This window comes from Mauremys reevesii, linkage group 3 (genome assembly GCF_016161935.1).
Source record: "Mauremys reevesii isolate NIE-2019 linkage group 3, ASM1616193v1, whole genome shotgun sequence".
Lineage (NCBI taxonomy): Eukaryota > Metazoa > Chordata > Testudines > Geoemydidae > Mauremys > Mauremys reevesii.
In genome coordinates, this window is record NC_052625.1 from 15,087,586 (window position 1) to 15,654,368 (window position 566,783).

Below are 566,783 nucleotides of genomic sequence, written 5' to 3' on the forward strand. Positions count from 1 at the left end.
GGGAGTGAGTCATATGAGGTCCCTGCACACTCAAGTTCTTTGGTTGTCTTAGGATCTAATGGCTCATATAAATGTCAGGGAGTTGAGAGCTGTACAACTAGCCTGTTCAGCTTTAGTAGGAAAGAACTTGTTAATTTGAACAGATAACTCTGCTACTATGTTTTACATACACAGAAAGAGAGGAGCCCGGTTGACCTAGTTCAGTTCATCTCAGTGCTGCTTACATTCCAGAGAAGCTGAACATGTTGGCGGATCGATTGAGCTAGACCTTCTCCAATCACCATAAGTAGTCTTTATGCCTGGACATTGCCAGATCTATCTTCCAGCTCCTGGGGACTCTCTCCCAGGTGCACCTGTTTGCAACAAAGTCCAACAGAAAATGCCACCAGTTCTGTTCCCAGGGAGGTCTCTGCCCAGGCTCATTGACAGATGCTTTTTGCTACCTTGAAAGAACCCCCTCCTGTATGCCTTCCCTCCAGTTCCCTTGCTGCCCAGAGTCTTGTTCAAAGTCAAAAAAGACAATGCTCATCTCATCCTTATAGCACTAGTGTGGCCCTGACAACACTAGTTCTCGACCTTACTGACCTTGTCAGTCAAACCTTTGCTGTCTCTCCCGCTGGATCCAGATGTGATTTCTCAGGACCGTGGCCACCTCTCCATCCCAACCAGCAAGGCCTCCACCTGACAGTGAGGATGCTTCCATGGTTAATGCCTTTGGAGACATCCTGTTTGAAGATGTTCAGAAAGTGATTCTCAATAGTAGAAAACCCTGAGCTGGGGGCCCTTACCTGGCTAAATGGAAGCACTTCTCTGTTTTGGTCCTCTCGGAAAGGCATATCCTCAGAGCATGCACTCTTGAACCTTGTATTGGACTATCTTCTCTACCTAAAACATCAGAGTTTGTACCATCCGCTATTCCTTCTGAGCCTCGGAAAAAGTTGTCATGAGGGAAATAAAGCAACCACTGGTAAACATCAGGGTAGTGTGCTTCATACTAGAGCAATAGATGTTGTTATGAGGGCTGTAAGACTAGCCATCCTATCACTTCAAGACCACATTTAGCCTTCATTTAATGTATAAACAACCAAGTAGGCCAGGGAGACGAACTCTGGTCTGAGAATCAGCAGTAGGCAAAACAGAACTTACTGTCACTCAGAGCAAGAATGTGACTTCTCAATCTGCAAGCAAAGTAGTTCAACTGCCAGCATTTTCTTCCAAGTGAGTGGTCCCTGCAGTTCCAAATTCACCAAACAATCTGCTATTACTAGGGAACAGCAACAAATATGAAACTTCCCATGTATTTGCAGCAGGTTCAGCGATCTCAGGGGATGGACTATGGATTAATTTTTCTTGCAATGTGGACAGCGATCTGACATACTTTATCCACCAGTCCTCATTTCTTCTTAAATACCAAGAGATTGCAGAATCTGAAAATGGCCAGAGCATATCTAATCATGATCCTTCTGGATTTTGAACCTTGGTCAAGGTACTGTGAATTCTTGAGTCCGTTATTTCAAGCAATGCCAGACCTACTGACTGACAGAATTCCTGCAGGAGTATATTTTATTTTGTATTCTAAAGTTAAAAAGTGTCACCCCCTACAGGATTCTGTCCAACTGCCTTCAACTGAATCTCACCTCTTGCCATCTTCATTCAGGAATCATAAACAATCTGTCCTCCTGGTCAGTAATTGCCGCTTGAATCTTCAATATGATCCTTCATAAAATGTGTAGCCTCTTGTTCAAGCCCATGCATTCTGTTTCTACTGGCTTTCTATTAAGGTAATGTTCTGGTGGTCATTACATCAGCATGTAGAGTGGAGAAAATCAATGCCCGTTCATGCAATTTCGCTTTTATTCTCTTTCATAATGATAGCTACGCTCTGGATGGTTCCCAGTTTCAGACCCAAAATAACTAGGTTGCAGAGATAACAGGCCACTAACCTTTTGTCCTTCTGTACCAGACAAGGAGAAGGCCTGGATTTAGTGTTGAAGCAGAGCTCTGTATGAGCTCAAAATCATGTCTCTCTCACCAATAGAAGTTGGTCCAATAAAAATATTACCTCAGCCACTTTGTCTCTCTAAGGAGAAGGCCTGGCATTTCTTGTGGTCAGAGCCTTGCAGTCATATTAACACAGTTCTCAAAAGTTTCAATAAGACTCTTCGTATGTTTTGTTTTCGCCTACTAAGAAATTAAACTAGTTAGATATGTTCCTGCCATAAAGAAATATACATTGCTGGTCCTCTGAGGGTCAAGGCCCATTTCACTAACATCATTGTGCTTTCCTGGGCTGAAATAAAGTCAAACAGAACACAGTAAAATAACTCTCTCTGGAGATCCTTGGCTACCTTTACTAGATATTATTGTGTGTGTGTCAGGCCTGGTCTACACTAGGGGGCAGGGTCGATGTAAGATACGCAACTTCAGCTACGGGAATAGCGTAACTGAAGTCAAAGTATCTTATTTCGACTTACCTCCCATCCTCACGGCGCGGGATCGACGGCTGAGGCTCCCCCTGTCGACTCCGCTACCGCCACTCACCCTGGTGGAGTTCCGGAGTCGACAGGAGCAGGTTCGGGGATCAGTATATCGCGTCTAGATGAGACGCGATATATCGATCCCTGATAAACCGATCACTACCCGCCGATCCGGCGGGTAGTGTAGACATACCCTCAGTGTCTCTTTGGAAGCTGCATTCAAACAGTGTGTCCAGAGTGCAGTTGTCGGAGAATGCTTCTGCCTAACTCATAGATGCTGGTACTATGGGTCCGGGGGGTGCTGCAGTACCTCCTGGCTTGAAGTGGTTTCCATTATATACAGGGATTATAGTTTGGTTCAATGGGTCTCAGCACCCTCACTATACAGATTGTTCCAGCACCCCTGGCCTAACTTGCCTTCAGTGCTTTCCCACGTAGATCAAACTAGGAAATCCATGAAAAGCAAGAGAACTTTGTTTCCTTACTTGCAAACTGCTCTTCAAAAGGTTTAACCCCAAACTGTAACCCCATCCTGTTTATCTGTTGATGGCTATTTTTGAACATTTCTGAGTGAATTCAGTTAGTTCTCATCTGTGGAAAGGAGACAGGGGTTTCTATGGAGAGAGCTGAGCATTCTGATTCTAAGCTGCTGGTTGTGGAATCCATGGTGGACCAGCTCATTAACTCCAGACTTGGAGCTTTTTGCAATAATTAAGTTTTATGGAAAAAACACAATATTTTTTCCATTTTGAAACTCAAAATGTTAAATAAAATTTTTTAATCAAAATCATGAAGTAGTGTTTCCAGCTGACGCCCTCAGTTGTCCTCCAGTGGTAGCTGACAATTTTGTCTTTCATGTCTAGTTTCCAGTTGAGTCATATGCATAATCTCTTAGTCTGCTTGCCTGAATGAAATAAAAACCCTGTTTTATTAAGGCATCAGAAAAGCTCTACCTTTTTCCTGTGCTCAGAGCATCCACTAGCAGTAGATATTTAACAGACCGACCTATGCCTTTACCTATCGCCTAGCCATGTCCAGCAATACTGTTGTATTAGTTAGTTTCTCAGGTTTCCTTGACATTTCTTTTCTTTTCTAGTAAAATATTTATCATAATGAGAAAGAGATTTCCTAGTAAATAAGCCATGTTTGGCCAAAATTTTCAAAAGTAACTAGTAGTTGGGGGGAAGGGGGCCTCAGATTTTGATAACCCAAATTGAGACCTCATAAAGGAGCCTGGTTTTCAGAAAGTGCTGAGCACCAGATCTCTGAAAATTGAGCTCTTTTAAGGTGTCTCAAGTTTAGCACCCAGAATCACTAGTCACTTTTCAAAATTTTGACTGCACTTCTCGGTCTGTTTGGACAGACAAAACAGATTCCTGTTAGAGCTGGTCTAATTATTCCTTGCAAATAATATTTGTTAATTTAGCCCTTTCTGCTACCTTCTCTATACCTTTCATTATTTTGTATACTTTTATCACGTTTCCTTTTATTCATCTCCCCTGTGAGGTAAACAATCCCAAACTTTCCAATCTCTCTTCATATGAGAGTTTTATATATATAGGATAAATGAAACTGTTTAAGCAGGCAAATAAGACATATTTTCAAATTAATTTCAGGGTAAAGTATGTGAAACTTTAGGCATTAACTAACCTTTGTAGGACTATCTGGTGGTCATCAAAACAGTCTCAGATAACAACTAGTGTGTCCCCATAAATAGCAGTGGAGGGAAGTTGGCCAGTTTTTTCATTACTGGACTTGCTCTCGTTCACATACACTGGCATTCTCCTGCTGGCCTCTTCACCCAAGTGTGTTGAGTGAAGAAAGCTTCTTCTATTCTATTTTAAAACTGTGTGTAAACATCAGCAAATGGCTGAAGAATGGGCTGTGTCTTAAGTAGTTCTTTTTCATGGTGTTCTGTTGAAGTAAATGGGTAGACGTGGTGTTTTCTATGTTTAACCATTACAACGTAACACAGAGAATACGCAGTACAAATAAAATGTAAAAACAATTGCGCTTAAGGCAGGATACCTAATAATTTCCATAAACCTGCTATTTCTTGCCAGACTGAATGTGCTGGTTTTGGATGATGATAGAACCCTTTCATTAGTTATCCTCTGTGAGTTATAATTCATTTTTGCAAAGCAGTTAAATATATTTAAATTTGAGGATTTCTAAATATATTTTATTTTAGGCTTGTGGCTTGTCTTGATGAATTTCCGATGGCTTAATGTGTAAAGGATGTAATGTGTCCATCCATTTACACAGTAAACTAGTCTTGTCCCTACATGTTGCTACTTTTTCTCCCATTTAAGTAGTGCTCATAATGTTCTGTAGCACTTTCGTCTCTGTTTTCTTAGCAATGTGCAGTCATACGACGTTAATCCATGTTTGGTTTAGCTAAATGTCTCACTGCCCAAAAGGTTTAAATGGTTATAAGCTACATGGTACATACCTGTGCTATTCACTGGTTGATCTTAAAGTGTTTGGTTTGGAGGTTTTTTTGTTTGTTTGTTTAGCCGGGGAAAAAATGGTGCTTTCAAATTGATTCAGTTTAACCATTTATCAGACTACTATTTATTAAACTGTTTAACAAGTAATCAGCATATGAGTTACCCATTAGTAACCCCTGTAGTATTTAATGGAAATTATATTTTATAAATCCATGTTCGAGTTCTACAACATAAAAGTATACCCCTTACTCATTTGCACTGTCCTCCAAAAATGGTAATGTATTTGTAGTTCAGAAATGGTATGGATGAAAGAAGAAAAAGGCCTCAATCATTATTAAATAGCAGCAATTCAAATAATAATTTGGTGCATGAGATTAATCAAAAGATGTGAGCCATTTTGGGGGGGAGGTTGGGGGAGCGGGAGCAGGGAAGACAGGATCATCAAAATCCTGACTTATTGGACAAAATCATTGAACTTTTTGCTACAGCCTTTATTCAGTCTCATTCAGGAGATATTACAGTGCACTGCAGAACCAAAACTTAAGTCAATGGGAATTGCCTGTAGGTTTCTGAGGGTAGAATTCGAGCCTTAACTGTTCCAATCTTGGTATCGTGATCATTTCTAATCACTGAGGAGGGATCTGGTAGATGTCAAGTGAAGAGAAAAATAGAACATGCATCCTTCACCACTCAAGCCAGACAATGAAAGAAGAATATGGTGATGTGTGAGAATTCTCCTTGATTCCTAGGGGGAAATAAAACAGGAATTTGATTTAAAAAATAAAGAAACTAGAAAAACATTATCAATAATTCTCATCACAGATTGTCCACTAATAAAATACGCCATTACAAAGCTGTTAGGTTAGCTTTTCTTGTTGCATTTTTCCATCACTTACTCTGCATTTTGAATGCAGCACTAAAGAGTCTTAAAATAAGACTTTTTTCCAGGAGTCATTATTGTGTCTGTAGGATAAAAAGGTATAGCCACAATTATGTGTTACAAATAATACATTCTGCTAGATAGTTAACCAGGTGAAGTTAAACACAATAAGATGAATTCTGGGCTTTTTAGAATACTGACAGTCTTCATTTTAAGCTACAACGTAAAGTGCTTTATCCTGAGATTAGGTATTGTGGCAGAAGCTAAAACTGCCTTTTTCTCTTAACTGTGCCAGAATACAACCTCCTTTTCTTTTTGCGCTAACAAGACTGCTTTACCACCACAGCCCACTCTAAGTAATTAAATCAATCCTTTGTACTTACCGTATTCTCCTCTAGTGACGGTACTAGATCTGATTATATGCTTCATGCATATTCAAAGTACGGCACTGACAGCTCTTTAATGAGCTCTTACTTAATCAGTATGAACAATGTTCATCTTGTTCTTTTTTTCCTCATACATTAGAGCTAGGAACAGTTGGGGGAAAAAATGAAACATCCAGCATTCATTTGAAAAATATATTGTACTTTGAAAAGTGTCTAAGCTGGGGAAGTTGCATTCTGCCCTTTAAAAGTCTGATGGACAAATTGGATTACTAGTATTGGATTAAATAACAAATGGTTAGAGGAGAAATGAGAAAAGCTCGCTGTGATCACAGGCTTTAATATTTTTTGTTACTTATAAAGCTGAAGGGGTCTTTAACCAGTTATTAAAGTCAGGATTAATTTGTAATGGTCCAACTTACTAGCATTAAAAGGGTTTGGATTTTTTTTCTTAAAAAAAAATTAAAACAATGGTGTAATGCATGTATTATAGAAAAAAACAATTTTAAGTTGAAGATCTGTGTGCTATTTATAGATTTCCATCATCTTGTACTGGCTCAGATAAGGGGTTTGCACACACAGTATCGATTTGTTCTCGAACATGTTTTTCACTTCATTTAAATAATCTGTGTTGTATTGTTTCTCCAGAGAGCAAAGCGGATATTTTCACATTTTGAATTTTTAAACATTTGTACTTGAATGATTTCAATAATCATTTAAACTTGGAAAATAAACACATAGCAGTTGAATAGTTTTACTAAGTGGAAGTGTGAAATTAGTTGTGGATGAGGAAAATCCCTGGTTTTGTTTTTATTTAGAAAGAATAAGTATAAATTTAACTTTCAAATATCACTGCTGTATCAGCATTAAATCTTCTTCATTGAAAGTGTTCTATTTGCACTCTCTGTTGAAGAAAATAGTGCTAAATTGAGTAAACTAGCTAATAGTACTATGTTGCTTGAGAGTAGCAATTTTAAAATTATTTATGTTGTCATGTATCTTACCTTGCTCATATATGAAGTATCTATTTAAGTTGTATGTGCAAGTATTTAAAAGCCGTTGGTCAAAAAAAATAAGAGGCCACAATCTACTGCTATTAATATTGCACACATGTGTCATTTCACTGATCAAAAAGGCCTTCACTGGGGTACAATTGGCCTTTTTCCAAATTGCAAGCTTTTTCTCAGCTTTTTCTTTTTACTCTTTCTTCTTTTGTTGCTGCCCTGGGATTTGTGCCTATCGCAGCCGATATCACATGACCAGTGTCAGGGCATCACATGGTCCAAAATGAATACAAAAACAGCTGCCCTAAAAGCCAGATTAAAAATACTGCAAAACAGTAAAGACTTAAAAAAAAACCCTATTCTGTGAATACTTCATACACTGAAATGTAAGCATAAAAATATTGAAGATGTCCAACCTCTTTTTGTTAGGCTCCGAATTGACAAATACAGCTTTTCTGTAGATTTATTTGAATATATGCTGGAGCTCACTTCATTTTACTTTTAGAAGGAGAAAAGCTACATTAGTACGAAGAAGCAGCATCTTAAATTATGATCTCACCCTAGAATGTTTGTCGTGATAGAAACTAAGGCCCCAATCCTCAGCTGGTCTAAATTGGTGAAGTGAACGTTTCTATGTCCCCGTTTCCTGCTTGTTGAAAATGGTTTGCAGACTCATCCATTAGAATGCTATTGTGGTGTAATGTATTTGTGATAGCATCTTTTATCCAAAGATCCCAGAGTCCTTTATACACTATGAATTAATTAATCAATTAAATGTTGTCATCTGTGTAATTAGTTATGAGAATTTTTTTACCTGCATGATAAAGGGGGAATCAAATCTCATGCTGGTGCACACAAATTGATCCTTTGTAGGGATAAGAAAGTAATCTCCCATACTCCTGCCCCCCATAAAAAGAAAGTCAGCTGACTCGGGACAGTTCAGGGGAAGGTTGTCTTCTTCTAGAATACTGAGTACAGTCTAAGGGTACGTCTATACTACCCGCCCGGGTCGGCGGGTAGCGTTTGACTTCTCGGAGTTCGATATATCGCGTCTAATCTAGACGCGATATATCGAACTCTGAACGTGCTCCCGTCGACTCCGGAACTCCACCACCGCGAACGGGGGTGGCGGAGTCGACGGGGGAGCTGCGGACTTCGATCCCGTGGCGTCTGGATGGGTGAGTACTTCGAACTAAGGTAGTTCGAGTTCAGCTGCGCTATTCGTGTAGCTGAACTTGCGTACCTTAGTTCGAAACCCCCCCTTAGTGTAGACCAGGCCTAAGTCTTGCAACAGGAACCCCCATTAGCTGGGCCAATGCAACAATTCCTCTCATTGCTAATTTGTTATGAAAAACATCCTTATTGTCTCAAAACTCTTTGGAGGGAATTCTGAGCCATAAAACTGTATTGTAAATGCAGTACAGCCATGGCCTCATGCCACCCTGCAGAAAAAACCCAGGAGAGGAGGTTTTGAGGGAGGAAATCTCTACAAGACAAAGTTACTCCCCTTTTGTTCCCACAGACGGGCACTTCCCCTGTCTGCTAAGAAAAAAACGGCTGGGCCATCCCACCATAGGGATCTGTGGGAGGTAGGGAATATGCCAGCAGAAGCGCTAGCTCTGTCATGCCCTTCCTCCCCCTGCAAACCCTGGACCCTATCAGCATGACTCCAGTGGAGCAGCATTGACAAGGAGCTACTTTAAGTCACAGGGAGGTACCCAGAGAAAAAGATAATAGAGCCCAGTCTGTATGACCTTTGGTGTCTCAACAACATGGAGCCATAGGGCACCAATGTGTGTCCCCATCAGCTCTGTCCCTGATTTGTCCACTCTCCTCCCTGTGTGGATTCCAGATCCATTGGGCTGCATGGGGAAAAGGCAGAGAGTGCCATGGAGGCAGCTGGCCTTCCTTTTGATGCAGCCGGGGAATATCCATGGGACAAGGGCAGCTCCTTGCACAGATGTGGCTTCATGCATTGGCGTATTATTTGGGAATGTTGGTAAGACAGGCAGTGATGCTGAAGAATCCGCTGTGGTCCAAATGTCAACATCCAGAAATTGGGGGGTTCCTCTTAGAGCAAAAGCTCACCATGCGGTTTGGTACGTTAACGGCTTCTTATGTAAGCAAACTTTTTCTCCACAACTATTGCCCCATTACTGGACATTAATATAATGATACCTTCCCCTTATCGATAGCGTCTTTCCTCTGAGATTTTAAAGCACTTTACAAACATAATGAATTAATCCTCAACACTCATCTGAGTTAGGTGTTATCCTCATATTAGAAATGGGAAACTGTGAGATACAGGCCCAAGGTCACAGAATGAATCAATGGCAGAGCTGGGGAAAAGACCCCCAAATTCCTGACTTTATTCTTTTACTGTAGTCACTGGGCAAAGCTTCTTCCCAAATTATGCATTTTTTAGGGTTAAAATTAATTAGATTTACATGCTGGTAACATGTCTATAAAGACTTGTTTCTCCTGCTGCTTAATTTTGAGAAAGACAGGAGCTGATCAGTTGCCACAAATGGAGGCTATGTATATATGTGCAGATGTCATGACTCCAGTACCCAAGGCAACTGAGTCCCAATTCAATTCCTGTTAAAATCAATGGAGAGATTCCCTTTGACTTCAGTGAGGTCTGAATCAGGGCGCTGGTGAGGAGAAGCTATGTCAGAGTTATCTGGAATAGCAGCCACAAGGGTTGGGAGGTTATTGGCCAAAGGTTATGGACGGGATTTCACCTCCCCAGTACTCTGTGCATTCCACCCACATGGAGCCTGAATACTCTGGGTTTTTGTGGATGGGGTTAATTTCACCCATCGTAATATTTTGTTTTGTTTTTCCACCTCTTTTATGATCGTATTGTCTCGGTGGAAGTTTAACGGTAGAACACTTTTTCTTCCAAATATACTTAGTGCTAATATGATCTATGAGTATGTTAAGAGGCACTAAAATATATATGCTAAAGAATATCAGCTTTAAAAGATTGACTTGTGATAGTTCAACAGTATTAGGCTGCTGGTCTTAAAGTCTAATCCTATGTTATTGTTAACATTTGAAAAATTACGTTTTAATGCTCATTAACATGAGAGATCTCGTGTTCCAAAAATTGATACTAACGTTTGTTGTCCAGCTTGTGAAAAGTCTCATAAATAACAAATGTGCTTATATTATAGGAAGGAACACAGAAGAAGAAGAAGCTATGATGCAGGAATGGTTCATGTTGGTTAATAAGAAAAATGCCTTAATAAGAAGAATGAATCAGCTTTCTCTTCTGTAAGTATGGATGGCTGAGCTTGTTCCAAGAGCTTGGTTTATCAGTATGTTCACTTAGAATATAGATGCTAAACTTTTTTGCTTTATTTCCATTAGACTTCAGAATGTTTCCTCAAAGATGCAAAGTATGTGTGATTTGTGTACATATCAAGTAATTTGTTTTTCCTCATACTTCAGTCACGAAAATGAAAAGCATGCAATGATGCAAGATTAGTGAGAGCTGTGAAAAAATATGAAATAGCAAGTGCATTTATATGTTCAAAGGCAAAAACAGAATAAAATTACTTTCTGGAAATACAAAAATATACTTGAATTGTACTTCAAATATAACATACAAAGTTTATTTTCAGGGAAAACTTTAAATGAAAGTTGATATTTGCTCTAGTCAAAAATATTAGATCATTCACTAGTTTAGCAGTGTTGAAGTGTGGGGAAAAAGCATATTAGTGAACCTCAGGTGAAGCAATGTTACCACAGACAATGCATAATAAAGACATGTAAACCTTTTTCAGAAATGGGCAGGACTGGCACAGTTATTAGGAGCATAGAGGATGAGAGAAAGCATAAATACCATTCATTATTAGACTGGCATTTGGCCTGTTGAGGTCATCATTTCTTGTTTAGTTTTTCTCAGTGTACTGATGATTTTCTTTTAGTATGCCACCTAGTGTAGATATATGCAATTTTCCTTTGTAATATAGTGAAATGAGTTGTATGTTCACGAATTTCTTTCCATGTCTGAACTTGAAAGAAGATTCCACCTCAAAATATTAAGCTCTCTAATCCTGTGTCTAATTTTCTGTATTCGTTAGGTCAGAATTTACACGGGATAATACTTTGTGTTCATACTATCTTGGTGAATTGTTTGAATCCGGAATTTGTTCTTTAGATAGGAGAGAATACGTTATACTTAGGACATACCACAGCTGCTGCTCCAAGGATGAATATTTACTAATTATGTACAATAGTACAAGAGAGTTAAACTAAATCCAGAAAAACAGACGTTACAGAAAATGAAAAAAGCAGCATTACTGAATATTCTACCTGAGGACGGTTTTAAGTTTGTGTATCATTTGTTTGGAGTAGCTTAAAGTTGAAGAGAAAAGTCAGTTATGAGTCCTAAAATCAATGTAAGTTAAAGGTTCTTTTAAGTGTTTAATGATTTAGTAATTAACATATTGATGAACTTTTGCAACTTGCCTAGGGAAAAAGAGCATGACCTAGAAAGGCGGTACGAACTGCTGAACCGAGAGTTAAGAGCAATGCTTGCTATCGAAGGTAAGCAATATTAACACATGACATTACTTAACAGGAAGACCCATAAGAAGGCCCACCTGAGAATGGAGTCACCTAGCACATCATTCAAAATGATAGTGTACAAAAGGTCTTTACTCATATCCATAAATGATATGCAAAGAAATTGTTTTAAGCATTGGAGTCAGAAAGCAAGATCAGAAACAGGCCTTACTAAAATACATTTGAAAAATCATTGAGAGGGGAAAACAGCACAATGTATTTTTACATTTTATTGTTTTTTTTACAGCGAAGTAATCTTAGTTTTGATACAGTGATGTTGCTTATCGTAAAGGGATTTTTCACATACATGAGATTCCTTATTTCTACATTTTTAATATTTTTATAGCAGTATTTCCACTGAGAACAAAAATCTCTTCAGTCTTCATGGTAACATATTATACACGTGTCAAGTAAATATTTCCTCACACACAATGTCAGGGTTAGTGCAATCCATTGCATAATATTTTCTTCATTCTCTGTAGCTCTCTAGAGTCTAGTCCCCTTAGCTGAATGAAAACTCATGGAAAGATTGACATGGGGATAAGTGAAACAATTTCATACTTTCCATAATGCTTTTAAATGAATTGTACAGTAATCCTAAAGAGGATTCATAATAAAAATAAATATCCAGATAGCTTAAACTATTGCTTACATTATATTGTTATTTAAATATCTTAAGTGTTTTATAATGCTGCTCTACTTATACCTCTCAGTCACAAATGCTGTCTTGTAGTTCAAAGATGTTTGCTTAAAAGTTAATCCTTTGGGCTCTGTAAAATGGACCTTTTGTCTAATCAATGCAAATTGATTTTGCTATTCTATATTGACCTCTTAGCCCTTTGACTGTCCATGGTAATTTCTTTCTTCACCTGATAAGGTACCTGATCCATAATAAATCAATTCTAATTAGTTTGGAGACTTCACTGGAAGCATAAGTTTGTAGGAGAAAGACATGGATTGTCAGGTAGCTTTTTCATATCTATCGGTCTGTTACTATATTCTTGGGTAAGATTGAGTTCACCATATTCTTGAATAAAACCTGAGTTTTACACTGAGGTAACAATTAATTAGAAATTAAATATTTAAAACAGATTAAAATCCTTTTTTGACAAAAAAATAAAAGTATTGGGCATAACTTATACAGTAATGTCCCTTAATTATTTTTATTGTGGGGACTTCAAACCTAAGATCTTTGAATGCCTTACAAAATATGACAAATCACACATATAGCTTGATAAAATAAAATTAAAAATAGCAAAAGATGCCAGACATCAGAAAGATCAGATCATCTTGTTACGGTAATAATGATACTATATACAGGATTTTTCCAAGAAAAACAATATGTTTGTTTACACTACCCTTGTTATGTTTTAAAATTTTGAATTGTAATAAGATTATTGTTCTCTTAGGGACTTTTTAAAGAAGGAGCTATCCAGATAAAATGATGATTGAGGCTAGAAGTATGTTACAAGATGCTGAAATATATTTTTGAAAAATTGACTCTGAGTGTATCTGTCAGTGCTTTCAAGCTTTTCATGTCTAATTTATGCTTGATTTCAAATATTAATTAAGAGATTTTAAAAATAACACAAAACAGATATGTGTAGTAAGGTTAACTGTAGAAGAAATTAGAAAGTTAAATAGGCTAAATGAGGAGTGGAAGGCAGTATGTATTAGGGAGGCTAATGAACAGTTGGTGCCATGTAAAAGATGTGAAAGGACAAATCTAACATATGTGTACAGACATTCCCACTCCAAAACATATGGACATGAAAAAAATAGCAGGGTGGTTTCTGTTTGTGTGTTTGTTTATTTAAAGTGATTGTTAGTAGCAATGTTCTGATTCATACTGGTACTTTAAAAAAACAAGTCTTTGAGAGGTGATAATTACTGTTTTGGTGAATTGCTCTAACTCTTCCACCCGTGACTCTGCTGTTTAAAAATCTATCAAACAATTTACTTAGCTAGTTGATGACAGGGAAAAAAGAGACTTGCAAAAGGTAGCAGCCTGCTGATTGTAGATAAAGGCAGTTTATTGGCCATCGGCCTGCCCTGCTAGTCTGAGCAGTGTGGGGGCAGTACTGTAGTTTAGAGGTGCTGACCGTTACAGTGTTCAGTGATGTGGAGACAGTGTCCTCTTAGCCAACTGTTAAAATGGATGCATATGCAGTTGAATAGCCTTTTGGAGTGTTAAAAGCACTTCACACAGAACACATGAATGGCCAACAGTGGTAAAAAGAGGAATACTTTTTTCCCCCCAGTTAGCAGCAGAGATAAGAAAAGTACTGGCTGCTTTTAGCAACAAGCTATTCATATCGTTACAAGTGAATTTGCTGCTGAAAATGCTCATCCCAAGAAGGGCCTGAAATAGTTCTAAAGGATCATAATACGCTGAAGGAAATATCCCTTACTTGGTTTGTTTTAGCATGGGCAATAGAGAACACACTGCATGTGTTTGTCGCATGTAAACAAGGTACGCATTTCAGAGCTTGGCTATTTCTGCATCCAGAGCTGAGTAGCAGGATACCTTAGACTTAAACACACTTCAGTTACCTTCCCTTTTCCCCCCCAGATTTAATGCCTCCTTAGAAAAGATAAGTTCATTTTTGCACACCTTGGGGTAGTGTGTTCATTTTCTGCCCAAGAAATGGATCTTCTTTAGGATTTTGTACATCTTGATTTATTCTTGGCTTATAGTTTGAAGTGGGTGCTCTTCTAAAAGGATTTATGCATAGGTTCACTATTTTTGTAGTTATGGTTTATATGATAAGCTTTTTATATTTAAAATCAATATGTAATCCTGTGGAGGAGCTTATCCCCTAAAACCCCATTTGTAAATCTATTTTAGCTTTGTTACACAGCACAGCCACAGTATTCCATAGATTGATTAGGTTCAGCAGTAGAATCCTATCAAATGGCCTGCTCTGATGATGATGCAAACTCTTTCAGGATTGCTAGTTGACTGGAACTAAAGATAAGACTTGACTGCAATCCCCCAATGTGCTCTTTACAAAACTAGTGTTAATTTTCATCAAAGTGCGAGGCTTATTTATTATAGTGGCAAGGTTGAAGGTTTTACTAGAAGAACTTTAGACCATTTCTATTACTGTGTTTCTATTGGAATAGTCTGCCTGTTTTCTCAAAGTAATTATCAGTTTAAGCAACTAAAACGAAGACAATATAAAGTCCATGTAGATGAATAATTGAAAACATTTGGATTTCATTCTGAATTTAACAAACTACGTAATTTGAAACCGCACATTGCAAGAGACTGCATGGGGTCTTTGGCTTTCAACACTTTCAGCTCATATACAGCATCAGAGCTTAATCCTATTTTTATCCAGAGTGTAGCTTTTATAACAGTATTATTCTGGAATCTTCACGTTAATCACAGTCTATATTGTAGTTTCCCAAAGCTGTAGTCAGTGCTGGTAACTATATATAACAGGTGTTATAGATAATCCTGTCTTAAAATGTACAGCAGGTAGAAGCCAAACTTGCATGCCGTTGCTTTTTAAATATATTGACGTCTGTGTTCTCTCTGAAAGCTGGGGGAGGTATGTTTGGTCAGATATTTTTCTGTATAAAACAAGCTCCTAGTTTAATATTATATAAAATAAATATTGACCAAATACTCTGTCAAAAAACGCCTCCCTTCCTAACAAACTGCTATTTATTTGTCTTCACTTCTAAGAGGGAAATTCAGTTTTTCTCCTTTCTTAAGAAATGTATACAAGTTAATTAAGCTAACTCAACAAAGCAATTGTGTACTTGTGCTAATGAATCTTTGCATGGCATCTTCACAAACAGCACTGCTATCTACTGTAACGACAACAAAAATCAGTGTCATTCTAGGTATGAGTGTCCCATAAGACATTGTTTACCACACACTGCTGTGAGCTGTGTCTACTATATCAATATCAATAGGTAGGAATGTTACAGAGGAAAAAGTAGTTCATACCAAACGTCCAGTTCTAATGTAATTCTAAAATATTTTGGCTTCTGTCTGCACACGTAAGATGTTACAGAAAATTGCTTCTAACATTCAGAAAAATAAGAATGTTTTAAAAAACTGAAACTGCCAACTAAGACAAAACCGCAAAATATTAGATAGCTCATAGCCACGTAGAACTGGTGCTTTTCAGATCCTTCCTTAATTTATCTGGATCTTCAGGTGTCAAAATATTAGAGAAACCTTGAGATCAGCAAGATTGTAGTCAGAAGCACAGAGAAGTTAGACTAGAAGTTGAACAAGGTTTGGAGGGCATGTGAACAGGCGGGAAATTCTGAACAACGTCTTTTTTTCCTAGTTTCTAGTCGCATTACTGACGTGGTATGACATATACTTGTGAGTCTGGTTTGTTTCAGTGAGTTGAAATCACTTACGCTGGCACTTAATTTTGATATGGAATACCGTGTGATTTCACAAAGAGCCTGTTCTGAGTTCGAGCTGTAGAAGGCAGGATTTTTTAACAAGTTGAACTGAAGCAGCCCGTCCTGAAACATGCCAGACTAGGAAAGGGCAAATATAAATGGAAATCAAAAGAGCATGTTCTACATTAGCAACTAAAAGGCAGCATTTTGGGGCACCATGTTTGGGCTGGGCTGAAGGCGAGGACGATAAATTACAAGACAAATTGATTTGGTTACCACCTGGAAAATTAGCTTCCATAAGTATGAATGATAAGAAACAGCCCATTTAAAACTAAGCAATGAGAACTGTCTGCAGGCCTCCTGCCATGTAAATGTGTTGGAAGGGGACATAGTGTCACTATATCAAGTTCTTGCCCATTTATGAAACACTATTGTGTACATTTGCTTATGTTGAATGTATATATACACGTGTCTGTTTGTATTTTCTGTGTGTGCATGTCAGTATATGCACGTACACCTATGTTGGTTTTATGGATACATGTCCACAGAGAATGATAAAAGTGGTTACACATTCCTGGCTTTTTGCTGCTGTTCTAACCTTTATTGCATGATGATGCATCTAATTTTTAATTTGTAAATACAAGACTGAATTCCCTCTAGCACCACTTGCTTTCATAAAGCTTCTGAGCAGTTTGCTGTCTTGAATAAATTTTGCTTTGGAGGGGGGTCAGGGGGATTTGAACCAGCACATTCTTGTGTGGTTTGTGAAGATTCACATGGTAACCATTGGTGTGCATTGTTAGGTTTATCTGAATAAGCACCAGCCATGTGAGTTTTAACATGATTGCCCAGGGCAATAGAGAGAGAAGAGAGAAATCCAAAAGGATTGCACACTCTCTTTCCTCTGTTTTTTGGAAAGTGCACAGAGGGGAGGACACTGCTTGAGTCGGTGGTTATGGACATTTTTAAGCTGGTGTCCTGTTTCCCTCCTGGTCCTCATTTGTTCTGCTATCTCCCTCATCATCTACTTCTCCTTCTTTTCATTGTTTACTTTCCTAATGAGGGAGGCGGGGTAGACTGGTGGTTTGATTGACAGCTACAAGCCCTTACAGTCTGGCTAGAGAGCAGTTGGCTTGGACTTCAGGCATGTTCCAATCTTAAATTTGCCTTCTTTTTATGAAATGCAGATACGGCTCTGTTAAGAGGGACAGAGATCATGCAAGGGAAGCATATGGGGTCAAAAATGTTCCTTTGGACTCCTCCGGCTGTAAGCATGCACAAGATGAGTGCAATGGGAGAGCGATTAGACATTATCCAATCTTGTGCAACAAAATAATTTCAAAATCAGATCTGTAATTGTCATTTAGCAAAGAGCCTTGGATTTAGCCATCATGCAAACAATCAGACTGGTTACATTGCTATGGAGAGGGGTGCTATGTAATATTGTCTACCAAATGTATTTTTACTTTGGAGAAAAATGCTAATTAACTGACACCTACTTTTAAAGTTATTGTGAAGCATATGGTGCCCAGTGTGAGATACTTCCAACTGCTAAGATATACCAAGCAAGAAATTAGCAAAGAATAAGCTATTTGTACGGAAATGGAGTTAAATTCTAGATTAGGAAAAGTTCTTATAATATTTTTTGGTTCTGTGAATTTTGCCAGTTTCAGAAACAAATGTGCCCCTCCCCACGCCCAATATATTTACAGAAAACAAGGCTAGAGCTAGAAAGACTTTTAGAATAAGATAAAACAAAACAATAAATGAAAAAAAAATACATATGATTCCATTTCTTTCTGTTTTTTTTTAAATTGCTATTTATAAACTGATTCCAGTCTGTCCAGGCCTCAGTTAAAAGCTCTGTGAGAGATTTAGAAATTAGGCATCTTGGAATAATATCGCTAAATCTACTATAGACATTAGTTGTTTATGGAGACATGTACACATTTATGGCAATGATTTACAAAATAATGCATGAAGTCAAATGCAGATCTTCAATAACTTGATATTTTTTATTTACACAAATTCACACAAATGTGAAATGTTATCCTGCTTAAAGTTCCACACCCCTTTCGGGTCACAGAAAGGAATAATCTTTTTTTTTATTATTGCGAAGGCCAAAGATCTGACACCCATTATTTAAATCATACAGCAGTTAAGACCAAAAAGATTTTAAACCACACATTTGGAGGGGGAGGGGTATTATTGTTATTTCATGTATTTGTATTTTATTTTCAGATTGGCAAAAGAATGAAGCCCAGAAAAGGCGAGAGCAGCTTTTGCTGGATGAACTTGTAATTCTCGTTAATAAACGTGATGCCCTGGTCAGAGATTTGGACGCCCAAGAAAAACAGTAAGTATGACGTGTTCTTTCTTTAAACCCTCTAGAGACATTCTGACTTTTCTGTGAATGGATTTGCTTTGTGTCTATTGTCCGGACAGTAAAAGTTTGAGGAAAGTTCAGTAACAAAGGCAGCATGTTCTCTGATGATCAAAAATGAAACATGAACTCGAGGAGTTGGTAATGAAGATCCATTTTAAAGAAAATCAGAGCCCGATCCTCAAACTGAATGGTGCTATCACATCTGACTCTAGAGTGGTGCTCAGTATCGAAATCCCTTTGGCAAATTAGCCTGCAGAGAGGCTGGGTGGTGTAAAGAGGAACTGCATTACCTTAGATAGAAAATGGACAATAATTGTACCTGGGGTTTGTTTTTCAGGGCCGAAGAAGAAGATGAACATTTGGAAAGAACTCTTGAACAAAACAAAGGCAAGATGGCCAAGAAAGAAGAGAAATGTGTCCTTCAGTGACTGGCCTTCCTGGAGCAGATGCAGTTGCATTTTGTAGTCCAGACCTTTCTTACATTTTTAAAATACTGACCCCAAGACTGAAAAAAACGATATTACCATTCAATATTTCAAACAAAATTAAAACTTTTGCCCTTTTGTTAGGCCAGCTCTATACTGCATTGTTTTCTGGATTTGTTATTTTTTCCCACTCAAGCAATATTATTCCAAACTAGCTTTGTATTATGATTTATTTGTGAGCTTAGTCATCATGTTGAAATTCTGTTAAATACATTTGCACAGAAACATTGTTGTGGCGGTGATATCAGAAATGTTTAAGAGAAAAAAATCTGTCTGTCTGGATTTCTTTAGCTGGAGGAGGAATGAATTCTGAAATAAATATGTTTTTGTTGTAATAGAATTATAGAGAGGGAAATAGAAAACAAAAATCATTCTGAATGGTTTCATCTAGTCCTGCCATATGTAATACTTAATAAGCTATCTAAATTTTATAGTTAGATCAGATTCAATCCAGTTATTAAAATGTGCTATATTTACCAGTGTTTATTTCAGCAGCGTTTTACATTTTATTGTATGTATAATATAAATTAAGACTGTCTGATTCGCTCAGAGACTAGTTCTTTAACATATGGTTTGAAAAAGAGCCTTGTGATCTGAAGATGTGATGTGAGATGGGGCTAATTGAAGTGCATCAGTTTACAGAAACATTTTGTCATTAAAGGCTATGCCATTTTTTGTAATTATTTATTACATCTAGTTTTGTTCCCTTCTCCATTTTGTTGGACCTCTGCATTGGCTCCAGAACGCTGTTCATATTTATTCTGTACTTATTAAAGTCTGTTCTGCCATTGTGTGCAACCCCCTCCCAGTTCATGTTCCCTCCGCTTACATCGCGCTCATTTTTGTGACAACTCTTTATTTATTACAAGACTGAGTCATATATAAATTTTCAATAAAAGCCGAATCTTTCTTACCGTTAACTCCTGCTGTCCTCTCTTCCCAGTGTGAAAAGTTTATTACCTCTGATTGTTTGAGGGGTGAGGGGAGATGGGGAAAGGTTAGTTAATTTTTAAAATGAATTTGTCAAAAATGATCTGCAAACGCAACAGCTTCCTACCTGAAACTGAACAGTCTAGATACAAAAGATACACCTTCAGACACAAAAAATAGAATTTTGATGGGAAATTTAAAAGCAATGGAAGTGATATTTATTTTTAAACTTTCCCAGGTATAAGCAGTGTTTGTCCAAGTAGGTTCCAATCTCTCTTTCGGCGGCTGTTCCTGTTCACACTGAGATTTTGCAAATGGACCTCTGGTCACTGCCACTTTGTCAAAGATTTTCATAACTAGGGAAATTGCATCATTTTCTTCACCTAACGATTCATTTGCAGTGGCTTGCCTTTTACAGCTCAGTGGACCAGATCAAAGCCCTTTGTTAACTCTCAGGGAGCTGCAGTTTTAAAAATATATATATTGTGATAGAACCAAGCCAGACCATGAGTTCAACTTTTTTACGTGGCATGGCGTATTCCTGTATTCGCCTGCTCAGCTCATTCCAGCAGCAAACAAACCCTCTTCTGCAAGGGGACCCCTAACAAAAGGAAGTCTGTTCGACAAGTCAGGAGACCTGAAAATAATAATGCAGCAGGTTTATGCTTCAGAGTGTCAGAGACGTTTTACAAGAAAATATAAATCACGCGTCAGCTGGAAAAGAACAGCCCCATCGCGCACACAAGAATGCAGCAGCAGCTCTAATCGGCGCCTGCCACGGCCTGGGGAAAAAGTTACTGAGAAGTTTCTAGGAAGGGACCCAGTGGCTCCGCTTTGCACTTGGTTGGGAGCTGGCCCTGCAATAGTCCTGTTCGTTAAGCGTCGCCAGAGACCCCATTTGCAAATTGCCCCATCCAATCGCTGCGAAATCCAGCCAAGTGAGGCCAGGACTCAGGAGCTGCTCCCGCGGCTGCCGGCGCGGATGCGTTTTCCTGACCAGTGCAGGGAGAATCCACGATATGTTACAAAATCCACATCGTGAATAATCCGGTTAAAATGATAACAAGCGCCAGGGTAAATACGCGGGCTCTGGGCTTGTGCCGTTGGATCTGCCCAGAATGGGAATCGCTTGCCGAGCTGGTTCATATGCTAAATGAATTAAACCTCTTATCTCCTTCGATTAGGGGCTGAAATTCGGGCCAGGATCTCTCCCCCCCTCGCCCTCTGACTCCATTCCCCTCACCACCTCCCCTTGTGGGGGGGTTGTTTCCCTCCTGCCGCCGCCCGCCTTTCCAAGCCGCTCTGCACTTGGGCCCTTTTTGTTTTAACGTGGGTTAATGCGGTTTATCGGGTCCTAAGAGTCAGATTAGAATTTGTTAATTTGCAGCGAACATCTGTTTACCCTCGCCGCCCCCTTGGCTGTGGGGTTGGGGGCAGGGGCCTGTTCTAATGACACCAGCCATGTCCTCGCCGCTGTGATTAAAGAGGGAAAAATAAGTTTTGACAGCTGACGTCCTCTTTGGCCTTTTAAAACTTTCCCATTCATTTGCTGAGCGCTTCCCTGGGCAGGTTCTCTGCAATGCAGGGCTCTGGCTACTTCTAGCCAGGCAGCTCCAGGGATGGATTATTCAGCCCCCCGGGTGGGGTGTGAGTTGTTTGGGGGGGGGGGTGCTGGGACTTCCCAGAGGTCCGCATGAAGCCTGGGGTGTGGGGGGGGTGACACGCTTGGACACCGAGGACAGACCCAACACAATACACTGCAGGCTGCTAGAGGCGGTGTTGGCAGCGAAGAGCAATTGCTGGTTCGGGAGCTGGGACTTGCTCTCCCCAGAAAGCGGCGGGGGGGGGGGGTATTCTCAGTCGAGCTCGTTTTCGGTTAAGCTAGAAGCCGGGCTGCGTTCGTTAGTGGCTGGAAGGGAGAAGTGGATGTTGGGCTCCTCTCCCGAAGTATTTCTATTGGGGTTTTTAAAGTGCCGCTCTGCGGGGCCTGAGCTGCAGAGCGGCCCATCAGGAAGCCCCTCCTGAAAAGCCAGATGCAGTTCCCACCAGCCAGGCTGGATGCTGTGGGCTTGGGGGGGTCTTAAAACGGTGACGCTAAACTCAACGAATTGTCCTAACCCCTATAGCTTGAGGGGTACTTCGTATTTCTGACAGCGGATTCCGTAGGAACCGCTCGGGGAACCTGCTTCGGGACGGAACCTGTCCCAGCCAGTGCCTCGCCCTGCAAAACCGCTCCAGCCTGACCTGTGCGGAGCATCAGAGCCCCCGGCTGCAGCCTCCAGCTCCGTGCCCTGCCCCAGCGCCGGGGAACCGAAGCCCCCTCCCCGTGCCCCAGCCGGCCGCGCCCCTTGCCCCGAGAGGGGCCGCGGGGAGGCCGAGCCCTGCTGCACCTTACCTGTGCGCACAAGCCAGCGCTGCCCCCTGAGCACAAGCAAAGGGAGTCCGGCCTGGCGGCCCCGGGGCAGAGTCCAGGAGCCTTCCGCCGGCGCCCCGTGCCGAGCGGGGCCCTTGGGGGGCACGGCCAGCCCCTTCCCGCGCGGTCCCCGGGGGTGGCTCCTCGCAGGACAGGGCAACCGGGCTGCCCCCCTCCGCCTCCGCCGCGGCTGCTGCTCCTTCTTCTCCTGCGCGCCAGGCGGCAGCCCCGGGTCCCCGGCGCGGCGCGCCAAACTTTTCTCCTGCTCGCGCTCTGCCTTGTGCCCCCGGCCTCCCCCTAATCCAGGGCTTTTATGGGCTGCGCGTTCAGAAAATTCGCCTGCAATTTGGGATTAGACAAACACTCTGATTACACTCGCGCGCGGAAAGGGGCCGGTGCTACTTGATACCTTCGCCCTTCCCGCGCCTGGATCCCATCCTGCGGCGCTGAGCCGGGGCGCGGGGAGCTGGCGAGGGCCGGGCGGACATTCCTATGGAGCCCAGCACCCAAATGCTTCGCCTCCATCTGCCCCTGTGCATGACGAAACCCTCTGGGCGAATACCCAGGAGCTGATTATTGGGGGGTGGGGGGGATATAGCTAATAATATTGTATTTCTGGCAAGGGGCTTGAGTGGAGTCTGGCGAGGCTCCTTGTGCCAGGGCAAGCGCGTTGGAGATCAGCCCTTCCTTGTTCAAAACTGGCCCCAAACTCATTGTCCGCAGCTCTGGGACAAAGGCTCAGGTGCCTGAGCCCAGCTCGCCCCCCTGGGCGGACAATGGCAAAGGTAAGGACCAGGGGGAGGGGTGGCCCCGGTCAGCCCTTTACTTTTTTTTTTGAATGAATGAATGAATGGGCTGCGGCGCCTTTGTTCCGCGGAGAAGTGCCCGTGTCGCTGACTTTTGTGGACTAGAGACAGATCTTGTAAACCTCCTTTTCTTTCGTCCGCCCCCCCCCCCCGCACCCCCCTTTGATTAGATGTCCCCTCATCGCCCGAAAAAATGTAATTTCGTTGGGCCGGCGGTCACTTCCTTTGAACATTAGCTCGCTTTCAGCTCCAACTTCAATTAGAAGGAGTTGATTTGGAGAGATCAACAAAAGACCCGCACCAAAGCCTTATTAAAGGTCCTAAGCAGATCTCCTGGCCCCTTTGAGAAGCAGTTAAGGAAACAGTGCGCATCCATGATATTCTGTTACCGTATTTTATTGGGACGCCGAAGGAAAGTGTCTCGTGAAAAACACTTACTTTGATGCCCGGCCGCGTTTAATTTATTTTGCTGGCAACGAGTTGATTTTTTTTTTTTTGCATTTTATTATTATTACCCCTTTTCAGCTTCCCCTTTGTGTGATTAGACATTCTCCTGGTAAACTACAGAAAAAAGGAGTAATTCTTAGGAGGGGATTAGGGCCCTTCGTTAATATGTATGAGCTGGTGCAACTTAAACCTATATATGGACAGATAATTGTGTGGCCTAGAGTTTGGAGAGAAAAGACAAAGTTGATGGTCACCAATGGCCATTTCTGCCACTTCCTTCGTTTTGTGGAAACAATCGGCGCGTTTCCAGTAAAGGCTTTAACCGATTTTCAGCAACGGACAATTTTAATGTTTCAGGAAGGGGGGGGGGGGGGGAAACCATCCCAGGCCAGGCCAATTCGCAACCCCCTTTTCTCCGAGCCCAGGTCCTACCCGAACCCAAACGGGAACGAAAGGTCCGGTTTTAAGCGCCTGGCCAGGGGAAGACCGGCCATTCCGTCGTCGTGAATGTACATTTCTGTGCACATGTAACGGATGTCAGGCAAGAGCGTACGAAAAACGGGAGGTGCAAACTTTGGGAGACCGAGTGGGGGTTGCAGAGAAAAAGCCAAGCTCGGGGAGGACTGGGGAAGCTTCCTCCAACCTAGAAGGAAATCGCTCCCCATCCTCAGTGGCCAGGCACGGAGATCTCGCCCCTGGAGACACTCAGTTCGGGGTTTCGCGCGGTCGGTCTGGCTTCAGGCGGCGCTTGCACGCGCAAATACAACCCGACGCGCACACGCAGCAACTAAACGCGCAAAAGTTCGCCCTGGGCGCACGGCCCGCCAGGGTGCAAGGTGGGAGGGGGCGGTCGGTCTCGGCCCGCCGCCAGCGGAGCTCATCGGGCTTGTCCCCGCACTCGGCCGGGCTTTGTCTGGGGCGGGGGCCGGGCGCGGACCCGGCGCACTGGGGAGCTGCACGAGGCGCAGCAGCCGCCTGCCCCGGGGGAGCCGGTGCGCGCGGCGGGCTGGGGTGGAGTGGGGAGGAGGGGGGGGGGGCGTGCAGAGGTAACCCGCGTCCTGCGCTGCCATTGCCCAGGCGGCTGTCAGTCAGGCGCGGGGCGGCCGGGGATTGGCGCCGGGGCTGGTTACGCACTCGCCTCGCGCGCACATACAAGGGTAGGGCAGTGGAAAGGTGATCAATCTCCATCAGGCTGCATTTCCCATCCCCTACGCGCCCGGGCGAGACCGCTCCTGCCGCAAGGTAAACGCGCCTCCTGCAGCCCCGCGCGCCCCGCGCCCCCCCCCCCCCCGCCGCCCGCCCGCCAGAACTTAGCGCCGGCCGCGCAGGAAAGTCCCAGGAGCAGCCGCTGGCCGGGGCGCCGAGCCGGGACCCCTTGGGGCCATTGCACGGGGCGCTGCCGGGCAGGTGAGGCGGAGGCGCCCGGCTCCTGCTCACTCTGCCCCGGCGCGACGGGCTGCACCGAGCGCCCCGCGCCCGGGACCTGGTGGGGGGCATTGGCGGCGCCCCGGCCCCTCTGCTCTGCTCTGCCCGGGACCCTGCGGGCAGCGGCTGAGCCCGGCCCGGCCCCTTGGGGAGCCTGGGCGAGGCGCTGAGCGCTGCCCCCTTCTCCCTGCCAGACTTTGCAACTCCCCTGCAAAGCGGCTGCTCCGCCCGCGCGCCCAGGGCAGCCCGGCAGGGTCCCGCGCGGCGCTGGCGAAGCCCCGCACTTGGGGCGGGGGGTTGGGGCTGTTTGGTTTTGTTTTAGCTGAAGGTGAGCGGCCCCCCCGGCTCTCACCCTCCTCCAGCGCCTCGCCTCGCCTCGCCTCACCCCTCCCTGGGATGGTGACACTGCAGGGCTGGCAAACAAACTTACATAATGAGCGCCCGGGCCAACTCACTCCGGGCTCAGCCCTGCACCTCTCCAGGAGCCGCTCCGGCGGCATCTGCTCGGAGGAAAGCGCTGGCTTCTCGTGCCGCGGGGGCCTGGCCTGGACTGGACCAACGCGCTGGCTGCAGTGGTCCATTTCCAAGCCACGGATCCGCTTTCGAGCCATCTCTCTCTGGTGCCGGGGCGCCTCCGTTTACATGGCGTGGGCTTAATTCCCTCGGATGTAGAGGCGCGGGTGCTCACGCTTAGGGGGTCTCTGGGAGGCTAGGCCGGCCTCGTTCAACACCCCCCTGGCCTGGGGGGTTAGGACACTTTGCAATGAGGACCCGGTGCTGTCGGGAAAGAGAATATACGGAAAAGTCAAGATAGGCCTCTTTGGAAACCTCCTGCAAACGTATCTGTGCCATTCGCTTATTCCAAGCTGCTAACTCAACCGGATGTGTTTAATTTCCACACCGAACTAGAGGGGCTCCCAGCTGTCCAGTGCAACAGGTTAGCCTGGGAGCTGGAAGACAGAGGTGCTGGAGCGAGGGGTGCTGGGGTGGGGGGTGTCTGTGCGCTTCTGCTTGAAGTGCTTTCCATCCGACACAGAGTTTACACTTTTTGGTGCACTGGTTCGCTGCACCCCCACGATACAAATCGTTCCAGCACCCCTGGAGGATGCAAATTAATTTGGAAATAGTCTTACCAGCGAAAACAAACACCCCCCCCCCTTAATCATTCTGGTGTAAATACAGGAAACTCAGCTGGAGACAACATAGCCCTGAACGCAATTAAAGTTTCTAGCTAGTGATTAATCGTGATTAGAGCCGCCACCATCTGTTGCTGGATTTAGGATTTTATTTGTTGAGTTTGTCTATTCTCATTTTTCTCGGGGGGTAATGAGGGTTCTTGGGGCGGGGGGAGGTCTGTGGACAGCGGAGAGCGATTCCTGGGAGCTGGAAGACGGGATCAAAGTTGTGGATTTTACCTGGAGTCCTCGCTCCGGAACACAAAGAAATGCATTCCAGATCCCGGGGTCTGCGCGTAAACTCTTTGCATCAGGGGAATGCCGGAGAACAGCCCCAAAACAAAACAAAAACAAAAACCCTGAATTTGCAGGAAAGCGAGAGGCGAAGTGTCCGAGTTGGCACTTCTCGGCGCCCTGTAATGGCTCCCAGCAAGGCATGGCAGGAAAGAAACTCTGGCAATGTCTCGTTTTATTTATTTAGAATAAAATCCCTAGTGAGAGACCGTGAAAACTTCCCCCCTACACACACACACACACACGTTGTGCCTTTCGGTAAACTTGTTTCCGTCACCCCTACGGGAGGAACCCCCTGGAATATGAATTTCAAAGTGACTAAAAATCGGGTTGTTTTTTAACTACTGGCCATTTCTAATTAAAATGTCCCCTTCTGCTCGCTCTTAAATTAATTATACATCCCCCTTTTGGTATCTCGTTTTGATTTCTAATCCAATTATCTTTTTAAATAATTGCTTTATCCCCCCCCCCCATCACTCGGATTGTGCCCCCTCCAAGCCCCACGGCGATTGTATGTTAATGTGGCTCTGCTTAAAAAACTCCCCCCCCCCTTCCACTCTGGCACTTTCTTATTCCCCTTCGTTTGGGAGGGGTCGGCCATATTGATTGCCCCCCTCGCCCTTTTCTACATGCGCAAAAACTTTAAAACAATAATAACTGACAACGAAAATGGTGAAACTTTCGATTTTTATTTGAGCGAAATAAAGCCCCGTTTGCAGCGAGCAGGGGGCTTTTCGGGCCGCGCTGCTGTGCGCTTGCGCCTCTCTCTGTGCACCGCAAACGATTTCATTTCATGCACAAAAAATAGTTCCAACCTCCCTACGCTTTCGATCATTTGCAATTGTTGGGGGGGGGGGGTTAAATTGTATTTCTTAGCGCTTGATCTGCGCCGCTCCGGTCTGGCTGTAAAACTCCGAATCCCAACTGTTTTGCGTTGTGCCCTGGAAGCGACGTGGCTTGTCCATTCCGCTCCCAAGAGCTGCTGATGTTGGTCTTGTTGTGTGTGTTGTTTTTGTTTTATTTCTTTTAGGGAGCGGAGAGTCTCTTCTGCGCCCGGATTTTCTGCCGTCGCCTGAAAGAACCAATTTTGTGACTTCGAGAAATTGTAGACAGACTTTTTTTAAAATATATAAATTGGGGAAAATCTTTCCAGCTTTTAGCATGATGTCTTACCTCAAACAGCCCCCCTATGGCATGAATGGGCTGGGGCTGACCGGACCGGCTATGGACTTACTGCACCCCTCGGTGGGCTATCCGGGTGAGCATCAAACCTCTCTCCTGTCCACCTCCACCCCCTATGCCAGTCAGATCACACTGCTCAGCGGGGACAAGATTGTACCAAGTCATTTTTCTCCTGTCTTGTAACGAATATGAGAGAAATGGGCTATTTCTTCGACTCCAAGACTGTGCCTTTTTCAAAAATACCTGGGTACATTTTGAAAAAGAAAAATTTAAAAGAGCAAATCTGCTCGTTAGATCCTTTTTAAAGTAATTTGTACTCTCAAAATTAACTTCGGCGAGAATCACCAGGATTTCAATAGAGAAATCTCCTTCCCGCAACAACGAAATAGTTTTCGTACGATCAGATAAGAAGTTTGAAAAGTTTAAATTTCGATTTAATTCATGTGCTTTTTAACAGTGGGAAACTATTTAGAATAGTTAACTTTTATTTAAAAAAATAATGTAATGAAACTTGTACCAAACTCCACAGAGGCGCTGCCCTGTGGTCCCAGCTCGGCCTGTTCCTAACTTGTGTGTTATGATTCTCCCCCGTTCAAATTTTTTTCTTCCCTGGATTTTAATTTAAACACACAAACAAACCCTGAAAACTCCCCTCCGGGGCCTTGCTGGGGCCGCTGTGCATGGATTGGGGGTCGGGGGGCCGCAATCCGCTTTGCGTTCTCCGCCGCGTTTTGCCTCGTCAGTTTCACTTCGGCCTTAACTTTTGGAGCCAGTTGCTTGCTCGCAGTTCCGCCCCTGTCTCCCGCCTCTTTAAAAAATCTTCTTCGGAATCCCCCTTCCACATCCCCATGCCACGAAGCCTGGCTTCTGGGGAGCGTTGAAACGCTACAAAAATATGCTTGGTCTACCTATAACCTGTACGTTTTGCTGGAAGGGAGAGATGGAGGGGGGTTGTTTCTCCCCTATTAAACGAAGGTGGAAATGAAATACTGGTTATTTCCCTCCCGGCTCCCCTCCCACGTACCGATTTCTGTTCTTTGAATGCTCGGGTGCGAATCCGCCCAACTGCGAACACCCCGATCTGTAGCAACGGGCTTGCAGGGCCCGGCTCCGCTCCCGGTCCCGGGAGATTGACAGTGGGGGGCGGGCTGCAGCCCAGCCCCCTGCTGCTGCTGGGGGGCACCCGCGTGGGGGTCCGTGTGTCTAACCCGCTTGTCTCCGTCTCCCCCGGCTCTGCAGCCACCCCTCGGAAGCAGCGGCGGGAGCGCACCACCTTCACCCGCTCGCAGCTGGACGTGCTGGAGGCGCTTTTCGCCAAGACCCGCTACCCGGACATCTTCATGCGAGAGGAGGTGGCGCTGAAGATCAACCTGCCCGAGTCCAGAGTCCAGGTCCGGTACCGTGTCCACCGCCGCGGGGCCAGCAGCTCCCCGGCCCGGGCCCCTTCTGCCGATCCGATCCGCTCCGGCAGTGGCCAGCTTAGAGGCGGGGGGGACACGCTCAGGGCCCAGATCCAGCTCCCGGCCGGGCAGGGACGGGCCAGACCCGGCTCCGAACAGCTCCGAGGGCGCGGCCTGCCCTCCCTACCCTGCTTCGGGTGGGGGGCCGGCCTGAGACCCGCTTCAGCTCCCGGGCTGCTCCAGGCGCGCCGGGCTGGACGGGGAGGTGAATGCTGGAGCCCCGCACTGGGCTGGCTGGCGGCAAAGCTGAGACACCGGGCTCGCCGGCCCCTCTGCGCCCCTGGGTTAGCGCGGAAGCTCAGCGCCGCTGGCTGGCTGGGGCGAGGCGCTGGCCGCGTTTGGGGAGCCGGGGTGGATCATTCAGCCTACAGGGGAGATGTTTATTCCTGGCTTTGGTGGTGGTGGGGTTTCCCCCGGCTCTGCTCTCCAGCCGGTCCCCACGACCCCTCCTGGGCCCGATTGCTGCCCCTGCCTGGGCCCGGCGGGGAACAGGCTCCGCTGCCGCGCAGCGCCCTGCCCGATGGCAGGGGCGACAGGCGCCACCCCCCTTTACCGTGGGAAATCAGGCCGCGCGGGAGGGAGCCCCCCGGGGTGTCCCCTCGCGGGGGAAACGGTGGGGCCAGGGCAGCCTGGGTTCCCGAGCGTCATGGGCGGAATAAAGGCAGATCGGGTCCCGCGGGCTCCCTGTGGCTCTGCGGGGGGACGCCCTGGTGGGGGGGGGGGATCCAGGCGTAGTTACCCCGGGCCCGGACACCCCCTGGAGCGGCACCGTCCCTCCCCCGCATCTCGCCATAGGCCCGCGGCTCAGCCCGGCCCGGGTGCCTTTTCCTGGGCCGCTCACCGGCCCTGGCTGCAGCCTCGGGCGTAGGCGCTTCCCCCCGGGCATGGGGATGGGGATGGGGTGTGGAGGATGCTTTAAAACCCACCTCCCGGGCCCGGGTGAGGGGCCAGCCTCGCGCCCGGCCAGGGACACGTGGGGCAGGGGGCAGAGCCCGCAGCCAGCTGAACCTGGGCGCGGAGGCGCCTGCAGTCAGAAATGGCCCCTCCGGCCGGGGGAGGTGGGGGGAGGCGGGCCTGTCCCCTGGCCACGGGAGCTCCACGTGGGGCCCACCTGGCGCCGCGTTTGGTCCGGATCCCAGCACCAGGGCAGGGACAGAGGCAAACTCAGCCACCGGGACTGCAGTTCCCACACCCACCACCACCACCACCACCACCTGCCAGACCCCACCACAGGCCTTCGGGACAGACAGACAGACCCGTCTCTGCAGTGTGGGGCCGGGCTGCCCCCCGCGTGCCCCCCTCCCTAGCAGGGAGGTGTAGCTCTGTCCTGGGCCCCTAGCCCGGGGGCGGGAGGGGCCGTGCTTTGCCTCTCTCGCGGGGGGCTGGGTTTTCTGGTAGGCTCAGTGTGCCCCAAGGCCGGGGACCTGAGGGGGGGGGGTTGTGCTGGAATTCCTCGGGCGTTGGTCACTATATCCGTGCTCGGTGCTGTCCTCCTCGCCATGGAGCGGGGCTGCTCTGCTCGGCGCTGATCCCATTGGGCCCATTTCTCTACGGGCTAATGGGGGGTGTCCGGCGCTGCAGCGGGTAGGGAGAGCTCTGGTGGTGGGAGCTGGATGCTGGGCCCCTCTCGAGGGGGTGGGGGTTGTGCTGGGGCGGAGCGGAAAGGGTCTGGGGGGCTGGATTGATCAGGGCCCAGCACGTGTTTCCCTCCTTGGCAGCTGTGCTGGGGCATAGCTGGCAGAATTGGGCGCTGTGCCCCTCTTCCTGGGGGCTATTGCGGGGGTGGGGAGGGAGCTGGGTGCTGATCACTCCGTGCTCCCCGCAGGCTGGGGAAGCTGGGTGCCGTCTTGGTTGTTGTGGGGGGGAGCTCATTGCTCTGGGCGCCTTTGCAGGCTGGGGGCTGCTTCGGGGAACGGGTTGAGGCGCTGGCTGGGGGAAGGGCACTGCACTGAGTGCTGATGGCTCCCGGCTCCCTTCTCGGCTAGGTGCTGGGGGGGAGCAGGATGCGGGGTCCGCGGGAGTGCTGGGCACTGATGGGGCCGGTTTGCCTGTGGGCTAGGGGGAGGGTACGGCTCTGGAGGGGAGAGCAGGGGCTAGTGCCGAGGTGAGCTGCCGGGGAGTGGGTGGGCTGGGTGCCCATGGGCTTGCAGGGTGGGTGGGGTATAATGGAGGCGGCCATGGGTGCCGAGGGCTTCAGTCTCCTTTGCGGGTGGGGGGCTGGCTGCTCTGCTGGGGAGGCCAGGGAGAAGCCGGGTGTGCCCTGGGGGCAGCCGGTACTGATGGCTCTGCTCTCCCTGCTAGGCCCGGCGGTGGGTGGAGAAGCCGGGGGTTGTGCCGGATTTAGTTTGGAAGCCGGGAGGGGAGCAGCGGGTAGTGGGGAAACTCGACGCTAACTTTGTTTTCCCTTGTGGGTGCGGGATGGGTGCTGGGCATAGGCGCTGGTTGGCAGGGATAGTGGAGGAGCTGGCAGTTAATGGCTCATCTCTCATTGCAAGCAGGGGGATGGGTCCTGGGTGTGAGTCTTATGGCTGAGGGTGCAGGGGGGGCGTAGTGTGGGAGCCTGGGGGATGGAGTTGGGGTACAGGGCAGGTTGGTGCTGGTGGATGGGTGTGGGCGCTGGGAGTCATGGCTACTGGTGGCTGGACGTGGATGGGTGCTGGGGGGGATTTTGTGTCAGTGGATGGGTGCGGGTGCTGGAGGGACTGGGTACCAGTGAATTGCTATGAGCACCCAGGGCTGTCTGGAGTGCTGGTGGACAGCTATGTTTGCTGGTGAATGTCTGGGGATGGTGATGGTTGTCAGAGGTACTGGTGGATAGGTCTGGGTGCCCGTGGATGGCTATGGGCTGTTTGGGGTGCTGGTGGAAGGCTATGCAAGCCAGGAGCTGCCTGGGGTTCCAGTGGGTGGCTATGGGTGTTAGTTGGGGTGCTTGGGTGCTGGTGGATGGATTGGATGCTCGGGGGCTGGATGCTAGTGGCTCTGGGTGCTGGGTGAAGTGGGTGCCAGTAGCTGGCTATGGGTAATGGTGGCTGTTCAGGGTGCTCGGAGCTGGGTGCTGGGGGGAAGGCTGTGGTGCTAGGGGAAATGGGTGCTGCTGGCTATTCAGGGTTCATGGGGGCTAGGGGAAGTGGCTGTTTAGAGTGCTCGAGGATTGGCTACAGGTGCTGGGAGGTCTGGGGGCCAGCAGATGGCTGGGGGGGCAGTGCCAGGTGCTGGGGGAAGTGGGGGCTATGGGGTATTGGGGGGGGGGGAGTAGGGGCCGGGGGCCGGCTATGGGGTATGGGGGGGGCCGGGGGAAGCGGGTGCCGGGGGCCGGCTGCTGACGGCTCGCTCTCCCCGCAGGTGTGGTTCAAGAACCGGCGGGCCAAGTGCCGGCAGCAGCAGCAGAGCGGCGGCGGGGCCAAGAGCCGGCCGGCCAAGAAGAAGCCGTCCCCGGCGCGGGAGAGCTCGGGCTCGGAGAGCAGCGGCCAGTTCACGCCCCCCGCCGTCTCCAGCTCGGGCTCGTCCTCCTCCTCCAGCTCCAGCTCCTCCGGCAGCGCGGCGGCGGCGCTGGGCAACCCCGCGGCGGCGGCCGCCTCCATCAGCGCCCCGGCCTCGTCCATCTGGAGCCCGGCCTCCATCTCCCCGGGCGCCGCGCCCTCCGCCGTGTCCGTGCCGGAGCCGCTGCCGCCCGGCGGCGCGTCCTGCATGCAGCGCTCGGTGTCCGGCGCCGCCTCCGCCTCCTACCCCATGTCCTACGGCCAGGGCGGCGGCGGCTACCAGGGCTACCCGGCGGCCCCCTCCTCCTCCTACTTCGGCGGCGTGGAGTGCAGCTCCTACCTGGCGCCCATGCACTCGCACCACCACCCGCACCAGCTCAGCCCCATGGCGCCCTCCTCCATGGCCGGCCACCACCACCACCCGCTGGGCCAGGGCTCCGGCCACCACCACCACCATCACCACCACCAGGGCTACGGCAGCACGGGGCTGGCCTTCAACTCCCCCGACTGCCTGGACTACAAGGAGCCCGGCGCCGCCTCCTCCTGGAAACTCAACTTCAACTCCCCCGACTGCCTGGACTACAAGGACCAGGCGTCCTGGAGGTTCCAGGTCTTGTAGGCAGCGCCCGGCCCGGCCCGGCCCCCTGCGCCTGGCCCCGCTGGACTTTTGCTACGTGAGAAACAATGGCCTTGCTCCTGGCCCAGCCTGCGCCGACCCCCAGCCCCGGGCTGGCCCCGCTGCTCCCTGCTCCGGAGCTGCCGTCGGTGCGTTTCCTTCTCCCGGGCAGGACTGGGTCTCCATTCCCAATGGTCACCACTAGTAATCGCTCATCATCCCCGACCAAGAGCCCCCCAGCCCCTGGCTCAGGGCTGCTGGCTGAGATCTGCTGCTGGACCCTCCCCAGTAACTCTTATTTATTCCTTCTCCGCACCCCGGGATTATGCCGTCCGGTGGGTTGATTTTAACACCAAACACACAGAGACCGGAAGAGAACTTCGGTGCGTCTCCCCTCCTCGATTTAAAAAGAAATGCGCCTTGGACACGCAGACTCCCCTCTCCCCTGCAGGCCGCCCCCCAGCTGTTTGACGACTCAGCTCTCTGGAACTCCTTGTCCATGGCAAGGCAGGGAGTGGACACCCTGTACCCGCTGCAGACCCTGGGTACCGCTGTCTTTTTACTTTGAAGAGCCTGCGGGCTCTCTCTCGGTAGGACGGCGGAGCCTCTTGCTGCAGCAAGCAGCAGGAATGGTGTAAATATTCGGTCCGTTCCAGGGACCAGTATTATTTTTAGTTGATGTTATTGGGTTGAAATTTTGAGTTTAACACGCAGGAAACTGAACTAAACTAAACTTCTCTCCTCTCCCTTCCCCTTCAACAAATCTTCCGCGCGTCAGGATTCCCAGTGCTGCATCTTTTCTCTCTTTGGGGTGCCCGTGCTGCTTCTGGCAAATCAAACCCATTCCAGGGAGAAGAGGCGGGGAGGGCAGGCGAGCTGGGATGGTGATTTAGGGAACAGCTGTAAGGGGTGGGGAGGGGGAGCTGGGAAGGTTAGGAAGAGGGGGAGGAAAGGCTTGTCCAGCGGATCCGCAGTCCGGATCCTGTTTACAGACCAAAAAAGAAAAGGAGGAAAAAAAATAGGGGGAAAAAGTAAAAGGAAAAAAAGCAGCTCAAATTCCCTCCCTTTTAGCCCCTTCGGTTTGTCTAGTGAGTTTTTAGTGCACCGGCCCTAGCCAGCCACGCCTGCGCATCTGTCTCAACGATGGGTTTGAACCGCTTTGTCCCTCGGTGGAAAAGGAATTTGTACATTTGATTATTACACCGTAATCCAACACGTACCTGTTGAAATGTAAGGCAACTCCTCCCCCTTTATCTACATAGCCCTATAATAAAATGCAAACTAATGAAGCCCTTGTCTGTGTCCTACTTCTGAAGCGAGGCCCCTTGGAAAAGCCTCCAGTAGCTTAAATGTCCCCGGAGCAGGCGAGGGCAGGGGCAGGCTGCTGTTTTATTTACCCGGTGGGGGAGGGCGGGCCGGCCCTGCGCGCTTTATTTCACTGAGCTGCCTTTTAGTGGCCATAATTGGATTGGCTTCCAATCAAGACTGGGGTGGGTTGTAGACGGGGAGGCGGTGTGATGCCCCCCCCCCGTTTGGCTTTTGGAAAAACACAAGAGTTAACCAGCACCGGCCCAATAGCGAGACCCAGGAACAGCTGAAGTCTGGCACGACGTTTTCCCCTCTTAATGGCCCATAGATTTCCCAGTTCGCGCGGCTTGGTGCGCTCGCCAACGCAGCCGGAGCCCGAGCGGCCTTTTTCCTGCGAGGAACGTGCAGCTCTGCCAAATTGTCCTGGGCTGTTTGATTTTAACGGAGCCCGTTGATCTAAGGGGTGGCCCAAACCGCTCTGGATTTTCGGAGTTGGGCTGGAGTTAAAAGCTGGCCCTCGTTTACATGCGTTTAACCTGCTACAAAAACTCAGGAGGGTTGCAAGGAAACAAAAACCAGCATCAAACAAAAATCCCACCCCAAACCCGCTGCTCACAATGATCTAGACACCAAGTCCTTCCTCCCCCCCTCCTAGGCTCCAGAGCCTTGTAACCGCATTTTGCCCGATTCGTATTTTAGAAGCTACGTGCGTTGAAACGAATTTTTTTTTGTTTCAAAATCAAAATGAAACGCATCGCTTCATGTCTGAGCAGCGCAACCCCCCGGCTCTGGGCGCAGATAGCGGTTACCCCGCTGAGGGCGAGAAGGCGGCGTCTGGCTTTTAAAATACCGGCTCAGGGGCAGAAAGAAAAGCGGTTTCAGCGACAGAAGGAAACTTCAGCGTCCGTCCCCCCCTGCTCCAGAATTTTTCACCCAGGAAAGGGCAGCGACCGGTTCGTCTTAATCCGTGGCAGGGCGAACCCCGGAGCACGCTTGTCACTCGTACATTAGCCCTGCATATGAATGCAACGAACAAAGGTCGCTGGATGCTGGCGGGGCTCAATCCAGCAGCGACGTGTGAATGCATTTAGTGGGGGGCTTGGGGCCGGGGCGAGTTGTACAACAAACGGTCCGTGTTCCGCTAAACCGCACCTCGCCTCCTAGAACTGCGAATTCAACTCGGCCGCCGGCGCAATCTGTGTCTCAGCGGGGACAGGGCGCCTGCTTCGCTTTAACAGCCCAAGGCCTCTGGGGTGTTTGCTTCCCGCGTGTATGGGGTCCTCCTATGCAGAGCAACCCTGCCTCCTAGTGCCCAGGGGCATCTCGATTTCAAACGCAACACCAGCCCCTGGGAAGCCCCGGCTGCCGCTATTAGCCCCTGATCTGCCCCTCCACCCCCACCCTTGCGCCCTGCACGCCCCAGGTGCTCCCTGGCTGGAGCCGCGCCCTGGGCACGCTCAGCGCTCACCTGCCCCGGCCCCCCAGCCCGCCCGGCACACGGGCAGCGAGCTGAGCGGCTCTTTGGGCAATTAAACAGGCTGCATATTAACCAGGCCAGCACGTCGGTTATCTCCTGTTAGCAGCCGCCCCCTGCCAGGCCACCTTTGTCGCGGGTCGGCTGTGCGCGCTGAGGCACTTTGCAAATGGCAGACCCCACCCACACCCCTTTGGAAAGGGATGCGCCTTGTTGGGCCGGGCAAGCCCCGAACCGTCTGCGCTAGAGCCGGCCGGCCCCCTCCCGCTGAGCGCCGGCCAAAGGTGGGATATTGCTGGGGATTAAACAGCCGTCGAAAGTAGGTGCCCGGCAGGCCCAGGAATCATGGTGCCTGTTCCCTAAACCCGGTACCCTGTCGGGCTCCTAGGGTGACCAGATGTCCCGATTTTATAGGGACAGTCCCAATTTTGGGGTGTTTTTCTTAAACAGGCTCCTATTCCCCCCCCCCCCCACACACACACACTATCCTGATTTTTCGCATTTGCTGTCTGGTCACCCTACGGGCTTCAGTCCAGCTCGCCCGAGTTGGACAAAGAGCGGGAGTTACCGGGCGATGGTTGTTGCATTGAGAGGACAGTTGCCATCTCGCCCTTGGGTGCGGGAACAATTTATGCCAGGGGTGGGCGGGGGGTGCTGAGAGCCATTGACCCAAACTGCAAACCCTGTATGTGCTGGAAAGCGCTTCCAGCCAGTCCCACGCCCAGGATCTCGCCCTGTGCAGAGACTCGCTGGGGTGCAGCTCCCAGGGAAATGGAGCAAAGACAAATCTAGGATTCAGGCCACATCTTTCTCTCCCGCCGCCGCTGGAGGCAGCCGCAGTGCCCGGCGGGCGGAGGAGTCCGTGTCAAACTGGATCCGAGCCCAGGGACCGGAGCTGGGAGGGGGACAGTGACCCTTACGCGAGGCGTCCCCGGGTGGGCCAGGCCCGCGCGCCACTGCCCGGCGCACTTGGGGAGCCGGCCGCCGGCCCGGGGAAAGCAGCCGGGGGTTAGTTGCTGGCTCCGTCCCGGGGCCGGTGACTGGCGAGGGGCGGAGCTGGCAGGCCGGGGCCCGGCTCAGTGGCACAAGCTCCGAGATCCCGCCCTTCGGCCTTGCGCAACCCGCTCCGCTGCCATTGCCACACGGCATCGCGGGCAGGTTGTCTCGGCTGCGCAACAGCCAGCGAAGATGTCACCTTCCCATCTCAGCCTTGTGATGACTGTTATTGTGCTTATTGCTACTTATGGAGCAGATGTTGCAAGGAGATAAGTCTCTGGGCAAAAGCGAAGCGTAACCATCGCTGCACAAACAGTCACTTAATTAAAATTTTTGTGGTTAAGGCACCCACCCCTGCAATCACCTGCGGGGAAGCAACTCCAGACCAGAAGGGCCTTCAGGAAAAAGGGCAGGAGAGCAACCGAGACGTGCCGAGCAGGGCTTGGGCCTGTCTAGAAGAAGCAGCCCAAAGTCCCTCTGCGTGGGGATTGTCGGGGTGTTGGGTACACGGGGGTGCTGAGCATTATCCACAGGTCGGCCGCACCTTTCATCGGGAATCCAAGCGGCTCATTCTTAGGACCTTATACAAAAGTCCTTGAAAGTAGCCTCATGCTTCAGAGGCGTCCCCGCACCCGCCACTCAGGCTTTGGTGCCAAGGTGTTGCAGCAGGTAGGGCACCTGTGGGGAACTCCAGGAGCCCCCTGAACCCCCCTAGAGGCACAACCGGCTCCGGAACTACAGGTCCTTTGGCATGGTTTGATTTCCCCTTACATAAGCCCTTTAAACAAAGCCTTCCTGGAAAGTCCTGGCACCGTCCCTGTCTGAACGGGAATCGCTGGCTCCGAGAACCAGGATAGGTGCAGAAGGAAGCGCTACCATTGCCTAATGCAGGTAGCGAATGCAGGCTGTGGAGCGCGGACAGTCAGTGATGCTGTGGAGCGCGGACAGTCAGTGATACTCCGCACCGCGGACAGTCATACTCCGCACCGCGGACAGTGGTATCCCGCACTGCAGGCTCCTCCAGCAGTCTGGTTAGTTACGCAGCGCGGCTCTGGGCCTGCAGTTCTTTGCACACAGTCTCCCTGGGAGAACAAAATGGGACCAGCGCGGTCCAAAGCTGGGGGGCCGGTTACTGCGCGGAGCCAAGGGCCACGACACGTCTCTTCTTGTGTTTTTGCATCGTGTGAAAACAGTGCCCCAAGGCCGTTGTGCGCTGCCCGCCGCTGAGCCCAGCTAAAGGTAGCTACAAAACATCGCAACCGAACAAAAACTGCGCGGCTTTGCGCAGTCCCGTAACTGAACAAGGGCCAATCAAGCCGGCTCCCGTCTGTCTCCTAAGAAGAGCCCACTTACCAATGAAATGGCAAATGTAGACAAATACATTCCCCGGCCGCGTTACAAATCCCGAAGTCCAGTTTAGCGTGGGCACGTTAATTAGCTTCTACACTCACAGTCAGGGAGCGCGAGCAAGGTTCAAACTCAACATGCTCAAGAATGCGGCGAATGCGCAACGCAACAAGGACAAACATTTAGCCACTAAAAATATCACTCGTCTTCTATTTTGGAGCGAGCCACTTTTTTTGTTAATTAAGGCCAATCTTACAGGACCGAGCCGTCTAGCGTTTTACTGTTATGTGGTTCAGAGAAAATACTTCCTTTCCTAAGCGTCTGGGTTCCACTCTACGGATTGGGGTTTTTTTAAAAGAAATTAATTGTCAATGAAAATGAAATAAATTACATTCGGGCGCGAACGATTTTTAAATGACTGAACCCCCGTAAAAGAGCGGGTGTTGCATGCGAATAATCTAACAAATTCGCGCACGTTTAGGGATTTGAACGAAGAAAGAAAGTCCGCGAGAATTAATAAATAATAAAAACATCATAATTCGTATTATTAAATAAAGATGCCAAAAGTCTGAAATAAACAGAACAACAAAGACAAGGGGACATAGGAAAATATAAGGAAATCAGTAGCAACAACTTCCTGACACACCCGGGAAAGATGCAAGTCAAATAAAACCCAAAACGGTGGGGAAAAGATCTGCCCCTTCAGCTGACCACAATGAGGGGGGGAATTGTCTCAAATTGTTGACTCATAAGGGCTCGAATGTAACGGATGAAAACTCGCTTGGAGCCGATGTGTAAAAGTTTGAGAGGGGGCGCGACACACACACACACACACACACTCTCGCAGGCTGCCGAGCTAGGGTTAGTGGGGGGGTCTCGGAAAGAACCAGCATTTCAATCCCACCGCTCTTTACGGAGAACCGAACTCTCTGCCGCGCCCTGGGTTGTTTGCGCTCCGCTCCCCGCCTGGGCAGAGCCACGCCAGCAGCAGGGGCCTGGATCCCCTACAGCCCAAGGCGGTTTCTCCGGCCTCGGCAGAGCAGGCTTGGGTCTGGGACCCTGGGCCGGGCTTTGCTCCGCTCGGTTCCCGTGTGATCAGGAGCCGCAGCCTCCTCTCCCCGCCGATCAATACGCAGCCTGGCCTGGCTCACGGAACACAGCGGGGGCTCCCGGCCTCTGTTACCTGCCGGCACCGGGCATTGAACTGGGCCCGGGGGAGCGGAAAGTGGCAGCCAAGCCTGGGGAGGGGCGGCAGCAACGTGCCTGGTGTGTGACTGTCCCGTGTGCTCGCGTGCCCCGAGGCGGGATTCACAGCCAGAGCCGAGCACCGCAGCCCGGGCCAGGGAACAAGGGGCCCCCAGGGACGGGTAGGGCGCGTAGCCAGCCCCCTCCCCCCGGCCCTCGGGAGACACTGAGTCCCTAGGCCGCTCTCCCTCCTGGGTTTCCTGTCCCGGGCAGGACCGGGATCCAGGTGAGAGAAGCCGATCGGATCGGCCGGTCCCCTGGCTGGGGGCTGGACCCCGCTGCAGCCTCTGGGGGGCTCTGAGCGAGAGGCCGGGGAGCAGATCCAGACATGGCAGGAGGGCCATGGACAGCTGCTTCCCTCTGCTACAGCCCCGGTGCGGCCGGGCTCCATCCCTCCCTCCTCCGGCCCAATGGCCCCTTGAATCGGGACAACGCAGCCCCGGCACAGGGGAGAGGCCTCCTCGGGCCCGATCTGCCCCGGCAGTGCAGAGGGAAGGGCCGGTTGGAGACCTGCACTTTGGTGCAAGGGCTGGCGGCCTGTTTACACGCGGCTGGAGCTCTAGCCCGGCTTGAGCCGGCTCTAGCAGAAGCCCAGGACTGGAACCCCCCCCCGGGGGACACAGCAGCAGGGGCAGCCACTCCCTACAAGCCGACGCCTTTCTTTGGGCACCGGGGTCCGTAACCGATAGGCCCTTAACCCGCGCTCGCAGGCTGCCCTAAGCTGGAACGGGCCGGGCCGAGAGCGAATCCAGCCCTCAGGGAGCAGGTTCTGGCCCCGGATCGCTGAGCCACCGGTGAAAGCCAGACCCGCTCCAGAGTGCGGCCCTTCCCGGGGAGTGAAACAGGAACATCTGGAAGGGGAGCTGAGGCCGGCCAAAGGAAACCCCCCAGAGCTACGTCCTCGCCTCCTTGGACAGGAATCCCAGCGTGGCCAACAGGTGGCTTTGGTAAGGCCCCCAGAGGATTCAGGGGGCCTGGGGCAAAGAAATTTCGGGGCCCCTTTCCTAAAAAAAAGTTGCAATACTATAGAATATTATATTCTGGTGGGGGCCCCTGCGACAAATTGCCACACTTGCCCCCTCCCCTGGGCTTTGGGCAGAACAACGCGCCTCTCCAAAACTCACACAGCGGCCTGGGAGAAACTCAGATCTGTATAACTTCCCCCAGCGGCCACAAGGGCCAGCTGTGTGAGGACGAGCCAGGGAGACACTTTGGGTTAGCTGCAGGGATAAACTAGCCCCGCGTCTCCAGCCTGCAGCACGCACTGGAGACGAGTTTGCGCGGCTCTCTGCATTTCCAACCCAAACGTGTCACCCGCGGCTGGCCGGGGACCGCGGTGCTGCGCCGCGCGCAAAGTGCCTTCGCCAGCCAACCAGGACAAGCCATGCCCTGGCTGCAGTCTGCCAACGGGCCGGAAAGCTCGCTAGCCACCTCCTTGGGCAAGAAGCGGCGTTACATGCGACCCAGCCGCTACAATCCCTGAGCTCAGGGCAACGAAACACGCGTCTGTCAACCAGGACAAGCCGGAATTCCGGCTGGAGCTCTCTTCCTTTCGTGCCCCTTCTAGAGGGGCTTTCCAAAGCCTGCTGACCCCTGCAACAGCAGCAGCAGGGGCTCAGCAGCACCATCCCACCCCAGGGTTGTGGCAGGAGATGGAGATGTTCTTAGTACCCAGAAACCAGGGCACGATCTGTCGCTCTACTGCCAGGAGCGTCTGTCTCCACAGTCAGATGCAGGGGAAACTAGCCCCCCCCCCCACGCTACTTTTGAAACTCTCCATGAAATGGGTATTGTAATAGTGCCCAGAAGCACTGCTGTCATTTAAGGGACTGTCAGCGTTTTCATGATAAACCCTGTTTGTCAGAGTTTCTGACTTGACTATTAAAATGTGCTGCAGGCTGAAGCAGGGCGCACGAGCCCCGAGCCTCGCGGTGAATTATTAGACATTATATATATAGATTACTAAACTGGTTGGCGTCATTAATGCGGGTGCTTTAAGTAGCTCCTCTAGTTATATTGAAACAACCGTGACACTGCGCACCACGCTTTGGGAGCCCGGCACGTTGCGGGCTCCTGAACTTTCTGGCTCAGTTCTGCCCGCGTGGTGTGAACCTTGGTGCCGGTCAAGCGACCCCACCACAAAACAGCCTCCGGGTGTAGAATTGTTCGCCGGGGCTTGGGGGGGGGGGCAAATCCACCAGCTTCCCCCCGGTTCTGTTCATTTCAGCGACACGGTGCAGGTGATTTAGCAAATCCGTAGCTCTTCTGAGGCTAGATGATCAGCACATTCTTCTGGGCGCTCAGCGGAGCGGGCGCCCGTTTGTGGCTGGGAAGAAGGTCACTCAGGCATCGCTTTTCCAGCCCCACTGTATATAAAGCCGAAGGTTCTTATCGCGCATTTAATGCAAAGCAGCTGTTTCGTTGCCCTTAATGTATAGTTAAGACTGTTCCGTCCTGAATGAGGAGTATGGGCCTGATCCAGCCTTTTCTCAGGTCAAATGTCTGATGATTTAAATCACCGGGCCCGACTCGGCTTGGGCTGGAGTTTTCGGTACAGGTACCTTGGCTGGAGTTACTCTGGATTTGCATCCGCGTAACCTGCAGCACAACGTCAGAACTCAGTATTTGTTCACACCGAGTAAGAAGCCCCAATCCGGTTCTAACCCATAACAGGTACCGCAGAGCCACTGAGCAGAAGTGGGCTAGATTCGGGTTGCGGGCACGTTGGGGTAAACCCGGAGAAGTGGTAGTGACATCAGTGGAAGTACACGGGTGTAAACCGACAGTGAATGGGCTCAGAAGGGTGAAAACGCTGTGGTGGTACCGGCTTGCCCATACCAGGGCTGCAGGGCAGTGAGGGGACTTGGTGTTTGTAGTCATCCCATGTCCATGTCGCTGGGGGGGTGTGGCACCAAGACCCCCTTAATGGACACACCCAGTCCCAGACTGCGTGTGCACCCCCAGCTCTCCTGTCCCGGTAATACACGTTCTCGCTGGAGTTCAATCAGGAATGATTTAAACCCAAGTCCCGCTGAGATTTGGTTTTCCCCCATCATCACAACAGCTAATGCATGACAGCGGTTTGGTTGGTGGCAAAACGTCCCTAACCTGGTGCTGGCTTTGATATTGGCTGGGTCGATTCCTTTACTGGAGGAGAAAACGTTAATTTTTTAAAATATTTGTTATTTTTGCAAACCGCCTGCCAAGTGGTTTGGCTTCGGGTGTTGTCACCGGGCAAGTTCTCCGCTAGCCAAGGTGTTTGGTCAGGCAGCTACTGACTATGCGGAGTCACCAGCTGCTGTTCAGATTCTGTTTCCATTGCAGCACTGGCCCGAGATTAGCAGGATGAAATTCTGGCCCCACTGAACTCTCCCATTGACTTCAGTGGGGCCATGATTTCGCCCTCGGTGCGCCCGTGAATTCAGCCAGGTCCTAGGGACGGTGTGGGGGAGCGCATACCAAATCTTCAGCCTCATTTACATATCTCCCATAGCAGGGCTGGGGGTGCGGGGGAAATGAGCCTGCACCGAAAGCTGCAGCGGGGACACAAGTTCCTCGTTTACACACAGGACACAGGCCTCGTCTCCTGACTCACCCGGCGGTCAGGTGCTAGGACCCTGCGCAAGGTGCGGGCACTTTTTCGGACTCACCCTGAGGAGGAAGAGGCAGGTACAGAGTGGGGTCCGGTAGCGCGACACTGTTCTTTTCCCAGGGGTAGCCAGGAGGGAGCTGAGACTTACATTTTGCTGTTCGCAAGCACTGAAGAAAAGCCCCAGGTAGGTTTTTTTTTTTTAGGGGTATGTGTGTGTGTGAACGCACAGACAGATACTAAATCAGTTCTGCTGTGTGTGTGGACACTAAATCAGAACGGTTAGAGCTGCGGTTTGTCCCCTGCAGACTAGAGTGTTAGCCCTTTCTATAGAGAAGTTTGAGCCACCTGGGGGGTGAGCACTCTTCCCCCCCCCTCCCCGCATGCTGGGGTTCAAGACGCTGTATGGGGAAACCTCCCATGAACTCGAAATGGAACGAAAATGCTTCAAAGGGAGCTTCTGTTTCCCTGTTCTCTAGTATGTAGGATCCAACCCCGGAGGGCCCCCGCCCCGAATTTCTGTCAAGTTAAGGTAGAATGCTAAGCAAATCTTCCTTTCTCTCATTCTGTTAAAGCATCCACCCGTCTCGGATTTCCCGTTTCGTGCTATTCCGGGTTGGAATTTTCTGTGCGCATCTGAGGCTATTGGAAAACTTTCAGGCTGGCCCCTGAGGTCAGAGAGCAGACACTTTTTGCCAGGCAAAGCAAACAAACACCCCTCAGAATCCATTTGCCATTCCGAATGTCCAGGGTACAACACCCGGTGCTCACAAGTTCTTCTCAGAACTGATCAGCCTTCCTGCATGTTGGGGGAAACATCTGGGCTTAATAGTAATGAGGATAGTGTGATAACTAACAGGCGCCCCCCCTCCTCCTCCGACTTTTCACTTTGAAAGAGGTTAAGAAATAGGGCAAGGACTTTTCAATGCACGATCATATTTTTTTTCTCCTGAGCGGTGCAGCAAAGGGTCTAGGCTCTCCTGACGCTGCAAAGGGAAAGCGAGCGCTTCTGCGCCTGCATCTTTGCCCAGAGTGGAAACTTCTGCAGATATGCAGCCCACCAACTCTCCCCCGGAGCTGGGTCTGCGGGTGTGCTAAGGCAGTGCGTGTGTACAGTGTGCGTGTCGGAGGGGGGGGGGGAATTCAGCCCCTTCACAGAGCATACGAGAGACACTTCTAAGCGAATCGTCATCTACGTTTGCATTTTTAAGCACCTGTTTCTGGCTTTTCTGCTTCGAAACGGCTCCCGTCTATGCCGGCAGACTACGGGACTCGCTACAAAGACCCAGTTTAGCCTGGCTGGTTGCTAACGAGCGTATGGCTCCGACACTAAAGCGTGACAGCCGGAATAATAACCTCGCCCCCTGTATTCTTCTAGTGGAGGGGGGCGATCGTGACCCCGTTATCTCGAGGGGCTCGCTCCTAGCTCCTGGCTCGCCGCTGCAAGGCGGCCTCTCCTCCGGCTAGTGTCTGTGCTATTGCAACCCCCCCTCGCTCGGTAGTTTAGCTCTCACGGGTTGGGGTGGGGAGTTGCGCAGCTCTTGTTCACGACCCTTCAGCGAAGCCGCTGGGGCTACGCATTTGAGGCTGGCCCCCCCGCTTGGTCCCTTCCATGCTTGTCCTTTCGAAACTGCCTGTTGACATCCCGACTAGCCAACCTGACGCTCAGGTGCATCCCCCGGGCCCCTGCCAGGCGTGACAAAACCCGGCACCTCTATCCCTGCGGGTTAATTCGTCTCCAACGGCTCCTGCTTCCGGAATGCGGCGAGTGCCTCACATCTGCCGGTGCAACCCTCGGGACGCCCCGGGGCTGAACGGAGTCACTTCAGCTCCGGTGAATTACGCTGTAGGCAGCCTGCTCTTTCCTCGCTGGGCGCCCGTCCTCCAGGGATGCCTCGTGACGAAGGCACTTGCTCCCCTTCCTCCAAAACTTCCTTGATTATTTCAGGTTCCCTCAGCTTCCTACCCCAGCTTTGAGATCTGCCGCCCCCCGCCCCTACCTGCAGCCTTGTAGCGCTAAACAGTCGGAAACTTGACAATACCAGTCTACACGGAGACCCCCAAGCTCTAGGCACCTACTTGCCGTGCAAGGATCTCCCAGCCTGTCCCACCAGTGGACGCAATCTGCATAGCAAGACCTAGACCCAAAGATGTCCCAAATCTCCACGATAAAGGATCATTTTCAGTTGCTTAGTCTCTTCCTCAACGTTTTTACATTTTCAACTTTGGTTTTGTTTTCTGGACGCTTTAGCAAACAGGCTTGTGACTTGAGGCAAGTCACTGACTCTGCGTGCCTGAGTGCTGCATGTGGTAAGTGGTGGGGGGGGGGGGGATAATTCTTCCCACAGCCAGCCTCACTCCTGGGGCTGGCAAGGGGACACCCATTAATGCTTGTGAGGCACAGGGAGACTGTTCTAGTGAACAGCTGATACAGCAAGGAAAGCGATCCACATTTTTATTCAGCGCAGGACTTGGAATAAATAAGGCACAGGAAACACACAGCGGAGCGAAGATCAAATGAAATCTTGTCCAGCTGCTTCATTCCCATAGGTTCCCAGTTCAGCAAGGCACTGAAGCACGTGCCCAACATTAACATGGCAGGAGACTCCTTCCACTCATGGGAGGCGTCTCATGGGCTTCAACGGGACTATTGATGTGCCTGAAGCTAGGCGTGGCCTTTAGTACCTTGCTGAATGGGGACCTGAGCACTGCCCATCCTACGCACTGAATGAGGCAGGGCTCCTGTGGGGAAAAATGGCACCTGCCCATGTCCTTAAATCGTGTCTCCCCAGGCGTCCACACGAGGTTGTCACCTCCTGACTTTGGAGCGCTTCAGTTTGCAACCGGAGCGGTCTGTGTAGGGGTTTGGGGTGGAACAGACAAATCACACCTGACTCGCTGCTCTGCAGATGAGGCACCAGAAGCAGGGCGAGAAAAAGGCCCAAATCCTACAACGACTGACGTCATTGGTAGCATTGCCATAGACCTCCAATCCCTGGGACGCGGGCTCAGCACTGAGGGACAGATTTTGAAAGGGATTTAGGTGTTGCTTCACCCAGGGCTGCAAGGCCTAGGGCCCAGCTTTACGGGAGTATTTAGGTGCCTAACGCCCACTCGTTCCACGTATCTGGGCATACGCAATGTAGATGGCTAAGGCCCATTTTCAAAAGTGAGATAGGAGCCCACGTCTCCTTTGAAAGTGGCTTGGCAGTTTAAATCCCTCTGGCCTTGCAGTGCTGAGCAAGGCAACACCTTTATAAATCTGTGCCTGAGCGTCTTGCCCAAGGTCAACGTGCAGGCAGCGATACAAGCAAGAGGGAGTTGAAAGACCTTCGGCGACTGCTGCAAGGCTTGTCTGGGCAGGGCTGAATCAAATGGGCTGGGAGGGAGAGGTTTTGAGAGGTGTTTAGATCTTTTAAAGCCTATTTTGGCCTGTTGTGTAATTATCCTTCTGCCCCTAGGAGTGCCTAGCTAATTCTCAATATACATGAATAAATACCGAAACGTAAAGACACAGTAGAAAGCCGGGTCTATGTATTCTGTGGCCACGGTCTCCACCCATTGCCACAGAGCTGTACTCCAGAACCTTCACTTCCACGGGGAAAAATTGGTTCTAGTCCTCTTGGTTGTGTAGCAAATATGAACCAAGTGTGAACTGAAGCAATGTTGTCGTCCTGAGTTTGGAGACAGCCTGAAACAGAAGGGCTGAAAGTTGTGAACGGCTTCAATTGCCTCACTGGGGTGTTAAATTTGGAATTTAATAATGCCAATTTAATGATCAGTGCGGCTGATCATTTGAGCAGAAACAGCCAGCAATCAAAACTGCCTCTCAGTCCTCCATAGCTGGGGACTTTAATCATTTATAAATATAAAAATAAAGAACACGGGGACTACGTCAATGATTGTATTAGTCATTTTTTTCATATTTAATTAATTCAAATCCTCTCTTTGTTGATTTAAATGAAGCTGCCACAGCACTTCTAGTCTGCCATTCTAGCAAGCTGCAGAATCCAGGGCCCTTGCTTCATAATTTAGGTCCAGAGTAGATGCCTGCCAGGTTATGAGCTTTTCCCTAGAGGAGACCAGGAATGTGTCATCACTGGTGACTCATGTTGTTTAATAACTAAACAATATTTGTGTTTGGAAGGAGTGGGGCTCAAGGGTTTAGCATCTCAGACGTAGTTTTGGTTTCAATGATTTCTCTAGCACCTATACGCTACATGGTAGGCTTTTAAAAATCATATTAGTTGAGCTAATGAACAAGGCATAAGAATAAGGTCCGTGTAGAGGGTGTGAATAGCAAAGGGGGTTCAGAGAAGAAATGTTTCTGATCAGATCAAATATGGCTTTTGGCCGAAAAGCTTTAAAAACCAACGCCCCCCCCCAATGGCTTTTCCCCTTGAACTATGGGGTTACTTCAAAAGTTCTAAGAGCACGACTCAGGGCGATATGGCCAATTGCCTGAAAAACCACTACAGGGTCCTCTGTAGCATCTTTCCTATTCAAAAGAAAATAATCCAGAAAATAACACACAGTGATTAAACCCTTTAACGAACAAAACTTGCTACTTTCTCCCTGCATACTGTACATACATACCCAGTAATCACACAAGACACTGTCTCCCATGATTACCCAGATTCCTTGGGTCTAGCACGTCATTCAAGTGGCACAGATGCGGTGGCTGTTTCTCTAGTCTACATGGGCACTGGCCCCAGATTGAGGGTGGGTGGGCAGATGCTGTCACCTCAATCATCTCACATTTCACTTGTGTGAAGCCCAAGAAATTGGGCTTTATGTGGGTGATGTTAATCACCTGCACTCAAGTCTGGCCAGTAAAGCGCATCACTGTAAGAAAAGGGCACTGCATGATATAGGGATTTAAAAAAACAAAATCTGATTGAGACAGTTGAGTCGCTCACAGCTGTGACATGACATGTTTTAAACATGCCTGAAATGTCAGGGAACAAGGACATCTTGCGTGGGATTTGTTTAAACGCAGTGTGATGCTGGGGAAAGATGCCAAACTGGCAGCACCAGACACCAAGTGGCTGGATGAGAGAGCAGGTCACTGTGGACATGTCTGCTCTCTCGTGCGGCAGACTCGCGGCCTGCTCTTCCTCTCTCATCCCAGGGCACGCAGACCCTCAGCTTAAGGGCTGGTGGCTGTGGTTGTGGGGTTCCGGTGAATGGTGCTGAGAGCTGGTCGGGCTGAGACACAGATAAATCCCTTTCCAGTCACTGGGCAAAGCCTAGTCCTTAAAAAAGTTGGCTGGTCCGGAAAATATTTGAGTTCAGCTGTCAGTGTTTTTTTTTTTTTTTTTTTTTTGCCCCGGTACGTCTGAAAAATTGGGCCCCTCAAGGTGGGTGTGACCTAATTTATTACATTGCTATTTTCAATATATTTGGCATTCTTTAACGTTTAGTTACTCAGGTCTGAAAAATTTGGTTTTAACCCCTCTCTGTCTGTTTTTCTATTTGTAATTACTGTACTGGGGTGTAACAGAGTAAATAAAACTACAGTACTAATGACACTCAGTACTTACATAGCCCTTTGCACCCCAGTATTTCAAAGCATCTTACAAAGATGGGGAGTATTATTAGCTCCATTTTGCAGCTAGGGACATGGAGGCACACAGAGGTAAAGCAGCTTTTCCGGAGTCTCACACGGAATTACGGTCAGAGCTAGGAACAGAATCCAGAGCTCCCGATTCCCAGTTCGGTGCGCTAATCATTAGACGATTATTGGCTTTGTAGATGTAAAACCCTATATAAATGCTAAGTATAATAATTGAGACGAGCATGTACAGAAGAGTAGAAGTGTAAATGATATGGTTATAAGTTCAAATTACAAGTATGTAATAATGTGAATTATAACAATCATTTTGTAGACACCTCTCTGGGGTGGTGCAAAGAAAATAGGTGATTACAGATCATGCAATGTATTCCTCAATCTTATGAGTAAAGAACCACTGCACACAGTCCATTTGTGGCTTTCTTTGCGCTGACCTCTGGATAATAGTCATTGCTAAATCATGAACGTAAATAGAAATTAATATATACAAAAATTCCACATTAGCTCAAAACCTGTTTTGATTTTGTCACTAAAATCTCCCAGCATAACACCCAGAAAATGATCCTGCTACAGTGGAGATCTTTTCTTTCATGTTTTACATCCAGCACAAAAAACTGCAGGGAAGAAGGATGAACATGGTCACAAGGTTGAAGCATAAAGAAAAACCTATGCCCATTTTCAGCTAAATCCCTATTCAACACTTTTCTAGGAAAGAACTCCAAGAAAGCCATAAAGGGATTTTATTAAAAACTGAGATTTTAGGAAACAACATTCTTGATCTTATGTACATTTCTAGCATCACTTCCTGTATATTTTTAAACCAAAATCCTCTTAGCATGCAAAGTAAATAGATTATGATATACTGAAGGATTAAGGATCACTGTCTGGTGTCAGATTAATCCCACATATAGACCATCACTTGTACTGACAGAAATATGGCTTCAATTCAGCAAAATAGCTCTATGCTAGGTAACACATGTCAGCATTTTATGTAGAGCAAGTGAGAGATTTCCTTGATCTGTTGTTGCACTGCATCTATCTCAGAAATTAAATAGAAATCTGTATCATATGCAACACATGCTCTCCTCAAATTACTGTACGGATGCATAGCGTAACCATCCATTATATATACAGCTGTGTGTGGTGAAATGCTGTAGTCAACTGCTGTTTGTTTCACAGTTCTCACTTTATTAATATTTTCCCCATTGAATATGTAGAATTTTATGCACTTAACAGTTTTGTTCACTCAAGACGTAAGCTTTTCAGTCTGTTTTAATAGACATATTTGAAAATGCTGATACAAACAAACTGCTAAATTATGTTGGATTTTTTATTACTACCAAACCCACCATCCACTGAGTATATGTTAGATTTCAGCAGCCTTTTGACTCTTAGGGGGGAAAAAATGGCTGGACCAATGAACAATAAATCGATACATTTTAAATAAACTCAGATTTTTCTCAACACAGTATTTCTAAACAGTTGGATTTTTTTTTAAGTTTTTATTTTTAATTCACTTAGTTAGTGACAGTACCGTTTAAAGACAGTAACCAAAAAGCAAATTCAAGTAGATCATTGACTTTCAGTTTTACATAACTGACTGGTCCAAAAGATCAAGCTTAATCTATATGTGTGTATATATAGTAAAGAACAATATGTGTGCACATACATGATATACTGGATCAAATGGTAGGAAGGCAGAAACATCATAAAGTTCCTTTTCTCTTTTAATAGTTCCGGAACAAGTATAGTAATGAAACAGGTTAAGTTGTCTTCTCTGTAGCATTTTCTGTTAGTGGCTAGAGAAGCAAGATTAAAATCTGGACTCCAATGGAATGATCTTTAAGAGACTCCATGTCTTTTTTTTTTAAAGGCAAAATAATGGTTATTCAACTAAGATGATATATGTAGATACGAAAATTGAGAGCATTCTTAAAAAAACGCTGCTGACTGTGAAAGGCTGCTCTTTCACAGAGGTATCCTGAGTGAAGATTTTATCTGCTAGTATCTCGGTAGAATGGTTTTCAGAGCCTTAAGTGGAAATTCAAATCTGCATCTAAGTGAAGATTGTTAAAATATATAATGCATGGAGAATTACAGAGAATTTGCTCTGTGAGGTTTACGGATTTGTTTAATGTAAAAACAATCTTTCAGCATTACCATTTGTACAGTAATACTGGTAGCCATGATTATTGGATTTTGTATGGCATCAAATGGCATGAGGAAAATTTCACAATATTGCTTTTCATAAATAAACGTGGGTCAGTTTTTGCAGAGACAGGTGCCTATAAATCAATAATTCAGTGTTTTAAGCAGACCGGCGCTGAAACTTTTAACTGACTTTTCTCTTGAAGGGCCTGATCCAAAGACAACTGAAACCAAATGAAAGACTGCGATGAATTTCAGTGGGAGTCTAATCAGGCTTAGAGTATTTTTCTTTTAAAGTGAAAGTGTTCATATTCTTGATTATACTAGACCAAAATGAACCACTTTGAGAGAGCCACTTCCTCCAGCCTCCTGGGGGAAAAACAACAACATACAATCACTCACTTTAGCCTACAGAAATTAAATGCAATGATAGATTTAAAAATGTACCCTTTTTATATTTAAGAAACTCCAAAACAAATACAAGGAAACGCAAACCTATCTAAATATTGACTCCAATTAACCTCTGCATGGAAGCTTATTTGCAAAAGCTAAACTTTATTTTGTTCTCTTTATTTAAAATGTATAAAACATTCTAACATTGTATTAATGCCAGTATTACCAGAGCCAGATTTTTAAAGCGAGGGATGCAATTTTGTAATCTTAATGCAAACCTGCAAATACTTGATTTAAGTGCACATAAATGGGGGGCCCCCCCCAATGTATGCACAACAAATGCATGTGCAGAACTGAAACATAGCTCATTATTTTTGTAAGCAACATGACAATTAATGAAAACGGCATGTGCCTAGAATGCAAGGGTGTTTCATGCTACATGTTGTTGGCATGCCTACAAAAAGTGTGAAAACTTTGCTAAGGAAAGAGTTATGCTCTAGTGAATCACTGCTTCCCTTACAATTACATATGAGCAGAAACCTCTTCATGATGCAAAGGAAAACTAGGTGTGGAGCTGAAATCAAAGGGAAGCGGGTGTATGTGCTCTACTGTAGTTTACAAAATACATTAATTTAAATTGGAAAAAAAAAGTGGAAAACTGGCAACAAGAAGGGTATGTAAGTTAAGGCTGCCGCAGGCTTATGTGTGTGCTGGCAAGTTCAGTGGGATTCATGTGGCTTTCACTCTTTCACTTCAAGTGAGGAAAAAAAAACACCCTTGCAACCTAATAAGGAGCATTTACCAGAGCAGCAGCTCCATCTTATGGTATATATATTCTACCACAGAGATACACATCACATTCTTAAACAATGCTTCAGTGCACAATGCATATATTACTGCCATGTGTTTAAGGTCAAAAGTATTTCAACAGCTAGAATTTTGTCTTGATATAAATACTGCATTTTAGTTCCAGCCTCTTGTTTGACATTTTCGCTGCTTGGTGGATGAGGAAAAAGTTGGAGAACACGTTTGTTAGGAGGTACTTGGCCTTTACTGGATAAAGCTCCATGCACCATATAAATACCAACAGTTAGTTGTTTTATAGGAAAATGAAAGTGTTTCCCCATTCCTCTCTATATAACTAAACACTTCTCTACCACACCCCTAAGGTTATATAATGCTGAAACAAGTCCTCTTTCCTGGTGAATTTCATGCATCGCCTCTACCACAACTCTCCCAGGCAGATCGTGCAGTAAAGTTTGTGAATGGTAAGATTCTCTGTCTTCTTAAGGGATGTAAGACTCTTAGAACTTTCATTTGTTTCATTGATATTGGACATTTCACTCTAGTTTCCATAAGACCATTTCAAACTACTGGATAATTATTGCCATCGCTCTGTTTCTAGGTGCAGGAATGTAGCACCTGCTCAAATCCTGGGGTTTCTGTCTAACGTTTCAACACTGGACATTGTCTACATCTTTATGGTAACCATGCTGCTTTGCTCCTTTTTCACTCCTAAATCCTCCTCCTATGAGATTGACAGCCACCTTGTCTTCTGCTACGAGGGTAAGCACAGGAATTCTCCCCTGTAGGTGTGGTGGTCATTTTGTTAATTAATCTATAATAAAATAATTAATAACTTTTGCACTTACATGATGCCAGGCTCTCAGAGAACTGTACAAAATCTCAGTAAGCATTATCATCCTAGTTTCAGATCAAGATACTGAGCCACAAAGAGGTGAAGGCCTGCAATTTCAAACCTGTGCAATTTGAGACACCTGGAGCCTGATTTTTATAGCTGGAGGTGATCAGGACCTCTGGAGACCTACTTGTACCAAGTTAGGCATCCAAAAATTAAGGCACCTTAAATGAAAAGAGACTTCTGAAAATGTGGCGCTTTCTCAAGATCACCCAGGTAGAATAGAATTGGGAACAGAACATGAGTCCCGTGATTTCCAGTCTCTGCCTTAACTGATCCCGAATGCCAGATCTCTAACATCAGAGATGTTTGGATCTGACTTTCCACACTCGGCCCCATCTCTGCCTCCAATCACTGGATCAGCTGGACTTGCAGTGGCCAGCGATGAGAGCACAGCTAACCATTTCTTCTAGAAAATAACGAATTGTCTTCAAACAGCAAAGCCTTTCTTGGTCAAATATTTGGCTGTGTGACGGTGATTTTTCTGGACCTGGCAGGTGAATGGGAACAATTTCCTGCAGTTTCAGGGAGGATTCACAGTGAGCAAAGAATAAATACACAGGTCGTGATATATGTGCAAGAGATTGTTTACATGATGCTGTGGATATAGTCTCAGCAAGGCCCCCGGTCTCCACTCACCCAGGGAATAGGCCACTTCTGGCCCCCAGTTCTCTGGTACAGCTCTGCCCTTTAGGGCAAGTCAAATCCTCAACGCCATGGCCACAGAGGTGTCTCCAGCAGCAGAACCAAGGCAGTTCCACCGTGCAAGAAATGGCTGGGCTCTGGGTGTGCCCCCCTCTTGTGGCATCGAGCCCAGCCATGAGAGGGGCCCTTCTGAAGCAATGGCAGCAAAGCCAGGCTAGAGGAACAGTGGAGTGAAGGGGGGCATACGCGGGTGCGTTGGAGGGATAATTCAGCCATTGGGCTTCACAGCCACTCTGTGGCTGTAGGTGGGAGGTGTCCTCTGGCTCCCCACTGGAAATATCCAGAGTACAGCCCCAAATTGGGCTGGGTGACAAGACCCAGGTTTTGGCCCTCTGAGTGCATGCATTTTAAACATCTCCCTAAAGCATAAGCCGCGTTCCCTAGGGCTTTGGCAATATTGATACTGAATTCAACAGGCTACTCCACCCGGCCCTTTCCGTGATTTTCAATAAAACAACATTCAACCAATTAGCTGGACAAAAGGGAAAAGTTTTTCATTCTCCAAGATCTTATGAGAATGTCCAATATATCTTTACACAAAAAAAAAACAATTAAAAAAACCCCAGTATGACGGAGAAGAACACTCTCTTGATTTTGAACTTGTACAGAACATTTAGCGTGCAGTATATCATGCAAAGGATGAACATGCATGTGATATTGTATAACACTACAGTAGCAGGCTGTTCAAGTTACCTAGGTGAGCACTAAAAATTCAGGAAATGTCCACGTTAACGTTCCTTGTATGGCTTTGAAGTGTGGTTCCACTCCGAAAAGTGACAATGTAAAAATGGCTCCATCTTGCTTCCTCGTGTAATTAGAGTAATTGTCATAATTGCTCACTTCAGTGGCAAAGATACATTGTTATTGCATCTGCCTCCTTGCTGCAGACAACCCAGCTCTGGGAGATGAAGCAAGGTTCTCTTTCCCCGTGCATCAAACAGAACTGTCTACCAAGCTTTATGATCTGAATGACTGTAGCAGCTAGGACCCCATTGTGTTAGGTGCTGTACAAACCCAGTTTGTAGCGGTCAGCTAGAGCAGTGCATACTCATTGAAATCCATGGAATTGCACAGATGTCACTGAGGGCATCATGTGAAGACATTATCATCAAAGGCAGAGTTTACCTTGCAAAATCTTTAGTGAATGTGACTATACACAAGAAGAACAGAACCCAGCCTGGCTGTCAGAGCCCAGCCTGAGTTTGCAAGGGTGGCAGTCAGGAAAAATCCTCATCTTTTGACTTGTAGATGGCACATATTTGAGCTGGAGTCATTGAGAGACAATGAACACAAAGTCCCACCATTTTAACAGTCACTTTTCAGAACAGAACTACACTTCAGCTGCTCCCAGGTCCCTGCACATTACAATACAGTCTTTTCACAGTCAAACGAGATCATGTAATTAAAGATCAGAAAATGTTTCTCCAACCTTAGAGACACATGTACATCTTGGTCTTTTTTTTCCGGTATGCTAATTTGTCATGGGGTCTAGCATATCGTTAATGACCCAGACTATTTAACACAGTAACTTCCCTTATCTGTAGGGAATTTGAGTAATTTTGGAAGCACCCATGGACTATGCACGTTCTTTCCAGCCAGTAGCACTAGCTACAAAGCTAACATAGCTACACATGCAGAGAGGAGATTTTTTTTTAAGGTACATTTCAGGAAAGGAGGCGGTTAACTATTAAGAGAAGTTAGCGGTAAACATTGGTATTGTATGTACGTCAGCCAATGTTCACAATTCCTCTATACCGTATGCTTATGGCCAGCACAGCGAGGGCAGGGTTGGCTTAAAGAGGCAGCTGGAGGTTCCCTCTGAGCAGGGGAATCGCCTGGGGGTGCCCAGCTACCACAGTCCATTCTCTGCTGCCTGCTCTGGGACCGCCCTTCCCCCCCCATCACGAGAGGGTGTGCTGGAGCATGATGGGGCTGGAGAGGGTGTGGCCGGAGCAGGTTGCTCTGTGTGGATCCTGGGCTGACAAGAGAGTTGGCCCTGGAGAGTTGTTCTATTTGGCACGGGTTGTTATTCTGATGGGACAAAAGTGTATTTTCACACTGTCCTTGGGGGGCTGGAGGCTGGACAGGTTTTGCTCAGTCTTTTTAAAAAAATCACCTTTTTGTACACAGGACGTACATTGAAAATTTCCACCCTCCCCCAAGGTGAGTTTCAGACCGTTACAAGCAACTGTAAACAGGGGCTAGAATGGAAACTACCTTGTAACCTTAACGACAGTGGTTACTGCCCCGCTGCTAAACAAAACTGAGGTGAATGTATTTCTCCTCAAAGATCCTGGACTGACCGTGCCGCAGACTGACGAGTTCCATATAGCCAGAGATCTGCCACAGTGCAGCCCACCCCACCCACACGGCACCACCCCGGGACAGCAAATACATTCTAGCTGGTGAAGGGCAATTTAAGTCTTTGTGCCTCTTTAACTCTTGGTCTCGCTGCTGAAACTGCCAGCAAAGGAGGCAATTAGTTGGAAACGTGGTGGCTGTTTCTGTGAGATGGATGTGGGCTGAGACTAATGACCCATTTCTCCACCAAATCAAGGTCAGACATCAACACATTTTGATCGCTGGTGATCTGGGCTGGATTCAAACCATGAAGGTCTGGCTCTATTTTACAAGCCCTATGGATGTGGAAATTCCTGCCTTTGGAAGAAAGATGGTGTTTGTACCAAGGGGTGAAATGGAGTAGAATGGACCCCCAAAAAAAAATGTTACCTGTTCTGTGTGAACATCCCCAAAATTCCCCGAACTAGCTGGAAAACAAACAAGCAAGGTTAATATGCGGCCATTAACTTTTCAGCCTCTTGATAGGATATAAAATAGCTGTATCCTATCACACGATGGATGAATTAAAGCATTTACCATATTACCCACGTGTGATCCTCCCTCTCTCGCTTCCCAAGCCCTGCCAAACCATAGCAAAATGCATTTTGACAAAGACAGCGAGGCAGATCTGAGGTCAGGGACAACCCAGGTATAATACACGTGTGACTATCTGTAACCGAGCGGGTGTAGGATGTGCTAATGGCAGCTCTGGTAGCACAACCCTTTCATGTTGACCTCTTTGAAAATGTGATGTGATACTTGAACATGGCAAAGGGCGAATATCCTTACCGCACCCATTTTACAAATATCCTTAAGTATATCAGTACACCTGGCTTGGTGACTAGAGCCAGGTCTACGCTATAAACCTACGTTGGTATAACTACTTTGCTCAGGGGTGTGAAAGCCCCACATCCCTGAGTGAGGCAGTTATACCAACCTAACCCCCAGGACTGACAGCATTATCTCAACAGGACGGCTTCTCCCATCGACATCGCTACGGCCACTTGGGGATGTGGATGAACTACGAAGCTCTCCTGTCGGAATAGCAGCATCTTCGCTGAAGCGCTACAGTGGTGGTGCTGCTGCAGCATTTTAAGTGCAAACCTGCCCTAGGTAATACAGGCGCTCCTGCCATGGCTTCCCCCCCATTGAAATATTCTGCCATTGTTATTATATGTGTGTGTGTGTGTGTGGTGTGTATCTGTGTGTATATATACACCTCTACCCCGATAGAATGCTGTTCTCGGGAGCCAAAAAAATCTTAACGCGTTATAGGTGAAACTGCGTTATATCGAACTTGCTTTGATCCACCGGAGTGCGCAGCCCTGCCGCCTCCCGCCTCCCCCCCCCGGAGCACTGCTTTACCGCATTATATCCGAATTCATATTATATCAGGTCGCGTTATATAGGGGTAGAGGTGTGTGTGTGTGTGTGTACACACATTTATTAATTTGTTTTTTGTATATTAATATATATATACACACACACATATATAATATATGTATGTATGTGTGTATATGTATTTATTTTATATATTTATATGTATTTGACAAATGTTTAAAATACTTGACAAACAAAATGACCTAATCTGTTCACTCTGGAAACATCCTTACCGAAATGGTGTTGCTTGTTGTTTTACAAACTATTGACTTCAATGGAGCTACACTGGTTTACACCTGTTGAGACTCTGGCTCTTATGTACTAAAACATAAAACAGTGCTGCTAATACCAGTAACCCTTTCCACATATATAGCACCTTTCATCTATGAGCAATAAATAGTTTTACAATGATGAGGAAACTGAGTCACAGCGGTTAAGTGATTTTGCCACGATCACAAGAGTCAGTGGTAGCCTCAGGAATAGAGGCCAAGTTCCCTGCTTCGTAGTCTGTGCTTTCATGGCTAGGTCCTGCTTCCTCCTCGTTCGGCTGGCACACAGTTAAGCAGCGATGAATTTTCAGCACTAGCTCACTTTTTCTTTCTGAGCTAAAATTTTTCCAGGATATCAATTTACGCAATGTACAACTTCTTTCCATTGTGCTTATTTGAAAGTAACTTGTTAATTCTTACCTGCTGGATTCCAAGACAAGGGTTTATCCATTACAGAAGCAGCATTGCTCCCCATTCCAGACGCACTCTCCCTGTTGTCTCTTTGTCTACGCGTAGCAGAACTTAAAAAAAAAAAAAGAGGGGGGGGTGCGGCAGAGGGTCATATAATAGACAGTAAAGCCATTTTGTTTGTTTACCTCTTTAAAAGCGCATGGCAGCCTGTAATTCACTGTTTTCAAACTCTAGCTCTTTTTTTTTTTTTATCAGATGCTACTGTTTGTTGACTGAATTTTACTATGAAAACTCTCTTGCCTGTGCAATCCTTCTATAGCTGTGCTGTCAGTCAAAGATGTGGTGTAAGGTTCTTGTCTTTCAAGCGATTAAGGGTTTTGTTAAATAGGTTGCCCCCAACAGATCTTCAGATTGTTCTAACAGACAAGAGGAATGTTTCACATTGAAATACTTCTAAGGAACAGCAGTCAGTCAGATACCAGGATGCCAAGAAAGCAGGATGTGATGTCCAGAACGCCATCATCTAATTATTCTCACACTTAAAAAAGCCCCAAACCAAAAATCCCTACACCACTAAGATAGAAGTTGTGAGCTTTTGCTCTGTACTGTTCCTTCTCCTCAAACAAAAAAAACCACCAGCATGACGTTGTGGAATGTACGTGTAAGTTCTTTGTTTTATTTTGGTAGTCTTGATTTCTTCATTCATCCTCCTGTTGTTTATTCATCTTCAATCTTGTGTTATTCAACAGCATACGTAGGCAATCTGCTTCCCCAGGCAGTGGAATCAGACTGTTAGATTTTAGTAGATACATTAACTTGTTTGGGATCAGCATGCCTAGCAGGATCTGATCCTGCAGTCCTCATGCTGGCAAAACACCCAGTGAAGTCAATAGGAGTTTTGCCTGCAGGAAGAGAGGAGCAGAATATAAACATTGGAAAAATTATTAAGCAGGACTAGTGGGTTTCTGTCACTTCCTCATTCTGGTGGATTTCTCACCTACCAGTTACGCTTTGGATATGGTAACATCTACTCTATTGCACTGCCATTTGCAAAGGTACAATGACACCACATGCCTTTTTTTTTTTTTTTTTTTTTTTTTAAGTCTGTGAGTAGATTAGCAAGTGCTTCTTTTAATTTTGGACAGAAGTAAATTGTGAGAATGAAAATGTGACTGCTTTCATGTTGCACACAAATTTATTAACAGCTACAGCACACAATCGCATTTGGCTTTGATAATACAAATAATAGATTCCAGCCCTTTATTACTGACAACAATGTAAATAATTAAAGAAAGAGCTCAGACTTTCCCTGTGCCTTTGTCTTTCTACTCTCAGTACAGTGAAGGTTACGCAAGCAGCTGTGAATCCATAAAGCAACTTAAAGCAACCCTGCCCATCAGCTTTCCCCAAGCCATATTAAAGCCACAATAATGCAACTGCTACATCACACTAAGCTTTATTGGCTCAGCAAAAGAAACTAAGGAACTTCATTGGAGACCAGATTAGGCTAGTTACAAAATGGAGAGATTCTTTTGCTCTCTGACCCCATTATCTTTTCCATAGTATCTTGGTCAGCTTTCTTACACATAGCCATGGATTCTGTGGAGACCTGTAAATTGCTTTTTTGGCTGCCAAATTGCAGTAAACCCTCTATTTTTATGTTTTAAAAGAGCTTAAAACTGTCCATCCTCTTTGGATGTGTCTTTAAAATTGGCCAGTGCTGGGAGGATTTTATATATATCCAAAGGCTTAAAAGAAGATGTTGCTTCTACTGAGCTGCTAGTTTTATGGTCAACAAATATGAAAAGCCCAGTAGGGATAAAAGGAACTTAACCAGTTCTATCTAATACATATAAATCTACCTAAGAGCTCAGTGCACTAGCAGTACTCAATGTGCTACGTTTATCTCAGTCTAAAGATGCAGAAATTGGGTCTTTTGCACGTATGCCACATGTTCCCTTTCAACGCCAAGTTAATATGAATTAGAAGACTCTGAGATGAGTAAACAAGGTCAGTCTGGGTTTGGCCAAGTTGGATCAACATAAAGTAATTGTCAGGTTTTTCTGTCGGCAACAAGAGTTTGTTTTGGCTCAGCATTCCTCAAACTATACATTATAAAATGTTTGTAAGGAACCTGTTGCCAGACACTTTGCTTATTCTCCTTGTTTTGCAAACCCAGACACTTTCCATTAATTACATGTATAACTTTTGTGAGAAAGCCAAGTTATTTTTTTCAAAAACATTGCTTGAACAATCAAGCTAATTTAATGTTTAATAATCTCATTTAATCTAGAGGCACTTTGATTAGAATCAGGGGCGGCTCTAGGTATTTTGCCGCCCCAAGCACGGCAGGCAGGCTGCCTTCGGTGGCTTGCCTGTGGGAGGTCCCCAGTCCCGCAGATTCGGCAGCACGCCTGCGAGAGGTCCGCCGAAGCTGCAGGACCAGCGGACCCTCCGCAGGCATGCCACTGAAGGCAACCTGCCTGCCGCCCTCGTGGCGACCGGCAGAGCACCCCCCGTGGCTTGCCACCCCAGGCATGCGCTTGGCGCTTGGTGCCTGGAGCTGCCCCTGATTAGAATCAAAATAACATAACAGCATAATAACAAAGAGTGTATTTCCTTTGCAACAAATAAATCACTAGTACTAATAGTTGATTGTATATCTTCAAGGAGCTTTGCACACATTAATTAATCCACCAACATTTCTTGAAGTCAATGACTATTATTACCTCAATTTTACAGACACAAAAACTGATTTGCCCAAGGTCACATATATTTACCCTATCCAGCATTTTTGGTGCATCAGAAACTCCCACTGACTTCAGTGGAGTTTTTGAATACTCAAAGAATGAGGCCTATAGTGACAGAGACAGGATTAGAACTCAGGAGTTCCTGGTTTCTAGTCTGATGATCAGTCTAGTACACCATACTGCATCTTCTCAGTAGCCTTCAAAAAAGCTTGGTTTAGAACAACAAACTTCAAGTATACAAATACTATATAGGTAAAGCACTATGATTATTTATGAAGTTACAGTATGTTGTGTATAATGTTGTTTGGACATATATATTTATAGTACTCTTCTCACCTCTGATGTTATCTGGTTAAAATATGATCATATAGAGCATTGTTGCAACCACTGTTATATATTTGTAACAAATCTTATATAAAATGTGGCATATAAAACGTCTATGAAAAGGTTTATGATTTGCTGGTTAGGATTATGCTATTTGTATGCATGTATCATTTTTGTATTTAAAGTTATGAATATTGACTCTATACCTGGATTTCAAATGTTTGCTCCTGGGGTAACGCACATGAGGTAGTTAGCCAGCACATCTTGGAGGCGGCATGCTGTGGGGGGCGCTCTGCCGGTCACCTGGAGGGTGGCAGGCAGGGTGCCTGTGGAGGGTCCACCGGAGCTGTGGGACCAGAGGACCCTCCGCAGGCATGCCTGCGGGAGGTCCAACAGAGCCGTGGGACCGGCGAGCGGCAGAGCGCCCCCCGCGGCATGACACCGTGCTTGGGGTGGTGAAATGTCTAGAGCCGCCCCTGAGACTAACAAACGTATTGGAGCATGAGCTTTCGTGGCACTACATGTATCCAACGAAGTGGGTATTCACTCACGAAAGCTCATGCTCCAATACGTCTGTTAGTCTATAAGGTGCCACAGAACTCTTTGCTGCTTTTACAGATCCAGACTAACACGGCTACCCCTCTGATATTCTTCTAATTGAGTGGCCCATCAAAAAGGCTCTTAACTCACAATTGACCATAGGAGACGCCCATCTGCACTGGGTGAACTGTCCTATAAACGTGGTCTGGAATATAGGTAATGGCTTCCTGCAATAACTGAGCGAAATGAGGCATGAACATGTGACTTGCCCATGTGACTCCAAACACTATCTGGTCACCTGTGATTCTCCACTAGCTGTGCTGAGGGTTTTGTTTTGAAACAGTGGGTGTCCTTCCACATGGCAGAAGAGATAAAAGGCCCTGGAAAACCCTCCATTTTGCCTCTATCCTGCTCCAGCCTCTTTCTTGCCCAAGCATCTGGACTTACACTAATGGGAGCATTCTAACCAAGGGACTGAGGTCCTTCCAATGATTTGGAAGCCACCAGAGACTTATCAAGCCAGCAGTTTATTCCATCACTGCTACAAGCCTGAACCAAGAACTTTGCAATTACTGTAAGTATCTGATTCCTTTAACCCAGGGGTAGGTAACCGATGGCACGTGTGCCAAAGATGGCACGTGAGCTGATTTTCAGCGGCACTTGCACTGCCCGGGTCCTGGCCACCGGTCTGGGGGCGGGGCTCTGCATTTTAATTTAATTTTAAATGAAGCTTCTTAAACATGTAAAAAAACCTTACATACAACAATAGTTTAGTTATATATTACAGACTTATAGAAAGAGACCTTCTAAAAACATTAACATGTATTACTGGCACGCAAAACCTTAAATTAGAGGGAATAAATGAAGACTCGGCACAGCACTTCTGAAAGGTTGCTGACCCCTGCTTTAACCAATTTTAACGCTCACCTTTCTTTCTTTTTATGATTAAACCTTTAGATTTTAGATACTAAAGGATTGGCATCAGCGTGATTTTTGGGTAAAATCTAAGTTATATATTGACCTGGGTGTGTGGTTGGCCCTTTGGGATCAGAAGAACCTTTTAGTTAAGGAGACTGGTTGTAAAGAACCACTCACCTTTAAATCCAGTGTTTTTGGTGGTTATACTAGGACTGGAATGCCCAAGGAAATTGCTTTTATGACTTCTTGTTAGCCAAGGTGGTGAAACGGAAGTTTACTTTTGATGCTGGTTTGGTATATCCTAGGAAAGATTAGCCACCAGTCTTGGGGTGTATCTGCCCTATTTCTCAGCAGTTAGTCTTGAGTTTGGCATTCTTAGCTGTGACTAGGGTGCCCAGATGTCCTGATTTTATAGGGACAGTCCCAATATTTGGGGCTTTTTTTTATATGGGATCCTATTAGCCCCTCCCACCTGTTCCGATTTTTCACATTTACTGTCTGGTCACCCTAGTTGTGACCACAGAGGCACGGTTACAACCTCCTCTTAATATTATTTGCAAACCGGCTGCTTCATTGTTAAACAGGCCTTTCGAAAAAGGCTATTAGCAGTCTAAGGAGAAAAAGCAGAAATGCTGCAAAAGTGATGCATTTTCATTTTGTTTCTTTAACTACAAAAGACAATATTCTATTGAAGGAGTGAGGGTGTGGGGAATCATGTTTAAATAATATTGTTCCTTTGAATGTCACACTGACAACAGCCAGGTATTTCAAAGGAATCACCGAAGCTCTGACCTTCGCTCACCCCTCTGCCCCCAAACAAACAAACACCCCCCCCCCACCTAATATTAAAGAGAAGATGGTGCAGCCATAGCATAACATTTCCTGGACTTTGATTGGGTGTTACAAACTCAACTTAGTTAAACACTTGTTTCCTGTACTTAATATACAATCTGACGGAATAGTAGAAATATGTACATTTTAAAGCACATAAGTAACATTTAGAAAACCTTTGATAAAGCAACATATACAGTACACACTTTTTGCATTATGCCTTAAAAATCCACTGGTATTAAAACAATATGCAGCTTATTAGAAAACAGGAACAGTTTGCACAATTTTCAGGAGAAAAAAAACAAAACACAGTCCACAATAATGGAGGAGGATGCAGACTTTACCCGGTGTGCAAGACCATGGAAATTGTCTCTACAGCTCACCAGCTGATTGAGCCAGAAATACGCTGGCCTGCAGAAGTCAATATTTTTCTTTTACATAGTGTTAACTTATTTGATCCTCTCCATGACTTATCCTGCTCCTACGGACAACAAGGTTAGTGCCTTTCAGAAATGTTTTCATTATTTATATGCATCTGCAGAGTAATTCTGATAAAAAACCATTTCTCTCTCTCTCTCACACACACACACACACACACACACACACACACACACACACACACACACACACGCGCGCGCGCGCCAAAAGAGAGAGAATAGTTTGGCTACAAAATATGTGACATCTAGGAAAGAACAGGTGATTGTGAAATGGTCAAACAACCCCTCCCAACAGCATCAACAACAACACAAAATACCAACAACCCTAATTAGAACTAGTACAATCCCCCTTCTAGCATTCACAAAATAAACTCCGCACTGGTCGATGGCCTGAGTTGTCCAGTTTCCCTTGGGATAGGGTGAGTAGGCCTGAACACAAATGCAAAAAGTGTTTGGGGAATCATCCTGGCACCTTCATTCAGATGAGTAGCGAGAGCCACTTGGCGCTCCGGGGTTACTTGTGTGAGTGAGGACTCCAGGATCAGCCTGGGTATTATTAGGACAATACCATCAATTCCAGTCCACTATACTGCTCTTTCCCTAACTTAGCTTTGAGTTACTGACTGGACTCATTTTTCTGGCTGGGAAGTTATTCTAGCCCGTGGTGGGCTCTCTGCTTTGACTCCAAATCCAAGGAGAGAGTTCACCTTGGGTCTACAGTCAGGCCCCCGCCAGAAAAAGAGTGAACTTAGTGGCCTGTCCTACAGATGCTCACTGTTTTCCTGATTCTTTTCTTGATCCTCTGTTGTCATTCAATGGGGTTTTTTGCCCTGTCAGTTGTTAAAAAAACAAAAACCCAACTAATTATTTGAGGGCTAATGTTCCATTTATGGTTTCCTGATATGAACTTGCTGTGCTTTTAGGGCCTGACTGAAATCCCATTAAAGTAGACGCAAGTCTTTTTACTGACTTCAATGGGATATGGACCAGCCCAACTTAGAGTACTCAGAAGTGGGAGAGAGCCCAAGCATATACTCGGTCAGAAAGAGACCTGTTCATCAGGCAGCACAGTGTCCATGCTCATGTTAGAAAACCAGGCGGATTCCACTCAGCTTGTGATATCGATTTTTATGAAGTCCAAACAAGTCACACAGTCAAATGCTTCTACTCTTTTGTCTATATTTTTTTACAGTGATGAAACTGGGTCAACAAAGGCAAATGTAAAGCACGAAGAAAACTTTTAGGGACACAATGCTGTAGTGAGAGATGCTAACAGTATGATTTGACTCGGGAATTCCTGACTGGGGAAAAGGCCTTAAGGAGGATCTTGATACTGAGAAGATTAAATAAAAGTGAATTGTTAAGCATAAAACTGAAAAAAAAAAAACCACTGGACTCCATTTAAACATATGCATAATTTGTTATGCTTCCTGAAGAACGCTAGTACTGCTGCTATATTAAGGCGTTAAATAGTTCTTTTCTGGGCAAAGACTAACGGGACTTTAAAACATTTGGTCATTCTTGAGATTCAGCTAAATGGCCCTATAAAGCAAAGGAGCTATCATAAAATCAAATCCAAGCACTAAGGCCATTGCCTTGGAACTGTGCAGGGATTTAAATAACTTTCTAGCAATTCAAGTGAGATACAGTAGTATCTAGACACTCTACCAAGCTGTGTGATGGGTTCTTTAGCAATGCAGAGACATTAGAAACTGTTCACTGTTTCAGGATGTGAGTAGCTTTAATAGAAAACTGGTGTCAAATGTAAACCCAAGTTAAATGACTCAAAAACATCAGGAATGGAGAAATGGAGCAGTTACCATTAATTGTTGTACTTTGCATGATGTCTTGCAGAGATTAAAGAAGACAGTCCCTGCTCCAAAGACCTTATAATCGAAGGGCCCAATCATGCACAAGCCTTAGTCACATGAGTAAAATGTACCCCATACGAGTAGTGCCGTTGATTATGTGTGATTAGACCTTGTCTAAGTAAGGCTTGCAGGATCTAGTCCATATTTATAAGATTGATACTGAACACAATGTTGGCGTGTCTATGCACATGTGGACAGATTGTATCTTGTGATCCAGTGAAGACTTCTATAGCACTGCTGCAGAGATGAATCATCCACAGAGGAGAATATTAGGAATTTTAAATTATAGGAAGCAACAATCCTCTCCACCGCAGTACTGAGCAACACCAACATATGAATGATCTTGAGAAGGTAAGAAATGAACGAGCTACTTAGAGTAATGTGCATGGCATAGTTTAAGAGACCTCGCAAAGATGGCAAATCCCACTTTGCACCAGGTTTGGAGTCAGGGAAAGGCAGTAAAACTGTGATAAGGTTGATTTTTTTTTTCTTGAGGGAAAGAATTTAGAAGTAAATAGGCAATGAAACAGCAAAGTCTAACTTTACCTCATTGGTGAGTGGAATACATAAGCATGGACAGACTAGCTTTAAACAGCAGGAGAAGTAGAGACAGTCAATAGCTAAACAAAAGTGATCAAGCTTATAACCGCTTTGGGCCAGTGGAAGAGGGAGAACGTTTCATGCCTGTTCCTTTGAAACTGTGGCTGGAGGCTGAGCTGAAGTGGACAGCAGAAATGTCAGATATGGGAAATCGGTTAGAATGATAACAATGCTTTGCAGTCAAATAGTGCCTCCCGTCTGAGGAGCTCAATGTATTTTACAAACACAACTTAATTAAACTTAACTTCCTAGCGAGGAAGGCAAGCATAATCCTCTTCTAGAGATGAGGAAACTGAGGTACAAACGGTGAGTTTTTAAAGTGACTACTGATTTTTGGAAGACCAACTGGAGAAGACGTACAGGGTGTTCAGGAAGTGCTGAGCATGTAGCCACCTTCTGAAAATCAGGCCCTTTAAAGTTGTTTCAAGTTAGGCTCACAAAAATCACTAGTGACTCTTGAAAACCTTGGCCCGAGAGACTAAGTGTCACAGAGACTGTGGCAGAGTGGGAACAGAACTTAAAACATCCCGATTCCTAGGCCTGTGTCTTTCCAGACCTCCTTTCCTCTGTAAAAATCTTCACAGGGGAACATGTCTGATACAGATTTGACAACAGATGTGCAGGGAGAAAATCAACCCCTGGCAGTGTGAAAAGGCAAGTAAATCATCTCTGAGCCCTTGTATCTTGTTTGCTTGTAATTTTTTAACAGACTTGAACTAGGAAAGTTTCCTGGAATCACATGGTCTCTAGGAGGCGTCAATTACTCTTTGAGCCAATATATGAGAGATGTTGCAGGAGTTTCTTTTAAACTCAGATTAGGGTTGACTGGGTTCATGTAGTTTCAGCAGTTCCAAAGAGCCAATAGTGAGGGTCAGAAACTTTCTTTATATTTGGTAGCTCAGCAGGAGGCAATCAAAAAAACTTCAGGGCAGTGGATCCGCTTGCTTAGGGTCAGCTGCATCCAGAGGGTTTTAGCAGTTTCAAGGAGCCGTTAGTGAGGGTCAGAAGTTTCCTTTATATTCACCAGCTTGGCCGGAGGTAATGAAAAACCTCAGGAAGGCAGAGCAGTTTATGCAGCTTCAGTGATTGCAAAGAGCCTCTAGTGAGGATCAGCAACTTGTGGTGACCCACCTGGGCTTGCCTGTGTTAAACTGGTCAAGTCAGCAAGCCAAGAAGCACAAGTGAAGCTGAACTCCGGATCAGCTGACACGGGAAGACCAACAAAGCTAGATGCAGGGCTGCCGTATAACTATCAGGTGTAGTATTTTTCATAAGGAAAACGGTGAGCTGAAGGAAGGATAGCACATCTATACTTCTGGATTCGAGACACGTTGGCATTGGTCCCCGTTCCGGACTGTTTAAATTGTTGTATTATGTAAATACAACAGTGTACCCCTCCCAAATATTTACAGACAACAATCTCATGCTAAATGTTGGAGGTGCAGGTTGTATCCAAATCTTTTAGATTGCTTTGAAAATCTCTGGCATGTTTGGAGCAATTACATACACACAGTTAGGACAATTTGCCAACATGTAAGTACAGTCTTATTTAACTATTAAGAAATTACCAGAAAAGTTCTACCACACAGGAGGGTAAAAATAAAATCAGCATACTAACTGTGAAGTACCAACGTGATCGTATTCCAAAATTCAGTTTGTAGACAAGGTTTAGAAAATGAGGGCTTCCATTTAAGAACCTGACAAATGATTTTCCTAACTGGGCATTTTTAATGTAGTGTGAAGCAACAACTGTGTTCCGAAAAATATAGGAGTTGTTTTTGTAAATTACCATGAGCTTTACCAGGAATAGAATTGAAGGCATCAAGAATGCATCTGAGAAAATAAAAATTACATTTCCCCTAGAATAGTTGCCCATTTTTATTTCTTACTATACTTGGTACTTTCCTTCATGCTTGTAAATCTATCACTTAACTAACATGGTACCTCTGTTCTCATTGTTATTATTCTTTACTTTACTAGTTCCATATATGCAACATATTCTGTACAATAAATAAAAGGCAGATTCCCTGTCCCAAAGGACTTACAATGTTAGGTAAGTTAGAAAACAAATAACAGAAGGAGGTGACAACTCAGGGAGGTGTAGGGGAAAGAAATGACAAGGAAGAGGACAATATAAATGTGCAGTCCTTGGTGAAATTAATGCACATATCTAGATGACCAAATCTTTTTTATGTCAGGGATCCGACAGCTGTTTTCTTTTGTTCTGATGTCCAATAGTGCTGTAAGAAAAAAATCCTATAAAAAGCAAAGGTTTCATGCTTTTACTAGCAGCCATCATCCAAAGCACAGGTTCTTCAAATGGGTCTGGTATCCAACTTCTCAATGTTTCAATTTCAACCTCTACAGGCATCTGTCCAGTCTGCAGGGCCACCCGGGGAGGGGGGGGGGGGGAGAAGTGAGGCAATTTGCCGAGGGGCCCCGCGAGCCCTGGCCCGGCAGCGGTCCAGGTCTTCAGCCAGCATTTTGGCAGCGGGGGGCCCTTCAGTGCTGCTGAAGACGCAGAGCGACTGAAGGGCCCCCCGCCGCCGAAATGCCACCAAAGACATAGAGCGACTGAAGGGCCCCCCGCCGCTGAAATGCCACCGAAGACCCGGACCGCCGCCGGGTGAGTACAAGCACTGCAGGTCCCCCGCTTTGCCCCAGGCCCCCTGAATCCTCTGGGCGGCCCTGCCAGTCTGCCATTCTAGGGGTGAGCTATTCAGTTTTCCCCTCCATTGAGATGAGATTCCCCTGCACAGCATCCATTCTTTGATGCAATAGCAAGAAGAGCTCTTACAGAGAGATCCTACGGACTGCCAGATCAGGCAGCCCTAGACCCGCCATCTAGTGATGGGCTCAAAGAACTTTGTGTTAGGGTCGTGTGCACTTTTTACAACTCCTCTTTTTCACACCTTGGCTTCTGCTTGACATCTTGTTGCTGCCAGTCCTTCTGTCTTTTGTGCCCTACAGGCCAGGGAAGTTGCATTTTTGCAAACAAAAATAGGTATTTAAATATCGTTTTGTTATAAATGCTCAGTACTCCAAAAATGCATGTATTCTTGGTACTGCCTCTGCACCCTCTCAGCACCTCTGCATCTGTATTTAATATATCAAAACATCCAATAGCTGCTGCTACTGTCCTAAGATGTTCCTCTACTAGCATCCAAACATGGGTGCTTAATGTTAGGCAGCTAAAGCTATATCTAGGCTCAGATTCTGCTAAGACTTACAGTGTATGAAGTATTACATATATTACGGATTCAGGACAGCATCCCCATTCAGCAAAGCACTTAAGGATGTGTTTGTCTTGAAGCCAATGGCACATAAGCATTGCTTAAGTGCTTTAGGATCAGGGCCTCAGAGCTGTCCCACAACTGCTCTGGGACTCCTCCCTGTGCGTAAAGCTAAGCACATGTGTAAAACTTTTCAAGACCAAGGTCTTGGGGACCTAAGTAAAAGTGGCCTAATTTTCAGAGCTGTGGAAGTCACTGACTTCAGTAGCCAGTGCTTAGCACTGCAAACGCTCTAGCACTTTTACCTCAGGGTCTGAATATAGATTTAAGAGGCTAAATTAAGGTTTCATAAAAATGCTGGTATTGTTATCTTTCCTCCCCTTGAATTTTTACAATTGCTGGCAACAAAGGCCATGCCACTGAGCAATATAATATCCTTTTTAGGATAATATTTTCTAGGAAAATGCCAAAAGAGCTGTCAACATAATCTAAAAATCCCAGGATGTGAGAAGACCAGCATTAAATATATATCAGTCAATTGCCTGCTTTCTCCTCTCCCCCTACTCAGCATCTTGTCATTCAGTTTTGTGGAAAGGGGAGTTTTCCTTGACTGTATAAGAAATCATAGAAATGTAGGGTTGGACGGGATCTTGACAGGCCATTTAGTCCATCTGCCCCTGTGCTGAGACAGGACCAAACATACCGTAGACCATCCCTGACAGGTGTTTATTTCACCTGTTCTTAAAAATCTCCAATGATGGGGACTCCACAGTCTCCTTTGGAAGCCTATTCCAGTGCTTAACGATCCTTATAGTTAGAAAGTTTTCCCTAATATCTAACCTAAATGTCTCTTGCTGCAGATTAAGCCCATTACTTCTTGGCCTACATTCCATGGACATGGAGAACAACGGATTAGTCCTCTTTATAACTGCCCTTAACATATTTGAAGACCATCAAGTCCCCCCTCAATTATCTTTTCTCAAGACTGAACATGGCCAGTTTTTTTTTTTTAAAACCTTTCTTCTGTCAGGTTTTCTAAACCTTTTTTATTGCTCTCCTCTGGACTCTCTCCAATTTTTCCACATCTTTCCTAAAGTGTGGCACCCAGAACTGGACACTACTCCAGCTGAGGCCTCACCAGTGCCAAATAGAGCAGAACAATTACTGTACAGGTCTTACATAAAACTCTTCTGTTAACACACCCCAGAAAATTAGCCGTTTTCGCAAGTGCATCGCCCTATTGACTCATATTCAATGTGTGACCCACTATAACCCCCAGATCCTTTTCTGCAGTGCTATCAGTTTTCCATTTCATTTTCCCCTTCCTAAATGTAGTACTTTGCACATGTCTTACTGAATTCTATCTTGTTGATCTCAGGCCAATTTGCCAATGTATCAAGGTCATTTTGAATTATAATACTGTCCTCCAAACTGCTTGCAACTCCTTCCATGTTGGTACCATCTGCAAATTTTATAAGCAAAAGAGTTACAGCACAAGCTGTAAAAGCTAAAATGCCTCATTGCTATACTTCTACTACATCCACTCAGCAAATCTCACCTGTTAGAACTGCTCTGTGCTGTGTGTCTGACGTTTGAGCCAGAGGCAGGGAGGGCATCCTGAAATGTCTGTTCCTCTTGCGATGTTAGAGATAGGGCGACAAAACCTTCATCTGAAGAATCCTCTCTGTCTAAATGCCCCAAAAGAGCTGTTAAAAATAATCAAGTTGTGATATTAGACTTGATTCATCACAAAGAACAAAACACAGCTGATTAGCCTCAATTTGCTCTCATAATAAACAATTAGGATTCTTCCAAAACTTTCACGTAACACAGGAGACAAAATGTTCCCTCTTTTTCAATTTGATTTGCAATGCACAAGGGAGAGTATACAGCAGTGGTTCTCAAACTATTTACCATAGTGGGCAGCATATATCCCATCCAATACTACCTGTATGGCCCTGAGGATGTCATATGGGCCACAGCTCTGTGCTGATTGGGCTGTAAGTGGCCCACGGGCTGCAAGTTGAGAACTGCTGGCATACAGCTATTATCTATGGTGATAGTTTTCATTCAGCCCCAGGATGCTCTCAGCAACTTCCCTGACATCGAGATAATGTGTCTATCCAGATAGTTATACTTTTCTGAGTCATGAGAAACTGCATATTTGTGTGATTTTCACCCTTAATTGTTATCTGAAAAACATTTTCTGGTCTCTAACTACCTGGTATCAGGAACTCCCTAAGAGTTTACAGAGGAAGACTTTTTTGAATAAAGAGACGTGGTCCACTCTAAATTATCTGTCAAAAATCAGCGGTCTAAGGGGCTGGCATAGATTGTGTTCCATGTGAGCATTTCACTAGAGCTACACAGATCAGCATTTCTGAACTGCATAATCTTTCCCTCTACATCTTTAAAAGTGAGTCAAACAAAGTCATAACATGTTTTCCCTACTATTTTTGTTTTGCTTAATTTCAGTTTACAAGAGAGACAACCCAGACTTTAGGACCCTGAAAATAGACGGATTTTACCATCTTTCAGGATATCAAAAACCTTAAGTACCCAAACCATCTAAAAGATGTAGAAAAATTGCATACTGTAGGTGTGACCCTTTAAAAAAAAAAAGGCATAATCAAACCCTAGGCTAGCAGAGTATGGATTAAGGAAACATCCTGTTACAGATAAAGACTTTAAAAGGTTTTTCTCAAAATCATAAGACCTTTTACTTTTTTTTTTTCTTTAAATCCTGTTTTTCCCTCTTGTTCTCTACCTCCCTGAATCCTGTATTACCTAATCTGCACAATACCCATGGTAACACCACGGGCAGTGGGACGAACACAATGCTCCTGCAAGCGTTACCACACTGTTGTATTTTACATTTTGGCCAGAGACCCAGAAGTGCTCACCAGCTTAGGAGGGCAAAGTCACTTGGGTTTCTGATCCTTCAGTTTCTAAAGGGCTAACTCCCCAAGATGTATTACTTTTCACGCTGTTCATGTGTGAGATGAAAATGTCGTGAACGAGATGAACAAGAGTAAACTAGCTTATTGACAGTACCCATAACTAGAATGCTCTGGCTGCACTGCCTTCACACATCCACACACACAGAATCATGCAGGCAGGGAACCATTAAACGGAATTAGCTTAGTAAGGGGCCACATGCCTCGATGCATGCGCACAACAGTTCCTCTATTAAAGAAGAGACGTTGATCCCACTCTAAGTTTCTGTCCATCTGTCTGGGATAAAAACTACAAAGAGAAGCAGTGAAAGCAGGAGGGTGAGCGTGTTTCTATGGAGGCAACATACTATATCTGGAAAATTCAAATTCCTGGTAAGTAAACTAGAATTTCTTCTGCCTAAATCTGTCTCCAGAGAGCCCCATTTGGCAAAACTAACGAGTAGTAACCATTTAACTTCATTTCTCAGCCCCTCTCTTTCTCTTAACTAAAAAGGGACTGCAGAGAGCTCCAGGTAGTGGCCTAAATATGCAATAATAGAATTTTGCTTAGGAATTTTGCTTAGGCAGGTCTCAGAAGCCACCCTAATTTCAGTGGACTAAGCTGTAAGGCCCTTTGGTAATGAACTGTATTTCTCAGAGCTGTTTTCAAAGCATTGTGCTATCCATTTTCAATGTATTTGGCCTGGAAGAGATTCTGTTTTTCAGCTCTGAAGCAGAGATGTGCTACCACCATTCCAGTTCTCACAATATAAAAAATTAAGAGACTTGTCTAAATTGGTTTAATTTATACTTTCTTGTTATGCCAAGCTGCAATACATGTGTCACACCTACATAGCCTTCCAGAGGTCTGGTCTACACTAGAATTTTACATTGGTATAGCCATGAAAAATCCACTTCCCTGAGATGTACCTACACCGTCCTAACCCCCAGTGTAGACAGCATTAGGTTGATGGGAGAATTCTTCCATCAACCTAGCTCCTGCCTCTTAGGGAGGAGGAGTACTTATGCTGATGGGCGAACCCCATCTGTTGGCATAGGTAGTGTCTACACTGAAGTGCTGCTGAGGTGAAGCTGCACTTCCGCAGTGTTTTAAGTGTGGACAAGTCCTTAGAGTCTCACCCACTTACCAATACGTAACTTTCCCTGCCTCCTCGTGCATATCACTTCCGAATTAGGCCCAGACTCCAAGGGTATGACTACGCTGCAATGTAAGCTCAGGATTCATACTCGGCTTAAGCCTAACCCCCTTCCATCTACACACAAATCATGCTAACCGTCCCAGGACCTGAACCAAGGCGGGCCGTGGGGTTAAAGCCCGATTGCTTTGCACCATTGATGCAGCCCCTTTTGACTTGTGCTTTGGCAGTCTGCCAAAAAAGTATTCCACAATCTCTCGAGCTGACTTTCTTTGTCCTCTGGACAGTCAAGTTTGGAGGACAGTCACGTTTTCCCACCACGAACAAAGTGCTAGAGCAGCCATTTTGGGAGGGTGCTAGGAAGTCTGAGATAGGGTGGTTGGACTCCAGCCCGCACAGTTCAGTGTAGATGCTGGAGCACCAGTTTGGGACCCAGGGTTCAATAATTCCTAACCTGGGGTTACAAATGAGTGTAGATGCTCATGCCCAGGTTAACACACTCAGGGTGTGCTAACGTGAGTTCTACTAACTCTGGGCTTTCAGTCCAGTGTGGGCATACTCATCAAGTAACCATGTATTAGACGCTAAAGGAGTCTCAATTGGTTTAACTCACATAGAGGTACACCAGAAAAGACGTGTATCGCTACAAAAGCAATTAATAGGAAGACTGTGATCCTGGGCACCCCTGTATTCACAACCTACACATTACTGCAATAATATTTGTACAAAATATGATATGTGAGGTATATGAAAGCTACTAACATGAGAGTTAGTAGTAGTGTTGTATAATATAGATCCGGGGTCAGCAACCTTTCAGAAGTGGTGTGCCGAGTCTTCATTTATTCACTTTAATTTAAGGTTTCGCGTGCCAATAATACAGTTTAAACCTTTTTAGAAAGTCTCTTTCTATAAGTCTATAATATATAACTAAACTATTATTGTATGTAAAGTAAATAAGGTTTCAGAATGTTTAAGAAGCTTCATTTAAAATTAAATTAAAATGCAGAGCCCCCCAGACTGGTGGCCAGGACCTGGGCAGTGTGAGTGCCACTGAAAATCAGCTCGTGTGCCGCCTTTGGCACCCGTGCTGTAGGTTGCCTACCCCTGATATAGATGTTAATGTTATACAGTATGTAAAGCTATGAATTCCCTCCGTATGATGTTACTAGAACAGGTTTAAGACCAGACAGCCTAGCCTAGGTAAAGGTAATAAACGGATCTGGCCTACACAAAGGAATGTGGGTTTAAGCTCAGTTTACGCATTAGCAGTAAACAAAGTCATTGAGCTAAAGCCGCAGGGGGTTATCCTGATCCTGAGCTGGAGAGACAGAGCATTAACATGGTTCCTGAACTCCAGAGAGAGACAGAAGACTGAATTCCCAGGAGGCGTTCCTAACTTGTAAGACAGACCTCCCTTTGGGAATATAAGGGACAGAGAGACACTCAATTCTTATCCTTCACTTTAGGAGACAAAGAAACCAAGCCAGCTGATCTGTGAAATGGATCCCAGCCAGACCAGCCAAAAAAAGGCTGGAAAGGAGACTAGGGGTGAGCAAAACCATCTTGAACAAAGACTCTCTCTTGCTAGATGACGTTTTAGACTTTTAGATATGTGTTTTCACTTTTATTTGCTTGTAACCATCCCTACCTTTTATCTTTTACTTGGTATCACTTACTCCACGCTCTTTCGGTGGTAAACTTGTTTTCCTGTCATTACAACTCATCAGTGCTGGGTATGTCCAGTAAAGTGTGCTTCCAGACAGCTAACGGGTTGGAGAGTTTTTCTGCCTCTGTAAAGGCAGCGAACTGAACATTTCTCTGGGAGGGTCCAGTGAGAGGGTCATTTGGGGATGAATTCGGGCCTGGAAGGGTACCAAGGTCAGCCCACATGGAGTAATTTGGCTGGGCAAAGCCAGGGTAAAGTTTATGGGCTGTTGGGGTGTCACAGCTTTGGACCAAAGCTGAACAGCCACAAGACACCCAGTGTTACAAAGCAGACTATGACCAAACCCCCTTACTAGCCTGGGTGAACCCCAAAACTTCTCAGTTGATCATCTACATTTTCAACATAGTTAACGTTTGTCCTATGCAGGGGATTGAACTGTGCTGTAACAAGGAGGCATAAGTGGGCTGAAGCCTGGGACGTGTCTGGTTACAACACAGGTAGGTCACATGCAAATAAAAATGTGTTGTGACTAGGTCAGGGGACAGTGGTGCTGTAACCAAGTCTGCTAACCTGGATATTTCTGAAGTGTAGGCAAGCCCTTAGTTAGACCAGCTTACAGATCATTAAATGGGTGTGACTAGGTCTAATGGAGTCTAACTGAGAGTAAGGGAATCTACCATCTACCAATTTACACAACCCCTCTGAATTTGGCCCTATAAGTTCTGGGGAACTGGCTTGCCCTTAGGAATGCTAATGAGTTTTGGCACTTTCACATCTATGTCACAACTTAAATCCAAGCCAGGCTCTGTGTCCAGAAGTTAATTATATCTGATGGTTATTCAGTGCTTAATGTGAAATGAATTAATAGTTTGTCTAGTTCCTAGTGATGAAAGGCCACAGTATCATTACCATAATCACAAAACCAGCATCACACGTTGCACTAAGTTGTATCCTTGCTGGTAGTATAGAGCAGAGGCCAAAGACTTGAATGGGTCTATGCTATGTTTCTTATCTCTAAAGGTGGTCCCTTCAGAACACGCTTGAGAAATACTAACAGGGAGCAAGGGAAAGCTTGTACCTGTTCTCTCTTGTCTGTGGATAAATATTGTCATTCTGGCACTTTTCATGATCACTAAATTCATTAAAAAATTTTAAAAATACCCATCAAAGTCCATTCACATGTAATGTGTAGATATTATTTTATCAGGCCATACACAAGTTGATCCCTACATCTTTTTTTTACTTTTAGGACAGAGAGGGAATTCCTTAAGGCAAAACTAAAACACCATGAACACGACGAGTGCCCAAAAGGCTCACTAGAAGTACTAGTGGCTTCTTTCACTATAGGTGGAACGAAGGAAGGAAGAATGACCTTTGTATATTTTGGAGGCAGTGGAGCAGGAGAAAAAATGATGGTCCATACCGTCCCAATGCTATTCCTGATAAGAGGACCTAGTGCTACAGTATGACAGGCTATATTCAGGAGAAGGTGAACAGCAGCTCAAAACCATGAGAATCAATTGCTATAAGATCTTTGGAATGAAGAAATACAAACCTTCACTATGGATCCTTGGATTCCTGTTTCCCGTGGGCACAGATTTACTTTTAATATATTGAAGCATTTTTCCTTAGACATTCTTAAAAAATTACTTTTCCCTACATCTAATTTAAAGAACTGAGATCTGGCCAAAATGGCACTAATACAGTAGAGATGGGCTGGTTCATATCTGGATTAAGTTTAGGGTAGGTTTCAGGGCTGAATTAGGACTTGGTCTGGTGGTACTGGAAGGCTCACAAGGTGTTCACATAAGATTTCAGCCCTAGATGATGACAACATTTCAAGATAATGTGTAGTCTTGGTTATAGCAGCACCACAAAAATAGGCCTGTTCCAGGTTTGGATCTTGAACTCTGCAGTTTGCTGAGTTCAGCTCTGGGGATTTGAATTCGAATTTGCACAACATTTGAAAGAATGCAGAAATCAGTTTCCAGCTTTGCCTCTTCTCTTTGAGAGCGTGAAAGATTTCATTTTTAAAGGATTTTTAAAGCATTTTTAAATGCTATGATAACTTATATCTTGCTAAATGTCTGAAGATCACATTTGTCTAGATAACAGTTAGGATAATATTGTATGATGATAACGTACTCTTAGATTAAAGCAATGTGCTCAAGGAATCCATATGTATCATTATGGCCTCCTCCTAAAATTTGCTGGCAGCTGTGATTGTAACATCTAGCACCTGGCTGGAAGAGCCAAAGATAGTTCTGTATTAGCCCCTTGACAGGTTTTCATATTATCCAGCCAGAAAGGTATTCTGAGAAGACTTCATGCAATAGTGATGGAACTCACACTCCTTCCCTGGTGGTGATATTATGCATTATTACTTAAATGCACCTATTCGCTATGGGCTCTGTGCCTGCAAATAAAAAAAAATATTCCATTCTCAAGTCTCTTCCACAGGACTTTCAGGGATAAAATACATCTCAAGACATGCAATCACATGGCAGAATGAAAATCTTATTTTAATATTGTTTGCAAAATTGACAGATCTACTTAACAGAAGCCATTAAAATATTTACAAAGTAGCAGCTGCTCTTGTAAAAATCCAGCTTTTTTTTTTTGGGGGGGCATGAAAAATAAACTAGTTGATAAGTGCAAGATAAGCCATTTGACTTCGTCTTTGTGTGCGCTGCATGGTATGCACAGCCAATTCTGTACAATCTGATGTTTACAGAGCAATCGTAATGTACGACCTCCTTAGGCAACAGGGACACAAGAAGCCTTTAAAACGCTGAAGCAAGCATTTAATCAGAACTCTTCATGCTGATCTTTGAAAAATTCAATAAGTTCAAAAAAAATGTAACTCCTTCTAAAGATAAAATATCAGTTTTTTGCTTCAGGAGTTGCAAATATATACCAATGAACTCCCAGTGAACCAGACAGACTTCAGCCACTGCTATTTAAGAGAGTAAGCCATATGTTGCTCAGAAAGAAACAATGCAAGCACTCAAACGATATAAGTACTTAGGCCAATTGAGTGTTACTGTGGTATAATAGCTCAACTAGTCAAAACATATCCCCTTCTTTTGGTACATTTAACCAAATTATCTTTTCACCAGGCTAGCTAGTTTGATGTGAATTATACATTTCTTTATTTCACATGCTTGTTTCATATTGAAAGCAAGATTTTTACATACTGTCCTAAAAAGATAAAGGAGATAGTTACATGCAAGTAATTACCGCAGAAGTGTGAGTAATACTGAGTTTGACCGTGTATGTGTTACACAGCTGTTCCACCTTGAGTCTATTGTTGTTCTGCTCTTAGATGATGTGAGGATTTGCATAGAATCCATGGGTGACATTCTGGCCCCACTGAAGTTAAAGGGAGTTTTGCCACTGACTTCACTGGTGCCAGGATTTCACCCTGTATGTGTGTGGTGTTTTGTTTTGTTAATTAATCACACACGTTTAGAAGGTGCTCATCACCAGAGCATCTCAAACCTATTTACTAAGTTCAATTAAAAATACAATATAGGCTGAAAAGAGAGCGCATCTACTTGGCTACCCTAGAACCTTGCTAACGTAAAAGCTGTTTCCCAAGGGACGGCCCAGGACGTACCAATAGCACAGAAAAGCCAGACCGAAGAGGCGGGTCCTACAATGTGCTCCAAATATGACAAGATCAGGCTCTGATGCATTGCCAGCTGGAGCAGCTTTGGCAGGCAGGGATCTGCCATTGCAATGCCCTCCCCTGCAGGCATGTTGACTCCAATCTTATGAGCAGTCTCCTGGCAATAAAAAGGCCTGCAGTTTCAGCTTTACGTTTGATAAGTCTTCTGAAGCATGTGATCACCTAATTAGCTTGAGCGCAAGCAGATATACATCTCTATATAGTGGTAACACATGCGATAAGCGGTCCTGTCATGGTATACCATGATCAACATAATACCATTCTTGTTTAGTAATTATAGCAGGGGATAGGCTGGCAGGGCTTCTGGGTTTTATAGCTAACTCCTCTATCGACTAGACCCATTTTCTTACTCATAAATGGTATTTCTTTGGGGGACAAGGTTAGTCTGTAACTTGATGGGCTATAACTAGCAGTCCCACAAAACTATCAGGGAAGGACAACCTATTGAGCACGGAGGATAGAACTGTTTGGCCAAAGGCTGGATCAGCAGAGGTGGAAGTGCACACTCTATAGCAGAGGTGGGCAAACTATGGTCTGTGGGCCACATCCGGCCCGCGGGACCCACCTGTCCGGCCCCTGAGCTTCTGGCCCGGGAGGCTTGCCCCCGGCTCCTCCCCTGCTGTTCCCGCTCCCCCGCAGCCTCACCTCACTGCACCGCCAGCGCCATGCTCTGGGCAGCGAGCTCCTGTTGGGCAGCGCAGCTGCAGAGCCGCAGCCTAACCTGGTGCTCTGTGCTGCGTGGTGGCGTGGCTGGCTCCTGCTGGGCGGCACGGCTGTAGTGCTGCCAGCCAGCAGTGCTCCAGGCAGCGCGGTAAGGGGACAGGGAGCAGGGGGGAGGTTGGATAGAGGGCAGGGGAGTTTGGGTGGTGGTCGGGGCGGGGTGTGTGGCTAGTGGGTGGGGCGGTCAGAGGGCAGGGAACAGGGGTGTTGAATGGGGGCAGGGATCCCCAGGGGGTAGTCAGGAAGGAGAGGGTGGGGTGGATGGGGTGGTTGGGGACTGTCAGGGGACAGGGAGCGTGGGGTGGGGGGGGTGGATGGGGCAGGGATTCCAGGGGGCTGTCAGGGGACAGGGAGGATTGGATGGGGCAGGAGTCCCGGGTGGGACTGTCAGGGGGGCAAGACGTGGGGGCGGGGGGGTTTGGATAGGGAGCGGGGGCTGGACCATGCCTGGCTGTTTAGGGAGGCATAGCCTCCCCTAACCAGCCCTCCATAAAATTTCAGAAACCCGATGCGGCCCTCAGGCCATAAAGTTTGCCTGCCCCTGGTCTATAGTGTCTTAGTGAAAGTATACATGGAAGACCCGACTAGTCTGCTTTGTTCAGGGTCTTATACCAGGCTCATTACTATTGTATCTAAGGGCTTGTTTTCACTACTGCGCTACATCGGTGCTGCAGTGCCAATGTGGCAAGTCTGGTGAAGACATGCTATGTTGATGAGAGAGTGTTCTCGCATCGATGTAATTACTCCACCTCAATGAGAGGAGGAAGCTATGTCAGTAGGAGAGCGTCTCCTGCTGACATAGCACGGTGTGGACACTGCTTTAAGTTGATATAACTTACGTCCCTCGGGGGGGTGTTTTTTTTCCACATCCCTGAGCAACGCAAGTTACATCGACTTAAGCAGTATTATAGACAAGCCGTAAGTCATAGTAGATTGCAAACTTCCCTTTGCTATTGATTGCTATTCTAGGGAAGCATTACCTTTCTCAGGGTATGTCTACACTTACAGGGGATCGACGCTGCAGCGATCAATGCACTGGGGGTCAATTTAGTGGGTCTAGTGACTCCCCCTTGACTTTGGTACTCCACCGGAATGAGAAGTGTAAGGCAAGTCAATGGGAGACTTTCTCCTGTTGACCCAGTCCAATGTAGATACCACAGTAAGTTGACCTAACTTACATAGCTGAAGTTGTGTAACTTAGGCCGACTTACCCCCGTAATATAGACCAGGCCTCAGCCAAGGGGCAGAATTGCTTTCAGCACTGTGAATCCTGAAACCAAACAGTTATCCATGCAAAGGTGGAAAGCTGATATTGCTGCCAGGTGAACCTTGATAGAGGAAACTGCTAAGCCTTGTTCTTACACCACAGCTATGTTTTACCTCAACAGGCAGGGAGGAGCTCACTTATCTCTCCTTTTTTAGGAAACCGTGCAGTTTCAGGTGCAGCAGATAGTCAAGTATGTGTTGGATGGGTGAATGCATCAGCGAGACTCTGGTTTGACCAGCACAGAGAGCCACTTCCACTTTGACAAGCAGGGGGCCCTGATAGTGGGCTTTCTGCTACTTAGGAAGAACCTACGAATGGCCAGACTGGGTCAGACCAATGGTCCATCTAGCCCAGTATCCTGTCTTCTTACAGTGGCCAATGCCAGGTGCTTCAGCGGAAATGGACAGAACTGGGCAATCATCAACAAAGCATGGGGTTGCATCCCTGACCATCTTGGCTAATATCCATTAATGTACCTATCTTCCATGAACTGATCTAATTATTTTTTGTACCCCGTTATAGTTTTGGCGTTCACAATATCCCCTGACAATGAGTCCCACAGGTTGATTCTGTGTCGTGTGAAAACTTGGTGAACTTGCTCTAAGCAAGCCTGTTTTTTGAGATTTAGTTATGGATCTTCCAGGCTGTTAGGTGAAAGGATTGTAGGTTTGAGTGGAGCAGCCAACCGTGGTCTTAGGAGATCAGGCCTGAGTGTAGTGGGAGTGAGAATGGAGATGCTACCGAGAGGTCCAGTAGAGAATATAATTTATATATAATTTAAGTGCGGGCCCGCTTGATTTTTAATAGCACTCTGTGTAGGAGAGGAATGGGGGAAAAGCATAGTTAAGCTTTTCTTTCCAGGGTAGCAGGAAGGCATCTGTGATTGAGCCTGGACTGTGGTTTTTCAGGGAACAGAACTGGTAACATTTTCTGTTGGACTTGTTTGCAAATAGATCTATTTGGGGAGTCTGTCCGCTGCTGGAAAATACATCTGGCTACATCTGGGCAAAGAGACCTCTCACCGTGACTCAAAAATGACCTGCTCAGGTGGTCTGTTAGCTCATTCTGCACCCCCGGAAGGCAAGAGACCTTGAGGTTAACTGAATTGCTTCCTGAAAAAGGAGGATAGGAAAGCTCTTCCCTCCCTGTTGAGGTAAAACATAGTTGTGGTGTTGTCTGTAAGAACAAAAAGGTTTCTCCCCCAATATGAGGTAGGAAAGCCTGACAGACAAGATGGATCACCCTCAGTTCTCTGACATTGATATGAGGAGAGAGCTCCCACGATGACCAAAGAGTTATGCTCCTGAGTTAGGAGGGGCCCCAGGTCTGAGATCTGAGTCACTGACAGTTGAGGGTGATGAAGGAAATGCCCACACAAACATTGGGAGGATCCAACCACCAGTTCAGGGAAATTAGAACTTGTGCAGGTACAAAGAGCACAGCATCCAGATGAAGATGGCTGGGCGAATACACTGAGGTCAGCCATGTCTGGAGGAGTATGAGGTGCAGCCTCACATGTTGTACTACATATGTGCATGAGGCGATGTTGCCTACGAACCTCATAAAGTTTCGGGCTGTTGTAATGGGTGAAACTTGAGGACAAATTGAAGAAAGTCCAGAGAAGAGCAACAAAAATGATTAAAGGTGTAGAAAACAGGACCTATGAGGGAAGATTGAAAAAATTGGGTTTGTTTAGTTTGGAGAGGAGAAGACTGAGAGGAGACATGATAACAGTTTTCAAGTACAAGAAGGAGGGAGAAACATTATTCTCCTTAACTTCTGAGGATAGGACAAGAAGCAATGGGCTTAAATTGCAGAAAGGGCGAGTTAGGTTGGACATTAGGAAAATCTTCCTAACTGTCAGGTGGTTAAGCACTGAAATAAATTGCCCAGGGGAGTTGTAGGATCTCCATTATTTGAGATCTTTAAGAGCAGGTTACACAAACACCTGTCAGGGATGGTCAATAATACTTAGTCCAGCCATGAGTGCAGGAGAGTGGACTAGATGACCTCTCGATGACCCTTCCAGTCCTATGTTTCTGTGTCACTAGAGAACAGATAGATTGGAATCTTGACTCTGAGAGGAATGCTCTGACCTGGCTAGAGTTGAGCACCGCCTCTACAAACTGTCCTCTGTACCAAACAAAAAGTAGACTTGTCTGCATTGATCAATAGGCCTAGGGCCTTGAATGCTGAGTGAATGAGTTGAATGCTGGATATAACCTGGGCTTTGGACCAGCTCTTGACTAGCCTGTCATTGAGATAAGGGTAGACTTGCACTCTTAGTCTCCTCAGAAATGCTGCTACCACAGCCATACATTTCATGAACACTTGAGGAGTTGCAGAGAAGCCGAATGGAAGCACTGTGAACTGGTAATGTGCCAGCTTAACTATGAACCTGAGGAATTTTCTGTGCCCTTGGGGTATTGGCATATGAAAGTAGGTAACTCTTAAATTGAGGGCGATGTACCAGTCTCCAAGTCCAGAGAAGGAATGGTGGATGCCAGAGTGACCATGCAGAACTTTATCATTTGAGACAGTTGTTGGGCTGTCTCAGGTCTAGGACAAGTCTGAAACCTCCCTTTGCTTTTGAGATTAGGAAATAACAGGAGTAGAAACCCTTCCCTTTTAAATTCTGTGGAACGTCCTCTATGGCTCCCAAAGGAAGGAGAGATTGAATCTGCTGACTCAGAAGTTCTTAGTGAGAGGGGTCCCTGAAGAAGGACGGAGAGGGAAGGTGGAAAGGATGGAAAGAGGTTGTATCCCACTTTTCAGTACTCAACAGCCAACACAGGGGCTTTAAGACCAATGACCAATGCACCGGGAATTGAATAAATCCCTCAGATGGGGTAAATAAACCTAACTAGCTAAATACTAATAACTTTAATAACACTAAACCATTTACAATAAAATACAGGCGAATGCAGTCCATGGAAAGTACTTGCAAAAGCAAGAAGAGCAGTTCCAGTGACCATCATGGACTGTAAGAAGGAACTGAGGGGGCTCGGAGTTGGCTGTGCCCTTTATACCAATGCCAGCAGCACGCGATAGCAGAGGGCAGTCAAGCTGCCCCAACGCGTACCACCGAGGGAAAAAATTCTGGTGACTGCACACAGGGTGTGTGCACACGAAGAGAGGAATGCACATGTGCAATCAGTCGAAGGTGAAACACAATTTCCTGGAGCTGATGAAAACAGGAAGGGCATGTGTAGAAAAATAAAGGAGTAGCTTGCAGCATCACAAATGTTGGCCATCAACAATTATTGCCAGCTTGGAGACCTATCAAGCTAATAAAATGGTCACCAGAAAACTAACCTTAAAGGGTAAATGCTTTTCACTGAATGCTTTGTCTTCAAAGAGCAGACCTACAGAGCTTGCAACAGTAGATTCAGCCTTCAGGCAGGAAGAATCAATCTGACGGAAAGATTTACTCTAAAAAGAGCTCTAAGGGAATTTTTGGAAAAGGAATAATTGTACTATGGATTCAATGCTAAGGGGAAATTTGTTAGGTCTAATGAATTGACTGTGGCACCAGAAAGCTCCTAGACATCAGAAGAGTGAAGCAGAAAAGACTTACATGCTATGGATAGATGGCTGAGAACCACATCCGCCCGCTACAACTCTGTGGAGGAGTCCAGAAACATGTGAAGGAGAATCTTGGGCTACAGGCCTGAGAAGATGTCCCCTGATAGGCCAGAGGGTCCTGGAAAAAAGCCTGGGAAAACTGGATGTTCACTGGAAAAGTGAAGAAATCCTAGACAAGAAACGTCTGCCTCAATAGCAGAGAGAGAAGGACCACTGGAAGAAGACCGCCTTCCACAAGAAAGATTGAGTTCTGGGCTTCAGATGACTTGCTCTTCCTACAAGATGGGATGAGGGCAGTAAGGTTCTTCTCTGCTCCTTGAACAGCATGCTGTATTCAAAACATTGCCTGGGACACTTGGTATCCCCTTTGCCAGTACAGGTAGGCAACCACCTTTGAACTGTGACCCAATTAGAACGGCCGGGCCTCTCTGATGACAGTCCCCAGAATGCAAACAAGGCTTTCTTATAGCTTGTAGCACAACAACATATGTATCTAATTTGGTCTTGAAATGGGACAATTTCCGTTAGCCGTTTTGCCCCCTATATGCTATCTGCCTTCAACACTACCCCTCAGAGATTGGTTAGTGAAACTGCTTAACAGACTGGACTCCTAAAGTTGCCACAAGAGGGAAACTTTGATGTGCAGCTGGATATGTATTAGTCTCACCAAGTCCTGGGACTGATTAACTCCAGTTCAGAAGAAACAGGTGCAGGGTGGAAAACCAGAAGTTAGTGCAGGGAACCACCTGGAGATAGGAGACAAGCAATTGGAGTAGGTGCATTTTTTGGTGAAGAGAGGAAGGACCAACTCCTAGACTCCTGGCTTTACTTTGGCTATTCTTTGACAAGGAGGCTCCCTTTTGAAGTTGATGCAGAAGATGTCCAGGTGGACAAGACTTTGGGACAGCATCGGAAAACTTCTGAGCAGGTTTATAACAAGTTGATAGCTCTGAAACAAGGCTAGAGTGCAAGAGTTGGCTAATTGTGTCTCAATCGCTCAAAAGGAATTGCTACAGACTGCCTAATTGTTGAGATAACAAATCAATGCAATTCTCTGCTCCTGGAGATGGGTTACAAACATGTTTTCTGAACTGTATTTAAACTCTAGGTGCCAGCAAGACCAAAAGGGAGATTGCAACACTCCAAGTACAGGTTTCTAAAGCAAAACTACATCTACAGTTGATTCTAGGAGGCAATAAGGACATGCAGGTACACATCCTCTATATCCTTTTGATATGAGGAAATTCCCTGGGGCACTGGCTCCAATGTTTGCACAGGCAGACTCTATGTTGAACATCTTGGTGGCAACCATATGACATCTATCCGGGCTAAAGCAATTCCAATCAGACCATTTCTTTCAAATAAATAAATTAAGCAGACCTCTAAATTAATGATCTGAATCGATGCTATAGTTATTGTGGGTGGCAAAAAACCTTGAGACTGATGTCACAGCACCCGGGCAAAGAGGTCTTGTATTGGCTTTATCCCCTTCACTCCTTTGTTCTGAGAAACAGCGGGAGAAAGATGGGCAATTTGGGATAAAGAGGAAAACTGAAGAAAGTCTACGAAAACCTGCAGCACTAATGAACCCAGCCCCCCAGCTAGAAATGATGTGCCTCCATTGCTGCTGCAACTGAAGAAGGCAGCCTCTAATGCAAAGGGGCCTGGAGGTAAAGTGACATTATGTATGTTCACGTGCCCTCAGACCTCTGCTGTTGGCGACAACCCTTTGACTTGGAGGGACACTTTCTTCTTTCCTTGCTTTATAGAAGAGACATATCGAAAGTTAGCTCTGCATCAGGAATGAGCCCTATTGGGATATTCTTTGCACTTCCTACATGTCAGGGGCAAGCAATTCAGGGTCTGATTAAGGGGATCAAGGCAACTACTCCAGGAGGGGAGAGCCATTAATTTTCACTTAGTGGACATTTCTCCCACTAATGAAGAGTTAAGCCAGAGGGCTCTGTGGGCTACATTAAAACTCAGTGGTAGACCTGGCTGATAGGAGATGGAATCTTGGTATGCATTTTGCAGATACTAAGATACTCAGCAAGGTGGAATTTCTTCTTCACATCTTAAGTGAAAGCTGTTGAGGAGGGGAAAAAAAACCAACTCTGAAATCTACTCCATTAGAGCTCTGGCAAAGTATAGGAACATAATGCCAGAACCTTTGAAAAAAGACTGTCAGTCTCTTTTAGTGGATCTTTGAGATTGGTGTTGCTCTCTTTAGGAAGGGGAGACTGACTCCCTGAAAACCTGGCTCCTGGGGAACAAATTTTAAGACTTTGTGCCTACATAACTGTCTTGTATTACTAAAGGCTTGTCTACACAAGAAGATTGACCAGAATAGCTCTTGCTGAACGAACTATTGTGGAATAGCTCTCTGGGTGGTCACTTATTCTGGAATAAAAGTGATTTTATTCCAGAATAGTTGCTTGGCTTTGGAATGGTACTCATTATTCAGCAGTAAAGTGACTTTTTATTCTGGAATAGAGTGTTCATAGCAGTAGATATTGCACAACAGCTGTTTCAGTCAGTTTTCTCATATAGACAAGCCCTTCTGTCTGCAGGGAGAATGAAGCATCTATTTAGCACTACCCAGATGCTGTTACTTAACTTTTGGGGCACTGGATGGAAGGGAATAATATTATTGGGCTTCTCCTCCTCAAAGCTAATATTATGTTCTTCAGATGGGGAGGCAGAATCACCTTTAACGATTTAGTGATATTTTGAAAAAGAACAGGGTCTTGCAAAACAAACTACTTTGAGTTCCTCCTTTTTGATGCTGTTACACATTAGGGGTCTGCCAAATCAATATTGCCTGAGGAGCGGTGGACAAGTGACTGTCTAATGCTCAGGATCCTGTCACACTTACTTCTCAAAGACCCTTATGCATAAAGAAAGATTATCAGTAGGAGCTGATGATGGAATATTTTCAACCTTTGCTGGCAAGACGCACAAGGGTTTAATAATACGTATCTTTAATGTAGACAGCTTCTTGGCTTTGGCTGAGGGAGAGGAGATGTTGTCTAGCTGGACTCAAGTTGCAACGAAAATCTTTACTATTAATGTGGAAAGTTCTGGAAGGAAGGTCGAGGAGGAACAAGAGCTCCATCTTCTAACAAAGACTGTTTGAGCATCAGTGCGGCCTTCCTGTTCCAAAGCAACTTACCGTTCTTCGTCAGGAAAAACTATAGCTAAGAGTCTGGGGTAGAGTGTTGTTTATGGCAGATGCCACTGTGGACAGTGATTTAGAGGCTTGGCAAAACCCAGGCTAGTTTACACTGCCTCATGCACTATAAAAAAATGGTGAATCCATCTGTTTTTCTCCACACTTTTTCTGGTTTCGCTGCTCTTTTTAGCACCACTCTGAATGCGACAGGACTAGCTAAAACCGGAAAAACTAACATCCAAATTTTTCCAGAGTGTAACTGCCAGCTCAGGCCTTGTGCTGTTCGCTGGGAGGGCCCCTTAACTTTGGAATTCTTTCCCGCCCCTGGTCTGAAACAGTCTGAATAATAAGATATACACTCATCTTTTGGGGCAGGAATTTGGGAAGGGGTGGGAGGCCCAGGCAAAGCTGGCTGGCTGATAGGTGGTGCAAGGTCATTCACATTGGCATCCCCGTTTCATTGGCTGCTCAGTTCTGTTCAGGTGTGAGGTGAGAAAATGCCAATCAGGTAGAAACGGACCTGGTTTCCTGGGCGCATCATTCTATACCAACAACAATCATCTACCTCACAGGAGCGTGTGAAGCTTAATAGATATGCATCCAGCACTTTGAGATCTTTATATAAAAGGTGCTCTGTATTTGCAAATTATAATTACTTCCATTAACAACCATCTACTATTAAAACAATCACTCCAGGTTGCCACAGACCGTCATAACATATGCAAAGAAGTGCCAGCAAAATGCAGTTTGCAAGATTACCGACTTGCCCTGCTTAATTGTAGCATTTAAGACACACAGGACTTGACGTTGCAAAGTGCTTAGTGCCCTCAATTCCCTCAGCGCTCAAATTTTGGGAAAACAAATGATGGGATGTATGCTCCCCTTACTATTTATACTTTTAAAATATTTGTTATTACTATAAGAGATCCCACCCAAGAGCAGAATCCTGTTGTAGTAGATACCATACAAACACGTAGTAAGAGACAGCCCTTGCTGCAAAGAACTTATGGTCTAAATAGACAAGCCAGACAATGGGTGAAGAGGGGAAACAGAGGCAGAAAAAAAGTACAGTGCCTTGCCCACGGTCACACAGTAGGTTAGTGGCAAACTGGGAATAGAACTCAGCTCTCCTGCCAGCCAATCCAGTGCCATACCCACTAAGCCACACTGCATCTCCTGCCGCCTTTGTTCCTTTGCTTGTTTCTAGCAGTAGTGGTAAGAACCGTTGGTGTGACATAACCACATGCAATAATGCAACTCAAGCACTGCAGACACTAGGTTCCTTGATCTGGTCCTCATCAGTAAGTGCCAGATTGGAAAAACCTGAGAACGATAAACCAAAGCAGCTCTCTCATTTTATATACTGCATATCTCGCAAGTGCATCATGCTTTCCAAAGCTTTTACAAAAATGTTTCGCATACACAGGACAAATCTTCAGAATATACAGTACTTATACATGTGTGACACTGCCAAAGCTGAGACCCATGGAGGTGTCTGACCTGGAACTCCTTTGGTATATGAGAGGGAGCTGCCAGCAAGGGTATTCGCTGGGAGGGTTCCCTTAACTTTGGAATTCTTTCCCGCCCCTGGTCTGAAACAGTCTGAATAATAAGATATACACTCATCTTTTGGGGCAGGAATTTGGGAAGGGGTGGGAGGTGGGGAGGGGTGTGTATTTTTATTGGGACAATTATGTTTTTGCAGGATCTGCAGTGAGGAGCATTTTTGGTTCTGTGGTGAGGCTTCTTTTGTGCAGGGAAAGGTTATTAGTTTGCCATTGTACCACCACGGCCTGTGTCTTAGGAAAAGGCACTGAGGTTTGCTACCTTGACCTTTCGCTAGTGAATACCCAACTTAAAATATTCTACCTCAATGTAGCTGATCCAAGGTCTATATGGGTAGATCTCAACCAGCTACATCAGCATCAACTTCATCCGGTTACACTGAGGGTAGAAGGTGTTAATTATGTCTTCATTACAGAACAAGTCAAGATGTACATCCTGGTAAACTACACTGAGGTTGCTAACCTTGGTGTCTTTTCCTAGTGATAAGCCTTTAATAGACCTGTATTTTTATTTCTCTGCCAAGGGATCCGAGAGTCTTGCATAGACAGTCTGTTCATGCTTATGTCTAGGCTTTGAAGAATTCAATTTTTATTTTTACAATTTTGATGGATAATATCAATGTTTATTTTTAAGCATTTTTATTTTTATCCATTTAAATTTGTATGGGAGGGGCAGACAATTTTTTAATGACACCTGATGTTGAGATTCAAAAAGTTAAATTTCTATAACTGTTAAAACACAAATTGAGGACATCACCTGCCAAAATATACAAAGTAAATATCCTTAAATACAACCCTAATAAGTTACCAAGTAGCATTTTTCTTACTTTGCCTATTTGTAAATTTAGATTATTTTCAATGGAAATCTTTTTTTTTGGTCGGTTTGTGTATGTATGGTGAAATAGACATTTACTAATAAAAATCTAATCCTGCCAAGCCTCATTATCTGTTTAACTAATTAAATAAAAATACTCTAAAAAGCCATTCTAGTTTACTGGACAAGTAGATTTTTTATTTATGTGATTAGGCGGATCACTGGGATGGAGATTCTCATGTGATCCCTAGTACAACACCATGCACGTTGTTGTTGATGCTCAACAAATAACTGCATCTAATAATAACACTGTATGCATCATACAAGACAGGCTTTATTTTCCCCATATGCAATGTTAACATGAATTTTATACATTTACCTGATATTTAGGCCCTGATGCTGCAATATGTACTAAGTGTGAACTGCTCCACTGGAATGCATCCCCATTGAAGGAGCTCTGCATGCTATATGGTAGATTACGGTAGCATATAATTAGTTCTTTCTGAAATTGTCACTATACTTTGGCGGTTAGAGTTTATGTACATATATTTTTAACTCTGAATATTTGTAGAAGCAGCAAAGAATCCTGTGGCACCTTATAGACTAACAAACGTTTCGCAGCATGAGCTTTCGTGGGTGAATACACTGCTTGCATCCGAAGAAGTGGGTATTCACCCACGAAAGCTCATGCTGCAAAACATCTGTTAGTCTATAAGGTGTCACAGGATTCTTTGCTGCTTCTACAGAACCAGACTAACACGGCTACCCCTCTGATACTCTGAATATTTGGTACATATTCTGGAGAAATATTTTATGAGTGTTATCATTATGTATTGTATTGTGAAATCTCCAAAAGCCCTTCATGTCTATCAGGAGCGTAATATACCTTTAAGACACATCACAGGTTTAACAAACAAACAAAAAAACCAAGGGAATTTAAAAGAAAACTACGCCGGCATGGACTAGAGTCTCTCCCTGATGAACACACATGCCTATTAAAATTAATGGGAGCTCTGTACATGCATTTAGGAGAGAATAAATATCTAATCTAAGCTAACTAAAGCCAGGCCATTTAAGGCAGACACTCTGTCCTTTTTTAAATTTGTTTTCCCCACCCCACAGCTCCGTGGATTAAGAATGTTTCTCAGCTTTTACAGAGAATATGGTAAGCGAGCTGACCATGAATGCAAGTGGTTTGCTTCAGAAAAATACGAAAATCCTTTTAAAATAATTTGTGAGCTGTATTTAAGTTTTTTACTTTTGATTTTACTCAGACGCTTTACTATTTAGCCCATGACAATGACATTTCTGATAAAAACTTTCTCATATTATACAGCTGCCGTCTAAGGGCAAAAAGAAAGGCTAAACAGTCAAGATGTGCCTGGCCAAATAGTTAACAGACCGGTGCACATATTTAGCTGACAACTGCCTGAAATGTGAACCATTTGCTCACCCTTTCTTGTTACTTCAAAACTGATTTGGGCTTAAACATCTGAAACCTACAGGTGTTTAAATTCTCTCACTTGTCAGCAGAGCAGGCCTCATCAGACATGGTCTCAGGATGTGGTCAGACTGGAAGAGATACCGGAAGACCCCACAGGTGAAACCCAAAGAACAACCTAGCCCACCTGTGCCCCTCAAGGCTTATTTAGTGGATCTGTCCTTCAGAGACTAAAATTCAGAAGAGGAGTAGTAGGAAAGCACCCAAGTTACTAAAGCAATTACACTAAATGCACTGCATTTAATTTGATAATTCATGGTCATAGGACTGAAACCTTTAACATTTAACCTTGCAGCAAATTAAATCAGCTTTCTGATCAAGTAAAAAACTGTAAGCCATTGACGTTTGAGTGTGCAAAGCAGAGAGTAATTAAAAGAAGCTTTAAAAAAAATTTAGGAGAAAAAATATAGAACCAGCTCTTCACCCAAAACAAAACAAGCCCTACAATAAACAGAACCTCTGTAGCAAAACCGGAAAGCACCATGGTCTCTATAAGACTAATATATTCTTAGTCAGTGGATTATACAGAAGTATGAACTAAATGTATTTGAGACATAAGCAAGCCCAACTCCCACTGAATTCGATGAATTTGGTATGCTATGTTCTTTAATTCTTCTCAAATCGTGTAAGTAATCTATTTGATTTTAAAAAATACAGAATTGGGGGCCTTAGATTTCAAGTTTCTAGTTTTAGCATATTCCTTCCACATAACTGAAACCCTTGTTTCACTTTTTCTTATATATCTGTATGTATATATATTTATACACATATACCCAAATTAGTAACATTGATGCAGTACGTATTAGTAACATATGCTATGTAAATTTATATAACATGTTAATTATACATTGTGCAAAGCTCTATAGAGACACAGTATATAAAGTTATGCACTGTGTAACTACGAATGTATGTGAGCGGTGTATATTATGTATATAATATACACATTCACACACATGACACACATTATCACTTCATTTTGTGCTCAAATCACACTTATAGGGCTCACTATTCAATGGCTGCTAGACAAATCCTACACTGAGACAAAACACAGATGCATTTTCTAAATGTACCTTAAGGAATTAGGACATAAAAGAAGTTGGGGGTATTAGACCCTGACTTGTTTTAAACATCACTATAGACCCATGACTGACAGTTTACAATTTACAAGAAGGGTGTGGCTAATAAAGTCACTGAAGCAGATATAAGCACAGGTTCTCTCTGATATGCACTTATGGCCTGTCAGTCATTCTCTCAACTGCTTTGTTGCACAGACATGCCAATAACTAATATCACATTCTATAGGTCTAATGCCCAAAGGCCTTTAAAAGACTATGCAACCATATCAGCATTTGAAAACCCCCGATTAATGAGGTTTATGTGCTTCAGTTGACTTTTTACCCTGTTAAAAAGTAATCTTAGACTGAAAACATGAACACTTGGAAAGTAGGACACTACATTGGGTAGAATTTTTTTTTAACAGGTGAAATATATTTGAAGAAGAAAAAACAATGTTCATCTTTGTTTCTAAGCCATAACTTCTGCCCTACTTCTAAAATTTAATGTACTGTCAAGTAAACAGAAAATGTGCAATTAGAACATGTCAAAATAGAGTGCTCGCTTCAGACTTGATTTACTAACCCATAACGCCCTTCCCACCGTCAACAGAGCTACATTTGCCAGATTGCATATTTCAGTAACAGACTGGTATGAGTGCTACTTTTTAACCATAACAATACAATGTACTCTGATGCTGTATTCTGAAGAGCTAGTCATGGAAATGTAGGCACCCTATTCCTAGCCATTTAAATAAAACTCTGTCAACAGGAGCACCGGGTGGAGAAGGCCCTCAAAAGATTCAGAGACAAAACGTCCCAGAAGCTGTAGGAGGACACTCTTTGTTCTTCGGAACGTAATGAGGAAAGAAGAAGAAAAGATGCTGAGGGAAGAAGTGGAGTGTGATGCTGAGAAGTGACGAGAGCTGCAACTCGTAGGTGTTCAATCCCTTTGAAGCCCAACAGTTAGGATGGGAGTAGAGTAAGATCCAGGCATGAAATCTTGGTTCAGCTGAAGTCAATGGGAGTTTTACCACTGATTTCACTGGAGCCAGAATTTCATCCCCGGTGACCATCCCTGAGTTGTTTTGTTTCAGATGCGATATCAATATATTGCCTTTCTCTCAGAAAGATGTTACAGCAGATCCTGCTAATTAGCAAGCCCTTGGTGGATGGGCCAAAAGTTGCCATTAGCTGGCAGTTGCCAATAAACAAAAGACAACCTGCCTGTGTCTGGGGCTTTCCATGCTGAGTGGGGCCCTGGGATGTGACACAGCCTGGACAGCACAGGAAGGAATACTGTGAAGCCCTGTGGGCCACCAATGCCCCCATTCCCCATGGAAAGTGCTGGCATCCTGGCAGTCACTCCCTTCCCCTCCCACCCTGATCCCCGGCTGCTGTCCTGCCTGCAACTTACCCTAGGGCCCAGGCTCGGCATGTCTCAGGGCTTCTGCTCCTGTGAGCAATCCCACAAACCTGGCCTGCCCCTGGGGTGTTCCACATGGAATGGGGACACTGGAGGGCGCTCTTGGGGTGGCAGGAAAAGAAATTGTCCATAGGTGGCATTTCTGCTGGCGATATCCAGACCAATTAGCATTGCAGTGCCTTGAACAGTGTCCGTTCCAGACAAAATGTTTCTGTTAACCAAAGTTGTTGTTATCAGGGTTGTGATTAAGTGGCATTTACTGTAAATGCAACATTACTTGTCACCCATTCTTTCTGTCACTTAAAACCATATTTTGAATGTTTGGGGTGTGCGTGTGGGGAAGAAACAATAAAAAGATAGTTCAATGAAGGAAGCGCCCCGTGTTGATGTTTTCCACCACAGCCTCACTTCACTATAGCCTTATTGGCCTCCCTTCATCTAGCTACTCACTCTTTCACATGGGCATCTTTCTCCCCATACTGGCCACAGACCTATTCCCATTAAACCCAGACTTCCGAGTAGCCTGGTGGTGTTCCTCATGCCCACTTAATTCTGTTTGTTCTCCCGTTCTAATTCTGCCTTAGATGAAGGAAACCCTCTTCCTCCTACCGTGTGTTAAAAATGTACAAGGTTGTTTCGCCTGTAGGCAACTGCACAAATCACAGGAAAATACCACCGTGGAATGCAATCAGAGGTGCAGAATAGAGGTGGGTAGAGAGTGGGAAGGAATTAACAGGCTTGGAGTATTTTTCATTCAGCTAGAGCAGTGCTCTGTTCTAAAACAGGATGGCTAGTCCACACTGGTTCAGTCCTACTTCACCCTTCATTTTGCCTCAAAGAACTTAGGGCCTCACTAAGCCTGGCAGGCCATGGTCCCCAAGTTGTTGGCCACAGGCTCGGATTGCTAGAACAAGTGCTATGGCTTCACCACATCGCCCAGCAAATTTTCTATGTCTAGAGTGACCAGACAGCAAGTGTGAAAAATCGGGATGGGGGTGGAGGGCAATAGGAGCCTATATAAGAAAAAGACCCCAAAATTGGGACTGTCCCTATAAAATCGGGACATCTGGTCACCCTATCTAGGTCTGAGGCCAGGAAGAGGATGGTAGAACAGCCAGCTATGCTGCTAGAAGCCATTTCTAACTTCTTGGATTTTCTGTTTTTCTTTAACTTGTGGGAGTTTATTATTCAAGAACTATTTACTATTCATGTTTTCATTAGCTAATATAGTTAAAACATTTGTTATGACAAATAGGATGCACACAGGACTAAAATAATGCTACAAAGTGTAAGCAATAAAATATCAATATGAAATTTCACTGATGTTCAGCAGCCGCAGGGTAAATTCTCAAGGGATATAAAGTAACTGACAACCACATAATCCGAATAAATAGGGAATGATATACAAGCCACCATACAGCATTTTTAAAGAAGAGTAGATTAAAGGAAAATAAAGTAGAATATAAATAAAAAAGAATATATTCAATTTTTTTCCTTCAGAAAATGTTCCAGAAATGCACTCCCTGTATTTAAGGAATAGATGAGGTTTCTGTTTCAAATTTAAATGAATATACAATAGGCTGGTCTCTTATTTATAGTAGAAAAATGTTATATCTATATAATATGAAGACTTTGACAGGAACAGCACTAATATTTTTTCCCATCACCCAAAATTGAAGGGACAGAACCAGAAGATGTTGGAAAACATCTTTCATAATCAAGAAAACATTAGATGATAAAACTTCTGGAATTGTGACACTAATGGAAAAATTTGCCTGGAAGAACATGGTCACAGATAAGACTGTGATCAAAGTTATACAGCGTAAGTGGTGAACAATACATACAGCTCTTGATGGTATTTTGAAGTGGATAATATTGAATTTGCCATTACTGGAGGACTGGGTGCAGATAAACAAAAATCTGCCTGCTTCGATGATAATCATAAGAGCATGGATGTATCAAATATCTAATCTGTAAATACTAAAATGGTAAGTCAAGCAATGCTCACAATCTCTGTGCCTCATAGATGGAGAGAGGCAAAGCTAAATCAAAAAGATCTCTTACACGATAGATTCTCTGATGCTTCTGAAACCCAAGTGACACTGTCTGGAATACTCACCTGATCCAAAATGCCTTGAAGTTAACAATAGGAGTGTTTCCTGATGCAGAAATATGGAAGGAAAAATCTACACTACAAGTATTTGGTGATGGATTGGATTCAGGACTAAAGCTGGCCAGAGAATTTTAAGTGAAACTATTTTCTGTTGGAAAATGCCATTTTGATAAAACCAATTTTTTTGTGAAATCATACCAATTTTGACAACATTTCTGCAATTTTTTTTAAACTATAATTTATTTTTGTGTTTAGGAAAACTTGGTTTTGGAAACTTTTGGAAATTTTTGTTTGAAAACGTATTTTATGGGATTTTTTTTCATTTTTATATTACCTTTATAATTAGTTCATCAAGTGGCAGTAGGAGTAGTGCATAGTATGAAATATCATATTATGTGTTACTACTAATGACTTGGCATGAAATAATATAAAACTAATAGGCTGCAATGAAATTTTTATTTTAAAACAAAATTTTGAATGTCAAAATATCAAAATTTCCTGTGAAATAGAAATTCTAAGTTTTGACCAGCCCATCTTTAAATCTGTGAGTAAGATGACATCATGAATGGACTTACAGTATTCATATAAAGTTTACATATAAGAGAGGGGATCTACATCATATTGTTTGAAAATAATTAATGGTGTTATCTGGTACTTTCTAGGCCCCCAAATTGGTAATAAGATCTGCGTGGGCAGAAACAGTTCTTTTGTTGTTGTTATGGGAGCTGCTCTTCAATGGGAAACTGCAGCTTTGGGGACTGATCTTGCAAAGTGCTGAGTGGAGTTTAAACCTTGCAGAATTAAGCCATGGAGAATCCTTTTAAAGATCTAGTCCTGTGTAACCCCAAAATTAGTCTTTACTTGTAATGGTGTGTAGTTGCACCTAGTGGTGAAGGTGAATAAGAAGCTGTGGAATAAAGATAATTGACTTCCCAGACGTCTCTCTTGCCTCATGTTGTAAAGATTAGATGATATTGTAAGAGAAAGGAAGGATTTTAGAAGCCAGAAGGATTTCACCTATCTATACAGTTAACTTACGACAGGAAGGTAAAAAAATGGAGAAGTTGGATACAACAGTTCAAAATAAATATGAATGGAACTATTAAATTAATATTAATGTAGTGCCTCCAGGTCATTGCCAAGGCAGGGGCTCCATTATATTAGGCACAGTACAGACATGCAGTAAGAGAGAATCCCTGACTCCCAACGCTTACAATCTAAATCACGGGTTGGCAACCTATGGCACGCATGCCAAAGGTGGCACATGAGCTGACTTTCAGTGGCACTCACACTGCCCGGGTCCTGGCCACTGGTCGGGGGGGGGGGGGCTCTACATTTTAATTTAATTTTAAATGAAGCTTCCTAAACATTTAAAAAACCTTCTTTACTTTACATACAACAATAGTTTGGCTATATATTATAGACTTATAGAAAGAGATCTTCTAAAAATATTAAAATGTATTACTGGGACGCAAAGCCTTAAATTAGACTGAACAAGTGAAGACTCTGCACACCACTTCTGAAAGGTTGCTGACCCCTGACCTAACTAGACAAGGCAAATGAAGGGTAGGAGGGGGAAGAGACTTGCCCAAGGTCACTCAGGAGGTCAGTGGCAGAGCTAGAAATTGAACGTACGTCTCCTGAGTGCCTGTGTAGTCCTGTATCCAATCACCCACACTGCCTCCCATTGAACAGTTAGCCAGAAAAGCGCCACACTATGACAATGAACAGGAGAATAGGCCCAGCAGAGTTCTAGACCTCTAAATATATGAAGATGGAAAGGTGAACAAAATTCATTCTTGGGTCAAAATTTTTGAGGATTTATGTACTTGACAAAGAAATTTCAATGCCATGGACCAAATTCTTCAATGATGTACATAATGTGCAACCATGATGAAGTTAGTAGGTTTTATGGCATGTAAATCAGAGCAGACTGTACCCCTACATACTTAATAGTCACAAACTATGGCTTTGTTACGAATAGGGCAAGTGTCTGCCAGTTGGTGAACAGACACGAGCTAAATTAATCAATTAACAGCATCCCCACCTTACAAGTGAAGTTGCCACGTGTTAGTTGTGCACATTACATAACAAAATAAAACAAATAATACTTGCACTTATTCAGAACCTTCCCTCTAAGGATACTGAAGCACTTAACAACAGGAGGGTATCATTTAGGGGAAACTGAAGGGCAGAAATAGAAACTGAGGCACTGTGAGGTTAAGTAATTAGCTCAATGTAACAATGAGTTAGGAGCAGAGTCTGGAAGAGAACATAGACCTCATGATTCCCACTCCCTTGCTTTAAACAGAAGGCTATATTGTCTCCTATTGTCTCAAGTGAGACACCTAGACAGCAAATCTCCCATCTCTGACCTAATCAACAGGATCTGTGTTAAGATTGTCCTAACTGGACGTACATACAAAACAGTCCTTGGCATATTTGCCACAAAAAGCCCCCAAACCTCTGTATAAGCATCTTGTAGCAAGTATATTTTATGATCGAATTATAGCAAGGATTATGTACGATGAAACAAGATTAGCAAATGAGCAGAACTGGACTCTACACTAGGAAGTTTCAACAAATAAATGATACCAGACTGAAAAATCAACTCCACTGGAAACCACACTGATTACTACATGCTCTCCAAAATGAAATTGTCTCAACCAATCACGGAGAAGGGATAGACACTTATTTCACAGTTATGCAATTCCCTATGCTCACATTGTCTCAGGGGATCTAATTTGCATAAGAACGACACAGCGATTTCTCAATAACCATGTAGCGTGTAAAGCCCTGTAGATTGTGTCAGGGGCATGACCGGCCAAGCACAGGGGAAGGGTTCTCATGGTGGCTACACGTTCTGATAATTTTTAAGTTGACTCTCAAATCTACCTCTTTATCCTGGCTCAATCTCATCGTGAAATAAGTGCACATTGATTATGCAAAACCCTCTGCTTTGATTTTCTATTGTCCCCAAAACTCACAGCCAACATGCCCACGACAACCAGGCTTTCTTCAGTCTGTGACTTTCTTCTACCCTGTCACTACACATAGCCCCAAATATCAAATACAACTTCATTTTAAAAGAAATCACTGTTAGTGTGGGAAAAAGAGGTGCGGCAGGGAACTAAGTCTTCTTCAAGTGGCATGGAAAATTGAGCAGGGATGGAGGTGTTGAGAGGTCTGAGGCTAGGTAGGGTCACAAGGTAGGGAGCCAGAGGAAGCTATGTTTATTATGCGCCTATGGAAGGGGAGCACTGAGGGTAGAAACCAACCAACCAGAGAGGGAGATGTTATATATCCAGTAAATTACACGGTTGAGAAGACAGAGTACAGTTCTGTGTAGTACAAATAAATAGGAAAAATAATTATATAATAATAATAATAATAATAGCTTGAAGGCTTCTCCCAGTTAATTCATTAATTTCTAGGCCAACAGACTGAAAGGGCTCTGGACTGAGAGTTTATTCCTCTAAAAAGCTGAGCCTTGGACTTAACAAAAGATACAATTATCATGTCATAAGCAAGAAGCTCTCTCGGGCTCTCGTTTAGTTTACTCATATTGCTGTCATCATGCTACCGCCTAACTACATAATTAACTGTCTCCACTATACAAACAAATCTAAGGGAAGTGATAAGTGAACGATACATTAGCTTAAAAAAGCATGAATACCATTTATATACTGAAGCAGGCCACAGTCTGTTTCAGATGATAAACTGGAGGTCTCTGCCCCATGCAGTTTTTAAAGGCTGTAGACTGACTTCTTTTGAATTCATAATGAAAGAGCAGATAGCACAGGTAGGTCTCACTATTGAACCCAGTCTTCTAAGGAGAGGTTAACAAGGTTGGAACCGTTAGGGCGCTAAGCATGTGAAGGCTGAAGGTATGTGTAAGGAGATGCTGGAGTTGTAAGTACTGTCAAACCTGTGACCTGCGTAAACCAAGCAATATTTTTTCCGGTCAATGTTTTTAAATTCATTTCTTTTAAATATTCTTATGATCAGAAATAATTGTAATTAAGACATGATTAAATGAGAACATTTTGTGAGATCCTGTAGAGAGGAAGAAAAATATATAGAAAAAAACATTAGGGGGGGGAAAAAACACAGAGCCGGAGAATAACAGTGGTTATGTGTCAATATTGGTCTGACTTCAGTTATACTGACCTTAAAAGTGAAGAAATGTTGGCTGGGCTACATGCTGGCGTATGTGTAACTTTGGAGTTGTGATGTACCCTGCATCCATCCACCCTGTGTTAGAGTCTGATCAGCTCTGCTTTATGCCAAATAAAGATACCTGAGTGACAAAGGCTGGAGTCGAACTGAGTTCTTGGGCAGCTGAGTGGAAACAGGTCTTGGAGGGAATCCCAACAGGCACTGTTTCAGCTTCTGGGCATGCTGCAGCACCCCCTGGCTTGAACAGGTTTCCATCATATCCAGGGTTTACAGTTTGGTTCAATGGCTGTCAGCACCCCCACAATACAAACTGTTTCAGCACCTCTGGCTGCCACCACTGCCCATAACATTTAGCCCAATGGTTAGGATACTCACTTGGGCTGTGGGAGAACCCCGATCAGGTCTCCCCTCCAACTGAGGAAGAAGGGACTTGAATATGGATCTGCCACCTCTCTGGTGAGTGCTCTAACCACCGAGATCTCGTATAATTCTGATGTGGGGCTCCTTCAGTGCACTCTAGATAAATAATGAGAGTCATTGGAACATGGGGTCCGGATCTTGGGTCTGCCACGTGTGTGCTCTAACCGCCAGGCTACAGAGTCATTCTCATGCTTGTGCTCTCTCTCACACCTCTTCCTCTCTCGGGCCCAACTGACACTTTGAGAGTGAGTGAGAGAGAGAGGGAGGGGAACACTCTACCAACTGGGCTAAAAGAGATGAGCGAGGTCCTCCTTCTCCTCCCGCCAGGCAGTTACAACACCTCACTCATTTTACGCATTCAGGCCTAACCTAATTACTCCTGAGAATTCAAGCCAATATGATCAACCCAAACTCATGCCAAGAAAATCTTCATGATACTTTATATTTATTCATGATAGATAGGATATAAATATAGAACTGTTTGTAATGTCGGTATATGGAGGACTTTGTATATGGAGTGGTGAAAGTGATGGGGGAGTTTAAAGACAGTGAAAGGAGCAGCTTTCTCACCCTAACCTGCCTTCTCCTCACTTCCCAGGAGTAAAAAGAGAGGAAGAAGCCGTAAATTGTCTAGGTTTGCCACCCATTCCAAAATTATATTGTGGTTGTCGCTATGTGATGACATTACATCTTTTCATCATAATGTTTCAACATCCTGAAATTTCATAACGCAGACACACGCATTCAGTGATGGTCAATGTTGCCTCATGAGCTGCATTTAAGATTGAAGTCACTAGTTTAAAACTAACATGATTCAGAACTAGCCTCATTACAGCCAGCTAGTCCTGGAGTCAGCTATGAAGACTGTTGTGGAAATAATATTATAAAGCACAAATATTTCTAACCAAGGGTCAGGAACTTGTCCAACAAAAGTTCTGAGCAAAATATGCAGTTTCAACATGAAGGGTAGAAATTGTAGCTGAGAAAAAAAACAACCTCTTCCATTGCTGTAAGATGGCTATTGCTACTGCTGCTTGAGCTCTGATACGGCTATGGTCACATGACCCTGAGATTTGCAACCGAGACGCTTCAGTGGAGACTAACTGATGATACAGAACATTCAGGGAAAAGACAATTTCATTGAATGAAACAAAAATATATAGCAGGGGAAAGGTTTTAGTTTAAAGAAAGAATTGTCCCTTGGGTTGAAACCATGACCTCCAATGACCTTGTTTGTGGCTTTGGGCACTGTTGGTCAGTTTTCCAAGTTGCAGGGCAATTGTTTTTCTCTCTCAACTTGGTCTATTTCTCCTTCTCTTTCATATTTTGGCCAAGTTTGATGCTCAGGAAAGTAACAGGTTGATAACGCCGACAAGTGTAAGGTACAGTGTCAGTACTAGTCAATCTGCTCCACTTTGCTTTTACCAGGAACATCCCTGCTATGCTGACACCAGCCCTCTCCTGAGCAAAGACTTCCAACAGTGAAAGACTATGGCATGTGCTGGTTTTGTTATATTGGCAAACCTTCAAATAAGTACTACGTTAAGACCATCAAACTACTTTCACTTTTGATGTGTCTGATTTTAATCTCCACAGGCGAAATGTTAGTTTATTTACCCCCTCTTTCACCGAGGTCTACTAAAAGGAAAACAGCCAAGACCTCCACTTTGCCATGGGGTTCCCATGGCATTCAAGTTGACCCTGGGCAGAGAGCTTGAGAGTCCACGGTCTTTGCTTGGAGTCATCATCACAGGCAGAGTTTTAAAAAAAAGTTCTCTACTTGATCTGTATCATCAGCAAACAGATGTACAAAGACTGACTGAATGGCTCTATTTAGAAAACGTTGACACTTCTGAACACAGGAGAATCTATAGCTTCTTCTTCCCTTCCAATCTGCCCCAGGCTAGGGCTGATATTTCCCTTTTTTACCCACCTTTGCAGTAGAGATTCATCTGACTCATTTGGCGGGAAACAGACTAAAAAAGACCTTTTCCGATATTACAATTTTGTAAACACGGTTTGTTTAAAACCTCACAAATTGTATAGCTATGTGTTCCAGAAAAACACCTCTTCTTCAAATTCCTCAGCTGACACATCACCTCTGTGATGTGCTACACCCTGTCACATCACGTTACATTATACAGAGTAAACAGAAGAAAGGTTATAACCTTGGTGTGCATACCAACTGCCATGCAAGTATGTGTTTGCCAGCTATTCCTTCTATATATATGAATGCACTCTGAAAATACTAAAATCAGAGAAACTATAGGCTTGAGGAAGGAGCTAGAGTATATGAGCGAAACACACTTATGATACATTATGAACAGGCAGACACACATCTAATGCTAAGTAGATAGAGCATGGAAAGAGACCCTCACAAATGATAGAACACTAATATTCTTTTACATGTACATAGTAGATTTCATCCGGCAGGATTACAAAATGGTTGACTATGAGCCAGATTCTGGTTGCTGTATATACATAAAAGCACAAATGAAACTGCAGGGGCAGAAGGGGAATATTCTGGACTATTTTTGCACTGAATCTGGCTTCCCCACCAGTCCCCAGACAGGCCACTCCACGGGCTCTCCATGAGAGGAGTCATGGAGGGGCTTCTGAGGAGTTGCCTATAGGTCAGGAGATACAGTCTACAGATTGTACACATTCATACCTTGAGCCAGCAATGACAATATACCTCATGAAGGCTTGATAAAGTACCCACAATCTGTATTTTATTACTTCCATAAAAACTGTTAGAAGAACACTATTAAGGTTGCACAATCAAGCACTCAAATGTTAGGAAATGCCAGAATTTAGGTTGACCTTGCAGTCTCAGTTTCCTTGTCCCAACTCCCTCACCCCAACTACCACTCCCATTTTACATCTCCCAGCCCATACCCCTCCTTATCCTTCAGTCCCAGTTTCTGTCCCCCCTTGACTCCTTGTCCCAGTTTACCTACCCTACAAGGTTATGGTGTATGGGTGTTACACCATGGCTGGCTCTTCCCCATTGCTGAATTTTTTTCGGTCTGAAATATCATCTCAGGAAGACAAAAGCGACAGGTCTGGCTAGCCTCAAAGCTCTTAGTATCTTTTAGGACACAGCTGGCAAATACTGTACAGGGGGTATTACAAATAAAATGGGAATCAATTCATTTAAAAATCAAGACCTAACGTTGAACGGCCTCTTCATTTCATTTGATATTTTGGGCACTGGTACTTTTAAAAAAACAAGTCACATTCTGTAGCAGACATTAAGTCACAATAAACAAGACAAAAAGTTAAGGAATGCCATAATTATTCTAAAAACCTGACTGAAAACGATAAATCTCTTTCAAGTTCAGGTACACAGAGCCTCGTGTAGACCCTCTGCAGCTAAGCAAAGCAGCTAGCCTTTGATGTACTTATAATTATTAGGGGCTTAAGATTATGTCTTTAGGCAAAGCTGCCTAGCAGTAGGAAGGTATAGATCAAAACTGACATCAGGACACAATGAAGTGAAGATAGGTGAAGAGGAGGCAAAAATAGTTTGGCATAACTCAAGTAAAACAAATACCTGATGTGATGCTGCTCAAAGACAATGCAAGAAGTAAAGCAATTAGTGACCAGAACCTCTACAATATTAAGAGTTGAAGATTTATTCTTCACTAATGTTTAGAAGAAATGAAAACGTTAAGTAACAAAAACTAAACAATGAAACCAAGCAGAACATTCAGATAATCAATTCACAAAACGATGTAAAATATGTAACAACACCACCACCACCGAGGGTCTAACATGTCAAAGGAAGGATTCAGAACTAAAGGTGCAGTAGGGCTGCAACCTGCAAGGAACTGAGTGCTCTCGGTTCTTACTGAATTGAGTGCCCTCAGCACCTTGCATGACTAAGCCCTAACCCAGCTGTCACTCATCCTGTTCTTCCTGACCTGGGGTACCTCAGGTCAGCGTGTGGTCCGGATCCAAAGTCCATTGACGTAAATGGGAATTTTTCTACGGACTTCAGTGGGTTTTGGATCAGATTCTATGTGCGGCAATACGTAAGCATAACTAAATGACTTAAAGAGATGAGGGGGAGCTTAATAATGCACTCATCATGCCTGGCACAGTATTCTGAAAGGTCACATGGTGAAACTCATTTCTCACTATAAGTTAACTGCCAATTGTGTGTGAAAGGAGCATTTTGGATTCAAATGGGTATTTCTTTGCCTCCTGGGGGGAAGAGTCATATTATTGGAATACTCTAAGCAAATGACTTGGCTCCTGAGGATTTGATTGACTTAAACTGGGAATCTAAATAAATGAACAGGAGCTCCAGTATTAAATTGGAGGCCCTAACTTTTTAGAACACTTGAACATAAAGTTATGCAGATCACGTCCCTTGTCATTTGAAGGCTGGCACTGGAATATTCTGATCTGGAACAATTAGATATTGCTTTATTTTTACTGTACAACACAACTTTATTTTGGATAGCACCTTTTATACAATGTTTATATCCAAAACATTTTACAGCGTGAAATAATAAATAACAGCAGAGGAAGAGCGAAATAAGGAGAAAAGGTCAGTTTTCATCTAAAATTGTAAATGTGATGGAAAGACAATGAGGCAGGTAGATATGAGAAAGCTGTTTCAGATGGGAGGTGGCTCTCTCACCAGCAGTGGAGAGGGTGGTGAGGGGACAGAAGAAAACGCTAGTGCTAGAAGAATGGAAGGAGTGGTGAGGGAACTGAAGAGAAATGAACTCGATCAGATAATAAAAATAAGAGAAACAAGAAGAGAAGATAAAGTATGAAGAACTCTAACACAAAGTGAAATGATTATGGCAAACTAGAGTGAAGCCAAACCCAGTGATTATTAGGGCAATCCCTAAGGGTATGAATGAGCCACTCAGGAACACATTAGGAGTGCAAGACACCACGATCGGTGGCCTCCAAAAGACAGCGCTCTTAAACATTGTGAGAATTTCAAGGAAAGTCAAAGAGAACGAGTGCATCCGAGCACTTAAAATGCAGGAATTCTCCAACAGGTTTAACGGAACTCTTGACTACTCAAACCTACAGAGTCGGTTCAGGATCAGGATATATTGGTGACTCACAGGGATAAATTTTGGACAGTAGCTTCCTCTTGTTATGCTTAAAGATCTTGTATGTTGTGAAGGCCATTTGTTTAAAAGAAATCCCCACGATGTAATACAATCTAATAATAGTAATAATACAATAACAATACCACCGCCTTGTTTTTATACAGCTCTTTTCATCAGTAGATCTCAAAGCACTTTACAAAGATAGGCTAATGCAAGTTCCCGGATAATTACAAAAGCAAGGAAGGCAATTTTAAATTTGATTTTGAAATGCAAGTGGAACCAGTGGAATTCTCTGAGAATGAGGTGATCTGCCTGAATTCTTTGTGGCTACTCCTCCTAGCTTTCTCCTACTATATAGTCTATGAGAAGAAATATTGCAGTATATCTGTATCATTGTAGCTGGGTATTTAAAAATATTTCTTTTTTTTTTTTAAGGGAAAAAACTCATTTTTTTTTCATGTCAACTAATGGACCACTAAGTAAGTCAGCCCAGAGGGCTTTTTAGAACAGTGGAATTAACACATCTCCAGTTGTTTGATTAAGGTACCACTGTTAAAAATGTTGCCCAAACATTAGAGCTACTAATATTTTTTAAATTAATTTCTAAGTAAAGGTATAGGGCTTCACAGTTTGCCTTTGAACTATGCAGCATTTATCTGTCTTTCTTGTCACAACATGAATCCCTTTTGGGTGAAAGCTATTGATTTGAAGGTTAAAATAAATTCATCTTGCTGGGCTCTAATGTAATTTGTTGGAAGCTGGCCTTGGGAAACTTTCTGACATTTACTACATATGCTCTTCATTGGGTATTCATAGTGCAATAATGTTTGAATGGCTGAGTTCTTTACCTCCATGATCATTATTAAACATGGCATTTCTTAACACATTGTGCCTTGTGAGTTCTTTGTAGCTGAGGTTTACATTAGCAATCTAAAGGCTCCTGAACTGAGCAGATGTGCTCTTCTACAGTGGATAAAACAATATCTAGTTATTTGTGCTCTGGTAGGGTATGTACAAGAGTGAATATAAATCCTCTACTACTAAGCCTAGATTTCTCTTTACTGGGTATTTTAAAAAACGTCTATATTGTTCACATCAATACAGCTAACTGAGGAGTACAGAACAAGCTTCAGGACAAGGTTATAGTGAAATCACTGAGCCTTTGCCAAGAAGCTTGTGTTAAAGATCTGCTGTGGAAGTAATTCAACAGAATTTAACTTTGGTCCAAAACTAGATTAAAGACAGCCATAAAATTCATGGCTACCTGTCTCCAGTTCAAATTGGAGTTGGAGAAAAGGGAAGGACTTTGCATTTCTACTCTGGGAAAGTGTACAGTGCCATTATTTTGATCTCATAATGCCACAAGATGTATTCTCATAGGATTTCAAACATCAAATCCGTTGAGAATGCTTTCTCTTAAAAAGCTTTTATCGAATTAATCTAACAATGTCTGTTTAGGCCCAGATCAAGGGCAAGGAATAGCAGAGAGCCCATCTGACTCCACTTTCCCCCTGCAAAACCCTGAGTGAAACTAGCTGTGTTTTACCTCCTGAAACACAAAGGAATTTCAATGGTTCTACAGTGTTTTCATCAGAATCATCCAGGCATTCTTATTGGCCGTAGGATCCTTTCACAGTTGTTTCCTGGATATATGCATGGCAAATTCTGACCATATAAGGAGCTCGGATGAAGTAGAAATCCAGAAATTACATTGAGGGAAAATTGCCTCCTTTGCAACATTAAGTCTGCCTTTTGCCGTGTTACACTGAGCTATGCTCAAGATGAGTAAGCAATTAGCTCATTATTCAAGGCTGCAGTACCAGTGCTATACATTAAAGTTGAGATGATACTATCCCGCAAAATCATTAACTTCAGCAGTTTATAACTTTCTCAAAAAGTTTTCAAATAAAATGAAGCATGTTTGGTGTCAACCCAGTTTCTGGGAAGATTTTGGCGACTTGAGGTTGTCGGAAGAAGGAATGTGGTGCTCTCAAGAGTTCTGCAATCAGGGGAGAGCATTTGGTCATACATTGTTTGAGTTACTGGGGAGTGGAATATGAGAGGGTGAGTTGGGGCGAGGGAATACATATTACAGAACATGGATGGGAGGGATTGGTACAGAAATGGTTTAGGGGACAAATATTTAGGGAGGAAACTCATCCTCTGGCCTTCATGAGACATCCCTTGATTTTACCATCACCTCACAGAGCCCCTTCCCTATCTTAGGGTACGTCCATACTACCCGCCCGGGTCGGCGGGTAGCGATCGACTTCTCGGAGTTCGATATATCGTGTCTCATCTAGACGCGATATATCGAACTCCGAACGCGCTCCTGTCGACTCCGGAACTCCACCACCGCAAACAGCGGTGGCGGAGTCGACGGGGGAGCCGCGGACTTCGATCCCGCGGCGTCTGGACGGGTAAGTAGTTCGAACTAAGGTAGTTCGAGTTCAGCTACGCTATTCGCATAGCTGAACTTGCGTACCTTAGTTCGACCCCACCCCCCAGTGTAGACCAAGCCTTAGCGTAGAACTTGGGCCCAGCTGCCTCTATGATGCACCACTTCCACATCTCACTGTTTGTTTGCTTTGACTGCTGCCTTCTCATTGAAATTTGCAGCACAAGTGAAGGGCTTGATTTAGGAAGCCTCAAACGCTGTTGAGACAGAATAGCAGAATAGAGGAAAGCAGGCAGATGGCATGGAGAGAAAGAGGGAGTGGGAAACGGGATGGAAGAAAGGTCTGGGGATCACAAGATGGTGAAGAGGAAAAGTAAGAGGTGGGAAGGGAAAACAGATAAGGGAGCTGGCTAAAACCCTGGCTTCAATAAAAGGGGCCTGGACACTCAGACTGTCTCTCAAAAATAACAAGGAATACAGTGGCACCATAAAGACTAACAGATTTATTTGGGCATAAGCTTTCGTGGGTAAAAAAACCCTCACTTCTTCAGATGCATCTCAAGTGAGGTTTTTTTACCCACGAAAGCTTATGCCCAAATAAATCTGTTAGTCTTTAAGGTGCCACCGGACTCCTTGTTGTTTTTGTGGATACAGACTAACACAGCTACCCCCTGATGCTTGACATCTCTCAAAAATGGGAATCACAATACACTGGGGCAGCTGGTAACTTAATTTTTCTATGCACCCTTAAATGGACATGTAGTATTTTGTACTACTGCATACATGGTCTGTAATGAAAGACTCTGTTGTAATACATACACTCCAAGGGGCAGAGTTAAGATTGTTGTTTGAACCATAACTCTGACACTTCTGACTTTTGCATGATTCACTTCTCAGAGTTAGTGTTGCATTGACACTGTATTTTACATATAGGGTGGTCATTGATTTTGCTTTTATTTTGAGTGGTTAAACAATGCCCAGGCCTCATAAAATCTTCTTTGCTAATGATTCTTCCTTGGGTCACAAATTTAAAATTAAAGCATCATAATGCAAAAGTTCAGTATATGTTTAGAAGCAAATGAAAACAAAACCCTTAACTCCGTTTTCAAGTACTTAGGGTCCTATCCAATTCCTGAACTCATGGTAAGATTCCCATTGATGTCAGTAGAAACTGAATCAAACACACTGTTAATATACTGAGGCTTCGCTACAATTTATCAGGGGGGGCATTGCATTTACTAAAAAATTTAAACCACCCTGATATTAATTATTCAGAAAATGACAACATCTTAAGACGATGGTTAAAGATGATGGATTGACTTTATCATTTACAATGAAGGAGTTTACTTTAAAATAATAATAATTAGCAGTTACAGAGAGAGGGCTTTCCATGCAAGATTCTTAATACACTTTAAAAGCATTAATTTAACCTCATAAAATCTCTGAGTATTAGTGCTTCTATTTTACAGATAATGAAACGGACTCAGTGAGATTAAGGGCTAAACTTGTAGCATTAAGTGTATACGACTGCATATATACACGTGTGCCTGACTCACTCAGACACGGAAATATGCAATGTGCCCATGCAAGTCAGGTTTTTACAAGCACACATAGCCCATTAGGCATTGAACTAGCCACGTGCACACAAAAATACTTGACTTGCGAGTGTACATCAGCATTTGCATTCACAATTAGATATGTACAAATGTAAACTCACAGTTATAATCTTCTATTTTTGACAGTCTGGCCCCCCAAAAACTTGCCTAGCCCAAGTTCACACAAATTTTCTGACTCCAAAGCCTATGTCTCAACCACAAGATCATCCCACTTTCTTATCATGTGACAACAGGAAAGGATCACAGAAGAGATGATTTGCTCTGACACTCAGCAAAGAACAGCACTGGAATAAGGAAAATGGTATTATACATATTACGCATAAAGCTGCAGTGGTGGGCAACCTGCAGGCCACATGCAGCCCATCAGGGGAATCCGCTGGCGGGCCATGAGACAGTTTGTTTACACTGACCGTCCGCAGGCACGGCTGCCCACAGCTCTCAGTGGCCGTGGTTCGCCATTTCTGGCCAATGGGAGCTGCAGAAAATGGCGCCAGCATGTCCCTGCAGCCCGCACCACTTCCAGCAGTTCCCATTGGCCAGGAACGGTGAACCGCAGCCACTGGGAGCTGCGGTGGCTGTGCCTGCGGACAGTCAATGTAAACAAACTGTCTCACAGCCCGCCAGCGGATTATCCTGGCGGGCTGCAGGTTGCTCACCACTGGCTGCTATGCTCTTTCTTTCTCTTACATAGGGCTCTTGCCTAGAATCTTCTCCTGACTTCCCCGCCCTCTGAACTCTGCTACAAATTTAAAGCAACAGAACAGTCTCCATATCTTTACACATCTCTTTAAAGAGATTAAGTGAAAGCACAAGAAATGATCAAGCCTTCTACTTTGCGGGGGGAAGAGAGGTGCAAGTTATCTTGCCTAGCCTGCCGAGCTACTGGTGGCCCAACTATGAGCACAGTCCTTCAATCTTTGCTCACACAAATATTTCTTACTCAAATGCCAAGTCCCATTGACTACAACAGACCTACTTTAGAGCCAAATGGTGAAGCCCCCCGGCTCAGACTGGAGAGCATTTATCTCACCTGAGTACTTCCAGAGGCCTCACAAAGTGAATCCCATTGTCTTCACCGGGACTACTTGAGTGAGTAGCTCAGCCAGGTGAGTAAGGTTTCCACAACCTGGTCCTTAATAAATAAGTTTACTTGTGTGAATAAGGATTTCAGGATCAGGACCCTTTGCACCTGATCTCATTACAATGTGCATGGAATTCATTAACTCTGTTTCTTATTTTCTATAAAATTGTGGTGATTTACTCTCTTTTGATTTGCAGCCCGCACAGTGACACAATTCTCACTTCTATACCCAAAGGCAAAGCAATGCTGTTTTCATAAGCTTCCCTTCTTCCCCACAAATAAAGACCACCATCTCCTTTTCCAAGAAAACAATTCAAATTAACCAACAACCCCCTACAAGTATAACATCGTGGTGATGCAGAACAAGTATTGATTAAAACAAAAAGGGCTTTTTAAAAACAGCATTAATTCTTACCAACTCCAGTAGTTATTGATTCTGCATCAATGTCGTTAGCCTTTTTCTTTGCCACTTCAGCTAGTGCCAATTCACCCTTATCTGCTGCAAGGTAATGGATGTCCTTTGGAAATAAAGCAAAATAAAAGATTAATCTAAAATGAATCAGACAAGTAACAAAGGAGAATTTGAAAGAAAAAGCCTCTTTTCTTGCTTAGATCACAACCACAAATGGAACAGATGAACCTACTGTTATATTTTAATTTTCTTTGTACTATTCTTTCCCTATGCAAATTTATTAACCCTACTCATGTTGCTGAAAGAAAAGTCTCTGGTTAATACATAAAACACTGACTATCCATGAACTGATAAAAGTGAGGCTGATGACTTTGCATGTATAACTGAAACTTTAGCTGGATGCATTAGGAGTCTGGTGCAGCTGCTGCAACATGAACCGAAGGGGGATTGGCTGGCAGGTGGTTTGCCTGTCTTGTTTGTGAGGCCATATTGTTTACATCTAACCAAAAGTGCAGGATGACTCCTGATCTAATGCTAATGTTTGTGATGCAGTATTTCCATATGAGAGTTTTGGGCTAAAGCTATGCTGGAATAGGTTTCAGTGTAATGATTGTCCTATTGCACTGTAAATCCTTTGTGTGAGGTGATTCTCACTGCAATGATACTGGAGGTACAGTACAGAGACTAATAGTGCTCAGTGACTTGAACATTCAAATAGATGATGGGATTTCTGAGTCAACTCAGGATTTCATGGCCACTATGACAACCATGGGTTTAATCGCAGATGACTGTAGGCTAAGCTCATATAGTTGGCCACACGGGATCAGAGAGCTGTATATTATTCCCATGGCATGGGTCCATCGTTGCCACCTGTAATTTGAGGTGAGTGTCCACCTATCCTTAAGGGAAGAGGGATCTATTTTGATGGTCTAACCTTTGAGGGTAATGCCTCTCTGACACGGATATGCACCAGCAGCCGGGCACAGTTTTGCTTACTGTAGTAAATGAAGAGTACTTCCTTGTAACTGAGCTTCTACGAGGAGGAGTCTGCCTAGTCATACTCATGGGATGTGCCAGCTGGTGCAGCTCTGATGGTGGAACCTTAGCTAGCCACGCCCACTGGAGGGCTCACAACATGCCCCCTCCTGTCCCTACCCTCACTGTTTCAGAAGGTTTGAGGGGTGAGGCTATAAAAGGGGAAGTGGTGCTCATACTGCCTCAGCTCCTTCCACTGCCTGTGTTGTAATTAGGACTAGGGTGATCAGATAGCTAGTGTAAAAAATCGGGACGGGGGTGGGGGTAATAGGTGCCTATATAAGAAAAAAGCCCCCAAAATCAGGACTGTCCCTATAAAATCGGGACATCTGGTCACCCTAATTAGGACTCCAAGGAAGAGGAGAAGACGGGTGGGGAGTGTGAACATGCAGAGTCCATCTTGAAAAACCTCTGTTACAAGTAAGTAACCACAGAGTGGCTTCTGCACATTCCCACTCATGGGCTAGACTGGCTAGCAGTACTCCTTCAAAGGAAGCTGGAACGAGGAGTTCTAATGAAAATGCAACTGTAGGACTGCACTGCCAAATTGAGCATCTGGCCTAGAGGCTAGATCCAAGGCATGCTGCTCTGTGAAAAGTATGGATGAACCTCCAAGTAGCAGCTCTCCAGATCTCTATAATTGGCGTAAGTCTGAGATATGCGGACAATGCCACCTTAGCCTAGTAAAGTATGAGACTTAATTCCCTGGAGAAGAAGTATTGAAGCCAAAAAAGTATGTCTCCTGAATGAAGCGTCTAATCCATCTAGACAACAATTGTCAAGAAACAGGTTACCCTTTTTTATTTTCTGCACAGGAAAATAGGAGAACATTGAAAGTTCTTTGTCCTATCTAAAGAGTAAGCCAAAGCTCTGTTTACTTCTAAATCATTCTAGTAGTGCGTGTATCATGGCTTCAGCCCTATGGGCAAGAGGTTTGGGGCAAAAAAGATGAAAGACTGAAAGATGAAATAAAGAACATTCTCCCAGAGGTTCCTAAGGTTGTTTCATTAATTGTGTGAGAACCAAGTTAAGATCCCACAGTGGAGGGAGACCCTTCACGGGGGATCGCTAGGTAAATCCCTTTACTGACTCATGTGTGAATACTGACTTATTGTTAACCAGAGTGTGAAAACCAATATGTCTGATAAACAGCGTTTAATCGAATATAAAGACAGAACAGGAATTTTGAGATTAAGCATGATTTGGACTGGGTCTGATGAAGGAGGTATGCTATTTTCAACTGCCCACATAGAGAACACATTTTAACACACTCCATTTTCTAGTTGATTCTTTCCTAGAATTAATTAAAATAGTTTGTACATCAGCTGAACATGAAAGCTTAAAGTTAGTTAGAAACCTATCGTTCACGCTGTCAGCTGGAGAGAGTTTGGGTCAGGGTGACAGATTCAACTGCTCTGGTGGGTCAATAATTTGGGATAGACTGGAAGGGTCTTGAAGTTCCCTGTCAACAGGTGGAGCAGGATTGGGAACCCTTGGTGTCTGGGCACAAGCCAGGGTGATTAGAATAATACTGGTCTTGTCCGACTTTATCTTGTGTATGATTGTGACGAAGTGGGGCTGTTCTTCATGTTCCCTCTGAATACTGTGGGGGGGCCTCAGTTCCTGGCCGACCTTCTGTCGCCTAGCAACTAATGGCCAAGCCCTTCCCCCCCTGCAAGGGGATGCTAAAGGTGTGGGAGAACAAAGAGGTTAGGTGACCTCCTGGCCCAGGAAAGGAACTCAGGAGAGGAGGAAGGGCTGGAGGGGGTTGTCAGTCTGGAGCTGGCTGGGGATCAGGAGTGAAGTGCAGATTTGGGGGTCTGGCTCACTGCCCCCCAGAATGGACCAGGCCGAGGGGTCCGGTTCGCTGTACCTACAAGCTCTGTTTTAGATGTGTTCCTGTCATCTAATAAACCTCTGTTTGACTGGCTGGCTAAGAGTCACGTCTGACTGCAAAGTATGGGTGCAGGACCCTGCGGCTTCCCCAGGACCCTGCTGGGGCGGGCTCGCTGTGGGAAGCGCACGGAGGGGCAGAGGATGCTGAATGCTCCAAGGAGAGACCCAGGAGGTGAAGACGTGTGAGCTTCTTGCCCTGAAAAAGTCTGCTCCAAGGAAGAGGAGGCTCCTCAAAGTCCTGACTGGCTTTGTGGGGAGCAGTTCCAGAGCATCGCCCGGGGACTCTGTGACAATGACCTTCAGCACAGGGTTGGGGGGTGGGAAGTACCCAAGAACCCTTGATTCCATAGTAGGAGAAATGCATCTGAGATCAAACAATTGTCTATCCCCACCCTCAGACCAAACATCTGACACCTCATATTTATTTGGTTGCTAATAGGTCTATGGCTGGGTGTTCCCACTGTACAGAGATTCCCTGGGCTCCTGATGTCTTCAGGGACCAGTCTTGTGGTAGACCCTATTGGGTTGATCTACTAGGTCATTGTTCTTTCCTGCATATATAATGCTATCAGAAATACACTATGAGCAATGCACCATTGGCACACTAGCGCTTCCCTATAGAGCCAGGGAGAGTGGGCTCCTCCCTGCTTGTTTATATAATAAACTGCTGTGGTACTGTCTGTGACCACTTGAACAATCTTGTGTTGAACAGGAAGTAGAAAAGCCTTTAACACTCAATGAATTCTAGAAGGTTTTTGTGGAATCCTGTCTTGGGAGTCAATGACTTCTTGCACTGAAGGTGTGGCAATGAGCTCCCATCCTACATTGGATGTATCCACAGTGACAGTCACTGATGGCGCTGGAGGGGTGTAGTGTCCACCCGGGAGCATATTTTGTGGTTGAGTTCACCACTGTAACGATAGCAGCTATTTATGCTCTGTCTGTAGTTGGCGAACAGCCAGTGTTGAAGGGTTCTCAACTTTAGATGAGCATATGGAATGACATAGTTCGTTGAAATTAGAAGACCTATTAATCAGAGGTAGAATATTACTTGCTGAGATGATTGAGTTTGTAGACTGTGTATGGTTTCAAATCTTTCTCAAGGAAGAAGAGCTCTGTTTAACTGATGGTAGGTATAGATTTAGTCCATTCCAGAACAATTTTTTTTGATTTATCAGGAACCTCAGATTTTCTAAAAGGATACAAGTATGAGAAAATCGCTTTGCAAAGATGATTTTCTGATTATGTTTTTTTATTAGGCAATTATCCAAGTAAAGATAAACATGTATCCCTTTCCTTCACAAGTAAGCTGTTACCACTGGCAGGCAATTTGAATATCCTGGGGGTGGAACACAGGCCAAACGGAAGGACTTTGTATTGGTAATGGTTGTTTCCTACTGTAAAGCTGAGGTATTTGTGATGGAATTTCTTGATGAAGATATTTAGTTTCCTTAGATCCGTGATTGGTCAGAGACAACCATCTTTTTTGGGAACCAAGAAGTATCTTGAATAGAACCCTTTCCTTCTGAATTCCATTTGGACCTCCTCCACCACTTCTATTTTGAGAAGAGCCAGAACCTCTGATCTCAACAGACTCTTGTGAGAGGGGTCCCTGAACAAGGAGGGGAGTTGGGGATTGGAAAAAATCTTAAGCTATATTGGATACCCACTGTGGATTATTCTAATTTAAACTGTCAAATGTGGGACCTGGGGTTTGGTCCTAAAGACCTTACAGAAGGTTGTTTGCCTCCTGGTCTTGATTTAAAATTACTTCTTTGTTGATAGGAGTGCTGTGGATCTCCTTGGATACTTCAGATAATAGTATCTCCTCTACATCAGGTGTAAAAGAAGAGGAGGATGGGTACTATTGCCTTTGACATCTGGAGAGGGACATCCCTGGTTTTCTTCCTGGTTGTTAAGAAATGCCCAGAGATCTGGCAGTATATCTAGTCTCTTTCATTCTTTCTAGTTCTCTTTGGTCCTGATACTGAAAAGACCCTCGCCTTCAAAAGGGACTTCCTCAACTTTTGCTTTGGTTTCTGGTGGCAGTCCTGACAATTAAAGACAAGCTGTCACAAGGTGCTCCCTTTGCTACCCAGTGTGCCATGCTGCCTGGCCCATTTGTATGGTCTCTTATTCACAACATACTCACAGTCTGTTCCTTTCCGCCAGGTGTCCCTTTAATCTCAGATTCCAGGCACTGCAGAACCTAGCAGGAGGATCCTTCCACCCAACTATCTCTGCCACACCCAGCTCGCTCTCTGAGCTCCCCTCTTTACTTCCCATTCCTGCCAATTATATATCTTCCCCTGGCTGAGCTAATTAACTCATTAGCCTGATAATTGCCCACAAGAGTCAACAATCCCCACCATTACAGGCTAATTGATCCCAATTAAGCCTGTGATTCTCCGTTACACAATTACCTAAGTGGGTATGCTGTCACACAGGCAAACCTTTTCATTGAAGTAGCAGACACAGCACCTCTGACCACAGAAGCTGAGGAGTCAAAGATCACCTTCAAGACATATTTTTCCATTTGCTGAGTTTCCATTATGATCACATTTGCCAAACTTCCTCCGCTTGTCAGGAAGGAATTTGAAGGATATTGATAATTTTTCCCAAAGGTGATATTGGAAGTGAGCCATGACAACTTGATAGTTTGCTACCCTTAAACCTAAAGTGGAGGAAGAGAAAACTTTTCCCCCCCCATCTTTCTCTGAGGTACTAGAATGGATCAATCCCCTTTCTGACCTTTAGACAGATGCCTCTACTACCAGAAAGTATGGGGCAGGATGGGTATGAAAACTCTCTTGGGGAATTTATCTGCTTGTTGCCTGGAAAGTGGCTGGATTAGATGAGATGAGCTTAGTTGGGTGTAAAAGCCCATCCAATAAAAGCAGAAAAAATCTGATGGAGGAATGAGAGCCAAAGATGTCACACACTGGGTGTGAGGTTTATTCTACGGCAGATGTTGGTAACTTCAGTGTGGATGCCATCCTTTCTGTTAATTCCTGACATGTAATTGCACCCGCAGACGGAGAATATGCAGAAGACACTCAGATGTTCTGATCGGGAGATGTCTGGTTGTCAGCGTCAGGATTCGCATCCTGCATCCCTTGTGTCATGTTCTTCTTCTGATATTGTATCAGCAATCACAGTAGGAGACTGTGTTCCTTTTCTGGGTTTCACAGATCAATCTGGTAGCTTTAGATACTTAGGAATTAAACCCTGAGGTCCCACAGGTGGTTGCATTTGATCAGAATAAAATACGTGATATGGATGCAGGTCTGAAGGAGTTGGCCAAAAGGGCCATGTTGGCTATGGATGCATATGCCAATTGGACCAATACTCGGCCACTGGATCTGGTTCATAATCCTAGCCACAAAGTAGAAATGGTTGGGATTCTGAATGTCTCTTCTTCAGGGGTGTGCACAAGGGGGGCAAGCAGGGGCATGCCCCCCCAATAATTGGCAGGGCACAGAACTCCTCCAGCCCTGGGGTCACGGTGGTGCGAGTGAGCTCCTTGGGCCCCAGAGGGAGCTGACTGCTTCTCTGGCCCGTGGCCATGGGGGGAGAGCCAACTTCTCCGGCCTTGGGACTGCAGGGGAGGGTGAGCTCCTTGAGCCCCGTGCCGTGGTGGGGGCACAGAACGTGCCCCTCCAGAAGCCATCAAATTTTTATTTCTGGGCACGCCTCTGCTCTTGTTTAAATTGTGGATGACTTGAGGAAAGAGGAAGAACTTCCAATTCCATTTGCAGGAGTGTTTCCAATCTTGGGAAGGTAGAGGAGAAAGCAGTGGTCCTGCTGTCAGTATTAGTGACAGCAATTTGGTCAGAGAACCAAAGGGTGCCTTGGAAGGGGGGATCTGCCATACAGGAATCTGTAAAACCCACCCATCTGAAAGTGTAAACACTAGCCATGTGCAATCTTGACCATCTAAAACCTAAGCTAAAAGTTTCATAAAGCACTTCTATTTAAACACTATTTGGACTGAAGGTTCAGAGAGGTTCCAAGTCCATCGCTGACGGTGGCTGGAAGGAACTGAGTGGCTGGAGGGCTGAGTCCCCTTTCATAGCCTTGCCCATAGAATATTCAGGAGCTTGAGGGGTGGCCCGGGAGGAGAGCTGTGAGCACTCCAATGGGCATTGCTAGTTGAGGTCCTACCATCAGAACTGCACTCACTGGTACAACTCATATACAGCTTCTGTATATTCTGGGAACATACAGAAGCTACTCAGAGAACACTTATTTCACATATGGCAAAAGCAAAATACCTTCTTGTTATCTTTTATCGTAAAGATAAAAATCCAAAGAGATATTTTATTCTGCACTCTAACTGGATGCAGGAATGTAAAGGGAATGGATTCCTTCCTTGAGACAATGTCTCCAAGTTAAAAAGCCACAGCTATCTCGCAGACTCAGAGAGCTTCTGGTGAGAATATCCTTCTACATCTGGATTTTCTGACACCTTAATTTATTGGACAAAAACCCTAATGGCACAAGCTGAAGGGTAACAGTTCCGGAAGACAGGTTTCAGAGTGGAAGCCGTGTTAGTCTGTCTCAGCAAAAAGAACGAGGAGTCCTTGTGGCACCTTAGTGACTAACAAATTTATCTGAGCATAAGCTTTCGTGGGCTAAAGCCCACTTCATCAGATGCATGCATGCTTTAGCCCACAAAAGCTTATAAATTTGTTAGTCTCTAAGGTGCCACAAGTACTCCTAGTTCTGGAAGAGGAGCAGAAGATAGAGAGATGAAAAGAAATATGAGAGTGACAGAAAGGAAAAAGAGGGGGAAAGACAACAGCCATACTCCAAAAACATTTCCCCCCTAATTTTGTAAAAACATAAATAAGATTTAAGGAACAAAATGTCACCTAACAGTATTTTTTCATTAAAATCTCTCTCTTTCTCTGTATGTTACCATCAGTTTCACAGATCTTCTCCCTTTGTCTCCATAGTGTTATCCCTTACCATGCTTGTGACTCTTTGGCTTGCTCTGCATTAGCTTGTCAACCGTAAAGCATATAGGGAAAGACGAATGATTGCTTGAATAGATGGCTTGTCAAATACTCAATCGCCTCCCCCACATCTAATGGCACCAACAGTAGCATTGAAATGAAAGTATATGAGCGGAAGAGCCAGGAGCATCCGAAAAAACACTAGTGAAGGGTGAAGGGTAAAGGAGGAGGAACTGCAGTTCCTCAGAATGAAGGGGTGCGGACTTTCAGAATCCCAAAGCCTGGATGTTTTTGGATCATCTTCTGAGCACAAACACAGGTGTGATTTAACAAGAATGTGGCAAGTGTCTTGGGGCAAAGTAATTAGTTAGAAACTTGCTGCAAACACTGTACTTCCTCTGTGTAGAGAGGCCTGAGTCACAAAAGTTATGATGTTTATCAAGATTTAAAAGTTTAAAGACCTGAAGAAGAGCTTTGTGTAGGCTCAAAAGCTCGTCTCTCTCACCAACAGAAGTTGGTCCAATAAAAGATATTACCTCATTCCACTTGTCTCTCTAAAAGTTGATACTGTCAGCTTACTCAAGATAACAGCTATAAATTACATGGCTCTGGAATGAGTCATTTGCATGTATGGCTAGGATCTACTCTCACATCTACAGATTAGGGAGGAAATTTGGGAGCCTAATTGTCCTTTCTGCCTTTAAAATTTCCCCATATATTAAGTTTAGGGGTTCTGGTTTTCAATATAAACTGAATATAACAACGACTGTAGATTTTCAAGAATTCATTTTAAATAATGTAAGGTGGAGAGCAATTTTATTAAAAATAAGCCGAAAATGGCAAGATTCCCTTAAAGGGATTTTCAACAGAAATTTCATCTTGTAAACTTACAATCAGTATTTACTTCCTGTTCATGCTCTCTGCAATTTCATTCCAGCTCACAGAGCCACATGATGAGCAGATTTTGTTTAGGTGGCTACAGTGTCGAAACTTAAGATGTAAACAATAAAATGAGACTGCTTAAAATGTCTGATTATTTAAAAAAACAAAACAACGTTTGTGTGACTTTTGAGAATGAAACCACCAGTTTCCGCCCAGATGTATGCAGCTGAGATTCACAAACCTGTAAAACCTGTCTGTTTTTTTTAAAAGGAATTTACAAGACACTAAAATATCCAAAACAAAACACTAAAACGAGTAAAAATAGAAACCAAACCCTACAATCCCTAATTTTGTACATACACAGATTTATTTATAACCACTTTTTCAGACTCTCAGTCAATGGGTTCCTGGATCAATGATGATATGACCCAGAGAAAATAGGATTTTCTGTCCAAATCCTCTCCTCTTCTTCCTTCCCCCATGACTAGTGATAACCAGGGCTGCCCAGAGGATTCAGGGGCCTGGGGTCTTCGGCGGCGGGGGGCCCCTGCTTTGCGGTAATTCGGCGGCGGGGGGTCTTCCGCTCCGGGACCCACCGCCGAAGTGCCTCGAAAACCTGTGGTGGGGGCCCCCCGCCACTGAATTACTGCCGAAGACCCGGCGCTTCAGCGGCGGGTCCCGCTTCCGCGGTAATTCGGCGGTGGGGGGTCCTTCCGCCCTGGGGCCGAAGACCTGGAGCGGAAGAAGCTCCGGGGGCCCAGGCCCCGTGAGATTTTTCCAGGGCCCATGGAGCGAGTGAAGGACCCCGCTCCAGGGCCCCCGAAAAACTCTCGTGGGGGCCCCTGCGGGGCCCAGGCCCTGGGGCAAATTGCCCCCCCCTCAGGCGGCCCTGGTGATAACACTAAAATCTTCTGTCACCTGGGCTCAGAATCTGAAGGTCATTTTTGTCTTCTCCCTTTTATTCTCCTCTCACACCAAGACTGTGTCCAGATGTTGTTTCTTCCTCTACGAGAGCTTCAAGACTCACCCACCCTCTGTGTCTAAATAGTTAAAACTCTCAGCCATGTCTCAATCATCGCTTGCCTTGATCACTGCAGAATCTCGTCTCTAGTCTTCAACATGGCCCTATACAAGTATATAGGGGCGGCTCCAGGCCCCAGCACGCCAAGCACGTGCTTTGGGGCGGCAAGCTGCGGGGGGCGCTCTGCTGGTGCCGCGAGGGCAGCAGGCAGACTGCCCTCGGCGGCTTGCCTGCGGAGGGTCCACCAAAGCCGCAGGACCAGAGGATCCTCCGCAGGCAAGCCGCCGAGGGCAGCCTGCCTGCCGTGCTTGGGGCGGCAAAATGCCTAGAACCGCCCCTGCAAGTATATCCAAAATATGGCCACAAAGATTTCTCACCTGTCACTCTGATTACATCACCCCACTCCTTGAATCACTTCCCTAGCTTCTCCTCCATTACATCAAATATAAACTTCTCACATTCACGTATCTACATAACTTTGCTCCTTCTTGCTGATCCAAACTAATCTCTTATTTAGAGTGACCGAATGTCCTGATTTTATAGGGCTGGTCCTGATATTCGGGGCTTTGTCTTACATAGGTGCCTATTACTCCCCCACCTCTGTCTCAATTTTTCACACTTGCTATCTGGTCACCTATTCATGCCAGTGATGTGAGTCTCGATACTCCAGTAAGTCTGATTCTTCCACACGCATCTCCATGCCTTTTTCATGCTGCAACCAGTACCTGGACTATCCTCCTAACTGTGATCCATAATGCCACTCACTCTCATTGTTATATGCCTCCTGAGAATACACTTCTTCTCAGGTGTCCACAAAAATTAAGTCAATAACATACAGTCACATCTGCACTCTGGGCATAAGAGAACCACCAAGAGGTGCACATCCCTAAACTGGGTACCACCTACACGACTGTATTGCTTTAATCCTAGTCTTTCTTTCCCATGTCTCCTCCCTACTGTTTGTTCCCCTCACTCATTTTGTCACAGCTAAAATTTAGAATGTAAGCAAATGTATGCAACTAGGGCAGGGAATATGTCTTTGTAGGTTATCACTTAAGTGCATCTCACACTTCTGAGAACTATACAATAACAGGACAGATTGCGAGCATCCGAAGATCAAGTGGGGAAAGGATAAGGTTTGGGATGAACAACAGCGAGTCCCCAGATTGAAAGGGTGATGCCTTTCAGAATCCCCAAAGTACGGATGTGCTTGGACCAGTTTCTGAGCACAAACAAAGGTGTGATATAACAAGAATGTGCAAGTGCCCTGGGGCAAAGTAATCAGTTAAGAGCTTGCAGCAAACACTGTACATCCTCTGTGTGTAGATCTGCCGTGGTTGTCAGGCGAGAGGGGCCTGAGTCAAAAAAATTATGATTTTCATCTAGATTAAGAAGTTAAAAGTTTATACTGTCAGCTTGCTCGAGATAGCTGAAAATCAGATGGCTCTGGAACAAGCCTGAGCTTACAAATATTTGAATATGTAGCCAGATTCTGTCCACGTATATAATAACGTTTATATCGATTATGTTTAGGGATTCTGGTTTTTAGTTTAAACTGATTGTAATTTTTTTTAAAATAATAAAGTTGGGGGAAAAACAACTACAGAAAATGACAAAGTTCCTTTAAATGTACTTCCAACAAACAGAAATTTGCACTTTGTTTTCGGTAAATTACAGCCTGTATTGCTCCCTGTTCATGCTCTTGGATTTTCTTCTTGGTCCTGTGGGAAGGCACTCAGATAGTATGGTAATGGGGACCCTATCAGCACCTCAGATAGATAGAACAGCAGCCTGGTAAGTGGCCTTTTTTCGTGCGGTTATGCAGAGTGCTTTGACATAGGATGCAAAACATAAATATGACAGTTTAAAAAAACCTATTGTAAGTTCTTTTTAAATACCATTTTATATAACTTGTCATACTAATTAAACCCCCAATTTATGCCCAAATGTGTGCAGTCAATCTATATAACAGGAGTCCAGGATTGTCTCTCTCTCTGTCTGTCCTTTTGACACCTAGAATGTGTGTTGGGTCCATGTGTAGTGATGGGAAGTGCTAGAAGTAAGCTGAGAACTCTTGGTTTAGAACATCACCTAGTTCAATCATCACTGAGATTCACCATCTGCTAACATCTAATTTTTAAAGTTCTCAGTCATTTTCGCCTTATGTTTTCCGAATTATGCCCATATGACAGCACAGGCTTTCACCTCATATTCAAATTAACTTACCAAAGGGGATTTTACTAGGAAATTACAAAACACGAAATGAGGAAAAAAGAGAAACCAAAACCCAGATTCCCTTATTATGTACATCAATGAATGAAAACAAAACGATGTCATAAAATTCTTAACATGATTGTAACAGATTTTTTTCACATAATCAACCAAGAGATTATCACGTCAAATATCACATTACCTATCAGAAACAATCAGAAAAATAGATTTTCCTACTGGCTATCAAGAGTATGTTGAAATGGCTGGCTTTTACCATTTAATAATTTGATTAGTTCCAGGAGCTGCTTTTTATGCTCATCTTTGCAACTTATGCAGAGCTAGCCCTCAGTGAGCAGAAGTCATCTGAAACACTGTTGCGCATATGTCTATAGGATATTTCTGGGCAAAATTCCAACATTTCTTCAGAAATTACTTACTTTCCTCATCAGTGTTTCACCCAAGATCTGACACTTTTATTAATGTGCCGGTTGCTCGGGTTTCTGCTACCTTTGCTACAGTGGATGGCCTTTTGAATTTTCAGCAGCGGAGAGCTGGAACACACTACAAAAGGATTTAAAGCTAACAACCCTTATATCGCTTGATCTTTTCTGTCATAGATTGGATCAGTCATCGTCCAATACATGTAACTGTTATTCATGATATATTATGTCCTCTTCTATTTTACCTTTTTTTTAATTGAACTTTGTGAGAGTTTATAAAATTGATGGATTTGTATGTGATGTGGTGCTAGGAGCGTTGCAGAGGAATATAGCAGTGCCTGAATGTGTATTATTATAGCATCATGTTAGTGATAGCTGAGGAAGAAACTTTCAGTATGAATCCCTGTCTTCAGATAGTTTTAATTTTATGAAAACAAAGAGATTTTGGACTGAATTTTCTCATCCTATCTCACAATCCCAAGATAGTTTGTTATAAAGGCTTAAGAGAAGGGTGCACATACCACATGCATTACGGTCTAAATTTAAAAATATATACTTAGATTGTAAACACTTCAGGGCAGGGACCATCTCTTTGTTGTATATGTTGTGTGCCTAGCACAATGGGTCTGAAGCCTCCATGTGTTACCCCCACGCAAATAAATAATAATTTCTGTGGTATACATGGCTTTGAATTTCCCAACTGTTGTATGTTTAAAATTTCAGCCATATGACTGTTACCTAAATGTAAGTATTGCTTGTTCATTTTTTATAAATGAGCATTTTCACTTCACTGAGTGGTGCATAAGCAATGAGAGGCTTACAGGGGAGGTGTATTTTGATGGGGGATTTGAAAGAGAGAGGGTGGATCTTGCTTCCTGCACAGGGTTAGGGAAAGCATATTAGGCACTAGGAACTGCAGGGAAGGCCAGGACACATTCTAAAAGGATTGATTCTGAAGCCAGGAGTAACTGAAATGTAAAGCATTCCACTCATGTAAAACAGCTGTGAGATCAGAATCAGGCCCCAAAAGAGCAGTTATGGGGAAGGGAGTAAAGGGAGTGAGACAGAGCAAAAGAAAAGATGAGCTGTGGAAGGGGAGAGGGAGCCAGTGGATAGGTTTGGAAGGGGAAGAGATACCAGAGCCACTAATGCACAAATGTAACAAAAAGCACATTACAAATATACTCAAATAACACCACGGGCCCCAATTCTGCTTTCACAGACATGGTTAAAATTGCCACTGTCTTCCTGTGTAAGCCAGGGCAGAAATTTGCCCTGAGGGTCTAATTTTGACCAACAAAAGGAGGGAAATGCAAAGTTAAGCCCTCCATTGTAGTATCTTTTGCTGCTAGTGAATTGTGTCTGCAGCTTCCCCAGGGCAGGCATGGGAAGAGAACACCACCACTACAGCACGCAATAATTGTAAAAAAGGTTCAGAATAGGCTTTCTGCTATTCTCCCAGCAAAATAGCTAAAGGTCTACATGTCTTCAGTGTTTGTGTTGACAGAGCATCCATCACCCCAAAAGGGGCTAGGTTTGATGTTAAGTGGGCAGAATTAACACCAAAAAGGGACCTAATTTGTATGAATGATCTGAAACAGGCACAAAAAAGAGGGAAAATTATCTTAATTTAATATTGATCTTAGTTGGAATAACTTTCGGTTTAAAGTCCTCTCAGAAGTGCTATCAACAGGAAGTTGGCGTCTGATGATATGAAATTTTACACATCTGTAGACTAAATTAGAGATACAAATACAAAACTGAGCACTCAGGGATACCATTGTACAGATCTGTGTCATTCCCTGGAAAACGTCACGGGATGCAATTGGGATAGGTTACAGTAAAGACACATCATGGAAGCATACGTTAGTGACTGCATAGTTAAGTTTGCTTTTCAGGCCTGGTATGAAGTGTAACTTCACTTGTGAACCCCAAGCTGCCTGACAAAAACTTGTGGCTGTCGTTGCTTCTCTGGGCAAAAAGTAGCAGAGAAAAGAACAAACCATCAGGTTCATAGAGTGGACTTTTAGAAGAGTAACTCATTTTAATGTTAATTAGAGATGAGCTAAGGAGATGATCTTGGACATGGGTCAAATTTAGAATAGAGTTCCAGGTCAAAACTGCACCAGATCTAGGGTCAGGTTTAATATCACCAAAGTTTCACAAGCTCATGAGATTTCAGCCCGGAGTGGCAGACGTGTTGCTAAATTAGCCGCCCTTGTGAGAGTTCTGCAATCCTGAATGGTGAGCCATCGGCTGTTTTGTTGAAATCTACAGTATCTTGGGGCTAAATCCAAACTAGTCTGGGAAATAGGCTCTTTCCAGTTTTAGATGCAATCTTGAACCAAAACTACATAAACAAGTTCTGAACCAGCAATTCCAATAAAGCCTCACTTGTTCTCCTTGAAATATAAGGGTGGAGAGCAGGGCTGGAATAAGGCACAGATACTACAGGGACACAGACTGCTCTGGCCTTTGGAGTCACATAGTGACATCAAAATCAAGGGCTTTGGTCAGGGATGGGGTTATGGGGTGACCCCTTGGGAGTGTGCCTAGAATGCCAGATTGCCTAGAGTCAACCCTGGTGGGGAATATGAGTTGGTTTGGATTAGAAGTCCCACTGTGGACCCAATCACCTCTAGAAGTTAATAGGAATTTAGTGGTGGTCGCGCCACGTACCAACTTGAAAATATACCCCCAAGAACCTCAATTGACTGTTTTTTCAAGTACAGCATCATTTCTGGGAGCTATTACAATCATCAGTAACCATAATGCTGTAGCTGAATATAACAATAGGACTCAACGGGTTGAGACAAGACCTTGTCTTACACTGGATTTTTTAACCACTGGTGAAGCTACTGTTTTAAGCCTGGGTAACTACATTGGTACAAGCCATGTTACACCCATGCTCTGCATCTAGATTAGGGGATTGCCCCATAGCACCCACATTGGTATAGTTACACTGGTGGGTAAAACCCCGGGGGAGACAAACCCCAAACCGCAAGGCTAGACAGAGATACTTCTCGGTGAGTTTGGAAATCACAGCTTTACTTAATTATACTGACAACCAATGGGCAACAGAGGCTGACATCATAGGCCAGGTGGAGGTAGGAGTCGATATTTCGATAGATAGAGTAGGGATAGGTTGTGATGGACCTTGAAAGTAGCAATAGAGAAGGGGGAGTCAGTGGATGGAGGCAAAGAGAGGGGAGCACAGACAAAGCAATGGGCTAGCAAAATGATCTTTTAGCAGTATTTTGTATGGATAGGAGTGGGGCAGGCTGCATTTGTCAAAGCCAGGGGAAAGGATGTTGCAGTAACCGAGGCATGAAATGATGAGAGTTTTAGCTGTGTGGATGGATAGGAAAGGCTATATCTTAGCGACGCTATGCAAAAAGAATTGGCAAAATTTAGACATAGCCCAGAAGCGAAGACCTAGAGTGAGGTCGAAGTTGAACATCCAAATGAGAGAAATGCATGAGACAGAGATGAGCAATCCTACACCGATGCAAAATCCAGCGATTTTGTTCTCACTTCAGTCTTGTCTACACAAGGATAAAAGGTATTTTAAAAAATTCTTTAAATTCTGGGTAGGATCCAAGGGTTCATCTTGGCCAGCTGAGATGTGCTAAAGTACAACCTGTCCTGACTACACTACAAATGTAACATGTGTTAGTTAACTTTTAAATAAAACACCCTTTCAGCTAGTCCAGACAAGGCCTTACACGAGTGTATATCAAGAGTCACTCCACTGAAGTCAATGGACTGGATTCTCCAGTGGCCAAGTTCACTTTGTGCCACATACGCTGACCCAGTGTAAAGTAAATTTAAAGTGTCCAGAGATTTGTGTTGGAGAATATCCCCTGTGTAAGAATCTCCACCAGCACAAACCTGGCGACTTCTTCCTGGGATGGAACTCCCCCTTCTGGCCCAAGGAGGAAGGGGACATGCTGGCAAGGGGGGGTATCAGAGGAGTAGAAGGGATATGATGGAGCAATTTTTGGTGTTTGGGACCTTATGCCTTAAATTACAGCTGCCCCCTTGCTGATTTAGTGTACACCATGCCAGGTGGTTAAGAGTCAGGAACTCATGATTGGCTCTCTCTCAGCCCCCCCCGTCCACACACAACCAATCTCTGCTCAGGCACAGCGAGAATCAAGCCCAGTGGTGTTAAATTGGTGAAAGTGAGAGCAGAATCATTTCCCAAGCCTCTCCATGGTTACAGATCTCAACACTGCTACATCAAAGTCTTGTGCAGCAAAGGTTATATTATTGAGAGAGCGAGAAAGAGAGAGAGGAGAAAGATGAGATGAAAAGAAAAAAAACAATGTTTGGAGGGGGTATAAAGAAATACAAAAATATGTAATGATTTCCCTAAAAGTATGATATTCCCATCACATTCTTTTGATGCACACTTAGAAAAGTTTATCATAGTATACACATCTTTCTAATTAGATGGAACAAGCCACATGATTAGAGCTGTGGAAAAAAGCATCAAAAGATTCACGGAACTCTTTATATAATTAGACAGGACTTTTAATAACCCATAAAAGAAGGATTTAATTGTATCATTTAACATACAATTTAAATATCAAGATCAAACTAGCAGGGCAAGTGACTTAATGGGATAAATAATATTAACATCTAGTGCCAAAGCTTAATTTAAACAACAGAATGTCTTCATTATGCAAAAGAGTCAAGCAAATGAGACTTTCAAAGGGCTTTTTTTTTTTTTTTTTAAGAACAAGCCCTTTCCCTATTGTTCTTTGAAAACAACTAAATCAGCTGCATAGCAGCAACATGCTGAGTGCCGAGGAAAGAACTACTGGCTTTGTCCATCTGACCTCACTGCGACATTGTGGTGCAAGATCCTATAAAACAAGAGCCTCCAGCAGCCCTTGCACACAGGACCTTTTAAGAACCAGTTAATTTTACTTTTGTAGCTAATTAAATGGGAGGGCCAAAGAGCGCACGAAATGTAAAACTGCTTGGGTTGACGCTGCAGCTTTGTTGTTTTAAAAGTACCTGGAGGAGCGTTCATAATTTGTCACTTTCCACAGAAACCTAAGAGACACGCTGAGAGCATTCAGGATCCCCAGGATACGGTCTGCTCTTGTGTCCTGGCCTCTGCAGCTGTACTTCTTAAAGGAACGGATTAGAAACATTTAAGCTTATTAGAGTGAAAGATGACATGCACCCACATCTGACACAGGAGGAGGAGGAGGAAAGTTCAAGAATGTATATATTAATTCCTGAAAAACATAAAACAGTCTCGAGGCCCTGGCAAGGAAAATGTCAGCAACTCAAAAGCTACTAGATTGCTATTGACCAGTTTCATGATGGCAAGGGGCAAGCCAAGTAGAATAAACCCTTCTCCAGTATGTGTCTAATACTGCAAATGACACTGATCCTTTTTAATGTGCACAAAAGCTGACAACTAACTCATCTCGGGAACAGCCATCACAAAGCCATCTACAGGAATGACTCACCATAAACAGGTCACGAGCACCTATGTCAACAGCGAGCAGAAATGCCTTTTCAAATCTCTGATACCTGCAAGAAAAGGTGAAATGTATCATTTGCTGAGGAGGGGAACACCAGTTTGAGAGATCCAGCGTACTCTGTGGTAATGTGCAGATGAACTGACAGCTGGTAAAAAATCTATGAGGTGTGTTGCCTCTGTTTCAGTTCTCATCTAAAACATATATTGCGTTTATTATGAACCCCAAAAGGGAGGCCCCAGGTGACTGGTGAAATCATTTGTGGGATAGCCTGGAGATCACAGAACTATGAAATATGATGATAGCAACACTACTGAGCACTTTCATCTTCTAAACATTTTAGCAATCAGCATGCTTTGATCTAGCTAACGTCAATGGGAATTGAGGGTGTTTAGCCTCAGATAGGATCAGGACATAACAAATTAATCCTTATAACAGCCCTAGGAGCTAAGTAGGTAAATATTATTGGCCCAGTCATCCCCTCCCATGGTAAAACTTGTGAGAGAAAGAGCTGGGGAGAAATCTGTGAGGATCCTCCCCCCCAATAAAAGACTAATGTACTCACTCCAAAATTGTCAGGACTCCAGGGGTACATGTGGAAGGTGCGTGTCTTGCACTGGTTCTGAACTCTGGCAGCCTCCCTCCAGCCCAGCTCCCTAACAATGCAGTTCCATTGGAGTCATGCTACCCATTGTGACAGACTCCAGGTAACACCCAAGAGCAGTGGTGGGCCGTTCCCGGCCAATGGGCGCTGCGGGCGGCCGTGCCTGCGGACCGTCAATGTAAACAAGCTGTCTCGCGGCCCACCAGCAGATTACCCTGATGGGCCACGTGCGGCCTGTGGGCCACGGGTTGCCCACCACTGCCCTAGAGGCAGTGCTATCTTGTCTGGGTAAGCTCCACAGGGCTGGAAAGTGAAGAGAGGCAATAGAACATCCCCGGTCCCACAGACTCTTCTCCCTACCCAAAATGGCCCCCTTTCTAGCACAGATCTCCAGACCTGCGGAGCGTTCTCTGCAGGGTCTGGTGAAGAGGAGAACAGGGCCATAGAGGTGACTGAGCCTCAATTCTGCATGGGAGGAGAGTGGAGATCCACAAGCAGAGGGTCCCCTTTGAGCGTGGATTTAGAAGGCAGAGTCTTAGTCCTTATCCTCCTTTTACACCGCACGAGCTGCTGGCTTACAGAAGGAATCTGTGTCAGCACTGGGATCATAATTTCACTTTTGGTTCCCACTCCTATATTGAGATCACTAGACCAGGTGTTCCCAAACTGTTTCAGGAGATGAACATTTTAATAGAGAGATTGCCTTCTGCACAATAGCTCCTCCCAAGCGCAATCCCATCGACCACTTCCTTTCTCATTCAAAACATGCACCAACCTGCGGCAACTACAGCAAATGCTTACACGAGAAAGAAATATCAAGACACGTTGATGTATATTTTTAATACAAAAGGTGGACATCTATAGAAGCAGCTGAAACCAAGGAGAGTCAGCCCTCTGTAGGATACCATCAAGTGCTTTGTGTACCCAACCAGCACCACAGACCACACAGATCATGCTCATCTAATGAGAGATGATGTATTATGTCAGGGAATCTAGAAGAATTTTCAGTACAGAGGATCAAAACCACTCCTCGCTTGTTAAATGGAAGGTGAGGGTCCAGCTAGGGAGGACAGTATGGAAAAGAAAGTCTTGATATGGAAGCGTTGTTCTAAGTCTCTACTTGCGCTACATTGATGACATCTTCATCATCTGGACTCATTGAAAAGAAGCCCTCGAGGAATTCCACTGAGATTTTAACAATTTCCATAGTGTCCATGTTTTCTGGTAAAGTATTATTCTTGTAAACAGTCTCAAAAATCTGTATGAAACCCACTGACCGCTATACTTAACAGAGATAAACAAAAAGATCTCTATCAAGATTCTTAAACCTACAATACCCACCTGCTGAAGTGAAAAACAGATTGACAGAGCAGAGAAGACCAGAATACTACAGGACAGGCCTAAAAGAAAATAACAGAACACCACTAGGTGATATATGCCATCATGTGCCAGCAATGCCCCTCTGCCCATGTACATTGGCCAAACCGACAGTCTCCGCAAAGAATAAATGGACACAAATCTGACATCAGGAATCATAACATTAACCACTCAGTGACAGACTTGAAGGTGGCAATTTTGCAACAAAAAACTTCAAAAAGACTCCAAAGAGAAACTGCTGAACTTGAATTAATATGCAAACTAGATACTATTAACTGTGGGTTAAACAAAGACTGGGAATGGTTGGGTCATTACACCAATTGAATCTATTTTACTCTTTTCTCCTCACACCTTCTCTGGCCATCTTAATTATCACTTCAAAGGTTTTTTCCTCCTGCTAACGATAGCTCATCTCAATTGAGTCAAAGCAATTCTGCTATTTTTGAGAATGAAGACGATGGAAAATGCATACTTCCACCTTTTCATGTTCTCATTATGTATAAATATCCCCTGTCTGTGTGTTCCATTCTATGCATCCGAAGAAGTGAGCTGTAGCTCACAAAAGCTCATGCTTAAATAAATTTGTTAGTCTTTAAAGTGCCACAAGTACTCCCGTTTTTTTTGACTGTGATTTGTTAGTTAAGAGGGTTCAAAAGATGTGTTTTGTGAGTGCTCAGTGGATTTTGTAAGACAATCTATTAGTGGTTTGCCAATATTCTGTTGGGTTTACACAGGCCTGGTTAGATCAGGAAAGTTAGTGGGCAGTGCTGGGGCTTTTTCTAAATTAGTGAAAGTGCATAGGGAAGAACACAGCCCTTCTTTCCTTTGATGGGTGAAATTGTCTCACTAGATGGACCACTGGTCTGATTCTGTATGGCAATTGGTATGTTTCTAGCCTGGGCAAAAGCATTGTTCTACCCAGCTCTGAAAAGCTTTTGGCCCTTTTCTATAGCATGTTGGTGGAATAACACAGCAGAATAGAACCTAGAGCAGGCCAGCAAGTGCTTTCCCTCAAGGGATGATGCTGGTAACAAGAAAGCAAAATAAATTAACATAAGCCGAAAAGGAAACAAACCCTCCAGCTTGGCGTTCCTATGCCCCTGGGTGTGGACTCCTAGCTTCCTAAAGACAATTTCCTACTGTGTCTTCCAATCACTAATTTACAGTCCTTCCTCTGAGCACCCCATAAGGCAGAGGTGGGCACACTACGGCCTGCCCGGCCCGGCCCTTGAGCTCCCATCCAGGGAGGCTAGCCCCGGTCCCTCCCCTGCTATCTCCCCTCACCCACAGCCTCAGCTCACCACATTGCCAGTGCTCTGGGCGCAGCTGCCAGTCCTGCTGCTCTGAGCGGCATGGTAAGGGGGCGGGGAGCAGGGAGCAGAGGGGCTGGATAAGGGGCAGGAAGTTCCGGGGGGGGGACAGTTGGGGTGGGGGTCCAGGGAGGGTGTGGTCAGGGGACAGGGAGTGGGAGGAGTTGGATGGGTTGGGGATTCTGAGGGAGCAGGAATTGGGAGGGGGCAGATAGGGGGCAGGCTGTTTGAGGAGGCACAGCCTTCCCTACCCAGCCCTCCGTAGAGTTTCAGAACCTCGATGTGGCCCTCAAGCCAAAAAGTTTGCCCACCCCGGCCATAAGGGGAGGGGAAAGCAGAGCTGGAGTTAACCCCTTTATTAGTGGGGCCCACGCAGTGCCCCAGACCCGTCCCACATCTATATCTCTGAAGTTTTTTGTAATACTTTGTATGAAGGATACTATATTAAAATACATTGCATTCTATATTTCTTTTTAACCAAATGCTTTAACTGAGAGAAATACATAGATAGATGTTACAGTGGTACATATATGTTAGTGTCATGTATACCTTTTTGAGGAGGCACCCCAAAATTACATGACAATTCTCATTCTTACATTTCTCAAATACAGAATAAAAACACATCCTCAATCCCAAGAAGGAAAATAGGAGACTGAATAGTTCAGTGAAACATGCCCTGCAAGATACCAACAAGAATCCATCTACACTGTCTTCATTTTTACACGGCAACAGTTAAAAGGAACAATTTGAATGAGATCTGCTCCAGCCAAGACCATACTTGCCACCAAAAATGAAAAGTAATATTTTCCTTTGACTGACCTGCAGAACGGAATCATGGCCTTAAAACTGTCAGTTCTTTTCTGTCTCACAATGATTTCAATTTTTTCCCTTTAATCAACAGACATACTTCCGCCTCATTATGGCCCCTACTCAGAAAACCGTAAAGCCAGCTTGTTATTTCCAGAGCTGCACTGGAAAATACTATCTACCAAAGACATGCTCTTCAGAAACCAAGAGAGCTGGAAAGAACAATCACAGAGACTTCATAAATTATTATAAGTAGCATTGCTCTTAAATGAGGTAGTGTTTTCAAATGAAAGTGACAAGTTTGGATTACTTATGCAACCAATATTAAATCTGTCAAGAAAGTGAACCTTTGGGGTTTTTTTTAAACTAGCTTTATTTGCAAACCTTTTTTTTTTAAGTCCCTTTGGTGTGTAACACTCTATTTGCATTCTGTAGGGACAATTAGAAAGTGTCCTGTGTGATGTATTAGTGCAAAGATACCGTCAAACAGATGATGCTTGTTTTACAATAGGGTTTTGTTGTGGGGAGAGCTCTTATTATTTCTAGCACACTCCATTCATAGTTATCTGCCCCTTAAACAATAAAAAAACCCACCTTTTGTTCCTGCATTAAGATTACAGGGCACAGAATTTGTTGCCTTCAAAATGGTGCTGATATACTACCGATCCTGAAGCGAACACTGTAACTTACTGCTTGCTTCAAAATAACTCTAGTAATCAAGACTTTGATAAAAAGAGAGAAGAAAATCTGCCTGTAAATTATGAAATTCAGCCACTTGTTTGGTCAAAGTGATAGCCAACAGAAATATGACCTTAGAGATTAGCACTTACATACTATTCAACTATACAGGGCAAACAGTAAAGCATTATTCTATGAGCTGTTTAGAGTATAGGATATTAAGTATAAAACCTAGTATAATAAATGATACTACACCTCTACCCCGATATAACGCAACCCGATATAACACGGGTTCGCATATAACACGGTAAAGCTCTGACACACAGCTCTGAGCAGTGTGTTAAGGGTGCTGGGCCAGGTCGGGGTGGGTTGGATAAGGGGCAGAGGGTCTCAGAGGCAGGCAGGGGCTCCCCCCCACCAGAGTCTGGGGGGCAGGAGCTGTTGGAGGGCACTTTTGGGGACCCCACAGTCCCAGAGTGGCCTGGAGGATTAGCTCTGCTTCCCTCGCCCTGGCCCCAGTCGTGTCACTCGGGGGAGGGGGCTTGGGGGAAGGGATCCTCCCCACACTCACCAGCAGCGGAAGAAGCAGAGCAGCCCAGCCCCAGCCAGCTCCACTCCGCCAGCTCCCAGCCGTAGCACGGTGAGATTTTTTGTCTCCCAAGGACCGTGTTATATCGGGGTAGAGGTGTACTAGTATGTTCTTATATAACTACTTTCTATCTATAGGGCTTCTAACACTTTGAAAGATGAGTATTATCACCCCATTTTACAGATGGGAAAACTGAAGCAGAGAAAGATTAAGTGACTTGCCCAAGACTACATAGGATGAAAAAGACAGATTTAGGAACAAAATCTAGATCTCCTGGCTTCCAAACTGGTGGGCTGGACCTTGCTGTCTCCCTGTGTTAAAAGTGTGACTTTAACTGACAAAAGCCATAAAAGCTGAATGTTTGATTCTTATCTCACTTATATCACTTTTACACCAGTGTCATGCCATTGATTTTAGTGGGGTTACTCTTGATTTATGCCAGCATAAGAAAGAAGAATAGGGCACTCAGGTTGTAATCTGCCCCGTTATATCTACACAAGTGTTAAACAGTGTTTAACTAGTGTTAAACAGAAACTGACTTTAAGTCACAACAAATGTTTTGATGGCCTCAGCATGCAACCACCAACTCTTGCTGGAGGCCGCTCTGACAATTTTTCCTAAAATACTTCATCAACTTTAGGAAAAACAAATAAATATGGACATATACACGTCCAAATCATTGTAATTTATTTATGCAGGTTTTTTTTGCAGACTCAATAATAAAAATAATGTACTGTTGTCTCTATTCTTGACTGGACCTAAACGGACTAGCAGCACAAATAAGACGCTTTGCCCGTTTTTCTCTTTTTTGTTGTTGTTTCTTTTGTTTTAAAAGACTTTCTAGCTAGTAAGTCTGTTGTTGTGAAAAGTGATAGTTGTATGTTAATATCACTTTTTCACAGCCTCTTAGATAGCTACTAAGTCTGCTGTGAAAAGTGACATTAACAAACGTACAAATACCATTTTTCACAGTAGACTTGCTCAGCCCCGGCAAGACTGGGGACAAATTAAGCCGTGGATGAGGAGATGGGTAGGGAGGCAGAGGGGACCAGGGGCGTTGGGGGGAATGGATAGAGGACCGGGGGAGGTGGCGGGAGCCAGGGGGAGGGGGATGAGGGGATGGGAGGCACCCGCCGCCGCATGGCCGAGGATCTGCCCTGCACCTATTACATTTCTTTCACCCCCTAATTTTGTAATTGTATAAAAATTAAATCTAATTTATGTAATATACCTTATCTTTATGCACAGTGAACCAAATTCATGTCCCCGGATATGAGCAGGGGAGGAGAGGTCTCACTGATTTCAACTGGGGGCTCTGCAGGTGTATTGGAGGGCAGATTTTGGCTATATATGTACTGCAATACCTAAACATAACACTGAGGTTTCAAGATAATGATTCGTCCTTCACTCTGAATTTCATGGCTCTGAAAGTGGCCAAACTGTGTGTGTATGTGCGGGGGGGGAGGGCGGTATCTGTAAAATATATACAGTATATTAGTGCATCAAGGGTGAGATCTTCTACAGCCAGTTATAAGAAGCAACAGGAAAAAATCTGAGTGAGGACAGAGAAACAGAGAGTGGGAAATATACTGTAGACAAGATGGAAACATTTCTTTAGGGACTAGTTACCACCAACAAGCCTTCTTAGACATGCCCATTGACCATGTAAGCATATTCCTCGTGCTGGGCCGATAAAGGAGGACTGCTGCATTATTTTTTTCTTGTCTTCAATAAGAGTACACAATATTTAGAAAATAATCTGTGGCAGAAGGGCTGTGGCACAAATATTTATAAACCCTTTCTTTTAATTGACGAAATCTTGAGCTCTCCTCATCTAGCAGTCCAATCACGGATGATATTCACTATAAAAAGGAATATTTAAATACATACCCAGGAAAGACAACAGACAAAAAAGAATATTGAAATTTTTGTTACATGCAATCAAATTCCACTGAAATTAAGTTTTAATTGTTCAATATTGTGTGACGCATATGCAAATATTTAAGTATTTGGAATATCAATCAAGTGTTTACTTACATCAAGCAGTTGTAGTTAAGCACATAAACAGATGATGAAAATATATTCAATCATCTACAACGCCCAACATTTACGGCAGGGTTTACACGATCTCTTTAAATTCAGTTATTTCATTTAATATTTCAATTTAATAGCTCATTCTTTCATTCACTTTCTAGGCATTTTGCCCATTTCATAAGCACAATAATAATTATTATTCATAAAAGAAGACATTTCCCATATCAGCAAGTTTTGGAACAGAAGCAGTTTGCATGATTTTTCAAAATAAGTACTGCTTTTCTTTTATCTACAATATTTTTGCTTTTAAAATTAGACAAAACTAAAAATGAAGTTACGTGTTTTAACAGAATGCTAACCGCCCTCTTGTGGGAGATCAGGCACAGAATGACCAGCAAGAACTCATTCATAATTTTACTGTGAATCTTGTAATATTTGATGTTTTACTTAAAATGTCGACTCCTGGAGACAAATGATTATGTGAAAATCTCAGCTTTCATCTGAAACCCAAAGATAGGATAAAATCTTGCCCCCCTTGATTTCATCCCCAGTTTCTTGTTCTCCCATTTGGGTTGAAAATGTGATCCCTGAGTGAGCCCTGAAGGCTCAGAAACCAAAAGGAAAAGGAAAAGAACAGACCGTTAAAAAAAAATCTCATGATTTTGGGTGTCTGACTCATGATTTTTGAATATATCGGGCTGGCAATACTGAATTTACCTGATATTTTCAATATGCCTAGACAGGAGATGAGTCTAAAGAAACAGTGGTCCAGTGTATTTCTGATATGCTTTGGGAGAAATGGATAAGCCACTGAATGTTTATTTGCTGCAATTTACCAGTTTTTACCCCAGTAAGTGTTCCAAAAGCATCACATCAATCAGAGCTAAAACTTTAATCCAGAGCTGCTGACTGCTTTTTTAAAAAATGGTTACACAAGAATCTGACTTCAGAGATGGTAGTTTGTATCACTTGGCCAACCATATGCTGCTACATAAGCACTTAGGGGCAAATCCAAGTTTTCTGTCTTTAGATTGTGAGCTGCTCAGACCAGGGAATATGCTTGAGAGCCCATGCAAAGGGAGGGTCCGCACTCCCACTGGGCACCATGGGATTCTGGAACTGGGGAAGGAAAGCTGTTGGAAAGTTGGTTGGAGGTTGGTGGAGATGTGGCCAGCAGATTCATGATTACATGATCTATTGCCCAAACCCTTGCATAGGAAGAGGCACACTGCACACAAGGTTTATTCAGTAACAACTAAGAAGTGGCCTGGAAGCAGGGAAGAGACTTGTCTTTTCATGACCCTTGAGGAACAAAGCATAGTTACATGACTGATTACTGGATTTGCCCCTTAGGTAAGAAACATGAAAAAGAAGCCAACAATGGATGGAAGTGTTTGTGTTTCTAGAGGGTTTTTAAATGATAAGAAAACTATAATTTATTAAAGTCACTTTTATAAAATTTGGCTAGTAAAATTTTTGTTTGTGTTTCTGAAGTGCCAGCTTCAAATATCACAAAGTGATGTGTGATTTTGATTGGAGTTGGCAATAGTCATCATCAGTTGTAGACATTAGATATTGGACTTGCCAGACTAACTTTATATTAATTATATCAGATATGGTTTTTTCTCTTCCTATGGGCCACTACAGGCTGTAGGAGGCACAGAAGAACAGGAACATTAAGGTCCAAGTGACAGAGACTATTTTCAAGGACAAAAAACAATTCACAGTGTCAGCAAAGTTGGCTGTTAATTTTGCCAACTTTGGAAAATGATATTCAAATCAAATTTCATTTTTTATCACTCAACAAAAGACTGTGTTTTATAGCACAAAGCCTGGAACATTTAAAAGACAACTTCTTTCTACCAAAGGATTAAAAGTGTAATTTTATATGCTTACAGTTGGAATGAATTACTCTTCTGCACAAGCTGGATTTGGGAAGTCCTAGCATTGGAAAACTAGGACATTGTCCCAAGAAAAAATTCAGATTTATTAGTCACATTCTTCACCTAAATTGCTTATGACCCACTGACTTCAGTAAGACTTAAATACATGCTTAAAGTTAAGCATGTGCTTAAGTACTTTACTGAACTGGCTCTTTAATGACTTATGAGGAAAACTTGTAGTGTATTGCTCTGACAGTCATACCCATGTGCATCCTACATAAAGATTAATGAGTAACAATTTAGATTAAAAGTTAAATACACAGCCCTTTTAAGCCATCCAAGAGTTTCTGTTATTTTTATTTTATTCTGTTTATATTGTTAAGCTACATCTCTCTAAAGGAGGTCCATATATAAGTTGATAGCTTATTGAGAAGAAAAACACAGGTCTAAGACTATGATATAAAGCTCTGGATGGAGAACTGAATGCCCTTTACATAAAGAGATACTCTGGTATGGAGCAAACAGACACAAAAATAAATTGGAAAAGGAAGCTAATATGAGGAGTCTGATAGTATGACACCCTGGCCAAAGAATTTCCTAATGGGTTTAATTTGCTGTGAATCTGCATAAGATATTCCCAACACAAAACAATCCTACTATTTGTTCTGTAAAATTATATGAAATCATGCTTTGAAACTCTTCTTCCTGGGTTGTTTTTGTATTGTACTCTATAAATACAATAAACCCTAAACTAATACTTCTATGAAATGATTCATGTGACCATATATAAATGTGCATGCTTCTTCTCAGATAGAGGTGAGTTTATTTGATATGTTTGAAGAACATTGTTCAGGCACATTTTGGAGGATCGGATTTGAAATAAACAAAGTGAATTTTTGAATGAAGTAGCTTTTTAAAAAGTTGTCTTACTTACAAGAGAAAGGAATTTAAACACAGATCCAGTAATAAAAATGTTCCATATGCAGCTAAAATTATGTTAAAAATGGCAGATATGAAAGAGTATACCGTTCCATTTATTTGCTCAGTCTTAAGGGCGGAAGCATACAAATAATATAGAAAATACAGTGCTGCTCCTTTCCATTATGCTATTTGTTGAGTACTTAGCGCGCTAGTGCTTAGTGTTGGGTGAGACTGTAATAAAGAAACCCCTCTTTGTAACACATATATGAAAGAGGGAAGATTTACTGTGGGAACCTTCACACTGAGTTTCCTGGCTTTTGTGGAACTAAACAGAACCTGAATTAATGGAAGTCTGGATGGAGGAGAAGGATGGTCAGACATAGAATTATTAGTAGAAATATAGGTTCTATACCCAACCCAGCTCAAACTTTTCTGTATGATCCTGAGGAAGTCACATAAGGTCTCTGCAAAATGGGAGTTAGATACTGGGAAGGAGAACTCTTGGGAAGAACAATACTTTCCCATTTCACAGGAATGTCATGTGGCTTAATTCTTTCATATTTGTAGAGTGCTCTGAGATTTTCAATGGAAGGTGCTAGAGAAGAGTAAAATATTATTATTCAATTAAAATGATAAGAGAGCTGTTTCTTTGTAAATTATATTTCACTATTTTCTCTCTCTTATAACCTTCGTTTCCTTTGAATTTCCCACACTGCAAATTTGCTTTATCATACTCATTCTCCTTCAAGAGAAAATATTTTGTTGCCATAGCAATATCTTCCTTCCTTGCAATTCTATCACAGTGGCTTTCCTTCAGGTTTCTATAAGCTGCAACTAACACTCACCCTCAACACACACACCCTCCCAACCTTTCAGTTCTTACAACCTTTCACTACTTAGTAACTTCTCAACCGCATACCTTTATCTTTAAATACAGACACTCTCCAACACACTCTTCCAAATTACTCTAGGCTAAAAACAGATGTTAATTAAAAATGCAGATAAGAGCTGATGACACCTGTTGTTTCACACTTATTTTGCTCAACCCTGTCTGTTAAATCCCAGCCTTCATGCCATTAATTCTCTTCAGCTTTTCTTCTGTTCCTGCTTTAGCCCTCTCACTCGGGTGATCATCTAAACTCAACGGTATGTCTTGAAAGCTGTATTTTATTGAGCAAACATATCAGCATGTATACACACCAAAGACAGCTCCATCGCAGGGGCCCCGTATCACAACTCTGGTTAAGGATCAGTTGCTGCCTCCATTATGAATCTCTCTTGTCTGAGTGCGATATCTCAGCAATTTCAAACTGCAGCAGATGGGAATTTGATATTAAAGTTAAGATGGATGCACTTCCCTCCCCCGCCTTATCTTTCCATGGGTTACAGGTGCCATTCTCCCTCCTGCCTAACAATGGACAAAGGTGCATACATGTGGTGCAGCCACAAGAGAATACTGTATTAGGCCAAATTTTTCAAAGTTGGGCGCCTAAATTTAAGTATCTAAACCCATATTTAGAAATTTGGTCCCATTCTATAATTAATGGGTTGCTGAGTTATGCACCCCAAGGGGCATTACTCTCATTCCTTTATAGCTATCACTCTGTATAACAGGGAGATTTTCAAAGCAAGTTGGCTGCCTAGCTGCTCTTTGTGCCTTTGAAAATCTCTCTATAAAAGTTTTTCCAAGTCTCTCCCTCCCTTCACCATCAGAAAACTTACCTCAGCATCAATAATATCTTGCTGTGAACTGGCCAGAGACAGTGATGAGGGAACAATACATAAAGAGACCATGCTCAAATTTACTGATTGTAGGTTTGCTAGCTTACTAATCCAGAGAATGCAAATTTTCAGGTTACCCTGAACCAAAGATGGCAGTGCCAAAGCATGAGGGTGTTAAAATCTCTGTGTTTCTTTCAGTGATTCTCTTCCAGCCTTTCTTTTGTTTCAGTTGCAATTCTCTCACTCCAGGGCTGCCCAGAGGATTCAGGGGGCCTGGGGCAAAGCAATTTCGGGGGCCCCTTTCATAAAAAAAAGTTGCAATACTATAGAATACTATATTCTCGTGGGTGCCCCTGCAGGACTCGGGGCCTGGGGCAAATTGCCCCACTTGCCTCCACCCCACCTCTGGGCAGCCCTGTCTCACTCTAATCATCATGAAAATGATGTTCCTCAAATGTCCAGTGTCAGAAAGAAATTGAAATATGGATGAGAAATACCTGGCCGAAGCTCAAGATGAGTAAGAGAGGTGAAACTGGGTAGGAAGACCCCCTTTTTAAGACCAAGAAGAACCTCTAGACTCTATTGAGGGCATCGGCCTTTTGATAGTGAAGATTGTGCACTGGACTCATTGCTGGATTTTCATCCAGAACTGTGATATATTTCACCATAGCTGTTCCTGTAACTGATCCACTCTCAAAACCCCATGTACGTTAATGAGAATTCCACACGTCTGCAAGATCAGGCTCTTACACACACAGATAAACACATGACACACTAAAACTAACCAATGGTCCTCATTCTGACTCATCTGCTGTAAAGCCAGTTTAACTATGGAGGAATAGCCTTGGCATAGGGGTTTCCCTGGGCAGCACTGGCTGGTGCAACAGCTCGATGTCCCTCCCTTCTAATGCAGCTCAAGCTGTAGAGATATGCCAGAGAACGGGAGATGGTGTGGAACTCTGCAGTATTCCCATTCTGGGCCATGCAGCAGCCCACAAGTGGCTGTGGGAAGCTGCAGTAAATTAGAGTGGCCCTTGGGACTGCTCCAAGTGTGCTGGGGGTCAGGCCCAGAATCCCAGAGACGACATACAGCCACCTTCCCCCCACTCCAGGGTGTGCCTTCCATGAGGTGCACCACAAAATCTGACCCAGGATTTTTTTTTCTGTGAAGCTACAGAAATTTCTGTGACTAATGCTGCACAGGATTGGCTCCCTAGGGAATCATATCGCCCTGTTTATTCTTTTCTGGTATTTTGCCCAATTTTGCTTATTCTGTGATCTTCACCAGAGAATTAAATCTCAGACCCATTCACACGGCTTCAAAGTATCTGACTGAAATTGAAACCAGTAGTGGAGCTGGCTTAAGAAAAATTCATTATCAATACTACCGAAACAAAGGCACTCTACACGGTCACTGGGTGTAATATTTAACTGGAAAATACACATCTAGTGAAGTCAAGGTGGCAACCCTATTCTGTTTTCTCAAGCAGGTCGGAAAGCCTGGCTCGGGGAAGTTTTTTCATGAGCACTTGGATCACTGTGACTGAAATACCTGTCGGTGACTGCAGCATGCATACGAAAACCTCTAGTTTTGATCGCTTTTACAAGACGGCAAAAACACTGAACACACATAATATTCTCTAGAAGATGGTAATTTCACCAGTCTATGTGCCTACTACATTCTGCCCTTATTGAGACCTGAGGAAATTTGGTTGAGTTGAATGGGAATTGCATCTAAGGGCATAATTAACCCTTAATGGATTGCCATACCCACACTATACAAAAAACAAATGACATTATCGAAGACAGTCTCCTTAAGAGAGGAAGACACACGCTTACACACTCCTGTACTGTTATCATTAATGTTTATAAATACATTTCATGACAACACTAGCTATTAATACAATGAAAACACCCTGCCTTGCCAAACTCCGGGTGCCATAAAAAAAAAAAAGGCATACACTCCTAGACACGTAAGGCTCTATCCTAACCCATCATCTCTCCTAATCTCCCACTCCCACAGAGGCAAAAGGCCTGGAAATCTATCCTTATAGGGTGAAGGGAGTTTTCCAGACCCCCTAATTTAGAGGCCTGCCAGAGGCACTCACAGATCCCCTTGTTTTCCAGTGATCTCTGGCTGTGTAATGGTCCCTAAAAGGCAGTTATTGGTGTAAGTTAAGGAGAGTACTGGTATACCCTTCAGGTGTCCTGGGACTGGCCAGCAGACAGAGGAGTGCCTCACATAAGAGACAGCACTGGGTAGAATTAGGCCTTTTTCTACTCTGTCCTGCTGTCATATTCTGCCTTCTCTCTTCCCTTAGAGGTGAACTGGTTGCCAGAGAGAGCTCCATGTTTAAGCACTGCTTTTGTGTGTATGGGGTTATGCGGTTGCACTTCTGCATTTGTTTGCTCACAACTTTACCAAATTCTTCTTCTGACTCCGCTCAATTGCGCCCTACTTTGGGAAGAGAGGACCTGGCTCTCCTGAAAGGACCTTACAAGGTGCAGTGCAGTGGTAATTACAGTAAAATTAAGGTGGGAGGCCAAGCTTCATTTTCAGCCTCAGGCTGGACACAGTGGCTTAACCAGTATTTTTAAGTGTGCATCAGATCAGATCTGCAGCTTGTCCATGAGGGAGGGATAGGCACACACTAGTAATTACAACACCACTTTGTTTTGTAAGGTAATTCATTTTCACCCCAGACAAAAATACGGAATCATCAGATTTTGAGATCCAAGTTGTCCTTGAACCTTAAAATATTTTCTATGATCTGCATGTAACAGAGATAAAAGCTTCAAATTCTTTAAAATGTAAATTCACAAACACAAAAATGGACGCCAGCTATAAGGGAGAAAAGGACAAATTGTAAATGCTGATCTGCTGGCTACATTCTGACTCGTGCCAACTCCGCAGCTGCAGTTTAGATGTTAAAGTAAGGGCCTTAATTTCCAGCTCATGAAATGTTACTCTCAGAATGTATGCGTGCATGTTGCATGTGAGGGAGAGAAAGCGAGACAGAAACAGACATGTTCTGAATAAAACACAGAGCATGGGCGTGTATGTGTGCAAAATAAACAAGTTATTTTCATGCATTAGGAAATATGACAAGAACAATTTATGAATGCTTGAGTGGAGCAAAGCAAAGCCATGAGTCAGCTATATAATGTCATTCCTAACAACTGAAAAATAACTATTCCATCCCTCTCCATGTTCTGTATTCATAATGCATTAAATACATGGTGATATTATAATAAAGCAGGAGAGTGGTTATTTGATGTCCAAGAAACACCAAAGATGTATTTGATGCTTGTAATTCAGTTCCTGTATTTTATTTATAGATAAGAATTCAAATTTGAAGTGAAAATAGTTATTCATCCCATACATCCTAATTTTATGTCTCCCCAGGACAAGCCCTTATGTTCCTGTAGTGCTGGTGAGAAACAGTCTTTTGATAGCTTTTCACCTCCATTTAAGAGGCCTTTAATTTTCATTTTGTATATAAAACTCTTGCATTCAAAGGCATTCCATTCTCATGATTTAAGGCCTGCTTCTGCAAAACTCTTCAACTCCCATCGAATTCAATGGACACAGAGGAAGCTCAGTGGCTCGCCAGATTGGGCCCTTAGTTTTAAAATAACAGACAGAAACAACGTGGCTGCATTAAAATTACATGTTGTAATTTGCATTTTATTTCCTTCTAGTAGTGATTTACTTTCATCTCTTTGCTGTTCATAGTCTGTGCTATCACAATCGGTGATGACCTACGTTTTTGGACACGAGTGGTGTTTTTGGGTAGCTTCATTTTTAGGTGTCCAATTTGAGACACCTTAAAGGGGCCGGATATTCAGTGCCCACCATATTCTGAAAATCAGGCCCCTTTAAGGTGTCTCAAGCTGAGCACCAAGAAATGAAGGCCTATTATTTCATTGATTTGGAAACAGGTCTCTCAAGGCATTTGTAATGGGATACAAAGCCTTTCGTCTACAGCACCTACCACCTACTGTACCGGTTGGGCTGGCAGTGACTCATTGCCATGTGATGGCTGTTTGATGACCCCAAATACCGTTTAATTCCGCCTCATGTACGGGACCATATAAACCCACTACATGCATGCACAAAGCATCCCTGATTTCCACTGTGCATGTAGATCCAGCACCAGTCACAACAGGTGCACTGTCTGGCTGCGTGTACCATTCAGAAATCTGGCAGTGTCTTGAGTTCACTCCTGGCTAAAAGGTTCCCCCCTTTTCTTGCTGACACTGTGCAAAACACTGCTGATCACAGTAATGTGAACTGCACTAATGACACTGGTATCCAAACAGTTTTGAAGGCAGTGACAATGGGATTTCCATCGGTCAAATACACATTCTACTACCATGATCCTACAATTACTGAGCATATAGTTGAACTTCCTTTTGTCAGGTCCTGTGAAATAAGGGTACAATTTTATAAGCCATGGCAACAGGGGGTAAGTGGGGTTCCCTAGAATAACAGAGGGAACAGTGGCTATTTATAACAATGTCATTTGGTGAGAACAATGGCCCAGTTTGTCCAGGAAGGTAAAGTCTTGATCTCTTAAATATCCTGGCATCATGCACCCTGCTACTGCATCCCACTTTAGTGTCCATGAATCTGCCCCAGTGGTCAGGGCCTGCTTAATGATGTAGTAGTACCCTTTGCAGTTTATGAACTCATGTGAGACCCATCAATGGCATCAGCACAGTTTGGAAAGTCCATTCTCTCAAAGCCAGCAATTATTTCAGGAACATCTGTAATGCCCACAACCTTTGGGTAGATCACAGTCCTGATTGCCTCACAAACCTCTGCCACAACAACGCCCACAGTTGATTTGCCAATTCCCAACTGGTTAGCCACAGACTTGTGGCAGTGTGGGGTAACCAGCTTCCATTGGGCTATAGCAACCTGCTTCTGGATTTCTGTGGCCTCCCTCATGAGGATGTCCTGTTTCTGGAGAGTTGGAGCAAGCTGATCCCAAACGTCCTGAAACATCTACTTTATGTGAACGTGCTGGACCCACTATTGGTCATTGCAAGTCCACATGATGATGTGATCCCACCAGTCGGTGCTTGTGGCCCTGCTCCAGAAGCACTGGTCTACATAGGGGGAATCTATGGCTAAGGCAACAGACTGGCATGTCAGTATCCCCCTCTTAAATGCTGCCAAAATGTCCACCAATGTCTTGCAGACGCTCCGCCTGATTCTCAAAATAGGACTGGCAGCATAAGATGGAGAAGTTCTTCCACTGGCTCAAAATCCATGTTGATGGCTCCGGTTGCTGGGAGCACATGGATGCAAAATAGCTTGACTGGATGTGCTGGTAGGCTAAAACCACCCAAAACAATTCTGGTCAACTTCCATGGGATGGAGAGAAGTTCTCCCACGACTCACTATAAACCAAGCCCTAAAGCGGCTTTGGCTGGTAAGGGCACTAGAACCCTGGGATACGATGGTTCACACTCACAGAAGCTGAAATTCTGACTCAGGTCTGAGCAGTGCAGTATGGATGCATCAGCACTGTTGTGGAGATCAGGTTTCCAATGCAGTGTGGATGCTCAAGTGTGGGCTTGGAAATACTGAGTCTGCAGGCATGGGTCACACAGACCCCAGGCTTAGTTTGCTCTGTAGACATACCCTTTTTTATGTCTAAGTGATCTAAAGTGATCAAGTTAGTTTACCAGTGTTACTTTAAATCTATAATACAAGCAGCGGCGGCTCCAGGCACCAGCGCACCAAGTGCGTGCCTGGGGCGGCAAGCCACGGCGGGTGCCCTGCCGGTCTCTGTGAGGGCGGCAGTCAGTCAGCCTTCGGCGGCTTGCCTGTGGGAGGTCTGCCGGTCCCGCAGATTCAGTGGCAATTCGGCGGGGGGGTACGCCGAAGCCGCAGGACCTGCGGACCTCCTGCAAGCAAGCCGACGAATCCGCGGGACCGGGGACCTCCCGCAGGCATGCCACTGAAGGCTATCTGACTGCCGTGCTTGGGGCGACAAAAGAGCTAGAGCCGTCCCTGAATACAGGTTACATTTAGCGTACAGTCAAATCATTTCTAGCCACTTAATGAAACACCTCAAAGGAAGCAGGAAATAAACCCCAGTTAAGACAGAACCACTTTAATAAAATAAAGACCAGCTATGGAGAGTGGTTTTTTGCTTTCTATCAGAAAAAGCTCCCATTTCTGAACATTTCATTCTGTACTTAGATTATGTCTTTTCAGATAAAGCATTACCATCTGTTCTGCCAACAATCACATGATCATATCACTTGGATTCCACTGAATACAAATCCTACTGACAATAGGAAGACAACAAAATAGCATCCATTTGTTCCACAAACCACTGCAGTATTAGGAATAGGAGTTCCAGAACTGATTAAGGGCTACATTCTGTCTTGTCTGGTGGGGGAGGTACAGCACACTGGGAGAGCCTTCTGTCCAGCCCCTGCCCCCACGCCACAGTTCCCAGGCAACTTACTGACACTGAGGCTCCCTGATTGCTGAGGTGGGGGTGGCGGTGGGAGGAGGAGAGATTGGCTCACTGCACCCAGCCATGCTCTACAGCCTCAAGGGTTGAGAGCTTAGTCAGGGCTCCATGCCTCTGCATGCCTGATAGCATTTGGCAGCAAGCTCTCAAGTCAGAGAGGATACACCTTTCACCAGCAGCTATAAAGAGCACCTCGCAGCAATCTCTGAGGCATTCTTTCTGTATCTGCTCTGTGCAGACAAAATTGCCCAGAGCACCTCCATTTGGCCATTATAGCACTGCAGCCTCCCCACTGCTTCCCTCTGAAGAGCAAGGACACAATTTGTACCTAACACCATAACTGTGTCTGGCAGTGAACTCGGTTGAAGGTTCTGTCCTTAAAGCATCATATTATAATGCTAATATTATGAAATTTCATCAGTTTAGAAACATTCCCTTGGCTTTTTTGTGGACTAGTTTAGTATAAAGATTATCCCTTTTCAGCTTTCCAGTTTTAGAAGACAATTATCTCTTTGAGTTCTGACAGAGGTTAAATTTACCTTCAAAATAATTGACAGTTCATAATTTTGCATATAATTCTAATGAGACATGGAAAATGGGTGCTTTCATTTTTAAGTATGTGAGTCTTATTCTTTCAGGCAGACCCCTGTATAAAAATATGGTGTAACTTTCTTATTTATCACCGAGGCAAAGAATTTCTACCTTATTTGCAGTAATTGAATAGCTTCTAAGTAAAAAACAGAGTGAAAATTTCAGTTGCATTTCTATGCTAACATTTATAGCCATTCAAAAAAACCTAGGCCATTAATTTATTATTGATCAAAACTCTACAAGTACATCAATGTTATAGAACCACAGCTAAATTTGGTTTTACGCCATTTTGAAACCACTGTATGAATTACAAGTCACAGCAACATTTCTTCTTACTCCTTTATTCTTGTGGCTGAAACTGAATTTAGTTTCTTAAACTGTATTGAAGGTTGTATTATTCAAATCATAACATGGGCAGTAAGGTTATGACCTGGAATATTATTTCTTAAGTGAGAAATCTGAAGGTGGGAAGAACAAAAGACTCAGATTTCCAGGGCTCAAAGCCAAAAATATCTTGCACCACACACTGCTCATTTGCATTTTTAGCATCAATTAAAACTCAATGTTTCTTCCTAGTTTGTAAGCTATTCCAATTGTTAGTCTAAAAGTAGCCTGCCCATAAATCGCTCTGTAAGCACACTTTCTTCTTTCTATCAAATGAAAAGGGAAAGGTTGATTCATTTTAAAGTGTATTGATGATAGAAGAGTTCTAAGTAGCACTTTATCTACAACATCACACTTGAAAGGAATGAAGTGCAAGCTAAATAAACAATGGCAATGAATGCATTTTTTTCCGGGGTGGTCCTTTTGGAAAATGTTAACCACATTAAAGTGGGCGGTTATTGAAATGTGCAATTAATTTGAAGTTAATAAAAGTTGAAGCTGTCAATCACCTGAGCAGGTGGTGGAAGAACCTTCTTGCATATCTGCTGATTGGGTCTCTATATTCCAACACAGTCATATCCAACAGTGGTCTTGTTGGAGCATAAAAGGTTCCAAGGCTTGCTTCAAGCTGTGCTGTGGAGTTCAAACACAGCAGCAATGAGACAAGTGAAACTGCTTCAATTACAACAGGTTGCTCATGTTTGCCATCCGTCAGGTTTCTCAAACACAGATGAAATGTCAGCTTGTCACAGGAAAGATGAAATTCAAATACGCCAGCTGGTACAAAAACAAACCTGTGTATAAACTTTCACATGGCGTAGCGTTGACAAAGACTACGAGCAACAAAATGCTGTCAAAAGTTAAGTAATCTATAAGGAACCAATCTTTTGCCAGATATGGATAATTAAAACAGTGACTCATAAGAACAATACAGTTTGAACAAGTTCATCAGTAAAAATCAACTCCCAATTAACTCAGCTTTTCTCTTTTCTGCTCAAGAAAGAATGATGAGGCTCACCTTTTCCGGGTTCACCACTGTGCGTTTGACCACTAGGTGGTCACCGTAGTCAAGGGAGTTACACTGGTTTAAAATGATTGTTAAGTGAGAAGGCAATGAGGCCCTTCTTCTACAGAGGAATTTTTTGTGAGTCCCCCTTTCTTGACAATGGCACTTTGGCTTTTTATATTTTTTAACATAAAATGTGTTTTTCTTCCATTACTTATAATTATTTGAAGTGTTTGTGTCCTAAGTGTCTTGGTGGGGCTACTTCAATGATGAATAACATGAACGTCGTTATATGATGTGATTGTTGTCTGGGAGTCAGTGCGAGGTATATGTTCCTAAGTATAGGGCAAAACGATTGATGAAAGCCTCCATCTTTCTCAAATCACTGAAAGAACTTGATACACTGGGACAGATTCTCCTGTCAAGGTGGATTTGCAAGCCCTATTATTATTATTAGGTGGAGTTGTGTGTGTGCATTAAAACAGAGTATACCTGACCCATTGTCTCATTAGGCAGACAAAATCTCATTGATTTACTGCTATTAACTTTTGTTTGAACTAGCCATTTCTGTATCTGGTGATGACGGTTCTTTAGTTCTAAGCATAGCTACATTTTATTTTATTAGGTTTGACAGCACTAAATGCTCCAATAATATAGCCCTATAAACATGGGCGAAGTGTTAGTAAATTAGGTTTTACATGATCTTAAATCTAAACAGTAAGATAAGATGAACCTTAAAGGTATTTTCTTTCAAAGCAGCAGTCAATGTAGATTAAAATTGAATGCAGCAATGCTATTGTGAAAACAAGCCATACTCTCTTGCTATTGCTGTTTTCCTGACAGCATGTTTTGTACTTCTGAAATGTGCCAACCTACATGGGATATGGGTAACTACTAGCACAGTTATATATTCATTAGATAGCTCAGCTTGATGCTGAAGGCAGAAATAAAGATCTCAAAGAGAACCGCCACACTGCTACAAATAAAAGGGCTCACTGGGTTCCACTAATAAAAAGAAAACAAATTACCATGTCAAATTTGTTAGATTCATATAGAATAAATCCAGGCTGGAATAAAATTCTGCCTGTCGTAAGACAGCATTAGGCAGCCGCATGGGGAGAAAATACACAGACATCTATTTCGAATGTGCATATTTTTATAACAGTTTCGAGAATAGCCTATTTTTTCCACTGGTTACTTTAAAAGTATGTTCTATTAAGACAAGATTTTAGTGCTGTACATTTGTAGAGTGGAGGTTATGGTAATCTGACTCGCATCTCATGCTGTAAAACAGGGATGGCCAACTGATGGTTTGAGAGCAAGCTGGGCAGCTTACAATTTGCCTAAGATCTATAGCTCATCACATCCACTAGCACTGGCCTTTCTTCCCCTAAAAGATAAGCCTGGTACACAGCTGTATTCTTGCTGGGCCATGGCATGACACCTTGTCACTCAACTGTTGCACTCTAAATTTTGGTCTGTTGCATTCCAATACACAATTCAGTGGGAAGCCATCACACCAGGGTCCAGCGGAGATGAGTCCGAGCCTTAAATTCATCCTTTCGTGTGGGAGATGTCAGGAGTCACTGCCGGGGACAGGGAGGTTACAGTGAGTGAAGGTGTAGTGGTCCTATGGTTTGCAGGAGATATAGGGAGTGTGGAAAGACACTGGATGTTGCATTGAAAGACCGTCCTTTTTGCAAATACCCCCAAAGTGAACGAAATACTCCTGTCCCCTCCCCATGACAACGCCCTTCCTTAATTTGGTGCCTGTGCTAAATATTGATATAAAATAAATATTTGACTTCTGTACTGGCCAACATTAGTCACTGATTTCAATGTAAGATGTCTATCTATCGATCCATCGATAGACAGACAAAATTACTGTATCATATATTTTCATATAAATAACACAAAGATGATATAGATCATACAATATATATTTATGCATGTGTATATATTATGTAATATATGTATTATTACACCTTCCTTACTATTAATATGAATTAAAATGCAATTTATGTGTGTGCATAATCTTATTCAAATATCTATATAATAATGACATTTAATGACTATATAATAATGACATTTGATTGTAGAATAGCAAAGCATAATTCTGACTAGTCAGGACCTAGTAAATATTGAGCCTTCTTTTAAAAGCCAATATGTATTATCAAAATCATTCAAGTATAGATTTTAAAATATAAGTATAAACATTTATGAAATACAACCAAACTCTGACCTTCTCTCTCTGGTGTCAGCTTTTGTCTAAGAAGGTGATTTACAATGGCACTCATGCTTATGTAACACTGATGACCCATAGTGTCCCAGTTCATGCTGCTCAGGACACTAATCGCCTCATATATCTCATCATAACGAACATACTGGTGGATGATTTCCACAGGGCCCAGCCGTCCTCTTGTGATGACACCTGTCATAGGAAATATTAAAGCCAAGGATAACATTGTAGAAAAATAATTCTCTATTTTTCAGCAGTTACAAATATTGTTCCTTATTAATTCAGGTTTTAATAAGTAAATGAGTTTTATGTTTAAATATTATATAGTACATTTGTACAGCACCTTTTATAGGCTGGCCAGATAGCAAGTGTCAAAAATTGGGACAGGAGGTGGGGGGTAATAGGTGCCTATGTGAGAAAAAGATCCAAAAATCGGGACTGTCCCTATAAAATCGGAACATCTGGTCACCCTAACCTTTTATCTAAACATATCTAGCCTCAATATGCTTTACATGGTGCAGAAAACCCAACAGTGAAATGCATCCATGTATGGGGCGGAGAATGTGGCATATACTTACCAGCACAGCAACACTACATAACAGTTTATATTATTTGTGTATTTTAAATTATTTATAGGTTTTTATATGGTGCTCATCACCATAGTACCTGGACTCCTCACATATGTTAATAAAATGAATTTTCACAATGTCTCTGCCAGGTAAGGAGGTATTCTTAGAGAAGACAGAAAGCAAAGAATAGCGTAAAGTTTAGAGAAAGAGTTTCTTGACAACTTAAGTGAGTGCTTCTTGGACCAGCTAGTTCTAGAGCACACAGGAGAAAAGGCTATTCTCAGCTTAGTTTTAAGTAACACAGAGGAGTTAACACAAGAAGCAACAGTTGCTCAGCTACTAAGTAATAGTGACCACAATATAATTAGGTTCATCGTCATCCTAGGAGGAGGTAAAGAACCAAGAGGTTACACAGTGATGATAAACTTTAGAAAGGGAGAACTCAATCAAATAAGATGGCTAGTCAAAAAGCCCCTAAAATCAAAAATAAAGGAAATAAAATCCTTACACGTGGCATAGATATTACTTAAAAACAGCAATAGAGACTCAGAAGGCATGTATTCCACCACGCAAAGAGGGAATCAGAAAGGTAAAGAGCAAGCCAATGGTGAGGTTCAAGAGGCTGTGTGAACCAAACAGAAATCCTTCCAAGTTTGGAACTCTGACCCTAGTGAAGCCAGTAAACAGGGACACAGATGACAGCAGCCAATATATAAGAGGGAAAATAGAAGGGACTAAATGGATTTTGAAGAGCAAATAGCTAAAAGTACAAAAAGAAACAATAAGACTTTTTAAAAAAAAGTATATTGGAAGCAGGAAGCCTGCAGGTACTTTACCTCCCCCTGTGATGTCGAACCAAACTGCAGTGTCTGAAGAGGAGGTGCTGGAACAAACCAGTAATTTAAAAAGAAGTACATCACCAGGACAAGATGGTACATATCCAGACGTTCTGAAGGAGCTTAAATGTGAAGTGGCTGAGCTGCTAACAAAAATAGGCAGTCTCTCAATAAAACACCCATTGTTCCAGAAGATTGGAGAGTAGTAGATGCTGTATCTGTATTTTTAAATGGCTATAGAGGTGATATGGGAGATTACAGTCCTGGAAGCCATACATCTGTACGCGGTCAGTTGATTGAAATGATAATTAAAAAGAAAATAATAACTGCCTAAATGATTATGAGATGATAGGGTCTAACCAACACAGTGTCTGCAGAGGAAAATCATGTCTCTTTAATATATTAGAGTTCTTTGAACATGTCAATAGAACAGTGGATAAAGGAGAACCAGTAACTATTTATTTAGACTTTCAAAAGGTCTTTGACAAGGTCCCCCCACAAGAAGTTATTAAAGAAGCTACCTAGTCATGGAGTCAGAAGGAAGTACTGTCATGGATCAAAAACCAGGTAGGAGACAGAAAGCAAAGAGTAGGATTAAATGGTCAAGAGGCTGGAAAACAACTTTAGGTACTGGATGCTCAAACCCAACCCATTAAAAACAGCATCATCAGCTTTCCATCTCAGCAATTCCAAAGTGAAGAAGATGCTGAATGTAAACTTCTGTGGCAAGGCAATCACTCACAAACCAAACCCCTGCTATCTAGGAGTCACCCTCGATTGCAGCCTTACCTATCAACAACATCTGAAGCAGCTGAGTCATAAAATGAAGTGTTGCACCAATATCATCCAAAAAGCTAGCAGGATCTAGCTGGGTTTGTGATGCTCAAATGCTACGAATGGCAACACGGGTTTAGTTTATTCCACAGGCGAGTACTGTGCACCTGTTTGGGAAAGAAGCTCACACATGGGTCTCACTGATATCCAGCTATAAGACTTGTAACTGGCACCCTGAAGTCCTCCCCACTGCCTTGGTTCCAGTCCTTGCTAACATCCCTCCTAAACCATCCGGTGAGAGATGGCTACATTGTGTGAGTACAAGAAAGCTCTTGGTAACCAAAAGCTCCTGCGCCATGACAACTTATTCACCCTCCTCACCTTCGCTCTAAGTCCCACCAACCATTCTGGGTGGTTGGAGAAGCCAACTTCAATCCATAACACACCTGGTGGATGCAATGGGCAGGTTCTGATGTAAACAACAACCACCTCATAGATGATCCCACCATCGAACTGTCTGGTTTCTTGCTGTGCTGAAGACAGTGGGATGGCCACCAACTATATTTGGACATGACATGGAAGATGCATGCACCTGATGCACAAATGGAGAATCAAGGATTTGCCATAGTGTGAATGTAGAGACCTCCAAACCATCAAACACATTGTGAACATTTTTTCATTTCCAGAAGGTATTGCACACATGCACTCTGCATCTCCTAAAGTCCTCAAATGTATTTCAAATCTTTCCATTAATTTGTTAATGTTGCTATTTACATACAAAAGAAGAAGAATGGTCAATGTTTATCATGGAAAAAGGTTTACAGTGGGATGCTTCAAGCATCCTCACTGTGCCATGTTTAATATATTTATTAATGATCTGGAAAGGCGGGTGAGCAGTGAGGTAGCAAAATTTGTAGATGACACAATTATTTTGGTTAGTGAAGAACAGAAAGGACTGTGAAGAACTTCAGAGGGACCTAACCAAGCTGGGTGAATAGGCAACATGATGACAAATGAAATTCAATGTCATGAATGCAGAGTAATGAACACTGGAAGGAAAAATATATAAGTTATTCATATACTTTACAAGGTTCTAAATTAAGTGTATCAACTCAGAAAAGAGAACTGGGAATCACAGATAGCTCAATGAGGACCTCTGTTCAGTGTGCAGCTCTGGTTAGAAAAACAAACAAAATGAGAGGATGCATAAGGATTGAGAACAATGAGTAAAATACAATAGTGCCTTTATGTAAATCAGTGGTGCAGTCTCATCGGGAATACTCTGTGCACCATTTCAAAAAGGATATTGTACAATTGCAGGAGGTTCAGAGAAGGGAGGCAAGCATGGTTATGGAAAAACTAATGAAGAGAAATTAAAAAGACTGGGGTGGTTTACCTTAGAAAGGAGACAACTAAGTGGGGACATGATAAAAATATATAAAACAACAAATGCTATAGAGAAGGTAGCCTGAGAACATCTGTTCTCATAAAGTAAGAACAAAGGTGATATTCAGTGAAATTGGAAGGTGGCAAATTCAAAACTGATAAAGGAAATACTTTTCATAAAATGTGGAATTAGACTGTGGAACTCATTGCCACAGGATGTCATTGGAGCCAAGAATTTAGCAAATTTCAAAAAGGGATTGGACATTTATATAGATAAAAAGAATATCTGGCGTTTAGAATAGCTAATGCTCACAAAGATTTTGGAAGAGAAATTAAACCTTGCGTTTCAGGGCTTAAGGCAACCTCTAAAATTATTGGAGATTACAATGAAACATAATGTGGTGGGAAGATTATCCTGTATCTGCCTACAGCCGGGTTCTTGCACCTTCCTCTGAAGACTCGTGTGATGACTCCTGCAAGAGATGGGATACTGAACCAGATGAGCCATGGGTCTGATTAGGTATAACAGTTCTTATGTAACTTCAAAGCAATTTTTTTGGTAGGCCAGCATATAAATATTGGGGTTAGAATTATACTAGGACATTATGAGTTTGGGATCCATTGAGTTTAAAGGAAGTTGGGATCAAGTTCTAACACTATGAGAACGAAAGTGCTATGGGATCTTCTATGATCCTACAGTAAACAGTCAGAGCTTCCCCATTAGGTGTCACGCATAAAAGTTACCTCCAGCTCAGCAAAATCCCCTACTTGAGGCATTTCTTCAGTATTTAATTATAGAGAAGAATGTGACCTTGTGAGACAATATGAAAGAGTGGCTGTCTCCAGGATGCCCGCTTGTGTCCTCAGGGTGACCCTTCATGCAGCCCCTTCCTCTATTTCCCTCTTCCAGAGCCCACAGTAACTCTGCGCAAGCTTTCCAAATATAAATATTCCTTTGTGGGGTTAATTTATTACAAAAGTCACACAACCATAATCCAGAATTCCCCAGCATAGACCAAACACTACATTTAATCTTCAAGTCCCAACAGTCTGTCAACACACCAAGTAAGCTCCGACACTTCTCACTGTGCTCAGGCTCTCAGGTACAGCTCTAGCATCTCTCACCATGCCTCCTCCCAGCCCTTCTTGCTGGGGTATTTTCTGCCCTGGTTCATTCTCAGGCTTGGCTCTAGTTCCTGGTTGGAGACATAGAATCATAGAATCTCAGGGTTGGAAGGGACCTCAGGAGGTCATCTAGTCCAACCCCCTGCTCAAAACAGGACCAAACCCAACTAAATCATCCCAGCCAGGGCTTTCTCAAGCCTGACCTTAAAAACCTTTAAGGAAGGAGATTCCACCACCTCCCTAGGTAACCCATTCCAGTGCTTCGCCACCCTACTAGTGAAAAAGTTTTTCCTAATGTCCAACCTAAACCTCCCCCTCTGCAACTTGAGACCATTACTCCTTGTTCTGTCATCTTCTACCACTGAGAACAGCTAGATCCATCCTCTTTGGAACCCCCTTTCAGGTAGTTGAAAGCAGCTATCAAATCCCCCCTCATTCTTCTCTTCTGCAGGCTAAACAATCTCAGTTCCCTCAGCCTCTCCTCATAAGTCATGTGCTCCAGCCCCCTAATCATTTTTGTTGCCCTCCGCTGGACTCTCTCCAATTTATCCACATCCTTCTTGTAGTGTGGGGCCCAAAACTGGACACAGTACTCCAAATGAGGCCTCACCAGTGCTGAATAGAGGGGAATGATCACATCCCTCGATCTGCTGGAAATGCCCCTACTTATACAACCCAAAATGCCATTAGCCTTCTTGGCAACAAGGGCACACTGTTGACTCATATTCAGCTTTTCGTCCACTGTAACCCCTAGGTCCCTTTCTGCAGAACTGCTGCCCAGCCATTCAGTCCCTAGTCTATAGCAGTGCATGGGATTCTTCCGTCCTAAATGCAGGACTCTGCACTTGTCCTTGTTGAACCTCATCATATTTCTTTTGGCCCAATCCTCTAATTTGTCTAGGTCCCTCTGTATCCTATCCCTACCCTCCAGCGTATCAACCACTCCTCCCAGTTTAGTGTCATCTGCAAACTTGCTAAGAGTGCAGTCCACACCATACTCCAGATCGTTAATGAAGATATTGAACAAAAGCCAACTAGACATGGAACCATTGATCACTACCCGTTGAGCCCGACCATCTAGCCAGTTTTCTATCCACCTTACTGTCCATTCATCCAGCCCAGACTTCTTTAACTTGCTGGCAAGAATACTGTGGGAGACTGTATCAAAAGCTTTGCTAAAATCCAGAAATAGCACATCCACTGCTTTCCCCTCATCCACAGAGCCGGTTATCTCATCATAGAAGGCAATTAGGTTAGTCAGGCATGACTTGATTCATGCTGACTGTTCCTGATCATTTTCCCCTCCTTTAAGTGGTTCAGAATTGATTCCTTGAGGACCTGTTCCATGATTTTTCCAGGGACTGAGGCGAGACTGACTGGCCTGTAGTTCCCTGGATCTTCCTTCTTCCCTTTTTAAAGATGGGCACTACATTAGCTTTTTCCAGTCATCCGGGACCTCCCGATCGCCATGATTTTTCAAAGATAATGGCCAATGGCTCTGCAATCTCATCGGCCAACTCCTTTAGCACCCTCGGATGCAGCGCATCCGGCCCCATGGACTTGTGCTCATCCAGCTTTTCTAAATAGTCCCGAACTACTTCTTTCTCCACAGAGAGCTGGTCACCTCCTCCCCATACCGTGCTGCAGAGTGCAGCTGTCTGGGAGCTGACCCTTCTGTGAAGACAGAGGCAAAAAGCATTGAGTACACTAGCTTTCTCCACATCCTCTGTCACTAGGTTCCCTCCCTCATTCAGCAAGGGGCCCACACATTCCTTGACTTTCTTCTTGTTGCTAACATACCTGAAGAAACCCTTCTTGATACTCCCAACATCTCTGGCTAGCTGCAACTCCAAGTGTGATTTGGCCTTCCTAATTTCACTCCTGCATGCCTGAGCAATACCTGGTTATTTGTCCAATCTTCCACTTCTTGTAAGCTGTTTTTTGTGTTTAAGACGAGCAAGGATTTCACTGTTTTTCTTCCTACACATCGGGATGGTTTGTTCCTGCAACCTCAATAAGGATTCTTTAAAATACAGCCAGCTTATTCTCCCAGGGACCTTGCCCATCAGTTAGTCTGCTTTTCTGAAGTCCAGGGTCTCTGTTCTACTGCTCTCCTTTCTTCCTTGTATCAGGATCCTGAACTCGACCATCTCATGGTCACTGCCTCCCAGGTTCCCATCCACTATTGCTTCCTCTACTATTTCTTCCCTGTTTGTGAGCAGCAGGTCAAGAAGAGCTTTTCCCCTAGTTGGTTCCTCCAGCACTTGCACCAGGAAATTGTCCCCTACACTTTCCAGAAACTTCCTGGATTGTCTGTGCACTGCTGTATTGCTCTCCCAGCAGATATCAGGGTGATTAAAGTCACCCATGAGAACCAGGGCCTGTGATCTAGCAACTTCTGTTAGTTGCTGGAAGAAAGCCTCGTCCACCTCATCCCCCTGGTCTGGTGGTCTGTAGCAGACTCCCACCATGACATCACCCTTGTTGTTCATACTTCTAAATTTAATCCAGAGACTCTCAGGTTTTTCTGCAGTTTCATACTGGAGCTCTGAGCAGTCATACTGCTCTCTTACATACAATGCAACTCCCCCACCTTTCCTGCCCTGCCTGTCCTTCCTGAACAGTTTATATCCATCCATGATAGTACTCCAATCATGTGAGTTATCCCACCAAGTCTCTGTTATTCCAATCACATCATAGTTCCTTGACTGTGCCAGGACTTCTAGTTCTCCCTGCTTGTTCCCCAGGCTTCTTGCATTTGTGTATAGGCATGTAAGATAACTCACTGATCGTCCTGGTGTCCCAGTATGGGGCTGGAGCCCTCCCCTCTTGCACTCACCTACTTGTGCTTTCTCCCGATATCCCACTTTCCCACTTACCTCGGGGCTTTGGTCTCCTTCCCCCGGTGAACCTAGTTTAAAGCCCTCCTCACTAGGTTAGCCAGCCTGCTTGCAAAGATGCTCTTCCCTCTCTTCGTGAGGTGGAGCCCGTCTCTGCCTATCAATCCTTCTTCTTGGAAGACCATCCCATGGTCAAAGAATCCAAACCCTTCTCTCCGACACCATCTGCGTAGCCATTAATTGATTTCCACGATTCGACGGTCTCTACCCTGGCCTTTTCCTGCCACAGGGAGGATAGACGAGAACACCACTTGCGCCTCAAACTCCTTTATCCTTCTTCCCAGAGCCACGTAGTCTGCAGTGATACGCTCAAGGTCATTCTTGGCAGTATCATTGGTGCCCACATGGAGAAGCAGGAAGGGGTAGCGATCTGAGGGCTTGATGAGTCTCGGCAGTCTCTCCATCACATCGTGAATCCTAGCCCCTGGCAAGCAGCACACCTCTCGGTTTTCCCGGTCAGGGCGGCAGATAGATGACTCAGTCCCCCTGAGGAGAGAGTCCCCGACCACCACCACTCTCCTCCTCCTCCTCTTGGGAGTGGTGGTCGTGGAACCCCCATCCCTAGGACGGTGCATCTCATGCCTTCCAATCAGTGGAGTCTCCTTCTGCTCTGTTCCCTCAGATGTATCATCCACTCCACCCTCTGCACTAGTACCTGCGGAGAGAACATGAAAACGGTTGCTCACCTGCATCTGTGTTACTGGTACATGGACATTTCTGGTACTCTTTCCTCTTCTGGAAGACACATGCCGCCAATTATCCTCACTGGCCTTCTGTCCCCGCTGCGTAGCCTGCTCTGAATCTTCAGAACATTGTGCCCGCTGAAGCTGATCCTGACGTCTATCCAGGAAATCCTCATTTTCTTTTATGGAACGCAGGGTTGATATTCATTTCTCCAGACCTTGAATCTTCTCTTCCAATATGGAGATCAGCTTGCACTTTGTACATCATCAGGGTCATCCAGTCTCCAGCCGTCAGTCCTCTCTGACCCTCGGGTTTCAGCTGTCTGGCTCAGAGAGTCAGCAGGCATCTCCCTTTCCAGCCCTCTCTGGAGGTGACTCCCCTGATTGCCACCCTGTTTTCTGCTTTCACCAGCCGGATCTGGCGCCACTGCTCACTAGGGAACTGTTACTGCTCCCTCCTTCAGGGTCATCCCTTCCCTGAAGCTCTGAGCCCAGCTCTGCTCTCGTTCTGAGCACTCATTCGGGCTTTCTCTTTCTCTGGGTACATCTGAACTACAGACACTATACCGGCACAGCCCCATAGTGCAGACAGAAGGGGGTTTGTTGTCAGTGTGGGAATAACCAACTCCCAAACAAAGTTATCTGCGTCAGCAGAAGCCCTCTTCCATCCACACAGCTGCATCTACACTGGGGATTATGTTGACATAGCTATGTGGGTCGAGGTGTGTTTTTTTTCCCCACACCTCTGACTGACCTAGCAATGCTGATATAACTTTTCAGTGTAGATCAGACCTCACTCTCAGGGTTCTGCACTCTCCCTTTACTTTGGCCTGTCTCTTATTTGTAACTCCCAGGGGCAGCCCCGCACTCCTCATTATCCCAAACAAGCACTCACCTGGACTGGAACAGAAGAGCAGGGCCTGATTTCATTTAAAGGGCCAGCTATCTTTTTACAGACACCAACATCAGTGCATCTTTCAATTACAGATAAGAATTGCTGAAAATCAGAGTTAACATACCTATCATAATGAAATAAACTGACCAGCATGCTCCCCACTCTAAAAGAAGATGCGTTATGTACAATTCTTGTTCTCTAGAGGTTGAAGTTATAATGCATCCCCAATCCCGGGTCTATACTTCTGCACATGCCCAGAATTCTCCAGAAAATAGCGTTCTAGATTATCATTGACTAGCCAGCTGATCATATCAATGTGGCTATCTACAGCCTATATGCACTATGGCTAATATTCTCAGCTATGTGCCTGGTTTGAGTACCAGGGCCAAATAGTATGTACATTTAAAACTAGTTTCAGAGTAGCAGCCGTGTTAGTCTGTATCCGCAAAAAGAACAGGAGTCCTTGTGGCACCTTAGAGACTAACACATTTATGTGAGCATAAGCTTTTGTGGGCTATTTAAAACATTTAAAACTGTTACCCTAAAACCTCAGATGTCTGGTCAGAGCTGATGGTTTCAGCCATGAAACAATATATTTCTAAAATATCTCTGAAATCTACTAAGATAATATATTGTCAGTTTTTTACATTTAAAGGAAAAAGGAAACTAAATTTATTTTAAGATGATCATAGATATTCCAAAATTGTCACCCAACCCTAATTTTAAGAAAAACATACCAGGAGGAAAGAGAAAACTGACCCTAAGAATTGCAGTCAGAGACACAAAGGATGGCAAGGAGCGAATCTTCTTCCAGTGGAGAAGAGCAGAGACAAGCTGCAGAAAACCATATCTCACTAAGCTTTCTCAGATGCAGTTGTGGGTGTAGTTTGCACAGGCATACAAGAGCAAAGAAGCAAGAAAGCTGGAAAACAGGTATAGCCAGATGTCAATGACCAGCAAGTGGCCTGGAGAACCCGGTAAGCCATGCCTGATATTTCCAGACCATTTGAAAGGCCTTGTTCATTAAAGAGAATAAAATTACACCTTTTTTGTTTTTTCAGTATCTCTTAAAGAAAATACACGCTTGCCTACTAGATTATATTTCACACCTGAATTTATTGCATGGGTACTTTCCCTCTGTAATTGCTGTTTTTAATTGATGTAGTTTATACGTGCGTATTTCTGGTAATGATAATATTTAATTGTTATGGCAGTCCTTATTCTTCATCAATGTTTTATAGTATGTTTTTGAAGTATTGCACAAGGTAAGTAATCTTGACGTTAATTGCGAAGGGAAGATGAAAATGTTTGTTTATATGTTAATGAAATATAATGTAGTACACTTTCTCTCTAGGGCAAGATTGGTATCATCATTTTTCTGAACTGAAATTAGCTAGACAAAGCATTGGAGGCTTCACAGACTTGTCCAGATATCTGCGGTGGGAAGCTGGAAGTAAAAACTATTTTTCAAAGTCACTGGAATTATTTGTTAACCTTCATATGGAACAGTTTAGAAAATCTTGAGATAAATTATTACTGGTTATAACAAGGGCCTAGATTTTTTCAGTACTGCACATGGGCAAAAAAAGTAGCCACCATCAACAGTGAAATACAAAGTTACTTGGTAAAACTATGCTGTGTGGTTAATACATGTGAGTTACTGGGTTAAGCTTTCCTGGAAGATTACCCTGATAGTGGAAACCGCTCTTTGATGATAAAGTTTATGCATAAAGATCACCTGGCCTGAAAGGGTTAAAATCATAGTTTGGAGTGCAGGTACAGGCAGTAGAATAAAAAAATCAGATTTTTAGAAAGGCCATAAATTTAGAGTCTTTATAGCAAATCAAAAGCGCAAATTACTCTGAAGAGAGAGTACTATTTATACTGGATCAAATTTGCAGTATTGCCCTGAAACGTTATTCTTTTTGTATAGACCTGCTGATTCTAACATATCGCATATAAAAAACCTGTAATAGCCACAGTACCCTATTTACAGATATTTAGAGTCAAATACAGGGAAATTCTTGTTATAGACACTGATTCAGCAAAGTACTCATGCACAAATGTAACTTCAAGCATGTACATTGTCTCAGAAACTACAACTGCATCTTTAAACTAGCCTGTTATACACAGACATTGCTGATGGGAGGTTCTCAGGAGCATGTCCTAACACAGCACATTAGCTACTCCACATACGCATAACCCAGCGAGGTAATTATAGCTTTCAGCTTTCAGGGCTGAATGTCTGTTTTTCCATCACACACCTCTCATGTGTTTTTATATAATTTGTATGCATATTAATTATTAATTAACAGAGGCCTAAAGAATTGCAGATCTCAGCAACGAGGACTAATCAGTGCAGTATTTCACCTTGTTAATGTGGCAAGCAGAGAGAAAGCTAAGAGAACACTGAAGCAATAGAGGTCTTTATATTATGATTTGCATAGCTGACTATATGGGGGAAAACCATGGTCTTCTATAGAGACGAGATTTGACAGTAATATACAGAATGAATTTTAAAATGCGATAACTTTCAACTGTGGAGGTCAACATCTTCCCATTTGGATGCTTGACTTCTCTTGGGTGGTGCACTTCCAAGCGACCTACTTGGGAAAAAGGTGAGAGCCAACTCGCTGCCTAATTGATTTAGGAACAGTGCCCAGGGAGACCATCCAATTAAGTTTATAAGCTGGCAATTAGCAGGAAGGCCTCTAAGTCCCTGCACTGAGAGCCTGTTTGCCTTAATAAGAACATAAATGTGCTAGAGATAGGAAGGAGAAAGCTGTGCTTTCTGGAAAGCTGTTGTGAGTAGACCCCACAAGGGAGGACTGAAGAAAAGCAAGGTATACATGGGCAGAGTGCCTTCTGTTTGACAGGTCACCAGGTAATTTAGAGGGTTATTTTTTTAAATGGACAACATGCATAAAAACATCAGACGCTTTAATCAGTGCTCTATTTGGTGCTTTACAACTGCTAAGCACTATTCGACGTGGTGGAGCGGCATTATCTCATAATAAATGGCCATCTGCAAACATTTTTCTTTAATACTATTTTTGGAGAACAGTGACAATCTGGCTAGCTCTTTTCAAACAATAAAAATATGGCTAAATCTGACATTTTGCTGGTTGCCAAAGCCACACAGTAACAATTTACCAATTTGTCATTACACCTTGAAGACTGTGTTATCTGAATCACTTTTAGTGTCGTCTTTTACTTTCAGAAACTATTTGCTCAATTAAACGGTGCTTTCCAGTATTTTTAAGCAGCCTTTTTTTTTCTCCATAGAAGGATACTTGAATATCATTGAGGAACAGATACATCATGGACAGACTTGTCAAAAAACTCAGGGCTAGAGCCACACAGGTACTTAGGTGCCTAACTGCCTCTTCAGGTGCCTACATCCAACATTCAGGTACCACTGATGTTCTCAAAACCACCACTCAGCTGCCACATAGCCCAGTAGGTGCCTAAGTTTCTGCCAGGAGGTACGTGCAAAGCTGTGCTACCTCACAGCACTGCTGGGAGACTTAGCTCATGCCTAAGCCATGGCAGCCTTCTCAAACTAGACCTTCCCCTACCCATCTTGCCCGCAGGTCTCACAGCAAACCTACAGGATTGGGCCTCACACAAAAGACAGCCTGGGATCATTTTTCTGGAGAAAGGGCATAGGCTACTTAAACAGTAGACCTGGCTTAGGAGCTACCTCCAAGAGAGGGCTCAGAATTGGAGATCCTGAGCAGAGGGAGGCACATTTATGTGGCCTGTCAGACAGGTGCCTAAGGCCCAGATCAGCAGGCATTAGGCCATTAAATACTTGTATGGATCTGGGCCTTAAGCCCCATCCCTTTCCTCTGCCTTTCACTCCTGGTTAGCTTAGGCAGCTCTCCACTCAACTTGCTGAAGATCCATTTCTTAGGCACATGCCTCTCTCCACTCACTGTATAGAGAGCTAGGGTGCTTAACTCAGGGCTGAGAATTTCACTTGCCTAGGAGTTAGGCACTGCAATGCCTAAGTCCCTTTGTGGATCTAGAGATCACTGCCTCCTGACTACAAAATCAACTGGAGTTTGTTGCCATCTCAGTAGGGATTTACATGGTAGTAAAAACATATGTACACCTCCACCTCCGCCGTTCCCCGAGCGTGCCACAACTCCCCTTCTCCCCCTTCCCTCCCAGGCTTACCGTGGGGGAGCAGAGGTGAGCTGGTGCGGGGAAGGAGGGACGGCAATTTTTTGTGGGCCTAGGGGGGGCAAATTTGTTAATCCGCCACTGGGTCCTGGGGCTGGTTTTGTTCAATATCTCCATTAATGATCTGGAGAATGGTGTGGACTGCACCCTCAGTTTGCAGATGACACTAAACTGGGAGGAGTGGTAGATATGCTGGAGGGTAGGATAGCATACAGAGGGACCTAGACAAATTAAAGGATTGGGCTAAAAGAAATCTGATGAGGTTCAACAAGGACAAGTGCAGAGTCCTGCACTTAGGACGGAAGAATCCCATGCACTGCTACAGACTAGGGACTGAGTGGCTAGGCAGCAGTTGGCAACAAGGGCAGAAAAGGACCTAGGGGTTACAGTGGACAAGAAGCTGGATATGAGTCAACAGTGTGCCCTTGTTGCCAAGAAGGCTAACGGCATTTTGGGCTGTGTAAGTAGGAGGATTGCCAGCAGATCGAGGGACGTGAACACTGGTGAGGCCTCATCTGGAGTACTGTGTCCAGTTTTGGGCCCCACACTACAAGAAAGATGTGAAAAAATTGGAAAGAGTCCAGCGGAGGACAACAAAAATGATTAGGGGGCTGGAGCACATGACTTATGAGGAAAGGCTGAGGGAACTGGGATTATTTAGTCTGCAGAAGAGAAGAATGAGGGGGGATTTGATAGCTGCTTTCAACTGCCTGAAAGGGGGTTCCAAAGAGGATGGATCTAGACTGTTCTCAGTGGTACCTGATGACAGAACAAGGAGTAATGGTCTCAAGTTGCAGTGAGGGAGGTTTAGGTTGGATATTAGGAAAAACTTTTTCACTAGGAGGGTGGTGAAGCACTGGAATGGGTTACCTAGGGAGGTGATGGAATCTCCTTCGTTAGAGGTTTTTAAGGTCAGGCTTGACAAAGCCCTGGCTGGGATGATTTAGTTAGGGATTGGTCCTGCTTTGACCAATCAACACTGGACTATATGATCTCCAACACTGATAGTTAATGATTCTATGACTCTAAGAGGTCTCTTCCTCTGAGACTTATAGCATGTCTGGACTGAACCAGCTGCCTTATCAGGCAGAATGGGTACCTTTCCTGGACCTGAGGGCAGAATTGCTTTCTCTTAGGGCATGGGGTACAAATGCCCAAAAGACATGAGGGTTACCCGAGAATCCTTAAGAGAATGCAAAGCTTCATCTGCCTTCTCAGGAAATAAATCTGCGCCCTCAAAGGGCAAGTCCTCAATTGTCTGTTGGACTTCAATTGTCAGATGACTGCAGCCAAGAAGCACGAAGCATAGTGACTGCTGTTGCCATCACCTGAGCTGCTGAATCTGCCTCATCCAATGCAGCCTGTAAAGATGATCTTGCTTCCAGGCTTTCACTTGCAAGAGTTTTCACTTACAAGAGCTCTGAACTTCTCTTTAGCATCATCTGGCCACTTCTCTACAAATTTCAACATCAGGATGCTGCCAAGTCTGGTGGGGCATTCTGAGGTAGAGTTGAGTCACAATCCCCATGTAGCAAGTGGCTGGATTCCAAACGGGGGATGCAAAGCTGCTTCCATCAGGATATCTCAAAGTCAAACTTCCCTCAGCTTCTTAGTCCTGTAAAACCCTTACAGACAGGGGTCCTTCTCCCAAACACTTTAAAGAGCGGGAGTGAGGATCGCTGACAGGCATAGACTTGTAATAGCGAGAACAGTGCTTAAATCCCAGAGACTTAGGCATGTTCCGATACCGAGCTAAACGCTTGAAGAAAAATAAGATAAAAATCTTTCATAAATGAGTACCACTGACCAAAACTATAACTACAACTATACTATTTACAAAACTTGAGAAAAAGTTTTTCTGAAGAGAGAACAGGAAAGAGCGTGAGAAGCTCACACACACATTCTGACTACTGACCAAGCGGGTGAAAAGGGGGATTGCGATGGCCCTGCCCCTTTATACCCTTGGCTAGCTGCATGAGCGTGTGGAGGGTACATGAGCCACCCCAATGGGTACCCGTAAGGGGAAAAGTTCTCTGTCTTCATGCAAAGGCATCTAAAGTGGAATGGGCATATGCAAGCACTCAGAAAAGAACTATTTTTGTCGTAGTTGCACCTAGAAGCTCCCCTCACAGGCAGGGGCGGCTCTAGGAATTCAGCCGCCCCAAGCAGGGCGGCGCGCTGTGCAGGGCGCTCTGCCGGTCGCCGGTCCCGCGGCTCCAGGGGACCTCTTGCAGACGTGCCTGCGGAGGGTCCGCTGGTCCTGCGGCTCTGGTGGACCTCCCGCAGGCATGCCTGCGGATGCTCCACCGAAGCTGCGGGACCAGCGGCCCCTCCACAGGCATGTCTGCAGGAGGTCCACCGCAGCCGCGGGACCAGTGGACTCTCCGCAGTCATGCCTGCGGGAGGTCCGCCAGAGCCGCCTGCCACCCTCCCGGCAAAATGCTGCCCCAAGCGCGCGCTTGGCGCGCTGGGGTCTGGAGCCGGCCCTGCTCACAGGCCAGGTTTCCATTACGTAAGTCACTGTATGAGGGGACATCACATTTATTTGGAACATAAGCAATTTTGAGACTAAAGTGAGCGATTTCCTTCAAAATGAGAGAAGCTGGTGAAGAAGGGCTATTGCCTAGAGACCTGAATGTACAGTACACGTGCTGAGTGACTTACCAAGTTTAAACTGAAGTACTCCTAAAGGTCCTCTGTCAAACCGAATTAACAGAAGGTCATGAACTTCCATGCTGTTGTCGCTGCCAGACGCAGCGTGAGGAGCTGCCCATTGTATCTGGATGAGGCTGCTAGACACATCAAACCGTTTACTGAATTGCAAAGTTGCTTTAGGTGAGCAGTCTTCAGCCAAAAGCTGTATTTTAACTGGGGACAGTGCCATGTCAAAAAGCTGCAGCTCCCCTTGAGAGCTGCCAACCAGAAATATGGCTCCACTGGGGTGGCAGTTTATTAAAGCAGGCAATAGTTCTGCCTGGGCTAACCGAGTAACTCTCTGGTGGGCTTCATACAGAATCATTGAAGAATCCTCACAGCCGAGGACCAGCTTGTCTTCTGCAATGTTCCTGCAACAACTGATGGCCCTGGATCGTAGTGGTATTCTGGTGACTGCCATGCACTGAATTTTGTTCCTAACCCACTCATAGATGCAGCTGTCAGCCATGGGCTCTTTGTCTGTGCTGATGGAGTGCTCCACTGTGTGAACCTGATAAGGCTGATTAGTGCTAAAGCTAGCATCAAGTGGATCCCATTCTGTATGGATGTAACTCAGAACCTGAAAAAAAATCCAGAATATTTTGAGTCATTTATAATGATTCATTCGTATTTTTACAGTTTTCAAAATATAATCCTCCATATAAATTCTGCAAAACAAATCTATCAATTATATTTAATGAAATGCTAACAATTTAGAATATAAAAGCCATACCATATTCTCGCAGCTCAATAAACCAAACAAATTATCATATTTTACAAATAGATTTTTAAACCTTTTATTTATTTTTAAAGGGTAATCTGTTTGGCAAAAATATAACACAACACAGCCTGAACATTATTTATCTACACAGAGAGCTTAGGCGGTTAGCAGAACAGAAGACACAAGAGAAGATAGCCCTTGCAACAGTCTCATTCCTAGAAGAAAACAAGAAAATGAGCTGCTGACTGAATGCCAAGAAAAAGTTGATTATTCACTTTTTAAAAAAATCAACAAGTAAAAAAAAAATTACACGGTGTATCAAGAGCAAAATGTTTGTGATTGTTTGCTCTGGGAGGCGGTAAGAGCAAATGCTTGTGTGGGCATTGTTGGTTGTACAGCAGTGGTAGAAACAGTATATATCAAAACCCTGTGATAGTTAATGCAAGATGAGGAGAGGTTCACGAATGAAACTTACCTGGTTTAGATTCAGAGTAAATGACTGTATGAAAACAGAGGCCCTAGAGGTTTTTCCCCTTCCTCTGCAGCATGGGGCACAGGTCACTTGCTGGAGGATTCTCTGCAACCTTGAGGTCTTTAAACCATGATTTGAGGACTTCAATAACTCAGACATAGGTTAGGGGTTTGTTACAGGAGTGGGTGGGTGAGATTCTGTGGCCTGCGTTGTGCAGGAGGTCAGACTAGATGACCATAATGGTCCCTTCTGACCTTAAGTCTATGAATCTATGAATCTAGGACTAGCTGTAAAAAATTGCAGGTTGAATAAACTAGAGGCAGAGCACAAAAACAGGATGATACAAAGACAACAGATGGATAATTGTAAGAAGGCAGGAAGTTCTGTAAAGGGATGAAGAAAATAGTGGAGTCCAAGAGCCACTGGGTGTGTACTTGAGCAGAGAAGCTATGGGAAAAAATAGGCAGTAGATAAATAACCAGCCTACTTTATAAATAGCTATTTCTCTTAAAGAGAGAGCCAATCGGTTAGCAAAAGTGTTCACCTAGGAGAAAGAGAGGGATGAGCTTCTTTGTGTTTGACTCCTCTGCCAAATTCTGCCCTCAGTTACACCCATACAACCCCTTAAACTATATTCCAATGCTGCTGACCTGCCAATAATCTTGGAGGCCCTAAAGGCAGAAATGCCAGTAAAACTTATTTTGAGGTTAGGCAGCATGCAAGTAGCAGTTAAAAAGATGCATAATAAACCTGATTAGTTGACTGAGCAGATCATTAGCCTGGAGGGGGACAAAAAAAAAAAAAAGAGACACCGTGTTTCAGTCAGAATTCAAAATATAGAAATATAAGAAGTTGAAACCTAACTCAAAGTAGTTGATCATTTTGACTATGCTGAGGTTGTATGAGTCTATGGCCCAGTGCAGAATTTAGCCTCTTGCCCTGTAACTGAGACCAAAAAAAAATTCATTCTGATATGTCAGCGATATTGCTGACGTGAGGACTGGTAAATGGATAAACAGACTATTGAGGAGGAATAGGTGGTTGGCCAGTCTGGTTAGGTGGTTTTGTTTTGGCAGTTTACTCAACTGAAACTAATTTTGAGAAACTGAGCACTAAAGCAGCAACGGATTAGCTCAACTATATGGCAGCAAACTGGCTGGCTGATAATACAAAAATCACTAACCTCGTTTTAGAGGAGCAGTGAGGGACGAACAGAATAGAGAGCACTGCCTAGATATGAAGGAAGGTACATATCTAGTAGTCAGTGCACCTGGTTTTGATCGCTGTTTATTTCAGTTGCGTTACCAGAATTAGCCACAGTGAAACTGACCCATTGAGAATGTAATGACCAGGTAAGCCAAAGGCAACAAAGCTAAAGACCAACAATCGACAGATACCAGGGGCATATATTGCTGCACTGGAGTTATATAACATTGAGTATAAATAGAATATTATTAGCATAAAGGAGGTACGTTTTATTACTTTATACTAGGCCAGTTAGATGCAATACAACAATTGTGTTTACCAAATGGATAGGCAAAATAAAACAGGAGGGGTGAGTTTTGATATTATGCCTGCAAAGAGAAATATTCTATAAACACCATAGATGTTTTGGATAGAAGATCAGTGAAAGTTAACGAAGTGATTTTGGATGTTGCTACAGAGAAACTAGATAATGTTTTTATTAGAATCCTGTAAATGTGTAGGAAATTGCCAGCAAAAAAAAGTAGAAAATATTTGAGAAACAGTCAGAGAAACTCAATATAAATTGATTCTGGTTGCTTCCATACTGGGTAAAAAGGCAAGAGTGGCAAGTGTGATTAAGCATGGACCTCCTCAAAGATATTACTGCAGTGGAGACAGAGGGAAGAGGGAGGATGGTATATGCTTAGATTTTCAAAATGTATTTGATGAGAATTCATCTCTGTGATGCAACAGAAATCACATTTGATATAAATTGGAGTAAAGGAAATACAAGAACTCTAAAACTGTGACTAAGGAATTATCTTCTGTCCAACTCTGTGAGCAAGGGCTGGAACAGCCTAAATAGCACCCAGTAGGTCCTTAGGATATTTGCTCCCAGGAATCCAGGGGCTATGAGAAAGGAAGTGGGCCGGAGCTTTCTGTGAGACCCGATGGTATATGCAAAATGGATAGTTTATCTCTTTTATGCCTCCCCTAGGTTCAAAGGGGTCTTTTGAACTAACTCATTCAAAAGAGGCAGGAGATGGAAAAACAAGAGACATCAGTTTCCATTCAATATTGAGCAAGAGGACTCAATCCTGCTCCCATTCCAGTCAATGGAAAAACTCCCTTGATTTTAATGATGCAAAATCAAACCTAAATGGCACATAAAATGGAGTATGGTATATGCAGCGCTTGTTGTATAAGCTATATTTGATTAGAAGTCACGGAGTAATAATGGATGCTTATACCTATATGTTAAAGTGACCTAAATGATATATGCAAGCTCTGGTTGGGAGATCTTCACCAATACAGAGGAGACATAACTAAACCCAGGTAAACAGTAGGCAAAATTATTGGTGAGTACTTGTGAGTTGCTATGTTTGCACCATACCTGCCTTTACTTTTCTTGAACATTGATGTGAATAAAGGCTGTTTGTGTGAAGGTTTGTGGAAAAGGTGCACTTTCTTCCAAGTCACCATGTTTTGTTCCTGAGCTGAACTGTCAGAAAATGTATGAATGGCATACGATATTTGTACGTTGAGGCTACCTAGAAAGGTGGTGAGGGAAAAGAAGGTGAAGGCTCCAGGCTATATTTTTCCAAAACGGCCCCCTCAGTCATAACATATGAATGTGGCTGACGATACATTATAAAATGAAAAAGGTTTATGTCAAGGTGCCATTTTGCGTGGAGTTTTTTGCGTATTTGGCTCACTTTGTCAGTAGGGTTTTGGGTGCTGGATTCACTGCCCAAGCCACAGGCTGCATGTTGAGCTCTAACTGGTTCATGCAGAAATTTCTCTCCGGGTACACCAGGGTAGGAGATGGGGGAGGTCTAGGGGTGCTGGAGTGGAGCGGCTGGCTGGGCTGAAAGAGGCGTTAGGTGGGGTTGGGAGAGCAGAGATGGGGCTGAAAGGAGCTGCTTGCTGAGCTGGGGAAGTGGAGATGTGGGGATGGAGGGGGGTCTGGTTGGGGGAAGAGGTGGTAGCTGCCTGGCGGCAGCCAGGCTCAGGCAGAGGAGGCACCAATATCACGTACAGGCGGCGCTGGGGTGTGTGGTGAGTATTTACTGGTGCCACAGGCAGCTGCTTGGAGTGTCACAGACCTGGAGAAACCCATGTGGCCCAGATGCTACTGCTGGCTACACTGGAGGAGAAGGCACAGGGGGCCAGCGTGTCGTCCCTGCCAGACACTGCAGGTGTTCTTGGCCTGGCCCTCTGCTTCCTGCGGCAGTGACACAGCTGCCATGTGTTTGGGCCCCTGGCCTAGAACCAGCTCCGCCCACCATGGGACCTCAAAAATGTGATCAAGGACCCACCCTGGCTGACAAAATGGTACACCCCATGTGATATGCATATAGCATGGCTGCGGGCGCCACTGCACGGGGCTCTGGTGACGGAGAAGAATGCCTCCCACAGCCACAGCACTGGGCTCATCTGACCTGAGGGGTGGGTGACACACAACACCCTTAATCCTACCTTTTAAATGTAATTGCAAAATTAATTGGGAGGATTATGGAAAATTAGGGAGGCTGGTACCTCTGTTTATGAGGAAAGCAATGACCTGACATATTAAGATGTCTGCATTTTGAGGGGGTGTTGATCTCAGGGCTTGCCTACACGATGCAGCAATGCGCATTATGTGGATGTGATTTCTAAAACCAGGTTGACAAGCCCCCAGCTTTACAATTTCCTAAAGCTAAAACACAGACAATATTTCATCCCTAAGCAGTCTGACTGTCCTGTTTTGTTTCAGCCATTATAGGCCAAATCTTTTAAGGTATCAGAAAAGCTCTTTCAAATGGTTCCATTTAGATTCTGATTGTTCACTTGACTATTTAAAGCTCTCCAGGCTCTTTGTATTTCTTCCTTCACATCGGGGCTTGATCCCAAGCCCACTGCCATCAACAGAACCCTTCCCTAGAGTACAGATCTAACTGTGGAAGTACATTAAGGGGATGCAAGGGAAAATGGTGTCCTCTGAGCTCCAACATGGATGCCAAGAACTCTCAGAGAGCAAAATGTTATGGCACATGCAACCTATGTGCTTTTATCTTCTAATGAACAGGGGCGATAAATGGAAGGAGGAATGTGAAATTTAGGTGACAAGGAAACAACCCAACAATGTTACCCTTTTTTAAGCTCCCTATTAGACTGAGTCTCCTCCCATCCCCAGAGCAGGCATCTAACTTAGACTCCGCATTTAATCATTTATGCTGACTAAATGTGAAGTGTTAATGGCTACCGTGCAGTGGTCTATCTGGCTGGGAATGGGAAGTTAGGAGCTAGAGTTCTCTCAGGTGCTCAAGGGAAGTAGGCAGGGAAGCCGCACATAATTTACAGAAAAGAGGCAGGGATTAGGGAAGGAGAACAGGGTAATACCTCCTTTACATAGATAAATCTAAGTTTTCAGCCTCCATCTTAGGATAGCTGTTGGCCACATAGGGAAGGCTCCAGGCACCCTGGCTTCGGCAGCAGTTCAGCAGTGGGTACGCCAAATCCACGCTACCAGTGGATTGCCTGCAGGCATGCCGTGCTTGGGGCGGCAAAATACATAGAGCCCCCCCTGTGGACACAGTTCCAGAGTTCACACTATGGGCTGTGACTCCAAAGGGAGATTTCTGAAGGTAATTTTCATGAAGTAGAACCAATTATATTCTGTAAAGAAGTATCCTTTTTAGTTTTGTAACTACTGCACCACAAATTGTAGTAAATGTATTTTAAAATGTTTTACATTGTAATTTATGTATGTGTTCCCTATTAAAGCAGCTGTCATGCACCAGTGTTGCATATTTCCATTCTTTCTTCCAGGACAGTGGCCTATGCTCTGCATTAGCTAATGAGCAGAATGAGAGCTATTGTATGCTCTACCCTCTAAAATCCAAACTCAAAAATTGTAACATTCAAAGTTAAGGAATTAAATCTTTTCATCTTTGTAACGGAAGCACCTGAGCTATGTTAGTTCTCTCTTATTTGGATGTTTGAAAGAAAATAATAAACCTTATTTAGGTAGTAGCACCCTCCTCTGTGCAAACTTTAACATGGTGAAATAATTGCAGCCTTTTGCCTAGCATACTGGGAAAGGATAAAGCCCACATACTGAATGAATTAAGAGTTTTAAACAGTAGATTCTAAGCAGAAAATTGGCTTACCAAGCAGATAAAAAAGAAAACAAAGGAAACATAGAAATAAGCTCTCTGTGACTGAATTGTCTGTCTTTTAGATGAGAAAATGTTTGATTTACTTTACGCATGTTAGAAAACTGCTAGTTTAATTTCACACCATGAGATTCCAAACAGCCACAAACACTTTAATTAGAAATGTTGAGTGGGAAGTGTGATGCACTCTAGGGTAAAACGTCCTAGACAACGTAAGGAAGAAAAAATAAACCTCTTTTTGAACTCATTTTAAATAAGAACTCAAGACTCCAACTACAGACGGCTTATTTGCTGCATTGTATTTACAGTTTCACAGACAGTCTCATTCATCTCCATCTCCACCTAACATTTATTCTTATTTTCTTTTAAATTTATCACCATCATCTTTGTTCTATATTTATTCATTGAACTTTTAACCCAATGTGACATCAAAAATTTTACATTCTCTGCTTCATGGCTGTGTTAGGTATTGCAACTATTCAGTCACATGGCGCGTACCTTTCTTTCTGAATACTGTAATTGTTAAAGGATATATCTCACCCATAAAATGTCAACTATGTTTATTTCACAAGTTTGAGAGAAAATAACTCAGATGCACCAACTACTAAGGACAGTCATTGGGGGAGAAAGAAACATAATATTCTCTCATAGACAAATTATTTTTTCCCGCAGGAATGAAGAGTAATTTCAATTATTCTAAAAAAAGGCAACTGCAGTGAAAATAAACATGACAAGACAAATGGAAAATATCACAGCATCTGATCATTGGCACCATTATCACTTAATTCATATCTGTGGAATAATTCATATCTGTTCTTGTTTTCACCATGTTTCTCACAAAACATTTAATCCAAGGATGATTTTATGTTAGATCTTATCGATACATAAGAAAATAGGTTTTAAATGATTTCTTGAAGATACGCTCCTCTGTTTATTTTTAAAAGCAAAACAGCAGTACGAGCGCCACAGGAGAACAACTTAAATAGCATCCCTGACCATTCACACTATTACCAATAGAAAGAGTAGAATAAATATATTTGTATATGGACTCATTGAAAAGCACCTTCATATTTCTCGTTTGGGGGCTGGTCCCCACCAAATCCTATACAATTTAACACATCCAAATGGTTCCTGGATTAAAAACAGTAAAGCAATAAAAGATTTTGTACAGCAAACTGTTATTAAAAACCTTACATAAATATAGTAATCTTAAACTGCATGCTCCAGTAAACAAAACTGCAATCTATCATTCCAGGAGGTTTTGGGTTTTTTTTACTGTGTACCGCGTGACTTAAAATATTTTAAATACTGCTTGGTTGTTATAGGGTTTTAATTTGTTCCTATTTCCCCTCAAAAGACTCTATAAAAACATCTAATCCTGTTTTTAAAGGGATGTTATCTATGCTTTAGTCTCAGACTTAATACATGTGGAAAAAAACCCTCCATACAACACAATTCACAAGGTCCCCTTTATACTGGATGTTACATTTTTAAAAAAAAATCTATTTTTCCTCATTAAAAGAAAGGATTGCTAGGATCCAGAGCAACCCCACTGCATGTGCAAGGTGCATCTCCCCAGTGCATGTGGACAATGTCGCAACACCACTTCTTGGGAAGAGGCTGGGCCTATCAGTCTTTAGGAAAGATCTGAATACGGAGAGACTGGGAGCCTGTTCTGTTTGCATTAGGAGGGCCATTATAGGGGGCATGGGGAAGAAGGTATGGAAAGGTGAGAAAAACAAAAGGGATGGAAAAGCCGGCATCATTGGTGGAACAAGGAAGTAAGTGGGGTCACAATAAGATCTGCAATGGCAGTCAGGTGAAGTCATGAAGTGAAACTTACTTAGTATAAAAGTGGAGAATGAGAAGTTTAAACGTGGTACAGTCCCTGATCATATGACTGTTTTCTGATTGTTACTAGCATTTCATTATGGGGGAGCCAGGGCAGAGATTCAAAAAGAAGAATGATGTGGTCTGATCGACAGGCATTTAGAGCATTTTAGAAATTGCATTCTGGATGGACTGAGAGGAGCAACGTGGGACTCAAAGAGGCCACAGAGGAAGAGATTGTAAGAAACTGATCAAGGAGTAGACAAGCTTTTTATCTGTTGGGACAGAAAGAACGGGTCATATACTTTGATAGGTTGTGGAGAAAGCAGCACCAGGATTTGACAACAGTGTGGATGTGTGGGAAGAAGGAAAGAGAAGAGTCAAAGATGACCACTAATGGTGGGAGACGAACTGAAAGCAATGTGTCTAGAAACCGCCTTGCTATGACAGTTTAGATACTCTGGTACTTAAATACCACAGTGAAAGAAATCAGATCTTAGAAATAATATAGACAGACTGTATCAACTACATCTTCTTCTTCCATAACATTTCCAATATATATATAGAAAATGTCAAGGGAAAAATTCATAAGGATCACTGGTTATCAAGGCAATAATTCTAAGACACTAGAACTCTGATGCATCTCCATTATAAAGGAATAGATACCACTGCTTACCCAAGTGGACTATTGTGAAAAGCTCATGTATAGACTTTAGTTAATGAAATCCATTTGAGAATATTTGAATCAAATTTCTTATGTAAGGCGAACATTTTAAAATGAAGCTGGCTGCTGCCTACAGCAGAGAAAGATGCCCTGCTTTGACCAGTAGACTGCATTTCCTTCCTAACTAGGAACAGACCTCACAAGAACTGAGTCCCAGTTTAGTGCCTTGTCCATTATCGATTACAGCAGTTTAAGGAGCAAACACTCAGCCAGCAACTAAAAACAAAGGCCAAGTAAATGAAGCATTGATGAAAGGTGTTGATCATACTACTACTATTTTCTGATTGTTACTAGTATTTAAATATATTTGAAGGGGTTTAAAGTTATTTAATTAAATTGCTTCCTCAATAAGGGATTTACATATATCCTGAGGCTAGAAATTGGACTGAGATATGTGAATATCTGGCCAAATTTTTACTTCTTGTCGTGTGTTAGTATATAACAGGGATCGGCAACCTTGGACATGAGGCCCACCATGTCCACAGGTTCGGCCGATCGTGGCTCCCACTGGCCGCGATTCGCTGCTCCAGGCCAATGGGGGCTGCAGGAAGCGGTGCGGGCCGAGGGATATGCTGGCTGCTGCTTCCCGCCTCCCCCATTGGCCTGAGATGACGAACCGCGGCCAGTGGGAGCTGCGATCAGCTGAACCTGCGGACACGGCAGGTAAACAAACTGGCCCAGCCCGCCAGGGGGCTTACCTTGGTGGGCTGCGTGCCAAAGGTTGCCAATCCCTGGTATATAAATTCATATTATACTTAGATAAGATTAAGAGGACAGAGCCTGTCGTGCTAAATAAGCATTATAATCATTACCTAGCATCTCCTGACTTGCACCTCCCATCACTGCGTTGGCTTAAACTTTTTCAAACATTCTTCTATCCTTGTGCTACCCTCCCCTCCCCCTGATTAAACTCCTAAATTATTGGGCTAACTGGAAGACAATATTCAGATTTTATTATTAGGAATTGTGTACCTCTGTTTCTCTCACCAGAGGTAAAAAAGGTTGGCTGCACGATTTTAACACAACCAGTTTACAAAGCAGATGCCTTAGTGTTTGTTATTATTTGAGTGCATTTCTGCGCATTTAATGTTATTTTAAAATGTAATATAAATAATAGCATCTCAAAACAACGTAAAACTCTGACTTCTGAGCATTCAGGCAGCCCCACATCTGCTAGCCCATTTACAAGTTTTTTCTACAGGCTAGCTGTCCTACACTAGATTTTCTATAAAGTGGTAATGCTTTAACATGCTCTTATATACATTTAATTTCCTTATTGAATTGCACATAGATTCCAATTTTGAAGTGCAAATAAAAATAAATCATGTTCATACATTAATAATATTAAGTTATTTGTCATGAATTAGAGAACTGCTCTTTTTAGAATGGCTGGCATTTGTCTCTGCTGTTGTTTTTAAACCCCAGGTATAAACTTGAGTTGGTTGTTTTTATTTGTTAGCAAATCTGAAAATTAAGTAATAAGATACAGTTCAGAACTTTACCTCTAGTCTGCCATGTGCACAGCCTAATAACAGTAAGTTGGCTCTGTCCCTCTCACTGGAAATAGGAGACCAAGGCCACGCTCCGTCATTAGTCAGTGACCACCAGCAAATGACCATATCTTGGATACAATTTATTGACAGGTGACGTTTTATCCTTCTACTTGCTGGTCCGGGTATATCAATATAAGAAATCTGATGGAGAAAAGAATGCAGGAAATATTTAAAGTTATAAAAACAACAGATTGGGAGCATTTACTGCAAGTAAATATATACCACAGAGGACAATGTGTGTATATATATTCATATACGCTACATCTAAATGTAAGAAATATCTCTCCAGACAGAAAGACACATGCTCACCCACAATTTTATCTATGGGGAAGGGATTGGGAAGGAGAAGGACGTGAGTTAAGCAGGAATTTACTGCAATGACTTCAATCAATACCAAAATGTACAGTCATGGTTACTTGACAGCATCGACCTACACAGGATTTAAACCCAGCCATATTAAATGACAAGTTCTGCGATGCTGACCAAGGAGCTAAGGCTACTGTTTAAGACACATCATCAAACATTAAAGACAGCTCACAATGTTTAAAAGAGAATGTTTATTTTTTCCCCTAAATTAAGGAATCCAGCTACAAATACCCACTTTGTAACAGACTATATACTTTTCTGCATAATGTGGATGAGCTACAGCATCATGCGTAAAGTTTATGCAGCTCTTGAGAATTGTGCCTCTATTTCTCAGGAAGGATTTGTGGAATTTATTATTCAAACTATGTTATTTTGGAGCATGGTTATTTGAAAACATGAGCAGTGCACCATCTGGGTGACACATGCCAAGGAAATATAGATTGCACCGCATTTCTGCTTAAGGAATTAATGGAAGGTTGATAGCTAGGGGAAAAAAAAAACTATCTTGCCATTGCTGGTCAGCAATAATCGAACCACTTTCTGGGGATTAAGCGCATGGCTAAGCCTACTGGACCAGACACTAGCAAAGGGCAGGGGGTCTTCTTATCAGAGAAATGCTTCTGGAGCCAGTCTCACTACATGACAGATTGCTTTCATATTCCTGTCTGCAAGGCAACAAAGGATGGCAGTAATGCGATAATGCCAGAGTGCAATGGGTGTTAAGAACCCGTTGCATTTATGTATTGTATTTAGTAAATAATCAGGCTCATCCAAATTGTGATCTCACCACTCAACCAAGGCCATTAAAATCAAGGTTAATGCTTTAATAATCCTTTGCTGTTTTTTATATGGTCAAAAAGAACCCTTTTCTATTTGCATGGTCATAATATTATTGACCTCTTCATCCCCTGAATACACATCAAAAGGAACTGAAATCAAAGTAATTACCAATGTTGTTCTCTCACAGTAAACATTTATCACCTTGTACTTTCTCCTCAATGTTGAGTAAATTGAAATTGACTAAAAAAACCACAGAAGGGAAAACTTATAAAGGGCCAATGTTTTCAGGAAATTTATCCTGCACTTTTATTTGCCCAAATTCTGTCAATTTAAAAGTAGAAGTATATGACATCCGTGTAAAGTTTATCCAAGGAATGCTAACTTAACCCTTAGCTTTTATTTTATTATTCAAAAATATGCTGAAGGCATACTTAGACGAGAAATAACAATACTTTATAGCTAACAAGCACAAATGCAGTCCCAGATATTAATTACAGGGCTGTACTATAATTTTACCAATCATGTATCAGTTAAAAACAATATTATTCATTTTTTTTAAAAATCTTATCTATATTAGATGACGCCTTCAACATTGACAGTCCTCTTGAGAATAGGGAATTGGTAGTAGTTGGTCTTATGTTTTGCCAGTCTCCAAGACTACATAGTGCTGTTGATTCACATAATAGCTCCAATTATCTTTATTCAAAGTCTCACTGTCTCGATAGGACCAAAGATGGTACTTCTCAGAAAGGAAAAAGATGCAGACAATGATGGTTTCACTTGGGTATATATTGTACACAAATCAAATTTCCAGCTAACTAGGAAACAGCTGTACAGTTAATACTTCATCAGAAAGTTTGAGTACATTCCAAAGATAAACAGTAAACTCCAAAGCCACGTCTTCCCATCCTGCTAGTCAGCGACATTCTGAAGAAAAACAAAACTATTTTTCTGCCTCCAAGCACCGAGGCTAAAACCAAAAAAACTATCCATAAAACTGAGAAGAAAATAAGCCTGACTCATTATTACTACAATACTGCCTAGAAGTGCCAACCAAGATTGGACATTATTATGTTAGGCACTGAACAAAGACATAGTATGATATGGTCCCTGTACCAAAGAGCTTACAATTTAAAAAGAGACCAGGAGTATCCTCCTTTTACAAATAAGAACATGAGAATGTAAGAATGGCTACACTGGATAAGATCAATGGTCCATCTACCCCAGTATCCTGTCTTCTGACAGTGGCCAAGGCCAGATTCTTCAAATGAACAGAACAGGGAAATCAGGTGATCCATCCTCTGTTGTTCAGTAACAGCATCTGGCAGTCAGAGGTTTAGGGACACCCAGAGCATGGGGTTGCATCCCTGACCATCTTAGTTAATAGCCATTGATGGACCTATCCTTCACAAACTTATCTGATTATTTTTTTGAAACCAGTTATAGTTTTGGCCTTTGCAACATCCCTTGGTAACAAATTCCACAGACTGACTATGCATTGTGTGAAGTAGTACTTCCTTTTGTTTGTTTTAAACTTGCTGCCTATTAATTTCATTGGGTGAGCCCTGGTTCTTGTGTTACATGAAGGGCTAAATAACACTTCTTTATTCACTTTCTCCACACCAGTCATGATTTTACAGACTTCTGGCATATCCCTCCCCTTCCCCCGTCATCTCTTTTGCAAGCTGAACAGTCCCAGTCTTTTTAATCTCTTCTCACATGGAAGCTGTTCTATTACCCTTAATCATTTTTACTGCCCTTCTCTGTATCTTTTCCAATTCTAATATATCTCTTTTGAGATGGTGCAACAGGGAGACACAGAAAGATTAAGTGAATTGTCCAAGGTCACACAGGGAGTCTGTGACAGAGACAAGGATTGAACTGAGAACTTCTGAGTCCTAGTCCTATGCTTTAACCAAACCTTCTTACATTTGTTTCCTCTGCCCTTTTGACAAGGCGCCCAGCTCCTGTGAATAAGATAAATGACCAGGAACTGGTTTAGAAAAGAAGGCAACACTGTTATAGTGCCCCAGACATCCCATTGAGGAGTATCTTTGATTCTTATCATTGTTGATTGCAACTCTACATTGGTTTGACCAAGGTAGTGCAGTTCTGAATATCTGTACTTTATCGGGGTGGCAGGTTTGTATAATTTTTGGTGGTGCCCAGAAAGGGTTGAAGTCCCGCCCCGCGCCACACCTGCCTAAGGCTCTGGGACGGAGTCTGGGTGCGGCAGGCAGTTTGTGGTACAGGCTCCGGGAGAGAATTTGGGTGCTGGTGCAGGCTCTGGGCTGGGACAGGGGGTTAGGGTGCAGGAGTGGGTGTGGGAGGAAGTTTGGGGTACCAGGTACATGAGGGGGTTTGGGTGCTGGGTGCAGGCTCTGTGCTGGGACAGAGGGTTGGGATGCGGCAGGGGGTGCAGGTCATGGGGCTGGGCCGAGGATGAGCAGTTTGGGGTGCAGCAGGCAGGCTGCTCTGGGGCTGGGGAGGGGGCCAGAGAGGAGGACTCCCCCAGCCCTCTCCCCACTGGCAGCAGCGAGCTCCAGGGGAGGGAGGGACCCTCCCTGGCTCCCCCACCCCCGGCACAACACTCACCCAAGCCCCCCCCACAGCTGCTGCTCAGGAGGTCCTGCCAGGATAACTCCCCCACCCCCCTGGAGTTGACTCGGCGTCGGGGGTGGGGAAGGGGGAAGCTACCATGTGCCTCCTCCCTCCGCAGGCGCAGCAGCCACCTCAGCCTGCCCCCGGCGCCACTCCCTAAGTTATAGCTGGCAGCGGCAGCAGCCAGCGAGGGAGCGCAGCGCAGAGCTGCAGGGGGCAGCTGCCCGCTGCCCAGGGCAGGCAGGGATGCTCGAGGGAGGAGCGCAGGGCAGCAGGCAGGGCCGGGGGAGACACCCAGCCCCGAACACTGGTGGAGCCGGGCTCCCCGGGCCCTGAATTTGCTGGAGCCTGGGCACCATGGGCTCATATAACTTGCCGCCCCTGGTACTTTACTACAGAAAGCTGACATAACAGTCTTGCAGTAATGAATACACCGCTACCTCGATATAACCTGATCCGATATAACACGAATTCGGATATAACGCGGTAAAGCAAGGTTCCGGGGGGCGGGCTACGCACTCCGGTGGATCAAAGCAAGTTCGATATAACGCGGTTTCACCTATAACGCGGTAAGATTTTTGGCTCCTGAGGACAGCGTTATATCGAGGTAGAGGTGTAATACTTTATGGTTGCTCACACTGCTGTAGTTTAAAGATAATTAAAATTATATTTTGCTGCCTAACTAGTAAGCCTGACACAAAAGAGCATGCCAGTAAAAATGCTAATGCCTTTTTTTTTGTCTGGCCAAAACATAATCCGTAATCATTCCCACTGATTTCTAGAGCAGTGGCTCTCAACCTTTCCAGATTACTGTACCCCTTCCAGGAGTCTGATTTGTCTTGCCTACCCCCAAGTTTCACCTCCAAGTAAACTACTTGCTTACAAAATCAGACATAAAAATACAAATGTCACAGCACACCGTTGCTGAAAAATTGCTTACTTTCTCATTCTGTCTGTGTGAAATTTTACTTTGTACTGACTTAACTAGTGCTTTTTATGTAACCTGTTGTAAAACCAGGCAAACATCTAGATGGTTGATGTACCCCCTGGGAGACGTCTGTGTACCCCCAGGGGTACGTGTATCCCTGGTTGAGAACCATGGATCTAGAGAAAGCAATGTTAGCATCGTACATAGACGTCTTCCAGAAGCTCAGCTGTGTCAGCAAACCACTAAACACAACAACCCTATTAAGGAACACAGAGGGTATGTCTGGTTTCCTAGCACAGTGAGATGTTTCTATGGATTAGGTTTTCCTTCTTCCCCAAGAAAAAGGTCACCACAGTTGGGTCCAGAAACACGCTTAGTAGTATCCAGAATAAAACTGTGATATATAAGGATAAAGCAACATCGGAGACATAGCCCTTACCAGGAAACGATCATGGTAAGCATCAGCTCATTACAGTTTCTCAGTTAAAGTTTAGGGGCATAGAGATCATCAATCTTGCTTCTAAAGTAGCAACCTTAACAAATACCTGTAGGCAAGGCACAAGTGTGCATCATTTTAAAGTAAAGTACGTATCAGCTCAGTTCCTGGTGAACGGTGAACTGTCTCAAATCCACGTTACAGAGGTTGGCTCAATCTCGCAAACACAAGTCACTGCTGAAAAGAGGCCTTGAGCTGAAACAGCCTGGAAAATGTATTACTCACCCTAGCAGAAAGTATTCCTACCTTGCAAGTTAAAATGTGCTATGACAAAACTTAAACTAAACATATTCTTGAAAAAGCCTGCTATATAGATGCAAATGCTCATATACAAAGAAACAAATTACCTGGAGGTGATCAGGAAGAAAATACTAGCTACCACAAGGTCGTTTCCCTTAATATTTATCTAGGTTGTAATAAGTGCAAACTCCCCTCCTCTTGCTTACTACATATCTTTCTAGCCTTTTGGGGAAGGTGGTTCTCTGTCCTCTATTCTTGCAGTGAACTAGAAACTTCAACCTTTCTGTTTGAAGATAATGGCCCTCAAAGAGAACCTGGAGGATTATTATTATTGTTTATACAGGTCTCAGCTGAGGTCAAGGCCTCATTGTACTAAAAGCCAAAGAGGTTACAATCCAAATAGACAAATGCCAGGAGAAAGGGAGTATTACAATCCTCATTTTACAGCTGGGGAACTGAGCTACAGAGAGATTAAGCCACTTGGCCAAGGGAATAGTACTCATGTCTCTCAAGTCCTAGTCCAGTGCTTTACCCATACCCTCTCTCCCATATGCCTAGGAAATGAGCATTGTAACTAGAGGGAGAATTACGGCTTCTACAAACAATTGTAACACAGCAGCAGCAAATTCACATGGCTATGATGTATCCATGGTGGTGTGTAGAAGGGACTTCCATCTTGAATGGTCTCTTGCGAGTCTTCTTCCTTTGACAAAAGTCAGTTTGGGAGGATTTACAGTTCTTAAATCCCTCAGAATTGCATCTTCAAACCTCATTCATGGTTGGCCTCATGCTCTGCTTCCTTCAACCTCAGCTCTACAAACCTTCTTAAGAGCATACCTCCTTCTGCATGTTGGACATGACCCTACCATTGCAGCCATCTTGTTCTCAGCTGGTGCAAGACTGCAACTTTCCGGGATCATCTAAGTGTCTCCTCATTTGTGACAAAAATCAAATCAACCTAACTTTTGGCACTGACAACTGTTTTATTTCCTCTCCTCAGCTGTTTTTAACGGCCAGGGTTCTGCTCCATACAACCCGGGTTGCCATCACTACCGCACTGAATATTCATATCTTAGTTGTAACACAGATATCCCACCACCCAATCAGAGGCCTTTGAAGATGCTGAAATGTGTCCAATGTGATCCAACGTGCGACTCCTCCAGTTACAGAATTGCCTGCTGTCAACCGACTACTCAGATAGATAAAACTATTCACCCATTCAATGTCATTGTCCTCTACATATCATGCCAGCAGGTCATTAGCTTCCATTTTATAGGAGGCATGGATAGCTTTGGTTTAATCACCCTGCTGTTTTTTGCAGCTCTTCCAGCATTAGCTGTAGTTGGTCCATAGTCTCTCCAATATCATCCACATACTCAAGATCTTCTACAGATGAATAATTACACTTCACACCTCCTACTTTGGCCTCAGTCAGCTTTGTAGCAATCTTTAAACTAAAGAACTGTAACAATCTTACACTAAATGTATGAAAAACTGGACCCTTATTGGCACAGCAATTTTTTTAAAAAAGTAATAAAATACCATTCCATTTAGATATTTTCTGACTTTGCCAAAAACATTTCATTTTTAGAATGTAAAATATTTTGATTAGAATGGCAGGTAAAGAGCTATGTCAAAGACCAGCATTTTACTGTGCAATACTCTATCCATCAGTGCTAGTGGTCCATAACAAAGTTTCTATGGTATTTACAGACATCATTGACAGCTATACCTTAAAATCCAAGGATGAGAGTTTTTCCAGTCTTTTGTTTACATCAGGAGAACCTGTCTTCTTTGTAAACTGAATGAAGCAGAGCTTGTTTTGCTCCCAAAATGACAAGATGATGAAACTGTCTGTAAGAACAGCTGAAAAACAAATAAAAATTGTCACCGCTGTAATACCTACTACCAATAACAAAACAAATTACTGAGTTCTCCACTGAGACACTGCAAAAAGCAATTTTTTCAAGACCATGTCTTAAATATTACATTGAAGCCTGTGTAATCTCCTAAAAGACATCAATGTGTCATCTTGCCAGGACTTTCTTGGAAATGAGAAATAAAGCTTAGGGAGTACTCAGATTAAATACACCTGAATAAATTATCGTATACCAAGTTATTACTCTAATCAGATATATGTTTTATTCCCACCCCCCATCCTCATCTTGGTACCTTCCTCAGTCCCTTGCCCAAGGCAACTCCCATTGATATTTTGGGATTGTGGATTTGTACAAAATTGTTTGCATTTGGGCTGGTCAAATGCAAATCATTATTTGAGTTGGATTTGGTAATTTTACATCACCTGTCACGAATAAACAATAAGTGATGTAGCAGCAGTAAGATTCCAGATGCTACCACAGCAGTCAAGAATGTTGTTCCTTATAATACTTTTGCTATGGGCAAAAATGAACCTGTTGAAAGCTTTCCACATGACATTCTGCCTCTGTGCTCTTGATCTAAACCACATGCATGTCGAAGAGTGGATGTACTCCCTTGAAGTCTGGAAAATGTCTATGGAATCACAATTATGTTACCATATAATATAAATAGAAATATTTAAATGTAAAATAAATTAACTAGCACTACAAACAGAGAAAACACAGGTGAACAAAGAAAATGAGCGCTACAACACTGCCAACAATTTAGGGTTTCCCCCAAACATTGCACTGCTCTCTGAACTGTGAACACCTGTAAGAGAATGTCTGAGTGTTCAGACAACCAATGGATGGTTGACTGAAAATTCCTCTTTGGACAGAACCATTTAGTCAAAATGGCGAGATTTATTTTCAAGAATTAAATGCAGAAACCTATAAGAAAGGGACACCATCAGGTAAAAAAAAAAAAATTAAATAAATTACCTGGTTAAAAAATTCAATTTAAAAATGCCTTGCATTTGTGACTAAGACCCTAGATTCTTAAATATATAAGAATTTTGATAACATACTTTTAATAATTGATATTGATAGCTTACTCTTGCATTACACTCCACTTGAACAAAGAAAATAAACTAGTCAGCTTTGCTTTGGTTTGCAGTCTGTTTTACAGCCAGCTGCACTTTCAGATTGTCAGGTATTAGCACAATTCTGCAACATTTGGTATGCAAATGCCAAAGGAAAATGTTTGGATTTAAACAAACTGTGGTCACGGATATTTAAAAATTTCATAAAAGCAACTCTGTTAATACTAAGTTTTGAAACAAAACTTTGGGCCTAAACTACCTGACATTGTACCTTTGATGCTACAGTTGAGATTTTAACACACACAAGAAAATTCAAAGTTAGAGACATGGCCTCTTTGTATATATGCAATTGCATACACTCGATTACTAGAAATAAACGTCAACATATATTTATGCTACACTAGAGATAGGCCTACATCAAACCTCAGAACACTCCTGAATTTTGTGTCTAAAGACAGACTAGGGATCAGGGATCCATGAGCAGGTGGGAGTGGTGAATAGAGAAAGTTTGTTCTTCAGTCTCTGCAAAGCTCTGGTTGCCTGGGTATTGGCTGAAGGGGCGGGGAACAGGAAAGGTGACTCTTATTGTTTAGACCGGCAGCACAGCTGGGTCATTCAGAGCCACCTGGTGATAGCTAGGGTGCAAAGCTAGATTATAGGATTGGGTGTGGGAAAAGATTTCAAGAGAGGGTTGGGAGGAAAAGTAGGGGTATAAGATATTATCAAAGGGATTGCCGTCCATTCATAATTCTTCTTTCCTGAATCAGGCATACATTCAGTTGCCATCAATACCTGTAAATCTGGAGAATCTGCTTAGATGAGCACACCCAGGAAAAGGCCTACTTCCTGCACCAGATTAGGCCTAAAACAATGATCAACCCTGGTTATACCATTGCTCACAGAGCCCCTTAAAGAGAATTGGAATGCTGCTGTACAGGGCCATAATGCCGCAGCGAGCTTTTGAAAATTAGGTAGAGTATCAGTCTATGAATCCAGCACATGCCTGTCATGAGACCACAATGTCTCAACAGAATTTAGGCATTTTGAAATGTCAAGAGACTTGGATGGTAGTTATGACAATCCTTCCTGTTCTGAGAGTTGTGTGGCTTTGATTTACGAAAATGGGGTCTTTTTCCATATCAAACTTTTCTTTATTTAGCTAATTCTATTCTATGTTCTAACACACTATAATAAACTAAACTAACAACAAATAAGTCTTTCTCTCCTTCAGAGTTGTAGCCACAAACTTTTGCATATTCCATAGATGACAATTATATTTAATAAAATATTATGGTTGAATGTCTAAACACTCAAAAGTCAGGAAATATTAAAGTTAAGGTTATATATGCAACCTTAGTTCTGCACCTTGTGGATGCATTATGTTACAATCTATAATTTTAGGATGGCATACTACTTCTCAAGTCATATAATATAATCATAAAAGTTATACACATTTGTGGCATATTGTAATATTTCCCATTTTTCTACATATATCATTGTTAAAATGGACTGATATCTTTGGATTTAGGCTCCTTAAATATTAAATACCATTGAATAATGAGAAATTATTTTAATGAGTTTGTTAGAACCCACATACTAGTCTATTTTCAATCATCAGCAGAGGCTTCCTTAAGTGCAGTTCACAAGAGAAGAAAGTTAACTATGAAGCTGTTTATTTGTGAATGTAGGTGGCTTTGTATGGCAGCAGATTTCTATACTCTTTGTTGTATATTTAGGCCCTGATCCTGCACTCTGATTCATGCAGATGGACCCCAGTGCCCAGGCAAACCTCCACTGACTTCAGTGGGGTTCTGCACGGGCGTGTCTGTCATTTTGGGTCAGTTTGGAGGATCCGGGCCTAAATCTATAGCATGTTAAGTGAATTTCGTGGGCTTTAATCTGACATTGAAACTGATTCAAATTTGGCAACTGATCTTTTCTCACCCCAGGTATTCTTGTCAGTCTTCAGAATGTATGATTGGACATTTCTGTTGTAAATAAGTTAGCTCCACATGCATATGCAGCATCTTCATTCTTGGCTGCACATTTCATGATAGCAAAAAACAAAACAAAACAAAGTAAAAAACCTCCAAACCAAACCAAATATAAAACAGACTCTAAAAGCCTCACAATTAGAACAAATTAAACCCAATGTCTTCCGGAGAAATTTCTTCTGTACACTGTTTTGCAAACTTTCAGCTCCTGTTGTCTGGGCAATAGAGATCTCCAAAAAGGTCACAAGAATTTATTTTTAAAATAGAATTTCTAAGACTTTTTTTCTCTCTCTCTCATTGAGCAAAAATAGTTCAGCTATTTTTTAATACAAACTTTAACAAATATTTCACGTTCAGACCTGGGTATTTTTAAACTGAAAGTTGAAAGTTTCAGAAAGTGATGAGCAAGTGAAAACAAAGGATGGAATGGAGACTTTTTATATAACCCTAACTATGGAAGTACAGTTTTGATTGTTACAATTTTCTGTTAAGATTTATTAATTTGAAAAAATAATTAGACAAGTAATTTTTTACTTTAAAAAAGCTCTGAAAAAAGTACATAAGCCAGGGAATTCTAAATGACAGTCACAGCACCTAAGTCCCTTTGTGACTCTGGGCCTATAACCCAGGCTATATATAAGCTTGGACTTAAGCTTTTTTTGAGTATTCAGTGTAAAATTCACATCTGCTCAGGCTCAAATTGAAATTGCATATTCTTGGTCATTCAGATGCCAAGATACTAATGTCTGATTACAGTTCTCAGTGGAGGTTTGCAGCGGAACATTAACAAAATAAAAATAAAAACTTTTCTATTACAACACTCTTGAAAACCGATGTATTTCATATACACTGGATTTTTAAATAAACACATCTCATTGCAATAGCAGTCCTTAATAATTAGAAATATTGATTTCCTGGGAGCTGGCAATCTAGAAATGCAGCCAGGACAGCTCAATACGTGCATCGCTATCCTGCCATTTTTGATAACTGAGCATTTTGTATATGTAAAAATCCTGTTCAATTATTTCATTATTATCTGCTTCTGTCACTTTTCCCTGTATATGAAGTAAGCATGCCAACAATTGCATGTTCCAGTGTTTAAAATGTGTAAGAAAATGAATTTTAGAAAATCCATTCAATATTTGACAAGACTGAAAACTTTGATGTTAAGTATTATTCCCAAACTGTTCTTGGTCCTGAGGGTTCTAACTATGGCATTACATGCAATTACTTGTTGTGTTTTCAAGTCCCCAGTGGCAATAATTAGTCTACCTGTTGACATACTATTTCGCCTGCTCTATTGTTAATGTAGGCAATTGATTTGCACATGGGTGTAATTACCATCACTGATGGTGTCGGAGATGAGCTTCCCCGCCAGGGTCCTGTCAATCACCACTTTCTCCAGCTGTGGCCCAGAAAGGCTTAGGGACACCAGTACACCTGAATGAAAGAGGAGCTAAATCCAAGAAGCCAGAAAATAAGACATCAGGAAACAATAATCAAGAAACTTTAATGTTCCAAAGTACATACTGACATCCCTCTCTGATATATGGCAATCTAATTTACAAAATAACAAGAAGTCTTTTTATCTTGGCCAACAAAATATATTATATGTACAGTACTATGAAAGCTTTATCAATGAAAAAGAGAAACAGAATGAAAAAGCAAAAGAGAAATGTATTGCGACATGTGTACAATAACTATTTATGCTGATCACTTCAAAACTATGGGCCAAAAATCTCCATATGTTGCATGGATTATACTGAATTCAGATGCTGAAAATTGTGATTGAAATCCTGCCCTGTATGGATAAAGAGGCCAGTCTTATCAGCAAGTGTATTTTTAAGTACCAAAGACACATTATGTTGCATTTTTTCCCTGCTGCATTTTGTTCCTCAGAAAAAACATAGTTAACACTGTAGTATGCTTTATGTAACATTTTCATGTCTATAGACATTTTAAAAACTAAAGCCAAGATTTTCCGAAGTGTTTAGTGATTTTGGATGCTTCAATTCCTTAGTGCTCAACTTGACACACATAAAAGGGATCTGATATTCAGAGGTAGGTGCATAGCACATTAGTGTACTATCTTTTCTTATGTATTTGCACTGCACTTAGCAAATTTGGGTCTTCGGGTGCTACCGCTATATAAACATTTAATAATTATAAAGAATAACATCATATCCTCAGTTATCAGATGCTCTAAAAGTTGCTTTTGAACTTTAATTTCACCTCAGTTGCACACAGACATTTAAAACATCAGCTTTCTTCCATCCCTATTAGCTTTGATCATTCAGGTGCTTTTAAATGTATATAATGGTGTCTAGATACCCCAGTGATAGGCACCTAATGAATTCATACACTAATGTTGTCTGGCATGAGGTCTCAGAGGCCTCCCAATAAAGGAGGAACTTAAAGCCTAAATACAGGCAGGAGAGTGTCTTGGACACATTTCAGAGTTAATCAAACATCCCTATTAAAGTCACCTCTGTTAAGTGGCACAGACTGTACTGCAAACTGAGTCACAGGAAACAGCAGTCCTTTCTGATGCCATAGCTTGGCATAAGGAGTGCTGCTTGGTGAGAGGGACAAGCAAAGCTTTGTTTTTGCCTAATTAAATCCCAAAAAGCAGTAAGAGTTTGAATTAAATCCACCATTACAAAGTAATACAGAATAAAGAACGAAGATCTCAGCTCCACTGTCAGCTGACGCTATTGTGCCAGGGTACTGCAGCATAAGCAGTAGGTAAAATCACTATTATGATAAAAAAATATTTTCTGGAATATCTTGATAAAAAGGGGCTGAGCTAAGGGTAATTTGGGTCTCTTTGGCCATATATGGACTAACTGGTTGCCAAATTTTAGGTGTCTGTTTTTTTTACAATACCCTTAATGTGTGTATGTCTGTGAAAAAGCATTGAAGAAAATCAGCAATGTGAGTTGATCCCCAGGTGTACCACCATACTTCTTGGTGCATCTGGGAGGAGGGTATTTAACTGGCATTATGCTATCTTCCCTTTGCCCACTGTATTGGCATATATGGGCCCAAAGATTCAGAGGTGTTAATATGACTCTGTCACTGTCAAACATTAAACAGTTGTAATCAGTTTTGGGGTCTGCTATACAGAGACCTCAGCAGATTAGTACCATGGCAAACACAGCATTAAAAATCTTTTTAACCTTTTTTTAAAGGAAAAGAAGACAAAACAGTTAAAGCCTTTGAAATGTAAACTGTTAAGGAAGGCTCTCATTTTAACATTTCTTGTTCCTCCTCCCTTGAGCTGGAGAGCTTTTAGAAGGAAACCCTCCCTAGCTGACAGTCTTTTAGATAGCATTAAAGACAGCAACAACTCTCCTTTTGGGGGAAAAGACAAGAAGTTAGTTGAGATAGTCTGGAGCCATTGTTTTTGCTGCTGTTCTTAAAGTCCAATCCTGTTTTCCTGAAGATAAAACAAGACAAACACACACAAAAGGGGAAAGAAAAGAACAGAACAGATTTTTAAAAATGTAGTTTTTGTCTCTGGTGCTGTCTCTCACTTGCAATCTCATTGCTGGAAAACACAGACACGGCATTCCGTCTTATTAACCACTCAGAGACCAGGCAAACGTGTACCAACATTGGGCTACTTAGGGCCTTCCTTTTGGCTGTCTTTCTGGTCACAGACTAACAAAATGTTGCAAAATACAGTCTTGGCCAGCTAACCCAGAGTCATCTTAGACAGTAGGCAAAAGCAGAGGACTAGGAAAGAGAAGAAATAAGATGGGGAGGAAAAGAACATCTTTCGGGACTAGGACAACGAAGGCCCAACGGGTGTCAGAGTGGATCCTGGCATCCCAGGAGATAATGGGATTGGCAGCCATAGTGGTGAGGCTTGCTCCTTCCTGTTCTCCCAGCTTTCAGTCAGCCGGGATCCACAGCCGCTAATTTCCCCTTCAAAGTCCCTTTCTGAGGACCCCCGAAGGGAATGATGAGTGAAATAGCACATCCCTCCTTATTTTGTCCACCAATTAGAACTAATTTCCAACACACCAATGTTGGTTCACTGATTTCCAGCCCCACACTTTCTATGTTCACCAAGCGTGATCTCTGAACAGTCCTTGAATTAGCTCAGTAAGCCTTTTTGTGTAGACGAGTTCAGTTCATTTGTCTCCCTTTTACACCTTTCCCCATCAACATTCATTGTTATAGATTAGTGTAACACGTGATAAACGTTTACCTACTTTCCCACAGTTAGGCTCACAATATCCCTCTGATTTTCACACTAGACCCACTTAAATGCCTGGCGCAGAAGAGGAGGGGGATGTGGAGGTGCTCCCCCCCAGTGGCAAGCTAATCAAGTTACAGCCTGCTGCTTAAATTTTAGCCCCGTGTCTGTCTTCATTCAAATGTGTGTCCTGATCAACTCTGTAGGATCTCTTTTGCCAGCATGGATCGTTGGACCACATTGTGCTCTGGTCCCACCTCTTATGCCACCTCTTCCAGAGAAGAAAGTAGCTGGTTATGCCAGCCTGAAACCTGCTGAGATTTCCTCTATATAGGAGGGGTCTTCAGCTGTTGCATTAAGGCAGCTCTAAGTCCTCTTTGCATCACTGGAGAAGCACAGAGAGGACTTACCGGGGCCAAGGATCCAGGATTGTATTTATATTTCTAATTTAAACATTTATATTTTTAGAATTCTATATTTTAAAAATGTGATGCCAGGCAAATGCTTCTTTTCTAATAGATGTTATCATAATAACCCATGTCTACTCTATGTCACAGGTGTGAAACAAACATTGATGTACAGCATGCTGTTAGATGGAATACCAGGCAAAACTTCCTTGCAGTGAGATCTATTAAATTGTATAATAGTTTCCAAAGGAAGCAGCAGGAGCACCATTACTTTAGACTTTTAAAAATGAACTGCAAAAGCAGTAGGAAGTATACAGTTGGGAGCAAACCTGGATTGTAAATGGCATGGATTAGATGACATCAGACTATCTCTAATTCATATGAACATATTATGTTGTCAGCTACAGCAGATATTTTCATTTATGAATTTTCTTTCTGAGTTTTGTATTTTCCACATTTTTACTGAAAGGGAAGAGAATGAAAGATTTCATTTGACTGTGCTGAAGTATAGGAAGCAATAGGGACAGGAATTTGATTATCTCACCTGCCTATCTCTGTTGGCTTTCTTTCTCATCTATGCCCCTACTTTCGCAAAATGGCAGTTATACACATCTTAATGAATGAGTATAAATGTTATGCACCCTGCATAACAGTGAACAGAACAACATATAAACAAATGAACTATTTCCCTCTTTTCTTTATTAATGTTTTTAACCGAAAACTCTTCACTTCGTCTCTTTTCTGCTAATTTATATTAGGTTTTAAAAACTAATTGGCATGACATTTCAAATACAAACTAAACATACCTGACATACAAAACAAATACATTAAAAGCAGAAGAACATATTTTTAGTAACCTCCTATCCTGACAAAGATGAATATTGTGTTAGTCTGAAAGCACATACAATTTTCAAGAGAGTCCCAGTCATGAAAGATGTCCTTTAAGGTTCTGTCCTAGTAAAAATGTTAGACACAGTCACACGCCTGTAGCTTTTATTACAACTTTTCAAAACTTCAATTTATCCTTATGTTGCAGTTAGACTAGATAAAATCACAATTTATTTCCAACTTGATAACGTGAGTCCAGCAAGGTCTGACTACAGTTAGTTATAACTGTCTAATGAATAAAGCTAAAAAAGTAGAGGGGAAAAATTGACCAAATTAAATGACAAGAACAAAAAGGAATACATTTACCACGAGAAATTATCCATAATCTTCTGAATTGTGCAAACTCTAAAAAGCCAGGGATTATCTAGCAAGCAAAAATGTTAGTCTGCAACAGAAGAGCAAAACACTCCAAATCCCTCAGCTAAACTGGAGGGAGATTTGAATAAGGGGGATTGTGTAAATAAATTCCCTATTACTTGTGCGCTACAACTTCCTATGCTTGGGAGTCAATCTGTCTTTTCATCCCGGAAAAGTTCCTATAACCTTAGGGCATAAGAAATTTCCCCTTCTCCAAATGGTGGGATGCTGTGGTGCTCTGCATTTACCTGAGAGAAGAGGGCAGTGGGATAAACCAGGGGAATCAGAGGTCTGTTGGCAGCTTCTCCCTATTTTACAGGGTAGGGATATCCACCACGTCTCTCTAGATAACAGCCGGGAAGAATACTTTTTGGTTTGTGACCCCATTCAGTCAGCAAGAAGGGTACCTTCCACCTCTCAGATGACTATATTACGGTATCAAAGCTACATGATTGTTACTTTGTTGCATGTAAATTGTCCGTCTTATATACTTATGTATCTAGACCAGTGGTTTTCAACCTTTTTTCATTTGCGGATTTGTTGGAAACCACTATGCTATGGTAACAACAACCTTTCACGGACCCCTTAGACATAGTCTGCAGACCCCCAGGGGTCCCCAGACCACAGGTTGAAAAGCACTGATCTAGACATTTCTAATGTGGCCATTACTCTGCTATTAAGAGGCACCGATGTACATTAGATACATCCATTACTGTGCAATTCAGATACCGGACATCATCATGCTCACACACTGATTTGGAAGTCTATGTGCTTTTAAAAGGCATAGTGCCAAAACTTCCTGGCCCTCCGCTCAAAAGTACATGTGCACCATGTGTCCTCCAGTTGTCTCTCCTGCTTTTCTCCAAGCTCCGTCGCTAAGTCTGGATCCCTCTCGTTGCGGTATACCAACAGACCTTCAATAGTAATGTTTCTTCAGGAAGAGCACAAATCTTTTGCACCTCCCTAAACAAAGTAGATGCAGGATGCCACTAGGCAACTCTCTCTGCCACAAGAGCGTCAGGAAATCACAGAAAAGCTTTCTGGCTGCTTGTTTCTTGCCCCATCCCCTGCTGCAGCCACAGAATCACTCAGAAACGCCTTCATTCTTCCACTAGCGTTACTTATGTATAGATAGATATTGGTATGTTTTTCATTAAAAAACACACACACACCCCATGCCTCCTACCTTTGCACCCATGTTTTGGTGGGTCATGATTCAAAGGCTTTGTAGGGTAAGTGATTTTATTTATAGAATGAATTTGAAGAAAGAAAAGGCGTTTGAAGAGAAGGACCGTTTCAAGTATAGGTGGGAGCATGGAACAAGGCACAAAGACAAGAATAAAAAGGGAATGCAAAGGGAACATTTAGATGCAAGATCTCATCTGCTCCTGCTTCTTATTCCTCATATAAAGCCATAACTACATTGTGACATTATAACCTTAATAATGTGACAAAATTTCCACAGTAACTAAATGTGATGTCACAAAAGAGCTCTATGACTTCAGTTAGAGGATAAGTAGCAGGTGAAAATGAACTTTTAAGAAAAAACATTATGTAAAGATCAAAGTAGAAATACAGAATAGATCTATAACCATTTGCTTCCAAAAAGACTTTTAAAAAAAAGTTTGCCATGAAGCACAAGCAGGTGTTTAAATAACAAAGAACAGTTTATGTTTTCATTCAAAATTAACCTGAAACTTAGAAAATGTACATATTGCTCTAAAACCGGACTTCAGATGTTTAAGATTACAGGCGAGTTGCATCATACGTGCATTTAACTTACGCGAATTCAACTGTTCGCGCTTGGCAAAAAAAGAAAAACAACAAGATGCCTGTAAATAGTGCGGGTGATTCCACCCAATGAGCGTATGCCCCGGAGCGAGTGAGAGATGGGAGATGTGAATCTGCTGTTCCCTCAGTCGGTCTCAGTTCCCGCATGCCTCTCATGGTGTGAGCATCTCACCACATCACTGAGTGTGATTCTATTATTTAAAGATACGTATTTTTCGTACAACATGGCCCCTACTTCATCTGGTGCTCAACAATCTGTTCCAATTCTCGAGGAAAAACTGACTGTGTTGGACTTATTGAGAGACGGTATGTCGGTCTCCAACGTGGCGCGTAAATATGGCTGCAACGAATCTAGCATCCGTGCCATCAAGATTCGAGAGAGAGAAATTCGTCAAGCCGTGGCATCAAGTGCAACAATAACTGCTAAGGTGACGAGCCAGGTGCGTGATAAGACTTTAGTGAAGACTGAAAAGACATTCAACTTATGGCTGGAAGACATGAATCAAAAACGCGTGCCTATCGATGGCAACACGTTGCGAGAAAAGATTCATACCCTCTACGCGCTGTTCAAACCTCCTGCCGAGGAGGGACAGACTTCTGATGAGAAGGAATTCAAAGCCAGCCAAGGTTGGCTTAACAGTTTTAGGAACCGCTTCAACCTCAAAAACGTGCAGACTACTGGTGAAGCTGCATCTGCCAATGAAGAGGCAGCAAAAGTCTACCCCGAACAATTGAAGAAAATCGTAGAAGATAAGGGCTGTCTTCCAGAACAAGTTTTTAATGCTGACGAGACTGGGCTCTTCTGGAAAAAAATGCCCAACTACACTTACATTTCGAAATCAGAAAGACAAGCCCCTGGCATCAAAGCAGCTAAAGACCATGTGACTGTGTTGTTTTGTGGCAATGCGGCTGGGCATTTAATAAAGCCAGGCTTGCTCTACAGGGTTGCAAATCCCCATGCCCTAAAAGGCAAGAACAAAAATCTCCTGCCTGTGTTCTGGAAATCACCCCGCTCCTGCCCTGACGGGCTTAAAACAGCCCTGGGAGAGGGCTGTGGCAGGGAAAGCAGCTACTAGGCTGATTGGGGCGTGGCCCAGCAGTGGCTGCTTCCCCAATCAGGCCTCAGCTGGCCGTATATAAGAGGCTGGGAGCCAGGAGCTCAACAGTCTCTCTTTGCGTTCAGAGAGAGAAGGGCCTGGCTGCAGGGAGGCTGACCAGGTATCTGGAGTGGAGCAGGGCTGGGGAAAGGCCAAGGGAGCTGGGGAGCTCTGGCCTAGGAAAGCCCCAGGCTGCAGGCCTGGTAAGGCCTATTAGGTACTGGGTTGCAGGGGCAGCCCACGGGTAGCCAGAGGCAGCAGGTCCAAACCCCTTTGCCTCTGCTGAGTGGCTGATACTGCAGTCTGCCCCAGTGAACGGGGGCTAGATGGAGACTGGGCACTAGCGAAGACTGAGGCAAAGTGGAGATAGTGGGTGGGGGTTCCCCTGGGAGGGCTGGTGAGCTAATTCCCAAGGACAACCAGCAGGAGGCGCTGCAGGGTGAGTCCATTCGCTTACAGCTTTTCTATGAGCTTGTATTGTCCAGATGAGAGCTGGGCAGTACAAGAAGTACATTTCTGGGGAAAAGTCTGGGTCTGGGGTCACCCTGCTGTATAATTCAGGCTGGTAAAAGCCTGTGCATGACTGGCAGGCTGCAAATACACACAAACATAGCTGAGAGTGACTTGCATGCCGGAAGCTGTTTGTGAGCAGTCCAGGAGTGGACCCGTATCATCCTTGACACACTCGTTAATATTTGCCCAAATGCCCTTCTGCAATGCACAGATGAACGTTGGTAGAACACAGCTTGCTAAAAGGGAATTTAGGCCCCAATGCAACAAAGTACTTAAGCTCATGTTTAACTTTAAGCATGTATTTAAATCCCTCTCTATTCCGCAAGGCACTTAAGTACATGCTTAAGTTCCACTGAAGTCAAGTTGCAAAGTCCAACCAAGACCAGGGAATTTGCAAAGAGAGGCACAGAACTACAAAGCAATGCTTGTTCAAGCAGGATCACCCACCTCTTCATTTCAGGTTGCTTTCCCCCTCCACCCCATTGTAATTATTCTGTCACTTCCCTCAGTACAGCTGAGCTTACTGTTGTTACATGTTAATATTTCACAACAATCAATGCATTTGTGATTTTAGCCCTGGATCTCTACCAACCTGTTATGAACTAACTGCTATGATTAAAAGCAAATAATTTAATATGATGGACAGTGTTCCTATTACTAGCTGGCAAAAAGTACTAACTTCTTATATGTTTTATTCACATAGTGTCTTGATTCTGACATTAGATACCCTGGCATGTGTCACCATATATCTTGCTAAATCAGCTTACTTGCGTGCACATGCACAGCAGCTAATTGCACAAGCCATGTCAGCACATATTGCTGTGTATCTCAGCTCACAATTAAGCTCTAAATGTGAAAATGACAGTAACATAAAAAGTATTTATGTACATACGCAAACTGTAACTTAAATAAAATAAAAGTAATTAAATACAAATGCAAAATTCTTATTATTAGCTGCCAATAGTCACTTCTGCTACCTTGCATTCATACAATGAAATATGCAAATATTGGCATGTGTTAATCCTACACTGAATCGTGCATGTAAAAATCAAGAAGTTAGGAACTAGATTATTCAGCTAGCTCTCATTAGTTTTGCAAATATACACTGTACACCAAAACTGAAAACATGGTCTCACTTCACAGTACTGAATTCACGTTTTTGTAGCAAAAGACTTCGAAGCATTCCAGAGTGTTAAGGAATGATACCATGGGTGAAAAGTAGCTGTGGTTTCTTCATAGCAAATTCTAATTAAAATATCAGTGAAATTAATTAACTACATCAAATTGTTATTCCTGACCAGAACAGGAAGGAAGGAACAATTTATTTATAAAAAATACAGTGACATTTTTACTGGAAAGATCTCTTGCCTTTCTTTTCTGTCAAAGCATCTTTTATGGTCTATTTATTTTCTTCTTTTGACAACAACTAACAGAAGATTACAGGATTATTTCAGCAGCTCATCATAGGTCATCAAACTTTGGGTTTAGAACTACAGTACTAACATGGATGCTACTGGAACTAGTAGGTACAGACGTAAAGAATCGAGCTCAGTCCTTTAGGGCTCTACTAAGCTCTCTTAAATGGAATACTACAATCCTTTAAAAAAATCACAATACAGTCTAGGTATGTTTGCATGAACTAGCACATTTTCTGTTTCTATATGATATAAAAAATATTCAAGTGTATATACAGGGTTGCAAGAATAAAGAACACAGTCAACAGATTTTTTTGGCAATGAAAAGCATGTAGATATAAAACTTCTAGTGCCATGTTTGTCAACAGCACTGGAACCAGGGGAGGGATGGGGCGAGAGGCTCCCAGGGGCCATGCCCCCCACTTTTAACAAGGGTGCAGTTTGCGGGGTAGGGAGTGGCGCTCGCCCCTCCCAACTGCATGCTTCAAGCAGGCACGGAGTAGCGCCAGTAGGGGCTGCACTTTGCGGAGGAGGAGCTGATACTGGTGATCAGTGCCCCCGCTGCAAAGCAGAGGCCCTGACAGTGCTGCTTCGTGCCTGCCCAAGGCTTGCAGTCTGGGGGCAACACCAAACCCGTCCCCCAACTACACCCATGTTAAAAAGTGGGGGTGGGCACGGCTCCCTGGTCCCCCCCCGTTTCCGGCGCTGGTGGCTCTCCCCACTTCTACAAAGGTTCCGGTGCCCTTGATGTTTGTCATATAGGAAAAAGTGATGAGAGCAGACTTTAGACACACAATTAAACTTTAAAAAAAATACAGAACTGGGGCAATATTAAGGTTTAGTGGTAGTTCTAGATCAGAGGTGGGCAAACTACGGCCCACGGGACCGTCCTGCCTGGCCCCTGGGTTCCTGGCCCGGAAGGCTCACCCCCAGCCTCTCCCCCGCTGTTCCCCCTCGCCCGCAGCCTCAGCTCGTTTGCGCCGCCAGCGGCGCAATGCTCTGGGCAGTGGGGCTGTGAGCTCCTGGGGCAGTGCAGCTGCAGAGTTGGGCCTGACCCGGTGCTCTGTGCTGCGCGATGGCAACAGCGTGGCCTGGCTCCAGCTGGGTGGCGCAGCTGTAGCACTGCCAGCCACCAGTGCTCCAGGCAGCGCAGTAAGGGGGCAGGGAGCAGAAGGGGTTGGATAGAGGGCAGAGGAGTTCAGAGTGGTGGGCAGGGGTGGGGGTGGATTGTGGTCGGGGAGGGACAGGGGGTTGAATGGGGGCAGAGATCCTGGGGGGGCAGTCAAGAAGGAGAGGGGTTGGATGGGGCCATCGTCTCGGGGAGGCCGTCAGGAATTAGAGGAGGGGTTGGATGGGGCGGCAGAGGTCCAGGGGTGGTCAGGGGACAGGGAGTGGGGGTGTGTGGATGGGGCAGGGGTCCCAGAGGAGCCATCAGGGAACGGGGGATGGGGGTTGGATGGGGGAGGAGTCCGGGGTGTGTGTGCAGATAGGAGGTGGGGGCTGGGCCATGACCCCTCCCCTAACCGGCCCTCCATACAATTTACAAAAACCGATGCAGCCCTCAGTCCAAAAAGTTTGCCCGCCCCTGTTCTAGGTAATGGCATGCAAAAGAGCTGGATTCAATTTAGAGTCTTGAAGTGAGATTTTCAGAAGTGTGTGCATGCAAATGACTTGCATACATAATTACTCTCTGCATGTAACTGCAGTACTGTGCGTGCAGTCTGTCATTTGCACACACAATTAACATGATTGCACATTTAATTTTAGGAGCTGTATGTGTGCATTTCTCTGAAAATATCTTGCCCCCAATTTATTGCTCCCTGGTTTACCTGAAGGCTCTGGGGAGGCAGCACACTGAGGGACTACGGCTTTTCACATACTAGTAGGCACAGGCCTACAGGACAGTAGGCCTATGCCTACTTCTCACAAAATCTGATACACATCAGTCCGTCATGTGATTGTCCTATTAAACTTGTACTGCCTTACGTTGTTTTCCACCCCTTCTACCTTGCCAAAGGAGCAAAGGCCACAGAGAGAGGCTGTGACGATGGCACATTATTACAAGGAAAAGTGTCGCCTCATTATGGTTCAGTCAGAAATATGAAGGATTCACACACAATGGGAAATTTAGAAAAAGTCTGTCTATTGATTTTTTTGTAATATTTTAAGTTGTTATATTTTTATTGATGACATCTGTCAGTAGTTTATGATAAAAGGGCTAGAAGGTTGAGTAGAATGGCATTAGGATAACAAATCTTTGAACTCCCAGTCACCCATTCAAATCGAGCCCAGATCAGTAATTAACTACAGTTATTAACATCTAAGTGGTGGAGTAATTTACTTTTCACTATCCAGGATGTTTGTTTGCTTATTGCTTACCACAATAATAGCAATTTAATGTAAAATACATTCTTCTCTATTACAGGCAAAGGTTATTTTCCCCAGAGTAGTCTATAAAGGGAATAGTGACAGGCCATAACTCAGACCATTTAAGTGTAACAGTTAATTATACACCCACCTGAAGTTTATAAATAAACCTCTAACCTTCTTTTTCACTTTGCGAAGTGATGTTTCCAAAAAACATTAGCAAATTATTGCTTCAAATATTTTTAGAATTTACTCCTTCCCACCAAATAGAACATGAAGTATTTTAGTTAATTTTTTAAAATTCATTGGTTCAACAATACGGCATTTTACTGTCACTGACCACAATGCTTTGCACATCTTCTACTGGGCAATTCACGAAGGGAGGGATCTAGTCATTTTCACAAGATGCTACAGGAAGATAAGTAGCAATACCGTGCAGATACTGTATGATATAAAAAAAGAATTGAAAGTAGGCATTTTGTGAATTGTTCTACTTGAAAAGAACTCTCTCAAATTATTTGTTTTCCTCAGTTTTATTTTCATTTATTGAAGAACTACAGTTTATTATGAGGATGATGGAAAGCAGGATAACACAAATTTTTTGACTGACTATTCTCTGGATTTTCTAAATCACTATGAGAAAGTTCAATTCCAGCTGCTTATTGACTGTATAAAACTGTGTTGAGCTGTGATAATCTCAAATGCAAAATGGGCTAAGAACTGAAGAAAGCAAATGGAAATTGATTAAGATAGAGAAGTAACTATTATTAATACCTTTGTTTTCACCTCTAGCTAATTTTCAAGCAAAATATCTCAAGAAAACTTACAGGAATAGGCCAGATATCTATCTACCTCCTTATATGACCCCACTGATGTAGTGCCAAAGCACATATTTAAAAGTAGAAATAGCAATCTCTCTCAATTCCCCCCCTACCTTGTATGAGAAATAACTCGATAAATATATGTTGTTTCTTTTTTATATATTATGTTTTGTGTACACCCACGTATGCATGTGAAGAATTTCCTCTGAGAAACCTAAGTTGGAGAAATGAGTTTTACATATGATAGTTGGCGGACCTAGGATGTTGTGCTTTAAGGGAGGAGTGACACAATTCTGGCTGGAAGAAGTCCCCTGGCAAGAGGCTCCAAAATTCAAGAAGTCAATTCTTAAAGCACAGGCTGCAAGAGGAGGCAGGCTGTTCAGAGGACAAGTATTCCATTTTAGTGAGGAGTGAGAGTTTAGAAAGATGGGGATGTAATAGGAAGGAAAAAGATATGGGGAGACTGGGTAGAAAGACACAAGTGAGGATACATAGCAAAGGGGTAACAAAAGAGATGGACAACCATTTTTTGTGTAGTGACACGTAAAGCTGATCCCGACTCATCTTCTCTGATTCACACACTTCTTCCCTTCCCCCCCCATCCCCCAAAATTTGGGGCCTTGAATAACTGAACAGTTGATACTTAAACTTAGCTTTAGAAGATCAGCATTCACTGACAAATTGTTCTTGTTAAAACCAATTATGGAAATTTCTTTAACATACATGGAACTTGGATACTTGAAATATATTTAACAAACAGGACCATGCAAATTTGGAACTATTTACATTTAAGTTACATAGAAAAACATTAAAACATTTTGCAAAAGCAAAGAACAAAATTTGTTTTTTAGAACTACATTAGTAACATTTTTAAAAATTTCAACTTCAATGCTGAAGCAGTTTTAAACATGATGCACCTTTCTCACAAATATCGAAGATATAGGGCTATGCAGAAACGTTTAAAGTGATAAAATACTAACCACATCTTCAGAGCAAGCTGTTGATTAGGAAGCTGGATCACACATTCCAATATGCCATACTGTTCCCACTTACCCTGCTGCCCTGTGCTAATGAGGATGTGAACAGATGGTTCCTTTTTACAGTATATGGATATTTATATACATATCAAGGACAGATACATGTGCATAGCTTGCCACAGTGCCCTATGCTCTGGGACTTGACATGTGATCTGTTTATCTAGATTCTCACACGACCCCCATCACTATGGTATCCAGGTTCAAAATAAATGCTTTGGTACATACGTGTAAATATTTGCCACGTAAAATATATAATATAAAAATATTTTCCAGGCCTCTTTATACATTTTAATGGCTCTTTTGACTGTGTGGGTCCGATCCTGTAAGGTGTTTACAGTGGTGCTGGAACTAGGGGTGCTGCAGCATCCCGTGGCTTGAAGTAGTAATAACAAACACCAAATACATGGGTTCTATCATCAGCACCCCCACTATAAAAATTATTCCAGCACCCCCGAGCTTTTAGTGCCTTCAAATCCCATTACTTTTGTGGAAGCTGCAGGCACTCGGTACCTCAAAAGATCAAACCCTTGCTGAGTAATTCTTGGTAGTAAAATGACCATAGAGTTTGATTTTATCCTGTCTGTTTCTGCTTATAAACAAAATCTAAATAAAGAAATCCCCCCCTATAGAAACTCACTGGTGTTTTAGACCAGTTAACATGATAACATTTCAGCATCAATCACTGAACAGTCGTTCAGCTCCACTGACTGAACATTTCAAGAGCATGTCAAAACATTTTACCTGACAGACATATTTATTCTTCCATTTGCTCAGCACACACTGACTGTTTTGCATCAGCTCCTGAAGAACAACAGAAAACAGAAAGAGTGGAGTTGGCTGTACATATTGTCACTAGTGGTGAAGGTGCTTCTGATTTTCAAGCATGAGAGATCAGCATGCCACACAGACAAAGATGCAACTGTTTTGGACCAGCCCACTGGACAAAAGCACATTTATCATCACCAGGAGGGCTGATCCTTTATGAAAATTAAAGCTGTTGAAAGAGGTTTGAAAACCGGATTATTTGTTGCCATACTTGAAAGTTTCTGAAAGGTACCTCCAGCTCCTTGAGAGCATCGCGCAGTTTTTCTGGGCGTTTGTTTTTAAGTATCCAAGGATAATCTCGAGCTGGAAAATAAAAAATATATATATATATATATATATATATATATACATATATATATATATATATATGTATATATATATATATATATATATAAACAGTCAAAAACTATGTTTTAAGTTGGGGTTTTCTTTCTTTTGGTGTGGGGAAACAAAATAATAAGATTTATAGGAATGATCTTAAACATAACTTGCCTATAATTGGGGGGAAGTGGGTATGGTTTCTATTGTCAAATGATATCCTTTTGAAAGGCTCTGTCATAGGAACAGTTAACATGAAATATCCTCACCTACCATGATTTCACCATGGGAATCATGGATAAAGCTCTCAGGGCAAAATATCCTTCCCCAGCTGCTAAGCATTTGCCCTGGGAAAGTCTCCCAAGCAGAGTGTTGCTAGCTCACAGAGATGCAAGTTATCAACTCCCTCCTGACTCATCTTAGATATTATTATGTTGAATTAACATTAAGGGCAGAAATTCCAAAAGCAAGCACTAACTTGTGCCCACAAAATATGCATGCATGGATGCCAACTGGTAACTGTGCCTTGCACTACTACTACTACTATATGAGCCATTTAGGCATTTATTATCGAAAATTTGGTTCTATGTGTCTGCCAAGGCAAGCTAACAAAAAAAAGATGGGGGGGGAAGGTTAGACAGGAAGTTCAGGATCAGGGTCTATGACTGCTTAGCTCGCTTAAATAGGAATCATGGATACTTACAATTATCTAACAATCTTACTAACTTTATTTAGATGCCTAACTTTCAGCAAACAATTTTGAAACATCTGGCCAAAGATATTGACCCTGCAGTAATTAGGAAGGCAAAGCTCCCTTTGGAGTTAATGGCGATAGCTGTGTCATAGCTGAAAGATCAGGTTTTAATAACATACTAAATGTCATTATTTAAAAAGTGAGCATTTTTTCCCCCAAGAGTACATAACAAAAAAGCCTGTGAAACTGGAAACTCCCCCCCGCCCCTTTATTTACCAGTCTAAACTATTTAAAGGAGATTTGGTGAAAAGTTTCGAGCTCTGAGCTGTCAGAGTTTGTCAATTTTCATGCCAAATGAATTAACAGTCAAGTTTAAACCTCCCCACAAAACCAATTTATAATAGAAATGTTATAAAGTCCTTCAGTCTCGCACTGTGTATATCATTCAAAACAAAACAAAAAGCACATAACATACAGCTTCCCTTGTATTGGACCAAGCCAGTGTCAATGGGACTGTCGTGAAAATTCTAATTAGGCATGTAAGATCACTTTTTCAATAAGCCTCTGTGTAAATTAAGAACGCTTATCGACATATACAGAATGGGAACTTGCTCATACAAATACCAAATTATATATCCAAATCACCATTTGAGTACAAAATTAACCAGTGCAGCCTTGTCAAAAATATGGCCCATAAAAGTGTCATGTGAAATTCGGTGCTTTGGGGCAGCCCTGATCTCAGCACAGATCCTGGTATTTGGGCTGTGCATTGAGAAGTCCAATGAGGCCTGATGGGGAGGAATCTTCCCATCATGCCACAGAGCAGTGGTGGAGCCAGTTCATGGGAATAATTACAGCGACACAGCTACAATAGCTTATGCTCGCATTGCATGTCACATATACGAGAGGAGCTGGTTGGTGCAGCTGTGTAGTCAGTATCTGCTGGCTCTGCTTTGCCCACAACAGACAGACCCATCATACAGGGAACCCATGCAGAACAATACTCCACAGCATACAAGGGATGTAAATCCTCCATATGGCTCCTTAAATTTTGCCCCGCTTTATAGCAGAATTTCACAAGTTCTCCTGGACAAAGGGCCCTCTGAGCATACTGGGGACTGGGTCCCAGGGTGATTTGTCCTTGTGGGCAAAATTCTGCCACCAAACACACACACACACCAATCCCACTTGAATTAACGAGAATTTTGCATATCTATCTGAAGGAAGAATTTGGTCCTAATACTAATTCAGTTATGATCAGATACAGTGTTAAGGGAACTCTTACAGTATAAATTTTATTTTGCAAAATCCCATAAAAATCAATTACATTTTTCATAGCTGTAATGCAATACAGATTGAACACTACAATGTGGTATGAGAAGGAATAACTATGCAGTAGTTATAAAACTTGTGATGGCGGGAAGGTTTTATTATGCAAATGATAAACCTCTAGCAGCATTGTGATAGTAACGTGATAGTATCATTAAAACTTCTTTTAACCAGCGAGTAGGAACATATAATCCAATGTAAATTTTCCCAGAAAAAACCTCACCTAACAAATTAGGAATAAATCTGATTATTAGTGCCATGTTTCTTTTACTCCTCTTGGAAAAATTTTAGTTTTGTACCAATTAATATTTAAATTCTTTCAATTATTTAAGATATTTATTGATAATCTGCAGACTAAACTTGATAAGGAGAGTCCTGGATTATGTTTATTTCTGTTTTTACTTGGCAAGAGAAATGAGAAACAATTGTGACTACCATGCTCAATGATATATAGAAAAGATATATTGCAATTACATAAGGAAGGTTTAGTTACATTTTGTGAATTATTTTGTGCTCTTTAGGTCTATGATATTCAGTCTCATACTACATGGTATGTGCAGAAAGTTGAGTTTGAAGAAGAGAGATTATTTTAGCGTTTTGTCGGGGCAACAGCAATTAAAAAAAAGTAACACAATCTTATCACAACAAGTAACCTAGAAAATGTCCTTACATTCCACAAGCTGTTGTTTCTCTTCTAAGTAACCATGGTTCATTTGTGATACTAAAATTTAAAAAAAAAAAGGGGGGGGGAGGAAAAGATGAATGTTAACCCTCACAGCTGCTGTCAGCAAATACAACTTAGATAATATTTTTACCTCTTAGCTCTACATTAAAGAGAAGATTCAGACATTTTAATAAAACACAGAAATTTACACAAAATTAAGACAGCCCTGATTTTTTCACCTCACAGTCAGATATCTTAAATTCGCAGTGAAAGAAAGGCTTATGCAGCCCAACAGGTGGGCCAATATGACTGAGCCGCCAATCTCATCAGATAGTGAAGTGAGCTGCAACTGAATCCAGGAGAGAAGCTGAGTCAGTCTGTCATCAGAACCATGGAGACAGCATATTAACCACCAAGCTAAGTACATGGGATGCCCACACAAGCCTCCACTTTAACCTGGCCTGAAACAGGAAGTAACTGTAGCTGAAAAGACCTTTTGGGCCATCATGAAACTTCTAGGATTAACAGGATTAATCAGATAACGAAAATTGATCATTCACTCTGAAATGCCTATTTCAGATATCAGGTAAAGATCCAGGAGGCTAACACTAGTGCATTCCTCTGCGTTTCCGATGCCCTCTACTGGGATTCCAACATATAAAAAATTACTGGAATGCTCAATATCAAATTGGCCATATGTGAAACAGTATATTACATTAAAATTATATTGTTAAATAGTTTTATTAATTTTTCTTTATAGCACATACAAGATTGTTAGGTAAAAAAAATAGACACTCCAAGGCATGGTTGATGTTTAGTTGATCACTCTCCAAATGTAAGAGGCATTCAGTCATATCTATTGAAAGTTCCTTTAATTATTTTTATGATTCATTTAATTATTATCTATAGTTTCTGTCTATTGGAATAAAAATAGATTCAGATTACTCAAGACAGAGTCTTTGTGACTGTTTCTTGATTTTAGAGAAATACAAAAAGACTCTTGCATATTAAGAAGAAATTCATTGCTGAGTTTATACATAACACCATTAGCCAAACAACTTGTTCCCAAAGCAGACCAAACATCTCAAAGTTTTAAACAGTTTTTTTTTAATAGTTAAATACAATTTATACTGTACCTGGTTCTTTCTTGTCATAGTACTGATAGATCCCAATGTCTTCATCTACATAATCGAGTGGAAATATCATTAAATCGTGATTGTTTGTCACTTGAAAAAATGTAGCACATGAAATGAAATTGAATCACTTTTAAAAAAATGCTTCCTGGTGAGTGGCAATGTTACCACTACTGCCCTGTAAATTGCAACTATTTTTTTTTCTTTAATACTTGTGCACTTTGGGAAGCTCCCCGTCCCATGGTAAAAAGCTCCCATTTCTAGCTATGTAGGGCTCTAAGATATTAGACTTTAAAGAGATACTATTTTACTATAAATTGGCCCAAGACTCACTCTATCTCATCCTGGCCTCGGGAGAGATTTTGGGGGAAATTCCTCAGTTGGGGAAGAAGGTGGAAGGCATTTCTTTGGCTGGCTGACTTTAAAATAAAATAGCAGCTTCTTAAAGCTATTCAGAGGTTTGGAATGTTAGAATAAAATCTGAGGGAGATGGGTTAGTGGGCAACAGGTCAAAGCCACATGATATATTAATTTATCATATGGCTCTGCAATTTATTACATAGCTATCATTTCCAGAGATGGGATTTTATACACAGTATTTGTAATAAACAAAAGCAATGTTAGGTTGGAATCCATTACAAAGAAATCTGAAAATAATGAACTGTCATTTAAAGATCTGGTTTCTCCCAAAAAACAAAGTCTAACAGTTCATGTTTCTGAAATGTAACAGTTTATAACATGCTTTTAATTACAATTATCATAATTAATTATTTTATTTAGGCTGCCAGGCTTTTATGGACAGTCTGGCTATTGATTAAACATTTTATCTAGCTGTCATTACAGCAGGCTTGTTCTCATATGGGACACTGTGGGATATTGAGTCAATATTTGATTAATCATATTTTTGTATGATTTTTAGTGTTACTGGAATGCACCTTGCTACAACTGTCATAGGGACTAGATGTCAAATAAATGTGGTTTTGGTATCACACATTTCAAAACCAGTGGTTTGTTGAGCATTGGATTTTAGCACTTGTAAAGCTAGAAGAACAAAGGTTTTTTCCACATGGATGGTAATTAGTCATGTATCTCAAATTACTTTGAAAACTGGAATGATCGTTTAATAAGATACATTTATCTTAAGTATACCAGTTCTCCATTCAACGTTTTCAGAGCATGAGCAATAAGTATTGTTACATATTAAGTACATATTATGATACTTCTGCAATCAACTGGAATGTATGAATGAATATCAATAAACTAGTCATTATAGTGAAACCTATAGTAAAGCAGCACATGGCTTCTTAAAAGGAAACATGAATTAAACAATATATAATCTTAATAATTTTTCATTATTGACAAGGATACTCCAGATCTGTGATGAGATAAGAAGCCGACCACATTATACCATACTACTTTTATATAATTTACTTTCCCCAAGAATAAAAATAAACTTCAACTTCACATGAGTATTCAGAATTTGATATCAATTCAATATTCATTGACAGGTTTTGTTATTCTGTTTTAGGAAAAGGTTGGAATTTGGTCACAGCTGATTTACCCCCAACATGTAAGGTATTCTTCAAAGACCACAGGTGCATCTCAGTCAGGCAGAAAGACATCTGATGGCAGATGGAAACTCAGTCCTACCAAAGGAAGGAAAGAAACAACATGTGCAAATTAATTACCTTCTACCACCAGTGAAACTGAAAGTCCCTTGGCAACTAAGTGGCAAAAGAGCCTGCCATTGGAGATATTCTGAAAGCAGAATTATACAGTAACCACACATACAGTACTGCTCTTGTTTCTGCTCCTATGAATGAGGCTACCTAAGAGACAAAAATATTAGTCCTTTCTGTTAAACTAAATGTACTATGTTGCTATATGTATATATGGGTTGTATTTTAATTCTAAGTAGGTATTATAATAGGATCAGAAACAGTCTTTAAGGGCCTGAAATATACTATTTTGAATAACTGTAATTGCCTCTCATTAAAAGTTGACATATTCAGCAACAGCAAAATCAGTGACACAGGAGAATGAATTTGAGACAATAAGGTTTTTTGGGTTTTTGTTGCTTTATATTTAGAGCCAAATTTACAAACAGGTTCTATCTTTGTCCTTGAAGCTGTTTACATACAACATTACCACATATGCGTATGTCAAAGTAATAACCGTGCAAGCAAAATGAGAGGCTGTTTTTTAAGGTTTGACCCTGGAATATTAGAATATACTTTTAGGGTTTGACCCTGCAAGCCCTGCACATAGGGAACATTCAGTGAAGTCAAGAGAGAGTTTTGAACAGGAGAGCCTTGCAGGCACTAGTAATTAATGTGAAATACCTAAAGTGATGGCTTTCCTAGATCAGAAACATAGGGAGATTATATTAGATTATTACTAACGCACAAGAACAACGGGTGTCAATCAGATAAAATGTATGAGGTGAATGTTATGTAACATGATTGCAATTTTGTTTTTTTGTTTCTTTAAAGTGTTGCCTCTCCATATTCACAGTTGTGAGAATGAGTCCCCTTCAGTCCCCTCTCTCCTCCCATGCCACTGAGCATCACGAACCTTCCGGAAAGTAGTTCCATTGGACCTGTGTAACCAACCTCTTGTGGCACCAAATATTCCCAGCTGAGGTTACAAACAAGACCATGTGCCTCAACTGCCTCTGCCCAATGGTTGCATCAAAGTAGAACTCTGCGGAATAGAGGAAGGAGGGCATTTAACATGAATATGCAGAGGCAACACTCCTGAAGAACCATAGTTCGTATGCTACTGGCCAGAACCATGTTTTTCATTTTGGAGATAGGCTCTCATTTTCCCACTGTGGGAGTCTAAATAGTACTACACCCACAGGAAGATGGGCTGAGGAGTTCTAACTGGAACTGCCCTCCCAAAACAAGCATCTGACATAAATGTCAATCAAGAGAGTTGTATGATGAAAATATTAGAGACTCATCATGGATGTCACCTTAGTCCTGATAAAGATTGCTGTAAGACACTGAGATACTTTCACCCTAGCTAATATATAATATCTCAGTGCACAGCTTGATCCACTTAAACACTGCTGAGTAGAAAAGCATTACTTTTACACCGATCCCCAAAACTACAAAAAATCTTGCCGACTTCCTAAAGCCCTTAGTACACATGACAACTGCTCTTGTTCTTCTTACAGATGTAACTCATAAGTAGAAGAAAAACAAGTCCTCAAGAATCACAAGGTTAAGGTCCTTGATAGAATGTGTTCTCTGACTGATGGGAAGACATTAATTAACCACATTTTTTTCAGAAATTTTGTGAGGGTGGTTTGATTGAAAAGAATCTGCCACTCACAAATAATATATATTGAGCTGGCATGCAGGAGCACCTTGACAGAAGAAAAGAGGCTGAGAGACTTAGGCACAATGAATAATCTAATATATGGACACAGAACCTAGAGATGGAGATGGTGATCTGATACTTCAAACCTGGTGGTCTGGTCTCTAAAGTATTCTCTCTGGCTAGTCTTACATTTTTATTCTAGCAGTCAACCTTCTTCCAAGCTTGTAGGTTCACTGTCACTCACAAATTAAGCTCATTCTTCATCGCAAACTTCAAAGTCACCATTCACTCAATCGGATTATGATGAAGAGTGAGTAGAAAACATCTGCTAAACATGGCAGCCCCCAAGCTGATTTAAACTTCTCCAAGTATGAGAGCCAACAGAGACGTTAACAGTTATGGTAATTCTTAGAACAAAATTCTTGCTTTTTCATCTAATTATTACCATTATATTTTTGGTTTTAGTCTGTTTATGAGCCAAGCCTTGAGCATCAGAGAGACAGAAAAGAAGAGAGGAGCAAAAGGGAAGTGCCGGATTGAGCACTAAAAGAATGCTTTCAAGTGTTTTTTTCCCTTGAGTGTCAGAAAGGAAAAGACAGAAAGGTGCTTTGCACTCAGCACCAAATAATAACTTTTGGATACTTTTCCTATTTTTAAACATTTTCACTCCACTACTGAAAAAAAAAAGTTATGTAGGAAAATGAACTGAAGCAGCACAATCAAAATTACATTTTAGTCCTCAGCTGAAAAATGATGGATTGACTGTCCAGGGGAGTGATGTCCTCTGTTTATTCACAGGAGTAAAAGATGGATCCTGCCAACATATCCAAGCCTGATCTGGAGGTACCACATCTAGGCATGAGGGGCAATTCAGTTTATAGACTCATTCTATGCTTGGCCTTTATGCCCTGACTATCAACAAGAAGGACAATCAGTGCCAGCTATGGAGATGGCTTGTTTTGGTGAAGTGATCTCCAGTCCACTGGAAAAAACTTTTAAACCATCCCCTAACCTGAGATGTCTTCTGTTTAATTATATTTTACTCCAGACTGTATGAATGGAAGACTTATGTCCCTAAAATAAAACGTGATACACTTCATGCATTAATATTCACTATTATGGAATTATTCTTCTCTGGTAGGAAACATATTTGAATGAACTCAATCCAGGCACAACAATCAAATTATAGCATCTCAATATCTAACTACCTGATTTGTTGCACAATTTTCTTAACTCTTTTTTTAAAAATGATGTGCAAAGTTTACATTTCTTTAACTGCATCAATTAGGCTCTGCTCCTGCAAAGACTTACGCACATGCTTCAAGCATATGCGATGTCTCATTGAGCTAAATGAAATTACTCATCTGCTTGAATTTAAGCAAATAAACCTTTGCAGGATTTGTAAAGACAAATGCAGGTTACCTTTTACGTATGACCTTTTCTTGCTTCTGGTTTGTAAGTTTTGTGACCTTAATTTTTTCCTCTCATTTGATTTCTTCATTGACTTAAAGCTCTCCTTAAGCTTGCAAAGTTCTGATTTTAAAAATTGAAAATTTATATCTTTTTAATATAAAGATAGTTGGGATATATCTGTATATATAAATACATATACACATTTTTGCTGAGATGTTTATCTAATTATACATTAGCTAAGGCTTTTTCCAAAGTCCTAACATGAGCTCTATTTTAGCAAAATATCACCACAATTTTTTTTTAACTTTAGCAAAATTAATTACATGAGTGAATAAGGAAATGGTTATCATTTTTATAAGCTTCTGGACAGAATATCTCCCACAGCTCAGTTTTGTTTTTTACTACTTTTTCCATGTGGGCATCAGAATTATCTCCCTGTAATCACTGGAATTCATTCCCATTTTCATTGTCAAAGCTACAACTGATCAGATATCAGGTATTCAACCAATGAGGTAAGCCAGAAAACCACTCTACAATTCATTCTGTGTTTCTGAGATGTAATATCTGGAGCAGCAGTGATCAGTCTCTTTTTCTTCTACTTCATGACCAGTTTCTCCTTCACCAAGGAGAGTAATTCCTTGCAGCACAGTGATATTAGGAAATGTAATAGTCAACTCTGTGAGATAAAGTTTGGATCCAATCAGAAACACTAGATAAGAAAGTAGGTACTGTAGCTTTGATGAGCAGACAAATATATTTCATTGTGCAAAATATGCAAAACACATTTTAAAAAGCTGGAAAACAGGAAGGTTTGTATTTTTAAAGTAATCTTTTTATTTTATTTTACTGTAACTTGATCAACTAGCTTAAACAACAAATAGTTATCCAGTACAAACAAGTAGATCTCTTTGAGCTCAATCCTGCTCCCATAGCAATTAATGGAAAAATATACATTGACATTTATGGGAGCAGGATCATTCCCTTTCTATCTGTTCACATGGATGTCATGTCTTGGGGAAAATATTTGACCTGAGTGCTATACAATGGAAGACATTTAGAACAAAATAAAAATGTAGATAATCTGATTGATTTTTTTTTAAACCTTCATTAGGAATCAGTTTGTAATCTGGTTCAGTACAAAAATAATCCAGATTCTTAATTCTCCCTTATGGTTTATTCCACCAAACTGCTAATATCTGAGTGATTTAAGGAAACTACTCTATAATCTAGGGTGACCAGATCACCACACTAAAATATCGGGACACACTGTGCCATCAGCCCTGACCACCGTCCACCCCGGCTCCTCCCAGGCTCTGCCCCAGGTCCCGCCCTCTCCTCACTCGGCCTCCCCCTCACCGTGCCCTTCCTCATCGCCTGGCCTGCTGCTGGCTTGCTATGTCCCTCCTCAGTCCCCCACCCACCGCTTGCCTCCCCGCCCGCTCGCCCACCTGCTGCTCGCCTCTTTACCCCCCCTCCGCCCGCCACTCACCCTTACAATGCCGACTTCCCTTCTGCAGGGTGAGTGCTCGCCCCCTCTGCCTCTTCCCGCCCCTGCACCACCCTTGCTCTGCCCCCATTCCACCCCCTTCCCCAATTCCCCGCCCCGCCCTGCCTCTTCTCCGTCTCCTCCCCTGAGAACGCTATGTCCCCGCTCCTCCCACCTCCCTCCTGGAAAGCGCTAAGTGCCGCCAAACAGCTGTTAGGCGGCAGGAAGCGCTGGAGGGGGGAAGGAGCGGGGACGTGGCGCGCTAGGGGGCAGGGGGGAGAAGGCGGCGAGGAGGGGGGAACTTGGCTGCAATTTTTCCCCATGGGTGCTCCAGCTCCGGAGCACCCATGGGGTCAGCGCCCCCCTCCCGCTCGCCTCCTTACCAGAATATTGGGACAAATGGCGTCCCGATCGTACATTGATCCAGATGCAGGACAGTCCTATAATAATAAATAATAATAATTGGAGATATACAAATCTCCTAGAACTGGAAGGGACCTTGAAAGGTCATTGAGTCCAGCCCCTTGCCTTCACTAGCAGGACCAAGTACTGATTTTGCCTTATCGAGACATCTGGTGACCCTACTATTATCTCTCAAATTTCATAGGCATGTCAATATTTCTCATGTAGGCATTCCCACTTCCATCTGCTTACCATGGCTGGATACAGGAGAGCCGACAAGGAAAATAAGAACTTAGCTGTCTCTGTTGGCTTTGGCTCAAATGTCTAAGGGCTAGATCCTGCACATGGAGCTATGTGAGCAGACCCCTACACCTCGGCACAACACCACTGAAGTCAGTGGCAATCTGAGCGGGTGGAGGGATTTGCTTGACTCAGTCTATTTGTAAGAGCTTCCTCTAAATTTAGATCCAGAATTGAAACTGAACTTTCCCAAATGCAAGAGGTATTTGTGATTTGGTTCATTGCAGAAATATCCCCAAGTCACACAGTTCTTATTTGGATTTAAATTCGGGGCTTGTGGGGGCAGATGTGGTTTTTCAGTTCATCTCCGTATCTAATAATCCCTTACCTGGATTTTACAGATAAGAATTTACACCTCCTAGGAATAGGGTTGCCAACTTTCTAATTGCACAAAACTGAACACACATGCCCCACCCCGCCCCTTCCCCGAGGCCCTGCCCCTGCTCCACCCCTTATCTAAGGCCCCTCCGCTGCTTGCTCTCCCCCACCCTCACTCACTTTCACTGGGATGGAGTGTAGGAGGGGGTGAGGGCTCTGGCTGGAGGTGCGGGCTCTGGAGTGAGGCTGGGGAGGAGGAGTTTGAGGTGCAGGAGGGGACTCTGAGCTGGTGCGGAGGGCTGAGGTGTGGGGTGCGGGCTCCAGGAATGGGCTCAGGGCAGGCTTAGGGTGCAGGAGGGGGTTCTGACCTGGGGCAGGGGATCAGGGTGTGTGGGGGGGTGCAGGATCTGGGAGGGAGTTAGGGTGCAGGAGGGGGTTCTGACCTCAGGCAGGGGGTTCAGGGTGGGGGCTCTAGCCAGGCAGCGCTTACCTCAGGTGGCTCCCAGTTGGTGGCACAGCGGGGTTAAAGCAGGCTCTATGCCTGCCCTGGCTCCGTGCTGCTCTTGGAAGCGGCCGGCATGTTCAGCCCCTAGGCAGAGGTGCAGCCAGGCGGCTCTGTGCGGTGTACACTGCCCGTGCCCACAGGTGTCGCCCCCACAGCTCCCACTGGCCGCTGTTCCAGGCCAATGGGAGCTGTGGAGCACTCCCTGATCGCCCCTGCGCCTAGGGACCAGACATGCCGGCCACTTCAGGGGAGCTGCACAGAACCAGGGCAGGCATGGAGCCTGCCTTAGCCCTGCTGCACAGTCGACTGGACTTTTAACGGCCCGGTCAGCAGTGCTGACCAGAGTCGCCAGGGTCCCTTTTTGACTGGGTGTTATGGTCAAAAAACAGATGCCTGGCAACCCTACCTAGGAACTCTAGCAAAGAACAAGGTAAACTTGAGAATGAACAACTGAAGTTTGGTTGCTGTGGGAATCGTAACTCTGACATTCTGATATCTGCATGTTTAAATTCTCAGCTTTAAGGTGGCATTAACAAAGCTGTATGTATGTGTTTAAATAGAAGTTTGACATTGCATAATAAATAACATTCAGGGCCTGGTTCTCATGTTCACTATGTCCCTTTATGCCACTCTGGCAGGGTAAAGGGCTTTAAATGGAGTAGAAATTACATTATATTTATCCCCCCCATCTCACCCCCCCACACACCTCTTTACGCAAAATCCCCTTTACACTGTCAGAGAAATGTAAAGAGGCTTTAGTATAAATGGGAATTAGGACCTCCATTTATAAATGCAATCCTCAGTTTTAGGAAGTGGTAATCCATACATGTTCTTATAAACCAACTCAATTCAAAATCTGACCTATCTTAAAATATTAGTTTCAGACTTTTTTCTGAAGAAAAAGGTAATATGCAGATGGGTGTACAACACACAGTATACACTGTAATGAAATACACACTGAAGCTATTATTGTAAGAAAAGGCTGAATAATCATTGAAGGGAAATACATTATCTGATAACCCAAGAATTCTGGCATGAAAATCATACATTGTAAATTTATTTCCATGTGCCGTGAAGTTGTTTCATGCTCCATTGAATTAATTCTTCATGGTTTTTATTATTGTTTTAGAAATCTGAAACTAAGTCCTGTCCTTTGTAATTACAAATAGTTAAGTTATATTTACAGTTTTAAATGTTAATATATTTCAGTGTTTAACTGTAACAAAATTATATAGCTCCTTAAAAATATCCAAATTACTACATAAATCTCATCCTAATCAAAAGCTCAGCTATAAATCAGAACACACATTTTCACCCCAAGTGATAGTAATTAAAAGCACATTTTAAATACATATCTTTCATTTAATATAGCTGCTGCTCATCTATCTTACCTGGAGTCAAAATATTGCAGTCCTGATCCTGCAACTAGTTCTGTGTGGATGGGTCCAATGGGGATCCATGTGGGCCAAAAGTGCCACCTATGCAGAGCCAATAGCAGGATCAGATCCTTAAACAGTATCCGTAAAAATAAATACAAAATTCAGAAATTCATTTTTATTTGACTGTTAAGTATCAGGATTCCAGAAATCATTATTTTGAACAGTTTGGTTGCTTAGCTGTGTGTTGTAGAGAGTCCTGAAGCACATGGTGAAGAACTATTTGTTGCGGATCAGCTATACTTGACTTCTTGGATTAGCAATCTCTTGAAAAAATGTCAACAACTTGTCAGTTCACTCCTCTGCAAATATTTGCAGGGAAGAGATGTTCTAAAATACACTTGTATGAACACTCTATATTTCTAGATGTTGATGGACAAGTATTTGTGTTTATTATACACGGGTATCTCCATTTTATGCAATATTACATTAACTACAACCTGATTCACTCACACTATTGGCACCCCTATTTTGGTATGGGGAATGTTTTTTTAGTGAAATACTTACATTGGTCCAAGCCCTAGTGTAGACACAGTTATACTGGCATAATTCACTTTCCCATATTGAAATAGTTATATCAATATAAAGTGCCCACTGCAACCTTTATGTGTGTTGGGTCTTTGTCTAGCTTGCTAGAAGAAAAGGAGCATTGCCCTTTGAAGGGTTCCCTTGCAACAAGGGGGCAGAAGGGAGAAAGCTTACTGGGATGGACAGGAAGGGTAGGATACAGTTGGGGCCAGGTCAAGATCACTGCATTGCCCTTCCTGCTAACAGAAAGAGTGGGAGAGGTATTTATAACCCAGGCAGCCATGAAAGGCCCTCTTTCCCATGATCAGGATGGAAGAACCCACCCATACCTGTATTTGGAATAGGACTGGGTTCCCTTTAGACCTTCTGTGGGCATCACACTAGTTGCCCCTTATCCCTGGTGGGGCTTGAAGGAATTTTTCCCTCCCTGCCAGATTGGCCAAGGGTTTTTCATTTTCCCCACAGCTGGTCTGGTCTGGTGGGGTGCAGTAGGCAGGTTAGGTTACCATGTCACAACTTATACGTAATAGTTGTGGCAAATGTTCAGTGCAGGTACTTAGTATGGAAGGCATACGTTATTGGATACATGTGATTGGAAAAGGATTTGAAGGAACACATCCCCTATGGGAACTTAGTAAGTGGGGTTGAAGGCTCCTTATGTCTCATCAGCAGGGAGCCAAACCCCTCCTTTTCCTGGTCCCCTTTAAGGGAGCTGAGGAAAGGGGTTTGGGGCTCCTACATCTGGATCAGAGACAGCCATCTCCTCTCTGCACTGTACAATTTATTGCCAGATACTTCCAGGTATTATACATTAATAAAGCTGTGGCCTAATTAATCCACATTCACGGCTTTCTGTCTTTCTTCCAGCATGGTCGGACAAAGGAACTTTATACCAATGCAACTGCCCACACTAGGAGGGCTTTACCCTTTAACAATAATGGTACAGTGAGATGGGGCAAGGCCAGATGGCTATAGTAAAGTAGTGAGGAACAGGTACGTTAGCCCCAGGCTAAACAAATCCCTGGTACCATGGTAACCAAATGGCAGTTGCTCCAGACACCTGGGGCCAATTAAGATCCTTCTAGAAAGCAGTGGAGATAGCTAGGTTGATTGGGACACCTGAAGCTTATCAAGGGCTGACTGGAACTAGTTAAAAGCCTCCCAGTTAGTCAGTGAGGTGTGTGTGTGTCAGGAGCTGTATGAGGGAGCTGTGCTGCTGGAGGAATGAAGCAGTACAAATCCATATCAGGTGCAAGGAAGGAGGCCCTGAGGTAACAATGAAGGAGATATTGAGTGGGGGCTGCTGTGGGGAAGTGGCCCAGGGAATTGTACATGTCCTATTTCCAAAAAGTCAGCTACCACAGCAGCTACTATTAGAATCCCTGGGCTGGAGCCTGGAGTAGAGGGCGGGCCCGGGCTCCCCCCCCGATTAATCACTGAGACTGGGAGACAACAGAGACTGTGTGAGGGAGGGTTGCTTCTCCTCACCTCCCTTGCTGGCTTAGGATGAAAATGGCTCAGTAAGCTGTGATCCTTGCCTCTAGAGAGAGAAGGACTACATGGAGGGTCACAGTGAGCCTCTGAGGCTAGCGAAATCCACCAGGAAACGTGGGACCCACAGAGACAAGGACAGAGCTTTGTCACACTAGTTAAAGCAATACAACTTGCGTATGTAAACAAGCCCTTAATTACCATCAGACTTTTAATTTATAATAATTTCTGCTCAATTCTTTCTGCGCATGCTCAAATCCTTTAATGTCCTTAGTCAGACACACTGAAGTCAACAAGACTACAATGTGAAAATGGCATGATCTGGCCCTTTAAAAGTAAAAACATACAGAAGTGTGTGTGTGTTTTTGGCACAGATTTGGTGTATCTGCCTTAAAGGCATCTATTTTATTTTGACTCACTTGCTTCACTTTTGGTTTGTTGCTTCACTTTCCTTCTGAATCAAGCCAACATTATCACACCTGTGTGCCTGTATTTTAGACACCTAAAGCCACATTTAGGCACCTAAATAAAAGTGACCTGATTTTTAGAGGTACTTAAGCCAATGGATGCTGTAGGTGCTCAGTATTTCTGAACATCAGGCCTCATATTCAGTTATCTAAAAATGGCTTTATGTGCCCAAGATCTGAACAGCACCTCTCATGCTTATACAAATTCCCTAATTTTGACAAAAAAATATAAATTATTTTTTGGGAGAGATGGGCATAGCTCTAGTGTGATGAGGAGGAAATAAATTAAAAATAAACAGGTGCTTCTACAATAAATATAAATGAACACTGGCGAAAAAGATGCAGTTTAATGATCACAGTACAGATAAATTTATCAGGTTCATTTAAATATCAATCAATCAGTCTAGATACTTACATTGCCGTCATCATCAAGGTATTTGAGTGCCTCACAGACATTCATGAATGTATCCTTTAAACACACCCCCTTGAGGTAGGGAAGTAACATTGTTCCCATTTGACAGATAAGGACTGAGGCACAGAAAGTACTAGCTTGCCTAAGGCTAGACAGCTATATATTGTGGCCAATTCAGAAACCGAATCCAGATCTCATGAGTTCCAGCCCACTGCCTAACCCAGAAAATCATCTTTCACACCTTCATGCATACTTTTACTACATATTATTGATACACTCTTGTGAAAGGCAGCTATTGACTAACTTACAAGATAACAGGATTAAAGATAACTAAACCGAATGAACTTGAGGTAATGCTATTTGGTAGAGACATTCAGTTTATGAATCAGTCATACCTCTGACAACATTAATGAAGCCCAGCACTCATTGTTCCATTGATACTGCAGGCAAGTGTTACAATCTGTAGCAACTGTCTGACAGAGTGGGTGTGAAAAGTTAAAAGCTCACCAAAGATGGATATAATTGACCTGGGTTTTGACTTCATAGAGTGAAAAGTTCATATACACTTTTTAGTAAAGACCCTTAGGGCCTGATAACAAATAAGTAATTCACACTTTAGATAACCAGTGTTGACACATGACATAGAGTAACTGTAGAAATACTAAATGCCAAACTGTTTTATGCTATATTTTTAGACATCGAATGTTTCAAAGATTTTCAAAACTTCAAGTCAATAGATCTTACTTTTCACAGAAATGATTTCTCACTGCAAAGCCCTGAGAGAAGGCAATACATCTTTCTGGTTTTTAAAATGAGAAAAGATGAGCATCAAGAAATTATTCTAACACAAACTAAAAATATTTAAATAATACTCACAGAATCATGGAAAAATGGGGTTGGAAGAGACCTTGAAAGGTCATCCAATCCATCCCACTGTGCTGAGGCAGAACTAAATATACCGAGACCATCCCTGACAGATGTTTGTCTAACCTGCTCTTAAAAACCTCCAGTGACAGGGATTCCACAACCTCCCTTGGTAACCTGTTCCAGTACTTGACTATAATGGCAACTCTATTAATACCAGTTGTATCTAAACCAGATTCTAACATTGCTTCACTAGCAACTGCAGGGCTGCAGTGACATAGAGGGTTTTAAGAAATGTTTGCACCATTGCTCTAGCAGTGGTGCAGCTCCCATTTGTAATGAGGCATGTCTTCCTCAGAGTAGAAGCTCTTTGGAGCTGAGAACGTCTTATCCATGTTTGTAATGAACGGTGTAAACTGGTGGATCTATAGAAATATTATAGAACAACATGGAAATTCAAAGAGCCTGAAATACTTTTTGTAACCCATCCCTATATGCACAGGTATTTTAGTTCATCAGACATATAATACCAGCCACTGTTTAGGGAACATGACATAATTCTGAATTTATTTGCTTTCAGCAGTTTAAATAAGATTCATAGATAGATAGATAGATCTATATCTATACCTATATCAGTGGCCTGAGATTTAGCTATCAAACTCCCACATTGGTGGGAATCACACAGTTCATTTCCCATGCAGAGCACTGAAAATGTAGTCCCTTCATGTTATCTGAGTAACATCTACTTAACTTCCTTTTTGTGTGTGTGCACATGCATGTAGAAACCAATTTCTCCTTGTAACAGAGGGCTTGGAGGTCTAGTGGTTGGAATGCTTGATTTCCAGCCCCCTGGTTGGTTGAGGTGCCTCAATCTTTAAGGCTGGGGGAACTGGGGAACCTGGGCCCTCCAAATTCACTGGGTCTCAGCCCAGGGCCCTGTGTAAGTCAACTCCTGAGTAGGGGACCTCCCAGCACAGAGGCTATGTCCTAACACTGTCCCTTCAGTTTGGGGCTTGGCCCCTATAGTCCAAGTCGCTGTGGTGATTTGTCTCGAGGAGTGCCCCCTTGTGAACCTTGGGTAGTGTCCTGTTGCTGTTCCAGGTTCCTCCGGGCAGGGCAGCCATAAGTTTGGTGGAGTTGGAACCCCACAAGGGCTCTGCACTTCAGTCAAGCTGGCCAAAATTTGGGGTAATGTCTTCTCCCTCCTGAGGTGCCCTGTGAAGGATATGGGATGGCGAGTCACTTAACATCCTTTCAGTAGGGTTGGGATACCAGACACTGATTCCAAACTGCCTTGGTTTGCTGGTCCTTCTCAATGCAGTATAGGTGGTCAGCCTGAAATTTGAAGTGTGGGAACAAACCCACTTGACAGGGCTCGACATTCTCCCCATTTACTACCCCAACTGGGGAGTATGCTCGGCTCAGCATGTTGTCTGCCTGTTGTTCTACAAAATTGGATCAGAATCTGGGACCTCCACATCAGGTTGGGACAGGGCCTTGTACTGCTGGGTGGGTTCTGATGAGTGCGATGTCCCCTCACCTGGATCAGGGATCTCTCCCACACCTGCAAGGGTCACAGGCTCAAGCAGATCTATAGCTGGCAGTAGAGAGGCCTTGCAGTCTGAAGGGGGTCCCACAATCTCCTTTAACAACTCCCCAAAATAGCTCCAGTCTCAGCTGCTAATAACAGGGTAGATGAGTGTCAGGGCCGGGCCCACCATCAGGGACTTCGTATGCTCCCCCACTGTTAGAGTCATCTGAATGTGGGGATACAATTTCACATCCCCATGCACACACTGTAACAGGTTATGCCCCAAGTTGACCCCGGGGCCTCTATATAAATCCATGGTACGCCCACATATGGAATACTGTGTGCACATGTGGTCGCCCCATCTCAAAAAAGATATATTGGAATTAGAAAAGGTTCAGAAAAGGGCAACAAAAATTATTAAGGGTATGGAACGGCTTCCGTATGAGGAGAGATTAATAAGACTGGGACTTTTCAGATTGAAAACAAGACGGCTAAGGGGAGATATGATTGAGGTCTATAAAATTATGACTGGTGTAGAGAAAGTAATTAAGGAAGTGTTGTTTACTACTCATAACACAAGAATGAGGGATCACTCAATGAAATTAATAGCAAATTTAAAACAAATGTACGGAAGTATTTCTTCACATAACGCACAGTCAACCTGTGGAACTCCTTGCCAGAGGATGTTGTGAAGGCCAAGACCATAACAGGTCAAAAAAGAACTAGATAAATTCATGGAGGATAGGTCTATCAATGGCTATTAGCCAGGATGGGCAAGAATGGTGTTCCTAGCCTCCGGTTTCCAGAAGCTGAGAATGAGCAACAGGGGATGGATCACTTGATGATTACCTGTTCTGTTCATTCCCTCTGGGGCACCTGGCACTGGCCACTGTCAGAAGACAGGATACTGGGCTAGATGGACCTTTGGTCTGACCCAGTAGGGCCATTCTTATGTTCTTATGGATTAGGAACCACAGAGCTTCACATGAGGGTCTGGGCACACTTTGAGTCCATAAACCCCACCACTTCTATCCCATTCACTCATACCTGGATGGTTAACTGCGCTGAGATGTGTTGTGGAGCTCATGCCCCCCGGGTCAAGATCTTCCCAAAGCTATACTCCATGTAGGGGTAATCTCTGGACCAGTGCCTGGGATGGCCACATGTGAAACATCTGTCTGGGTCTTGTCTGTTACAACTGGTCCCGACTCAGGGTATTGAGGTGGTCTCTTCCTGATGAGATCTGCCAAGTTCAGGCTCCAGTGATGTTCCTTTCTTAACGTCTAGTGGGTCAGTGGTTTTCAGACTGGGGTGCGAGTCAATGGCTCCAGACTTGTGGGCAGGATGACCCTGGGGCCTCTCAGTCCTCAGGCCCTCTAGAGTCCAGGTGAGAGGGGAGTTGGTTTAAGCCACTCAAGATACTGGCTTCCATGGGCTGCTTCCTCTTTTGGTAGCATGGAGCTCTTGGTCCCCACAGGTCTCTGGTGGTGCCATTATGGGGGTCTTCGTGGCCATATAATTTTCAACCAGCTGAATGGCATTCACCATGGTTTCAGGATGATGCTGTAATACCCATTCCTTTCTCCCAAGGCGTAGTATCTGGGTGAACTGTTCCAGAAGGACCAGCCTGGCTACCTGAGCTCCAGTCTCTGTGTCTGGTTTGAGCCGTTTCCATCAGGAGTCTTATAGTTTCTGGGCAACCAAGTGAGGTCTTGCCCACGGTGGGTACTGCTCCCTATTAAAGCATTGCTGGAATGTCTCTTCCGAGATGCCTAAGACATTGAGAATGGTTGCCTTGACACGCTTATATTCTTGGGCTGCAGCAGGGTCTAAAGAATGATACATGGCTTGCACTACCCTGGTTAAGTATGAGACCAGCACCACAGCCCAGTCTCGGGGCCATGGGGCTACTATTGCAACCTGCTCAAAGGTTTGAAGGAAGGCCTTGGGATCATATTCAGGTCCCAATTTGGTGAGTCTGATGGGGGATGGGTTCTTCCTGGCAGAGCAGCTGTAAGTTTGCTGGGGTTGGAATCCCAAAAGATCTGTGCTTTTGCCACCTGGGTTTCTCTTAGAGGAGGCAGCTTAGGAGCACCCGGCCTATCTCCTTTGACCAGGAAGACAGTGCTTGTTTCCTGGTGGCTGCCTTGGCTGGCAGGCTTTCCCCTCAGGTAGGGAGGCCACTAGCTCCTCATCAGTCAGCCCCAAACTGAGTCACACTCTCTCTCCCCTCACACTTGGCATTGGCTGCAGGTATAATGGGGCAGGACTAGCTGGGCCCAAAGGCTCTCTTTAACCCTTTCTGTGCTGGTGGGCAGTTTCTCTGCTTCGTCACACTCATAGAACTCAACAGCTCTTTGCAGCTTAGAATACAGATATGCTAAGGGTAAGTACCTGTATATTTATATAATTTCAAAAACACATTGACAAACTAGTTGCAAATCTTACAAAAACTTTCAAGTTGTCTTAGAAAATATTTTCTGAGAACATAGTAGGAGCTGTTTAATTTTATCTTTAAATGTAATTTTTGGTATTTTATTTTAAAATAGTTTTGACATTCAGATAATTTATCAGTAGCTTCTTCACTATGACCCATTTTCTTCTCCTTTTCTGCATGTTTGTTCTAGGCAATAAATTAAATTTCACTAATATCTGAAGATCAATTGTGACCTTTTGCATAGCCATTTTCAAGGTTCATGTTAATATGAACATCTTGTTTGCTAGTATTTATTTTTAATATTTTTGCTGTTGCACGTAACTTCCAGTTAATTCAACAAGACTTGTATCTAGTTTCTTCAATATAATACAAAAAACCCCTACGTCTATGTGTCAGACTTCCTTTTAACCAAGATTTGATTGCAAACACAAACAACAAGCTTTTCTTCCTTTGTACTCCTTTCTGATCTTCAAACAGGTTACTATGAAAAGGACTTACAATTTTTCTATTTTAAGACATATTCATCTCTACCATTACAGTGGAGGAAGACAGAAAAATAGAAATGTTCATATTACAATAATTAATTCCAGACTGTAATGCCACCGTGTAGTTTATGTTGTTTTTGCACAGATACGCAGGAGGAAAAAGGACTTTGAAGAAAAACTGCACTTGTTCAAACATTTTATAATCACAGTTTTAACAGCTGAGCAGAGGACCACATACAAAATTAAAGGTAGAGAGATTTAAATACTGTACCATTGTCTGGTTTGCTTTTGCCAGAAAGGAGTAAAGTGAGGCCAGTCTTGTCTACAAGAAGAGTTCAGTTAAATCTGCTTGAGCAGGGATGCCTTATAAATAGGATGACCAGATAGCAACTGTGAAAAAACAGGACAGGGGGTGGGGGATAATAGATAACTATATAAGAAAAAGTCCCAAAAAACAGGACTGTCCCTTTAAAAACAGGACATCTGGTCACCCTACTTATAAACAATGAAAATGAAACAAGTCATGTCCAAAGTGTGCTGAGACAGCCATGTAAACAGCAAGTTTCAGAAAAGTGGCTCAAGCCAAAACTGGACATTTTCGACGGTAACAAGCCAAAGCTTAAGAAATCCATTCACCAACAAGCAACCAGGAAACTTCCCTGGTGAAAGTGATTGAGGGGAGTGGGTATTTATCCACTGATTTTCTCAGAATACAAGCTTTTATTTGGAACAGAGTTATGTTTCTAGCCCTTATGGTTGCAACGATAGCCTTCTGAATGTGACCCAGTGCAGTACTGTCTTCCTGCATCTAAAGACAAGCAACCTGAAACGGTTGTGAACACTCTAAGACTCAAATCCTGGGAACGGCCTGAGTAGTCAGGCTATTCTATAGGAAGTTTTAGGGCTACAGGGCAGTGACCAGATACCATGGTGATGAGTGTAGTGTAAGAACTTATATGGAATAGAAAATAAAAATGAATAGGAGGAAGAAAGCGTCTCACCTAGCCAATTCTTTAGCTACTTCTCAAGTGCCAAGCAGCCACTTGTGCCTTACTATGAGGAATGAGACAGGAAAAAAGAGCTAATAAATCAGAATTGCAGCATACCCACCAAATCCCCCAGATCTTGCAGAGGTGTGAACAGTCCCTATGCAGTCTTCCCAGATCCTGTCCCACCCATTTGCATGAAAACTACACTGTCATGAGCAAGTTTTGTCCCTAAAAGATGTCTGTTATGTCTAGAACTTCTGAATGTCTTTAGCTCTCTTCCCTCCCATCTGTACAGACACTGGGGAAGGCTGCAAGCAGGATAACTCTTCTAGATAGTGACCTGCCGGATGACTTGAGAAATGACAAAGACCTGAGAATACTGGTACATAAAAGTCACAATAAGAAACAACATCAGGTGAAATGAGGGAAACCGATGTTGTAAATGACATGAATAAACATGATAAAGAGATTGGCCATATGATGGACAGAAAGAGAGGGAGAGACAAGCAGAAAAATGTGATGGATGAAGAAAAGGTATGTATGTGTGACAGATATAGATTAGACAGACCAAAGCCCTCCTAATGTGCACCCGCTTGACCTGCAAACCAAATATTTACACCTTTGCCCTATGGGAAGAAAGAGGAAAGGCAGGCGGGGTCAGTAGCGCAGAGGGTTGAAGAGATTTCTTGCACCTACTGCTCAGTCACCTACATTCTCGGCACTAAAAGAAGCACAGTGTCCCCCAGTAGCACACTGCAGTATTGGTTCAGGACAGATAAGGAATTGTGAGTGCCACCTACTGAATCATGGACACTACTCACTGCAGCATCTGGGTTTTCCTTGTAGATCTACCATCAAAATGTTACGCTTCAGATCTGACACCACCACAGACAAGTAGTTTGGCTGCAGGCTAACTGGAGCAGGACTCTCTTTCTTGTTCTCAGTTGTCCTTGTCCACCCAAGGGTGGTCTTGTAGTGGCTGATCCTACACCCTTGAAAGCAAAGGGAGCTACATTATTGACTTCAGTGGGCACAGGATCAAACCTTTATTTCTTCCTTACTTGCTAGTGGTCTTGTCCCTCCTTCCCTCTTCCACGGTATCTTATGCATCTTCCTGTTATTGCCTTCAACAACTATATGTTGGATCTTTATCTTCTTCCCTCTAACCCGTGGCATGTTTTAACTTCCCTTATACTGCAGATATCCTTACAGCAATACTTGCTCACGGTGAGATGCTGACTGCAGAGTGAAATTTATTAGTTTCAGTTTATTGTTCCTACGCCATCAAAAAATTGACCACTTTACAAACGGATGAATATGGAAATAGATGTCAAGATACCAGTGGGTGAAGCTATGTAAATTGAGACAAGAGGTATCTAAATAACAGTAGTTATATCACCACTGAATTCAATACTACCCTCTGGTGGCAATACTAATCCACTAAAAGAGCAATATCTGATTATACAACAGACAGGTATGGATATTTGCAGGAAAGCAATAGTCCTCAAGGGATGTAAAAATAACAATAGCTAAATATACAGTCATGCTGTAATCCCACAGCCTGAAATACCATTTTAAAAGTCTGTAAATCACAAAAATTAGCCGTCTCAACTTCATAATTACACCTTGTTCAAACACTCACAGTATCACTTAATCTCCTAATTAGCTTCATTAGTCCGCCCTAGAAATAGTTATTTCCAACATGGCATCCACCTTTTAACATAATCCATGCTTACAAACTAGGCTTTGGTTGGAATATGCCTGCATTTATTAGCCAGACTGCAAAACTATAAAGAAAAAGAGAAATCCAGTATATAGCCTAGCTATATTTGTCTACAGATCACTTCCAACCACAGTTAAATCTAATCTTAAAACAGATCATTTTAAAATCTTAAACAAGCAATGACATAAGTATGTCCCATGTATACTAGTAATCTATCAGTCAGAGAAGTCTCAGATGATAAAATTGTCCTAGCTGAAAACAAAAATAATTACTCAAGTTTTGTCAAACTGTTGCATCATAGGTACTGTTTGATCTTTTGAAGGCCATGCCTCTTGTGTTTATGGAACAGAATACAGAACTGCATTACACTTTGAGATGCAAACTCTTTCTTCATATTTCTTGTGTTTTTAACTAGATTGATTAATACCATCAACAGCACATATACTATGGAGATCCCAGATACAGTTCTTCACAGTTTTTTAACATAATTATTAGAGCTGCTAAAATAGTCGGGGGGGGAGAGAATTGGCAAAATTTACCCATTTTTGAGTTCTGAAAATTACACACACAAACACACACCACTAACCAAAACAAAAATAATCCATCTAGAATGAAAGAGGTACATAAATTGTTGAGGAAAGATGACAGGGCGCCCTTAAAGGCCATATGGCCCACAAATGTTAATGCAGCATAATTTTCATTTTAAAACATTCTTCTTTATCATCATCATCTGGCACCTCTGGTTAAAAGCAGCTTGTGAGACTTGGGTGAAACAGTAATATGTCTGAAGACATTATAAATGTAGCTGTCCCATTGCCTATACAATAGCAAACCTTACTGGATTTTAATAAAATTAAAAAGTGGGAAATTTAAACCTTGTAAAAGGAAATTCTTGTCATACAATGTACAATTAGCCTGTGGAAAGCACTGCCACAAAGTATAATTAAAGGCAAGGGCTTAACAGGATTCAGAAAACAACTGGACAACACAAACATCCAGAGCTATTATAATAGTGGGTATTTTTTTAAAGTTTCAAAAGTGATATGAACCCTCACACTTTGGGGCATAAGCCAACCTTTAATCAATAAAGGAAGAGAAAAATCTTTTCCAGTGGGCAGATCCTTCAGTAAGTGCCTTCTCTAGGATTACTTGCACCATCCTCTGAAGCAGCTTGTACTGGCCATTGCTGAAGACAGCATATTTGATTGTATGAACCAATGGTCTTATCCATTATGGTAGTGTCTATGCTTCGGTTAAATCTCAACATGTACTATGCATTAAAGAAAGTGGTTACTTACCAGTAACTTTTTCTTCAAGAGTGGGATATGGTGCTTCTGGTGTCATGCTGTGAAATGGCCTGGAAAAGCCATGTCCATTGGAAGGGATGCACAAAAAAATCTCACTTGAAGGTGACATCATTGCCCTACTCTATATGAGGGACTGTACACCCAGCTCCCTCAGTTCCTTCCCAGCTATGGAGTCCTGATGTTATGCAGAACTCCAAAGTAGAAGGGAAGATGGGCAGGTGGTGTGAATGAGTTTCTTTAAAAAAAAAAGTTACTGGTAAGGAACCTCTCTTTTGTCTTCGGGGCATTCCCACTTGTGGGAGATTGGCAGGCAGTGCTCCACCGATGGATGAGGAGTTCTTGGCTAAATACGGACTGTAACTCCACTCTCTCAAACTGGGCATCGGAGAGTGATGTCACATCCAAAGAGTAGTGTCTGGTGACGGCGTGCACTGAACTCCAAACTGCTGCTTTGCATAACTCCACCAAGCTAATCATTCTAAGGCATGTCACTAATGCTGCAGTGGTTCTCACAGTTCTTTAAACTTGGAGGTTCTTTAAACTTGGAAGGACTGGGTTCTCAGTTAAGATGTAGCAGTGTTCTAGACATCTTCTAATCTAGTAATGGGTTCTCCCCTTATGCTACAAATAACCTATTAGAATTACCAGGTAATAACAGAATGTCCTCTTTATATCTAGTGTATTGAGACAAGTTTCCCCTGGGAGGAACAACACAGGAGGAAAAACACTGAAATAGGTAGGAAGGGGAAGGGGGAGGGATCGCTCAGTGGTTTGAGCATTGGCCTGCAAAACCCAGGGTTGTGAGTTCACTCCTTGAGGGGGCCACTTAGGATCTGGGGGAGAAATCAGTACTTGGTCCTGCTAGTGAAGGCAGGGGGCTGGACTCAATGACCTTTCAAGGTCCCTTCCAGCTCTATGAGATGGGTATATCTGAGACCACTCTAGGCAAGAAGCTGGGATGAGGCCTCGTGATGACCTTGACAACAGTATAAAGTGGAGAGGCCATCAAAGCACTAAGCTCACCCACTCTTCTGGCACACGATTGCTTTCCGGAAGTGTGTTAAGACTGGTAAATGCTTAAGTGAGGCCTGGGCAAGGGACTCATTAGGCCATGATTTAGGGCTCCCTATGGAGCAGGAACACACATTTACCATGTCCTTAAGGAACCTGAGGATGTAAGGTATAGAAAATAGGTTTTCCTTAAGCAGATATTACTATCATATGGACCTTTATGGAGGGTATAGCTAAGCCCTGAGACGTATGATACGGAAGATGCTCTAGAAGTGAAGGGACTCCAGCTTGGGATGGAGTGAGTCCTTCACTAGTGGCCCAGATAGCAAATCAATTCCAGTTTTGTTTACAGCATTTCTGGGTGGAGCCTTTCCTGGATTCCCAGAGGATGGCTTGAATCCTAAGACCAGAAACAGACCACATTAGTCAGGAGGTTATCTCCATGCTGCAGTGTTTCTGGGGATACAGAATTCTCCCTTGCTGTGGAGACAGGAGGTTTGGTATGAAGACAGAGGCAGTATGGTGGTCCTCTGGCCAGCTGCAGATTTGGTGTTTGCTATGTTTGTACAGTACCTAGCACAATGGGGCTGAAACCTGTAAGTGCTACCACAGTACAAATAAATAATCATAACAACATGGACACAAACAGGTAGGTATGCATCTTGTGTTGCAGATGCAGTTCAATGGCTCAAAATTTGAAGTTATAAAATTTTGGTCTATTACACCCCTTCCCTCTCTGGCATGGGTCCCTGACCACCAGGGACTCCAAGTTGGGGGATAGGGGGCATAGAGCAGTGTGCATAGTGTCCTAAATTTCCTTGGCCCAGCCTTATATTTGTAGTGTGAATACTAGAGAGGAGTGAGGGAATATCTTTTCTAGGACCAACTTCTGTTGGCGAGAGAGACAAGTTTACTACTAATCCTAAAAAAAAAGTAGATAGTCCTGTCAAAAATTACTTCCTGATTTTTCAAAGATTTCTAATCTATTTCTAAATTTAAAGAGCACTATTCAGAATTGTTAAAGCTCTTTACCTATAATTAACTCAATCATACAAGTGAAATTATACCTCGCCAGCCCAGAAAACAAAGAAAGATAAAAAACACGATTGCAGTATATCCATTCTTATAAATATAATGAATCTTTCTTCATGACCCCATTCATCTCTAGTACTCTACATACTTCCTGCTCACAAAGATATTACAGCCCTCCAAGCACTTCTTAATATATTAATCACCCATCTGATGAAAAATTTTAATGATTTTATTTCAAGATGGCCTTCATCTTCCCTAGAAATTTCAGACTTACAGTAAATTTATTCACTATGGTAGGTATTATGCAGTGTTCGAGGTTGTTTGCTGTCAAGCCTAGTTTCATGATTTGAAAAAATGCATTACATTTAAAATGTAAGTGCTGTAATTGCTGTTTACTGCAGGCTACCTGTCCTTAATTTCAGTGGAATAGAAGAGAATATAATAGAATTCACTATAGTTTTCTACATTGATGGAATTTTGTACCATGCCAGTTGGAATGCCTTACACAACTACATTCTAATTTTCATATAACCTTACTGAGGTGTAAATGGATTTTTAGTCAACTTTTATTATTTCATAACCAACCCAATAGCATACAGCATTTTTTTCCTTAGTGATATTCACATGTTACAGCTATGTGATAGAAGAAAGAGTCCTACCATTCAAACTTTATTGGCTGGAGTTTATTGGTGGATGTTGTGGCAAGGCACTATTTCTCAATCGTTCCCACAGTCTGGATCAAAAATGTACAATATCCTACATTCTTATTTTTTGCTACTATATCTACTAACAATCAAATGATCTGATATACATAGGGTTACCAGAGAGCAACTGTGAAAAAAAGGGATTGGGGGTGGGAGGTAATAGGCACCTATTACTTGACTTGACTTGAATGGTAGAAGGATCAAGCTCTAAAGTCCCCAAAAACGGGACTGTCCCTTTAAAAATGGGACATCTGGTCACCCTAGATATACAGGCCTACAAAGGTACCACACAAAAATCTAATTTTGCATCTCGAATTACACAATTCTCCTTCTTGTAAGGGGGAGAAGCGGAAGTTGGGGGGGTGATGAGAAGAGGTCCAAGGGACAACATCTGATTCACTGTAAGAGACTTTCCACCGATCCATATCCATCCTTTATCTACTTAGTCCTATTCCCATCATTAGCTATATTGATGGAGTTATACTGGTCACTGTTACAAAATGGCAAAGAGTCAGTCTTTCAAATATAAGAGCTGGTTACTGAGGAAATCAGCATTACACAATTGAGTCTCTGATATAAAGGATAAAACATGAGAATTATGGGTATCCAACAAAAAGACAAAGAGATGAACAGCTTTTTAAAGTACTAGACTAGGCAGATTCCCTGTTCTTATTTTGTCAGTCAGTTACCTACATTCTACACACCTTACAATTTTAATTCCAGATATAAGAGTGAGTACTTTTTATGGCTACTTCTGCACACTACCAGTAGAACAACCCATCTAGTTAGTGCAAATAAATGACAGACAATTTAGTGTAAATAAATTACATTTCAGAAATTAGAGCTTGATCCTTCTACCATTCAAGTCAATAGAAAAACTTTCATTGGCTTTCATGGTGCAGGATCAAGATCATATTTAATCTGTTAGCTGAATGTACCCTGGTATATTAAGCACTAGCATTTTGTTTTAAATGATGATGTTATTATTATTATTATTTGCATTACAGTAGTGCTAAAGGTCCTAATTAGACTGGGCCCCATTTTGCTGGGCATTGTATAAACACATGTATGTGCAGAAATCCTTAATATCTTGTTACACTGAAGTCTTAGCTCTAATCTAAAATTTCTTTGAGAGCCTAAGAAAAAATACCTTTCAGATGACATATGCCATAAGCTTCAATACCTAATGTCTTAGAAAGACTTCACAGGAGACTTTTCATTCTGTACTTCCATTCAGAATGCCCAAATTATATATAAGACACAAAAACTTCATTCAATTAGCCTGCCGTTGAAAAAGTTCAGCAAGTTCAACAGCAAGATTTAGTAGCCATACTTGTTTATATTTCACTCCGAAATTAGGGACAACTTGACCTCAGTCTGAGCTATATATTTACAGGTTCCAGAGAATAGTTGTCAACTTGTTATAGCTAAAATAAAAACAGAGAGGTATCAGACAGTCTTAAAGAAAAAATTAGAATCAAATGTACTAGGGAATATTACATACTTACACACACGAATAATAGAGCACAGCATTGATATATTGAAATGTTATATTATATAAATATTAAAATTTCAACATATCAGTGGAGGTGCTTTATCTAGCATTTCATCTCATGCACTCTTCAGATGTAAAAACTGCAAATAACACTTTTATCCTAAGAACTGAAGAGACAACAGTCTTGATCTTCGATAAGATCCCAAAGGGTGCTCATTTCTCATTTACATTTTTTAAATGAAATTCCATGTTTGAGGCACTAACCAAAAAATAATAGGCACATAAGCAGGGATGGACAATAGTTGAGCTAGTTCACTAAAGTTATTTACAAAACTACATGTTAATGTCACAGAGAAATTTGTCATTATTTCTGGTCATAAAATGTACTTGTAAACATCAAGATATTATTTGAACTCTTAGTAGAGGGTCTTCTGATTATGGTATACACTTGCTCTCAACTCCACTAAAGATCATTATAACCATTTCCTTTAGATCAAATAGCTTGTTCTAACAAGCACATTCATTTCTGTAGGATTCAAGGAGAAACAGAAAAGAAAATGAAAACTGAAAGTATTCTGGTGTGTATAAAAAAAAAAAATCAGTCATAGACTCCCATAAAAATAAACATCTAGTTGAAAGATGACACAACTCTGATAGGATTTCATTCACTAATAGTTATGGGTTTCAAATCTTTATTCTTCTCATACTGCTGGATACTAGAAGCTAAACTACTTTATCGGCTCATTGGAAACAACCAAATATATTCTTTTGGTCTGAAACTCCTAAGTAATTTAAAAAAATAACTTTGTGGTTTTGTAAATACTTTTTTCCTGTATGGCACCAAAAACTGGAGAATTCTTCCTGTCTACTTCTCAAATATCTAACTTTGTTAGTTTTTCATTTTTGCAATCCAGAAAGCTCTAGAACATCCTCCAAACCCCAACAGACAAATACTACAATTTATTTCTTTTGCTCATTCGGGACCAAAAGTCAGAGCTGGTGTAATGTTCTATGGAATTCACAGTATTTCAGCTATTATGTATGTGATTTTAATCATTGGAAATATTTTTCAAAATCCTGAAATTGATCAAATTGTACAACTAAATAAAAAAGCAGCATTTGTACTTATTTGCTAATAACGCTTATCAAGGCATTCTCAACTCGGATTAAAATGCCATTTTAAAAAAAGTCATTTAAATAAACCAGAACATGCACCACTTCTCAGTTCAACTTAAACATCTCCTAACTGCATCTCGAATGGCAAATCTAATTGAAAAGGCAAAGTCGAAAAACAAGAGGTTTGAACTGAAAAGAGATTTTCTTGGTATTACTTTATGGAAAGAAACAGTTACTAACCTTACAGTAACTGTGTTTTTTCAAGATGTATTGTCCATATGTATTCCACTGTTAGTAAGCATGAACCCAACACACTCCAGTTTGAATTCTTTTCACCAGCAGTGTTTGTTGGGGTCTGTCCCTGTGCCCTGACTATCCTTGTGCCTCTAATTTAGGCCATAAAAGGCAGGGTGACCCTCAACCTCTCAGTTCCTTTGCCAACACTGAATCTAGGTGTTGTCACATTATGTATTATATAGACAACATATCTCAAAGAACCACAGTTACTGTAATGTAAGTAACCATCTCTTCTTCGGGTGCTTGTTCACATATATTCCACTGTCGGTGACTCACAAGCAGTGACCTAGATGATAGGAGGTGGGTCCTAGGAGCAGGGCTGGCTCCAGGTTTTCTGCCGCCTCAAGTGGCAAAAAAAAAAAAAAAAAAGCCGATGTGGCACTTCAGCAGCAGCTCAATCACGCTGCTCCATTCTTCGGGTGCAGTTAGGCTGCGGGTCCTTCACTCCCTATCTTCCTCTTCGGCGGCACTTCAGCAGCAGCTCAAAGAGAAAGAGAGGGACTGAGGGACCTGCTGCCAAATTCCCACCAAAGACCCGGACGTGCCACCCCAATAGCGGACGGAGTGCTGCCCCTTTGTATTGGCCGCCCCAAGCACCTGCTTCCTTAGCTGGTGCCTGGAGCCGGCCCTGCCAAGGAGTCTACTTGAATGACGATTGTAGGACAGCCTACCAAATTTGGAATCAGATCTTAACGCTTCCACTATGGAGTAATGCTGGTTAAGTGTGTGCACTAAAACCCAGGATTGGAACATGTACCAAAGAAACAACAGAAAGGACCTGCAGTCTTGCACAGTGAGTTGTCATGCCCATTGATGGGTCTAGGTTGGCTAATTCATAGCACAGCCTGATTCAAGAATAAATCAATTTGAGTCTCTGTGTGGAAATGGCCTGACCTCTCACCCTACATTGTGTGAACAGTCTGGGGGATGTCTTAGGTCTATCAATGTAGAAAGAGAGCAAATTAGTTCTGTGTTCCTTTTCCACTTAATACAAGTGTTCTTTATGATATACATAGACTCAGTGCTTGTGAGTGGAGGTTAAGTCCATTCATGGCTATTAGCCACGATGGGGTAAGGAATGGTGTCCCTGGACTCTGTTTGTTAGAGGGTGGAGATGGGTGGCAGGAGAGAGATCACTTGATCATTACCTGTTAGGTTCACTCCCTCTGGGACACCTGGCACTGGCCACTGTCGGAAGACAGGATACTTTGGTCTGACCCTTTGGTCTGACCCAGTACGGCCGTTCTTATGTTTTCCCAGGTTTTGGGGTGGGGGCTCAAGTTGACTTTGTTTTTTCAAGCGGAACCGCTAGATACTGAACCTGGCCCTGGCTGCTGCCGACAACACATTGCTGCTCAAGTGATATTTTGCAGTATGGCCACACTCACCCAAATTAGATTAATTCAAGGGTCTCAAAAGGTGGGCCTATTAACCCTGCTATTACAATATTTAGAATCCATGGAGGGAGAAGTTCTCTGAGTGGGGGGATATGCCCCCACAAGGCATTTTAGGAACCCAGTCACTGTAGGCTGTGAAAATGTGAAATACCCCTAAACTGGAGAGTGGAAAGCTGAGAGGGCCAGATCAACCCTCAGAGAGCTCATAGAAAGTCCCTTTGATGAGGTGTCACAGTTCAGGGCAAATGCACTGTTATTCCCCCCTATGGTCCAGCTCCCCAACCTCTCCTCTTTCAAGTGGAGGCCTGCATCTTTACCCCTCTTAACCAGGGTATGTCCTGGCTGAACAGTTCCCTGTCTTCACGGTGTTATTCCCAGCAAAAGACAGACTGCCTAAGAAGGCCTGCTTGCTTTCTGTTCAGAGAGTGTAATAACAACAGTGTAATTGCCCAGAGTTATAAATTACCACACCAAACTTTCTAAGCAAGCACATTTTATTCAGTAAAAGTGTAACAGAGAAAACACTGAAAACAATAAAAGAGCCTCCACACATGCTAGTAACATTACCAGACATCACCTCACCTGCCCCCCCATCTCCACAAGAGCTCTGGTCAGGGTCAGTCCTTCCAACCCTTCCCAAAGGTTATGGGAGCTCCCCTTTGGCAGAAGGTCCTGACTGTTTGCTGGATCAGAACGAAGGCCTTCAGTCCTGAACTATGACTGAAGGTACTTCAGTATGTCTGGTGTCTGAGCTAGAGATGGAGATAACTGTGCCCAGTTAGTTAGTTAGGCCCTAGTTCCAGAGTATCAGAAACACATTGGACAAGGATCCCCAACTCTGTCCTTCTCAGAAGCAGACCTATCTATAACTTTGGATTCCTTGTCTTTTGGTGTTGCTTGGTGTTGGCTTTGTTTCAACTTCTCATTCACTGCAGTGACAACTAATGACACCAGTGTGGGGTGTGTATAAAATTGCTCAAAGCAAATGGGAAGGCACTTGATAGTGATGGTCTCAGGAGCGGCATCAGAGTTTCTGGCGCCCTAGGCAGAATTCGGGGGGCGGCATTTTGTGCACTCCCCATGGGGCGCGTGGGAGCTTCCGGTTCCGCTCTCATCGAGCCGCCGAAGAAGGACCCTCCACCAAAATGCCGCAGACGACAGCGGCAGTCATTGAGCTGCTCAATTGCCTGCCGTTGTTTTCCATGGCACGTCGGCGAAGGTCCTTCTTTGGTGGCGCGATGGGAGCAGAACCGGAAGCTCCCGTGTGCCCCGTGGGGAGCGCACAAAATGCTGCCCCCCGAATCCTGGTGCCCTAAGCGACCACCTAGGGTCGCCTAATGGAAGCGCCGGCCCTGGATGGTCTGCTTTCTTTGATGTTGGTGCCAGAGGAGCAGGCATATGCCAGAACAATTTAGCTGGCTCTAGAAATCTTTCATTGATGGGCCCTGCAAGATGTCCTGGTACCGAGGCGTGCAGGATGTCCAGCAGTGTGTGCAATTTTTCCTGGACCACCTCTACTGGACTCTCCAGTGCATCACACATTCTGGGTAGCAAGTCCTGGAACATCTTGTAACCATCTTGGGCTTGAGTAGATGATTGAGGAACTACAGCCTCATCAGAGGCTGAGGATGAGATGGGAGCCGGGGTGGGATGGTCCCCTGCCTATGACTCTTCAGCAGAGCCATGACCAGGCTGTTCAGCTGGCAGTGGAACAGACTGGGCTGGTTGTAAAATCCATTTGTGAGGAAGAGAAGAGGATCTCGTCCTGGACTGGGATGCAGACATTGGTCTTCTAGCATGATTCTCCCAGAGCCACAATGGTGCTGGTAAGCATAAGGTGAAGATGGCTACAGGGAAGGATACTAAGGAGTAGTATCCTTCCTTGAGCTTCTATGTCTAGAGTAAAACTCAGCCCTCAACTCCCTCACAGCTGTACAGAAGAGGCTACACATTGAGAGAAGAAGCTTGGGCACTGCAAGTTCTGACTAGGAGCCACAAGCTCCAAGTGAGAAGGAAGTGAGAGAAAGTTGGATTCCCCCTGGTCTGTAGGCCCTCAGTTGGACGCATGAAAGCACTCAGGGTGCAGGTGAAGCCCCTAGTGTATACAGCTGGCCAAAAAAGCCAGAACTTGAGTGCATAGGCTCATGCACATCAACAGTAGACTATATATAGTGACAAGCACATGAAGGCCATCATAATATGTATCCAAGTTGTTACATTATATAACCAGCTATTGGCCAAAGAATAAATACACGCGTAATGGCAACTGTACTAAACTGACAAACAGGATTTGACTAATCTACAGCAAATTGGTTTTACAATGCACTGTTGAGTCAGCCTCCTTTAGTTTGCTTTTTAAGGAGGGGCACAATGTCTGCAGGGGAACGTCTCTATCTTAGTAAGGCTATTGTTTTATAAAACACCTTTAATGTAGGTGGCAGAAATTTACATATTTGATTTATTGCTGCTGTGAATACACATGCGTGGACATGATGAACAAAATTACTTCCAAAACAGAAAGTAATTTTGTAAGTGAACATTATACAATTCAGACGCTCATTCATTTGTTCTAAACTGGTGTGAATCTAGCCTGTTTTTCACTTACATAGTACATATGGTGAGGGATAGCTTAGTGGTTTGAGCATTGGCCTGCTAAACCCAGAGTTGTGAGTTCAATCCTTGAGGGGGCCATTTAGGGAACTGAGGCAAAAATCTGTCTGGGGAGTGGTCCTGTTTTAAGCAGGGGGTTGGACTAGATGACCTTCTGAGGTCCCTTCCAACCCTAATCTTCTATGATTTCCTTTTCTTTTATTTTTAGACTAATAGTTATATACTGTTCTACTTTTGCTTACTCGAATCATGTCAACCTCTTTTATTCACCTTCTGTTATCCTCATTTTCATCCTCTGAAATCCAAGAACAGTAGTGGACAAAGTTAAGCAAATTAAAGAGTTAATTGCATAATTCTGGGAAGCACAAAATTATGTATCTTTGACAATAAAAAGAGATAGAGAAGAGTTAAGTAAACTGGGCTCTAAGGAGCTCAAAAGAACTAAGACAGCTCCTTGGTGCAGAAGCACCCTCTAATGGCTGGCTGCAGAGTGGATTTGATAGAAGCTGAAGAAGCTACTTAACATCTGCGTTCCCAGGCAGGAAGAAATATTAAAACGCTAAGTGATAAACAAGGAAAGAGGAAAGTCTGTGAGTGCTTGTGTGTGTATGTCTGCACACATTCACTAACAGGTAAATTACACACAGTACAGAACGAATAAGATACATCTAACGTACACTTTACATTGCCAAATATTTAATGGGATTCTGGATATTATTTTTAAACTGCCCCCGTTTCGAAGTATAAAATATCATTTTAAGCATACATAGGTTTCAGTTGTCTTTCAGAGGAAATATGGATGCCGATTTCCAAATCTTCATGGAAATTTAGACAGGTCTTGCTTCCAGTTTTCAGACAGCATGCAAAAATGAGTTATGATCAAATGTTTGAAAACAGCAGAATGAAGACAATGGACTTCAAGAAGGCAGACTTTGGCAAACTCAGAGAACTGGTAGGTAAGATCTCATGGGAAGCAAGTCTAAGGGAACAAAGAGTTCAAGGGAGATGGCAGTTTTTTAAAGAGACATTATTAAGGGCACAAGAGCAAATTTTCCCAATGCGTAGGAAAAATAGGAAGTGTGGTAAGAGATCACCCTGGTTTCACCAGGTGACCTTCGCCAACCTGAAATTCAAAAAAGGGTCATACCAAAAGTGGAAACTAGGTCAAATTACAAAGGATGACTATTAAAAAAAGCACAACACAAGCATACAGGGACAAATTTAAACAGGCCGAGGCACAAAAAAGAGATTAAACTAGCTAGGGATGTAACGAATAACAAGAAAACATTTTACAAATATTACATTTTACATATATATTAGAAGTAAGAGGAAGACCAAGGACAGGGGAGCCCTTCAGTGGGACTGAGATCCCATGGGTCCCGCAGGACTTGTTGCCATAACAGCAGGAACAGGTAAAATGTACTTTGTTGCAAGCGGGATTGGGTAGGGAAAAAACCCCCAAAAAACTGACTGTGGTTATTTGAGGAAAACACTAATTTTTTTTTTAAATTAAGGTTTTAATACTTACATTTAAGCGAGGGATAGAAAGAGATTAGATGTCTATTGTTTATATATATATAAACCACCTTTTTTTTTTTTTAGTAGCATGGGGGAATCTGTCTCTCTTGCTGGATTTGTGGGATCTAAGGTTTTTGCAGGTGGGAGTGGTATAAAAATGCAAGAAACAATGCAGGCACAGGTGTGAGTGGGAATTGCGGGGCAGGATGGAAGTGGGATTAAAACAATAGTCCCTTGCAGGGCTTTAAGGACAGGGTAATCCCATTACTCAATGAGGGATAGACGTAATAGGAAATGCAGCAATGGCCAAAGTGCTAAATGCCTATTTCGTTTCAGTTTTCACCAAAAAGGTTAGCAGTGATTGGATGACTAACATAGTGAACATCAGGGTAAATGGTGTATGATCTGAGGCTAAAATAGGGAAAAAAGAGTTAAGATTTACTTAGACAAGTTAGATGTCTTCAAGTTGGCAGGGCCTGATGAAATACATCCTAGATTACTTAAGGACAGGGGTAGGCAACCTATGGCATGTGTGCCAAAGGCAGCACACAAGCTGATTTTCAGTGGCACTCACACTGCCCGGGTCCTGACCACCGGTCCAGGGAGCTCTGCATTTTAATTTAATTTTAAATGAATCTTCTTAGACATTTTAAAAACCTTATTTACTTTACATACAACAATTGTTTAGTTATATATTATAGACTTACAAAGAGAGACCTTCTAAAAACGTTAAAATGTATTACGGGCACGCCAAACCTTAAATTAGAGTGAATAAATGAAGACTCGGTACAGCACTTCTGAAAGGTTGCCAACCCTTGCGTAAGAAACTGGCTGAAGAGATCTCTGAGCCATTAACGATTATCTTTGAGAACTTGTGGAGGACAGGAGAAATCCCACGGGACTGGAAAAGGGCAAATATAGTACCTAGCTACAAAAAGGGGAATAAGAATAACCCAGGGAATTATAGACCAGTCAGTTTAACTTCGGTGCCCAGAAAGATAATGAGGAAATAATCAAACAATCAATTTGTAAGCACTTAGAAGATGATAAGGAGATAAGTAACAGCCAACATGGATTTGTCAAGAACAAATCATGTCAAATCAATCTAATATCCTTCTTTGACAGGGTAACAGGCCTTGTGGATACAAAGAAAGCAGTAGATGTGATATATCTCAACTTTAGTAAGGCTTTTGATACTGTCTCACATGACCTTCTCATAAACAAATAGGGAAATATAGCCTAAGTGAATCTATTATAAGGTGGGTGCACCACTGGTTGCAAAAACCATACTCAGAGAGTAAAACCATTCAATATCTTCATAAATGATTTGGATAATAGCATAGAGAGTACACTTATAAAGACTGCCTACGATACCATGCTGGGAGGAATTGCAAATGCTTTGTAGGATAGGCTTAGAATTCAAAAATGATCTTGACAAACTGGAGAAATGCTCTGAGATGAGTAGAATGAAATTTAATAAGGACAAATCCAAAACACTACACTTAGAAAGGAATAATCAACTGCACAAATACAAAATGGGAAATGACTGTCTAGGAAGGAGTATTGCAGAAAAGGATCTGGGGGTTACAATGGATCACAAATTAAATATGAATCAACTATGTAATACTATTGCAAAAAAGCACACACCATTCTGGGATGTTGTAAGCAAGACACAAGAAGTACTTCTTCTACTCTAATCAGCACTGATAAGTCCTCAGTTGGAGTGCTATGTACAGTTCTTGGCACCCTACTCCGGGAAAGATGTGGACAAATGGGAGAAAGTCCAGAGGAAAGGAAAAAAATATGATTAAAGGTCTAGAAAACATGACTTACAAGGAAAGAAGAAAAAATTGGGTTTATTTAGTCTGGAGAAGAGGAAGACTAAGGGGGGTATATGATAACAGCCTTAGTGTATGAAAAACGTTGTTATAAAGAGAAAGATGATAAATTGTTCTCCTTATCCATTGAAGACAGGAGAAGGAATAATGGGCTTAAATTGCAGCAAGAGAGATTTAGGTTAGACACTAGGTAAAACTTCCTAACATAAGGATAGTTAAGTTAAGAACAAATTACCTAGGGAGGCTGTGGAATCTCCATCATTGGACAGGGCCGCCCAGAGGATTCAGGGGGCCTGGGGTCTTCGGCGGCGGGTCCCAGGGCAGAAGGACCCCTTGCTGCAGGTCTTCGGGGCACTTCGGCAGTGGGTCCCAGAGCGGAAGGATCCCCTGCCACCGAATTGACGACGACGACCCGGAGCGGAAGAAGCTCCGGGGGCCCGGGCCCCGTGAGAGTTTTCCGGGGCCCCTGGAGCGAGTGAAGGACCCCACTCCAGGGGCCCCGAAAAACTCTTGTGGGGGCTCCTGCGGGGCCCAGGGCAAATTGCCCCACTTGCCCCTCCCTCTGGGCGGCCCTGTCATTGGAAGTTTTTAAGAACAGGTTAAACTAACACCTATCAAGGATGGTTTAGATAATACTTAGTCCTGCCTCAGTGCAAGGTACTGGACTAGATGACCTATCAAGATCCCTTTCAGTCCTATATTTCTATGATTTACAAGTATATTTCAGTATTTTAAATACTTTGTTACATGTCCTGTTGAAGAGAAAATGACTTTGCTATCTTATCAATTAACTTTCACAAAGGTTAATTACAGGAGGATGTATGTAAAATACTATCTGTATGCTAAGCCCAAAGCAGATAGTTGTCCTTTTCATTTACCACAGCAATTGCCTCAAGGCTATACTGAAGTTACCGGAAATGCAAAATTGTTCTGAAGTCTAAAACTCTTCTTTTAAATATACACCTCTACCTTGATATAACGCTGTTCTCGGGAGTCAAAATAATCTTACCGTGTTATAGGTGAAACCGCATTATATCGAACTTGCTTTGATCCACTGGAGTGCGCAGCCCTGCCCCCCCGGAGCCTTGCTTTACCGCGTTATATCCAAATTCGTGTTATATCGGGGTAGAGGTGTATAATTTTCTTCATGTTTTACGTTTTTTGCTGAATTTGACTAAAAATACCTAGAATTAATATTTTGAAACGTACTAAAACTGCTATATTATTTTATCTCAATATTAGATTCTATATTTGGCATACAGTACTTCAGTATTAAGTGTTAAGTATAATATTACAGTCTTCATATAAAGCCAATGGCAGATAGAGCGGTTAATAACATAAAAGTAATGAGGCTAACCGACCAACTTGCTCCTCAACATCACTTTGCAAATCTCTTTGGGCTAAATTTTCAGCCAGTGTGTGGGGAATTAGCCAAAGAAATCCCATTCACGTTAATGAGTGTTCCATTGATAACTCCCCATGCACTGCGCTAAAGATGTAACAGTATATCTATAAAATAAATATATGCAGATGCTCAAATTCTTTTTATAGAGCCTGAAGAAATTAAAGGTTCTCCTCTCAAATAACTGACTTATGCACAATTATCTTTTTTTTCCCCACTCGTGGATCTTCTAAATATCAGAATGGGTGTAATGTCACATTAAGTTCATTAAAAAGATTATCCAAAGTATGTATGTTTACCAGCATAGAGACAGAGTCTGAGCTAACCATACATTTTACAGTGAATAATACACCTAAGCAGATTTGTCTCCTATGTCCATATAAAGTAACTGAGTAATACTGTGTGGTGGCTGAATACAGTTCAGCAACACAAGAACCGCCTCCATTCATGCAGATATTTTTAAGAGACTGGTACTTACTAAGGCATCAGCTGGACAGAATTTGAGAGCCAAGTCCCCATTATATCTGTAGAACAGATAGAAGCATGGACAGATACAATATAAGCTTCTCCACATCCAGTGGCTGGAGCAGATTTAAACAGGAGGGAGACATCTGTATATTGGAACTCTGCCCACAAAGGCCTCCAATTCATTTCACACAGGCCTCCAAACAGCTATCAGGCATGCGTAAGTGAAGCCAAAGATGAACCCCCAAATGAACAGAATAAGTAAAATCTGCTTTAATCTCACTCAAACAAGTTAAATATCCTTCTTGTTGTGTCTGGGACATACAGACTCTGCAATTAGATGGAACATAGCTGAGCCCATGCTCAGACTGCTAAAAATTTAAACTGGTCCTTGGTCCCACAGGTGAATCACTGCCTACATGGAAAGGGTGGAGAATGCTCTCTCAATAGTATTGTCTTCCCTTTCTGTACTCCTCACAAAAAAAACACTTGAGCTGCGCCTCTGTAGGGTTTGGAAAGATGTGGGCCAGGACTGCAGGGGGAGAATCAGTGGACTGGGCTCTACATCACTATTCATTGCAGACCTCCCCATATTTTCACTCTGAAATCCTGTTGTGAATTTGTACAGCTGTGCACAGTATAACTCCATGTGGGTTCCCTCTGTAGCTATTTCTGAGCAGTCTCAGGAACACCCAGCCAATACCAGTGCGGCTCCAACTGCAGCTGTGCTGCTGGGAGGGATAGAGACCAACAGAAGAACACAGAGGCAAGAGATCTCCATGCAGTTGTCTCCTACCTCCTCAAATCTGGGAGTCTCCTTCCCTGTAGATCACTAGGACGAAAGAGGGGTTTGGGATGCTTGAATCCCCACACCACTCCATGTTGTGGGAATTATCTGAAGGGATTTTGCATGGTGAACCTTGCATCGTTTTCCTGTCTCTGGCTCCCTTCCAAGGATTTCTTCATGAGAGGTGTGCTGTTTAGTAACCATCCTCTTTACTTGCCAGCTTTATTTCAGGATTGCAAAACACACCCCTGACAAATGCTCTATTGCTCGATGATGCTAACACAAGTTATTAATTAACAATAAGTTTGTGTAATTAAATGGGAGAGGTGCTTTGCACAGCATTTATAGTACATGCAATGGACATAATAAGCACCCTTGTATATAAGATAGCATTGTAGATCAGGGCCCTCCCTCAGCGTGAAAGAAATAGGTAACCTAGGAATAGATGCCAACTCTTCAGTGTTTTCTAGGTCACATAAATCATTACTATTTGTAAAGTGCTTGCTATATTTAAATAACAAAGTGCATAAATCACACTTTCCTCTGAATCATCAGGAATCATCCATCAGAGGAATCATCATCCTCTGGTATTTGCTGGATAGAGTTAAATATGTTTCCTGACAAGTTTACTAAATAATTTATCATTTATGTTCTCAAACAGCAATATAACAAGCACATCTTGCCAGCTATTGCAAATCGTCCTGACTTTTTTTGACCAGCTCATTACAAAAAATAAACAAATGTAAATATAATCCAATATTCAGCTGTGCCATAAAAATTTTTTATTAATAATATTTTAGGACTAAGCCTTTCCCTCATCTCAACATACACATATGCACACACTCCTTATGGTAAAGATTTGTAAGCCAAAAACTGTTAGCAGGCTTAATCCTACAATCTTTATTTGAGAAAGACTTCCAGTAGTTTCACTGCCCGAAACATGGAGCAATGCATGAAAATAATATGCACATTCTCAGCAGGATCATCTTTCTTGTTTTTTCTTTTTAATTTGAATATCAAAGTATTCCAAACTCCAATTATGTTTCATTACTGAAACTGTGAATATCCCATTTAATTATTTTTAATATCCTAGGATTACACAAGGAATGCAGAATTTTGGTAAAGTAGACAAGGAAAAAAACACATTAACTATTCCAAGAAAAAAAAAAGTTGTATTTCATGTTTTTATCCAATCAACAACAAGCCTTAAATATAAGTAATATAGTATTACAGATAATTGCTTTAATCCTAAGGCATTTTAGGGTGTACTTGAATTAATACAAGGGAACCTTGTATTTGTATATTCAGTGTAAGGCAGCTAGCAAATAGTTTCTACATTCAGAGTATGTGACTTAAATTGCCTCTTCTTCCTTGGGAACCAAGAAGGTAAGTACTTTTTAGGCACATTTAAATCAAAATACTGCATATGGTTTAACAAATTATCACACCATTTTTCCCCTGAGGTGTTACGTCTTGGTCTATGTATTATAAAACAAGAGCTACAAGCACAATAATATTCATTCTATATTCTAAGTCCTTCAGTGAAACTGCCCATTTAGCAAAGTTCCATGACTTTTTAAGGAGGATTTTCTTCCTCACACCTCTTGACTTTACAAAGTTACCATAAACGCATCTTTACACAATAGCACCATCTAGTGTTTCAAATACATGTTTTCATTTCATTTATTAAACGGCCTCTTATCCATTTTTCTCTCCAATAGTAGTATAATTAAAATGTTAAAAACCAATGTTTCCTCCTCAAACTTTTCTCTACCTGTATGTATTCTTGCTTCTCTTATCTGATTTTCCTACAGTCTTACCCCAAAGAGTAAGTTATCATTTTTGTTGTTTTCTGTCTAATTTAGATTGTCACCTACTTGATGCAGCGAGCTGGGATGAAATCCTGGCCCCACTCAAGTCAAATGAATGGCAAAACTCCCACTGAATTCAGAGGACAAAGATTTTTTTATGGTCTTTTTATTTGCCTCTGAAGTTCTATGCAAACCAATGGTGCAATACGAATAATAAAACAATAATATGCTGTCATTTAAGAGATGTTCACTATTTATGGGAGGTATGTTATAATTAAAAGTCAATAAATTGATCTAAAGCTTAGATTTTAACAAGGGAGTTAAATACAAGCTACATTCCTCCTTTTATGTGTGTCCTGAATAATATCTGAAACAAAATAAATGCAAGATAACTTCCCCATAATTATGTTTCCAAAAATGTGATGTAGTCAAAAAAGTTAGAAGCTGGCATTAACATATTAGAAAAATGAGTCACTGAATGCACACAGTGGTGCTGGAACAATTTTTATAGTGGGGGTGCTGGAGGCAGAAACCATGTATTGGTTGTTATGACTACTTTAAGCCAGGGGCTGTGGCATCACCCCCAGTACCCTTAGTTCCAGCCCTATGAATGCACAGATCTAATTAAAACTGTGTTCTTCAAATTATAGGCAGGGGTGGTTTCACTGCCTATTATTAAGGCTTCTCATGCTAAGACCCTGTTTCCAGTTTCTTATAACTTTGCTAAACTTTAACCATATTTGCTGAACTTTTCCATGCAAGGCGTTTGTCTCGGGTTGGATTTTTGGGGAAAATTTCAGCCAATACCATTCAGCTATTTCCAAGAACAAGACTGGTAAAAATATGTTCGTTTGCCATGTTAAAAAACTTCTTGAGAAAAATTGTTAGAAAGCTCTAGCACTTCCATACTTTTGCAGGGAGGTGGTCTTTGTGTCAAGGATGTGCCTTTTGCCTTCCCCAGGAAAATCTGCCCAACTCGACCAAGATACAAGCCTTTGAAAAGTCACAGTTCGCACGTGGTTAGTAGAGACTTACTCAACGTTAATAGCTAATTTTCCGAAGATTCTGTGCCCCCTGTGAACATTCCTGAGCCTCTCACAGCTTCTAGTGATGCCCAGATTTCACATCCACCATCTGCTCAGAGCTACCCGGGCAAAGCTGGACTTCTGTAATGGCTGCTCCCAGTTGCTTGGGCTAGGGTGGGGCCAGGCTAGGGTGACCACCCATCCCCTATTTTAAGGGACCATCATTGATTTGTCCCTTAGGGTGATCACCCGCCCCTTATTTTAAGATGTATTGAAATGTATTAAAACCAAGTACCATTTTAAACATTAAATTGAAGCTTGGGATAATTGCATTGTACACTCAAGGACAGTAGAAATGTACACTTGAGAGAAAATATGCTAAGGGAAAAAGTGTTTTCCTAAAATGTCCCTTAAAAGTTGTCCATTATTTTTCATGCGGCTTTCCCTTATTTCCAACCAACAAAGGCGGTCACCCTAGGCCAGGCCACGGAACTGAGAACAGGGAGCCTGTCTCTTCTGGATTCTCAGTAATGCCCCCCTCCCCACACCCCACTCAAGCAGCATCCAGAAGGAAACCTTCTGATTCAAATGCAGAGGAGACAAAAGTTAGACCAGGTAGGAAGGAAAGGATTAGACTGGGACTGATGAGGCTGGCACTGGAGGGAGACATTGCGGCTGGCTGGGCAAGGAGACTGGGGCTGAGACGGAGGGAGGGAGGGACAGACTGGCGGCTGGGGGGGGAAAGGGGAAGGTTGGGCTGGTGGGGCTAGGAGACTGGGACTGGGAGCTAAGGGGAGAGACTGAGGCTGGAAGCTGGTAAAAGAGAGAGGGGAGGGGGAACTGACAGCCAGTTGGCTTGGTAGGGGGCAGACACTGAGGAGGAGTTCAGGGGAGGAAGCAAGACTGGGGACTGTCTGAACAAGGAAAGTGGGACTGGGAATCAGTATGGGAGGGAACAGGGACTGGGTGGTGGGCAGACAGATCTGACAAGAAGCTGAAGTGTGTGGGGGAAACTGGGACTATCTGGGAAAATAAACCAGGAAAAGGGGTGGGATGGGCACAAGAAGCCGTGGGGAGGGCTTGCATTGGGTGAGGAGCCTGGGGCAGGGGACTAGAACTGGGAGCCAGTGGTGAGTGGCTGATCTGACAAGGAACTGGGAATCCTGGACAGACTGGGCAAGGAAATTAGGCACAAGGAGTTGGGGTATGGGTACGAATTGGAATAGGGTGGGTGAAGAGACCAGAATTGGGTGAGAGGAGAAGGAGAGACTAGGAGTAGGGTGGGGACAGGGACTCATACAGTGAGCTCAGAGTGGAAGGCTAGGACTGACTGTGCAAGAAGGCATAAGAATGGCCATGCTGAGTCAGACCAATGGTCCATCTAGCCCAGTACCCTGTCTCTGACAGATGCTTCAGAGGGAATGAACAGAACAGGGCCTAACCAAAATAAGGCTGAGGGGAGATATGATAGCTCTCTATAAATATATCAGAGGGATAAATACCAGGGATGGAGAGGAATTATTTAAGCTCAGTACCAATGTGGACACAAGAACAAATGGATATAAACTGGCCATCAGGAAATTTAGACTTGAAATTAGACAAAGGTTTCTAACCATCAGAGGAGTGAAGTTCTGGAACAGCCTTCCAAGGGGAGCAATGGAGGCAAAAGACGTACCTGGCTTCAAGACTAAGCTTGGTAAGTTTATGGAGGGATGGTATGATGGCATAGCCTAATTTTGGCAATTAATTGATCTTTGACTATAAGCGGTAAATATGCCCAATGGCCTGTGATGGGACACTAGAGAGGGTGGGATCTGAGTCATTACAGAGAATTCTTTCCTGAGTGTCTGGCTGGTGAGTCTTGCCCACATGCTCAGGGTTTAGCTGATCACTATATTTGAGGTCAGGAAGGAATTTTCCTCCAGGGCAGATTGGCAGAGGCCCTAGAGGTTTTTCACCTTCCTCTGCAGCATGGGGCACGGGTCACTTGCTGGAGGATTCTCTGCACCTTGAAGTCTTTAAACCACAAGTTGAGGACTTCAATAGCTCAGACATAGGTCAGGGGGTTGTTACAGGAATGGGTGGGTGAGATTCTGTGGCCTGCGTTGTGCAAGAGGTCAGACTAGAAGATCATAATGGTCCCTTCTGACTTTAAGGTCCCTTCTGACTCTATAAGTCTATGAACAGGGCAAAAATCTCCTCCTGTCATCCAGTCCCAGCATCTGGCACTTGGAGGTTTAGGAACACCTGGAGCAAGGGGTTGCATCCTTGACCATCTTGACTAGTAGCCATTGAGGGCCCTATCCTTCGTGAACTTATCTAATTCTTTTTTTAATCCAGTTACAGAGGCACTGCCTTTCTAATTTCCCCAGGAGTGCTTGATCCCTGCTCCACCCCAGGCCCCGCCCCACTCCACCCCTTCCCCAAAGGCCCCAACCCACCTCTTCCTGCCCCTGCTCTGCCCCGCCCCCACTCCACCCCGTTTCTTCCCGCCCCCTCTGCTGAGCTTGCCCCGCCCTTGCTCTGCCTCTTCCTGCCTCTGCTCCTCCCCTACTGGGGGGCAGAGAGGAGCTGGCTGCCGGTGGGTGCTGAGCACCCATTTTTTCACATGGGTGTGAGCACCCACGGAGTTGGTGTCTATGCTCAGTTACACTTTTGGCCTTCACAACATCCCCTAGCTAGACTTCCACAGGTTGACTCTGCGCTGTGTGAAGAAGTACATCTTCAGTACTTTTTACTACTTCTCTTAGTTTTCCCTCTTTCTGGTCTCTTGTTCTCCCCTCTCTTCCTGCTTCCCACTCTCTCTCTTACCTCTCCCACTTCAGTCCTCTTCTCTTCTTCCCCCTCTTAGATCCCCTCCGTTTCCTCTTCTCCCCCCACCCCCAACACATCCACATTTCTCCTTCTCTCCCCTGAGCTGAAGCCAGTCTGAAGATCCTCCCAGTCACACAACCCCCCAAGAAGGAACTATTGTTTCAATCAGTAGCAGGATGGAGAGATTGCTCACCTTGTGCAGTAACTGGAGTTCTTCGAGAAGTGTGTCCTTACGGCTGCTCCACTTCAAGCGTGCGTTTACCCCATGAGCCTTTGATCAGAGATTTTTGGCAGGATCTGTTTGACTTGTACATGTGTCCTATACATTCTTGTACCCCATCTCAAGGATATATATCACAGCACCAGCAAACAGGCTTCAGTTTCTTCTCCACCACAAAGTCCACAGAGGAAACTGACGCAGAGGGGAAGGAGGGTGGTTAGTTGAGCGTGAATAGGAGGATACATCTCAAAGAACCTACTGCACAAGGTGAGTAATCTCTCCTTCTTTGGAGTAGTGTCTTCTGGAGTGCTCCACTTAAGTTAAGTTCCAAGCAATATTCCTCATCAGGAGGGAGCTTTGGAGCAGAGTCCAATACTGAAGACAAGACTCCTATACCCAAGGGCAACATCTGATCTACAAGAATGCACCACTGCATAGTACTTGGAAAAGGCATGTATCACCATAAGAACAGAACATAAGAACATAAGAACGGCCACACTAGATCAGATCAATGGTTCATTTAGCCCAGTATCCTGTCTTCCGACAATGGCCAATTCCAGATGCTTCAAAGGTAATGAACAGAACAGAGAAATCATCCAGTGACCCATCCCCTGTCATTCAGTCACAGCATCTTGCAGTCAGAGGCTTAGGAACACCCAGAGCATGGGGTTGCATCCTAAGTTTCCTGTAAGCTGCGTGGCTGCGCAGCAGGATATCAAGGGCCGCGCAAGTGGGGAGAGGCACCCCTCCCTCAGCCCAGCCCTGCCAGAGCTGCCAAGGAGAAGAGCCCCTCCACCAGCTCAGCCCAGCCCCACCACAGCGGCCAAGGAGAGGAACCCTTCCCCTGTCCAGCCCAGTACAGGCCCGCTGGAGCTGCCGGGAAGAGGAGCCCCTGCCCCAGCCTGCCTCTCACCCGGCCCCGAGCTGCCACAGTGAGAAGGCTGGGGGGAGTCGTCTCTCCCCGCCGCAGCCCTGGGGCAGCCTGCACCCCAAACCCTTCATCCCTGGTCCCACCCCAGAGCCTGCACCCCTACAAACCCCAACCCCCTGCCCCAGCCCTGAGCCCCCTCCTGCATCCCAAACCCCTCAGCCCCACCCCCACCACACATCACCTCCATACTGGTGCACATAACAAAAATCATTCTGCACATGGACATAAAAAAATCAGAGGGAACACTGGTTGCATCCCTGACCATCTTGGCTAATTGCCATTGATGGACCTATCCTCCATGAACTTATCTAATTACTTTTTGAACCGAGTTATACTTTGGACCTTCACAACAGCCCCGGCAACAAACTCCACAGATTGCCTGTGCATTGTGTGAAGAAGTACTTCCTTTTGTGTGTTTTAAACCTGCTGCCTACTAATTTCATTGGGTGACCCCTGATTCTTTTGTTACGTGGTGGAGTAAATAACACTTCCTGATTCACTTTCTCCACACCAGTCAAGATTTTATAGACCCTTATCAGATCCCCCTCAATCATCTCTTTTCCAAGCTGAACAGTCCCAGTCTTTTTAATCTCTCCTCATATGGAAGCTGTTCCCTCTCCTTAATAATTATTGTTGCCCTTCTCTGTACCTTTTCCATTTCTAATATACTGTTTTCAGATGGGGTGACCAGAACTGCATGCAGTTTTCAAGGTGTGGGCATGCCACGGATTTATATAGTGGCATTATGATATTTACCGTCTCATTATCTACCCCTTTCCTAATGGTTCCTAACATTCTGCTCGCTTTTTTGACTGCTGATGCATAATGAGCAGATGTTTTCAGAGAACTATCCACAATGACTCTAAGATCTCTTTCTTGAGTGGTAACAGCTAATTTAGACCTCATCATTTTGTATGTATAATTGGGATTATGTTTTCCAATATGCATTACTTTGCACTGATCAGGATTGAAATTCATCTGCATTTTGTTGCCCAATCATTCCGTTTTGTGAGATCCCTTTGCAACTCTTTGCAGTCTGCTTTGGACTTAACTATCTTGAGTAATTTTGTATCGTTTGCAAACTTTGCCACCTCTCTGGTAGAAGTGGTACCAAAGAGAACTACTTAGGAGGTACCAAATTAGTATGACACACCTGTTTCCTCGCCAGTACCAAATATAGTGAGGGAGCTGCAGGTACCATCTTTTTAGAGGTAGAATGTTCAGACTCCTTCCCGGTATGGTCCTGCCTCTGCAGTACTGAGGATGTCTTTGATACTGAGGCAGGTTTGATACCGTGATCCCATCAAAGTCCAAGTTGCAGCCTTGCATTTCAACAATGGGAATATGCTTAAGTAGCGCCACTCAGCTAGATAGAGACTTTGTGGAATGGGCTAATACCCTAAAAGAAGGTTGTGTAATCAGCAGATTCATAACATGAAATAATAGACCCAGAAAGCCACTCGGAGACTCTCTGGGTGGAGACTGTGGACTCCTTGGACCTGTCAGCAACAGAGATAGCCTGGGAGACTTTCTAAATGATTTGGTTGTGTCCAGATAGACGGCTAACACCCTCCTGACATCCAAGATTTGGAAGGAAGCATCCTCCCTGGTCTGATGTGGTTTTGGGAAATAACTGAAGATGGATGACTTGTTTGATATTAAATTCAGATGACACCTTAGACAGAAACTTAGGATACAGATGTAATGAAACTTTGTCCTTGAAAAACAGTGTCACAGTCAGGGCCACTATTAAATCTCCTATTTTCCTGACCCTTTGGGCAGAGGTGACCACCAAGAAGGCCATTTTCATGGAGAGGTGAAGAAGAATTTCATAAGACACTTACGTACTAAATTTAAGTCCCATACAGGGTGGGTTTTCTAATCTGAAGAAAAAGTTTTTTCAACTCCTTAATGAATCTCACTGTCATGGAATGAGCAGACACTGGAGAATCCCTCACTGAGGAATGAAAAGCTGTTATAGCTGCCAAGTGAATTCAGAGAATTTATAGATAGTCCTGACCTTTTTCATTCCAAGAGACAGTCAAGAACAGCAGAGCGGGAAGAACGAACAGACAAAAGACGTCGCTGGTCACAGCAGTGGTGGGATCTCTTCCATTTCCGAAGGTAAGTATCTCATGTAGATCCTTTCCTGCTGGTTAATAATGCCTGTTGTACTTCTGCAGAACATGATGTCTCTATTCTGGTGAGCCATCGAGTAACCAAGCCTTGAGATGAAGAATTCCCAGGCTGCGATGGAGAGTCTGACCAGAGTCTTGAGAGAGAAGATGGGGAACGGATGGAAAACTTATCGCTGGGGGAATGGCAAGGTGCCTGGGCCACATTGGAACTATTAATATGATCTTGCTTTGTTTTGTTTGATCTTATTTACCACTCTCAATATCAAAGGTATTGAAGGAAATGCATAAAGAAGGCTCCTTGTCCATGGAATGAGGAAAGGATTCCCCAGATGGGGTCCAACCCCCATCCGAGCAAAACTGTTTGCACTTCCTGTTGGGAGTGATGGCAGCAAGAAGGTCACATCTGGAAATCCCCAGGTCCGAAAAATGTGATGGAGAGTCTGAGAGTCCAACTCCTATTTATAATCTTGGAATAAGTGTCTGCTGAGATCTACGCCATGATGTTTTGTATGCCTGGAGGATAAGCAGGTGAAATGAGGATATCATAGAATCATAGAATCATAGAACTCAAGATCAGAAGGGACCATTATGTCATCATCTCTGACCTCCCTGGGCATGCATGCAGGCCACATACACTCCACACCCACTCCTTAGCGCTGCCCCCCCTCCCATGGAGGGAGAAGGCGAAAAATCCTCAGGGCCATTGCTTCAAATTCATGAGGAAAATCCCTTCCCCCCCCCCATAACCAGCCGAGCAGCTGGGCCCGAGCTCTCAGCAAGACTCAGCTATACACCAATTCCATGGCTTAATTGCTTCAGCACAAAGAGAAGGAGATCCCAATGGATCTTAAGGTGGTCCTGGAGTCATGCAGCGTGCACAGAGAGTCATAGGTGGATTCAGCAAAGAGTTTTAATCTGTTAAAGAGGAGGTCTTCAACTGTATTTTGGACCTCTTCAGGGAACCCAGAGAGCTGGAGCCAGGATGCCTGATGCATCATGACAGCTGTGGAAACAGAATGAGTCGCAGTGTCAGCTGCAACTCAAGGGGCCTGCAACAAAGTTCTAGCTAATAACTTACCCTCTATAATGGACTGGAATTGCTCATGATGTTCTGTTGGAAGGTGGTCAATAAAGGTGTAAACTTAAAATAACTGGTGTGATTATATTTAGTGATAAGAACCTGGTAATTTGTGATCCTAAACTGAATGGTCACGGATGAGTAGGTGTTATGGCCAAAGAGGTCAAGGCATTTTTTATTCTTATCACATGGTGTGGATTTAGTGTGCTGCTTTCTGCCACATTCAATCACTGCTTCCACAACCAAGGAGCTAGCTGAAGAATGTGAAAATAAAAATTCAGAGTTCTTGGCTGGGACATAATACTTTTTTATCAGCACACGTGCAGATTAATGGTATCATTGCCAGGATCTGCCAGATGGTCCTGGCAGGATCCAGCAGGGCCTCAATAACTGGCAAGGCCATTTGAGCACAGGGTGTCCATTGTTGGATATCTAGGAGCTCATACTGGGACTCTCTGACCTCCTCTAAGGTGTGGAAGCCAGTAAATAATTAACAAGGATTTAAAGAGATCTTAATGAATGTTAGTTAGCAAGAGTCAGGCCATACTGTAACCTTAATGACGTAAGACTTGTAGGAGCAAAGATAGTGCGAGGCGACAGGACAGGAACTGTGTACAAAGTTATTACGACCTTGCAATCACTAACCAAAATGCAGGCTTGCTTTTCTTAGGATTGAGACAAATAAGATAAGCCTTTTTGCTATGTATAAACAAAATGTAGTTGTTGCTTTTTACTGTCTGTATTATTGTTAGAAATTGTCTGTAAAAGGTATAAAGGCTTGCTGTGATTGTTTACCAGTTGAGAGACCTGTCCAGGACCCTGTGTCCTATGGCACTCTCTCCCTCCATTGTAATTACTGGAGAAATAATAAAGTATTTAATTTTGCTGCACCCAAACAAAAAGCGAGAACTAAGTTTTTCTTCGACAATTTGGGGGCTCGTCCGGGATGGCAACGCCCACGGATCCACAGACGGCTACTACGGATCATTCCCCTTCGAACCCCATGGTGCCACATGAGAGGTATGAGACCTTTTGAAATCTCTATTGGGGTATCGGAGGAGGACTTTCCGTGAGGACGTCTGTCTCTGTTGGGCTCACGCCATCTGAACTTATTGACTGTGCAGCAGGATCAGATGCAAAGTGGTATTGGGGAGAGGCCCCAATAAGGTTAGTTTATAGCAGTACTGGGAACTGCTGAGTTGGCCAAGGAAATGCATAAGGTAATGCATAAGGTAATGCATAGGTAAATGCATTAGAATGCACCGGTGCTGAGGGGTTTTTACCGCCTCAAGAGGGGTTGTCATACCGCCTCATGGTATTGGTCCGGACCAGGTAAAGATGCATCATGGTTTAAAAAAAATAAAATAAAAATAAAAAAGAGATAAAAAGGTTAAAAAAAAAGGGTTAAAAGAAAAAGAAAAAGAGGCCTTGGTGTGTGTGTGTGTACACCAGTGTGAGTGGCTGTTACCAGGCTAGCCCGGTAACTAGTGGATCTTTAGGAAATCCGACCCACGGTGGGCTGACTCAGCCTGGCATAGTCCGGCGAGGAAGCTGCCTGGGTCTAGGGGTGTGTGAACCCATCTTCCCTCCCCTTTCCCTTCCGTGTGGGCTACTGACAGTCTGATCATCTCCTTGGTTTTTGAGCCGCTAGCGCGGACAGGACACCCTCTCTGTGTGTGTAAGTGGAAAATGGGTAAGGGACAGTCTAAATATTCCACCTTACCCCCTAAGGGTGCCCCAGCATATTACATGTACGTACATTATGGTCCTAAAACCTGCAGGTATTTAAATGATTGGAATCTGTACTCGCGTGAAAATTCATTTAAACAATGCCCATTAGAAGGTACCTTCAATCTAGATAAGATCATATATCTCAGTGGAGCTTTAATCACAGAGAAAAACCTCTGACACAGTGTTAGTATACTAAAGTGTAATACATTTTCTTAAGTAAGAGAAAGAAACTACATTGGCCAAATCTTTTAATTGAGAATTGTTGTTAAAATTTGCATACTGACAGTCTTTGGAAGCATGAAAAGTTAACCCACTCCCCATATTGTACGAGGGATCCTTCTGGCTACCTCAGACTTTTAGCCAGAGGGCTGGGGATGGTGGATAGCTATTGGACTAGAAGTTATATTAAGTGAACTTCTCAAAGTGGGTGTGCTTGTCCTGGCTTGTTCTTCCAAAGTTCTGTAATAAGGTTATTTTAGTGAAAGGGTATATGTGGCATACATTGAATGATAATACTTCTGTACTGTATAACAGTACTGTTTATGTGTTCATGGTATGAAAAAGGTGTATAATTGAAGAGTAAAAGTTTCCTTTGTAGGTTAAAAAAAAAAAAAAGCCAAGAAGAGAATGGCTAACATGCGCTGGCCCCAGTCAAGGACACCGCTTGGCTGCCTACCAAGGGAAGGGGGGGGGAATGGTTGCTGCAGTTACACGAGATTGGTGTGCAGCGGCCAGCCCACTCTCCTCCTTGGGGACCTTTTGTAAATATTCAGATTGATTTTATTTAAATGTCTAAATGTTGTGGTTATGAATATGTATTAGTTTTAGTTGATGTATTTACCACTTGGGTTGAAGCTTTTCCCTGCAGGACAGTAGATGTCTTTGCTTACAGATTTTGTACCACGTTTTGGCATCCCTGTGACTATCAACAGTGGTCGTGGAACTCACTTTACTGGATAGATTGTAAAGGAGTTATGTGCAACTCACTGCCCTCACCACCCACAGTCTGCTGGGACAGTGGAACGCCGGAACGGGACTTACAAAAAATAAACTGGCCAAGATTTGTGCTGAGACACACTTAAAGTGGCCAGATGCCCTTCCTTTGGCACTGATGTGTATGAGAGCCATTCCCAATCGAACGACTGGACTCAGCCCTCATGAAATTTGACAGGACACCCAATGCTGACTACCAACTGCACCCCCACTAACCCCAGCCCAGATGGACATTCGTTTGCTGGATAACATAATGCTTAAATATTGTCAGGCACTAATGAAATGTGTTAAGTCTTTTTATACACAGGTGATGGAAGCACTACCAAAGGATCCTGTGCAACCTTGCCACTCGTTGGAACCAGGAGCCTGGGTCTACATAAAGATCCATCAGCGAAAGACTGCCTTGGCTCCATGCTGGAAAGGCCCTTTCCAAGTCCTGCTGACTACCGACACCGCTGTGAAGTGCCACAGACTGACTGCTTGGACCCAGGATTCTCACTGCAAAAAGACCCCTCCACATCAGAAGAATTTTCCTATTGATGATTAGCCTATTCTTTCTTCTAGTTCTACTGTGCTTCTGGACAGCAGGGAAAAAGATCCTTTGTCCACTGACAGACCAACTGTGCCTTTAGACTTTTCTAGAAAAAAGCAAAGCCATTACAGGGTGATATGTGCTGGCAACCTCTCCCCTGTAGGATGCTAAACCTTGATTGTTTTGGGAAAGAAGAAGAAGCACTCACTCCACTGACATTGCCAAAGTCCAGGAATTCCTGACTGAAAAGGACACTGAGAACTGACCCTGGTGAAGAAACAAAGAATTACATACTGGCAGGAAGAAATTTGTGGGACCCATGCTTGGGACTGTGGTATTAATTGGATTTTGGGGTTTATTCTACAGGCTGCGCCCTGTGTTCTGGATAAATCCTTCAGTATGTATTGCCCTCCCTAATTGGATTTTAACTGACATTGCCCTTATCCAGTTTTCTACATACCCAGATTGCTCACAAGGGGCTACCATTAGATTAGCACAACAAAAAGGCCTGGGTTATTTCCTCTGGACAAAAAGGGAATTGACCAGATCCCTGTGGGCTGGAGCCAATAGTGTAGTAGCCATTTGGACTATTCTTAAAGGCCAAGAACATGATAAGAAATTGGGGCAACTAGAAAAGGCCACTAGTCTTATTTTTGAAGCTCAGCTATCTTAAGTACAGGCTGGAGTTGGTGAGTTACATGTCATTTCCACCCTTAGTTCTATGACCCAGAAGTTACTGACAGAGATAGTATTGAATATCACTGAGGCTGGGAAGGCATTGCAGTGGGATCTGGACCAGACTTGGCCCACTGCCCTTCCAGACACGTCAGGAGTACCATCTGATCTGTGGTCATGAAGACATACTTGGACACTTTCTGGAGGAAGTGTGGACATTCACAGTGCTCCTTCCAAGCATATGGACCGGTTAGGGTGGGTGTGGGCTCCCACATACCGAATCCTGCTGGGTCCATGGGGAGGATGCCTGTGGGACTGTAATTGTTTACTGAGACATCTGGGGAAATTAGACCACCTCGTATCTCCAACTGATTTCTAGACAGTACCCCTAGAATGACACCTGACATTTTGGATAAGAATAGAGAGTCAATGGACATTTTGGCCGTTAGTACCACCACAGCTCAGTGTATCTATAAACTGAAGCTAGGGGAAGTTGTCACTGTTTATGACAATATTTGTTGAGAGGGTGGGGGTCAAGGAACTACCCTGACGGGACACCCATTTTTTTCATGCTAATGATAGCTGTGTGTGCGTTAATGCCACCACTTTACAAGATATACATATTGATCTTACCACTGCTGCAGGCAATTATATCATTTACTGGCCTTCAGATAGAATGCAGATAGAATGTTGCAAGTAGCTCTTAGATTTTAGGTATATTTTGATTGGACTAGAATAGTGCCTGATCGGTTTCAAAATTTGCTTTCATTGTTACCAAAGGTTCAAAGAATCTCTGAATTACAAGGGCAAATTCCCATGCTTTAGAATATATATCAAGCTGGAAGGAATGCCTTTCATACAGCTTATAGAGTGTTTACTTTATGTACTAGGTATGATGTTTTGTGCTTTGAGTTCGCAATTGTACAACAGCCCCATTATATTATTCCTATGGGATTGTTATTGTTTGTAGTGTTGTTAGTTAATTTAGGATTATATTATTGTTGTTGTTGTTGTAAATAACGTAAGAATAGCAATACCTTTCATGTTCATGCTAATCATGCATTGTCATTACGTCCCATGACGGTTGACATGTTTGCTGTAGAATCTGAAGTCCATGGTTTCATGCGAATTGAGATTTGAAATTGTTTGTTGTACTAGAAGTACAAAAGGGACTTTGTTGTCCCTTCGACAAAGGGAATCTGTAAAGAATCTGCAATACATTTAATTAATTCTTGAAACTGTGTAAAATCATCTGCCAGAAAAGACTGAGGAGGCATAAGCACCTCATCTGGAGAAGATGAGGAGATATTCGTTTATGGAATAGTCTTCTTATGCACTCTGGCCTCCTGCTCTTCCAAAGATTCCTGTGGTTGAGGTAGTAGAGGAGGAATAGATGGAATAAGAGACTGTTTTCCTCGGTGGTCCCCACAAGAAAGACTAGGGGCTTGTGAAAACTGCTGTTGACAGGCAGCCCAAAAATCCCAATATGGCCACTGAGGGTTCCATAGCACATGAGAGGTGGCATCCCATAAGGCTCGAACCAATGAGAATGGGCACAAATTTGTCTCATTTGCAGCTCCTCTCTTTCCATGAAAGGGTCAGGGAGGATGTCCCTTTGTTGGTAAGTAGGGGAACCTTACACTGAGATTCGGGCATCTAAAAGGAGGATCCGTGCCAAACTCAGAGGGTGCTAGAGAATCAAGCGGTACTGGGGAAAGGGCCAATCTTCCGACAGACACTTGGTATCCATTAAAAGAGGTGACTCCAGCTCATTTGAGACAGTTAAGTGCTTTGAGTATCCACATTCCTGTAGTACCAGGTGAATGTAAGTTGACTTGACGGAGCAAGGTTCTACGGCCTGTACCAAGGTCAGAGACTGTTCTGGTGGGTTCCGTCTTATGAAATTCAGTGGTACCAGCTCCTCCATTCCCCGGGGCATTTTGCAATTGACAGGTGGGAGACCAGCAGGAAATAAGGAACAGCAACTGCTGCTATGCCGCTATAGAAGGCATTGATGCTCTCAAAGCACAGCAAACACTTCAAAGATACCGTTAAGCAGAATCTCACCTCATGCAGCATAAATACTGAACTTCAAAGACAGCCACAAACAGATCTGAATGCAGAGCAATTATCAATAAAAGATGGAAACACTTGCCAAGTGTCATGCCAAGTCTTCAGTGGGAGCCTGCACATTCTTGTGAGATATCTGTTTGCAATCTTATTCCTCAGGGATCAGACTGTACAGACACATGAGGACACACGTGATGCCATGACATCACTGGACACAGTGGACAGCCATACTATACCACATGAACGACAGCAGCAGCAGTGGGGCAGGAAGAACCTGCCAGAGAGAATGTCACTCAGCCCCTCGTAGTGGCCCAACCTAGGCTGCAGCCTATGACTGTTGCAAGTGTCCATATCACAAACACCACCATCAAAACAGTAGGCTTATTGGCAATCTCAGTAAAAAGGGTCAGGATTGAATAGCCCGGGGCACTAACCAACTTCTCCACTCTTACTGATGGTCTCTCGAAACCAGTGCTTAAGCACATGGATGGGAAACTTGCATTACAACTACACATATTGCACATCTTCTTAATACAGAATCTCAACCACTTCTAGGACACTCAATCGTTTCCCAAGCACTAACTTCACATTTCATTTTAAATCACTCCTACAGAAAGTGAATTTGCCCTTCATATCAAAACATAATTATGTAATACAGATTTTTTTCCACGCTTCTCAAGGCTGAGAACCATTTTTTAAACCCCTGAAAAAAGTCTCCAAGGTGTTTGGAAATACACAGGAAAACTTCTGTATATCTAAGCAGTTGTGTTGCAGTGTTTTGTGCCAGATGGAGTTTTTCCAGAGTCTATGACCGTGACGATGTCTGTACAATTTATAAATTTTTGTTGATATTGTGAAGTCATATTATGAAAAACTGCTGTATTATGAATGCCTGTATGAATGTGGACCCACCACTGCTGACAGGTCCTGTAGTAGGGCCACCCCAAACAGGGGGAGTGGGAAATATTTAAGGTTAAATGATGGTACTCAGACCTCACAAAGATTATGCTAAAAAGTAGCTCAAGCCTGGGAAATCTTGTTTTAGGGGGGAAAATCCAACAACAACAACAACTTGAAGGGAGGGGAGGGTGGGAGGAGCAGTGGAAACGTACAGTATAACAAAAGAGACCAGGTGACCAGGAGGGGTTCAATTAAAGAAACACACAGGAACTGGAGGAACCAGACATGAAGAGGAAGTGTGGACAACAGAGAATAAGCTCCCAGGAACTGGGTTAGGGGTTCCAGGAGGGAGAAGTTCCCCGTGCAGGTAACAGCCTCATGGGGCAGAAAGCCTTGTCGATTTTCCTGAGCCCAGATAGCCCAAGGACTCTGGAAACCCAAGGGACTCAGATCCTAGCCCAAAGAATGACCTGGAGTAGTGAGGAAACTGAGACAGGGATATATGTACTATCTGTAGTCTCCTGTGCTTTACATGATTAAGTATAAAGGAGCACATAAAGGTGTTAGACTGGGCAGAGAGAGAGAGAGAGAGAGAGAGAGAGAGAGTATATGTGTGTGTCGGGTGGGGAGGACTGCTTTACAGCTACTGTGTGCCGCTCAGAAAGTAAACTGTAACCAGAAGTTTCACACATTTTGGTAGGGTTCTGGGAAAGGAGTGTGTTTCAGTCACTGTGTGTTAGCCGATGTCATATATATTTCCAAAATGCTTTATATTTAGTCTAAGTTGTATAACTATGAACTGGATTTTCAGAATGCTTTGTACTCATGGTAAACTTTATTATGGAAATGTACTAAGAGTTAAACCGTTCCAGGCTTTGTTCTGTGGATGTGCAGAATCTCTCAGAAATAAGATGTGCATTCTGTGAAGGAATGTTATCTCTAGCGCTCCATGTCTGTCACGGAGGTCGTGGAAGTCATGGATTCTGTGACTTTCCATTACCTCTGTGACTTCGGCAGCGGCCTGTGGGGCTAACCCCAGAGCTGCCCAAGCAGCTGGCTCCAGGTTCAGCTGCTCAGGTGGCCCCAGGGACAGCCACACCAGCCACTGCTGGAGCAGCTCTGCAACCAGCCGCTGGAGCAGCTCTGGGGCCAGCCACACGGGCCGCTGCTTAGGTGGCCCTGGGCAGCTGGTGCTGGGGACCGCCCTAGCAGCAGCCACCGGCAGCAGTCCCTGGGGCAGCTGGAGCAGCCACTGTTCGGGCGCCTTTCAGCAGCTGTCCCCCAGCAGCGGCCCCCCAGGACACCTCCCGCAGCAGCAGCAGCCCCCAGCCTCCCCCACCCAGCAGCACCCTCCCAGCAGGGGGCCCCCACACCTCCCCCAGCAGTAGATTTAGTCAGTTATATTTATAGTATAAGTCATGGACAAGTCATGGACTGTGAACTTTTGTTTATTGCCTGTGACCTGTCCATGACTTTTACTAAAAACACCCATGACTAAATCTTAGCCTCAGTTATATGTAAATTGTGAGTTGGTACAAAGCAGTTCATGTTTTTATGATTTAATACTACTTGTACTCTATGGTCTACTAACATCTGGAATGTTATTGTGCATGGTTGGTATGGCTATCTTGGTATCCTGAAAAATAAGTAAGAAACTAGATGAGAAAAGGGGAGTAAGGTGTATTAATCTTTTACCGGTCATAAACAAGCGGACTATAAATATAAGTCAAATTAAGCATTTGGCACAAACTGAATTACTGCAAGACCGTTCCCCAAGAGATTGTAATGGATAAACTTCTCTGTTTGGGCTGATATACCTTTGATTAATAAACTGCTTGAACTGAGTTATCTGACATCTTGCTGATCAATTATCTTGAATGAAAGTATTTCATGCATTTGTAAGCTACGGACTGAATTATAGTACAGTAACTTCAATCTATCATGAGTTGAATGTGGAAGCAACACAATGCTGCCAACATAAGGGCTCGGCACAGGGATTGGCGATCAAAAGCACATCACACCAATAATCAATGCTGTTCACTGGCTCCCCTACTTTGCAATTGAAGAAGTTGGCCTTAATCTATAGATACATCAATGGATCTGGCTATATCAAAGACTGCATTTCTAACCATTACTGCCCAAAATCATTCTAGAACAATGTATCCAGCAAGACCTAGAGTGGAGCCTACGGAAGTATTCTTATTCAAAGTCACATAAATTTGGAACCATTTACCAGAGAATTTAAGATTAAGTCAAAGACTGGTCATCTTCAGAAAATACCACAAGAGCGTCCTATTTTCCAAGTCCTTACTATTGTACAAGACAAGGAAACAGTAGCATGAAAAATATAATCATATTTATATTACCTGCACATTATATTATATACAAAAAACTATGTTAAAAGAACATAAGTAAGGATTCAAAGTTCCTTGTCCAATATACTCTTTTTTCTGCTCCAGTCCAGCTTTTGTCCCCTCGGAATCTGAATTCGATGGCTACCTGCTCCATGCTGCCTGGGTACCAGTGGGGTAGGAGTAGAAGGGGAGGTCTGACTGAGACAACAGGAGAGACGGGCTCCTTGCTCTCAGATCCAGTGCCCAGCCCCACCTTACCCTGAAGCATGTTCAGTCACTCTGTGGGGGTGGCCTATGCACAGGCTGGTCACTACTAGGAGTTCTGTGAGGTTTGGGCCCACTCAGTTAGGAAAGAATCTTCGGACATTTAAGTGTTAAAGTTAAATTCATCCCTACTGAAAATATGCAAATTGAAATTTTCAGAGGCTTATAACTGGTCCAAACAGGTGGATTTTCATGGGATGGCAAAAGATACACCCCTGCAAAATTTTGGATTGCTGCTCCAGGCATGGGGACGCTAGAGCTTTTCACAGAATTTCTCTCAAGAATTTTATTTAACAAAGGCAAAACAACATATTGTTCCCTAGCCTCCTTTTTGGAAATGGTTGAACAATTTCGGCTGAAGTTTTCCAAAACAATTCAGCTTGCAACAGACACCTGGCATGGAAAATTTCAGTCCAAATGGTTAAAAGTTTTGCAAAGATTTAAGCGACTGAAAACAGGGTCTTATCATGGGAAGTGTCAGGCAGCTTTAATAATAGGTAGCATAAGCACAATTGCCTATAATAAATCATTCCAGTCCACTGAGCAATATTTCATATATTTTACGAAACTGGACAATTTTTAGCATTTCACAAAAGAATGTTCAGCCTTTACTTCTAGCATTTCTTTTAATGCTGTTTCCACAGCATTACATTTCTGAAACTAATAACAGATGGAATTTTATGTTTTGGTCAGTTTTTTGGCCATCCTATATGCCAATGTGCATTTTCATACTCAAATGTACAGCTTGTACTTAATATTATGGTCATAACATCCAAAAGGTATTTAAATAAATTACAGACTTGACTGGAACCCAAATTCTGAGTTTAGACTATGGACAAAGTTAGTCTATTCTTCAACAATTAGAAAATGATTCCATAACCAAAATGTTGACTCAAACTTTTTTTTTTTAATTTGACAGTGAAATTTTATTAGCGATTTCTTCACTTTACCAATTTTACGAATGAACTGTGTTGAGTTCACAGTGACAATATATGGATGACAACCAATGAAGCAATTATAATAAATCTCTGTGTCTGATCCTTCTCTTCCAAAACATATCCTCCTGCTTCAAATAACGTGCCGTTCAAACTGAATAAACCTCAGGTGACACGAAAAATCAATGTTTTTAGTGCCTGGGCATCTTTGTTCGCTACATTAAATTGCATGTTTCACCTTTATCAGCTCTTTTGAAGAAAACATATATTTAACAGTTAAAAGTAAGTCCTCTTGGTTAGCATCTATCATTTTTTTTAAAGGACCTGGGCATTTGTAAGCTGTGACAATTATTTTTCTAACAGAATCTAGATGTGGATGTCATTTGCAGTTATGTTTGCAGCTTTGAAGTCTCCTCTAGGTCTGTCATTTGGTTTAGGCTATTGATGGGTGCCTGGGGTGCTTTGTCCTCTGGGATGCTATTTTCCTTTAATTCATCTCTGATTAGAAGCTATTTATGCATTTTTATCTGCTTTATGCAAAGATCAAAGGGATCAGAGATCCCTATTCTGACCCTATAATAGGCAAAAGAGCCAGGATGCGTGTTCTTATTTGGTTTCAGTGTAAATCTTAAAACTTACCTTTACACTGCTCAAATCTTGATACACCCCTAGTCGCTTATGACAACAGCTTTCTATATGAACGGGCAGTTAATGGTACAGACACTATTGCCTAAAAAATGAGTATGCTTTTCTTTTCATACACAAGTCATATCTTTGTAAATAACTTCTTAGACTGAAATCTCTGAAGATAATTATTTACCTAGTCAATGAGATTTGAGAGACTGATTATTACTAGCAATTAAAGTACAAATAAGCTCCACAGTACTACAGCATCACTGTTCATAATGCTGGCATTACACTAAAATTATGAGAACCTCCCTAATTATTAACGAGCGTATTGTTCTTATGGTGAAGTACTCTTTCAACTCCTTCTCAAAAATTAATTTAGCCATTTTAAAGCTGTAATGGGGCAAAAATTGACTGTTCAACCAGTTCAAGATGGATTTTGTATTCATAACTCAAAAATGGCTTTAAAATGGACAAATAAGGAGTCTGTATTCAGTTACCATTGGTATTAATAAAAACGGAGACCTTGTCACCATCAGTACAAAAGAAACAAAAACCACAACACTAACATATTGCAATTTAAACAACAGGTATTGCTTTGGTGAAATAACCTTTTTCAGCTACAATGTAGTTGTATTTTGGCAGACTTGGTACACAAGCACAGCAACTGTGTAGATAAAGAAAATTCCAAGAACTGTATTTTCAAACAGATGCAAGCATGTCGTGTACTATTCCTTGGGGAATTCTGTACCACTGCACATGCACAGAATTTATGTCCCCCGCAGATTTCTTTGCTTCCCTGCAGAAAACTGACCTCCCCCCGCAGCATCTGAAACCCCACACTGAGCCCTCTCACACCCAGACTGCCCTGCTGAGCTCTATCCCCCCAACACCCAGACCCCCCCAATGAGCCCCAACCACCTTCACCTGGACCCCCCTGCAGCATCCCATTACTGTTGCACCCAGAACTCCCCCAACAAGCCCCCGTGCATCCAGATCTCTCCACACATGGAACCTCACTGAGTTGCCCGCACCAAGATTGCCCCATACAGAACCCTTTCAACCCACACCAGGATCTCCTCCACACTTAGACCCTGCCGGGCTGAGCCTGCCTGCCTGCACCTGGCACGGAAGGGCAGGGCCCTGGGATGTTTCTGGGGCAGGCCCAGTCCTTGCGCTGTGTCAGGGTTGGGTGCAGCCTCACTACTGAGTCTGTGTCCTAGGGGGGAGCTGCTGATTGATAGCCCACCTCTGTGCAGTCAGTGACTTGTGCTTCCCAATGCCATACTGGAGCCTCCACATTTATTTGACAAATAAAATTTGCAGGGTTTTTAATTTTTTGGCGCAGAATGCCCTCAGGAGCAGTGTACAGAAACATCATCTCTTTTTCCTTCTGGTCAATGGGGGCTATACAACTCAGCCGCCTCACGGCCTGATTCTAGTTGGTGCTAGGGCAGGAGTTCCCAAACTTGGTTCGCGGCTTGTTCAGGGTAAGCCCCTGGTGGGCCGCGAGATGCTTTGTTTACCTGAGTGTCCGCAGGTACGGCTGCTTGCAGCTCCCAGTGCCGGGGTTCGCTGTTCCCGGCCAATGGGAGCTGCGAGCGGCCGTACCTGCGGACGCTCGGGTAAACAAAGCATCTCGCATCCTGCCAGGGGCTTACCCTGAACAAGCCATGAACCAACTTTGTGAACCCCTGCGCTAGGGCCTATTATTTCCTACCTGGTCACCTTGTCCTCAACTGAGAACCAGGGCATGGGGACCTGTGAAGACTGCAGTCAAATCCCTCTGTGGAGGAAGAGCATGATACCCTATATTTGGAGCACCTGGAACCCTTTTGGGGGAATTTTTCTGTCAAAATGTATCATAAGTAGGTGCAAACTATTCTGACTGGTTTGTGGACTGACAAAGAAGGAACTGGGGCCCATTTGATGGGAGGAGTCTGACACAGGGCATCAAAATTCTTCAGGGTTCCAACTAACCAACAATTAACTGGAGGTCAGGAGGACCACAGATCCTTACATTATAAGCCAGAGTCTAAGAATGCAGAAGGTCCTGCTTTCCAAAAGGTTCTGGAAGACTGCAGCACAAGCGCCTGGATCCCATGGGTGGGAATATACAGAGGAAGAATCTCCAGCTTTGCCAGACAACCTCAACAGTACAGTTATGAACTTCATGCAAAAATCGGCAGCACTTTTAGTATCTGGGGGCAGTGTAAAATAAACGGAATTTAATATCACCCTCAGATACAAGTATGGAAGTGTTCTTATTTAATTCAATAAAATCTCTTTTTTCCAGTTCACTTGAATTTTTCACAGGATTTCCAGTTTGCCTCTTTGGAGTGCTGCAGAAACTAGGGGTCTTGGTTATAGAATTTAGGGTCACTGTGCCACACAGTACATAGAAGGATATGACCAAGGTTCTCTAGCCAAAGAACAAGTGTTGCACAGGCAACAGCAGTCAAAGCTCCCTCTCAACACCTGGCCTACGTACCTCTACCCTGATTTGCAGGGACCACATCTAGGATTGAGAGGACAGCTTCATTTCAGGCCTCTGCGCTAAGAAAGCAAACAAAAATAAACTGCAATTAGTTTCAACTAATTTTGTGGATGTTATTCCACTGGAAACAGGACTGAGACCACTAAACTTATTTTGCAGATCAGCATACAGTAACAATTTTTGGTCCTTACCTCTCTTAACTAGATCTGAAATACAGACCTAGAGGTGAAAAGCTCATACTCTATGATCTCTTAACCCAGGGGTCTCAAACACGCAGCAGAGTTATTTCCTGGGGCCCACCATAGGTGATGACTCCATGGGCAGTCAAGCTCCAAACAGCTGTTTGGTGGTGCTTAGGACTTTCCAGGAGCGAAGGGGGAGGAGCAGGGACATGGCGCACTCAGGGGAGGAGGCGGAGTTAGGATGGGGACTTTGGGGAAGAGGTGGGGTAGGGGTGGGGCCTCATGGAAGGGTGGAGTGGGGGCGGGGCCAGGGGTAGATGGGGCGGCTTTTGTATCTTTGTATGAAAAGGTTTCAGTGATGCAGCCCTCGGGCCAATGTACTAGTCCTCATGTGGCCCTCGTGGGGATTTGAGTTTGAGATCCCTGTCTTAACCCATCTAGGCCCCCAATAAAGATGGTTTAAAAGGGAAGCTAATTCAAAGGGGGAATTTATGTTAATAGCTAGCAGGTAATGTCTTCAATATTGTCTTTTTGGACAGTGTTTTTTATTTTATTTTTTATACTTTTTATTACGCATCAGACCGCATTATTGTTGGCATTTAACCAGATGGCCTTATTACAACAGAAAACATAAACCTGGGTGAGGTCAACCCTTTTAAGATTTTGATTAAAGGGACCCTAAATATTGGAGGATGAAAGATGTCTGTTAAGTTGCCTGTTTTATAACAAGTACTGTCTTCACTGCTGTGTTCTTCTCAATGTTTGTAGCTTTTGCATTCACTCCGGGAAACATCAACCTGTCACCACAAGATTGGTTGTGCAGATTTAAACAGAGGACGGCCTTGCAAAGAGCAAACGGCAACTTACAACCTAGAACACTTACAGCTATACAGCAGCTCGGATATTCACACACTGGCATGACCCAATACAACTGCAAAAACTGACAGAGAGAGCACGCAGAGGTTTTGTGCAACACCGAATGTTTTATAGTTATTATTATTTTAAACAGGGCTTTGGACTTGGAGCAAATATCAAAAACTGGATAGAAGCATTATATCATAGCCCAGAGCCTGGTGGAAGTTAACGGGGAGAGATGGGAGTTATTTTCCACTATCACAAGCTGCAAAGCAGTTGCTCTGATCATAGAATTAAAAAAAAGAGTAGGCCAGATACTCGCTCCAATGAAGTCAATGGAGCTTTGCCAATTGCGCCACTGAAGTCAATGGAGTTTTGCCAGTTTACACCAGTTGAGTATCTGGCTGAAATGAATTTATAGAAGATGCATTGTCATATAAGTTTTTTAATAATCTATATGTGCTAATTAGAGTAAGAAACCTAAGGCTTTCACTCCTGTCCACAGTAAAGAAATTGAGCTCTTGGGCAAAATGTCTGGATTTAACTCAAATTATAAGAAATCAGAGGCCATAGGGATAGAACTACCACAGGCAGAGAAAATGCAATTAGAATAGCTTTTAAATTTAAATGTGCAAGGAAACTGATGAGATACTTAGGGGTGAACATTCTAGCCCAAATGGAAAAACTATACAAAGAGAGAATTATATGCTGCTTTTACGGAACATCAAAAATTACCTTGCAAAATAGATAAAATTTCATTTTCATTCCTGGGGAGAAAAGAGACTGCCAATGACCCCTCTTCCTCTTCTAGGTTCTGACAATTTTATGTCTAAGGAGCCCTTAAAGGGCATTCACTCACATGTAATCAGTGGCACCGTGAAATTGACAAGAATGTAAGTAACGCAGATGTAAGTAACAGATGTAAGTAATGCAGTTTCTGCAGGGTCACTACGTCACCCTAAGTACACCAACATAAACCCTTTCGTGAAGGTGGAGTTATTATGTCAGGGTAGTGGGGCACTTACATTGGCGGGAGCAAGCCTGTAGTGCAGGGATCTCAAACTCAAATCACCACGAGGGCCACATGAGGGCTAGTATGTTGGCCTGAGGGCCGCATCACTGAAACCTTTTCATACAACAATACAAAAGTATAGTCAAAAATGAAAAAAATGAAGAGTGATATAGTATACTGTTAAAAGTCCGCCCCTCCCCTCCATGATATTTCTCTCTGATTCACCTTCCCTTTCCCTCCCTCTCAGTGTTAAAGGAAAAGGGATTTTCCCAGTGACTGGCTGCTGGTGCTGTTGCTTTCCCGGCTCCCTTCTCCCCCAGCATTTAACACTGCGCATGGGATCAGTGGGGATGGATTTCAGTGGTGGATGTGTTTGGCCCTCCCTTGAGGGAGGGGAGATTTGAAGAGTGGCGAAGGGGCTGGCCGAGGGTTGGGGTGAGCCGAGGATTGAGGATGCAGGAAGAGCAGGCTCAGTGGCTTGGTCGGGAGCGAGGCGTTGCAAAGCTGTTTCTCAAGCTTGGGCAGTTGGACTCGGGTAAAACTTCAGAGAACTGTGGAAATGGCTCATTGAGCTGCACGCAGCAGACATCCCCGACCCCGGAGCGAGAGTGACTGTAAACACTGGCTTAAACAGCAGCTCCGAGAGCCCGCCTGCCTGTCTCCTTCCCAGAGCATGTGTGGGGGAGCTGGCGGCAGCAGGGCCAGAGGTGGATTATGTTTTGCTGATCCAGCTAACGTCTTCCCTGCCCCGCCTCTTCTCACCCCTTCGCTGCCCCCATTCCAACCCCTTCCCCAAAGTCCCCGCCCCAACTCTGCCCCCTCCCTGCCCCTATTCCAACCCATTCCCCAAATCCCCGCCTTGGCCCCACCTCCTCCCCTGAGCATACCATGTCCCCACCCCTCCCCCCTGGAAAGCCCTAAGCACTGCCAAACAGGAGGGGCAGAGGGGGGGAGTTGGCACCTATGGTGCGCCGCAGGAAATAGCTCCTTGGGCCGCCGCGTGTTTGAGACCCCTGCTATAGTGTGTACACTGATATAAGGAGGTCGATGTAAGTTGCCTTATGTCAACCTAATGCTGTTGTGTAGATCAGGCCTAAGTCTTCAGACTCAATGTGGGGCAATGACAAACACCCAGCTTGGATGGCATATCCAAACTTCTCAGTTTTCCAATTTGCATTGGAGACCAGACTTTAACCACAGTCAATCTAAAGCTCCTTCCATCTAGTTCAACATTTCTCAAATGTGGCCACCGTGGCCACATGCGGCCACCAGGAGGTTTTTGTGTGGCCACGGCAGCCTCCTGGTGGTAATGGGGGGGGGGGGCCAAAGAATTGGCCCCTGCCACTCCCTTCTTGTTGCTCCTGGATGTGCTGCCGTGCACTGGCTCTGGAGAGAGGTGGAGCACAACCCTGCAGGAGCAAGGTGAGTTCTTGACCCTCCGTGGGGGAAGGGGGTTTGGAAAGCAGCCTCCAGCAGCGGGACTTCAGGAGCCTGGGCATGTGGCCCCAGGCTCCGACCGTGGGGCAGTGGGTACTGACCCCTCCCCATCTCTGGCCACGCAGTCCTCACCTCCAGCTGCGGGGCTTCAGCCTCTGGGCCCTGGTTCCAGCTGCATGGCAGCAAGTGCTGGCCCCAGCTCCAGTCCCAAGCTCCAGCCGCGGACGACCCCCAGCCCCAGCTGCACGGCAGCAGGTTCCAACTGTGAGGCTTTGGTCACCAATCCCTGGCTCTGGTCATGGGGCAGCAGGTGCTGGCCCCCAGTTCTGGCCGTGCAGCTCTGGCCCCTGGTGCTGCTCCCCTGCACCAGCTGCACAGCAGCAGGCGCCGACCCACAGCTCTGTTCCCTGACTCTGACCACGTGGTGGCGGGAGCCGGCCCCAGGTGCTGACCCCTGGTGCTGGCCATGCAGCAGCGAGCACTGGCTCCAGTTAAGCAGTGGTGGGCTCAGACTCCTGGCTCCAGCCACGCAGCCCTGGGCTCCGGCACTCAGGGCTCTGGCCATGCGGCGGCAGGCACTGGCCACAGGTGCTGACCCACTGGCTATGGCCTCACATCCATTCCCCCCACCCCATCGTCCCAGGCCCCCCTGCCTCATGCAGGCCTGTATCCATCCCAACATCGCCCTCTAGCCCCTGCTGACTCCCCCTTTAGCCCCCACATACAGGGTTTAATGGGTCCTGCTGAGAAAAGTTATATTAACAAATATGCAGGTATCACTTTTCACAGCAGACTTACTAGCTATGTGTGAAAAGTGATACTGGTATGTTTGTTAATATCACTTATCACTTTTCATAGCCACCCAGGTAGCTACTGAGTGTGCTGTGAGCATGCAGCAGCTGCGGTATGTACCTGGTCCTAGCGGGGGACCCAGAGCAGTACTATGTATGCATGAAGTGCCGCCTAATAGAGCTGCTGGAGGAAAAGATCCAGGGCCTAGAGCTGCAGGTAGAAACCCTGATAGAGAATCAGCTGATGGAGCAATGGCGGGACCACCAGACAAGGAAGATGGGCGGTGGAAGCATGTGACCGTGAGAAGCAGGCAGAGGAAAGGAGAGCCAGTGAGGGGAAATAGAGCTAGGAACAGGTATGAAGGTTTGGAGAATGAGGAACAGCAGGTGGTAGCTGATGGTGGGAGGCCAAGGAAAAGAGCCATAGAAAGAGGAGGAGTCTATGGAGACAGCACCAAGTTTGGGCCCAGGAGGTTACAGGATGGCGATTGGGGATTCCATACTGAGAAGGGTGGATAGGCCTGTGACAGGGCGATCCCCGGAAAACAGAAGGGTGTGCTGTCTGGATGTGGACCTGAGGTTGAAAAGGATCCTAAGAGGAGCAGGTAAGAACCCTTTGATCATCCTTCATGCTAGATTCTCGCTAGACAGGATCAAGGGAGACTATGCCAGGTTGGGTAAGGCTCAGGTGATCTTCAGTGGGATCCTACCTGTTCCTAGGAAGGTGAGAAGATAGTGACGATTAACAGTTGGCTGAGGAGTGGTGTTACAAGGAGGGCTTTGGGATGTATGGGCACTGGGAGGCTTTGGGGACAGACAACTGTTCTCACGGGATGGGCTCCACCTAAGTAGGGAAGGAAGTAGACTTCTAGGAGGGAGGTTGGCTCACCTGATTAAAAGAGCTTTAAACTAGACACTGAGGGAGACGGTTGGGAGAGGTCCTGGTGCTCTAAATTTATACATTGAACAACAAGATAACAACAGATATAGCCAGAGGGGGCAGGCAGGTGTAAGGAAGAGGGGGACGGAGACGAGATCTACAGGTCATGCTGGTAGTACTGTGTCCCTACCGAGTTGGGTGAAAAGAGTGAGAGGAGCCCAACAGCAAAAATTAGGATGTTTGTTCACCAATGCAAGAAGCTTAGGTAATAAAATGGAGGAACTGGAGCTCTTGGTCCGTCATGACTGGAGTACAGGTATGGAAGGGTATGTGCTGTTTAGGAAAGACCGATGCAAAGGTAAAGGTGGGAGTAGCATTGTATATCAATAATGAGGTGAAATGTAATGAAATAACTAGCAATGCAATGGATAGTCTGTCTGGGCAATGGTCACATTGGGGAAGAAAACTACTAGAGCCTCACCGGGATAGTGATTGGATCTACCCTAGAGACGGATAGAGAGCTCTTTAATGTTTTTAAGGAGGTAAACACTAATAGGAACTGCTTGATCATGGGGATTTTAACTTGATATAGATTGGGAAACAAATGCTAGTAACAATAATAGGGCTCAGCTTTTCCTAGACGTGATAGCTGATGAATTCCTTCATCAAGTGATTGCTGAACGGATGCCATTTTAGATCTGGTTTTGGTGAGCAACGAGGACCTTGTTGAGGAAATAGTTGTAGGGGACACCTTGGCTCGAGTGATCATGAGCTAATTCGTTTCAAAATAAATGAGAGGATAATCAATAGTGCATCTGAGACTAGGGTTTATGATTTCAAAGGGCTAACTTTACTAAACTAAGGCGACTAGTTAGGAAGTAGACTGGCCTAACATATTTAGGGATCTAAGGGCAGATGACGCCTGGGGTTACTTCAGGTTGAAGTTGCAGGAGATGTCAGAGGCATGTATCCCAAGAAAGGTAGCAGTTTTAGACCGAGCTGGATGAGCAAGCGTCTCAGAGGGCATTAAGAAAAACAGAAAGCGTACAAGGACTGGAAAATGGGAGGGATCAGCAAAGAAACCTACCTTATTGAGGTCAGAGGGTGTAGGGAAGCAGTGAGAAAGGCAAAGGTGGAGATGGACTTAGATTAAAACCAATAGCAAAAGGTTTTTAGCCATATAAATAGGAAGAAAACCAAGAAAGAAGAAGTGGGACCGCTTAAAACTTTGAGGATAATCTTGGAATGGCACAATATCTGAATATTTTGCCTCGGTCTTCAATGAGGCTAATGAAGGGCTAAGGAATAGTGATACAGGGACCGATGGGAATGAGGATATGGGGTAGACATTATGGTATCGGAGGTGAAAGCCAAACTTGAACACAGATAATCTTCATCCTAGAATATTAAGGAACTAGCGAGTGATATTGCTAGCCATTAGCGCGAGCGAGTGATATTGCTAGCCCATTAGCGATGATTTTTAATAAATCTCTAAATTTGGACTGGAGATTAGCTAATGTAGTTCCTATATTAAAGAAGGGAAAAAAGTGACCGGGTAACTACAGGCCTGTTAGTTTAACATCTGTAGTATGCAAAGTCATGGAAAAATTTTAAAAGAGAGAGTGGTTAACCAACCTGATCTCCTTCTTTGAGAAAGTAACAGATTTTTAGACAAGGGAAATGCAGTGGATCTAATATATCTAGATTTCAGTAAGGCGTTTGATGCATGAGGAATTACTGGTTAAATTGGAAAGGATGGGGATTGAAATGAAAATCCAGAGGTGGATAAGGAGCTGGTTAAAGGGAGACTGCAGAGGGTAGTATTGAAGGGGAACTGTCAGGTTGGAGGGTCACTAGTGGAGTTCCTCAAGGTTCGGTTTGGGTCCAATTTTATTCAATCTATTTATTGCTGACCTGGGAACCAAGAGTAGGAGTGGGCTGATAAAGTTTACACCAAGTTGGGAGGTAGAAAAGGATCGGGATATCCTCCAGGGAGATTTGGATGACCTTGTAAGCTGGAGTATTAGTAACAGGATGAAATTCAATAGTGAGAAGTGTAAGGTTATGCATTTAGGGATGACTAACAAGAATTTTAGTTATAAGCTAGGGACGCACCAGTTGCAAGTAACGGAGGAGGAGAAGGACCTAGGAGTCCTGGTTGATCGTAGGATGACCATGAGCAGGCAATGTGATGTGGAAAGCAAATGCGGTATTGGGATGCATTAGGCGAGGTATTTCTAGTAGGGATAAGGAAGTGCTAGTTAGCGTTAGTGAGACCTCATTTGGAGTATTGTGTGCAGTTTTGGTCTCCCATGTTTAAGAAGGATGAATTCAAACTGGAACAGGTACAAAGAAGGGCCACTAGAATGGTCCGAGGAATGGAAGGCCTGTCATATGAAAGGAGACTTGAGGAGCTCGGTTTGTTTTCCTTAACCAAAAGAAGGATAAGAGGAGATATGATTACACTCTTTAAATATATCAGAGGATAAATACCAGGAAGGAGAGGAATTATTTCAGCTCAGTGCTAATGTGGACACGAGGACAAGCGGATATAAATTGTCAGTTAGGAAATTTAGGCTAGAAATTAGGTTTCTAACTATCAGGGAGTGCAATACTGGAACAGCCTAGAAACAGTGGGGCGAAGGACCTCCATGACTTTAAGACTAAGCTAGATAAGTTTATGGAGGAGATGGTATGATAGGATACCGGGCTTAGTCAATAGGTTAATTAAGTGCCACACTGGTAAATAGTACAATGGGTCAATGATATGTTATTCTTAACCTTTTTCCAGAGGGTATGGCTGGAGAGTCTTGCCCGCATGCTAGGGGTTCAGCTGACCGCCATATTTGGGGTCGGGAAGGAATTTTCCTCCAGGGTAGATTGGCTGTGGCCCTGGAGGAGCATGGAGCAAATGGAGTGGGGAGATCGGCTAATGTGGCCTGCATCTTGCAGGAGGTCAGACTAGATGATCATATTGGTCCCTTCTGATCTATGATTCTATGATTAACAAATATACAAATATCACTCTCGAAGAGGGAGTGTAGTAAGGCGGCTGCCCCACTCCAGGAGAGCAGGGGTTAAAAACAGCCCTTGAAGAGGGCAGTGGCTGGGACCCAATTAAAAAAGGGATTAAGAGCAGCTAAGGGAGGCTGGCTGGGTAGCTGGCCCCAGGTGTGGCTAGCTCAGGGGTAGGCAACCTTTCAGAAGCGGTGTGCCAACTTCACTGTAATTTATCATGAAAGTTCAACTTACAAATGTAGAATTATGTACAAAAAAAACCTGCACTCAAAAATAATAAAACTTTAGAGCCTACAAGTCCACTCGGTCCTACTTCTTGTTCAGCCAATCACTCAGGCAAACAAGTTTGTTTACATTTCCAGGAGATAATGCTGCCTGATTCTTATTTATAGTGTCACCTGAAAGAACAGGCATTTGCGTAGCACTGTTGTAGCCGGCATCACAAGATAGTTACGTGCCAGATGCGGTGAAGATACATATGTCTCTTCATGCTTCACCCACCATTCCAGAATAAATGCTGATAAAGGGTTCTGCTCAATAACAATCCAAAGCAGTGCAGACTGACGCACATTCATTTTCATCATCTGAGTCAGATGCCACCAACAAAAGGTTGATTTTCTTTTTTGGTGCTTCAGGTTCTGTAGTTTCCACATTGGAGTGTTGCTCTTTTAAGACTTCTGAAAACATACTCCACACCTCATCCCTCTCAGATTTTAATTCTTAAACCTTGAGTCAAGTGCTGTAATTATCTTTAGAAATCTCACATTGGTACCTTCTTTCCATTTTGTCAAATCTGCAGTGAAAGTGTTCTTAAATTGAACAACATGTGCTGGGTCGTCATCCGAGACTGTCATAACACGAAATATATGGCAGAATGTAGGTAAAACAGATCAGGAGACATACAATTCTCCCCCAAGGAGTTCAGTCACAAATTTAATTAACACATTATTTTTTTTAACAAGTGTCATCGGCATGGAAGCATTTTCCTCTGGGGTGGTAGCCGAAGCATGAAGGGGCATACGAATATTTAACATATCTGGCATGTAAATACCTAGCAAGGCCAGCTACAACAGTGCCGTGCAAACACCTGTTCTCATTTTCAGGTGACATTGTAAATAAGAAGCAGGCAGCGTTATCTCCCGTAAATGTAAACAAACTTGTTTGTCTTAGTGATTGGCTGAACAAGAAGTAGGACTGAGTGGACTTATAGGTGCTAAGGTTTTATATTGTTTTTGAGTGCAGTCATCTAGCAAAAAAAATCTACATTTGTAAATTGCACTTTCTCAAGCACTACAGTACTTGTACGAGTATTGAAAAATGGAATTGAAAAATACTATTGCTTTTGTTTATCATTTTTACAGTGCAAATATTTGTAATAAAAATAATATAAAGTGGGCACACTACACTTTGTATTCTGTGTTGTGAATTGAAATCAAATATTTGAAAATTTAGAAAAATATCCAAAATATTTAATAAATTTCAATTGGTATTCTATTGTTTAACAGTGTGATTAAAACTATGATTAATTGCAATTACTTTTTTAAATTTCGATTAATTTTTCTGAGTTACTTGCGTGAGTTAACTGTGATTAATCAACATCCCTAATGGAAATGTGTAAAGCAGCCACCTAGGGATCTCTCCACATATTGACACAGAATTACACCATCATTAAAGCCTCCAGCTCAGATGCTGCATTTGGAAAGGTTGTGTTTTCTTAAGACTCTGAGCTCTCACCTGCCATTGGTCCTGTGAGTGGAATGTGCATATGGACAATCACTTGGACAAAAAAGGAAAGTTACTTAACTGTAGATACACCTGTTGATGATTCTGGAATTTGCTGTTCCTTTCATTTCAGTTTTGCCTTCCACAAATCTGTAGTTAATGCAAAATCTCAAGCTTTTCCTCTGTAACTGAAAGCTGAACAAGTCCCCCAGTTAAATATATTACAGCAGGAATTTTAAAGCCTTACCTCCTCCTCTGGGAGGGCCTGATAATTTGCAATTCTAAGTTGAAAACTAGCCAATGAATAATGATTTACAGCCAAATAAATCCAATCTTCCAGGCTCTTGTTCTTTCTGTATGGGTTTATTTTGTGGACACGATTTCTCAGTAGCAGCCATGATTACTAATGATGATGGCACAAGGTGCCATAATTCAGACCCCCTTGGTGGAATGTGGTATCTTTTATCCGCTTTATGGGAGGTAGAGCCTGGCTGCATCTAGGGTCGGCCAAATTTCTTTCCCTGAGTCCATAATGGGCTTGTTTACCAAAAGGGCTATTTTACCTGGACTTCCTTCCTTGCCATTTGTAGGGAGTCTGAGACCCTCCTAAGGAGGTTGTGAAATCCCTTGAAGTCATCCAGCTGGGATATACTGGGAGGGACAAAGGCCTTGTCAGGGAATGGTGATGAAATAACAGTGGGACCCAACAAATTAAATGAATGAGATGGTAAGTCCTCCGCCTGGGTAGCTGATGCTGTAGATAGAGGAGCCCTAGGATTCTAAGGTCTAGCAGGATAACTCTCTCTTCCATAAGAGGCCTACGGCCCCATGAAGGCCACATAGGCATAGATGGTAAGAGCCTGGTGACCACTGGGTACAGAACCAAAGACTGTATTCAGCTTGATCATAATATCAGTCACAAGAGGAGTCTCTAGATTCCCTCTGTGGGGCTGAATAAGTTGGAGGAGACATCCATGATGAATATATATGGGAATGTCCTGATTTTTTGCTCTCATCTGACATGACTGAAGATGATGTGAGAAGGAGTCGTCCAACAAAATTGGTAGGGCAGTCAATAAATGTGCGGATGGTAGAGTTCTCAAGTACTCAGTACCACTTTGAAAGAGAGAGAGAGACCAGGTGCCAGAAGGGACATGGTGTTGTATAACAATGGAGAGTCCACTTCCTGCTACTCAATCATCTGCTGGTACTGTAAACATAACTTGTACTGTATGGTGTCAACGAATGAACAGATAAGCCAGTGTCAACGGTGCCAACACAGCCGGAGCTAGAAGCTGTGGTGCCGAAGCTCTAGAAATGGACAGTATCAACTTAATTGAACAAGAAGTTAAAGGTACCAAGCTCTGGGATACAGAAGGAGCCTTAAGAAGTACTGCACATGAAGATGTCTTAGTGTTCTGTTTTGTTGCCAAAGCCTTGGTACTATGGTGAGGTTGAACTTCATTAGTAGCCATACTGGTACATGAATTGTCAGAGGCAGAGTAGTGTGGGAAAGCCAATGTTTTTGTGTTTTTTAGGAGATCTTTGTCGATCTACCTCTGGAATCTCCTGTGCGCGGTGCATTTCTCAACAACAGTTCCTTGTCAGATCTGTTAGATTTTGAAGCAGGGGAAACTGTTGATTGTGCCTGGGAAGCTAGAGGCACAGTGCTGACACTATTAGGTGCAGAAAGATCAGATCCAGGGGGTCTTGTGAACCTGGGTCCAAAGCCAGCCACTAAGTGAAGGACTTGCAAATGGCACATTTTCCAGGGATATGTGATTTCCCCAAACAAAATCGACATTTTAAGTGCCAATCACCCCCACATGAGAGGCAGTACTTAAATCTGTATCTTGAAAAAAAGCCATTCCTGTATCAGGAGAGGGGGAGCAGGGCCGGCTCCAGACCCCAGTGCGCCAAGCCCGCGCTCGGGGCGGCATTTTGCCGGCAGGGTGGCAGACGGCTCCGGCGGACCTTCCGCAGTCATGCCTGCGGCTGCTCCACCAGAGATGCGGGACCAGCGGACCCCCTGCAGGCACGTCTGCAAGAGGTCCCCAGGAGCCGTGGGACCAGCGTGCTTGGGGCGGCCAAATTCCTAGAGCCGCCCCTGAGGGGGAGGAGGGAGCTAATTCTGGTTAAAAAAACAAAAACAAAAAACAAAATGCCAACAGGCTAATAACTAACTACATCTAACTAGTCCTACCCATATACAAGTAAAATGTTAAGCAACAAACAGCAAGCAGCTCTGTCTCGAAGCCAAGAGGCAGTGAGTGAAACTGAGTGGCAGCTGGCCCAGTCCATTACTTTATGCCCTTGGTGTGGGGTACAAGGACACTCAGGTCATACTTGGGTGTATGGACAGGGCCGGCTCCAGGCACCAGCATTCCAAGCTGGTGCTTGGGGTGGCAATCTGCAAGGGGCAGCAGTCCCGGTGTTTTCGCCGCCCCAAGCAGCGTGCCGAATTGCCGCTGCGGGTGGCGGGGGCAGTCTGTGCGCCTTTAGGGCGGCAGGCGCATTTCTGCGGTGGTGGCAATTCGGCAGCAGCTTCTATGTTCCGCTGTCCGCGGCGGTTTCAGCGAAACATAGAAGCTGCCACCAGAACTTCCACTAAAATAAATGGGAATTTGCATGTGGAGGACTTGAAGGATCACACCCTTAGTTCACATTTTTGTGTGATGAGACATGCTACCACAAAGGTACATCTAGCTTACAAAATAAATAAATAAATAAATAAAAAATAAAAAGTTATATTGAATTACTTTAGTGTGATTGGCAACCCTACCCTCTTACTACCTGCATTAATATTTGTTTGCTTTATCAACATCCACTTTTCTAAGTAGTATTGCATTATTAAATATTAATGAATCTAGAAAAAAAATCTACAGCACAATAAATATCAGATAAATATTCTCATCATCTAAAGATTACTGCATCATTTATTTTACCCTGTGAGGCCTGAAAGAGTAAGCTTTTGTTTAATTAACTTACTTCTTAAAAGTAAAATTTAACTTTGTAAATGTTCACTGAAGCTTTTGGGATAATATCTTATGCTTTTTTGTACAACTAATGTAGTGACCCTGTAATTACCTAATAAAAACTGTATGTCATTTGATTCAGAGTCTACAAAACGAGAACCTCTTACTACTACTTGTATATAAATATTATAATATACAAGTTATATTATAACGAATATTTGAAAAGTGCCTCAAAGCTTATTAATCTGAAAATATGTATATTATGTATGGTATCATTTTAATGTTGCCTTAGTAGACATCCTAATTTATCCTGTCTTTATATTCCCAGATACTAAATGACAGAAGACTTAACTATAAACAATTATCAAAATTATAACGTAATTTAATCAGACAAACTTTTTACAACAATGAAAAACGAATTACAAACAAAACTGTTAAGTGTAACAAATATTCATTTTACTGATGTTCTTTACAGTGGATATGCCCAGGACTATGAACTCAGAAAGCCTTAGGAACTATACTACTATACTGTACAATCTATTGTGACACTGAAAATGAAGGGGTCAACCCAAAGAATTTAGTCTTTAGCCTTGTCAGTGCAAAGAGACTCAAAAAGTAAGTTATAAAAAAAGGCTGCTTTCCCCACCAAAAAGGTAGAATGTTCCTTAAGAGAAAGTGTCACTTTTTAGTTGTTACCAACATTTTAAACCAAATTAAAGCAAACAGCACCCACTGGTGGGTTTGCTTTGCCCATAAGGGGGTGAATTCAGTGGAACAGATGGATTAAGTGACTTTATTTCCCAGCTGTGCACACCTAGGGAGAATAACATCTACAAGATAAGGCCTCACTATTGATATAATGGTTTGGGAACACAACCGAATGATGGCTCAGCTTTGCATGAGACTGGCTATCATGAGGACGCAGTCAATCTGACATCTTTTAAGGGGCCTCAAATGGTAACTAGCTCCCAGAAGAAGCTACAGGGTTATTCAGAGCATGTGAATAGGACCTTAGCAGGCAATCTGGGGTCTTCCAGAGTGACAATAGAGCCCCCAGCAGAGATAGAATAATACCACAACGTGACTGCAATGCCACAATAGGTTTTATTAGGGAAAAAAGTGAGATTAACTTGGCAAAAACTGCCTGGTGTTACAGTTAAACTTCTGGTAATTGTTGATAAAGTTGCACCAGCTCTCTTTCACATGGCTGTCTATATTATGCTATGCAAATATGTTAGTTTATATAATGAATCATAGAATATCGGGGTTGGAAAGGACCTCAGGAGGTCATCTAGTCCAACCCCCTGCTCAAAGCAGGACCAATCCCCAACTAAATACAATATACACACACACGTATATGAATTTATCTAAGGCCTCCCATCGATGTAAAATCTATCTACTGCACAATCTTTAATGTATTTATCACCACAACACCCCTGTGATATAGCACCATACTGTTTTCCCCACTTTTACAGACGGGAAATGGAAGAACAAAAAGTGTAAGTGACATGCCCAGAGTCACACAGGAAGTCTGTAGCAGAGCCAGTAACTGAACCCAGGTCTCCTGGATCCTACACTAATGCCCTAACCACTGGATCACATTTCTTCTTTGTGCATGCCCATGCATAGGCACACAGGAATGATATCCACCTGATAAAAATACAGATCTATGTAAAAAATGGAGTTTATCACAAACCATGGCCATTCACCTGGATTTCTCTTGCTAAACCCTCTCCACTGGGACTACTTGCAATATTACACATTATTTAAAAAAAAAAATCAAGAAATTAACTTGCCAGACAACTGTTCCCTTCTCCCAATGCAACTGCCTCATCTGTAACAAGCAATATTCACTCCTGTACTAGTCAAAAGTGTAAGGTCCAGTATCTCCAATTTCAGTTATGATATAACTGACATCACAGAGACTTGCTGGGATAATTCACAGGACTGGAATGTTGGCATGGAAAAAGCTTGCTCAGGAAGGAAAGGCAGGGGGGAAAGGAAGGAGGTATTACCTTGTATATCAAAGATGTATATAATTTGCACTGAGGTCAAGACAGAAGTGGAATGCAGGCCTGTTGAGAGTCTTTGTGTAAGGATAAAATGGGTAAAAAAACAAGCATAATGTCATGGTAGGATCTACTATAGACCACCTAACCAGGAAGAAGAGAGGGATGAGGGTTTTTTTTAAAACAACTAATAAAATCATCCAAAGCACAGGACTTGGGTGGCGATGGGGGACTTCAGCTACTGAGACATCTTTTGGGAAAATAAGACAGCAAGGTACAGATGGCCTGACATGTTCTTGGAATTTATTGGAAACAACTTTGTATTACAGAAGTGGAAAAACTGACATGGGGAGATGCTGTTCTAGATTTGATTCTGACAAATAGGGAGGAACTGGCTGAGAATTTGAAGGTGGAAGGCAGCTTGTGTGATAGCGATAGAGTTCATGATTCTAAGGAATGGTAGGAGGGAAAACAGCAGAGTAAAGACTATGGACTTTAAGAAGGCAGATTTAGAAAACTCAGAGCATCGATAGGTAAGATCCCACGGGAAGCAAATCTAAGGGAACAAAGAGTTAGAGAGTTGGCAGTTTTTTTGAGAGACATTATTAAGGGCAAAAGAGCAAACTATCCAATGGACAGGAAAGCTAGGAAATATAAGACATCACACTAGCTTAACCAAGAGACTTTCAACAACAGGAAACTCAAAAAAAGAGTCATACAAAGAGTGGAAACTAGGTCAAATTACAAAGGAAGAAAAATATATGTAAAAAGAGGCATGTAGGGACAAAATTAGAAAGGCCAAGGCGCAAACTAAGATTAAACTAGCTGGGGACAAGAGTAGCAAGAAAACATTTTACAAATACTTAGGGTTTGGCTACACTGGAGAGTTGCAGCGCTGGTGGAGGCTTTACAGCACTGCAACTTAGTAACTGTCCACACCTGCAAGGCACATCCAGCGCTGCAACTCCCTGGCTGCAGCGCTGGCTGTACACCTGGTCTGCTTGGGGTATAACGAGTGCAGCGCTGGTGATGCAGCGCTGCTCGTCAAGTGTGGCCACACACCAGCGCTGTTATTGGCCTCCAGGGTATTAGGAGATATCCCAGAATGCTTTTAACTAAATTACTCTCTTTGTTTTGTTATGATGCCTCTCTGTGTTTTGTTGTGAACTCGTGGCTCCGGGAGCTGCTTATCTAAAAAACAAACACAGCTCCTGTTTGCCGTGATCAATCTGTAACCGACTGTGAACAATCAATTGAGATAACCCACTACCTTGCTGTGAATGAGGCAGGCAGGGGGATGAATGTCTAGCTAGTGTTTGCTTGAGGAGAGAAACTGCGGGAGGGGGGGAGAAAGGCAGTCCGTTGGAGCAGCTGCTTATCTGGTCTGCAGGCTATTTGCAGTTAAGAGTAAATGAGGGGTCGAGGAAATTTTCAGATTTTGCAATGCTGGGAGCTGACAGTGTCGGCTCCAAAAATCCACTCTCTCTCTCCCCCACGCTCCCTGTCACACTCCACCCCACCCCCCTCTTTTGAAAAGCACGTTGCTGCCACTTGAATGCTGGGATAGCTGCCCATACTGCATCACTCCCAACAGCGCTGCAAATGCTGCAAATGTGGCCACACTGCAGCGCTGGTAGCTGTGAGTGTGGAACACAGCTGTAACTCCCAGCGCTGCAAATCTGCAAGTGTAGCCATACCCTTAGAAGCAAGAGGAAGACCAAGGACAGAGTATGCCCATCACTCAATGAGGAGGGAAAGACAATAACAGAAAATGCAACAATGGCCAAAGTGTTAAATGCCTTTTTTGTTTCAGTTTCCATAAAAAAGGTTAGCAGTGATCGGATGATCAGGGCAGTGAATATCAGTGCAAATGAAGTTGGATCTGAGGCTGAAATAGGGAAAGAACAAGTTCAAAATTATTTAGACAAGTTAGAAATACATCCCAGGAAACTTACGGAACTGACTGAAGAGTATCCTCCCTACAATAACCTTGTGACCTCCCCACAACTCTTTTTTGGGTCAGGACCCCTACAATTAAAACACCATGACATTTCAGAATTAAATAGCTGAAATCATGAAATTTACGATTTTTAAAATCCTATGGCCATGAAATTTATCAAAAGTGACCATGAATTTGGTAGAGCCCTAGTCATAGTGGATCACAAGCTAAATATGAGTCAACAGTGCAACACTGTTGCAAAACACACACACCCCATTCAGGATGTATTATCAGGAGTGTTGTAAGCAAGACACAAGAAGTAATTATTCCACCCTACTCAGCTCTGATAAGGACTCAACTGGAGTACTGTGTCCAGTTCTGGATACCACACTTTGAGAAAGTTATGGACTAATGGGAAACAGTCCAGAAGAGAGCAACAAAAATTATTAAAGGTCTAGAAAACATGACTTATGGGGAAAGATAGGAAAAAATGGGTTTGTTTAATATGGAGAAGAGAAGACTGAGGGGTGACACGGTAACAGTCTTCAAGTACATAAAAGATAGTTATAAAGAGGAGGGTGATAAAATTTTCCTTATTGACTGAGGATAGGACAAGAAGTAATGGGTTTAAACTGCAGCAAGGGAGATTTAGGTATACATTACAAAAAACTTCCTGTTAGGATAGTTAAGCATTGGACCAAATTATCTAAGGAGGATGTGGAATCTCCATCACTGGAGATTTTTAAGAACAGGTTAGACCAGGGATCGGCAACCTTTGGTTCGTGGCCCGCTAGGGTAAGCCCCCTGGCAGGCAGGGCTGGTTTGTTTACCTGCCAAGTCCACAGGTTCGGCTGATCGCAGCTCCCACTGGCCGCAGTTCACCACTCCAAGCCAATGGGGGCTGCGGGAAGGGCGACCAGCACATCCTTTGGCCCACGCCACTCCCCTCAGCCCCTATTGGCCTGGAACACAGCAGGTAAACAAAGCAGGGTGGGGTAGAAAAATCTGGAATTGAAGAGCAGGATTTAGGATCAAGGAAGACATGAGGGGCAAAAAACAAAACAAAAATCCATGACTAGAGATAGAAGAAGGGTCATCTACATATATACACATTAGATAGTGACAGGAAGCAAGTAATTTATACATGCCACAGCAAGCAATATCATATCACTATACACATTTAACCTGAACAAAATTCTAGATGCATCATAGATAGGAAATGGAAGTGACTTGAAACTTTTAAGGCCAGAGCACAGGCAGTGTGTGACTTGTTGTTACACCAGAAAGGACAGAAGCAGTGTAATGAATATAGCTCCTTGCAGTGCTTTTGGTGACATCATTAACACCTATTTTAACAGAGAAATAAGAATGTTTATATCTTATATCCCCTGGCGGGCTGGGCCAGTTTGTTTACCTGCTGTGTCCACAGGTTCGGCCGATCGTGGCTCCCACTGGCTGCGGTTCGCCGTTGCAGGCCAACAGGGGCTGCGGGAAGCAGCGAGGGCCAAGGGATGTGCTTGCTGCCCTTCCCGCAGCCGCCATTGGCCTGGAGTGGCAAACCGTGGCCAGTGGGAGCCGTGACCGGCTGAACCTGCAGACGCGGCAGGTAAACAAACCAGCCCAGCCTGCCAGGGGGCTTACCCTGGCAGGCCGTGGGCCAAAGGTTGCCAATCCCTGGGTTAGACATACATCTCTCAGGGATGGTCTAGATAATACTTCATCCTGCCTCAGTGTGAGGGACTGGACTAGATAACTTTATCAAAGTCCCTTCTAGTCCTACATTTCTATGATTCTATCGCAATCAATCGGGCCAGAAACAGCTTTATATCAAGTAAAATAGTAGATTTGTAGCTTTCTAATGGGACACACAGCACTTCCAGCCCTATCAGGTACAGAGAAATTGAACCTTAAAATATTCATATATAAGATATATCTTGGTAATTTTTAGAATTTTCCAAAAAATTATTAGAATTTCTCTTCTCCCATGGAACCCTGTATAGTGGGGCTCACTCTATTAAGGAAGTCTTATATAGGGCCACACAAAAAATTCCCAATAATTTTTTTTAAATTCTCAAAAATTTCTAAAATAGTTACCTCACAAAATATGTCCTATGCAGAATGCATCAAAGAATGGTACAGTGTAAAGGTTTTACTGACATGTGTTTGGGATAACCTGCATTGTTCACTAATGGTTTTGGCAATTCAGTCACCCCAGACTCATGCGGATAAATCTTTAAACCACATTTTGCAATTATGTATATTTCTCTCGTGTGTATATATATATATATATATATTTATATTTTTGGTTTTAAAAGTTCTATATTTAGACAGAGTTTTCTTCTTGTGAAATGAGCTATAGCACAGAATGGTGAAAAACTTCTGGGGTGACTTCAAGACCTTACAACTTCTAAATTAGCAATGGAATCATCTAGATAAACCTTATGGGGTATATATGAGGTTTTAATGAAAGAGTCAGATTACAAAAGTCTAGAGTAGTAGTACAAAATGATATAGCTTTTAAGTTTAGTTGCACTGTATTAAAAAACAATATTCAAACACATTATTTTTCCCTGCAGTATACCAAGTTTTTGGAGACAGAATTAAAATTGGGCTTTCATTTTAGTCTGAGTAAACTATAATACTAGACTGTAATACTGTATGTTCTAGTGAGCTCCAAGTGCCCCGGGTGTTGTGAGAGAGCATTTTGCTTCAGGCATTTGAAACTTAATGCTACTTTAATATTCTCTGTTGGATATTGTTACAATGGAATTTCAACTATTTCCTACAATTTGAGTTAAAGATTACCTGAATAGTGGTGAGCAATACAACATTTCTGAAGCATATATCTAAGGCTGACATAGTGGCTTAATGTCCTGTTGTTTCTTGCTTTAGCAAAATTAATTTCTGCAGTCTTTTACAGTGAATTCAAGCACCACCTGGAGATTCAAATTCACTGTTAACTGCAGAGTATTTCCAGCTCTCTTGACTGCTATGCTGAGGCTGGCCCAGGTGTACCAGACAGGTAGTAAAAGAGAATGCCATCTTATAACACTACTTCATGTGCTTCTGAATCCAAAACTAGCCATACCGTGGGTACCTTAATTAAGTCATTCAGGGCCTTGCTTCAAACAAGTCTGATTATATATCACAACAGTCTAAAAAAATTGCATGGTTTAAATTAAATTAAAAATTTTAAATTAAAAGTATATTTCACAATCCTTAGGAAAACATCTCCCAATAGGACGGAGACATGTCAACAGGCTCCTACATAACTAAATTCCATGCTTGTGGCGATACATTACCTCAGTTGTTCAAAACAAAGGGCTAGATTCCAATTTTACAATCTGCCCTGAGACAGGAGCAGTGTGTAGCTGTATCTCTCTAGAAAAAAACAAATTGTGACTATAGAAAAATTTCCTCTGCTTTCCCCTTGCTTGGGTGGATGGGAAAGTTATTTTGTCTCTTTTCATGAAGAAGCTCACTCTCCATGCTCTTCCCATTCCACATCTGCATTTCCCGTATCTAGCCCTAAATTTGGCAGTTAAAAGATTCATGCATCTGACTCCACTTAAGCTTAGGCAGAAAGATTATATTGCTATTTATGTGGTTTGTTAGTACTAAATTACCTGATATGTTAGTTTTCATAAACTATATGAAGAGTCAATCTGGATCATGAGATAAAGAAAGGCAAAAGTTAAAAAAGTCTGTGGGCAAACATCAGGGACATATTAATCTTTCTTTTTTTTAAATTTGCAATAAAATCTTTTATGTCATGTAAAAGTCATTAAGTTTAAAGCCTTTTAAAACATTTAGAGCAACGGTTCCCAAACTTGGTTCGCAGCTTGTTCAAGGTAAGCCCCTGGTGGGCTGCGAGACACTTTGTTAACCTGAGCGTTCGCAGGTACAGCTGCTCGCAGCTGCGGTTTGTCATTCCCAGCCAATGGGAGCTGTGGGAAGTGGCGCAGGTAAACAAAGTGTCTCGTAGCCCGCCAGGGGCTTACCCTGAATAAGCTGCAAACCAAGTTTGGGAATCACTGACACCATCAAATTATAAATGTATACTTCTCTCTGAAAATATTTAGTCTATTATTATTCTGAATAACACATAAAATTAATCAAACTGAAACAGACTAAAGACAAAAAAAAGATTGATTTTCAGATTTTCATTTTGTGCAATTGACATTAATTGCTGTGTAGCTGGTTTCACTCTTACTCTTGTCTGGTCAGTTTCCTTTTTTGTTCATCTGGGTCTAGGGTGACCAGATGTTCCGATTTTATAGGGACAGTCCCAATTTTGGGGTCTTTTTCTTATATAGCTTCCCATTACCCCATACCCCCTGTCCTGATTTTTCACATTTGCTGTCTGGGCACCCTATCTGGGTCTAAAACAGAGTAACGGGAGAAAAACAAACCACAAAAATTGGCAGGGGGATACAGAGTGTAGTAACTGCAGACATTTTCTTGTGGGTATGCATTACATTTACTAAATTTTGAACTGTTAATATCACTGTCCATTGGCCAGCTAGGTTCCACCTAAAGCAGTAACCATGAGGCAGGTAGTTGAAAGATGCTATCTTTTCTTCAGAATTTCTCAGGAATAGCAGCATTATGGAGATGTGTCTGAAACCAGGTATGTAAACAGAGTCATTCCCCCTATTCCTACACCAGATAAATCAAGAAATTTTTTAACCTCTCTGTCCCCTGTGATCAAATGGCAAACTTGTCTGTTTCAGACTTCCTGATCTCTGAGCCTCCCATAAAGCCCAGGTATTAACTTGGCAGCTTTGGATTCTCAGGAAAATTAGTTCAACTGTTTACTGTCACTTCCACTCATTCACATGAAAAATCTCTAAGGCTGTATATATTAAACAGATAAACATTTAAAACATTAAAATAATGGAATCCACGACACCAATGACATCCATTACAAAAAAGCAGCTTCAAATATTGTCTTGCTCCTGTGGCTAGAAGAGATCTTGGCAGCACTAAACCAGCCAATATGAGTATAGTGAAATATTTTTATATTCATATTTTTGTTCAGAATATTTTTTTCTGACAAGCAGAGGGCCAGAGGGGATATCAGGGCATCTTCTGTCCCCATCCTCCACAGTTTTACAGGAAATACTGATATTATCTGAAAATTTTACTTTTATTATTTTTCTGCAATTTTTTTTTCAAAACCCTTTACATCAGGGGTTCTCAAACTGAGGGTTGGGACCCCTCAGGGGGTCACAAGGTTATTATGGGGGGGGGCAGCTGTCAGCCTCCACCCCAAACCCTGCTTTGCCTCCAGCATTTATAATGGTGTGAAGTATACAAAAATTTGTTTTTATTTTATAAGGGGGATTGCACTCTGAGGCTTGCTGTGTGAAAGGGGTCACCAGTGCAAAAGTTTGAGAACCACTGCTTTACATTCTTGTCTATTTTTGCCTGTTTCCAGCCTCTTCATTGTTTTACTATTCTATATTTTTCTCTCTCCTGCAAGGTTCTTTCATCATCATTGATTTATTGCTTCTGTTTCTCTTTTTCCCCATTTGGTATTTTATGGTAATGTTTATTTTTATTTCTTTATAATACTTCTTGTCTTTCTTTTTACTTTTTTACTCTGCTCAGCTAATTCAGCTGGGATTCCCCAAGAAGCTCAAAACCCCATCACTGCCAGGGCTGTGAATGAATGACTGAAATTCACAGTGTAAAAATAGACCATGTAACTACATTATAGATTAAAATTATCTTAAATCCTACTGAATTGTTTACAGACTTCTATTATTTCACCAAAAGTGTAACATTTCAGTGGGAGACAAAAGGGTGATGGAAAGGCCCTGGGTTTGTACTGGCAGGGTCCACAAGGGAAAGTTACAGTGCACCAGCATGTTGGTGTAGGCAGCCCCATTTCTTGGCTTGTGGCAATGCTGTGTAGCCTGACCTTCCCACATAGACTATCAGGGTTGGAAGGGACCTCAGGAGGTCACGTAGTCCAACCCGCTGCTCAAAGCCGCACCAATCCCCAGATGGATTTTTACCCCAGTTCCCTGCCCTATCAAGGATTGGGCTCTCAACCCTGGGTTTGGCAGGCCAGTGCTCACACCACTGAGCTCTCTCCCCCCTCCCCCACTCGCGCCTCTTTCTCCCGCGGGGCCCACGCGGGGGAGCCACGCCCGCGCGCTGCCAGTCACGCCCCTCCCTCCGGCCCACAGTCCGGGCAGCCCACCCCGCCGAGCGCCCGGAGGGGGCGGCTGGCCAGGCTCCCGTTCACCTCCCAGGGAACGGCAGGAAGTGGAACGAGACCGGAGCCGTAACTGCTGCGGCGTCTGCCGGATCCTAGCAACAGCGCGCACCGCTCTCGTCACTTGGCAACCGAGGAAACAACTTGCGTGCGCATGCGCGCGTACCGGCGCCAGCTCACCTCGTCTCTTTCACTTTGCGCGTGCGAACAGGTCAATGCATAATGCAACCGTTTGCCTCTTTGGCTGCGCATGCGCGCACTCACCGGTTCGCCCGAAACAGGAGCGTAGACTGCAGACACACCGTCCCGCGACCTCCCGGCGCTTCGTCTCGCGCATGCGCAAAGATAAACACGGGCCACGTGTCTTCTGTAGCGCATGCGCAAAAGCTTGCGCTGTCGCACCCCTGGCGGAGACTGGGGAAGCTGTTCCTCGTTGGCCCTGCTGTGAACGTGCCCAGCCGTTACTGCGGGCGCGCCTCCGCGGCTGGTGGGGAGGTGGAAAGAGACTGGGCACGACCCACTTTCAGCGCGCCGAGCTCACTAAGCGGCAGCGAGGCTGGCCCGGCGCATGCTGGGAGTTGTAGTACTCCCGAGACTGAGACTGAATGGAACGCGCCGAGAGCAGGGTGGACAGAAACTACAACACCCAGGCGGCTGCGCGGCGAGGGGCGGCCCGCTGGGATCAGCCCCCTCCTTCTCCCGCTTAATACCATCAGCGCCGTGCGTGGAACTGCTGCTGCCTTAGCTGTGCTTAGAGGTGACCCTGAGGCTAGGCAGCGACACAGCCGGACAAGCCGCTTCGCCCAGCCATGGTCAGTACCGCTCGGCCTGCGGGGGATACGAAGCTCCCTCGGGAGACTGTGTGTGTGGCGGGTGGTGACTCCTATCTCTGGTGGGGTCTGGGGGTACAGGTTACCCCTTCCCTACCCCTCTCCCTGTGTGCGAGGGGGTAGCCCCTGCCTGGGGTGGGGCCTGGGGGTACAGGTTACCCCTTCCCTACCCCTCTCCCTGTGTGCGAGGGGGTAGCCCCTGCCTGGGGTGGGGCCTCCTGTGTGCGAGGGGTAGCCCTGCCTGGGGTGGGGCCTGGGGTACAGGTTTGGGGTACAGGGTGCCCTTCCTACCCCCTCCCCTGTGTGCGACCTGCCTGGGGTGGGGCCTGGGGGTACAGGTTACCCCTTCCCTACCCCTCTCCCTGTGTGCGAGGGGGTAGCCCCTGCCTGGGGTGGGGCCTGGGGGTACAGGTTACCCCTTCCCTACCCCTCTCCCTGTGTGTGTGCGAGGGGGTAGCCCCTGCCTGGGGTGGGGTCTGGGGGTACAGGTTACCCCTTCCCTACCCCTCTCCCTGTGTGCGAGGGGGTAGCCCCTGCCTGGGGTGGGGTCTGGGGGTACAGGTTACCCCTTCCCTACCCCTCTCCCTGTGTGCGAGGGGGTAGCCCCTGCCTGGGGTGGGGCCTGGGGGTACAGGTTACCCCTTCCCTACCCCTCTCCCTGTGTGTGAGGGGGTAGCCCCTGCCTGGGGTGGGGCCTGGGGCTACAGGTTACCCCTTCCCTACCCTTCTCCCTGTGTGCGAGGGGGTAGCCCCTGCCTGGGGTGGGGTCTGGGGGTACAGGTTACCCCCTTCCCTACCCCTCTCCCTGTGTGCGAGGGGGTAGCCCCTGCCTGGGGTGGGGTCTGGGGGTACAGGTTACCCCCTTCCCTACCCCTCTCCCTGTGTGCGAGGGGGTAGCCCCTGCCTGGGGTGGGGTCTGGGGCTACAGGTTACCCCTTCCCTACCCTTCTCCCTGTGTGCGAGGGGGTAGCCCCTGCCTGGGGTGGGGGTCTGGGGGTACAGGTTACCCCTTCCCTACCCCTCTCCCTGTGTGTCCCTACTCCTCTCCCTGTGTGCGAGGGGGTAGCCCCTGCCTGGGGTGGGGCCTGGGGGTACAGGTTACCCCCTTCCCTACCCCTCTCCCTGTGTGTGAGGGGGTAGCGCCTGCCTGGGGTGGAGTCTGGGGGCACAGGTTACCCCCTCCCGCACCCCTTCTCCGTGTAGGGGGGAATGGGGTGGGGGTTCGGAGTCCCCAACGCCCCGTGATGTGTGTGTGCAGGGGGGGTGACCCTGTGCAGTTCCTGGTGGGGCAGGGGCATGTGCGGAGTGTGTAGCTTGCGCCCGTCCTTGGAAGGAGGGTCGGGGGTAGGGCGAGCAGAAGGGGTTCCGGGGCCGGGCGGCCACGTTTAGAGGTGAGGCGCCATTATTCCTATGCTGGGGTGACCCCTTATCCTTGCAGCAGAGGACATGGAGACTGCAGCCTGGGCCAGAGCCTGGGGTGGTTGCTGAACATTGCAGGCTGCTTGCAGCGGGCACATCGGCATGAGTAGTGGTTGTACGCAGACCAACCAGCTGCTGGGTAAAATCTTGGTGTGTTTTTATAGAATCCGTCTGTTAATTGCTGGATTGGGGGAGGGGAAGTGGGTGACGTCGCTGCAGTGTCTCGAGGTGGCTTTGAAAGTGTTCTCCAGTGGGTTATTGTGGAACAAGGGCACCTGAGTCTCAAGCTGTTCCAGCCAGGGTGCATGTCTGCTGCAGGAATCAAACTAGCAATTCTAATTCAGTGATTTCCATAAGTGCTGTATCCTGGTCTAGAATGTCACAGGTCTAGGGGATCATATGACATTCTTCTGTGTTACTTTCCAATTCCTTTTCTGTTCGAGCTGTGTGACTTAAGCGGGTTCAAATGATGTAGTTGGGTAAGAGGGGATGGGTGCTGGAACTAATTCCAGACACTAGCCCTGGATTTCAATTGTATTTCTTCTTATGATGATAAGTGAAATGGTTGAGTTGAAAAGCTATTTTGCCTGCAAAGGCCTGAGATATAAACATTCTATTTTAGCAAAGAAATAAGGTGTTAATTATGTTACCAAAAGCATTGCAAGAAGCTATATTCATTACACTGCTTCTGTCATTTCTGGTGTAACAACAAGGCACACACTGCCTGTGCTCTGGCCTTAAAAGTTTCAAGTCACTTCCATTTCCTATCTATGATGCATCTAGACTCTTGTTCAGGTTAAATGTGTATAGTGTTATGATATTGCTTGCCGTGGCATGTATAAATTACTTGCTTCCTGTCACTATCTAATGTATATGTAGATGACCCTTCTTCTATCTCTAGTCATGGATTTTTGTTTTGTTTTTTGCCCCTCATGTCTTCCTTGATCCTAAATCCTGCTCTTCAGTTCCAGATTTTTCTACCCCACCTTGTTTTATTTGTATGTCTAAAATGCTACTCTATTGATTCTAGTCCTTGGATAACCTTGTCATTTTGATTTCATGTTCACACTACTCCAGTCATGTCAATTCAGGATGTTCCCAATCCCATTTAGTATTAGGGATGACCTTTTTGAAACTTCTGAAAACGAAGTCCCCCATGATTTGGTATAATTGCCATTAGCCAAATCCTTACGTGAACAACACTCACATTTAGGAGCACCTTTCTCAACTTCCATTTTAAAGGAACGGACTGGAGAACATTGCATCGGTATAGTACTTGCACATAGCTAGTAACTTCAAGTGCTAAACTGTCACAGTTCAGAGAGTGGTGAATCAGAATGCAGTTTTCTCAACTAATTCCTTTACTAAAAAATACGGGAAGGACAGAATGAAAGTCTGAGATGAGGTGGGTAAGGCAGTATCTCTTATTGGAACACATTTGTTGGTGAAAGAAATGAGAAGACCTCTGTAGAGCTCAAAAGCATGTCTCTTTTATTGGACCAACTTCTGTTGGTGAAAGAGATTACCTCATGCACCTTGTATTTCTGATATCATGGGACCAGCACAGCTACCACGACACTTCAGACAAGAATTGGTCTGTCGGCCAAGTCTTATTGGTCTGTCGGCCAAGTCTTATTGGTCTGATATCTGACTCCTAAGCTTTCAGCTGCAATAATATTAACTGCTTTATAGTTTTAAAATGTTTTATAAAGCAAGGTGGGTTACTGCTAAAACTTGAACTGTGCATGGATTACTGTCATCTTAATCCCACTTTCTTGTATGTTGTAAAGCAGGGTACGTTATCACAGTTAATTATTAAGTTACAGATTGGTAAGGCCTTTTGTAACAGTCCACCTCTGTGTAGGTAAGAGAGAGTTCTTCTGCCCCCTCCCCCACCTCCTACTGAAGGAGGACAATCCAATATTTATTTAATACTATCCTTTGTAGCTACCTGCAGCATCGCTGTCTTATTTGTTTTGTTAAATAGTACTGTATCCAGCAAGTTTGAGAAATCCTAAATCTGTTAACATTGAAGGTGTTAATACTTTGCAAAAGATGCTAATTTAAGGTAATAAACACTTACGTAAAAGGGGGGAAGGGAATAAATAGTGCTGATGTCAGCTGTGGGTTTGAGATTGAAAGCTTGTGGTCTGTAACCAAGTATTCTTTTTAAGACTATTGTCCTCCTTTTTCAGAATTTTACTTGTCTTTTGAAGCTATCTGAGGATGGTGGGGTTCTGTACACACTACTACGATGAAACACTTTATTTTCCCACCCTTTCTCTTGTATAGAACTAAATATTCCATACCCTTTCCTGGCTCTCTTCCAAACTTTTGAATTTGATAGGGGAGGGTAAATAGCTTCAAAATATGTTAATTGAACTTTATTCTATATATTTCATGTAACAAACTCCAAAAACTGGCAATGACTAAAAGTCACTGCTCTTGTTACCAGCACATGAAAGCATTCTTATGAAAGTTCAGTGTAGGAGCCAAGTCACAGATTAAATTGACTGTCCTATGTACCAAAGGTTCCTTTCTGAGACAAACACAGCTCCTGTTTGCTGTGATCAATCTGTGAACAATCAAATGAGATAATGAACATGTTCTGATTTTTCAAGGCAGGAAGGTAACACTCAGTGTTGGCCTGAAAGAGTGGGCCACCATGTACAGGGACATGATCATCTTGATGTCTAGCAAGTTTAAAACCAATCATAATATTTAGTGGTTGTTTTTAATGCCCTAGCTCCTGAATCTAGAGACCACATGCATGAAAACCTATTGTTTTGTTTTTGTTTTGTTTTTCTAGACAAACTATGATACTCATTGTTGCAGCGAAGAATCTTGAATACATGAAGTGAGAGCATTCTAAAGACTCAACCTAGACAGCTAATAAACAGTTAAACTAGTAAAAGCTAATAAATTGTCTCATTAATTTTATTTTATTATTTTTAAAAGAAATAATGGCTTAAGCCAGTTATGGTATGGTGTGTGTGTGGGCTGGGGGCAGTAACTCCATGATTTTTACAACATTAGTAATATTGGGTGCTACACCTGCCTCAAACCCCCAAGCCAACTTTTGTGGCATTCTCATTTTACTATGCAAGTCTTGTCTCTTGTTGCTGTGTTAAAGACCCGCCTGTGCAAACTGATTCTACAGGGGAAATGGTTGAAACTGACTGGATAGAGTAAAATAAAAATTATTTAATCTATTAAGTTTCCTTAAGTATTACTTGTAACAATAGTAAGGGGGGAAAAATCACACCTGATTTGCTGAAGTGTTACAGTGCAGAGAAACAGTGCCAACTCCTTTCTCCCACCCCCACCCCCCAAAACATGATAGCACCATCATTTAAGTTGGAAGTCACGCTTTCATTTTGCCAGAAGTGCAGAATTACTAAGTAAGTTGAAGTGATGAAAAGTAAGTGTAGGAGAACACATTAATTTTGGTGTGCCAGTGTTGCATATTGTCTCATTTCAAGACCTGTTCAAGATGGTTTTTAAATGTTTGTGTAATTGAGTGAGAACTTCATTTTTCATTGTTTTTTTACAAATGTCATTTTTATCACAACTAGCAGAAAGATCATCATTTCACTTAGTCTGACAGAAAACAGAGCCCCTTCAGAAACATCTTGCTGAAGACTGCTTTGTACCAGATGTTAAAATCTAGACTTCTTGGGTTACATGATGCTAACTAATTTGTACAGTTCTGTCATCTAGCCAGATTCACAGTTTGGTCATCAAAGAATATGTAAAATGCTGCTTCTCTATCTTGTGGTTGTGTAATATAGCCATCATTCTTGGAATGATTGTGTCCTTTTTTCAAAAAATTCCAACACCTTCAAGACTTGTAGTAACAAGAATTGAGAGCTTAACCTCACATCCTAATGAACAGGAAACATTCAAAATACAGATTTTGAGGTGTGTGTGATGACTTAAGTTTGACAATACACAATTACTGTAGGAGTGACTAACTGAACTTGCTTTTATACCTTGGAGTCCTAATATTCTAACCTCCTAATTTTTGCTGTTTTCATTTTATATAATGAAACTAGACTGTTTCTAGATGGCCACATTTTATGGTTATCTAACACCAGCATGAAGCCATAGTGCTTGGATTCTGAATACTCTGAGGGGAATACAGTTAAATCCAGAAGCTGATTTCATTAGGAAATTCACAAAAGCTTCTCTAGGGTGGTAACTCTTGGCACTGACTGCCAAACTGGGATTTTGTTACCTTCCAAAGGCCTGATCTAAATTTAAAAGTTCAGCTGACATACCTATGCTGGTAAGGGATGTGCCTCTTTGTTCTGGCATAGCTGGGTCAGTAAAAGCTCCAGTGTAGAAGCATTTATACCACTATATCTTATGGGTACGGCCCTGCCAAATTTACAGCCATGGAAGAATGCATCATGGACCGTGAAATCCGGTCTTTTGTGTGCTTTTACTGGATACTATACAGATTTCATGGGCGAGACCAGCATTTCTCAAACTGGGGGTCTGACCCAAAAGGGAGTTGCCCCGGGGGCAGGAGGGACACAGTATTGCCACCCTTACTTCTGCGCTGCCTTCAGAGCTGCGTGGCCGGAGAGTGGCAGCTGCTGACTGAGACAGCGCAGAAGCAGCAGCCACCCAGCTCTGAAGGCACTGCCAGCAGCAGTGCAGAAGTAAGGGTAGCAGTACTCTTCTTCCCCCCCCCCCCCCACACACACACTTTCTTTCTCTCTCTCTCTCTCTAACCCTTTGACACTCCCCGCCTCCGCCCAACTCCTTTTGGGGGTCAGGACTCCTACAATTATAACACTGTGACGTTTCATATTTAAATCGCTGAAATCATGAAATTTATGGGGGTTTTTTTGTTTGTCTTTTGTTAAATCGTGTGACTGAAATTGACCAAAATGGACCATGAATTTGGTTGGGCCCTACCTATGGGAACCATCATAAGCTATAATGGTACGATGATGGAGGGCTTGTCTACACTTATTGGGGTGGGGGGGGGGATCAACATGTAGTGGTGATGCATCGAATCGACTGCAAATCACTCTCCCATCAACTCCTCTACTCCACGTGAATGAGAGACGCAAGGAGTTGACAGGAGAGTGGTAGTAGATCTAAGTAAGTCTACTTCAGCTATGTTATTCATGTAGCTGAAATTGCGTAATTTAGGGTATATCTACACTACAAAGTTCTATTTAATAGTTGATTTTTTTATTTTTTAGAAATCGATACTGATGTTTGTGTGTGTCCCCACTAAGCGCATTAAGTCGGCGGTGTGCATCCACAGTACCGAGGCTAGAGTTGACTTTCGGAGCATTGCACCATGGTAGCTATCCCACAGTTCCCGCAGTCTCCACCCCCCCCATTGGAATTTTGGGTTTCACTCCCAGTACCCGATGAGGCAAAAACATTGTTGTGGGTTGTTCTGGGTACATGTCGTCAACCCTCCCCTGCGCTGCGCCCCCCCCCCCCCCATGAAAGCAACGGGGGTGGGGGAATCGTTTCTTGCCTTTTTTCCTGGGTTACCCATGCAGATGACATACCACGGCAATCATGGAGCCTGCTCAGCTCACTGTCACTCTGCGTCTCCTGGATGCTGCTGGCAGACGCGGTACTGCAGTGCTACACAGCAAAGATGGTTACCAGTCATACTGTACCATCTGCTGCAGTCATGGGTGCTCCTGGCTGGCCTCGGTGAGGTCTGTTGGGGGTGCATGGACAAAAATGGGAATGACTCCCCAGGTCATTCTCTTCTTTAAGTTTTTTTTGTGTAATGGAGATTCAGTCCTACCTAGAATATCAGGCAAGCCTACTAAAGAACCACAGACGCAAATAGCTGCTCCCAGTCAGAGCCCTAGACATCCTGCAGAAATGATGAGCTGCATGCCATTCTAGGGGGTGCCCCTACAACAACCCCACCTGTTGCTTCCCTCCTCCCCCACCCCTCCTGGGCTACCGTGGCAGTTATCCCCCCATTTGTGTGATGAAGTAATAAAGAATGCATGAATTTGAAACAACACTGACTTTGATCTCTGCTTGCAGAGGCAATAAAGGGAGGGGGAGGGCGGTTGACTTACAGGGCAGTAGTGAACCACCATTCTGCACTTGCTCAGCCTACTGTCCAGGCTTCATGAGCCATGGGAGCAAGGGGTAGGCTGGGGTAAGTGCGACCACGCAGTGCTGCGGACTGGGAGAGCAGCCTGAGGCAGAAGCCTCCGGCTGGCATGATATTCCAGGCAGGACTGAATCTCCATTACACAAAACTTAAAGAGAATGACCGGGAGTCATTCCCATTTTTGCCCAGGCGCCCCCGACCAACCTCACCGAGGCCGGCCAGGAGCACCCACGGAACGACGATGACGGCTACCATTCATACTGTACCGTCTGCCGTCCAGAAGGCAAGGGGATGCTGCTGTGTAGTGCTGCAGTACCGCATCTGCCAGCAGCATCCATTAGACATATGGTGACAATGAAAAAAGGCGAAAAACAATTTTTTTTCCTGTTGCTTTCACGGGGGGGGGGGGGGCTGACGACATGTACCCAGAACCACTCGCGACAGTGTTTTTGACCCATCAGGCATTGGGAGCTCAACCCAGAATTCAAATGGCTGGCAGAGACTGTGGGATAGCTACAGTCATCAGTTGCCCCTCACTCCATGAGAGCAACTGCAGACAATCATTTTGCGCCTCTTTTCCATGCAGATGCCATAGCACAGCAAGCATGGAACCTGCTCAAATCGCTGCGGCAGTTAGGAGCACTGATTTAAATCTGATTATTTTTTTTGTCCCCCCCACCCCCAAAGGCATTTTATCTAAAGATATTTTCAATTAAGATACATTATAGTTTAAAGATCTCATCATGGGAATAGGGATTATAAATTCTATAGTATGAGACAATATATTCATGTAATGTTTAAGAGACATTTTGTAAATCAGTTCCAATAGTTCATGGATTAGGGACCCAATATTATAGGGTTCCAGGGGCATCTGTATAGAGTATTTAGGTTAATCTTTCTATCTTCTCAGTGGGGCTCAGGCTAGAAGGTACCATCAGAGATGCTTAGTTTTGCTGTTCTCAAACTGTTGATTAGTGTCTCCAGAGATAACATGCTTGTTAACAGCAAAAATGTTTTAAAGTAAATAAATAATATATAGAGGTGAGAAATAACAGACCTCAACACTATTGTCCCTCTGCAAATTTGTGTACACAGATAGAAGACTGCTGGGGGCAGAATAGATCTGGACAAGGAGAAGTCTGGAGATAAATGTAAGACGGGAGGGACAGGCAGTAGAAACAAAAGTGAAACTGTTTGAGCAGCATATTCCAGATTGCACTTTTATGTAGCAATCTATGATTAAATCAAATCTTCCTGACTAGCAATTTAAATCAATTTGATTTTAAATCAAATCCACGCTGCTTGGTTTGCTGTCTGTTGCTTCAGAGCAATATGGAAGGGACACTGCACTACTCCTAAGTCTATGATCTGACCAGCCTTAAATCATGGAGAGCTCTTCACCAGATAATATAATTGATCATGCGCCAGTGTTTTAAGCAAGGATGCATCCAGGTTGTCTTATACTTGTTGGCCCATTGAAACAGGGTGGTGGTGGTGATGATTAGGTTGTACATGTTGCATTTGGAAAGTAGTAGCAAGCTGCTAGAGTTCGTGTTACCAACTCCATTACTAAGTGTCTGGGTCACCTTCCCTGGCGTCGTCGTCATTGGTATAAGTACTTTCATATCAATATAAACGTTCACATTAGAGTTTTTCTAGCGTACCCATACAGACAAAACCTTCCTAGTGTAAACAAGCTCTAAAACAAAGAGGTATTGCTCTTTTCATCCTTTGTATTTTTCACACTTGCAAATATGGCACTTAACCTCAACCCCAGGAGATTGCTCTGAGGCTGCATGAGAACTTGACATAACACACATCGCTCTTCACTCTGCCTCTGGATATTGGGGGTGATTCTTGGGCAGTGAAAAACAGTAGGTAAAAGGCTAGTGTGTGTACTGCTTTTTTTGTATGAGAATGGCCATACTGGGTCAGACCAAAGGTCCATCTAGCCCAGTATCCTGTCTTCCAACAGTGGCCAATGCTAGGTGCCCCAAAGGGAATGAACAGAATAAGTAATCATCAAGTGATTCATCCCCTGACACCCATTCCCAGCTTCTGGCAAACAGAGGCTACAGATACCATCCCTGCCAATCCTGCCTAGTAGCCATTGATGGACCTGTCCTCCATGCACTTATCTAGTTCTTTTTTTGAACCTTGTTACAGGCTTGGCCTTCACAACATCCTCTGGCAAAGAGTTCCACAGACTGACTTGTGCGTTGTGTGGGGAAAAAATACTTCCCTCTTTTTTTTTTTTTTTTAATTTGCTGCCTATTAATTTCATTGGGTGACCCCTAGTCATTGTGTAATGAGAAGACGTAAATAGCACTTCCTTATTTACTTTCTCGACACCAGTCATGATTTTATAGACCTTTTCCAAGTTGATTGAGATGGGGTGACCACATCTGCACATAGTATTCAAGATGTAGGCGTCCCGTGGACTTATAGACGCAATATGTTGTTTTCTGTCTTATCTATCCCTTTTTTAATGATTCCCAACAATCTGGTCACCCTTTTTTTTTTTTTGGTGACTGCTGCTGCACATTGAGTGGATTTTTTCAGAGAACTAGCCACAATGCCTCCACAGTCTTTCTTGAGTATTTCACTTGAATTGCTACGTAATTTTTTAGTTGGTGTCCTATTTACAGCTCCACCAGATATCTAGATTTGCAGTATTCTACAAATCTCCACTTGCAAGTAAATCTGCAAATTAATGTAACGAGAGTCATCTTTAATATAGTGTGGCAGAACATGCAGCTTAGAATTACATCAATCTTCTGAAGACTTGTGCAGGCTCTCCAATAAGCTTTTGAAGCCTAAAAGCTACCCTGTAGTCTAATGGAATTTTGTGAGTCTGTATTTGAAGTGCCTATGCTTTAAAAAGGCAGTATTCCCCACCCCCTACTTTAAACTGTTCTGGCCTTCATTTAAAAATACTCCCCACCACTCTCTTCTGAACAAAGTGCAAACAAGCCTTGGAATATTTCTGGTTCTGGGGTTTCAACTTGCAGCTTTTTGGCTACCTTTCTGCAGGTCTGGTCTGCTCCCAGAAGCCATTTGGGAGTGCTGCTATTGGTTTAAAAGAGAAGCAGAATCCTAGGCGCTGACCTTGTTCAGGGTTTTTGCACACGCTTTGCATCCAGAAGTATTAAATATTTTAATGCCCTTTCTACAATAACTGCTGAAAATGCTTAATGGCTCTTTTAATCAGGGAAAACTGTATTGCCAGCAATGTGTTAACTGAGTCTTTTTTTTTACAGTCTGAACCAATTAGAGTCCTAGTGACTGGAGCTGCTGGTCAGATCGCCTATTCTCTGCTCTACAGCCTTGCCAAGGGCGATGTCTTTGGCAAAGAACAGGTAGTGGTTAAACTGAACTATCACTTGCCTTATTCAACAGTATTGAAGAAACAACAATCTCTGTAAAATCTCTTGATGAACTTGGAATTAAGTTTTCCTGTGAGTCTTCACATTTCATGCAAAGACATAAGTTACTGTTCTGAGTGTAGGGATGCCAACCCTCCTGGTTTTTTCCAGGAGTCTCCCGATATCGGGCTCTATCTCCTAGAGGCTACTGAAGCCAAATTAGGAGATTTTTAAGGCTGTTAAAAGCCCGGAGGGGCTAAGGCAGGCTCCCTGCCTGCCCTGGCCCTGCGCCGCTCCTGGAAGTGGCCAGCATGTCCTTGCAGCCCCTGGGAGGTGGGCAGGGGGTCTCCACGCGCTGCCTGCACCCCAAGCACCAACTCCGCAGCTCCCATTGGCCAGGAACTGCGGCCAATGGGAGCTGCAGGGGTGGTGCCTGCAGGCAGAGGCAGTGCACGGAGCCCTTGGCTCTCCCTTTCCACTGTGCCGCCCCAGGCTCAGCCCCGAGCCCCCTCCCACACTCCGAACTCCTCAGCTCCAGCCCAGAGCCCCCACCCTCTCCTGCACCTCAGCCCCCTACCCCAGCCTGGTGAAAGGAGTGAGGATGGGGGAGAGCAAGCGACGGGGGGAGGGGGAATAGAGTGACCAAGGCGGATCCTCAGGGAAGGGGCAGGGCAAGGCAAGGATGTTTGAGTCTGTGTGATTAGACCATTGGCAACCCTAGCAGTGAGCCTGAAGAGAAGAAATAGAGCCTTGAGTTATTCTGTATCATGTTTTTTTATATACATTCAGTGTTGAATTGTGATGCTGCTGTTAGTCACTCTGTCTTAGTAAATCGGCTGTTGTTCATTCCCACCTCTCCCAAAAGGTGATGTTAACTAATATCTGGCTGCAGGAAGAAATAATTGAAAAACTGAGTGAGCCTACACTTATTATTCGGTATACTTTTTTACAGCCTCTTGTTCTTGTACTGCTGGATATCACTCCCATGATGACTGTATTGGATGGCGTAATCATGGAACTACAAGACTGTGCCCTTCCACTGCTGAGAGGTGATCAAAAGGAATACAGACTTTCTGAAAGTTAACTTAGCTTGATTAACTGCAAACTGTAAGAGAAGTATGGACAACTCTTCAGATATGGGTGTCTGAGTGTCACCTACAATACTTGCAAATACCAATTTTGCATATGTAATATCTGGGAATTTGGTTTATACTATTTAAACCTTGAAAGTAAGATGTGTGTTTATGTATCTGGCAAACAATTGGCTGCTTGAACTATCATGTCATGATCGGCCTCTTGGCCTAGTAGTAAAATAACTTTATTTTCTGATGTGCCAATGCCTTTTTCTGTGGTGGTTATAAAACACACTCTGAAAATCTCTGGAAAAAATCAAGACAAAATTGAGAAATGGTTTGATCAACTTGTCTAACAAATTTGGATTCTCGAGTATAGTTTCTTGAGGTGGAAGAAAGTGAGCTAATGGGCAATGCTGTAGTTATTGTAGTAGCTGTTTCAAATATCAGTTGATAAATAAAATTTCCCAGATTGTGTAGTTTTACTAAACCTTCTCCAGTGTGAATTAATATTACTGGTTATTGAGGAAAGGAAAACTCATTTGGGTCATTAACAAAAAATCCAGTTGCCATTACATGGGATGGAGAAGTGAGGAGTACTATGTATAGAGTACATCAAAAGATACAGGCAAACAAATGAGGATGCATAATGCATTCATGTTAGGAAGTTGCTAACACCCATTGACGACTTAGTGTAAGGAGAAAGAGCAGTAATTAAACTAGTAAATCTGGGCATTTGCTCTCTGGGGGTGTCTTTAATCAGACAGGCAGCTGTGACAGTGCTTAAATAGAAGGTAGTCCAAAGAATAATTCCATTGATTTTACCATAAAGCTCACCAAAAGATTGGTCTGTTACTAATTCTGTCTCTTCCCTCCTTTGCTTACAGAGGTCATTGCAACAGACAAGGAGGAGGTTGCATTTAAAGATATTGACGTAGCAATTCTGGTTGGCTCCATGCCAAGGAGAGAGGGCATGGAGAGGAAAGATTTACTCAAAGCAAATGTGAAAATTTTTAAATCCCAGGGTGCAGCCTTGGACAAGTATGCCAAGAAGACTGTCAAGGTGATTACAGAAACTGTTTTATTTTTTAACTGGAAACTCTTTACCAAGCAACTTAAAGATCCAGGCAAGAGCTGTAGAGTAGTACAGATGTAGCATAAGGACAAATTTTGTTTTATGGAAGTCTTGCTTCTCAAATGCTCTGTATTGGCCAAAGGCTGAGGGGAGGCATCCTGTTAGACCCCCCCCTCGTTGATCTAGGGAATGATCCCAGTCCATTCACTGACAGAAGATGAACTGTCTTATAGGTAGGAGTGTGTAGTGTCCTGCAGTCTCTTTTCAGAGGTGGGGAGCAGTAGAGTGAGAAGAGGTGGCCTCCTATCGATAATAGCACATGCAGATGAGCAACCAATTTACCGATGCAAACTTGGCTCCTATTTCATATGAATCTGTAGCTTTAATGACTTCAATATCAGTCAAGTAAAGTCACATAAAATAAAAATAGGCTTTGTTTAAGATTTTTAGTTTTTAAAGTCACATTGGAGAGGTCTTTTTAAAATTGTTTTTTTTTTCGTTCCAGTAGCTCAGGCACAATGAATGGACTCATGTGGCTTCCCTCCTACAGCTCCTAATCTCATACTCATTCTCCCACTGTGCTTTGTAACTGACTTTAATGCCTGCTTCCTCTGCTGATGAACTTCCTGCTGAGTCTACAGGGCTGTTCAGTGTTTTCTACAGTTGAAATAAAAATTAGCATCAGCTATTACAGAGTAATGGGAAACTAACTAAGACATTGGGATCTCAAAAAGGGAAATATAAAAGCATGTCTCTAGATCAGCTCACCAGATGGAGGCTGTATGGAGCTTGACACTGTTTTTTCTTCATCAATTAATCTCTTTTTCATATTAACAAGAGAAACTGACTTGACTTGAGATGCAGCATCTTACTTCAAATAGAGCTATCTTAAAGGGAAACTTTAATGGGGGCGGCAGGGAGGGCGGAGCAGAAAGCAAGCAAGGAAAGATGACTAGTTTGTGTGTATAATCCTCGTAGTGTATTAAGAGATTATGGGGGATTTTTGCAGGGCAGAGGTAAATAAACTAGACTGGAGGTAAATAGTGCTGATATCTAATACTGGTCTCCTTTTATTATAGAGGCACTTGTGAAGAAGCATTTAAAACGAACGGTTCTGTGATTCTATATTTATGCTATCCTCTTGTGTCGTTTTTTCTTTTTGATAAACTATTTTAAATTAGTGATTTATACAATATGGTTAGGATTTAAACAAGACTTTTTGTCTTCATTTCTCGACAGCTTCTTTGGAGTAAAGCCTTTTCTTTACAAATGGTGAATGTTGTGTTTACCCAGCTGCGGGAAATGAATTTGCAAAAATTGTAGCTTGACGAAACAGTTGACTTCTCTTCTTGTCCCATTCCCCTTCATTGCCTTCCTAGGTTGTGGTGGTAGGAAATCCAGCAAATACCAACTGCCTGACTGCTTCAAAGTCAGCTCCCTCAATACCAAAGGAAAACTTCAGCTGTCTAACACGTTTGGACCACAACCGAGCTAAAGCCCAGGTAGGAAGAATCCATCCAGCGCTAGAATACCTTCTTCCATCTGTCTTATAAAGAAGTGTTTAAATTTAAGCTTTCTCAGAAAGCAGTGTGTTATCCTTAGATGTACTAAACACTTAAAGTGTAGCTGAAGTTGGTATGCTCCATGTCTTTTTTTTTTTTTTCTAAATTCAAATTAGATTGCTCTGAGACTTGGTGTAACTGCTAATGATGTGAAGAATGTCATCATCTGGGGGAATCACTCCTCCACTCAGTATCCAGATGTTACCCATGCTAAGGTGAAAGTGCAAGGAAAGGAAGTTGGAGTTTATGAAGCAGTAAAAGATGACAGCTGGCTGAAGGGTGACTTTATCACGGTAAGATTTTCTGTTTGTTAATGATCTGTCAGCATATTTGGACAATACCGTGCTCCTGTTAGACTAATTCTGACTCAGGGCTTGTCTACACTACAGGACTATTTCGAATCTACTTAAGTCGATTTTTGTGATTTCGACGAAATAAATCGATTTGTGTATCCATACAAATTCTCAGTGTAAAAAGCTAGTGTTAAGATTTCCATTGTGTATATATTATGGCAAACCTTAGCAAAGCAGATCTTCCAGTCCTACTAAAATGAATTATCTTCAAATAGATTATCAGAATAATCAGATATTTGCATCTTTAAAATTTGTAGTCCTGTTCCTGTGGTGTTTCCTTTTGCATAAACCTAAATAAGTATGCTAGCTGGATTTTTTTTTTCTGCTGAAATGATCAACAGTGAAAGTTAATGTTGAGAGTCAAAATTGCTGCCACAGGGTGTCATGTGGTGTCCAAGCCTCTGTAGGGAGAGGATAATTCACCTTTTCAGTAATTTTAGTCCATAGAATTGGGAAAGCTCCCCTCTGAACATACTGATCATCACTTGGGGATGAGGGTGGTGGGTTGTTTTTTTTAAGGCTGCCATTTTCTAACTCAAGAATTCTGTAGTTTTGACTGACTGCTGAGCAGTGCTTCCCATAAAGAATTTGAATTGCCTGTGCCCCATAGGCTGTGCTACCTTCTAGCTTGTTTCTGGATGCAATTTAAGTTGTTTGACCTAATAAAAGGAGTCCTTTGCTGCTTATGTGGGGGGGTGAGGTCCCTCTTTTCTGATTAATTTATTATACACTCAGAGTTGAGGTGCTGGAGTCCCTAGATTTAAACAGGAGGGCTTCAGTGTTGGGTCCTTGACTCTGGCCTGCTGCACACAGCTGGGACAGGCCCTGGTGGGAGTATCCTATAGCTGGTCTGTTACATAAACGTGTGTGTGTGTGTGTGGTCATCTGAGGGGATATTAAGATGGTTCAGAGGTGCTTGCTTCCTAGGGGACAACAATACAGACAACAAAAAAGATTCAGAACATGTTTTTTTTTTTTTTTTTTACAAATTCCTTGCTGGGCATATTAATACAGAACTCTGAGTAATAATTCATTTAAACTACTATTGTCACCCCTTTCAGAAGACGTGCAAAGGCTTGGGGGAGTCAGGGGTAACAGAGGAAGTGCAGGAGAGGGAAATAATTGCTGGGAAGGAGCCTGGGAGTGAACCTTGAGGCTTGTTGGGTGTGGGTGGGAGAAATAGGGTGGTGGTGGTGGGGGGGGGGGATTGTTTTTTTGTTTTGTTGGGGAGCCTTCCCTATGCAAACCCTGGCTGACCCCTAGCCTCTCCCATTCAGTCAGGCACATCTACCCCGTCCCCATGTGTCCTTGTTCCTCCCTCCCCCTCCCCATTCAGCCCCTTGCTCAGAGTTGTCACCCCACTAGCTTCTGTTCCCCTGCCCCCGTCTGTCTTTTTCCCACTCCCCCACCCCCAGCAGCTTAGTTGCCCTGCTCTGTCCCTCCCATATTCTATGCCGCCTCCCATAGGCAGGGCAGTCAGGAAGTCAGCCTCTGGCCCTTCCCTCTCCACAGCTGGCTGCTCCCTCCCATGAGATTGCTGCCCTCCCTTCTGACCCCACATCAGCCCCCGGTAGGCAAAAAGTGTAAGTGCATCTTCCTTTTGTCTCCCCATCAGATTCAATTATTCTGCAAGAGACACAAATTCTGTGCTTGCGCAGTGGTGCAGAATTCCCCCAGCAGTAGCATGTTAACAGTGACTAGACAACAAAGCCACTACTTGCTTGCTTAAGCCTTCTGTCATTTATTGACTGTATGCAAATAAGATGTCCCTTTTGTCTTTACTACAGACTGTTCAGCAACGTGGTGCAGCTGTTATTAAAGCCAGGAAGCTGTCCAGTGCAATGTCAGCTGCCAAAGCTATCTGTGACCATGTGAGGGACATCTGGTTTGGCACTCCAGAGGTAAATATTGCTATGGCACATATAAGAGGTACTCTTGACTAATCTCTTTAAACTTTTGTGTTTTAATGTCCTTCTGGAGCAACACTGGGTAGATTAATCTGTCTAATCATGAGTGACAGAAGATATTACATACTTGGGACTATAACAAAGCAGCAAGGCTTTCTATAGTATAAATTGTTTGTTTTTTTTTCTCCTGAGAAAGTAATTAGTTAAATTTGTGCCCACTGTAATAGCCAGGAGAGCTATTTATCACTAACTTCTTGTTTTTAGGGGGAATTTGTTTCCATGGGAGTCATTTCTGATGGAAATTCCTATGGTATCCCCGAGGATTTGCTCTATTCATTCCCTGTTGTAATCAAGGTAACTACACTATTTAAATCTATCAAGGTTTAACTTTTGAAATGTCTTTTTATATACAAAGTAGGAGGAGGTTATGTAGATTTCAGGGGTAGCATTTTAGGATTTGGATCATTGGTGCTGTGAATCAGGCTTTCAACATACTACTTCTGCCCATTGCAAGATGCCCATTACACTCACTGTTCCATAATTTGAGTTGTCAAATGAATATTGGATGGCTGCAGAAAAACATAGTCTGAAGTGTAGGGAGAAGGAGGCAGAAAGAATACACTGCAACTAACCTTCTGCACTGAATCTGAAGAAAAATATTAATGCTCTTAAGACAGCTCAGGTAAAAAGAAATCCGAGACACAAGTCCATCTGTTTTAGTCAGTTTGTTTGGGGATATTTACAAGTAAACTTACAATATCTTGTAATTCTCATTCCCTTGGCAAACTCTAGTCACTATACTACAGCAGACTTCTAGAGAAACACATCTTCTCTACACCATCACGTGGTTTCAGTTTGAGCAAGCATGTGTTCTAACACAATTTCTGGACCACAGATTAGCATTTGTGTTCAGAGGTGTCACTCATTTCACCGGCATACCAAAACTGCAAAATTAGGTGCTGCTTTTAGACCGTACAAGACTTGGTCTCATACAGACTTACTTTCAAACAGGATAAAACCTGGAAGTTTGTTGAAGGTCTTCCTATTAATGACTTCTCCCGAGAGAAGATGGATCTGACTGCAAAGGAGTTGATGGAAGAAAAGGAGACTGCTGTGGAGTTTATTTCCAGTGCATGACTAGCTGATCATCAAGATTTAGAAAATCCTTTAACAGCTGAAGAGTCTAAAAGTCGTCTGTAAATCTAGTAACAAATGCTGTTGCCGTATTCAAGTTTGTTTTGTGGCAGTCTTTCACTTTAAAGGTCACATGCTTATTGGTACACATGTGCCTATTAAGAGTTCTTGGCAATTAAACATACAAGCGATTCAAAATCTCTGCTTTTTTCACCAAAACTTGTCAATTCAGTAATACATGTTTTCTGTATCGAATAGAGAATAGTCATTCAGTCTTGTTCAGAAATTGGCACTGGTGGCATTTGAATTGTCAGGGTTAACATTCAAGTGACTTAATATTAAAAGGAAGATAAAAATGCCAATAGTTCTCCTTGAACTAATACTTTCCTATTTTAAAAATGCAAGTAGGAAATAGCTGATGGATGCAGAGCATGTACTATTCATTCTGGTTACACTTTACTGTGTTTAATAGAAACATTAAAGGATGGTTAATTGTACAATGGATACCAATCTCATCTCCCTGTCTTCTCTGACTTTTCTAAACATATGTTGCCTCTGTAAATTGTGTGATGGGCAGGATACCTCCCTGGGCAGCCATATAACTGATGGTTTTGTACAAATATTCTCTTGTGTTCAGTCTTGAGTTAAAAGGGCAGGGGAGGAAAGCAAAGCTTAGAAGGTATGGATAGAAGCTACTACAGGTCTTTGGGAAGTCTTATTTATGATTAGCACGTACATGTTGCTCTTTCAAACCAAAATACCACTTATTCTATGTTTTAGAGAAACAGACAGTTGAGCTTTTTTGTCCTGGGCTGGGTAAATTACACATCCTAATAATTAGAGCTCAGGAGCTGCAGTAGTTCAGGACTAGAATACAGCAGATAGTATACAATAGCTAGACACTTCAAAGGATGTCTGTGATACAACTGGCAGATTTTATTAGCTTAATAGGAAAAGCTACTAATTTGTGATCAAGGCTTCTGGGTTAAGGTCCTGTGACAGACCCAAGCATTCATGTGAGATTCTTTTGCTTACCTGCATGTCTACCTTCCTTTTAATCCCTGGCCACAGTACCCCTGCTAACTAATGGAAGCCATTATTGTGAATGTACTAGTATCTCTCTGTGCCTTTCTGAACAGGTGTTTAGAGGACACAGGCAGCTAAACACTACGGCTCTAAACATGAGATGCTCTCTCCCTTCCACCCACTTCTGGAACAGATGCATGCTAGAGTATTAGGGGAGGTGGCACAATAGCTTAATATACTACCTCATTTCTGAAGTCATGAGGAAACTGACCCAGATGATGGAAGAAAAGCAAATTAATACTTATTCTCACATGATTGCAGCTGTCTTCTCTTGAAGTGACATCGCCAAAACTTATAAGGCCAAATTCTTTCCTCCTTTGCACCCTGAGAGATTTGGCCATAGAAAGAAAGGGGGGGGGGGTGGAAGCAGTGTGCCTCTATATAAAGACTCTGGCTTGTCAGCAGAGTTGGACTGACTGATCCCATCACAAAAGAAGGGGAGGAAAGGATAATGTCATACAGCTTGCCTTTCATGTGTTTCAGGTAGTGGTGTTTTAAAAACTCATTCACAGTTAAATCCAGTTGGGTTAGCTGTGAACGCGCAAATGGATTAGACTGGTTCAAGGACTGTGCGGAGAAGGGATGGGACATTTCATACCCTGTGCAAGGTAATTAAGCTGACCTAAGGCCCAGTGTCAACACTGCTAGATAGTAGCTGATACAGCTACTGCCTCTTAGCAAGGTGAATTTACTACAGCATCAGAAGACACGCCATGCCCCTAGTAAGAGTCTACACTAAATGGCTCTGCAGTTGTGCTGCTATATTGCTTCACTGCTTTAGGGTTAATCCACCCAGGGCCATCCTTAGCCATACACAAACTACACAGCTGTGTAGGGCACCAGGAAATTTGGGACACCAAATTGCCCCAAATTTCCTAGTGCCCTGCACAGCTGTGTGCTGTTCCAGCGGCCAGCCTGCTCCCCAGCCAAGAAAGCTGCCCTCACCGCTGCTCTGCCCCACCTCTTCCTGCCCCTGTGCTTCCCCGCCGCTCTGCCCCAGCCCTGCCCTCACTTCACCCCTTTCCCTGAGCTGCATCCCAGGGGACTGCAGCAGGAGTCAGGCGTGCCCTGCAATCACTGGGCGGTGGGAAGTGGAGTGACCTGGCCCCAACCCGTTCTGCTCCGCCAGCTCCTGCTGGGGGGTGGTTTCCCCCCTGAACCCTAAGCCTGTTCCTACCCACCACAGACCTTGGGCATGCCCCCTCCCATCCCTGGGAGGCCTGGGGATACCCTCCCCAAGGAGGCCGCGGGCAGCCCCCTACCCCTGCGGGGGGGGGCTGCATAGGGTACCACAATGTCTAGGGACAGCCCTAAATCCATCTCCCGGGGAGGCAGTAGCTAGGTTGACAAAGAACTCCATGGTCCTTAAGCCCCTGTCCAGCAAGGGGATGCTGTTCAGGAAAATCTTCAGACTCAACCTTATGGAGGTTTTTCTATTTGTCCATCTCAACTCCCAGCAGTGTTTCTGCTCAGGAAGAGATGTGGCCGAAATTTTTATTTATTTATTTTAGTAAAAACTGATTTCAGGCTGAAAATGAGTCAAGACAGCTATTATATTGCTTTGCTGCTCCCTATCACAGCTACCTTTTTGCTTTGCTATTTCCTCTAATAATTATAGATCCCACCATCAGCTCCATGTCTTATAAGTACATTGGCCCTAGCTCACCATAACCCTGCTCCTGGGATAGTCATTTACACTGGTTAAAACACTACCAGCTCAGAACGCTGGCATTATATGGTCACTTTGCACTAGTGCAAATGACTACACAGGGGCCAGAGCATTGCTGAACTGGGCCCTTAGCAGCTTTTTTTGATTGAGTAAAACAAGCGTGTGATACTTTCATGCCATCTTGCCTGTTCCTAGATGCTCTGAAACCATACAAGGAGAAGTTGGCCTGAGAGGCAATTTGGTAAAGTTCTTCACTCCTGCTCCCCTCCTCCCATTGGCATTTTTCATTTGCAAAGACATATTTTGCATCACAACTAGTAAGTCCCAGAGGATAACTACAGCCCAATTAAGATGACAGAGAAGTTTATGTAAATAGAATAGCCCTTTTCCGTTGAAAATGGAAATGTTAATGTGTGCTCAGATAGGGAAGTCCTACAGAGAAATAGATTCCAAAAATATTCAAGTGCTAGCTTTGTAGGAGTGCTTGACTGATGCAATCAGATGAGGGACAGTTGAGAAGAGGCACTTCATTCCTCTGTTTGCCTGTGCCTTTGGTATTTGATCTAGGTGGAAATACAAGCTCTAGCGTAGAAAGAAAGGGGCTTTCTGTGTGTTGCTTTTGCAACGGAAATGCCTTTTTAGTATGCACGCTAATTTATGACCAAGGATTTAATTGCACAGCTGCTATACATATTTGCTTTTTCTGAATACTTTTTGACTAACTAAGCCAAAAAAGACAATGGATGGCTTTTGTCCAATTTCTTTACCCCGAAGTGCTGACTATTGCATATACTGAATGATTCATTATTTAGACAAATTAAGAACATGAGTTGGCTTATATACCTTAGCATTCCCTGCATTTGTAGCATCCTAATGAAATATTCTGTAGGAGGACCTGGGATTTCTCAGTTGTCACCAGTTTCAGTTCATACTATGGCTGCTCCGTACTTCAAGTTGACAGTGGGCACAGAGCTCAGACTCTCTTCTTCCAAAAGCATAAGCTACATCACTTCAGCCAAAGAATCAAACTTAGAGCATGGCTACACTTGCAGAGGTAGAGCGCTTTGAGTTACACCAGCCTTCGTAGAGCGCAGTAGGGAAAGTGCTGCAGTCTGTCCACACTGACCGCTTCGAGCTCACTGGCGTGGCCACATTTGCAGCACTTGCGGCGGTATTGGGAGTGATGCATTATGGGCAGCTATCCCAGCATGCAAGTGACTGCAACGTGCTTTTAAAATGGGAGGGGTGGGGTAGTGTGTGACAGGAAGTGTATTGTGTGTATGTGGGGGGGGAGAGCATGTCAGCATGCTGTCTTGTAAGTTCAGACAACAGCAGACCTTCTCCCCCCCGCCCCTCCGGCCGCCTCTATCTCTCACACACAGCATTCCACAGTAATGGCTTGCATGCCAGCTGTCAGAAACGGAGCTTTGAAAGGGCATTTCTGCATTCCTACAGGAGTTCAAACCATGACAAGAGTGGCTACTTGACTTAAGGGGATTATGGGACGTTTTTAGAGGCTGATCAGAGCGCAGTAACGCAACACCTCGTTCACACCAATGCCCAGGTGTTGTAGCCAAGGCACAGCAAATGTTGTTCCTCTCGCGGAGGTGGAGTACCAGCAACCCTGTAGCTGCGGAGTCAGATGCTCTACGTACCTTGCCAGTGTGGACGGGTAGTGAGCTAGTGCGCCCGAGGTTCCTTTATTGCGCTGTAACTCGCAAGTGTAGCCAAGACCTTAGCAAGATGGGCCTATTACTCACAGACAAGCAGTTATAATTCCATCCAGTAGAGGTCAGTGATACACATGCACACCATCTCTACATAGTTTCCTGATCTGCAAAGTTTTTCCAATTAATCTGAGTTTTAAAGCAGTTAATAACTTGTTCCTTACCAATCACTGGATTTTGGGGGGAGGGAGGGAGGAAGGTTGATGTCCTTTTTTAAATTGGGGTCTACAGCCACCCAGGGCTATTAAAGCAAGACAACCTCACTCAGCACTGAACTGGATAGCAAGTTATGGTTCATCTTTCTGAAAGCATCCTTCCCTACTGCTGCTGTTATTGGGTAGCTGTGCCCAACTCTAAGTACCTCAGGTTTCCAGCTTCTAAGCTAATTAAATACAAAACCTGTTGCCAGCTCTGTTGATATCAAGTTGGTTCTGACTTCAGTTTCTTTGCATTGCTCTCCCACAGTGTCACCCCTGTCAGGCAACCATAGTGCACTGTAGTGAGATTGTAAATGACACATTAGTTGACAAGGCTGTTATCCCAGGAATAAAATGTTGGTTAAAGAGTGATCACAGCGGTGGTTTTAGTGGCAGGGAATAGAGAGGGAGCAAGAGATGGGGAATAAAATCAAGAATCTAATTGCAATAGACGGCCATGCAGATGGGGCCTAATAATTATATATATGTTCCAAAACCATTGGGATCAAAAGTTTTCTGGAGTTCCCTTTGATTAAGAACCAAAGGCTCAGTGCTGTGCTCTGTGAGCACTCGGGTCAAAGCTGCTGTACGTCCTCTTCTACCAACATCTAGTTGTGAAGATGTTCAAATAAGACAAAAGCGTTAGAGATGCTCTCACTACCCTTAAAATATCAACTGTGCACCCTTCAGTTGTCTAGACTAAAGCAACAGCATCAGTGGAAGAGGGCCACATATATATGCTCTGATTTTATCATAAAAAAGAACAAGAAAGCTGCTATGCTGGTCTTTATGCTAATAAAAGTCTGTCTTCAATATTAGCAGTATCAAAATTAGAACGTGGAGGCCTCATGGATGATACATTTGGTTTTTAAAAGATCATTTGCCTACTGGGCAAATAGACCTCAGTGCATAGTTGGGAGGAAAACAGTGGGTGCTCAGCACCACTAGCCACAGCTGTTTGGTAGCACCCCCAATTTGCTGATCAGGGCACTGCCAAACAGCTGATTGGAGGATGGGGAGAGCAGCGAGCAGGCCTGGGCCTCAGGCAAGGGGCAGAGTGGGAGTGGGAAGAGGCAGAGTGAGGGTGGGGCCTTGGGGCAGAGCAGGGGTGGAGCACCCCCAGAGAATAGAAAAACTCATGGACTATGCAATTGGCTGGCAACAAAATCTCGATACTTGAGTCACACAAAAAACTATAAGAACTGGGTAATATAGTAAGGAGTGCTTTTCACTATGCTTACTAGGTGAGTCAATAGGAAAGAGGACAACTTTCTGCATCGACAGAAGCTGCTGCTTTTGAATAACAACTTTCATGACATCTTTGTGATGCAGTAAATAGGAGTGATTGGATTTCCAATGTGTGTCACATTTGGAGAACAAAGAGATCTTTATCAGCTGCATGCATCATTCCCTGAATTCAGATATGTTGCAGGTGTAATACTGTAGCTCTTCAACAAGAAGAATCCCATACCATGACCACCTTATAGTGATATATACACGACGTTCACTGAAGACATTAAGGGCATGGCTACACTTGCAAATGTAGAGTGCTTTGAGTTAAACCAGCTTTTGTAGAGTGTAGTAGGGAAAGCGCTTCAGTCTGTCCACACTGACAGCTGCAAGCACACTGGCGTGGCCCCATTTGCAGCACTTGCAGCGCCATTGGGAGCGGTGCATTGTGGGCAGCTATCCCACAGAGCACCTCTTCCCATTCTGGCATTGTGGCTTGTGGGAAGGGGGCAGGGGGCGCGGGGCATTCTGGGTCCTGTCCCAAGTCCCGTGATGCATCAGTTCACATCCCAGAAATCCCTCTGCTTCCGTCCACAATTGGTGCCATCTTTCAATGTTTTTTGTACTGTGCACTCTGTCTTCCTTTTCGGTCTGCGGGAATGGAGCCCGAACTGCTGAGGAATATGCTGATGAGTCTCGCCAGCACTTCACGTTTCGCAGTCAAGTTATTCCTTAAGTTCCAAAGTGACAGTGAGGACTCCGACATCAACGTGAGATTGCTTGTGGCATTCACAGACATGCTCACCACCGTGGAACAGCACTTTTGGGCTTGGGAAACAAGCACTGAGTGGTGGGATCACATTGTCATGCAAGTCTGGGATGATGAGCAGTGGCTGCAGAACTTTTGGATGAGAAAAGCCACTTTCATGGGACTGTGTGATAAGCTCGCCCCCACCCTGCGGTGCAAGGACACGAGATTGAGAGCTGCCCTGCCGGTGGAGAAGCAGGTGGCTATTGCAATCTGGAAGCTGGCAACTCCAGACAGCTACCGATCGGTCGCTAACCAGTTTGGAGTGGGGAAGTCGACCGTTAGAATCGTGTTGATGCAAGTTTGCAGGGCCATTAATCGCATCCTGCTCAGAACCGTGACACTGGGTAACATGTATGACATTGTGGCTGGCTTTGCACAAATGGGTTTCCCTAACTGTGGAGGGGTGATAGATGGGACGCATATTCCAATTCTGGCACCAGCCCACCTAGCCTCCAAGTACATTAATCGGAAGGGCTATTTCTCTATGGTTCTCCAGGCAGTTGTGGATCACCGTGGGCATTTCACTGACATTAACGCAGGTTGGCCTGGGAAGGTGCATGATGCACGCGTCTTTCGGAACACTGGCCTGTTCAGAAAGCTGCAAGCCGGGACTTTTTTTCCAGACCAGAAGATCACCGTAGGGGAAGTTGAAATGCCCATTGTGATCCTTGGAGACCCTGTTTACCCTTTAATGCCATGTCTCATGAAACCCTACACAGGGAGCCTTGACAGAAGCAAGGAGCGGTTCAACATCAGGCTGAGTCGGTGCAAAAGGACTGTGGAGTGTGCTTTTGGCTGTTTAAAGGGGGCTCTCTGTATGGGAAGCTGGACCTGGCCGATAACATTGCCCAAGTTCTGGCTGAGACCTTTGAAGAGATCACCGAGGCCAATTACCGCAATGTGAGAAAGCACATCAACACCCTATTCTGCATCTAGGCATGCACGCAGCCCTAACCCTCCTCATCTCAAGAGCCCTCACCGAATAACTTCCTTCCCAAAATAAAAGCTGCTTACCGGGAACCTCCTCTGGTGTTTGTCCTTCCCCAAGCACCGGCCGCCATGATTGGCTACCTTCCTCCTGGCTTGAGAACAGCTCCTGGCTGCATGCATCTAGGGGATGCCGGGGTGTCTTCCTCCTCAGCACCCTCGCTCTGCTTTGCTCCTCCTCCTGCCTTGTGGACTGGGCTCTGAAGTGTCCATGGTGGTACTCAGAGTGGAGGTGGGGTCGCCCCCAAGTATTGCGTCCAGTTCTTTGTAGAAATGGCAGGTCACAGGGGAAGCACCGGAATGGCAATTTGGCTCGCAGGCTTTGGTGAAAGCATTCCGCAGCTCCTTCACTTTAACCCTGCATTGCAGTGTGTCCCGGTCATGGCCCCTTTCCATCATGTCCCTTGATATCTGCCCAAAGGTATTGTAATTCCTATGCCTGGAGCGCAGCTGAGACTGGACAGCTTCCTCCCCCTAAACACTGATGAGGTCCAGCACCTCACCATTGCTCCATACTGGGGATCGCCTGGCACGTGGAGGCATGGTCACCTGGAAAGATTAGTTGAGAGCGCTCCACGCCTGGCTGAGCAAACAGGAAGGGGATTTTCAAAATTCCCAGAGAATTTAAAGGTCGTGTCTGACGGTTGGTCACCTGAGGTCAGGGCAGTAGAGTTCAAACTGATGACAGAGTGGCTAGAACAGGCATTGTGGGACACTTCTGGAGGCCAATCAGAGCGCATTTACAGACCAGGGCATCCACACTGGTGCCGCGGTGCTCCAGCAGGGGCGCATCAAATGTTATTCCGCTCCCCAAGGTGGAGTACCAGGAGCGCGAGTCAGAGCGCTCTACATGCCTTGCCAGTGTGGACAGGTCCTGAGTTAGAGCGCACTGGGCTGCTTTAATACACTCTAACTCGCAAGTGTAGCCGTGCCCTAAGATGGTTTGAATCACTGGAAGAAACATAGTAGTATCATTCCTATGGACCAGTGCACATCAACAGTCTAAACTAAAGCCAGTCATCACAGAAGTACACTATGGTAGATTCAGTATGACCCCTTTTCAAAATGTCTTGAAAAGAGATCAAATGGAGGTGAATGGTTACCCGTGTACACACACTTTCAAGCAAAACAGAAATATATACCTATTCCTCGTACTGTTACTTCAAAAACACTGCCACACCTGGTATTCATATGAAAGAATACACTTCATATATCCTGATTCTCCACTACACCAGATTTACATTGGCATCACAGTACTGCCGCTCATGAAGTTACACCAATAAAAACTGTCATTATGAAGTGAGGAATAATGCCTGTATTATTTATCTAGCACTGCCATGCTTTCGGAACTACATAAATTATATAACAACTCATTTCATTTGAAGTGATTTTTTTAATGTCACTATTTTGCCGAGCACATATGAGCCTACACATGTTTTGGTCTCAAGGATTTTATTTGAGCCAGCTCGCTTATTCTGCCTGGATTGAAGATGTTCATCAGACATAAATCTATCCTGTTTAAAATGGAGAGACATTAATCCTTGGTTTAACTCCACTGGCTTCAAACTGAGTTACAACAGAGAGGGATTTGGTCTGTAGTCTCTTAAACTGCAAATTTTTTAATGTAAATGAAAACATAACATGTACAAGCTCCAAATCTTTTTCATCTGTCTACTTTTTTCCTGGCTACTGATGTCACTCTGCTCTTGGTACTATTCCCACTGGTAGAGAACAAAGAAAGTCTTTCTTTCATTTCTTCCATTCACTGGAGAGCTGCTTTAGTCCAGACCTCTCCTGCTCATGTCTGTGACAACTTCCTTATCAACCCCTCCCTTGGACTGGTTTCCCCTCATTACTGGATTTCAGGTAAGCAGCTCAGTTCCCAAAATGCTACACGAGTCCCCTCCTCTAGCTGTTTCTTCCTGGATACATTGCCACAGCGGAAGCCATGAAGACAAAGAATCCCTTGTGATATTTTTAGCTGTGTAAAACACCGCTGCTCAAACTAAGTAAAGATGTATTTGATTTTTAAAAGGGATACTGTCGGGTTAAAAATCATGAGAAAAATCTTGGCCCCATTGAAGTCAACGGGAATTTCTTTAAAAATAACCCTATTTCCTTACCCCTCATTATTAATACCATTTTAGTTGTAATAATGCAACTTGTTTGCTATTTATGCTGTTTGTTCCCTTTTTGCATTTCACATAGTCTGCACAATGAAAAGAGACTGATCGGTTTTACTTCTGGTCAGTGTCTCTTTTGGCTCCCATGCATATATGGCCCTTTATTAATAAGATCTGCCAAAAATCCCAATTGAGTGCCAGCATCAGCAGCTAGGAGATCTAAGAAAACGCACCAAACAGAGATGAATTAGTTATTTAGAATTTATTTTTTAAAATGACTTTTAATCAAGTAAACCCAATTTTAAACAACAAAAACTATTTGTTAATACTTTTTTTCCTCTCTCTCTGAACAGAAGTCTGAACCAAAGCCTATTTAAGTCAATGGAAATACTCCCACTGATATTGACAGGCTTTGGATCAGAGCTTAGGTTTGCTGAGAATTTAATGCATTGCTTTTCTGCATTAACAATTTTTAGTCTTGGAAAGTCTGGTAAAAACATTTGCAGGTGCTCCACTGAGCCTGTAGATGGCGCAAGTGAAGAGAGAGAGAGGAGAGGAGAAAGACTAGAAATACTGGAACTTTTTCCCATCCACAGTGTATATCTGAGCCTGAAGAAACAGAACAGTTTAAAACAACAAACAACGTCTCGTTTTCAGGGGTGCCATGGGGGGGCAAGGGAGGGCTCCCCCCCCCCCAGTTTAGTCACATGTCCTAGCCTCAGGTGGAGCTCGTACTCTTAACTGAGTGTGGAATGTGAGTTCTGCAGAAGGGAGGTGCTGCTCCCAGTTTGTGCCCCAGGGCCGGGAGTCAGTATTTTGTTTATAAACAGAGGCAGGGTGATTAAGATCAGAAAGGGCTGGTAATTAAATTAAGCTAGATGAGCCTGGAAAACAGGAATGGGGGGCAGAGGCAGAGTTGAAGACAGAAAGCAGGGGACTCAGAAGACGTACAGCCAAGGTGACATTCAGAAAAGAGGGAGATGTGAGGGGGACAGGTGAAAAGACGGGGCCAAAACCAAGGGAAGGAAGGGCCGCATGCTATTCCTATCACCCTACTCTCTGAGTGACTCACAATGTCTAACCTATTTCTCCTCAGAGCTCCTCTGTGAGGTAGAGCTGTGCTGTTGTTCCCATTCTACGGATGGGGCACTGAGGCACAGAGAGACTGAAGGGCCAGATTTTCAAAGGTATTTAGGCACCTAGTGAGATTTTCAAAAGCATCTAGAAGGTTAGGTGCTTTGTAAACCCCACTAGATGCCGAGCTGCATCTTTGGGTGCCTAAATCTTTGAAACTCTGTCCCTAAAGAACTGGCCTGAGGCAGGGCCGGCTCCAGAGTTTTTGCCACCCCAAGTGGCAAGAAAAAAAAAAAGCCGCCATCGCGATCGGCGCCTGCTCCGCTGTGCCACTTTCTTCTTCGGCGGCAGGTCCTTTCCTCCGAGAGGGACCGAGGGACCCGCTGCCGAATTGCTGCCGAAAAGCCTGATGTGCCGCCCCTTCCCCTTGGCCACCCCAGGCACCTGCTTGCTGAGCTGGTGCCTGGAGCCGGCTCTGGCCTGAGGTCATACAGGAAGTCCACAGGGGAAGTAGAACCCCTTCAGGGATCTGAGGGCGATCTCCCTTTCCACTGGACCAGCCTGCTAAAAAAAGAGGAGTCTGATAGATGTGCCTGAGACTCCTGCAAATGGTCCCAGGCGATTAGGAAGGATGTCATTGTTTCTGCCATTTCTTTGGCAGCAGTGATGGCATCTTCAAATCCATTGTCTCTGTAGGTCACAACGAAATCAAGGCAGCTTTTCATCAAAGTAGTACTGGTCGCAATGTCCATCAACTGAGTCTGATAGATGCGAACAAAACCAAAGAGGCCAGTTCACCTTGCTTATGTGTAGGCCTGGATAAAATGTCTCAGGTATTTAAGTATGAAGTGTATAGTTACTGAGCACATTAATATCTTTGAGAGGAGGCACTGATGGCAATAGAAGTTTTGCCTGGCTAAGGACTGGACGGCAGTATTCAGAGCTTGTTCCTGACACAGTACTCACACACTGGATATGATCTAAAACGGACCCCTTCCTGGGTTATAGTCATTATTAATTTAGACAAAACAAATCAGCCTGAACTTCCTCTTGAGCTTGACTGTTACTAGATAATTTTCCATGAAAGGCTCTGGCTCCTCTTCCTCTGTCTGCCCCACCTTGTTACAGCTGCCTCAGAGACACTTGGGCCTTCTCTACACTGGTGAGTTTCTGTGCAGTAAAGCAGCTTTCAACGTTGTAACTCCCGAGGTGTACACACTGCCAAGCCACTTAGCGCGCAGGAACTGCGCAGTTGCAGGGCTGTAAAAAAACCACCCTGACGAGAGGCGTACAGCTTTCTGTGCCAGGCCTACAGCACCGCGGTGCCAGTGTAGACACCCTGGTCAATTAGAGCACAGCGATTGGCCTCCAGGAGGCGTCCCACAATGCTTGTTCTCACCTCTCTGGTCATCGGTTTGAACTCTACTTCCCTGTCCTCAGGTGACCAACTGTCATTCCCACCCCTTAAATTCCTTGGGAATTTTGAAAGTCCCCTTCCTGTTTGCTCGGTGATGGGTGCAGTGGTCTCAGCGCATCTTTCCAGGTGGCCAGGCCTGCTCCATGCCCCAGGCGATCCCCCGCTTGGAGCAATGCCGAGCTGCTGGACCTTATCAGCATTTAGGGAGAGGAGGCTGTTCAGTCCCAGCTGCGCTCCAGCCGTAGGAATTATAATACCTACGGACAGGTTTAACGATGCATGACAGAAAGGGGCCATAACTGAGACACACTGCAGTGCAGGGTCAAAGTGAAGGAGCTGCGGAATGCGTACCACAAGGCACGGGAGGCAAACAGCCGTTCAGGTGCTGCACCCACGAGCTGCCAGTTCTACAAAGAGCTGGACACGATACTCGGTGATGACCCCACCTCCACTGCGAAGGCCACTGTGGATACTTCAGTGGCTCCAGTGCCAGTCGAGAGTGGACTGAACCAGGAGGAGGAAATCTTGGACAAAGATGTGGAGGGGGAGGGGGACCCAGAGGCAGAGGATGACTCGGTGGTCAGAGATGCATGCAGCCCAGAGCTCTTCTCTACCCCAGAGGAGGCTAGCCAGTCCTGTATTAGTAAGGCTAAAAGGATCCCAGTTTCAAAATAGGAATATTTCTGGATTTGTTAAACCCAATAATCATATTGGTTGTACAACTTGTAACTACGTTACGCAGTAAAGCTGTTTGGTGTTCTTCCACAAAGGTGGAGAATCTTGATCCTTTAAGCATCTTTAGTGGTTTAGTAATGCATGCCCAGCCTAAAGACGTGCAGCATGTGCAGAGTTAGCAATTGCGTTGCAGGCTTTATGGGAATCAGAACTTACTTCCTTATCAATGACCTGTGTGTGGCTCTATGCCAGAAGGAAGTTTTATTACTCCGACTTTTGGCCATCAGCTTGTTAAATGACATTTCTAAACAGTTTATGAACTTGTATCCGACGAAGTGGATACGAAAGCTCATGCTGCAAAACATGATAAGGTGCCACAGGACTCTTTGCTGCTTTTACAGATCCAGACTAACACGGCTACCCCTCTGATACTTGAGTTTATGAACTGTGGCCTGAACTCCATTTTTTTCCAAAGTGGATAATAAAAATGAAAGGCTCCTTCTAGCCTGTTTGATGGCATTTCTGTATCTAGGCTCATCACAACTCTCTCTCTCTCTCTCTCCTGGTGTGTTGTTAGAACTATCTAGTATATGAGCCAGAGCCTCATCTAATGTAGATCAGCATATCTCCACTGAGTTCAGTGGAGCTATACAGATTTATACCATCTGAGCATATGGCCCTATGATTAATTCTTTGCCCACTGGGCCCATTCCTGCAGTTGCCAGACACCCTGAACTCACAACAAAGTGACTAGGTGCTTGAGGTGTGCAAGGAATGCTGAATCAGGCTCATTATCTGTTAATTTCTCCCTCCCATAGACATTCCCAGAAATTGCCACCATCCTCACTCTTAAGACTGTCTGCATGTGTGAGAATATGAGAGACCAAACCAGATATGTATTAGCTAATTTACAACCTCATCCAAGGCTGATCAAGAGGGCCTGTGGTGGTCCGCTGGAGTTTTCCCATTGCAGCTGCATCTTAGAATATATTCCTTCTTTTCTATCTCACTTATATATCTCTAGTTTAGATCAAAGTTCTACATATCTGTAAAAGCTTTAAGGGGCAGGTGTGCATGCGTTTTGCTTTTGTTCCTCAATTCAGTTCAGCAATGAAGAAAATGTGCCAGGTTTTTATGAGTCTTTCACTGCTACTCTTCATCTTTCACATCTGGAAAAGGAATGCTTTCCGGGAGTGCTGATGACTTGGGGTGGGGTAGGGGGGAGGCAGGAAAGCTGACTATATGAAAGGCTTTCTTCCATACAGAAGGGATCTCTTTGATTTGAATATCTTGGGAGCCCATCAGGAAGACTATTAGATCCCCCGCTTCTGCCCCACATTTCTTTTTCTGACTCAGATCCCCTCATTCTAGCTTTTGGGGCTTTGTTTTCTTTGTTAGCCGATGGTGTATTAATTACATTTTCACTTCCCCCTCCCCAGCTCGACTTTTTACATTGCTCTCCATGTAGGCGATACTGGTTATTCTCCAGAAGAAGTATTCAGGTCAACAAACTTAATTTGTCCATCCACTACTTCACTTACATTTCAGAAACCATCCAGCATGGAATTCATCCTTGCCAGAAAGTCACTCCCAGCAGCTGTCATTGGACTCTGAGCTGTGTATCATCCTGCGATGTTGCCAACGGAAGAAGAAAGTGTGTCTCTTGAGCCTGTCTGCTGGAGTCCTGGGCTGTCAGCTATCCCCCAAGGCCAATTTAGGATTCCATTACCCAACACTTCCCGCAGGAAGGGGTTCATTGAGCACTGGGATCTTCAAGATATTTGAATACACTGAGGGTATGCGAGGGGTCATCCTGAAAAGATCAGCCCATCATCCTCCACTCGAGAATCCAACCCTAATCTCACAGGAGGTCAGACATGTAGTAGGAATCCCTTGTAGGACCAGGAATCGGAATCCTGTGTGGGGAGCAGGGTGAGGCACAAGCAAGCCAGAGCAAGGGGGTTAGGTGTGCTACTCACTTTATAACCCCACCAAGCAGCGGTGAATCCACTGAAAAGTTCATGCAGTCCTGTAAGAGAGGCTTCCAGGAGCAGCAGTGCTGCACATGTAAACACACTCTGATACCCGTGGAAGTAAGTGAGTACACAAACCAGCACTTTTTTTCCACTGCTTTACTACCACCGTTGACACTGACAGCGCAAAAACGCTGCAAGTGTAGACATAGCCTAAGTGTTACCGGAGACCCTTGGCAGCCCTCGGATGTCTAACTATGCCTAGTCTGTACGTGCAAATGTGATCAGGCTGCAGTTTGCATGTGAAGTTTTTCAGATCCCTTTCAAAAGTGAGCCTGTAGAGGTCTGATTTGCACAGCTGCCTGCAAAAACCCAGTATGAGGTTGCTGTGGTAATGCTTGACATAGAAATTCAGAATAACTGATCAGAAGTAGCATGTTTACAGTGCAGCTCTTACATATGTTCTAAGAATAAAAAAAGCAGACGTGTATTTTTAGGCATAATGGGCCCCTTCATATTCCCCTGCTGGTTGCTGAAGTGTATAAAAACCAAGAGACAGTTTGTTCATTTTCTTGATTAACCCAAAAAGGAAAGAAATGCAGTATCTCCAGTTACTCTGAATTTAGAGGCATACTATCAAGTCAAATCTGGTGAAGAACTTTCAGCAAATCAATGGATCAATAAAATATTTCAATTTTTTGTATTCAAATTTTTTTAAAAGAGTGCTTTTCTTCAACAAATATTGTTTCCCTGCATTGTTTGTAACCCACATATTGAGCATTGTACTAGTGGTAAGAGACAGAAAGTGAAATTGATGTGAAAGTCACTAGGATCAAAAGAAGAGGATTTGGAAAGGTAAACGCGTAGCAGCCATGCTTTAAGTTAGGTAGCATGGCTAAATCACCTGCCCTAGGATTCCTGGAAGCAGGATCTTTTCAGAGAATCACACGGCCACAGAAGAGATATGCCAGTCTCCTGCCTTTGGAGCTGAGTGTTTTGAGTGCACTTGGGGGTACCTCAATCTGAGACAGGGAAACAGGCAGCCCTTAAATAGGGGAGATTCAGGTTACCTGCCTTCAGTCCCTGCTCCATAATAGGGATGAACCTGACTTCAGTGAACATGGTTTTTGACTCTTCTAAACATTCACAACCATGACATAGACATCTTCCTGGGCATCTTGGGATGGTAGGTAGTTTTGTGTATTCTTGATACTACAGTGTCTGACTGTCACCTTATACATGCATGGAACAATAATAGGTCTTTTAGTTTCCAAAGCCATTTTGTAGAGGAAATATGAGAAACAGAAAGAGCTTGAGCCCATCCACTGGCAGGGAATTCCATCACACCAACAAATAGGAGTTCAAAATGCGTCCCTGATTAAACTCCACTGAAGTCCCTAGACCCTGCCACCCTCAAAGTTGTCTGGTACACACACAGAAATGATTATATCAGAAAACGTGCCAGTGCAACGAATGAATAACTGGTTTGCTTTTGGTAGGGGGCGGGTAGAGGAATGAATGAAAACTCCTGCTCGTTACAGTTAAATGCTGCTCAGCAGCAATGACTACCAGTGGCCCTTCTACAACAGACTGCATTGCAGGAGTGGAATTCTGTGGCCAGTGTTATGCAGGAGATCAGACTATAGGATCTTAATCATCCCTTCTGGCCTTATGAATCTATGGCAACCAGAGCTTGCAACTGTATTGGCCTCAATCCTGGACCCATCTAAGATTTGGCTTTAGCCTTTGACTTGTCTGACCTATGGGAGAGTGAGGCAATTCACTCTGCACTCACACCTCAACAGTTAGTGCTACAGCAGATACTAACAGTGAATCCCTGTGCCTGGTAAACAAATGCCTGTGGTGGCTTTGCAGTTCAATAAGTTGTGCACAGAAGCACAAACTCTCAAAATGACACAAGGTCCCAGATGACTCGTATCTTTTAGACTAAAGACAGCAGTTCTTCCAAGGGAGAGGAGACCAGCCTCTGCGCCAGAATGCCAAGATAAGTGCAAGGGGCCGGACAGACAGAAGACTAGCTTGTCACTTACCAAGTTTCAGAAATAAACAGCTCTTGCTTTTTGCAGGTTGCCCCAGAGGCGAATTAGGGGTTTGTGGGGCCCTTGGCCTGAGCAAGTGGGGGTCTCCTCACACCCCTTCCACCTGCAGTCACCCCTGCCCTTCCCCTCATCCCCCCTGACGCTCCTGCTGGGGAAATGGGGTCAGGGCACGGGGTTTTGCCCCACCCCTTGCAGGCAGAGAGGCAGGCAGGCAGAGGGGGTTAGCCCCCACGCCCTGACCCTGCTCCCCGGCAGGAGCACCAGGCAGGAAGAGTGGGATGCAGGGGTGCCAATTTTTCCAGGGGACCCCTCCCCAATTGGCTGGGGTCTCTGGACACAGGCCCCATTGGCCCAGTCTGGTTTCCCCAACTTTATCTCATCACCCGCACAACAGGAGATTTGCTGCTGGTCTGCACCTTGCTTGTATTAAATCCTTGCCCACAAACAACGGACACCAAAATTGGCGGCTAAAGCACACACACAGCTACAACCTCGGTGCCCTTCGTAGGTGATAGAACTTGGTAGGTGTCACTAGTAGCAGGTCCTTTATGTATTACAGGCCAGTCATTAGAGGGAAAGAGAATCACAAATACCTGTGCAGATTTGACTCCAGCCAGTAGAGAGCTAGTGTTCTCCCACACCAGCCAGTGCATTCCATGGTAAACAGGGTTTTCCTGGAAGCAGTGCCTCTCATAAGTCCTTGAGAAGAAAGGCAGGATGCATTAAGAGTAGCAGAGATTGGTGCCCAAGTAGGCTAAAACATGAGTCTCTACAATTATTAGTATTGCAGTGACTCCTAAGATGGGACTTGAATTTGTAACAGATACAAAACCAAAACAAGCAAAAAATAGGGGGGTGGGAAATGAACTTGTCTATTTGCAGGTCACCTTTAAGATATTACCTCAATTCTTGTCCTGATTTGATACTCCCTGGTCAATTTACTTTGTACTAAAAGCCACTCTCTCAGAGATGCATGTTTTTAAAGGTCAGGAATTTTAAAATAGTTTAGGATTAAAAGGCATTAGCCATTAACACAGGGTCCTTACTGATTGCCTGAAAGGATGGTGCAATACCTTTTGTGGTAGTGCCTGCCACCTGGAACCGCCTTTTTGTATCATTCTGCCAGACCAGTGATTTGTGTTATTCCAACTCTAAGCTGAAATAATTCCATCTTTTTCCTCCTTTACCTACTGTCTCTTGTATTCCAGTTGGTTCTCGCCTTATTCCTTTGCTTTCACTCTCTCTTTACAATCCATGCATCTGAAGAAGTTTTTTACCCACGAAAGCTTATGCCCAAATAAATCTGTTAGTCTTTAAGGTGCCATCAGACGCCTCGTTGTTTTTTTGGATACAGACTAACACGGGTACCCCCTGATACTTTACAATCCCTTGTAATTTTTCTCTCCATCGATTATTTCTCTGTACTGGTATTATTTAAATCTGAATTATTTTGGGATTCTGAGGCCATACACAAGTGTATTGTACATGAACTTAGATTGCATTTCAAGTGAAAGGTTCTGAATTTTAGCTTCAGTTAGTTTTTGCTGTTAAAGAAGAGTAATGAAGTTAAACTGATGGGAGGGATAGCTCAGTGGTTTGCACATTGGCCTACTAAACCCAGGGGTTATGCGTTCAATCCTTGAGGGGCCCATTTAGGGAGCTGGGGCAAAAAAAAAAATTAGTTGGGGCTTGGTCCTGCTTTGAGCAGGGGGTTGGACTAGGTGACTTCCTGAGGTCCCTTCCACCCCTGATAGTCTATGATTTACTAGAAGATATTTGTTAGATTTGCACCCCTCATTTTCCAGCTCGCTCTCTCACATTGGCCATCACCTCTGATCTCTTAGCTATCAGCTTGGCAGTTGAAAAATATGGCACAGTATATACTAGAACTAGAAATATGCTGTGTGGCTAAAAGTAGGCCAACAGTAGCAATCAAAAGGTATAGCTAAACCCAGAAGATGGCTCCACAGAGCAGCTAAATTACTGCACAGAGTGTGGAAAATAGCATCTATGGAAGCCATTAAGAGTGGAAAGATTCCTAACAGCGCTGAATGTGCAGGTCTGCCTCTCAATAATTATAACACATTTGTCTTGTTAAACAATAACTCTTTATTTTTTGGTATGTGGAATAAATGGGGCTTCCCTTTCCCCCTCAGAGTAAAGGGGGCGAGGGGGGAGAATCATACCTATAGTACAGATTTCTAATTGAAGAATTCATGAAGTCATTTGACTTCCCTCCTCCTTTTATTACTGTCCTGTGGTCTCAGTATAGCTGCAGGATTCATGCAATTTCACTACCAGTCCCCTCCCCATGGTTGCACCTCTGAATAATAATGTGAGGTACAGCTGAAAATGGTGACATTCAAGTATTCATATCTGCCTATTCCAGACTGGCGCATTCTGCAAAAGGCAAACAGAACAAAGGTACTGACTGTCAAATGTCTGGATTGAGTAACTACTCTCCACATTTACGTGACAGCTTCTTTACAGATCAGTCCAAAGTCAGAATACCCAGGGAGTCAAACTCCTATCTAGACCTCTGGCATGGAATAAACAGAGAAATTCCAGCTCCTCTTTTCACTGAGTGCACAGACAACCTCCCTAAAAAACTTATGTTTTTTTTAGTATTTGCAGAGTAACTAACAGTTCTACATTTACTGTAATGAATACTCTGGATAGTGCAAATATATCTCACTGACAAGTGTGTGTAACGGGGGCCATTCTCTGCTGATCCACAGAGGATCTGAGTTATTAGAGTCCCCAGCTAAAGAGCCATGACTCTGGTTCAAGCTGTAGCAACTTCTGCTTTTAGCTCTAGAGGTCCCTGGTTTGTTGGCCAAGATGGCAGCCATCATGCAGCCAGGAAGGTAAAGTTACATCTTGTACCTAGGCAACTGGCCAGTTTTTAAATGGTGACTACTGAATTTGTGATAAAGTGAAACAACATTATCAACAAATAATTAGTGATATTACTTAAACAACACACAAACCTGTAACAGGAGACACTCACCTCTCATGAGCTCCACCTCTGTGTGTTTATCCCTGCTCCAGGATAGAGCAGTGCCCCAGGGCTCCCTCCCTAGAGAAAATGTCTTTGCCCTCTTGGGCTTTCTGGCTGCAGCTCTCCAGTTGGGCCACTATAGTTCAGTTCCCACAATATCCAGGTCACTTCCCCCCAGTGGCTAATGGGGGGGAAGGGGGAAGAACATGGGCCCACCCACTACTCCAGGGCCCAGGCCAGGGACCCTGTAGATAGCAGTCACTGGCTGTGTCCCTTTAACTATGTCACATGGCTTCTCTAATTCTCTGGCCCACTTCCCCACAGCCACACATAGGGTGACCAGATGTCCCAATTTTATAGGGACAGTCCTGATATTTGGGGCTCTTTTTTATATAGATGCCTATTACCCCCAAACTCCTGTTCTGATCTTTCACATTTGCTGTCTGGTCACCCAAGCCACACGCCATCTTCACCCTTACCTCAGGGCTTTGTCCTAATCGAGCCCCAGCAACCAGCTCAGGGGTCCTTCTTGCTCTCCCTGGCTTCTGGCAGCTCAGCCCAGCCCTGGGTTCTGCAGCTCCATCCACACTCTTACAGCTCTAGCAAAAAACTAGCCTCCCTCTGGCCCTGCAGCTCTTCTTATACTAGGCTGCTGGGCCCTGGTTGAAACAGCCATTCTCCGCAGCGTGGAGGAAGGACCCTTTTGGGGGTGGGATGTGGCAGGGCCATGAGGCCTCCAGCAGGGGGCCTCAGAGGGTCTGGTATACTCTGTCACAAAGCCCTTATTAAAAATGCCCCCAAACTCAGCAGAATCAATAGTGCAGTCATGTTTTGTACCCTTATTTAAAATACTATACTATATTTTATAAGGTAAGTTATGATACGCTCCTGTGGGTTCAGCTGCCATTGCAGTGAAGGGGAGGTATGCCCATGTAAGTGAAGGTAGAACTGGACTTTGGGACAAAGCAGCCAGCAGGCTGCCTTCCGGCTGGGTGCAGCATTGTCAAGTTTTCCCTCTCCATAGCCGCCCTGAGCAGCCTGGTGGTGGCCTCCTTTACTCAGCCATCCAGGCAAGTTGTATTTCAGTCTCACCTCTTTCAGGTGACATCAGAGTCCAGTCCAATAAAAGTCCAGCAGCCTATTCTTAGGCTCCAGCTCAACACTGCACCCACTAGGTCTTATCACCCTTGGCCAAGGCCTTCACCAGGCCTTTCCTTGATGGCCTGTAGGGAAACCCAGTCCCTGCTCCTCTATTCTGGGTTCAGGGCCGGATTTAGGGGCAGGGCGACCTAGGCGACCATGTGGGATGCTGGGCTTGGGGGCCGCCGGAGTCTGGGTGCTGTTCTTGTTATTGGTGACAAAAGGGAAAATAGAATGTTTGAAGTAAAATGTTTCAGTATTCCGTATGCGGATTCATTTTTCACTAACCTCCTAGAATGTTCTGGACATTTGTAGAAACTCGTGGAACCTTCCAGACTTTCTGAGAATTACATTTTCCTCGAATCTCCTATAATGTTGTCAGCCATGTCCTCATGGGTATATAAGGGGCATGGCGTTGCCAGTCAGTCAGTAAAATATAAGACTGAAGTGAAGTCATGGGTAGCAGGTATCGCAAGCCAGGGAGGTTGAGCCTCCCCAAACAGCCCAGTGGCATAGCCAGGTTTTCAGTGCAGGGGGAGCAAACATAAAAAAGGTGCCCTCCCTTGGCTCCTCCTCTGGCCACACCCCCCGACCAGACACACACACCCCCGCTCACCTTCCGTCCTGCACCGCCGCCTGTCCACGGCCTGCTCCCAGCGCTCGGCACGCTCCATGCGGGGCTCGCCGCTCGGCAGCCTTAAAGGCACAGGGGCCCTTTAGCCTCCCGCTGCATTAGTGGGGGGGGGGGGGGGGGAGTGCTTGGCCGCCGAGTCCTGAGCCAAGGAGCCGGCCCCCTCGCTCCTCCGGCCGTGTCTGCCCCCCCGCATGGCTCCTCTGGCTGTGCTGCTGTCAGCGCCGGCTGGCAGGTGCTGCTTCCGCGCCTGCCGCCCTGAGGGGAAGCGGCTGCTTCCACTGAACCCTGCTAGCTACGCTACTGAAACAGCCAGACATGGCCCAGCCCACACTCTGCCTCAAGGCCCCTTCTGCTTTCTGCTCTTCCCCCGTGGCCCTGGCTTAGGCTGCACCTGTTCCACGAAGCGGGCTGGGGCTGGGGCTAGGGTGGGCCACCTGTGGCCCAGGGCTCAGGGCAGCTAGGGCCAGTGCTTAGGCTGCCTGGCTCTGGGGTGCTGTGGTCGCCCGCCTGGCACTCTGGAGCTGGGGACACTGGGGCTGAGGCCACCCACCCACTGCTCCAGGACTGGGGGCGCTTGGAAGGGCCATCTCTGGTGGGCAAGGGGGGCGAGAGGGCGGGACCTTGGGCAGCAAGGGCGGAGCCGTGAGCTAGCTTCCCCCAACCAGCAGTTTACATACTACCCATGACTGAAGTGAAGTGAGGCCTGGGGCCCCACGCTCCCCTTCCCAACCCACAGAGGGGCTGCATAGGGCCCCAGAAAAGTTAGGGACAGCCCTGCCTGGCCTCCTCCTTTCAGCAGATACTTGACAAGCCATAGCCCAGCACAGCAGCCTCATGGCATTGCTCACAAGAACCCTCTGCCATCTTTGTCCTCATAAGAACATAAGAATGGCCATACTGGGTGAGACCAAAGTCCATACAGCCCGGTATCCTGTGTACCAACAGTGGCCAATGCCAGGTGCCCCAGAGGGAGTTAACCTAACAGGCAATGATCAAGTGATTCTCTCTCCTGCCATCCATCTCCACCCTCTGATAAACAGAGGCTAAGGACACCATTCCGTACCCATCCTGGCTAATAGCCATTAATGGACTTAACTAGATAAATTCATGGATGTTCTCTTTTAAACTGTGTTATAGTCCTAGCCTTCACAACCTCCTCAGGCAAGGAGTTTCACAGGTTGACTGTGCGCTGTGTGAAGAAGAATTTCCTTTTATTTGTTTTAAACCTGCTGCCCATTAATTTCATTTGGTGGCCCCTAGTTCTTATATTATGGGAACAACTAAATAACTTTTCCTTATTCACTTTCTCCACACCACTCATGATTTTATATACCTCTATCACATCCCCCCTTAATCTTCTCTTTTCCAAGCTGAAAAGTCCTACCCTCTTTAATCTCTCTTCATATGGGACCTGTTCCAAACCCCTAATCATTTTAGTTGCCCTTCTCTGAACCTTTTCTAATGCCAGTATATCTTTTTTGAGATGAGGAGACCACATCTGTACGCAGTATTCAAGATGTGGGCGTACCATCAATTTATATAAGGGCAATAAGATATTCTCCATCTATTCTCTATCCCTTTTTTAATGATTCCTAACATCCTGTTTGCTTTTTTGACTGCTGCTGCACACTGCGTGGACGTATTCAGAGAACTATCCACGATGACTCCAAGATCTCTTTCCTGATTCGTTGTAGCTAAATTAGCCCCCATCATGTTGTATGTATAGTTGAGGTTATTTTTTCCAATGTGCATTACTTTACATTTATCCACATTAAATTTCATTTGCCATTTTGTTGCTCAATCACTTAGTTTTGTGAGATCTTTTTGAAGTTCTTCACAGTCTGCTTTGGTCTTAACTATCTTGAGCAGTTTAGTATCGACCTCCACAGTGCTCCATCCTGGTTGCTAATGGGGAGAGGTTTGTTCAGCTCCCAAGTCCCAGGCCTGGGCCCTTCTGAACAGGGCTTCTCCCTTTCAAGGCTCCTCCTCCAGAGTGGCAAGCCTCACAGGTGTGGTTGGATAGGTCTGCCTGAGACAAAGCTGCTCTTTAACCCTGCCTTTCCTGGTGTGGGGTTTGTATACTCTGTCCCAGACCCACAATGTTCCAAATGACTGCAACACAAGGGAGAGGTAATTTCACGATACTTATGCCCCTACCCCATAGAGCTGCACTCTGATCATAGCAGGCTATTGAACACAAGATAGATGTTGCTATTGTCCCAATTGCTCACATAAGAGCTGGATTAGGCCCATAATCAATATTTTCTACCCCTCATTTTAAGTCCATTATATTCCTTCTCTCATAAGTTGTCTGAAGGTCAGCATTGCTCTTTGTAAGATTTCCATGCATATGCCGTAATAAAATTGTTCCATCAGGCACAAGCCATCCTTGCTTTCTGTAATCATAAGTCATCTTTTTGTGTGTGTGCTATTTAATTCATGAGATGCATCATACGATACCATTTGTCTGTCCAGTGCACAGATGTTGTTGTGCTTGTTATGGGCAAGTGTTGTTGGTGCAGACAATTTATTGATTTATAGAGCTTTAATGAGATACCTCGTTTTCATTTTCAACTTCATTCCTTTCCATTTTCCATTACATTACACATGATTTCTTTTAACTAAGATCAAACTAATGAGTAGATTTTTTGTTGTTCTACATAAAAAGGTGTAAAAAATCTTTCTGTGTTTAGTAATATTTGCAACTCAACCACAAAGTGGTTCTTTTCTTCTGGGACTAGGTTTTTTATTCTAGCACATATTAACTAAATATATGGGGAGTGGAGTGAAGCAGTCAAGAATAGCTGAAATGATGGTGTTACTAGAGGGAAATGAGAAGAGGGAAGACTGGAAAAAGCTAAGAGAGAATTCAAAGAGATAGATGCACTGAAGATCATCGATCAAATGACAGGATGTGGGAAAGTGGGAGACACTGAGGAAAGCACATGGTGATAGAATGAGGAATGAGCAAAAAACCAATCAACCAACCAGCCAACCAACCAAACAAACCAGGATTCAAAGGGAAAGGGAGGCTAGGAGCCATGGGGCAGTACATAGAATGGGGAAGACGATGGAGTGGATTTCAAAGGAGGAGAAGTTATGTGAAGGCAAACGAGAAAGGAGCTGGAGCTGATGGGTGTGAGGAGCAAGAGGGTGAAGCAACACATCTTGGGGAAAGTGAGAAAATTGTGTCAATTGGGAGCATGTCAGATTTTATGAGAACAAAGTGGTGAACAGCGTGAGATGAGAAAGAAGTTGTGGCCCAAGTCAGCTTCTTGGAGAGGGAGCAGGATTTCCAGGGGTAACTGGAGAGGAGCAGGAGGGAAATGGTGGGAATCAGATTGCAAGGGCTGTGAGCATGAAGGCACAGGAGAGAGTGGGAGGAGGAGAGGACTGAGGTGAAGGATGGGCCAGGATTAGGAGAGAGTTCACCCTGAGGAGAGATGCATGAGGCAATGAGTGAGATGGAGATGAGGTGAGGATATATGAGTGAGACAGGGGAGGGCTGAAAAGGCTACCACTCCAGGGAGCAGAGAAGGACAGGGAATAGAGAAGGGGAGGAGCAATGAGGTCTGGGGAAGAGAGAAAACTAGTGCATGAAGGGAAGGCCAGAAGGCAAGCATGGGAGTCATGGTGGGAAGGAGAAGTAGGGCAGAGAAAAAGTCAAAGTTTGGAGCTGCCTTAGGGCTCTGTAGTGAGGAGCTGCCTGCTGAGGGACAGCAGAGATTACAGTGCAAAATCTGGTGCTGCAGGATCCAGGGTGAGGTCATCCCACCAGGAGGGGAAGGGAAAATTCTGGCAAAAGAGCAGGACTTAGCACATGAAGTGACTAGACAGCTATGAAGATACACATCATTCTGAGCATCACTACAGCTGCCTGCCACTGTCATATTTGTTTTGGTGTCAGCAAATCAAACGAGCATAACAGGAAGAAAGCAGAATATGGACCACAGATGGCAAATGGGGAAAACATATCAAACAGCTAGAGTCACAACGTATGGCTGACATGTAAAGAGACGAAAGCCAAGAGCAAACATTAATAATGAGACAATAATTTACATTGTTACTACAAATGAGTCATAGCAAATGTAAGCAGGCTAAGGTCAAGGTAAAACTCTGGGAAAGCCTAGAGAAGGAGGAAATGGGGACAGATCAGAAAGAAGAAAAAGAGAAAGGCCCTGACTGAGCAAGGTACTTAAAGTGCAAGTGCTTAACTATCTTGCTAAAAGCAGGGGCCAAAGCAGTCTGACAATTCTGCAATCTGCATATGGAGAAGTCCTTCCTCAGACAAAGGTCAGTGGGTGCTGAGGGAACATTGGAGGAAGGGTTCAGCACCTTCTCAGCCAGGGCCTTTATGTACAGAAATCATTCTGTGAATTCAGTGGAGTTAAGGGGAGACAAGATGAAGTCCTGAGAGCAGAGCGGCCCAAAGATACATTTATTTTCTTTCTTTCTTTTCTTTTCTTTCGTGTTCCAAGCAGGCTTGAATCTTTTGCAATGTTTCAGTCTGATCAAACGAGAGAAATATCTCAGGGCTTGGCTACACTTGAGAGTTGCAGTGCTGGTGGAGGCTTTCCAGCACTGCAATTAGTAACCGTCCACACCTGCAGGGCACATCCAGCGCTGCAGCTCCCTGGCTGCAGCGCTGGCTGAACACCTGGTCTGCTTGGGGTGTAGCAAGTGCAGCGCTGGTGATCCAGCGCTGCTCATCAGGTGTGGACAGACACCAGCGCTGTTATTGGCCTCCAGGTTATTAGGAGATATCCCAGAATTCCTGTTCAGCCACTCTGCTCATCAGTTTGCACTCTACTGCTCTGGCCTCAGGTGACCCGCCCTTTAAATGCCCCAGGAATTTTAAAAATCCCCTTCCTGTTTGCTGCAGCCAGGTGTGGAGTGCAATCAGTGAATCTTTCCAGGTGACCATGCCTCCACGTGGCAAACGAGCCCCAGCATGGAGCAATGGCGAGTTGCTGGACCTCATTAGTGTTTGGGGGGAGGAAGCTGTGCAGTCCCAGCTGCGCTCCAGCCGTAGGAATTATGATACCTTTGGGCAGGTATCAAAGTCCATGCTGGATAGGGGCCATGAGCGGGACGCGCTGCAATGCAGGGTTAAAGTGAAGGAGCTGCAGAGTGCCTATTACAAAGCACGCGAGGGAAACCGCCGATCCGGCGCTGCCCCCACGACCTGCCGTTTTTACAGGGAGATGGATGCGATACTTGGGGGTGACCCCACTGCCAATCCGACGACCACAATGGACACTTCTGAGCAGGATGGGGGAAAGGAGCAGCAGGAGGAGGGGGGGGTGGAGGAAACCGCGAGTGAAGCTACTGGGATGGGGGAAGACACCCCAGAGTCCCAGGAGGCATGCAGCCAGGAGCTCTTCTCAAGCCAGGAGGAAGGTAGCCAATCGCAGCAGCCAGCACTTGCTGAAGGACAAGCAGAGGAGCGGGTTACCGGTAAGCGGCTTTTATTTTCAGGGTGGAAATGTTTCGGGAGAGGAGTGGGGGTTAGGGCTGCATGCATGCATGCCTAGATGTGGAATAGCCCATTGATGTGGTCTATCACGTCACGGTAATCGGCCTCAGTAATCTCTTCAAAAGTCTCATCCAGAGCGTTGGCAATGCACTTGCGCAGGTTCATTGGGAGAGCCACTGTGGTCCTTGTCCCAGTCAGGCTAACGCGTCCGCGCCACTGTCCCGTGAGGGGTGGGGGACCATTGCTGCACACAGGCTGCATAGGGGCCAGGGCGGAATCCGCATTGCTGTAGAAGACCTTCCCGCTCTTCCCTGGTGACCCGCAGCAGGGAGATATCTTCCAGGAGTAACTCCTGTGGAAAATGTTGGGAGACTGTTCAGTGCAGATCCCCCCTGTAGCTGTTTGCTGTCCCCTGCACACAGAAACCCCTGCACAGCCCTGAAGCAATCAGTCTCCCTTTACTCACCATTTCGTGGCTCCTGTTGTGTTGTGTGTGCTCTTTTTTGGTATGGGAAAAGTATGCTAAAGTGAAGACTGTAAACTCCTTCAGTGTGTGGGAATTACTGTCTGGATGAGATAATGAACAATGCTACCCTGTTAACTGTTGCCATTTTTGCCTTTCAAAAAGCGACCTTGACTGCTGGACTGCCTGGCTCCACCACTGCACAGAGACTACAAAATCTGAGGAAGAAGCCGTGAAAAACCAAGGAAGACATGCTGAAAACAGTTATTGATCACTCTGCTAGAGAGAGTAAAAACCTGCAGGACTGGAGAGAAAGGGAAAGCAGGATCCGCCAGAGAAATTGGCGGAGAAACGCAGTGGCCAAGAGGAAAAGCACAAATCAGCTGCTAGGCATCCTGGCGTGCCAAGCGGACTCTATCCAGTCACTCGTAGCCATGCAGGCAGAGCACTACCGTGCTGCCCCCCCACCCCCTCCGTCCCAAAGATTTTTCCCTTCTGCCCCAATGTCAGCTCCAACCCCCCTTCCCCAGCATCCAGGTTCTTACCACCACCAGCTGCCTCCAACACCTGTACGTTCACCAACCAGCCCTGAGAACTACGACCCTTACCCTCTGCACTCAACCCCCATCACCATGCAGTATATGCACCCTGAAGTGCAGCAGTCATTGCACAGCACTCCAGACAGGACATATGCAAACTTGTGACTGTACAGTTCACCAACCCACCCCCCTGCCCTTTTAGGTTCCTGAAATGTTGTGTGTCTGTCAAGGAAGTTTTTTTCTTTTCAATAAAATAATTCTTGGCTTTGAAAACAGTCTTTATTATTGCAGTATCAGAGGGGTAGCCGTGTTAGTCTGGATCTGTAAAAGCAACAAAGAAATTTCCACCACTTGCATCCGAAGAAGTGGGTATTCACCCACGAAAGCTCATGCTGCAAAACGTCTGTTAGTCTATAAGGTGCCACAGGATTCTTTGTTGCTTTTATTATTGCAGATAGTGAAAGATACCTTAGCCCAGTAAAGAAACAGGCACTGCAAATCATTTTAGGGATAATAGAATCCTAACAGTGTAACCACTGCACTTCACTCCCATGCAAGGCAGCAAACATTACTGTTGGCTTTCAGCCTCAAATTCTTCCCTCAAGGCATCCCTAATCCTTGTAGCCCTGTGCTGGGCCTCTCTAGTAGCCCTGCTCTCTGGCTGTGCAAATTCAGCCTCCAGGACTTGAACCTCGGTGGTCCATGCCTGACTGAATGTTTCACCCTTCCCTTCACAAATATCATGGAGGGTACAGCATGCGGATATAACCGCGGGGATGCTGCTTTCCCCCAAGTCTAGCTTCCCATACAGAGACCTCCAGCGAGCTTTTAAACGGCCAAAAGCACACTCCACAGTCATTCGGCACCGGCTCAGCCTGTAGTTGAACCGGTCCTTGCTCCTGTCAAGCTTCCCTGTATACGGTTTCATGAGCCAAGGCAGTAACGGGTAAGCGGGGTCTCCAAGGATCACAATGGGCATTTCGACGTTCCCTACTGTGATCTTCCTGTCTGGGAAATAAGTCCCTGCCTGCATCTTCCTGAACAGGCCACTGTTCCGAAAGATGCGTGCATCATGCACCTTTCCAGGCCAGCCTGTGTAAATGTCAATGAAACGCCCACGGTGATCCACAAGTGCCTGGAGAACCATAGAGAAATACCCCTTACGATTAACGTACTCTGATACTAGGTGGGGGGGTGCCAGAATAGGAATATGCGTCCCATCTATCGCCCCTCCACAGTTAGGGAAACCCATTTGTGCAAAGCCATCCACAATGTCCTGCACGTTCCCCAGAGTCACGGTTCTTCTTAGCAGGATGCGATTAATGGCCCTGCAAACTTGCATCAACACGATTCCAACGGTTGACTTTCCCACTCCAAACTGGTTCCCGACCGACTGGTAGCTGTCTGGAGTTGCCAGCTTCCAGACTGCAATAGCCACCCGCTTTTCCACCATCAGGGCAGCTCTCAATCTTGTGTCCTTGCGCCGCAGGGTGGGGGCGAGCTCAGCACACAGTCCCATGAAAATGGCTTTTCTCATCCGAAAGTTCTGCAGCCACTGCTCGTCATCCCAGACTTCCATGACGATGTGATCCCACCACTCAGTGCTTGTTTCCCGAGCCCAAAAGCGGCGTTCAACGGTGCTGAGCATTTCCGTGAATGCCACAAGCAATGTAGTGTCACACACGGCAGGTGACTCGATATCATCGTCGGACTCCTCACTGTCACTTTGGAGCTGAAGGAAGAGCTCAACTGCCAAACGTGTTGTGCTGGTGACACTCATCAGCACAGTCCTCAGCAGCTCGGGCTCCATTTCCCACAGAAATCGTGATTCACAGACAGAGTAAAACACAGCAAGAGACTCACAATGGCGCCAAACGTGGCCGGAAAAACTGTGACTGCTGGGATGTGAAGTGATGCACCACGGGGCGTTGGGACAGGAAGCGGAATGACTCGCACCCTTCCGTCCCCTTCCCACAACCCACAGCGCCAAAATGGGATGAGGTGCTCTGTGGGATAACTGCCCACAATGCACTTCTCAATACAGCGCTGGAAATGCTGCAAGTGTGGCCACACACCAGCGCTGTCCCTACACAGCTGCACGACCAGCGTTGTAACTCCCAGCGCTGCAACTTTCAAGTGTAGCCAAGCCCTCAGAGAAATTACACAGGACAATTAATATTAAAATGGAGATAATCTCAGCGAGACCATTGTCCTTGCCTCATGGAAGCATGTGTCTATATCAGAAGTACATAAATAAATGGGATTTTGATTGAAATATTTGGGCATGATCCCTACACTACTTGATGATGCACCAGGTAGAATTCTTAATACCAACCTCTGTGCAGATTTGTGTAACTCCATTGAAGTCAATGGAGTTCAGCAGAAGTGAATTTGGCCCATTCCTTCTCTACAGAAGTATCCAAAAGAGCTGATGCCAGCAGTTTTGGCTTGTTTGTAAAATCAACAGAACCCTTGCCCCTAGTAATAAGACAATGCACAGAGTGGCAGGAATCCAAACTGGAGAAAACATTAATAAAATATCCCTGCTGGTCCCAGATGATTTTCACAGTCCAGTACTTGTGTTCTTAAAATACACGGAAAGTTTGGCGTATCACAGCCATCAAAGCATATCTCAATAAATGCTCTTTCATTTTAACCCATTTCATGCCACAGCAGAGTATATGCAAAAATGCCATTTTATTTGAAGGGAGACTGTTCATTTCAACTGCTTAATCCAAGGCCACCTAATTATGCTTCCAAAAGTCTGGAAACAGTTTCCTCCCTGGATCCCATAATTCCTGAAAGTTTACACTCATATCAGATGAATATAACACAAGATATGATACTCTGGTTACAAGAAATGACTCAGGATCTAGATTTATGGATTTTTTTTCTTCCATTTATGCTGATTGACTGGATCAATGTTATTAAGATGAATAGCTTGGACAAACTATTGTTTTCCTTTCTGACTCACTTAGGAGAACGCATTTGTCTTATTTTCCGTGCTTTAGGTCAGTTGATGGAACACGTTAAATTTATCTGGGAGAAAAAGGCATCACACAAATCACCAGGGTAAAGCCGCATCCCTAACTGTGCCCGGACTCTGAGAAATCTTAGACATTATTGTTAGACCAGGAGGTGAACTTGCATAAGACAATTCTGTTTATTCCCTTACAATGACTATGTTAAGACCCTTCTTGTGTGGAGACACAATCACCACTCAAAGCATGTTGCCATTTACCAGTCACTGTGTGGAGCAGATGCAAATATAAAGAAGGTAAAAAGGCCCTAAATTTGATGCTACTCATTGTCAGTCAACACTGTAGTACTAGAAGTGGCAGCATTTCCTTTCCTTAAATGCTTCCCTAATGGTATTCTTACGATCTTTATGACTTAATCCCAAATTTGCCTCATCTTCCAAGGGTAATCAATTCCAACACCAAGAAGAAGCTGCTATCATTTTCCCCAGGTTATTTCTCGTGTGACAGGAATTCCTTTGTTCAGTTACCACATGAGACAACTGCAAATGAAGTTTTAATGAAGCAATATTATAAATTTTGCCACACAGGTCATTTCACCGGTAAAGAGGAGGAGGAGGTTCAAATACCTCTATGTATCTATGGCTAACCTGTTCAAAAACCATATGAGAGTACTTGTATGCTGGGCACAAGTGCACAAGCTATCTGAGATGATGATTTAAATCAAATTATTGCAGTTAGGGCTGAAAGGACAGACTAGCTGATGCCAAACCTATGTTGTTATTAATTTCGACCAGGAACAGAAGTCGGCTGTTATATTACGCAGAGGCTGTATTCATTATTTACCTGCAGAAACTCAGACTCTTTGTATTTCACCTTCCTCTAACCTGAACACATTTACAAATATTGGAGCAGGTTCCCAGCAAGCCCAATCCTGAGATTCTTACCCCGGGCCAAACTGGAGCACTTACTCCCCCTGGCCGGAGCAGGAGGACAGTGTAGAGTTGTACTGCTACAATAGACAGCCCAGTGCTCAGGGAGACCTCTTGGGTGGTGCAGGTGGCTCGTTCTGCAGGCTGTTCATAAAGACCATGGCTTCCTTCTTCCATGCCTCCTTTGGGTCGCATTGAGGAGGGTCCTTTGAGCGTCTCTGATATTGTGAGTGGCCCTGGCATGAACTGGGCAAGGCTGAGAGGAGACTCCTTGCGCACTCCCTCCTCCTCCACCTGTCACAGTCTGGTCCTCAGTTTTTAAGAGTTTTAGCTCGTTGTTGGATAGTGCATCATCCGCACACCATCTGGTGGCCCAATGTGGAGCAGCAGGTGTGTCCCTGCCTCAGTTTCCCCTTCTCCAAAACTAGCAGATATTCCGTCGCCTTCTGTTTGTCTTGTAGGCAGGTGATCTCCTTCTCGAGGTCTCTATTCAGTTTGGCTTCTTCAAACATCTGCTCTTTTAAGTAGCTCTTCTCAGCCTCCACCCACTCCTCCTGGGTCCCGAGACTGCGTTTCTGGCGCATCTCTTCTCATAGCAACTCTTGTGCCCCAGGTCTGTCATAGTGTGTGTGGGTGTGAGAGGCTTGCTCTCTGCCCGCTTTGCCCTTCTTGAGCCACTATTCCAACTCTGTTACTCATTTCCACAAGTGCAAAATGATTTCTTTGACATTTAGAATCATCTTAACTATATTGGCCAGCATAAAATAGTCACCTTCCCAGGCCTGCCTTGCCATTTCCAGATCTGCTTCTACCAGCTTTGGTCATTCGTGATGTGCAGTCAGCACCCTCCCCCACTGAACTGCCCAGGAATGTTTCTCCTTTAATTCTGGGATCTGGGTTTCCTGCACCTTTATCTGACCATTTAATTTCAGGTGGAAATTCTTCATCTGGGCCTGCGACTTACAAAATTATTTGATTACACCAATCTAGTCGCCAGCAATTTCCTGGCTTTCCAGAACTCTGGAGTCACTCCCCATCTGCTGTCCTTTAGAACAATTGGCCAGATCCTTCTGGCATGGCACTCCTTCCAGCTCCTGGGTCTGACATCGTTCCTGAAACAAGGTAGTTGAAGTCCCCAGGTTCTTACCTAGTGGGGCTGAGAATTGAATCAGGGTACCACCCATGAGCAGCAGAGAGTTTGAGCCCTCAGGCCAACCTCCCCCATTTACATTTACATCCCAGGGTCTCTTTCCTTGATTCCCTGCTATGTGCCTATTCCAGTAGACTAGCCTCCCCATGGTTACAGTCTATCTAACCAAAGTTCAAGAAGCTCAGTGGTTTGAGCACCCTATTAAACTTAGGGTTATGAGTTCAATCCTTGAGGGGGCCATTTAGGGATCTGGGGCAAAAATCTGTCTAGGGATTGGTCCTGCTTTGAGCAGGGGGTTGGACTAGATGATTTCCTGAGGTCCCTGAGATTCTCGGATTAATTTAGCAGGAGAAGCTCTTCCTATATGCCCTGGTTTTCAACAACCAGCACAGAGGGCAAACCATAGCAGCTCTTCTCTAGAGTGGTGTATAGTTCTCCAGCAACATGGACCACTTGCTGCTGTCTGGTAAGGTCCTTTAGCTGGGACAGGGCCTGCTTTGGCACTCGTAGCCCTTATGGATCCTGCTCCCTCCAGGAGCATCTTTCCTAGGTCCCCTTTTCATGTGAGCTATTTAACCAGCTCCCCTCCTCAGCAGCTTCTGCTCTGAGTACTGGGGCCTGCTGACTGAGAATTCACAAGCCTTTATTAGACCCAGGTGTTCATTAGCTAATTAACTGCTGCCCAGCCTGCTAGGTATCACAGGTGGATCTGGGTTGGCTGATTCTCCTTAGCAGAGCCTGTCACAGGCAGGCTGGGTGCCTGACTCCCTGCCACTAATCCTTACGGTTTGAGAAAAGAGTGAGTAAGAATAGTGCAAACACTGAGTAAGGATATCAGGCTTTGGCCTACTGTTTGGACATGTGTTTCAATCAATGATGGGCTGAAGGGACCGTATTTAGATCCAGATCTGGAATCGGTTTCTACAGGATTCAGGGGGCAGGACTGAGGCCAAATCTAGCTGAGGGATTGGGTTCAGAGTCAATGGTGACAGAATTTTGTGGGCTGCTTTGGTGAGGTTCTAGCCCTCAATAGCAGAAACTCATCATATTAATGGAGGAGTTTCTTGCAAGATCAGAGGTTCTCATGAGAGTCCCAGCATCCCTACCAAAGACATCTTTAGGGTTGATGATACTACAGGGATGTGGCCAAAGGGTATTTGCCATTCACCAATCTGAACACCTCAAAGAAACAAGAGCTGACAAGAGCCAGTGGGTTTGGCAGCCAGGAAACGGGTGGATTTTCCATGTTCAACATTTATTATTTCACTGACTGTGAAGTAGGCTCAATTCTATATCCTCGGCTACAATGCTGCTTTGCGACTTCCTTCAGCTCTACCCTACCCTTCATTGAATCTCAACAGATATCTTTTCACATCCGACAGGGCCCATTTGTCTCCTTTCCCCACTTGTAGGCTGGGAGACAGAGACCCTCACTCCTGCACACTGGACACTGATGTCCAGGGCCGGTTCAGACAGTGCTGCCAAATCTGCCGCCACAGGGGGCTTGTGGGTTATTGGGATTCCCCTCACCAAAGACCTGTAGGCCCCTTTGACGACCCCAGCCTTGGTGCTGAAGGTCTCAGGTTCCATTCCCTGCCACCAGCTTAAGGGAGGCTGTCATTACAGGCACCCGATTATGCTCCTACACACACATAAGATACGGAGCTGGCTTAGCAGAGTAGTAAACTGGAGGAGGCAACATAATGACTTCTGAGCCTTTGATGGGCCACTGAATGACTTCACTGGGGTCTACTTTTCCTTCTGTCTAAGGTTTGTATGACATACCGCTCATCATACTCCCTAATTACCAGTATCTTTGCTTGAACCAGTCCATTGATACCAACAGCTCCTGAAGGCTCAAGAAAGATTTTTCTGCACCTTGTCCTGTCAAGGACCGTTCATCTCAAAGGACTGTATGGATCTACATGTTCCCTGGCAACCTACTTCCAAGCCATGTCCTACGCAAACAACCAAGAAGTTTGGAAGTCCCAGTTCTGTATTGTAGGAGCTGTTTGAGCAACCTCTGCTATGTCAAACTGTTAAGGAAAGAGATTTTCCAAACAGCATGTCCTAGTGTATATTGGCAGCCATTTCAAACAGGAAAAGCATCCACTTTGTTAGTGACAAACCCAGATTAAATTATGGAACATCAGACCTGAAATGCTTCCATTCTAAAAAGAAATATAGTAAGATCCCACTCACACCTTGTGACATTATGAGTCTGATGTGTGTGTCTGGATGGAGGCCTGAGGCTGGGCACTTTAAGGGAACTGCAGTGTTTGAACTTCTAAGTAACCAGTGAGGTACTGTAGAAGCTGTTCTGTGCTGGCTTGGTAAATCTAAGTATTGGAATATCCACCAGCTTTTGGGGTATGTCTGCCCCATTCTGTTTGCAGTTCACCCTAACTGAGTGACCTCAACTGCTCCCACAGGCAGCACTGTCACAGTTACTGTCACAGCTGAGGTCACTCAATGATGATTACTGAAAATCTTATCTCATCATATAAAAGAAAAGGTTCTTCCAACCCCAAAGGGTCAGCCACACACCCAGGTCCAATTATAACTTAGATCTTACCCAAAATACATGCTATAGACAATTCTTATTAACTAAGCTAAAATTTATTAAAAAAAGAAAGAGAGTTGATTAAAAGATCAATATACATACAGACTTGGGCCTTGGCTACACTGGCACTTTACAACGCTGCAACTTTCTCGCTCAGGGGTGTGAAAAAACACCCTCCTGAGCGCAGCAAGTTACAGCGCTGTAAAGCACCAGTGTAAACAGTGCCCCAGAGCTGGGAGCGCGGCTCCCAGTGCTGTAAGCTAATCCCCACGGGGAGGTGGAGTACGTGCAGTACTGGGAGAGCTCTCTCCCAGCGCTGGCGCCGCGACCACACTCGCACTTCAAAGTGCTGCCGTGGGAGCGCTCCCGCAGGAGCGCTGTACAGCTGCAAGAGTAGCCATACCCTTGAATTCAGTTCTTGAGGTTCAGATACATAGGAGAGGTGAGCTTATAGTTGCCAAAAGTCCTTTTAGAAATAGTTCATAGGTTATGGTCCAATGTCCATATTCAGGGTGACTCCAGTCAGTGACTGGGGATCTCAATCCTTATGGCTTAAGGTTTCCCCTTCTTGAAACCCAAAGCAGATCTGAGATGAAGTAGGATCATGTCCCAGGATTCTTATACATTTCCAGCAGCCTTTTGGTTTGAGAAAACAATAGGCTTAACTTTTCTTCTCTCAAACATCCTGGCAATCAACACAGGGTAATTTATCCATTAAACAGTTCAGATACAGGTTACCACAACCTTCAAAGAGACACATAGACAATAATACTATTTCACTCAAGTATCTTTCTAAATGTTAATAATCCTTTTTTGATCTTTGAATTAAAGCCATAGCAATAGACAAGACTTATTTGCTTACATCACAAGACCTGAGCAAACATCTCCCCTTCTACCTCTAACAATGCAGACTTGCATTTCAAAGCTCTATTCATTTACATATTTTCCTAACAAGTCTCTAAAGTTCGGCCATGGGTCAAGTTAGTCTGTGAGTTAATTAGCGCTTTCTGGCCCTGTTATTCTTCAATGAGATATTAGATCAGATTCATAACATCACACACCTACATTGTGCCTTTCATCCGGGAATCTTGAGACAATTTACAAACATTGTCATTAACCTTTGAGGTAGTTAGAAGTAATTACACCTGTTTTATGGAAGACCAAAACGAGGCACTATGTGACCTACACAAGGCATTAGAGTCACTGGGAGAGAATAGAACCCAGGAGTCTTGACTTATATTCAATCCCCTGCGCCAACCACTAGGCTACTTGTGCCTTCCAAACCATTTGCAGAATGTAAGGTGAAACCTCAGCATAATACATAGCTACATTCTCAGGTCAAGCATACAAAGGTTTGTTCTTGTTTTGTAACTCATCTGTCAAGACCCGAGTTCAGGGTTCTGCATTTCCCCTTCCAGAACGAAAGCCAGCAAACTGGCTATGAGAATGTGGCGGGCTGTGCTGTTGAGGTGTTAGCAATGCCATCAACATGTGCATTGGAACCACAGAACCCTCACCTCAGCAATTAATGGACAGGGGGATGCAGGGCCGGTGCAACCATTTAGGCGACCTAGGCGGTTGCCTAGGGCACTAGGATTTGGGGGGCGGCATTTTCTTCAGCAGTGACCACGGCGGCCAGATCTTCGGCCATCCCGGTCACTGCTGGCATTTAGGCGGAGGGAGCTGGGGCAGGGCAGCACAGGGAGGGCCACCTGCAGCAAGTAAAGGCAGGGGGCGGCATGCAGGGGAACTCCCCGCCCCAGCGCACTCCTGCCCCGCCTCCTCCCCGAGCACACCATGGCTGCTTCACTTCTCCCGCCTACCAGGCTTGTGGCACCTAAGCTGATTGGCACCGCAAGCCTGGGAGGCGGGAGAAGTGTAGCAGCAATGGCATGCTCGGGGAGGAGGCGGAGCAGGGGTGAGCTGCTTCACTTCTCCCGCCTCCCAGGCTTGCGGTGCCAATCAGCTTAGGCGCTGCAAGCCTGGTAGGTGAGAGAAGTGAAGCAGCCACGGCGTGCTTGGGGTGGAGGGGTGAGCTGGGGCAGGGGGGTGTGCCTCAGTGCGGAGAGTGGTGGGAGGGGAGCTGCTGCAGGAGGTGGCGCCTCAGGGAGGAGGGGAGCTGCCGTGGGGCGCCTCAGGGTGGAGGGGGAGCTGCCGCGGGGGCTGCCTCAAGGCGGGGCTCGGGACGGGGGAGGGCGCAAGGTGGAAGTTTTGCCTAGGGCATGAAACATCCTTGCACCGGCCCTGGGGGGATGGATCCACTATCAATGGTGTAGGGAGGTGCAAATTTCACCTCCTTGCACTAGCGGGGTCCTGTGTGCAGCAGAGGGATTCACCAAGAGAAGGCACTTGATAGTCTCACCTCCAGTGTCCCTCAGGATTCCTGCTAGTGAAGAGCAACTTTGATTTCTACCTCGGGCTCAGTATGAGGCTGGCAAGGGGTTATGCTAAATCAGTGCACTAAATACACCCCATACCCAGGCAGTACTGATCCCTTTGTGGGTTGTTCTAGCTCTCCATTGGCCCCACCAATAAAAGAAGGTTACAATTACTTTTCCACCCAGGGGAGGCTGTGGTGTCTGTCCATGAGCGCTGTGGCTCATTTATACTGGTGAACAGTAAAACTGAAATTCAGCCCTGAAATCCAGACCAATTTTTCACCAGCACCCGAAGAAAGAGCATGAGTTTGTCTTTGTGAGCCTGGCTGAAAGTTAAATAAAGGTATTGCAATAAATGTTAATATTTGTTTTTCTTGCAGCACTTTGGATGACTACGTTTGTCTTGTACAAAGGGACTTTGACATTTTTAATACCTTAGGAGCTGATCCTGAAATCAGTTACTACCTGGTATAGTGCATTGATTTCAGGGATGGGACCCACCTAACCTGTTAAAGGTGTCAAAGTCCCTTTTTACAGGGGAAATGCAGTCATCCAAACAACAAAAATAAACATTAACATTTATTGCAATAGCTTGCTGTGCTTTTGAACTGTGCTTCCAAAAATAAACTCATGCTCTTTCTTTTATTGATGGTGAAAAGTTGATAAGACTCCCATGGCTGAATTATAGCTTTTGCTTTCACCTATATAATATAAACAGATGACCCTGGGCAGCAGAAAATCTGCCAGGGTGGTTTAAACAGTGGCAGTTTAGGCTAGGTCCTTTATGCACCTGGATTGAGATGGCATCACTAGAACCTGAACAATGCAGAAATCACATTCTTTTTGCTAGCATCAGCTATGGCATAGTGCTACTAGTGGGCACAGTGCTTGCTGCCAGGAGTAGACCCATGTTTAATCACAGTGACTACTTGTGGTAGTAAGTGCTATACTCTATGGGATGTATTTGTATGACATCTTGCAAAGTGGCAGGTGAATTAGGGTGACCAGATGTCCTGATATTATCAGGACCGTCCCAATATTAGGGGCTTTGTATAATAGCAACCTATTGCCCCTCTGCGTCCTGATTTTTCACACTTGCTATTGGGTCACCCAAAGGTGAATACTCTTATGGATCTGCGTGCTGCAATGTGACAAGGCTGGTCAGAACCAGGGGAGGCTAGGTAAGGATCTTTTTAAAGCTGGACAAAAGGAAATCAAAAAAATCCCCTGCCTTTTTAAGGCTCAAACATAAAACCAAAATCTTACTTGAGCTAGCGTGCCCAAAATAAGAGGCTTCCTAGTTTCACATCACTCACATGCTTTTCTGTCTCATTCCATCTCACATCAACTCCCAAAGGCTCAGACACTCTGCTCTTCGGAAAATCAGCTGCCCGTGCCAATGACGTTCATCATCATTCCTGCAGGAAGTGGGTGAAACTGCAACCATCTCTGGTAGCAGAAGGCAGCTCCTGGGCTGTTTGCTTTAATACCCTAGTTTCACTTGATCATACGCACATCTTGCCACTCCCTGTGTGACACAGAGGCCCATTGGTGCCAACTGGCAAAGGGTTCACTGTTCTTTACAAGCAACTCTACTGAAATCTTATAACTTATCAATACTCCTAATCATGGCACGATGTGTATACAGGTAATATTTAAGGAATAATGTAACTATACTGAAAATTAAGTCCTCATAGGAATAGAAGTTGGTCACCAGGCAATCACGTGTCTTGCTGATGGCCCATTCCCATTCAAGCAGAAGGGAGTTGTCACTTCTCCTTGGCTAGCCAATTATGTAATGTATTGCACAATTGTCCCCGGTGGCAACAACCAAGAAAAGTCAATGGAAAAATCATCAAAGATAAACTATAATCATCAAAAGCATTTGGCAGTGCAAGGGAACGATATGACATGGAGGGGATTGCCCTGTCTGTGAATGGAGACAAAAGATTGATTCAGTACATCACAGTTGGAGAAAGACACTCTTCATCCATTTACTGAGGAGGTACCTTGAATGAGTGGGGGGTGCTTTGTGAAAGATTGGGGTCTTGGTCCCATGAGACCAGTAAACACTGCAAAGACTGAACTTTGGGATGAGAATCTACATTATTAGCTAGGAAAGGTAACTGTTAATAAGAGTAGGCCCTAGTTCACATTTTATGATTTTATTTTGTATGTAGCCATTTGTTTCCATCACTAACACTTGTTTCTGTTTGAATTCCTTAAAGTAAAGTTCCTTGTTTTATATAGTATCAGAGGGGTAGCCGTGTTAGTCTGGATCTGTAAAAGCAGCAAAGAGTCCTGTGGCACCTTATAGACTAACAGATGTATTGGAGCATGAGCTTTCGTGGGCATCCGACGAAGTGGGCATTCACCCACGAAAGCTCATGCTCCAATACGTCTGTTAGCCACAGGACTCTTTGCTTGTTTTATATAATCGAACTCAAATGCTGTGTCTGATACAGGACCGGTGGGTGAAGATAAAACTGGGGTACGCTGCTGCTTTGGGAACGGAGGATCTGAGATTTCTGTGGGTATCCAGTGATCAGGGGCTGGATACCCCAGGGGGACATTCTGAAGGGATTCTGGGGGTAGGGTGCTTTTATTGTCAACTGTCAGGCTTGGTATAGCCCAGCAGAGAGTGCCCGAATGACTGATGAGCTGGTTATGTTAGGAGCTAACACCCAGCTGGCACCAGCACATCTCCCTTGCACTGGAGGAAGGTAGCAACAAGGTGACTCAGAGCCCTGTGTCCCCAAGAAACATCACACCCTGGAAAAATGGCAAGCTTTTCCTTTTAAGGGTGTACTATGAAAACAAAATAGTACAAGATGTCAGACACTCTCCCATCATTTATATTTAAGACTCCTGTCTCTATTGGTTTCATACCTCTTTAAATTTCAAAGGCTATCAGATGATTGGCAGATGTGCTCTTCTGTGGCCATCTGGGAAAACGAGGATCACATGATGAAGTCACGTTTTGGATTCCAACGTGAGCTTCTAGAGACTGACTCAGGTTTTAGAGCTGAAGTTAATCCAATGCTTGTCAGTTTTCACCTTCAAAAAAATGCTATTGAGTCATGCACCTTATTTAACTGAGGTCATAAAAAATACTCAGCCAGACATTTCAATAGTTAGGGGAAGAAAGAGAGGTGAGAAAAATACATTGTTAGAAAGGAAAGGGGAGAAGGTACCTAAACTTGATCATTTTAACAGAAAGCAAGAGGACACAGAAGATTAAATTATCTGGAAGAAGGGATAAAAGAATGGAGGTGAGAGAAAGTTTACTGAACAATTAAAATGTGATGGATAAAGCAGGTAACAGGAAGCTATTAGGAGGCTGCCAAATAAACTATGTAATTCAATGAAAGACCATCTCCAGTCAGAGGTGAACATGAATTTTGTACATTCAACCTAATCCCTAGTGGACTCTGTTCAGAAGTAGCCCTGTGTTGGAGCAGGGGGCAGAGCAGAAGGGGTAATTTATTCCTAGAATTTCAGCTCTTTATCACTGAATGTTTGCAAAATTCTCCAATATTCTTATTATTCAAAATTCCCTGGCTATGTATTTGTGATTTTCCATCCATACTATGAGAACAGATCACCGTGCACATTCCAGTTTCAAACTTCATGCGGTGCTGGTTAGTCACATGGTACTGTTTCTGTTCCATGATTGGATGACTGTTGACCGTGATGCAGATGGGGAGAAGGAGAGGATGGGCAATGTTCCCTACCACCCAACAAGGTGACAGGGGTGCTAGAATAATTTGTATAGTGGGGGTGCTGAGAGTTAATGAACCAAATTGTAAACCCTGTATATAATGGAAACCACTTCAAATCAGGGGGTGTGGGAGCACCCCCCCCACACACACACCTAGTTCCAGCACCTATGGTGACGAAGAATTTAATAAGCTTCCTTGGAAGGGCAGGAAAGTCCCTGCCCACACCCATGGTCTTTGTACAAGCTGGAGTGGGGGGTGTCAGTTTGGTACCCTGGACATTGCCAGGTTCAGCAGCTGCCTTTCCAACCTCTTGCACCCTCCAGGATCAGCTGCAAGGCCTGTTGTTCCAAGAACCAGGCAAACAGTGCACAGTGATTAGCTGAGCCATGGCAGGTGGCTACACACAAAATGGTGGCCAATTGAGGTAAAGTAAAAATGTTCAGAAAGTCACAAAAACCACAGAAATATGGAAAATGCCCATGCAGGAACTACTTCCTGCAGTGAGCAGTACAGCAGGCACCCTGGGCCCACCACGTACATGGCGATCATGTGACATACATGGCATCCAGTCAGCCCATGTGCCATGGCAGGACCAAGACATTTATCTGGAATTTCATTCTGTGTTTCTATTAGGTGCAGGAGACACCGGCTAGTTATTGCAGGACAGCAACCTGATGTAAAGGAACCCACAGGCAAGAGGGGGAGGAATTGTGGTTAAGTCCTAGCCCCCTTCTGTGGTAACGGCATAGGAGAGAGAGACCTATAATCCACACACACATGGTGGTGGTGGTGATGGTGGTGCAACGTCAGACAATCTGAAGCCAATGCCACAGCTTGTCAGTTAAATTAAGCAGTAAGAATTGTTAGTCCCTTTGTACAGTACTGCACTATTCACACCCTGAAACCTTGAATAAACGCCCCCCGCCCCACAAACCCTCCTTCTTCATCTCTTTCCCCTCAAAACTCTACCAATTAAATACTAGCGAAATCATGGGTGCCAGTGTCCTTCCATCTCAAATCCCACTCTCCAAAAATGAACTGAAAATGTTATTTTGCAATCACTCTTCTATATCCCAAGGGTAGCTAGTGAGTCACGGTGCCTACTAACCCTCTGCTTAGTTCTCCTTTCAGACATCACCACTGTCCACAATCTGGACTGCTGGCCCCACCCAGAGCAGGGGAGTTTCCAGGCAACACAAGGGCTTGGAATAAGAAATTAATTATATCTTGACCTCCAGAAACTCACAAACAGAGACAAGAATGAGATTTATGAGATGGAGGTCTAGCAACAGAAGCTAGAGAAGGACAATGTCCTCTGGTTTTGTTGTTTCAGCCTTTTGCTGATTGCCAAGACAACTACAGAGAAGAGGGTTGAGAAGCCATGGTGGAGTTCATCTGTCATGGCAAGGAAATGAGGCAGCAGGAGCAAGAGTTCACCATGAGTGCCTGAGGAATGCACTAGTGCCAAAGGCAACCCACACAGCTAGGCCCCTGAACATGCGCGGCACATACCAACTCCCTGCACAATGCCATAATACAGGCCAATAGCAGTGCTTACTGGACCGCCCCACTCTCACCTGCCCCCAGTCCTCTTTACCTTGGTTTTGCATTACTGCTTACAGCCCAGAGAGAACAGGTAGGAATCCACCACACCAGCTGCAATTCTCTCCCTGTAAACCATTGTTGCTGAGTTTTGTTTGTTATCTGAGGGGTGAGGGGGAAAGGTGGGTTGCCCTGGTAACTTACTGGAGCTGTCCTACATATTCTGTATGAAATACAATTGGTTTGCAACATTTCACTCTTTGTTAAGTGCTTATTAAGTAGAATGCAATTAACCTTCAAAACAACATTGTTTCACTCTTCCATTATCTCCCTTACCCAAAATCACATCGTCACAAAGGGATAGAAAGGAAAGAAATAGCTGCCACATAAGACGAAACCTGCCCTCAAGTAATCAAATGTACTCCTGCCAGACAGAGGCTTCTTCATCCCCCTACACTAGCAGAACAGGAGTACAGAGGATCTCTGATTACATTTGTAAGCCTGGTACTTGCAGCACTCCAAACCACAGGTAGGACTGCTTGAAGGTGCATAATTAGTAGAAAGGCCCATAGCCTACAGAGTCTTTTAAACACTTCACCCTGCTTCTGCAAATGTATAGAGTACAACAAGCAGACACAATACCAGCATTTCTAACTGCACTGACACTGTGAGTAACCAGGCATCAGTGCATCAATACACTACCCACCACCAGCCTCTACCTGCTATGTCTGCAGGAAAACTGCCATTGGTCTGGGTATGTAGCTGGATACATAAGCCAGGGATGCATTAGATCAGTGGAGCCTTGAGGAATCATGGTGGGGATGGAGACACCATTAACCTCCACATTGTGGGGTGGGAAAAGTCTGTCCACATGTAAAAAACTCAGAGATTGAAAAAAATAATGGTATCATGTACTTTGCCTTGCTACCCACTGTAAACAGCTATACATTGGCTATGATGATCCACCAAGGCTTGGGAGTGTCTTCTGTCAATGTGCCTATTCCACAGGTTACAATGAGGGGAGAGGCACAGCATGGGCATGTGGGCACTATTTATACTATTCAAACCTCTCAATGAACATGTGCCACATCCTTCACCACGCAGCATATTGCTATGAACGTCTCCACCCACAGTAGCACTGACCGTGGACTCCCCATGCTGATAGTAACTCTCTGACATAGCCATCTTCCAATGCTGGGATCACCTAACCACAGATAAGAGACTCTTTTCTCATCCTGACATTCTGCTTGTCCCAGGTCTTGAAAACAACTCTATCCCATCAATCTGTGGTCATCACAAACATGGTGATTGAGCCAACCAAATTCTTCTTCCAGTAGCTGTGGAGCTGGTAAAACCAGGGGCTGGGGTGAACGAAGCCCCTCTTGCATAATTAACGCATGAACTGAAAGCACTGCTGGTCTTGGTTTCTGTCTTTGTACCAGAACAGCTCCCATTGCTTCTCCCGAGCCACATACGATCCTTGATCAATCGTTTTCTCTAAGCAAAGAGTTTGCTCAGGCAACGCAGCCTGGCCACCACTTTGAAAATAAGCTGTAGCAATGGCTGCCTCTCCCAGGGAGTTATAGGAGTTTGACCTCTTTGCCCACAGTTCCCTTGGGCTCCCAGAAGGCCTTTACAATTCTTTCACAGGCCGTTACCTCAGAGAGCTGTGATGGGAACTCTGGGAGAGCTACCCCGAGGCCGGTGCATCTGCAGCACTCGACTAGAGAGCTAGGAAGGGACATAGGGCAGAACCGCACCTGAAACTGCCTGGCTAGCAGACTTGCTGCATCACTGCTATTCACATCAGCACAGTCTCATCAGTGGTACAATTCCCTAGTGTGAAGGCACCCATGCAGAAAGGAGTAGTCTGCTGCCAGAAGCACAGTGAGGGGAGCCACCCAAAATCCCTTAGTGCTCTGACTTACCCTCTGTGCACTCCCCCTGAAGTCAGTAGGCTGCATGAGTGTAAGCAGGATAAGAATCTGGCCCCCAAGTTATTTCTTTAAGTCCACCAGATTCTAAATAAATCTTGCCTCTCCCTCCCCTTCATTCTGTTTCACCTTTTGCTGTGAAAAGAGGAGTTGGTTGGGAGTGTGCACAGAGCTCTGACTATCTCTGGGACCTTCACCACTGTAAGATGGCCATTGGATAGACCTTGGGTCACATTCTGCCCTCCCTTACCCCCTTGCAACTGCATTGACATCAGTGGAGCAGCATGGATGGCACTGAAAGCTAAGTTCTAGCAGGGAATCTTTGGGTACGTCTTCACTACTGGCCGTATCAGTGGGTAGCAATCGATTTCTCGGGGATCGATATATCGCATCTCATCTAGACGCGATATATCGATCCCCGAATGTGCTCCTGTCGACTCTGGAACGGCGGTAGCGGAGTCGACATGGGGAGCCGCGGATGTCGATCCCGCGCCGTGAGGACGGTAGGTAATTCATGTAGCTGAAGTTGCGTATCTTAGATCGACCCCCCCTCCCCAGTGTAGACCAGCCCTTTTAGTGGCTGGGTGACTCTAGTGTGTCACATGAGTGCTAGTCTGGGTTATTCTGGGAAAAGAGTAGGGCTAACTGCCAGGTCTCCTCTGAATTATGTGAAAGCCATGGCAGCAAACAGGGTTCTATTTTAAACACAACTCTGACAACTGTTCACTGGAGGAGGGGCTGGAAATAGTTTATTCCATCCTGTAAAGGGCTTTTAAAATGTCACTTTAAGCAGGGAATGTGACACATGCTGTGCAGTTTAAGGAATAAGGAAACATGGGTTCCTGGAGCCCAGTAAATAGGGTGTTTGTTGGGTTACACTAGGAAAAGAAAACTGAAGTCACACTCGAGCTAATCGTTAGGTCATTATTTTTACTATATTAAAATGTCTTTTTATGTGCTGTGAATACAAGGCCTATTTCTGTGCTCCGATATGGAAAACACACACACTGCTGTTGAATTAGAGCCTGATTTTCCCCAGCAGTATATGATGAACGCCTCTGACCTCTATGTGAATATAGCCCTTTAACAGGAGCTGCATGTAGAGTGACCAGACAGCAAGTATGAAAAATCGGGACAGAGTGTGGGGGGTAATAGGTGCTTATATAAGAAAAAGCCCCAAATATCAGGACTGTCCATAAAATCGGGACATCTGGTCACCCTAGCTGCATGTAGTTATCTGAGGCCAGGATTTGGCTCACAAAATAAAAGTGTTGGTTGCTTTTACATACAGGGATTCAAAACCACTTTTTTTGGTGGAGGGAAGTTTCTTGCAGTGGAATCTTCGGACTTCTGAGCATGGGATTTCTATGGCTGTGCTTGCACTCAACCCGAGTAGATAGTGCAATCCTTAAAACAAACACAATGAGAAGGAAGATCCTATCATTTTGCAGGATTGTGATCAGCAATGATTGTTTTAAAAAATGACAAAAACAAATGAGCTGGAGATGTAGAGCCAGCTGCAAAGGCAGAGCATATGTGCTTCTGCAGAGCTCTTCTTAAAGGAGATCATGCTCTGTTTATGTCTGGTGTTACTGAAAAGCTAAAATAGTCATAAGGAGAGTGTATTTCCTTTCAAATCACCAGGGCCTGATGAAATGCGTCCTAGAATACTCAAGGAGCTGACTGAGTTGATATCTGAGCCATTAGTGATTATCTTTGAAAAGTCGTGGAAGAATGGAGAGATTCCAGAGGACTGGAAAAGGGCAAATATTGTGCCAATCTATAAAAAGGGGAACAAGGACAACCCAGGGAATTACAGACCAGTCAGCTTAACTTCAGTACCCGGAAAGATTATAGAGCAAATAATTAAGCAATCAATGTGCAGACACCTAGAAGATAACAAGGGGATAAATAACAGTTAGCATGGATTTGTCAAGAACAAATCATGTCAGACCAACCTAACAGTTTTCTTTGACAGGGTAACAAGCTTTGTGGATAGATGGGAAGTGGCAGATGTGGTATATCTTGACATTAGTAAGGCTTTTGATACTGTCTTGCATGGCCTTCTCTTAAACAAACTAGGGAAATGCCACCTAGATGGACAGGGGCGGCTCTAGGTATTTTGCCGCCCCAAGCACTGCAGGCAGGCTGCCCTCGGCGGCTTGCTTGCAGGAGGTCCCCGGTCCCGCGGATTCGGTGGCACGCCTGCGGGAGGTCCGCTGAAGCTGCGGGACCAGCGGACCCTCCGTAGGTATGCCGCCGAAGGCAACCTGCCTGCCGCCCTCGCAGCGACCAGCAGAGCGCCCCCCGTGGCTTGCCGCCCCAAGCACGCGCTTGGCATGCTGGTGCCTGCAGTCGCCCCTGTAGATGGAGCTATTATAAGGTGGGTGCAAAACTGATTGGAAAACCGTTCCCAGAGAGTAGTTATCAGTGGCTCACTCTCAAGCTGAAAGGGCATATTGAGTGGGGTCCTGCAATGATCAGTTCTGGGTCCGGTTCTGTTCAATATCTTCATCAATGATTTAGATAATGGCATAGAGAGTACACTTATACAGTTTGTGGATGATACCAAGCTGGAAAGGGTTGCAAGTGGTTTGGACGATAGGATTAAAATTCAAAGTGATCTGGACAAACTGGAGAAATGGTCTGAAGTAAATAGGATGAAATTCAATAAGAACAAATGCAAAGTACTCCACTTAGGAAGAAACAATCAGTTGCACACATACAAAATGGGAAATGACTGCCTAGGAAGGAGTACTGTGGAAAGGGATCTGGGGGGTCATAGTGTATCAAAAGCTAAATATAATTCAAGAGTGTAACAGTGTTGCAAAAAAAGCAAACATAGTTCTGGGATGTATTAGCAGGAGTGTTGTAAGCGAGACACGAGAAGTAATTTTTCCATTTTACTCCATGCTGATTAGGCCACAACTGGAGTATTGTGTCCAGTTCTGGGCACCACATTTCTGGAAAGATGTGGATGAATTGGAGAGAGTCCCGAGAAGAGCAACAAAAAATTATTAAAGGTCTAGAAAACATGACCTATGAGGGAAGATTGACGAAATTGGGTTTGTTTAGTTTGGAGAAGACTGACAGGGGACATGATAACAGTTTTTCAAGTACATAAAAGGTTATTACAAGGAGGAGGGAGAAAAATTGTTCTCTTTAACCTCTGAGGATACAAGAAGCAGCAATAGGCTTAATTTGCAGCAAGGGAGCTTTAGGTTGGACATTATGAAAAACTTCTTAACTGTCAGGGTGGTTAAGCACTGGAATAAATTGCATAGGGAGGTCGTGGAATCTCCGTCACTGGGGATTTTTAAGAGCAGGTTAGACTTACACCTGTGAGGGATGCTCAAGTCTAGATAATACTCAGCTCTGCCTGGAGTGCAGGGGACTGGACTAGACGACATCTCAAGGTCCCTTCCAGTCCTACAATTCTATGATTCTATGTGGGAGGGGAGGGGAATATCATAATCCTCTCAAAATCGAACAAGTCATCCCACAAATTTCCTTCAGTGCAATACTATGATGCAGCCAATGTAGGCTAATTCAATGACTGGGTAAGATACCAGGTCAGACCCTTGGCATGACACTTATAGGAATCTTCTGTGCTGGGGAGAAGTTGGGGTTGAGTCTGTGAGAAGAGCGCTCTATACAAAAAGAGATGTCTGTTGATATGTATTGTATATCTCCAGTTAACGGACAGGGTGCTACAGAATATGGTGCTACAGAATATGCAGCATCGGGCCTGGGTTTTTTTGGGACCAATAAAACTTTTTGTTGCTGGGAACCTGCAAATGGTTTCCTGCATGGCTCTTTACAGGCAGCTCTTAACAAGGTTCATCAGCACACGATTTAGAGCTTCTCCCTCATACATGATTGCTGGCAAAATATTTCAGTTCATCTGTGTTTCTAGCGCAGCACAACATGAAGTCTCTCATGGTGTCTACACTGCAATAAAACACCCACGGCCGGCCAGTGTCAGCTGACTCAGGCTGCAGGGCTGTAAAACTGCATTGCAGACATTTGGGCTTGGGCTGGGGCCTGGAATCTGGGACCCTTCTCCCTTGCAGGGTTGCAGAGCCTGGCTCTAGCCCCAACCCAAGCATCTACACTGCAATTTTATCATCCTGCAGCCGGAGCTCCATGAGCCCAAATCAGCTGACATGAGCCAGCTGCGGGTGTTTTATTACAGTGTAGACATCCCACAAAGTACAGCTACATTTAAAAACAAGAAAAAAGCCTGTGGGAGGAAGTGTCAGAGCCTGGGGTCAACTGCTTCAGGCTCCCAGGACTCATGCTATGGGGCTAAAAATGGCAATGTAGACATTCCCACTCAGGCTGGAGCATGTGGAAATATACAATGCAGGGGAGGCACACAAAAAAATGGGGAGGGGAGCTAAAGCGATATGAAGAGCCTTCAGTAACTTAAAATGTCATCTCCTCTTTGAGTGCTTGTTGTTAGGGTTGACAACCCTCCAGGATTGTCCTGGAGTCTCCAGGAATTAAAGATTAATCTTTAATTAAAGCTTATGTTATGTGATGAAACCTCCAGGAATATGTCCAGCCAGAACTGGCGACCCTACTTATTGCTCATAAAACTTTTGTTTGTATGATATTGTAAGGCCCTTATGCCACAAACACTTAGGCACAGGAATAACTTTATACACGTGATTAGTCCCACAGGATACTCATATGGATGGAGTTACTTACTTGCAACTTCCATGTTGTCTGTTATGGCCTGTAGTTTCTATCTAGCAAGACAATAAAAAGCAATATAACAATGGTTAAATGACAATAGTAATAATAAATGATAAGATTTAGTACACTTATTTATTTAATCCCTTCTCCCACCAAAGTGCTAAGGGACTTAACAACTGAATACAAACAAATGCAGTGCAGGATGTGCATAATAGCACAACAGCCCTTAAAACACTGACACCAATAGATGCCCTGTTTCACGTAGTAGTTTATTGTTACTGCTTTACTTAACCACATGGCAAATTAATTTTACAACTCCCGCTACGCTGGAAATATCTCATGTAGGTTCTAATGTGCAGGACTCCAATAAAACTAAGGGTTTTTTAAAAGAAAAGCCACAGGACTTGATTCTTCTGTCGCTTACAAAGCTGTAAATCAGGAGTGATTCCAGTGAAGCCAATGGCGTTTCACTGCTGTATGTGAGAGGCCGATCGGGTCAATAGACCTTCTCTTCTCTTTCTACAGCGGTGGCTGATGAAAAGTGCACTTTGTCTGTGGGCTCCATCAATGCAGATATTGTAGTGCTGCTTTCCCTCGTTTCCTGCAGTCTCCCAATCCCTTCCTGCACAGATTTTAGTTTTCAACAGTCTCTACTATATCTGGTGCCCTTTGACGGTGTTTTCCATCTGAGGGACTTGGCCTCATAATCCCATCCTGGAAATGACAAGGATCTGTGTGTAATGCAGTGAAGAGAACACAGGACTGTAAACGGGAGCAAAGAGCTAAAGATGTAATGAAAAATGTGAAGAACTGTAGGCGGGAACCCAATCATATGCCTGAAAAGAACATGGAGAGCTTTGTAAACCAGCCCTGAAAACGCGGGGAAAGACTTGATGAGAGGGAGTGGGGTTCTGCTCCTGTTTTATCTTAAAGTATCAGCAGTATACACTCTGATCACCCCTCCCCCTTTCCCCAGCTGCTCAGTTTTCATCCTGGGGGCTCTTTTATGGCTGTTTTCTGCAGTCATCAGAGAACCCTCCAAGGCAGGCAGGACCTGAATTTCAAACGTGAAAAAAACCCCCACAATTAAGTACAAAACCAACCCCCCTTTTCAGGCCTCATGCACCATAAAGCAGCAAAATAGGAGAGAGCCCCAATTTTTGACCTTTTCCGGGTCACCTTAAAGGCACAGTCTGTGCTTAGGAAATGCGGAATTATCAGATGTCATATCTGTGGGGATGAAACACTGTAACACTGTGCTCAGGACCCTCCACCCCCTCAGCAGCACAGTTAAACACTGCAGGAGAAACATTCTCCAGGAATTTTCCCATCAGCACTGCTCTCCACTCTTGCCATATCTCCCGGCAGCACTTAGCTTAGAGAACAACAGGGCATTAATGTTCCCTCCCATCCAATAGAATTGCCTGTCTGACACCCTACTGCAAACCAGCTCTTCCCTCACTATCGAAGTGTCCCCCTCCCCCATCCACGTCTGATTCCCGCACTTTTGCCTCCTGAGCAAGTTTATTTGTGGTGTTTAGTTTTTTTGGCATTTACACTGGAACTTTATATGCCCAGTAACCATAGGTGTTTTATGTATTGCCAGTTTATTACATAAATTGTTTGGGACTAAGGATCCCAGTGGCACACAACTGCTAACATAGGCACTGACAATTTTGCAGGATTAAAATAATGTTGGTTGCAACTGCAGGGTGAGCTAATCAAACACACACTGGTTGTGTTTTCATTGATAGTGAAATGTGCTTTAGGAGGGTATGTGGCTAGCTCAGAGGGCTAATCATACTGCCTGGCTCCCACCCTGTCTTTGTCCATTTAGATTGTGGGCATTGTGTGGCAGGGCTCACAATGGGCTGGTCTACACACAAACTTGCATGAAATAATGAAATCAGTTTTCATTTACACCTTTGGGTGCATGTGTGTAGACATGCTTGGATTAAGAGTGGTTCATTTCAGTTTAGCTTAATCTAAGCCAACTGCAGTATGGCTGGTGCAAATGCATGTGCTCTGTGGTTTCACAGTGCCTAGCCCTGATCTCAATTGGAGGTCCAGGGTGCTACTGTAATAGAGGTGCAGATGGACACCCTGATCGTTGGAGCCCCAGGCTCCTGGGACCCCTGCAACGAGTATGTGCTGAGGGCCTGCGGGATCGGTCGACGCTACGCACAGCTTATGCGGCACCTTATGGTCTCAGACACCATCTTATGGTCCAGGGACATCTACACCAAACACATCACTGGCCACCGACAGTACCAGGAGGCATGAGCCAGAGTGACATCATGCATCAGCTACGAGAAAGGGACCAAGAGACTTTTTCCATTGGACCATATGAACTTGAACCATAAACTCACTGAACATTAAATCTCACCAAATGAGGGTTAATCCATTCTCATCATCATATCCACTCATTATGCTCCACATCTGAACACAGCCATTATATGAACAACATACCCTCATATCTCAATGTCTGTACTTTGACCTGTTAACCTTTTACCCCCATTCGGGGATATTTCAGATTATGGATTCCTTATGCCACCTGATCTTAAACTGAACTTCGCACCCCTTGAAGATCTATATGTTATTCCCTGGTAACCAGAAACTTCTATGCTTAAACTCTGTATCGTTCACTTTTTTTTAAACATCATCTTAATAATAGGGACAGTGGTGCTGGGCTCTGCAAGGGGTTCCATGCACACATCCCACTGTGCGCATCCATGCAGAGGCTGAATACAATCTACATCTGTTTTGCCCCTCTCTCATTTACTGTTTTCTCTTGAGCAGGTCTGATTTGAAGCTGCAGTGACAGTAGCCGTTTAGAGCTGGGTGTCCAGCTCATTTGTGGATGGGCTGAGTAGCAATTTGTTAAATTGTCAGTTTAATATTTCCACTATAACTACCTCTGCTTACAGGATAATGCAGACCCTGAAAGTTTAGCCTCTGTCTGTCTGTTCCTTTGCCTTCTCTGTTGACAGTCTAACCGGTGGCATGGGCAGGGCTGCCACTAGCATTCTTGTTAAGGCTAAACTCATTTAGTTTGTCGTACTGATGTCAATTTACTTAAGCTATGGCTACACTCCACAGCTTTTAATGACACAGCTGTGCCGCTACAGCCAGGCTGCTAAAAGCCGCGCAGTGTAGCTGCTCTTTGTCAGCAGGAGAGAGTTCTCCTGTCGACAAAAAACTTCCACCCACTGAGCGGCAGCGGCTTTGTGGGCAGGAGAGTGCTCCTGCCAACAAAGCGTTGGTCACACCATCACTTTTCGTTGGTAAAACTTTTCTCGTTTGCGGAGGGTGTTTTTTTCAACACCTCTGAATGACAAAAGTTTTACTGACGAAGTGCCATTGTAGACATACCCTTACTCTGGGATGTTTCCTCAGCCAGAAATTAGTCCATATGCTCTGAAACGTCATCACCTTCAATGTTCTGGCACCTTCGGTGGCAACAAGTAAAATAAACGCTTAGAACAGCCCAGGTCAAACATTGTGTTTGTTGTGCTTCAGTGTGTCTTTGCCCCGTACAACCTAACTCCTGTTTAACCAAAGCCAATGGAACAGCACAAACAATGCTCCTTTCCAATGGCTGCCATTTGGATTCCAAAGAACCCAGGCTATTATATGTGAAAGTACTTGAGGGTTGTTTCTCTTTTCACCCTGGAATCCCATTACTGCCCTGCCCCTGTGATTCAGTGCCTGTGCTGTGACAATTTTACAAGCAGCAGAAAGGATCTCTCTGTGCATCCTAGAGGCCAGAGTCTTACTGGCTGCCAGTAAGAGCCATCCTGATTTCCAGCTCCAGGACGATGGAGCAGGGAAAACTGGAAAGGGTCCATCAGCTCAGTGGCATCCCCCTGATCCGGACACAGAATTTGGTCGCTTTCTTTCCTGTGATTTTACTTCCAAACATTGGGGGTTGAAGATACGGCTCCTCCTACAAACTCCTTCCCCTGAACAGAGAGTTCGGTGCCAAAGTCTCTTGTCTCTGGAAAATGTAAGAGAGTCATATCCTTTCCTAAATAGTCATCATTTCTTCCATAGGGCTTTACCGAGCCTTTCATTAGGCAAATCTTCAGAACTCTAGGCATGTGCATTTGAGTGAGTAGGTGACTGGAAGGGGTGGGAATGAGGAGGAAGTGTAAAAGCAGGCCCAATCCCCAGTGGGTGTAAAGCAGCATAGCTCCATTTATTTCAGTGGAACTAGACTGATTTACACCAGTTGAGGATCTGACCCGGGTATTTTAAGTTGTATTTATTTGTTATCTGCTTTGTAACATTTTGCTGTTAATGCCAGAATTCTTCTGTTTTGGTGCAAAAGATCCATCTTACCTAGACATTGTCCTAAGGTTAAACCCCATATCTAAACTGTCCAGAACTTTGAAAAGCTATTTTTAGAACACGTCAAACCAAACTCTGCATATGGACACCCTCTAACTTGGGGGAAATTTGGATTTAAGATTTAAAATTTTTATTAAAGTTAATGTTTAAAATGAAATATACACAAGTTAAGAGGGAAGGTACTGTACATCTGGGGTCAGGCTTGAGTTATGAGGGATTACAGGTATCGGTTACAAGGATGAAGAGATACATACATATCACATAACCAGCATAGATCCAGATTGGGGTGCGGGAGTTTTTAAAGTGTCAGTGGATAAGTGGGCTCGGGTACGCCAGCCATGGAATGTATAAAGAGTCCAAGTCAGTATCGGTGTAGGGAATAAATACATGGGTGGGGTGCGTCCCTTGGTTCATCAGGGAAGGAAGTGGGTTATTTCCCGGGTCGGCAGTTTCAATTACTCAATGTGGTATTGACGGTGTCCAGTGATGTGTTCCGTATAAATGTCTCTGGACCACCTGATGGTGTTGGACACCATGAGTTGTCTCATGAGCCGGGTGTAGCGTCGACTGACTCTGCACACTCTCAGTACTGGCTCATTGTGGGGGTCCCATGAGCCCAGAGCTCCCACGATCAGGGCATGTATCTGGACCTCGTAGCCCTGGGCTTTCAGGGTGTTGGCTAGCGGGGTGTACTTCAACGCCTTCCGTGCTCGGGCCTTGTGGAAGGCCGGTGACCTGTTTTCAAATGGCACCATGACGTCTACCATGAGGACCTTCTTCTTTTCTGTGTCCATCATGACGATGTCGGGTCGCAGTCAGCTGTCTGTCTCGGGGATGGCAGAGTCGACTGTGATCTTCCCCAGGGACGGTGGGATGGCTTTCACCAGCTGGTTCTGGATGGTGTTGTGAGGTGCCGCCAGGCTCCGGAGTTTTACATCCTAATTTTGCCGTTTTGGTTTACCTCTAATCTTATCTCTGTCCTCTGCCTCCATTATGTAGCCCAGCCGGCCCTTGCGTCACACAATAAACAATGGCAGAAGAGGGATGGGGGATTGTGTCAGTGGGGAAGACTTTTGTGCTCTGACTGTAACCTTCATGTTGGTATTTCCTAGAAAATTTGTAGCTGTGGTAAACATGGACCCAACTCTCCACAAACAAATGTAAATTGTCTCAGGACTGAAGGCTGAGAGCACTGTCAAAAGGAGCTGTTCATGGCTTGTTGGCTACGTCTGCAATGGAAGCAATAGAATATACTTGCTCTGTCTCCCAGGCTGCTCCCATTCCCCGGTTGGGAAACTACACTGGGCTTTCTGCTGGTCTCTAGTGAAAAGGCTGATGCCAAGGGCTGATATACGTTGATAGTGTTTGCCTGGTGGTGATTCACAGCTATCAGTATTGGAAGCCACTTTGCAGGACTGTGCAAACTAAATGGCTTTTTCTTTTAAGACAATTGGTTGATGTGTAGGACAAGTTTCTAGAGAATTGCTCAGTGGATTACTGACAATGTCAACTGTACGTTATAAGGTCTTCCAAAGATCTTTAAAGTACAGTTCTACAATGACAAGCTACTATATCAAAAATGGCAGCTTTTTACTCATCAGAAAGGTAAAATGTCACCCTATTTCCTACCCTTCTTTGGTAATACAGCCACTGTCAGTTAGCAGCAGTCCCACTTGAGCACTACCTCAAACGGTACACAGAGGTTATGTCTACCCTGCAATTAGACACCCACAGCTAGCCCCTGCCAGCTGACTCAGGCTCACCGGGCTTGGGCTAAGGGGTTCTTTATCGTAGTATAGACATTCGGGCTCAGGCTGGCACCTGAGCTCTAGGATCCTGCGAGGTGAGAGCCAGTCTGTGTATTGAAGATATAACCCTACATGGATGTTTTGGGGAAACATTTTTGTCAATTGATGACACCATTCTTCAAATCCTGCCGTTTTTGAACCTAGGAAAGCAAAGATTTTGCTGGTGGTAAGCACAGACATTTCTGAATAGCTTCCAGAATTTCAGCTTGGCACAGGGAGAGTCTGCAGCACGTAAAGGAATCAACCTCATATATCTGGAATGTAAGGAGTGGCTGTTTCCCAGAACTCTGCTCCATCCATATTAGAAGCTACTTGTCAGTACTAGTGAACTGTGCATCTGCAGAACACTCACTTAAACCTTATCAGAGTTGCCTTGAGAAATGTTAGCTGTGTGCTAATACCCCCAATATATGACAAAATGTAACATCTTTCAGAAGAAAACTGACTGGTACACTGGATGGTCATTAGCTTGCTGTGTTGCTAATGGTTCCCAGCTGTTAATTATCACTGCTTCTGTTCTGTTCCAGATATTTGGAGGAAAGTGGTGGGAGTTGGGGAGTTAGGAGTTTATTTGGGATAAAAAAGAAATGCTTGTTTCTTCTGATTTTTAAAGATATATAAACTGACCCAAATATGTGTTTTTTTAACTAATCAGAAGACATGCATTTCTTTGTACACACATTCACACACACAGAGCACTTTTAGCTTCCTCTAAAAGTGCTAACTAGCTTGTCATTTCTCCTAAAAATTACAATGACAGTCCTAGTTATTTTTTTAGATAGTTATTCCTGCTGATTTCATCCCCTCCACTAACTTGCTAGGTGTAAGGCTGCCATTAGGTTATCCTACAACATAAAGTGCTCCCTGCAGAGTCTCTCATTATGGGAGCACATTCACTGCTAACTGCTCTTGTTCCTTGATGAGGAAAAGCTGCTCTTCTGGTGACCACTGATCATTTGTGCAGATGAAGTTTCTGCCCTCCCTAGTCTCTAGAAAATTGGTGCTGGGAAAGGGCAGGATGGTTTGGGATGAATGAAAAAAGCCTCAATTTTTACCATACGAGATCCCTCACTGTGAATCACAAACTCATATGCTGCAGCAAGTGTGCATACCAGTTTGTCTGGATTTTCTTGTCTATTCAAACATCATTGAATCCCTCTGTAAGACAGTGCTGCCAGTGGAAGTGCAAGGAGAACAATGATTAGATTGCCTAACAGCCTGGCTAATTTCTCAGGACATTGCTGAGTTCTCAACTCCTTCTTTTGCTAAGGAATTTCTAGGCTCAGGTTAACCACATTTACCGTCAACCTAGTCTCCTGTTTGAATTGGTTTGGTTTGTAATTTACAATGAAACCTAAACCCTTGGTTACGTCTGAGTCAGCGCTCTGGCAGATGACGCTGTAATCAAAATGTCACTGCGAGAGTAATCTTACACCCAGTGACCAAAGGATCTAGGTCTCATGACTATTGTAATATTTTTGGAGCTGAACTTAACAAACTGCACAAAGCACTGGTTCAAAGGGCAGCCCCATCACCTGCTCCTTAGTCTGTCTCTGATTCAGAAACCTGGAGGTGGGTCACCTGGACAAAGTTGCAGAAAGGACAGGGAAGGGCGAGTTATACTATGTGCATGGGGAATTCTGGGACGGGGGGTAAAGTGGGTGTGAGTCAAGGTTAGAGTGCTGGCACTTTCCCCCTCCACTCAGACATAGGGTGACCAGACAGCAAATGTGAAAAATCAGGAAAAGGGAGTTGGGGGTAATAGGAGCCTATACAAGAAAAAGACCCCAAAATCTTGACTGTCCCTATAAAATTGGGACATCTGGTCACCCTACTCAGACATGACTAGTCAGTCCCAAGCTGAGTCCCAAGCACCTAGGGCCTGATTCTGATCTCAACCTGGTAAAAATCAGGAGTAATTTCAATAGTGTCAGTGGAGTTATACAGGTATAGAAACCCAAGTCAGACTCAGGTCCAAAGATTCAATAGTCAGGTGCATCATATTTGTACAAATAGCCACACTGCACTGCCCCAGCATGCACTGGGCTCAGTGACCCATTTTCTAGGAGCAATATCTTCTTTGGATGTCCCAAAGTTCTGATCAGTGGAGGAGGTGGAGGGGATGTCCCCTGGGAATTAGACATGTGTCTGCACCTCATCATTCTGTCTTCCCCTGACTCTCCCTGCGGTGGTGGGATATTCCCCTCTTTGTGGGATTCAGAAGGCGCTCAGAGGAGCAGAGCCATGGTCCTGCCTACTCCTATTTTCTTTGGGGCCCCAGGAATGGAGCAGCCCTTGTGTTCCCGAAATGCAGGCCCTGCAATTCAGCTTAGATATTACACAGGGCACACAAGGGAGGGAGAGTGCTTTCATCTCCCATCCCCCTGCACAGGTGCCAGGCAGACCCTAGTCCAAGGTGAATATACTTCTATAAAACCATGACATGAAAATCCACTGCATGAAGTGCTGAGAGCATTTCCCTTATGTCAATTATTTAAAGAAAAGTTCAGATTTGTACAGGTTTATTGAGTATTCAAAATATTAACAAATGTTGGACAAAGAGCTTCATAATTCAGGTCGCAGTACGGTGAAACCAGAATGCAACACTCCCCTTATTAGGCAAGAGACAACCTCCTTGTATTCAGCACTGTTCTGCTCCACCTTCAGTGGATCAATTTTGGTCAGTTCTTTGAGTGGTCGCCTAGAAGAGATTTCTCTATAATGAGGCTCTGATCCTCAGTTATAAAAATTTTATTAAAGCTATTGTTTAAAATCAAATTTACACCGGTTAAGAGGGAAGGTACTGTACATCTGGGGTCAGGCTTGAGTTATGAGAGATTACAAGTATCGGTTGCAAGGTTCACAAGATACATACATATCACATAATCAGCATAGACCCAGATTGAGGTGTGGGAGTTTTTAAAGAGTCGGTGGATAAGTGGTCTCGGGTACGCTACCCATAGAATGTATTTAGACCCAAGTCAGTATTGGTGTAAGGAATAGGTACATGGGTGGGGTGTGTCCCTTGGTTCATCAGGGGAGGAAGTGGGTTATTTCCCTGACTGGAGGTCTCATTTACTCATCCTAGTACTGACGGTGTCCCGTGATGTGCTCTATGTAGATGTCTCTGGGCCACCTGATGGTGTCGGACACTATGAGCTGTCTCATGAGCTGTGCGTAGCACCGACTGGCTCCGCATGCTCTCAGCACCGGCTCGTTGTGGGGGTGCCACATGCCCAAGGTGTAGGAATATTAAAGAAGGTTTATATTAAACATGGTTTATATGAGAAATGATTTATTAATTTATTGTTAATTAATACTTTATAACTTAAGATTTATGTTAAAAGTAAATTTGTGATTCCCAGCATTTAGCCTCTAACCTGCAAGCCAGCAGCTGTGTCTGTGTAAAGCCTGCTCAAAGAGATACTTGGTATAAAACTTGTTAAGCTCAAAGAAATACTTTGTATAAAACTCGCTAAACATTAATTATGTCTAAGTAAGCCAAAACAGTAGCTGTTATAGTGTATAGATAGAGACCCCCACCCTCTGTAAGTTTTCATCTCACTTTATCTTTGCTTGTTAAAAGACAGAGAGTCTCACATAAATTGGTAACACCCCAAAAAGTAAAGAGACAGTGAAATAGATGTGATTAAGATAAAGAATGTATGTGAATGAATGGTTAGGGAGTCACCAGCCTGAAGAATTCAGTGTCGGCTGAAGAAGGTGTCAAGTGGGATCAACCAGATGACCCCCGGAGGGCAAACTGGAATCCACCCACCACACCTCAAAGGAAGGAAAAACAAAACATCTAATAACATGGAGCCAGCCACCTGCTGATTGATTTAGCAACAGCAAAATGAAGCAACTCTCATGAACTGACATAGGAATAAATTCCTATAAAACTGGACTCTAAAGACTGAGGACTTTGAGTCTATGGTTCTGCTGCCAGCCTCCAGGAGCATCAGATGCATCTGACACAGACTCGGCTCCATCCTCATGACCAAGATACCTGGCCAGTAACTTGGCATGAGCAACATCTAGGCTGGTAACTATAACATCTATACAGAACCTGAATGAATGATTGTGTGAATGAATGTGTGTGTGTGTGTATGTATAAGGAATAAGTAGTAATAGAAACAAGTAGAAAAACATTGTTTTTTGTTTTGTTATGGTATTTACAATAAATGTGGCATCTTTGCCTTATCCCTCTTAATAAGATCCTGCTGATTTTTATTATATTGGTATAACAAAGGCTCCTACGACCAGGGCCTGGATCTGGACCTCGTAGCCCCGGGGCTCTTAGGGTCTTGGCCAGCGGGGTGTATTTCAACACTCCCTTTTATCCCATTTTAAGGCTCCCATATCATGGCCAGGGTGGTGTAAAGCAGCCTCAGAATAGATCAGATCAGCCCAGGATTGCTTCAGTTCTGTAACATGTCCAGACATGTTCATCTGCACACAGAAGGACTAATTCTCATTTGCACTAAGGTCACTACGCCACTCGGACACTGGAAAGGGGAATTTAACTTGGGAACAAAATGTAAGTGTAACTTATGTCCACCTTAAGGCTCCATCATACTGCCAGAGCAGGATAAAGCGGCTTTAGCTTTAATATCATGCCCAGAGACTTTGAAAGTAGCTCCATTTATTTCAATCCTTCTAATCAGCTTGCAGTGTCTAATTAAGCGAACGAATGACTGCATTCTGAAGACAAAACCTGGGGGGGCAAAGGATGACACTCTTCAGTTACTCGCTGCTCTAGGAAGGGGTAGAGATATAATGCACCTTTTTGTAAGGAGAGCAGAGTGGATTGTTATATTGCACTAATATCCAGTTAAGAAATGTATCCTCCCTCCCAAATTCCATTCTGCGGTGATCTGCCTGTATAAAATGCCACTCAATTCATTAGAAAGCGAGAGCCTCTTTTAATCTGATGATCAGATCAGAAGTCTCTCTAAAGTGGCTTTAAGAGGTTCAGTTACCAGGGCAGTCCAGCTCTATGAATGTTGTCCATTATATTTTTTTCCTGAGATGCACCAAATGAAGCCTTGCTTTGCTAAGAGCATGTTTAAAAAGGGCACCATGATGTCTGGTTTCAAAGAAGTAAATGGGTGATACAAACCACACATGCAGATTTATTGTGACTTCGTTTTGTCAACCCAGATCTGACTCGAGGGACAAAATATGCTGGTTCTGGGCAATTTGATTAAAAATTGCTGACAGTAGAGAGGAAGTCCCTGAAAAAAGAAAAAAAGAAATTTCAGGGGAAAGCTGAACGAAGAGCTGCTGGAATTTCTTGAGCTCCCATAAACTGTTATCATTTCTTTTTCACCAGTTCCAATAGTTATTTTATGGAAATATCTTGCACCAATGTGGAACGCTCACATTCTTCCCAGGGTGTCTCAAAAGTATGTAGGGCCTTATAATGTGCTAAATGTGCCCAAGTTATAACAAAGGGGATGTACAAAGAGAATGAATGAACAATCCCAATGTTAGGTAAAAACAGAGTAAGGACTTGAGATCTGGCCTAAGTTCCCTCTAAGCTGCGCGGCTGCACAACAGGCTAACAAGGGCCGTGCTCGCGGGGAGAGGCACCTCTCCCCCAGCCCCAGCCTCAGAGCTGTTGCAGCTGGGGAGAGGCAGGCGCCTCCCCCCAGCCCCAGTCTGTTGTTACAAGAGAGGGCTGGGGGGAGTCCTCTCTCCCTGCTGCAGCTCCAGGGCAGCCTGCACTCCAAACCCCTCATCCCTAGCCCCACCCCAGAGCCTGCACCCCCAGCTGGAGCCCTCACCCCCCACAGCCCAATCCTCTGCCCAGCCTTGAGCCCCCTCCCACACTCCAAACCCCTCATCTCCACCCAGGGGCGGCTCTAGGAATTGCGCCTCCCCAAGCAGGGCGGCACGCCGCGGGGGGCGCTCTGGCGGTCGCCGGTCCCGCGGCTCCGGTGGACCTCCTGCAGCCGTGCCTGCGGAGGGTCCGCTGGTCCCGCGGCTCCGGTGGACCTCCCGCAGGCACACCTGCGGATGCTCCACCGAAGCCGTGGGACCAGCGGACCCTCCGCAAGCATGTCTGCGGGAGGTCCACCAGAGCCACCTGCTGCCCTCCCGTGGCATGCCGCCCCAAGTGCGCACTTGGCGTGCTGGGGTCTGGAGCTGGCCCTGGCCCCACCCCTGCCACACATCACCTCTGTATTGGTGCAGATGACAAAATTCATTCCGCACATGGATGTAAAAAATTAGAGGGAGCATTGGGTCTGACCCACCTATTTTATTGCTCCTTTCAAATGTTGTGTTTTCATCCTGTATCAAATGTGGCCTAGTTGCAGTGTTCCCCACTGCCATGTGGAAGATCCCAGCTGTCTCTTGGCTATTGGTCTGAGTGATGTGAAGGCATATGAAACCTCTGTATGGGTTATTGGTACTGGCCCTTTCCCCCACATGCTGTGGGTCTGCTGCAATAGGGGCCTGCCTCTCCTATGATGGAAGGAGAAGGATCTGTACAAAAATGCTTCCCAGTTCCAAGGAAACTTCTGAGTTGAATATAAACAACAAGCCTTCCTGCCTAGCTCTTAATAAGTGTTCTGCACTGGTTCCTGATTACTCACTCTGTGTATTAGCAGACAGGCAGTGAATCACTTGGGAGTACAACCGAAAACCAAAACATGTGCACAAGAAAGTACCCAGCTCAGCTGAAGAAGACCTCACCAGCCAGTAAATTATTAACTAAACAGAAAAATGTTCCATCACTCCCCTCAGAGCCTCCCTAAATGGACTGCTTCCCTCAGACAAAGTCCAGAAAATGATGCTGTCCAGTAAATTGGACACAGAAATGTATAATTTTCTCCTTGGCCAACATTTAAGCTGCCTAGAAAGATAGAGAAATAACCCACAACACCCTTTCAAGTAGCTATTTCTCACCAAGGATAGAAAATTCCTCACTCTGAGATACTGTAATATCAGAGTGAGGAATATCAGGAAGCAGAAGATAGTACCCTGGCTCATCCCAGACAACTAAACACCATTTTCATTTGCCCAAGTCCCCTTCAGTGTTTGGCTTTAGCTATTGCTCTTGCAGAACACAAGAGAAAGCTGCTTTTACTCCCTTTCAGAGAGGCATTGTGCCAGCAAAGAGCTGGATTGGCAACTCATCAGGTACCCACTGCCATAACTAATTTGCATTAAACAGAGCAGATTGTGGCCATAGAATATCAGGGTTGGAAGGGACCTCAGAAGATCATGTAGTTCAACCCCCTGCTTAAAGCAGGACCAATCCCCAGATAAATTTTTGCCCCAGATCCCTAAATGGCCCCACCAAGGATTGAACGCTCAACCCTGCGTTTAGCAGACCAATGCTCAAACCACTGAACTATCCCTCCCTCCATAATGATAACAGCTGTTTCTTCTTCATAGAAGGATGGTGGAAGCTGACATGCTGGACGGTAGCAAGGGCTCTCAGACCATGTTTGTTTGGCTTCCTTTCCTTATCACTGCCCAGAGATCCCAGGAGCTGAGGCCACTACTCTTGTCTTTCCCTCTGCAGCCTCCTGAAAGCCATTCCTCCCAGGAGAGTGTTCTTTAGAAATCTGTGGAGGGGAAATTTCACCTCCTGGCGTTTCCCACTACCTCTACTAAGTTTTGCTGTGGGAGGGATACAATACAATCCCTACGGATCTCAATTTCCTTATCTGTAAAATAGGGTTTATTTCATTTTCCCACTTTTAAAACGGGTTTTGAGATATTTTTATAAGAGGGGTGCTTGATTAGCTCAAATGGGTTTTTTTTACTTTATTTATTTCAAAATCATAATAGAAAACACCCTTAACCAAGGCAAATTTCATAACCTGATGTCATTTGGCTGACAGCCAAAACAAAGCATTATTCACAGTCCCAGAGGGGAAATAATTTTGAGGAATGCAGGGTGTGGATCAATCTTTACTCCAAAGTAATGACATAAAAATAAAAATAAATATATTCTTTCATAGCCCGAAAATGAACATGTAACAGTAAACAGGCTGTGCTCTATAGGGCTGTAGGAAGCAACAATTCAGATATCATTTGATCTGAACCAAAGGAGCTACAATAGCTGAGGAAATGAATAAAAAATCATTGTAGATTACATTTGCCCACCTCAGGAGAGTTCAAGTCCCACTGGAGACTTTGGGCACTGTGCTGCTTTCTGTAGGGCTGACCGCGTTGCACAGTGTTGTGAAAACAGCTAATCTTCCCTATAGCAAAGTACATTGGTTGTTTGATGTTTGTACCTACTATAAGGAAGTGCTTCTTAGCATGCAACAGCTGAGTAGCGCACTCTATAAACTTTTAAAACCCTGTTTCCCTTTTTAGCTCCTAAACACTTTATTGGTGTTAACAAAAAGAAAAACTGTGCAAACTCCCTTCCGTTTTCTCTGTGTGTCTGTTTATGGAGGGTGGATGATCCTGTGCCCCTGCATGCCAATGGGGAGGAGGAGCTTTCTCTACCTCCTGGTAGCCATGTGTGGCTTGGGAGCGCAGGCATTTCACCCAGCTATTGTAGGCCATGGGCCCAGCCTCTCTGAAAGGGAGGAGAACAGGTAGGATGAAGGTGGGGCTCTGGCCCTCCCCCACCTCTTTTGGAGATCAGGTCATGGCTTTAAGTCAAAGTGCCCAAGGCAATGGCTCAACAGGCTGATGTAGTTAAGGCACTTCTGTTTCAAAGGCAGAGTAATGTGGCCAGTATTGTGTCTGACCACTTTTGACTCCCCTAACCCAACAGATGAGGGCCCCATATTGGAGCTGAGAGAAGCAAAGGGGGCCTTTGTATGAGATTGAGGGAGACGCAAACCCAGAGCAGAGCACCTTAACTACTCAGCCACTATTTTCCACACCCCTGAAAGGTATAGCAAAAATTCCTTCTGGGGTCTGATGTTTCAGTCTGGCCCCTCTGCATTCCCCACCCCCAGTGTGCACTGTGCATTAAAGCTGCAGTCTAGCCTGCAATATGAGGCAGTATCTTGTTTACATCCATGCAGCCTCACTGACTTCAGCAAAGGCCACAAATCCATCTCGGCACAGGAATGCCCTGTGAATTAGCCAAGAGTAAAACACAATGCATGTGGTTTCTTTTTAACCTCTGCAATTAGTATCTTTAAGGAAGGCAAGTTTTAAAGACAATGGTGAGATTAGTCAAAGAGACTGCAGCTAAATCGGCTTTGAAGACAAATCATGTTGTCAAGAGTAAGGCAGAATAGCCTTCTTCGAGAAAAACATGGATGTATAATTACAATGGGCCTGAGCTTTTGTCTTTTGCAAGCTCAAAACCCCACTGAACCCAGATGTAATGGAGAACGGGGCCAAACGTTTGTTGGGTAGGGTGTCTTTTATATAATTTCGTTGTTTTCAGATGTTTTCTTAAAGGTATTAAGCCACTCTTGGTGAAACTGAATGCAACCTTTTCACAAAGGTTCTGGCTGAAACCCTTTTTGTAGCCAAGGACACAAAGTGAACATGGTCTTCATTAAAGGGATTTACTGATTGTTCTTTCAGTGAGAGGCCTTTACACACGATGGTTTCAGCTGCACTGAAGAATGTGTGACTCGGGGAGTCTGACATACAGCAGGAAGAGAACTGAAAGAACGGAGTCCCTTAGTTTTTGTCAGAGCACAGGGAAAAGAAGGGTGAAGAAGCTTTACTGAAGTTTAACACACTGGGAAAAATCAGAATAGTGCGTGAGTGCTTTTTTCTCCATTGCAAAAGTTTAATCATTATTGATACCACAGCAATGGAGAACAGATCCGTATTATGTATATATTTGGGGGGAGTTACACTTGCAAATGCAGATTTAGCTGGAAAGTAATGACAGAGATAATAATGAGAAACACACATTCTTAATAATGCATGAATGGTCTTTGCCCTCTCGTCCTATACGGCTCTAGTCTTATTACAACACATCTCATCCAAAAAAGCAAAAAAAAGAGTCAAATAAAACAAAAAGAGTCTGAAAAAGAGGCTAATTCCTTTGCTTGAAATGGCCTAGCAACAATTGGTGTAGTAAAATAGAAGCAATAATTAATGATTACCCAGATCCCAGATTTTCTACATGGGAAAAATCTGCCCAGAGCGGCTGGTACCTCTACTCTTCCTTTTGTCTCACCCCAGTCCCTTCCAGCTACCTGTCACTATTCACTCTTCTTGGATTGTACGAGGCCTTGGTAAAGCAAGATAAAATAGTAAAATTTATTTCAGCAATTTCAGTTTGCTGCAGGAATTCTAATTTTGTGGCAAGAGATGACATTTTACAAGGTCTACTCCACATCATTTCTCCATTTCTCCAGTTATCTGTTTTTAATCAGGACACTTCTGCTTTACTATGGAATGAGGGAGACAAGGGAAGTGAGGTAATATATTTTATTGGCTCACCCAACAGAAGTTGGTCCAGTAAAAGATACTGTTTCACCAACCTCTCTGTCTCATATCCTGAGACCAACATGGCTACAACATCACTGCAGACTAACTAAGAAATGTACCAATCTGCAAAAAGCATGCTTATAGAAATGTGTACTTTTATATGCATGCACTTTTCCAATACCCAAAGGCATGCTAGGTTTATAAACACTGTATTAGAGATGTAATAAAGTTTAATTTGGTGAAAAAATAAGAACCCCCAGCTGTCAAAGATCTTATTTTCAGGGGTAGATCAAAAGTCAGATCTGGTATCTCTGGGGGTGAAAAAAGATACTCTGGCATCCTTCTCCCAGGAAGTAAACTGACAGTGGATTTGCTTCATGAAAAAAAAGATCAGCTGGGCTTGGCTGAAAATGCTGGGAAGAATTTTCACAGAATTTCAGAGTTGGAAGGGACCTCAGGAGGTCATCTATTCCAACCCCCTGCTCAAAGCAGGACCAATCCCCAGACAGATTTTTGCCCCAAAATCCTTAAATGGCCCCTTCAAGGACTCAAGTATCAGAGGGGTAGCCGTGTTAGTCTGGATCTGTAAACAAAGAAATCTGTGTGTGGCACCTAATAGACTAACAGGCGTGCTAGCACATGAGCCAGATGCAAGTTCTACCAAGAAGAAGAAGTGTGTAAAAGCTCATGCTGCAGCACGTCAACGTGCGCTGCAGCTGTCTATAAGTCTATAAGGTTGTTCCTTCAAGGACTGAATTTACAATCCTGGGTTTAGTAGGCCAATGCTCAAACCACTGAGCTATTCTGCTCCCATCTTTGGGTGAGATAAACTTCTTTAGACAGGAGGGTAACTTGTTAGTGAGTTTAGGCCATAAAAGCATGCTATGAATTTGTTTTATATGTAACTCTTTGTTTCCAATATTTCTGTTTGCTATCATAGGAATCCCTATTCTTTGTTAAATAAATCTATACTTGCTTTCTTTCTAAACAAATATAAGGGCTGTGTGTGAAGTGAAGCTGTATTCCAGGGGTTCTCAAACTTCATTGCACCACAATCTCCTTCTAATAACAAAAATTACTACACGACCTCAGGAGAGTGGACTGAAGCCTGAGCCAAAGGGCTTCAGCTCTAGGCAGTGAGCCTTGGCCTGGCAGTGGGGCTTGGGCTTCAGCTTGGCCCCAGGCTTTGGCTTCAGGCCTGGGCCCCAGAAAGTCTAAGTCAGCCCTGGCGACCCCATTAAAATGGGGTTGTGACCCACTTTGGGATCCCAACCCACAGTTTGAGAACCACTGCTGTGTTCCAAAGTGAACTAGTAAGCTGTGGTGTCCTGTTCCTTTGGGACAGCAGGCTTGGTAATTCTGTGAATGTCCAGTGGCGCAGGGGCTGGAGCTGGACACTACTGGGGATGTGTGGAAGACTCAGGGTTGAAGTGTGCCCATCGCTAACCTGTGCAGGGAGAGCGAGGCCTGTGGAGGCCTGAAGGGGAGTGCTTGTGTTGCCGATAGCTAGTGGTGTCAGGCACAGACAAGGCACACTCATGCTCAGGGGCGGCTCTAGGTATTTTGCCGCCCCAAGCACGGCAGGCAGGCTGTCTTCGGCGGCTTGCCTGCGGGAGGTCCCTGGTCCCACGGATTTGGCGGCACGCCTGCAGGAGGTCCGCCGAAGCCGTGGGACCAGCAGACCCTCCGCAGGCATGCCGCGGAAGGCAGCCTGCCTGCCGCCCCTGCTCATGCTAAGGGCAGGTGGTAGCGAGATGCCTCAAAACCCTGGGTACCCCTGGGGAGTGTCACAATGAAGAAATGCAGTGACTTGGTCTTATCAAATGGAGTTAGGAGTCAAACATAATGTAATACATACATGTAATCAACCTCGCTTGGGCCATCAGCAGGGTTCAGACCCAGAACCTTCAAAGGCAAAAGCATAAGTGTCTACTGCTTGAGCTAAAGGACTAAGGCCTACCTGCAAGCACTGACAGACTTATAAACCTCTTCTGTGAACCAGCCTCTACATGTGAGACAGAGGCCCACCCCTTTCCTAGTGTGGACTCTATACCATTACTACAAAACTCTAACTTGATGGATTCACCCGGATTCTGCTAGGATAATCCTGGCCACCCTCGGAGATGATTCCAGGCCAGCAACTCGGCACCAAATCACTAAGTTACTGCAAGACATTATAATAGCATTTATCCCCTTCATTCTGTGTGTGGGAGTCACGCTCGGAAAGATTCAGTGTGTGGCTGTCAAGCCCAGGGAAGACGACTTAGGTGTTACCAATTAAATGCTTCCAGAAAAGCAGGTACTGTCACGTTTGTGACCAGGGGCGGCTCTAGGCACCAGCAAACCAAGCTGCCTGCTAGCGCGCATCTAGGGCGAGGCGGCAGGCGGGGCGATGACCCTGCCCCCAGTCATGCGCTGGGGGCGGCGCCGTCGTCACGGGCTGGCTGGACCTCTCGCGCAGGCATGACTGCGGCAGCTCGAGCCGAGCCGCGACCGCCGCCGCGCCGCGCGCCCGCGGTGCCAGGTCCCGTCCCCGGGCTGGACTCCTGCCGCGAGAGCTCAACCGAGCCCTGGGGGAAGAGGACCCGCCGGGCGACCGCCGAGGCGCGCGGCGCGCGGCGCGCTGCTGCTGGGGGCACCCCTGTTTGTGACAAGAAGTCAAACACAGAAGAGGCTGCCCTGGTCAGATCTTCCTGCTAGCACCTTGACCCACAACTTACTATTCAAACAATAAACCTTGCATAAATTGTGACGTCCAGATTTCAGTATTTTGGGCAGCTCCCCAGCTTGGCCACCTCTCACGGCCAGCTCTGAGGAAAGCACATTGTTGAAAAGCACAGAACTAACTTCTGGCTCATTGCCAAAGACTAATTTGTTTAGAGGTCATTTGGCCTGCAGGATGCAGCTCAGCATTGAATATATTTTCCTGAATCCAATCATATTGTAATGGAGGATATCAAATCATTATTTTAGATAACATTTCACACATGAGAGAGGCTATTTGATTTCATAAACCTGTGGTCACTTCAATCAGAGAAATGGCTACAAGTTCTGAAGTCAGGCACAGGCAACAGGAAAAGGATATAGCTAAGCAGTGGTTTGTCAAAGATAATAGACTTACTTTACTGAGCCATACGCTGTATTTCTTGTGGTGATCATGCAGTTGTAATCCCTCTATTACAGGGACTCTGCCGATTTGCCTCAGAGTAAAGGTGTCACTTTCTGGGCAGCAGTCCTCAGGTTCAGGAGACGTGTCTATTAGATAGAACTTTATATGGGCTCTCCAGGGGGCAAGGTCAGGTACATGGCTAAAAAACACACAGTACCTTCCCCTGGGCACTGTGAGTGCAGGCTTTATTCTCCCCAGGAAACAAGCTGGTTGAAAAATAGCAAAAAGTGGACATTTTGAAAAAAAGTCTCTCAGTTCTACAAGGAAACACAGAGTAACCCACTTACATTAGTGGAAACATTACTAACGAGTGGATGGTACAAGCAAAGGAAGGCAGTTCAATCTGAACGGCTTTATTTAAACTAACCGGAAACTGAAAACTGAGGGCTTGGCTACACTCGAAACTCCAAAGCGCTGTCGCGGGAGCGCTCCCGCAGCAGCGCTTTGAAGTGCGAGTGTGGTCGTGGCGCCAGCGCTGGGAGAGAGCTCTCCCAACGCTGCAGGTACTCCACCTCCCCCTGGGGATTAGCTTACAGCACTGGGAGCTGCGCTCCCAGCGCTGGGGCACTGTTTACACTGGCGCTTTACAGCGCTGTAACTTGCTGTGCTCAGGGGAGTGTTTTTTCACACCCCTGAGCGAGAAAGTTGCAGCGCTGTAAAGCGCCAGTGTAGCCAAGGCCTGAAAATTGTAAAATAAAAAGTCTGGATAAGCGACTCTACTATGGATAGGTGAATAATATAAACCCAGAGCTTCAGCTCCCTCCCGGAGCCCCTCCTGAATGGAACCTCCTTATACAAAGGCTAGCTCCCAACACACAGTATGTGTTAGCTCCGTCACCTGAGTACTCAGTTACAAAAAATGCATTCTTAAATGCACAAATGTTGGCCAGCTTGTAGATGGGGGGTGGGGGGGGGTGAAGGAGGAACTGCAATGATGGAATAGGAGCTGGGATGCACAAAGGAGGAGCAATAGGGCAGAGATTTCTCAGGAATCAGAGGGGCTCTGTAAGGGTGAGGTTCTGGGACCTGCTCTAAAACTTGGCAGGTTACAGAGATCCACTGCGGCCTGGTCTTCACTAGAAAACTAGGTTGGTTTAACTACGTTGGTCAGGGGTGTGAAAAATCCACAGTCCCTAGTGATAGAGTTAAGCCGCCCTAAAGTCCCCACGTAGACCAGCAGCGTATTATCGCCTTGGCCGACAAATTTGCAGGGGCGGCAAATTTATAATAGCAGCATTTTCGTAATCGCGGCATCAGTGACACGATTCTACCAATCATAGCGCGTATTGAAACCACCAATGTTGGCGTGACGCCATTTAGTAAACATACTAGCGAGAATCCTAAACGTTAATAATATGACTGGAAGGAAGAAATGAAGCAGTTCTCAGTTTTCGATCCATGCACGGTCCCGCGCTATAAGCGAAATCACGCTATACAGACTCGCATTCAAGAGAGGGTCCACTGTACTTGTAATTTTATTTATAATAAAACTTGTAAATGTTCAATTATTTTAATGATATTTAGATTCATTTTAGTTCAAACGAATTTGTAAAACAAGTTCATATGGGGCTGGAGGAGGCAATTATTTCAGGGCCTAGGGGCGGCAAAATCATTAATCCGCCACTGATGTAGACAGCAGTAAGTTGATGGAAGAATTCTTTGTCGACCTGGCTACTGCCTCTTGGGGAGGTGGATTACCTATGCCAATGGGAGAAACCCGTGTAGGTAGTGTCTACACTGAAGCACTACAGTGGTGCAGCTGCAGGAGCACTGCTGTAGCATTTTAAGTGTAGACATGCCCTTACACTTTCTACTGTTCTGGCTGGGGCAGGGATCCCCATGCTTCTGAGTTCCTCTGAGGCAGTTCCTCTGTCCCAATAAGGATCTCTCCTAACTTGATCTCCGGTCTGGTATTTTCCTTGAAGTGCTCACAAGCAGTGTACAGGGTTAGATTAGATCCCTAGTGTTAGCAGCAGGGACTGGAACTTGCAGAGGATAAAGTGAGAGCCCTCCATTTCCCATGCATTGCCCAGCTTAACTACCTCACATTTCAGTGCTACTTCTTTCAACCTTTTTCTCCCCTCCTCTTGGGGAAAAGTGACTGGCTTTTCCGTTGTTTAAAAGACTCCATTGTCTGAAGAGAAGGGCTGTCATTGCTACAGTAGCTGGAGCCGAAGCCAATGCTCCAGTCAGAAGGCATGAGGCAAATTTGCAAATGGGACTGTATTTACATGAGCCCCTTTGGTATTGCAGTCTATTCGACCACCTGCTGGGAAGGAGCTAAAGAGGTTCTCCTACAGAGAGGACATTGGCTGACCCCTAGAGAAGGGAAGGGGCCACAAAGGAGCTGGGATCAACTAATCTTTTGGGACAACTCAAAAAGGGCAGGGACAAGAGACAGACAGGACTCGTAAACAAATAGTAAACCCTACGAAGGTTACAGCAGAATTGAGTCAAACCATAAATACTTAACTGCCTAGGCCTCTATGGTGACTTTCCTAATGTTAAAAAAGATGTTGGAGAGATCATTGCTCCCATACTTTAACAACACTGAGCAAGTCACAACATTGCTGCCTCATTCACTCTGGCACTTGGGGCTGTGGAGATGGGCAAGGGCCACCGAATTGTGTCATGTAAGTGAGGGATCTGTAGGAAACCCTGACCCAAATTTCACAGATCTCTGAACAAATGTGCAGAGGTGTTCCCCCTTCTGCTCCCTGGATGGGCCCTTCCTCCCCTTCGCCCCCAGCACATCTGGCATCTAGAAGGTCCATGGAGAGGAAAACAGGAGCTATTCAGAGTCAGAGTGGGACAGTCTACATAGCTGCATTTCCATCCTCCCCAACTCCACAGGATTTCTGCAGTCTTGTTTGCATCCAGTTCCTTGCAGCAGAAAAGGAACATAAGGGCTAGACTAGAGCACAGCTTGGCAGGAAAGTGAAGATTTTATCAAAGGAGTAATTGAAGATATTATAAATCATCTCTTAATCTTGTTCTTAATCATGTTGTTCTATACATGTTTGTTTCTTTGTCGAAAAGTTCAGCATGCCCCAGTGGATATCGTTACTCCCAACATCCGAAGACCTAACAACTTTTTACTGTATTAATCTTATCCTGACTTGGTTGTGGGATTCTTCCACATTGTCATGAAGAGTAGCAAATAGTTAGTGCTAACCATTTGAAGTCATTGAAGTAACAAAATTACAAAAGAAATCAGATTGGGCAAAGTCCAGGGTGGAACTTGAGAAAGCAAAAACACCTAGCATTGGCTCCAGATATTATCTACACACCAGAAACATACTGATTTAACTAAATTGGCTTATAAACTTCTGTAATTAAATTGGAAACCTTTATCTCAGTTTAAGAATGCCTTATGCTGTTTTGGCTTAAGCTGGTAACATAAGCAAAATTGATATGAGGCAGGCACTCTTAAACTGGTGACATAGTGGTGGTCATATAAGGGTTTTGCACTGATTTAACTAGATCAGTTTCTAAAATGATTTGGGTACAACCTATGTGGGTAGGCCAGACCAAATCCTGCCCTCAAATACTCATGTGCCTCTTCCTCCAATTGACCTAAATGGAACTTGTACAAAGGCAGAATTTGGCCAAAGATATCCAGAATGTATATTCATATTCTGAGGAACTGAATTAACAAAAAAACAAGTAAATAACAAAGTGATTCAATTTTGAACTAGCCAGTTCATCCCCAGTCTGAATATTGAAGATCCTCACAACTGGATTTTGCAATTGGCTCTTGAAATTAATAAAGATTCATAAGAAGGCATAGAGCCAGACCGCTCTTTATTGAATACAAGTCTGAGAAGGTACAAGAGCAGAGTTATTCCTTTTAAACTCAGGCATACCTGTGTTCACAAAAGGCTCATCTCAATGACAGATTCCTATGCACTGTACAATTCTTCCAGATTTTAACTTGTAAGACCTTCATTTGCAAAGCTGCTGCTAGAGGACATGAGAAGGGCTTTCCAGATCCAATGTTTAACATATGGTCAATATTCAACCAAAGCCTTTTATCTGGGAATAGTTTAAATATGTGCCTAGTTCTAGTTGCAGAACAGACAACATGCTTTTTAGATACTATTCAATTTTAGAATAGATACTATCATCCCAACAAATAGTATATATGTTTGTCTTGAAATACCTTGATCATTATAATCTGAAAGTTTGTTCCCCAACAGTAAAGACAACGAGGAGTCTTTCTGGCACCTTAGAGACTAACAAATTTATTTAGGCATAAACTTTTGTGGGACATAACTCACTTCTTCAGATGCATGGAGTGGAAAATACAGTAAGCAGGTATAAATATACAGCATATCCATATTTCCCCAAAGATGACACATGTCAGAAAAAGGTCAGCAATCATGTGATTCCTGTGCGGGACCTTCTAATTGTATTATAAACTGGACAAATCATGCCCTCCATCTCTAGATGGAGAAGGTCCAATTCATGCCAAATTCTCCTTGGTTCCATTGCACAAGGAGAGGGGGAAGGAAAATAGATCAGCCCTAGGAAGGCCACATGGGGGAATTCTGCACCCTCTGCTTGCCATGGACTAGTGTGTGTTGTGATATCTCTCCATAGAAATATAGAGGTGATTTGGGGGTGGTGTATGTGTGATATCATGATCAGTGGCTTGACAACTGCAGCATATGGATCTACTCATCTGGGAAAATAAGAAGGGAACACTTACCAGGGCTTCTTATAGTGTCATATACTGAGAAATATGTCCCAAGATCCACACTTTAAACTGAACAACATAAAATGCACGTTTGGCCTATATTGTGAAGGTTTTGCCAAAGCCACACCTACCTTTGGGACTCTGCCTGCACAACTGTGGGGGAAAACGCTGGATTAAATATTCAGGGACATGGAGAAAAAGCTAATCGAAGGGTACTTGTGGGACAGTGGCTTCCACAGAATATTTTTTTCTCAAGACATGCCTATTTCATAGAATAATGTGAACATTTTGCTAATACAACTATTACTCAAGTCTTGCCTCCTATGAAGTGAAACCATGCAAATATTACCATTGTGCTCTGTAGTGCAGCCCCACACAGAAAGCATGCATTGTTCTAGGCACCACTTTGGTCCCACTTAAGCTCTCAAAAGAACATCCAGTGAGGCATGGTGCATAGACATGTGCTGGCTCTCTGTACAGGGTGAATTTCACTTGTGGTGATGTGCCCAAGTGAGAAGAATATATGGAGCTATATTTTTGGGATGATGGTACAAAACCAGTACCGTTGGGCCCAGTTCTTATTGATCCTAAGGCTAGTCTGCAACACTCAAGCAGAGCAAAGTGGCCTCAAAGCATATGTAAATATAATTTACTCCCACACTAAGGCCCCTTTATCCTGGCACAACATTCACGTGTGGAACTGAGCATTAGTGTATGTATGTAAATGAGAATCAATCTCAGTAGCTTCAGGGGGACCTTTGCCAGAGTAAGGACTGAGTAAAAATTGAGAAAACTTTGTGATTGGGTACCTATAGATTGCATAAAAAGGTATATGTTTATCCCTTTCTGTTGCCTGCTGGAGGCAGAGACGTGCAGCTCTATATATACACATACAGAATATGTGGATTTTTCCCATTACGATTATCTGCCTATCTCGATCATCTCAGAGTTGAACAGCACATCAAAAACTTACTACAAAGAATCATCTTTCCACATATTCTGTATGTGTATATATAGAGCTGCACGTCTCTGCCTCCAGCAGGCAACAGGAAGGGATAAACAAGCTGCAGTGTTAAAGGTGAAATCAAGTTAACCTTACAATTAAGAGCAGAATAGGATTTATATGTTCCTGCCCCCAAGGATAAGAGGAGGCAGGAACATATAAATTATTCTACACTCAACTCCAACCATCCCCCCTTTTAAAGGTCCTAGTTCAGGAAAGAGCCCCTGTTCGGTCACATTGAAGTCATTTTAAAGCTAAGAGGTGTTTACATGCTGTCCAGAACTGGGGCCTCAGCTATTCCAGCCAGCAATGCTCCGCTGTTTGTGGCATCCCAGAATGCATTGTTCTGTAACCTTGCAGCAAACCGCTCAGAAAATGAGAATGGCCCACTGAGATGCAATTAAATTGGGGCATTTTCATTTGAGGCAGATTCTGAACAGCTGAACTTATTGTAATATCTTCTGAGATAATATACTTTAAAAATACATTAGTCTTATTGTACAAAGAAACCACAATAAATGGGGGGAAAGGTGCTCCCCATTGATAGCATCCCCTGTTGGTGAGCTAGGCAACCCACCGTCACTGTTGCCCCCTTTTAGTTTTGGCTTGCGCAGTCACCCAGCAACAAAATTAGGGAACATTACTCAACTCAAAACACTAGCTGAGCAGCATTTCCTTCCTTATTTGTACTTTACCCCTCTATAAATAGTCTGAGACATGGGGCTAGATTGTAAGCTAGAGCTCTCCCAGCGCTGTAAAAAACCCACCCCCACGAGGGGAGTAGCTACCAGCCCAGCGCTGGTGCAGTGTCTACACTGCCACTTTACAGCGCTAAAACGTGCAGTGCTCGGGGCAGGTCTCTTTTCACACCCCTGAGCAAGAAAGTTGCAGCGCTGTAAAGTGGCAGTATAGACAAGGCCTAAGAGTTCCTGAAGAAACCATTGGGGGTTTGATTTTTTTTAAGAGGAAGAAAGAACAGCACCCTAGGGAGTGAAATAGCAAGAGATAATTAAGGGAATTTAAGAACATTTAAAATCTTTTCCTGTTCTGTTTTGCAAAAGAAAGGGTGTTATATTTAGGAATGAATGTGGATCCAAGATTACAAATGCCTGCATTCCTTCCTGAGTGGAGGAAAGTAAATGTACCAAACCCAAAGTCGGTTCAGCAGACTTTACTTTCAGTTTTCTCTTGTCACATTTACAGTAATTTTGGGGGAATATTTACTTTGACTTTTATGGAAGCTGGATTGGGCCCTTACAGTTCTTCCCTTTGGTGTTGGTGTATATGCTAAAAGCCCACCTTTTAACAATACTTATGAACTTTTCATAGGAAGCCTGTCTGTCTTACCACCTGAAATAGCTCCATTGTTTCTGCAGTTATCTATCCAGACAGACACTGGTCACATCACTGACTGATGAAATGTGAAAGTTTGATTTACAAAATCAAAGCCTTTATTGAGTTCGTGGAAAAATTGGAAATTTTAATTCTCCCATATATATAATTTTCAAACAGCCCTAACAAGTTTTTTTTCCTCCAATGTCCATACAAAAGAATTTGCTCCCAGTCCCAGAAGGCAACATTGTTTGCCAAGAATTTTTATGGCTGAGCTGAATGGAAAGCTAACACCTGACTTGCTCTTAATAATGGTGGGAATAAGGTCAGTAGTAAATGCAAAAGAACTCTAAGATTGGAAAATAATAGAGGCAAAACTTATCTGCCTTTTGATATAGACATTGGCCTGGGGACTCCTTTTCCTACAACAAAATCAAAAGCCAATTTGGGCTAATTATATCTGATAAAAGACTTTCAGTTTGCTGAGAAACTATTCATATAACAGGGTCTATAGAAATTTTGCTTCCGCCTCTGGAATGCAACACTCCGAGGGCCCATTACTTTAATGGAAGTGCTAGAAGCAGGAGGACTTGCAGTTTTTTTCCTAGGATCACATGCTGGACATGCTCTGAAAGACACCAAGCACTGAAAAATTAACACACCCAGACAAGTTAAAAATAGATGCTGAATTTTTCTGCTGCCTTTATAGCCTTTTTGTGGATAGAAATTTCCACGACATTTTACCCCCTGAATGGCTCACATCATAACTCCAACAAAAATGTATCATCTGAAGTAGAAATAGTCAGAAGTAAAGGGTTAATCTATCTGGCAGGGGCGGCTCTAGAAATTTCACCACCCCAAGCAGGGCGGTATGCCGCGGAGGGCGCTCTGCCGGTCGCCAGGAGGGCAGCAGGCGGCTCTGGTGGATCTCCCGCAGGCGTGCCTGCGGAGGGTCCGCTGGTCCCGCGGCTTTGGTTGATCACCAGAGCCGCGGGACCAGCGGACCCTCCAGAGGTGTGCCTGCGGGAGGTCCACCGGAGCCGCCTGCCGCCTTCCCGGTGACCAGCAGAGCGCCCCCTGTGGCATGCCGCCCCAAGCATGCGCTTGGCATGCTGGGGTCTGGAGCCACCCCTGCTATCTAGTCAAGTGTGAAAACAATGAGAAACATAATAATGGCACCTTAGAAGCTGAAAGTAGCTTTACAAACAAACAGTCAGCTTCACACACCATTACACAATTAACAACAGAGAAAAAAACCTACATCCTTTTAAAAGGCACATGTGAGGGAGAGATTCAGAGAAAAGTTTCTGTAAGGTGGAGCAGAGCTGCCCAGAGGATTCAGGGGGCCTGGGGCCTTCAGTGGCGGGGGTCCCCCACTGCTGAATTGCCGCCGAAGACCCGGCACTTCGGCGGCGGGTCCCGGAGCGGTAGGACCTCCCGCTGCCGAATTGCCAATGACGACCCAGAGTGGAAGAAGCTCTGGGGGCCCGGACCCGCGAGAGTCTTCTGGGGCCCCCGGAGCGAGTGAAGGACCCTGCTCCAGGGGCCCCAAAAAACTCTTGTGGGGGCCCCTGCGGGGCAAATTGCCCCTCTTGCCCTGCCCTCTGGGCGGCCCTGAGGTGGAGCCAATGTATACCTGGGATGTGCTCCTATTTCTTGGCAAAACTCCCATTGACGTCAGGGGCATTGGGGCCTCTTTAATTTACATTCACAGATAAAAATTACATTTTCTTAAAGTTAAAGGGGCAAAATTCTGCTCTGAATTAAGTGAGTACAACTTCTACTTAAGTCAGAAGGAGCTGAACCCATGTAACTTAGAGGAGATTTTGCCCCAGGTTGCTAAAACACCAAAACAGTTGTAAAAGAACAAAAGCTTGTTTTTTAAATTAGAAATTCAAGGCTAGTCTAGCCTGTTTTTTCCTGGCATATTAAGAATGACTAGAGAATTAGTAAGATTATGACATCAGGTATCTTTGAAGTAAAAGCTGGCTTTAATTCTTACTTTTAAAACTTTGGGTTTTTCATTTGTTTCTGTGGATACTTATTTAACTCAAATGCCTGAACAAATGGTTGGTCTCCTGGCTTGTAGTTCAATGCACATTCCCCTAAGACTAAGTTACAGAGTAATTTGTGAGAGAGACTGTCATGCTGACATACAAACACACACACAAACTGCACAAGAATTTTTGCCTGAGACACAGGTAAACATAACAGACCTACCAAATACTTGTGATATAAGATGTGTGACACTTGGCAGGTCTGTAGACCCCTTCCACAGCATCCTGGAAGGAGTCTCCATGAAGCACCAATCCTGGGATAAGGAAGTGTGGTCTCCTAGCATTCTTCAGCCCTCCTATCCATGCAGTGCAGCTACACCTGTTCCAGTGTGTTCTGGCCCTAAGTGCTTGTGGAGGGGGCTAGGGTTTATTCTTGATGAGTTGCACTTGTCCACCAAATACAGACTTGTGGATAGGCTGTATATGGCACAGGTGTTTATACTTGTCCTGCACATCTGAATCTACCTCCATTGTCCTGCAAATCTGAATCTGTGTGCACTGTTAGCTACCTCCAATAAATTTGTTGCTGGTTTTTGGTTTGTTTGTTTTTTTACTAGAACATTTGTGTACATGTGCTAAACGTGTACATGGCAGTGCTTCATTGATAAACCTCTCCTTGACTCTTACTACTGTTATGCTGAGAGGTACTGGTGACTGCATGGATCAAAAACACTTCTTGAAATTGATGGCTGAGAACCTATCCTTCAATTATCATAACTAAGGATAAGTTAATCACATGTCCCCATCTAAGACAAAAAGGGTATGTGAACCTGCCCAGGAATTTTGGACTGAGTGGATGGTGGGGCTTTGCTGAGTCTGGGCTAGGGGTATGTGCTTGCAGAATGCAGAAGACCCCAGAGAGCTACACAGACAGCCTGAAGGAGCAGCCGAAAGCTGTAGCCTGGTCTACACTAGGCGTTTAAATTGGTTTTAGGAGCGTAAAACCGATTTAACGCCACAACCGTCCACACTAGGAGGCACCTTATATCGATTTTAATGGCTCTTTAAACCGGTTTCTGTACTCCTCCCTAACGAGAGGAGTAACGCTAGTATTGGTATTACCATATTGGATTAGGGTTAGTGTGGCCGCTGATCGACGGTATTGGCCTCCGGGCGGTATCCCACAGTGCACCAGTGACCGCTCTGGACAGCATTCTGAACTCGGATGCACTGGCCAGGTAGACAGGAAAAGCCCCGCGAACTTTTGAAATTCATTTCCTGCTTCCCCAGCGTGGAGAGCTCATCATCACAGGTGACCACGCACAGCTCATCAGCACAGTTAACAATGCAGTCTCCTGAGAATCGTAAAAGAGCCCCAGCATGGACTGCATGGGAGGTACTGGATCTGATCGCTATCTGGGAAGAGGATTCAGTGCTAACAGAACTGCGTTCCAAAAGACGAAATGAAAAAGTATTTGAAAGAATTTCTAAGGCTATGACGGATAAAGGCCACAGCAGGGACTCAGTGCAGTGCAGAGTGAAAGTTAAGGAGCTCAGACAAGGCTACCAGAAAACCAAAGAAGCAAACGGAAGGTCCGGGGCAGGTCGAAAAACATGCCGCTTCTATGCTGAGCTGCATGCAATTTTAGGGGGCTGCGCCACAAGTACCCCACCCCTGATCGTGGATTCCGAGGTGGGGGTTGTAATCTCTGCCATGTCTGAGGATTATGCAGACGGGGAAGATGAAGATGAAGAAGAGGAGGAAGACCTAGCAGAGAGCACACAGCACTCCGTGAGCCCCAGCAGCCAGGAGCTTTTTATCACCCTGACAGAATTACCGTCCTCCCAGCCCTCACAAGCCACTATCCCAGACAATGACGCCATGGAAGGGAGCTCTGGTGAGTGTACCTTTGCAAATAGCAAACATTGTTTTTTAAGCAAGCCTTTTTTAATGATTGATTTGCCCTGAGGACTTGGGATGCATTCGCAGACAGTGTAGTTACTTAGAAAAGTTTGTTAACATGTCCGGGGATTGAGAGGAAATCCTCCAGGGACATCTCGATGAAGCGCTCCTGTAGGTACTCCAGAAGCCTTTGCAGAAGGTTTCTGGGCAAGGCAGCCTTGTTCCGCCCACCATGGTAGGACACTTTACCATGCCATGCATGTAGCAAGTAATCAGGTATCATTGCGTGGCAAAGCATAGCAGCGTATGGTCCCGGTGACTGCTGGCATTCAAGAAGCATCCGCTCTTTATCTTGTTCTGTTATCCTCAGCAAAGTGATATCGTTCAGGATAACCTGGTTAAAAATCAGGAATTTAAGTAAGGGGGGTGGCCATTTTTCTACTGGGTTCGTGGAATGCAGCAGCTTAAAAAAACCACTTTCCTGCCCGTAGCGGGGAGGAGGAGTGAAATGCCGATGATCTTTTCTGTGTTTGGTCACCGGCGATCTTCCCCAAGCTACCAGACACGCAGTGGGTAGTGGGGAGGGGGAAGGTTGTTGATTAGCAGGGAGCTAGCGTGGTATTAGCCATGCGTTGGGGGGGAGGGGTAAATCAGTGCAGAAGCCGAAAGACAGTGGCTTACCATGGCCGCATGCAAGCTGAATTCTGATGCCTGGACCTGTGTCTGTGAGATCTGTAACTCCAGAGCTGCAAGCACTCACTATTAAGATGAAAAATGCGACCTTGTAGGGAAATCACATGTGCTAGGTGAATAGTGCTGTTCACTGTGAAAGAGTATAACCATTGTTCTGTAAAATGTATCTTTCTAAATATTTATCTCCCTCATGCGGCTGCAAATTTTTCAACCATCCCTCCTCCATCCCAAAGGCTAGCACAGATAAGGCGGAGGAAAAAGAAGATGCGAGATGAGATGTTCTCAGATATTATGGAAGTTACACGCAATGAAAGAGCTCATCTGAATGAGTGGAAGGACGTGGTTTCAATTTACAGGAAAGAGGCCAGTGAACGTGAGGACAGGAGGGACAACCGAGATGAGAGGTGGCGGCAGGAAGACCGGCAGGAAAATCAGCGGTGGTGGCAGGAAGATCAGCGGTGGCGGGATGCAACTCTGGGGCTGCTGCGTGATCAAACTGACATGCTCTGGCGTCTTGTGGAGCTTCAGGAACGGCAGCAGGATCACAGAGTGCCGCTGCAGCCCCTGTATAACCACCCTCAACCCTCACCATGTTCCACATCCTCCTCACCCAGACGTGTAAGAACGCGTGGGGGGAGGCTCCGTGCACCCGCCCACTCCACCCCCGTGGACAGCCCAACCAGAAGGATGTCGTTACTCTGAATTTTTTTTTTAATGGCCTTCTCCATCCCTCCTATCCTCCTCCCAAACCACACCCTTACTTCTCTCCCTCTTTTTATAATGAATCAATAAAGAATTCATGCTTTTTAAATGAGAGTGACTTTATTTGCATAAGTAAGCTGTACTCGAAGGGGGAGGGGGAGTTGCTTACAAGGACTGAGTCAGTCAAGGGGGTTGGGTGTTCATCAACAAACACAGCAGTCACGCTGTACCCTGGCCATTGATGAAGCTCGTTTTCAAAGCTTCTCTGATGCGCACCGCTTCCTGGTGTGCTCTTCTAATCTCCCTGGTGTCTGGCTGCGCGTAATCAGCGGCCAGGTGATTTGCCTCAGCCTCCCACCCCGCCATAAAGGTCTCCCCCTTACTCTCACAGAGATTGTGGAGAATACAGCAAGCAGTAATAACATAGGGGACATTGGTTTGGCTGAGGTCTGAGCGAGTCAGTAATGTGCGCCAGCGTGCCTTTAAACGGCCAAATGCACATTCCACCACCATTCTCCACTTGCTTAGCCTGTAATTGAACAGATCCTGACCACTGTCCAGGCTGCCTGTGTATGGCTTCATGAGCCATGGCATCAAGGGGTAGGCTGGGTCCCCCAGGATAACGACAGGCATTTCAACATCCCCAACTGTTATTTTCTGGTCTGGGAAGTAATTCCCTTGCTGCAGCCGTTTAAACAGAGTAGTGCTTCTGAATACCATGAACCCTCCCTGGCCAGCCCACGTGGATGTTTGTGAAACGTCCCTTGTGATCCACCAGTGCTTGCAGCACCATTGAAAAGTACCCCTTCCGGTTTACGTACTGGGTGCCCTGGCGCTGCGGTGCCAAGATAGGGATATGGGTTCCATCTATTGCCCCCCCACAGTTAGGGAATCCCAGTGCAGCAAAGCCATCCACTATGGCCTGCATGTTTCCCAGAGTCACAACCTTTCGTAGCAGCAGCTTAGTGATTGCTTTGGCTACTTGCATCACAGCAGCCCCCACAGTAGATTTTCCAACTCCAAATTGATTCCCGACTGACCGGTAGCTGTCTGGCGTTGCAAGCTTCCACAGGGCTATCGCCACTCGCTTCTCTACTGTGAGGGCTGCTCTCATCTTGGTATTATGGCGTTTCAGGGCAGGGGCAAGCAAGTCACAAAGTTCCATGAAAGTGCCCTTACGCATGCGAAAGTTTCGCAGCCACCGGGAATCGTCCCACACCTGCAACACAATGCGGTCCCACCAGTCAGTGCTTGTTTCCCGGGCCCAAAATCGGCGTTCAATGGATAGAATCTGCCCCATTACCATCAGGATCTCCAAAGCGCCGGGGCCCTCGTCCTCATCACTGTCATCGCCGCGCTGCCGTATCCGCCTCCTCCTAGCCTCGGTTCGAAGGTCCTGGTTCAGCATATACTGCACGAGAGTGCGCGAGGTGTTTAAAACATCCACGATTGCGGTATTGAGCTGAGCAGGGTCCATGCTTGCTGTGCTATGGCGTCTGCACAGTTCACCAAGCAAAAAAGGCGCAAAACGGTTGTCTGCCGCTTTCAGGGAGGGAGGGAGGGGTGAGGCTGTACCCAGAACCACCCGCGAAAATGATTTTTGCCCCATCAGGCACTGCGATCTCAACCCGGAAATGCCAAGCGGCGGGGGAGGCTGCGGGAACTATGGGATAGCTATGGGATAGCTACCCACAGTGCAACACTTCCGAAATCGACGCTAGCCTCGGACCGTGGACGCACACCACCGATTTAATGTGTTTAGTGTGGCCGCACACAATCGATTTTATACAATCTGTTTTACTAAACCGGTTTATGTAAATTCGGAATAATCCCGTAGTGTAGACGTACCCTGTGTCTGACCCTGGCAGAAACCTGTGAAGTTTCTGGGTTTGGAGATAGGCTGAAAAGAGTATTCTTGGTGCTGTCAGCAAAAGAAGATGTTTCCTGCTGTTTGATTCCCCCTGTGTTCAGAGCCACCAGACTTTGCACAGTCTTTATAAATAAACAAGACTGCAATAAAGAAATACATGACTGTCGTGAATTTTTCCTCCTAACTAGAACAACCTACTAGACACCAAATGTTTGGCAAAGTGTAACAATACACAGACTGAATGTTTCTGAATAAAGTTCAGTCCCAACTCCCTTTGCCGCTGTGGCAACAACTTCTGAGTTTTCCATGTTGTCATGGATTGAGTAAGTGTAAAGTTCCTCATTGTTAAGAATACTTATTTTGCAGCTGTGAAAAGTAAGTGCGGGTCATCATCATTACAATCACATTGTGATTCATACATTGGAATTCAGTGGAAAAACAGAAGTGTGATGCAATCTACAGTGGAATTTTTTTAACGTTACCACAAGAGATGTGACATCTCAAATTAAGATAATTGTGCTTTCATTTTTTAAAAACTTTATTATAAGGCTCTAATAGCATCCAAGTGGCTAGGGCTTTGTGCATTATTAGAATGAAGATACAAACATTTATCCCATTCTAAGCAAGATTTTCTCTTCCATAGAACAATGCACAATTCCCCCAGCACCTGCTACTGAGTGAGCAGGATTCTACTATTGGAATTCAATGAGGTTTGAACAGAGTATTTACCATAAGCAGGTAACACATATTTCAAGGTGGCCATTCAATGGCCCATTAACACCCTTCCAATCATAGGGAAGAAAAGGGTGGGGAAGCATCTGTGGGCATTGTTAGTGGGTTACAGATTGTTGTAATAAACTATAAATCCAGAGTCTTTATGCAGTCCCTCATTTCTAGAGTCTAGCAAAGTTATACATTTAAGATCCCAGGCTCATTTTTTGAAAGTGTTGTGTAGGTTTCCTTTGAGGATGAGGACTGATACAGAACAATTGCTTTGTGAAAAGTATTCGCCCACAGGTGATATGGTGTTTTTGTTCTTTTATCAGCTGTGCCTGGCTATTCCTAGATGACATGGGGAGAAGTACTATAGCAAGGGGATTGGAGAGCTGGGCAGCCTAATGGTTAGAGCACTTGGCTTTTGGCTCCCTGATTGGTTGAGGAACCTCAGTCTTTAAGGCGGAGGGGGATAGAAGGACTCATGTCCTCCCTCACCACTGGGTCCAAGCCCAGGGGCCTGTGTGCATCAACCCCTGAAGAGGGGGATGCCTCCCAGCAGGGAGTCTAAATTCACTGCCCTAGGTTACTTCCTATAATGTCTGTTCAGTTTTGCTTTGCTCACTTTGACTATAGTCTTCACTATCAATGTTAAAGTGGTGCCGTGGCAGCGCTTTCACATGGCTGTGTAGACAGGGCTCCAGCACTGGGATTCTTTAACATTGGGGGGAGGGATAGCTCAGTGGTTTGAGCATTGGCCTGCTAAACCCAGGGCTATGAATTCAATCCTTAAGGGAGCCCTTTAGGGAACTGGGGCAAAAATCTGTCTGGGGATTGGTCCTGCTTTGAGCAGGGGGTTGGACTAAATGACCTCCTGAGGCCCCGTCCAACCCTGATATTCTATGATTGGTAGTGAAGACATACCCAAAGTGAGCAAAGCAAAACTGACATTACAGGGAAAAAAACCACACCCAATGAGAGGAGTAGCTTCCAGTGCTGTAGCACTGTCTACACTGCCACTTTACGGTGCTGAAACTTGCATTGCTCAGGGGTATGTTTTTTCACACCCCTGAGCAAGAAAGTTTCAGCATTGTAAAGTGGTAGTGCACACAAGGCCTTAGTTACCTCAGGTGCTGGAGGCTCTTAGGCCTCCTTCACATTCTCCCCTTCCCCTGAAGCAGGAAGGCAGCTAGCTCCTGCCTCTTCACCAGTCAGGCCCAAAATGAGCCAGGTTCCCTCTTTTTTCCCCTCCCCCCTCCAGGCTTCACATTGGCTGCAGATAGAATGCAGCTGTGCTAACTGGGTCCAAAGGCTCTCTTTACTCCCTGGTATGCTGGTGGGGCAGTTTCTCTGATTCATCACAAGCACCCTCCCAGTAATCTAAATAGTTAACTTTAGCTTAACATTTGCCTACCCCTGTTTTGTATACTTATCACTGTTCAATATAGTTTTTCCAGGCTAACATGCATGATAAGGAGCAGGGAGACATTTCCACTTACGTAACACATACTTAAAAATTAGCTTCATTGTAAGCAGGTACACAAATATCCTCCTTTTGGTGTCATTTAACAAATGCACAATTAGACAAAGGTGTCACTGTAAGGCTGTCTCAATTTTGTTCTTCAAGCATCAGTTTCCCATCTTTGATTACTTTCTTCTCATGCATGCAAAACCGTATCTGGTACAGAGCTACAAATCCAGTGCCAGAATTGCAAAGATTTGATAGAATCCATTTTTTTTACCAAGTCTAACTTTCCTCTGTGATGAATGAGCTCTAATCCCCCGTTATTGTTTCTGCTACCATCTGCATCCCCTGGTGAGAAGGAAATGTTATCTCTCAGCATGGTCTTCTCACCAAGCTGCTTCTAAATGTCATGTCTCCATCAGGCTGAAAGTCAGAAGTTCATTACACTTAGCTGGTTGTAGTAGGATCTCCCAGTCTAGCAGAACTTGGAATAGTAGCTCTACAAAATGAATTATTTCACTACATTTACTGTTTTCTTTTACCCGAATCATATGGCAAAAAAGTTGTACTTAAGGCAGACTCTATACCTTTGCTGAAATGCTGGACAATCTCAGAGTCTGCCCACTTTTGGGATTAAAAAATCTTGACACATGCCACATTTGGGTTTCTTTTTATTTGCCTTCTGGCGTTTGAAGCCTTAGGCTTCACATTTTCAAGTTTTTTCCATAGCCATTAATGCAGAAACTTTTTTTTTTAAAGTAAACTGAAATTCTCATGTAGGTGATATATAACTCAGACTGCTGGGCCTTTAAAAAAAGACACCAAATACTAAGAGATTTGTGATAAAATAGCAAGAGTTGGCAACATTCTGTTCAAAACAATAAATTTGTCTGGGGTGTCTTTTGTTTCTTACAAGCTTTTGTGCCCTTTCTTGCAATGCCTGATTTCTTCATGTTTTCTTCTCATGCCCATCTTTCATGGTCTGCTGTGTGATAAGAGCCTATACACGAGACTGACTGCCCTCCTCACTCAAAGCTTGCACTTGTGCCTGGTCTATCATTTTTTCAAAACTGCAGTCATCTCACAATCTCTTAGCCAATGCTTATGTACCCTCCTATTACTGCAGCCCATCATCTTGTTATCTCAGGGAATATTTTAAGAGGCAAAAATTGCACAACTGGCTCTGGAGATTCTAGTCTGTAACATGTAGTTGAATGTGCATTTTGCACTCTGGTGCGGACGAGGAATCTTTCTTGGCTTGCCCCAAGTGGTTAGTCAGTATTAGTGTCATTGTCATGTTCTTTCCATTAAGAGGAAAAATTGATGGAGTACGGCATCTTTGAGACAATCCCGCTTATTGACAAAGAATATACAAAGTCCTGTTTCCCAGAATACAGTAGAAATCAAACAAGAGAGTTTCAGTGCCCACAACTCCAAACTCCAATTAGCCAGCACCCAGCCCAAAAGCTCTTAGCTTTTTCTCAGAGCCACACTACCACTGCTGCTGTAGCTGGGGTTCATTGCTGCCTTATCTCTCAGCTTCTCTGGGCTTTCTGCCTTTTGTCTCAGGCACAGTTCCACCAATCAGAACCGTACCTCCCACATCTGCTCTATCCATCCACAGCGAAAACCCTTGAGCCACACAGTTCAACTTCTATTCAAGCTTTGCTATGTGCCTGTGTTTTGGGTGGTACTCCTATTGTTTCAGCTACATGGTTACATAAAGGAGAGTCATTCAGGGTCTACATGAAGAAACAATTAAAGGCAGCAACATCGACCAACTTCAAAAGGTTTCACCCAACCCATACTAATAGGTTTCATTTTTTCAAGGTAGGCAGTAATCTTCAAAATATGGTAGGTCCCCATCAAAAACAGGACAGATGAGAATTGAAAGTTATTACAAATATCTAGGGCCTGTACATTACCACAGTTAACAGAACCACTTTCATACCACTACTCATTTTGTCTGCAGCCTCTGCAACCAAATATAAGAACATCTGCAATGTTTAAATTCCCTCATATTGCCCTCAACTGTAATTCTGGCGGTGGTGGTTTCAGGCTGTGCATTCATGTGGGTTTTATCCGTCCAGTCCAGGTGCCTGGAATAACTTCATGGTTACTCTGAAATCCATCCACTCCTGCAACTGTGTTCTTCACAGTAAAATCTGATGAGCTTGTATTTAAATAACAAAGTTATTTTTTATTTAAACATTATGTAACTCACAATAGCCACCAGAGCGTAGCATTAACTGAAGCCTACAGCATCCTGCAGTCAAGAAATCTGCCTTGCAAAATAGATGACTTGTTTTCTGCAGCCATACTCTACATCTTTACATAACAACTGCAGCTGCTCCACAAAAAAATGTAGAAGCAATGGCTATGAAATATGTACTCCAGAAGTTAAATATTAGTTGTGACACAAACCATTGTAAGATGTTTCAGAGTAGCAGCTGTGTTACTACTAGCAGTCGCAAAAAGAACAGGAGTACTTGTGGCACCTTGGAGACTAACAAATTTATTTGAGCATAAGCTTTCATGGGCTACAGTCCACTTCATTGGATGCATAGACTGGAACATACAGCAAGAAGATATTTATACATATGGAAAACATGAAAAAGAGGAAGTAGCCATACCAACTGTAAGAGGCGAATCAATTGAGATGAGCTATCATCAGCAGGAGAAAAAAAACTTTTGAAGTGATAATCGAGATGACCCATAGAAGGTGTGAGGATACTTAACATGGGGAAATAGATTCAATTAGTGTAATGACTCAACCATTCCCAGTCTCTGTTCAAACCTAAGTTAATTGTATCTAATTTGCATATTAATTCAAGTTCAGCAGTCTCTCTCTGGGGTCTGTTTTTGAAGTTTTTTTGTTGCTATGCAACTGAAAGTCACTCACACAATAAAATTTAGTTTTGCAATGGTGAGACTTCTTTCCAGTGTTGTATATTATGAACAGTGTAAATGCTGATTGTTCTGCTATTAATAATTGACAAAATCTTAAAGGTAAACTGCAAAGATTAGTGAAATTTGAATTGAGCACAAGCATCTGTGTGTGTGGGTGTATTCAACAAAGAATTTAAATTAGGCCTAACTTTATAATTAAAAAAAAATTTTTTTTGGCACTTTTTAGTTTGTTAAAGAGATCTCAGAGTACATAATTTTGTTACATCACAATACCACGTTTCAGTGCAACATAAGAAACATACTGGGACTGATCCAATGTCTTTTGAAGTCAGTGGAAGTCTTTCCACTGATTCCACTGGACATTTGGATGAGGTCTATTGCTTCATGTATATCTTAAAACGAATTTAAGATAAATTTAAGTCTTTGCCGTATCACATGAACAAATCAAATAAAAATTGCATTTTTTTTTAGAATTTCATATTATGTAAATTGTGGTATCCATGATGTAATAGAATGTTATACTCTGGGATAGATTTAGCAAACCAAGGAATGCCAGAAGGATTATACAGGAAGCAAAGTAAATATTTAACAATTAAAAGTATTTCTGTGTAGAACAGATCCCAGAAGTTGGTTAGTGGGTACAAATGACACTTAAGGCTAATTCCTTTTTTTAGTTTGCAGTTAATTACAGAAATCAGAACAAACGTATAAAACACAGCACCTACACATACTACCTACGTATATAATTATAGCAACAGAAGTCTATATTCAAGCTCCCCTATCAGTGTTTCACATTTTAACTATCAAAAAGTTAAACTTCAGTGTTACATTTTTATACAGGTGTATTATTTACTACATGGATTGAAACAGGTGTTTCAAAATGCTTCACATATACAGGGTGGAGATGAACTTCTAAACTGGAGATTTCATTGGTGAATACTGTGGTCCGTGGAGCTATGCTGATTCATAAGCTAGATTTTCAAGTGTTGTGTCCTTTTACACTTCCTCTCAGTCTAAGAGCCAAATGTATAACTGCTTTTAAAATAAGTGCAAAAGACCTAAAATTACAGACAGCAGAAAACAGAAAATTGGATTGATGTAGATGTGATTTTTTTTATTAATTTTTCTGTAGTTTTAAGATTCATCATTTTTTAAAAGTGAAAAAGCACCAGATTTGTGGATCTCTTGTAATGAAATAGTTGATTAGTAGTGTACTTGTAGCCAGATGTTTCTTCCTTTAAACTGCAGATATCAGTAAAATAAGAACTAGTAGTCTCAATTGTTTATATACATATCCAATATAGTTGAATTACTTTGTAACAGTGGAGAGATGGTTAAAATATAGTCTTCCTCTGCTGTAGAAAGCATATACCCTATTATGTTACCTTTATTACAGATAATCAAGGATAGATGCAAGTTAATTATTCTACTGGACCTTTGATAAACTCTCCTGTATATGTCATTACAAAGGGATATATTGGTTGGAACAAGTTTTACTACTGCCAAGCACACAGACATTCTATCGCTAATTGGCAGAATGACTACCCAAAGGTGCTATGACAGATTGCGTGGTGAAGATGATCTAGACCCTGCAGATAAGACAATTACTAGACAGCTCCTACATAAGTAGCAAAGCTGGAACAGCACAGGATTTTACCACATTAGATTAAAAACCCTCTACTCCCCTGCCTGTGGTAACAGTAGGTCCCTTTAGTACATTCTTTTGCAGATGATATAAATACATTCTTCCAGTGATAATACATATACATAACATAGATAAAGCTATTCCTATACAACTAATTTTTTTGTTGAACTAAGTTGATAAATCATTCAGAATACAGTGTTATGGCTAACTGATGGTGTGGCTGTCCAGGACAACTCCAGGTGATTTACCTTGTTGGACCAGAACTTCTCAAATTCTTAGTGATCCCATATGACACCTCAAAAGTCATCAGACTTGGTCCTACATATAGCACATTTGTCAACATGAATATTCACTTACTGCACCTATGCATTCACTCTCAAGTCATACAAACTCTGGCTCAGACATGGAACCCGTCCTCGGGCCAAGGTCCCACTGAAATCTGGTGATGCTCTGATGCAACACAACTGTGATTTGCTATAGCAACATCTCACGCAGTGATGCAAGCTGGTGACACAGCAACACAGCGCTCAACAAACTTGCATATGGGGCAACCCCGACGGTCGGCTCTTAATGCCTATAAATTACTTACACTAGAAAGGTTAAGTCTGGAAACGGAGGCGGCGGAGAACCTTGTTTATACTCATCGGACCATTCACCCCACCCCTGCGAACGGTCACTACCTGCTCTCGTACCCCTCAGGGTTGCCCTGAGCCCCCATTAATGGCTCTTGCTCAGTGACTGCGGCTGTGACACCGTCGCCTCCCCGCGTGCACACGCCCAGGTGCGGCCCGTGTTTGTCTCTCGCACCCACGGGCCCCGCTCAATCCACAAGCCGTGGCGGGGATGGGCCGCGTGACACCCGGTTCCCCTCGCCCCCCCGCCGCTGTTCTGCCCTTTCCTGTCTCTCCCGCCCCAGCCCCAGCCCCAGCCCCAGCCCCAGCCCCAGCCCCGCCGGCGTCAGTTGCTGGCGCGCGACGCGCACAACCAGGCTCGCGGCTCGGGCTTGCTGCGGGCGGACGGGGGGGAAAGGGGGCCGCTCGCGGCCTGACACACAAGCTCCCTCCCGCCAGGTACAGCGCGGGCCTGTGCGCCGCTGCCCCCCCTCCCCAGGCACACGCTAGCGCCCCGCGCTCTGATTGGCGGCCGACGCGGCCTGTCCCGTGCGAGGCGGCCGGCCCCGGAGGCGGAACTTCCGCTTGGCAGCTGCACCAGGAGCTGGCGGGTGCGTGAGGCGCGTGTGTGAGGCGCTGTTTCCCCCCCCCTCCTCCCCCCCCTGGGAGCGAGAACCCCTCTTGTGCGATACGCCACTCAGGGCGTCGCCATAGGCTGAGCGTTAGTCCCCGCCCCGCCCAGGCCTTGACGCAACTAGGTGGGTATCTCGGCTGGGTCACTGTGGGGGCGCCGCTCTGGGACCCCGCGGCAGGGGGGGGGGGAGACACGTCACGTAATCCTGGTGGGGGAGGATCCGTCCCCTCCTCCTCTGTCAGGGGACCAGGAAGAGGCTGCACCGAGCGTGTGGCCGGCTGCCTCCCCCAGCCCAGCCCGGGTGTGACCCTCGCTGCAGCGCGCTCCTCCCTGCCGGGCTGGGGAGGTGGAGTCAGGCGGGAGCCGAGTCCCCCGCGCTGCGCCTGGGGAGCCGCACAGAGCCGGGGTGGGGGGCGCGTGTTCAGGCGGGCCAGGAGCCAGGCACGCTCCCCCCTTTCCCCCCAGCGGGGGCGGGGGACAGCTGCGGATACCCCCCTCCCCCCAATTGCCTTCTCCCCCAAAGCTGCCCCGGGGGACCCAGCCCTGGCTCTGTCGCCCCTCCCCCAGGAAGCTGGCACGAGGAGGGGGGGGGCCTGGCTGAGGAAGCCACCCCACTGTTCTGCCCCTGCTGCGGGGGCTGGGGGGACAGGCGCCCCGGTGTCACTGAAGCTATGCGCTGGGGAGGGGCCCCGCACAGCAGCAGATCGGGGTGTGGGGACAGGCGGGGAATGCGGCCAGTCAGTGGCAGGAGCCTTCCCGCTAACCTGGGCTGGCTCCTTGGCGGAATCAGGAGCAGAAGCAGCTGCCGCTGTTTGCTGGGGGGGTTCCTGGGGAACCTAAGGCGGCTGTAGTGAGTTCCCAGAGGGAGAGGGGGGGAGAGCGACAGCCTGAGCCAGGGGCCGCCCCATTCCTGCTGCAGTCCTGCCCTCGGGGGGCGGGAGGGGCGGGGTGGTGAAGCGAAGAGGCTTTAGATCCGCCTCTCTCATTGATGAAATTTAAATTCTTGTGCGTTTACCTTTAACCAGTTTGTCCAAGACTCAGAGCCATATATTTCAGGGGACAAGTGTAGGAAGGAGCTGGGAGGAACCGAGCGGAGGAAAATTCCCCCCCCAGTTCCTTTATTATTTTTCTTTTTGTGTGCGTGGGCGGCTTCTCTGGTGGGATTTTTCTTCCCCCGAGGGAGTGATTAAATACCTTTTTAAATTATTGATACTATATATAACTGGTTGACTAAACCAAACAGGGAAACGTCTTCTACGACACAGGGGGGCGACAAGGGAAAAATTGCCTCGCCTGGCGTTTATAGTGTAATTTTGGTAAATTCTCTATTTATAAAAGGACAGTATTTATATTATTAAAGAACGGGAAAATGTCACTTGCACAAGGTAAGTGGGTGTACTTTTATTTTTCTGAGCGGCTTCAGCTCTGCATGTTGGCTGATTTATTTTTTCAACAGCTCCCTGTAGTCCTGGCAGCATAGTTGGTGGGGGTTTGGACGCATCAGTTTGATGGGTTGCAGAGTTACCCTTTGCAAGATTTTGGTGGTGGTGTTGATTTGATTGCGAAATTTGACGATAGGGGTCTGCCATTCTGTCCTGGCTGGACTCACTTATCTGTGTATGTTTCTTTTCCGTTTTACTGCAGCGACAGTCAAACCGGGTTGAGGCAGCTGCCGCTGTATCTGTAGTGAATAACAGACGAGATCTGGGCTCCGCGGAGGAGTATCGCAATGCTCAAATGTCTCCCCTTCATTTATTTAAGGAGGGGAGGGCATTGAGCTTGTGTGTCTGTTCGCCTCTTTGGGAGGTTCGGGTAGGCTCTGGCCGTCTCCTCGCTCTGTGCGTATACGTGGTCAGAGTTTCAGATTCATTTATTGCGAAACAAGGGACTAGACCAGGAGAGGTCACTTTAGGAGGCGAAATTACTTCGCATTGCTGTTGCATTTTGTCCTCCTTTGAACTGATTCTTAAGAAGATTTTTTAAAATAAAAACAAATCGAAGGTTTGTGCTTTATGTACATAGCAAATTCGTGCCTGTCAACAAAATAACCCTCCCTATAGTAAGGGTAGTAGTAGTGATAAGCCTGTCTTCTGGATGTATGTATAAATGTGTAGTAGAGAAGACTGAGTTTGGCTTTGAAAACAAGTCTTGTTAACTCTGCATGTGTGCCTAGGCATTGCAGAACACTTCCTATGTAAACAGATCTACTGTTTGCAGTCACCCTGTGACTTCTAAGCAGAATGTGATGAATTAAAGGGGGGAACCTACAGCCATTTTCCTCAAGTCAGCAGTCTCAGAATTACTGAGATAAGTCACTTTTCACCATTAATATGCTGCAAAATGTCTCTCTTTTAAAAATGTCTTAAAATTACAGTTGACATTTCTCAGGCTACTGCTGGAGGTGGCCATCTTGCAGAAAAGTGGTATCATTTATGAAAATGACAACTTTAGAAACCTCTAAGGCTATAAACAGGTTTCAAAAACTATTTGCCTAGAATTTGACAGAGTATTTACATTTTTTTTCTGCCATTTCAATTGATATTAAAACACTTGGAAATTTAGTCTACACTGCTAATGTCAAATGAGATTTTTCACTATGATAATATCATCACTAGGCTTAGAAATCCATTTATGTCTAACCTTAAAATCTAAACTGGCTATATGTTAATAGGAAAACTGCTTCTTAGCTTGTGCACGTAGAGTATTAGCCTGAGCAGAATGGCTTCATAATTCAGATAATGGGTGGAATGTCCGCTTACATCCTTAAAACACACCTTATTTTTAGCAATATAAAAAAGAAAATCAAAGAAGATGGTTGTGAGGAGTGGGTGGATATGGAAGGCTTGATGGAATGAACTAATACAAATTACGTTAGTATATTAGAGAATGCACATTATTAAAGTCTCATCCTGTGAGATACAGAGTGTCCTGAACTCCTGATAGCGCTTTTGAGGTTTAGCAGTTCTTTACTTAATTCACATGGACAGCAGAGTGGATAAAAATCAACGATTTAAAAAAAAATCAGAATTTTTTTTATTTAAACCACATTTTTTGATAAAATGCTTTTTGAGGGAAAAACCTATCTAAAGAGAGCTCAGTGGTTTGAGCATTGGCCTGCTAAACCCAGGGTTGTGAGTTCAATCTTTGAGGGGGCCACTTAAGGATCTGGGGCAAAAAACCAGGACTTGGTCCTGCTAGTGAATGCAGGGGGCTGGAGTTGATGATCTTTCGAGGTCCCTTCCAGTTCTAGGAGATAGATATATCTCCAATTATTATTATTATTTATTATTATTATAGTTTTAATTAAGATACATTATAGCTCAAAGATATCTCATCATGGAATAGGGATTATAAATCTAATTCTATAGTATGAGACAATATATTTATGTAATGTTTAAGAAAAGTTTTGTAAATGAGTTCCAATAGTTCATGGATTAGGGACCCAATTTTATGGGGTTCCAGGGGCTTCTGTATAGATTATTTAGGTTAATCTTTCTATCTACCCAATGGGATTCAGTGCTAAGTCTAGAAGATACCATCAGAGATGCTTAGTTTTGCAGTTCTCAAACTGTGGATTTTTGTCTCCAGAGATAACGTGCTTGTTAACTGCAAAAATGTTTCTAAATAAATAATATATAGAGGTGAGAAATAACAGACCTCAACCCTATTGTCCCTTTGCAAATTTGTGTACACAGAGACAGTCCCTTACCTCTCTCTAAAAGTGCAAAGTTTCAAAAAGTTCAATGAATAGAAGCTTGTTGGGGGTGGAATAGATCTGGACAAGGAGAAGAAGTCTGGAGATAAATGTGAGAAGGGAGGGACAGGCAATAGAAACAAAAGTGAAACTGTTTGAGCAGCGTATTCCAGGAGTCTTGAGGTCTTTCTGAGTGTAGCCTTCATTGATTTGAGATCTACCATACCATTCTCTCACTAGAAGGGAAAACCTATAATGGCAGCAGGCTATCTCTGAGTTGTGAATAATATGTGTTAAGGTTATAACAACCAACAAGAATGCACTTTTATGTAGAAATCGTTGATTAAATTAAGTCTTCCTGACTAGAGATTTAAATCAAATCCACCCTGATGGACAGCCTTCACTATGCATACTGTGCACAAGCAATCATCTAAATTAATAACACCAAATGGATTTAAAAGATTCTTAAAAGTAGATATTAGCCACAACAAGTTTCTTGAACCATGATTTCCTCCTGGGACATTGTATACCAAGTTCCAAGCTATTGTAAACATTCTCTTTTGGCTGAATTGTGAACCTTAAAAACTAAACAAACTGGTACTAGTGACGGCTTTCCAATGTAAAGAGTAGTTAGTGTTGAGATTGGACTGGAATTTTAGTCCAAACTATTTCCTAAATGAGTGTGTCTTTATTCTGATTTTTGGCAGGGTAATAAAACCTATTGTTTACTATTTTTGCCTAATTTATCACTAAGGTTTAGGCAAGCGTCAATGAATAAATTACATTATTTGTAGGTTTCCTGGCAGTTAAAATAACTGTCAGTACATGCAGTAGATATATTTGGGGGTTGCTGAAAAGGATCACAAATGAGACAACAAAGATAAAGCTATACTAGGAATTAGGGATAAAATGCGCCTTGAGTTGTGACTCTCCGCTTTCAACCACTTTTACTAATTTACACAATAAAAGGCGCCTCATGCAGGCAGAGGTATTTGGGGGTGAGCTTTGTGCTGTATCATAACTAAAGAATTTTAATAAAATAAGATCTCAGCCAGTTAACCTTCAAAACTTAATTTTCTCTGAAACTCCAAACTCTTTTTGTGACACTTTCATACTGCACCACTCATTTTCTACATTGAGCACTCCTGTGAACAGTCATTCGCTTTTTAATTTCACCCCAGTCTGACCTCAGACAACTGTTTAAACACAGCATGCCCACTGAAGTGTGGAGTAGCTGCAGATAACTTGGAAGACAAGAATTATTTTTGTCTGTTATTTATATGTAATTGGGACATTTGACAATGTAGTCTTGATAAATTGCTTTTGCAATTATCAGATGCTTTTGTGTGCAATCTCATTTTATGCAGCCATGGTTATTACCTTTCATTATAGTCCTGAAAAAATTTACTTATCTGTGGCTACTAGCTGTGTTTAGATAAAACAATGAGGAGTCCTTGTGGCACCTTAGAGACTTAACACATTTGGGCATAAGCATTTGTGGGCTAAAACCCACTTCATCAGATGCATGGAGTAGAAAATACAGTTGGCAGGTATAAATACACAGCACATGAAAAGATGAGAGTTGCCTTACCAAGTGGGGGGTTAGTGCTAAGGAGACAATTCAGTTAAGGTGGAAGTTGGCTATTTTCATCAGTTGACAAGAAGGGGTGAATACCAAGGCAGGAAAAATCACTTTTATAGTACTGATGGGGCCAGTGTAATTAAGGTGGCCCATTTCAAACAGTTGACAAGAAGGTGTGAGTATCAGCAGGGGGAAATTAGTTTTTGTAGTGACCCAGCCACTTCCAGTCTTTATTCAGGCCTAATTTGATGGTGTCCAGTTTGCAAATTAATTCCAGTTCTGCAGTTTCTTGTTGGAGTCTGTTTTTAAAGTGTTTTTGTTGAAGAATTGTCTCTTTGAAGTCTGTTATTGAATGTCCAGGGCGATTGATGTGTTTTCCTTCTGTTTTTTAAATGTTATAGTTCTTGATGTCTGATTTGTGTCCATTTATTCTTTTGCATAGAGACTGTCCGGTTTGGCCAATGTACATGTCAGAGGGGCATTGCTGGCACATGATGGCATAAATCACATTGGTAGATGTGCAGGTGAACGAGCCCCTGATGGTGTGGCTGATGTGATTAGATCCTATGATGGTGTCCCTTGAATAGATATGCGAACAGAGTTGGCAGTGGGGTTTGTTGCAGGGATTGGTTCCTGGGTTAGTGTTTTTGTTGTCTGGTGTGTAGTTGCTGGTGAGTATTTGCTTCAGGTTGGGGGGGCTGTCTGTAAGCGAGGACTGCCTGTCTCCCAAGGTCTGTGAGAGATCGTCATTCAGGATAGGCTGTAGATCATTGATGATGTGCTGGAGAGGTTTTAGTTGGGGGCTGTAGGTGATGGCTAGTGGCGTTCTGTGATGATGTGCTGGAGAGGTTTTAGTTGGGGGCTGTAGGTGATGGCTAGTGGCGTTCCGTTGCTTTCTTTGTTGGGCCTGTCCTGTCCACTTCATGCATCTGATGAAGTGGGTTCTAGCCCACGAAAGTTTATGCCCAAATAAATGTGTTAGTCTCTAAGGTGCCACAAGGACTCCTCATTGTTTTTGCTGATTCAGACTAATACAGCTACCACTCTGAAACCTGTGTTTAGATCAGCAAGTAAAATTATTTTTTCCTGTCATTGTTATCAATATGGGGGAGTAGCCATGAGCCTTGGCAGGTAAATTTAACAATTGCTTTGGTTTAGTGTTGGATTAGATTTGTCCATATGCTTGCAGGATTGAGGCATAGGTAGGTGAGTAACTTGAATCACAGGAATAACCCTTGTATGTGTTTGCATGGTTAGGGCTCTAGCTTTATAGAAGTTAGTTATATGCCAAAGAAAATGGATTATTTATTTGTATTACCGTAGCTCTTAGGAGCCCTAGTCATGGATGAGGACTCCCTGGTGCTAGGTGCTGTACAAACAGAACAAAAAGACAAGATCATGAAATATGGTAGCAATTAGCAACAGTAGGTCTCCCTCCTTCCTTCCCTCCCTCCCACCAGTTCTCTAGCATGAGTAGCAATGTGAAACTGACAAGCAGTGTGCTTATTTCACTCTGCTTTGGGCAGTGATGCTGCAGACACATGAATGTAATTCTCCTTGTGGGAAGGTCTTAGAGGCATAGGAAATTATGACATTCTCCTGCTCACACTAAGGAAGTTTAAGAGCCTAATAGGATTTAGAAACAATGGGAGAAATCTTGTGGCTTGCAATTAAATACTTAAAACAGTAGAACATGAAGGCTTTCTTTTATTTTATTGTCATATACTGTACATTTAAACAACATTCTTCTGATAATTCCATTATTTTTGATTAAATAACACAAGGTAATAAACGTTTACAGACCATTTGGCAGAAAATATAGGGTTATGGCATTTAGTCATCAAAGTAAGCACATTTGTAGTCCAAAATAAAGGCCAGTCTTCATCTGAATGAATAATTACATATGTTAAGCATGTGCACTTATACATCTCTATGCATCAAATAAAGAAAAATCATCTTGATGCTGTATTAAATATATATACACTGCTTTAAAAAGGCCTGCCACTTGTTGACAAAAATCTCAGCTTTCATTTATAGCTTGATGTTAATGGAATGGAGCTGAAATTCACACAACTATTTCTCTTATAACTCTGCACTCTTTAGGTGTCCTTGCAGTTTCACTTGTAATTTCTTACCAGACTTGTTTAACTTAAGTTGGAACCAGTTTTGGACCTACATGTATTTGTCTTTTCAACAAATAACGTGCTGTGGCCTTTTTTTCCATGTTGACAAGACTATTAATAGGCTAAATTTTAAAAATAACTTTTCCACTTCCATAACTTTTTTGTTTAAAAGTATAATAATTTTGGACTGTGTGCACTTACCCCTTCTGCCTTCCAGCCCCACCCCAAAACACTACCACATATTAAAATTCTAGTGTGGCCTGGGCAAGTTGTAATTTTGACACTTATTTGCTGCTTGAGTAAAGCCTGGGGTTAACCTTGACCAGCTAACATGCTAAAACTACAACCTGTGTCATCTATATTAGGATTTAAATATGATTTTTTAAAAAATGATTGTATGAAGGCAAGGTCTTCAAGGTCAGTGATTTTAGATGCTTAGAGTTGGAATGAAGAAAGTTGAATCCTGACTACACAGCCTAATTTCCACGTTTCATAGGTCGCACATGCACAAATTTTCAGCAAAAAATTTAATAGGCTAGTACTTTAGTGAGGTCTCATTCTGTAAAAGTAATTACATTTTAGTAATATATTTCAAAACACTGATTAGAAGTATTATCACAAATAAATCAGTCACAAAATATGTTTTATTCTCTTATGTGCAAAGTCATAATACTCAGTGACTTGCAATGGGTCTCCCATGCAATGGGAATTAACAAGGTTTTCCAACATAAATGCAGGTTGGATAAGTTAACTTGCTTTTTTAGTATTTCACAACAACAGTACTCTGTCTTGGGTAATTTGGTAATTGCACTGTTTCTTCTGATGTGAAATAAGGGATCCTAAAGTTGTTGCTGAATTTGGAGACGTATGTTACAACATGTATCAAAGATTACAAACACTTACAAAGTGTTTTGCATCTTGAGATGCTGCTTAAGCTTCTGTAAGGGAACCTACATCAACTCAAACTGTGAATGAAAAAATAGCACTTTCAGTTGTTTTTAAAAAAGTAGTAAACTGGTAGACAATTCTTTTATTGTCGGAATAAATACCAGAATTTCTCTTAAAAGAAGAGCTGCATGTGCATTTGAAAATTATTAAAAAGGGAAAAGGTAGTTAATAGGTTCTAAAAGTTTATTCTTTTTCTGTAAAATTAAACGTTTGTTTTTAGTGATTAGGAATTGTAGCAGGTGTCCTGGACTTACCTTTCCCCCATGTTGCACCACAGTATGTGCATTGCAGCACTCTTTTTTCCTACCTGCAAGACAGTGCAGTCAGGAAAATGGCTACTGTTAGATTCCAAGCAGTAATTACACAGTCATTGAATTCTGACACAGTTTTGATTTGTATAAACAATTTCACTATTAAAACAAATGTGCCTCTTGCATTATTACAAAAATATTTCAGTGAAATATTATTTGAATTTAATGACTACTCTATATAAACTTTTCTTTTAAGCACAGCTTCCTTTGAATAATCTTTGTAATACAATTCACTTCATTTGAAACATTTTTTTCCTATTCCTCCTTTAACAACTGTTGAGGATGTTTCTAAATCCCAGTTTTATTTGGCAATAGTTTTTTCTCTGTTACAGAGAAGTGATTGCTTAAGGGAATCAGCAGAAATTAAATTAAGCAAACTCTTCTGAGATTACAATCATGTCTACTCGCTTGCTTTGGTAACTGTGAAGGGGTGGGGGAGTGGGAGTAACTATTTTCTGATTTCCCTTTTGACATACTATAGATCAATATTTGCAGACTTTATTGATCATTTATTTATCTCTGTAAATATGAGTAATGATCAGCTTTCAGCAGCAAAGTGCATGCTGAAGTGATAAGCAAACTATTTCTTTAGGTTACTTAGTAACATATTACAGTATGAAAAGACAGGTTATGCAGACATATATCTGGAACTGACTGAGGACAGCCTGAAAATTCACTGTCTAGATTACTACAACGTATTTTTTATTTTTGGTCAGACAAGTTAGTCTTTATAAAATGCACACTGTGGAAAACAAACATGTATTGCTGAAGAGCATTATCATTATATTTTCTTTGCTATTCTAGTACAATATCGTGATGCAGTTGACTGAATCCAAGTTTCCATTCACAGAAATTTGTATCTAGATTGTGGGTCTTCCATCATTTTATTTCTTGAACTTATTCTTGTTTTTCATGCCTTTTATTCTCCTCCAAACTACTTTGTATTTATAAATAAGAGATTTTTGATGGGCAACGTGTATTTTTCTGGGTACACTAATATAACAACAAAACAAGTCTGGATTATATGTTGTGTGTGTGTGGTTTTTTTTTTTTTTTTAAGATGCCTACAGCATTGCTGCTTTTAGATGCAAGCTGCTTGGAGTTTAGTGAGGGCATGATTTTTCCCACACTTCAACTTCTTTCTTATCTTTTTAAAAAAGATTATAGAAAAGCAATGTCTCAAGCTGGCACGTCCCAGTTTCAAGAAGTCATTCGACAAGAACTGGAATATTCAATGAGAGTTGAACTTGACAAAATACTTGCAACTGCACCTCAGAATGAGCTTGAGGTAAGGACTACAAAAGATGTTACTCTAAAAATGCCTCTATATAACTTCTCTTGTTTAAATGAATTTTGTGGAGAGAGAATTTTGTGGCAAAAATACATAATAGGGAAGAGATGGTACAAAATAGGAGGAAGGGGAAGAGAGATTATGCTTAGTTTAAGGGTTGAATGTGGAGGACTAGTACTCAAGGCTTTTGGCCACCAAGCTAATGAATTATTGAATTGTTAGCTGGAAACATTCACTAATAAAACCTGTTTCTCCAAACTTTTCCCCCTCTCCTGCTCCACAGTGTGAGAAAGCATGTCTCCAACAAACACGAAAATGAGACTGATCCTCTCTGTTAAATTTTTTAAATCATACAATACATAGACTAACCAATAGTCTAACTTGCTAGTGGTTCCATACTGTATGTAAAACTTAAATTTCAATTGAAAGAATATGAAGAATTTGAAAAGATGTGTTCAAGCTGTAATATTTTCCCTCCCCAATCAAATTGAAACTGAAATTATAAAAATACATATGTTTATAATAGTACACAGAAACATATCCAAGAACATAAAATGTTAACTTAGTTTAGAGAATTTAATCACTTCTCATGGTGCTTGGAAGTGCGTTATCACAAAAATTACTCTGATTTGTTTAAAAAACTGAGCCAATTTGAGAAGAGAACAGAAGTAGAGTAACAAACAGTCAAACTGTTGAAATGTGACAAAGTAGTCAAGGTGAAGACCTTTTTTATTCAGTGATTGTTTTAACAATTTTAAACTGAAAATTGTGGCAAGATACACACAAGTTGTCTATTATCTGAAATTTGTGAGGAAGACTTTGTAGTCTTTCCATCTCAACTTTTTTTTTAATGGATCTTCTGGGTAAAGGACAATATGCTTGGTATATGACTGCAGTTGTGTAGTCAGACTAATATAATCCCTACTTTTAGAATGTGCTGTGATTCTGTGTAATCTCGAGAAGAGTAGGGTTAGGCCTGGACCCTATGTGGAGGAGAGAATTCCAAGGAAAACTTGTTATTGAAGGAAGTGATGCTGGTAATGCGGAGGGTTGCAGTCTTGCCTCTGAGTTATTACTGAACTTTTCACCATTTCTGGTTATTAAAGATCCTACATACTCAAAGAAATAGGAACATTATACCTTGAGGTCCTGGCCAAACTTAATTTAGGTAATTAGGTATTTGCCAGCATTTTCAAACAAGTGTCCTGATTTTTTTTTGGTGGGAGCTGCAGGTCCTCGGCTCCATTAACTTAGTGAGATTTAGTACTTACACCTCTACCTCGAGATAAGGCGACCCGATATAACACGAATTCGGATATAATGCGGTAAAGCAGTGCTTTGGGCGGGGCGGTGCTGTGCACTCCAGTGGATCAAAGCAAGTTTGATATAACACGGTAAGATTTTTTGGCTCCCGAGGACAGCGTTATATCAAGGTAGAGGTGTATTTAGGACCTGCACTACAGACACTTCGGTTTGAAAACTTTGGCCATTTTTTTCCCACCTAAATTCTCCCTGTAGTTTCAACTGGATAATGTGTTCTGTGCTTCCTGTCCGAAGGTGTTACGCAGTGTTGCTTTGTTTCACCCCAAAGTTGGCTGCATTTAAATGTTGGGGGAATGATTCTTATGAACAGATTGTACATCAGGTTTGTAAAATGCTTTTGTGATAAACATATGTAAACACAAAATACCATTATTTCTAAAACTCATCCGCACTCTCCCTCTTGTAGCACACTAAAAAAGACCTTGAAGGGTTTAAGAAGCTATTCCACAGATTCTTGCAAGAAAAGGGACCTTCCGTGGACTGGGGGAAGATTCAGAGACCTCCAGAAGATTCTGTAAGTTGCAATAAAATGACAACAGCCAATAGGATCTTAAAATTAGTAATCACTGCTTGCATTGAAATATATTGTCAACAATACAAAGCACATAATTGCCGTGTTTGTTTAAGATAAAGTGGAATAACAATTTAAATAAATCTTTATTGCAGAGAGAACTAAAACATGGGTCTATGTTGTACGTATTCATGAATATCCGGTCCTCCTTAACATATGTACATAAGTTCTCTCCTAGTATTATTCTGTTAACTGGTCCATTGCTTAAAAAAAAATTGTAATAAGTATAACTTTGCTGTTTAATCTGATGCTTTGCAATGAAAGGTAATTTGTGGTGTTGGGAGTATGTAGGACATCTAGAGTCTCCATCCCACACCTTCCCCAAATGAAAACATGTTGCAAATCCCAGATGAAATTGACTCTGACAATCAGTTTTTACTAAATATTTTGAAAGAGATGCATAGTAAGTGGCCTGGATTTTATAGCTCAAAACTTTTTTCTGCTTTACAATAGTTTATATAAAATCAAGGAATTAGGAATACAGTTAATGTTGTTTAAAGAGCACAATTTCCCTGCAGTATTGTATCAAGTGTGAAAAAAATAACTTTTGAAGTGAGAGGGTGCATCAAAAAACAGTAGATTTTCCCACAAGTGTTTCTATAAAGGTAAGCATTTTTCACTGAACCAAACCTTGTTTTTAATTAATCTATGGCCCTAGGCTCTTTCTTGGCTGTTTACACAGCTAACCTTTAGTTATGAGTGTGAGAATTTTTGCTCTCCCAGAAGAGTAAACTGGTATATTAAAACTGAATTGGAGTCATGAGATGTTAGTATCTTCATGAGTTGACTGGCATTGTTTGCCCCTATGCTATGTGTCAGCAGTGATTGAATTAAAGATCCACTTTGCAACTGAAAAGCATGCTGCAGAATAGAATGTTCAGCTGCCTTCAGAATAGATGCTGATACTGCTCTCCAAAGTGTTGTTGAAAGATGATGAAGTCTTGTAGTGAGTCTAAGGTCTGTTAGGACATTGGGTCAGTATAACTACATTGCTCAGGGGTCTGAAAAATCCATGCCCCTAAGGGACACAGTTAAACGGACCTAACCCCAGTACAGGTGGCACTAAGGCAATGGGAGAATTCTCCTGTCAACTTAGCTACTGCCTCTCAGGGAGTTAGAGTACCTATGCCAGTGGGAGAACGTCTCCCGTTGGCATAGGTAGTGTCTTCACTGAAGTGCTACAGCAGTGCAGCTGCGTTGCTATATTATTTTAAGTGTAGACAAGCCCTACATTTCTTCCAAATCTAGTCATCTTAACTTTACAATTATTTTCATGATATGAGGACTTCAGTAACTCAGACAGAGGCTATGAGTCTATTACAGGAGTGAGTGGGTGGATGAGGTTCTGTGGCCTGCAGTATGGAGGGGGTCAGACTAGATCGGGGTGGCCAACCTGTGGCTCCAGAGTCAATGCAGCTCTTCAGAAGTTAATATGCAGCTCCTTGTATAGGCACTGACTCCGGGGCTGGAGCTACAGGTGCCAACTTTCCAATGTGCGGGGGATGCTCACTGCTCAACCCCTGGCTCTACCATAGGCCCTGCCCCTACTCCACTCCTTCCCGACCCCTCCCCTGAGCCTGCCATGCCCTCGCCCCCCCCCCCCCCCAGCCTTCTGCACACCATGAAACAGCTGATCGGGAGATGTGGGGACGGAGTGGGAGGTACTGATCATCAGGGCTGCTGCTGGGTTGGAGGTGCTGGGAGCGAGGGTGGGGAGGGGGTGCTGATAGGGGGCTGCTGATGTATTACTGTGGCTCTTTGGCAATGTACATTGGTAAATTCTGGCTCCTTCTCAGGCTCAGGTTGGCCACCCCTGGGCTAGATGATCTCAATGGTCCCTTCTGGCCTTAAAGTCTATGAGACTCTGTCCTACTCTGTGTGAAGTCTCCCTGGTGGGAGGAAAATGTGCCTCCAGTATTGCCCCATGTACCAGATAACAATCCTGTATAAAAATAGCTTTACACAGTGCAGAGGCCAGTATCAGTATGATTATTCTTCAGTTTGGGTTTAGTGTGACTTCTGGAGCCAGTTATAAAATAAAATGTCAATTCAGCAGTATCTTAGTCATTGCTGATTGATATTTAGTAGTTGGAGGGCTATGATATAAATTTCAGTGTCTGTTCTCAAAGCATAAGTAAAAGGGTCATTTTAGCTCGTGGCTGAAAGAAGGGCTATATTAGGGGGAAAAATGAGTATTTCACCTGTCTTCTGCTTCTCTGGTTCTTCTCCTGGAGCCTAAACTTCCTTCAGCCATACAGCCTGTTCATGTGACCTATGATCACGTTTTTTTTTAATTGTATCGTTCCATAGCTCTGCATCATCATGCCACTTAAGTTATTCATGTGCCTTGCTCAAAAAACATAGATTTTATCCCATTACCTACCATGAACTCAGAATCAAACTGCACTACTTTACAAATACCATTGAGGTAAATAAACAAGTTAGGGGGTGACACCCTCCTCCCTGTTCCTACTACTATGTAATTATTCTTACTTAAATAAATTTATCTCTGGTGTTATGGTATAATAATTGTACCTTATTGCTCCAATAAACAGCTTTATTTTCTCCACAAGGTTCATTTGGAACTTGCATGAAGCTTATAGCTTCATTCCAATAATTTTTCTTGCATATGAATGATGGTAAATCTGCCTCATGTTACCCCTTGAAATTAATTTTCTATTTGTATCCAAGGGAAAAATCTTTTAAAAATTGTGTGTATAAAAGTATCTTGCCTTAAGTTTGGTACTAAAGGCTCAAAACCCAATTGCTTAAGCTCTCCTTTGTTGCAACAGCTTTTACATATTGAATATCTATGGTGCTGCATAACATAGTTCCTTTAAAATTATTCTCAAACTATTCTGCAGTATGACAGTTACCTGCTTCTACATTGTCAGTTGACAATATTCTAATCATAAATGCACATTAACACTGTGTGTAAAGTTGAACTCTAAGTTTGTCCAAAGAACGATTGCTGAGATCTGATATCTTTATGGCTGGAGTGCTGACACTCATGGCTTTGTCCCTTAAGTAATGTGTCCAAGTCCCAAATTAAAGTTTTAGTAATAGGGGGGCATTAAAGTAATAACAAAAGGGGACAGTAAAGAAAGGGAAGATAAGAGCTCTCAGCGCAAAATCAAGATATTGAGAACAAAATTAAGGAACCGGAGGACATGAAGAGAGGCAATTAAATAATGTATGTGCCTGGGTAACAAACAAGAAGAATTGGAATTGCTCATCTGTGAGCATAAATTTGATCTAGTTGTTGTTATTGAAACCTGGTGGGATAGTTTCCGTGATTGGAATGTTAAAATCAATGGTAATCTGTTTAGGAAGGATTGGGTGGGCAACAGGAGGGGGGAGTGGCTCTCTGTCAAAGGTGGCATTATGTGTTTCCGAGTCACTGATAACTTGGAAGAAAATGATCTTGAATGCTTATGGATCAATGTCCTAATAGATAAAGCACAAGATGTGTTAGTGGAGGTCAGACCACCAAATCACAATAGGGAACAGGGTGATTGGCTCCTTACTCACCTATTTACAATGTGAAGGGAAAAAAAGCTACATGATTCTGGGGGACTTCAATTTAAGTGATCTATGCTGGATGTGAGGGGGGACATGGTAGCAGTTTTCAGGTATCTAAAAGGGTGTCATAAGGAGGAGGGAGAAAACTTGTTCACCTTAGCCTCTAAGGATAGAACAAGAAGCAATGGGCTTAAACTGCAGCAAGGGAGGTTTAGGTTGAACATTAGGAAAAAGTTCCTAACTGTCAGTGTGGTTAAACAGTGGAATAAATTGCCTAGGGAGGTTGTGGAATCTCCATCTCTGGGGATATGTAAGCGTAAGTTAGATAAATGTCTATCAGGGATGGTCTAGACAGTATTTGGTCTTGCCATGAGGGCAGGGGACTGGACTCGATGACCTCTTGAGGTCCCTTCCAGTCCTAGAATCTATGTTTCATGTTTCTGGTACTAAAACATCCTTGAAATTTCTAAATATTCTAGATGACAGTTTCCTAACTAAAAAAAAGTGTTATATCCAACACAGAGGAATTATACATTACAGCTCCTCTTGACCAAGAAAGAGGAACTGAACACAACTAAAAATTTATAGTAACTTAAGTACAAGTGGTTGTGACCTTATCACATTTTTAATGTGCAAACAGAATAAAGTCCAGACCAGTTATATGTATGTCGTGCTTTAATATGGCCAATTTCACAAAGGTGGAAACAACTATGAGCTAAATCAGCTAGAAGGAAGAATTTAATCAGATAAACAATTTATAATTATTCATATTTAAGAACAGTTTACTGGATGCCAAAAAAGCCACAATCGAGAAAGAAAGCCATATTGATTAAAACACCAATGTGACTTAGAGTGCAAATGAAGGCTGCTATAAAAATAAACAAATAGAAGGGGGGGAAGTAGAGAGTAATGAATGTAAACCAGAAGCTGAGAATTGTAGAAAATTGATAAGGGAAGCAAAGGGACATGAGACATCTATGGCCAGCAGAGTTAAGGACAATACAGAGTTTAAGTATATAAGGAACAAAAAGGTTCCTAATTATGGTATTGGTCCATTACTAGATAGAAATAGTAGAATTATCAATACATTTCTGTTCTGTGTTTGGAGAGAGGGAACAACTATCTCCATTCCACAAGTACATTAGGAAGATGTTAAACAGCAGCTACTAAAGTTAGATATTTTCAAGTCTGCAGGTCTAGAAAACTTGCATCCAAGAGTTTTCAAAGAGCTGGTTCAGGAGCTCACTGGACAGTTAATGATTTTTTTTTCTTCAATAAGTCACCAGGAAGTTCCTGAAGACTGAAAGAAAGTAAATGTTGTGCCAATATATAAAGAGGATATATGGGATGACTGAGTAGTTAGAGAACTGTCGGTCTGACAGCAATCCTGAGCAAGATAATGGAGTGCTTGATATGGGACTCGATTAATAAAGAATTAAAGGAGGGTAATATAATTAATGCCAATTAACATGGGTTTATAGAAAATAGATCTTGTCAAACTAACTTGATTTTTTTTATACGATTACAAGTTTTGTTGATAAAGGCAATAATGTTGATGTAACAGACTTAGACTTCTGTAAGGCATTTTAGTTGGTACCACATGACATTGATTAAAAAACTAGAATGATATAAAATTAACATTGCACACATTAAATTAATTAAAATCTGGCTAACTGATAAGTCTCAAAACGTAATTGTGAATGGAGTACCATCACCGAATGGGTGTGTTTCGACTATGCTATTTAATATTTTTATCAATGACCTGGAAGAAAACATAAAATTATTACTGATAAAGTTGGGAGATGACACACACATTGGGGGAAGCAGTAAATGATGAAGAGGACAGATTACTGATACAGAGAGATCTAGATGCAAGCAAACAATATATGTTTTAATATGGCTAAATGTATAAATCTAGGAACACAGTGTATGCCGTACTTACAGGATGGGGGAAGCAGTGATTCTGAAAAAGATTTGGGGGTCCTGGTGGATAACAGCTGAAGATGAGCTCCCAGTGCAATGCTGTGGTCAAAAGTGCAAATGCAACCCTTGGTTGCATAAACAGGGAATCTTGGGTAGGAATAGAGAGATTATTTTACCTCTGTATTTGGCACAGTTGGAACTGCTGCTGGAATAGTGTGTCCAGTTCTGGTGCCCACAGTTCAAGAAAAATGTCGATACATTGGAGAGGGTTCAGAGAAGAGCCATGAGAATGATCAAAGAATTAGAAAATCTACCATATAGTGATAAATTCAAGGAGCTCAGTCTATTTAGTTTAACAAAGAGAAGGTTAAGGGGTGACTTGATTACAGTATATAAATAACTACACGGGGAACAAATATCCAGAACGGGCTCTTCAATCTAACAGAGAAAAAGGTATAATGTGATCCAGTGTTGGGAAGGTGAGTTCAGATGACTGGAAATAAGGTCTAATTTTTTAAACAAGGGTAAATTAATCATTGCAACAACTTACCAAGGGTTATGGTGGATTCTCCATCACTGAGAACTTTAAAATCAGTATTGGATGTTTTTATAAAAGATCTGCCCAAGGAAATATCTTAGGGTTGTTCTATGACCTCCTGTAGAACACAGGCTAGACTAGATTATCATAATAGTTCCTTCTGGCCTTGGAATCTATGAAAACTTGGAGTCATCCAGTGCTAACATTAGGTGCTAACAATGCTATGTGATAGTCGCCATCCTTGGGATAAAATGGATCACAGAGATTTCTTGTGTTAATATGTGACGGGCTAAGTGGAATCTAAATCTCTCAGCACTTTCAAAAAGATACAGGCAATAAATTCTGCACCCTGACTTTCAAGTTACAGTTCTGCTGTCCAAGGCTGAGAGCTGTTCTCTCACCTCTTGGTACACTATCAACGTTTAACCCATTACTTTTTTCTAAAGCACTTTTAGATGTACAGAGAATGAAAGCTGCTCATATAAAACACATTTCTACTGAATATCACTTCTATAGTGATGTTCTGTGCTAGTGAGCATGACTAGGGCATTTGTTAGATAAATATTGATAATTCTGTTCTCACAGAAGTTGATCTAAGCAGTGGAACATTAGTAACTCATAAGCAGGGATGAAGATATAATTTTACAAAGGCCTCAGGATACAGACTTGAACACTGAGTTCTTCATTAGTAAGGTTTACTTGTGGAGAAATCTGTATGTGTGTCTTTAGCACTGTTATGCTCTCAACTTTTTCATTGATCTCCTTTCTTCCAGTCTTGCCATAATTAAAGTTGTGACTAACTTTCTGTTGTGTCCAACTTGTATTTTAACACACAAACTCCATCCCCCAGATTTTGCCAAAGCTGCTAATGTAGAGGATATTATGCCAGAGGCTGTCTTTTTGGGAAGTTTGTTGGAAATCTGACAAAGCATTAGTTATGACAGTTTCTGATTTTTTTCAAACGTCAGTTTCTTGAAAATTCCTGACTTTTGACTTCGGAATATTGTATCTCAAACACTTTTGACCTCAAAACTCCAAATATGGATTATTATAGTATCCCTCATGAGAACTGGTGCCTTTGATTATTGTTGAATCAATTTGGTATGTGGTCTTTTTTTAAACCTATGAGAACTCTGGCATTTATAATCTTGACCCATATTTGATGGACTTCAAGATGTGCAGAGCTGGAAAACTTGAGTGCATGAGTTTTTAAATGACTTAAAAGCCTGTAAACAATTCAAATGTCATATGCCTTTGTGGTGGTTTAATTTCTCCTGCTACTTGGATGTGTTTTGAAATTTCCAGAAGGAGTAGAGCCATGACAGTAAGGAAGCTTACAAAGCTCACCAGCTCTGTAAAAACGACGTTTCAATGAGAGCTTCTGCTTAATGGCCTATCTGAGCTCAACAGGAGGAGAATTTCTAATTCAGCTTCCATGTGCTGTCTAGCCAGGGCAAGTCATTTGTTGCCCAGGAGTTTTGGTTCCCTCTGCCAACATGTCTGGAACATTCCATAACAGTACATTATAAAAATATACTATAGCAATCATTAAACTTGTTTATAAATCAAACAGGATGATGATAGTTTTATAATCTCCCAGGGATGAGGAGGCTTGAAAAATATGGAGGTCAGGGATGAAACAAATACCAGTTCGGGGAAAAATTAACACCCTAGGGGCCTTGACAATAAAGGTCCCCAATTTTAGATGAAATGAATAAAAAAAATGTTCCCCCTAAACTTCTGTCAGAAGGCTCCAGTTTTAGAGCTAGGACCTATTCCTATTTGGAGCCTTAAGGAAGAAGAGGATCAACGTAATGTTAGTCTGGCTCTTTTTAGAAAGCCAAAGTAAGGAACACGGGAGGGAGGGATGGAGAGAGGGATGCAACTTAATCCTACTTGAGTAAGCCTGGCACTTCATTCTGCATAAATTGCAAGTGATTGAAAAGGCCTGCTGGGAGGGAATTGCGGTAAGGGAGTCCTCAGGTGGTATGTTGATATGGTGAGGTCACCTGGGGTGTGAGGGGAGCAGCCTGCATGATTCAGGCATGGGAGGAGCTTGTGATGCATGGATTTTGATAAGGGCATGACTGAATATCAAAAAGATACTTCAACTTGCCTGCTACTTGGATTCATCTCCGTAAATTAAGTTACGAAGGAAAAGAACCAATATCAACAACTCCTACCCACTAGCAAGTAGTTTGTTTCCCAGGGTTGAGGACAAGATAGTCGATTGTATCCATCTTGTGCTATTACTCAAGCAGTCCTATAGAGTTGAATCATTAACACATTATTAACCCTATTTTTTAAAAAATGCTCTCAATGTCTTGTGTACACATTGACCAACATGGATGCTGTGTTCCTCTCCACTCTGCCTGTGATGCAGTCTCAGTGCTCCCTTTGTCTCCCACAGATATCTCTATGCCTTCATCCACATTGCCCTTTACACTTGGAACAAACTTGTAAAATCTATCAGTCAAACTCCAAGCTTCACCTCATTCACATCGCTCCTAAAAAATGTACATCAGCATTGCCTCCAAAAAAAAAATGTAGCTTAACCCTCCACACACAACTCCTGCATTGCCAAGAAGTATATATGTCTAAAATGAGTAACACTAATCTTATTTCTGTAAATCATGTCCTTCCTTGTCCCTTCTGTTTCTCAATATGTGTCTGTCTTCACTTGTCTGTCATATCCAATGTTTATAATGTAAGCTCCTTAGAGCAGGAATTGATTTCCTATGCATTTCAGTGAAGCATTTAGCATGCTCATGGGTGGGTAATAGGACAGTGCTGCGTATAAGAGCTGAGTGAAATGATCTAAAGGATGCAGCATTTTTGACAAGTATTTAGATAGAAATTGCAGAAAGCAGATGCTGGCTTGCTGTTTCCTAAACACACATTCAGAGTCAGATAGCTGCCCTCTCATCAGTCTTTCCACTTTCCTATATAAATGCCCTCTTATGCTGTATAAGTCACTCATGTTTTTTTGACAAATCCATACTTGCAACCTTCCCTCCCATTTGTAGTTTATTCAGATACATCCTGCGTGCAGTGAAGTTACCGTATCCTGAGTCCTGCCTCTTCCATTTATTCTGTGTGCTTCCTCTTGAAAATATAGCAGAATAGATGAACTATGGGCAGAATAAATTTGCTATGAACAGATGGTATTCCTGAACGGATGTGCGTTTGAAATAGCACAGAGGAACTGCCATCAGGGATAAAGATCTCGTTCTGTCCACGGTTTGGCATGTTAATGTTTTGAAAACCTGCTCATAAAAAGACCCTTGCAAAGATCTTATTTATGCCACCTAGCTCCCGGATAACATTGCTAAAGGCTTTCCCTGCACATGCACTCTTTATAAAGTCCAAACATATTGGTGGGGTTTCTCTAGCTTTGGCCATTATCTGCTCAACAGAAGAGACCTTCTCCATGCCATGCAACTACTTTCTGGCCAACCCTTGTGGTTTGCTCCCAAATGTGGGGTGTTCTGGTGCTGAGCTTTGATAGCTGTAGCCAACTCATCCTTTCTGCAAAAGTGATTGGAACTTCTGTTAGTTTCAAATTGTGCAGTTTCCAAATAATCACCCTCTGGCAAGGGAAGGGATAGCATTCTTCCATGCAGGGGGGGGATAGCATTAAAAAGACTGCAGAGGGAGTGCCGAGCACTCTCGGGTGTCACTCAAGCACATGCTTGGCTATCTTTTGTGAGGTAAGGGCAGGGACTGGGCTAATACCACAGACTGTACTGAGGCCCTGTCTTCAGCTGGCTTTGAACCTTTTCCTCCGGAGGAGGTGGAGATCTTTTGTAAGGGATAACGCTAATATGCTCGTCATTGTTATATGCTGGGTGATTCCCATGGCTTTCAAAGGGATGGCAGTCTCTGGACTTTGCCACTCCGTGTGGAATATGTTCTGGGGAAGGGGAGCAAGGCGTTTCTGTTCATTCCCCCCACACCACCTGTGTCCTTACTGCTTTTGGCTGGTAATTTGTCCCCATAGCTGTGAGGAGTGTGCTGGGGAGAAGAGTCTGGTTTCTTGAATAACCAGTTATACTTGAAAGTGTGCAAGGGGGGAAAAGATGTAGGGGATTTTTAATTGTGCTGGTTTGTTTTGTGAAACTTGTCTTACGCCAGGCTTATATGCATTTTGTTTCAAACCTGCTGTGAAGCATCTAATACTGGTCACTGTTATAGAAAGGACACTGGAGTAGATGAACCACTGGTCTGATACAGTATGATAATGCCTGTGGTCAAATGTTTATGAAAGCTTGGTTGCTTGACTTGTGAAAACTGTGCATTATTACAGTTTCTAATATTTTAGAGTTCATGGACTTGTTTATGTCCTTTTCCTCCCAACAAATGGATCATTTGTTGTGATTCTTTCATTTGACCAGGATGGCTAGATGGCAGTTTTCTTTGAAGCTCATTCTAAAGCAGAGGTGGGCAAAATATGGCCCACGGAGGCAGTGTTTGTGGGTGCAGGCAGTGCATGGAGACCCACTGTGCCCCTCCCCTCAAGGGGCACGCAGAGACTTACCAGCAGCAGCCGGCCGCAGCTGCTTCCGGGAGTGGCGTGGGGCCACGGAATGCAGGCAGCCTGTCTGAGCCCTGCTGCGTGCCATTGGCCGGGAGCCACTTGTGGTAAGTGCCTTCCAGCCAGAGCCTGCATCTTGCACCCCAACCCCCTGCGCCAGGTCAGAACCTCCTCCTACACCCCAACTCATTCCGAGACCCTGCCCCCAATCCCCTGCCCCGGCCCGGAGCCCCCTCCTGCACCAAACTCCCTCCCAGAGCCCACACCCCTCACCCTCTCCTGCACCCCAACACTCTGTATCAGCCCGGTGCTTCCTCTGGCATCCAAACTCCGTCCCAGACCCCGCACCTCCATTAATATAGTAGAAATGTGCTGCCTGTGACGACTTACCAAAATTCATGGAGTGGCTCCCCTGCGAAAATTATTGCCCACCCCTGTTCTAAAGCATCCAAGTTCTCTTTTCCTTTGAAATGTAACTGCAGTAACCGAGTAACCATGTTTGGCATTCAAACTCTCTCCTCTAACTTGACCCAAAGCCATGGGCTTGATGCAGGAGTTACTGGGTAAAATTCTATGGCTCTCAAAATCTACAAAAATTCTCCTGCTGCTTGACTCAGATAGCATTGCCACCAAGAATGCCTTACACTGCTCCACATAAAGAGTGTGTGTATGTCTATTTAAATATAAACATAAAATAATGCAACACGACTATGTATAACTGTTCTTTCCCCATCATTCATTCCCTGAGTCGCTGAGTTTAGCTTTGATTGGTGCTGGCTTAAAATGCTGTCTTTTACCACATACGTTACAGTGAGCTGGCTGTAGCTCTTTTTTTAAATTATTTTTTTTAAAAGAACTTGGACTTCTATTATCAGTCTCTTAATTCTCTGCACCTCTCTTCCTGGAATAAATGAGCTGCTCTTCCTAGGCTATAAAAAAAAAAAAAACTCTACAGAATTTGAAAGACTCTACTGTCGTAAATTTAGTTGAATAACCCTAGGTATTGCCAGTTACATTCCTGTCAGGGGTGAAAGTAACTGAAAGGACTTACCAGTACGCCAGAGTCCTGAGTGGGGGCGTGACCTCAACCGGAAGAGGCATTTAATGGCCCTGGAGCTCCGGGCCCTTTAAAGCACTGCCCGAGCCCCGCTGCAGGAGCTCTGGCGGTGATTTAAAGGGCCCGGGGCGCCCCACAGTGGCAGTAGCCTCGGGCCTTTTAAATCCCCGCCCGAGTCTGGCTGCTGGGCTCGGGTGGGGATTTAAAGGGCCCAGGGCCACTGCCACTGTGGGGAGCCCCGGGCCCTTTAAAGCGCTGCCTGAGCCCCACTGCCGGAGCTCCAACGGCGGTGCTTTAAAGGGCCCAGGGCTTCCCGCAGCAGCTGGAGCTCCGGGCCCTTTAAATCCCCACCCGAGCCCGGCTGCTGGAGCTCCGGCGGTGATTGAAAGGGCCCAGGGCTCCCCACAGTGGCAGGAGCCCCGGGCCTTTTAAATCACCGCCCGGGAAGCCGGTCCAGTCCGGCATGGCGAACCAGCTCTTGCTGGTACACTGTACTGGACCATACCGGCTTACTTTCAGCTCTGATTCCTGTTAATGAAGAACTGTACTGTTACATAAAGTACTTGTACGGGCAATATGAAAAGGCCCTTTTTATTTTTACAGTTGTTCGAGCTGTCTCTTTCATGGAGACTTGATATTGATGCTATTATACTAGGCTGGCTGAGGCACGTTCTAGTGACCTTTTACTTGCTTTGGATTCCCCCAGCACTCTATGTTGGTGCTTATAGCTGAGCTGGATTGGAACTCAGGATAAATTCCAGATTACCAACATTTGAATCTTTGCTGTAACCTCTGTATCACACGGTGACAGTCTAGGATTGTGTGTGTTTAAAATGAGTTTGCCCCACACCTATGGGAGAAGTCGTTTAGGAACTTGAATTTCTCAGAATTCTCCAAAATCTTGCTGGGTGAGGAGGGCTGCTTTCTGAAGACCCCACTTATGTAAAGTCTCCAGTCTCCCCCTCTGTGGCACATGCCACTCTTAGAAGCCAAGCTGCAATTGGCTGAATGTTGTTTGTATTTTCCCATCCTCCTCCTCTTCCATTTATCCGGAGGGAAGTGAGAAGTAAGAGTAGAAGCCCTAGAGGGGAATTAGTGCTGTTTTGAGCCTGCATCCACTCCCTTTGCCATGCTTAAAGGGAGGGAAGCATCGGGGCTAATGTGTCGGATTTTATTTGATGCTATGGAAATTGAATCTTGGATTACATGATAGTATTCTTAAAACCATTGGGGATATGCACACACATTCTTTTTAGAAAGCTTACCTATCACTTTCGTTGCATGTTTACTCCCTTTTCCACCTACTGACTTGATGAAGGAACAGATGTTTCTTCTATTACTAATCACACAATTATGCACAAAAATCCAGGATGCTACTAGACCTTCCAGAGTACTTAGTATGTACTTCTTAGGTTCAGTGGATACATAAATCACTGTCTTTGGTATAGTTTAAAAAAAAAAAACCCAAACTTGCCATAAATCTTTTCTAGACACTATTAGATTTGTTTAAACCTGTTATAGGACTGATAATACAGAGATAGGTTTGTTCTTCTGGTTAAATGGATAGTCTCAGGATTTTACTATCAGAGGGGTAGCCGTGTTAGTCTGGTTCTGTAGAAGCAGCAAAGAATCCTGTGGCACCTTATAGACTAACAGATGTTTTGCAGCATGAGCTTTCGTGGGTGAATACCCACTTCTTCGGATGCAAGAAGAAGTGGGTATTCACCCACGAGAGCTCATGCTGCAAAACATCTGTTAGTCTATAAGGTGCCACAGGATTCTTTGCTGCTTCTCAGGATTTTACTGTAGTTTACAGAGGTCATTAATTTAAGTGCCTGAAATCTCGGATTGTAGTAATACAAATCAGGATGTACACTCTGGCATAGATGTAAAGGCTTGTTTTAATTGAACACTCAAACTTGTCAGCTTGTGGTTTTATTTGCAATCTCCTGGTAAAGACAACTGAAACAATCAATTTGATTATTGTGTTTACAGCAGTGTACTTAGAATCTGAAGCTTATCACTTCACATAAGATTTGGGGGTATAAATATTTTAATCTTTACATCACTTAAATACCATTTAAGAAGCTCTGCTACATAATAGAGGCATTAAATGCTAAATTTCTTAAGAGGAATCTTGATGAAGATTCATTGGGCTTATCTTTGCAATATCAAAAATAAACAGCCATCTTTGTGGAGTAACAGAGAGCAGATTTTAGAATTGTATGCTGCTGGTTCCTCTGAGGAACAATTCCGTTTTCTCTAGCATGTAGAATGTGACTAGCTTCTGAAGACGTATTTTTTAAATAACTAAAATAGATGTATGATCTCTCGGTATTGCTAGGTAGAGAATCTTCTTTGGGCCCTATTACTTGCTGGTATAAGAAGGCATGGGATAGTTAGTCTTATTGTGATGTTTGTTGCAATCATTGTTCTCTCTGACTAGCAAATTAGTCAAATTTAAACTTTGTTTTGGTAACATCTTTAGTTAATTTATAATGGAAAGTTAACTGAATTCATCTTAATCTTTCTTTCTTTAAAAGGTGTTAAATGAGGGGGTGAGGGTTTTAAGATTTGTTTTCCTGGATAACTGCTTTAAACAAGCTAATTAACAAGTAAGGTATTTGGCCAGATTCAGCTCTCATTTATATGGAGGGAGGGAGGTGGAAATCTGGAGCAGCAATGTTAATTTGATGTGACTCTGTGATAATGGAGTTACTCCAGATTTATTACTGATATAATAGAGTAGTAGTAGCTGAGCCTTAGCATCTCCAGGTTGAAACTTTGAGAGCTGGTATTTGATTTCCTAATTTCACACTGCAGAGTCACTGAGGATGTGTGTGTATGTATTACTTTACTGATTCCTCATCCCCTTCACCACTCCATATGTTCTCTCAAGAACAGAAAGAGACAACTTACACTAAGATCTTTGGGAGAGCTTTTCCATCTTGACTTTTTAGATTCCAAAGCCAGAAGGTACCACTATGATGATCTAGTCTGACCTCCTGTAAAGTACAGGCCATAGAACTTCCCCAGAATAATTCCTAGAGCATATCTTTTAGAAGAAACATCCAATCTGGATTTAAAAATTGTCAGTGATGGAGACTCTACCGTAACCCTTGGTAACTTGTTGCAGTTAATTACCCTACCTTAAAAATGTAGGCCTTATTTCCGGTCATCTGAATTTAGCTGTCAGCCATTGGATATGTTATACATTTTTCTATTAGATTTAAGAGCCCATTATTAAATATTTGTTCCCAATGTATATATTTACATAATCATGTCACCCCTTAACCTTCTCTTTGTTAAGATGAACAGACTGAAGGAGCTCAATCTATCACTATAAGGCATGTTTTCTAATCCTTTGATCATTCTCATGGCTCTTCTCTGGACACTCTCCAGTTATCCTTCTTGAACTGTGGACACCAGAACTGGGCACAGTATTCCAGCAATGGCTGCACCCATGCCAAATACAGAGGTAAAATAACCTCTCTACTCCTAATTGAGATTCCCATGTTTATATATCCAAGGGTTGCATTTGCCCTTTTGGCTGCAGCATTGCACTGGGAGCTCATCTTCAGCTGTTACCCACCACGACCCCCAAATCTTTTGCAGTCACTGCGTCCCAGGATAGAATCCCCTATCCTGTAAGTATGGCCTGTATTTTGTTCCTAAATGTATACATTTACATTTAGCCATATTAAAGTGCATATTGTTTGGTTGTGCCCAGTTTTCCAAGTGATCCAGATCCCTCTATGTCGGTGGCCTGTCCGTTTTGTTATTTACCGCTCCCTTAATTTGTGTGCTATCTGCAAACTTTATCAGTGATGACTTTATGTTTTCTTCCAGGTCACTAATAAAAATGTGAAATAGCACAGGGCCAAGAACTAATACCTGTAGGAGCCCACTAGAAACTTACCCGCTTTGTGGTGATTACCCTGTTTACAATTACATTTTTAGACCTATCAGCACATATTAAATGGATTAAAAACTGGCTATGTTAATTTTATATTGTTCCACTGTTTTAATCAAAATGTCATGTGCGTCCATGTCAAATGGCTTACATAAATCTAAGTCTATTACATCAACACGATTCCTTTATCAAACAAACTTTCTACCTCATAAAAAAGATTGACAGGATCTATTTTCCATAAATCCATGTTGATTGGCATTAATTATATTACCCTCCTTTAATTCTTAACTAATTGAGTACCATATCAGCCACTCCGTTATCTTGGCCTGGGATTAATGTCAGACTCACAGGCCTATAATTACTTGTAGGGTAAATACAGCATATACATATATGGTGCTATACAAGTAATAAACTCTGGACTCTCATTTTGTTAGATAAGTAAGGAGGAACTTAAACAAAATTTTTATAAAAATATTCTTAAGTGGTTTGGCTTGTTCCCTGGATCTTCCCTTCATGCAGCAAAGGGTGTTGGGGAGCACTGCCCCATCAAGTCATTGGAAAATCCACACACCAAGGACAAGTAGGAAACTCTACAACTGATGCTACTGTGCAGGAAAATCTAAGTTTTCTTATTTATAGAAGTAAATCGCTAGCCCTTAGAGTTACAAAGATTTCCTCTGTTTGCATTTGGTAACCTTCATAATTTAATTTAAATTTGAGATATGCTATTTACTCTCCAAAACCTAGCCATTCAGTAGCTAAGGTTGTTCTGTAACCTGTCCTAGTGTTAGGATATAGGACACTGTCCACTCTCATTTGTAAACTTCCTAATCTTGTAGCACAATTTAAAATGCCCTTTTATGTAAAAGTCTATTAAAACTATCAGTTTCCTCCACTGAAATATCATTCATATTAAACACAAATCAAAACTTCATTATTCAAATTTTTTGAAGGAAGGGAAACTGACATGTTGCCTTAAAGGTGGTTAATGAATTACTTCTGTTGAATAAATAGTTTTGGCCTGGGTAATGGAGTAACTACAATAGATTGCACTATGACACTTCTGTTAGGCAAACTTCTACTATTTGAATAACGAGGTAGCTGTGGCACAATGACTAACTTGACAACTAAGAAAAGATAAGTTCATTTAATGGAAAGCAAGCTCCTTCCTAGTTGTACATGGCAGAACTCCTCTAATGTAAAAGTTTCCTTCTAATCTACCATTGCATTGTATTGGTCAGGAATATCAATTGTGCAATACAGTTTTTGTTTCCTTTGCACTCAACCAGAACACGAACTTTTTGTTCTCGTGTAATGTGGTTTTCCATTTTCCCCCCTCTTCCTCTAGCATACCCAAAGTGAACGTGAAGTCCTCAAATTTATTTAGTCCACGTCTTGTTATAAATCAGATGCATTTCTGCTATATTCCAACCAGAATTGAAGTAATTTCTGTGTCATTGTGCTGGAAGTTTTAGAAGCATTCAGATTTTTTTTTCAAATGCCATAAATAATCTGTGTAATGTTTTAATCATCTAAAAAGCTTCCTTCAAAAGAAAAAATGTAGGAAAAACATTCTATAGCTGTATTCTATTAGATCAGTATTTCCCAAACTTGGGATGTTGCTTGTGTAGGGAAAGCCCCTGGCGGGCCGGGCCGGTTTGTGTACCTGCCGCGTCCGCAGGTCCGGCCGATCGCGGCTCCCACTGGCCGCGGTTCGCTGCTCCAGGCCAATGGGGGCTGCTAGAAGTGGTGTGGGCCGAGGGATGTACTGGCCCCGGCCCGCCAGGGGATTTCCCTACACAAGCGGTGTCCCAAGTTTGGGAAACACTGAATTAGATCAATCCAGAACTGTTAAAACATCTGTGTCATTTTAACAATACCTTTCCATTTGTGTGTGTGTGTGTGTGTGTGTGTGTATGTATGTATGTAGGCATTCTCTAATGAAGTTACAACTGTTTTTTTTTTAATAAGGCCTAATTTTGTGTACATACCAACCCACCCCAGAATCCAGACAAGTCATATCACCTTTAAAATTGATAGTTTCTTACTGAAAACAAGATAGAACTTTTTTTCTGCAAAATTTGAAATGAATTGGCTGAGAATACTCAGAAAATAGAAGGAAGCATAGTTCCAGAAGCATTTTGGAACTTTTGCTGCAAGGTGGAAAAAAAATTAACAGGCCTAGTACCGAGAACCAACATTAACCTGATTAAAGACTCTCTTGCAAAGAATTTTTAAAACTTAGCCTGCTCTGCTTGTTGCTTTGGTGACCTCAGTATAGAAAATCAAGAGACGGCAGCAAGAGTAAGAAAAGGAAGAAAAAGTCAAACCTTTTTCTTGCACAGAGAAAGACTTCCTAAGGTGCGACTTGATTGGTAGGCAGGCTTGCTATTGGGGTGAGTGGGTTGGACTTTTTTATATATATATAAAAAAAAGCTTCACAAAGGTTCTCTTGCTGCCCTTGGGTGGAGCACTGTAAGTGAGGGATTGCGGTCCTGATCTCTATCTACTCCTTACCTCTGTTCCTACCCAGCCCCCTTGCCCTGTGGGCTTGAAGAGGGAAGTGATGAGTATCTGCATTTGAATAAAGCTTAAACTTTCCTTGACACTTTTGTCTATTAAAAAATAAAACACATTTTCCAAGAGGAGAGGTTATTTAACAAACTGTGTTGTATGTGGTGTTTTAAGCTGTCTAGGGTAGGAACCGTATCTTCCTACATGTCTGTAATATGCCGGGCCACTCTAGTGATGCCTCACAAATAAATTGGGGTATTGTTGAAGATTAACTTCTTAAATTTGAGAAGGTGTGTGAGTGTGTGTGTGTGTGTGTGAGAGAGTAACTTCCTAACACACACAAGTTGAGAACTTTGGCAAGGAGTTGTAGTTCAGAGTTCAGCCTTTCTAGTACATGATATATTTTCCTGTTCCTCTAGAAATCCCTTCTTAGCAGCGGGGAAGCGTAACAAGAGCTACAAAAAGATGTTAGTTTATTTCAGTCACCTCTGACAAATTTACTTGAATACCTTCTAAAATTGCTGCTTCCTTACAGATTCAGCCCTATGAGAAGATAAGGGCCAGGGGATTGCCTGTTAACATCACCTCAGTCTTGAACAAACTGGTTGTAGTGAAACTAAATGGTGGCTTGGGCACTAGCATGGGCTGTAAAGGCCCCAAAAGTCTTATTGGCGTGCGGAATGAAAACACCTTCTTGGACCTGACAGTTCAGCAGATTGAGGTAAGAAACTTTTGATCTGCCCTGAAAGCCATTGTTGAAACAACATGCTTTGTGAATCAGAGCGTAGGCTAAAACTCCTCTTGAAGTTCTTGCTAATTTAGAAACACTTCCACTGACTAATCTGATTCGATTAAAAATTGAAACTTGGCTGTCTGACTGGTACTGCTCTGCCCTACTGGGTAGGAAACTGGAATCCGATCTCTGTTCTGCTCTCTGTGCCACTAGCGATTGGGAGTGCTGAGAGTTACTGCACCTGGACTGGATTGTGAGCACCACTTAGTAGTGATGCACACGGCCACTCCCACCATGGCTGAGTAAGCAGCAGCATTAACAGAGATGGTAGGGAATCCCATATGGTCCTTAGATAGTGACTATGACGGAAACTTCCCAAAAGAAGCTAGGCAGGGAAATGGAAGACCCCCAACTCACTGGGATGTGGGGAATTGCACTGAAAAGAGAGGATAAAAATAAAGTATTGCATATGCTATGTGGATGGAATTGAATTACACCAGCATTTCTCAAACTGGGGGCTGCGGACCCCACTGATCAACTCCTCCCACTTCCTCCCTCTCCCTCTATCTCCCAAAGGCTACTCAAGGCAAACCGGGAGACTTTAGGTACTAAAAGTCTGGCGGCGCAGTGGAACTAAGGCTCCCTGCCTGCCCTGGCTCTGCGCCACTCCTGGAACTCCCTGAGCCCGCACCCAAACTCCCTCCTAGAGCTTGGACCCACTCCTGCACTCCAACCCCTGCCCCAGCCTGGTGAAAGTGAGTGAGGGTAGGGGAGAGTGAGCAATGGAGTGAGTGGGGGAAGGGGTGGACTGGGGGTGGGGCATGGGGCAGGCTGGGGATGGGGCCTGGGGCTGAGCGGGCATGTTGGGGCTTCCCAAAAATTTTTAAATCAAAATGGCGGTCCTCGGGTTGCTAAAGTTTGAGAACTACTGGTTCACACCATTCTGGTCAAGGTTAAATCAGCATGCATGCTAACCCAGACAGTGCTAGTACTTCTAAAGTACCATGGATCAAACTGCAGAATTTAGCAGGGCCTTAAGCAGTAAAATCCAGGTACACTTTTGATTCTCCCCCCCCCCCCAGATCTGAATCCCAAGAGTAGCTTTAAAAGCTTTGTTTTCTCTTAGGTTCAACCCTCCCTCTTGCCACACCAAATGTTTTTAGCATCACTCCAAGTATACTCTCTTCTGAGTAAATTCCAGATTTTAGAAGTGATTGGCATTTATTCCTCCAAAAAGCAAATGAACACTTGCAGCTGCAGGTTTTGGGAGGGCATTTTGGCTGTTATAGATTTACCTCTTTACATTTACAATGCTACTTATTCTTACAGTAGATAAGTACGATGGCCATGAAAGGGTAGGATATTGGCTTGCCCTAGTTTCCTCATGCAGTTCATTCTAGTTTTAGGTGCTTACCAAAGTATTTTAGTTTGGAGTACGTATATTGGTATGTCTGGTCGTCCTTTCCCCAAGGGCTAGGAAGGTGAGCTGCAATCTCATACAAAGATTTAGTCTCGTGCCCAATTCTTGCATTGTGTGATATCCAAGAGGGTGCTTCAGGTGTTCTCTTTTGAGGGTCTTTGTTGATGTGGAGGTTAATGTGCCCACTTTTTGGTCCCCCTCTCTCTCTCTCACACACAGAGGTTTGGAAACTTAAGTTCTTAATAGCTGCTCCGTTGCTGACGTGAAAGCTGCACTTAACAGAAGTTCTTGGAGATTCATGGCAAGAAGCATATTACAAAACTTGTCTTTTAATCACTTTTAAGATTATTTTAAAAGATCCTAACACACAGAGTAGGGTTAAGGACACTGAGAATGTGCCCGCACCTTTTTGAACGTACCAGCAGTTAAAAATTACACAAGTGAATGCCTCAAACCATACCTGAAGTAAATATTCTTCTTTCCAGAACAGTCCCAATGAAGCTGATTTGATTCACTCCTTATTGCAGTAGAATAATGCCCATTATCACCCTTCATATAGTTAAGGGAGGGACCAGTTCATTTTGGGTACTGAATTTTTTTAATACTTTATACTGTGTGCTCGGTCTATGTTAGACAATTATTAAGGATATGATTTGGTCACGGATTCCATGACTTTAACAGACATCTGTGGCTTCAGCTTCAGCCCCGGGTAGCAGGGCTCTGGCTGCCAGACCCCCCATGCAAGGCTCTGGCTTCCATGACTTATGGTTTATTGCCTGCATCCTGCCCATGAATTTTAATAAAAATCCCGTGCCAAAATCTTAACCTTACCTATTATCCATATATAGAAAGTTGGACTCTCTGTATGTGCGCCCCTTCATGGCTGGACATGGTGTAGCAGCTCTTCCTGTTTAGTACACCCTGCCGATGGTCACGCCAGTCTGGAGGTGGGCTGCCTTTTCTTGCAACTCAGCCCTCTGTCCAGGTCATGGTTGAGTTACACACTCCCTCTTAGGTGAAACAAGTCCACATGAAACCATACCCAACGTTCCAGTCTCTTCAGCCCCTCTGATTGGGAGTTACTAAGACAGAGTCCTCATGTGGGATCTTCAGCATAGACCACTCAAAAAAAACACAGCTCAAGTACTTCTACCCCCACTTGACTCCCAATACTTTACTGCCCTATTGAGGACCTCTCCTTCTCGATCTCAGCTCCATATTGAACCCTCTTTTGGGTCCACAACAGCGCGAATCAACATCTCCTCTAGCCTTCACCTTTTCTCTCTGTACCAGGGTTTTCCTTGCTTCTAGCAGCCTTCTCTGATATCCTCAGCTTCCTGGGCTTCCTTTTCAGGTCCCATGCCCTCCTTCCTCACGGCCTCATGCTGGGGTTCAGCCTAATGTCTGAAAGTTCTTCCTTGTTCTCATTTCAGAATGCTGCCTCCCAGAGCTTTCTGCCTGGAATCCCCCCTCCTCAGGGGCCTGCTTCAGGAGCTTATCCCTTCTTGGAGCTCCTCTCCAAAGTCCCCTTAGGCTTTACTATACTGCTTTTGGGCTTCGCTGCCTCAGGCTTCCTCCTGGTTTAGGACCCTCTAGTCCCAGTTCCAAGTCTCCCAGGTGTCTCAGTCTTCAACCCAAGAAAGAAACTGTCACCTATCTCACTCATTCTTGGTTCTCCTCCTGCCATTGCCCTACATTCTTTCCCTCATAAAGACCCAGCTCCTCCCCAGTTGGGTTTTATGATGTTGTGCCTAATATCCCTTTAGGTGCCAGCCAGTGGCCTCATTGGGCTCAGTCTCCTGTTATAACCCATGGTTAACCAATGTGGGAATTATACATCTACTCGCACCATTTTTCAACTGTTTTTAACCAATTCCTGAATAACCAATACCATGACATCCTAACTGGTCTGTACTGTTGATCATGTCATCAATCTGCCCAAAAAAAAAAAAAAAGCTTCAAAGCAGTTGTGGGTAGGAGATTGCAATCCATTTATAAAGAATCCTAAATACAGAGTGGATTGTAAAAGCTCCAAATTGCCTATTGGGATAAAATATCGTGCAGAAGGACAAACGGTTTTCTGGGTGTATGTATGTCTGAAATTCAAAGAAAGCTAAGAGTCCCTTCAACATAACCATTTTGTGGCACATCTTGTATGCAATTAGCCTATCTGATGCACTCTCCAGTTAGAACTGAAGAGTTAAGAACTCAATTGTTGTGTTAGCTCTGAATGATTTGTGTGTGCGCGTGCACATTTAATTTAGACCTTCAATAACTTGTTGTTTCATCATAAATATTTTTGTAGCTATGAAGATTGTCTTTTAGTTAACTGTTACATTTGTCTAGATATCTTTTTAAGAGATTTTTTTCATAACCATTGTTTGACACAGTCTGCAAATAGTAGCTAAAGTCTCATTGTTTAGGTGGCAGAAATAAAACCCAGTAACTCCTGCTGAATATGATCTTTTTTTCTCCTCAGCATCTAAACAAAACCTACAACACAGATGTTCCTCTTGTTCTAATGAACTCCTTTAACACTGATGAAGACACAAAGAAAATCTTGCAAAAGTACAGCCACAGTCGTCTGAAAATATATACTTTTAATCAAAGCAGGTATCAGATTTTTTTCTTCTGTTTGCGGTGTAAGAAACAAGCAAGCTCTTCCTTGTTGTGCATATTAAATATTTTTGTTAGAGTTTTAGACAGCTTAACTATTATTGAGCATTAATAGTGACATACTTTCATGTTCTACCTCTTTAAAAGGGCCTTTTTGGAAGTTTAAAAAGTGAGAAGGCCCAAGAATAGCTAGATAAAATTAATAACTAAAAATAAATGGGTGGAAGAAATCTGTGTTCCGAGATCAGACTTGCAGTGGAACGCAGGAACGTGGGCTTTGAATTCTGAACTGTCTTGGCTGTGAAACCACAGGGTTGGGGCTGTCGGAAGCAGGTGTAGAGTGACTTGTAGGCTGACCACCAACGAAGTTTGCCCTGTATTGGTCATGGGAGATTCGGGAGGGTCCTGCTTTTTAAAAAGTGAATTCCTAGATTCCTGTGACTGCATATAACATGTTCTGAACCCTTGTGGAGGAAGAAACTTGCATTACCTCTGGCTCCAAAGAGATGATTCATTTAAGTTCATACTTAATTAAATATTAACTTGCAGTTTCTGCCCCGATATTCAAGTATGAACACACACAATCTCCTCTGGTCTCTGTGTATCTGATTAACTGGCCTAAGAAGTAATAATTTTAAAGCCACACCAAGTCTGGAGTATCCCATGTGACTGCATTATTACTGCACTAAGGTCTGTATCAGTATTTAACATGGATGAGATCTAATAACTGTCATTTTGCAGGTATCCTAGAATTAATAAAGAGTCTCTACTGCCAATAGCCAAGGACGTATCTTATTCAGGAGAGAATACTGAGGCGTGGTATCCCCCAGGTCACGGTGATATCTACTCCAGTTTCTATAACTCTGGTCTGCTTGACACACTTATAGGAGAGGGGAAAGAGTACATTTTTGTGTCCAATATAGATAACTTGGGAGCAACTGTGGATCTTTACATTCTTAACCATCTTATGAATCCACCAAATGGAAAATGCTGTGAATTTGTCATGGAGGTCACAAATAAAACCAGGGCAGATGTTAAGGTAAAAATGTATTTGTTCAAGTCAATTCATGCACTCACTGACTTAGCAAAATTTTAGTCTCGTTTTCTTTTGTATTAGTAGTTTCAACCAGATGTTAAATATCACCTCACATATCTTTAAGGCTTATACCTCAACCCAACAGTCAACTGTAGATCTAACTTGAAAAGAGATGTAAAGTCAGCAGGTTTTATGACATATTTACAGTTTTGTGGCATGGAGTGCAGTATAGCATGCTGTTTTGGTCAGTCATAGGCAAGTATTAAAATATATATACATCTCTTGGGCTTCAACTACTAGACAGGGCAGCCTATTGTGTAGGCCACATGGGTTTTTAACCAGGGGATCATGACACCTTTCCCTTCCCATATAGCAACATCAAAGAGGTGTCTTAATATGGAAGAAGCTGAGAACCACCATGCTACAGTAGTAGCCTCTCTTGCTAGTTCAGGACTGCCTAACCCACTTCTGTATTTTAAAAATACAATATATAATGCTCTATAGCCTACATTTCTGGCAGTCTTGACCCAGCATCCTGCCCTGACCAGTTTCAGGTGGTGAAACCGGGGTGTCTGGCTAATTGTTGGCCAACATTTAAACCAAAACAATGACAGGTTTGGTACATGCGGTAAGCATTTTTACCACATAGTGATTTGTACCACCACCTATAAGGGTCTTGTCCCATGTTCTGTAACCATGAAAAATACTGCTAGTGCCCCATTCATTTGATATTATTGTAAAGGATCTGATTCAACCCATAAAAGGAAGGAAATGTAATGTAAGATCAGGGCTTTTTATCCTTTGAAGCCTTATGGGGAAAATTAACTGATACTGTAGTAAGCACCACATAGCCTACAGTACATAGTCAGCTGACTATCTTATATTTCAACCATAACTTTTGAATTTCCTTTTGTGAAAAGATTTAATTTAGATCCTGACATGTAACCTTATAGAATTCTCCATTGTTTAAAAGTCACCTTTAGCTTATGATGGATAATTAAATTGACTAAAACTTTCCATAAGTGCTTAGGTGATTTAGGCATCTTAAGTCATCTAAATGCTTTTGAAAATTGTATCCACTGTCTAAAGCCACTGTGCATAACAGCTATTTAAATGCTCCATAAAAACTCTATTAATGTTTTCCAATATCAATAACTGGCATAAACAATGTAAGTGTTCCAGTCAGTTTCTACCATAAGTTAAACAAGTTTTCTATAAGGGCATGGCTACACTGGAAACTTCAAAGTGCTGTCGCGGGAACACTCCTGCGGCAGCACTTTGAAGTGTGAGTGTGGTCGCCCGTGAGCGCTGGGAGCTCTCCTAGCGCTCCTGGTAATCCACCTCCATGAGGGGATTAGCTCCAAGCGCTGGGAACCTGTCTACACTAGTGCTTTAAAGTGCTCAGACTTGCTGCGCTCACGGGGGTGACTTTTCACCCCCCCGGAGCCAGCAAGTTAGAGCACTATAAAATGTAAATGTAGACAAGCCCTAAGATTAAGTATTTGGTATTGGAATGTGATAGGCAAAACACTTCCAACTGCACCTCACTTCACAGTGTGTTTTAAGAAGATATATATTGCATGCTGGTATAAAGATTTTATATATATGTATAGCATGCTGTTACTTAGATCTGTTCTGCCTTTGCAGGGTGGTACACTCACGCAATATGATAACAAACTGAGACTGGTAGAAATAGCTCAGGTTCCAAAAGCACATGTTGATGAATTCAAGTCTGTGTCAAAATTCAAAATATTCAATACAAACAACTTGTGGATTTCTTTGCCTGCAATTAAACGACTGCAAGAGCAAAATGCTATTGATATGGAGATCATCGTTAATCCAAAGGTAAGCTCATGGCAGGACTTCAGAGGGAAAACAGCAGAGACTGTGCAGAGGTGTCCAGCTGTGCTAACTTCTCCAACTTCACCTTTGTTTCCTGAATGTCTTTATGTTCTGCATAACTGTCCCCCTTTAAAACAATGTTAGTGCTTTTGACTATTCAAAGGTCTGATGGTGAACAAGTATTTGTCTGGTCATGTTCATGCTACAACTTTCTTTTTCAGACTTTGGATGGAGGTTTAAATGTTATTCAGCTGGAGACGGCAGTTGGTGCTGCTGTTAAAAGTTTTGAGAATTCTTTGGGGATAAATGTACCTCGTAGTCGTTTTCTGCCTGTCAAGACCACATCAGATCTCTTGCTTGTGATGTCCAACCTGTATAGCCTTAATGCTGGATCCTTAACTATGAGTGAGAAACGTGAATTTCCAACTGTACCTCTGGTCAAACTGGGAAGCTCTTTCACCAAGGTAAACCCCAATAGTTACATATTTTTCTCAAGAAAAGACTGTAAACACTGATGTCCTTCATATGTTAACATACTAGTATGCATCCGACGAAGTGGGTATTCACCCCCGAAAGCTCATGCTCCAATATGTCTGTTAGTCTATAAGGTGCCACAGGACTCTTTGCTGTCTATACCAGTAAGAGGAGACTAGGTTACAAGGACAGTTACTTTAATTACTTCCAACTGTGCAAATTGACTGCTCCCTTGAGTCATGAAATAGCTTTATTCTTGTAGGCAAACTTCTTAAAAACATCTGAATATTCACAGCATTATAGTAGCTATCTCACACTTCCTTATCCTTTTTACTTGGGGATAGTAAAGGTGAGGCTAGTGTTTTGTCCATTCTAAAGTTCAGGTTTTCTTTAAACTGCCTATAATTAGTTTCCCATAACTTTATGTGGAAACTAGCTCTCACACTGCTATCATGGTGACTTACGGCTCTTTCTGATGTAGATTCAGGGACAGATTCTGGAGCTAGTTACCTAGAGTAGGGATAGGAACTCTTCATTCACAAAATAAATTCTTGAAGGATTGTTAATCCTCCTGTATTTATACACTTTACATTTAGCTTTAGTCTCATCCTTTCGTCACTTGTTTCAGTACTTTCTTCTAGCATTAAACCCTTAGTTTGGGGGAAAAAATACATAAGCAAATGCATCCTCTAAACCAGTGTTTCCCAGACTTGGGACACCGCTTGTAGGGAAAGCTCCTGGTGGTCTGGGCTGGTTTACCTACCTGCTGCGTCCGCAGGTCTGGCCGATCACGGCTCCCACTGGCTGCGGTTCGCTGCTCAAGGCCAATGGGAGCTGCTGGAAGCAGTGCAGGCCAAGGGATGTACTGGCTGCCGCTTCCAGCAGCTCCCATTGGCCTGGAGCAGTAAACCGCGGCCAGTGGGATCCGCGACTGGCCAGACCTGCGGACGTGGCAGGTACACAAACCGGCCCTGCCCGCCAGGGGCTTTCCCTGCACAAGCTGCGTCCCAAGCTTGGGAAACACTGCCCTAAACTATTGCTGTTCTTGTTTTTTTGAAAAGGTTCAAGATTACCTGAGTAGGTTTGAAAGTATACCAGATATGCTTGAACTGGATCATCTCACGGTTTCGGGTGATGTTACATTTGGCAAGAATGTTTCATTAAAGGTATGTATGCCAATGAGGCAGACTTGGGTAAAATGATAAAATTTTATCTATGCCACTCTGACAAACTAGAAGAGTTGAGTCCATCTACATTTTATCTCAGAACGATGTGCATGCGTAAAGTATCTCGTGGAAAATTTGACTGTCAGAACATTCATATTCTGAGTTAGAAACTGGTCCAGTGACTGCACAGGCTAATGTACCTTGACACCTTCATACTAATACAAGTAGCATTTAGAAAAAAACTCAGATTGAAACAATAACTAGTACAGTAACTCCTCACTTAGTCATCCCGGTTAACATTTCCTTGTTACGTTGCTGATCAATTAAAGAACATGCTTGTTTAAAGTTGCACAATGCTCCCTTACGTCCCTTACATTGGCAGCTGCCTGCTTTGTCCACTGCATGCCGGATCAGCAGCCTCCCTATCAACTCCCCACTCCCTTAAGTTCCCTGTGTGGCAGCTGCCCAGCAGGCTATCAGCTGCTGGCAGTTCAGGTCCCTCCCCCCACTGCCATGTGCTGCTCCTGCCCTCTGCCTTGGAGCTGCTCCCAGGAGCCTCCTACTTGCTGGGCAGGGTGTGGGGGGGAGGAGGAGGGGCTAATGTCAGGGTGTCCCCCTCTCTCCTGCTCCTTCCCTCTGTTTACCCCATCCCCATAGAGTGTGTGTGTTGGGGGGAGACACATGACAGGGCTCAGGATGGAGGGAGCTTACTGGCAGCAGCTGCTGTCTCAACTTGGTCTACTTAAAAAGGCCAGTGGGAGTCATAGATGTTCGCCATCTCTTGGGATAGCCTTTAGTTACCAGTTGTCTAAGGTGTGAGTTTAGCACACTTTCTGAAGTGGCTCTGGGGTGTGACAAGTGGAAAATTTGCTCAACCCTTAAGTAGGCAGGTATGACTCAGAATACATGTAGGAAGCAGATCCTTTGAATAAGGATAACTCTGCCCATAATGTCAAGTATTAGAGGGGTAGCCGTGTTAGTCTGGATCTGTAAAAGCAATAAAGAATCCTGTGGCACCTTATAGACTAACAGACGTTCTGCAGCATGAGCTTTCATGGGTGAATACCCACTTCTTCAGATGCAAGTGAAGAAGTGGGTATTCACCCATGAAAGCTCATGCTGCAGAACGTCTGTTAGTCTATAAGGTGCCACAGGATTCTTTATTGCTCTGCCCATAATAGGACTTAAATGGGAGTGAAATTCTACTCACCAAACAAGTTGCATAGTTAGTGAAAAGATTTTACTATCTCCTGTTAAATTTGTTAGTACAATCAATCACTTTTTAAATGTTGTCTAAGCTTACTCTCCCACTCTATTGTCTGAGAAAATAAGATGTGTATGACAGCCCAGTACAACACAGCTTAAGCAAGGCGGCTAGCTGTTTTGGGGCACAGTTAACCTGAGAAGTCTTGCTTTCTTACAGATGCTTATAGTATGTTTTTAAATGGACGTCTTTCTTTTTTAATCTAGGGAACAGTTATCATCATTGCAAATCACGGTGACCGGATTGACATCCCGCCTGGAGCAGTATTAGAGAACAAAATTGTATCTGGCAATCTTAGGATCCTGGACCACTGAGTTAATGTTCAGTTTGTAGATCCTGTTAAAACAACCATATGGTGGAAGAACTTGTAGGCATTAAAATAAGTGGCACACAAGGCCTATGCTTTGTCACCTACTCACTGTACCCTGCAGTATTAATTTTAAATAGCTTTCTGTGCTTCTCTTTTAAACTGAACACAGTGCAAAGGATGTGCAGCAGTAATGCTTTCGTCTTTTAGAGGATTCTGTAGTTCAGCTAATATAACCTTAAAGTGCAATACTGTTGGTCTTGAGACAAGATGGACAGAACTTCTCTATAAGAAGTTAAGAGGTTTGCCTCTGATAGTCAGTAGTTTATTTTTGCAGTTACAAACAATTCAAAAGCTGTGAAGCAACAGATGGTTAGCTCCTTCATGTAATTTTTTTTATGAAGTGTAAATGACAGGTATGATGATTAAATGTTCCACTACTGCTACTAAGTGAAATAGAATGTTAGTAATTCTGTTTGTGTTCACAAATCATACTTAACCTAGTCACTTCACACCACCTAAGTTAATAGTTAAGCTATACTGTCATATCACAAATGTATTCCTAACAAACACTGAAAAGTAGGGTTGTCATTATTCCAGCTTGAGCACAAGATCATAAACTGTTTTAAATTTACCCAAAGAATCTAATATTTTTTTTAAAATGCATCTCAGTGTATGTTTTCTGTTGCATCCTTAATCTGCCCTTCTTTGCAGTAAAATGGAAAAATCACATGTTGACTGTACTTATGTTAATGTTGTTCAATCATGGTGTCCTGATGTTCATTCTTTCAATTCTGTAGTATTTACCTGTAAAACTTATTTTATATGTTTAGTATAAGACTGATATGTATCATTAAAAAAGTTGGTCTTTAAAAACAAGGGTGATTTTATAGCTTTATTTTGATTGACAATGACATCTGTTATGCTAACAGATAGATAGGCACACAAACACTGTAGACCACTCCATCATATGTAATCATTACAAGGTTAGGCACTCAGACTATGTTTGGGTAAAAAGTTGTGGAGGCAATATACACAGGCACTTTTACTTAGTACTGGCAACTTCCAGACTTAAAAGGTAGTAGTATTAAAGAGTCTTCATTCAATCAACCTAAACTAGTTTCAGCCATCACCTCCCCCACCCATGGCAGTAGTGTAACACAGATGACAGCAGCCTAAAACTTTTAATTCTGCTCTTTTTACCCCACCCCTCTTTCCTTAATGTATGCACTCAATTACACTTGTCTAAAAATTGTGGGAGAGGGGATGGGGAGAGGCCAATCTTGCAACTATGGGCAGAGCTAAATCATTGGTTTGGTATCAGTTTGAAGCATCTATCAGCACTAATGATTATCATTTTAAAATCTATCCAATAGATAATGGCTTAAGTGAACATACTGTTTACTAAAGTTGTATCTTCTGGTGGCAGTTCAGAGCCTAACAAAGAAATACCCTGGAACATCATCTGCTCCCTACATGCAAGCAATTGAGCCATTTATTTCTTATAAAGATCTGTAAAAAAATAAATTTCAAAACAGCAGTTTCATAGAGAAAAACATTTTCTACCGAGTTCAACTGCAAGATTTTATATTATACCATCATTAAATAAGGTGGGACACCATGTGAATTTCATTGCACTAGAGGAAATGCAAAGCATCTTTTTAATATAAAGATATACAGAGCATTCTAGACAACTACAGCTGTGTTACAGCTATGTGTTTGTTTGGATTTGGTCCAAAGAAACCTGAGTCTGTTTCCAGAGAGAATGGAAAAAAAAAATTGCACAGACATCTGATCACTTGTTTCTTGCTGAAGGACACACAAAGTCACTCACTCCCTGCAGCTCACTCTGAATCTAGTTTCCCCAAATATCAATAGCATCCTCTCATGGACTCCACTCAAATATTCGCCTCAAGCTTCTTGAAAGCAAGACATTTGGTGTACTGACTCGTTCCAGTAGATTATCACCTCTTCTGATCCCAGATCTCAGCCATGTTTAGGTCCAGATTTTTAAGGCCTCTCAAAGCTTGAAGGTTTCCAGTGTAAAAAGCTACATCTGCTGTAACCAATCTGTAGTGAAACAGACTTTTGTTATTCTGATGTTGAAACAGGATCTGATTTGAGCACATCAGTTCAAACACAACCCATCTCGGCAGTCTTGAGCTAGGTTGAGGTAACTAATGCCTCTCCATTATGCTATTGTGAACTTGGGTAAAAGGGGTTAATATTTGCCTAGGTCACAGGAGTAATGTTATACTACTTACCAATAGAGTTACTAATATCTTTGTCTGGTTCCATTTTCCTTTCCTTCCCAGTTTAAAATAGATCTAGGGTCAGATAACTCAAAGGAAATTGGACATTAACTCCCTTTAGGCCCCTTTGATAATCCCAGCCTACAAATTCTGACTCTTATGGTAATGTGCAATATTAACTCGCTGAATTGCAGCCCCTAGAGGAGCTTGATATAATAAGGAAAAATCATGCTTCCCTCATCTGTTGTTTAAGCACATCAACAAAATAGACAAAGCAAAACACCTTGACAATCTAGACTTCAAAAAGCATTTGATGTCATTCTCATAAGCAGCAATCATAGGAACTAATTGGGGTGAGTTGTACTGTAGTTCTGTCATGAATTAGAAACTAGCTTAAGATTAAGACTAAATGGTAAAATTAATAGTGGGGTGTCTGAACATTCACAGTAGAATTGGATTTTAAAATGTATAAGTGACATGGAAAAATCTGTAGGTAAATATTAGAGCAGTTAGACTGGAGAAGATTATGAACTTCAGGAAGACCTATCAAAGCTAAGTGAATAGACCAAGCACCATGGCAGGTGAAAGTCAGTGTGCATTAATGAATCTACTCATACACATTTCTGTGTGGCTATAGTTACTTCAGAACTCAGGATGTTGGCATCTGGGTGAGTAGTAAGAGCTAGTCAGAAATTCACTGAACCAAAATGTTTCACCAAATCTGTAATAGGTTTGACAAAACCTTCACCAGAACACAGGCAGGTTTCCTTTCTGTACAGCTGGAGCTCTGGCAGGGTTTCCACTCTATGGTGGGAGCCCTGCCTATAGCTATCCCCTGAACAGCAGCTGTAAAATTAACAGGAATGTAAGTTTCACACTTAGTTTCAGGGACACCATATTCTGGTGTTTCTGAAACAAAATATTCAGGCACTACTGGGAGGCTGGAAAATTTTGGTAAATTTGCTTTCATACCAATTCAAAAATGCCAAAACTCCAGGCGAGCCGAAACCCCTGAGTTTTGGCCAGCTCTAGTGAGTAGCAGCAATCATCAACCACAATTTTAAGATGCATAAAGAATGAGAGCGCGAATGCTGCTAAAATGCCAATCAATACATTAGTGGTACACCCTCACCAGGAAGACAATTAAGCATGGACTACTGCATAGCATTCCTGTGGGATTGTTTAATTTATGGAAAGGAGATGAATAAGTGGGGACAAAAGAGTGGTGTACAAAATATCAAAGTGGTTGGAGATGATGAATAGCACTCCTATTAATCCTGTTATCATATGAGAACAAAGGGACATTCAATGAAATTGAAAAGTAACAAATCTGAAAAAGCAATCTAATGAAATACTTTACACAAAGCATAATTGGCCTGTGGAATTCACTGCAACTACGTATCGTTGAAGCCAATGAATTAAATATTTATATGGATAACAAAAACATCCTCAATACATTAGACTGGATAAAAAAAGAGGAGAATAAACCCTCACAGTTCAGGAAGAAAATTGTAAAAGGAGTCAGGGAGAAACTTCCACTATAGGTAGATTATTCAATAATTGTCCACAAGGAGGTTTTTTGTTTGATTTTTTGCAGCTTTCTGTGAAGTATCTGGTGCTGGCCACTGTCCAATATGAGACCCTGCAGCAGAACTATCACTGATCTAATCAGGTATGGTAATTCCTACCAATATATTTGGGGGAGATTAAAAAAAAGCAGTATGTGAGAGCTGTTGGCATAGGCTCTGTTTAAAAAGAATCAGAATTCTTTATGGAGAAAAATGCCCTAATGCTGGTTCTGCTTTAAAAACATTTCCTGTAGGGAAGCTCCCTATACACAGATAAAACACTAATCCCTGATAATAGTTAGCACCTTCCAGCCATGCATCTGAATTAATTCATGTTTACAAGGTACAAGTGTCATGTGACTTGTGAGGTCAGTAATGATTGTCACCATTATATAAAGGGGAAAATGGGCACAGGCAGATGAAACACCACATCCAAGGTCTCTCAAAGCTGTGACAGTGCAAGGAATATTACCCAGATTTCCTGACTCCCAATTCTTTACTCACCAGACTATGTTCCCTCTCCCTCCCCTATTTTCTCTAAAAGCAGTGCCCTGTTCAAGTTGCACCTTTTAGCAGAACAGGGCTCCAAACAGATCTTGCATTCTAAATACAACGTACAGTGACATTTTGATTACAGCAGGTAGATTTATTAAGAGAACTAAGTATTGTAGCTACTGTGGAAATTAGTATTATTAGAAGTGTCCATACATACCCATTCTGAGGTCCTCCATCATTGACTACATTTAAGTGGGCCAGCTGCCTCTTCAAATGAAGTTTGTAGCTTGCATTAATTCTTAAAAACAACATCTACAACAAAACCATAAAACCCAGTAACCTGTGTGTAATAGCATCAGAATAAGGAACTTCACTTCATTCCCATAATTCTTCCCCAAAACTCTCTTCTGTAGCACTGCCAGCAAAAAAAAAAGCGCGCTAACACTAATGAAGTACAAACATTTGATTCTTTAGGATGGGTGCATGCCTAAACTAATGTTTTATATAATGTGTCTTTCCCTCCATAACCTCTCTGCTCCTGTTGGATGGTATAGTCTCACTTGGCTATCACGTCTAGTATTTACATTGTAAACTTTTTGGGACAGGGACTTGTCTTCTCTGTCTGGGAGGCATCCAGCACACTTGTAGGTGCTATAAAATAATAAACAATATCTTTCTTGTACTGTAACCCTTACATAAAACAAAAGGATCAGTTATCATCTATGGGTTTTTTAGCACCATTCTTATTAACAGAAGAGGCAAACTGCAATCCGATGCATTAGGTGACAGAATGATCCTTCCTGGCCATCTATAAAAGCACTGACTGTACCTAATATTAAAACGAGCACACCTAGAAAAGACTGGGCTCATAGCAGATTTAGTGGCACAAATAATCCAGTGCTGTAGTCAAATTTGAATTGTATTACAGCTGCATCAAACGGCTGTTCTAGTGTCGATTTCAGTAATAATTCTGGGAGATTCTCAACATGACCACACACAACAGCCAAGTTGTGTAGAATTTCACCACTAACTCCTGTATTCAGCATATGTACATCTAGATATTAAGAACAAGGTTGATGAAAAAGGGAAGTGAGGCAGCTTAGTCTTGCCCTGGAGAACTAGAGTTGAGCAAATATTGCAAAAAATATACCCCCAGCCCCCCAAACAGAAAAAAGATTCAATTCAAACTGAACTCACTGCAATGGTATTTGCAATACCATCTGTTGTTCGCCACACATGGCTATATTCACTAGATGCTTTCGTGTGTTTATGAGGGAAGTGTTACAATAGCTACAAAACAACTTAAGATGCTCACCTGTGTTTGCTCCTCAGGGAGGAGGTCATATATAGCTTCATGCATCTTTGCCATTTGCTTACAAATATTCCTGAAGCAGGCTGAAGGAACAGGAGCTTTCACCTCATACTGGGAATAAAGACAACATTGGTCACTTGTTTTCCAACATCTTTAGAAAATGGTCAAAAGGAAAATGTTCTTGGCTGCCTCCTACGCTGCTAGGCCTTTCAGATAGCATTGACTAAAAGCTGTTATTGATCCATGGGCAGCTGACATTGTAGAATCACTGGCACTTTAATTCAACAGGGCAATTCAAATCAAACAGGGATCAATGCAGCATTCCCCCCACCTGATCCATTTGTCTCAGTTAGTTTTAATTGCTGCTTCCTGCTCATTATTTTTAGCTGGCTTACATTAGACCGCTGGGTTATATTTTAGGGAGAGAATGATTAACATGAGAGTTAAATGTGCATATGCCATGCCTTACACTAGTCCCATCTCCCCCTTTGGAACGTGCTTTCTCTCCACAGGAAATAATTCCGCCTATGACATACGCACCACTTCTCATTCCAGTACAAATATTTGAAAAAAGAAAACAAGCAAGTCCTACAAGAACACGTAATTGGAAGTTTCTGACACAAGGAGAGACGAAAGCAGCTGAAAACCAAGTACAGTACGTGCCAAAGAACACGTAAAAATACAGCTGAAGTCAGCCACTGACAGTATGGACTCATCCCAAGGAATGAGGGAAAATACCGGGGGGTGAATAAGATGAGAGGTACCTTTCCTTGAGCATGGCTGGTATCTGAGAAATAAGCTATTGAAAGGAGATTGGCTGCAAGGGAACAACATTCTTACGTTCCCACACCTGGAAGGAAAGATCGTACCGTGATTTTCAAAGCAACGTCCTAGCTACAATACTTTCCACAGTGAAGCTGGGATCTGTAGTTTCATGGCCAAGGGTAGGTCCCAAGTCTAGGCCTGCTTTAAGCAGGCTTAGGCCCCAGAGGGCCCCCCTCTCGGAAAAGGCAATCATGATACTTCCTCTAATTAGTAAAGAGCTTCGAGGCCTATGGATGAATTACTAAGATTATTATTAATTTATAAACGTTGCTGAACTAAAAGGAGTTACATCTGCTTGCAGGAGGTCTGAATTTGGAGAACTCTGCTTGGCCATTGCTTGAAAGAGAAAAATGGGCGTTATCCAGTGATGAGCTGCCAAAATATTAACAGGTTCCCTCCTCCTCACCTCACGAGGGGCATGTGCCCCCCCCGGGGGGTCGTGCCCCATCCAGCCCCCCATGTTCCTTGACACCCCCCCAGGACCCCTGACCCATCCCCCCCCTTCCCTGTCCCCTGCTGCCCCATCCAACCCCTCCTCTCATTCTTGATGGCCCCCAGACCCCTGCCCCATCCAACCACCCCTTCTCTCTGTCCCTGACTGCCCCCCACCACCTCATCCAACCCCTGCTCCTTCCTGACTGCCCCCTGGATCCTTGCCCCCATTCAATCCCCCTGTTCCCTGCCCTCTGACCGCCCTGACCCCTATCCACCCCCACACAACCCACCGAACACCCCCACCCTGCTCCCTGCCCCCTACCACACTGCCTGGGGCCAGGACCGGGTCGCTCTGCTGGGACCGCGACCGGTGCCCCGGGGCCCGACTCCTTGGGCCGGAGCCGCTCGGTTGGCGGGGCCCGAGTCCCCGAGCCGGGCCGGGCCAGAGCCGCTCGGCCAGTACCGCGGGGACAGGCGCCGCGGGGCCCGACTCTCCGGGCCGGAGCCGCTCGGTTGGCACCAGGACCGGCGCCGCGGGGCCCGAGTCCCCGAGCCGGGCTGGGCCGGAGCCGCTCGGCCAGCACCGCGGGGACAGGCGCCGCGGGGCCCGACTCTCCGGGCCGAGCCGGAGCCGCTCAGCCGGCAACACGGGGCCCGACTCCCCGAGCCGGGCCGGAGCCACTCGGCCAGGACCAGCCTGAGCCGGGGGCGCTCGGCCAGGGCCAGGGGGAGCCGGACTGGGCCGCGCGCGCCGTGCCTCCCTGGAGCCCGCCGCACGTCCCTCCCTGCCCGGCTTACCTGCCTGCTCCTTGTTTCAGGCTTCCCGCGAACATTTGATTCGCGGGAAGCAGGGGAGGGGGAGGAGAAGGAGGGCGGAGCGTTCAGGGGAGAGGGGGAGGTGAGCTGGGGCCGGGGGCCGGGTGGACAGCTGCCCGAGCCTTTGTTAAATTTAAAAGCTTCTTTAGAACCGGTTGTCCTGGAACAACCGGTTCTAAAAAGGCTTTAAATTTAACAACCGGTTCCTGCGAACCAGCTGGAGCTCACCACTGGCGTTATCTACAAAGTTCTGAGGAAAAGGAAAGCCGATAGTTTAATTGTAGCTGAGAAATAAGTCTTGGAGACAAAGGGCCCAATCCTGCAAATATGGCCTACCAAAGATTGATTACCACTACGGCTAATTGGACTACTTAGGGTAATGAGTACTATAAACGGGGGTATCTGCAGGAATGGGCTCCAAGTGACTTGAATTACAGTCTTCTGGTTTTAAAATGGTTGTGTTGTATTGTATGTATCTGTGAAGTGGGATGGTCGTAGAAAACATGCAAGCTAACACTCGGGCTGTTCAGCCCAAGTATCATGGGTTGCAATCCTGCACGTTGCTCAGCATTTCCAGCCTCTCTCGTCCTCAACACCTCGCCGGAGCAGGCTCAGAGCTTTTATTGCTGCATCCAAATGGCAATGAAAGTATAGGTTCAAAGAAAGTATAGTCCCCATGGCATCTTAGGGGACTGTATCATTTTCACTAATACAGTACCCCTGTTTGTCTTCTACAACTAACAGAACTGTGACACACCAGTGCTTCCAGAGCCCAACTGAGACCAGGGCCCATTGCTCTAGACACTGTTACACACCCGTAGTAAGAGACAGGCCCCTGCCCCAAAGAGAGGGAGGCGACACAGAGGCATGAAATGGTTTGCAGGTCACAGCAGGTCAGCTGCAAAGCCAGAAAGAGAACCGAGGGCTCCAGGGCTCCAGTTTAGTATCCTGTCCACTGGACCATGCTGATTGTTTCGTGAAGAGAAGCATGTCACCCAACATCCAGTCTGTGATTTCTAGATCACATTAATTTTTGTTAAACACACTTAACACCGCACTGCCAAGCTCAAGAACCCTGCCATTACAATGACTTGCTCATTCTTTCAGATATACACATTTCAAGCCAGTGATCATTTTTATTTATGGGGTACTCAAGCCTTGAGACTCTGACACATACCCATAAAAAGCAATGCTAACGAGGCTACAATTAACGAGCTATACTCCTGTCCCCTAGCTGTTGCATATTTCCTGTTTCCAGAGGTCCTTCAGTGTTTTCACTGTCATTCACCCAAGAGGAGAGTAGCAGTAATGTTAAGATCCCAGATCCTCAGCTCTACTAGGTACCAAACAACCAAAGGGACTGGGTTTACTGGTAAGGCAGGCAAGCTAGCACATGTCATAATATCCCTCCCCTATCCCTGCTGGCTGTAGTCATGTGAGTCAGCTGCTGAAACTGAAAACAATCCTAGCCTTCAAGAGCTTCAGAAAGCAGGAATCTTGCCAGCTTAAATCTTCTGCCAGCTCACGAGAGAGCAGGCAGGGAAGATGGAAGGACGGCAGGACAGATTCATGTTAGCCACAATCCAGACAAGCCCTGCACTATGGGTGCGTTGTTGTGCACCTCCCACTCGAGGGGCCAGGAGTTAAACACTTATTTTCAAGAGATGAGAATAAAAGTGACAGGGAAGATATTTGACAAAGTGGAAGTTTATTTGGTCTGTGGTGGCTAGAACACTATTATGGACTTTGTCACCTTGCCGGCGTTGGTCTTTTTAAACACATTTAATTAATGAAAAGACGACGTAATACGACAGAAAAAAATAAACCCTTCTCCCATTCCCTCTCTGTGGCAATCCGACCCCACACTCCCCATCAGCAGGGATTCTTGCTACCCTAACAAAATGTCGGGGGGGGAGGGAGGAGGGAGAACATAATATATTTCAAAAGATTCTCCCTGTCCCCGGTATTTTACTTTTTCTGAAACAGAGCGTAGGCGCTGTTTATGTAATTGTGCCAATAACCAATCACATAACTACATTTCCCCAACCCACTTAATACTGGACAATGAACGTCTGAATTTTAAGTGGCTTCTATAATAAATGTATTTCCCTGAACCAGTCAAATTGGTCACTCCAAGGTTCATTTTTTCCTACTGTAATATTTCCTTATGAAGCAGCTTTAAACAACAAATCAAACAGGCTGCAGGTTTATGTAAGTTTAATTATCAAAACTGACAGCCCACTTCTGTCACCTTTCCTATTGCTGAGTAGTCCCTCCCAATGGGACCAATGGAACACTTTGCAGAGTCAAGTACTACTCATTGTGGCAGAATCTGGCCCATAAGGTTTAGCCAAACTGTGGCTCCGGAGCCACATGCGGCTCTTCAGAGGTTAATATGCGGCTCCTTGTATAGGCATCGACTCCAGGGCTGGAGCTACAGGCACCGACTTTCCAACGTGCCAGGGGTGCTCACTGCTCAACCCCTGGCTCTGCCACAGGCCCTGCCCCCACTCCACCCCCTCCCCTGAGCCTGTCATGCCCTTGCTCCTCCCCCTCTCCGCCCCCCACAGCCTCCTGCAACAACAGCTGATCTGGAGGTGCAGGGAGGGAGGGGGAGGCGCTGATTGGAGAGACTGTCAGCAGGCGGGAGGTGCTGGGAGCTGTAGGGGGAGCTGCTGATGTATTACTGTGGCTCTTTGGCAAGGTACATTGGTAAATTCTGGCTCCTTCTCAGGCTCAGGTTGGCCACCTCTGGCCAAACTGATCACTTGACACTGATTTCAACGAACAGATACAATCTAGCTATCATAGGTACTTATATAGCCCCATTACCACCGTGCCTGAGAACCTCACTAACTTAAATGAATTTATCCTCAGAGCACCTCTGTGAGGTAGGACACTGCGATTGTCCCTACTTTACAGATGGGCAACTGTGGCACAGGGCGACTAAATGACCTGCCCAAGGTCACACAGCAAGCGTGTGGCGGAGCATGGAATAAGTCCCGGATCTCTCAAGCTCCAGGCTGGTGGCCCAGCCACTGGACCAACCTTTCTCTCATGCCAATTTCCTATAGCTCATCAGTTTTCCACCTGGGGTGCCCATTGCACTGGGAGGTCACATGGCACTGGCTCCTTCTTGCTTTCAGCTGCTTCTATAGGCAGCCGCACCCAGGCTGTTCACTGCAGAAGAGCAGGAAATAGGAGTTGCTCTCAGGGATGGGATTGGGAGCCAGCAGCATGACTGGAAATGCTAGCCACAACAGCCATCAGCTGGATAAGACGCTCCACGAAAGCAGAGTAGCCAGGCATCTTGGTAAAGCATGGGAGCTACTATATTCATAGTAGCTACTGCACCAAGGAAAGTGTAACAATTTATTGCATCAAAAAGAGATTCAAGATATGACCAATGCTGATTTTATGAAGGTTAATGCCATACATGCCTTGACTCTTAAAGAGTATATTTTCTTAAGTCCAGCATAGGGCCTTGTGGATATAGGTTTAAACCAGTTTAAACAATGCCTAGAGAGGGAAAATTTAGACTTTGTTTGAAACATCTAGTCTAAGATTGTGCACAGAATGAAACACCCAAATGCAATGTGGGGTGTAGTTATTTCCATAAATCCTTACCTTTGATAACAGTTTGTCAAATAAGCTATCCATTATGGCTACAAGCTTTGCTGAAATTTCAGCTATGTGGTCGTGATAATCCTGTAATGGAAAAATAAGGTTTTATTTTCCATCTAATGACATTCACACTCTTCACAGCACAATTGAGAAAGAGCATATATAGAGTTTAACTGGAAGATACATAAAGAATTACCTTAGTGATGTGGTCAAAATGCCTGAGCATGCTAAATTGTTTAGGCTGCAGTCGAGCTTCGAAATGAGCCCTGATAATAGGAATGTAGTGTACGATTAGCTGCAGGCAGCGTGAAGAGAGAGCTGTAAACCCAGAAGTAAGAGAAGGGAAAAAACAGCTCAATTATTATACAAGTATAGTCATTTTGTAAGGCCTGAACCCTCTCTAAAAAACAGAATATAGATCCAACACTCGAAAACAAGCTCGAAGATAATCAGGAAGTGAAAATTTACAAAGTAATTTAGTAAAAATACAAACATGTGACATTACTATATTTAGGTCAAGGATCCAGAGCACTTTACATGGAGGGTACCAACTCACCCAGTCCTTCATTCATTGATTGGAAGGGGAGTTTTAGCTAAGTAAAGACTGACTGTAGGATATGGAGCTACACAAAGAAACCCTTTCACCCACTAGTGAAATGCAGTCACCTCTGGAGCTGAATTTGGCAGCTATTTAACAGAGTGCAGCAACATTTCACAACAGCTTAGGACAGGAAGCAGAGAGTATGTATTCAAGTGAAATACAGGGGTTGATTTAAGATAGGCAGGATGCTGCTACTTGTAAAAATGGAAGTACTGTGTATTCCAAATTTCAAACTCCAAATAACAAACAACCCCATCTGTGACAAGGTCACAATTTAAGAAGTAATTCCAGCTTCCAAAGTCACTTATTTTGACTGAAGACCATGTTTGGCTAAGAGATTGATTTCTTCTCCTTCCAAGTAACATATCTGACACACAGTGCAGCACACTTCTTCAACGCTACAATTCATAGACTCTTATACAAATTCTATATTCAAAGTAAACACATCATGGTAACCCCTTCTTATCTTTTCACTTCTTTTCCAGAGTACTGCAACTTGGAGATGGCTTATCCTGAATATTTAGTGTTTTATTAGACTGAGGAATGAGATCTGAACAGTAGAAATCCATACCTAAATTTTTTGTAGTTATTGTTTTCAAACCAACAACTTGCAATGCACCTGCTCCGAGAACTAGCTGGCAGCTTCTGGAGTTGAAATACTATCAGAGAGAGGGAAAAAAAAGTAAGAGTTGAAGATCTATATGTAATGTAGGGGGAGTATGGGGATGATAGGTACTTTAGAAAGGTCATAGATAAAAGTGAGAGACTTTAATCACTAACAGATGATTGGGCTTGGTACTGCAGTTACCCAGATTTCTTGTTCTAAGAGAGTCTCATGCTCTTTCTAATGATGCCTCTTGTGTGTTTACTCAGGATCTCATAATCCGCATAGGACTTACTGGGGACCTGATCTAGAGCTCACTGAAGTCATTAGGGAGTTATTCCACTGACTTCACTGGGCTTTGAATCAGGCTCTTGGTGTTTCTTGAATCAGTTCATGCCAAGGATGGCTCTCTGGATTGGATTTCTGGGACAGGAATGGAAATAGGAGGTATTAAGAATGGACAATTATTTCCCAATTATTTCATTTCTGGGACTGACCGCTCCCTCCATCTGAGATATTTGGGTTGTGCTTCTCTTCCTGAAAACATTGGAGGCAGCTCTGACTTGTCATGAGGTGTGGCTAAGGTACTTCCGTCCTAATTCCAGATGAATGCATGGAAGCAGTGAATTCTTACTAGAAGACTAAATAAAAACTTCTTGCACAGGGCTCTCAGAGGAGGTGAACAGGTATAGTGCCATTGAACTTGGCTGGATGGGGCAGACTGCAGGAAAGGTTAGTCACATGGAAATCATCAAACAACTACATGTACTCCGATTAACGCCTCTACCAATAAACAGTTGATGAAGAGGTCACAGTTTTTAATTTAATTTTCATTTTACAGCAATGGTTTCAGCAGAGAACTATTTTTCATCCTTCTAACCACAATAAGGTGACTTGTACAAATCAAAGAATTGGTTTCCTCCCTGCATATATACACTCCCAATGACATTCTGGCTTGCATTGCTCTTTCGTAGCCACAATCTTCTGCTTCACAACACCTTCTATCCAGCCTGAAGGACAAATGACGATCTGACTCCAAAAATCAACATCAAAACATCTCTTTGGCTGGCTACCAGGGATCTCTAATGTGCCCGTAAACAAGGGGACAAATGGCTTTCCTCTAGTTATTTCACATAACAGTATCTACTCTGAATTGTATGTAGTTTAGCTCAGTGTTACTTAACTACACCCTGCAATATGTGCCTTGTGATTCCTATAATTACACCAAAGATCATAGTCAAGCTATTTTTCAATATTATTATTAATCACTAACATTGAATCATACATTTTCATGGAGTATTAGAGACTCCATAAGATGCATTCCCTGCCCTGAAGTTCTTAGTATAGTATGGGCTACAAATTTGATAGTCATACCTTCAATAAATCAGACAGACGAGTAAGCATGTCAGTAGTAATAGAAGGGATGTTATCCACACACTGGCAGTACTCAAGTATTATTTTTATTAATAGCAACACTGTCCTATAAGAAAAGAAACAGAGTCAAATACATAATTTCAGTTGATAAATCAAACTAACACCACAGGTTTGTAGACAGCAGGGATAGTTCTAACATATTCTTTATCTGCTCTCCTTTTCCATTTGTTGCATTCAGCTCTGTTAAGATTTGTGTGCAGCTGCTAATCTAAATTTTTAAAAGAATAAAAAAAGGTTTACCTGACACCGTTTTCCCCCTAGTAGTAGAGATTACAGTATAAAGTACCATTTTGCCTCTGAAAACCCCCTCACTCAAATTTAAAGATGGTAAAGCGGACTGACGTGAAAACAGATTTATGCCTTTTTTGCTGCCGCTTCATGATGTATAAAGAAAGTTTTCTGTCTAAGAACGTTACTCATTCCTGTTTGATTTTTTACACTAGTAAATCCAGGTTTTGTCTATCCTGGAAGACCTGATGGTGACTAAGGAAACAGTAAAATGATAACATTACAGGAGACCTCAGGGCCAAGTCTGGCCCTTGCTCCAGCATAAAGGGGTTGTACAGGAGGCAGAAGTGACTCATTGCAGGAGCAGTACAGGCCTGATGATATAATTGGGTCTTATATCACTGAAAATCAATGGGACTTAGATTCCTACATCACTTTTGAGAACATGAAACTTAGGTGATTTTGAAAATTTGTCTCCAGATCAGTAAAAATAACTGGAATCTAAAAGGACCTGTAAAGACGGGTTAAAAAAAAAATCTTATAAAAATACTTAACAGGTGCAAGAATAATAGTTCCTGGAGTTTCAGAAAGTTATTTTATAGAAATAATTATTGTGTGAATGGAGGGATCTATTCACACATCAGTAGGAAAATATAAAGCTCCATTCTTAAAATACTGTGTAATCTTTGCCAATTTTGAGCAAGTGCTACAAGAAAAAAAAATCCATAGCACACAGACAATGATGGGCATTGAAGAGGCTGTAATGAATGCACAATCAATAAGAGACTGAGCAGCTTTATACATATAGCACCAAGTGCTCAGAGACGTGGAGCACCCATAATTCCAACTGACTTTAATGGTAGTTGCAAGTACCCGGTATTTGTCAGCATCAGACTTCACCCATATAGAACATCTGCAATCCTTTGAACTCAGATATGGAGAAGGCAAGAAAATACAGTCCAGGCCAGACATGTCAGGCAAGGCTAGTATTCCAAACAGGTATCCTGACATTGCAAAGCAAAAATCTTCTTTCCACACAATAGGGTACAGAAAGAAGATGTACATACATCCAAAACAGGCATTTGTATCATATTTGTAGGCCATCTGATTTGGGGGTTATTTTTTGTTAAATTGGTATTTTTAAAGAAATCAGCTGAAATAGTAGAATAAAAATGTCTGTAGAAATCTGTAGAATTAAAATGTTCTAGTTAATATTGAAGTTGATTTTTTCAAGGAGCTAAAAAAATAAATAAAACACATTTCTCCCTCAAATGACCAGACATGGATTAGCAAATGCAACTTCAATGCATGGTACATCTGGTAGCTCCACTCCAGAGTCCATGCTGACTTTTAAAGGATATTTCTGTACTGCTGAAGGAGTTCAAGATGCTCTTTCATGGTCATGGCAGTGGATGCTTTTGATGTTATCTGATTAAAATATGACAATGTAGATCATTGTTGCTACCACTGTTATATAATTGCAACAAATGTTGCACAAAGTATGCCAGGTAAGGTGTCTATAGAAAGGTTATGATTTGCTGAATATCATTATGCTATTTGTATGCATGTATCATTTTTGTATCTGAAGTTATGAATATTAACTATGTACCTGTATTTCAAATGTTTGCTCCTGTGGTAACAACAACAAAGTATTTAGCCAGCACACTGTGAAGGAACAGTTCAAGTTGAATGGCCCATCAAAGAACACTTAACTCACAGTGGACCACGGAAGATGCCTATCTACACTTAATGGACTTTCCTGTGATGGCTTCTGGTATGACTAAGCGAAATCATGCACGGACATGTGAGTCCAAACACCATTTTGTTAGCTGTAATTTTCCACAGTGAGAACAATGGGTTCCCTTCACTTTGCAGAAGCTATAAGAGGCCCTGGAAACAGCTCCATTTTGCCTCTTTCATGCTCCAACCTCTGGACTATGAACTTATACGAATGGGAGCATTCTAACCAAAGGACTGGGGACCTTTCAATGATTTGGAAGCAACCAGAGACTTAACTTAAGCCAGCAGTTTATTCCATTACTACTACAAGCCTGATCCAAGAACTTTACAATTATTGTATGTATTTGATTCCTTTAACCAATTTTAACTCTCGCCTTTTTTTTTTTTTTAAATAAATAAACCTTTAGATTTTAGATACTAAAGGATTGGCAACAGCATAATAATTGGGTAAGATCTGAGTTATAGATTTACCTGGGTATGTGGCTGGTCCGAAGAACCCTTTTGTTTGATGAAATTGGTTTTAAATAACCACTCATCATTAAGTCTAGTGTTCTTGGTGGTGATACAAGGACTGGAATGCATAAGGAGATGGCTTTTCTGACTTCTTGTCAGGCAGTGTGGTGAGACAGAAGTTTACTTTTGTTGCTGGTTTCATATATCTTATGGGAGATTAACCACCAGTTTTGGGGTGTGTCTGCTCTATTTCTCAGCAGTTTCTCCTGAATTTGGTATTCTCAGTTGTGACCCATGGAGGCAAGGTGACAATGCTGGAAGACCAGCTTAAGGCCTGTTCTTCAGGCTGCCGTAAAAAAATTGAGCCACCATTTCCCTAGGTAGCCCATTCCAGTGCTTCACCACCCTCTTCGTGAAATAATGTTTTCTAATATCCAACCTAAACCTCCCCCACTGCAACTTGAGACCATTACTCCTTGTTCTGTCATCTGCCACCACTGAGAACAGCCGAGCTCCATCCTCTTTGGAACCCCCCTTCAGGTAGTTGAAGGCTGTTATCAAATCCCCCCTCACTCTTCTTTTCTGCAGACTAAACAAGCCCAGTTCCCTCAGCCTCTCCTCATAAGTCATGTGCCCCAGCCCCCAGATCATTTTCGTTGCCCTCTGCTGGACTCTCTCCAATTTGTCCACATCCTTTCTGTGTGTGCGCGCGTGTGTGCGCGCGCGTGTGTGTACCTCATCAGATTACTTTTGGCCCAATCCTCCAATTTGTCTAGGTCACTCTGGACCCTATCCCTACCCTCCAGCATATCTACCTCTCCCCATCAATCCAGAAATATCAGGAAATCAGATGTACCCGAGAACAAAACACCGAAGATGTATTGATTTACTTGCTTTACCTCATATTTTGCTTTTAAAGGGAATTTTACTGAGCTTAGAGTAATTATTATTCACCATTGACCCATATGTACTTGTCCACATATGGGAACAGAGATATCTGATATTATTTTGAAGCACCGCTGTGGCAACAAAAGTAGAACCTTATGCAGAGGCCAAAAATACTAGCGTGTGAGCACCTTGATGTAAGAATTACAAGTAAAAAATAATAATTAAATTTCAGCTTGATGTTTTAAGCCGGGGTGGGCAAACTACGGCCAGGGGGCTGCATCCGACCCTTCAAATGTTTTAATCCAGCCCTCAAGCTTCTGACAGGGAGCGGGGTTGGGGGCTTGCTCCACACAGCCCCCAGAAGCAGTGGCACATCCCCCCCCATCCAGCTCCTACACATAGGGACAGCCAGGGGGCTCCATGTGCTGCCCCCACCCCAAGCACCACCACCGCAGCTCCCATTGGCCAGCACACAGGAGCTGCAGGGGCGGCACCTGGCCACGCCTCCACGTAGGGAGGACATGTCGCTGCTTCCCAGAACTGCTTGAGGTAAACGCCGCCCAGAGCCTGCACCACTGACCCCCTCCCACGCCTCAACCTCCTGCCCCAGTCCTGATCCCCCTCCTGCCCTCTGAACCCCTCAGTCCCACCCTCCTGCACCCCAGGGCCTGCACCCCGCAACCAGAGTCCTCACCCCCCTCATTCCCACTCCAACCCCCTGCCCAGAGCCCCCTCCCACATCCTGAACCCCTCATTTCTGGCCCCACCTCAGAGCCCGCACCCCCAGCCAGAGCCCTCCCTCCCGCACCCCAACCCCCAATTTCGTGAGCATTCATGGCCCACCATACAATTTCCATACCCAGATGTGGCCCTCAGGCCAAAAAGTTTGCTCCACTCCTGTTTTAAGCTGATGTAGCATCTTTAAAAGATACATAACATCTATTACAATATAACTGCTCCAGAACTGAAGAGAAACATATTTGGCCAGGAGGAGGCTTGTCTTTATTCAGGCAAGACTGCTAAAGCTGTTAGTATTCAATACATTTCTATTCAAAGCACAACCCAACTAACTCATCATTAAGGAAAAAAAAGTGCATCTTACCCAACCACAGCATACTTTTGTTCTTCAACAATAAGGACATCAGTTGGCTTTCTTTCTTCAGCAGCTAGATATTTTTAAACAGAAAAGTGAGGTGAGTTGAACCAAGTAGAAGGGCAGAAAACTGTAATATCAAAAAACAAACTATTCCCTTGCTGAGGTCTGAAAAGCAATCACTCTCCAGAGCACCAATCCTTTCTTTTACGTCAACATGCAAAGTCCAGTTGGCTAGCTACCATAATTACTGTAATTATTATAATTATTTATACACTGCAGTGATTGCGAGGCAAAGAGCAGCATGATGGGATTATCGGAGTACAAAAGATTAAAACAAAGGCAGAAAAAAGTCGAGAATGCACAGTAGAAAATCTCTAACAGATTTTCAATGACCATCACTACTTTAGCTCCAAACCTATTTCTTCAAGCCTAGCAATACAAGTCCTCATTGACGCTGCTCCTATGATAAATTTGACATCTCCACGATCCTGTCTTATTAAGGGAAGCTAAAAAGACTTCTTTTGAAAGCAGTGGTTTTCCATCCTTACGTTGGTGAACCAGCCCTGGCACTCATTGGGTTCTGGGATGTCATTGGCTTCCACTGTGTCCCTTTATGCCAAGCCTTACCCCAATGAGGTTATGTAATTGCGCCTCTCTCTTGTCTTTAGCCATTTTTCTTCATCTCTTGTGTTTGTTTTCTGTCTTAGATATTTATATGGGCCCCGCCACACAATCTTTACTGTATTTATCCTCACAAGACCCCTGAGAAATAGGGAAGGACTATTATTTTACAGATGGGAAAACAGAGGCACAAAGAGATTAGGTGACTCGCCCAAGGTCACACACCAAGTCTGAAGTAGAGTAGGAAACTGACCCCAGCGGTTACACCGTGCCTTATCCTGCACATTGCCCATCATGCTGGCTGTTGGAGTGAGCGCTATTTGACAGAGGGGATATGTTGATAGCATACACACTTAGCAGTTTCCTCTGACATGTCAGCGATATATCCTGGGGCGGGCTCTGGCATCCTGTAAGGGGCTGCAACCCTTAAGATGGGAATCCCTGTGTTAAAGTTAGGGTTTGTTCCTAGGCTCTCAATTCACAAATGGCTGAATGGGTTTTCCTTAAACTTTCCCCCAAAATCTTTTAGGCTGAGATGAAGCCTAGAACATTTCAGCCTTAAAGTGGCATTTGTTTTTCCCCCAGAACACAAGGAACTCGGGAATAAAGGAGTTATAGCAGAATTTTTGCAACATTTAACTGTAGCACTTACACTACAAGAAATGGAGAGAATATTAGAAAAGAAAATACACATCACCTGCTTTTTTTTCAGGTAGAATAATTTTGCCATCTGATACGGAATCAACAAGATCCTGAAACTCAGCGGGAACATCAGCTTGCTTCCAGCGCTCGTTATCTAGCAGCAAACTATTTATAAACATAAAAGAAAAGAGGTTAAGTAAATAAAATGTGTCACCCTGAAGACTCTCTTGCCTCTACTGCAATGGAATCAAAGTTGCATTGGTTAAAAGGGATTCAAAGTGGGAAAAGATTCAATGGCCTGAAATGTTATTAGCAATCAACATTTAGGTAGGGGTGCTTTACAACAATAAGTCAGACACCCCTGTGCTTGCCTGAAGAATACACAGACTGAGTAAGTGGAACAGAATGCAAAACACAAGAAACTGAAAACGTATCTGATGGGCACTACAGAGTGCTATGGGATCACTGCAGCTGCACTGCTTTGCAGAAAGGATGTGGTTCTGAATGAACGACAGGAAAGGGGCTTGCTGTACATTAACTTGAAAACTGTTCCATGAGTTCATGTCAGAGAAAACCTAAACACATCCCAAAGAAAGCATGGAAGAAATGAGTGGGTGATGAAGAAAAATGGAGCAGTCAGATCAGTTTGACCCCAACGACCAAACCACAATATGATTGGCTGGGACTTCTTGTCTACATAGGCCACACCTACAAACTGAAGATTAAAGTAACTGCCATCTTTTCCATTTAATGCAAATAGGTGTAGCCTGATAGTAGTCAGTTACCTTCTCCATTACTGGGGATTGATAATGTCTAAGGGTTGATCCCTTTAATAACCACCCACACACACATCAACGAGAAGGGTTGATTTAAAAAACAATTTTTCACTTATAAATAAAATTTGGGTTACTGTGTGCCAGGCAGTAAAAGGTTTCCATTTGTCTCATGCATGACTGTTAATATTATTCCTTTAAAAACATGGAAGCAGAGTGTGTCCAAGGATACCTGAGTTTTGTTTTTCTCTCTTCATGAAATCTATTCACAAATCTATTGGCTTGACTCTGAAGTGCTCCTCGCAATGACATACTTTTTCTGCCACAGATCTGTTCAGTGTCTAAGATAAATCCTTCCATTAATCGAGATAGGGCAACAAATTCGTTGGAATTCAACTTCTCCAGGAAGCCATCCTAAATGCAAAGAAAACTGCTATTAGGAGATGGAACACCACAAAGTCACAGGCATAGCTAAAGATAGAGACTGGGCAGTGGGGCAGCTGTTCTTTATAAACTAAAAATGAACTGAACCTAAACCGCGGGCAAGACATCTCTACCAAGCCTGTCCCACACTAGTATGTCACCACAACTCGCATCGTGACCTGTACCACTTGCTAGTCTCATTCAGGTGCTGCCTGCCTGTATCCTGATTGGCACAACTTGGCATGCTGGGCCTCCACACAAGTGCACCCTTCCAGATGTTGTAAATGGTGAAGCTTCAAACCCTGGTAGTAGATTTAAGCCCTACAGCACGGGCTCACTAAAGTCACATCTATATTAAGGAGTTTTATTGTGTTTAAACCGTAAAAATTAATGAGACCCAGGTGCAACCTTGACTATCTGAGATGAGGACGATGACAAACATGACTTTTCCTTGTCTATGCTCACTGATGGTTATTTGGCCTCGCTGCTCCACTGGATCATGATTTATTGGAAAGGACTATCCCTAGGCAAGGTCTTGAAGTGAACCACCTGGGCCAGAATGCTGTTTCATCGCCTCTGTGACAGTCCATCCATTTCTACAGAATGTAAGTATTTGACCTTTCTGGTTTGAAGCTAATCTCCCAAATGTGACCCAAGGCACAGCTGTCTTACATGGTCTGCAGAGAAAGACACAAAAACAGCTCTGAGGAGCTATGTCCCACCCTCGTTAGTCTGAAATGTGAATACTCATAACGAGAACGATTTAAAATGTTAATACTGGTATCTATGGCTTTGCCTAGACAAAGACTTTTCCCCTAAAATTTCCCGCCATTGCTAACACTGGTTCAATGCCTCTGGAGGCAGGGGTGTTGGGAAGTCCTAAATGTAGGGGCTGCTGGCATTTTAAAACACTGTGTCACTTTACCCTGCTCAAAGTAGGTCGAGAGTGGTTAAAATACCACCAGCTGCCAGCGCCTTGTTTATGCTGATGTGCCCATCATTGCTATGATAGGTGTGAGCTGCACAGGTGGGAAATTATAGGGAAACAACCCTACTCTTCACAATGCCAATTTCAGGGCTGCTCATTTCAGCGGAAAGTAGAAGTACTCATTATCTAAGCAGTGCATTACAAATGATGGGTTATGTTAATGCCAGTGAACTCCCGGGCATTAGGTACCGCAAAGCGTCTTTGATGGCATGAGCAGTGACTTGATTTCAATAAGCATGTAACTTCAAAAGTCTAAAGCCTACCAAAAAAAAAATACTGCTCAATATTTAAAAAAAAAATTGCAAATAGCTTTTTGAAGTTTTTTATTAGGGATGCTGATTCTAGCAAGAGCCGGGTGAGCCAAGCACCTCACCTTTGCTCTTGCCATGAGGAACTTGACAGAACGATCATGGCAGACGTCAGAGGCACTGTAAAGCAGCTCTTGAATGTTATTTGCCAGTTTTTCCAGCTCCAGATCAGTCAGTTTCATATCGTCACTGATCCTGAAAATGACAGAAATGTTTGTTTGCAAATGATTTCACAAATATTGCGTTTTACATGCAGTTTCCAATCACTTGCTGAGGGAGGAAAGAACACTGCAGCAGCAGCAGCGAAGTGGTCAGATATTGCACCATGACTCTCAGTCAGCCAGTAAAATCGAAGGTTTATTGGACAATAGGAACGCAGTCTACAGCAGAGCTTGTAGGCACAACCAGGACCCCTCAATCAGGTCCTTCTGGGGGGTTTCAGGGAGCTTAGACCCCAGCTTGGGGTTCCCTGAGTTGAACCACCCAGCCCAAACTGAAACTGAGGGTATGGCTGCACTTGCAGCTGTACAGCGCTGGGAGTTAAACTGTCTTCGTACAGCTGAGTAGGGAAAGCGCTGCAGTCTGTCCACACTGACAGCTACCAGTGCTCTGTCGTGGCCACATTTGCAGCATCTGCAGCGGCATTGGGAGCGGTGCATTATGGGCAGCTATCCCAGCGTTCAAGTGGCTGCAACATGCTTTTCAAAAGGTGGGGGTGGGGTGGAGTGTGACAGGGAGTGTGGGGGGGAGAGAGAGTGGATTTTTGGAGCCGACACTCTGTCAGCAGCTGCAAGTTCCGACCCCCTCCCCACCCCTCTCTCGCTCACTGAAAGCAAATAGCCGTCTTTGTTTTTTTCCTCACAGACCAGATAAGCAGCCTCCCCGAAACGGACCCCCCCTCCGCACGCCATGCTGCTTCTCTCCTCAAGCCCCCCTCTCTTCAAGCAAACACTAGCTGTGGGTGTTCCAAAGGGAGCTCATTCACAGCAAACAGTAGCTGTGTTTGTTTTTTAGATAAGCAGCTCCAGGAGCCCGGAGTTCACAACAAAACAAAGAGAGGCATCACAACAAAACAAAGAGTGTTATCTTTACTTAAAAGCATTATGGGAAGCTTCCGGAGGTCAGTTACAGCATAGTAAGATTATTCCCTGTTTACACTGGCACCCCAGCCCTGCAGCACCAGCACTATTCTCTTTATTCCTCTCGTCAAGGTGGAGGAGATACAGCGCTGTATGTGCCTTGCCAGTGTGGACGGGGAGTGAGTTACAGCGCTGTAAAGCCACCACCAGCGCTGTAACTCTCAAGTGTAGCCAAGGCCTAAAAATTCCTCCAGCAGCTTTCTCCCCATTCCCCTCTGCTCCTCCTCTCCTTTGTTCACTCTCCCGGGCAGAAGGTGTCACTTCTTCCAACCCCCCTCCTGGCTCAGGTTACAGCTCAGGTAGCTTCCTTCTCATCCCCAATGTAACTCCCAAGCAACATTCCCAGGTCAAATCCGCCCCGCTCCGTCACACCACTGTTTTGAGCCCACTGCATGGCACAGCTCTGCCATTGCTTAGCAAGTCGAGTCTGTAAATTTGCTGGTCTGGTGTGGCTGCTGCAAGGGTTGTAGGTGTTGACAGTGTGTGCGGAGAGAGAGAACCTGCAGGACAGGGAGACTGAAGTGGGAGGGTGCTGTGAAGGAGGTGAGGTGGGAGCAGCAAGAAGGCGGACACTCTCATGTAGTTATATGTGCCCTATTACAAATGCTAAAAGGCGGCTGTGTGAACCCAAAAGAGAGTTACCCAAACAAGCATGTAGGGATACAATAGCACATTTTATAATAAAAAGCTGTTCAATCAGCTGTAGAAGGTCCTTTGTCACTGAAGTCCTCCACCTCCAGCAAGGCCACCATATCCATCGGCCATCTGAGCAAACAGCTCTAGACTGGTGTCCAATTCCTTCCCCTTCTGCTTGTATCCGGATTTAATTCTCCTGGCTGGTGTCCTCATCATACTGCATCTCTCTTCTGGGAGCTCCAGCCCTGCCCATCATGAGGTTAAGCTGAGTGGCGAGTTCCTTGCTGAAGACCCTGTCCAGCTGCTTGCTCCCTGACACATCAGGGAAGCATCACTGGACCTTAGTCCTTGTTTGTTTGTTTGATGGGGTTTTTAGGAAAGTTATCTCAAATCCTTTCCCTCTGGCCATCCCTATGATTCGGAGTGCTCTACACCAAGCATGGATAGCTGCTCAAACACACATGTATAGATCTTGGAGTTCCTGTTGTATTTCTGCAGCTGGAACTAAACAAGCTCCTCATCCTACTGAGAGATGAAGTTGTGGACGTCTTCAAGCTGTCAGGCAGCTGCACACTGTGGCATTTCAAATGGTTCTGCTTGATAAAGCTCTGCATCTAGAGCTGCTTGCTATGAAAATGGCCTGTAGCTGAGTTCCACACACTGTGCAGAGCTATAGAGTAGGTAGCTTCCAACCAAGTAGAGCCCTGAACAATGGAATGCAGGTGACCAGAAAGGCTACTTCTGCAGTGGCTGGCGAACTGTGGGACAGCAGCGGGAGGACTATGTGCACTGATTGTGTTATCACAGTCGTGGAGGTGCATCCACTCAGCCATTCAATGAACTGCAATGATTCATACTTACCCCTATAACTTACCGAGGCAACTTTCATCAACTGACAGCCAGCAAACGATCAACTACAGCAAATGTGTGTGGACACGTGGGAACTTCCAGCCACTTGAGGGATACTATGATCAACTGATGTCTCTAATGTAGACAACGCCAGAGGAGGTTATGCACCCCACTCCTCCACAGGTGCAGAGACTCCCCAGGCAGGAAAAGCAGTGGGTTTCTGCTGCAGAAGGGTTGGCGTGCAAGCTCCCTGTGCAGCTGCACACTGGGGGCAACAGGTGGCCCCGGGAGGAGCCAAAGGAAGTGCAGTCTGTGGTTCCTGCTGTCCTCCCACAGCATCCTGTGGGGGAGGATGCCTAAGACCCCCTGGAAGCCAGTTCATCCAATAACTAGATAAGCAAACTGAACCAGAGTGAATTTTACATTGTAACGTCACGTCACCAAAACCTGCCAATTCCTGAATGGTACATTATAACGTTAACATTGGGAGGACAGGAGTCAACACTGGGTAAATGCTCTAGCAGTGATGTTTACTTACATAATCTCTACTCCCCCTGGTATAACAGACGATGGCGTCTGTTCTTTGCTGGACGAAGAGTCAGTAGTGCATTCTGGCTCAGATACTGAATCACTGCTGCAGGGCTCACTGTTTGGAGAAGTATTTCTTTGAGAGGTAGTGTCAACTGCTACAGATGGGAGGTCCCCCTCACTGAATGCATCACTTATAAACATGCCTTCGTGAGTCAGATAAGCTACTTCTGTATCCACAGTATTGTCTTTTGCAGGGTTCTTCTGTACTGAAGTTTCCTCCAGTTCCCTGGTCCTTTGGTTCTTGTCTAGAACCAAGAGAACCACGCTACGAATAATATTTAAGGTTGCCTAGAATCAAATATAATGTTTATTAACAAAAATTTAACACAATTTTATTTTGACAAACACGTTTTCTTTTGACAAGAAACAAGAATATTTAAATATGTATTGGTTTTATTTGTTTTTAATATTGTGTAATCATTACTTCGGGTCACAGGAGCCGGTCTCCAACAGCAACCAGCACCAGATGCTTCTGAGAAAGGTGTAAGAAACCCCCACATGTGGAATAATCTGTCCCCCGGGAAGATCTCATCCTAATCTCTAATAATTTGAGCCTGACATAAATCATGAAACAAGAAGTTTTATCTACTTTCCAACCCACTCTCTGTTAACCATATAGGACCAACCTCTCTTGGAATTAAAGTTTAGGACTCTGTAGCCAAAATCAACATCTTACATTCCACCTAGAAAATAACTCGAGCTCAATTCTGCATCAGTGTCTGAAATGAGGACGTGAAGCCCTTGAGAAATGAACATACTTACCTTAATTCTTTTGAGAAAGATAGTAAATTTAGAAAAAATATTCTTCAGTAGATCAAACCACTGAGGAAAATTCATCATCCTCATTTGATCTGCAAGCCTACAAAAAGAACAACATTTTGGAGGTAACGGTTATTTACCTTTGAAGTGATCTACTGACAAGACTGACCCCTGACATCTAAAGGGAAAATGGACTGTCAAAAACATTGTAAATTTATAGAAAAGCAAATGGCATGATAATAGCTGTTCAATCAAGAAAACAGACAATAATATAAGCAGCATAGTCTTGATTAACAAATAAATGGGAGGGCTAAAATATATATCCTGCTAGAAAAGTGAATGCCTCAGTTAACATTCACAGCTTTTTAAAGCAACAATGTCTTTGTTCTGTAAGAGCAGAAAGTGCTGCTTAGCCTCCATTACAGTCAGGGTGCATGTTAATGACCATCATCATCAAGCATGGTGCAAAAATAACCAAGATTGACTGTGAAGATACATTTTTGCTGGCAAAGCAAAAATACTGGGATTATGCTCTTTTTTTGCTGCACCGCAAGGATGCAACACATTTTGCTGGCAAAAGGCAGAAAAATGCATTGCCAAAGCCGAAGTAAAATCTCATAATATCCAATTGTCTCCTAACAGAATTAGTCACTATTCTATGAAATGAAGCTTTTCAACCTTTACTGAATCCTCTGTGTGTCTGAAAGCTAGCAGCAAAGGGGAGGTTACCTGCTTTCAAGATCTGATTTTAAAAGATAAATTGGCCCCAATTCTCAAATTGAACGCAATAATGGCTTCTGGTTTGGCCTTATCTGTGCGTCTAATTTTGCTCATCTGGGGTAGGTTGTGAATCCCTGTCTTAGGCACATCCCTCTTGGCTATGAGCCTCATGTCTTATGTTGTTCAGTGTCATAAGAACATAAGAAAGGCCGTACCGGGTCAGACCAAAGGTCCATCTAGCCCAGTATCTGTCTACTGACAGTGGCCAATGCCAGGAGCCCCTGAGGGAGTGAACCTAACAGGCAATGATCAAGTGATTCTCTCTCTCTTGCCATCCATCTCCACCCTCTGAGGAACAGAAGCTAGGGACACCATTCTTACCCATCCTGGCTAATAGCCATTTATGGACTTAGCCACCATGAATTTATCCAGTCCCCTTTTAAACATTGTTATAGTCCTAGCCTTCACAACCTCCTCAGGTAAGGAGTTCCACAAGTTGACTGTGCGCTGCGTGAAGAAGAACTTCCTTTTATTTGTTTTAAACCTGCTGCCTATTAATTTCATTTGGTGACCCCTAGTTCTTGTATTATGGGAATAAGTAAATAACTTTTCCTTATCCACTTTCTCAACATCACTCATGATTTTATATACCTCTATCATGTCCCCCCTTAGTCTCCTCTTTTCCAAACTGAAGAGTCCTAGCCTCTTTAATCTTTCCTCATATGGGACCCTCTCTAAACCCCTAATCATTGTAGTTGCTCTTTTCTGAACCTTTTCTAGTGCTAGAATATCTTTTTTGAGGTAAGGAGACCACATCTGTACACAGTATTCGAGATGTGGGCGTACCATGGATTTATATAAGGGCAATAATATATTCTCAGTCTTATTCTCTATCCCCTTTTTAATGATTCCTAAAGTGTCCTGGAAGTGTCCTTCCACTGGAGTAGTAAGATGTGCCCTAATCTCTTTCACGTAGGAGGTACTGACCTACAGGCACATTTTATTACAGCACTAGAATATTATCAGCGGGAACGCCTGCTTTTCCCCTTACATAGTCAGGAAACAAATGCCTAAATATTTTAGCCTGTGCTTTTCCTAATATGCAATGGAATTAACGTTTTAAAAATAATTTCAAAAGATTAAAAATACAGGAGTATAATTGTTAAGATCTGCAAAAAGAAGGGAAATACTCAGGGTTCCTGAAGAGATGCAGAGGACCGTTGGGGAGAAACAGAAGAACAAGGTGATTCTTAATTATTCACCACTTTAAAAACAAATTGAAAAACAGTTTATCATCTGTGTTAAAGCACACATTCCCCATCCAACCTGCCACAACAAACCCATGGCATATACTTACTTAACGACAACTTCTGTATCTATCTCTTCTATCTGCGATACCGTGCTAACCACACACTGTGAAGTTTAAGAAAAAAAAAGTGTCTCAGCGTCTTTCCAACCCTTCTTTCATAATTTAAAAGAAGCTCAAGTTAAACAAGAAAAAAGAAAAGAAAGAGACAGGCATTTGGGTCATTTTACATTCTTACAGCCTTCTTCTTTTAATTGCAAAATATGGGACCCAAGATTTTCAAAAAGGACTAGTGATTTTGGATGCCCAACTTGCCACACCTTAAAGGGGCCTGATTTTCTCTGAGCACTTTCTGAAAATCAAGCTCCTTTACAAGTGCCTCAAGTTGGGCCCCCAAAAATTGAGGCCCCCAAAATGCCCAATTATTTGAATATTTTGTTTGGGATGAAGATTTTTTTTTTAATTTAAACAGAGGATTCATAAAAACAAACAAACAATGTGAAGAAGAGTACTGTGATGGCATTACTGTAAGAAGTGGGCTGTGGGTACAAAACAGATTCTCCAAGGGACTGTCCTTATCAATCTCAGCCCAGAAAGTTTCCCCACATCCTTATTTCCTACTACATTATATCCTCATCCTCGAGGTCCATTACCACTACAAAACATCCTCCAGCTGAAGAGTGGCTGGAAAGAAAATGGCCAGTCAGTCAAATTTCTAGCTCTCCAAAATCAATTTTCATTCCAAACTTTTCCATTGTTTTAGAGATAGTTTATTGAGGCATCTTTGTTATTACTGTTTTGTTAAACCTAGAAACAAAGCAACTCCACTTAGACTAAACTAGAGATTTTCTCCAATGTGATCAAGAATCGCTCAGATGTGCGAGATGATTCAACAGCATATGAACTCATTTGGCCTGTAAGTGGATTTCTATAAACCACAGTGGTGCCAGATGGTGTCCTGTTGTTTAAATATTGGTGATATTAATAACTGGTGTTCTGCACAGATGGTTCTTAAGCAGTGGGTCTCAAACTTTTTTTTACTGGCGACCCCTTTCAGATTGCAAGCCTCTGAGTGCGATCCCCATATAAATTAAACACACTGTTTAATATATTTAACACCATTATATATGCTGGAGGCAAGCGGGCTTGGGGTGCAGGCTGACAGCTCGCGACCCCCTGAGGGGTACCGACCCCTAGTTTGAGAACCCCTGTTCTTAAGGATACATTTCTTCTTCGTGAACTATGCTGAATGCTAGGGGTCTACACCTTTGTTCCTCTATTTGCATGGTCACAAAGTACTACAAGTGTGAGTGCAAGTGGGTAGCCCTACAAAGAGGAGTGTGGCTGGACTAGGGAGACAAGATGAGAGGGAGAAAATATCGGGACACATGGGGGGGTCTGCCGGTGGAGCAAAAAAAAAAAAAAAGGCGAGTACTGCCGGTGGAGCGAAATATCAGGACAAATTGCGGGATGCGGGACAAACACCTAAATATCGGGACGTCTGGTCACCCTAGGATGGACACATATGGAAGACGGGTGGAGAACAGTATTCCTTCTTTGCGGAAAAAACGTTTACTCTTGGGAGAGTTCTGTGTCACTGTGTGTGCAGAGAATTCACGGCCCGTGCAGATTTCTTTGCTTCCCCACAGAAAAATTACTTCTGACAGGAAGCAAAGGGAAACCGCAAGAATGGTCTTTTGCCAACTCCCCGGCAGTGCAGGCAGGTCGGTTTGGACACCCAGAGCAGCTGGTAGAGATGTAAATCACCGCTGGGGTGTGTATGTCTGGGTAGTTGTGCGTGGAGAGAGACACACTGTCCCTCTCACTTGCTGTTGTGGCACTCGGCATAGAAGGGCAGGGCTTTGGGGTGTTTCTGTAGAGGTAGGCATGGGGCAGACTGTTCCCTCAGGCAGAGGAGAAATGTAGAAGACTGCCTGCTTAGTGAATTGTTCCCATTGTTCTTATTGAATTCCCCCAGGAGTATAAAACAGGTGTAAAACATTTTACATTTACATTTTACACTCCTTTTACATTGCCAGAATAGTGTAAAGGACAGTATGGCCTTATAAATGCTTGTGGTGCTTTAGTGATTAGAACTGGTCTACATTTTTGGACTGAAAAAATTTCCTATCAAAATGTGCTCCACGAACAGTTTGCTACTGACCTTTTCAGAGATGGTCAGTAGCCAGTATAAACTGTGAGTTTGAGTCCCCAGCCCTCACTTGCTCTTCAGGTGCCTATGATGTAACACTGAGCATATAGATGCATATACCCATTGACTAATAACTAGAAGCAAATGGTCAATACTGGCTACATTACTATTAGACAGAGAGGGTTTGGTGATTTCCCCCAATGCTCCCCACTCCCATTATCAATCCATTGTATTGTAGTTTAAATAAATTACAAAAATAATGGAAACCAGCTGGATTCTATTGCGTTATTTTGACCAAAAATACACAGAATTTTAAAATATTGTGTGCAGAATTTTTGATTTTTTGGCTCAGAATTCCCCCAGGAGTAACCTTTATCTGTAAGGGTCTACAAGAAATATGCAACATGTAAACATGATCCAAATACAAGAGAGGGAAACTGGGAGTGGGAAAACAATGGTTTAAAAGATATTTCCAGATTACCCACTCCCCGTGTGTGTGACAAGATGGCACACTATCTGGCAGAAATGTATAGCCGAAGTTGTATTATATTTTGTTTGTTACCAAGGGGACATGACAACTGAGAAAGGCAAGTGAAAGGCCTCTGGGGACTGCAGTCCAGGCTGGGCAGGGAAATTGCGTTGTTTTGGTGTTCCACATGAATTTTGTGTGCCCTGAGGCAAAGGTCTGAAACAGTCTTGCGTATGGCATTGGTTCTTTCCTGGGCTGGTGAGAACCCAGCTCCTTTACTGAAGGGCTAGCTCAGCACACTGACTTTGTCTGTCCCGACCACGACAATCCAGGCAAGGAATATTTACGTATTAAATGTCACAGAATTTCAACAGATGGATATCACCTAGCCCTCCTCCCTACAAATGCAGGATTGTCCCTAAGATGTTCAAGTGTCCAGGGAAGTGTGTGTTAATAAGCTTTATTTTATGGTTCTCGTCCTTTTTCTGTAAAATTGCAAATAGATACTAGTCTTGTTGAAACTAAATGGAATTGCGTAGCCGTCTTACCTGGGAAAGTTACAGGCTAATGGAGAAAGAAAAAATCAAACTAACTCACAGCAGGCAGAGAAAGGTGAAGGTAAGTGTCTATATACCAAGGCACAGAGAAAAATGTGTTCTTCCTCTACACTGATGCCACACAATGGCTGGGGAAGGCCATCAGGAAAACAGATCTACAGATATGAGGTCACTAATACAACAGGATTAATTATTATCTTTTTAAAGTACAACTTTTAACATCAGATTTTCTCTTATTGTGATGAAATTAAATTAAATACATTCATAACAACAGAAACAAAAATATTTCTGAAAGATGGGCAAGTCTTTGAGATAAGCTAGAAGTGATTTGCTTACCTGTTTAATTATGTTCTTTGCTGTAATAATCATTTCATCACCATATATTTCAAAAAAATTGAGCTTTCTTTGTTTTAAAAGTCCAAATACTAGTGATACAAGTCTTTCCTATTAAAAACACCAAAGGGGCAGGGAGAGGAAAGATACTTAAAACGTACAATAGTAAAGACGTATTAATGTGTCAAAAGGCAGAGTGTATGGAATGACCCGATGGCTAGTGCTCAAAGCTAAACATCCTATGTTTGGACCACGCCTTGCCACGCATGAGACTGAGAGGGATTACTTTTAGGCTATGTCCATACTTCAACCACTGCAGTTGTACCACTGTAGCACTTCAGTGTAGACACTCACTACCGCAAGAGGAGGGTGGCTCCCATTGCTGTAGTTAATCCACCTCCCAGAGAGGTGGTAGCTAAATTGACTGAAGAATTCTTCTGTCGACCTAGCACTGTCTACACCTGGATTAAGATTGGCTTAACTATGTTGCTCAAGGGTGTGGATTTTTCATACCCCTGAGCAACACGGCTGGGTCTCACAGACTCATAGACTTTAAAGTCAGAAGGGACCATCATGATCATTTAGTCTGACCTCCTGCACATTGCAGGCCACAGAACCCCACCCACCCACTCCTGTAATAGACCCCTAACCTCTGGCTGAGTTACTGAAGTCCTCAAATCCTGGTTTAAAGACTTCAAGTTACAGAGAACCATAATTTACACTAGTTTAAACCTGCAAGTGACCCATGCCCCATGCTGCAAAGAACAGCCAAAAAAACCCCAAACCCCAGGGTCTCTGCCAATCTGACCTGGGGGAAAATTCCTTCCAACCTAATTTTTTAGTGAAGACCCAGCTGTAGTTAGTTAAAAGTGGCCAGAAGGATACTGATCATGATAGCTTAACCTCAAAGGTCTTAAAAGTAAATTAAGAATACACAGTGCAAAAAATATTTTACAGCTCTGTGACTAAACTTGCAGCAAGCAATACGTTTCGAACAATTATCCATAAACAAGATAAAATCATAAGGAAGATAGAATGAGAATATACATGATCATCTATTCACTGCTTACTGTCTTTTCACTAACTACAAGGTATGAGAACACATGCTTTTCTGTACTATTTCAAGAGTTATACATTCAGTTGTAGCATGGGTCAGAACTAATAACTGCCAACATTTAAAAAAAATTAATAAATTGATTTATTTTTAAAGGAAAAACGTGATTAGACTAAAATTCTGTGGATTTAGGCACAAGAAACAGGAAAATGTTATTATTCAAAACAAAAAAAGGGTAAGGAGAAATTTGAACTAAAAGAAAAATGGTATAAATGATAATGTTGCAATAGTGGCAATGAGAGGATGAATGTTAGTACACCTCTACCCCGATATAACGCTGTCCTCGGGAGCCAAAAAATCTAAGCGCATTACAGGCGAAACCACATTATATCTAACTTGATTTGATCTGCCAGGGTGCGCAGCCCCTCACCCCCCCCCCGGAGCGCTGCTTTACCGCGTTATATCCTAATTCGTGTTATATCGGGTCACGTTATATTGGGGTAGAGGTGTACTTCTAAAGTGCTCTGAAGATGAAAAATGTTATACTAGTCAGATGGCTTCTACTTTCTATAAGAAACGTACCTCTTCTAGAATATGACAGTCCTCTTCAAATGGTCTATTTAAATCACTACGAGCATAAGTAGAAAACTCTGCAATCATCATTTTATCTATGAGTTTTTCTAACTCACAAAGCTGTGATCCAAGATGCCTGTTTAAGAAAAACAGTGATTGAGCTATAAGCTAAATAATCAGAAAAACCTGCAAATTAATTATTAGTTCAAGACCAAGGAAAACAGCCACACAGTGAATAATTTCTATGCAATCAACTCAGGCTTAATGTTAGTCTAAAACATGAAAGTGTTGAACCTAACTGAAATGGTGCATTTGAGTGTGTATTTTCCCCTTGAAGCAAAAAATAAATAATATAATGGAGGTTAAGAATTTGCATTAAAGGAGATAAGACCCCTTTTGGGGTTTCATCCTATGAAGTGCTGACCACCTCAATCTCCCATGAAGCTAACAGAAGTTGAGGATACTTGGTATTTAGTAGTATCAAGGTCTTGGTCTTTAAGGAAGAAAGACTGTTTCACTGTTATTCCAGTGCCTCAAGCATTCAGTCTTGAAGTGCATTAATTTCAAACATTTAAGTAGTTCATACAAACATGGAAGAGTAAATTCATATGAGTGAGCTATAGAAATAGCTTTCAGAGACAGAGTGGCTTTCAGAGAGTACAAGGGTTTTCAAGCTGCCACTATTATAGTGCTTCTATAAACAGCATCAGAGTTTAAGACCTGAAGGGACCAGCAGATCATGTGGCCTGACTTTCTGTATATCACAGGCCACCAACACCACCCAGCAGTTGCACACTAAGCCCAATTATCAAAATTAGATCAGCCCTCCGGAGACTAAACTATTATGTGCCACAGGCAGAGAAGAGGAGGGACCGAGGTGCACCAATGGCCAAGGCCCACACAATGGCAGGGAATGTATTATTTGAGGTATACCTAACTGATCATGGCAAAGCGATCTGCACCTTGTGCTGCAAAGGAAGGCAAAAAAGATCACTCCAATCTGAACTGGGAGACCCTGAGCACATGAGCAAGTACCAATCAGCCAAGCACCTGAGAGAGAATGCTCTATTCCACCTAAGAGAACAGGCTCATCCCATCCAGAGTTCCACCTCCAGCTGTAGCCACCTCTGATGTTTCATAAGAAGCAAATAACCCTCCCTCCTGACCCCTGCAGGTGATCAGTTGAAACCATGAAGCATGAGATTTAAGATAATCAGATATGAAGCAGGAGAGACCCCCAGGGCTCCAGAGCCCTGTGCCCCACCATCACAGGCAACCCGATCATACAATCCCGCTCAATCTTGTCCAGTTCTCTTAAAACTAATTGTTTGCCCCCTAATGGCTCCTAATGGGAGGGGTGTTCCAAAAATCTCACCTCTCTGATGGTTAGAAACCTTCTTCTAATTTCCATCCTGAATTTGTTCATGGCCAATTTATACCAATTTGTTCTTACGCCAACACTGTCCTTTAGTTTAAATAGCTCGTCACCCTCTTGGTGTTTATCCCCAATGTATTTAAAGAAAACAATCATAGCACCTCTCAGCCTGGGTTTTGAGTGGCTAAGCACACCAAGCTCTTTCCGTCTCCTCTCAAAAGATAGACACTGCATTCCCTTATTCATCCTAGTAGCTCTCCTCTGAACCTGTTCCAGTTTGAATTCATCTTTCTTGAACATGGGTGAGCAGAACTGTATGCAGTATTCCAAATGAGGTCCTAGCAGTGCCTTGTAGAATGGCATTAATACTTCTCTCTCTCTTCTGGAAATGCCTCACCTGATGCATCCTATAATCGATTGCATTTGCCTTTTTTCACAGCCATATCACACTGATGGCTCACAGTCATAGTCACCAGCACATTCAGGTACCTCTCCTCCACTGAGCCCCCTGTTTATAGCAGAAAGGCTTATTATCAGATCCCAACTGCATGACCTTGCACTCTGTATTATTAATTTTAAACCCATTTCCGTCACTCCAGTCTTCAAGGTCATGCAGTTCTTCCTGTATGATATTCAGATCCTCCTCTGTATGGATGATGCCTCCCAACTTTGCCTCATCAGCAAATTTCATTAGCATATTCCTACTTTTTGTGCCAAGTTCATTAATACAATTATTGAAAAAGACTGGTCCCAAGACTGACCCTTGAATAACTCCACTAGTAATGTCCAGCCAGTCCAATAGTTCACCTTTCCGCACAACCCGTTGCCATCTCCCCTTTAGCCAGTTCCTTACCCACCTATGATGTTTTGGGGTCCACCCAGACCAGTAAGGAATTCTGTCACCACCTGTCCTGTAACACTGGGGCCTTTGTGCTGTGCAGCTATGGTTCAGATCCCTGCAACCAGTAGCCAACCCACAAGAATAAGGTGTCACTCCAGCTCTCATAAGCCCAGTTACTCTCTAAAACTTGACACCAACAGCCCTCTAGTCCGAAGTCTCCCCAAATATGTTCTGCCTGAGTTCTAAACTGACAGACCCTCAGACTTTTCCTGTCTGTTTTGTCACCCCCTGAAGTCTTGAAACCAGCCCCCACAGATACCAGCACACTTTGACATACACATTCCACACAGTCTGCACAATAGAGATCTGCCTGGGATAAAAATAAAAAGGATACTTACTAGAAAAACCATAGATTCAAAGATGGAAGAGTAAGGAAAAGCATACACATACAAGTTATACCAAAAAACTCTATAAAGACACAACCTCAGGTTTTACACTTTCATATTAGATAAAAGCCCTTTTCTAATAAGAGCTACCGATCGCCTTAACATCATATCCCAGGGTACTCCCTAGCTATAGAGAAAATTCAGCGTTCAGTCAGCCTCTCACCTAGAGACTGTCTCTCAGATTCTGGATTAAAAAAACACCTGTTCCAAGCCTGCTTTTAAAAGGCCTTTTCCTCCCCCACCTCCATGACATACTGTACCTCAAAATAGCACCCTGTAACCCCCATATTCACCACATGTATATGGTTATGATATTTTGTATAAAGAATGCCTTGTTAGGTATCATATGAAAAGTCATGATATGCTGAAATTTATTGTTCTGTCAAAACACGTATGTCATCATTGTATACGGAGTTATGAGATTTTGTTCTATGGTTGTTATTGAAATATGTTGTCAGTCTGGGAGATGCTCACAGATAGCTCTCCAGTGGCAACAAAGGAGATGACCCACACCTAGATGGGTGTTGAGCAACCATCCCCAATCACTGACCACCAGGGGAATTATAAATAAGAGATTTACAATTCAATAAGAGACAGTTGCTCGATGCCACCCAATGGGGATTGCTTAACTGAGTGATTCAGCAAGGCCTCAGGATATTTGATACTTGACTCCATGTCTGAGCCAGTATTTTTCCAGGCACATAAACTGAGTGTATAATATAAGGGACAGTGGCATCATGAGTCCACCTCTCTCTCCTCCCCAACCTACTCTGAAGGCAACAAGAATGTTTGGGTGGAAAAAAGACACTGAACTGGGGAGATTGGTCCCAGGTTGAGCAGGGAATTCAGCCAGTGCATTAAGAACTATGAACTGCTTACAACGCCTAGCAGGGTGCCAAAAAATGCTTGATTCAATTCTTGCTTAGTCTGATAAAATTTAGGATTTAGAATGCATTTACTTTTTTTCTTATGTAACCATCTTTGACCTTTATGCCTGCCCCTTATAATCATTAAAATCTATCTTTCTGTAGTGAATAAACTTATTTTAATGTTTAATTTTAACCAGTGAGTGCGTCCTAAGTACTTGGGGGATCTGCTCAGATTACAAAGGCTGGTGCATGTCCACTATCCTTTGATGAAGTGGCAAACTAATTAACAAGCTTGCATTATTTAAGAGGGTCTTGAGCAGTTTAAGATGGTAAATTTCTCAGCTGCAAGGCTGGGTCTGAGTGGAATTTGTTGGTGTCTCCCTGTGTACAGTTCATGAGTGGCTTGGACAGCTTAGCTGGGTATGTCTCTGCATGTTGTTGGCTGAGTGATAACAGCACCCAGAGGGGTTTGCTGCTTCTCACTACCATAGCATTGTAAGAGACAGCCGAGGCTGGAGAGTTAAGGGAGCACAGTGGTCCCACAGTTCCAGGTTGTACCTCAGGGTTCTGTCACCCCTTTTCTACTTCTCTTAGGCTGTCTACACTACAGCAGTACAGCCGCACCAATGCAGGTGCGCCGCTGTAGCACTTCTGGTGAAGACACTCTAAGCCGACTGGAAATAACTCCCGCCTCTGTAAGAGGCGGTAGCTATGCCAATGGAAGAAGTTCTCCCACCCACATAGCACTGTCCACACAGGTGTTTAGGTTGGTATAACTTATGTTGCTTAAGGGTGTGATTATTCACACCCCTGAGTGACGTAAATTATTCTGAAGTAATTTGTAGTGTAGACATAGCCTCAGTCCATGGTGACTCATGGTTATTCAGAGCAGGGAAATTCCCTCTTGACTTAAATGTTCAAGAAACAGGATGTTTTTTTCAATTTTGAGTCATTTCAATCTCTTTTCATTAATTCTAATAGTCTACCATTGTCCTTTCTTGGCCTGGCCAATGAATAGTTACTTGAAGTCAGTTTTGTGTAAACAAATGGCTTGGGAGGTGTCCCTCCCTGCCTGACAGTTCGCTGCTCTGTTCTGAGGTGGAGCTGACATTTCTATATGTACAATTACATAAAATCATAACCATGGTCTGTATACATATCTCTAATGACCATCAAATTCAGAACACTGCAAGCTTTCATAACGGACTTTATCTGATATATTTTAAAGTACAATAACACATCAATTGGTTCAACTGCTTATTTTGGGGTTAAACCTTCTGTTCTCCCCTTGGGATGTCTGGACCCTGACTGTACTTCCAGCCTACAATTCTTGTACTACACCCCATCTTCTCTAATATAACTAAAATTTCCCACGTCAAATCCTTTACTGAAATTCAGGTATATCAGATCTATTGTATTTCCCTTACCTAAAAAAAACCTAGGGCTGTCAAGTGATTAAAAAAATTAATTGCGATTAATCGCACTGTTAAACAATAATGGAATACCATTTATTTAAATATTTTTGGATGTTTTCTACATTTTCAAATATATTGATTTCAATTACAACACAGAATACAAAGTGTACAGTGCTCACTTTATATTTATCTTTATTACAAATATTTGCACTGTAAAAAACAAAAGAAATAGTATTTTTCAATTCACCTAATACAAGTACTGTAGTGCAATCTCTATCATGAAAGTTGAACTTACAAATGTAGAATTATGTACAAAAAATAACTACATTCAAAAATAAAACAATGTAAAACTTGAGATCCTACACGTCCACTCAGTTCTACTTCAGGCAATCACTCAGACAAACAAGTTTGGTTACAATTTGCAGGAGATAATGCTGACTGCTTCTTATTTACAATGTCACCCGAAAGTGAGAACAGGCGTTCACATGGAACTGTTGTAGCCAGCGTCGCAAGATATTTACATGCCAGATGCACTAAAGATTCATATGTCCATTCATACTTCAATCACCATTCCAGAGGGCATGTGTCCATGCTGATGACAGGTTCTGCTCAATAATGATCCAAAGCAGAGAGGACCGACGCATGTTCATTTTCATCATCTGAGTCAGATGCCACTAGCAGAAGGTTGATTTTATTTTTTGGCGGCTCAGGTTCTGTAGTTTTCGCATCTGAGTGTTGCTCTTTTAAACTTCTGAAAATATGCTCCACACTTCGTCCCTCTCAGATTTTGGACAGCACTTCAGATTCTTAAACCTTGAGTCGAGTGCTATAGCTATTTTTAGAAATCTCAGACTGGTACCTTGTTTGCCTTTTGTCAAATCTGCTGTGAAAGTGTTCTTAAAACAAACATTTGCTGGGTCATGATCTGAGATTGCTATAACATGAAATATATGGCAGAATGCAGATAAAACAGAACAGGAGACATACAATTCTCCCACAAAAGAGTTCAGTAACAAAGTTAATTAATGCTTTTTTTTTTTCAAACGAGTATCATCAGCGTGGGAGCATTTCCTCTGGAATGGTGGCCAAAGCACAAAGGAGCATACAAATGTTTAGCATATCTGGCACATAAATACCTTGCAACACCAGCTACCAAAGTGCCATGTGAATGCCCGTTCTCACTTTCAGGTGACATTGTAAAGAAGAAGCAGGCAGCAGTATCTCCTGTCAATGTAAACAAACTTGTTTGTCTTAGAGATTGACTGGACAAGAAGTAGGACTGAGTGGACTCGTAGGCTCTAAAGTTTTACATTGTTTTGTTTTTGAGGGTAGTTACATAACAAAAAAAATTGTACATTTGTAAGTTACACTTTCACGATAAAGAGACTGCATTATGGTACTTGTATGAGGTGAATTGAAAAATACTATTTCTTTTGTTTATCATTTTTACAGTGCAAATATTTGTAATAAAAATAATATAAAGTGAGAAGTGCACACTTTGTATTCTGTGTTGTAATAGAAATCAATATAGTTGAAAATGTAGAAAAACATCCAAAATATTTAATAAATTTCAATTGGTATTCTACTATTTAACAGTGCGATTAACGTATAAACTCGTTCATTAGCCCGTTCATTTATAAGCTGACCCCCCAAAATGGATAGGTAAAAATAGCAAAAACCATATGACCCTTTCATAAGCCGACCCTATATTTCGGGGTTGGAAAACTTTGGCTCCCAGACTGTCAGGGTAAGCCGCTGGCGGGTCAGGACGTTTTGTTTACTTGAAGCATCTGCAGGCATGGAGCCCCTCAACTCCCTATGGCCACGGTTTGCTGTTCCCAGCCAATGGGAGCTGCGGGAAGTGGCGCATCATTTCCCGCAGCTCCCATTGGCTGGGAACGGTGAACTGCGGACACAGGGAGCTGAAGGGCTCCATGCCTGCAGATGCTCCAGGTAAACAAACAACAATGTATTAACTCAGAGATCGGCAACCTTTGGTACGCAGCTCACCAGGGTAAGCACCCTGGTGGGCCGGGCTGGTTTGTTTACCTGCCGCGTCCGCAGGTTCGGTTGATCGTGGCTCCCACTGACTGCGGTTTGCCGCTCCAGGCCAATGGGGGAGGTGTGAAGCGGCGTGGGTCAAGGGATGTGCTGGCCGCCGCTGGAGGCACTGCAGGGAAAGGGGGCAGTACAGCCACAGGGCTCTCCCGGGAACCACAGCAGGGAAAGGAGCAGAACATGGGGCCACCAGGCGGCTCCACACCGGCAGCAACTCTGGCATGGCTGTGCCACCCGCAGCCCTGTCCTCCGACAGGGCTGTAGTCGTACAGACGGAGGAGACCCTGTGTGGAAGGGCTGGGGTGGTAGAGTCATGCCAGAGGAGCTGCAGGCGTGGGTCTGCCTGATGGCCCCATGTTCTGCTCCATTCGCCTCTGCCATTCCGAAATCTCTGGTGCAGCTTCAGGAAGACAGAGCCCCCAACCCCATATTGGTAAGAAATGGATTCCACTTGCACCCCTGGGCATAACCAACCCGCGCACCCCAAAAACAGAAATGCCAGGTAAAGGGGAAGTTTCCAGCATTTTTAGCCACCTCCACATCACCTTCACTGCTATTTCTGACGCACTCTGAACCTTAACAGTGAAATCACTTCCATCTTCAACAGATATTCAGGAATAATAAAAAGCTCAATAAAAAACATGCTGCAATAAAAAAAACCCTGATCTATGACCTCACCAATATTAAGGGAGAATTACATCACATGTAAACAGTGTAACCATCAGACATCGAAATTTTCCTAGGTGAGAGTATGAGATAAAAGTTACAACTATTCTAAATCTAGATATATTTTTCCAGACGTTTCTAAGTACTCTCTGTATAAATAGCAAATTATTTATACACATGTAGAGAAACTGTGTAAAGATGAATAAAGACAAAATGCTATCGAAAATTCCCCGCCGCCCCTCCCCAATAATACATGTTAAGACAGTGTTAGGGCTCAGAGTACATTCTGAGTAGAGGAGCAAATCAGAGCAGAGGGATTACAGTAGCCGGAGTAGAGAGTTTTGCATATTCAGAGTACAGTTACTGAGTAATAACTAAGGTTACAATTTACTCACAGGTATTTTTAGTAAAAGGTCAAGAGCAATAACCAAAAAGTCACAGCCGTGACTTTTACTAAAAATCCCAACTAAATCTTAGGTGCTGATGTGGGGGAGGTGCTCCGGTGGTCGCTGCTGCTCCTGGCGTGGGGGGTAGCCCGGGGCCCTGCAACTGCCACTGCTGCTCCTGGGTGGGGGGAGCCCGAGGCCCCGCTGCTGCTCCTCTGGGTAAGGGGCGGCCTGAGGTGCCGCTGCTGCTCCTGTACTACTGCTCTGGGGCAGCGTCTGCGACCAGTTGCCTGGGGCCACTGGAGCAGCGGCTGGTGTGGCTGGCCCTACGGTCGCCCCAGCTGCTCGGGCGACCCTGGGGTCAGCCGCACCAGCCGTGGAAGTCCCGGAGGTCCCGGAAAGTCACGGAATCCGTGACTTCCATGAAAGACTCACAGCCTTAGTAATAACATACAGCTATTATGCAAATCAGACACCCAGAAACCCCAAAATATAGGAACTGCATCATTAGGAAAAACTATAAAGGTATGGATCTCAATATATAGAATCCCAGCACTCTGGCTGACACTATTCAATTTCAGTACAAATTCAGTGTAGATTATTTCTGGTTACATTCCACCAAAATGGTAACTTTGTACACTATACAGATTTATTAGCTGAACTCATTTATCATATATATCATAGGAAATATTCTTTAGACATGTCATATTCTGAAAGGCATCCTGTTATATTGACATTTCTTATGCAGGTCAGGATAGACCTGGACCTAGGATAGATATATCTTGCATATATATACCTGCCCCTGGAAATTTCCACTACATGCATCCGACGAAGTGGGTATTCGCCCACAAAAGCTCATGCTCCAAAACGTCTGTTCGTCTATAAGGTGCCACAGGACTCTTTGCTGCTTTTACAGATCCAGACTAACATGGCTACCCCTCTGATACAGGATAGAGATTATGTCTCTGCATGTCATACAGCACCCAGTATAATGCAACTTCTGTTCTGATTGGGGCCCCTTTTTGTAATATAAAGCATATAGATATTCAAGTGCCTTAAAAAAATCCTTCTCCCCAATATACACTCACCACTCATTTATGGACTCCACTGATCGGTTACCCTACAGAGTAATTATATAGTATTTTTCTAAATGGTGTTACCCAAAGACGAACAGGAATAAGAGCAGATTCAGTTTAAGTATACAAAATTTAGTCCCAGGCAGACTGCGAAGAGCTACAAAAGGATCTCTCAAAACTGGGTGACTGGGCAACAAAATGGCAGATGAAATTCAATGCTGATAAATGCAAAGCAATGCACATTGGAAAACATAATTCCAACTAAACATATAAAATGGTGGGGTCTAAATTAGCTGTTACCGCTCAAGAAAGAGATCTGTGAATCATCGTGGATAGTTCTCTGAAAACATCCACTCAGTGTGCAGCGGCAGTCAAAAAAGCAAACAGAATGTTGGGAATCATTAAAAAAGGGATAGATAATAAGGCATGAAATACCATATTGCCTGTATATAAATCCATGGTACTTCCACATGTTGAATACTGTGTGCAGATGTGGTCGCCCCATCTCAAAAAAGATATATTGGAATTGGAAAAGGTTCAGAAAAGGGCAACAAAAATTATTAGGGGTATGGAATGGCTGCCATATGACGAGAGACTGGGACTTTTCAGCTTGGAAAAGAGGTGGCTAAGGGGAGATATGATTGAGGTCTATAAAATCATGACTGGTGTGGAGAAAGTAAATAAGGAAGTGTTATTTACTCCTCCTCATAGCACAAGAACTAGAGGTCACCAAATGAAATTAATAGGCAGGTTTAAAACAAACAAAAGGACGCATTTCTTCACACAATGCACAGTCAGTCTGTGGAACCCTTTGCTATATGGACGTTTGGCCTGACCCAGTATGGTCTTGGGTTCTTAGAATAACATAACTGCTTGACATTATTCAACATGATTTATACGTCATTTTATTACTTCCAATGGTTTTGTGAACGTCACCTACCGGAAACTGTGAATACCCTGAAGTTCCTGCTGAAGTACCTCCTGCGTTGTTGCTATTAAGTCCAAAGCGCCAACAAATTCAGAGGTGGACAACAGCAGCTGCACTGTAGGCTGCGTTTGGTGTACAGTAGCCATTAACTTCAGTTTATTGTACGCTTTCACACAGTTATTTCTGGTGAGTGATAGTCTTAAAACCTGAAGAGATCCTTCACACATTACTTTATCAATTTGGGCGATTTTATCTCGAAGTATTTTTACAGCCTGGGAGGTTTTCCTGAGGTAGTCCTGCAATTCATGCTGAGAGGTCATTGCATGAAAAAATGCTTCTGAGCGTAGAGAAATTTGATGAGCAATATTTACTTCCACAATATCCAGATAATGGCTCAGCTTGAGAGAGACAGAAAAAACAATAACCGTACGTTGTAACACCTGGCAAATATATCACACTACAAAAGCACTAAAATGCATTTTGTCGGTATAATTTTAAATTATTTCTACAAGTACATTTCTTTGTTCTATAATGATCAGCTGACTGTGGCCACTATAACACTGGATTCAAAGCTGTTGTCATGGTGGCAAATGAATAACTACCCAGTTTTGTTAGTGAGTTCAATAAGCATTGGGAAGGTTGAGCTAGAGCATCTCCTTCCTGGTGAAATCATGCTTGCGAAGTCCTGCTTGCCGAAAAGCAAGCAATTAAACAAACCTACCCAAGGCTTTGTATCTCAGAGATCAGACAGTAACTCCCCAACATTATAGCGACTAGCTGAGAGGGCGTGCTGGGTACTGGAAATGAGAATAGCACATGTATTTAACTCTATCATGCACTAAGGCTGCTACACCATGGTGGGGACCTCCAACAACATAGGCGCCGACTCCATGGGTGCTCTGGTGCTGGAGCACCCATGGAAAAAAAAGAGTGGGTGCTCAGGACCCAGCAGCCACAGCTGTTCGGCCACACTACCAAAAGGCTGATTGGCAGCCGGGGCTCGGGGGAGGGCGGAGAGCAGCAAGCTGATGAGGGTCTCAGGGAAGGGGTGGAGCGAGGCAGGAAGAAGCGGGACAAGGACGGAGCCGCAGGGGAGGGGATGGAGCAGGGGCAGGAAGAGGCAGGACAAGGATGAGGCCTCAGGGGAAGGGGCGGAGCAGGAGCAGGACCTCAGAGCAGAGCGGGGATGGAGCACCCCCAGGGAAAACTAGAAGTCGGCACCTTTGCTGCACTGTTATCAGACTGCTGGTCTGGCCCTACTTTATTCAAATTGAAACAACTCGGTGTTCTGAATACACCATCTGAATGCTAATACCCAAATGACCTGATTTTCAGAGGTGCGGAACACCTGAAGATCACAATGACTTCAACAGGAGCTGTGGCTGCTAAACAGCTCTGAAAAATCAGCCCCAAAATGTTGTTCTTTCTCACAACTATTTCATTTAGGATTTACAGTCTCAGTGGACTATGCAAATCTTGGTCTAAGTGCAAAAGGCTTATTTACAAATTCCTTCCACCCAGCACCGTAATGCAGTATGCCCTTAGGAAAGACTCACTGACCTAGACAGTGCCATGGGGATCTGGAGGTTTAAAATCCAAGCAATGGGTCCAGACTGGGTTTTCTGAGTCCCACCTGGGAACAGCTCCCTGAGCTGAGGGTGCCCACAGAGAGGTGGACTAGGCATCTTACCAACACCAGATATAATGAGGTGGAGCCTAGGTAGGCTCAGAGCCTTGAAAAGATTTGGGGCTCATGTAATGAACAGAGCAGCAAAGTTATTAGAAAGCCAGGAATCAGACGGTATTAATGAAAGCATCAGAGCTGCCCCATTAACATTCTAATGCCTGTTTTAGTGTTTCAAGTCTGTTAAGCTGCAGGAAGGAAACGTGGATAGAGACTATGCTAGTCCTTATTTTGGTTGCACTGGGGAGAAAAAACCCTGAAGCACAAGAGAGGCGTCTCTCTTCTTAACTTAGAACTCCTGCTTCATTTCTGCCCAACTGCCTAAGATCCTGGCCCAGCCACTCTCTGCAAGTTACATGCATTCTTAAAACTGACGTTTCATTGTCAGACAAAAGCAGCGAAGAGTCCTGTGGCACCTTATAGACTAACAAAAGTTTTGGAGCATGAGCTTTCATGGGTGAATATCCACTTCGTCGGAGGCACCCACGAAAGCTCATGCTCCAAAACTTTTGTTAGTCTATCAGGTGCCACAGGACTCTTTGCTGCTTTTACAGATCCAGACTAACACGGCTACCCCTCTGATCATTGTCAGACAGTAATCACTTCAATGGCATCTTATACAGTTTGTTGCAATTTCATGTCCACTGCCATGGTTAAGGAAAGGCAGAGTTGCAAGAACTTGTTAGTGACAGAGAAGCTAATGCTGTTTTTTCCAATCATCACCTACAGACTTAAAGGTAAGCTCCTAAAACCCGTTGCACGTAAGAGGGAAAATGTTTAAATTAAAAACAAAACACATCACAATGATTTTAAACTTTTGGAAGGATCTGAAGAGTATTTATACCAACAAAACAGGTGTTTGCTTTTTTTTCCTTTTTCCATTGCATATGTACAATTTTTAAAATAATGACAATTCTGAGTGTGATTAGCCCAAAGACCCCTATTTTTCATGTGGATGAAAGTACTCTGCCATCGAGTTCTACAGTGCTCCCAGGGCATGTGTGATTCAGCTACAATAGAAACTGCAAAAGGAAGCAGTACCTACGGTATGATGCCTGAAAGATAACAGGAAGCTAGCTACCAGGAAGGCTTACTACTTCCTTGCAGTGCACAGCACACCATGCCTTAAATCTGGGGTTTTTCTGAAAGTTTTGAGAAAGCTGCACCATTACTGGACTTTCAAAACAGCCACAAAAGAAGTTCTTAATGAGGACTGTCCTCTTTGATTGCTTTAGTCGTTACTATTAGCATATCATTACATTGCATGTAACAATGGTCACTTGTTGGCCCTACCCTTGGCAGATACGGTTTATTTAAAAAAAATTCTCTTCTCAGAAAGGTGGCCCCCACTGGCATCTTAGGCCGACTGAAGTAATATCTGGGCCGTAAAATTAATGTGTTGTGTAACTTGCACAGAACAGTGGCAGTGGACTTGTCTAGAACTGTTTTCTTTGTAATCAGTGAACAGCTGCACTGAACAGTTTACTGTATTGAGATTTACCTTTTCTTGCAGCAACTTTGAGGAAGCTGCATCACGATTTCCTTTTCCTCCAGAAGTATTAAAGTGAGACCATGGTAAAACGGCATTAAACGTTAAGGAATCTTCCAAGGCAAAATCTGGTTTCATAAAAATCTGAAACAAAAAGAAACAGATACATCTTTCTCTCGCCTCTGTTTTCCTCTCCTTGTCACTATTCCCCACCCTTCTAAAACAAAGTGCACACAAACAAACCCAGGTTTGACATATCCTCTGGGGGTCCTATCCATCAGTTTCTCTAAAAGCTACATTTTCATTTAAAAAAATAAATAAATAATCAATCTAGCCCTTATGATTGTAACCAACTTTCCAGCTGTGAAGTGAATGTGACCAAGTGCAGGGTTCTCTTCCTGACTCTGCAGGTAAACAGCCTGATGGTACAGAAGTACAAACTGCCCAAGCCCCAAATCCTAAGCTGTACTCAGGGGAACTCCTCCATGGGACAGGAATGAATCCTTCTTTGGGACATTCTTCAGCAGTGGAGATGCTCCACTGCTGGTACTCCAACCCTAAAGTTGGAATAGGCTACACGTTCCTAATGCTTCCTCCAGGGGGTGGATCCATATTGCAATTAATTCACTGAATCCGGCTCTTAGATTCCCACTGTGGAACAGCACACCTAAAGCCCCTGCAGAACTGGACTCCGCAGAATACAGAATGTGGGTGCACAACCCCTGCACAGCTACAAAGCCTACCTCCCCAGGCACAGTGCAGCAACTCTGGCCATTAAAAGCCAAATAATTTTGTCCCTGCTTCTGTTCATCTCAATGAAGCATTCTGCATCTGCATCTGGCTTAGGTTTACTCCTTAAAACGGATCTAATGCCTGCAACTTCCAGGAGGACTGAACCATCTCCTTCACATTCACCCTAAGCATCACACATGACATCAAAGGATTCAACAGCGAGAAATCAGTATCAAGCACCGTCTGTTCCTTGGCCTTAACTTTAAACGTTACAGTGAAAGCTACTTTAGCTACACCTCAGGACATGCACATGCACATCAACATTAAACTGTTTACCTGCTAATAACTTATCAACCGGACAGTTTTTTCAGTTTGAATAAAATGGAACGTAGGTTTGTCTGTTTTGACCACCTGTTACAACCTATCTGTCATGTAGACTGTGAACTGACTGGGGCAGCAATGGTCTTCTTTGCGACTTGTCAGCACAGTGCCTAACACAATGGGGCCCTAATCCTTAACTGGGGTTCCTAGGTGCTACAATAAATAGTAATAGACTCAGGTCTACACAATAACTTCAAAAACGTGCACCAAACTCCTCATCTCGCCCCCCAAATCTTCCTCCCTCACAGAAGTTTCTTTTCTGGAAAATGTACCCAGCAGACCATGGCCACGCTTCAGTAGAAAGCAGTGTGGTTGTCTATTCGTGTATGGTTCTATGATCATTTAGTGACTAAAGCCTGCAAATAATGGCAGGTGTGTTTTACCTTCAATACCTGCTAAAAGAATAAATATAGCTCAGGAGACAAAAATAGCCAACACATTTAAAGATTATCCATTTGGATTACATTGTCTAAGTTCCATGTGAATTACTACAATTTAGGAGGCTCAGAGGATACCTGTTAAAATAGTTCTCCTTCAGACATATGCATACACACACTATTAAGTCTTACACTAGAAATCTGGCAAGCACATTTTTCCTTAATAAAGCCTATACTGTACTGCTATCATACCTTAGGTACTTGTTCCAGATCTGTCCTGGATTTATCTAAAAATAAATAAAATATAAGTAAACTAGCATGATAAATATAAGACTACATTGCAGTCTTCTATAGTCAGTCATCAGCAAACTTATTAAAACAATTAATTTCAATAATCAGCAATTAAAGGCCTCATTGCCCTTTGTAATTTTTTGGGATTTAGCTACAGTTTCTGCGCAGCACTCAGATGTGTCTAAGTTTGACTACTTTAAAAATATATGTATTATTCATATTATAAAAGAAACCCAGTGCTTCAAACTCACGCAGGGTGAAATTCATCTTGCTGGTGAGGACCAGCATAAGGCTCTGCACCACTTAAGCTTCCCATTGGTGCTCTCTAGGGAGGTCACCGGTGGAGCAGTGACACTGGGTTAGACCCAGAGGGAAGATGCACATAGAGTGGTGATGAAGAGGGACCACAGGATCCACACAGATTCAGTGACCCTAACACTTTGTGCAAGTGACACAGAGGTAGCACTCTTCTAGTCCATAGGCTGAAGTGATGGTCACAAGGGGTGGTCGCAGAGGGAAGGAAATAATCAGGACAGGAGAAGAGCAGCACTGGAGCTCTATGCCCTAGCGCCATTGGGAAGCGGGAGGATTTCACACTCTTAGGGCTCCATCCACTTTAATTCAGTCACATAAGAGGAGCTCAACCAGAGTGTACGGAGTCCCATCAGGCCAAAAAGGGAGGAAGATTAAATAAGTCCATAGCTCACTTGGAGGGTCCCCTCCTCCCCTCATAACCACCATGGTGAAAGGGACCTTTTACCATCTCCAGCACCTCTCTTGCCTGCAGGGTTGTTACTTTATTAAACACAAAAGACAACGCAGCCCAGGACCCATCCCACAGTCTTCTGGCCTCAGACTCAGGCTGTAGGAACTCCTGTAGCTGAGAGACCCCAGGTTGCGTTTTCTAGGACTGGAGAAAGACAGGCAACTCCAACACTGGGAACTGCAGTGGGTGGAGAGCGAGTTTACTGAAGGTCTGTTCTCCCAAAACCACTCTCCAACTCCTTGGTGCAGAGATTTTTATCCTGTTTGGCTTTGCATAGCAGACCAACCTTTCCTCAGGATAGTTATTCTTACTCAAGCCTTCTTGGATGCTGCTGGGGGCTAGATACAGTCCTTAAACAGACATTTTAACTAGTACAGTACTCATTTGCAATAAAGGCTATCCATTCAAAAGCTGTGATATTGTTCAGTAATATTACACTTTCAAGATCCTCTGTGTAATACTATGGGCAGTTAACAGAGGAAGGATATTACTGTCCTGGCAAAGGTAAAGCATAGCTAAATATAAGAGTTAGTTCTCAAGACCTTCAACTATGAAAGACAAAAAAGTTGGACTTCATTTTTCATGGAAAGGAAAAAAACTGGTAATAGAGGTATTAGAAAGCCTGACAAGACGAGCTGAATCCAATGGAGTAAATCAAAACAGGGAAACATTCTGTAATTACTAGGAACAGGGGATGCAGACAAACTTTCACTCAATGAGCAGTGCTTCGCCAGTGAAACTCTCTTTCAGGAAACTGAAAGAAAGAAGTAATACAAGCTAACTTCAGATTGTCCATTATACTTTCTCTGCCTGTTTTTTTTGCCTATTCCCAATCCTTGATCACCTGAGATACCTCACTACAAAGCCAAAAATATATCAGGAGAAACAGTCTTGTTACAGCTAGACTCCATTAAAAGAACCATGCAAGCAGCCTTTGCTAATGATGATCTTTCAATATGTCAGGGATGCCACAATGTCACAACTTCCAATTTTTCTTCTCCATTGGCGGGGCCATTCTTCATTACTCAGAACATGAACAGTAGCCAGAAACTCAGCACAATCACATAATCTAGTTTCTTTTTCTTCTTCTACTTTTTTTTTTTTTTTTTTTTAAGAAGAGGAAATTAAAGGAAACAGTGTCATGGATGTAATTTCAAGTTGTGAATGCAGAAATGCCAAGGAAGAATTCAGGAACAGGACTCACTAGTTTTTTGACCTACTTCTCTATCCAATCATACCTGGATTTTCAGTGATCATTACAAATAAATCACCAGCAGCTATTTCTGCAGGTAATATCTTACAAACAACAAAGGAGATGATTAGTATGTTATATTATCTATTATAGAAAAGAAAATGTCTTTTTAACAAGTAAAAGAAGACTAGGTGTTTACCATGAGTATGTAAGAGAGTGCTGTCGAAGGTATCTTTAGGAGGACAAATATTCTTGCATCTTTCATGAATCTTCTCTCTCTATAAAAGAGAAAAGATATTAAAGACCTACTCTGACACTAATATAGTAATGAAAAAATCTCTTTTTCTTTTAAAGGGAATATTCAAAACATTTTCAATCTAAGATATTACATTATGCCAAATAATTCTGACAACTTCACAATTAATTTTTTCCCTCTTACAATTTTAAGTACATGTGAAAGGTGCCAGAATGACAACTCTGGAGGTTGAAATCCTTGTTTGTTAGTTGGTTGGTATGTTATTTCTTTGTTGATTTCACATCACAGAAAGAGAGACAATGAAACTATTCAAGACATATGATCTAAATTCTCCTCCCCACAAAATGAAATATAAATATCCACTGAGCGCAGTAACACACTTACAGACATTATTTATTTGCAGTCTAATCTGCAAATTATCCTACACTAAAATAAAAACATCTTTTACTGACCTTCCCCTCAAATGTAATGTACAAAAATATCTTCCCCCACCTTACTTATATACACCACAGTGAAACCTTACACCGCATTTAGCTAAGCTAGGCTTCTATTGTTACTTATAAAGCTTAAACATGGGATCCACATCTTGTAAAACTCTTCTATTTTGTCCTCTTCTTCAGAGATTATTTTTTCATAGCAGGCTGAAGCTGCAAGATCCATCAGAAATTCTTTGACGGACAACTCATGCCTCTCCTTCCGATACACTGTTTATTTTCACAATCAAATAGTTACATTTCAATTTAATGCAACAGCTTATTTCATTTTTGTAATATTGGCTATACAAACATATGGCTCTAAAAAACAATTCTTCCCCCCATACTTTACCAGTACTATTACCATTTTGATGCAGAACAGTAAAACCTTTTTATACTCCCCAAACAAGTGTTTTAAGGGTTTATGATGCTGAAAATTTTCAATGTTTGTTATTGGCTCTTAAACCAAGTTTGTTGAGTATGTTCTGTTCTGTGTTTGCACAGTGACTGCTGCAGTGGAGTCCTGGACCATGACTAGAGCTCCTAGTTGCTACAATAATACAAATAATAACAACAATATAGATTGTTTTAAACCTGCATCTGCATTAAAGCCCTCTCTCTTGTAATTTTGTAGCTTGTACCCAAATAACATGTATATGAAGGGGAAAAGATGACTAAAAAAACCTGCAGAAACATGAATACAGAATAATTCACCTAATCTGAATACATAAATTAAACAAGGAAATTATATATAGGTGGTAGTATTTAAAAATACCTTTAAAATGTTCATTAATCAGAACTGGACAATTGTATAACACTTCAAGGCTACCATTCCGGGGCCCAATCCTGCAAATGCAACCAAGCATAGCGCTCTCTACCATAAATAGTCCTATTGACTTCAGTGGGACTATTCACAAGAGTAAGCACTACACTCAGCAGGAAGCGTTGTCACAGCAGCCAAAAGTTAAAGGAAGCTACAGCCAGAGAAACAGAGAACACAGCAGATTTCCACATCTTCTTTTAGGCTGTGTTCTTTTTTTAAAATCTAAAAACAGCTCTGGCTTTCACCAGATGGCAATAGTCTGTTTCCTACTTCATTATTTTATATTTAAGTGTTTTGTACACAGGCCATTTTTAAGACATTCTTGGCAACAATTTAGTCATGTTTTACATTTGATCAGGTGACTGGATTTTTTTTTACATTACAGAGTGTAACTACTGAATAATCCTTTAAGAATAATTAGTGAAGTTTTCAATACCCAAAGGAAATAGCGAAGATGAACAGCAATTATAAGGTCTGTACATTTAAAACAAGAGTATAGCACTCAGGAACTAAAAATAATGAAATAGCAGGGAGAGAGAATTTAGACAATGCTTTTAATGCTAAGAATGGTGAACTTACAGCACACCATACCGAGGTCAAGAGAAGAGTCAACTAGCATAGAGGTAGACAGGTAGTTATTAGAACATAAGAACGGCCGTACTGGGTCAGAACAAAGGTCCATCTAGCCCAGTATCTGTCTACCGACAGTGGCCAATGCCAGGTGCCCCAGAGGGAGTGAACCTAACAGGCAATGATCAAGTGATCTCTCTCCTGCCATCCATCTCCATCCTCTGACGAACAGAGGCTAGGGACACCATTCCTTACCCATCCTGGCTAATAGCCATTTATGGACTTCACCACTATGAATTTATCCAGTTCTCTTTTAAACACTGTTATAGTCCTAGCCTTCACAACCTCCTCAGGTAAGGAGTTACACAAGTTGACTGTGCGCTGCGTGAAGAAGAACTTCCTTTTATTTGTTTTAAACCTGCTGCCTATTAATTTCATTTGGTGACCCCTAGTTTATGTATTATGAGAATAAGTAAATAACTTTTCCTTATCCACTTTCTAAACATCACTCATGATTTTATATACCTCTATCATATCCCCCCTTAGTCTCCTCTTTTCCAAGCTGAAGAGACCTAGCCTCTTTAATCTTTCCTCATATGAGACCCTCTCCAAACCCCGTATCATTTTAGTTGCCCTTTTCTGAACCTTTTCTAGTGCCAGTATATCTTTTTTGAGGTGAGGAGACCACATCTGTACACAGTATTCGAGATGTGGGCGTACCATGGATTTAAGGGCAAAAATATACTCTCAGTCTTATTCTCTATCCCCTTTTTAATGATTCCTAACATCCTGTTTGCTTTTTTGACCGCCTCTGCATACTGCGTGGACATCTTCAGAGAACTATCCACGATGACTCCAAGATCTTTTTCCTGACTCGTTGTAGCTAAATTAGTCCCCACCATATTGTATGTATAGTTGGGGTTATTTTTTCCAATGTGCATTACTTTACATTTATCCACATTAAATTTCATTTGCCATTTTGTAGCCCAATCACTTAGTTTTGTGAGATCTTTTTGAAGTCCTTCACAATCTGCTTTGGTAATATGATGGACTATTAGTGGGTACAATCAGTTAGTGGTGTCAGACTCAAATGGCTCTGAAGTTTCTTTTTTAACCCATAATGTTCCTAACTTTGGTACTTTACCTGAATGATTTCCTGTTGATATAATGCAAAATTTTCCTTGTTGATCTGTGGGAGGTAGAATGAAGGTGCAACTTCTGTGTCCACAAAGTCCTGTCCCCATGTTTTTGTAAAGAAATCGGATTCCCTTTTTGCTAACCTAGGATCATTTAGCGCCGCTGGGAGATTTACTTTGGAATGATAAATTGTCCATATATGCTGATCTGCAACTAGAGATGGGCTGTCACTTAAACTATTAGGATCACCTATAAGCACAAAAGATAAGACAGTCCATTAAGACTAAAACCTGAAAGCACATTTTTCATAGTAAACTCAATGTAATTCTTGAAGCAAACAACAAATTTCAAAATTTTATTTTTTATTTACGTAAAGCATCAGAATTATCTACAGAAAGGATTGCGTACCAAGTCACACAATCCCCTTCCCCAACAATCTAACACACACACATTTTTGTGTTTAGATTGCACAAACCAAGGTTTAAACATGCAATTAGAGGTACACCTCTACCCTGCTATAACACGACCCAATATAACACGGGTTCACGTATAGCGTGGTAGCAGCGGGACTTGGGCGGCGCTTTAAAGGGTCCGGGGCTCTGGCTGCTGCGGGGAGCCCCGGGCCCTTTAAATCACCGCTGGAGCCCTGCTGCCGCCACCCCGGGGCTGTGGCAGCGGGGCTCCACCGGCAATTTAAAGGGCCTGGGGCTCCCTGCAGCAGCTGGAGCCCAGAGCTCTTTAAATCACCGCCGGAGCCCTGCCACCCCTACATATAACGGGGTTTCAGCTATAACGTGGTAGGGATTTTTGGCATCCCACGACCACGTTATAGCAGAGTAGCGGTGTATATTCTGTCAATATCTTCACACAAATATCAATTAATTCTTCAGGCACCCTTTGAAAGACAGAAGTCTGTAGACTTGATATACTAAATATATTAAATTGAAGAATTACTGCATCCACCAACCTAGAACTACAGTCAAGGTTCTCACATGTTTCTTTACGAGAATTCTCAAAATTCCACTATTTCCCCACTTTACACCCCTCACCCTCAGCATTCCATATGACAGCTGTCAATACAACCACGAAAGCGCCTTATGGGAGAGCCAGAGTTACCCATCTTGATCTCTTGCTCCCCACATCAGAAGGATTAGGGAGTGTCACAGAAGCAATGCAGTTAGCCCTGCAGGGCGAGAATTGCCTGTCTCACAACTATACTCTGGCTGATCTTTCACAGGCTCTGAAAGAAGTCTCATCCTCTTCTCCTTCATAATAAGGATGGTGACTTCAGTGTAGGGTGACCAGGCAGCAAAGGTGAAAAATCAGGACGGGGGAGGGGGTAATAGGAGCCTATATAAGACCCAAAATTCGGGACTGTCCCTATAAAATCAGGACATCTGGTCACCCTACTTCAATGTGAGGTGGAGATTTAAATAGGGTAGAAATCAGGAGATCTCCAGTGCTCCAAAATTAAAATGAGGTGTTTTTGAGGTGGAGTAAGTAGAATCCCACTCCACCTATAAATACATCATTTTATTTCATAGTATTATCCAGAAAACAAGAGGACTTTGTTGACTATTTTCAGGTTAATTTTCAGGACACAGACTGTAACAGTATTTTCATCTGCCTTACAAGCCAAAATTACCTGTAGGTTCCTTGGGACATACATCAGGCAGTGATTGTACAGGTCGAAAGCGTTTAGCAGAATCCATTTCCTTTTTAAAGAAAGCATCTCTGCTGTTTGGCTGAGGCACTGGTGAAGAACTGTGGCTTGATGCCATTGCATAAAATCACCACTTGATAGAAGCTAAGAAAGAAAAAATAAACACAAAGTCTTCAGTGCAGCTCTGATTACTGATTGTACCATAACAATGGCATTTATTTAACAACTCGCTTACATAAAACTAAACAGTTTAAAACAATACTAGTTATCTTTCAACCATGGTATGAAAAATATTTTACATTTGAAATACAAAGAAAGAGCTAATTTTTATACACACACAACTATTGTACATAAAAATGCCCACGCACATTATATCTTTCTGTTTCCATAATTATTCAAGCATTATCATAGAAATACTTCCTCTCAGAAATGGCATGCCAAATCCTGGAGGTTTGTGAATGAGAGAACATGCCAGTGTGTTATGGGTAATTTTATTTAATCTACTGATGGGAGCTAAATTGTGCAAGCCCACAGACATGACGGTGGATCACATATCAGAAGTCTCGTGAGTGCAGATAAAGGGCCTAATTCTCTGTTAATTTAATTCCATTCACTTAAGCAGAATTACATGAGCAGCGAATTTCATTCATAATGCCACGTAAGCACGATTTGGTATATTTTTCCCTGACTTTTTCTTCTTTTTTGGTAGTAAGGGTTGAAAGATTTATTTGCAGAGTATTTAAAGAGAATGATTCGTGTTGTGTACAAAATATGGACAGCAGGCAAAACCCTTAACCTGTGATGCATGCACTCCAGAGGAGGGTTCTATCATTTTACAGTATAGTGGAATCCATTCACAGTGAACATCTGTTTCCAGACTGGAATGTAATGAATGTCTCAAGTGGTTTCGATACATTGTAATGTGTCAACTGCAATTCTATTTATACCGAACCTCCACTAAAAGCGTGAAATTCATACTTCCCTACACAAGGGCCAAGTGATTGGTACTTGTATAGCAAGCTAAGTATATGCTGTGCAGGGGAATAAATTCCACACACCCCCAAACCAAGTGCAGGTCATGGGATTGCAACACAGCCCCTCCATGGGGGGTTCTGGGCCAATGGCCCTCATGTAGATGCTAGAGAGAGAGAGAGAGAGAGAGAGAAAATGTATGTAAAACCAAGTCACTCTACCTCAGTGCCAGGGACTATTTTCCAAGCAAGCCACAGATCGGGGGCCATCAGGCTCCCAACCACTGGGGTGTTCTGTGTACACCTGGAGAATTTTAAACTTTTTTTTTTTCTTAGAAGCACAAAAAAAAGAAAAAGGCACAGAAAAATGAATATTCACCAAAATGGACATAAACTTACTGTGCTCCCATCCCCATCTGATATGAGTCACACCCCTTTTTTAAAAGGCTGCTTCCTCTGCACACACAGAGCTCAATCTATGTGACCTGTCTCCATGTCTTGCTCTCGTCCATTTTATGACTCTTACTTTCTGCCTTTTCTTTAACCCCATTGCTATTACACTTCCTTTCTTCTACTCCTCCCCTTTGCACTTTCCCCTCAATCTCAAAGTCGTCCCCTTTCTGCCCTCTCCTGCCTTTATAGGTGAGGAGCCCCAGTGTTTTCCAGGCTCATTCCCCTGTATATTCGGGGAATCTCCCACACTTACTCTCTACTGGGATGTGGGGTGATAGGGCCTCTCTGTCCCACTCTCTGCAGCAGTCCCCTTCAGCCTTCTCCCTTCTTCTCTCACTCAGGCCAGTTGAAGATTTTGAGGGTTTTCTTCATCATAAGGACATAAGAACATAAGAATGACCATACTGGGTTAGATCAATGGTCCATCTAGCCTGGAATCTGTCACTCAATGGCGGCCAATGCCAGGTGCTTCAAAGGGAATGAACAGAACCGGGCAATCATCAAGTGATCCATCCCCTGTCATTCAGTCCCAGCATCTAGCAGTCAGAGGCTCAGGGTCACCCAGAGCATGGGGTCACATCCCTGATCATCTTGGCTACTAGCTAGTGATTAACCATGACCTTACCTATTTTTTTTTTTTTAATGCAGCTGTAATTTTGGCCTTCACAACATCCACTGGTAACAAGTTCCACAGGCTGACTGGGCACTGTGGTCCCATTCTTTGTGGTCCCCACTCTGTACGTCTCCATTCCCAGAGGCATCCCCACATATCCCCTCACGGTTCATCAATGTCCATCTGTATTCCATAATCATCACCCAGCGTAGGTCTCTCCTCTGTCTTGTGTGTGGTCAATCTCGCTCCCTCTGAGCATTGGGATGGGGGAAGACTTGGGTGGCTCCCCCTCCCCCTCACTGATTGCAGGGGCTAACATGGTTTCTGTGGCCTTTATGGCCACCTTCCCTGGTGTATCTACTCCCCTACAGCCCTGCTTTCAGAGCACTTGGAAGGCAGAGCAGTTCAGGCAGGAAGAAGAGAAAAACACAGGCAACCCCAATCCTCCCATTTATTCCCTGCAACAGCCGCTATTGGCAGGAAATCAACCTGTTTTTAAAATCTCTCTACCAGCTGCACCAAGACATTGGCCAGGACTTGGAAATGGGTATGCAAACCCCCAGGAAGATAGTTGGCAAGAATTTTCCCTGCCGACCTCCAACAGACCCCTCTGAGCTACTCTATTCAGAAAGGCAAACAACACTTCCAGAACTACCAAATACCTCTACAATATACTTAACCGGTTTTGCTCAAAATCTATTCTAGACAAAAATAAATTAATAAATTAATAAAAAGTTAGTGTTGCTACAGTAATAAACATTAGAAAAATACAAATAATTTTACAGTTTAAATAATCTAGCCATTATAAATAATGGAAATAGCAAGTTTATGCAACTATAGCTGTGGCTAATCTTACAGTTCACTATACTCTAAAAGTTCTGTTCACCTGAATATTAATATTAGAAATGACAACAACAATCTTTATGCTACCAGTATTTTATTCATGAAATACTTGCTCAAGTGTTTGTCTAATAACTAACTCCTTCCTCAAAATATCTTTTTCCTGCATTTGTTTCTAACCCGAGAAATATCAAGAATGTCAAATCTTGTCTCTTTTGGGGGCGGGGGGCTGGAGGTGTCAAGTGTGCATTTTGGCTTTCACAGCACTTAGATCATCTGTTAATCTTTAAAAGACAGACCTTTTTTTCTAGGTATTTGTGTGTTTATTTAGAATTAAACAGATGTTAATAAAAATAAACAGAAGAGTTTTAAACTGTGTGGAAAAACAATCACTTCCTTTCTCAATTAACCAAGTTTCAGGCCTTCTGGATAGGAACAAAGCACAAAGTCAGAGCTTTATTTTCTATTTTCAGGTTCCCTTACTTGCAGTGATTTTTTTTTTTTTTAAATTTAGAAACTCCCTTAAAGCTTACTTCATGACAATCTTAAAATCCAAATGGGTATTCCTGGGTACTTGTTATCTTTAGCATCTAAAGTGTTTCTGAAGTAGTCAGCCACACATCAAAACTACAAGATCACTGTGTTCGATTACAGCTTTCCAGAATTTCAGAATTGTTTCCAAACACAACCATTTTGATAAAATATTTTGTTTAGGGTTTTTAATCTGCTTATTTATTTTCTCTTGCTGTTGCCTCCACCACTGAGAGATTTTTATACTCTCACATGTTTGTTCTTCCCTTGTCATATTTCTAATGTACCGTATATACTCAATCATAAGCCGGTTCATTTATAAGCTGACACCCGCCCCCCCCCCCAATGATGGATGAGTAAAAATGGAAAATTTTTATAACCTGTTCATAAGCCGACCCTATAATTCAGGGGTCAGCAAACTTTGGCTCCTGGGCCATCAGGATAAGCCACTGGTGATCCGAGATGGTTTGTTTACCTCGAGCATCCGCAGGCACGGAGGTAAACCTAAGTAAACAAAGTGTCTCGGCGCACCAGCTGCTTACCCTGACGGGCCGGGACAGCAACTGGTGGGGAAATTTTTTCAGGGAGGAGGCGGGGGGAGAAGCTGGGGGTCAGGGGAGTAACCCCTGTGACCGCCCCCCACATGACCCCACCCCTCGCCCGGGACCTCCACACTCTCCCCATCCCATCACTTCCCACCTTATCTGGGGAGGACCAGGGAGGATGCCTCTGGCCTGCCTGGAGCTGCTCCGGCAGGCTGGGCAGCGCGGCCACAGCCTGCTCCAGTGGGCCAGAGCGGGCGGTGTGGCCACAGCATGTTCCAGCGGGATGGGCCAGGCGACACGGCTGCAGCCTGCACTGGGGGGCAGGGCCGAGCGACACGGCTGCAGCCTGCTCTGGGGGGCAGGGCCGAGCGACACAGCTGCAGCCTGCTCTGGGGGGCAGGGCCGAGCGACACGGCTGCAGCCTGCTCTGGGGGGCAGGGCCGAGCGACACGGCTGCAGCCTGCTCTGGGGGGCAGGGCCGAGCGACACGGCTGCAGCCTGTGCTGCCTCTCCTTGCTCCCTCTGTTGGGGGGAGGGGCTGTGTGCCACCTCTCCCTTTCTATACCCATTCATAAACCGACCCCCGTCTCTGGTGCCTCCCTTTTTTACTAAAAAAATTCGGCTTGTGAACAAGTATATATGGTAGGTATGTTCCTTCCTTCTTCCAGCAGCTCCTCACCAGATACTAGCATTTACTACTGTTGGGTTTTGCCACTAATCAAACTGGTTCATGAACCAGAATGCTGAGGGGAAAAAATACATTATTTTAGCACTTTTAGAAAAATAAACATCATGCATTCAGTGGTAAAAATCAAGCCTCCTAAAGGAATATACAAAGTAGTGGGTATTAGGAGCTCCAGCAACTACAATTGTACTAAATGTCTGCATTAGCAGAGTCTCCTGAGAAATTTCATGTTATATGGATATACATCTGTTGTATCTGTATTAATGCTTTGTATTAACTGAAGCCCTTCTTAAAATTATACATGCAATGAAACATTTTGCTCTTGAAATCAAGCATTTTGTGAGCCACTGTTTTCCCCTATTCTGACAATTTATTTAAAACGCTAAATTAGGATGACAGCAAAACAAAGCGCTTTCTAAAATAAGAACTTCAATTACCTAAACCGAAATGGAATAAATGCTAACTGCATTTAACCAGTACAAGATTTAAAATAAAATTTAAGAAACACATTTTAACACTGAAGACACACATTTCAAATGTTTGTTTTCAAAACGAAACATTCTTTATTTCTTACAGTTATTTTTATTGCTAATCATGTCAAATATCCACATTACCTTTGTGCCCTTATTCCAGTCTTAACAAAATCTTAGAACCGAACAAAAAGGTAACACTAAAATATCAGGTTTCAGAGTAGCAGCCGTGTTAGTCTGTATCCGCAAAAAAAACAGGAGTACTTGTGGCACCTTAAAGACTAACAAATTTATTTAAGCATGAGCTTTCGTGAGCTACAGCTCACTTCTTTGGATACATAGAATGGAACACATAGAATGGTGTTCCATTCTATGCATCCGAAGAAGTGAGCTGTAGCTCACGAAAGCTCATGCTTAAATAAATTTGTTAGTCTTTAAGGTGCCACAAGTACTCCTGTTTTTTTACTAAAATATCAGTGCAGCAAAGAACTTTCATATCATCGAGTTGATTTCAACAAGAATCTCTGGCAGAGGTCTTCTAAATGATCTGCAATATGATGCTGTACTAAATTATTCATAGGTAACACCTACTTTAGCAGCCTCATAGACTCATAGACTTTAAGGTCAGTAGGGACCATTATGATCATCTAGTCTGACCTCCTGCACAATGCAGGCCACAGAATCTCACCCAGCCACTTCAATAACAAACCCCTAACCTATGTCTGAGTTACTGAAGTCCTCAAATTGTGGTTTGAAGACCTCAAGCTGCAGAGAATCCTCCCGCAAGTGATCCATGCCCCAGTCATAATTTACTAACTAAATAACTAACTTCAACAAGCTGTCACATTTGTAAAGGCACTAACCTACCTATGAAACAGAAAACACTCATACAGCACTACAAAACTGTGGTTTAACAAAACAGATTTTAAAATCAGCCAAATAAGAACACATTAAGGAATGAAGAAGAAATGCAATATATCTTGTCTTGAATCCCTTCCAAGTCCCAAAAGAGATTACAACAAGTCAATGAATGGATGAGAATCCTTACTAGCACCTAACCTCCCAAGTATGTTAATCTAATTGACCACTGAAAGTTACTGTGATTTACTAGTTCAGTGGCTCTCAACCTTCCCAGACTAGGGTATCCCTTTCAGGAAACTGATTTCTCTTCCGTGCGCCCAATTTTCATCTTACTTAAAAAATACTTGCTTACAAAATCAGACATAAAAATACTAAAGTGTCACAGCCACACTATTACTGAAAAATTGCTTACGTTCTCATTTATACCATATAATTATAAAATAAATCAATTGGAATATAAACACGTACTTACATTTCAGTGTATAGTATATAGAGCAGCATAAACAAGTCATTGTATGAAATTTTAGTTTGTACTGACTTTGCTAGTGCTTTTTATGAAGCCTACTGTAAAACTAGACAAATACAGATGAGTTAATGTACCCCCTGGAAGACCTCTGCGTACCCTCAGGGGGTACACAAACCCTGATTGAGAACCACTGTACTAGTTTACCTACAAAACAGCCTTTATAGTATCAGTATACTAAGCACTTTATAAACATTTCTTGAAATATGCAATGATGCATACATCATCCAGTTTAAATCTCATGGAAAACTAAACTCAAACTTAACATGAAACAAAAGCAAGTAAATAAAGAGAGTGGAGGATTGCCTCTACAGACTATTTTAATTCATACCTTTGTGTGGGAGTTGTGCAATACAAACTGTAAATTGCCCAGTCTCCGGAGCCTCCTAGTTACAAGAGAATATGTGCTGCAATAACTACATGCAACTGTGCAAGTTAAATGACATTAATATTTCAGGTGCCCTGCAATTAAGTACTGGATTAGAGTAATAATATTTCTAAAAAAATAATGTAATTGCATTTTGGCTGACAACTTGTATAACTAAGCTTCAGCATGACAAATTGTTACATGGATTAGGCAGAAGATATAGGTTTAGAAGGGGAATAAAAATGCAACTCACTTTTCCAGCAGTCCCAGGCATTCAAATAAAGAGCAATTGCCCTAATGATGCAATACAAAAGTATCACAAAAAGAGAAGCACAACCGCAGTTCACTTTTTTACAGTTAATCAGAATTCACTAACCTGAGCCCTGGGTCCTCCAACAAATTGAAGTACACAATTCACAGACGGAGATCCCTGTGGAGGGACCAAGACATACAATGGCACTTTACAAGCTGCTCTGTTGCTTTTCAGTTAATAAAGTATCTGTAGTTCATTTAAGTTAAACCCAAGAAAAAAGGTTAAATCCTTGGCACAATTCTCAAATATCCTATATATGACTTGAAAACTCCACTCACCCTGGACAGAATCTCAGCTTTCATTTAAAAAAATAAGTTCCTAACCCTTCCGATAGAAAACAATAACTTTCCAAACATGAACCAATGTAAATTGATTCAGTGTTCTATTCCTGAGTCTGAAGACAGACAGTTCCAGTGCCTCTGCTGCTACTCACAGCTTTGTCCAGCATCAATAGGGTGAAAACAGCAAGACTCTGATCAGTATTGCTATTTGGAGCTCCATGGACAGAAATGGAACTGTCAAAAATTATGTTAGTTTCATGCTGCTGCAGCAGCTTACCAAAGCTATTAACAGTAAAGAAAAGCACTAGAGATATTCATTAGAGTAGTGGTTTTCAACCTTTTTTCATTTGCAGGGCCTTAAAAATTTCTGAATGGAGGTGCAGATCCCTCTGGAAATTGAACCTGTGGTCCGCAGACCCCTACTATAGAAGTCTTAGACTGAAAACTGACTGAACAGAATTCAACTATAAATGTTGCACGTGCTCGGCACAGCGTTTGACACAGCATGAGAAAGGGCACTAACTGTGGGCTTCTACAGTAACGACAATACTTCTGGGTTTTGACCTGTAGGTGGGGATATTCACATACTTTTGATTGATCAGAAATACAGAATGCCTTTTCTGAGATCTGAAACTTGATTTTCATAGTCACCTTTCGCGGCTCCCTGAGGCATAGTTTGTGGACCCCCACATGTCCATGGACCACAGGTTGAAAACCACTGCATAAGAGAACAGGACCCAAAAAGATACAGGCAAAAGGAAAGGTAGAAAATAGACCTCCTCTTCCTCCTTGCAGCAGCCAAGAAGAACTGGAGGAGGAAGAGAGAAATAAAGCTTTGTCTTCCCCTAGAAACTTGGGAAAGTTTAGGGTGAGGATGGGGTAGCAGCTACAAATATGTAAAGACACCGACTAACCAGAGACAGAAACGAAAGACAGAGCCTCTAACAGAGTCCAGGAACAGCACCCTGGTAGAAATTCCCGAGTCTTCCTGTTTCTCACCAGTGGATGGTAAGGAGTTGAGCTTCCCACAGGATGTCCTGTGACCTCACTCATGGCCCCACTTATCTATTGCTGTGCTGGTGGGTTTAGCCTTCTGGCTAGGCAGTGTCTAAATTTGTCACTGCATTATCATACAAAGTCTGGTTAACATAACATCTTTCTAATTTCATAGCATGAAAACTATTATAGATGGAGTGTGTAGCAACATCTATATTAAGACTGTATTACACTTCCCATTACAGCTCTTGTTCTCAGTTGCTTATAACAGACTAACTCTTTGCCTGAAATTTTCCATGCTCTAAGTTTTAGCAAAAATGGTTAAGCTGTTTGGGAGAATGAGGTTAGGGAAAAATCAGTTGTTTTGCCAAAACTAAAACTGTTTCTGACCATTTCTTTGAATAGCTTTAACACTCCAGGATTTTAGAATAGGACGTTCAAATTGAATTAATGCGACAGCAGTTCAGGGTCCAATCCAGGTCAGTAAGGGTTTGTGTTATCACTTGCCCTGCAACTCTGGGTGACTCACAACTCTTTGTTGTTATAGCTCCCAGCCTGGGATGCTCATTGCCAACCTACCAGCATGCAGGCCGGAGTGGCTATATGCTAGACAGCCCTGACCCCAGCAGCCTGTGTCTTGTCCTACAGCCCCACTCTGGCTTCTACCAACCTGGGTTACAACTTGCAGGGTGACCCCAACACACTCCCAGTTCTGAATTTTCTCCAAACCATGTGCTCTGTAATGCCCAGGTCCTCTCCTGGACAGTTCAGAGAAACGACCAGGTTCCTTTGTTCCTCGAAAGACACAAAACCCACCAGTTTATTAATTTAACTGGGGTGAATACACTCTTCCCATGAAAGGCAGTAGTGAGTTGGTTTACAGTAAAAATACAATAAATGTATTATCTATCTATCATATATATAGGATGAGTTCAAATACCAAGAATGAGGACAGAGTTACAAAACAAAACACGCTTCTAAAAAGTCTAAAACTTAATCTAGCCAAGTATAGGCTTTATTCAAGATTTTTTTTCCCCTCACCTATATGCAGTTCCCAGAAACTTCAGTCTCACCCCCTGGGTTGACAGGCCCATTTTTCTCAGCTTGTAAGTGTTATGTTTCCTTGTGTCTGGCTAGTGATGGATGCCAAAGGTGGCTTTTGTCTTTGCTTATATTTTCCAAAGTTCAATGATGTTGCTTTAAGAGGCAGGGTGGCCTCATGCTGTTCTTCTCTTCCTGTGGGCTTCCCAGCCCCCTGTACCTAAATAGGGCTTGCACTGCTTGGCTTCCACCATGCTTAATTTACATAGGAGAAAGGTAAATAGCCACCTTCTTCCTGGCAGGGAGGGTACTTGTTTCTCCCTGTTTTGCTACAGACTTTAAAACATAGTATCATTAAATATCCATATTTCCTCCGATAGTGTTGATACCTACATTTCATAGTGATATTAATCACCAATGTGTCATTAGCTTTCAGAAAAAAGATCTCACTCTCTACACTCTTATAATACAATCAGTTGATTCAATTGCTTATCACTTGAGGTTCAGACCCTCCCCCTGTCTTTATAGACCAGTAAACCTTTGAAATGGATACTTCTGAGTAAATTTTATTCAACCTATCCAGAGAACGAGATGGAGTCTTGTGGTGAAGGAAGCCCCATGCTCTTTCTTCCCCAATTATTGTTTGCTGAAATTTTCTGTTTCCTGCCATCTCCTCCCCATGCTGTCTTGATGGCCCTGTTTACTGCTTATATGTAAGTTTAGGATTGATCTGTTTAACAAATCCCCCTCACATGCCTAGTTTAAATACACTTCAGCCATAAGTCTAGCATGTGCCCGTAACTCCTAATACCCACTGCCCATCACACATGAATATTAATGATCAGTAAGTTATCAGTTTTCAAATGATCCAACACAAGGCATATTTTGTAGAAAGATTATTACAATAATGTGCAAGGTGCGAATTCAGGGGTGCTTAGTGTCACACTTAGTCCTGGAGTCAGAAAGGTGCCTTTATAATCCCCAGGAAAATCCATCCAGATTTTATGTGCATACCAACTGCACTGTGCTCTCTCCCATGCCTCGAGGAGATGCCTGTACCAGCCTCCCCACTCTACAAACCAGGAGATTAAAATCTCACTTCTTTTGCGAACAGGTTTTAATATTTTTTATGCACTTCACATCCCTTAACGGTGACTTAAGTCTCATAGGCTTAAACTAAGGGTATGTCTTCACTACAGATTTAACTCAGGTAATCAGCACTTGGGCTAGCCCAGCCTGAGTGTGAGAAGCCACACTACAAAGCCCAAACTGATGCTACACTCACCCATGCGTGCTAGGACTTCTGGTGGCACACCCCATGTTTTATTGTGTTGTTGTAAGCTGAGCCAGTCAGCCTTTCCCAGTGAATTGTGGGAGAACAACTGTGTCTTTCCAGTCACATGGGAGGATGGGGTGGAGGTGGGGAGAATCATGGGAAGCCACTGGAGGACTACTGGCACTCAAGTGACTTAGCCTGTGTCCTCTCTGCAAGGTGGGCAGCATACCACCCCGAATGAAAGTGGCACCCAAATTCTAGCCTAGAATTATGGCTAATACCCAAGTAAGAGCCCAAATTAACTCTGCAGGGAGGATATATCCTAAGAAGCAGGCAAGTATCATTTCCCCCACTTCTTTTATAAATGAAGCAAGAGAGGTGATGTCTACACTACAGGTGCTACAGCAGCACAGCTATGGTGCCAGAGCCTTCGCTGAAGGAATTCCACCTCCCCAAGGCATGGCAGCTACGTCAACGGAAGCATTCTTCCAAATGCATCTACACTGGAGGCTATGTCAGCATAGCTGCAGCACTTGGCATGGGAATTTTTCAAGCCCCTAAGCGCTGTAGCCATGTTGACCTAACTTTTAAGTGTAGATCAGGCTGCACAAACTGCACAAGGTCAAAACTGGGAATAGAACCAAGGTTTCTAACACAGTAGCCGCAAAGTCTCAGTCACTTAGCCACTCGGCCTTTCTAAATGAATGCATCAGATTTACGTGATTGCCTATAACCACTGTTCTAATCAGCAGATCATACATACCTCAAATGGTATAATGGCAATTCTGTAATTCAGCTTCTGCTGGAATCAGATGAAGTAATATTATAGTCAAATATTTATCAAATATTCTCTATTTTGGATAATTAAAACTAATGCTATGGGCTTGGATAAAAGCAGTGCTGCAGTGCAGTGTGATTTGGAGGACCTTGTGGCGCACTGCAGGACTGATATACCTTTCTGTAAAATATGGACCAACAGCAGCAGAGGCAGCTCAGTTTAAATACACCAGTGAATATTATTTTAAAATTACCTTCCTTATGTCTCACAATAAATGAGCGACACTGTCAACTTGAAATCTAATAAATGTAAGAAATGAGTTAGAAACCATTTGAGGTAAAACTGCCACAGTCGATTTCTTTAGTTTTACTGCCACATTTTTTAATTTAAAAAAAAAAAAAAAAAGTTTTTCTCTCCCTTTTGTGTGTCTGAAAAACCCACACAATCTCAGAGGAAACTAATTTTATGCAGTTGTTGTCAAACAGAAAATAAACAAAAACACCAAAACCACTTCTCTCATTTTTCAGTTAAAGTAATCTTAGTAATAGCAAGTAAAAACAGACAAATATAAATGTTAAGTTGATGTCATCTCTTTAAAATATAAGAGGAGGACAGAATAGAAAACGAAAAGACTGAAATCAAAACTTCACTGTATATTCTACACACACACACACACACACAAAGAATTGTAGGGATATTTTAGTATCCTTATAAACAAGCTATTCCAAACTGAAATTTCACAGTTTATGCAGGTACCACATGAATTGTTAGAACATCTGTAACATACACATTTCCTCTCATCTGCTGCAATTTTAGTTCTAAACAACAAAAAGCACTAATCTGAAATCAGGATGTGGCTATTGTACTTAACAGCAGCCTTCTTCTTGCCCATTTCTTTCAGGTGCAGAGATAGGGTTCCCACCTGTCTAACTGCACAAAGCCAAACACCCTTGCCCCGTCTCCTTCCCCGCCCCTTCTCCAAGGTCACACCTCTGCCCAGCCCCTTCTCCGAGACACCCCCCTCGCTCACTCCAGCCCCCCTCCCTCGGTCACTCGCTCTCCCACACCCTCACTCACTTTCACTGGGCTGGGGCAGGGGGTTGGGGTGCAGGAGGGGGTGCGGGCTCTGGGCTGGGGCCTAGGTGTTCGGAGTGTGGGAAGAAGCTCCGGGCTGAGCCTGGGGCAGGGGGTTGGAGTACAGGAGGGGGGGCAGACTCTGGGAGGGAATTTGGGTGCGGAAGGGAGCTCTGGGCTGAGCCTGGGGGAGGGGCTAGGGTGCGAAAGGGGGTTCGGGGTGCAGGCTCTGGGAGGGAGTTTGGGTGCGGAAGGGAGCTCTGGGCTGAGCCTGGGGGAGGGGCTAGGGTGCGAAAGGGGGTTCGGGATGCAGGCTCTGGGAGGGAGTTTGGGTGCGGGAGGGGACTGGGGCAGAGGGTTGGGGTGTGGGAGGAAGTTCAGGGTGCAGGTTCCGGCTGGGAGGTGTTTTCCTTGGATGGCTCCCGGAAGTGGCGACATGTCCGGCAGTGGCTCCTAGGCTCAGGGGCAGCCTTGCAGCTCTGTGCACTACTCCATCTGCAGGCATCCATCTCCATCTGCCCCCGCAGCTCCCATTGGCTGAGGTTCCCCACTCCTGGCCAATGGGAGCTCTGGAGTCAGCACTCAGGGTGGAGGTAGAGCACAAAGACCCCCAGACACACACACACCACCGTGCCTAGGGGCTGCAGGGATATGCCGGTCGCTTCTGGGAGCCGCGTGGAGCCAGGGTAGGTAGGGAGCCTGCCTTAGCCCCACTGCGCTGCTGGTCTTTTAGCGGCCTCAAATCTACTGGATTGGCTTCAGAAGTCTCGGGAGATCGAGCCCAATTCCCGGAGACTACCTGCCAAACCAGGAGGGTTGGCAACCCTATGCAGAGACCATAACTAGATAGCTTCTTTAACTCGAGAACATGACAATTATGGTCCACTGACAGTCGGCTCTTTGATACTTCTGTAATTAATGCCAAGTGGACATGCTCTGAATACATATAGCTATTTAGGTCATTGTACAGCAAGATCTTCAAATGTCAGCTCTGATGGAATTATTCTTAAACAAGTAACAAAGCATAAAAATATTATATTAATCTATAAGAACAGGCCTCGTGGTTAGTAGTCCACACTGCTACACAAGAGACCCTGGTTTAATTTCTGGGTAAAACATATTGCTCCTTTAGCTGATATGGACCGGTAGTACTACAGATACGGTACATTGTCCGCTTGGAAAAAGAGTGAGAGAGGAGCATCTCATGTCACTTCACAGAAACACCTGTAGCCGAACAAAGAGCAATACTGATGAGCTTCATTAGGAGTTCCACCTAGAGCTCAGCTAAAGAAAGTAGCTGTAGTATGGGGTATTTTAAGGAGAGAATGAGAAAATACTCCAAACATGGCAAAAAGATTAAAATATGAAGGCCTTGATTTTCATGGCAGGTTAAGAGCTGTTTGAGGCCCACCCAACCCTTGTACAAATTAGGGCTGCACAGAGGCAGTCCTTACGCCATAGAGCAGTGGTCCCCAACATTTTTGACTGGCGGGTGCCAGCCAAAGGACCACTGCCGCGGTGGAGCACCCGCCGAAATGCCGCTGAATTTCGGCGGCATTTCAGCGGCAATGCCTCTCAATGATGCTGCTTGTCGCCAAGTGACGTCATCGAGAGGTGTTGCCCCCGAAATTCGGGAGTGACGCCTCTCGATGACGTCACTTGTCGGTGACGAAGCGACGTCATCGAGAGGCATCGCTGCCGAAATGCCGCTGAAATTTGGCGGCATTTTGGCGGGTGCTCTCCCAGGGGCCAGGACGCGGGTGCATCAAGATGGCCCCGCGGGCACCATAGAGAGTTCCCCTGTGGAAAGGGAATTCTCCACCAACTATCTTCAGACATTTTAGGGCCAATTTGTGCAGTTTATGCAGTGCAAAGTGCCCACAGCACACTGGGGAATCCAACCCTAACTTTCTAAAAATAATGGCCAGGTTTTCAAAAGAGCTGTATACCCACAAACAGGTACAGCATGCTCCGTAGCAATTCAGCCTTCATCACGCTGCCTCGACAATGGGCCTCGACGCATTTATGGGAGAGGTTAGACAGGAAGTCACCTCTAAGGGCGAGTAGCCAGACAGCAGAAAAGACCATCCAATCCTTTGCTTCTCTGCTGACCATCAACAAGGACACCAATAAGTGTCAATTCTGATGGTAGCTTTTGTGATATGAATGCCGGACCACTAGGCACTGAAGCGAGAGGATCAATTCTTTTCACATAAACCACTGAACAGCCATCAGACAATTTCCATTTTCTAAAATAATAAATGGATGTACTTACATAAATTTAAAAAGCAGAACATGAGCTTGTCATGTCTCAGAACAATACAATTCTGACAATGTTTAAAGCAGATGGTATTACATCACTGTTTATATTTTTTTTTCCAAAATATATAGCTCAGTGGTTTGAGCATTGGCCTGCTAAACCCAGGGTTGTGAGTTCAATCCTTGAGGGGACCATCTGCGGTAAAAATCTGTCTGGGGATTGGTCCTGCTTTGAGCAGCAGGTTGGACTAGATGACCTCCTGCGGTCCCTTCCAACCCTGATATTCTATGGTGAATTGCCCCCAGACTTCTCCAGGGAAGCCACACTCATATTTCCTATCAGCCTTTGACTAGACGGCAGTAGGTGTTTGGTAAATTAGTAAGCTCTAGGCATTCTACATTTTACTCATATATCCTCTAGAGGCAGCAACCTACTCCCAAAGGCTTTCATGGGAACAGGAACAGGCCCTGTGTCTACATCACATTTCCATGCTCTACAGGACTGACTCTTGTTAAGACAGTCTTCCTCAGCCATGATATAGGTAGAGTACTAATTAATAAATAAATAAATAAATAATCGATCAACATCACCCACACTTAAGGCCCTGAAAAGATGACAAATGGTGGTAGATAGACCGTTAGACAAATAAAATTTTTTGTATAATTAAATCTAAAAGTTAATACATTACAGGATTAGGTTCACTGAAATTTAAAACCAGAGAAAACCTACAAAATGTCAACAAGTAGAAAGAAATTCCTGCAAGATGCCAATAGTAGAAAGAAACGGAGAAGTCAAGGGATAGAAGGTAACCTTCCTACAAAAATATAATAGCAGGATAACATCATGCTATGGCACACAGGTATCTCCCATACATAAGCAAGACCTACTCTATCAAGGAAAGAGTTATTCCCCATCTGCTCATATCATGTTAACCCTTTTTTTTTAAATACTGTTTTTTGCCACCTGGGCCCATAAGTATTTATAAATCAAATATATGGCTCCAATAGGCCATCAAATCCTTATTGCATTACAGAAATAAACTTTTTTTGCTTCTATTTCCTTATTCCCATAATTGTCATTAGGACTGGGACTACCTCTAGGAAAACCCATTGCATTTCTCACATATATAAGCATGTTATTTCTTTACACAGGGGGCAGTTACTTATAAACCACACATCTGATAAATTATGCCATTAACTCTACAGTACCTTAGTGACAATACTCCAAGAATATCTCAAGAAGGCAGCCTTCATATCTCCTCCAGTTCCATCATGCAGAAAAAAATCCTGGTTTTGTAACTCACGATAATATTTTGATGACCTAAATGAAGAACGGCACATTAAACTAAGGTAAAGGTTCTGCTAAAAGTGAACACCACCCAGGAAATTCCAAGTTAAAGTTGGTGAGGAGGGAGAAAGCACAGTAGTTCAGAACTGTCAGTTTCACTCTAAGGTGATATTCAAATTTTAACATGGAAATACAAATATAAGGCATATGCAATGCAGAATGCAAATCCTTGCAACATATATGCCCATTACTTTATAACCTCACCTTAATGCTTACTCTATTTTACCTACTCCTTCTTTTTTTCCCAAATACAAAGAGCAAACTAATCAGCATATGGTCTTGGAAACAAATCTGTTTATGAGTGGGTTTGCTTGGTAGCTAGTAAAAGTCCCCATGTGTGATAACACCATGTGCAACATCCAAGCTTATAGTTTAACTTGGTTCTTTGTGACTACTAGATTGAAAGGGTCCAGAAGCATAACCTCTCTCAGCCAATAAGATCAGCACTGAAAGGCTCCAAAAGGAATCACAGAAAGTCATCCTCAGACTAGAAGACAGTGTGTATGCAGGGCTAGGGACATACAGTAGTGAAACTCCAACTCCCCCCCTCCCCAACACATAGACACACACACACACAATGGGAAACACTGAGTCAAAACAAACACACCAAAAGCACCTGAAAATGACATTTTGGAAAAACGTAACTTTTGTAAGCTGCTAAGCCAGCCCGTCCCCAGGGATCATGTTGTGCATGGCAGAAGGAGGGGAGAAGAGAAGGGACCAGCCTGTCCTTTGGGATAGTGGAGTTACATGGCAGGTTAGGAGAGAAGGAGCTGCCTGCCTGGGGACAGGTTAGGAGAAGGGAGGGAAAGGATCGGGACTGGCCTCTAGGACTTATGATGGTGGAGGAGACACACTTCACTTGTCTCCCGGTGCAGTGGAAGGAAGGGGAAAAGCTGCCTGGCCTGTGCATTGGCAAAGTGCAGCTCCACTGGAGGAAAGGTTAAGGAGCCAGCCTGTGCCCCGGCGGGGGGGCGGGGACGTGGGGCCCAGCCTGTGCCTTGGCGGGGACGTGGGGTCCAGCCTGTGCCCCGGCGGGGGGGCGGGGACGTGGGGCCCAGCCTGTGCCATGGTGGGGGGGCCATGGGGTCCAGCCTGTGCCCTGGTGGGGGTGCGGCGGGGGGAACATGGGGTCCAGCCTGTGCCCTGGCGGGGGGGACATGGGGTCCAGCCCACGCCCGGGAGGTGGAGGGGAGGGACCTGGGGTCCAGCCTTTGCACCGGACGGAGGGTAGGTCCAGTCCCCGGAGCGGGGGCAGACACAGCCTGTACCCGGGGGACACGGTGTCCAGCCTGCCCTGCTTTCGGGGCGTGCAGGCCGGGAACGGGGGGCTCGGGCCGGGTTCCCCGCCCCACCGCGGGTCCTGCGTGGGGCCGGGCCGGGCGCCGTTCTGTACCTGCGGGATCCCCGGCCGCGGCTCGGGCGGGCACCGGAACAGCCGGCGCGGCCTAGCGCATCCCCGGCGCCTCCGCAGCGACACGTCGCCGCCCCCGTCTGCCCAGCGCCGCCCCCCTCCCCGCTCGGCTCAGGGAGCTGTGCCGGGCCGGCGGCGGGCAGGCCGCGCTCAGGCGCCGCCTCTCCCCGCAGCTCCCGCCGGGGACGGGGAGGAGCCGCCGGCGCTACAGGGCGGGACGAGGGAGGGTCGGGGGAGCGGGGCCGAGGCCTGGGCAGGGGGTTACACAGGAGCCTCCTCCAGATCCTGCCCCTGCAGCGCCCGGGCATCCCCCCCCCAGCACCTTGCCCAGCTGGGGCCCCTTCTCCGCCCCAAGCCAACCCCTGTGGGGCTGGGCTCCACCCGGAGATTGGGCCAGGGAGCTGGGGAAGGCCCTGGCCGCACTGCAAGCTCCGGGTTTCTTTTTGCAACGCTCCTTCCGCCCGTTACCATCAAGATGCTTGAAGTCGGGGTCCCCTGTGTTCATCCCCCGCTGCAGCCTTGAGGACGCTGGCAATTTTAATCACCAGTCATGCAAAACTGGGAGGGGGGGTCCTCTAAGCCCCAGCTCCTGGAATCAAGTGCCTGCTTGAGACTCTCAGCTTTCCTTATAAAACGAAACCAAAGCTAAGTTTCTAGCCCCTGCCGCTGCAGAGAATATCTTGAAAACATGACCTGAGAGTATGCTAAAGGCTCAGAAATCCAAAGGCCTGTAAACAATATATGTAAATATAGATTTAAACTCACATGATTTTTGTGTGCTGTTTTGTAGCTGTGTTGGTCCCAGGATATTAGATAGACAAGGGTGGGTGAGGTAATATCTTTTATGGGACCAACTTTCTTAGGTGAAAGAAACAAGCTTTTGAGCTTGCACAGAGCATTTCTTCCAAGTTCTGAGCCAGCTGCATTCCCCCAGGGACACAAAGAAGAGCTCTGTGTAACCTTGAAAGCTTGTCTCTCTCACCTACAGAAAAAACGAGGAGTCATTGTGGCACCTTGGAGACTAACAAATTTATTTGGGCATAAGTTAGCCCACGAAAGCTTATGCCCAAATAAATGTGTTAATCTCTAAGGTGCCACAAGGACTCCTCATTGTTTTTGCTGATACAGACTAACACGGCTACCACTCTGAAACCTGTCACCTACAGAAGTTTTCCAGTAAAAGTTATGACCTCACCCACCTTTTCTCCCATGATTTTTGAACAGTTGGGGTTGGCAGTGCTGCCTAACCCTGTTTGCATGCATCAGTGCCTTCTGGGAAAATCTGGGCAGCTGTCCCTTAGTGCCTCAACAAGCACAGATAAAGTACTTAAAGCAAATACGCACAGGCCTCAGCAGTGCCTGGAGTAGTGCACTCCTTTGCTCTGCCACACCATGAGATGGAAGGAAGGAGGACTGGCGAAGCCAGGTACACAGCTGACAGCACCAAACTGGTTGTAGGAATGCAATCAGGCCAGTCTAGACTGCTTGCAGGGGTGAAACACTTGGTTTGTAACCCTGTCAGCTAAGTATTAATCAGCTGGTACACGGACATAAACAATGTGTAGAGCCATCTACGGTTCTGCTTGGTTATATGGAAAAGCTATATTGGGGGCAGTTCCTTAGAAGACTGAGTTGTCATTTTTTAATATAATTGTGTGTCTCAATTATAATTTTTTAAATTTTAATCTGTTTGTAATGTCATGATAGAATTGGGATGTGCTCCTAAATTTTGCCCTTATTAAAATGGCTACTATATTCCATTGTTTGCAATTGGACTGAATCTAGAGCAGGGGTCGGAAACCTCTGGCACGCGGCTCGCCAGAGTACACACCCGGGGGGCCGGGCCAGTTTGTTTACCTGCCATGTCCGCAGGTTTGGCCGATCATGGCTCCCACTGGCCACGGTGGGAAGCAGCAGCCAGTACATCCCTCGGCCCGTGCTCCTTCCCGCCCCCGCATTGGCCTGGAGCGGCGAACCGCGGCCAGTGGGAGCCGCGATTGGCTGAACCTTTGGACATGGCAGGCAAACAAACTGGCCCAGCCCACCAGGGTGCTTACCCTGGTGAGCCGCATGCCAGAGGTTGCCGACCCCTGATCTAGAGGCTGCCTGTAGCCAAGATGGACATTATTCTTTGCAAGTTGGAAATGAATCTACCCCAGTAAAAATGAGGCTATGTCGGGACACACAACAACAATTTTTTTTTTTGTAGCATATGTGCATATATATATATATATGAAAAAAAAAAAACTGTCACTAATAATCCATTAGAATATTTTAAGCTTGTCAACAAAATAACAGATAAAATAATTGATTTAATTTATTTGCACTGTCAAAAAGAACTGTTGACAAAACCCTCACAAGAAGCTGCCAATGAAATCAAGCAGTCAAGGATTCAGGCACAATATGGTCATGGATGAGACACTGGCTAGGAGAAGGGAAAAAGTAAGACTCAATGGTCAGTTCTAATCTGGCTAAAGTTTATTAGTGTGGGACCACTGGGTTCATACTATTAATACAATTTATTAATCTGGAAAACAGGGTGAACACTGGCAAAATTGCAGATGACATTCTTTAGGTTCACATCAGGACAGAAGACTGTCGAACTTCAGAGGGATCTAACAAAGCTAATCAAATGGGCAACATAATGGTAGATGAGGCCTTGAGAATTAAATACAAAAGTATTCTCTTCAATTTAGTTTTCCTATAATCACTCTATCAAATTCATATAATCTTTGCACTTTATACATATATTTTATGCTACTAGTAACCTTAAGCTTGTGCTTGCTGGCTGGCAGAGATTTTTGTGTACCTTTCATCAAGGGGAGGGAGTCAGATACCATGATGATTCATGACTTTATGAAAACCTAGAATGATCGTTACGAAACGTTATCTCTTTGAGCCAAGTGGTTGGCGAGCATTCCAGGTCTTGCAGGGTTGCTGCTCCAGTGAACTATGTGCCCAAGAATCTCTTTCTCTGCTTCCTCTCAGGGTCACCAACAAGTCACAGCTTCTTCTTCAGGCTTTCGCTATCCAAAGTACACACCCTTCAGATCAACATTCCAGCCCCTGTATCTGCAACCAGCTAAATACTGATAGTGTTAATCTAGCTGGGTTAGCTCTGCTCAAACCTGGCCATGTGGCTTAGTGCCTCCAGCATTGTCTGCTGCTCTTTGGCTATATCAAGGGATTTTATTGTTCCTTCCATTGAGCCTGAAAGAGGGTGCTAGGCACATGCACTGGTTTTAAATAAGGTCTGTGATTACCTTTGGATGAAAGTCCCCCTTGATGGCAGTTTATTAGCATAATATTTTTTAAGAAATGAAAGTTTAGATTCTGGACCATAATTCTGTGATAAGGGGTGAATGCTGCCAAATTGGAGAATACTGCAGGGCCCTGGTTATATATTAGGCTAATTAACTTTGGTTTAAACTGCTGTCAGCAAATAGAATCATATAATCATAGACTTTAAGGTCAGAAGGGACCATTATGATCATCTAGTCTGACCTCCTGCACAACACAGGCCACAGAATCTCACCCACCCACTCCTGTATCAAACCTATGTCTGAGCCACTGAAGTCCTCAAATCATGGTTTAAAGACTTCAAGGTGCAGAGAATCTTCCAGCATGTGACCCGTGCCCCATGCTGCAGAAGAAGGCAAAAAACCCCCAGGGCCTCTGCCAATCTGCCCTGGAGGAAAATTCCTTCCCGATCCCAAATATGGTGATCAGCTAAACCCTGCGCATGTGGGCAAGATTCACCAGCCAGACACCCAGGAAAGAATTCCCTGTAGTAACTCAGATCCCACCCCATCTAACATCCCATCACAGGCCATTGGGCATATTTACCGCTAATAGTCAAAGACCAATTAATTGCCAGAATTAGGCTATCCCATCATACCATCCTCTCCATAAATTTATCAAGCTTAGTCTTGAAGCCAGGTATGTCTTTTGCCCCCACTGCTCCCCTTGGAAGGCTGTTCCAGAACTTCACTCCTCTGATGGTTAGAAAACTTTGTCTAATTTCAAGTCTAAACTTCCTGATGACCAGTCTATATCCATTTGTTCTTGTGTCCACATTGGTACTGAGCTTAAATAATTCCTTTCCCTCCCTGGTATTTATTCCTCTGATATATTTATAGATAGCAATCATATCTCCCCTCAGCCTTCTTTTGGTTAGGCTAAACAAGCCAAGCTCTTTGAGTCTCCTTTCATAAGACAGGTTTTTCCATTCCTCGGATCATCCTAGTAGCCCTTCTCTGTACCTGTTCCAGTTTGAATTCATCCTTCTTAAACATGGGAGACCAGAACTGCACACAGTATTCCAGATGAGGTCTCGCCAGTGCCTTGTATAATGGTACTAATACCTCCGTATCTCTACTGGAAATACCTCGCCTGATGCATCCCAAGATCACATTAGCTTTTTTCACAGCCATATCACATTGGCAGCTTATAGTCTCCTGTGATCAAGCAATACTCCAAGGTCCTTCTCCTCCTCTGTTACTTCCAACTGATGTGTCCCCAGCTTATAACAATTTTTTTGTTATTAATCCCTAAATGCTTGACCTTGCACTTTTCACTATTAAATTTCATCCTATTACTATTAGTCCAGTTTACAAGGTCATCCAGATCTTCCTATATGATATCCCAGTCCTTGTCTGTATTAGCAATACCTCCCAGCTTTGTGTCATCCGCAAACTTTATTAGCACATTCCCACTTTTTGTGCCAAGGTCAGTAATAAAAATATTACATTAGATTGGTCCCAAAACCGATCCCTGAGGAATTCCACTAGTAACATCCCTCCAGCCTGACAGTTCACCTTTCAGTACGACCCATTGTAGTCTCCCCTTTAACCAGTTCCTTATCCACCTTTCAATTTTCATATTGATCCCCATCTTTTCCAGTTTAGCTAATAATTCCCCATGTGGACCCATATCAAATGCCTTACTGAAATCGAGGTAAATTAGATCCACTGCGTTTCCTTTGTCTAAAAAATCTGTTACCTTCTCAAAGAAGGAGATCAGGTTGGTTTGGCACAATCTACCTTTTGTAAAACCATGTTGTATTTTGTCCCAATTGCCATTGACCTACTTTCTTCTTCAAAATGTTTTCCAAGACCTTGCATACTACAGACATCAAACTAACAGGCCTATAGTTGCCCAGATCACTTTTTTTTTTCTTTCTTAAAGATAGGAACTATGTTAGCAATTCTCCAGTCATACAGTCCAACCCCTGAGTTTACAGATTCATTAAAAATTCTTGCTAATGGGCTTGCAATTTCATGTGCCAGTTCCTTTAATATTCTTGGATGAAGATTCTCTGGGCCCCCTGATTTAGTCCCATTAAGCTGTTTGAGTTTGGCTTCTACCTCAGATGTGGTAATTTGACTTAGTTTGACTGGCTAATGCAAATAGGCCATAACCATTTTAGAACAAGCTCTGGACAGACCATAAGGACTTAAACTGAAGCAGTGAGGTTCTAAGGGCTTATCTAAACAAGGGAATTTACCAGAATAGTGATACAACCTAGGGTATGTCTACACTGGCAGAGTTACATCGCCGCTGAAGGGAAACTGCTGTTGTGTGTTCACACTGTCAGCTGCCTGCGCAATAGCGTGTTCACACTTGCGGCACTTGCATCAGTATTCGGAGCGGTGCACTCTGGGCAGCTATCCCACAGAGCACCTCTTCCTCTTCTGCTGCTAAGAGTTGTAGGAAGGTGGAGGGGGTAACGGGGCATCCTGGATCCTGTCCCAAAGCCCCGTGATGCATTGCTTCGCATCCCAGCAATCCCTGTGCTTCCATCTGCATTTGGTGCCATCTTTCAATGGTTTGTGTACTACATGCTCTGCCTCTTCGGTCTGCAGGAATGGATCCGCACTGTTGATCAATATGATGCTTGCTCTCACTCACACGTCATGAGTGGCAGTGGAGTTATTCCTGAAACTACAAAGGCAAGAGGAGTTTGACATTGATCTTGCCACGCATAGTAGCTATGACACGAGATTGCATGTGGCATTCACAGAGGTGCTAACCACAGTGGAATGCCGCTTTTGGGCTCAGGAAACAAGCGCTGAGTGGTGAGATCACATCATCATGCACGTCTGGGATCACAAGCAGTGGCTGCAGAACTTTTGGATGAAGAAAGCCACATTCATGGGACTGTGTGATGAGCTCACAAGGACACGAGAATGAGAGCTGCCCTGTCGTTGGAGAAGCGTGTGGTGATTACACTGTGGAAGCTGGCTGCTCCAGACTGCTACTGATCGGTCACTAACCAGTTCAGAGTGGGAAAGTCAACCGTTGGATTTGCATTGACAGAAGAGTGCAAGGCCATTAATCGCATCCTGCTTCGAAAGACCGTGACATTGTGGATGGCTTTGCACAAATGGGCTTCCGTAACTGTGGAAGGGCGATAGGTAGCATGCATTTTCCAATCATGGCACCAGACCACCTTGCCACCGAGTACATTAATCGGAAGGGGTATTTCTCTATGGTTCTCCAGGTGCTTGTGGATCACCGTGGGTATTTCACGGACATTAACGCAGGCTGGCCTGGAAAGGTGCATGACGCACGCGTCTTTCTGAACACTGGCCTGTTCAGGAAGCTGCAAGCTGGGACTTTCTTCCCAAACCAGAAGATCACCGTAGGGGAAGTCAAAATGCCCATGGTGATCCGGGGAGACCCTGCCTATCCCTTAATGCCATGGCTTATGAAGCCATACATGCAGGGCCGTCCTTACCCATACACAAAGTACGCAGCTGCGTAGGGCACCAGGAAATTTGGGGCACCACATTTCCTGGTGCCCTGCACAGCTGCATGCTGCTCCAGCCCCTGCTTCACCTCTTCTCCATGGCCCCCGCCCCAGCCCCACCTGTTTCCACCCCTGCTCTGCTCCCACCCCATCCCTTCCCCAAAGCCTCCACCCCACCCCTTCCGGCCCATTCCCCACCCCAGCCCTGCCTTTTCCCACCCCTGCTCCATCCCACTCCCCTGAGGACTGCAGCCGGGCCGGGCCTGCACTCACCGGCAGCGGGAAGTGCAGTGACCTGGCCCCAGCCACACAGCTGGTGAGTGCTCCCCCGCTTCTCCCCCAAGCCAGCCCCCCCATGGAGGCCTAGGGCCCCAAACAGCTCTCCCCCGCCCCCGCATGGGGAGGCTGCATAGGGCCCCAGAATAGCTAGGGCTGGCCCTGCATACATGGGGAACCTTGACAGCAGCAAGGAGCCGTTCAACAACAGGTTGAACAAGTGCAGACACATGCAGCTATAAGCGTAGGAATATTGTCATTGGTCAGGTCCAGCTTCCCATATAGGCAGTGCCAGAGGGCCTTTAAACAGCCAAAAGCACACTCAACAGTCATTCTGCACTTGTTCAGCAGGAAAAAATTCTCCTGCTGGTAATAGCTCACCTTAACTGATCACTCTCATTAATGTGTGTATGGTAACACCTATTGTTTCATGTTCTCTGTGTGTATATATATCTTCCTACTGTATTTTGCACTGCATGCATCCGATGAAGTGGGCTGTAGCCCACGAAAGCTTATGCTCAAATAAATTTGTTAGTTTCTAAGGTGCCACAAGTACTCCTGTTCTTTTTGCGGATACAGACTAACACGGCTGCTACTCTGAGAATTGAATGTGGTCTTCTGCTAATATAAAGTTGGCAGCACTGACAGGAGTCCAACTTTTTTCCAGCCAGTAAATTAAGCCAATATAATTTATGACATATATGGGTGACTGATGTGACCATCACTGCACATGAACAGAGTTCTCGCTTACCAATTGAACTTTGATGGGTTTAACAACTGCCATCTGATAAGTGAGAAGTTTGTTTGTGTCATTAATCATGCCAGATGAGTGAGTAAGAGCATGACTGCAGTGTGGGCAGTCTGAGGACATGTATTAGTAATCTGTAGCATTAACTACTACACCACAACACAACACAACTAGTTCAGATGTGTGGCAGCCTGGGGGCAGGTCTACACTACAGGGGAAAATCGATATAAGATACGCAACTTCAGCTACGTGAATAACGTAGCTGAAGTCGAAGTATCTTATATCGAATTACCTACTGTCCTCACGGCGCGGGATCGATGTCCGCGGCTCCCCATGTCGACTCCGCTACCGCCGTTCGGGTTGGTGGAGTTACGGAGTCGACAGGAGCGCGTTCGGGGATCGACATATCGCATCTAGATGAGACGCGATATATCGATCCCCGAGAAATCGATTGCTACCCGCCGATATGGCGGGTAGTGAAGACGTACCCTGGGACTAAGGTAAGCTGTGGAGCTGAAGACAGACACAACCCTCACCACATATTTGCTTCCTCAACTGCAGGTAAAGCCACAGGAAGCTGTTTGAAATTCATCCACCTTCTCTCCCTGCTCCTGCAGCAGTCCCTCATGCGGCCTGCTTTCCACTCAAGCTTTTCTTTTCTTCTCTCCTGCCACAAGCCCCACAGAGCCACCAAATGACATGGACTGCTCACTCCAAGGAGAACAGAGCTTTGTGATGAGTGTGGGGGAAGAGGGTGAGGAAAAATAAGAGCAAGAGGGTCTAAAGGAAGTAGGGGTGAGAGGGAGGACACAAAGGAATAAATACAAGAAAATAAAAGGACCAGATAGGCAAAGACATACAAGCCAGAGAAAATGTAAGGAGGGAGGGGGGAAAGCTAGATGTCAACTTGCCAAAAATAGGGGAAGGTTGGGGTCCACCTCTTAAGTCATTGCATGGTGAGGTGGACCCCAACCTTCCCCACCCCACTTGTGTTAGTATCGATTTAAAAAAAAAATCTCAATCATTAATGATTAGCATGAATGATTTGTGTGTGTGTGTGTGCGCGCGCGCATGGCTTTTTTAAAATGTCTCACAAGGGTAGGCAACCTATGGCATGCGAGCTGATTTTCAGTGGCACTCACATCACCTGGGTCCTGGCCACCGGTCCGGGGGGCTCTGCATTTTAATTTAATTTTAAATGAAGCTTCTTATACATTTTTAAAACCATATTTACTTTACATACAACAATAGTTTGGTTATATATTATAGACTTATAGAAAGAGACCTTCTAAAAATGTTAAAATGTATTACTGGCTCGCGAAACCTTAAATTAGAGTGAATAAATGAAGACTCAGCACATCACTTCTGAAAGGCTGCCGACCCCTGATCCATTAGTTTGCAAGTGCTGGCATGATCAAACTGTGGTCAGCAAAGGTTAATATTTCCAACAGTAGTTCCCACAAACAACTGTGAACCAGTAAGGGCACTTGGTCCTATAAATCCCAGTGTTTTGTGGACACCTGATTCAAAGCATTTTAAGCATGTACACCAACCTGTACACTAAAACCTTGCATAAAATTATCACTACAGTTCACCCACTGGCTAATGCTTCCATGACCGATTTGGAGCAGCCTGTAATCATTTATGATTACTGTACGTTGGCCTGGTTATTGGGGTGATTTGAGTTACAGCAATATAGTCTAGCTGGAAAAACACATAGGAAGGAAAAGTGGCTCAAGATAAGTCATGTTTAGCAAACATTTGAGAGCTGTTAAGGGACAATGCCAGAACCAGGTGTCTGGCTCACTCTCCTGCTGAGGAAGCAGGACTGGTTTGGAGCAGAAGGGCCAAAGCCCTGGAACAGAGAAGAACAAAAGAACTATAGCAGGATTTAAAAAGAGACCCTCTCTCAAAAGAGAGGGGGGCGGTTGTTGAGGGGAGCAGACTGATATCCAGGGACCCTCATGGCAGTGTCTGAAGAAGTTAGGCCAGCCTGGGTCATCATCGGGGGTGCTAAGATGTTAGTTAAGACAGACATGCATGTAGACCTTGTTGTTTTAAAATCCTTTTTCTCTAAGGGCTAGTCTACACTTACCTGCCGGGTCGACGTGGTGAGTTCGACTTCTCGGAGTTCGAACTATCGCGTCTAATCTGGACGCGATAGTTCGAACTCCCCGCGCGCGCCGGTCGACTCTGGTACTCCACCACTGCAAACGGTGGTGGTGGAGTCGACCTTGGAGCCGCGGACTTCGATCCCGTGGCATCTGGACGGGCAAGTAGTTCGAACTAGGGTACTTCGAGTTCAGCTACGCTATTCACGTAGCTGAACTTGCGTACCCTAGTTCGACCCCCGCCCTTAGTGTAGACCTGCCCTAAGAGCTTTGTTTCTGCAGCAAGTTAAACAAGACTTCGGACATAGAAGGCTCTTTTCATCTTATGTCGTATATTTCTGGTCACCAGCCTACTGAAGGGAAGAACCAGAGGTGTCTGCACTAAGTTGAACCTGCAATGGAAGAATAGTGCATACGTGAAGTACAGCAGCCCAAGGACAGTCCGAAGGAGGGAGAATTGTGAAATTCCCTCTCAACAGAGAGACAGGCATGAGGCCTGACACCTGAAGGGATGTACAGAGACACCACCGGCAGACAGAGGTGCAGCTAACCAGCAACTGTGACAGCTCCAAAGTAACATTGGATCCAACCACTTATATCAGATCTACATTTACTTGTTTGGTGATGGTACATTAGATGCAACTGGTTTAGTTTTCTTTGGGATAATTTGGGAAAGCTCTTTCTTAGCATGGAGCAGCAGTGCCTGTGCAATTCCTTTAGCAGATGTAGCTCTTTGCTGTGTTGCTAAGTTTTGACAGCAATGATGTAATGAGATATCAATAAAATAAAGTTCAGTCTCCCTGGGGAACCTAACTTCCCTTCTGTAGGCAGTCAAATAAATGGAGTAATAATGTGTTAACCTGGTGATGGAGTGGGGAGAAACGTCTCTCTCCATACTTCTCTTGTTTTCTTATTCCTGTCTAATCTCTTGTCATCTTTCTTCCACAGATCAGACAATCTAGTCAGTTTCCCTCTGCAACTGGTATGAAGGGAAAAATCTTGAGTGTGTCACTAGTAACTGGGGGGTTAAAGGCAGGAGTCTGCTGCCTAGCCAAGGTGTGTCCTGAACAAAAGGCAAAATACCAATCAGAAGAGATGTGGATTCATAACAGGGCGGGTTCATAACAACAGGGCCGCCCAGAGGATTCCGGGGGCCTGGGGTCTTTGGCAGCGGGGGGCCCTTCCATTCCGGGACCCACCGCCAAAGAGCCCCGAAGACCCGCGGCGGGGACCCCCCGCCGCCGAATTACCGCCGAAGCAGGACCCGCCACCGAAGTGCAGCCCGGTCTTCGGCGGTAGTCGGCGGGGCCCTGCCGCGGGTCTTCGGGGCACTTCGGCGGTGGGTCCCGGAACGGAAGGGCCCCCCGCCGCCGAATTACCGCCAAAGACCGAGCTGAACTTCGGCGGCGGGTCCCACTTCGGCGGTAATTCGCCAGTGGGGGGTCCTTCCACCCCGGAGCGGAAGGACCCCCTGCCGGCGAAGACCGGGAGCGGAAGAAGCTCCTGGGCCCGGCCCCGCAAGAGTTTTCCGGGCCCCCCAGAGCGAGTGAAGGACCCCGCTCTAGGGGCCCCGAAAAATTCTCGTGGGGGCCCCTGTGGGGCCCGGGGCAAATTGCCCCTCTTGCCCCCCCCCCTGGGTGGCCCTGCATAACAATGTGCACACGTTTTCAAGGATGCAATCTAAGAATGGCTGTGGCTCTTGAACGCTTGATTTTGGTGACCTTGACAGTTTTGCTTCTTGAACTTACATTAATGACAGCTAAGAGAGTACTTGCATTTAAGGCTCTGCCTACTCTGGTTAAAAAAACATTTTAAACTCAATTGTGGCTATATGTGGTGGATAAGGATGAACTATTTTAGGGATTATCTACACTGGGAAATTTACCAGCATATTTATAATAGAATAAGTGTCCAGATGGGGAGTTTACCTTATTAACTATAGGGGTATGCAAGATGAGTACTGTCCTTTTAAGGACCAGTGAGGTTAGAAGCAGCCACCCGTGTTCTGGAGATGAACCAGCACAGGCATCATCTGACTGAGTTGCACCGCATCAAGTGATTGGTCAGGTGAATCCCAGCTAGAGGATATAAATGAAGACCTCACCTCTGTGAGGGAGCCCAGGAACAGGAGTGGGCTGAGAACATGCTCTTGTATGACTGCAGCAGAAGATTGTGATAGGGCAAGCAGGCCCTATGAACCCCAATTCCTAGATTGGAGAAGGTCCTGACTGTTAAGCTACCAGAGGAACTCACAGTCTAGGTGGGGAACAGGACTATTACTTCATTATTGTCCCATGTTTCCTTTCTTGTGTTGGAGATGCATAGGGCCCTGCTGTAAGGGCTATAAAATGAAGTGGCTATGACTGATTGTTTATTTTTTTCCCAGGCTGGTGATTAGGTCAACCACTCTAGGGCCTTGTCTACACTGGCAAGTTTCTGTGCAGTAAAGCAGCTTTCTGCAGTGTAACTCCCAAGGTGTGCACACTGCCAAGCCACTTAGTGCACAGAAACTAAGCAGTTGCAGGGCTGTAAAAAAACCACCCTGACGAGAAGCGTACAGCTTTCTGTGCCAGAGCTACAGCGCTGCGGTGCCAGTGTAGACAGCCTGTCGATTACAGCGCTGCAATTGGCCTCCCGGCGGTGTCACACAATGCCTCTCTGGTCATAGAATCATAGAATATCAGGGTTGGAAGAGACCTCAGGAGGTCATCTAGTCCAACCCCCTGCTCAAAGCAGGACCAACACCAACTAAATCATCTCAGCCAGGACTTCATCAAGCCGGGCTTTAAAAACCTCTAAGGATGGAGATTCCACCACCTCCCTAGGTAACCCATTCCAGTGCGTCACCACCCTCCTAGTGAAATAGTGTTTCCTAATATCCAATCTAGACCTCCCCCATTGCAACTTGAGACCATTACTCCTTGATCTGTCATCTGCCACCACTGAGAACAGCCTAGCTCCATTCTCTTTGGAACTCCCCATTCAGGTAGTCGAAGGCTGCTATCAAATCCCCCCTCACTCTTCTCTTCTGCAGACTAAATAACCCCAGTTCCCTCAGCCTCTCCGCGTAAGTCATGTGCCCCAGCCTCCTAATAATTTTCGTTGCCCTCCGCTGGACTCTCTCCAATTTGTCCACATTGCTTCTGTAGTGGGGGGGACCAAAACTGGACACAATACTCAAGGTGTGGCCTCACCAGTGCCGGACAGAAGGGAATAATCACTTCCATCCATCTGCTGTCAGTGCTCCTACTAATACAGCCCAATATGCCGTTGGCCTTGGCAACAAGGGCACACTGCTGACTCATATCCAGCTTCTTGTCCACTGTAATCCCCAGGTCCTTTTCTGCAGAACTGCTGCTTAGCCAGTCGGTCTCCACCCTGTAGCAGTGCATGGCATTCTTCCTTCCTAAGTGCAGAACTCTGCACTTGTCCTTGTTGAACCTCATCAAATTTCTTTTGGCTCAATCCTCCAATTTGTCTAGGTCACTCTGGACCCTATCCCTACCCTACAGCCTATCTACCTCTCGTCTCAGTTTAGTGTAATCTGCAAACTTGCTGAGGGTGCAATTCACCCTGTCATCCAGATAATTAATAAAGATGTTGAACAAAACTGGCCCCAGGATCGACCCCTGGGGCACTCTGCTTGATACCGGCTGCCAACTAGACATCAAGCTGTTGATCACTACCCATTAGGCCCGACAATCTAGCCAGCTTTCTATCCACTTTACAGTCCATTTGTTCAATCCATACTACTTTAACTTGCTGGCAAGAATACTGGCAAGAATTAGCTTTGCTCATGTTAAGATATATCTCATCCACCGCGCCAGTTATCTCATCATAGAAGGCAATCAGGTTGGTCAGGCATGACTTGCCCTTGGTGAATCCATGTTGACTGTTCCAGAGCACGTTCCTCTCCTCGAAGTGCTTCAAAATGGATTCCTTGAGGACCTGCTCCATGATTTTGCTGGGGAATGAAGTGAGGCTGACCAGTCTGTAGTTCCCTGTGTTCTCTTTCTTCTCTTTTTTAAAGATGTGCACTATATTTGCCTTTTTCCAATTGTCTGGGACCTCCCCCGATCGCCACAAATTTTCAAAGACAATGGCCAATGGCTCTGCAATCACATCAACCAACTTCCTCAGCACCCTTGGATGCATTAGCTCTGGACCCATGGACTTGTGCATGTCCAGCTTTTCTAAATCGTCCTTAACCTGTTCTTTCACCACGGAGGGCTGCTCCCCATACTGTGTTGCCCAGTGCAGCTGTCTGGGAGGTGACCTTGTCTGTGAAGACATTGAGTACTTCAGCTTTTTCCACATCATCTGTCACTATGTTGCCTCTCCCAATCAGTAAGGGTCCCACACTTTCCCTGACCTTCTTGTTGCTAACATACCTGTTCATCGGTTTTAACTCTACTGCCCTGCCCTCAGGTGAGCCCCACCCCTTAAATTCCTTGGGAATTTTGAAAGTCCCCTTCCTGTTTGCTCAGTAATGCGTGCAGTGGTCTCAGCACATATTTCCAAGTGACCATGCCTGCTCCATGCACCAGGTGATCCGCCGCTTGGAGCAATGCCGAGCTGCTGGACCTCATCGGCATTTGGGGGAGGAGGCTATTCAGCCCCAGCTGTGCTCCAGCCATAGGAATTATGACACCTATGGACAGATTTCACGATACATGACAGACAGGGGCCATGACCGGGACACACTGCAGTGCAGGGTCAAAGTGAAAGAGCTGCGGAATGCCTACCGCAAGGCGCGGGAGGCAAACCGCCGCTTCGGTGCTGCGCCCACGAGCTGCCAGTTGAACAAAGAGTTGGACTCTTTGCTGTTGATTGACCCCCTCACTTCTCAGGAATCTCCCTCAGAGATCTCCAGGAAACTCTCATGGAGATACTGGGCAATCCACTGCTGCAGGTTTTTGGCAGAGCTGCTTTGTTTCTTGCCCCATTAACGGTAACTTTCCCGCGCCACTGTGCCATCACGGGGGCGGGAGGGGAGGGAGGAAGACACCATTGCGGCACACAGGCAAGCCGCATCCCCCTCCCTCCTGATGGTTTTCTTTTTTGTTTAACTCTCTCCTTTGGTTTTTATCAATAAAAGAATTGCGTTGGTTTGAAAGCAATCTTTATTCTATTAATTGAAAGCAAAAAGAGCACTGCAAAGCAACATACAATTATGTTAAACCCCGTGTAGCAAAGTGAGAACTCACCGGCGCGGCACCTCCTGCTGGTCATTTGGGAACGAGCTTGTCCAGGACTCAGAGCGCTTCCTGGTAGCCAGTGTCTCACCTGCCTCAGTGCCCCTTACCCTGGGGTTCTGCTCACCGCAGGGGAACCCCCAATCCCGTATACCCACCTTGCCTCAGTGGCTACTGCCAGTCATCATCTAGCCCCTCTCACTGGGGCAAACTTCAGTCTATAATGGCCACTTGTCACTGGCAACGGGGTTGGACCAGCTGCTTCTTCCTATCCCCGGACTACACCTCTTTAGCCCCAGTACCTGCCTTGGGCTTTAACAAGGCCTGCAGCCTGGGGAGTTGCCAGGCTGGAGCTCCTCTTGCCTTTCCCCAGCCCTGCTCTGCTTCAGGTACCCTATTTCGAGGCAGCTAGGTCCTTCTCCTTCCAAGGCTGGAGAGAGACTGCCCAGCTCCTGGCTCACAGTCTTTTTATAGGGCCAGGCTGTGGCCTGATTGGGCGGGGCCCCAGCTGTGGCTGCTTCCCCAATCAGCCTACCTTTTTCCACCGGAGCATGCACCTTTCCGGACCAGCCTGCGTTAATGTCTGTGAAATGCCCCTGGTGATCCACAAGCACCTGGAGAACCACTAATAAATACCACTTGCGATTAATGTACTTGGTGGCTAGGTGGTCTGATGCCAGAATTGGAATATACATGCCATCTATCGCCTCTCCGGAGTTAGGGAAGCCCATTTGTGCAAAGCCATCCACAATGTCATGCACGTTGCCCACAGTCACGGTCTTTTGGAGCAGGATACAATTAATGGCCCTGCACACTTCCAACAACACAAGTCCAATGGTCGACTTTCCCACTCTGAACTGGTTAGCGACCGATCGGTAGCAGTCTGGAGTAACCAGCTTCCACAGTGCAATCACCACGCGCTTCTCCAGTGACAGAGCAGCTCTCATTCTCGTGTCCTTGTGTTGCTCATCACAGTCCCATGAATGTGGAATTCCTCATCCAAAAGTTCTGCAGCCACTGCTTGTGATCCCAGACATGCATGACGATGTGATCCCACCACTCAGTGCTTGTTTTCCGAGCCCAGATGGCATTCCTCTGTGGTGAACACCTCCATGAATGCCACAAGCAATCTCGTGTGATAACTACTATGAGTGGTGAGATCAATGTCGAACTCCTCTTGCCTCTGTAGTTTCAGGAATAACTCCACTGCCACTCGTGACGTGTTAGTCAACAGTTCAGGATCCATTCCTGCAGCCCGAAGAGCCAGTGCACACAGTACACAAACTGTTGAAAGATGGTACCAAATGCGGACGGAAGCACAGGGATTTCTGGGATGTGAAGCAATGCATCACAGGTCATTGGGACAGGACTCAGGATGCCCCACAACCCCCTCCGCCTTCCCACAAGTCTTAGCGCAGAAGAGAAAGAGGTGCTCTGTGGGATAGCTGCCCAGAGTGTACTGCTCTGAATACCGCTGCAAGTGCCGCAAGTGTGTGTGAACACACAACAGCGATTTCCCTTCCGTATTCTCTGAATGGCGCTGTAACTCTGCCAGGGTAGACGTGCCCTAATTAAGATAGACTCTGTCTTTTAATCTTCAGAGTGACAGTTACAACAAGAGAAGAGATCTTTGGTATAAATGGATACAGTGTAGAAGTTTATAACTCATTATCACTGACTGACACAATTAGGTCCTGATTGCACAAACACTTAAGCATGTTCATAACTTACTCACATGAAGGGTCCCGTTGAAAACAACAACAGATTTTAAGTGAGTCTTTAATTGAGGATTGGGCAATATTATTATTCAAAATATATCTTCTTTTCCTAGTCAAAACTACTCTGCCTATTACCCAGTGAACATTTGCTTTTGAAATGCAAAAGGAGTCCTGACAACACCTTGTGGCAGAGCTACATTCTCATGCAAATGAAAAGTTGGACTGGAAGTCCCTGGACGGAATGAAGATTGCAGATTGTGTTGTATGCTGCTTTAAAATGGTGGGATGGTTACTGAAATTTTCGGAGTTGGAACACTCGGTGTGACGAAATTCAAAAGATTTGTCAGCTGGCAGCATTTGTAGCTGAGACTAAGCTAGACCCTGAAATCAGAAATGAAGTGGGTGGGATAAGGACCCACGCTCTGTGCTTGCTTGCTACATCTGTTGCTGTTTTGTTTTCGTTGTTATCCTCTGAGTTCTACAGCCCAGATTCTCAAAAGGTATGTGAGCACCTAATTCCTATTGATTTCAATGGGAGTTAGGAGCCTAAATTCCTTTGAAGATCTGGGCACACGCCACCTTTTTGCATCTCCTGCTTCAGGGACTAGCTAGAGGCTGAACCAGTCCCCTGCTCCAATTTGTGCTGGCCTGTAAAGTGTCTGTAAGCTTGGATGGCTGGGGCATGGCATACTGCGGATACTTCCTGCCCTTGCCCACCAGTTATGCAAAAGTGAGGACAGGAGGCTATGCCAGCTTGATGCCAGCTGGAGATTCTCCCATTCCAGGGGAATTCTCAACTGCCCATTTAGGAAAGATTTTACATGTGACTGCACCAGTCCAGCAGCACAAAGTCACATTTATATAGGGCGGGATCTGGTCTCTAAGGTTAACTTTACACAGGAGGAGTACTGAATAGGGTCGGTATTGTGGCTTCTTTGTTTCTATTAGGTTTCCTTCAACAAAAAATACTGTCAGATCCATGGTCACCAGCCAAAGGTGTAGGGGATAGGCACATCCTCATGTAACCTTTTAGCTAGTGCTTTCAGTGGTAGTACTGCTATTCGCTACACAGAAGGAAATAATGAACGAATAACCATTATTCTCTGACTACGTTGTGTTCCATTGACATTATCTTTTAATTAGCTGGCTTAACAGTACATCACATTTTCACAGTAGCTGCAAAACAACCTCAGTAAAATATAAAAACTAAACTAATGTTTAAATATTATTTGTAGACTGCACTACTGCACTGCCTGCCACTCAGCTCTATAGTGCTTCCCAAAATTCACTAGCCAGTTCATTATGTGACCAGTCCGCAGCTGATCTCCATCATGACTTCTTGCATTGAGCACTTCCCAAAGCAATGCTCGGCTGGGGTGAAGGATGCACATGCAGGTACGTATACTGCCCAGGGCCAGTGCAACCATTTAGGTGACCTAGGCGGTCGCCTAGGCTGCTGGGATTTGGGGGGGTGGCATTTTCTTCAGCAGCAACCGCGGTGGCTGGATCTTCAGCTGCCCCCATCGCCGCCGGCATTTAGGCGGAAGGAGCTGGGGCAGGGGAGTGCGGGGAGGGCCACCTGCAGCAAGTAAGTGGGGGTGGTGGCACGCAGGGGAACTCCCTGCCCCAGCTCACCCCTGCCCCACCTCCTCCCCGAGCACACCGTGGCTCCTTCACTTCTCCTGCCTCCCAGGCTTGCAGCGCCTAAGCTGATTGGCACCGCAAGCCTGGGAGGCGTGAGAAGTGAAGCAGCGACGGCGTGCTCGGGGAGGAGGTGGAGCAGGGGTGAGCTGGGGCGGGGCGGGTGCCTCAGGGCGGAGGGTGGGGAGCTGCCACGGGGGGGAGGAGGGGCTCAGGGCTGGGGCTTGGGGACGGGGGAGGGCGCAAGGTGGAAGTTTCGCCTAGAGCGCGAAATATCCTTGCACCGGCCCTGATACTGCCTCATAATCACACCGTATTTTCAGAGCAGGGATTGATTGTATGTAATTTATCTACTTTTCTGTTAATTATTTGAGTAAGCATCACTGCAGCAGTAACTAATCCCATCCAAACAAAAATATTTTCCTTCTCCACAGACTGTGATCATCGAAGGAATGCCCGCTAGCAGCTTTGCAGAGGATGCTGTTCTTGTCAGCATCAGAGTTCTCCTGGGTGCATCGATTGGCGGTTTTCATCAATTGGTTGTTGTATTTGCAACCTGGTGATAATTTTGACAGTAGCAATAGTTCTTCACTGGAGATAAAAATGATATAAACACATTCTTTAGCAGCAAACGGTTGGCATGGAAACTGAAGTCAATAAACTATAGTTCATTTCATAAACTGTTTGTCCATTTCTTGGCCCACAATGCTTGCAGTTTAGATCCATTTGGCTTTCTGTTTCAGTAGTTCTACTGATTGTAATGCTATAGTTATCCTGGCATCCAAGACACAGACTTCCAAGAGTCCTGCTCAGCTGGAGAGTGTGACTCCATGCTGTCTGCTCTGTACAGTGCTTCCGTGTTATAAAGTGCTAAGAGTTGTTATTTCTCCTGGATAGAATCTGCCCTTCTCCCACTCAAAATGCAGAAGTCCCTAGACACAACAGAACCACTGTGGTTTCATATCATGAGGAGGGCGGCTTCTGGGCATGGGCAGGCCGTGGAGAGGTTTCAGCAGCCCAGGGGTGCAGAAACAATTTGTACAGTGGGGGTGCTGAGAGCCATTGAACCAAACTGTAAATACTGGATATGATGGAAACCACTTCAAGCCAGAGGGTGCTGCAGCATCCCCAGCACTCACCTTTGCAACAGTCCCTGCCTGCCTCAGAGTATTGTTCCATGGCAGTGCAGAGGGAGATTTTAGGGGTGGCCAGGCATACGTGCCAACTTTCCCCAGTGCCAGTGGGTGCTTGCACCCTCCCCGCCCCTGGCCCTGCCCCGACTCCACCCTTTCCCCGCTCCCATTCCAACCCCTTCCCCAAATCCCTGCCTCTTGCCCGAGCACACCACTTTCCCCCTTCTCCCCCCTCCCTCCCAGCCACGCAAAACACCTGTTTTGCGGCACAAGTGCTGGGAGCTAGGGGTATGCGGCGTGCTCAGGGGAGGAGGCGGAGGTGGAGGTGAGCTGAGCGGGGAGCTGCCAGTGGGTGCTAAGCACCCACCAATTTTTCCCCGGGGGTGCGCCAGCCCCAGAGCACCCACGGAGTCAGCGTCTATGTGGCCAGGGGAACCACAAGCAAGCTGATCCCCAACTGCACAAATCTACTAGTCAAATATATGGCGGGAGGGAGCTCAAGGATAGGCCACGACAGCAGCATCTGTGTTGGTGCTCTGTAGCCGGAACGCCACCACAAAGAGGCAAAGATGATCTTTGTACAGTACAAAGAGAGAGCTTCCCGGTGTCCCAATGGGACACACAAAGCAGCTGCTTCAAGTGTTAGGAGATGTCAAGTTTTTATGTTGCTGTCTTCAACACGTCATGCTAACTTTTGGATCAAATATAAAACAGAGGTCCCTACTACTTCTGATTATTATAGATCCCAGGGCACTTTTGGCAACCTAGTGTCGTAGCCAAAATTCCAAACTGGGTAGTCACGGTCTGCCAATCTAACCTCCTCATCCATTCTCAATTGCATGCGGTATTCATCCAGAGGTAGTTGCATTTCAGTAGTAAAATGGTTTGCATTTTGGTTAAAGACGACGTACCCAAGAAAACCAAAGAAATGGTTCATGCCTTTTTGTTTATTTTGGCTTTTGCTTCTTAAGAAGCCCTGAAAGTTATTGCGTTGGGGGGTAGGGGTGGGGGGGGGCGAGAGCGGTAAAGCTTCCACCCCTATTTTATTTTTTACTTTAGAAATAGCCATGTCTGATGTTTCCTGGTTTTACTGGAAGACTTACTGGAGGTTTATGACATAGATCATCCGCTTCTTCATCCCTCAAATGCAGCGGTAGGATGTTAAATATTTAATAGAAACTGCATTTCTCCCACTACCTAGTAGGGCTGTTGAGTTAAATTGGTGTTCACACAAAACAAGAAAAACAAGGAATTTTAAACTGCTTGAATAAAAGTCATTCCTATCATCCAGTTTTGCTTGCATGATAGCTTTGACATCATAAACCTGCCAGTTTCTCAGCCTCTGTAGAGTCTTCCAGGAAAAAACAGGAAAGAGAAGAATGAATTTGCTAATGTAGTAAGTAAACAGAAGAGAATAAAAAGCTTTTAGGCCTTCACAGTATACATAATAGTGAAGAAAAAAAGGCACGTAATCTATAAAGAAAATAAAACAGTATCTTGAAATATTGCAGGATGTAACCTATGATAATCTGCATGTTATTTCAATTCCTGTCTACCTGATAACGCAGTAGATAAATTTCCTTCCTCTGTTATGTTAATAGCTTGATGGCAGAATTAGTAGACTAATGTGGAAGTGGATGAGTAAAAATAGGAGGGTTTGATTGTTGGGAAGGGTTCTGTTTACTGTGCAAAATATTATGCACTGGAAGAAAAAATATTAAACTACTCCACACCTAATTGAATCAACCCAAGAAAAAGTGATTGTAGACAGTTCAATAAAGAACTCCTTTCAATAGGCAGCTGCAATCTAACAAGTCAACAAGATGCTAAGATTCATAAGGAATGGGATGGAGAATAACACTGAAAATATAATGCCTTTATATAAATCAATGATGTGCAATACTGTATGCAGTACTGGTCTATCCATCTCAAAAAAAGGACAGTGCGGAACTGGAGGAGGTTCAGAAAAGGGCAACAAGAATGATCAAGGGCTTGGAAAACTGTCATATGACGAGAGATTGAAAAAAAGAAAAAAGACTGTTCACCTTAGAGAAGAGACGAGTCAGATGGGCCATAATAAAGCTATACCAAACAATGAATGGCCTAGAGAAGGGAGATAGGGAGAACAGAAGCCCCTTCTCTCATAACACCAGCACAAAGGGACATTTAATGGAACTACAAGGTAGGGAGTCCAATACTGATAAAAGGAAACACTTTCCCACACAATGTGTAATTAAACTGTGGAAGTTACTGACACAGGAAGTTATTGAGGTCAAAAAAATATTAACAAAATTCAAAAAAGGATTGGATATTTATATAGATATCCAGCGTATTCAGAATTGTCATAATTAATGACAATAAACATTTTGGAAGGGATATTAAAGCTTGTCCTTTAAGGAGTAATCCAATCCCTAATTGTTAGAGATCAGGATGAGGATTAATATAGGGGTGGGTAGATTATCCCACCGCTGCCTAATGTGGAATACGGCAGCATCCGGTTCTGCCAACATTCAGAGACAGGACCTTGGACTAGATGGACCACTGGTCTGCCCCAGAATGGCAATTCCTATGTCCCTATTCTGAAAAAATGGAAGATCAATGAGGCACTGTTTTGTGACCCATTACAGAGATTATTGAGCCCTGAGTTTGCCTTTAATGTGGGGAAGGATAATAAAGTGGGATTTGAGGTGGGAATCATTGGATAGGGCATGTTAGGCTGATTGTTATGAATCTTGGACAAACATGGGTTTTAACAGTCAGTCAAGATGTCTCCATAAAATCAGGATCTCCCCTGAAAAACAGGATGCCAAGTCACTAGCATGTTAAGTAGCACTTAGTCCTCCATGTCTGAAGTTGAACTAGGTTTCATTTTTTATTTCTTTTGGCAGGTAATTCAATCCTCAGCATATTTGACATGGTATAGATATATTGTGTACTGTATACTAAAAGGTTCCCTTGCACTGTCTTCTACCTGGTTTCATAGAATAACGAAAGTTTGGTTTTGTATTTAAAGTGAATACATTTGACTGGATAACTACTTAGTCTGATGAAGTGGAGCAATTTAATACGTGAGTCATCATGATCACTGGTCCTCATGGAACGAGCTGTTTTTGCCAGGTTTTGTTCTGCACAGGGCGATATCTGAATTCATTCACCCCCAAGCCTAGTCATTACAAAAAGCAGGATTCTACTAGGGTACTTTGGGGGAAATAGAACAGAAAATGGTCAGTTCCGAGTGTCAAACATGCATACAAATGGTGCTACGGTATACTTTGTTGAATTCAGTAGCAATGTAGGAAGCTGACAAAGACTTTGACTGGGAATTCTGCAGTAAGGAAATAGATTTCTAGCTGTGAAAGAGTGCTGAATATGAAGCCCAGCTATGAATCTGCTCCAACCTCTAAACATGGATTCAGTTGCACCAGCAGGACCCTCTGGCTTTGTTAGTTATAAATAGTACCATATCCTTTTGCGATGTAGGTTCCCTTCTCCTATTTCTCCTACTGCTCTTTCAATGTCTCTCGTGGCGTTTCCTCGCTCTCTCTCTGTCAGCATCCGTCAGGGCTTTCTCCGTTGTCCTCACCACACCCACACCATACCCCCGGGTGAACATAACCATTAGCATGGATTCAATCATTATCTTTATGCTGATGACTCAAAAAACCAAATCTACTTCTCTACCATTGGCTTGGCTCCTTCTGTCCAGTCCCACATATCTGACCCTATCTCCAACTGACAATTCTGGATGGCTTGGCACTAGCTGAAGCAAAACAAGGACAAAAATCAAGCTCCTTATTTTTCCTCCCTGACTCTTTCCGCTTCAATCTTTTTCCATTGCTGTGGCCACCATCATCTTCCCCATCATTCTGACTCCTAACCTCCTGGAGGTATCTCAGACTCTCACTCTTCCTGCCAATGCATTAAAATAGCATCTAAATGCCCTGATTCTAATAGGAGCCCAGTTATTAGGTGCCGCATGCCAGAGAGATGCACAAAGTCCCTGCCTCAAAGAGCTTACAGTCCAAACAGCCAAGATAAGCAAACAGCAACAGAAAACATCCAAGCGGAATGTTACAAAGTACAAACCCTCTTAGGTGCATCTTTTCCTTCCTTTTTGTGAGGATGGGTTTGTTTATTAATTTCCCCAAGAAATCCAGGTGCCTCAGCCAACCTTCTCTGCCACCGCTGACCTCACATGCCCTTCTGTCACCCTGCCAACCCCGCAGCAAGAGTTTCACACTACAACATGAGCAGGGGGCCTCCTGATGTCAGAATTCCCTGGTCTCTCACCCCTGCTGCCATCAGCAGAGATGGTTGTGTGGCCTTTAAAAGCCGGCTCCCTGCGCTACAGCTACTCTGGCTGCAGCCAGGGGAAGTCCCTGTTTATGGAGGATTCTGCCCTGCCCCAGGAGGCGATGTGAGTTCCTGCCCCACATGATGCCACCAGAAGGGAGCGGGGCGGAATCTAGACGATTAACAAGCCCTGCCACGTCTTCTTTTCTTCGCTCATAGCTAAAAGCACTTGTCTAGACCAGTGTTAAAGGAGATTGAACCAGGGGAGGAGCTGCTGCTTAGCCAGCCCAGGGAAAGGAGGTGGGAGCCGCTCTCTCGCTTCTAGCAGCAAAGAGGGAGGTCTGCCCCATCCTGGGCTTTAAGCCCTCATCCAAATCTTGGTCACTTCCTGCCCTTGGTTATTGAAACCTTCTTCCTGGCCTCCCTGATAACCACATATCACTCCTTCCCCACTCCACTCAAGATCTTGCTGCTTAGAAAAGTAAATGTAGATCTCTTGTGCTAGCCTTCAGGCCCTCCACAGTTCTGTTCTGCCTACATCTCAGGCCTTGTTTCTCATCACATGCCCCTCTCACCTCCGTTGCTGTGCCAGTAGTGCCAGCCACCTCTCTTTCTCACACTCCTTTCTTTGAACTTTTTTCCATTGCTAACCCTTCTTCTTGGAACAATCTTCCATAACCCCCACCTTTTCCTTATTCAAGCTATTCTTAGCCTTACCTTTGCAAGGCCCCTGTTCATCATGCCCTCTCTGTTCCAATGGGATAGACCTGGGGGAGGGATGAGAGTGATAACAGAAAAAAACAGCAATGTCTTAAGAGAGGAAGGTTGGTCCATTGGTTATGATGCTATCCAGAGACTTGAGAGATCTGGGTTTAATTCCCTGCTCTGTGACAGGCTTCTTGTGTGACCTTGCACAAGTCACTTAGCTTCTCTGTACCTCAGTTCCCCATCTGGGCAAGGCAGATAATAGCATGTCCCTATCTCACAGGGGTGTTGTGAGGATAAATACATTAATGATTGTGACTGTTCAGCTCTGTGGCCTCCATCAACAGAGTAGGCACCACGGATACCAAGATTAAGTTAAGTAAGAAACTGGGAGACAAGGAGTGGTGATGGTGTTTCTTTCTCTTGACTACAATTTCCTCAGGGGAAGGGCTGTCTCGAGTTGTGTGTTGAGCATATTGTCGATGTTTAACAAAATAAACAATGACCATTTCCTCTCCCTTCTCCTATGATTTGTTCTGAGAATGGGACTTCTTGATTTTTAAGCCTGAAATTTTGAAGACTAAAGTAGGTGGGGCTCAGTGTACATGTGTTTTACGCTGACGATGTGATGTTGCTTATTTTATCCCCAGCAACAACCACAATTTACTGCAGATGGCAGCCTTTCCCCAAATTTCCAGAAACAAAAGAAGAGCCTCCCTTCTTCCTGTCTGGTAGCTTCCACTTTCCCCGTAGGTGAGTTTCAGATAGGAATGAAATATGGGATCGTAAAAGTTAAAGACGGGGGAAAAAAACCACTTGACTAAGTTTCTCTCCTTGCAAGTGCAGGATATCGGTCTCCAAGAGAGGACTGAACACATATTGAACCAATTCTGTATTTGAGTGGCATTTTGTTTTCCTCACTCTCAAAGCTACCATTCCTGACTATTTAATCAGTTCTGACTAACCTGCCTCACCTTAGTTTCAGTGTAGGACCGGAAATACATTTTAGTTTTCGGATGGCACGTTAGCCCCAGTGAAATTCTTTAATGATGAATTTAATAGGGAGTTGTGGGCATAATATACAGTACCTTGATTTAAAGAGCTCCAGTTGCTGGCTCAGCTAATTGTGGGTGCAAGACCACAATTGCCCCCAGCTGATTATGTACACTTGGAAATTAAGCCTTGGACAAATTCTATGAATGTCCCCTTGATTACAATGCATAGAGATATGGTAACTGGCACTGTGTTCCTGCCCACTGCCCTTTATTCACCACACTTGGGTTATTTAATGGAGAATTCAATGGGAGTTAGGCACCGAGGCTCTTTTGAAAGCCTGCATCTTTAGGCATCGAAGTACATTTGAAAAATCTGGCCCTAAGTTGTCTGGCTGGAAGCAGTAGCAGACTCAAATGTGTTATGTGGACCAGCCACTGGTGGAGGGGGCACAAAGACCCACATCCTCTTAGGCCTTGGCTATACTTGCAAGTTAGAGCGTATTAAATCAGCCCCGGGCACCCTAACTCCTGAGGTGTCCCCACTGGCAAGGCACTTAGAGCACTTGGATTCTGCAGCCGGAGTGCTCCTGGTAATCCACCTCCATCAGAAGCATAGAGCTTGCTGCGCCCTGGCTGAAACGCCCGGGTGTCAGTGTGGACAACGTATTGCATTACTGCGCTGTGATTGGCCTCCAGGAACATCCTATAATCTCTTGAAGTCAAGTGGCCAGTCTGGTCATTGTTTTGACCTCGGCTGCAGGCATGCGGATATCCCCTTTCAAAGCTCCGTTTCTGACAGCCGGCATGCTTATCTGCTCCGGGACAAAGCAAGCCATGACTGTGGAATGCTGCTGCTGCAGAGGCAGGCATATGTGCGTGTGTGTGTGGGGGGCTGATGTCGGGGTTTCCCCCTGCTGCTGTCTGAACTTACAAGACAGCATGCTGACACACTCTCTGCCCCCCAAAACAACACACTCCCTGTCACACTGTCCCCCGCCCCCCCCATTTTAAAAGCACACTGCAGCCACGTGCACACTGGGATAGCTACCACAATGCACTGCTCTTTGTGGTGTTGCAAGAGCTGCCAAAGAGGCCATGCTGCTGTGCTTGCAGCTAACAAAGTAAACACACAGCAGTGCTTTCCCTGCTGCTGTCTCCGAGGGCTGGTTTAAACTCCCGATGCTCTACATCTAGTCATGCCCTTAGTTTGGGTTCCACAGATCCAGCCCAAAGGGGCAGACTTTATAAAGGTGTACCTGGGCAGGTGTGATTTTTTTCCAATCAATCACTTGTAACAATGATCCAAACAATTCTTTTCAAACTTGGTCACAGTTGTTTACACATCACATTTCAGGTTTGAAAGTTTGTTCATTTTTGAATGAGCTGTGTGAAATCAATGTGGCTATAATCATTAATTTACAGTGAAGTGTGGGTTTCCTCACCTTCATGGGAGCTGAGACCAACCCGATTACCTTCAAACGCTTTAAAAAAAAATCACCTTTAGACAAAGACTAAACCTGGACACGTTCAGCCCAAAAGAAGAAATGTTCAGAAAATCGTGAGTGCATGAGAACAACTGAAATTGTTTTGCAATTATAGTTACAATAGCACACACTACAGCGAGTGCTCGGATATGGAAGAATGATGTGGAAAGAGGGAATGCTACAAAGATCTAAATTCAACCTCAGTTAGGGCTTGGTTCTGAATGCCGTGCTCCGACTGGTGAGCCAGTCACCTGTGTGTAGTGCTGCTTGAATGAGTAAATGCTCACCAATATGGTTAAGAGATTAACAAACTGGCCCTTATCGAGAGGACACAGTTTCTGTAAGTTTCTTCAGTTCCCCCCCAAGCTACCACTGCATTCAATTCTTTTATGCCTGGACATACTCACTCTAGTTGAGTTTCTCCTCTACCACAACACCTAGACTAATTGTTACGCACACATGACACAGCAGAGCAAAATCTTAGTCAGGGTAGGCCAATATATTAAATGGCCTGATTCTATCTTATTTATCTCAGTGTAAATCAGGAGTATCATCAGTGGAGTTATGATCATGTAAATGATATTAGAATCACACAACATTTACACATCTTCTAAAGAGATCAATTGGGAGCATATTCTCTCTGATTGATAACTCTATCCCATTGATACTAGACACATGCCCCCATCAAACTGAAGTCTATTTCTACAGTAATTGGCGGGGATGCTAGTACTACAGGTGAACTATAGATTTCTCAGAAATGGTAGGTATCGATATGAGGCATGTTATTAACAACAGCTGAATACACTGCTAATTCTCTCCAGGTTTTCTGAGGTTGAGAAATGGCTTTGATTAGTCCTCTGAACAGCTAAAGAAACAATTTTCGAAAGATGGCATCAGAGCCTCTGCTTTCTTTAACAAATTGGCCAAATACAGAGCAGACAGCCAGTTATGATAAGATTTTGCATATGAAGCTAGAAGTTGGTCTATTAGATTTGGAAAGATGTTTTTTTCTGACTCTATGGCCACAGACGGGTGGGCAGTGTAGCAAACTAGACTGAAGGGCACTTCTGTGATCTAACCACTTATGGTTTTCTCACAGCACTCCACACTAGTATTCCACTTCTGATGGGTGTCATGCAGGAACTTTCTACGGACAGAGTTAGTGCAATGTCATAGGATCTAATATATCATCATCAAGACTAACTACTTTACAAAGACTGAGTACGGTGGGGGGGGGGGTTTACACTGCAGGGTGAGGTCCTCCAGTCCTATCTTGTGCTGACTGTCCTAGCGATTATCGATTCTCCATAGTAGAGCATATTAATATTGCTCCTAGTTAGGCCAGACAGACATGGAGTTGAATATGCTGTCTTCTCCGGTACTTCTAGCTTGAGCATGAATGACTGGATTTTAATCTCAAACTCAGATCCCATACATTAGCCATGAATACCATCATTTGAATTTTACTGAGTGACAGCTGAAGTAGATAACAATTGCCTTACATACAAACACCAGGGGTCAAATTAGCCTGGTTTATGGCAGATTAGTGCCACTTCTTACTCTCAAGAATCTAAGCTTTCATTATTTGTTTCTTTAAAAAAAGGCTACAGCTATTATAGTTGTAAAAATAAATCTTCAAAATCCGAGCCAGATATACATGGATGCAGTCATGTCTAGCTGAGGCTGCAGACCGCCTGAAACAATTGGTCTGAGAGGTGTGAACTGCCTTAGTCATTTGAAATCTAATGATCATTAAAATGGCAGCTATTAACTATAGTTAACTGTTAACTCTTTCACTGTTGATCATAACATACAAAAAAGAAAATGGACGACGTTATGAAGAGCTAGTGTGAGTGGCAATGCATTTTGGAATCACAAGTGAATGGAGTTTGGCAAACATTTACTATTTTTCCAGCCCAACGCTGTTACAAGGATTTCAGGGACACAGCCCAGTTCGTCAGGTTCATAGTCAGATAATCTGACCACAAATGTCGTGCACTGTAATCAGTATCAGAATACACATCCAGTACCTTAACAATTTGCAATATGAGCAATATCAGAGACGGCATCTGGATTGCTCAACAGTGATCTTAAATCATGTGGCTTTTCTACACAATTTTACAGGCTTAAGGTTTCACTAGCTCCATTATTTTTATTATCAGTAAAAATCTTGTCTAGTAGTCTCGTAAAATAAAGTGAACTGAGTGCTTAAAGAAGTAGCAGGGCTGGAAGATGAAGCCGTAGATATAAAACAACATAGCTCCCGCTTCTCCACATCATCCATGATCTGACGGGACTCTAGCTCTATGGATATAGCAGTAGTTCTGTTTCCGTGTCTGCTCTCCTGAGAGTGACAACAGAGCCAATAACTGTGCTGGCAAATTATGTAGTCTGGACACTTGTCCAGTAGCAGTCTCATTGAGATCACTAAACAATTTCACACAGACCACAAATCAGCAATGAGATGGTAATAACGTAGCTATTATTGGTTCATACCCAGTTCACTTTAATATAGAGATGAAAAGCTCTTTATCCAATTACCAGGCTCTTGAGGCACAGTTACCATCTCCCCATTTAAGATGCTCTAGTTTAATAAAAAAAGCTGTTTGCTGCTCTGCTCCAGCAGGGAAAAGAAATTCCTCTTGCTGGTTCCACTGAGGAAGGAAATCTGAAATTCCCACTCACATTCCAGACAGAAAGCGGCGTCGGAGGACCTGTGTTATCCTGCACCTGGCTGCAAAGTCCCAGGCAAGCCAGTGTCAAATTTCACTGTTACCATAGCGAAGCCGCATGACATCCATAACTCCTGATGCTCAGTATCTCGTAGTGCTTGTCTCACTTGCTGAGCAGAATGTTTTTGGGTCAAAACACAAACAAGTTGTACACTTTGCAAGGGGACAGGCAAGCACAGTGTGAACATGTCTGTCTCTAACCCAGCACCAGAAGCTCTCAGTGAGCTGCAGCTCATGCCTTCATTCCAGACACTAACAAAACAGAGCTAACAAGGAGAAGGGAAGATGTCCCTTACACCACAGTCTGATATGATGATGTGAGAAAGTAGGGTGACCAGATAGCAAGTGTGAAAAATTGGGATGAGGGTGGGGTGGGGGGTAATAGGAGCCCATATAAAAAAAGCCCCAAATATCGGGACTGTCCCTATAAAATCAGGACCTCTGGGCACCCTAGAAAGAAGCTACTTGTCTTAGTTCAGTCACAGTAAATGGCCGTGCTGTTGGTGAAATCTCTCATTGTCAAAGGGCCTAGTTGACTCATGAGGTATGATTAGTAGTTGCAAAGCAGCATGCAGAAATATAAAAAAAATTGAGTAACTTGTCAGATCTGAACAGCTCAAGCTTTGCAAGTTACAATACTACCTGTTGGCAGGTCAATATTTCATGTGTCACCTGTATTCATAAGGTTAGCTAGTTGCCTTCTTCATTGACATACTGCTCAAAGAGTAGGGGAAGAAGTGGCAGATGGGCATTGCATTTTGCTTTGGGCCTCCAAGACATCTTCAAAAAGCTATTATGAGAGAGACAAGCTGGGTGAGACTATCTTTTACTGGACCAACTTCTGTTGGTGGAGACACAAGCTTCTGAGATTACACAGAGTGAAAGAGGGGGTGTGATCTCTGGGCCAGACTGTCTGCTGCTACGGAAAACCAGGTGGGAAGGGGCCAGACCAGAAGAAGACAGTGAGGCTCCCTATACAGAGTTGGTTGTCACCAAATTATTCCATTCAGGGCAGTGCGGTTTGCCCTGCATTAGGGGTCGGCAATCTTGGGCACGCAGCCTATCAGAATAATCCGCTGGCGGGCCGGGAGACATTTTGCTGACGTTGACTGTCCGCAGGCACGGCTCTCCGCAGCTCCTAGTGGCCACGGTTCACCGTTCCCGGCCAATGGGAGCTGCGGGAAGCTCCCATTGGCCAGGAACGGTGAACCGCGGCCACTGGGAGCTGCGGGGGGCTGTGCCTGCAGATGGTCAACGTAAACAGAATGTCTTGTGGCCCGCCAGCAGATTACTCTGAGGGGCCACATGCTGAAAGTTGCTGACTCCTGCTCTACATGGAACAAGCAGGGCAGGGGAGAGGCAGGAGAGACACTGGCTGCCTCCCACAACTCCCACTAGAAGTCAGACTCAACTGTGCCTTAACGTACCTTTCCTTTTGCCTGCCCTCTTCCACATATATTGATTCCTGACACTGTGAGTAGGGTTGCCAACCTTCCCAGTTTGGCCGGGAGTCTGCTGGAATCGGGCTCGATCTCCCAGAGGCTATTGAAGCCAATCAGGGAGATTTTAGGCTGTAGAAGTCTGGAGGCGCAGTGGGGCTAAGGCAGGCTCCCTACCTGCCCTGGCTCCTGCCGCTCCTGGAAGCACCCAGCATGTCTGGCAGTGGCCCCTAGGAGGAGGCACAGCCAGGGGGTCTCTTTGCGCTGCACCCACCCTGAGTGCTGACTCTGCAGCTCCCAGGAATGGAGAGCCGCAACCAATGGGAGCTGAGGGGCAGTGTTTGCAGGCAGGGGCGGTGCCACCAGTGAGCCTATTTGCCACCGCTTCCAGGAGCTGCCTGAGATAAGCGCCATCCAGCCGGAGCCGGCACCCTGAGCCCCCTCCCACAATCCAACCCCCTGCACCCAAACTCCATCTCCGAGCCCACACCCCGAACCTGCTCCCGCACCCCAACCTCCTGTCCCAGGCTCAGCACAGAGCCCCCCTCCCACATTCCAAACCCTCGGCCCCACCCTGCATCTCAACCTCCTCCCCAGCCCAGTCAAAGTCGGTGAGGGTTGGGGAGAGCGAGCGATGGAGGAAGGCGGGGCTGGAGTGCGTGGGGGCGGGGCCTTGGGAAAAGGGCAGGGCAGGGCCTTAGGGAAGGGGCAGGGCAAGGGTGTTTGGGTTTGTGCAATTAGACAGTTGGCAACCCTAACTGTGGGGGCTGGAGGAGAGGGGAGGCAGTATCCCCTGCCTTCCCTTCCACATGGAAAGGAGGAGAGAAGGGTGTGGATCTTAAGGGATGATATGGTCCTAGCTGTAGGCAGCCACATTTTCAAAAGTGGCCACGGATTGTAGGTGCTTTGACTTTAGGGTGCCCAACCTGAGAAACTGTAGAGGAGCCTGGTTTTCAGAGGAGCTGAGCACTAGTTGCTGTGCCAGTGGATTTCATCTGGAGCTGTGGCATGCAGGACGTCTAACAGTCAAGCCCAAGGTGTTTTAAATCAGTCACTCAGAAACTGAGGAACCAAAGAACAGGGTTGGCAAGATTGTGTAGACCCAAGAACAGGCAGCTGGTGGTTACTTCAAGATTCTCCCATCCAGCTTTTTGAGAGCGTTAATTACGTTTGGGGAAAGGGACGCCCCATAGACTCATCATACCAGCCCTTATACAACCCCCAGCGCCATCACATCTGAGCACCTCACAAGCATTAACACAACTAATTTCACAACACTTCCACAAGGTAGGGAAGATTTCTCTCTATTGACATAAGAAACAGGCAAAGAGTTCAATTAATTAAGATCACACAAGATAGCGCTAGCAGACATGGCAATTGGACCAAGATCCCCTGTATCCTAATGCAGGGCCTTAACCACGAGACCATCCTTCCTTATATTACACAGCAGCTAAGTTTTTAATGGAAAAGGAGGGGAAAAACTGCTTCCCAGGCCCCACCGTTCAATAGCAAGGCTGGCTCTGCCAGAGACGGCTTCTTACATCTGTTCCTTTGAAGATTTGTTTCATTATTTTTCGAGCTCTGCTGAGAACTCTAGCTAAATAGAACTCTCGAGGCCATTATAATGCACTTCTCCCATCTTCCTGGCTGCATTCATTATTAATAGCTTGTCATTAAATTTTAATCAATTAAAGACCAGAGGTTTAGGCTGGTAAAACACTTTCATTTTTCCAGGTGCAGTTCTTGGGTGCGCTCTCTCACAACTGAGCGGAGAAAGCTGTTGGTCTCTAGTGGGAGGAGATATGGCAGCATCTTTTGCAGAAAAGCTTTATCTTCAAACCCTTCAAGAACACTGAATATGAAGTGTGGTGGGTTTTTTTCTCTCTCTCTCTCCTTGTTTCTAGCTCATCCTGTTTTTCCTTCATATTTGACCGTTCTGCTTTGCAGAGAGAGTCTCTCATTTAGAACAGCATTCCTAGCTAGCTTCACAGGAACCATAAGAATGGCCAGGCTGGATTAGACCAATGGTCCATCTAGTCTACTATCCTGTCTCCAGTAGTGGCTAATACCTCATGCTTCAGAGGAGGGGGTAAGATATGCATAATGGATGATTAAGCAATGACATATGTATGGGGGAAGCTTCTCGCTAAGCACTTACTGCCTGGGGTTAGTCTGGGTTCTGAGACTGGGGTTTTTTGAAGCGAAAGCTAGTTCCAGACTTAATTATGAATAGACGACTGTCTCACCAGAATGCTACTTTGTCCTTCCATCGGGGAATTTCACAGCACTTTTACGACATTAACTAAACTACACAAATACCTCTGGAGGGATGGGTAAGCAAATGTGTAGTTATTCTTATCATAAAATTAACTATGGATCTTCTGTAGCACAGAAATAGAATGGCAAGCGCGTCTGTGCCTTATTGCCATTTCTCCATCCCAGAATTCAGAGCAATGCAAACAAAAATCACAAGCATCAGTTATCAAAAGCAGAGCTGTGCCTCAAACCAAATACCAGATCTCAAAGCCCCCAAACTTTGGATCCAGATGTGAAGGTTGCAGCATGGCTTTCTCTCTTATTAAAATAAATTGGGGGAGGAGGGAGGAGAGAATAGCATCTTACTGGGAGGCAACATGAGTTTGGGAAATGAACATCTACCTGGATGTCAGGTAGTCCTGAATTTCTAGTCCTGACTCTGACACTGATGTGCCGTGTGGACTTGGGAGTCACTGCTTTGCCTGAATTTCCCCATTTTTAAAGGGGAGGAAATAGCACCAGTTTACCTTCATCATAGCTGTGTTTGTCGATTAGCTAATCAGTGTTTATATAGTAAGTTGAACTACGGCTGTCACTTAATCGCTGTTAACTCACACAATTAACTCAAAAAAATTAATCACGAATAAATTGCAGTTTTAATCACATTGTTAAACAACAGAATACCCATTGAAATTTATTAAATCTTTTGGATGTTTTTCTACATTTTTAAATATGTTGATTTCAATTTACAACACAGAATACAATGTGTATAGTGCTCACTTAATATTTTTATTACAAATATTTGCATTGTAAAAATGATAAATATTTTTAATTCACCTCATACAAGTACTATAGTACAATCTCTTTATCATGAAAGTGCAACTTACAAATGTAGATTTTTTTGTTAAATAACTGCACTCAGAAACAAAATGTAAAACTTCAGAGCCTACAAGTCCACTCAGTCCTACTTCTTGTTCAGCCAGTCACTAAGACAAACAAGTTTGTTTACATTTATGGAAGATAATGCTGCCTGCTTATTTACTATGTCACCTGAAAAGGAGAACAGGTGTTTGCATGGCACTATGGCATTGCTAGATATTTATGTGCCAGGTATGCTAAACATTCATATACCCCTTTATGCTTGGCATTCCAGAGGACATGCTTCCATACCGACGATGCTCATTAAAAAAATCATGCATTAACTGAATTTGTGACTGAACTCCTTGGGGAAGAATTGTACGTCTCCTGCTTGGTTTTACCTGCATTCTGCCATATATTTCGTGTTATGGCAATCTTGGATGACAACCCAGCACATGTTGTTTGTTTTAACAACACTTTCACTGCAGATCTGACAAAACAGAAAGAAGGTACTAATGTGAGATTTCTAAAAGTAGCTACAGCACTTGACCAAAGGTTTAAGAATCTGAAGTGCCTTCTAAAAAATCTGAGGGATGAGGTGTAAAGCATGCTTTCAGAAGTCTTAAAAGAGCAATAGTCCGATGTGGAAACTACAGAACCCGAACCACCAAAAAAGAAAAACCAACCTTCTTGGTGGCATCGGACTCAGATGATGAAAATGAACATGGGTCAGTCCGCACTGCTTTGGATCATTATTGAGCAGAACCCGTCATCAGCATGGACACACGTCCTCTGGAAAGGTGGGTGAAGCATGAAGCGACATATGAATCTTTAGTGCATCTGGTACATAAATGTCTTGCGACACCGGTTATAAAAATGCCATGCAAACGCCTATTGTCACTTTCAGGTGACATTGTAAACAAGAAGTGGGCAGCACTATTTCCTGTAAATGTAAACAAACTTGTTTCTCTTCGCAATTGGCTGAACAAGAAGTAGGACTGAGTGAACTTGTAGGCTTTAAAGTTTTACATTTTTTTTTGAGTGCAGTTATTTTTTGTACATAACTACATTTGTAAATTCAATTTTCATGATAAAGAGATTGCACTACAGTACTTGTATTAGGTGAATTAAAAATACTATTTCTTTTGTTTTGTTTCTCAGTGCAAATATTTGTAATAAAAATTAAAGTGGCACTGTACACTTTGTATTCTGTGTTCTAATTGAAATGAAGATATTTGAAAATGTAGAAAACATCCAAAAATATTTAAATAAATGGTATTCTATTATTGTTTAACAGAGCCATTAATTATGATTACTTTTTTTAATCACTTGACAGCCCTACTTGGAACAAAGGTGAAGTAGATTGCAATGAATAGAAATGAGAATTTATGAAATGTAGACAAGTGATATGGGAAGTTAAAGACATCAATGAAAAGTCCATGGCTGGCAGGCCAAGGACAATAAGAAATAATATTTTGAGTATATTAGGAATCAAAGAAATCCTAGCCATAGGATAGTCCCATTACTAGATAGATATGGTAAAAATGTTAATAATGATGCAGAAAATACAGAAGTGTTCAATACATATTTTTATTTGATATTTTGAAGAATCAGGTTGATATATTCATATCACATGAGGGTGACAATTACTAATGGACTGGAAGTAGTTTAAGGAGAATGTTGAACAGCATTTACTTGGGATAAACATTTTTAAATCAGCAGGCCCAGATAATTTGCACCCAAGAGTCATAGAAGAGTGGCCTCTCGGTGGTCACTGATATTAATTTTTAAAGAACCTGGCAATAACAGGGAAATTCCAGAAGATCAGAAGAGTGCTAATGTTACGGCACTATTCAGAGAGGGCTCTATACAGCCAGGGTAATTATAGGCTGGTTAGCCTGACATCAGTCCTGGGCAAAATAATGGAAAAGCTGATACAGGATTAAATAAATAAATGAATTAAAAAAAAAACAACAATGGGTAGAAATATAATTATTTCCAGTCAGCATGGTTATATGGAAAGTTAGTCTTCTCAAAACAACTTGATTTCATTCTTTGATGAGAATACAACTTTAGTTGGTAAATGTCACAAGGTCCACTCACCACTAGCACACCTCTTGCTGGTTGCTCTGGGGATTAGTTGATTCCAGGTCAGACATCTTTCCTCCTCTCACGTGCACCCTGCCTTCTCTTCCTGGCTCTCAGAGAAGCAAGATGCTTTGTGTTCATGGCTTAGCCCTCCAGGGGTATCAAAGTCTCTTCTTATGAACGGACACAGGCAGTCTTCCCATTCTCAGCCCAGATGGTGCCACTTCCCCAAAGGTTAGAGGAAGCCAGGCCTGTCCTCTTGAGGATTCCAGTGCAGGGACCCTCTAATCAGCAGCCAAGGCCTGTCCCGGCCTGTACCTTACTGCCTTTTCCCAGACCTTTCCTGACCTTCTGACTCTCCCTCCCTTCCTCTGGTTTTCTGCCTTGGTCCTGTAACCCCAAAATACACCTCTCTTCTCCCATGGAGTGACTGCAAACTTCTTCCCTACAGTTCCCCTTTCAGTGGCTAACTTCCTGTCTTTATAAAACCAGCCCCGCTCTACCTCCTTAGAACAGCAAACCGCAGCCAGTGGGAGCTGCGATCGGCCGAACCTCTGGATGCTGCAGGTAAACAAACCATCCCGGCCCGCCAGTGGATTTCCCTGATGGGCTGCATGCCGCCAAAGGGTGCCAATCTCTGATCTAGACTATCATCCCTGACAGGTGTTTGGCTAATTTGCTCCAGTTACGGAGATTCCACAATCTCCCTAGGCAATTTATTTCAGTGCTTAACCACTCTGACAGGAAGTTTTTCCTAATGTCTAACGTAAACTGCCCTTGCTTCAATTTAAGCCCATTGCTTCTTGTCCTATCTTCAGAGGTTAAAGAGAATAATTTTTCTGGGCCTTCTCTGAGGGATAGAGTAGGTGCACGTCCCCCTAATGGCTCAACTCTTAGCCTACCCACTCCTCTCCAGTCCACACCGTCTTTACAGCCTTCCCTGCATAGACCCGAGCTCCGTGGAGAAACCTCTAGGTCACCCCAGGGGAAGGGGCCGACCCCCTCTTTTGGTACAAGAGAGTGTAGAGCCAACTGTTGAGGGTCCCCGCTCTGCATGGATCATAGAGGCAAATGATCTGGACCATCATTACCATCATTCTGTGGCTAACTCTCACGCAGTTCAGTCGCTGGTCTGCTGCTGGGACGGCACTGCTACGTGCTGTCCCTTCCTTGGAACTCTGATAGTTACCAGGCCCTTGGTGGTTCTGCTCGGAGCCATCCATACTCTTCCTTGGAAGCCATTGCTGAGTGCATGCTGACAGCCCAGACACCTTTGTGTCTCTAAACAATGAAAATGTACCTTCTAAACCCATCTTCTTTCCTGAGGAAGGGGATGGGGGGGGGGGTGGTTATGTGGCCATCACCACAAATTCCAGCCTCTTTAAGAAGTAGAGACCTGCAACTGAACTGTAGTCATCACATTGAATATGCTACATAGTCTGGCAAAGATGTAGATGAACATGACAGCTTCTCATCCTCCCCTCCCCAGGGCTCTGCAGCAAAGAAGGACTATCCCAGTGGAGAGCAGACATCCTTTACATTTTTGTCTTGTCTCTAAATTGGGGGTCACCAAGCTTTGCCACTCTCCAGCCATGTCACTGTCCCAAGACTGCCTTCTCCGCTTTGCTCTTGTCTGGCCACATCCTAAATTCCCCGCTACATTTGTCACCCCCTTCCATTCTCATCACATGTAGGGACAATCCCAGCCACATCCTGGCATTTAAAGCTGGTGCTGAGTTTGTGGATGTGGAATGCTGAGGGGCGCTGACCAAAGCCCACTAAAGCAAGGGAAAGGCTCTCTCACTTCAGTGAGCTTTGGCTCAGGCCCTAGGAGCTGTGGGCAGAAGCATTCTGCCTGCAGAGTGCTAAGACGGACAAAGTGCCTCACTTAGGTACTGCTGTTACAACCTGTGGTGCTGCAGAAGACGGGGAGGTGGTGAGGCAGGGCTCTGGGTTTAGCCTTGTGGCCAGTTCTATGATTCCCACCCACCTTGTTGTACTCCGTAGCACAAGCACTAACTAGCATTCTGGTCACCCCCTGGGTATGCTGGGGAGGGCTCCCGGCATCCTCTCACCACCCTGTATGGGAGGAACCAGCCAGAATCTGACCCTACATATGAAAACTTGCACTGTAGTACTAACCACTGCTGGGTTACACTTTGGCTAGCAGTGATCTAAACTTCATGCAACATAGTCTTAGACATATTCAACAAGGAGTCCGGTGGCACCTTAAAGAGTTACAGATTTATTTATCTTAGACATGTTGTTACTGTAGGAAGATAAATATACTTGACTTATTAACCATTAGCCTCTAAAGATAAAAATACAGCATGCAGACTTCCAAAGTCTATGAATATATTAGTGCTCCCATGGAGATACTAATCCCAGCCTCCTCGGTCTGCAAACCGCTCACAGCTTTAAACACCATCCATTTCAGCAGCACCATTTTAAAAGAAAGCATGGGCTGCGCTGTCCTCTTGGGGTATGTCTACCCTGCTGCTGGGAGCGAGTCCTCCAGCCCAGGTAGCCAAATTCATGCTAGGGGGGCTGGAGCTAGTGGGCTAAAGAAAGCAGTTGGAGGTTGCAGCTCAGGCTCATGCTACAATGTCCACATGGCTATTTGCCATGTGCTAGCTCAAGGCCTCCTAGTGCGAGTCTGTCTCCCTGGGCTGGAGGGTTCGCTCCTAGCTACAGTGTAGAGACACCCTTTGTTCTTAGGAGATAGCACAAGCACTCCCATCTCCCCCTCTCTCTCTCTCTCTCTCTCTCACACACACACACACACTATATTTAATAGGATTAACTACAACATTTCAAAATTAATAAATATTAAAATGTCAGAGGTGCTTTTGAAAATTTTAGCCGGAATCTAAATGACTTAAGCTCCTAAATCTGATGGGGTAGGGAGCTGGGGTCAATGGGATTTAGGAGCTTAAATCATGTAGGTGCTTTTGAAACAGTTATCCACAGAGCCAACTGGAAATAAAGGATATTAACATCGACCCATTAAGCAAGTTATTCTACATGTTCTTTAAAGTTTGCTGAAGAGATGACGGCATTGCTAGAGGCTGTATCTGCTTTAGTCACATTCATTCCTCTGACTAAGTAATTCTCTCTTCCTCCCACGGTACAGAGCAAACTGTGGGTTTTGGTGAGGATGATTTCACTGAAACATTTTCTCTTTAGCATTGCACTGGAGTGAAATTTTTAGCTTTGACATCTAATCAGGTTTCAAGGATCAGTGTCTGCATCCAAATTCTTGCCTCTTGCCCCTGCTATGTAAGATGTGGTTTCCCAGTTTAAAAAAACCCCATAAAAGTTGCAACTATAAAATGTTAAGTAAGGATTTTGTGATCGCAAAGGGTTAATGTAAATGTAACGTCTAAATCACATCAGCCAGTAGTAGAGATGAAAGTTAAAGTAACTTGTAATTCTGTGTCAGTGAGTCGGCTCGCTGGCGTCCCCTCATGGCTGGGCATGGTGTAGTGGCTCTCTTCATCTGGTGTCTGGCTCTGCCTCTTCTCAGGATGTGACCCTCCAACAGGGTCACACAGAGCCTCACCCCTGTAGGGGTGAACTGAGCCTCACATGTCTGGCACGCAGCAGCTTCACAAACACACACAAGTTCTTTCCAGCCCCATCTCCAGGGCTGCCATACGCCCTTTGCCAGGGGGCTGGTGGTAGGGGAACCCAGGCCCTCTCTCTGTGGGTTCCAGAAGCTCCCTCCCTGGGTCACTTCCTACCACAGGCTGCCCTCTAGGCCTTTCACCAGCCCCTTCCTGGGCATGCTCCTTCGCAGATCCCCAAAAGGAAAGACCCTGGAGGTTCGGGGAACAAAGTACATATAAAAGTCCCTTGCTGGGCCTACCTGCCCCTAGAAGCCCTGGTGTCCAGTTGTCATCCAGCCCCGGCCAGCCCTTCCTTCAGGCAGTCCTGGGATAGGCTCCAGGGGCCCCAGCTAGCTTTTCAAGGGGCTAACACAAGAGGCCCTCTCCTCTTCCCAGTCAGCCCCCTGCTGAGCCTTTTAATCCCCCCCCCCCCAAGGCTTGGCACCTTGCAGCTGGAGAGGGGCCTAGCTAATTGAGCCCACAAGTTCTCATTAACCCCTTCCTACCTAGCACAGCCTTTGTGCACTCGGTCACATATGGCTACATTAAAAGTTATTTACATCAAGAGGTAACTAAAATTGCTTTATGGCTAGGGCGACCAAGTGTCAAAAATCAGGACGGGATGGGGACCTAATAGGCACCTATATAAGAAAAAGCCCCAAATATCGGGACTGTCCCTATAAAATCAGGGCATCTGGTCACCCTATTTATGGCCCAATCCTGTGAAGTGCTGAGTCACTCCTGATCACCCTCAGTTCCCCTTGAAATAACTGGAGAGTCACTTCATCACATGAAGTTAATGGGAAATAAGGATACTCAGCACTTCACAGGATTGGACCTTTATGTAGCCATTTCCCAGCAGTATATGTTCTTTGTTCACTCATGTTTCTATAATGCCCAACATTACCCACTCGAGCCTGAAAAAACATCTCAATTTGGCCTGAAATGTTGTTCATGTAAAAAAAAAAAAAAAAAGGTTTGGCAAGTCTTCCATTCAATAGATGTGTTTCCATGCTTTTAAAAATAAAATGTTCCAAAGAAAACTTGTTTGTTTTGTTTTTTAAACAAACATTTCCCTGCAATGTGTGCAAGGGCGAGCCTGACAGTTATATAGATAGCAGACCAAAGCGAAACCCACTTCGCTTGGCCAAATAAAATCAGTGACAGAAATGCAAGCAGCACAGTGAACAGTGCAGTGTAAATAGACACTAAACTAGATAATTTAAGGTGGTATTAGTTACAGATGAAGGGGTTTTAATTAGATAGTGCCCCTTCAACACAGAGGCGGATTAAGGGGTTTTGTGGGATGCTGGGCCAGAGCAAGTGGGGACCCCTCCCCACTTCTTCCACCTGCAATCTCATCCCCTGATCCCCTACGCTCCTGCCAGGGAGTGGGGTTGGGGCACGGGGGCTTGCCCTGCTCTGTCCATCCTCCCGGCACTCCTGTTAGGAGTGCACAGCGGCAGCGGAGTGAAGCAAGCCCCCACGTCCTGATCCTGCTCCCCAGCATGAGTGCCGGGTGTGCGGAACAGGCCAAGCCCTCGTGCCCCAAACCCACTCCCTGGCAGGAGCACTGGATGGGCAGGCAGAGTCAGTCCCAGTCCATTTTTCCAGGGGAGGGGGAGGGGGGGAGGGGCTGGGCAGGCTGGGGGCTAATCACAACTATTGCTATTGCAAATATCTCTCTATCTCTTTAATAAACACGGTATCCCCTCCTAAGGATTCTCTCCATGAGTGTAAATGCGTCAGGAGAAGCTAGTCTTTTGCTGAGAACTAGGTTCTCTTTTCTCTTAGACCCAGGAAACAGACAGTCCTGGTGTGAATATGAGGCTATAACTCATTAGAGGGGCCCCACTGTTGTCACTGTTATGAAAGGCAGCGGATCCTTCCTAGGAAGCTAGCCATATGCTCAGTTTAGGGCTGTCTGTCGATCTTTGTTATAGTTACAGACTACAGCAGTGGAAGAGTAAAGGAAAGGGAACTAATGGATTACTAGTGACCAAGAGTTTAGGTGCCACTAACAGCAATGATATTTGGAGATTTTAAAATAAAAAATGTCACAATACTACAGGACATGCTGAGGTATGATTTATTTGCTTCTCCAGTAAGGGGCCATTCCTTACCTCTACAGCTTAGTGTTTGTCCTGTTGCCCACTCTAAGATTGTCTAAGGGAAGCTCAGAGAGACAGAGACTTTAAGGCCAGAGGGGACCATCATGATCATCTAGTCTGACCTCCTGCACCTTGCAGGCCACAGAACCCCACCCACCCACTCCTGTAATAGACCCCTAACCTCTGGCTGAGTTACTGAAATCCTCAAATGAAGTTACTGAGAACCCACCATTTACACTAGTTTAACCCTGCAAGTGACCCATGCCCCATGCTGCAGAGGAAGGCGAAAACCCTCCAGGATCTCTGCCAATTTACTGAGGGAAAATTCCTTCCTGGCCCCAGATATGGCGATCAGTTAGACCCTCACCTCGGGGCAAGACAAAGCAACGGCTTGAACTTTGAGAAAGTTCTGGTACAATTTGAAGTTCTAAATGTGTTAGTTTCCAACCCTTTCTGTACTCAACCCCCTTCTCCATACCAGGACTCCCACCACCACCTCCTTCCCATTTAACAATATGGGAACCCTCTGACGGGCGTTTGGGGTTGAGAACCCCTGCTGAAAGCTACAGTGCTCTTCCAAGGCACCAGAATGTAAGTTAGGACAGGCATCAGATAAATACTGACACGCAGAGGAGAGGAAGAGCTTTTAGGATTCGGCTGCTTTTTCAGCTGAAGCATATAAGAATTAGATGTTTTCCCACCTTCCCTGGCCTCTACCCAGCTAATGTTTATTACTCTCATTCTTATTCTCTCACCTCTCTAGTTGCCTGTTCATCCCTATTCTGTCCTCATTTGTGCCTGCCTCCTCTCCTCCTGTTATTCCTTCCCCTGCAATGCCCCTATTTGCTTCCTGTTATAATTGACAGCAAGAGCGCTATGGAGGGGGGTTGGGAGCAGAGGGTTGGCGTCAGGGAGTGGGCTGGGAGCTCATTACTGCCAGAGTTGGTAGTTTGCCTCCAGCCACTCACGCTCCCACAGGCACATCCTCAGATGGTGCTGTATAATCATCTGGGTTACCTGGCCCCCTGCAGCATGTAGGGGAGCAAGACAAACTAGATGGGGACCTAGCTAGAGGCGCCTCTGAATGATTTCCTGGGAGCTGCAGTTGCTGAACAGATTTGCGTCAGCCATGGCTGAGCACAGGCCCTAGCCACATGCAGAACACAGCAGACAGCATAGGATACAGCAGCTCCCAGGGGACTGAATAAAGAAACAGACACTTAGGTACTAATGCCCTTCCACTATGATGTGGTCATGGGCCTCAGCTCTGGTTTAGTGCTTCACCACAGTTACTAGGTAGGGAAGGCTGTCCCCAGCAGGACTGGAGACAGTAATAGAATTGTAGAAATGTAGGACTGGAAGGACTTGTCTCAAGTATGTCTACACTGGCAGAATTTGTTTGCCAAGAGTTTAGTCGCTGATAAAAAAAAGCGCTTATAGAAAACCGCTGTTGTGTATTCACAGTGTCTTCCGCTGGTGGCATAGTGTGTTCACACTTGCGGCACTTGCATCACCAATGAGAGCAGTGCACAGTGCTACACTCTCTCTTCTGCCACTAGGTCTTGTGGGAAAGCAGAGGGGATCACGGCGCCTCATGGCTCTTCCATGTGCTTCCGTCTTCAGTTTGTGGCATTTTTCAAAGTCCCTTGTTTTCTGCTTTCTCGCCACAGTGCTGGAATGGATCCCACACTGCTCTCCACTGCTCTGCTAGCTCTCAGTAGTACATCGCGAGTGGTAGTGGAGTTATTCTTGAAGTTACAAAGGCAACGGCAGTCACAGTTGCCTGACGTGGCATCCGACATGGAAAGCAGCAACATTAGATTGTGCTTTTGGCATTCTCGGAGGAGCTGAACACAGTGGAATGTCGCTTTTGGGCTTGGAGAACTAGCTCAGAGTGGTGGAATCACATTGTCATGCAGTTCTGGGATGACAAACAGTGGCTATAGAACTTTCGGATGCAGAAAGCCACCTTCCTGGAACTGTGTGCAGAGCTCACCCCAGCACTGCAGTGCAAGGACACCTGAATGAGAGCTGCCCTCTCGGTAGAGAAGCACGTGGCAATCGCAGTTTGGAAGCTGGTGACTCCAGACTGCTACCGATCAGTCACGAACCAGTTTGGAGTGGGGAAGTCGACCATTGGGGCTGCATTAATGCAAGTGTGGAAGGCCATTAATCGCATCCTGCTGCGAAAGACCATGACTCTTGGCAATGTGCGTGACATTATGGATGGCTTTGAAGACATGGATTTCCCTAACTGCAGAGGGGTGATAGATGCACGCATATTCCAATTCTGGCACTGGACCACCTTGCGACTAAGTACATCAGTTGAAAGGGGGTACTTCTCCATGGTTTTGCAGACAATTGTGAATGACCATGGGCATTTCACTGACATTAATGTGGGGTGGTCTGGAAAGGTGCATGACACACATCTTTAGGAACACTGGCCTGTACAGAAAGCTGCAAGCAGGGGGACTTTCTTTCCATAGGGGAAGTCAAAATGCCCATAGTGATCCTGGGAGACTTGGTGTACCCCTTAATGTCATGGATCATGAAACCATACACAGGAAACATAGCTAGCAGTAAGGAGTGGTTCAACAACAGGCTGAGTAGGTGCAGAATAACCACTGCATGTGCAATTGGCCAATTAAAGGCGTGCTGGTGATGCCTATATGGCAGGTTAGACCTGAATGAGGAAAATATACCCATGGTTATAGCCGTGTGTTGTATCCTGCGTATTTGTGAAGGGAAGGGTGAATGGTTTATTCGGCTGTATGCTGCTGAGGCACAACGTCTGGTTACTGATTCTGAGCAGCCAGATACCAGGGCTATTAGAGGGGTGCAATGTGGGGCAAGAAGAATCAGGGATGCCTTGAGGCAATGTTTCGAAGATGAAAACCAGTAATGTTTGTTGCTATGCTTGGGACTGCAATGATTAATTACATTTGGTAGGCTAGAAAGCAGTTGTGATTGTTAAGGCCTAGGATTCAATGTAAGCAACTAATGAAAGTGCCTGTTGATTTGCAGGTGCCACGAGATAACATACCTTGTGTGGAAACAAATAAAGAGAGGTTATAATTTAAAAAAACATTGCTTTTATTGCCAAACAAACCACAACACCACACGGACAAATACACGCAGTTGGTGGGGGAGAAGGTACGGGGTGAGGGGGGAAGAAGAGCTGATTTTCATAGCTGAGTATAGGTCCAGCTTTCATGTGAAAAGCTGTCTGCGGGGGTGAAGTGTAGAGAAAAGTGCGAAGTGCCAGAAGGCGGAAAGGAATGGACGGGGTAGTTTGGGGAGGGAATGTGCTGAAAGGGAGAGTGGGAACGCATCTGCTCAGTCTGCAGTGTTATGAGAGTCTGGAGCATGTCGGTTTGATGCTCCAGAACTTTAATCAGCCTCTCTGTGGCATCCCTGTTGTAAGAATCCTTCTCTTCTCTTTCCTGCTTTTCCTCCATGTCTTGCATTCAGTGTTTTCTACCTCTGACAGCTGCAGCACCACCCAGAACATATCTTCCTTGGTCCATCTTGGCCATTTTCTTATCTTGTGCAGATGCTCTGCTGCTGTTGGGGGGTTGGTTCTCAAGATGAAGTCTGGAGAAGCATAATTCACAATAAACAGAAGTTCTATTATTAATTACACACAGAGGATTGAAATAGTAACATTAATACACTGCTGGTAACATACCTATCACTTTCTCTGTGACCCTAGGCAAGCACACACGAGGCAGAAGACCCCAAGAATGGCGAGTGAACCCAGGGGCAGGGGCCTTGTGTATTGCAGAAAGCAACCTGAAAAGGTCGTGGGGCACTTATGGAGGGCAACATTCTAAACTGTCCCTCTGTTTTCCACAGGCAGTGGTCACTATGGAAGATCTCACTCCTGAGGGTAAGCAGGGAAGAAAGGATGCATCTGCTACACACTTACGGTTTCTGCCCCGGTTCCTATGTCACTCACCTGTGTGCAGCTTTGGTCCCTGCTCAAGTAATTGCAGAGTGGTGTGGGAAAGTGTCTCAATGGGGGAAGGAACAAAGCAGCTCTGCCAAGGAACCTCTGGCAGAGAATTGCTGAGTACCTCCAGGAAAGTTTCCTAGAGATCTCTTGGGAGGAGTCCTGTGAAATCTTGGAGTGCATCAACTCCCTGTTCTGCCATACTGCCTAGCTGTGCGGGAAAACGCCCAGCACACAGAAACAAAGCCAGCCTTCTACATTTCTCTGCCCTTAACCTGCTTCAGAACTTCACAAAGCAAAACCACTTACCAGGGGTCTTCCCTCCTGCTTCTGGCTCGCCAGAGAGTGATTGCAGAGACTGGCTAAACAACTCTGGAATGGAGAACAGCTCCTGACTGGACACATCACGGGTCTCCACATCTTCATCAGTGACTTCCTCCTCGGGGTTAGGTCCACTTTCCGCTGGCTCCAGACCCACCAAAATATCCACGGTGCTCTTCAGTGGAGGTGGGGTCGCCAGCTAGGATAGCATCCAACTCCTTATAAAAAAGGGCAGATTTGGGGCGCACCATTGGAGTGATGGTTTGCCTCCTTCATCTTGTGGTATACGTTCCTCAGCTCCTTCACCTTTGGTCTGCACTGCGGCGTGTCCCAGTCATATCCATTTTCCTACCTGTTTTTTAGTCCACGATCTTAAAGCACCATTAAGAATTTTTCCCCTTGGACTAAATGAGAAGGAGGCTGCTGCCCAGCTTTGTGCAAACCTAAGCAAAGGAAATATTCAATAATATTCAACCATGGTGGCCAATTTTCTATTTAAAATTATTTATTAAAAAATGTCTAGCTGTGCACTGAGGTGGGAGGCGAGGGGGTGTTTGGAGCCAGTAGCATGTACTCACTGAAACCAAATCATGGCTATAACTTCTATAGTAATAGGAGTGCCATATCCATTCCTCAACGAGTCTGCTCTGTCCCTGTGCATTATGTCTCCATTTGAGTTTATAACTGAAGTGAGTTGATTCCCAGTTAGCTCAAATTAGCAGCAGAGAGTCCTGTGGCACCTTATAGACTAACAGACGTATTGGAGTGTGAGCTTTCGTGGGTGAATACCCATTTCGTCGGATGCGTGTAGTGGAAATTTCCAGAGGCAGGTATAAATATGAAAGCAAGAATTAGGCTAGAGATAACGAGGTTAGTTCAATCAGGGAGGATGAGGCCCTCTTCTAGCAGCTGAGGTGTGAACACCAAGGGAGGAGAAACTGCTTTTGTAGTTGGCTAGTCAGTCAGTGTTTGGTGTGCTGACCCTGTTGTGGGGAGATCAGGCCCCGGGCAGTCTATAGGCCTTTCCTCTATCCGAGCCTGACCTCAAGCTGGAAGCATACTGCTGCTGTGCAAACAGATCTGTCTAGGGTCACACATCTCTTGCAATGCTTATGCATCTGACAGCCCTGTCACACCTTCCTGCATATCAGGAAAAATCTCATGCATAACATGAGTCACACCCACAGAATACCGTGTGGGGAAGTGGAAGGTGGGCTGAGAGCTATGTACCAGTCTCACCTCTTTGTGCTGCTATATATTTCTGTCTTGATATATTTCACACCCCTTATTACTGATGGCTACTCTATAGGCATGCAGGTAACGAGCATTCTCACTATTTTTGCAAGTAAGGGAATAGAGGCTTCAGGAACAGAACCCCAGTCTGTAATATGAAGGTGTAGTCCATTCAAATATTAGAAATTAAGCTGCAGAACAAATGTAATTGTTGAAAGGGTTTTATATTGCAAAGTGGTAGTTGGTGGGGAATTTGGATTTTTATTGAAATTCTATTATGGTTAATGGGAACTGTCCCTTTAAGAACAGGAGGGCCCTTGACAGTACACTGTATTAGCAGGAGTCTTGAGTACTAGCAAATGCAGCAGAAGATGCTGCCTGGGTACACTCTGGAACCACACTGGTTAAACCTCCGCCAAGAGAGCAAGCCTCATTCCTGGAGGTGGAACAAATTCAGCTCAGCTCAGAAAGGAGTAAAAGCTGGTCCTGTGTAATGGATGTTCAGTGGCCCCTAGAGGGGCTGAGTGTGCTGGGTCTCAGTTCCAGTTCCCACATGCTTTAAGCTACCTGGCTGCCTCAGAGGAATCAACAGCTGCAACTCCAGAGGAAGACTCCCCCACTTTCCCCAGCAGCAGGCTAGAAGCATACGGGCACTGAGTGTAAGGGAATAAGGAGTTTGCCCCGCTGCTCTGGAAACACACAAATCAGACTCCTGAAAGGGGTACAGTGGTCTGAATAGGTTCAGAGCCACTGACCCACACAATTTGAGCCTCAGACAAGGTTTTCATCTCGAGGCCAAAAGACCGAAAACATCAAGACACTTGATCATGGCTAAGATCAAGTAGTCTCTTGGCCTATCGAAGGCCATGAGGCCGAGAAGCGATGGGCAACAGGGATTGGTTTAGGGACACAACACCAAAAATGAAACTAAGCATATGTCTTCACTGTGGTTAAAAATCTGAGGCTGGCCCATGCCGGCTGACTTGGACTCGCAGGGCATGGACTAAGAGGTTGTTTAACTGCAGTGCAGATGTTTGGGCTCAGGCAGAGCTCTGGAACCCTCCCACTTCGCAGCCAGAGTGTCAACATCACAGTTAAACAGCCCCTGAGCCTCACGAGTCCAAGTGAGCTGGCACGGGTCAGCTGCTGGTTTTTAATTACCGTGTAGAGATAGCCAATGGAGTGGTGTTGTTAAGGGTGTTACTAAGGCCACGTTTACACTTACCTGCTGGGTCGACGCGGCAAGTTCGACTGCTCGAGTTCGACGCACTATGATCTAGACGCCGATAGTTCGAACTAAGGCGTAGTTCAACTCCGCACTCACCACGGGCACCAGAGGTTGCAGGAGCGAGAGCCGAGAGCCGAGTTTCGCGCGCGCGCGCGGACGGATCGCGGAGAATTGAACTAGTAAGTCAGACAGTCAGCGTTTTTCCGTTCTTGTGCGTATTTCATTCTTGTCAGTCGTTCTAGACTAGTGACCTAGTGTCCAGGCCTGGTCTACATTGGGGGGGGTACAGGGTGCGAGCTAAGTCAGTCTAAGTTACGCAACTTCAGCTACGAAAATAGCATAACTGAAGTTGATGTACTTACAGTGAAGACACCATGGTAAGTAGCTCTGGTAGGTCAACTGCTGACACTCCCCCATCGACTCCGCCTACGCTTCTCTCTCCGGTGGAGTACTGGAGTAGACAGGAGAGCGCTCAGTGGTTGATTTATCACGTCTTCACTAGACACAATAAATCGACCCCTGCTGGATCGATCACTCCGGAGGTAAGTGTAAACATGCCTTAATAAAGGCATTCCCTTGCCTTCAAGCCGACTGTGTTAAGAACCAAGGCACCAGGGGGTAAAGTTTTGAAGAGTGCCCACGTGACTTCAGAGCATAAATCTCATTTCAAGTCAATGGGACTTGGTGCCTATATGCACTTTGAAGGCTTCTAAGTCACGTAGGCATTTTTTGGGAGGAGGGGTAGCTCAGTGGTTTGAGCATTGGCCTGCTAAACCCAGGGTTGTGATTTCAATCCTTGAGG

General features: G+C 43.9%; 6 protein-coding genes and 3 long non-coding RNA genes across 42 annotated transcripts in view; 6 read left to right on the plus strand and 3 right to left on the minus strand.

Annotated features, from left to right (window-relative positions):
* Positions 1-3,086, minus strand: part of LOC120400432 — a 26,980-nt gene extending 23,894 nt beyond the window's left edge. Inside the window, exon 1 of the long non-coding RNA XR_005595802.1 lies at positions 2,963-3,086. This is a non-coding gene — a long non-coding RNA (uncharacterized LOC120400432). The remainder of the gene's footprint in view (positions 1-2,962) is intronic.
* The window catches only part of EHBP1 (EH domain binding protein 1), a 330,844-nt gene extending 310,910 nt beyond the window's left edge, over positions 1-19,934 (plus strand). For all 10 annotated transcript variants that reach the window (XM_039528959.1, XM_039528958.1, XM_039528957.1 and 7 more), the window contains 4 exons: positions 10,374-10,473; positions 11,678-11,751; positions 18,385-18,499; positions 18,867-19,934. In XM_039528959.1, the coding sequence (XP_039384893.1) occupies positions 10,374-10,473; positions 11,678-11,751; positions 18,385-18,499; positions 18,867-18,957 (380 nt within the window). In that variant the 3' untranslated portion in view covers positions 18,958-19,934. The remainder of the gene's footprint in view (positions 1-10,373; positions 10,474-11,677; positions 11,752-18,384; positions 18,500-18,866) is intronic.
* A 4,842-nt stretch (positions 19,935-24,776) lies between these two features.
* Positions 24,777-34,530, plus strand: OTX1 (orthodenticle homeobox 1). Its single transcript, XM_039528487.1, has 4 exons — positions 24,777-24,852; positions 27,535-27,762; positions 28,926-29,077; positions 32,489-34,530. The coding sequence occupies exons 2-4, from the start codon at positions 27,666-27,668 to the stop codon at positions 33,242-33,244; spliced, it is 1,005 nt and encodes a 334-aa protein (XP_039384421.1). The 5' UTR covers positions 24,777-24,852; positions 27,535-27,665; the 3' UTR covers positions 33,245-34,530.
* Positions 34,531-43,328: 8,798 nt separating this feature from the next.
* Positions 43,329-77,995, plus strand: LOC120401067. 2 transcript variants are annotated; one of them, XR_005596260.1, is made up of 7 exons: positions 43,329-43,387; positions 52,483-52,581; positions 52,719-52,879; positions 57,029-57,170; positions 75,181-75,262; positions 75,807-75,877; positions 76,630-77,995. It is a non-coding gene; the product is annotated as an uncharacterized LOC120401067 (long non-coding RNA). The 2 variants fall into 2 exon arrangements; XR_005596259.1 differs by lacking the exons at positions 43,329-43,387; positions 52,483-52,581; positions 52,719-52,879; positions 57,029-57,170 and adding an exon at positions 72,855-72,950.
* On the minus strand, positions 49,919-351,157 carry LOC120401063 (WD repeat containing planar cell polarity effector). Of its 11 annotated transcripts, XM_039530641.1 has the most exons (22): positions 351,139-351,157; positions 269,658-269,722; positions 218,118-218,233; positions 215,585-215,641; positions 213,725-213,835; positions 210,537-210,621; positions 208,979-209,023; positions 207,849-207,899; positions 205,070-205,140; positions 204,754-204,813; positions 190,457-190,571; positions 185,895-186,028; positions 178,701-178,892; positions 168,080-168,689; positions 152,063-152,251; positions 149,324-149,447; positions 129,406-129,469; positions 111,477-111,579; positions 71,180-71,327; positions 58,127-58,227; positions 56,448-56,485; positions 49,919-51,289 (listed from the first exon to the last, which is right to left on the minus strand). In XM_039530641.1, exons 6-22 carry the CDS (start codon positions 210,595-210,597, stop codon positions 51,239-51,241), a joined length of 2,157 nt encoding a protein of 718 aa, XP_039386575.1. In that variant the 5' UTR covers positions 210,598-210,621; positions 213,725-213,835; positions 215,585-215,641; positions 218,118-218,233; positions 269,658-269,722; positions 351,139-351,157; the 3' UTR covers positions 49,919-51,238. The 11 variants fall into 11 exon arrangements, with proteins under 11 accessions (XP_039386575.1, XP_039386564.1, XP_039386566.1 ...); XM_039530630.1 differs by lacking the exons at positions 49,919-51,289; positions 351,139-351,157 and adding an exon at positions 292,890-292,949 and having other exon boundaries at positions 56,152-56,485; XM_039530632.1 differs by lacking the exons at positions 49,919-51,289; positions 269,658-269,722; positions 351,139-351,157 and adding an exon at positions 292,974-293,197 and having other exon boundaries at positions 56,152-56,485; positions 218,118-218,204.
* On the plus strand, positions 130,163-133,861 carry LOC120401068. The gene is made up of 2 exons (XR_005596261.1): positions 130,163-131,069; positions 133,320-133,861. It is a non-coding gene; the product is annotated as an uncharacterized LOC120401068 (long non-coding RNA).
* MDH1 (malate dehydrogenase 1) lies at positions 293,300-312,043 on the plus strand. Its single transcript, XM_039530646.1, has 9 exons — positions 293,300-293,521; positions 304,331-304,429; positions 305,388-305,484; positions 306,396-306,571; positions 307,963-308,085; positions 308,262-308,438; positions 310,286-310,399; positions 310,670-310,759; positions 311,417-312,043. The coding sequence occupies exons 1-9, from the start codon at positions 293,519-293,521 to the stop codon at positions 311,540-311,542; spliced, it is 1,005 nt and encodes a 334-aa protein (XP_039386580.1). The 5' UTR covers positions 293,300-293,518; the 3' UTR covers positions 311,543-312,043.
* Positions 351,158-402,994: 51,837 nt separating the features above from the next.
* UGP2 (UDP-glucose pyrophosphorylase 2) lies at positions 402,995-444,561 on the plus strand. Of its 4 annotated transcripts, none has more exons than XM_039530643.1 (10): positions 402,995-403,142; positions 413,425-413,552; positions 415,285-415,392; positions 433,986-434,171; positions 438,083-438,216; positions 438,961-439,258; positions 440,903-441,100; positions 441,319-441,561; positions 442,633-442,737; positions 444,208-444,561. In XM_039530643.1, exons 2-10 carry the CDS (start codon positions 413,439-413,441, stop codon positions 444,313-444,315), a joined length of 1,494 nt encoding a protein of 497 aa, XP_039386577.1. In that variant the 5' UTR covers positions 402,995-403,142; positions 413,425-413,438; the 3' UTR covers positions 444,316-444,561. The 4 variants fall into 4 exon arrangements, with proteins under 4 accessions (XP_039386577.1, XP_039386578.1, XP_039386579.1 ...); XM_039530644.1 differs by lacking the exon at positions 402,995-403,142 and adding an exon at positions 403,564-403,583; XM_039530645.1 differs by lacking the exon at positions 402,995-403,142 and adding an exon at positions 403,595-403,730.
* Positions 444,562-445,190: 629 nt separating this feature from the next.
* Positions 445,191-517,241, minus strand: VPS54 (VPS54 subunit of GARP complex). Of its 11 annotated transcripts, XM_039530619.1 has the most exons (28): positions 517,088-517,241; positions 515,553-515,664; positions 506,702-506,755; positions 506,579-506,619; positions 506,290-506,344; positions 501,144-501,256; positions 499,449-499,610; positions 497,811-498,052; positions 494,744-494,822; positions 492,548-492,582; positions 490,818-490,949; positions 487,645-488,030; positions 477,582-477,708; positions 475,949-476,056; positions 472,486-472,541; positions 470,412-470,508; positions 469,597-469,937; positions 466,500-466,629; positions 464,948-465,129; positions 463,998-464,107; positions 462,686-462,749; positions 458,215-458,320; positions 456,808-456,895; positions 455,832-455,953; positions 455,639-455,719; positions 449,939-450,046; positions 448,841-448,935; positions 445,191-446,378 (listed from the first exon to the last, which is right to left on the minus strand). In XM_039530619.1, the coding sequence occupies exons 7-28, from the start codon at positions 499,582-499,584 to the stop codon at positions 446,273-446,275; spliced, it is 2,931 nt and encodes a 976-aa protein (XP_039386553.1). In that variant the 5' UTR covers positions 499,585-499,610; positions 501,144-501,256; positions 506,290-506,344; positions 506,579-506,619; positions 506,702-506,755; positions 515,553-515,664; positions 517,088-517,241; the 3' UTR covers positions 445,191-446,272. The 11 variants fall into 11 exon arrangements, with proteins under 11 accessions (XP_039386553.1, XP_039386555.1, XP_039386556.1 ...); XM_039530621.1 differs by lacking the exon at positions 506,579-506,619; XM_039530622.1 differs by lacking the exon at positions 506,290-506,344.
* Between the last annotated feature and the right edge of the window lie 49,542 nt (positions 517,242-566,783).

Bases quoted from the DNA above. Each gene is read 5' to 3' on its own strand.
- OTX1 (XM_039528487.1), top strand. From the start codon at position 27,666: ATGATGTCTTACCTCAAACAGCCCCCCTATGGCATGAATGGGCTGGGG. The intron at 27,763-28,925 runs GTGAGCATCAAA...CCGGCTCTGCAG, and splicing joins CCCCTCGGTGGGCTATCCGG to CCACCCCTCGGAAGCAGCGG. The intron at 29,078-32,488 runs GTCCGGTACCGT...CTCTCCCCGCAG, and splicing joins TGCCCGAGTCCAGAGTCCAG to GTGTGGTTCAAGAACCGGCG.
- LOC120401063 (XM_039530637.1), bottom strand. From the start codon at position 210,597: ATGTCTTTCTGCCTGACTGAGATGCACCTGTGGTCTTTGAAGAATACC. The intron at 186,029-190,456 runs GTAATTACACCC...TTTGTTTTTCAG, and splicing joins CTCCGACACCATCAGTGATG to CTGTTCTTACAGACAGTTTC. The intron at 168,690-178,700 runs GTAAAGTTCTGA...ATTTTTTTTCAG, and splicing joins GTGCACATGGCAGACTAGAG to GTTCTGAGTTACATCCATAC.
- MDH1 (XM_039530646.1), top strand. The intron at 310,400-310,669 runs GTAAATATTGCT...TCTTGTTTTTAG, and splicing joins TCTGGTTTGGCACTCCAGAG to GGGGAATTTGTTTCCATGGG. The intron at 310,760-311,416 runs GTAACTACACTA...ACTTTCAAACAG, and splicing joins CATTCCCTGTTGTAATCAAG to GATAAAACCTGGAAGTTTGT.
- UGP2 (XM_039530642.1), top strand. The intron at 441,101-441,318 runs GTAAGCTCATGG...TTTCTTTTTCAG, and splicing joins AGATCATCGTTAATCCAAAG to ACTTTGGATGGAGGTTTAAA. The intron at 442,738-444,207 runs GTATGTATGCCA...TTTTTAATCTAG, and splicing joins GCAAGAATGTTTCATTAAAG to GGAACAGTTATCATCATTGC.
- VPS54 (XM_039530626.1), bottom strand. From the start codon at position 499,584: ATGGCATCAAGCCACAGTTCTTCACCAGTGCCTCAGCCAAACAGCAGA. The intron at 470,509-472,485 runs GTAAGTATATGC...TTCTTTTTGTAG, and splicing joins GATACAGAAGTTGTCGTTAA to GCTTGCAGATCAAATGAGGA. The intron at 464,108-464,947 runs GTATCCTTGGAC...GTTTATAAATAG, and splicing joins GAGAGAAAAACAAAACTCAG to TTTGCTGCTAGATAACGAGC.